Genomic DNA, 576,716 nt, shown 5'->3' on the forward strand with positions numbered 1-576,716 from the left:
ACAGCCAAAATTAAGCACTTCTTCACACAGTGCCTAGCTAAACTACAGGATTCAATCCCACAAGAGGCAGTGATGACCACCAACTTGGATGACTTTAAAAGATCATTAGACAAATTCATGGAAGATAAGGCTGTCAATGGCTGATCATAATGTTCTACCTCCACTATCCAAGTAGGTATGCTTCTGAATACCAGTTGCTGGAAGCAGTAGGAGAGAAGAGTGCTGTGGTGCTTAGGTCCCAGTTAATAATAATAATAATTTTATTATTATTATTTATATGCTGCCCATCTGACTGGGTTGCCCTAACCACTCTCGGCAGCTCCCAACAAAATATTAAGAACATAATAAAATCTCAAACGTTAAAAACTTCCCTGCACAGGGCTGCCTTCAGATGTCCTCTAAAAGTCAAATAGTTGTTTATTTCCTTGACATCTGAAGGGAGGGGATTCCACAGGGTGGGTGCAACTACTGAAAAGGCCCTCTGTCTGGTTCCCTGTAACCTCACTTCTCGCAATAAGGGAACCAAACCACCAGAAGGCCCTTGAAGCTGGACCTCAGTTTCCAGGCTGGACAATAGGGATATACCTTCAGGTATATCAGGTATATCAAGACCATTTATGGCTTTAAAGGTCAGCACCAACACTTTGAATTGTGCTCATAAACATACAGGGAGCTAATGTAATTAATTTAGGACTCGTGTTATATGGTCCTGGCAGCAGCTCCCAGTCACCAGTCTAGCTGCTGCATTCTAAATTAGTTGTAGTTTCTGATTCACCTTCAAAGGTATCCCCAAATACAGCACGTTGTGGGCTTCTAGCTGGGCACCGTGAAAATAGGAAGCTGGACTAGGTCATTGGCCTTATCCAGCAGGCTCTTCTAAGGTTCTTATGTAACAATTATACCCCTTTACTTTGCATCTCTTTCAGAAAAGCCACAGCATGTACTGTGGCTATTAAACCAGCATCCCTCTACCAAACTCATTATCCTCAGACAGTTTGAGTAAATGCTGAAACATTTAAGTTTATGAGGACTAAATAAGCTAAGTCTCTTATCGGGCTCCACAGTAAATACAGTCATCGATGAAAACCACAGACACTCATTCCTAGTGAAAACATTATAAATACACTGCCACATGAACATTAATAAAAATGAATAATAATAATATTTTATTGTTCAAGGCTCCTTAGCCCCAAAACAGGATGCTGTAAGTCAGCCCCCTAAAAATGTACAATTGTTCCTGAATATTATGAATTAATATAGATTTTCCTAATATGCATGAATTTCTTTAATCTCACTGAGTATTCTACAAGTATGACTGTGTAACATGCTAATTTAAAATATTATTTAATTTACAATTACATCTGACATGATTAAGTCCCTATTTGTTTCAATTATAGAGAAGGCAAAATATGTCCCAGAGTGCATTGTTAGCCATATGTACAATTATGAACATTTTCTCCCACCTCCACATTAAGAGTTTACATATTAGTGCAAATTTAACATGCATTCTTTAATAGCTGCTACCTATTAGCTCAGCCTTCACAGACCTGATACTTTCTAATTGTTGTGGACTACAACTCCCATCAGCCCTATCAGCTTAGTTATTTCCTTTTCAGAAATTTAATATGTTGGGGAAAATTTACACACCACCTTAAAATACATGCTACCCTTTCTGTGACCACCACCCTTTTTTCTTGTGCCACAATGAAGGATAGGCAAGTGGGGGCCACACAACTGTACCATCTCTGAGTTCACTGTGAAAAAAGGATTCTGGGCTAGATGTACCTATGGTATGAGCCATACATGTTCTCAGAATTCCCATTTGGGGTCTCAGAATGAGAGAGGGAGAGGGAAGATGAAGAGATGAAGAATTCTCAGCCAGAGCCCTAGAATTCACAACTCCCAAAGACTCCTCATCAGACAGATGGAAAAGCTGGCAAATACCCCATGTAAACCAGCAGGTGGGCAGACAGCCTAGCACAGGACGGATAGCTTGGTAGCATCCCAAAGTGACACATCAGCCTGATTCAGGAAAATATCAGTTCTAAAAACACTGCCATGGCTTGGTATTGATTATTTGGTGTCACTTGATTCTTAGGACCAGGAGGATTCTGGACTGTTGCCTTGGCTTGTAATGCAGGCAGGTATCTCTTCTCACTAAGAGGAAAGAGGTGCAAATGTTGGAGAACCATTATCTAAGCCACATTGAAGCAATGAAGAATGTAATTCACATCTTGAGAACCTTTGTCCAGGATGAATGCCCTGTCAGGCATTCATCAAGGCCCAAGTCCAAGTAAGGGGCCCACAGCCAAGAGTCACTGGCTCTGCTTCTCCTCCAACTTCCTGTTTATTTCACAATTTGCTCACCTGCACTCTGGGCCAAAAGGGAATAAGCCAGTGAGCAGTGGCAGCAGCTCATGTCCCCCAGTTATTCATCAGCTCTTTCTCTGATAAGTGATCATCCGACCACAACTCTCATCATCTGGCTGGTTAAGGAAATGTGTTAATCCTAAGAACCTCTTACCTGTGGGCTCCCTTTGCCCTATGCCCTAACATTTGTGAATGAAAAAATGCCAATCTGCCATCACCTTTGTATCCGTGATCTGCCTCTTCCAGATAACTGTGAGAATACAGATCTTTAAAACCAGCAGTGAAAGCAGAGCCCAAACTAGGTGATTGCTTCATATGTTGCATACAGTTATGTAACTTGTATTTCTTTAAATAATTACAGCCAGCCATCCCATCCACCATATTCTTACTGTGAAGGCACTGCATAGACAGGCTTGTTTCTTCTCTCATCCATTATGACTGGAGGTCCATCATGCCTGGAGACTAGATGTCCACCTTCACACACCCACTGTGTAGCTACCAGCCTTCCTAGCGAGCAGGAATCCCCATTGGAGCTAATGGGGGTTATTTTTCTAAGGCCATGCAAGGGGAATCGCAATTCCAATCATGGGGGGAGGGAGCATGAAGAGATTAGCCTCTTCTCTCAATGTGCTGCCTTTTTGATAATAATCATGCCCCCCCCCCGTAATTATTTAAGGGGGGGAAATGATACGTAACTTCATTCTAAGTATGAAGCAGACATCTAGCTTGGCCCTATAGCATTCTAGTCCAATGAGTGGACTTTTAGCTTCTTGCATAAAAACCACACTTAGTCTTGCCTCTTATTTTAAAATAATTTCAAGAAGGTCAGTGACATTACCTACAATGGAAGATCTGATGTGATGCGCACATTGACATCTTTAAGAGGAAGGTGCAATTTTACCCAAGCAGGTTAGAGATATTATGAATAGGGAAATGAGACAAGCAAGGCAAAGGAGGGTTGACAGCAAGACTGAACGAATGAAGATTCAGCTTAAGCTGTTGAAAGCCTAACAAGATAAAGACAGGCAGGGGAGAGTTCCCTTAAACGTGATGAAAATAAGGCCTGAAGGGGTGGAATGATAGAGAGAGATTGAGGAGTACATGCTCCACGACAGAAGATGAATGAGCTCAACATGACAGCAACATGTAGCTAAATTAATCAGAACACCGACAGCACTAAATGGCACTAAAAAAAATGCAGCGATACCAGCAAGATCTCACTAGTAAGACGTGAGAAACTTGTACTTTTTTTCCCAAGACAAATGTTCTTTAAAGATGCATTAATTCACCAGTTACCGGCTGTTAATAAATTTGGGTTGGAAAACCAAGGCAGTTTGCTGTGTGAGGTAAAAAATCAAAATGGCACCTTCCACAAGGGACACTATCCACAAGGAATACTGTCTGCACAATGAAGCTTGCACAAGAAAATTTCCTGGTAGGTGACATCTCTTCCATATCTGTTAAGGCTCCTGTCAAAAGAGAACATGAGAATCCAGTCTTGAAATGAGCTGCATAGGAACGTGACAGACTATTGGCCCATCTATCTGGAGATATCAAGGTTTGAATCTAGAACCTTCTGCATGCAAGACAAACAGATGCTCTACCACTGAGCTCTGTCCTTTCCCCAAAGAGAAGACATTAAAAGAGTGTTGGCAGGCAAAGCTCGGGCACACTGGAGATACTTACCTGAGTGTTAAGCCTCACAGAACACAGTAGGGTTGACTTTTGAATAAGCATGCATTTGATTGGACAAAAAATTGATTTGCAAGTGTGCTTCATGGAATCACTCAGGGAAGGAAGGAAGGAAGGAAGGAAGGAAGGAAGGAAGGAAGGAAGGAAGGAGAACTACATTGATTATGCCAATGAATAAGGTATACTTTGCACAATGAGGCTATTTATTTATAAATCACTGCATGGTCTTCCTACTTCTATAGTCACATCCTGGCACAGAACTCTGAGACTGTGCACACAATTAATACAAATAAGTCAAGCAGCTTTCTAAAGCACTGGTTTCTAAACAAAGCTGCTCTTTTAGTATTCCACTACCCCTCCTTGCTGACATGGAAATAAAACTCTCCCCCCACCCCCAAGCACACTCCAGCCCTGTCCTGAATCTATGGTAAGATTTTGATTAATATGCAAGGTTGAAAGATCTCCCTGTGTTTGAAATTGTGCAGGAATGGAATGTCCACAATTATAAATGAGCCCAATTCCTCTGTGCTTCTCAATCCTCTTCTTCTACAGTCAGTAAAATATAGCCTCTTATTTGTTTACCTAGCTACATTCCTGTGTTCGAAACAACTAATCTGAAGATATTAGAAGACTAACAAATCAACGCAGAGTAGAAGATGAAGGTATGTTGACATTGTATGGCAGTGTCACTGTTCACAACCCTGGCAGCTGCATTGCTGTTGTGTTATGCATCAACCTGCAAGCAAACTTCAATCCAGCTATAGTTAGTGCTCACCTTGTTAATTTGAATACTGCTGACCAATTTTAGTACATAAGTTTTCACAAACTACACTGCACTTCTTCACTGGCTACAAGTGGGACAAATGTACTTCCACATCTGGCATCTGAAAAAGTAGGCTATATTCCAAGAAACCCAATACTCTGGGGAAAATATTCTGTTTCAGAAATGCTCCTTAATTTACTCTTTGAACAACTGTAATCTATAGGATTCCTTTACTATATGTCTAGTCTTTGCTATATGTCTTTGCTATATGTCTAGTCAGCCTTTGTGGCAACATAAAGCTCCTACCAATGTGATATACTGCATTTTTGCATAGGATGATTATGATATACCTTTCAAAGGGCAAAGGAGCATTGTGTGCCATGTCAAACCACAGAACACCAGAACAATATGGACAGAAGATCTATAGATTACCAGGACAACATGGAATCAACATTGAGGGGGTGATGAAGGAAGGAAGGACGGAAAGCAAAGCAACTACATTGATGATACATATCTTATCTATTATTACACACTTAAAATCCTGCGTTTCCTCCAAGGACCTTAACTGGCATATATAGTTCATTCCTCCTACCCTCAACAATTTCATCCTCAGAATAACCATGTGATGTATGTTAGGCTGAGAGGGAGTAAATGACCTGTGATCTGTATCACAGTATGGCTGCATGGCTGAGTGGGGAGTTGAATCTGGATTTTCCCATTCTTAGTCCAACACTCTAACCACTGCACCACATAGGCTCTATTTTCCTCTCTTACTCCCATATACATATCTACCTTTAATCCCACCCACTTCACACACCTAACGAAGTAGGCTCTTGCAATAAAAATGTAATTAACCAGCATATTTGCTCTGTTGTTGCATTTGCACTGCATTGACCGCTCCTCCCCCTCTACCAACCAGTTTTGTTGGCATCCATCTATTCCAAGAAACAATGGAAGAGTGTGCCATCAGGGATAAAGGCAAACTATTGGAGAGTTACAAAACCTGCTGTGGCTGTAGAGACCAATACGGGAGAGATATGTTTTACGTCCCAGTAAGCAGCAGCAATACAACCGGCTGGAAGTCAGGTGAGTGACAGCACCTCACCACACCATCCATTACTGTGTGTTCGTGTGTGTGTGTGTGTGTGTGTGTGTGCACGCACAACTCTACATGCATATCTATTTATGTTTTCTTTCTGAGACACGCTTAAAGCACTGCTATTGGTACAATTAATAGGTACTAGATTATCATTAGGTTCCAAAATAAACACACATTAATAATGCTTAGCTTTTACATTTTCCAGCCACAAATGAGTTGCATTTATTTGCGTGTATTTGAGTAGGTTGGTTAGATGTGCACCTATCCTTCGTTCCTTCAACATGTGGCACTCTATGTCTTGGCCAACCCAGCCATTATGCAGAGTGGGACAGCCTGTTCAGGTGGCCAATACTGGGAGGCAAGGAGTGGTGGTCAGGTGATGCTGGACAGAAATGGGTGTGCTATATAGCTATAGGGTGTATCCACCTTAGGCTATGGCCTGTGCTACTACTCTCAAGTGTGGTGAAGGACATTGCCCGTTTGCCAGTGTTAAAGTAAGATTCAACTGCTAGTTCAGGTCAGTTTCGGAATGTAGAAAACAACAGTGGAGGTGGGGGGACTCAACATTTTGCCCTTTACCCGGGATAGTGAAGCATATCCCTATGCCCTGCACTTAGGGAACCACAGACTGGTCCCACATAGCCAGTGGGGTTTGGGATACTTGTTTCATTAAAACTAGTCCCTCTTGCTGTATGACAAATGTCTCTTGAGACTCAGAAGATTTTCAAAAGCAGATTTCCTGACATGCTGTGGGATGCTGTTTGCTATTCACAGTAAAAATGTTTCAAATCCCACTGGACATACCCAAACCTGTTGGACATATCTATGATGGTTCTTTGGATCCTAAATCCATGCAATGTAATGAACACAAATGTATCATTTCTAGGGTTTGGGTTTTGGCTTTTTGGTGTGCTGCCATGGCTAAAGTCCAAGGTGAAAAAATTCGAGGGAGGAGGGGAAAATAAAAAATGACAAATACATGGCTACTGGATTTTCCAAGCATGTCACAAGAATGTGATCTATGCTCTGTACACATGCCGCTGATCTACTTGGAATTTTATATTCTCCGCTTGCAAGGAAACAGAAAAATGTTATTCCCTCTGAGGCCAATTTTCATCTTGTCCTGGAATACTCATTTAAACTTTTCAGAAAACACATTTCTATTTCTAGACATTGGCTGTTGTCCTTTAACACTTCCACTGAAGCAGTACTATTGAAGTCCATAAAACTGCACCTAAGTAATGGGCTTGTGAGGATTGCAGCCCTTAACTAAATATATATATTATATATATTCCTGGTTCAAGAAATACATTTCTCACTGTATTAGCATGTGGAAACAAATTCCTAATCTTATTTTTGACAAGACTACTCCCTGCACATATGGTTGGGTTATTCCATATCCATATGTTCCTTAAGCAGCAGAATCTTATTCAATTACTGGAGAAATGTGATGGCTCAGTGTTGGTTAAACCAGCCAAGAGCAGCTCCTTATTCATCGAGGGGTCAGCTAATGTGTGCCAATATTATGATGCCTAGGAGTGCACACAATATGTTTTCACTCACTGTGTAAGCCCTTAATAAATGTACAACACCTGCAAAATAATGGGTAGAATCATTATTGTCAGGGCTATGGATACAGGTTCTAAAATAAATAAATAGCCAAATAATCAGTGCCAAGCTAACCCACACTTTGATAAGTTCCGTAAACAGTATAAATTTTGAAAATTAAAGCAATAGGCATAAATTTGCTTCCATTGCATATTTACTTTGCTTCTCCCGACTATAGTAAAGAACAAAGAGCAATGTGTGCCTGGCAGTGTGAACTGATAGTCTTAAATGTTGGTGACTAACCAGGAAAGACATTTAAGGGCCCTACCTTTCTTCCCCCAGAACTCAAGGCATTGTATTCACCGTAATGCTAAGCAAATAATCAGGTCAGCCCAAGGAAATCAGCTTGCGCAGTGGAATGATCTCCCTCACCCCTCACCCCCACATACCCCCAAATCTTTTCTAGGGGTTCCCCAACCCTGTGCAGTAGATTTGGAGATGGCTTGGAGCACATGCAGGAGAAGGGGATAAATCCTGCTGAATAATACTGCACAAGGCAACAAAATATAATTCCTGTTCAGAAAGATCCAGGCCTACTTCAGAAAGGTTCTGTATCATGTGTGCTCAGACCATGCCTTAGGACTTTTTATGTTACAAGTATCACGTCTTGCTGGTGTGCTCAGCTACCGTGGAAACAGGGGGCTGGATGCAATGAACTACTGGTCTGATCCAAAAGGGTTATTCTTGCATTCCTGTTTTTTAGAGCATCCATTTATTAAGGGGTTGATCTTCTTTGACAAGCAAAATTACCAAGAACCTTGAGAAAACTAGATGAATTCTGACTTGAAGTAAAATAATTTTCCTTTTGTGTTTCAAAAACAGTAACAGAATAGATTGGCTAGAACCAAAGGCTTTTTAAAAACAAAAAACAAAAACAGTAATGAATGCAGGCACAAGCAATGGATGATGCTGGCCTGAGCCCTTTGCATGAAACCCTTTCTTTAAGTGATATTCTTTTTATATACAGTGGTACCACAGGTTAAGAACTTAATTCGTTCTGGAGGTCCATTCTTAACCTGAAACTGTTCTTAACCTGAAGCACCACTTTAGCTAATGGGGCCTCCCGTTGTCACCGCGCAGCCGCTGCGTAATTTCTGTTCTCATCCTGAAGCAAAGTTCTTAACCCAATGTACTATTTCTGGGTTAGCAGAGTCTGTAACCTGAAGAGTCTGTAACCTGAAGCATCTGTAACCTGAGGTACCACTGTATCATTGTGGTTTTTAACATACAGCATAACAAATATGACAATCAACAGGAAAACAAATTAAAGAGAAGTAACATTATAAAGAGAAAAGGCGAAATATATGTTGGTTCAAAAGCTCACTGAATAAGCACCTACTGTTTTTTGAAAGGTTCAGAATTCTTCTTTTGTTATTTTGACTCATCAAGTGCTGTTCCTATGAGGTTTATTGCAGAAACTGCCTTTGCCCATGAATACAGGATAAGTGTGTAAAACAATTTGTTTTTTGGAAGTCTTTATATTCACTCAAACTGGCATGGAAGGTACACCAGAAGCAATGGCAATCATGCCAGTAGCAAAGGCAGGTCTGTTAGAGAGCAACCCTATCCACAAGAAGCTTGCATAAAGCAAGGCAGCATAAAATACATCTGATCCAAATTCTGTTCAGGAGTGGGACCATTGCTGGCTGAACTATCCTAAGTCTGGGAAAGGGAAAACAAGCCACTAAAATAGTGTTTGAGTTAAACCACCCTTTTTGCAGGCTTAATTTATGACCAACGGGCTGAACAGGTACATGATCCAGCCTAAGTTCCATCCCCAGTCTCACCAAGCTCCCAGAATATCCCCTTTTAAGGCCTTAAGTTCCACAAGATTCAGCTCAGCCAGTTGGGCTAGTGAAGTGCATTGGTGTAAGGTAAAGGTAAAGGTAAAGGTTCCCTGGACGGTTAAGTCCAGCCAAAGGCGACTATGGGGTTGTGGCGCTCATCTCACTTTCAGGCCGAGGGAGCTGGCATTTGTCCACAGACAGTTTTCTGGGTCATGTGGCCAGTATGACTAAATCGATATTGGCGCATGGAGGACCGTGATGAGTGCCAGAGCGCAAAGAAATGCCATTTACCTTCCCGACGCAGTGGTACCTATTTATCTACTTGCACTGGCATGCACTGATGTATCTCCACCTGAGCAAAGGATGGGGAGTTATGCCAGCTTAGCCTAATTGCCCCAGAAACCTCTCATCTCTGTCAGAGATCTCCTGGATCCTGACCTCGCTCATGCTATAGGATTCCTCCCATAGCTTTGAAATAGGTTACACTGTTTTTATTCTCAATTTAAGGGTGTCCACCCTTATGAAGTTTATAGTTCCTCTAATATTTCAGTTGGGTTCTCCCACCCCACCCATCCCAATATTAATAAAATGAGTATCTCAGCCACACTTGCTGCAAAATGAAGAAGAAGAAGAAGAAGAAGAAGAAGAAGAAGAAGAAGAAGAAGAAGAAGAAGAAGAATCGTATCTTTGCTTCCTTCAGAGCAGATGGGATCTTGCCCTGATGACGTTTCAGGCTGTGGAAAGTATTACTGCTGTGGGTTGCAATTTGTGTTCAGACACGAAAAGCACACATTTCTCTTAAAAGTTGGAACCAGAGAGCAGGAATATCCTAGAAAGTGAATCAAACATTCCACGGCCCTTAACAAACCTGTGACTAAAAATTAAACATGTGCCCTGGATAATGAAATCATTTCATGAAGGTAACTTGATTCTGAAAAACCTGGTTATATTGTATTTGTGCACATTTTTCCAAGTTGCTCTGTCTCTTTTCAGCATTCATTACTTAGTAAGGATGGGGAAGAATTCAGCTCACTTTTAAAGGCGAACCTACCTAAATCACACTTTCCAAAACAATATATGAACAAAAACACATCTGACCTTTGAAATTCTCACTTCTTCAAATATTGCAATGCATTTCTCTATCAAAGTAATGCAGTTCAAAAAAATGCATTTCTCAAAGCTGGACTTCCATTGATAAAAACTGAGTTCTGACACCTCTTTGGTTAACCAGTCTTTGACAACCTTTACTACTTTGTTCAATGCTTGACTAATTTAAGGACAAAACTACACTTTATACTTCACACAAGGCTATTGCTGCAAATTGCACCCTTGTGATCTACATCTCTCCTCTGAAATGGAGGATCACTTATCCCTTCTTGTGATGTTATTATGTTATGTTATTCTCCCGATTGAAGCGCCAAGTGTTTGAGGACACTCACAGGGAAACCAAAATGCTCATTTACAAAGCCATTATACTACCAACTTTACTGTACACTTGAGAAATATGGACCACTTATCAACACAATCTCCAATTCCTCAAAAGATCCCATCAATGATGTCTCTGGAAATTTTTACACATCACTTTGGGAAGATAGGCAAACGAATGTCAGTGTACTGGAAGAAGCAAAGATGACCAATGTCAAAGCAATGATTCTGTTGTTCAGATGCCTGATTATTGTCTTCCAAAGCAACTATTCCCAACTTAAGAATGGAAAGCGAAATACCAGTGGACAACAAAAGAGGTTTAAAGATGTTCTCAAGGCAAATCTTTAAAAATGTAGTATAAGCACCAATAACTGGGAAACACTGGCTTGTGAGCGCTCCAATTGGAGAACAGTCTTTACCAAAGGTGTTGTTGACTTTGAAGAAGCACAAACTCAGGGCAAAAAGGAGAAATGAGCTAAGAGGAAGACACATTTGGCAAACCCTCACCATGATCAACTCCCACCCAGAAACCTATGTCCCCACTGTGGAAGGATGTGTGGATCCAGGATTGGCCTCCACAGTCACTGTGGAGTCACTGTTAAGACCGTGTTCATGGAAGACAATCTTACCTGGCTACGAGTGATTGCCAAAGAAGAGAAGAAGAAACATTTGCAGACTGATAGCATTCACTGGATTGATTTGAGTTCCAGGCATGAGACAAATAAACAAACACTGGTAATTTCATCCTCATTTCCATTTATGTCTAAATTCTCTGACATCCCTAGTCAATAGTGACATAAAGAGATCCTTTCTTCAGAGTTTTCTAATAACTAGTGAAACTTAGACAAAACATCTTTGCAAGCTATGTGCTACAAACAGTAGTAAGGCTAATGCAACTTAGTAGTGCTGGTGGACTCAGGCACTGTACCAGTGAGCTTTTTTATCATGCTAGATTTTTATTTGTTTTAGAACATGTTAAATAATTTGAACCTGAGGGAGCTGTGAGTTACCTATTGAAATAACTACATTACTCATTTCTTCCAAGAGATCAATGTTAATACATCAGAATTTTGACAGGTTTCTATGCTTTCAAACTAACAGATGTTAGGAAAACAACTCAAAGGATTAGATACTCCTTTGGTGTAATATGACAGCAATCCAGTTAAGGCAATTTATACTCTGATTTACATCAGAGATGACCCTAATACTGCGTTATCGATCTGCCTTTAAAACCCACCCAATGACATATTTTGCTGTCCCATCCTCTCACACAACTCCTGGAGTGTAAGCTGCAGTCATAATCATGCTTTCTCTTTAAGAAATGCAAATCAATATTAATTAAAATTAGACAAGGATTTGTGATGCAAGGGGTCCCTGTATTCAAAGGACATAGCGGCCATTAAATAAATTTTAAGACTTATTACTTAAAAGACTTTTAAAATGAAGTCAATGCATTGTACGTCCTAAGGGAAACTTCCAGGTCTCTGTACCATGGTAAAACATTAAATTATAGGTGCCACAATCAAAGGCAAACACAATTAAGAATCAAGTGTTTAAATGTTATGTGTCACTCTCTAAAGAATCTATATTAGAACATTTAATTAAAACTTTTTAAATAAAAGAATTCCATAGTGCGAGTTAAAACTGAAAATGGGCCCTTGTTTTGCTCTTATTGAACAACCTGCATATTAAGAGCTCCATGCCTCTCCTGTTCATTATCATGAAGGCAACATTTGCATTTCTTGATAGACTATTCCGGTTTCTTTACCCCCTTTTTTCCCTTGTCTTACATCAGTCAGTGGAAAGAGTGCCACCACAGGCCATCATTAACCTTCCAAATCTGCCTCAAAACAAATAGTACAAGAGCTCACTAATTTGAAGATCAAAAAGCCACTTGTCCATTATATAATTGGAATGAAAGGCAAAATGTTGCCGTTCTGAAGAGCATAGTAATTACTAGCTGTTAATTGCTCTCTCGTGGTGGCTCACTTTTAATTAAAAAGAACAGCTCGTCGCAGGCCGATAAGCAATGGCGGAGACCACTGGTTTAATCAACAAAGCAGAAAAATTCGTTTCTGCTGTGGCCAACAACAGCTTGAGAAATCTTCAGATGTCCAATTGAGATTAAAAACTGTCTATTTAGTGCAGTCAGATTTTATTTTAAACCAAGGAAATGACTATTTGAAGCCTTCCAACATGAGTGTCCCCACTACATCCCCGCTGGTGCTCGCAGGGACTAATCGCTTGCTTGTGGTTGTGATCACTCAAGTAAAGAAATTTAGCTACTTTCCTCTTGACTCCATCATTCTTGGGTAATTGGCCTGTCTGAGGTGAGCACTTCTTTTTTAAGGAAAAAGAAAGAAAGAAAAGAAAGTGCTTTAAAGTATAGAAGGCCCACAGACTGTGCATTTAATTACTGTTCATATTTCATGCAGTCAAACAGAATTTCATTTAAGAAGAAAATGATTTACCTATCTTTAAAAAGCCTTCATATGCATGGCTCTGAGTTCTGCCCCCCCCCTTTTTACCATCCTATTTACGTGCCAAAAAAGAGAGGCAAGCATTCAGAACATCAGTGTTAATACTTTAAGAAGCTTCTGTCTTTTTAATCTGCACCACACATAAGCGACAGCTATCTTTAAGGCAAATAATACTACATTTCAGGATAACAGTTTATTTAGTTAAGCAGGACTGCATCTCAGTTAAGTGGGGCTATTTTTCCCCCTAGTCTGTCTCATCTCTCTCCAGCAGCGAACAGTTATGTCCATTACCAGCTTCAGTACACATACCCTTTCATTTGTAACCCACTGGGTTCCTGGAGGTATTTTGCATTTGGCCCTCTGCTGTTCAATATTTATGTGCTTCTGCTAAGTGAAGGTTCTGCTTCATATCTGAGAAAGCAGCATACAAATGTGTGCATGTAAACAAATCTTCAGCTATCTAGCACTGCTGGACCACAATCCAATACTAAGTTAGATGTGCTTCAGCCCACTGAGTTCAGTGGATTTAAGCATTCCCATGTTTACATTGTGACCAAGTATTTCTGCTTACTCTTCCAGCCTTGGAACAAGTATGCAATAAGAACGTAAGAACAGTCATACTGCAACTTTTTTACAGTATAATGTAAGAAAGAAATAATTCTGAGTTTCTAGGCACCAGATATTGCTTAACATTTTTTGCCTTCTTGCCGTTAACATCTGCTAACATATGTAGTAATTCACTGCTACAAAATGATGGGCATGGATAAACTTTTATCACATAGTGGGTATGATCCAGCAAAAGCTAACCACTTTTAATTTCCTTTGGTTTTAGAAGTAGATTCAGGCTGCAATGCATTATACATTTACATTGGAGTAAGTCCCAATTAACTCAATGGGGCTTGCTTCTGAATAGGCAGGTATAGAATTGCACTACGAAGTATACCGGTAAGTTGAATTGTGCAATCCCATGCCTGCCTATTCAGAAGCAAGCCTCAATGAGGTTAATGGGTCTTACTTCCTGGTATGTGCGTATTTGTCCCAAGAAATTTCAATCCTAAATACGTTTAGGACTATGCTTTGCATCTGTACCCTTGATATCAGTACACTTAAAAATGCTTGGCGTTGACCAGATGCCCCTTATTTCATTTTGTATGAAACTATTTAATCAAATGCCAGTACAGCCTATAAAACAGGTCATAGGGTGTAGTTGACCCTACTGGAATTAATACTATGGCTACTGATTTGTTTAACTGATTAAACAAATCTGCATATTACCAATAATGCAATATAAGTGTACTTGGGTTATAATGAAGGAAAGAAATGCAACAAATTAATAATAAAAATAATCACTTTTAGTTAGAATAAAAAGCTGTACAGTGGTACCTCGGGTTACAAACACTTCAAGGTTACAAACGCTTCAGGATACAGACTCCGCTAACCCAGAAATAGTACCTCTGGTTAAGAATTTTGCTTTAGGATGAGAACAGAAAATGGGTGGCGGCGGTGCGGCGACAGCAGGAGGCCCCATTAGCTAAAGTGGTACCTCAGGTTAAGAACAGTTTCAGGTTAAGAACAGACCTCCAGAACAATTTAAGTTCTTACCCCAAGGTACCACTATATTTCATTATTTTTCCTTCCATTTAACACACCATAACCTTTACAATTTCAAGCAAACAAAAACAAACAGCTGTCAAGCTCCTGCTTCAAATCCCGCCTCAGTCATGGCTTGTCAAAGGACCTCAGGCAAAACCACAATCTCCCCATCTTAATCCCTGATTGCAAATAAGGGTCAAAACAAAATAAAAAAATTCCTTCCAGTAGCACCTTAAAGACCAACTGAGTTGGAAGGAATTTTTTTATTTTGTTTTGACCATGGCAGACCAACACGGCTACCTATCTGTAACTGCAAATAAGGGTATAACAGTACTGGCCTGTCTTGCATGCCTGTTGTAAAGTGAAACTTTCTCCACATTGCATTACAAGCTATTGTTGTATGAATGTTCTCTGGCTAATCATAATGGCCCTCTCTAGTATTTTAAGTAGCTTGGCATGAGGGTGGACAGAGCCCTGACTCTGAAGCCAAATCCTGAAAAGGTAGGTGTTACGTGTTTCAAGTGTTTGAATCTGGGAGGTGGGGCTATGTCCTATTCCAGATAGAGTTGCTTGTATATGGAAACAGGATGAAGTGAACTTACGGAAATGTGAGAAAGTACATAGGCCAGATTCACCCATCCTTAATGGAAAGTCCCCTCTGTGTTAGACATGACTATGTTATAGGAACTGCCCATTGAGTCTGCACATGGATTCTGTGCAGAACAACCTATGGAGGGCATAAGCAGGTTGGGGAATGCTGGCCTACTATCAGGTGCAAAGAATGACATCTTTCTAAATGAAACCATTGCCTTCATAAGATTCCCTATACACACACACCTCTAAGTCCACTCAAAACATTTGGACTTCCTTCATTCTTGACATCTGCACAACTGGGAACTAATCTGACCTGATTTTTTAAAAAAATACAAAAAAAAAAAATCCCATTCAATGTTCCCATCTGAATCTGCATCCTCCTACACCCGCATACCACTAGATAACACCAACTTGCAACAATGTGTTTATCGGCAGACTTTTCTGCACATTCATTTTCCTGTGTTCATTCATGCCAGCCTGTTCGCCTGCTCTGACTGCACCCAAACATGATAACTCTGTGACCTCTTATGTTCGCTTTGTGATAACGCAGCCTGTGAAGAAATGTTTCTCTTCTCCCTCCCTTCCCTCCCCACTTTCTCCTGCTACCAATCTTCAGTCAGCACCTGTCACCAGAAAGAGTCTTGACTTTCGCAGTTTTCTCTTAGTTCTCTGTGCTTCCCACCCCCCACCCCGTTTTCTTTCTTTCTTTTTTTTCTGCCCAGGCTCGTTTTAAGGTTTATCAGAGGAAACACTTGCACTCCGAAGGATGGCCTCCACACTGTGACAGATTAATCCAAGTTGAGTGAACTTCCTTAATACAGAGGGCTCTAATTATTATGAAGGCACTTAGAACACAATGAGAGCTGACATCTGACAGACCATTCTCTGCCAGCTTGGCATTGTCTTACTGTCAGGCTCTGTCAGTTCCCAGCCTTAATTACATCCTGTTTACAAACATTAGGCCTGACTTCAGATGAAGTCTTAACAAAGGTTGACAAAGGTCAGGGTCACATCACAAGGATGTTATCTGTCTGTGTGCTCCTACTGATAAAGGAGAAGGAGGAAGAAGATTGGAGATGATTTGGGGAGACAACTTTGGTAGCAAACAACACACACACACACACACACACTTGACAAATCTGAAGTATATGAATGTCTGCAGACTAAGGTGAGCCAAGGACACATTTCTTTCCGACTATGGTCATCTCAAAGGAAATGTCACTGGATGCTTGTCTGGCCCCAGTAGCACTAGAGATGAATACTGAATACAAGTTGCTGGAAACTGCAGGAGGGGAGAATGTTGTTGTGCTCAGATTCTGTTTGCATGCTTCCCATGGGTTGGACCACTTAGGAACAGGATGCTGGAGTAGATGAGTCGCTGGCCTCTTCTTATGCACTTATGCTGTGGTTCAAGGCTGTCTATAAAATGGCAAGCTGTGACCTCAGAGAAGCTGAGCCTATGGCAAACATGGGGATGGGTAACTGAGTCATTTGCAACAAAGACGTTCTGCAATATCAGGTCCCAGATGAATGGAAATAACTGATCATATTTCATAGGCTTTGTGGAGGGAAGCAAAGCCCAGGGATCAGGGAACCTAGGCATAATAAAAGACCCCAAAACTCCCGGTACCTCAACAGCTGCCATCATCTACCATTTACACCAAAGCTGGAAGGAAACCTGATGTGCAAAGAGCCAACTGGACCCCAAGGTTCATGGGGTGTCCAGAAAAAAACTTAAAGAGGCCCCTTTAATATAGGGAGATTTGAACTTCAGTAACCTGAATCCAATGGTACAGTTTGAGCATGGAATCCATCTCCCAGACACAGTCTTGTAAGAATTAGACAAGTTAAAATAAGGCTTTTTAAAGGCAACCAGAGTTTACAGGCTTGAAAAAAGTAAAAAGTTTAAGGGAAAAATGGAACATTTCAGAAGAAAAGTTCTTACACATCTACGTAACTTGAGCTGCATCTGGCCAAGTGGGATCTACCTTCTCAGAAGAGGAAAAAACAGGGTTTTATAATATTAAAAAATCATTGCATTCTTAAAAGGGGAAATAAAAACCTCTCCTAAAAAATGAGATGCCCAAAAGCAGTAGCACTCAGGAGGAAGTTCTGAATGCTCACAAGGAGCAGTCTGCAAATTACTCATCAATCTCTCCTTTAAGTCTTCCTTTTGAAGGAGAAGCAACCAATATAACAATTCCCACCCCTCTTAAAAGTAACAACAGTTTACCTGGAAAGGGAGGGCAATAATCTTATTTTTGCATGTGCAACAGGCCTTTCTTTTTGTTCCTGTTATCTCTCTTGCTCCCAGAAACTAAATACTGTGTGAAAGGCTATCAATGGCAACTTGCCACAATGGGTATGTTCTACCTCCAGTCAGAGGCAGTATGCCTCAGAATGCCAATTGCTGGGAATCACTGATGGGGAGAGTGCTGCTGCACTCATGTCCTGTGTTTGGGCTTTTTGTGAGCATCTGGTTGGCCACTTTGAGAACAGGATGCTAGACTAGATACGCCTTTGGCCTAATGCAGGTTCTTTTTATGTTCTTATGACCAAGTAATTTGTGTATCCACAATTTTTACTCAAATGAAAGCAGTCTGTAGAACATGCAACATAATCCTGTTCACATTTACTCTCTGAAATAAGTCCTGCTAAGTTCAAGGGGCTTACGCCAAAGTAAATGTACAGCAGACCACAGCCTTAATTACAAGTGTGTGGGGTTCTTCAATGATTAGGGATAAAAGCACATATCAAATTGATTTCAATATGATATATGTTTGCTGGATTCTGCTCTTTAGCAGCAGACAGCTAGCAAGCAAGCAAGCAAGCAATAAAAGGTCTATACTTTAGAAAATCAAATCAAATCAAAAGAAAAGAAAAATAATAAAACCTATGGAATGGAGTTATTGTTCATTCACTTCACAAGTGTTATCAATCATTGCTACAACTCACTCCCCAATCTGAAACAGGTTAGTGCAAGTGGCTGAAGACTATAGAAATACAAAACTAATATTTCACAACAGTTCTGCAACAAGTCTGCGGCACCACACTTAACTAACCCAAACAAGAAAATCCAATTTTAAAGGGAGAAAAAGACTGAAAAATGAAAAGGGGAATTTGTGGCCAGTGTCTTGCTTTGAATCCACCAGGGCCTACATTGTTTTCATTGCTGAGGCATGCAAATGCATAATGGTTTAAATGAATTCTGACATTTTAACTCTCAAAGTCCTTCAGACTGACTTGCTTAATGGCTTCCCTCAGCAATGAGTTATCAAGGCTGGCTGAGGCCAGCGACAGAGCAGCTACACAGAAACTATAGAACAGTCAGCAGCATATCTATTTATTTACTTTTAAAACTTATATCCCACACTTTACCTTGGAATGGGTGGGTTGCAGGGATAAATATGTAAAACTATGAGTGATAAAAGAAAAAAAATTAAATTGGCAATATAGTAATAGAGCATCTTACCAATTTTCTGCAGTTCAGGAAACCCTCTGCATTAAAAAGATGGAAGAGGCAGGTTTTCAGCTGGTGCCTAAAACTAAACAGTGTTGGCACCAGCCAAACCTCCAGGGAGGATGCATTCCAAAACCGGGCTGCTATTAATGAGAAAACCCTTCAGCAGCAGGTCACCGACCCCCCTGAGCTTCCGGAAAGCTGGAATTCAACAGGACCTCCCTTGTAGAGCTAAGGTCATGGGTAAATTGATATGGAGGGAGGGTGATCCTTCAAAGAATTGAGTCCCAAGCTACTTAGGGCTTTGCACACCAAGACCAAAACCTTGGGTTGGGCCTGGTAGTTCATTGGGAGCCAGTACTTCTATTTAAGAGCTGGTGCAATATGGCCCCTATGTGTCAGACTCAACACTAGCACTAGCTGCAACTTCTAGACTGTGTTTGAGGAAAACCCTGTGTAGAGCACATTGTTGTTGTTTAGTCGTTTAGTTGTGTCCGAGTCTTCGTGACCCCATGGACCAGAGCACGCCAGGCACTCCTGTCTTCCACTGCCTCCCGCAGTTTGGTCAAACTCATGTTAGTAGCTTCGAGAACACTGTCCAACCATCTCGTCCTCTGTTGTCCCCTTCTCCTTGTGCCCTCAATTTTTCCCAACATCAGGGTCTTTTCCAGGGAGTCTTCTCTTCTCATGAGGTGGCCAAAGTATTGGAGCCTCAGCTTCCAGTGAGCGCTCAGGGCTGATTTCCTTAAGAATGGATAGGTTTGATCTTCTTGCAGTCCATGGGACTCTCAAGAGTCTCCTCCAGCACCATAATTCAAAAGCATCAATTCTTCAGCTATCAGCCCTCTTTATGGTCCAGCTCTCACTTCCATACATCACTACTAGGAAAACCACAGTTTTAACTATACAGACCTTTGTCAACAAGGTGATGTCTCTGCTTTTTAAGATGCTGTCTAGGTTTGTCATTGCTTTTCTTCCAAGAAGCAGGCGTCTTTTAATTTCATGACTGCTGTCGCCATCTGCAGTGATCATGGAGCCCAAGAAAGTAAAATCTCTCACTGCCTCGATTTCTTCCCCTTCTGTTTGCGAGGAGGTGATGGGATCAGTGGCCGTAATCTTAGTTTTTTTTATGCTGAGCTTCAGACCGTATTTTGCTCTCTCCTCTTTCACCCTCATTAAGAGGTTCTTTAATTCCTCACTTTCTGCCATCATAGTTGTGTCATCTGCATATCTGAGGTTGTTGATATTTCTTCTGGCAATCTTAATTCTGGTTTGGGATTCATCCAGTCCAGCCTTTCGCATGATGAATTCTGCATATAAGTTAAATAAGAAGGGAGACAAAATACAGCCTTGTCGTACTCCTTTCCCAATTTTGAACCAATCAGTTGTTCCATATCTAGTTCTAAGTGCAGCTTCTTGTCCCACATAGAGATTTCTCAGGAGACAGATGAGGTGATCAGGCACTCCCATTTCTTTAAGAACTTGCCATAGTTTGCTGTGGTTGACACAGTCAAAGGCTTTTGCGCAGTCAATGAAGCAGATGTTTTTCTGGAACTCTATAGCTTTCTCCATAATCCAGCACATGTTTGCAATTTGGTCTCTGGTTCCTCTGCCCCTTCAAAATCCAGCTTGCACTTCTGGGAGTTCTCGGTCCACATACTGCTTAAGCCTGCCTTGTAGATTTTAAGCATAACCTTGCTAGCGTGTGAAATGAGTGCAATTGTGCGGTAGTTGGAGCATTCTTTGGCAATGCCCTTCTTTGAGATTGGGATGTAGACTGATCTTCTCCAATCCTCTGGTCACTGCTGAGTTTTCCAAACTTGCTGGCATATTGAGTGTAGCACCTTAATAGCATCATCTTTTACAATTTTAAATAGTTCAGCTAGAATGTCATCACTTCCACTGGCCTTGTTATTAGCAGTGCTTCCTAAGGCCCATTTGACTTCACTCTCCAGAATGTCTGGCTCAAGGTCAGCAACCACACTACCTGGGGTGTGCGAGACATCCTTATCTTTCTGGTATAATTCCTCTGTGTATTCTTGCCACCTCTTCTTGATGTCTTCTGCTTCTGTTAGGTCCTTACCACTTTTGTCCTTTATTATGGTAATCTCTGCACGAAATGTTCCTTTCATATCTCCAATTTTCTTGAACAGATCTCTGGTTTTTCCCATTCTATTGTTTTCCTCTATTTCTTTGCATTGCTTGTTTAAGAAGGCCCCCTTGTCTCTCCTTGCTATTCTTTGGAAATCTGCATTCAATTTCCTGTATCTTTCACTATCTCCCTCGCATTTTGCTTGCCTTCTCTCCCCTGCTATTTGTAAGGCCTCATTGGACAGCCACTTTGCTTTCCTGAATTTCCTTTTCATTGGGATGGTTTTCGTTGCTGCCTCCTATATAATGTTACAAGCCTCCATCCATAGTTATTCAGGCACTCTGTCCACCAAATCTAAATTGCAATACAGTGATACCTCGGGTTACATACGCTTCAGGTTACAGACTCCACTAACCCAGAAATAGTACCTTGGGTTAAGAACTTTGCTTCAGGATGGGAACAGAAATTGTGCTCCGGTGGCCCGGCAGCAGCGGGAGGCCCCATTAGCTAAAGTGGTTCAGATTAAGAACAGTTTCAGGTTAAGAACGGACCTCCGGAACAAATTAAGTACTTAACCCGAGGTACCACTGTAGTCTAAATGGGAGATTACTAGAGTGTGGGTCACACTGGATTGGCTATTCCTGTTCAGGAACAGCCATAGCTAGCAAACTATTTGGAGATGAAAATAGGCACTCTGACTCTGAATCCACTTGGGCTTCCAGCAAGAAGGTAAAGTCCAAGAGTACTCCTGCGGAATCCAGGACTACAAACCTTTTATTTCAGGAGTGTCCACCAACTTGATTATCAGACATGGGAACCACCAATCCACAGCACCCCCCATCCTGTGGGATTAAGATTCAGTTCAGTGGTCATCATTCAGCCTAATACTGCCTGCATACATGGGTCAAACACCTGCACAGCTTCACCTGATTCAGAAGGCATTGAATTAGCTGTTCACTTGATTCCCAGGACCAGGAGAATTCAGACCCACAGTGTCCAACCATTGTTTCTGGTGGCACATTAGCATGGCTTCTTCATCCAGATGTTACCAGGTTAATGTGGGCAACACCATGGGGAAACTATTCCGTTCTTATCTATAATAAAGCAAGATTACTCACTTGGCAGACCCATAACAAGAGGCCGTTTATCTGTGAACAGACTAACACACAATACAGGAAAATAAAAGTAACTACAAGAACAAGCTAAGAAGTGGACTCTTAGTGCCAACCCATAATAAACTAAAGACAATATTTAACTCTATCATTACTAATTACTACAGAAAAATCTCCTGCACCACTGCATTTGGAAATGAATCATACCTAACCTTTTTTAGCATTATGGTTTCCTGTGGCATCAAATTGTTTAAGCACAGAGAGGACTCTATAGTTGGTGAAACAGGTTCTAAGTGTTTCAACATGAAGTCTTGTCTCAATATAGAACAATGCCTAAATTCATGTTGCTGTATGTTTGCTCATTAATTTGTGATATTTTTTAGGTTGCTCCTTTACAAAACATTCTTAGAATAGCTTACAGGATTTTTTAAAAAAACCCTAAACCAAATTAAAAACAAATGGCAAGAAAATGAAAAATAGAATGTGACACAGTATAAAAAGTCTAAAAGAGAATATTACACAAAATTGAAAGGGCTGTAGCATACTGTATTTGAAAGGCCTGAGGAAATAGAAAGGTCTCCACCTAGCACCAATAGGGCCTCTCTGCAGAGGGCATTCCTCTGGAAGTCTTATAAGAAGCTGCTGTAGAAGAGGGAATGTAAATGCAACATTGGCATTTCTAGGACCAAGGTGAAACTGTTAAGCTCCCTTGTTATTATGATAAGGATGAGTTTGTGTGGACACTGCATAAAGCTTGCAATAAAGCTTGGATGCAAGAGCACCACTGAGTCCACAATAAACTGCCATGTGGAAGTTACTTTGTGTGTCAACGTGGCAGTCTGACTTTTTCTACCTAAGTAGAGAAGATAACTGACTATGTGCTAAGCAGTCGTCTTCTGTTCTGCTCCAATATCCTAGTCAACATTTTGCAATCTGGCCCTTATCCTTGACACACTCATGAAGAAATCCCATTGCTTGCACTAAGAGCTTTCGCTGGGCAAGTTGAGGACTAAAACCTGTTCCACTTTATACAACGTAAAATAAATTAATGACTTTCAACTAAATTGTTGTGCTAGTGGAAGGATTAGTGGGACTTCCCCCCCACTTCCCCCTGTATGCACTCCATGCTCCCCTAAAACTGCTCTGCAAGGTTGGAGGGAAACCCGGAACAGGTTTAGGAAACACACAGGAGTGTGAGATGTGGAAAATATTACATTGTACAAAGGAAAAGACATTGTTCAAATGGATCCAGTGATGATTTTCAGCCCCATAGTTCTTTATTTCAATCAAACAAGCACTAAGAAAAAGTTCCATAATTTTTACAGAAGTATTTAAAATATATGCATTTAATGTTCCAATATTTTATAGTTCTGGAAACATACCTTGTTTTTAATTCCCATGATTTACTTTACTATATCCCTTCTGGTGGCCCTCCATTCAGAATCATCCCCACAACACAATATACGGTAATCATTGCTTTGGTCCATGAAAAAAGATTCATCAATGAAACAAAGTGTCACAATCACACAAGACAATTTTTAGATAAGCTGAGAAGAGGGAAGTTCTGGAAACTACTGGCTTGTTATACATTCAGAGAGAAGATTGCATTCATGAACCGCAACTTGAATTATAGAAATCACATTTGGCTCAGAGGTACTGTATGCTGCTGAAGAGATGATAAGATTGCAGAAAGGCAACCCTGAAATTATCATTGGAGGATGACATTGGAGATATGGAAGAACAGTAATACAAGGCTGTGCACTACTTTCATATGAAATCGATTCAATGTGACAAGCTAAATTTATTTACTTTATTGATTTTAAATTTTACATGTGCGGCAATATAAGTAAATCTTTCATGGTAATTCTAAATCTTGAAACATACTGTAAATAAATAAAAAAAAAAGGTGTACAGAACAACCATTTCTCTGGACTTGTAGTGCATTATTCTTAAAGCCCAAGACAATTTTTTTTAATGAATACTTTCAATCTGCCTGAGCCGTCAGCATTTGTATTTGCTTTAGAGTTTGTAGCACATGATGTTTCAAGAATTCCAGTTAGCAATAGTTCTTTAAGGCAAAAGGCAAGTATAAATAAATTGATCCTCTTTTACTGCATAAACAGAGCATAGGATGTAGTTTTGCAGCAAGCGTACTAAGAAACTGCTATCCAATCAAGTAAAGATTTAATGTTCTGTGATCAATGAATTGACAGATAGAGCTGGAATGCTGTTTTGCTCAAGGCAACAAAGGATGTTGCCTTATAAAGACCAAATGTTTTCAAAACTGCTTCTGATATTACAGTTTGGCGGCCATGTGTGGCATTGTCTCTTAGAGCGAATTAACATCAGATCTATTTTTTTTATTTATTTAGAATACTGCACAGAACCCGCACATACATTAATCATAGCCATTAACAGGAACATCTCTATTCCACATTACTGCAGAACTGTAATACAACATTTATTGGCCTAGTTTGCACATCATGGTAAGCCAAACTATGGCTAACTAGGACTATGCAAACATGCTGGCTCCTCCTCAGTCCTTTAGCATAGTGCAATGCAGCAGCCAAGCCAAGGTTTGGCTAAGCATGTCGTTCAAACCCAGGATTGTCTTTCCTCTTTAACCATGATCAACAGCCAAGGTTTCTCCTTTGGTTACAGATTGTGCTTAAAAAGAAGAGACCTTAACCAAAATCCTGTGTTTGGACAACATGCAATGCTATACTAAAAGACCCAGGGAGGAGCAAAGTGGCTGCAAGCTCCTCTCTAAGAGCCAGTACATTTGCAGTGTCCTCATAAGCCATGGTTTGGCTTACCATGATGTGTGAACGAGGTCACTCTTACTTCTATAGGAAAATGAATGCAAACAAATGCCTAGTATGAGCAAGCACAGATGTGTTCTGAGACATATATCATGAGACTTTAAAAAAAAAGAACCATTAAGCTAGTTTATACATGCAGGCGCATCACTTGTGTTCTTGTCACTTGTTTATACTTGATGACCTATGAAGTAAGAGTGAGTATCTAGGGAACATAGACAGTAATGTGGAGATAGGAAAACACAGTGCCCACAGCAATCATGTAAACATGTAGACATGTAAACTATGTCTCCCAAAGCCATTTGGCAGCTCACAGCTCCACTGAGGAACTAAGAACATCCATTACTTGTCTTCATTAAGTTGTATCTGGACATGAAAGCAACTCATGCAAGTCACTGCATTTCTTCAGGCGGTAACATGCAGTCACAATATAATAAAATTATTGACATGATGAGGAAGGGGTTACAGAGGATACATAAGAGACTTGCACCTTTCCTTTGCATGCTTCCAGTGTACCACCCACAAAGATGACCCATGCATCTCATCTTGGGTGAGATTTGAGTGGTACATGCACCTCTGGAATGCATGTGCCTCACCAAAGGAGAAAAACATGTCACCCCTTTAGATGTTTCACTGGAGGTGTGACAGGAAGTTGTGCAGGTTCAGTGCACATCCCAAGGAGCCTCCAATGTTTTATACAGTTAGTCTTGCTCAGGGTGGACTCACTGAAGTTAATGGAATTGACTTAGTCATGCCCATTGCTTTGAATGGGTCTACCCTGAATATGACCCAAGCCATATTCAACTATCAATTCAATTCCCTGAAGCTGCTTCATGTTTATCTAATGCAAACTGCTTAGAGACTATCTTACAACCAAGCAGTAAATCAATGTTGTTATATAAACAAACAAAATCTTGTTTGCTAACACAATGAAAACCATGGAATATGACAGCGGTATTGTGAAATGACCTGTCACAAAACCTAGCTCCATCAACGTACCCATGAATTAAATTAGGCAGTGTCTCATACCAATAACTTCTAAACTAATGTTCAAGAATGTTCAGATGACAGTGACAGAACTGGGAATATCTAGATGGTGAATAGTTATGCATTTACATCAGATCCAAATGGAGGATAAGTGTCTGGTGGCTATCTGGAGCTTCAGAGGGTGTACAGCATATGCTTTGCATGCAAAAGCCCAGGTTCATTCCCCTGCATCTCCACGTAGAATGGGAAAGACCTGCATCTGAAAACCTGGAGAGCTGTCACCAAATATTGGCAATACTGTGAGAGATGGGCCAGTGGTAGCCAAGACCAGGCTCAGGGCGGTTAACAACTGGCTGTACCAGTTGTTGTGGTACAAAGTGGGAAATTGCCCTTTTGTCCACCTTGCAAATTTCCCAGATGCATTTACTGGATGTTGGACTAGATAGGATTTCAGCCTGATCCAGCAGGGCTCTTCTTGTCTTATAACACATGGTTGCAAAGATGAGAGCCAATAGTATGAATCAGCCTTCAGTCCAGTGGCCAAACACTGTTGTAAGAGGCCAGCATAAGTCCTGCTAATAACTTAACGACAGACAAACTTTTTACCTGGGCCATAGCAAGCCCATGGAATATGCTGTCTAATTACCAGCGTCCTTTTCCACCCACTGAGTCAACAAACCAACCACGTTTCTTGGCTTAGTGCAGCTTCCTCATACTAACCCACAGAAATGTTTCAGTGTACTTCTCTCTTGACCAAAATCCATACAGTTAACCCAATATTGTCTCAGCAAGCAGGGAGAAGTCTTTGTGGTTTATATTTCATAAATATCCTTGTTATCAGCTTACAAAGCAATAGGAAAATTCTAAACATAGAAAAGACAAAATCTTCATTGACTTCTTTTAAGTTATGAAAAGAAGGGTTTATTTGGTTGAGGGTTTTTAAAACATTTTTTGAAATAAAACTCTTAAATACATTTGTAATGGGATGAAAATGTTTTTGAGCACAGATTAGCCTATCACAATAAAAGATTAGCTGGATAGAAATACAGCAACACTTACAAAATCAGCCTGTACAGATTTTTGTCAGCTGACGCACGTTACCTGGAGTTTTTGATTTCATTATGTTAAATGCTATTAATCTGGGTATATGATTTCAACAGTGAAGAGATGGAATTTGTCATCTGGTAAAGGAAAACATTATTTTTAAAGGAGTAAAAGATTAATGTTTCACCGTGGACTCCTTAAAACCTTATGCAGCAACAGCACCGTAATATTAATCCAACTTTGATGGGTTTTGCATAAGGCTCATAATTAAACATTTTCTTTTTCAATATTTTATAGAATCCCCATCTGTTTTTAATGGCATCATTTTGATGTTTTTCTTAATCATTCTGGCAGCCTGTGCCTGAAGCTTTATTTTTTGTTCCTAATGTCTTCTTCGACAGAGCCTGTATTGTGCCAAGGCTGAGTGAAGGCTTTTGGAAACCAATCACTATGATCTCCATTGCTTTCTTTCCGTGCATTCCAGGCTCTTGGTAAGCACAGCATCTGACCAGGGCTTTTTGCATTTGCATGCACAAGGCAGCAAGCACTTAAGAGTAGCTTCAAGCATTGAAGGGTGGGTCCATGAAGAAGTCATTCTCTGCCATTCCTCACAGATGGCCATCCCACCACTGTTTGCAAGAGTAGGTCAAGCAAATATGCTGGGAGACAGAGCAGTGTGATTCTCCAGGGAAAGGGTTGGTAGGTAATGGCAAGTCAACTTGCTGAAACTAACACATTAATTACAGAAGGTTTGTGTAGCATATCAAATAAGGCTTGCTTGTTTATTTAGGGCCCTTTTTGGGTTGTCCTTCTTCCAAGGAGCTCCAGGTGGCATGCATAGTGCTTCTTCCTCTCCCGTTTTATCCTCACAACAACCCCATGATGCTTTGCTAAACTAAATGGATGCTGAGTGGTCCAAAGTATTTCAATTTTTTATTTTATTAATATAGTAATATCTTACATTTCCTCCAAGGAGCTCAAGGAACTCCCTATTTATTGTCACAACAACCCTGGGAGGTAGCTGAGTGCGAATTTGAACGCATGTCTTCCAGGCCCTAGTCTGACACTCCAACCACTATGCCACACTAGTTTCAGTTTCTGACTTCTAGATCTGGAATATGTTCCTTCTACCAGCAGAAACAAAGAGCTCATTTAGCTTATCACAGCACAGGGGCAGCCTTCCCATGGGTCTAGCCTTGGAGCTGAGCTTTCAGTGTGGCTGCCCCTGCTTTGTGGAACAGTATCCCTGTTGAGATGTGACAGGCGCCCAGTATCTGTACTTTCCAGAAACAACTGAAAACCTTATTTGATTTGACAGGCTTTTCCAGCTGGATGAAAAGGCCTTTGCCTTTGGTATTCATATTGTACTGTTTTTAAACCTATCTGTAGTTGTGTTTTTCTACTGTTTAAAAAAAACCCTATTTTTAACTTTTTTATGGTGTGGTTGTAAAATGCCTTGAGACTCATATAAAAGGTGATTCAATTCATTAATAAACAATAATAAATGGAGCTAAAGAATTGGACCTCCCATTTCTAAAAATGAACCAACAATCCAAACCATGATGATCCACAATTTAGCATCACTAACAGCTGGTAGTAACAGAGGTCCTGCATTTTCCTTTGTTCTGCACATCTATGTAGACCTGGCCCTGTTACTAGGCACAAAAGCCATTCATGGAGAACTCTTCTATGAGGCAGTATTTTGGGGAACCTCAAGCCATTGTTGTTCATCATCGTGCTCCCAAGTATACCTTTTATGTGTTACGTTAAATTGCTGTCTTTTCAACTTTTTTCTTCTGTTCTCCTCGCCTTCTGGTGTAGAAGATTAGATTCCAGCAGTATACACTGAGGTCAGTGTTCACCTGGATATTTCCGTGAACTAGCCTCCAATTAAGATAGTGTGCCTGGAGCTACTAGCCGTTCAATCTATATAACAGAACTAATGATAGGTTTGGATTACACTGCAGTGAACTTCAGTGGTTATGCAATCCTTTTCCATCATGGGTGAATTAATCAGCAAAGGTTCCTTGTTATGAAACAGACCAGGTACAATTTACTGTTTGAACACAGAGAGATCTTTGCGATCCTGTTTGTGCTTACGCAGATGCAAGTATCAAAGTTTAAGTGTTCAATGGGACTTCCTAATTTTATTTTAGTTACTGTGCACACATATCTTTGTCTCCTCATAAATAAGCCTCAGAGGGTTATAGCTAACTAAGTTTGACTCAGCTTATCAAAATTAATGAACCCAAGTTAGTCGTACTGATTTCAGTGGGTCTACTCTGAGTAGAACTAATGTTGAATGGAATCTATTGAATTCAATGAGACTTTACTCCCAGATAAGCATGTATAGGACTGCAGCCTTATGTTGTATTTTGTTTTTAGAGACTTATGCCCCATACTTCAACAAGTTCCTATGGAGGCTTACAAAGGCAACTGCTATGCAAGCATCTGTATGGACTGTGGAGCACAGCCACCTCAGCAGCATTCCATTTTAAAATATTCTGAAGAGAAGGAGAATGAGCCAGTGTTGTGAATGCTCTGGCATGTAAGACCAATACAACATCAGCAGCACCAACCTTTTTAAGAGCAATGCTCTGGCAGTGGCTTCTCCCACTTTTGTTTGTTAGGTGGAAAGAACCAGCTGCCATTGTAAATGCGGGACAATACTGCCAGGGATGGTTCAGAAGCAGCAGCAGTTGCTCCCTTCTGCTTTTGCTAAACACAAGACAATACAAGGGTAGGTCTGCATTACAAATTAACTCTATTTACACGGTTTGCACCAGACACCGCAGAAAGTCAAACATCTCCCTTCTTCTAGATTCCAAAATTAGAGTAGGTGGGGGTGGGAAGGCTGAAACATATCCATTATCACACATATCATGGGGCAGTCATTTCTAGGAGACAAATCTTATGACAAAGGCATAAATAACTGGGCATGTTTAGCCTACAGAGAAGATCCTATGAGGAGTTTTCAGAGACAGCAGAAACAAAGTCAAAAAGAAAAAGGACAAAATGCTCATTTGAGCCACTGACAATTTAACAAGAAGCAATGGTTATTAGCACATCTGAGGCCACTTCACACATACATGATAATCCCTTAATGATTGTAACATGATGTTAAGTCTCCTAGAACACACTGGTTGTTCATGGATGCTCTAGTCCTTTTCTCAGCTTTGGCCACTGTCACATCCCATATCTTTGACATATACAGCTCAGTGTAAAAATAACTTAGCAATCCTATCAGATATGTGTGTAATTTCTGAGAAAATCATGTTTCTTGAAAAAGAAGGAATTCTGGAAAATCAGCCATTTTGCCTTTTTACTTTAAGCAGCTGTGTTCACGCGCCTACCTGTGCCTTCCTGTTTTGATTACTGTAATGCTTTGTTTATTGGCCTTCCAGGTCATTTATAAACAAGAACATATGGTCCAAAGCTCTGCTTACCAGGGTTCTCCTACCAGATTAGGTTGTGATCAAATTCTGTGCCCTGTTTTAAATCAATTGGATTTGGCTTCATGTCAGACAATGTGTTACTTTTTAAAACAGCTATGCTTGCTTTTTAAGATGTTTTCACTTTGCCTCTGGCTCCATAGTTTACCCAAAGAAACTTTCACCAACTTCGGTGTATTTTATATTTGTCTGACAGTAGCTTGTTATGAACCTCACCAACATCCCCCACCCGATTTGCAGTACATTTAAAAAAATGTCAAGAAAATTCCCCTGAGAAATTTTTGCTGAATTCCCTTTCTACTCAGAAGCTACTATAACTCCAAGAGTAGTTTTCAAGGCCATTTAAGAGACTTGTTATCTTTAGCTAAACATCTGTATTTACATATGGATAGATGCAAAATGTTTTTGCCAAAAATAGATTCTTGTACAACTGGCAGTATTGTATTATTGAAACATGCTTTGGCCAATTAGGGGTAAAAATGGCAACTGCTTATATAATGCAGCCATTGTAAAGAATTCCCAGAGGGGCCCAGGGAAACTTACAATGATTGAGTCACTCTGGACCCAAAATGCATTGAAAACCTTCCAAATGGTAAAATATTAGAAAAACTCTTTTAAAAAAGAAATATTTACCAGTTAAACACTAAAGTACTGTAGCCAGCTGACCTTTGCATTGCAGTTGTTTCTGTTGTACTTTTGTCAACACTGCCAAAAAATTCAGAGAGGAAAAGAGAAAAAGATTATTTTCAGACTAGTGTCCACCACTATCCTAGGCAATAACATCATAATAGAAGAATAATCATTGTAAACAATTCCCATGAGATTATACTGGCAACGGCATAGGAGGAAAAGGGCCAATTACAGTGATTTTCTGAACTACATCATTGTATTTTTGTCTAGTGTGGATAAGAGAAGACATCTCTCTTGCTCTGCTGGTTGGGGGGAAGTGCTAATGTGTGATTTGTTAACTCGGGGTGGTCCAAAGATCATATATGCTCCTGCCCATGTGCTTTGGTGTAGCCCTTAAACTAGTGTCAGGGACAGCTAAGACATCCATCATGATTACTTGAAAGCTATCACAGACTGCACAGACAAAGATTTTATAGTAAGTGATTTCATTAGAAACTTCCATTGGCACAGTCATTCTGAATGACTGCTTGAATTGGGAGATTTAAATATTCAGGATCTAGCAACAAACTGGATATTCAACCTTTACACGTTGAGACCAGGGGTTAAACTACCTATGTTCCACAGGAGGAGTGTAGAATATCAGGCCCATTGTATAAATGTGGTCCTCTAGTCCTCTCTACCTGGCCCTTGGGACTCTCCTGGGGCCACACCCTCTCACCAGGCCAGCCTCTTCACTGGTCCTGCTTCACAACACTGGCAATAGGGAATGCGGACCTCAGGATAAAAAGATGATTCGTACCCCTGCCCCACAGCATTGCTCCTTGACTCCTTCTATTTAGTGACTGGACAAGTGATTCTGCTGTGTCAGGTCTGCCTGGTTCATCCAGTGAGTGCAGATACAGAAATGAAGCTGCTTTCATAGGAATCTGCCCTGCCTTGCACCCTTCCAGAAGACACACAGATCAATAACACATGCAGAAAGTAATGCAGTGACACCTTTGAAACCCAACAGGCCACTGACGCGCATGCAATGGTGATTTCCAGGCTGGATTTACTGTGATGCCTCTACATGAGGCTGCCTATGAGAATAGTTTGTAAACACCAGCTAGTGCTAAACACTGACTCTTGCCTATTGAAAAGATTGCGTAGGCATACATGGATGGCACATATATTAAAACATCTGCACTGTCTGACAATTAGTTACCAAGCCCAATTCAAAGTATGTTAAAGCCCTAGGCAGCCTGGGTCCTGATTTTATTATGGAACATCTCCTCCAATATGAGCCCCCTCTGTAGGTGAGATCTGCTGGTGAGACCCTGTTTCAAATCCCCTTGAACATGGAGACTAGATTGGTTCTTATGAGAAGCAGAGCCATTTTTACTTGTGGCCCCACTACACTGGAATTTGCTTCCGGTTGGTTTGAATGAATGACAAGTAACACCATCACCTCTTTTCTCTCTCTCTCTCTCTCTCTCTCTCTCTCTCTCTCTCTCTCTCTGTGTGTGTGTGTGTGTGCGTGCGTGTGTGTGTGTGTGTGTTTTACTTATGGACAAATTTATTTTAATTGCTCTGATGTACTTTAAACTTGTTTATCTTTGTATAGCTCTTTAGTTTTTTTGGGGGGGGGGCAAATGAATAGTGGTATAGATACATTTAAATTTTAATTGAGAAAAAATATATAGTGGTAACTTGGTTTTCGAACGTAATCTGTTCCGGAAGACTGTTCGACTTCTGAAATATTCGAAAACCAGGGCGCAAAAGGCAGTCTGCAAATTCAATAGGGAAAATGGGGGGGGGGGGGAATCAGTGGAAGCTGTTCAACTTCTGAGGTGCATTTGAAAACAGAAGCATTTACTTCTGGGTTTTCGGCGTTCAAGAACTGAAATGTTTGACTTCCGAGACGTTCGAAAACCAAGGTACCACTGTAGTAGAATTATCAGAAATTTAGGAAACACAGACCTAAAACAAGGTTGGCCAAGACCTATTGCTGTCTGAAACAGACCATCCAATTGCCCAGCCACCTTATTTGGGTACCTAAAGCAGAAAATCACACAAGCACCTCTCCCTCTCCTTAGTAGTAAAAATACAATATCATATTTACTCAAATGTAATGTGCACCATTTTTGGACAAATTACGTCATGAAAATAAGGGTGTGCGTTAGATGTGATGGCGCATTTACATTCACCAACAAATACTTTTTTGGTTTCAAGGTATTGAAAACTGACTTGCGCATTAGATTTGATGGCGCATTAGTTTCACGTAAATACCTGTACAGTAATAAAAAACTGTATAACTATTTTTATGTCCTTCCATGAGACTCAAAATCAGGTTGCTGCCTTGCCATCTCACTGTCTCATGGTAGAGCCAGCCCTGGAATTATATGTAAACATAGCAGTTACTTCTAGATACAGAATCCAGGGGGGAAATGTAACAGGCAGTCCAGACTTATTTTACTTCCTGGGATCTGCTTTATTGCAGCAATTATTGTAAAAACATTCAAACAATGAAGTTTTAATAATCCTGTGTGTAATAATCTCTCTGTATAGGCTGGCAAGCTCAGGCCTAAACAGCAGACATTCAGAAAAGGGGTGTGTATGAAAAAGCCTCCTTTATCCACCCAATATTTCAGACACATGTCATCTGTTGTTATCATTAATGATCCTTTTTCACAAATAAAGTCCCTTGCTGGAAATTTGAGAGTCAGCCAATCCAAATAAACCAAGCAAAACCATAATTGCCTACTGACAAGTTGGGCTGCTCGGGATGCAAGATAATGTGGGCGTGTGTGTGTGTGTGTGTGTGTGTGTGTGTGTGTGTGTGTTCAAAGTGTGGAGCACACCACATTCTAAGCGAAAGTCCTGTTAGCTTTGGAGCATGACAGAACAGGGGGAACTCAGCTTAATTATTGTGTAATAACATACCAAAGGGCAGCTTTGAAAAGTAACACACACATTTTGTGATTCTTCAAGAAAAAAGGGGGGTTCTTCATTTTAGAGAAGTGGAATGTGGCACTAGATAGACCTTGGTTCTGGTTGATAAAAAAGTACCTTTAAACTTTTCATAACACCCCTTTTCTCATCACTGTGCAAGCCTTAGGCATTCAATACTACACATTGCTGAAGCCTTGTCTACCTGCTAGTGGATGGCAATTTGAAAGTAAAGAGGACATTTATTCCTATGGTTAAGGATACTTTTGGTACTCCAAACTGTCCTGTATTGGGCCTGTTTAGACATAACAGGAAACCGTGGTTAGGAAACTGCCTCATACTGAGTCAGATCATTGCTCCATCTAATTCAGTACTGTACTAACTGGCAGTGGCCCACCAGGATTTCAGATAGAAATCTTTCCCAGTTCTACCCAGATATGGCAAGGATTGAACCTGAGATATTGTTTTGTATTTTTATCTTGTATTTTAAGGTTGTAACTAACTAAATTCTACTCAGAGTAAACCAACTGAAATTAATAAGCCTAAACTAGCCATGCCTAATTTTAATGGGTCTATTCTGAGTATGACTAACATTTGATGCAACTATTAATCCGTAAGCTACCCTAGAAATATTATATTGAAAGGCACCATACTTCTGAAAATAAATAAATTTATTAAGTAATAATAATAATAATAAGTTGCAATATTGTGACCAGTCCATTGTAATTATTTGATTAATGCTGAGGACGAGATGGTTGGATAGTGTTCTCGAAGCTACCAGCATGAGTTTGACCAAACTGCAGGAGGCAGTAGAAGACAGGAGTGCCTGGCGTGCTCTGGTCCATGGGGTCACGAAGAGTCAGACACGACTAAACAACAACAACAACAAATGCCATCTTTAATGAGCTGTGTTATCTAATTATTTTCTTTCTCTTTTATAAATCATTTTCAAACATGATACTGAATTTTGGCATGTTTTTGATGTTTAGAATGAGCTGCTTTGGCAACAGTGCACAATGGGAAAGTGGAATATAAATTGAATTAATCTATACTGTTTGCTATTCCCCCTCAAAACTAAACAAAACTGTTTGCTATTCCTCACCAGTGCTGTTGAATAAGCCTAACAGTACTCAGTGATGATCATGAAAGAGCATTAGAACCTGTGTTTTTGTTGTTTTATTTATGGCTCAGCCGAGACATCTGCTGTAATAAGGAAAAAGATCATTTGAACCTTGCAGAGTAGAGTGCTTTCCACATCATCACCTCCCCAGCTCTGGAAGTAGGTATAACAGTTTCTAAAACAAATGTGAAGACTTCCAGGCACACTGGCACCTGCCATTTTAGAATGAAAGCTCCTCCTATTGCTCCCCATGGAGCTGTGGCCTATGCAATGGATGGTCTGAACAGCCTGGTGGTTCATGACATAGCCTACTGAGATATTCTGGGGCAATCTAAGGACAGCATGTCAATCTTTAGATTGGATTTCCTGCCTGATGTTAGTTTGGTCCATAGTTTTAGCATTACTAAGAAGAGCAGAGTTTTTGTACACTCTTTTGAAATAATAACATGCACATGCCAGCTGTTGCTGCGGTTCAAATGGCAATGAAAACATTCTGGCAAGCACTATGCTCCACAGGACGATTGCCTCATGCATGAGCCATGACAGTCTATGGCTCAGGAACAACAAACAAGGTAAATGAGGTAAGGGAGATCATTCTTCACAGCAGTGGATTCCCAGAGAACAAGTGGGATCCAAAAATAAGACACTTGTTGACATGATGCCTGTGAATTAACTCCATCCAAGCTAGGTAGGTTGCAGAGCCAGGATTATCCATCACTCTAACTGCATGTTAACCAGGTTTTCTTTCCCCTCCACCCACCCACCCCCATGGATAACTGAGTTGGATTATTCATGAAGATAAGTACACTGGAGAATAGCACTCCAGCCAAAGAGGCCCCTGGTAGGCTATCAGTATATGAAGCTGCCTTGTATTAAGTTAGACCATTGGGCCATCTAGCCCAGCATTGTTGACTTTGATGGGCAGCAGCTTTTCGCTCTACCACCCAAAATCTTTGAAATGAAGTTGCTAGAGACTGAACCTAATACACTATCCACACAAAATAAGGTGTGAAATGAACAGCAGCCCACTTAGCTGCAAGCTTCTTCGGTAAAATATCAGCACTGTGTAGTAGTATCAGTATTGTGTTGCTCACAATGACCCTAAATGCATCTGAAGAAGCACTGATAACTTGAGCAGAACATGGAACATAATATTCTTTGCACTGCAGAAGGTATCCAGATAGAGCACAAGGAGGAAGTGGTAAGAGTGAGCCAGCAATGGGTGTACTGGTGGGCTGGATAAGGGCCAATACACTGTTTGAATCCTGTAATGCAGAAGTTCTGTGAGGGAGCATTTATCAAGAACGGAAAATAGGTCAGTTACCTAGAATCATAGAATCATAGAATCATAGAATCATAGTTGGAAGAGACCACAAGGGCCATCGAGTCCAACCCCCTGCCAAGCAGGAAACACCATCAGAGCACTCCTGACATATGGTTGTCAAGCCTCTGCTTAAAGACCTCCAAAGAAGGAGACTCCACCACACTCCTTGGCAACAAATTCCACTGTCGAACAGCTCTTACTGTCAGGAAGTTCTTCCTAATGTTTAGGTGGAATCTTCTTTCTTGTAGTTTGGAACCATTGCTCCGTGTCCGCTTCTCTGTTGTGAATGGAGTTGAACTCCCTCTGAAGGAGCAGATTTGCAGCTTGGAGGTGCTCCTGGATCCATCTTTATCATTGAAGGCCCAAGTGGCTTCAGTGACAAGGAGCAGCTTCTCCTGGTGTGACAGCTACAGCTGTTCCTGGATCGAGGTAGCTTAGTATGATAATTAGACAGGAAAGCTGTCTGTGGACAAACACCGGCTCCCTTGGCCCAAAAAGTGAGATGAGCGCCGCACCCCACAGTTGCCTTTGACTGGACTTAACCAGCCAGAGGTCCTTTATCTTACCTTACTCTGGAGTTGCGGCGCTCATCTCGCTTTACTGGCCGAGGGAGCCAGCGTTTGTCCGGAGTTTTTCCAGGTCATGTGGCCAGCATGACTAAGCCACTTCTGGTGCAACGGAACACCGAAACCAGAGCAACGCCCAGAAACGCCATTTACCTTCCCGCTGGAGCAGTACCTATTTATCTATTTGCACTTTTTGGCGTGCTTTCAAACAGCTAGGTTGGCAGGAGCTGGGACCGAGCAACGGGAGCTCACCCTTTTGTGGGGATTTGAACCACCGACCTTCTGATCAGCAAGCCCAAGAGGCTCAGTGGTTTAGACCACAGCGCCACCCGTGTCCCTAATACTTTACCTTACCTAGTATGATATTTCAGGCATTTAGCCCTGAACAACTTGGGGCCAGGTTATCTCCAGAAACACTTTGCCTGCCCTTCAAATTCTGCTCCCAATGAACATTAGGCAAGCACTGGCATTTAGGTGCCTGCATAAATCTCACATGTCCACCCATACTTATCCTGAGGGGTTTTCTCCTGTTTTAATTGCTGTGTTGTTTAAATAAGATTGTTTTGTTGCATATTTTAATTATGGTACAGTATATAGTTTAAAGTTTGTGTGCTTGTGTAATTGCAAACTACTTAGAAGCCTATTTTGGCATTCAGCAATATATAAAATTATTCTTCATCCATATACAGTGGTACCTCGGGTTAAGTACTTAATTCGTTCCGGAGGTCTGTTCTTAACCTGAAACTGTTCTTAACCTGAAGCACCACTTTAGCTAATGGGGCCTCCTGCTGCCACTACGCCGCCGGAGCACGATTTCTGTTCTCATCCTGAAGCAAAGTTCTTAACCTGAAGCATTATTTCTGGGTTAGTGGAGTCTGTAACCTGAAGCATATGTAACCTGAAGCATATGTAACCTGAGGTACCACTGTACTTAGGTCCTGCTTGTAGACTTCCCATAGGCATTGGTTGACCACAGTGGGAAGAGAATGCTGGACCAGATGAGCCTTTGGCCTGATCAAAGCAGAGCTCTTATCAGGTTCTTATAGTCTGATCTACTGATTTCACGGAATCACTGAACTATAGAGTTGGAAGGGACCACAAGGAACATTTCGTCTAATTTTGTATTTGTTTTATGGTTGTAATCTTATTGTTGTTTTTATGCTGTTCACAGTCATGATTTTTTTTTATGCCGGTGGCACATAAATATTTGCAAATTAGTACATTTCATAAGCTTCCCAATAAAACAATAGTCATAGGAATATTGATTAGAAGCCTTGCTCTGCCAGCAATACTTGAACTCTTCTCCTAGAGAGCCTGTAAAGTGGCTTCCCATACGTGCCTTTTGCAAACTGAGCTACAGAACTCTCAGACACACCTAATAAGTAAGGCCACTCGAATCATTTATTTCTAAAAACTACATATTGCATCAAACTAAGATCTACTCAGAGCAAACACACTGAAACTAAGATCAGTCATGACCACAAATTTCAATGAGTAAGACTAACATGGGATACAACCCTATAGTTTTTTGGGGGGGGGATGAGTAAGGAATCACCAGGGGGAGGAGAGAACAACCACTCTTCAAACAGACTAAGCAACAACAATAACTAAGCAATACTCAATGTGTATAGTCAGTGCCCTGATCAGAAATACAGAATAATTATATTTCATCTGAACCATCAATCAGGGTGTGGGTGGGTGTTGATGTCTCCTCAGCGCTTGCTAAGTGGCAGCCTTGAAAAAAACTTCTTTCCTATTTACTGAACAGGCAAATATGTAAATTTACTGTCTGCCACAGACAACATGGTTTTTGTTTTGTTATGGGGGGGGCGGAATAGACTCTGGATAAAGACTATTTGGAATATGCCTGAGATGTCCAACTACATTTCATGCTTTATACTGGCATCTACAGTTAAGTAGATGACTGTCATTTCACAGTACCTCGCTTTTGCAACGTTAAAAGGAGTAGCATCACAACAGCAAAGCCTTCCAACTGAAAATGAATTTCTCCCCCTGCATTCCTACGCCAGGAGCTCCCTGGAAGAAAGCCCAGTCTCCACAGGTAATAGTCACAACCAGGAGGGCCACAAAACTGCCTTGGCATTTCATACTGTGGGGAGCAAAAGGGGATGGCAAGCAGTGCTACTTTTGTGATCGCAGCCCTTCCTGTGTTTCCATGTAAATGCATCATTGATTTGTCAGGGTGGCGTGAGACCTTTTCTCTTTTCCACTATGATTAAAGTAGAAGAGCTCCTCATTAAAGCTAATAAATCAAGTGGGGCCAGGTGGACTTAAACAGCTAGTTGCTGTACCAGTCCTTGAAGTCAAGTCATCTTATTATGGTATGTTGTTGGAGGCAGTGGTAGCAGTGGTGGTGGGGAAAGGGGTGCAAGGGGTGCTGAGAAGAGGGGAGACAGACAGAAGGTCAGAGAAAATAATTTCTAACCCTGCATCTGACAGCCTGCTGTTAATCACCTAGTCTCCTTTGACAATGGAATTTTTTGAATGTGGAGCAAATCATACCGAAAGAATTCCTCTCATCACTGAATACTTCAGGACCTTTTAGGAATTCCGTTGACGAGCTGTGCTTCATTCAAGGCAGTTGATTAGTTCCACCGTGGAGAGCACTAGACAGGACAATAAGCAGACGACAGACACTGGGATGCATAGATTGTCCTTCTGCATGTTCCAGGGTTTTCTTTTTTCTTTTTTGTTTTCAAGGGGATAAAAAGCGGGCGGGTAGAGCAGGCGGGAAGAGAGCCAGCTTGGTCTCAAAACTTTCTGCCTATTAGAAATTGAGCAACTGAGAGTTACTGAAATCAGGGTCAGTATCCATGTTTCTGAAATATTTCAAAGGTCTTTTCTCCCTCCTCCACCACCACCCTATCACCCCACTGCATGCTTCATGGAAAGAAGGGGTATAAGATTTTCACTTTCAGTAGAAAGCTCCGGTTTGTTTCAAAGGTTTCCCAGACAGACAAATCTTCCCTTTGTACAAATCAAGAGACTTTCTGTGAAAGCAGCCAAGGTAGACCTATAGATCTAGCAGTACTGAGGCAGGCCTGGCCCAAGAAAACAGACAGGCCCCACTGTGAACCCGTTGATCCCTATTTTTATGTCATGATTGTGTACAGAAGTGGAATATTGACTGAACTCTCCCAGTCAGTGAAATGAGAAATGGCTGGATGCCCCTGGGTCACTGTGGCCAAGAGTAATCTTGAGGTGATGTCTAATAGAACTATCCTCTATTAATTTCTTGACACCCCCATGGGGCACATGTGTAAATGTGTGTTTTTGTTCCCTAAGACCTTATATTAGGACTTAAAGCAACTGCTAGACCTGCAGTCACACAGATCACTTGTTCCTTTCTTCATGAATCTGCCTGCCCAATCTCCCCCAGTGAAATGAGATCTTAACAGTATTTTAGAGTAAGGGTTGGAACTGATTTAACTGACCATCAGATTAGGCCTGTACAGACTGTGACCCACCAAACCTGAGCACATGCCCAATGACAGTCAGACAAGGTGCGTGGCATACTCTGTGGTGTGTTTGTTTTTGTAGCTGCAGTAGGCTGGCCATGTTTCCTAATTTACAGAGGATAGTCCTGTGTTTGAAGATGTCCTCTGTTTTTAGGAATGTCTGGTTCAAGTCCTTTTTAAAGGATAAGAAGGGAGACCTGCAGGTGCCTTGAAGTTGCCTGTCAATATTTAGCACCCAAGCAGTAAACTGAGCAGGTACACCACTACCTGGTCACAATCTTCCTCATTATCATGAGATGTATCATATTGCTATTAAAATCCTAGCTATTTCTAACAATGGCATCTATACATATACATATAAATTATCATATAAAATTTTATGCAAATCTATGCCTTTTTTTGGCGAGGCATTTTCTCTTCATTAGCAATGAATAAGTGCCCACCCTAAATGCCAGGCAAGAAATGAAAACAGTCTATCATGCCCTGTGTGAGTCAACATACATGGCTTCTGAGCAGCTTTGGTTTGGTGAGTCAAACATTACAATATAGCCCAATCCCTTTCCTAAAGATGGGGATGTGCTATATCTTGAACATACCTGGCAGGTGTATCTCCAGCTTCCCATTGGCTAACCCCTTTAGTAGGGATGGATAGAAATTCAATTCAGTTCCCATTTAAATCCAAATCTATCAAATTCACACATTTTGAAAGAGTAAGTGGACTGAAATACAGCAAACTTTCAAAATTTACACTTCTTCAAATTTTGCGATTCACTTCTCCTGCCAAAGTTTTTGAAAATGCATATATTGGGGAAAGGGTACACAGAAATGAAGATATTAATGAAAATAAGACACCAAAATGCATTGCCGCGTTTGTAAGCTGAAAGTCTGTAACAAGAGCGGAATTCAACATGAGGTATTTACAAAGCCGTTTGCATTTACAAAAAGCAATGCAATTATACTAATGAATTAAACTAACTGAACTAATGCAGTACTCATTTATCTACCACTACTACATATTTATGTGTTGTCCTCCCCACCACCCCCAGTTCTGGAGACAGCAGCATTCTATTGCTAAATATCTACTGCTAAATATCCAGTTGCCTTTACTGATTTTTTATAAAAACTGATCTGTGGTTTGTTTGTTTTTTAAAAAACAGTAGTTTAAAAATCAAAATAAATCACTGGTGTTTGCCAATCTCAGTAACTATGAAACTGAAATAATGTTCTAAATTTTCCAAAAAGGGGGTTGTGTTGATAGGATGCAACTAGCACATTTGGAGAACTTAAAAAACCAAAACTAACATGAGAATCAGATGAATAGTAAATTGCTTCATGGATGGGTGGAGAGATACTTCTTCCTCAAACATTACCAACACCCTTCTCTGCAAGAATAGGATTACTAGAATTCTAAATGTTGGTGTATAAACAAATGTGTATAGTAGAATTGCAATACTTGCTGCTTTATTTGATAATCAATGAGTAGAACCAATGAAATCAATTTACTTAACTTGTTCATTGATTTCACTGGGTATATAGGGACTGGCAGCAGTTCACTAGGGTTTCAGATGGCTGACACTTCCATTCCTACCTGGAAATGCTGGGGACTGAACCTGTGGCCTTCTCCATGCAAAGTAGATGCTCTATCAATGAGCTCTACCACAACCCTTCTCCATTAGCTCTGTTAAGACTGTTAACTCTGGTCTGCCATTCTGTGGAGACTGAGAAGAACATGATTATGAGGGCTGCCAAGCGGATTCCCAAGCCCCTGGAACAAACATGAGAGAAGCTGTACACCAGCCTTCCAAACCTGGTCTCTTCCTGATGTTTTGGACTACAACTGTGATACCTGAATCTGAGGACAGTCATAGTCTAAAATACCTTGGAGGAACAAGGTTAGGGAAGGCTTTTGTACACCACTGGCACCACACTGTGGGGAGCTGCAACTGACCCACCTCCCAATGTATGATTTATCAGTGTGTGATTCTAGGGAAGAATTGAGTACATAAAACTTTGAAAAAGTATGTTTCCATTGCATGCAAGGTAATCCTAAATTTACCCACTTTTGCAACAAGAGTGCCCCTTGTTACCTTGGGTCTTCACATTTCAAAAATGCAGTTTTATCCACAAAAAGGGAAAGGAAGGGTACCCTGAATGGAATTTAACATCCTCTGTTCGCATGCACAGCTTAGCATTTATGAATGAATGTATAAGCTATCAAAACACTGAATGTGAACTTGAAGCCCCCTTGTGGAATGAAACTATTTTGAAGATACACATTGATTTCATTTAACTACAGTCAGTTTGCCGTCATTGTTACCACTTCTGTTGCTTTTAATGCACTGTGTATTTGAGAATCTTTATCTTTATACTTTTTAAATTTACCGTCTAGCAACTCCTTCCGCAAAACAGCTTAAGGCAAAAGACTTGGAATTAAGCTTATTTTTGTGCCATGGTTTTAATAGGACAAATCATCCTAAATCCAATTACTTCAGGTTAACTGAGTTGACAGCAATGGGGGGAAAAGCAAGCAGAATTATTAGGAGGCATAAAAATAAAACAGCAAGTATTGCAGCAAGTATTCCACAATATACATTCATATTGTACCAACATTTAGAATTCCAATAATCCAACTCTTAAGGAGAAGGGCTTTTTAATGTCTGCGATGTTTGAGGAGTAAAAAAAATCCCTCCATACACACTTGCAACCTTTTAGATTTTCAGAAACTACACATTCTCCCTTGTGAGTTTCAGTGGGGTTTTTTTTATTCCAAAAATTCATAATTTTATTTCATAGTCACTAAGATTGGCGAACCCTCAAGTGGAGTTTGTGAAAATCCTATGAAGAACAGCAAGCATGTTCCAGATCTTAGAGGACCATCACTTCAATACACAACACCCTACCTTTAATTCTTGCCAAGAGATGAATTATACTCTCGTTCCAAACTTTATCTTCCTGCCCTGTCAGGGCTCAAAATCCTACCACCACCACCCCATTATTCACTAACAGGTCATTACAAAAGCTAGGTGGGGATCTACTGAGGGACCATTAGATGGGGTGTAAGCACTGCTACACTGGTGAAAAGGAACTCTGCCTATGGGACGTTATGCCCCAGATAGGACCAACCCTACCATTAGAGAAAGTGAGGCAGCTGCTTCAAGTTAGAAAAGCTAATGAGTGTGGGGAGTGGCAGTGAAGTGCTAAAGGGCAGAGGTATGTGTGCTACACAGCTGCAATCTCTAAGCTAGTTTTATGCCCTCAGAGGTGGTGGTAGACACTATCCTGTTGCCTGTGATGAAAGAGGATTCAACTGACAGTCCAGTCAGCTTTTATGCACAGAAGAGAGTGGGTGGGTGCCATCTTTTCTTTTGTCTCAGGCAGCAAACTGTCTCAATCTGTCCCTCACCCTGGAAGAGCCCCTTGAATGCTGGCAGAATGCTCCAGTATAAAGATGCATCACCAGCGACAGGGAGTTTTGTGGTCCTATAGGAAGCAGGAGAAGGGTAGCCTAGGATCTACAGGATCCAAAGCCCCTTTGTTCCCCCAACACATACAGTGGTACCTCATGTTACATACGCTTCAGGTTACATACGCTTCAGGTTACAGACTCCACTAACCCAGAAATAGTGCTTCAGGTTAAGAACTTTGCTTCAGGATGAGAACAGAAATCGTGCTCCAGCGGCGCAGCGGCAGCGGGAGGCCCCATTAGCTAAAGTGGTACCTCAGGTTAAGAACAGTTTCAGGTTAAGTACGGACCTCCAGAACAAATTAAGTACTTAAACTGAGGTACCACTGTACATGGATTGCCAATCTACGATAAAGTTCAAAGCTATGCCAGCCCTGGAGCTGACGTAGTTAATTACCCTCCCAATGCAACCAATGGGATAGGAACGTAAGAAGCTTCCTTATACTGAGTCAGTCCATCTTGCTTAGTGTTTTTAACACTGACTGGCAGTAGCTTTCCAGGGAACATTCCCAACCCTACCTGGAAATGCCAGAGATTGAATCTCAGACCTTCTGCATGCCTCCAAAAAAAGGAAAGATAGCCCCCACCACCTAATCTGAATGGAAGCCAGCAGATTAGAACAACAGCCGACCACTCTCACCCCACTTTATGATGGGACTGAAGCCTAAGACTAAGAGGCAGCAGTTTTAAAAACTTGTTTTAATTGGATTTTTAGCCTGCCCTACATCAAAGGCTCAGGGCAGGTTGCAACCTACTTTGATCACAAGATGAAAACAAACAAACAATTTGAATAGGAAAAAAATAAAAATAAATGAGAACCTTCAAACAATATCCAAGTAGATTCCATAATAATATCCACTGTATCAAGGTTTATGCTGGTTTCTAGAAACCAAACAAAAAGAGCAAAAATAAGCTGCCTTTAAAAAACACTTAGTAATTTTGGTTGCTGCAAAATGGAACAGTCATTCCTTTGTCTGGCACCAAATGAACTAAGCATGTAAATCAGTTCTTGTTTCAACTTCACTAGCTACCTGTTGAAATCAAAGGCCTTGTCTTAGCATTTAAAGACTTGCATGGTCTCAGACCTGGTTACCACAAGGACCACCTGTTCCTAAACGGGCTTTAAAATTTGTCTTGCAGACCCATCATTAGAGGTCAAGTGAGTACATGAAGACATTGTTGTTGACAAATAAAGCCCTGAACAACTCAGGCGCAGATTACCTGAAAGACCACCTGCCACTGTATGGACATGTAAGATCACTTAGCTGGTTTACGAAATTCTACTCATGATACCACATCCTACATCATGCCTTAGGTTGTTGACCTGAAAACAGGCATTTTCCACTTTTGCCCTTCTACCATGGAATGGCCTTGCCTCTGCCATACATGAAGCAGCAACCATCAGTAGCTTCAGGTGGCCTGAAAATACTTCTCTCTTTGCCCAGGTTTTCCATGACCCATCTTTGTTTTTCATCTGCATGAATTCCCTGAATCCCAGTTTAATTTGTTTTTATGTGCCTTTATGCTAGTGTTTTACAGGTTTTATTATGTCTTTTTGTTTTAATTTTGTTTTACATTGTACACCACTCAGGAATTTTTAAAATATTCAGTGGCTTATAAAAAATTTAAATAAATAAATAAATGCAAGTAGCAGGGCCTTTGACCCTCTAAAAGTCATTGGAATTCAATTCCCATCATCCTTGACCATTGCATGGACATGATGGCTGGTGCTGATGACAGCTGGAGTCCAAAAACAACTGAAGAACCATAGGATCTCCATCCCTGATGCTAAATGAATACAAGTAAGCCTGGGCTATTGGTGACTTCTAGCCAGGAAAAGCAAAATACCTGGGAGCGGTAGCTGGGCCTGGCAAGCCACTCACCATTTACGTTTTCCACAGTGCCCCAGAGTGATGCTACATTAGGGATGGGGAAACTATTGCCCTTCAGATGTTGTTAAGAGTCCAACACTCATCAGCCTCAGTCACAGGATGCAACTCTGAGCTCACCAACATCCTTAGTTAGCAGAACATCTTTGAAGACCTCAGCTGGAAGGAGCATGCATCTCCAGATACATTTCACATCCAAGTGGTATGAAACAGAAAGACCCAGTACATTTTTCTCTAAAGAAATCAGAAAATATACAAGAAAGGGGCTTGAAGGGACATGTAGCTCAGAGGTAGAACATTTGCCTTGCATGCAGAAGGTCCCAGGTTCCATCCCCAGCTTCTCCAGGTAGAGCTGGGAATGTTCCTTGCCAAAAGCCATGGAGAGCCACTGCCAGTCAGTGGAGACAATACTGACCCAAATGGACCAGAGGCAACTTCCGATGTTCCGATATCTGGGTGCACTCCTGCCTCCTGGCCAGCTAGCCTCATGTTGTAACAGCAGTCCTGTCTTCATGCTAGCTCTGGAGCCCTTAATCTTGCTACCCATTTACCTAAAAGCTGTCTGTTCAGCTCTGAACCTTTGGGTATGCCTTTAAACCTAGATGCTTCTTGAGTCATTGACCAGTTTATCAGCTGTCATCTCCTTCTGACATGATCTCCCATTTACTGGTCTTCTGAGCTAGAGACTCAAGCTTGTTGTTGTTGTTTAGTCGTTTAGTCATGTCCGACTCTTCGTGACCCCATGGACCAGAGCACGCCTGTGCACCACACAAAATAGAACTGTTATCATTTTCCAATGCATTGCAGGGTACCAAAAGACATTGCACATATGCACAACATCCCTACTGTTGTACTGCACATGAAAAACAGAAATTCACGGTGAACATTGCTAACTTGCTTGTTAAGGTATTTGAATTAACACACAATGTGGGAATGACTCGGATTGCAACAGGCTACATTTGATGACCCTGGAAAAGTCCACCTACACCTCATGGGTAAGCCAACCATCTGGGTCTTTCCCACTTGACTGGCACCCATTATCATAAAAGACAGTAACTCGGTGCTAATGAGAGTTGTATAAAATGGGCCAAAGCAATCCACTGGACACAATTCAGCCAAACACATGTGGTAATAGCCAGCTAAGTCATGCTCAGGCTAGATCCATTGAAATAAATGACCTTAAGTTGATTTCAGTGGGTCTACTCTGAGTATGACTAATGTTGAATATCGCAATACAAATCCCCTTGGTTTTGGCAGAGAATGCCTACGTCATTCCCACTGAAACCAGTGGGATTTAACTTTGACTGGATCATGCCCTATATAATTAACACATATTTTCTTCCTCTATATATATATTTCAGAAAGCATATTGTTAAGCAAGGGAGCCATATAATATATGATTTTTTAAAAAACAAAAAGTTCCCGGACTTTCATGATGTACATGAGGCTGTTAATTTCAATGTCATTTTATGATTTTTTTTTGGCTGAAGCAACAATATGTATGTATGCATGTATGTAAGCAAGGAGAACAAATGTGTTTTGTATTAAAATTTATACAACTCCATACATTTTTATGCTGTTTATTTGAAAATTAATTTTGGCTTAGGGCTCTGAGACGGCAAACGTTGTCAAGATTTGAGGGCTACCTGAAAAGCCTTAGGGACAGCATTACGCTTATGCATAAGAAACAGCAAAATAAAATAAAAATAAATGAATTTCCAAATACGTCATGGCTAATCCCTGGAGCTGACCTACAAATGAATTATGGAGGTTTGGCTACGGGACTGAGTCGATCTTGTGATTTTCACAGAGAGATTTATCTTATTTTCCCAACTTATTTTCATATCTTATTTCCTTTTCTTTTCAAATTAGACTGTAAATTTTAAAAAAGCATGGAGATGGAATGAAGCTTCCTTTCCCTGCTCTCATATTGGATTGATAAATTAAAACGGTAAGATGAGTTTTTGTATGACCCATCCTCGAGGATTTGGGAAAATTTAGCTGATGCAAAACAAGGCATTAATTTGGAGAGGCCTAGCCTCTTACAATGCTTAGTATTCTGACAATGATGAATGGCACCAGTCCAAGCAAATGGTAATTTCACTTTTTGTGACAGTACTTTAGAGCAAAACCGACTTTCTTCACACAAAGAATTTGCAATCCTATTGAAGAGAAGCTGTACCTGAATATCAGAAATCCTTCATTGTTTAAGTATCATCTGATATTCTTGATTGGCTTCAGACTGAAGGTTGCAGTTGAATTAGGAGAGAACGAAGGTTAAGTCCTAACCTTGAAAGATTTAGCAGCCATTGAAACACTGCCTTTGGGCACTTATTGGGCCCGTATTTATAAAAAAAAAAAACAAAAACTTTTCAATTCAATGAGGGGGAGGGAGAAAGCACAAAACTTGTCACATTCATCAAGTGAAGCCACTGGAAAGACATCTACAGAAGAACACCCAAAAAGCATAATCTTTCAGAAAAGCTGATAGAAATGGTAATTGAATGGGTGAGGAATAATGCTACCAAAGCATGGGTAGGAGAGAATATAGCTTTTTTAAAAAAAATCAATGTCACTAACAGAGAATGTAACCTTTTTTTTACTTATGAAAATGTACATTTGGCTTCTGTATAATAAAATATTTATTTGGCAGCATGTAAAACATTATGTAGATATGAAAACAGCTTTGCGGGAGAAACAGGAGATCAATTCTAGGTTTTGAAAAAAAAGAAGCAGCATATTATACGTAAGTAGAATTAAGTGCGTTGCTTTTCTGGTAGTTAGCAAACTGACATTCTGAAATATACATCTTATTTTTTTTTTTTCTTTAAAAAATGTCCCTAAGGTATTGAAAAATCCTTTTCTAGGATTGGCAGAAGTTCTAACATTGTCTCCTTAATAGGGAGCAGAAATGATGAATCATAAAAACCTGATTGCTGGCCTTCCTGCCTCCTTGCTAGCAAGCTAATCAGAGCTGGCAAAGCAAGTGACATGTGTAAACAGATGAGTTGTACGTGGGTGCGAGATTGTCCCTTTGTTATCTTACACAAACACCTCTTGCATGGAATATCAGGCATTTCTGCCACATTGCAGAGTTTGTGTGTCATGGGTCCCATCCAGCTGTGCGTAAAGAGGAAGTACTGAAGTGTTGTGTCACAGAACTTGGGTTTAATGGCACGGATGCAGGTGTCTCCTTTCCTGATGAAGACATCAGCTAAGGAGGATTTTTTTTCTATTAAAAAGAAATCTGTGAAAGATCAGTTTCCACACACACTAAGCTCTCTGAGAGTCAGTTCACAGTTTATGTGGCAGTCAGGTTTCGCCAGTGCTAGCTGTGATCAGCACAGAAAGCATGAATGGGAGAAACTCTTAAAGTTGAACACTGGCAAACTGCAGTTGGCAGCGGTTACCTGCCTTTGCTGTGCCAACAACAGTGGAACCTGACTACCACATTTAATGTGAAATAGCTTTGGATAATTAATTGCAACAGATTCTACCAGAAACCCTAATGTCTTCTTCTTCTTCTTCTTCTTCTTCTTCTTCTTATTATTATTATTATTTATACCCCACCCATCTGGCTGGGTTTCCCAATCACTATGCTCTGCAGGAGAGGGCCTCCTTGATAATGCCATATTACCATGAGATCCATTTGGCTCCTTATGCTATAGGAACTAGGCTTTAGTGTGGCAACACCAAACTTTTGGAACTCACTCCCATTATAGATCAGATTGGCACTGTATTACTTTTCTGGTGCCTTTTTCAACAAACCTTTTATGTCAGTATGCGTCTGTATTGGATTTGAAATTGTTTTTGTTTGTATATATAGGATTGTTTGCGATCGTTTTTATGGCTGATAAAATAGCTTTGAGATATTTTATAGGAATTAAATAAATAGACAGCCTAACCTGTTTATAAATAGTCCAGGGCTGGTAATATACACATATACACATGTCTATGTCTATATCTATATCTATGCCTATGTCTATGTCTACATCTATATCTGTCTACCTGTCTATATCCCCATCTGTGCTATACATTTAAAGCAGTATCATATTACTTTAAATAGTCATGGCTTCTCCCAAAGACTGCTGGGAACTATAGGTTGTTAAGGGTGCTGAGAGCTGTTAGGAGATCCCTATTCCCCTCACAGAGCTACAATTACCAGGGTGGTTTAACAGTCATCTTCTATTCCAAGGAAAAGGTAGCTCTGTAAGGGGAATAGCCCCAGCCAACATGAGCAATATTCAGGGATGCTGATCTGTAGTCCAGTAACATCTGGAGTGCCATAGGTTCCCTATCCAAGCTGTACACAAGCACCAGGGGAGAACTACATAAAAAACTTAAAAGAGAATGATGTTTGCCAACTTCGCATGTTCTTCTATAGCATCTATAACAGCATTTATAAAGTTATCTATGAATGTTCAAAACTCATGTTCATGTATAATTTCACAGTAGTCCTAAGAATCCTGAAAGCTAGCCAGTATTGTTTTTGTGGTGGTGATGGGAGGGCTGAGTCTGAAAGAATGATAGTTGCCATACCTTCTCACAGTAGTTCTAAGAATATTGCAAGGTAGGCTAGTATTATAACTAGATATTTGAGGAAAGGACTCTAAATCAACAACTGAGTTGAAATGTGTACCTGAGGCTTCTTAGGTCACATTAGCCACTGCACTAGATCAACTAAAATTTTGGCTATTTGGCTACTACAGCAACAGCTATTATTACTACAACAAATTACTATTCACTTTGTGTCAACAGCATACGGGTTGTAGAGAACCCAGAGGTGAGACATTCCCTCCTTGTTCAGAGAACATGCAATGTATGTTAGGTAGAATCATAGAATTGTAGAGTTGGAAGGAACCCCGGGTCATCTAATCCACCCTTGTATGCAGCTCTATACCCATAGATCTCAGGGCAGTTCAGAACCAAAAATTACAATATAAGAAAGACAAAATACCTAATAAAAAATAAGAACAAAAACAAACCAATAATCCCCCAATATCAGATAAGATGTGGTGTAGGTCAAAATGTGATAAAGTAGTGAGGATAAATTAGAAGCCAAATGAGCAGTAAAGCAAGTTAGCCAGTGTACTGCAAAAAAGTGAAGACATTGAAAGAGGAAAGAGTGCTGTTTTTGTGGTGGGGAAAAATGTAAGGAGCATCATATGGGGAGAGTGCTGTTGCACTCATATCCTGCTTGAGGACTTCTTACGGGTATCTCATTGGCAGCTGTTAGAACAGGATGTAGGTCTAGAAATGCACTAGGATTCAGTGATATTGAGTTACATGGACCAATAGTACGACTCAGTATAAGGCAGCCTAAGTATATTTAAAGAAGAGAAACACAAACTGCATTTCCCATGGAACAAAATCCCGCCCCCCCCCCAAAAAAAAAACAGGGCTTAAAGCCAAGATGTCTCTTGAGCATGAACAGAGTAGCTTTGTTTGTGAATAGAGCCAGGTTGTGTGGTGTTTTTGTTAATGGGTACAGTGCCTTTAAGCAAGCGCAAAATGTCTTTTCACACTGTTGTCAAGCAGCTTTGCAAAGAAACAAGTGCAAGTACCAGTTGCCTCTGAAACATAGTGCTTTAGGTATTAAACACATAGAAAGTAAGAAGATAAACATTTGAAATGACCTTGTTTGTCTGTCTACATGACTTTACAGCCAACTGACAAAAAGGGTTAAATGCTGGACAGGTTACTTGTCTAATAGTGAGACGGCTGCAGGGTTAGTCTTCTGATGCAGTGATCAACTACTCAAGTATTCTGAGAGGTCAGGGACACATGTTGAGATCACAGCTCATCACATCATGTGAAATCTGGACTGAATCAAGTTATGGAGCACCCAGATCTAAAAATGTGCTTGATATCAGTTATTCACATGACCAGTCATTGGGCCAAAAATAAACGAATGAATCACCTGGTAGTTTTTCATCAAGCAGTCATCACCACATGTGTGAATGCACCTGCGTTGTCAGGGGTTAAGAGCCTCCAGTATAAGAACATAAGGAGTAAAGCTTATGAGAGTCTATATAAGAAGGAGGTTGTGTGATCTTGGCCCTGAGAGAGAAAGATGACTCAAAGCCAATTTATTCATTTATTTAAAATAGGAGCATGTTCCCAACAAGTAAGATGGATTGTCAACTGTGTGTGTGTAACTTCAGCCTGAGCCCTGCATGAAGCTGTCCAGGGTACCCTTCCCTTGTCTCTGCTGAGTTTATCACTCACAACAGTACATGCAGTGGGTGGGACTATTCTTTGTGCCTCTGTGACCTACTCTGTGTGTTCTTTCACTGCATGGAGCAGTTTGAATAAGCCCTTATAGGGCATTGGTTGGGCGCTAGGTGAAGCAGGATGCTGGACTAGAAGACAAGGACCTGTCTGATAGAGCAAAGCTCTTGTTATGGTAGGCATAATAGACCAGAACCCACCTTAGATGCTAATAGCATACTTATTATCTGAAAGTGGATCCTTATGTAGCCAAAAGAAAAGATCAACAGACCTGGGGGAACCCAAGATTTGCAGAAATATGTTTTTTAAAAGAAAAGAATAAAGAATAGAGGAGGGGCTTCCAAAACACCACAATCAGGATTGTGCATGCTCACTGGCCACAGAATGCTAGCTGAGTGTGAGAGGAGAAATGGAAAACCAGGGAAAGAGGATGCAACAGAGTATTCCTTAAGAAGGGCAAAGTTGGCTGGCTGGCTGGCTGGCTGGCAGGCACCCTAAACAGGAGCACTCCACCCTCTAACATTTTATTTCAAGTCCTGTGATAGTGATTATTTTTCCTTGAGGAAATGGGACTCTGCTCAGTCAATATGTTACCTGTGTGGTCTGGGTCAGTTCACTGTTTTTTTTAGCCTGATTTGTTTTGTAAAGATAAAACAAGACAAGAATGGTAGTATTTTGCATGCACAAAATTGTGGAAATATTATAGTGTTGTACTATGTTGTACTCCCATGCCAGACTTGCTATGAGAGACCGGGGGGTCGGGGTGAGAGTGGGGATAAGATTTTTCAGGATTATAGTTGTTCCTGGCTCTTCAAAGGTGAAGCCAATACAGCTATGACTATACTGTACCAGTGCTGGGGATGTCCCAGGCACACAATGGTCCTGGCACCATGAAACCCGATGCTAGCTCTAAGAGACTTCAAATTTTATTTGGCTCTCGAGAACTAAAGTAAAAACATTTAATTCTGGTCCAAATAAATTTAAGGTGGTTTTCTCCTCTCAGTCTTGCCTTGCACTCAGGCAAACTGTGCTTTCTTTCACATTGTCTGTATCAACCAAACCAGATTTTAAATCCTTTTTTGCTAATCCAAACACAATCTTTTCCCAGTTTCTGTTTCAAACACTGCTATGGCTTATATCCAATGGCAGTCATACTCACAGTAGACCCACTGAAAAAAACCAGGCATGACTAACTTAGGTCCATTAATTTCAGTGGATCTACCCTGATATAATCCTGTCTTTCTGTCAGGGACTTCAGAGGTTTCAGCTGGGAACACTGTGACTAGAGGTTGATATTGAAACAAACTGGGGTCATGAGTGCCTAAACTGCTGAAGGGAAGAGGTGGAGGCAGATTTAGGGCAGTGTGACTGGTTCTGTCACACTGGGTGCCAAGCCCAGGAGGCACCACAGGGCATTGCAACTATGACATACTGAATGTAGCTGAATAGAAGGTGAGAGGTGGGAGCACCAAATTTTGGCCTCACACAGGGCGCCCCTGAAAAAGGGAGTGTAACATTGTCCCTTGTGATTGGCAGGTACCATAAAGCTTCTGTAATGGCCAAGCCTGGTGTAAATACTAAGAACTTGGCCTTTCTGAAACATAGGAAACTTCCTTCTCTCAAGTCAGACCATTGGGTTTTCTCTACAAGGAGTGGCAAATGCCAGCAATTGAACTGGTCACCTTCTGCCTCCCTGGTCAACCATCTTTTGCTTACTGTAGGCTTCAGCTTCTCAAGAAACCTCAATTAGGTAACATATTCTCAATATCTAGATGCAGGGGTAGTCACCAATTGCCCTGCCCCACTTTTAAGAGCTAAGTTTCTAAAACTAGAAGGGATAGATCTCTAGCCTGCCTGCCTGTGACATGGGAACTATCACCCTCCATGTGCTCCAAGATACTTGGTAGAATTATTATTGTTATTTCTCAACATTTCAGTACTGAGTTCTGACATTATTAATGGGTACAGCATGGTGGCAGGCAAGAAGGAAGCCTTGTTGAGCTTTCATTAAGATTAAGCACTGTCAACAAGACAAACCAATGAGAGTACTATTTCAGTACAGATCTAGAAATGTTACCCAAGTTCGTTATTACCTGGAATTTGTCCAACTGGTAATGCACAGATGTCTTATGAATTGAGTTTAATTTCCCCCGGAAGTTTTTCTCAAGCCTGGAATGTTAAAAGAACATTCCACACATGTGTAGTCAGCACTCAGGCTGGCCAGGCTGCTCCTTACACTTCAAGAAGCTCTCATTGATCTCTGTAAACCTACATGATCTACAAAGCCACCTGATTTGTAAGACACATACACAAAAGATAATTAATGGTAACTACTGGCTCTGGGTGACCTTCTCATTGGTTGTTGTGAACTACAGTATGTGACCAGACCACTTAACTAAGTTTTGTTAGGGATCTTCTCGGTTTGAGTTAATTTTCGGAACTGTTTCTTGCAAACATGTGTTTGATCCCTCCCCAACAAGATCTGAAACTTTCACTTATTCCAGGGTGCCTATGTTTGGGGTGCTAGGATTCCTTAGTGGCTGGTGCTGGAAATTACAAATCCCAGGGGCAATACAATAAAGTGCATGCATGAAGCATCATTAGTGTGCATGGGTCAACATTAGGAGCTAGGAGAAAACTCTCAGAAGATCATGAGCTTTTACTGAAGCTTCCAAGGAAGATCATACATATCATGTCAATGTTGAATAGACTTGACCAGCCTCTCACTAAGTAGTACATCTGTATAATCAAGACACCACCCCATCCACATATTCTGAGCACATATATGGTACATACTGGCAGGAGACATATGAATTACAAAAGTTCTCACAACTTTCATTGTTTTCACCATCCAGAAACAAATCTGCAAGTCCCTGCTTAGATCTAAGAATTTGCATTTGTTATTTCCACAAATATTCACATGGATTCAGAGAATCATGACTGATGTCAGGATCTGAATCTCACATACAATATCTCATTGGTTACCAAAACAATATCAAGAATCTAAGTATATTTTTGCAAAAACAACAGAGCCTTGTGGCACCTTAAAAGCTAATAAATACATTGTAGCATAAGTTTTCATGAGAGCTGTTTCATGCATCTAACAAAGAAGGCTCTGGCCCACAAACCAGTTGCTGCCGTAAATTCATTTGTTGTTAAGGTGCCACAAGACTGCTAATTTTTGCCAGAAGACTAATTTAGGAACATCTCTTAGAAAAGCCAAGGAAACAGGAAATTATTTACAAGGGGCAGAGCAAGGAGGATTGACATGTTTCCCTACACATGTTTCATAAGAGGAAGTTTTATGACAAAGCACTGAATGAATTACCAATGTAAATATTAAGAGATTTATTCTAATATGAATTCAGGGTGCCAATCCATATTTTGTGCCTGGCAACGCTAACACCTGTCTTGCTTATTCATTCATTGCTGCCTTGCTTATTCATTCATTGAGCCACATATGAAAGCCTGAACAGCAAGCCTGCAATTCAGAACCACCAAAATCCGTGAAAGCTAATTATTAATAACTGAAAACGAGTGAACCAAATGCAGTGTTATTTTCATCGCTGAACCCTGCTGTACAAGGAGAGGCCAGGCCACATTAAACTGCACGTTAATAAGCATTATTTAATTAACAGATGAAGAAGCCCCTTCAAAAGCCGCCCTGGCAGATTTTGAACTTGATCTTCTCTCATTTGATGTCATGCAAGACCAGATAAATGACAAGTATTTCGAGAGTCTGCAAAGGCCCTTTCGAACAGCTGCACAGACTTCACCCCTTCTTTGCAGCAGGTTTCTCACTTAAGAAAAAAAACACGCTTCATTACATCGCCTCTTACTTGAGCTGCAAGGGTCTATTCAAAGAAGATAAGCCTCTTAGAAATGAAGTAGCGTTGAATATAGGTTTTGAGTGACGGCAGGAAGGTTTATCCATTCAACAGACAATACTGCTTTCTCTGCATTAATCTAGGAGGCGGACAATGATCTGTTTTTAAGGCTGCATCTCATCTCTTTTCCCACAGCAGAAGGTGATTAGAGTTAGGAAACAGGGACTGTGAAAGAAAACTGAGCGCTATCTCTCCAGCCCTCCTGTTTCCTGAATGGGGAGGAGGGAAGTTCTAGGCCAAGTACATCAATCACAGATTCACAATCAGGATGCTTCTGGTTTATCAGATGCTGCTGAACAGCCTGGCAAAGGTGAGGGTAGGGAGGGCATGACCCCCAACAAAGTAAATGCCATGTTATCTTTGAAGATAATGACATGAGCATCATGAAAAGATTTCATTATAATTATTTATGATGCGATAAATCCTAAGTTTAGGTCCGTGGAGGAAGAGGAGATCAATTTGTGGCACGAACCTCAGTGACAAATTGGACTGCCAACTTTTCAGTGAGTAATTCCTGAATACCTTAGAGACTGCCTCCTCCCTTATCACATTTTTTAAAATCAAAAGACCTCCCTGACTGCAGCATCCACATTCCAAGTCCCCACAAGATGGATGTACATAAAAAGGATGCCTATGGGAAGCCTGCAAGCAGAACCTAAGCACAACAGCACACTCCCCAGTTACAATTCTCAGCAACTGCTACCTCCGACTGTGGAGCTAGAACACATGTGATCACTCCTTAAACATATCTCATGCGGCACCATGTGGCTAGCTTTAACCTTGTAATGAGCTGCCTGTGGCTATCCTTCCCTTGTTCGGCAACTACTTTTGCCAAAGGGTTACACTGCAAATGGGGCAGGAGTGGGAAGGGAGGATGGCAGGCCAAGTCCCCACCCTTCGAGAATGTCTGCAGCCAGGCCCCATTGCCACAGATGTTGTTCCCTCGCATTCTTCTTTGGAAACTGGGTTTAATGATTGAGATGCCAGACAGTACTAGCCCACTGGGCTGAATATGGTTTTGCGGGACAGCAGTTATTGACCTGCACCATACACTCCTCTCATCTGCTTTTCCAGGGCTATGTTACTATTTCAACCAATTATCCATGCAGTTAGAGCCAACAGGTAAGGTATCTATAGGTCAATGCTTGAGGACACGCCTAGCTTGCATACAAAACCCCAGATTGAGCCTCTGCATCTGCAGTTGAAAAAGGAGCCTCAGAGAAAAGGGCTGAGAAAGGCCTCTGTCTGGGATATAGAACAGAGACTGCTAGTCAGAGTAAACAGTGGCAGGGTAGATAAATGAACCAATTCCCTGTTGGAAGTGCAACAGCAGGAATCATTCAGTTGGAATTTAAGGGGTTAATTCTGATCTCAGCATTAGTTAGCTACTGGGGGTGGGAGTGCAGGTATTGCTTAGCAACCAGGCAGAGTGGCGTGATCTTTATTGAAGTTGTGTGTGCTCTGATTGGTTGTGTAGTTCTGAGGGAGTTCTTTCTGCCTATTTGGTTGAATGTCTTCCTGCTGTGTACAAGGCCTGAACTAAGGAAGACAAAACCTCTCTACTCCTTCCTCCTCAAATTATACACACTATCAGAACTTTATACAAATTATTAGGACTTATACAAATTAACAGGACTTTCCCTCTGGACTCTGTTTCCATTATTTAAGTAATTTTGCATAGTCAGAGGCAGCGTAAGATAATTTAGTATGTTTATACTGCTAGTGACTGCACAATTTTCCTTCCCCCTGCACGGTGCTCAACCAAGGCATGTTTGGCAATTCCTTCCCCAATAAGTCAGGCAACATCAAGCCAAAGATTGGAGTTCTGAAGGTTGATAAACGCATGAAAAAACCAAAGTCTCCACAAATTGTGCCACCTGCTGTAGAAAATAACAGACTTTCCACAGATAGAAAACAAAAGGAAGTAAAGGTACACTTGTAACCACAAAACACAAAACCAGTAACTACTTATGAATAATGTTTATACACATGTGGATCTACAAAAAAAAAATCAGTTTGTAGTACATCAAATGTTAAGTCTGCAGTGCCTTCTTTTCAGTGGAACATGTGGCCATCAAGGTATGTGTTCCACTGAAATCAGTGCAGTTTGGATACACCATTCAATTTACTTAGGATACGTCTCTTGGATGGAGGGAGGGGGACTTAACAGTGACATAACAGTGCTTCAAATGTAAGATGTGGACATGACACTATCATCTCAAGTTATGGCTGGGAAGGACTTCAGAATGAAAAGCTGGATAGCCATTTCCAGTTAGTGTACAGTTACTGAGCTAGATGGGCCAATGCTATGAGTCGGCTTCCTATGTCCCAATGAATACAATCAAAGCAACAACAAAAAATGAAAGCAAAATAGCAACAATACCTAGTGTAAAGCAATTATTATACAGCAGAATTAAACACAGAGCAGTAGTTAATATTAATCTCAGCTAAAATTAGAGAAGTTTAAAGAAGACCTGAATTTTGCCTGGTACCAAAATGATTTAGAAGGAAGCACCAGCCAGGCAAGCCTCCCAAAGGAGAGCACTTCTTCAATGGGGTATCATAGTTGAAAAGATCCTCTCAGTAGTTTTCAGCTGCTTAATGCAGAGACACATGGAGATGGGCCTCTGACCTTTGTGAATTCCAAGATGAGCTGACTTGATCTGCACCTAGACTAATGTGCTGATGAGAAAGCAATTATCCTTTGATAACTGCAATGTAGTTCTCAGATAAATAGATAGAAATACACAAACACACACATTTTAAAATGTGTATTTTGAGAGAAAATACATTCAAAATATGTATTTAAATGCAAAATGTTCATACACAGCTTTAAAATTTTGCAGATTAATGTGGAAATGGGATAGAATGTACAAAAATGACCACATGAATCACATATAAACTCATCCAGCCAGGCCTTAGTGTGTGTTTTTCTTGTATATTTTTAACCCAAATAATAGATGCCTTCTAGGTTTTCTAAAATCAGTGCAGAACATTATTGCAATGCAAGTGATTATAACAGACAGACTAAGTCTTCAGGAATGGAAGAAATGTGGGAGAACTCGAGTAGCAATGGATCCTTGCAGCAGGAAGACAAGTATGTCCATAGTTTCTCCTGTGAAATATTGGCAGGCGTAGCAATATCATCCGCAGATTTATTTATAAAATTTAGGAGAGCCATGCTGTACAAACCCAGCTACCATAGATATGGTTTGTTGTCACTTTCTATCTTCCAGCTTCATGCTTCGCCTGTGTAACTGCACCTCTTCAGTGAATGGCCTTTTGTTATTCTTATCTCAGGGCCTCCACATTCCTCAAAACACATCTGTCACAGCACAGCGTGATAACCAGTTGCTAACAACTCCTGTGCATCAACTTCCCTATCTCACTGAAAGACACTGACCTCCCAGGAAGAGACAAGGCAAGCCAAGGAAATGTTCTGTGTATCAGAGTCTGCCTTATTTACCTAGTCAGCACCCTGCTATTTACAGTATTTTGTTTGCCAGCTGCAGTCACAGACCCTAATGTTGATTTTTTTAAAAAAACAAACCATAGAAGCCTTAATAGTATTGTCTTGAGAAGTTATATCTCACTACAGGAAATGGTGCTACAGACATAGCAAACAGGTTTTTGGTTGTTTCAATCATTCCCTCATTATAAAGTCCAGCCAGTTACGAATCCTATTCATTTGCTCACCCTGTCATCTTGATCGCATTTGAATGTCTGGGGAGCAGGAGGTGCTTAGCGGGCCATGGTTTTCAAAAGTGGGGGCAGAAAAGTCTAGGCAATGTGTTGGAGACACTGAAAGTTTTCATTTTGACTCCTTAATGAGGCCGACCTTTGACCAAAGCTGATGAGTTCCATACCTGTCCTGGTGTGTTTTCTGAAAACATTTGACATGGGTTGAAGCTTTGACGGGGGTGGGGTGGGGGGGGATATGACTAATGAAGTCTAGGTATAAAAATAATGGGCTGCAATTGCAAGTCATTTGCGTGAAACCAAACTCCTTAAAAAGTTGTCTCTGCTCACTTTCTGTTTTCTAAATGAGTCAATAATACGAATCAGATGGCTCCAAGGACTAGACCTCCAAATATTTCCTCTCTCAGTCTCCTTTCTATAAATTAGCTGCCATTTTGTGCAATTTTGCTTGCCTCCGGGCATGCCTTAAATTGGTCTGTAGCTACTAAACGGCTGGAGCTATTGCAAAACATGTAGGCTAATACATAATGCCTCATTTTTTGTTAAATGTAGAGTAACAGCTCTTCTTGTGAGGTCAAGAGGCCCATTTTGCTACTACTCAGAAATACACGACAATTATATGCAAAGTGGTGGTAGGAAAAATATTGAGTATATGATTTCTGCTAGAAGTTAAAGAAGATCAAAAGGTAGCACAGACTTTTCACCATCTCATTCTGCTTCCTTTGAGGGAAATTATCCCAGCCTCCATTTGCTGGGTTGACCCTTTCACATCTGCATATCTCCTTCTGAAAGTCATACAAGGGGGGGGGGGACCCTAGTTAGTGATTTGAGCAAGACATTAGAGGCCCCACATACAATGAGCCACATCCTAGCCAGTTCATCCCTCCACCACTTAAAGAGATTACGTGATCTTCCTTCTTATAAACCTAATGTATAAATGATTTCCTGTTGCAAAAGACAGGGAATCACTTCTCAGAAGAAATCTTAGACCATTTTAGAAATGAGTTGATCTCCTACAAGCCAATGGAGAAATAACTTACTTTAGGAGGCAAAAATAGTGTGAGTTCCTGTACTGGGTTTCTTAAAACATATATGCAAAAGGATTTTTTATGATGTCAAGGAAGTCAGAGTCTTATGGTTTGCGTTTGATGTCATAGTTTTATGTATTTAGCACAAAGGCACACTTTTGTCCTTTTATCCTTCTCATAATATTAGAACCTGGGATTATTGAGTGAAATGAAAAGGTTTTCGATTTAGGCAGGCAAAAGGAAGTACCATACATATTCAAATAATGTGTATTGTATTTGATTGTAGTGATGAATCCCATAGTTTAACCCAAATTAATATGGATATGGTGAACAACCATTCTCCACCGTCTCCTGTCCCAGGATCAATTAGAAAAATTTACTTATATTCCTATGCCCTGGATATGCTTTTTGAATGCATTTTATCTCAAAAAACACATTTTTTAAAATGCATTGTGGTGTGTGGGTGTGTGGGTGTGTGCCAAGAACTCCATTGCATAATGTGGAGAAGTGTGAAATCTAAAGTGTAACTACATTCTCATCAGCACATTAGTCCAGGATGTATGGATCAGCTCAGTTTTGCACTGGAATTCACATATCTCAGAGGCCCATCTTCAAATGACCCTGAAATACGTAGCTGGAAACCAGTGAGAGAGCCTTTTCAGCTATGATGTCCCAATTATGAAGTGCTCCCTCTTGTGAGTACTGTGCCCATTTCTGGGTACCACACTTTAATAATGACACCAACAAACTGGAGTGTATCCAAGGGAGAGCAACAAAAATAGTGAGGATTCTGGACTTCCGGGTCAGCGCCATCGGCGAATGGCGGAGTTCCTCCGACCGGAGGAACGGTCTCCGTGAAAACTGGGTCTTCCCGCCACGGCGAGGGCGGGGACCCGCTAGAAATCCCAGGCGGAGAAGCCTGGGAACGTGGGGTTCGGCAGAGCACCAAGAGCGCCTCCCCTACTCGCGGGGAAATCCCTCTTTGGGGCTCCGGAGCAGAGTGGGGTGAGCAGCGCGGTGCTGCGAACCGATTGCTACTTTCACGGAGGGAAGCCGCACAGCCATCGCCGGAGAGCGCTGACTTTTTCCTGATGACAATTGGACTCTAAACAAGTACCCGTGAGTAAAAACGGAAGATTTGATCAAGAAATTTATGAAATTCGTGAATTAGGCAATGAAGCAGGAAGGTCTAAACAGGAAGTCCGCCTTCCGCTTTTTGTAAACAGACTGAAGCAAAGATTTCGCAAGCTAAATAGCCTGGAAAATTGATTTAAAGATTGAAATTTCCTGCATTTACAACCAATAAAACCCCCTTGGCAGCAGGAGAAAAGGGGGGGGGGAATTTTGACCGTCTAAGCCTGCAGAGAGAGAGTAAAGGAATATAAGTTTCCATTGTCCCAAACCTGGGCACGGGGTGTCAGGACAGAAATTTGTTGGAGATGTCCATTGACTGAAAGCGGAACACTTTGACAGATAGTTTAAAAAAAAGAGAGAGAGAGAAACAAATTAACTTCAACGCTGCTTTCTGCATTTCTGTATTTTAAAGAAACAAAGTATTTGAAAATCGAAAGCAAATTTCCTTTTGTTGGATACATTTTAAAGATGGACGTAAATAGAAATTGTGTCTCCTAGAGGGAGCTTGTCAGTTTGTTGCTGCAGTTTACAGGGAGACTTTACAGCTGTGAGAATCAGACCCTGGGACCAGTTGCTTGACCTTGAACAGAAATGCGCTGGAAGTCCTGGTGTCTGCCCTTGGCAAAACAAATGCTATGCTGAAGCAGTTGCATGAGAAAATGAACTTGATGAATGAAAAGTTGGACTTTATGACTGCTGTAGCCAGTGAATATGAACTAACAGGAAACAAAGATAAAGAAATCCTACAGCAACCAACTCAGGAAACTGGCTTGACAGGGCAAGTCCAAGGGCAGATGAAGATGGAAGAGGTTGCGATTACACCTCGAATAATACAAATGGAGAGATCCAAAGTCCTGCATGACCAAAAGCCACAGTATTGGAAGATTGAACTTGGAGTGTGTCTGGAAGTGTCTGGAGTTAAGGAAGCTCTTAGCTCTGGTGGGACTGTGAAACAAGTTGACAACTATTTTTGGATTAACTATTTTTTGGATTACAAAATTAATCTAGGGGAGTGGGACTGTGGGGAATGGGCTAGCTTGATGAAAGAAAATGGAGATTACTACCGGTTGGAGTTCCCCGGAGACCCACTCCCCAAGGAGAAAGGGAAGAAATTAAGAAAGAAACCAACAAAAGACAAGGAAGAGTGCAACTACAAACAAGAACAAGAAAATCTGCAGAAGGGGCATAGAAGAGACTTAAGGGCCTTGGATATAAGATCACCAGATTGATGGACTGGATTGATGGACTGGATGGAATGTATAGAAAGGACTGACATAACCCGAAACCAGGAAGAAGGTACGTTGGATAACAACTAGGGAAAAATTTCTTTTTTTTCTTTATTTTTGGATAGTGTAATATCAATGAAATACCAGGGAAAATGCTGGAAAGGAATTAATTGGCTTTAGTAGAAAGGATTTAAGGAGTTATGTGTAAATATGGTTTAAACTTTGAATTTTAAGGCTTTTAAGGTAAGATAATGTTAAATAAATTAAGGTAAATTGAATTACAGAACATGGTAAATGATGGAAAGGATATGTTGAATTAATTAATAAGATAGATTGTTAAGACAAATTATTTAAATAATAATTGAGAAATATGGGAAGAATTTGCTGAAACAATGAATCAAGTCAGAATACAAAAAGGGAGGTGTGAGGAGGTCTAAGAAACAAGTAAATGAAAAGATGAAATATGGGAGGTGTATTTTTCTTTTTTTATCTTCTTCTTTTTCTTGAGTTTTTCCTCTTTGTTTTTCTGTTGTGCTTTTTTTGTTCTTTATTGTATGTATGTATTTTTGAAACTTTGAATAAATATTATTTAAAAAAAAATAGTGAGGATTCTGGAGACAAAATTTTATGAGAAAAGACTGAAGGAGTTGGGCATGTTTAGTAAAGAAGAGACAATATAGCAGGGCTGTCACACAGACTATGTACCAAATTTACTTTCTGTTGAGCCAGAGGGTAGGACCCAAATCAATGGGTTCAGAGGGGCTGATGTCTGTTTGGACTAGTGGGGCAGAAAGCGGGGACAAGCCCATAGCTGTCAACGTTTCCCTTTTTTAAAGGGAAATTCCCTTATTCCAAATAGGATTCCTCGCAAGAAAAGGGAAAAGTTGACAGCTATGGACAAGCCAGACCGGGGGCGGGGGGGCAGTTGGCATGGGCCTACAGTTTTGAGGAGGGTTTCTGAGTTCCCTTGATAGAGGCTAAGGGTGACCCTTTGGTAAAGATTATTGAAATGGGGCCTAGCCTACTACCAACTTCACATGGCACTAAAGAGGGAGATCCACAGCAGATGGAGCCAAAGCCAGTGATAGGCAGAGACAAGTAATTCTAGTTTTGTCCTCCAGCTCCTGCCTGCAGAGTTCTACAATGGCAACACTGAGATTAAGGAGGAATAAGCTGACCAAGACTACCCCCCTGGACTGGAGGAAGGCAGGTAGGCGGGTACTGACTTAGGGTTGGTGAACAGAGGTTGGTGGAACAGCACCCCATTAGTCCTAATGGACCAGCCTCCTCTGAATGGGTTCAAATTACACACACAGAGAGAGGGGGGGTTAAATAAGCATTCAGAAGAATTTCCTGGTGATATGAAGTGCTCAAGAGGGAAGTAGACTACCTCAGAAGATGGTGGGTTCTCCTTCGCTAGAGGTTTTTAATCAAAGGCTAGATGACCACCTATGCTGTAGTAATGGATTTCCTGCAATAGAAGGAGATTGGATTATATGACTTTTGTGGCTCCTTCCTGCTCTAAGATCCTCTGCATCCATTGTAGGTAATTGTGAAGAGGAGGGTTGTCTGGATTCACAAGAACATATGGACTGCTTTCCGGGAACAGAGAAAGGTGCAAAGGTCCATTTGAGTGCAAACCTAGCCAGCTAGATGTCTCTGGATGTTCAGAGCTAAAATGAGAATAGCCACTTCCCCACATGTTATAATTGTGTGGCTATTTAATTATTATATAAAAACTGGGGGTTAAAATGTAGAAAGGATAGGTGGGCTAAACCATCTTCACCTGCTCACCATAGTGTAGTGGCAAATTCAGAAGGATCCCTTCATGCTAGTTATAGTACTGCCCTTCACAGCTATGACCCTTCTAAGATTATACAATCTTCTATGACTATACAATAATTTTATATTTATACAATAATAAATTGGAGCTGCATTGCAATGATTGCTACTCATCTCAATGTAAAGTACTGCCTTTCACCTAGATCTACTATTTTCTATATACATACCCTGAGCAAATGATTTAAAGAGCTCCAGCATCTCCCATTGGAGTGGCTTAAGTTGTGTTTTCTGAGAAGTTACATTGTAAGTAACAGAACGTGCACACCATTCTCTTGAAATTGAAGCACCTTGTGTTTTCAGTACTCCAAAATGCTTAGCTTTGAATCACACGGTGGCTAAAAGCCTCCTCTTTCATGCTGATTGAGTGACTCTATGATGCTGGAGACAGGAACACTGCAGAGATCCTGCTGCAGAAATAGTAATGGGTATTCAACCCCATGTGACCCCAGTCCACAACACCCCTACTCTCCACAAACTGCCTCCCCATGCCATTTCTCACCTAGGGCTACAAGACTAGATAAAGGAAAATATGAAAACTGGAGGAGCTTGGACAGGAAAAGAGTCCTGAATGTCCTAAGAACATACGTATCTGAAGAAGTGTGCATGCACACGAAAGCTCATACCTAGAACTAACTCAGTTGGTCTTTAAGGTGCTACTGGAAGGAATTTTTTTATTTTGTTCTAAGAACATACGGTAATGGATCAGGCCCTTCTAATCAAGCTTCCTGTTCTCACAGTCACCAACCAGATGCCCATGGGAAGCACATGTGTCTCTTCTGTGCTTTAAGCTACCCCCTGCCCTTCCCTGCTTTGAAGGTATTCAGCACAAGCTACATGCCAACACAATGGTTATGCTGCCATGCAATTAGAGCCCCGCAAGCAATGCATGACAGTCATGCCTCCATTCCCTGCCCCTTGACTCTTCAACAGGACTTCTCAGCAAGGCCAAGTTTGCACTGAGGAGGAGGATCAGTCACTTATGCTGCTAATAAATGAGAAGAAGGGGAACAATGTAGAAGGCTGTGGCTCAACTATGTTCAAGTCAACATGCCCTCCTAAATGGAACAGCTAAAGTGTCTACAAGGAGGTGCACATTTTAATTCAATTTTGCACTGGACCAGATATGTTTGACCAGATATGTTGAATGTGACAAATTGTGTACATATGCACTTTACATTTCTGCATTTACTGTTGTTAGTATTTAAGCTTTATTGACAGTAAGTCAACAGCAATGTTGTGTAAAACTCATATAACTCCACATGGCTGGCTCAAACATTTTACTGCCTAGGTTTCAAGCAACTCAGAAATGTGGCTTTGATCATGTCCCGTTCCCCCCCCCCCCACCGCCTTGATTCATTTTGTTTATTTCCAGCAAATTCTGGGCATTTTTCCATAGGACACTACAAATAGCATTTTTTTGCTGTTATAACCAGGGATTGCTTTCTAAAAAGAACAGTGTTAGGGCTGACCTGTGCTTCTGTCTCCTAGAGCATAGCCACACAGCCAAATCAACATATACTTGGCAAACACAGACTGAACTGCTTGTGTCGGAGTGGTAATCCTGGAATTGATTTGCTATTTGCAATTCAATCCAAATTTACTATAGCACTGAAAAGTTCACTGAAGTGGGATGATTATGATAGGTATAAGGAAAGACGGGCACATGGCAAATAAATTACAGTACACAGCATCTTCAGCACAAGTAGAAAGCTCACATTTCGTCAACCCATATCACCATGTGCCCACATCTCCAATACAGAAAGAGAACCTTAATGAAGTAAGCAGGTGAACTAACCTAAAACTGGCTCAAAAACTTTGACATATTAATTTTAATTTTGAGTAAAAAACTAAAGATCCAACATGCTCATTTTGTAGGAGGAAAAGCACATTCCATAGTGATGTCTGTGTAATAGATGAGACTCTTGAATAAATCAAAATTATTTATGTATTTGTTCATCCAGTCATTTGTGTGGCTTTTGAAGAGTAACGGAGAGAGACCTAAAAGTCTAGGTACACACATATATGCATACATGTGCACACATACACAGATTACACAAACATTTTTTTAAGAGGAGGTTTGGCTTACTCACCCTTGTTTTTCAGGCACTTTAAATGGAAAGGCTAAGAAAACTCACAATTTCCATTGCAGGTACATTTTCCATAGTTAATTAAACACTTCCCTACCCCTATACCCCACATAAGTAATAGACTTTTCTCTTGGAAAGGACATGATTGCAAATGAGGATCAAGTCAAAGAGGGCATTCTTTGTGATTACATGTAAAAAAAAAAAAATCCATGTTTTTCCAGTTTAAGAATAAATTATTTACCACATCCTAAGGCAAAGAGCAATATGTGTATGCTCAATCTTGGTGAGTTTTCCATACCTGCTTGGTCTCAGTCAGCAGAATAAACAGTGAGCAAGTGAGTAGAGAAATCACAGTTGTGAAGAGTCCCATTTAATTGAGAAATGTAAAGGTATATCCTCAGAAAGGGTCACCTTCCAGTATATACCTTCATAGTAAACCAGTTACCTCATCCTGCCAAGAGGACCTTCCTTTTCATTCCATTCTCACATATTGATAAGAATTATTCAAAAGTGTCCAAAGCATGACTCATCATGTTGTATGACTTTTTAAAAATAAAAGTAATAATGAAAAGCGGCTTGACTCAAGATCATCTGATAACCCATTATCTTCTCCCTGTTTAGTCTGAGGGTGAGTTTACATAATCAGTTCCACAGAAAAATGTCACAAGGTCCTTGTAATTGTGGTTACATTCATTTGAGGTGAAACAGAAATACAGCCAAACAAACACTAGGACTACTTTTCAGTGCGACAAATTTTCAAATACTTTCCAGGGTAATGGATGCTCTTCCAGTGATGAGTGCAATGCAATATGTGCAATGCAGGAGTCTAACATGATGCACTCCAGATGTTGTCTTGGACTGCAACTCCCATCATTCCTGACCATTGGCCATATTTGCTGGAGATGAGTGAAGATGGAACCCAACACATCTGGAAGCCACCATGATAGCTATCCCTGATATGTCTGGTATGAAAACTCTATACCTTAGGCCAAAATGCAGTAGAACCAAACTGTTCAGTTCTTCTCTCTTAAAAAAAAAGGTGGGGGACTAGAGGACACATCAAGAAGACCATCTTCCGGTATTTCATTTAAGCTCATGATGAGAAGAAAACACATGGAGCTAACCCCTCAGTGACACTGCACTCACCATACCCACTCCCAAGCTAATGTGTAAATATTAATATCAGCATTAATATCTCAAGGACCACCTCTTCTCATATGAACCAACCTGGAATCTGTGCTCACCATCTGAGACCCTTCTTCGTGTGCCCTCGCCACTAGAGGTCCAGAGGGTGGCAACACAAGAATGGGCTTTTTCCGAGGTGGCTCCCCACTTGTGGAATGCTCTCCCCAGGAAGGCTCGCCTGGCACCTTCCAAGGCCTTTGGCTAATTAAACAATCTATGGCCTTTTAAAGTGGTGGGGTGTTTTTGTTTGCTTTATGTTATGTATTTTTTGTGTTTTGAATTTTAAACCACTCTGTGAGCCTTGGATGAAAGGCGGTATAAAATAATAATAATAATAATAATAATTATCATCATCATCATCATCATCATCATCATCATCATCATCATTGAAAGCTGCCTTCGTTGTGCAGTGTTTCCAGTTATCGATGAATGTGTATTTAGCATATGCATATCTCATCTTTAAGAAAGATTTCCTAACAAGGTGACAAACACAAATATACAATCTAAGCATACAACAGGAACATATAACGTAATGACCCATACTGTTAAAATATCTAATAAGGGTTCCTGTTCTCCTGTTGGAGAAACTCTAAGGGTAGGTAAAGCAGCTCCCTTCAGACTAATGCTGATTATACCCTAGTCAGGGGGTGCATCTGATGTACACTGTGTCATTGAGAAGGTAGCTGTTCTCCTCTGAAGACGCTTTGCTAAGGTGAAATAGTATATGGTGCTAGTATGAGAGATTAAGGCAAGAGTTCACTCTTTGATATGAGAGTTCTAAGCAGAACCTGGAAATTTTGAAGCCTAAAGACAAGAATTACAACCTGATCATCTGGCAGCAATGAAGAAGATCATCAGAAACTCGATGGATGACTACCAGGATGTTTGGCAGAATACATTGCATTTTTAAGAATTAGAGAGTGGGGTATATGTGCCATAAACCTTTCCTTAGAAAGAAGACTAAAAGAAGAATATTTAACTGAATTATTTAAAACTGATCGCTCAGGAGTTCTTATTCATGTGAGTAGCCCTGCTAAAATTCATTCCACCAATAAGGACTCCTTCTCTGATTAAACGGTTTCAGGATCAGGCCCTTAATTACTTTTTTAAAAGTACACTACCCACCAACAGTTACCTAATTTAGCAGAATATATTAGCTCTCTGCTGTATAAATCATAATTAAAGCTGTTACCTTACCTATTATACCCTCAAGAAATGCCCCATTAAAGTTAAATAGTTTCTACAAGCAATTTTATACATTATATAAGAGAGCATGTACATGTATATACAGTGTGGTTTAGAATTAGTTTGCATGTTCTTTAAAGAACTATCTATTAAATCAAAATGGTGCAGAATTTCATTACTGTAAGATGTTTTTTAATGTCCCAAAAGCTCAGGCTGTCCCCTAGGAATGTATCTGCTAGAGGCTGCCTTCTTATAATACAATTTATTGCTTACAATCACAACTAAAGTATTTAAGCATTTGCAGAGGTTGTCATAAGTGCTTTTGTTATTTTCTGTCAAATTCAAGGCTACACTTAATACAGTTAACTGTAGTCATTTCATTTCAAAACTCAAGAATCCAATTCTCAAACATTTACAACAAATTCAGTTACTTTGGTATAGGGTATGTATGCCGCTGAGAAAACCCTATTTCAACAAAAAGGGTGCAATGTGGAGGAGGCCAAATAGAAGCTGCTTTCAAAAGTAAGCTTTATTTCTAATAAAACTAGCCTAGTTTCAAATAATATTTTCTGCTGGATTCTTCAATGGACATATCATTTTATATGTTATGTTTTAACAGATGCCAAATGCTTCCATCTCTGGGGTTCCATTTATATCTTTCCTTATACTTTGTCAAACCTTTTGTAAATGCAAAACAATGGTTCATTTGGATTACTCACAGAGGACAGAACTGCATTAAACAAATATACTCTCTCTCTCTCTCTCTCTCTCTCTCTATACACACACACACACACACCAGACATCCCTTTAGATTTTGTAGCAAATCTAAAGGGGAGAAATGGAAAAACTGAACATATTCTGCATTTATTGTTCTAACACTGTTAACAAGCAAATAGCAGATGCAAATGTCATAAGTAAAAAAAAAGAAAAACATATTAAATGGGAAAATACCCTGCTTTCACTGAATGTTGATCTTGTGCATTAAAAAAGAGAGAGTAAAAGAAATAAAGCTGACAATCCAAAGTCTAGCAATGTTTATTATCACCCTTGACAATATATTATGAATTAAAACACTAAGATTGTATTGTGGCAGCAATCAAAATAATCTCCTGTTTCTCATATGTAAAAAATATTTCAAACTATTAAAAGTCACTGGCAAGTAGGCACAAAATAGCAAACCACGTATTTACTGAACATGCCTTCTGCTACATTTACAATTAAGTTATAGTGAAGATGTCCAAAAGATTAAAAACAGTAGCAAGTGTTATTCTCAAACAATGGATAGTGGAGGCATTTTGTTTGTTTTTTTCTGAATTAAAAATGGAGACATATTTCACATCCCAGAACACACATTACATGTCTAGAGCAGAAACACATGAAAAGTTCCATGGGGATCCTATAAGGGTGGTATTTTGGTAACACCTCTACATTGAGTGTGATTAGCATAACCACTGACACTTCACAGGTAAAAATAGGAGCTCATTTGCAAGGATGGGCAAATCTCTCAATTTCTCTCAGTTTCTCTGTTTACCAATTATATTCATTTCTCCACATTTCAACTTTTTATAATAAAAAGGTTCTCATGAAAATGAAACAGCATTTTAATGTACATTTATCCCAACATACATATTTTATGTGCAATTTTCTTTCAATATCATGCATTTTTGTATGTTATTTTTATTAATATATGCATGAAATGAACACTTTACAGTAATATGTGATGTCTGTACACATTACTTCTCTTCAGAGAAGAGTGAATATTGAAGGTTGACTGTTTCAGTTCACATCTGTTTCAGAAGGGGCAAATTACGTAAGTTTGTCTTTAAATACAAACAGAAACTAATTTCTCCCACATCCCTACTCATTTGTAATATCCCTATCCTCACTCCAAGGATCTCAGTCTAAGGGCCTTTGCCTTTAATTCCCTGAAAGTCCTCCTCTCTCTCTGCATTCATTATTGCAATAATGAACTGTCCTGAACTTCTCTAAACTCTTTTGTCAACCATTCAAAATAAGCCTCATGTTTCTGTGAAATTGCAAATTACATATCCTACTACATAACACCTCAGTGTTCATACAGGTGTATTTACTTTTATGCACAGTTATTTATTTATTTAAAGTTTTTATATACTTCCTTCAAGGGCATAGCTCTAACAAGGTGACATACAACAATGAGAGGGGATCAATTAAGATATATTTGAATGGTCAAACCATAAAACACAGTATTGTAAGGAAGCACATAGTCTCAGGAATTAGCACCATACAAACATTGTGAAAGAAATGCAGTCTGGAACAAATGAGCTCTCAAAGGACATTCAAAGGTTTGTATTGAATAGGCCATGCATAGTTCTGCAGGAAGCGAGTTCAACAACCATGCAGCCACCACTGAAAAGGCCCTATCCCCTTGCTCTCCCCAACCTAGCTGGCACTTAAGAATGACCTCTGTAGCTAATCTTAATAAACAAGACACACACAGCACAGAGCACAATCCTATACCTGTTTACTTGGAAATCAGTTATTTTATGCTCAATAGGGTTCAGTCCTTATTGTAAGTATATTTAGTATTGCTGCCTTAATCAGAGATTTTCAGAGATCTCAGAATAGGAGCTAGATCCTGAATAATAACTATGTTAGCAACTCACCCTAACAAAATTGTAACAATATATCCCCAGAAAGCAACATAGAGACAAAATAGGGAAAGTTATTTCCTGGGACAGTTGCCAGAAAAAAATAGATGGTCACTCACTAGATAGGGATAGTGGGAGCTTATGGATTAGATCAGTCATGCCCAATACCAAGATACAACAGATCTATGTGCTGTCATGGGAGGCACACCCAGAATGTCAGAATCCTTACATTACTGTACTGTATTAGCTTAGTCTGACCAAACTGCGGGAGGCAGTGGAAGACAGAAGTGCCTGGCATGCTCTGGTCCATGGGGTCACGAAGAGTCAGACACGACTAAATGACTAAACAACAACAACAATTAGCTTATTCCGGCAAACGCACTTGTGATTCTCTCAAGTCATCCTAGCGTGCCCCAGAGTGGTTGCCCTATATTGGCTGCCCTATACTGGCAAAAAATGGATTCAAAAATAGCAGCTAACATTTCCTTGTTTGATTATTAGTATTTTCTTCTCTGTTTTTAATTTTTAAACAGCTGTATAGCTACATAAACAGGAGTATTTCCTGGCATCCTCTACACATCAAACCAAATATATTTTCCAATATTAAACTTCTACATTCCACTCCATCATTATGGCTCTGAATAAGCTGCAAGTTCACAGAACTGGTCGTTTTTATAGCAATGTGTGATCTTTTTTTATATATATATAGCACACTTTATTAATACAAAGCCACCCTCTTCTAAAACATTAGCACATTACATGTTCAAGTACAGTATATCGAATTGCAGGTGCTTTAAAGCTGCCAAGACAAATGGAAGGTTTTCTGCCAGCTTCTTTTTTTTTCATTCCCCCCAGGAGGGATTAAATTTCTTACTAAACTTGTGGCAATGAACATAAAATATAATAATAATTGGTTGACATTCCTATCATGGCTTTTTGTCCTAGACCTTATGCCAGTGAAATAAGGAGTTAAAAGACTTTTCAAATGTGCACTACTACAGGAAAAAAAGAAGTTGGTTGATTACTGATACACTTTTAAAAGAATGATAGATTCCAAAGCAGACTGATCAACTTAACTTGAAGTAAGAGAAAGGAAGAAAGAGAAAGGTCTCTACAACCAATCAAACTGAAATGCCAGAGCAGAGGGCAAAGGGGTATGGAAACTGAGAAGATAGACTTCCAAGTCCTTTCCTGAAAGTGCTTGGATTTTGAGGAGAGTCCAACCTCGGCTGACAAAAGTGTCTTTGTATTGCGACACTGGGGAGAATGAAGGAGAGCTCAGGAAACCCAATGAAAACAGGCCAGGCCTTGTACATTAGACCCCATGGAGAATTTTGAATCATAGGAGCTGCAGACAAGCACAGTGTATGTAATGCCAAATTAAAGACCACCAAATATGGGCAGCATCAGAGCAACTGAGGGTCAGATGTGCTCGCCACGTTCAGGAGAGAGCTTTGTGTTGCTACTCAAATCACCTTTCTTGTCTACAACTTGAGCTTATAAAATGCTTTTGGGGAGGGGCAGGGGAGGGGGGGGGAAGCAAGAGCCAAGGGGACTTCATTTTATAGCATTTACTGGCTTCACAGTTTGAGGATCTTTTTCTCAGTTAAAAGAAATGATTCTTTAAAAGGACTTCTTCCTCTTTGTTGCTATTCAGACACGACAGGTCTTTGAAACCGAAGCTGGAGATCTGGTCAATCTGATGTATAGATAAAGTAATCTAAGCAAGTGTGTGCAGTCACTTATAAACTGCGCTGGCAGGAAAAGAAGGCTTCTCTTTGTATAATTATGTCTTAGATGAGTAGCTTCATTATTTAATTATTGACTGAAAAATATGGTTAGTATTATTTGCTCAGTATATTAAAAAAACCAAAAAAAATAATAATCAAAACTTAAAAAAAAACCTTGTGGTCTCATAATCTGTTACACTAATAAAAAGAGAGTACCGGTATATACTAAAATATAGCCAAGAGTTGTCAAGTAAGAGCTTTACCCTTGAGGATTTGACCACTCTCTGTTCCAACATTTCTTTCTGCTGTTGGCAAATTAAAATCCCTCATCATTTGTCTTAATGCAGAGATGGAGAGCCTGTGGTCTCACAGATGTTGTTGGAATCCCACTCCCATAGGCTTCAGCCAAGCATGCCCAGCAGTCAAGGTTGATAGGAGAATTTGGGGGACCTCAACATCTCATTCTATGCTGATCAGCATTAAAGCTCATTAAATTATCAAGAGCTGACTGTGATACTCTTTTCTCATTTTCAAATGTTGAAATTTATTCATTATATATACATCTAGATGTTTTATGGGACTTCCAGTGGTCTCTCATCCAAACTATTGATCAGGTCTATACCTGCCTAACATAAGAATATAACAGCCCTAATGGGTTAAACTAGTAGTTTTCAACCAGTGTGTCGTGGCACCCTGGGGTGCCTTGAATGACGCTCAGGGGTGCCACAGGCAACCCTGGCCTCTGTCCTTCTTTCCTTCCTTCCTTCCCTCCCTTCTTTGATGCCCTCTCATGTCTCTGCCTCCCAAAGGCTTGCACAGCTGTTTGTTGCAGCAGCCCTGGCTACAAGCACCGCAGTCAAATGGTGCCTCTGGGGCTGGCCAGGGGGTGCTTCTCAGGCCCTTGTGGAGCAGTGTGAGGAGGCACCTCTCTTGGGGGTGTGGCGGGGGCAGCTCAGAGACCAGGCATGGCAGCTGCACCTGCCTTGAGGACTCCCAAAGATAAGGGAGAGAATATGAGGCTGAGGGCACACTCCACAAGGGAGGGTGTTTGAAAAAGGGTGAGAGGCTGCCAGCTCTACAGGCAAGGAGTGACATAACTGGGCTCCTGAGCCCACGGGGTGCCGCAGAACAAAGGTAGTTGGTCAAGGGAGCCGTGGACCCAAAAAGGTTGAAAACCTCAAGTTCTGCATGCTGTTCTCATGGTAGTCAAGCAGATTTCTATAGGAAGCCCGTAAGCAGAATGCGGGTGCAACAGTACTCTTGCTGCTGCTGATACGCAGCAATTCACTTTTAGAAATTTGTCTAATCCTCTTTTAAAGCCATCCAGGTTGGTAGCCATCCCTATATTTTGTGGGAGCAAAATTGTCCATAGTTTAACCTTGCATTATATGCCCTCTCCATTTGTGCATGTGTTTCTTTCGTTTGCAGATCATTTTCTGAGCCCGTTCATTTTCATGTTTAATATCTGTCACTTCATCCCTTATTGCACCATTTCACTCAAGCCAACATCAAAAAATGAATACTCTCATGATAGTAACAGTGATGGCCATCCATACCCATCATGTATCATAAACAAAAGTTAGCTTTGCGCATTAGTGCTAAGCACTCAAGAGACTGCAACATTAAGATAGAAACTTATGTGTGAAAATACCATTGCAAATGATCGAGATACCAACAAGGATTTCATAAAGTTGTCTGTCAGAGAAGCTTATCTGCTATTCCTGATTTCTTCACTGATAACCCTACACTTCCACCTACAGCGGTACTGTACATTCGACCACCTCATTTTGCTAGTTTATAGTCCAGACTTATCTGTATGCCTCTCGTTTTAGTTTGTATGGCTTTTTGGCTCATTTATCTTATTTTTTATTTATGCATACAGTCTGAATCTCTTAGCATACACCCATACTTCATCTATAATGCCACATTAATTCTTTGCAAAACAGTTCTAAGCATTGTTAAACTAAATAACATGTTACATCCTTTTAGTAATTCAGGAAAATACTATATAAGATGATAGATAGATAGATAGATAGATAGATAGATAGATAGATAGATAGATAGATAGATAGATAGATATAGATGATACAGATGATAGATGATAGATAGATAGATAGATAGATAGATAGATAGATAGATAGATAGATAGATGAGAGAGAGAGAGAGAGAGAGAGAGATGAATACTAAGAATTCATTCATTGTTATATTTATATCCCATCTTTTCCCCAAGGAGCTCAAGGTAACATACACTATTCTCCCTCTTTCCATTTTATCCCCACAACAATCCAGTGCTGAGAGGTGGAGACTGACCTAAGATCACCCAGTAAGTTTCATGACCAAGTGGGGATTTGAGGCCTCCTAAGTTCTAGTCCAGCACTCTAAGCACTGCATCACATTGGAATTGGAATTTCTTTTGCTCTTGAAAAATGTGTGTGGAGCCAAAAAAATGGCCCAGATGAGGAGACTATGGACTCTGCTATTCCTTGTAGTATTGTAGTTTGGAATAGAGCAAGTTTTAAGGATAGATGCATTTTGGTTCTAGTACTGTCTCAAGAAGTGCAAATTAGGTTGGTCTATAATAAAATGTGAACTGAACCAAATTTCTCCCCATCCCTAGGCACCACAGCCAAAAGGGCCCTGTCACTGGTAGCTACACACCTAACTTATCCAGGTGGAAGTACCCACAGCAACCTCTCTTATGACTGCATGGTAGAAATTGGTTCTTCAGATATTATTGGTGATACCCAATGAAGTGCTTCTGCTTGGAACTTCTCTCTCTCCTCTTCCTAAGCACTCACCATACCCTGCCCCAATCTGCTCCAGGGGGTTAGGAGAACCCTAGATCAAATTTAGAGGATGCATGGTGGGCTCATAGGGAGTTGAGAGGGAAGGGAAGCTCAGTTTTTAGCTAAAAGTCCTTGTGCTACTGGAAGCATTTCATTGGACACTGTCCCTTGTTTGCAAGCCACTTTAGGGCTCTTCTGCCTCAAGATTGGTCTTTGAGGGAAGCATGTGGTTTTACTTGTCGTTAGCCCTGGGTATCTAATAGCTGATCTTTAATTTACAATCTTAAATTGTAAATATAGCAAAGATTTTTCACTATTACGTTCCCCACATTAAGTTTAAAAAATGTTCATGGGTACCAAATGTACACTGGTGCTAATGGTGCTAACAACGCTTTACATCGGTTATAGAATTGGCCCCTTGAAAACTCAAAAGCTCATATTCAAGATAATATTTCACACTCATTGCTGGCATGTCACTGACACACACTCACACATAAGCACAGTCTTTCAATGCCCAGAAGGCCATCTCCAATTTCAAACATTAGCAAGCATAAATTGCCCCAACTTCATGATTAACATGTCATATCCGTATAAAGGGGGGAAGCAAGCTGGACTAGGTAATATACTGTTGCTCCACAGGCCCACTGCAGCAAAGAGTCCCACAGCATTTCCATCATGAACCACATTTTTCAAGGGTTTACTACTTGGATGTATTTAAATCCCATTGGGTTCAAAGGGAGCACATTAAGTTCTTAGATTGGAAATGCAAAGGGCTTTTGTTTTTTTCTTTGCCCAATTGCCTTTAATCAGTTTGGCTACTTTGCACAAAACCCATAAAGTTCTCATGATACCAGGCGATTATGTACACACACACACCTCTCATACATGTATCTGCAGAACAATAATGGCCAAATTTTGTGGAAGAGAGTGAAAACAAAAGCTATAGCTAGAAAAAAAGAAAAGTCACTTTTTCTCTTTGAATAATGAACATAAAATTCCATTTATTTAGCATAACGGCAAAGATCTTTCAGATAGAAAAATGGCCGCACTCGCTGCTAAGTCAAATTGTACCTTAAGTTAAAACAATCATTTCTACCATATTCCGAGAATTGTGATGTGAGATGGGATTGTTGTAAAGGTCAACACCTCACACTGTGGAAAATAGCCTACATGTCTTGGATTAACCAGCTCTTTTCTTCCACATGTTTAGGGTACCTCCTTATGCATCCCCCCCCCAAAAAAGAGGACATAGTTTTGTGCACACACACATATGCAAACTAAGAAATAATTACACCAAGTTAAATAGAAATGCCATACATCTCATGATGGTAAGGGAAACTGTGACCAGGTGACCTATGTGCCTGCTAAGTCTTCCATCTAGGTGCTAATTGCTCCTCCTCCTCTTCCTTCTTATGGTTCTTGTATCTTTAATCTGAACTTACATCACACTTGGACCCAGTGGCCAATCAAAAAGAGAACTCCTTCAAAACAGACTGTCCTCAGTAAATCAGAAGACATGGTCAACTGACATACATCCCAGTCATCCCATATATGAATTTACATGGACTATCACTGTTGGGCAATTACAGAGGGGCTGGCAACAACCCAAAGAAAAGTAATATAAGAGGCAAAACTTTAGAAAGATGCTCATGGCTGCAATTCTGTGAACTCTTACCTGGAAGCAATCTCCACTAACAACAGCAGGACTTCTGAATTGTGTTGCAACATACTTGGGTGTGAACTCCATCAAACTCCATGGAACTCAATTCAATGTAAGCATGCATAGGATTTCACTGTGCAAATTAGCCATGCATTATTATTTGCAGATTTAGAAGCTTCAGTTGCTGCTGGAATTCTAATTGACACAGCCCTTTTGGCTCACGTTATGCCAATTCACTTCTAAGTCCAGTTTTAAGTGCTGGCCCTTACCTTTAAAGCCCTTAATGGTTTGGGACTCAAATGCCTGAAGGAGTGCCAACTCCCATATCAACCTGCCTCCTTTTTAAGATCATCTGCCAAAGCCCTTCTCCATATACTTCTTTCAACTGAGATGTGCCAGACATCAACTAGGAAGAGGGCTGTTTTTGGCAACATGTCCCTGCTATGAAATGCCCTCCCCAAAGAGGTTTGCCTGGCACCAGCATTGCTATTATTTAGGCACCAGGCAAAAACATCTACATCTACCTGAGCATTTTAATTAATGTGTTACCAATTAAGTCTGTTTTTAAGGTTCTGCTTGCTGCTTTCATCCTCTATTTTCTGGCATTTTATTGTATGTTTTCCTTTTATGATTTCACACCTCCCAGGATTCTAATATGATGAAGGGCAGTGCATACATATGTTCAATAAATAAACAATTTCATATATTTCCAGAATGAGTTACTTTACACCAAGGATGGGGAACCTTTTTCATGCCAAGGGACTTGCCCACTTGTGTGGAACCTTAGCGGGGGCCACATGCCAGTGACTGATGGGGCTGGAAGCAAAAATGGGTAGGGTCAGATAAATGGAAGTGACTCTTCCCTTTGTACAGTAGACTATATTCCAGCCATGCCAAAGCCAGAGGTTTCTACACACATACCTCCATTCTCTATTCCAGCAAATAAAACTGCTGAGAGATTCCTTTGGTAAACTGAAGCTGTATAGAAATGATTTAAATAAATAACTAAATAAAATAGAAGACAAGAGAACATTTAAGCCTCGCAAAAGTGCATGAAAGAGGGATGGCATAAAGAGTGCGGCCCATGGAGGGGTGTGATGAGCCAGACAAAGAGGACTAGAGGAACACATCCTACTTCTGGAGGCTTTATGTGCAAGTTAGAAGCCTGAGTAGAGTCTCCGTATCACAGAGGTTTGCTTTCCAGAAAGGGCAGACCCAACAGGTTCATCCCCGGTACCTTCCTGCATGCATGGGGTAGTATACCCAGAGAGAGCTTCAGAAATGGAACAGCCCCCATCCATTCCCAGGGGTATTTTCCCTCCCCCTACTGTCCCCATAGGGGCTTCTGAAGGACAATCTTGCCCCAAATGGTGGGAAGAAGCAATTACAACTTGTTCTAAAACAACCATTCTGCTTCCCTTTTATTATGACATCTTAAAGGGGGGGGGGGCTTAGGGAGCACTCCTATGCAGAAGAAGCTGCCATAAAGTAAGACAGTGTAAATTAAGCCATCTTAAAATTACACCTACTGGAAACCCCATTCAGCAGCTAGGCTGCCACTTATCTGCCTAAACCTGGCAAGGAAAACAAGACTTTAAATATTGTTTTTAAAATAGAGCTAAATGGGCTAAGGATCCAGCCTAAGTCCCCGCTCTCAGGCCCTGGCTCTGTCACACACCCCTTTTTGGAATTATACAAGCCTTAGATCAGCTGGCTCACTTTGCATGAGCAAATTATGCTTACATATCTTCAACTGAGCCGGGGTGGAGACAAGCCAGTAATCAGCCAGCTGAGCTGGATACCTGGTACATCCTAATCTCATCCTGACAGAACTTTTCATTGTTGCAATAGTCTTTTGTAATACAGTGGTACCTCAGGTTACATACGCTTCAGGTTACAGATGCTTCAGGTTACAGACTCCGCTAACCCAGAAATAGTACCTTGGGTTAAGAACTTCGCTTCAGGATGAGAATAGAAATTGCGCAGCGGTGGCGCGGCAGCAGCAGGAGGCCCCATTAGCTAAAGTGGTGCTTCAGGTTAAGAACAGTTTCAGGTTAAGAACAGACCTCCAGAACTAATTAAGTTCCTAACCCGAGGTACCACTGTAGTCTTTTGTAAACCACTTTGTGAAGTCCAGCTGAGAAGCGGTATATAATACCTACAAGCATGACTGCAAATGCAAGCAAATGCAATATATTCCAAGACAGCAGTTGCATAATTTTAGCATTTCTATTAACTGAAGATATTTCCTGAATAGAACTGTGAACCATCTGGGGGCACAGATCCACTTCTCCTTTCCTTTTTGATATACAGTAGTCAATATTTATTTATTTATTGAACATGTTTTGGCAAGAGTCTCTTAAAGTTATGAATCTGAAGCAAATTAGCACATGTTATGCGGCCCAATGCTGCCAAAAATAGCACTAAGCCAAATTCTCTTTCTTTGTAACACCGTGCTTATTCCATATCCTACCAGCATCATTATTTGAAAGACGTGGAGCTAAAAATTACAGTCTGTTAGGATGTGGCTTCTTATTTTGTAAAATCCAGACCTACATAGGAAGCTGCCCTATATCAAGTCAGACTATTGGCCCTTCCAGCTCACTATCCACACTGACTAAATGTGGCTCTCCAGTGTTTCAGTCAGGGCTATTTCCCAGCCCTGCCTGAAGACTCTGGGGATTGAACCAGGGACCTTCTGCATGCAAAGCAGATGCTTCACCACTGAGCTACAGCCCTTCCCCCCTCCTTTCCCTAGGGTCCCAATGTCATGAGACATTTGTGACTCTGTCCATGCTCCACATCTCTGGCTGCTACTTGCACACAACTTAACAGTTACAGGACAGAGGGGTAAGTAGTATTAGTTGTTTCAGAAGGAAAGGAGTGAAATTGCTGTGGGACTGCCGTTTCTTCTTAAAAGCAGCACTACCGTTTTATCCCAGAACACCTGCATGTCTCCTTACAAAATGGCATCCTGCCTTTAATTAAAACAAAACCTCTTAAGCACCTAGATGTCTCTGTGTCACAAAATGAATAACTGTAGTAGAATTATTATTTTTAAAAAATCAGATCCCTACATCAGTTAACATTTGTTTAGCAGCAACACCCCATTCCACCACTCCCCTTCAAAGCAGGACCTTTTTCTTTCTTCTCCCTTTGAAAACATGTGTTGTATTTTATAACGCGCAGCCAGCTCTCTGGCAATTCTCCATTCCTTTCGACCTGACAGACTGTTTGTCAGTTAAACTCCCCTTGTCATGTATCCCTACCACTGCCAACTCATGCACGGAGACCTTCACTTTTACAGCTACCACTTGCACCCTCTGCAACCTTTGTCATTGATCACTGATCCAATCCAGTGCCCACATGTTCTTCAAGTGCCTACACAAGTAATGAGGTACTTGTGGTGTAAAATTAAACTGTCAACTGTCAGCGATTGATAACCACAGCGAGAGCTGACCTAGAACACCTGAACTAGTGGCCAAGACAGGTGTGACACGTTTGATCACTGAGGCCTACCAGTCAGTCTGACCCAACAGTGTCCCTTTCATGGATTTTTACTGATGACAAGAGATGGTGGATGGATTTCAGGGCTGGATCTGAAATGTACTAGGCACAGATTGCTGTAAAACTTGGAATGTGTCTGATAAGCAGCAGGCTGGGAGCTAGGAGGAAGGGACCTAAGCTCTACAATCTTCTCAAGACCATCACGGGATATTTCTCCCAGGGCTGTAGTTGCACAGAAGGAGTTAACAACCAACTGTGAAAGAAGGAAGGGATGGCAGGAACACCCACCACTGCCCCCACCAACCCAGTTGCCTCTGTATTGGTTACAACAACAGATGCCAAACAAAAAGAGGTAGAGGGAGAAGAAGAAGCCCTCGAGGAGGGCAGCCATTTTTGGAGTCGAGAGATGAAGGAAGTAACATCATTCTAGGGGCCACTTTGTGTATATTTTTAGATATATAACCGAAATGTTTCAAGTGTATGCTAAAAATGTGAAGTGTGAAAACAACAAACAAATGCTGCATTGTAGCCACATACACACTGGGGAATCACAATTTGCTTAAACCTCTTGTGGAGAGTGCATTTGGTCACAAATCTGGGTTTGCTGCAACATAATGTTTGGGGTCAGGGGGTGTTTGAATGATCTCTCATGGAGCTCACACACCTCCAGCTCAGTGACACTGACTAGAAAAAGACCCAGGATTAGCAAGAGCACAGGTACTGGTCCAGCAAGACTTTAGCCCAGTCATGCCTGGGCATGTCCTTGCATTACTAGTGCAGCTGCTACATTTGTGAATGGGCAAAGGTGTGTGTTATGTGTGTGGGGAATGACTCACTGTTTTGTCCTCTGCCTGGCCAGGGAGAGGAAACAAGTTAGCTTGCAGTTTGGGATACAGTCTTGGGGCTGGAGCTGGAAAAAGAGACACAGAGAGACTGGCCTTGCTCTCCGTAAAAATCCAAAGCTATGGCATGGGCATGCAGGAGTCCCTTTTTTACTTCACTCAGGCCTAGGAAGTGGATCATAGCTTGCCTGACTATTTAGCCAATGGTAGGCAGGCTACAGAGCTTACCCCACCCCTGGGTCGGGTCGGACTAAGCCAGCAGGCTTCACTCTGGTACACTCCATAGTGACTTCTTACTTTCTTTACTATATTGTAGGACGTAGGTAGAAATATAAAAGAAATATAAAACATAAAAGAACACAAATTTGTCACTGCATATTTCTGTTTGTTTGTTTAAAGAAGGTAGATTTCCAGGGAGGTGCTGAGTTGTTGGTTTTTTTCTGAAAAGGAGGCGGTAGGCCAAATAAGTCTGGGAACCTCTGCTCCATCCTTCTCTCCTTCCTTCCACACCCCCACCCCACCACGTTCTGCTAGTATCTTTTCCATTCATCAGCATGTTCGCCCCTTGTGTCAATGTTTTTGGTGAAATTTGCCAACTCTCACCTGGGGCCCCAGCTTCTTCATGCATGCAAGTGCAAAAAGAAACAAACACTGAGCCTCTGGTTCTGCTTCTGTTTCACACAAGGTAGCATAGCAGCAGCAGAGCGCTCATCATTTCTTTGGCACTGCTTAAGTAAATTGACTTGCTTTTGTTGAAAGCTCTGCCGAAGAGCTCTCTCATTCTTTTGCTTTGTTATATATACCAGCCACAGAAAAGAAAAATATATAACAAAATCCTTATTTGGCTAGAGATTATAAGAGATCGGTGTAGAGAATCTTGTGAGAATATCTTTGGGCTGGGCCATGCCACGGCTGTGTAGGGAAGCTACAGAATGAAATATTGCCCACAGAACTCACCAGCCCTAGAATCTCTCTCTCATTTAAAACAAGAATCAACTTTCTAGTCCTCATGGTTGAGAAATGTGCTTTTAAGCATGTGGACTACTTGGTGAAGTCACAGATACTTCACCACAGAAGTCTTCACAGAAGTCACATAAAGGTACATAAAGGTGAAACCAGGCAGACATTTTTAGATTAAAACTATCCTACACAGCTGGACTGAAGGGGTGCAGAAGGGGGTTCTGGGGCATGCAGGCTCAACCCATCCTGCACCATGCAACCATCTGCATGGTTGGTGATACCAGCAATCTGGCAAGAAAAAGAACCAGGTTTGCCCTTTAGGTAGAGCAGGGGGTACCTTCACCAATTCCCTTCCCTCACATTCAAATCTCTACTCAACCACAATGCTCATGACTGACGTTGTGCCATGTTCTCTCTCTCTCTCTCTTTTTCTCTCAGCCTAATCTACCTGACATGACTGTTGTGCAAATAAAGTAGGGAAGAGAAAGAAACAGGGATACTGTCCTGAATCACTTGGAGAAAGGATGAGAAATATATAAAGTAAACAAATATCTTGGCTTTTGGATTTGGTTTGGTTTTTAAACAAACTATTAATACTATTACTATGCTTATTTAAAAAGCAGTCATGGCAAATGTTGCTGTTGGTTTGCTTGTTTGCAACATACCCTTGGGTTTATGGCCCCATCTGTACAATACATTTAAAGCAGGGAGCGGGTGGCACTGTGATCTAAACCACTAAGCCTCTTGGGCTTGCTGATCGGAAGGTTGGCGGTTCGAATCCGCGTGATGGGTTGAGTTCCCATTGCTGTGTCCCAGCTTCTGGCAACATAGCAGTTTGAAAGCACATCAGTGCAAGTAGATAAATAGGTGTTTCCATGCGCTCTGGCACTTGTGACGGTGTCCCGTTGCACCAGAAGCGGTTTAGTCATGCTGGCCACATGACCTGGAAAGCTGTCTGTGCACAAACACCATCTCCCTTGGCCTAAAGCAAGATGAGCACTGCACCCCATAGTTGCCTCAACCATCCAGGGGTCCTTTACCTTTACCCTTACCTTTAAAGTAGTATTGTGTCACTTTAAGCAGTCATGGCTTCCCCAAAGAATCCTGGGAAGTGTGGTTTGTTAAGAGTGCTGAGAGTTGTTAGGAGACCCTATTTACCGGTACCTCACAGCTACAATTCTCAGAGTGGTTTAACAGTTAATCCCTCTTCCCGGGGAACTCTAGGAATTGTAGTTCTGTGAGAGGAATAGGCTCTCCTAACATATCGCAGCACCTTAACAATCTACACTTCTGAGAATTCTTTGGGGGAAGCCATGCAGACAGGGTCTATATGAAAGTGGTTCTTTAAGACTACTTACGAGTCTTGCCTTTGCCAGACTGAAACCTGAAAAGCTCTCCCTGAAAAAAACCTAATTAAAGGAGGCAGAGCTTGTTATTATAATTGTTAAACACTATCTATAAAGTACATATGAGTTATAAACTTGTCTGTCTACCAGCAGTTCATTATTCATGTCCCAATAGGTACAAATGTCTTGACAAGTTATTAGCATTTAAGTCTAACAATGCAATCCTATGCATGTCTACTCAGAAGTCAGTCCCACAGAGTTCTATCAGTTTTACCTAAAGGTACCTAAAGGTGTATAGGACTGCAACGTAAGTTAATTTTGCCTGAATCAAAATACAGTATGAAGAAATAACTTTTTTTTTTAACATGGACCCTAAACGTATTGGGAAACAATGGCAAGAGGGAGAAATTGGTGGGGCGGTTTTCTCCCCTCACACAGTTACACTATATTAAGTTCATGTGATGAGAAGATAAAAATCTATTAACTTGCTGCTGACCTTATCGACACAAGAATCTCCGCAGACATTACAGTAGCCATATCTCTTCTGACTTTACATCCATAACCTCACGCACCAGAGTCCCAAACCAAATGTAAACTCTTCATGATGAGTGAAACAGTGACACCAATTCAGATTCTAGCTCGGCTGGCTGGCAGTAGATGGAAGGTCCTAGGGGGACTGAGGCTGGCCTGTACTTTCAATTTGACTTTAGGGGCGGTTTTTTTATGCCATATGCTACTACAGGCGCTGAATCAAAACAGTTTCTGTAGAACCATATGCTACCAGGTACGTAAGCTGAAAAGCGAAAGGCATAAACGTCGCCCATATCACTATGATGTATTGCAAACATAATTATATCTGAGTAATGTGCAGCCACATTTCAGCTAATCAACACTTATTCCTTTCCCTTAGTCCCACCCTCCACTCTCCCTTTTCAAATTTAAACTCATGTGAAGCAGACCAATTTTCATGCCATTTCCTAAATTACAGGGACATTCTGCATTTGCATGGATTCTCTTTAAATAATTCTGAAAAGCATCCTTGGAAATTCAGCCATATAGTAGGAATAAATCAAAAGCTATGTTTGTTTGTTTTTTAAAAAAGGACATCATTGTATACTAATAGTGATCATTCTCAGTTGTTCATGTGCTGGCCTTTATAGAATCATAGAATTGTAGAGTTAGAAGGGGCCACAAGGGTCACACCCAATCCAATTTGAAACCATACCAGACCCTGATTAGCTTTGCAGATGTGCTTAGCAGTTTTATTGCTGCACCACTAGGAGGTACCACAGAGTGATCAGAAGGTGGATCTCTGTGGTATGCAGAACTGTACTTAAGTTTTTTCAAAATCCTCAAGAAGGAACCACCTTCCACCACCATCCCCAAATCCTACTATGGACTGAGGACGTTCTATGAGCAAAGAATATGGACTGACAGTTGCAGGGAGGGCATAAAAGAATGGAGAGGGAGTGGCGTGTCTGGAATCCTGAAAAGAAACACTCCACACTGCAACATTTTGTTGCAGGTCCAGTTCTGTCGTATGGCCAGGGCTGAAGCCAGGTTTGAGGAGTCCTGGGCAGGACGTCCTCCAGCACCACCTTGCTGGGCCCTCTCCAAAGTAAGCTTGCTATAAGGCAAAAGGATGGGCACTGGGGATAGGCATTGGCAGGGAGTATTTAGGAATGGTATTTGCATCTCAGTCCAGTGCTATGAAGGTAAGCATAAGGCCAAGCAGCTGAAACTGCCACCATCTTCATTTCCACAGAATGCCTCTTGGTCCCGATACAGTGTATGTTGGAGGTGGGTCCAAAGAATTGAAGGACATGCAGATGGCGGCTGCAGATTGGGGCTTCTCTTTACAACTCTAGGCTGTAAATACATTATTCACAATTGCTGAGACTGAGGAGCTAGCACTGAAGCCAGAGCTTTATAGGGCCTGGTGTGTTTGCATTGGCCTGTGGCAGATCAGTTGACTGGTTGCTCAGGCAGGCTGGTACTGCAGCTAGATGGCACCTTTGATGCCCAGAGCTCCTTCTGCAAGGATCAGGAACAGAATCATGGTGGTTCAACAGGTGAGCTGGAGCTAGGTGAGCAAAGCCTAAAACTGTACTGTTGCCCAGGCAAAGCCTCAAGCCTGCCCTGGAAACATTTACTGGTGTGCCAGGACAAGGAGCACCAATAGACTTTCTGGGGGTGTAGACTGAATAGGATAGTATTGCTCAGGCTTCATCAGGCAGGTTAACTGTTGCCCATTTTTTAATTTACAAAATATGGGGAAAATAGGTTCCAGTAACAGTATAACAATGGTTGGGTGGGAGGGGGAAATCCAGTTCTGTTTGATCAGCATCTGGGCCCTAATTAGGAAGTAACTAAAACAAAGTAATTTATATGAAACCAAGTCACAATGCAAGCACCTTTAGCGTTACCAAAAAAATACCTATAAGGAAAAGCAAACAACCAAGCTCTCAGTTGTCCCTTCAGACAAAGTCATCTGGAGGTATCACATCAAAAGCAGAGTTGTTTACACATTTCAGAAACCTGCCTGTGTGTTTCTTACCACTGGCTTTTGCAGTATGAAAATATTATTTCAGAGGCAAGGATGTAAAACCTGACTCAAAACAGGATTTCAACCATATCCTGAGAGTGAGGCATCTCTTAGATAGCCTTCCCATGTATGTGGCACTGTGAAGACCTGCTGATTTTAGCTTGCAGCATTTGTTAAGGGGGTCACAATATCAGGAAGCAGGAGATGGCTCATCAAAGAGGGCTTGCTTGCCTCTACCACTCATCAACTGGACAGTAGCTTGTTTTTTAAAAAAAGTGCAGCGGAAATGCATCTCCAGTGACCCATTGTTAAGAACTTCCTTTTGTCTTCGAGTTTGCTGGAAGACGTGTTGGGGCCCCCTTTTAGACTCTCTTTTTTCCAATAGGTAATTTTCCCTAATTAGGGCTCTGATTACAAGAAAGAATGTGTTTCAAGCATCACAAGAAAGGCATCTTATCTCTTTCCTTTCACCTCTTCAGAGGCATGTTCCAGTTTCCCAGATATATACTGAATCTTCAGATCACAGGAAGAAACAGTCTGGTGTTGTCAGATTTGAATGTGGATATGCACCCAGATTAGAAGCTAGTATGGTTCAGAAGAAAAATAGTGTCAGTTATAGTTAGGGAAAACCTGGGTTCAAACAGCAGTTCTGCCATGCAGTCACTTGGTGTGCCTGTTTGAAAAATTCCTCAGTTACAGATCCTTTCTGTAAAATTAGGAAAGCAGCAACCTAATTCACAGGTGTGCTGTGACAAGGTACATACACTTTCCTCTTCTAACTCTTTCAAGGAGGAACTCGTCAACAGAGAAGAGCAATTTTTGCCTACCTGTGCCAACAGAGATCTCCTTCATTGCTAACAACAGTAGACTTAGAGGTCAACAACTGGAGGAAGTGGCTCAAAAACTTGTCTTCCCTAGAGCCCTAGGTTTATCCTGTAGAAAAATTAAAGAACCAGCACCTCTAAAAACTTCTGCAGTTACGAAAATAAGACATAAGGAGCAAACCTATACTGTATACAAGAAGCTGCCCTAAAGCAAACTGGTATAAATTATGCCAGTGGAAATTCAAGCTGGATCCAAACCCTGTCCAGCAGTAGGGCTGCTGTTGTTCTGCCTAAACCTGGCAGAGGTTGCCAGGTCATGTGATCAAGGTGAATGGCATTAGGAGCCAGCCTAAATACCTTTCTCTGGTACCACCCCCGAAGTATCCCTTTGGAGGACTTAAACTGGCCTCAGTTCAGCCAACTTCAGCTAAGCCAGGATGAGCAAGTTACACCGGAATATCTTTGGCTGAGCTGGGGTTAGGGACTTGACTCTGGCTGAGCCAGAAATCCACTGTATCCTACCTAAGCTGCTTATCCCGGCATATTTTGCCACAGGAATGCCCCCAGAGTTTCCTCCAAATAATGATGATGATGATGATATTTATAACCCGCCCATCTGGCTGGGTTTCCCCGGCCACTCTGGGCAGCTCCCAACAGAACACTAAAAACAGAATAAATCTTCAAACATTAAAAACTTCCCTAAACAGGGCTGCCTTCAGATGTCTTCTAAAGTTCAGATATTTGTTTATTTCCTTGGAATCTGATGGGAGGGTGTTCCACGGGGTGGGCGCCACTACCAAGAAGGCCCTCTGCCTGGTTCCCTGTAACCTCACTTCTCACAGTGACGGAACCGCCAGAAGGCCCTCAGAACTGGACCTCAGTGTCGGGGCTGATCGATGTTGGTGGAGACACTCCTTCAGGTATACTGGGCCAATGTCATTTAGGGCTTTAAAGGTCAGCACCAACACTTTTAATTGTGCTCGGAAACGTACTCATTATTATAACCATTAGTTCAGAGTTCACAGATCTGCTGACTCTGGCTGTGTACACATCTCTGTTTACTCTGCATCCACTCCCACTACTGGTTTAGGAAGCAGTGTGCACAAAACATTAGCCACAATCTATCCCTTATTTAGCCTGCTGTTTCTTATGAAATACAGGTGACTCCCCACTTACACAAGGGTTACATTCTGGGCCCCCACAGGCATGAGTGTAATTACGCAAAGTGGAGAGCACCCTCTAAATGCCCTCTCTTCTGCTCTTTCTTCAATCCATACCAAAAATACTGTATCCAAAAATATCCAAACTAGAATTGAAGCTCTGAGGCCAAGAGGAGGATGGGGGACATGCAGGAGAGCGGTGGCTGCAGCTGCACTACCCTGCACATCAGCTGTTAGGTGGGAAGGCTGAGCAGCATAAACAAAGCCCCACTGCATCTCTGGTCTCTTTGGAGCTTCCTCCACGCTCATTGACGTTGTCTTCAGGCTCCAGAGAGGGTCTCCTTGCAAGCCACAAGGACTCTCCAGCCATTTCCAGGTCTGAATTGAATTATTTAACTATTTTCCAGGACCGCACATATACATGGTCACACACAAGTTGATCACGCATAAGTGGAAGGATATCAGTATTGCATTTTGATGCATTTGATGATGGCCCATCAACAGCACCTTGACAGGAAACCTGAAGTGGTTATAGTCAGTCAGCATTTCATTTATATTTAAATTATAGTGATTAATTCTAAATTTTCATCTTATACATATAAATTAGGGCATGCAGAATTTATGCAAGTTTGTGTCCTTTTTGGCGATGCATTCTGTTTAAATTTTTATTTCTATTTGCCAGTGCATAAATGGCTACCCTACCACTGTGACGGCACCCATTCAAACAAATTGTGGCTGTACCTTGTCCTGATTGGGTCACAAGCCCAGTACTGGCCCTGTGTACAGTCAGAGGCAAATTTAATAGAGATGCCAGATGTATGAACTGTAAATCTATTAGGAGAATCTTGTCAGTTTCATTATTGTGTTATTCCCAGTACATATTAAATGATGGTGATAATCAGCAGTGGCCAATGTGGTAGGCTGGAGTAGTACTGGTGCACAGATGCACCAGCGGATTGAATCCAGCAGTCATACCAGTACATTCATGCAGCCATGGCCATAACCTTAACAATGCCTTGCTACATCCTTGCCCCACCCCAGCCCTACCCATGTAACCTGCAGAGACAGTGGTAACAAGAAGGCAGCTCCATCCCATCATACTAGCTGCTTCTAGTGATATTTATCTGAATAAGATGTGCAAAAGCCATGAGCACTGATATATTTAAATTCTGCACTGATCTCCTTTCTGTGAAGTTTGTAATAAAAGAAAAGCTTGCCTATTTTTTTAACATTTAGTTAACCCAAAGCTTCTTAATTGTATTGTTTTTATTATTACAATAGTTTCTGAGTAGCTAATCAATTTGATATTAGATGAACGCCCACAGGTTTACAGATATGTACAAATATTTTCTAAGAATTTAACTTGCTCAGATTTAGCACAAAAATATCATTATTTAACTCATTTTCACTTGTCTTTATTTGATTTTATTTATTTTCAAAATTCAGAAAGGTTTGTTGCTGAGACAGATTAGGTCAAACCTGAATTTTACTTTCCCCATATAATGTTAATCAAGAGGTAAAAAGATAATTTCCTTCAACCACAAAGCAATTCCACCACGGTGGAACAAACTGTTATCTTAAGTTTCACAGAGCAATTGTTCAATAATTCCTGTTTGTGGCTCCCTTCCAGCTCCTTGAAAATAGAACAGACTGCCAACCCTGGGATAATAATATATTTAAAAAAGAAGAAGTAAAGGTTCAAACACAGAAATCAACAAGCATTTTCTGTCAGTCAGTAGTTCAGCTGTGCTGTATTTGACTATATTCCTCTGTACTGTCTGTTTGGAAACAATTGCCTGGAAAGTTGCAGGCTCAATGACTGTAAATATGTCAAAGCACAATCATTTGGAGAGGTGTTGCCGTTGGCTGGTGCATTAAATGAAAAGAGAGCTTTGAGTTGGAAAAAATAATAAAGATACTTGATGCTTATGCAAGGCTACATGTGTCTAAATGAAACCTAAAAAGCTATAACTTTTTAATGGGAAAGCATGGAAGAGCATATTTGTTTTTCAGGGATAGACCTCCAGAGGGTGCCTTGCATAGAGGTTCCCATTTTATAGGCCCAGCAAAGAATCCACAACATGGAGAAAAGGAGAGAGCTATCCATAGATGTCATTTTAAGTGTAGGATGACCACATAACGCATTGTCAAAATATTTGCATATGCTACTTTATAGGTACAGATGCACATTTAGAATTAAGTACTATAATGTAAATAAAAATGCAATGCATCACACCACCTGTGACCCAGTGGCCTGTTTGGATGCTCAGTCTGCTGCCCAGGTCCTAAATACTAATGAGCATCTCCAAGATAACCTGCTTCTCCTGGTTCTTTATTTTTCATTTGGACTTAAATTGGACTTGGACCCAGCAGCCCTTCAATTGGAAAAACTCTTTCAAAGGGAGAACTGCCCTCTGCAAAGCAAGAAACATACCCACTCTATTTGAGGGTCAGGCTAGACATTATACACGAACACACGTAGTGCTATCCCCAAAGACCCCTTTTCAACAGGAAAACCCAACTCCGGAAGGGTAGTCAGGATCAAAACAGTGTTGAAAACTCCCATTGTTCTAGGCGCATTTTGCGACAGGGAATTTATTTCTAAGCTCTGGGCACAGTATTGCACCAAAGATTTCAGATTAAAACTGCACAGTGGAAGGAAAGGGGACCTTTTTCTCCCTCCCCACTTCCAGCTACTCTCTGAAGACTGGAGAAGAGACCCTCTTAAGAATATTAGGGGGTGGGCAGGGGAAGGACTAGACCATGTGAAAAATGAACATAATAATTTAGCTGCAGTTCACTCATTTTCAGCTTTGTATTCTTGTTATAAAAAGAGCACCTAGACATTCCGTTGTTGTACCCATAACCTAGGTTTAAAGTGCCATTTAGCTCCTAGCTTTCATATCTCTGTTTCTAACACTGGATCGAAGAAGTGGTAGGAAGGAAGGAGGTACCGAACTTTCTATAACCATGTTCCTCCTCAAAATAAGAACATAAGAGCACTGATGGATCAGGCCAATGGCCCATCTAGTCCAGCATCCTGTTCTCACAATAGTCAATAATGCCTGTGGGAAACCTGCTAGCAGGATTTGAGCATTAGAACACTCTCTCCTCCTGTAGCTTCTGGCAACTGGTATTCAGAAGCATTGCTGTTTCCAACCATAGAGGCACAGCATAGCCATCAACCATTGATAACCTTATGCTCCATGAATTTGTCCAATCCCCTTTTAAAACCATCCAAGTTGGTGGCTATCAGTTTCCCTAACGGGACCACCATGCCATGCTGGTTGTTCCCTATCTCCCACTGCCCTGCCCACAACTGCTTTCCCTCTCCACCACTCCCTGGCTGCTGTTTCCCTGCTTTGTTTTTTATCTTAGGAGCAGCTACGCAACTCTCCTTTCTCCCTCCATCCCTCCTGCTATCACCACTGCTGTTGTTGCCCTGCTGGTGTTTACTTACCCTGGGTCACCTTGGGCCCAGTCACTAGCTATCAGGCTAACAGTGGCTATGAGGTTAAATTGAGTGGGGAGAACCATGTATGCCACCTTGAGCTCCCTGGAGGAAGGGCAAGACATAAACGTAGCAAAATAAATGAGCAAATTGCTGCATTTGCCAAAACTCCAGCTACCTCCCCCCATTTTCATTTCCCAGAATGCCTCTGGGGTATTCTTGGTGAAGCCTAGCCAGTACAACACTTGACTTTGTAGCACCTGCCAAACACTGTTCACACCCACCATCTGCCACTCACCCTCTGCTGATGTTTGACCCCCCCACACACAAGTCCACGCTTAATGGAGCTACATTGACCAAATAGTTATTTCAGTTCATGCAAGGGGGTTGTGCGGTGTGCTTTTCCCTTGGAATCTCCAGCTCATGTACAGGTTGCCAGATTCATATACCTTTATGTACAGTAAGCTTCTACACACACATTCACACATCCCTCCTGATCCTCCAACCAAAGAAGCAATGGCATTATTGGAATTCAAGGTGCATTCCAGTCTGGCAAAAACACTCAGGATGCAAAGCAGGACCAGTGAGGGGTGTGGCTTGGGGAGACAGAAAGGCCCAAAGGGCCAGAGGCGTTTGGTGGGTGCTGTCCGCCCCGGGTGTTGTGACTCAGGGGGGTGACAAAATGGCAGGTGAGTGGGCAGCACACCTCGCGCCCGGCAACAGCAGCTCTTCTGACCCGGCGGCAGAGAGCAGCCCTCCTCAGCCATGGTGAGGCACACCCAGCTGCAGCAGCTCCGTTGCTGGGTAATGTCTGACCCGGCTGTGGAGAGCAGAAGGAAAGTGAGCAGCAGCTTCCCTGCCCCTCTCCTACCCTGAACTGTGGCACATGGGAAGGCACCCCTGCATCCCTCAGGAGTGTGCCCCACGTCCTGCCCTCCTCATGAGTGCGCCCGCCCTGGGCTGCATTCACTCCCTGGGACCGGAGGTTCTCCGCCCTTAAGAGTATGGGGGAGAGCTGCTTTTCTAGAAAATCATCGGTAGCTCCATTGGGGCTGTGGGACTGGTTTTACAGTTATTTGGATCTTGCTGCCTGCCTGCCTGTTGCAGAAACACCAGGAAAGGGTCTGAAAGAATTATCCTTTCTTACTCTGCAACTTTGGGCCTTCCCATTTCAAAAAAGTAAATAAAGACAGTGCATTTCCAGAGAACAATAGCCGGTACTTGTGAAAATGGGAACAGCACCTGTTCAGCAGACATACCAATAAACAATTGGTTTGTTTTTGCTGCGCCTCCAAGCTGATGCAGGCCAGTTTCCTGAAGCCAAAAACTGGGAAACTTATTCTTAGAAGGGCATCATAATTTTTTTTCAAGCAAGTTCAGGGATGCTGAAGACGGTCATCTTCCTTCCTTCTTTTGTGCTTCATTGGTATGCATCTTTAAAAGCTTTCAACAGCTTTATTTCCATCATAGTTCCAAAAAGCCATCACCCATTCTCGTCTGGCAAGGAGGCCCTGTTTTCTCCTTCCTATCACTGAACATCACAAGCTCTTGGCCATTTCAAGTGGGTTTTCAAAAGATTCTCAAGCTATTGAAATAGACTGCACAGAGCTGGAGCCAAAGGAACTTTTTTTTTCTTTGCCAAACGTTCAATCATCACTAATTCATTTTGTTCTTGCTGGAGCAGGTTAATTATGATGTCTGTTTCAAGTTTATTTATCTTTGCTCAATGCTTGTTTATTGATCAAGCGAGGGCCTTTCTAGAGGAGTTATTTTGCTCAAATAAGGTGCTCTCAAGTGATTGAAATGTGTGTGGGGGTATTTAAAGAGATGAGCCAGGAGCACAAGAAACAATAAAAGTTTAGTAGAAAAACGTGCAGGAGATACTGATGCCACAGAGCCTGTACTGGTTTGTGCAAGAAATATGTCCATTGATATTAATGAAGCAAGTTCATAAATTAACCAGGACAAAGTTGCCACACAGAAAGGCTTGTCTAGGGCATTACATAAATTTACTTCCTTTACTCCCTTGTCTATTATTCAGGATAATTCTTCTCTTGCACATACAGGTCCGCAGTACAAGGATCTTTGCAGAGATATGAGCTGAGCCCACACAACACAACTGAAGATCTAGGCTGGCCAGCTGCACATTTACCAAAAAAGGGAATGCATTACCAAAGGAGGACAAAAAGGACCACAGATGTAGTAAACACTATCAAGAACATGCATACTCTCCAACTCCTGTAAATGGGAACCATTTGTCCACAGGGTCTCCATCTTATCAGGATTCGGATTCATCTTATTGGCCCTCATTCAGCTGACCACTGTGTCTTGGCATTAGTCCAGGGCTTGTAGGGCCACACCTAATTAAGATGTAAGAGAGAAACAGAGCTGAGTATCAACAGTAAACTGATGATACCGTGCTCCATCTCCTTAATGCCCATTCTCAGTTACTTATATAGTTGTTAAACAGCACTGGACCCCACGGCATAACTGTCAGGGAGCCAAAAAACAATCACCCCGTGCTACTATCCAAGACTGGGCCCATAGTTAGGCAGAAACAGACCCACAGTGCCTCCAGCTCTCAGCTCATGGAGATGGTTCAGGAGGATACCATGGTTCATGGCATCAAAAGCCACTGCAAGATCAAGCAAGACTTACCAGGGTTGCACTCCCCCTATTCTGCACCCTCCCATGCAGTCCTGCATTTTCAAGTGCTGTTCTCAACCTTACATCAGGAAATTTACGTATAGCCTCAATCAAATGGTCAGCAATTTCAGCACCAATCACCTTGGGTGGGGGGAGCACTGGGATAAACATGCAACAGAATGAAGTGGGAATGGACTGGGAGAATCCTGAGATGGTAGAAAGAACTGTGTAATCTTTTCTTTTTTTCTTTTTAAAACTATTTTATATTCTCTTATACTGCTTATTAGTATTGGGCTGTATATTTTTAATGATACTGGGTTTTCTTTTTAAAGAAAGAAATGTACATACACCACTTAAGATTTTTAAAATATCAAGCAGTTTATACATGCTTCAAATTAAATAATGAAAATAAATAGAAATACATTAATTAATGCGTGCAGATTTCATGCAAATCAGTGCCCTCTTTTGACCTTGTTTTTGGTGACTGTGGAGGGATGTGTAAGCAGCTACCCTATATGCAACCTACCATCCACTGTTGCATATAGATCTGCCTGAAACAGAGTCTGTGCAATATACCTACACAGATATGGTCCTGGCCAGTAACTGGTGCAGATGCAACTACCAAACGGGAACTGCTTTCCCTTTCAGGAACGTTTGCTGTATTCTGAAGCAGCCCAGTTCTGCAGATGGTGACTGAATGCTGCTCTTCCAGCTGCAACCACAACTCTCTCCAGCACCTGTTCTAACCACTAGAGAGCTCTTCCTACCCTTATTATCAGCCAGCCTCATTGATTGAATGCTATCAATTGACAGGTTTAAAGCGGAAGGAATTGTATAAATTAAAGAGAGTCGGCAGCAAATATACCGAGAAGCTAAAATTTATATACATTCTAGATATGAGAGCCCATAGTTATTACCCACTTAAGACTGTGTCACTGATGAATGATAAGCCCAACCTATCCCTGAAGGCACTTTTCATTATCGCTAGCATAGGAATATGGAGAGAGCATGGATCAGGCAAGGCTGCTCATTTCCATAGTTCTCCATCGGGTTTGCATTTCAGTTTATAACATAAAAAATTACTCTTTGGACATTTTTCACTCAGTCCTGAATCTTCTCTCTCTCTAGTGCTCGCACTCTCTTTCACACACACACCCCAAATGCTCCTGGGAGGAGAGGGAGGCACAAGTCAGAAAAATCAATGAGCTGCATAGAAGGACTGCAGCACCTGCTTTGCACCCAGAATGTTCCAGCTTCAATCCCTGGCATCTCCCATTAAAATCAGCCTTCCTCTATCTGCAGCCTTGCAGAGATGTTGAACTATCATTCCCATCATCCCTGACCATTAGCCATGCTGGCTGGGACTGGTGGGAATTGTAGTTCAAAACTTCTAGAAGGCACCAGGGTTGGGGAAGCCTAGATTAGACAACACTGGGCTAGACGGACAATAAATCTGACCTAGAATAAGGCAGCTTTCTACTTATAAGGCACCCAGATATCATCATCATCATCATTTATTACGGTCAAAGACCAGCTCGAAAAGCTTTCACAAGAATAAAATATACATGTAAAGCAGTGTACAACAACAGCTTAAAGATTAAAATCTAAGATAAGCCCATATACACATAAAGACCTAAAAATTTGGGCTACCATACAAATTGGCCCTAACACCCTGCAGGCCAACTTCAACTGTTTTCCTAGCGAAATAATTTGTTTTGGGGGGTGGTCTGTCCCTCCAATCTGCACGCAGAATCTGGCAACCATCCAGGTCATCTTATGGTCTTTGCCTAAGAGGAGAAAATTGAGTTTAGAATTATCCGGAAGGTCAGCAAGCCTCATCAGCTGGGGGTCAATGGTATCTCTGCGTATCTCCTCATAAAAAGAACATCTAAAAAATAAATGTTTGGGGCCTCCTATTTCCCCTAATGGGCAGGTGCAAAGTCTCTGAGCATACGGGACTTTTCCAAATGCTCCTTCCAAAACCAGTGAGGGCAAGGCCGAGCTTCTGGCGAGAGTAAAGGCCCTTCTTATGTTTCTTGATATGAGAAAAGAGAGGTATGCTGCTGGGGCACCCAGATATAAAGAGCTCCTGCATCTTTAATGACTATGTAGAATGACTACCGGTATGCAGAAGAGGGAGTTTCACCCTTCCTCCAAAGAGCTCAGGCTGGCATGGATGGTCTCCACTTTAGCCTTGCAATATCCCCGTGAGGTAGGTTAGGTACCCCAACAACATCTGGAAGACAGCAGGTTCTCCATCACTGCATTAAGAACATAGCTTGGCCCAGGGGCTGCTAACTACCAATGCCTACCATTCACATTCTCTCCCAAGCCATTTCTATTCCTCTTATGAACCCCATTTCTCTATATAGCAGATGCTTCTAGGTCCAATGACTCTTATTGACTGAAACCACTTAATGATTGCCAGTACACAACAATGTGAACTTTAGCCTTGACTGATCCATCTGATCCCATTTTCACTGATGACCTTTAATGGACAACACATCTAAGTCATGTTGGTCACCTCACTCTGGAGCTGACAGGCGCCCAGGTCACAATGATAAAGATGTTGGGACGCTAATCGACTATGTTAATCTGCCCATTGTTTTAATACCTTCTCTCAATCAGTTTTGATAACTGGGCAAAAAGCCAGCCTTCCCTGTCTCGTTTGGGTCTGAAAACTTCTTTCCTTGGCAATAAATCACAATGGAAGGTTCTGAATAGCTCCCAGTTAACATAATTGGTGCCTCAGACAGCTCAATATACTTCTCTTTGATGTAGGGACAAGGAGAGGAATTTAGGAATTCAATTCCAGACACAAGAAGGCCAAGCACTCTCTGTATTCCCCATCTTGGAGGGCCCATCTCTAAAGGGAGCTTAATTAGGGAAAGTAAAAAAACAACTTGAGATTCACCAAGGTAACACTCTGACAAGTACATGGCTTTTCCTGAATAAAGCTCAAGTCCTGGACATGCCATCTTCGTTTCTTTCTAAAAGCAGTTTGTAACCTGTTCCCCCCACCTCAAAAAAAGGCAAAATGTAACTCAGCTTTTGAAATGGAAACAGAACCATCTTGAAGGAGGAAAAATATTGATTTAAATAATTATCTGTGCTGCTTAATATCACATCCATATCATACATTTAAATCAATCTTATGCCATTTTAACAGTCATAGTTTCCCTCCAAGAATACTGGGGACTGCAGTTTGTTAAAGGTACTAAGAATTGTAGCTCTATGACAAACCACAGTTCCCAGAATTCTTTGGGGGAAGCCATGACTGTTACAGTGGTATAAGTACTTTAAACATACAGTGTAGCTGTAACCATGGGTTTAGGTCAGGTCATCATTATTTCAATATGCCCATCATGATGATAGGTGGTTTATGTGCAAAGGCAGGTTTTGCATAATTCAAGAGCCATATCCTGACAAATCCAATATGCTTAAGAGGCCTTCTTCTCTTCTATACCACCATCATGACCTATTTGATCAATCATCTCTGGAACCCCATTTGAGGTTCCTCAATGCCCAAACTCAGACTTCTTCTGGAAACAATGTAAGACTTTTATGCTCATACAGTACAAGTATTTAATGGTGAGAGCAGATAAAATGCCGGATTAAGAGTTCTGGAGAACTAGAAAGTTTGTGCATTATTTTGTGGCACTTTGGTTGCTCTAATAATGGATTTACCCTAACTCAGAATTTGAGGATCCTTTTTTAAGGGGCCAACACAGCTCCCTTTACTTTCTGTGTGTCTTCACACAGTGTATGAGTACTGTAATGTGTTCCATACATAAAGTGTTTCCTTTCGCATTTACACTAAGCCATGTACCTGCCATACACCACAGGTTTAGGGGAAAGTGCGCTCTTCATTCATTAACTTGGGATCCAAAAAGCTTAAGCATTCCAGCAGAGAAGTTTTTAACTCTCCCTCCCTTGATCTTTGGTATGCAGACACACACCCCAATGTTGTATCACAAACTGCTTTTGAGAGTCTCCCCAGTTTTCAACCCATTTTGCCATATGGTAAGTAGGGTTGCTGTTTGGCAAATACAAGCCCAAAGCCCCACTGGGCATGTAGAATGACTTGCAGGTTCTTTCAAACCTGTCCGTTTGTTACCACAATCACGTAAGATTTATATTGTGCTTAACTAGTCAATCAAGCAAAGAACTGGCAGTTAATTGGCTAAATAGGATCCTATTTAAAATCTATACTTTACTATGTGATTGATTATTTGATTTGAGCAATCAATCTGTCAAGCCCCCATTTCAGTACTACTTGTCAAATCAGTAACTTGTCCACAGGAATGTAAGAAGAGACTGGTCAGAAGGTCTGTGGGTTTCGGTTAGGGGACAGGATTATAGCTCAGTAGCAAAGCATCTGCTCTGCATGCAGAATGTCCAAATTTCAGTTCCCAGCATCTCCTGCTAGGGCTGTGAGAGACTGCTGTTCAAAACTGTGGAGAGTTGCTGCCAGTTAGTGTAAACAGTCCTAAGGCAGTATCCTGAGCTTCCATGCCTACCAAGTCCAGCACCCTGCTTCCTATAATAGCCATCTGAATGCTTTTGTGAAGTCCAGAAGCAGACTGTGGATTTCTTTTGATCTATAGTCAGAGGCATTCAAAGGCATTCTGCCTCTGATCCCAGATGTTCTGATCCCATATAGCCATCTTGACCAATAGCCAAGGTGGTCTGATCCTTCCTGAGCTTGTCTAATCCCCATTTAAACAAGTAGCCATCACCACAAGTTATGGCAGAAAAATTCTATAAATTAAGCATTCTGTGACAAAGAACTTTCTTTTGTCACTCCTGAACGAATCTCGTTGGGCAAAATCCCAAGGGAATTAGAGATGATCCAGTCCCACTTAAAATAATGGGACATGCCTAGGATATCAGCAATATGGTTCAGTCCCAGTGGGATTAGGCAGCATGTCCGACTTTCTCCAGAAAGGGCTAAAACTCAGTGGCAGAACATTTGCTTTGCATGCTGGTGATTCCAGATTCAATCCCTGGAATATCAAGGTAGGGCTGACAAGGACTCCCTGTCTTTGAGACCCACTGCCAGTCAGTGTGAACAATACTGAGCTACAGTACATGGACCTAGTGATCTGACTCAGTATAAAGCAGCTTCCTGTACTTACGACTATGCCCAATAACTTTAGCCATTGCATAGAAGAAGCTTATCTAGGTCCAGTTGTTGTTTGTGGTGAAATGCATTCTTAAAATTGCTGATGCTAGCGAGTGCTTATGCCACCTTTTAAAAGGTCTGATCAATTAACCCTTTTACGTTTATCTTGCCAAGAGTTACGACAGTCAGGGAGGGGAGGCAACAGAAAAAACCACAACCTTTTAAACCATGCTAATGTATTTTTGTAAAGCAATTCACTGGCAGCTTAAAAAGCCCATCGAGCCTATGGATATAAAACACAAGCCAGTTTGTACAAGGAAGAGCCTGCATTAAGGCTGGTTTCCAAGCTTTGGGTGGGTTGGCCATATTCAGTTTCCATCACTTGTCAATAGCACTGCAATCCTCTAAATATCTGCTCAGAATTACGTCCTATTGGAGATCAATAGGGTTTACTCCTAGGTCAGTGTAGGCAAGTAGGACTGAACTCAATGAGACTTGCTTCTGAGAAGGCAGATATAGGGTTGCATTGTGAATGTGTTAATTTTGTCTAATACCCAATGAAAAAATATGATTTGAGTCCAAAAAGGGATCCACACATTTAATATATAGTATCTTCTTTTCTGCATGATGTATTGGGTTCCTATATTGATTTTACGCTACTTTTATCATCTGAAAAATGTTCAAGAACACTTTTAATATTTAAATTTACAAATTAAATTTAAACATGCCCATAAAGCTTGCACAGCATAGTAGCTACAGAACTCTACATCATAAGGAGCACAGGACTGCCCCATACTATCTAGTTCAATGTTCCTACATAATGGTCTCATTATGATGTGCTTTTTTCTGGCTGCTTCTCCATATAACTGTGTCCTGTAACTGGTGATGGGGAAACTTCCTTTGTGTTTATGTTGGTACTTGGTCCCTGAGTTAAATTGAACTAGATAAGGGAGGAATCTGATATTTTCAGAACAGACCTCAGAAGGGCTCTGAATCCCAGAGAAGAGCTCACCAGGTGTTTTCTGAAGACCAGAGAACTCCTGGGGTCCTGAAGACGTGAAGAGGGTGGAAGCTCTTGCAACCAGCTTGACCTCCATAGAGAAAAGGCAAGATGAAAATGTAGTCAGGGAACAAAAGAATATTATTGTACAGGGAGGGGGAGCCATTTTAGTAAATGATTTTATTTTTTGCAGTTTTTGAACCAAAACAAAAAGTTTAGCTGCCGTACCAAACTGTAAGTATTCAAAATTTGAATTTGTGTGTGTATTTTAGTCTCACTCACACTCTGTTCCAGCATGTAGATGGGGCACAGTAATTGAGGGCCCAAACTGGCAAGGTAAAAAGGGCCTCCACAAATCTAAATCAGAATCTGCCTTCAGCTGCTGAACTGGGCAAGGATTTATCTTCTTATGCAATATTAAAAGAGAGGAAACTAATGGCCTCCTTCTAATGATTGGTAATGTAAGCCACTCTTGAACAAGTGTCATTAGCAAACAGGGAGAGACCTCATAAATTAATTTGTGTTTATAAGAGAAAGCATTAAACAAACACACAATTTGCAATTGAAATTTCAAATGACAAGCCACTGGCAGGACAGAGGTCAAATGGCATGTTTTTAACATACATGCACTGCATGTTTAGCAGGTTGACATCACAAGTTGAACTCTTCCCTGCAGAGAAATATGTTGAGTTCCTTGCTGCAGGCAAATATGTCAGAGGAAGGATGGGAAAAAGCAGAGATCACATCAGGACACCATAGCCAAAATAATATCCCTGTTTATACAGTACTCTCCTACTGATGGCTAATGCTCAAAATATTTCACATTAAAAAGTGCAACAGAAAATGTGATAAAGAGAAAATGAAGTATACCCTGTTTTTCAGAAGAGGAAAAGCACAGTATGAATTCTCTAAAACTCTCTGGGCTAGAATATTTGACAGAGGGAATGTTTTGTGTTTTGCTTTTTTTTTTTTTTAAAGCCAACGACTGGGAGATCTGGCCATCATCCCTGGCCATTGGCCATGCTGGCTAGAACTGACAACGTATGAAGGAAAACAACTTCCGTATTCCTGTTTGAAGCAGAGATTCACTTTTTGAACATTAGCTTGTTAAATTTAAAAGCTTCTTCCAATGCCTTTGGGGTAGAATGTTTTCACAGAATTTTTGAAATATTAACATCAAAACCTATCTAGCATATTTAGAGATCATAGATTTGTATATAGTACCCAATGCCTCTCTCACAAAATTAAACAATAATTTGCATAATAATAATAACAGGTTCAGAGTTCAAAAATACAGTACACAATCTGACAAAATTATAAAACTCGGTCCTCCAGACAGAGAAGTATCATGTCAACCAAATAGGCAGGACAACAAGAACAAACACAGCAAATGCCTTTAGGAAAACTTAGCAGGTAAGCTCCAATATTAGGTACCAGTTCAGTACACGCAAATCACCTGAACTCTACGATTCTACTAAGCCAGTGGTTCCCAAACATTTCTTCCTAGCGACCACTTGGAAACTGCTGAGAATCTTGACAGAACACTTAATGCTTTTCTTGCCTGTTGTAGCAATTAATGTGCTGTGCAATACGCTGTATGGTTTTAATTGTATTTTTACCATTTATTTTATTTCTTTTATAATGTGTTTTATTGTATTCCATAGAATTCAAATTGAAATACAATAAAATACAATACAATATAAGAAATTAAAGAAGCAATTAAAAGGCAATTAAAAATATATATGAATTATTGAATGCAATTGATGTGCTGCTACCATTTTCAACCACAAATCAGCAGACATGCCATAGACCACCTGAATGAAGCTTGCAGGCCACTGATACTCCATGGACCAGTCTAGGAACCCCAGTGCTAAGCTTTAAAAGTTCAGTGACAGTCTTACTTTTGGGGACACCCCAAATGCTGGGTTATAATTAAAGTCTCCACCACTGACTGACATTGTAAGCGAATGCACCAACCATCACCACTGACCTGTGTCAATCTATACGACACCCCCCCCCCAAGAGAAATGAATAATGCTATCAACCTTTGGCAGTGAAGTGGAAAGAATCAGAGAGCATCCTTAGGGTCAGGAAGAGAAAATGAGAGTAAGAGATCTGTCACTCAGTCCTGTGACAGAGATGTAGGAGGAGAAGTGGTGAACAGTGAGTTGACAAAGGCATTGGTGGGAGCAACAAAATCTGTGTTCTGCCTAAGTCTCAAGAGGCAGTAATTCAAAGGCAGAATCTCAAAATCATATTCAAACAAACAAACAAACAAACCAGCTTATTTCCATATGCTGTTTTTCCTTTCAACTTTTCCAACTCAAGAAGGACATCAACCTAGATTCTGGCATACGTGCATATCAAACACAGGTCCTGTCCTTGACATCTCCACTTAAGGATCTCAGATAGTTTTTTGCTAGGCATTTGGTCACTTTTTTAAATGCTATAACCAAATTTAGTTCCTGAGATCAAGGAGCAAATTTTTGTCTATGTTTGGATGCAACTGGACACCATTTTGAATCAAGGTGGTGGACAGAACCCTTTAAAACTGCAATAATTTTAACCACTTGTTTCAAAGCTGTATACTGATTTTTTATTTCGTAGAATTCCTGAGCAACGCCAGACAATAGGCTGCTGGTTAATTATAAAATTAAGATTTCTGTTGTTTGCTACATATCATACAACAGCCATGATCTGTCTTCACCAGTTTAGTAATAAGTTGGCACAGGGACTATGAGCTTGATGTATAACAAAAATGGATTACAATGACTAATGCAGTCATCAGCTTTTCTTTACCTCAAGAAGTATTTATCTTTGGATTTGAGTTCAAACTAGATGTCTTTTTAGGCAGTTGGTTCAAAGCTATGCTTTGGCTGGTCACTTCTCTTTGCTGACAAAAAGCAGCCATGGGTACTGCCCATCCTGGTACAAGGGAGAAAGATTATTTCTTCCTGCATGCTGGTCTCCCAATTTTGAATTAAACATAAATAAAAATGAGGCAGCTGCCCTCAACTTCCCTTCCCATGTTACACTGGCATAATGTTGTACAATGTGTAAAAAATGGTTTCCATGTTTTGAAAACTGCTTAGAAGCCATCTGGGCACTAAGTGCCATATAAATTCAGAAATAGTAATAATAATATGACTAATTTTGGTTTCTGAGAGATAGAAAACTGGTAGTCCTGAAGCAGTTTCCCTTAGCCTTAGTGGTCCTAAATTAATTTAACTGAAGGAGAAATTATTTAAAGTTTTTAAGCAAAACAAATATTGTTTATTAGGTCCACTCCTAAGGAAAAGAACCATGCTTTTCAAATTGTAACATATTGAGATAGGAAACCCAGCAGAGGGATGTAGAAAAAGGTTGTGTCAAGGACTGGCTCATCAAAATCCTGGGCCCAGACTCTGGTGTTACAGCCAGGACTACTATTCAGGATCTAACACCAACCCTGCAAAGACGTCCCTAAGATTTGAAAGAAAAAAAGAGAGCTAGAAATAGGTTTCTCTGCTCCCTGAGCCTCAGGTTTACCACTTACACAACAGTAAGCAACCAAGAGGTTAGGAAATGGAGTCCGTACCAAGGCTTTACCCAAATAAACAGACCCCAATTCTGTAGACTTATTAAGAAATAAATAAATAAAAAGAGGGGAAATTAAGAGCATAAAACAGAACCCAAAATACTCATTAAAAAGTACAGACAGATATTCCAATTATCAACATAGCTGGGAATTATAAATCAAATTAAAATTAGCAAAGCCACCTCATCCTGTACATACCATGGAGCTTTGAATCGATCATCTACAATCCGTAGTGCAAAAGCTGAGGTGTCCCAGGTGTCGTGAAGAGACAGGGTGTGTGAAAGAAAAACAAGAGGCACAAAAAAATGGGCCAGCTTTGGAGTAAAAAAGCATAGCCACTGCGATGAATCCCCTGAACCAGCCAGAAGGCATCTAGAAGCTTCTTAGTACCTTGAAGGGCCTACTTTTCCCACACAGCTGAAAGGGCTTCACACTCCAGGCATCTAGAAGCTTCTTAGTACCTTGAAGGGCCTACTTTTCCCACACAGCTGAAAGGGCTTCACACTCCAGGCATCTAGAAGCTTCTTAGTACCTTGAAGGGCCTACTTTTCCCACACAGCTGAAAGGGCTTCCCACTCTGCAGGCCTCACTCCTTCCTCCTCCGGCCTTGAGGCAAAGTCAGCCTAGATTGCCTCAGCCCAATGAATTCATTTTAATTGGTGAGAAGCAGCTTCATTCCCAGAAGCTCAGCTTTTATCCAGAGTAGCCTGAGAGAAGGAACCGTCTTCTTGTCAGCATGTGTATATCGAAGGCCTTTCTGCCAATCCCCTCCACCATCTGAGGAAAAGCCGGGACCTTCCCTGTGGTGGCACCCTAACCTTTGCAGCATGCCAGTGTGGTTTAATCGTGTCAGGCCAGGACTGGGGAAACCCAGGTTCAAATTCACACATGGCTGTATGAAGGACACTCCAGAACTTTGTGCCACTCATTTTCTCTCAGCCTAACCTACCCTCACAAGGTGGTTGTGAAGGTGAAAGCAGGAGGGGGCATGCATGCCTCCTTGAGCTCATTGGAAGAAAGGGAGGAGAATCCATAACTGAAATACCACGATCCAAAGGGAGATTTGCGTAGCCCCGGCTTCGTTAGGCTTCCTATGCCAGATGAAGACTGTCTTATGCACTCAACCTCATTATGTTCCACAAAGGAAAAGGCTCTCTGCTTTCACTGAAGGCAGCAAGATCCATAGGAAGATCCCAAAGGAGAGATTATTCACAAATTCCTCTTTCCCTCTGCAGTCCCCAGCACTACCTGCCCCACTGTTCTGGAGGGTCAGGAGCATCTTGGGTGGGAGGATATAGATATCTGAGTTTATTTCAAATTATTTTCTATTTGATACTGTCTTTGTAAATTACTTTTATTGCATTATGAAATTACTTCGAAATGCTTCATCAGAAGCGATTCATAAATGAAATAAACAATAGTAATACAAGGAAGGAGAAGGGGAAAATAAAATAAAATAAAATAAAAATCACCTCCCCTACTTCTTCCAGTGAATGGGTCCCATGGGTAGAGTTCTGCCCCCAAGCTGTCTAAATCCAACCCTATATTTTAGCTTTACACTTATTTGGCTTTTATACGAGTTCTCTCCACTGCTCACGATTAGTAGCCTTTTTATTGTATGCATTTATGCATTTATAACTGATGTTCTCCTTGTATACTAGTTCTGTATACCACTTTCAGAGGCTGCCAGGACCAACTGAAGACATTTTGCAAAAGCAAATGTAGCAAATGAAAACACACACCTTAAGCCAAGGCCCTGCAGTACTCGAGGCCTTGTCAAGTTATTTTGGCACCCGGGACCAGAAGTCTCACAAGCACCTCTACCTTTCCTTGAAAGTAAAATAGTAATAATAACCATAATAATTAAAAAGCAAACAAATAAAAATTTGATCCCTTTTCATGACACCCATACTCAGCTGCCCAAGGCCTGGAACTGGCTCCAGGCCTCCTCGTCCTGTAATCTGAAAGACCTTTAAGACACCCTGTTCATTGGGGGGGGGGGGAGTGTATGTATGGGTGGGTGGGTTTATGTATATATCCATCTTATAATTACAATAAAATAAAAAACAGCTGCCTGAGGTGGCTGCCTCAGTCTGCCTAATTGTGGGGCCGGCTCTGGAGGCAGCTTATACAGTCGTACCTCCGTTTATGTAACCCTCTGGTTATGTAAACTTCGGGATGCGCACGCAGCAAACCCAGAAGTATTTTACTGGGTTTTGCCGCGTGCGCATGCGCAGAAGCGGTCTTCAGGTTGCGGAAACCTCAGGATCCAACCGGAAATCCAGAACGGATCCTGTCCACAACCAGAGGTATCACTGTACTGTGAGCTTCAAACTGAAAACAAAAACAAAAACAAAAACCAACCATCGTACACACGCCCCACACCACGTTAAATAAATAAATACACGGACATTTAGCTCTTTGTATGCAGTGAATATGCTCCATATGTAGTGTAATGGTCAGAGTGTTGGATAAGGACCTGGGAGACCAGGGTTCAAGTTCCTATTCAGCTATGAAGCTCTCTGGGTGACCTTGGGTTGCTCACAGTGTTAAGTTGTGGGTGAACATATCAGACGACACAGCGATTCTTCAAACAGCTCTTGCTTATTCACAGGCCAGAACAGAACTGAACTAAAGGATTCAGCCAGCCTGCTTATATAGAGCTCCACTAGAACGCAACAGTAACCATTTTCTGTAACTATCCAATCACTGAACGTCACTTTCGATCCCTTATTTGCATATGTGGACCTGAATTATCTACAGTATCCCCCTGCTGGCCCAGGGTGAGAACTTCAGAACATAACACACAGTCTCTCAGCCTACCTTCCAGGGGTGTTGTGAGAATAAAATGAGGAGTGGGGATGAGAACAACATATGCCACCTCAAGCTCCTTGGAGGAAAGGCGGGGTATAAATGTAATAAATACATTAAATAACTAATATTTAAGCTGCTAGATGGCACCAATAGGAAGCCCAAGGGTTTAGAATGTGGCAAAAAAAAGAGACACCACTTCCACCCCTCGCCAAACCATTATTTAGAAAAGCAAAGGGAGCCCTCCCCCACACACAAAGGAAAGAAAAGCTTACCACCCCTGCTTTAGCTCATAATTTCACCACCACAGTGTTTGATAGGGTTGGCCGTTGTTGCTCAAAAGTGGCCAGGCCCGGAATTAGCAGGGGTTTGGCCGCTGCAGTTTGTGGTTGGCAAATCTCGGCAGGGAAAGTTGCATAATGTCAGTTCCCATTATGCCTGGTTGGTTTTGATCAATGCTCCCTGTCCCTCATTCTTGGAAGCAGAGCAACGTTCAAAATAAAAGCAAGCCAGTTATGGCTGAAGGTATCAGGTACAGCCAAGGAATGTGCCCTATCCTGCAGGAAAATGGTAATAGGGCATCCTAACACTTCACTGCATGCAATTAGGTTAGCAAGTTGGGGAGGAGAAGAGACTTAAAAGGCAGGGAACAGAATGTGAGTGGAAGGGTATTAATTCAATAAAGATGAAGATTAATCTACAGGGAGGGCGGGGGGCGGAACCTCTGCAACACATCTAATAAAAATTGGCCTGGGCACCTGCAGTGCTTTTAAGGTGCTTTTCTTAATGTAATCATTTTAAGTTTTAATTGTATTTTTTACCCAAGTGATTAACTTTCTTCTTTCCACTCGAAACCTTCTTGCAGTTCCACCTTGATGTGGTCACTTTCTATCATTTCCCTTTAATTGCACCTTTTTGATGAATTAAGCCATCATTTTGGTGGTTCCAATCTCTTTGTAGCCAAAGGGGCAAAAGAGGGGAGGGAAAATTGGCTTGAAAGGTGGCTGGAAACTGCATTTCTCTTTGTGAAACACTTCTTGGGATTTTTGGGATTGAAGGAGCTGCCATGGAAGTCACACTAAGCACGTGCAATGCCAGAAAACATAGTGGATGCTTTGCAGATTTACTTTAGTAGTTGGCAAAAAGCCAGCAAGCTGCAGTGGTTAGAGTAGTGGACCCTGGAAGGCCAGGGTTAAGATCACCCCATTTAGCCATGAAGCTCAGTCAGAATCTCTTAGCCTAACCTACCTCACAGGAGCACCTTAAAGACCAACTAAGTTAGTTCTAGGTATGAGCTTTCTGAAGAAGAAGTGTGCATGCACACGAAAGCTCATACCTAGAACTAACTTAGTTGGTCTTTAAGGTGCTACTGGAAGGATTTTTTTTATTTTGTTTTGACTATGGCAGACCAACACAGCTACCCATCTGTAACTACCTCACAGGGTTGTTGTGAGGATGAAATGGGGAGGAGGACCATGTGAAGCACCTTGAGCTCCTTGGAAGAAAAAGGTAGCATACAAATGTAATAAATAAATTGTAAAACTATAAACACAATTGCAATAAAATACGATAGCTGAAAACAATAGTGTACAAGTCTAGCCACCCCAAAATCTATCAAACCTTTAATGGCTCACTTCTTTAAACACAATAGAAAATCCCCACAATAGAATACAATACAATAGAAAATCGCCACCAGTAGAAAATAATCCAAGGCCAGCCTAAAGAGAAAGCATCTCAGCTAATCACAGTCTGAAATAAACGTGTTTTCAGAGCCTGTTTGGAAGCCATAACTCAGAGGTCAGCAAGGGAGTTCTGCAAAATGAGGGGTCATAGCTGAAAAGGCCCAAGCTCTAGTGCCTACAGGTCATAGCTGCACCTGCATAAGACTCTTATCTTTTTGCTGAACAGACTAAAAATTGCTACCTATCAGACTTCTAGAGCCCTCCAGATGATGTCAGACTCCAATTCCCATCAGCCCCAGCCAGCATCAGGAATGATGGGAATTGCATTCCAAGGGCTTCAGTTGGGGAAAGCCTGGGCTCGAAGGACCAGTGGTCTGACTCAGTGTGAGGATGCTCCATATACAGTATATTTATCTGTGCCCCTCCACTACTCCATTCCCTTCTGTTATCCTGTCCCATGGCCAAGTGCCCAACAAAACTCTAAAAAAAAATCAAAACAGAATAAACTATTCAAATTAAATAAATGTATGTGATGATTATGCTTAATTTGAATAATTCATTCTGGTCACAGGATCTGTGTTTCTTTGATAAAGAATTTGGACTGTTGGCAGGCAGAGATTGCCCACAGCCCTGAAGTATGCTATATATTTATTTGCTTTACATTTTCCATCATCTTGTACCAAATATTTTTGTACTAAAACTGGAACATATGCCTATAAATTATTGCACTCTATGGATTAGGTTTATGGTTTATAAACAAAAAAGAATGTTCAGTGACTTTTTATTCTACTGTTTTATGTTTAATGCTCAGCACATTAGCAAAGTAATAATCAATAGTAAACAAAACGACCAGATATTCTAATGTTCCACACTCCTGTCAACTTCTCTGCAATTAAAGTGGGAAAACTAAATATTTTGAAATGCTATGCATAATTGGAGACTCATTCACCCAAAGCAACCACTTTGCAAAGATCTCTCCCTTTTGGTTTACAACCGATTACAATCAAAAATTGGCACTCGGCATCGTACTGATATGCTGTTTTGTGGGATGCAAGATTATGTTATGAAGCTATAAAATGAAAGGTTGGTTTTATTCCCGTCATAAATATGATTTGTCATGGTTTTCCAGTCATTGAGAAGGTTTAGAATTTACGCTAAAGCTCTGGAAACCAGTTCAATGGAAATAATATCTCCTTCCCAAAAAATTAGAATTAAATAGAGCCGTAATAGCTTTGGTTTATGTATGATATGAAGTGGAGGATTTGCCTTTTGGTTTTGAGTAGGGCAGAATTTGCAACTAGTTGATTATGGCAATCTAAGCTGCATCAGAGAAAGGAGTCCTTAAACCCTCTGTTGTCCTCACCAACAATGCAAAGTGATGGAGGGCAGGCTCCTTTGCTGCTCTAAGCAAATTCCACTTGTGCTGGGCTGTGTTTTAATCAGTTTGGCTATGTACACATTACTTACTGGCTTAGAACACAGCTAGGTCATTATTTTTCTAAATTTGGAACTCACTGGCATCCATGCATTTGGTGCAACTTTTGAGAGGAGGAACCTGTACAGTTGTAGCTTGTATGCTTTTCTTTTAAGATGCTGCACTGAACATGCAGACAACGGTGGTAGAGAGGCCAGGAAGTGTGGTCCCCCTTAATACATTCAGTAAACACGGGTGTGTGGGTGAACAGAGAAGAAGCAAAAAAAGAAGATGCAAAAGAGGATGTAGAAGACAGAATAAATTAGGATGACAGCAGACGCATAATGCAGATGCATCTGACAGCAGATGCAGAATCAGATCATCGCCAAATCCCATAATGAGTGTGTATGTGACTTAAACCCTATATTGGGTAGTGGGGGGGGCCCGCGTTACTGAATATTTCCCCTTATAAGAATAAGAAGAATTCATTTTTTATATCCCACCCATCTGGCTGGCTTTCCTCAGTCACTCTGGGCAGCTCCCAACAGAATATTAAAAACACAACAAAACATCAAACACTGAAAACTTCCCTAAACAGGGCTGCCTTCAGATGTCTTCTAAAAGTCAGATAGCTGTTTATTTCCTTGACATCTGATGGCAGGTGCCACTACCGAGAAGGCCCTCTACCTGGTTCCCTGTAACCTCACTTCTTGCAGTGAGGGAGCTGCCAGGAGGCCCTTGGAGCTGGACCTCAGTGTTCGGGCTGATCAATGGGGGTGGAGACGCTCCTTCAAGTATACTGGGCCTAGGCCATTTAGGGCTTTAAAGGTGCTCAGAAATGTACTGGGAGCCAATGTAGGTCTTTCAGGACCAGTGTTATATGTTCTCAGCAGCCACTCCCAGTCACCAGTCTAGCTGCCTCATTCTGTAGTTGTAGTTTCTGGGTCACCTTCAAAGGTAGCCCCACATAGTGTGCATTGCAGTAGCCCAAGTGGGAGATAACTAGAGCATGCACCACTCTGGCGAGACAGTCTGCGGGCAGGTAGGGTCTCAGCCTGAATACCAGATGGAGCTGGTAGACAACCTCCCTGGACACAGAATTGATCGGTACTTTCCTTCGACACCAACACTCACTGCCTCTCTCCCCTTGTTTTTCTTTCAGTTGGACTCTGAGAACAGAAGTACCCTCTACCGTGAGACATCAATGTGGCATAGTGGTTAGAGTGTTTGATTAGGACCTAGGAGACCATAGTGCAAATCCCCATTCAGCAATGAAGCTCATGAGATTATCATTGTCTCTCAGCCTAACCAATCTCACAGGCTGGCTGTGAGAATACAGTAAAGAGGGAAAGAAGCATGTGCATTACTTGAACTCTTCTGATGAAATGTGGGATAGAAATATAATACATAAATAAAATGAAATGAAAATAGATGTGAGCAGTGGCGTAGCGTGGGGGGTGCAGGGGGGGCCGGCCGCTCCGGGCACAACATCTGGGGTTAGGGCAAATCCACGGGTTAGGGGCCGCAAATCCACGGGTTAGGGGGCGCAAATTACTTGCCTTGCCCCGGGTGCTGACAACCCACGCTACGCCACTGGATGTGAGGAAGCAGCTCAAAAAGGGATCCTTAACCACGATTACTGAGCACTAAATTGCCCAGTCACTTGCTTTATAGCAGGCTTCCTCAACCTTGGACCTCCAGATGTTTTGAGACTATAATTCCCATCATCCCTCAACACTGGTCCTGCTAGCTAGGGATCATGGGAGTTGTAGGCCGAAAACATGGAGGGCCGAGGTTGAGGAAGCCTGGCCTATGTGGTGTTTTGCCTTAATTCCAGTAAGTCTTCTCTTTTGTGCATTGTTGCTATTATTTCATTATTTCTGTGTTTTGTTATTTGCTCGTAACTGCTGCCTCCTGTGTTGCCACCTCTCCAGAGTGCAAGCCTGGGCAATGTGTATAGAGGACCTGACTCCTGAGCAGCCCAAAAAAACAAGACCCACCCCCCTCTTGGCCTTGCTGATGTGGTCTAAGGAAATACATCTGGCAGAGGTTGAGGAAGCCTGCTTTATAAGGATTCATCAATATCACTGTAACATCTAGTTTAGGTTTGAACCCTTATCTTGTGACCACTGGATATATTATTCAGCATCCCATCTAATTACTGAGATTTCACTGCCCATTGTGCAAGGCTGTACACAGCCTTGCATTTTACGCACTTTGAAAAATGCATCACATTTCTCAGGAAACAGGATTCTGCAACCAACATCACAGCCTGCACTTGCATAGAACTGCAGCATATCAAAAGCAACCTCTTTCACATCAGAATGTACTGACCAGAAACACAATTAAGAGAAAGAACAGTTTGTTACTACAGCTGAGTCTGTCTTCCAACATGACCTCTCCCTGTCCCACCTCATAGTTGTTGTTCAGAAAGGAAATATATACAAAGCCTTTCCATGGTGTGCTTAGAAGTAGCAGTTAATAAACTTGTTGAATATAAAATACAATGAGTTGGACAGTTATTTTGTGGAGTTATTGTCATGACTATTATAATTACTGCAGTGACTCTTGTGTTTAAAGTCCTGGCCATTTTGCAAATTAGCACACATAGGATTGCACCATAGACAACTGATGTTTCAGTGGATGGAGTTTGCACAGGAGAACTTCCCAGTGATATATTGGGATTTCACACAGCGTAAGAAATCTTAACAAATTGTGTTTTAATTCATTATGAATATGAATGCATATAAATTAAAGTACTCATCCTGAAGGGGAGGGGATCTCCTTTCTTTTAAATAGAATTGAAACATTTAACTGATTCATCTATTTGACCAATCTGTTTTTGTTCTGTGTTGTTGTTTTTTAACTTTTTAATTGATTTAACAAAGGTTTTTCTGGTGGGGTTTACTTCAAAACTATTACTTTGGTAATCTGCAAATAAATGAAGATTAAATTTATTATTTGACTGACTGAAGAAAACTGATTTGATTAGCTAGTTTTGTTTGTTTATAAAGGGCATCAGCCATAGTTTTTAGAACATTATAATAGGAACACAGTGCTGCAATATTTTATGGTCATTCTGAAACCAAGATGTCAAGCCAATTTGCTCATGAAGTGGTGTGTTGTTTTTTTTAAGGAAGAAGGAAGAGCAGCATGTCTGTCTGTGCTTGCTGTTGCCGCTGGAATCATTCCTGTTGTGATCCATAAAACACTCCCTCTCTTGAGTACTCGGGAGCAGGCTAAGCCAGGGCCTTGAGTATCTTGGATGATGTGGGAGCAGAACCTCTACCCCACTGCTGCTGATACCTTTCCTGCCACCACAAACATAATATACTCACACACTGCTACTCAGGTGAAGTTTTAGAAGAAGGAGTGCCTCTTTTAACAGTTACCTGCCATTTGTTTAGAAGGATGGGTGGTGTCTTGCATCCATGCATAGCATCACAGCAGACGCAGTCTTTTCTCTCTGTTTTTTTTTTTAAGTGTTTTTCCCCTTCTCTCACACATGACAGAATGCCTCTTCTAATACTGTCATGCGGTGCCCGCCTAGCCCTAACCGTATGTTAGGGGGTGCAATACTTGCCTTGCCCTGGGTGCTGGCAACCCACGTTACGACACTGCACACACCACACAAACATCTCTCCATCTTCCATCCAGGCAAGCAAGCTTTCAAGGACCCATCCCAGCCGGGGGCGGGGAGGAGGACACTTGCAGAGAATCCAGAGCAGGGCCATTCAGGGGTGTGTAGCCTGGGAATGGGCACGGCCCAGGAAGAGTCCCAAGGGCCATTTGGAGAGGTAGGTCTGAAGGGGCACATTTGGCCACCGGAACCTGTGATTCCCCCACCCCACTGCAGCCTAACTGTTCTGATCAAATAGTTTTGAGAGGATGGTTTTAAGAAAAGAATTACGCTGACTCTGGTAACAAACTCAGCATTCCCAATTCGTATCAGCAACTCCTGAGCTTGAAACAACAAGAGTGAAACGGACACAAATCACCATTTATGGCAATAGGAATGAACACTGCCCACAGGGCCTGCCTCTTGTTCAGTTATCTGCAGGGTCATGCCAAAGAGATGGCAGGCACACAGGTCTCTTTTTCCAAAGGATTAATATTTAACTGACTTTCTGAACCTGTCTCTGGTGTTAGCTCTGACTAGATATGCATCTGACAGCCACACACTGCCCGTCCCTCTCTTCACTTCCCACCCTATGCAGTTACAGGTTGGGTTTAAGTATATATCTGCTGCGATTCTCTTTGTTTAGAAAGAGCCTGGAAGAAAAAGCCAGGCAGCAAAGCCAGTGTAACAGGACTCCGTCACTTTTCTACTCTTTTTATTTTTACAAAAGAGGTGAAATAATTTTAAAACACAGACAGACAATGAGTTTATTTATTTAGAAACTTGTTAAATAGAGTCTGGGAATTCAAATAGTCAGTGTGGACATTGTACAGAACTGGCAGGGAGCCAAATATTCAATTCCCAAGGGAGAACCTATGAGCAAGAGCCTTCTCCTCTCTCACAAGTGGGGGAATATACTGCAATTAGTTATACGCACAAGCAATATCTAAATTGGAGCCCAACCCTGCTGCTTCAGCCAGAGAACTTCAAATGCCTGTAAGAGTGTTTAGCTTTTTAGTGCTGGAACTAGAGCAATATGTCACACTTTTCAAAGGCCTGTGTAAACAGTTCTTTCCCTTTTGTAGAAACATTTCTTAAGTTTTCCGTACCCCTGTGTAAACAGCATCCATTTACAAGCCTGCCATGTTTCATCTGAAGATAGTGTGATGGGGAGAAGCCATCCCTGAGCCCCCCCCCCCTCATTCACCATATAGGCCATTCCAACTTAAAACGAGTGTAAAAGAACAAATTCACATTAAGGAGGATGATTGACAGTAGGCAGCCAAGGCTGGAAGGGGAATCTTGGGGAAAGAACATAGGAAGCTGGCTTGTACCAAGTGTGAACATTGGTCCGTCCATTCAGCTCACTACTGTTATGTTTACTGGCAGTGGCTCTCCAGGGATTCAGATGGGAGTCTTTGCCAACCATACCTGAAGATGCCAGAGACTGAAACTGGGACCTTTTGCAAGCAAATCACTGAGCTATAGCCCTTCCACAAAAGGAAAGATGTTGGCAAGGTAATTCAATGTTTAACGTCTGGGAAAATTTACACCCACACACACCCACACCCAGAAAGAGAGAGAGAGAGAGAGAGAGGGAGAGAGAGAGAGAGAGAGAGAGAGAGATTAGTGTAGAATATATAGGGATATTAGTGTAGAATTAAAGGAGCTATGTCAGCCTCAGTTTCTTCTAGGTGCCTCTGGAAACATACACCAAACCTTTCCACATAGTAGTAGAAAGGTTTATTGCCAAGAACCTTGCAAAAAAATGCACAAATTATTACTATTATTATTATTATTATTATTATTATTATTATTATTATTATTATCATCATCAACATTGGTCTTTATTGTGTGTTTTTTTAATTAATTAATTAAACAAAATGTGTATACTACTTAATTTTGACTAAAAATTCTAAATGGCTTACAGATGCTCTCCCTTTTTCATTCAAAGTTAGCCATGAGAAAAAGAGAGGCAGCTGCTGGCTGACATCTCCCAACACCCCTGCCCAGTGGCCATTCTGGCTAAGAACTAATGGGAACTGGAGTCCAATACCTGATGAGCCAAAGATTCCCCACTCCTGGCTAGAGAGGAAGGGACAGTAAGAGAGAGAGAGAGAGACCATTCTGTTACATCTATCATTCTAGGTGTGCAGTACATTGTGTATCTATGAAATATTCAACTTTCTCTTCCAATAACTCTACACTGTATATGTCTGTTACAATATGTCCATTAAAAAGTACAATAGATCATACAAACAGGAAAAGTTACTTGTAATATAATTACAAATGCATTCATGGATCAAGAAGATAATTTTATTCGAGTTTCTATGTTTTACACACATACTTCAGAAACACAGTATGGTACTACTTGTACTCTTCAATATTATCTGACTTTCATGAGTCATTTATTCCAAATACCCATGTATGTGTGCAGACCCGTATTATTATTTCTCAATAAAGTATATGTAACGCAGATGTGTATTTTACGACAGAATAGCTTGCCATGTATTGTATAGTACATTTGCTATATATAGCGTATATAGTTATAATATATGTTATAGGATATAACATCTACCAGGAGGAAGGAAGTCCCAGGGGTGCTTAAAGGGTCAGTTTCCTTGGGAGAATAGAGCACTGGAGATTTGCGGTATTTTTGGCTGTGCCTATTTATTTACAAAGATGCAGGTAGAGCAGATGGGGAGCAAGGCAGCAAATGCAAGGCAGGGCTAATGTTAAAACAACAATAACTTATCAAAAGTTATAGCATACCCCTAAGGCTCCTCAAGGCTGCTTCTTGCCAGGCAGCTCCAAAACTTTTTAAAATTTAATTCAATGTAGTTACTGTTTTCCTAGGATAAAAGTCTAGCCCTGTTTCAACTTGCACCCAGGCAAGTGGGTCTGATCCATGCCTGGCTTTGATGCCTGGCATTCATTATTAGCGGGCAATGCTCGGTCTAAAAGCAGAAGGACAGCATGGTCCATAACAGCTTATATTAATGCACAGCTGTGTTTCGGAGCACATGTGATTATTGTTCAGAAACGAATGTCCCTTGGCCAGCTCACTAGTTCTACACTCTCATAAACAATGAAACAGGTCTGTGTTCTACCTATGCATGTCAAAGGCATACGCCTCTTTGCTTACAGTAAGCTTATTGCTTGGAGAAGAGCCATAGCTCAGTGCAGAGCACACACTTTGTATGCAAATGGCATCAGGTTCAGTCCCTGATAGGACTGCGAAGAACTCTTGTCCAAAATCCTAGAGAGCCACCGTAAGTCAGTGTAGAATACATACAGTACTGAGATGGATTGGTCAGAATGCTGAGCTGGATTTATCAGTAGCCTGTTTCAGTATGAGGCAGCTTCTTGTGTTCCTTATCATTACATACTTAAGAATGAATCACAGCAAATACTCTTCCAACACACTACTTTCCTTTGCAGTTTAATATTGAACGTATCCAACAGCAAGCCTTTGAATCTTACTGCAAATATTGATCCTCCCCTCCTGCAATCTCACTTTAACCTCAAATGCCACCCCTGAATTCACACAAGCTAATCTTGCCTGGGCCAGGTTACAACTTTAACAAACGTTGAACCATCTAAAAGACCATGTTGAAATGCATGCATATTACATATCATGTTCATCAGAATGAATTTTAAAATGTTATACAAGTCAGCCCTTGTAGCAGACATGTGCTAACCTTCCTTCGCGACAAAAGAGGCTTCCCTGTTGCTCAGACTGACTGCTGTCTCACAAACATTACTATTTGAGTGGTTCTTCACATACCAAAAGCAAATGCCAAATCCTGTTAGTTCACAACTCTCTACTCATCTCTGATTCCCGATACCACCCAATCTAATCTAATCTCACAGCAAAGCGGAATAAATCAAGGGGACAGGCTGAGGATCAGTGGTAGAGCATCTGTTTTGCATGAGGAAAGTCCCAGGTTCAGTCCTGGGCATCTCTGGGTAGGGCTGAAAGAGATCCCTGCCTGGAACCCTGAGGAGCTGCTGCCAGTCAGACAATACTGAGTTGGATAGACCAATGACCTGGATTCAGTACAGTGGACACTTGGGTTGCAAACGTGATCCGTGCAGGATGCACATTTGCAACCTGCAGCGTCCGCAACCTGCAGCAGCACGTCTGTGCATGTGTAGGTTGCGATTTGGCGCTTCTGCGCATGCACAAAGCGCAATTTAGCTCATGCGTGAGCGCTGAAACCCGGAAGTAACCCATTCCGGTACTTCTGGGTTTTGGCGGTCCGCAACCTGAAGCGTCTGTGACCCGAGGTATGACTATATATGTCAACTTCCTACGTGTCTATGTGAATAATGTGTCCCTGGGCCCAGTGACATTGAGCAATGGATACAACCTATATGTCCCATTGAACCCTCTTTAATGTTTATGATTCTGAATTGCAACAGATGCCATCTACTGTAATCCTAGGAATAAATTGCCATTTTACCCTAAGCATGAGCATTCATACTCTGCTCCTTAGGTTGTTCTCATGGTCCCTTCACTGACTATATTTCTCTATCCACTTTTTCTTGCAGCCTCCTAAACTATATAGTGCACCTGTCCATGTGAATATTCCAGCGCATCCCAAGTTTAGGAAAAGGCTAGTCCATGCTCACTTCAGGTCTGTAGGGAGAGCATCATGTACATCAACCTGGATAGCTCAGTTGGTTATAGCGTTTGGCTGATAATGCCAAGGTTGCAGGTTCAAGCCCCGTATGGGACAGCTGCATATTCCTGCATTGCAGAGGACTGGACTGGACGATCCTCAGGGTTCCTTCCAACTCTACAGTTCTCTGATTCCATGATTCCAACCATAGCTTTATATAATATGCCCTTGCTAAGCCATATTTACAGTGGGTTACAGTGTGGGATCAAAAGCCAAATCCACTATTTGCCAATGTATGCTCATTCACATGCTCAATGTAGCAGCTATACATATTAAAAAATACTTCTTAACTACCTATCACCGAAACATGCCGGAGCAGCATGCAAAAGTGTGCATAAAACTTATTTGCAACATAAAAAATTTAAATCAGCATATAATGAAATACAGCATAGCAGGGGGGAAATACAAACCTGAAAAACTACAAAAACAGAAGAAAGCAAAATTCCAACAATTATTTTTAAATGCCTGGGCAGATAGGAAGGTGCTTAAAAACTTGTAAAGTCAGCACCAGACTTGTCTCCTTGGGAAGGACATTCCCAAGTCAGGCCACCACTTCTGAAAAGGCCCTCTCCCTTTTGGAAGGACTGTAGCTGAGTGGAAGGACAGATGTGTTACATGTAGAAAGTCCCAGGTTCTGGGGTTTCCAGGTAGGGCTGGGGAAAGTTCCTACCTGAAATCCTGGAGAGCCACTGCTGGTCAGAGTAGATGGATGAATGATCTGACTCAGTATAAGGCAGCTTTTTTATATTCCTAATAATATTGTCCCTTGACTAGAGGAGGGAAAGCAGAGCAGGGCTTCTGAAGAAGGTCTCCAGTGTGCTTGGGAACTCAGGCCAAGCAAAGTTTCTCCCCATGGCTGTCTTGAACCAAATGGGTCATAAAAATAGCCCCAGCAATATCAGAATCTGTTTTCAGGTGCTGTACCTACAAAGATCCCGTGAACTCCCAGGCCTCACCTCCCAGCATGGCCCTTAAAAGTAAAGGTAAAAGGAGCCCTGACTATTAGGTCCAGTAGTGACATTAGTTAGATAGAGTCTTGGTGTTCCTTATTTTTAGTTCCTTCCATTGAAGGTATTCTGCCTCCTCTTGTTTGTAGGGCTTCTCTGCTACCCCTTATTTTAAGGCCCTGGGCTGGAGAGGTTATTAAACTTGTTCCTTAGTTCTCCAAAGACTTTACGTAAGGGATCCATGCATGCAGCAGTTGTATGTGTGGGATTAAAAGCAGAATGATCTTGTATATGCAAGTCCGCTGGCTCAGTTCATAGTCACTCATAGTCAGCCCCACAACCACCAGCATAATTTATCTGCAGTTAATTCAAGATCACTTAACGAAGATGAATTATTTCCTAACAGGCTCAATATTCTGCCATATTCAAATAGGAGCAGCTGGAAAAGGTGGATTCTGCACACACTCACACACTCATTCAGTGCATTCTTATGTGGTTACTATGGCTACTGGGAAAATGCACTTGGGGAAGTAGTTATTCTGGGTTACGGTAATTAAAGTGGAATACAAGAATAGGATTTCACAATATTTTTGCCATTTTTAAAATTGGGAATAAAAGTTAGATGTTCCTGAAGGCAACTGGTTGGCATGAAGAGATCTTAAATATGTTCCACTGTTGCACCTGGGATTTTTGTAGTTTCACCTCCATCTGCCTCTCTTCTGCTCTTCCTTTGAGTTATACATTGCACTAGTAGCTATACACAGAGAAACAAGCAAACAATAAACCAACACAGATACAGGTCTGTGCCTCAAGGATCATACAGTCTGAACAACCAGAAAGCAGCAGTAGGGAACCTTTTTCAACCCTGAAGGCCAGGGACAGAAGTAAAAGCTGGCAGAATGCAAATGTTGCCTTTGTGTTGTAGGCTGATTTCTGCACACATTCATGCATTCCTCTTTATTCAGGCAAGCAAGAGCCATTACAGTATCAGAGTTCATGGACACCTCCCAGCCAGGCAGACCCATGTATGGAGGGTGCAGAGCAGAGCCAATGAGGGGCGTGGCTGGCGGAGAGAGTTCCAAGGGCCACAGAGGAAGCCCTGAAGGACCACATTTGCCCCTGCTGCCCTGTGCCTAGGGGTTGCCCACCACACCGCCATAGAGGAAGAGGAAAGAAAAGAAAATGGGAGTCAAGGAATCCCAAGGGGAAGAATTCCTAGGAAAGGTGGGGTTTGAGGATAGCTTTGAGGGAAGAGACAGCCCAGCATGCGATCTGGGCATAAGGAGAAGAGAGGGAGAATAAGCAGGTCCAAGAGACTCTGCGGCGCAAGAAGCAGATTCAACAAGCCTTCAACAGCAAGCATATAATGGGGGTTGGTTGGGTGAGTGTGGCATTAAAAGACTGGGCTTCCAAGCCGTCTCAGCTGGGCTAAGGGGGCGGGGGAGGGCGGGGGCGGATGGTTCAGCTAAGTTCTCGCCCAGTGTGCAAACTAGCGAGGATGCGCGCTGCGGGCGCGAGGTCTTCACGCTAGACGCCTATTGACTGAACGCCTTGGCATCTTGCTAAGCGAAGTGATGTTGACACGGAGGGATGCGCCTCTGACTAGGGACCAAGTTCTCCATCAGCATGGGTGGGAGCCGGCGGTGGCGAAAACACGGGACGCACCCCTCCCTGTCTCGGTCTCTCTCCGCCCCACCAACACCGCCCGCGCTCCATCTTTTGGCCAAGCTCCGCTTTCAAACAGAAAGAGACTAGTAAACCTCCGTCCCCACTTCCAAGCGGCGAAAACCAACAGCAACGCCGGATTGTGGTGTTGTTGTTGCTGCTGCTAGACTTTGTTTGCTTGTTTGTACGAAAGGAGGCTATTTGCACACAAGGTGGCCAATGCAAAGATTAAAAAAAATAAGCTTGAGAGGATAGCAATGGCAAATAAACAAGCCTTTCCACAAAAAGCACCTCGCGTGTTTGGGACTCATCAGATAGCCCAATATGAGGAGTCCTAACAAAGCGAGGAAATAAAGTCTGGTTCGTCCGCTTTGCTTTTTACTCAAACGAGGTGTGTTTTTTTTTCCTCTTCACCCTTTCCTCTTAAAAAACAAACCCTCACAGGCAGAGGGCAAACTCACAAGCGTCGAAGCGGGGGGGGGGGGGGAGTTGTTGAAACTTGGTAAAGTGTTAGCTTACTCTCTCAAAGGGTTGGAGAGACCAGGATCCATCGCGGCTTGCTCCAATTGCCTGTTTTTTTGTGTGGTGTGTTGTGTGTGTTTTTTTAGACTGGCGATAAAGTGTAAAAGTACAAGTAACTCCTTTTATAAGGCACGGGTGTTCGCCTAATCTGATCACCTTCTGCTTCTTTACAGGGCTATAGGGTGTCTCTAACCACTACCAGCGGGGCTTGCGCTGGCCGCCTAGTTCGCTTGCGCAGAGTGGGATTTTCGTCTGCAGAAAGTCGCGCTCTCCTCCGTAGGGGATTTTAGGCCCGGGCGGGTGGGGAGAAGAAGTGGGGGAGAGCCCTAACCCTCCCTGAGCATCCCCTAGAGCCCGAGCAAGAGCGTCGATTCCAGCTGGTTCTCACGTGCAAGCAGAGGCGCCAGAATAGCCCGCGGGGAGAGCCCGATCCAGCCCAAGTGATCCAGCCCAGCGTTCAAAGTCCCACTCATATTTTTTTTTATGGGGGAAGAGATCTGAACACGTGCTGAACTCTGCCGTCGAAGTCAAGACGTCCTACTCCTTGCTTCGCTAGTAAGTGCGTTGTGTGGATTGGCACCTTGCAATCGGAGTAAATTACGCGGACACATAAAAAGTGCGCCCCACTCTTGTTTGCTTGCTCCCGGGTAAAGTGTAGGCTTGCGACCCCCAAAAGCGCTTCTCTTTGCTCGGATCGTGACCACGTAACGGTAAATGTCACACAGAGGCTGCACATTCTCTGCAACTGTTACAGTCTCAGAGTGGCTAGCATGTTGCGAGTTCATTTTTCAGCGACTTAAAATTATGGTTTTCCAAATAATGCGGCCGTTTCCGACTTGCCCCATCATCCACAAGCTTTGTTGCTTTTCTGTTGCTTTTAATTTTTTTTTTATTAAAAACAGCGAATATCTTTAATATGATCAAGGTTAAAATCAGGCCACATAACCTTAAACTTGCGTTGCTTTCTAAGAACAAACCATTTATCACCTAAAGTGTCTCGCTTTGCTTAAGGAACAGGCCGGACTTGACTGAATTTGGGCATAGATAGCTCGGTTTACACAAAAATAAGTAAACGGGTTTCACGGGTTTCAGTTGAACTTGCTTCCAGGTAAAGCGTGCGTATCTTCCAACCTAAGAATCACATTTACAGAACAGCTTGATCGTGGTTTCTCCCGCCCCCAGGCAACCTCATATAACTTCGTAAATGAATAGTAAGTTTATTTGATGGAGGGGGTGTAGGGAGGTGCGCAAACGGAAAAAAGGGAGAAAGCTGAATACATTTTTAATAAATAAAAATCAACGATTTAATTCTACAGGCGCCAGCGAAATTGACGTGGTGATCGAAGGCGAAAAGAAACAGGGTTTGTAAACGTGGGAAAGCGGTTTCTGCTGCACTTATTCTCTCCGTTTGCAACCTATGGGTTGCAGAAGGCGGACCACGCAGCTTCCTAAGTGTGCATCTGCACTGCCTTGTACATCTCAAGGCACGTCAGAAAGTTTTGGCGAATGCTCTGCGCCGTATCTAAAGGCAGCAACAGACTATCTCACAGCTGCGGTGAACATCAGCCACGGACCGCGCCAGAAATAAGATCCCTGCTGGGTTTGCTACTGGACTTAACTCGGTGCCTTTGGATAAGGGAATCTTTACGCATCTGCTGCGATCGGCGCATCTGCAACTTTCCTTTTTTTATTAAATGAATAACGGATCTGTTTTCAAATTGTGTCGATCTGCTTTTGGAGGAACAAAAACCAGCTAATCAAACGCAGGCGAGGTGGAGGAAGAGCGGGGGGGGGGGTGTTGGTCTGTTTCACGGAAAATTAGACAGTAATCCAATGAGATCTTGTGCTTTCCTCTTTCCTCCCTCCTCCCTCCCCCTCCCCGCGCGCGATTTTCTCCCCAAACAAGCAAATAATCGGCCTTTTAAAAATGTGACACAACTTCTGCAACGTTTTGCCTGCCGTTCTCGCCGCCACCTTTCTCTCCCCCCCCCCCCAAGTTGGAAATCAAAGTAACAATGCAGGGAAACAAACACAAAAATAGCATGAAATAAATAAAGAGGACTTGTCCAGGGGCTAGGTAAATGGGGTGAGGGGACAGCATGCACAAGAGATCAGCTCTCTTGCAAAAAACGAAGCAAGGCTGCATCTGTTGCACTGCGAGTTGCAGTCAAGAAAACGATTCTTCCCCAGCAGCGTAAAAGAGGTAAATTTGAAATAACTGCGCGGTTTGCATTCGCACAAAGCCCGATGGTGCTTTGAACGTTTGCTAGGAAGTGAATCCCAATTCCCAACATGTTCAAGTGAGCCTCAAGCCCAAGCTAAAGTACAGGAGTACAGCCCTGAGCACATTTTGTATGTAAGTTTCCATAGCGGTGGAGTCAATGGAAATTTCAGTAAGTTGTATCTATGGCCGGCTGTGCGAGGGGAGGAGGAGAGATGGAGAATCGCACATATAATGTTTGATCGGCTCGTAAGGATAGACGGAGACTCCGGCTCCAAGATTGCCAGCCGCCACTGCAGTCTGTAGCAAACTGTTAGAGGAGGACGCGTGAAATTGACAAGATCATCGTCGGTCTCCGAAGATGCCAAAGCAAAAAAAAAGAAAAGTGCGGCCCAATCGCTTCCACCGCACCGAGCTCGCACTTCAAAACATGCCTTGTAACTGCATCAAGTTAAAATTGAAACTGACCAGCTCTAGCTACTTCTTGAGTGGATATTATTATTATTATTAGTTTTTTTAAATATGTGAAATAAACAGACAGGGAAAAAAGGAGATTCAGCAGGGAGCTACCGCTGAGAATCTCAGGCAGGCCAGTTTGGCCACCTCAACCGAGGACTACCAAGCGGAAAGAGCCGGAACTCCCAAGCGAAGGAAAACTTTGTAAGTCTCCCTTCCGCGACGGAACATATTCCTTTTATTATTGCTGCTGTTATTATTTTACGCTTTCAACAAGGAAAAGGAGACCGTTACTGGTAGGGAAGCCGAGATCGCTCGTTCCTGCTTTGTTATGTAACTCATACACTTGCCCCCCCCCCACTTAAAAAAATATAAATAATAGCACCAGAACTAGAAAAGGAGGACTCGCCGTTGTTTAGGCAACCTTTCCTGGAACAGTATTCCAGCCTGTACACGTGTATGCTGCGGGTTGTTCCTTTTGCACGTGCCACAGGAACAGGAGACGCGTGTGCACGGGTCGGGGGGAGGCAGTTGCACACGTGCGCGCGCCGAAGAAGCAGCGCTCACACGCGCAGAGCGCGAGTTTGTTTGGCTAAGTTGCGTGTACGGGGGGGGGAGGTCTTTCCGCGCTGACCAGACCGAGTCGAGCCAAGGAGGTTCACCCAAAAGCCCGGCGGCGGGATCTTGCCCTGGTGTTGGGGGCGGGGGGGGGGCTCAGCTTGAAACGGACAACCCCCAACTCGAGGAGGAAAAAGAAAAAATCCCCATCGGCTTGCGAGGAGTCCCCTGCTGCTGCGTTAAGTGCACGCATGCTTTCTCCTCTGCACCGAACCTGTCCCAGCAAAGCCATCGCTCCAACTCCTGGGCTGCAGGTTGCCACCACCGCCGCCTCCTGCTGCTGCTGCTTTCGCGGCCTCCCCTCCTTCCCTTCCCCACGCGCTTGTTTTTAATGTTGATTTCACAGAGCCGGCAGCGCCCACTAGGGGCGCTCGGCGTCCTTGCAGCCTCTGCCTCCCTCCCTCCCTCCGCGGAGCGAGCGAGCGAGCAACTTGCGGCGCTCTTCTTCGGCGCGGCTGAACTTTTCCTCAACTCTTTCGCCGCCTCGGCTGAAGTTCACCAGCGATCCTTCCCCGCCCCCCTCCCTCTCCCTCTCCCTCTCCCTCTCGCCGCCACCCCGGCAGACAAACACACAAACAGCGCCGGGCACAGCCAAGCCAAGCCAGGGAGCCCAGCCGGGACCTCTCCCCCCCCCCCCGTCCGGCTCCCCGCGTCCGAGGCGAGGAAGTGGGGAGAAAAGAGAGAGGAGAGAAACCCAACGCGCCGCCGCCGCTGCGCACCATCTCTCTCTCTCCCTCTCCAGCAAACCAGCCGCGAGGTGGATGGATGTTGGGCAGCGGAGACGCTCGGGGGCCAGTTCTGCGCCGGGGGCGGGCCGGATCAGTGGGGCCAGTGGCTGACCCCCACCCTCCCCGCCCTCTCCATCCCACCCCACCGACCCACATCTTTCCCGGACGTCTAGCGGGGCACAGAAGGGAGCGCGGACGGCGCAGGGGGGGCGCGGGGGGGGGCGCGCAACAGAAAGAGCGATTGCACCTACTTGCGGCCAGTTTCCTCGCTCTGCCTTTGGATCGCATTGCTGCCAAATCCCGCGGACGTTGCTTGGATGGTTGCTTTGGGGGGGCTATATCTGGGGTCGGGGTGGGGGGGGTGGGGAGGGAAATCAATGGAGGGGCTTTCCCCCCCGCTATCTCTCTCTCTCCCCCTCTCTCTCTTGTTTTTTTTTCCTTTTCCTTCCTGCTTCCCCCACTCTTTTCTTTCTCTCTTTCTCACTCACTCTGTTTCTCTCTCTCTCTCCCAACCCCAAAGCTTGCTATCTTCTCCAGCATTGTCAGTTTGGACACCTTCGCACATGCGCAAGGGCGGCTTCTCCCTCTCGCTCTCCTCTCGCTCGCCCTCCCCCCGCGCAATTCCCCCCCCCCCCACTTTCAACATCTCCCGGGCGCCGCCAAAAAAAAAAAAGTTTGGAGCGATCTTTCACTTTTGGATTTAAGGGATCTTGGGCAGAAGATCGCAGGAAAGAGACTAAGGCGGGGGATGTGTGGAGATCTCTCTTTTGCTCGCTTGGGGAGATCTAAGCCAGGGAAGGGAAAAGCAATTGACATGAGCGCCCATGCAGACTTTTTAAGAGAGGGATGATGCCGGATGATGAGCTGATACGACCTGCGATTTATTAATTGTGCACGGCGAGTCTTCTTCGTGCGCCCTTGGCCGGTGCGCTCCCCCCACCCGCACACACACACACACACACTTTTCTCACCAGCACAATAATTATTTCGCTTATGTGCAGTGGACCAACCCGGCTTCCCCTGGATACATCCACCCACCCGTAGAGACAGAGAGGTTGGGGGGTGCGGGGGGGGGCTCTCCGATGTTGAGGCTCGCAGCCTCTGTCTTTTCAGACGGACACGGGACCTGCCCGAGTTTCCCCGAGGGAGTCTGAGTCTCTCCTCCCCGCACCACGCGCGCCCCGCCGCCATCCCGGAGAGGCAGAGAGAGAGGGGAGCCCAGTTTTGTATAACCGCAAAGCCGCTTCCTTCTGACACCTATATATCTAATCGGAGAGGGAGGAGAATAAATATTTATGATTCTCGGTCATCCCTATAGGCCTGGCGGTGCAAACTCCCGGGCTCTGAGATACTCCACTGACACTTTCCTGTTAGTGTTTGCAGAAGGCACCGTGAGGCGCGCTAAGTGGTCGCACCGTGACTCCAGAGGAGACCCATTGACTCCAATGGGTCCCCCCTCTGTCCTTTAGCCGAGTACAAACGAAGGGGGTTGTGTGGGGAAGAGTTGATCGGCAGGACTATCCCTTCCAAGCACATTTCTGGCTCTGATCCTCCGCTCCCCTTACTCTAGAGTAGCCCCTCTCTTATCTCATCCCGGTGGGACTAGCGGTGGTTTCCGCGACCTTGCTTCTCTCGGGTTGCAATGCCGTCCGTCGCATCCCAGCGCTTGGGACCCTTAGGTCCCGATCCTAAACTCGTTTACTTGAAAGTAAGCCCCTTTTTGCTTCAGTAGGACTCGCAATGGAACGCCGCCTCACTTTGGAAGTCAATTCGGGTCGAACTCAGCCAGGAGTAACCTGATCTTAAGCATATTTACTCAGAAATGCCGTGAGGTTTACTCCCAAGTAAGCGTGCATAGGGACTATAGAAGAAGTCAGCCTTGTTTAGGGCCTAAAGGTTCGTTCAGTTCCCCGATGAATATACAATTCATAGATGCATTAATATTAAAGCTTACTAGGAGGAAAGTCCCATTGAAGCAGTGGCCTTACTTCCGAGTAAACGTGCTTAGGCTTGGGCTGCGCGGCTGCAGTCCAGAGCACCCTTATACCTCCAAGAAAACGTGCAGGATCGCGCAGCAATGCAATTCTGCAATATAAACAACACACCCAGGATGTTAATATATATATATATATATAAGGGGGTGCATTTAAATCACCTGAAGATACTTCAAAAGTAATAGATGTAGGATCGGGGCAATGGATGCAGATTGGAGCGGGGTGTATTTGCACACCACTCCTAACCCTTGTTTTGTCACAGGGATCCTATCATATCTTTAATCTTCCCCTGGATACATATTTAACTAGATGGCGATCATGAAATCAGATTCCTTTCATTCGCTTTAATGACAAGGGATGGTTGAAGCGGGGAGCGGCGTCGGCGGCGGGGGCGGGGTGCACATCTATCGAAAACATCTATCGAAAACATGCTTGGGAGAAACTGGCTCCTGTTTGGGGAATGAATCAACCCAAGCTACATAATGATTTTTGCAAAAAAATAAAAATAAAATAAAAAATTGCTCCAGAACAACCTCCTTGCACTAAACAGTTTTGTTCAATACCTTCTCGGCGCTATTTATGTTCCCATTAATATCTGTAGCAAAATCCTGCCAGACGCCATAAAAGAAAATTACGGTCTCTCAGCCCCGATGCTGAGCCAGTTCTGCGCGAGCAAATTGTTCCGGATTTGGGGGTGCACCTTCTCCTCTGGATTCCCCCTCTCTCCACCCGCCTGGGGGTGGCCCCTGCCTGAACCCTGGGACAGGAGAGGCATCCGATCCTAAACACAACGATCGGAAGCCAATCGCTGGAATCTGCTTCTGAATTGATGGTCACAGCCCAGCGTCGGAGTCAGTCGCTTTCAAGCTCCATTTCCATACGATTTAGAGCCACATCGATTTAACGCAGATTGGATCATTTGTGGCCAGCATTAGCATCCTCTGCATTCTTGACTTGCAGACAAGTAGGACTTGCCTCGGAGTAAGCATACTTAGAGTCAGGTGCATTGGCAGCAAATCTAAGCCCTTGCATGGGCCTGTGTTTCATTGAAATCAGTGGGATTGATTTCTGAGCAATTTTCATCGGATCTAGCTGTAAAAGTGGGAGAGACCAAGGGTCGGGGGTTTTCACTTGTAGCAGCGACCAGCTCGGCAAAAGCGCAAGATCAAAACCGCAAGTTTTCTCTATTCTTTCCTGAGCGACCTTTGTCGTTTGCTAGCATGGAGACGGTCAAGCGCGCTTCCTAACCCTCAAAGAGGCCGTGGAATATGGGAATGGTGCTAAATATACATTACTAAAATCCCTGCGAGGTGTTGCTTTTTTAAAAATTGAGAACAGGTGGTCTTGCGGGGGGAAAACGAGGGTTCCTTTTTTTTAAAAGTAATAATCCCTTTCTCATAAAAAGGAAAAAAAATGCATTGGAATTGAAGCCTATTTGTGTACATAAAAAAAAATCTAAAGGGAAAAAATTAAATGAATTGGCAACTCCCTCTAAAGCGTATTCATTTGAAGTGGAACAAATAAGTCGAGAATAACTCGACCAACGGGGGTTGGGGAGACGTTGAACTAAGTAAAACCTACATATACAGCGGCAGTCTACCTCCGAATAGCAACAACGGGAGGGCTACTGCTTTCAGGCAGGTGAGAGGTGAGTTTCTCAGCGGCATATGGTCCGGCTGCTTTTGAAAAGAGGGTGCTGGGCGTGATCCGTCGAAATATGTTAAAGACCACCGCGGGAAAGACACAAAAAGCATTGGAAAGGGATCCCCTACAAAGGGAATTATTTTTTGGGGGGGGACTGTTCTAGGTAGACCGAAGGTCCCTTTGGTGGGACGTCCGCCCAAGTTCTAGCCTGAGCTTACCTGCGAGGAAAATATTTCCGTTTGGAAAGGCTGGACTTCGTGTCATAATTAACTTTACAATGTAAGTTTTTGTGCTGATGTCAAATACTACCCGCCCTAGCTTCCAGAATAGAGTTTATTTACAGTATTTATTTATTTATTGGTTGTTGTTTTTAAAGAGCTAGATGAGACAGAAATCTACACACCGATTCAGCTTAGGGTAAAAAGAGAGGGAGGAAAGGGAGAAGGCATGGTCCCCATCTCGGAAGAAATGGGTGGCGACTAAGGTGAGGAGGAGCAAGGAAACAGTTAACTGTGCCCCTCCCTGGCACATCAAAATGCACCTTCTGTTTATGTCTCTTCCCCCCCCCCGCGCGCCATTTTTTTATTTTTCTTTCTTTTTTTTTACAAGGGATGCTATTGCCACCTTTCAAATTCTCCAAGCGGGGCTCGTGTGCCTTTTAACAGCCCAGGGCAGGATGGAGAGAGATTCAAACAGGTGAGGTGTTTCTCTCCATTTCTGCCCTACCAGGATTCCTGGAGCTGCTTCACCTGTTGAATGTGCAGCTCTTAAAGGCACAGAAGGCCAGCCGAAGAGGAGGAGGAGGGGCGGCGACGGAGGCGGAGAGGATGGCTGTCTTTCTTCTGCCTGAGCCGCCACCTGTTGGCTTCCCCCGTCGCCTGTGTAAACGGAGGCAGACTTCCAGGATTATCACCTTGAAAGCCTCCTCTCGCAGCGCCTCTTCCGTTCGCCTCCCTTTCTCTCTCGCTCTCTCCAGGCCCGGGCAGACGTTTTGCTGGAGTCTGCTGCGTGGCCGAGAGAGTGGGGCAGGATCCGTCCACTGAAAGCCCCTCTCTCCTTGCTCTCCTGCGTGCTTCAGCTGCCCAAGCCCATGTTGTCCACCCGGAGGTCTCCTTTGTGGAGAGCGCTTGCCCGGAACGAACCTTATAGACTTCCAGCCTGCGGCGCTCCCGATGTTGCCAAGCGCTGCGCAATAACGCAGTCTGGTTTACGCACCCAGCAAAAGGAGTGGCGGCTGGCGGGCGCGCGTCCGCGAATCGTGGGAGCCGGAGGCAGTCGGGCATAGTGGGCAGCGTCTTGGGTCTTGACCTAGGAAAGTCGCTGCTTACACGGGAGGCGGGGGTTGGGAGAGATCCGGGTTCAAAGCCCCGTTCAGGCACGACGCTCACTTGCGCCAGTCGCTCCCGCGGCGCTCAAACAGACCTACCTCGCTGGGTTGTTGCGAGGATCAAAATGGGGAGGGGGAAAGGTGGGGTGGGTGGGCTCTCTGCTTTGAGCTTCTTGAAATCCAAGGCTCGGGTGAAAGGAGGGACATACCGGTAGATTCAATAATATATATGCAGAGAGTCTGACACCTTATTGGGTGCCCTTGGCAAACGGGCATTGCCTTTATTTTGACCACGATAGCAAAAGGCTGCAATTTAAGTGCACTGACAGTCGGGTCCTATCGATCCTCACCCAGAGGTAAGGCCCGTTCAGTTCAGTGGGCTTACTCGCAAGTAAATGTGCAGGATGGCGGGCAAACCCTGTCGTGGGCACCCTTCCTTACTTAGAAATTAGACCGACTGAACTGGAGGGGGCATATTTCTGAGTAATCGTGCACAGGATCTGACTTTTAGAACCCAATCCTAATCATGTTCTACTCAAGCTCCGTTGAGCTCAATGGGATTTGCTACCAGGCGAATTTTCTTACAAATTTGGCTTTCCTCTGTAGTATATGTCACCGAGACCAGTGGGACTTACATTCTAGTAAATGTGGTTTGCCCTGGTGTGGGTTTGGACTCTGCAGAAATGATTGCGGATATTCGTCCCCCTTAGGCATATTCCATATACTATGCTTGGGAGTTTTTTAAAAAAATAAATATGAACATGTCCTTTTGGCTGTGTCCTTAACTATACAGCAACTACGTTTGCAACAGTTGTCGCGTGAGCTACCTAAGCCGACGCCGGCCGAGCCTCCTATTGTTCTGTCATATGGCACTTATGCACTTATCCACAGCGCTCTTCCTCGAATTTAAGCCCCACTGAATTCAGCTGAGGTTTATACCCGAGTAAGTGTTCACAGAAGTGCAGCACTGGGGCGTGATTTTCAATATATTTAACCCGGAGAGTAAATCCCATTCAATTCAATGGGACTTGTAGCGCCTGCAAGACTGGGTTCCTTAACCCAAAGGGCAGGATCCACCCAAAATCAAGTACAGTATATACATTATACGTTTGCCTCACTGATTCGAGTTCGTGTTTGAAGTTCCCATTGAAATCAATGGGGCGTGCACCTACTAACACCGAGCGTGTTTTACTGGGCAAAAAAAGAAGAAAACCAAAACTCTCAATAAGACTTCCTTGCACGTGGAGCATAAGAAGGTAGCATAAGAAAGTGGCCAAAGGTGTCCTCCTTATACTCTCGGGTTTTCTGAACTACCCTTGTGAGCGTTACACTCTTCCCATTTCACAGATGAGGAAACTGAGGCTGGGAGAAAAGTCGCTCGCCGGGGGAGTTTCCGACTTGACAGAGGGGGCCACCTTGCAAAACGTCAAAGGAGGAGGTGGGAGGGGAGCGGGCCTTGAAAGCCCACCCACCTTTCTCTTCCCAATCCAAGATCAAAGGCGAGGGGAGGTTGGTGTGGCGGCGCACGCGACGCATTTGTAAAGCGTTTCTTCCGACGGCCGAAACACCCAACCAGGAGGCGGTGGAATGCAAGGGTTATATATATATATATAAACTGTCCCAGCTAAATGCGCAAACCCTTGACCTTTCCCCTCGCCCACCCGCTTCCCGGTCCCCCGGGCAGTACAGACCCTCCCGCGGCGCAGAGAGAGGAGAAAATTCGGGTCCAGCTCCAGGCCCCCCTGCGCCTGGTCACTTTCACCTGCTCCGAATCTCAGGCGACTTGCAAGCCAGGGAGCCCCAACCAGACGTCGGGGAACCCCTCCCTCTCCCCTGCACGACCCTCCCTTTCGATTACAGAGCCATCAGGCGGACCGCTCCGGTCGGCATTTATTTCTCGCGCGCCAGAACCCGATCCTGACGCCTCGAGAGATCCCCAAGCCACGAGGAAAGGCAAGGAGGGCGCCGTCCAGGGCTTTCTACCCATCCTTCCAGTCTCACCGACCACGAATCCGTTTCCATGCCGCTTTTAGGGCAAGAGAGGCGGCGTGGGTTTTTCTGTTTGTTGTTTGCTTTTAAGAATATAATATATATATATATGGCTTATGACGCTCCTTCTCAAATGTCCGAATTTGAGAGGGGTGGTTGGGCGGGTGCAAGGAAAGGATCGATGGTGGCGGTCATAAAGGCTGGGCGCGTTTATTGCCCGACCGAAGGAGACACCCCCCTCCCGCCTCCTCGCTTGTAAAATAATAATAATAAAAAATACTCCGCCACGTGGCTTAAAGAACGGTGCGCCGTCTCCGGCGTTATAATCCCAGGTTATTGGAATTGCGGGTACTAGCGTGCTTTTAAATGCCTGTTACAGGGAAATGGCCCGACGTCCAGAGTTTTCAATGCCTTCTGCTATGGAACAGGAAATTTTTCTTTTCCTCACATTGAACTTAATTGAACATGCCCCGCAGTCTGTTTGGAAAGCGCGGCGGAGAGAAAGCGAGAGAGAGAGCCAGTTCTTTTCTCCTCTTTCTTTCTTCCTTTCCTCCCCTTGATCATGGCGTTTGTAGCCCCCATTGTTTTTGTGCAATGAACTCTACCTGCTGCTATTCAATCTCGTATAGATATATATTCTCCTAGCTACCAACGCAGGGAGATTAATTTAATCGTTGTAAGGCAATTATTAGTACTGTTTACCCAATGCTTGATTTCAGGTTTTTGCTGTTAAGAAATTAAATCTCTCGCGGGCTGATCGCAGCTGATACTGGGAAGCCCCCCCCCCCCAGCCCGGGTAGAAAAGAAACTTTTTATTTTTAAAAAAATGTTTTTTATTATTAATATTAATATTAAAAGTCTCGGGACTCCCAGCATTCAGCCATGGGGCTCAATTAGGCAAAATGGAAACAATTTCCAGCCGTTGCAGTAACTCAGTCTCCTACAGATCGCTTTCAAAATACACACTTTTATTATGATATGCTGACCTCAGTGGCGTGAAGTGGCATTGGCTCGGGAGGGGTGGGTGGGAAGGAACTCTCCCGCCCCCAAGCCCCCTTGGGCTATAATTATTAGAAATTAATTGGGTTCAGGACCCTGGGTAGCATTGGGTAAATTAATAGCGTGTCTGGTTGCTTACAGTTGAATGTGCAGACCACAGGAGAGAGGGAGAGAGAGTCACAAATGGGCCATTCAGACAACACTTTCACCTCCCCCAGGCTCTGGGGTGGTTAAAAGAATTTTTTTTTAAGGGGGTATCTTTTTCCTTTACAAGACCCTCCTCTGTTTTAACCTTACTGATCTGCTTCAATGGGCGTAGAGGGCTGGTGAGGAAGCGGGGTATGAAATGGACCTTAGCTGGCTTTATTTACCTCTGATTTTTCTGCCTCTGCATGTGGGCTTTTCTCTCTCTCTCTCTCTCTCTCCTCCCCCCTCCCTCCCGCCCCCTACCCTTTTCTCCTCCTTCTTCAGGGGGCTACTTAGGGGTTAAAATCAAAGCGAAGGCCCCTGTATAGTTGGAACTGTCGCGCTCAGAGTCAAAGTGGGAAAAGGGAGCCCTGGGCGAAAGGAAATTACTGCGAGCTTGCGTGACCTTTCCGAGAGGTAATCAATCAAGTGATCAACAGGGATATTTATCATTTCTCGATGGGGCTACTTTACAAATGCACAAGGAAGGGGTGGAGGGAACGAGAAAGGAGTGAGGCGGAGGGGGGCGAGAGAGAGAGAGAGAGAGAGAGAGAGAGAGACGGGAAAGTTTGAATAAACCCCAGATGCCTAAAGACAAATATGGAGATTTTAATCAATGGGAGGAGGACTCCCCCTCCCTCCGTCCGCCGCCATCACCCACATCACTCTGGAAACTTTTGGAGTGGCAAAAACCTCCCGGAATATATGTTGAATCTCCTGCTCCTCCCACCCCGGGTAGCAAACCGACCTGGTAAAGCCTATAAAAGGATGGAGGCGAGAATCCGATCGGCTGATTCCGCTTTCGCTTCAGACGTTATAAGGACCGGGGCAATGCGAAAAGATACTGCCCTTTAAATACATGCATTTTTCAAAACAAACATGTATGTATATACGGTATATTAAAGATCCAGGCGCACGATCCCCTCGATTTGAATGGGCAGCCCGGTCCTGGGTTCAAGAGAGCGTTTCGCAATCTGGGAGAAAGCGCGCGTGTGCAGGAAGGGGGTGGCCAGAAGTGCACGCTCCCCTCCCCCGAAAGCAGAGGCCATTAAACAGCCCGATCCTCCTGCCTGCTCAGAAAGTAGCACTCAGTGGGACTTACTCCCAGGTAAACTAGAGAGCGCACGCTTCCTTCGGAGCAAAGGCCCTTTGAATTGAGCGGGACCTACTCCCACGTAACCAGCGCGCTGCGCCATCCTGTGCGCGGAGCAGCTCCTCTCGAATTGTGGCTGGTTGGTGGGTGTTTGTTTTTACTCCCGAGTAAAGCCCGCGCCTGGGCTCGCGTGCACGTGCTTGACTTGGGCTGGATTGCGGCCTTCAACCTCTCCTCTCCCGCGGAGAGAGGGCGAGCGAGCTTTCATTTGTTCTTGGAGAGGATTGCCTAATCCGGGTTTTAGGCTCTCTTTCTCCGCCGCGTGTTTTACCGGCACCGAAACAGCGCCCCCGGATTCGCACCCGCGGCCCTCCAGTCCCCGGGAAGCTGGCCATCCCCGGCCGTGCCAGCAGCGCCCCTTCGGTGGAAAGCGGCGCCTCGCCCCGCGCGCTCCCAGGGCAGCCCAACCCGCCAACTGCTGCTTCCTCCGGCTGCGGCGGCTGCGCAAGAAGGGGCCTTCCTGGAGCTGCCCGCCCTTCGCCTGGCTTCCTCTTCGCCCAGGACCTTCCTTCCAATCCCGCCTCACCTTCGGGCCTTCCGCTTGTGGTGGCGCAGAATTCGGGGCCCCCTTTCCGGGGCTCTTTTTAAAGGTGGAATGAAATAGACGGAGGCTCTGGCGAGGGTAGGTTTCTCCAGAGCTTCCCTTGGGCTTCGCGCCAGGCAAATCAGGGGCAGGCTAGGCTTGCAGGCGTGCAATGGGGCCCGAGGTCGGATTCCTCGAAGGCATAGGAGCCACCTTCCCCAATAAAATCTTTGAGGGTGCGCCCCTCCTAAAGTTAATGGGCACCGCCATTCAAACGGTGCGTGTGCCTGCATCGTGCGACCTGTTTGCAGGACGGGGCATACCTGGGCCGCCCCAATATTTTATTCAAGTTGGCACCCCTCCCTCGACAGTCAAGTTGCACGTGGTCCCTGCACGACGCCTGCTCCCCAGTAAGTGTGTGCAGGGTGGACACCTTCGATGCGTACACGTGGCTCGCCGCGTAACAGAAGACGACCGACAGTCGAAATGTTTATGCTGCACCTTTGGCGAAAATTGGGGCCGATAGGGCGATAGTTAAAAGGGAAAAGTGTAAAAGGCGGATCAAGCTGATTTTAAATAGATCCTCATGAATTCATATGATCTTTTCATTCAAATTAAATAAAACCACCATGATACTTTTGACCATGTCTTACTCTGTAGGCATCATCAAAAAAACCATGCATCCACTGTTTCGTGGGGCCGCAGTGGCGCAGAAACATGGTTAAAAAACACGGATCCGTTAAAAGCGCCTCCATAGGCTCTTTCTTACAAGACACCTTTTCCTGGATCTCGTTTAAAAGCAAAACAAAAAACCAGGGGCACTTACTCCCAAGTAACAGTACTTATATTCTGGCCTTGTCTGCTCTAATTGTTCGAGGTGGGGGGGGGGGAAATGCCTCCGATCGCGATGGTGATTTAGGAATCTCGCCCCCCGCCCCCCCCCAAGGCGAATAAATAAATCTCGGGCTAAATTATTATGAGAAACGCCCTGTGTACGATTCGTGGCCAAAATTCAATCAACTGGATATCAGTGCGGGAGAGATTTCAGCTTGTGCTTTAACTCTTCCCCTGGAAGTATAAGAAGCTGAAAAGACCTTAGTTTTATTGCCCTGGGTGATATTTTGAGTTTCATCCAGAGACCTGGGTTCTTCCCGTGTTTGTGTGTAGACGGAGCGAGAGAGAGATTTCGGGAGCCCCTGTATAATTCGAAGGAATTCGCGGCGCTCGGGATCTGCGCATCCTAGATAGCGAGAAGAGAACCTCGTCCTGTCTGCCCGCCGTGGGAATGATGCCTCGTTGCCAAGTCTGCAATGGATCCCGCCAGATGCGGTTGCGTGGCCCGACTTATTTTCCTTTCCTTTTGCAAGAAACAGAACCGTCTCGGCTTCACACGCTACTGGTTGAGCGCAAACGGGTTGGTCTGCGCTGCCCCCTCCCGGCCACAACGCGGAACTGCAGGTGGAGGGATGGCAGAAGCGTGAGACTTGACGAGGGACCGTCTCTCGCCAGGAAGGGAGTGACTTCTACCCTGTTCCGCGGCTCTTTCCAGAATTTAATTTCTAAAATGAGTGGTGCTGAAGGCTTCCTAGGGTGGGGGCCAGATGTGTGCGCATTCACAGACGTTATCTTACTTACATTTGTGTCTGGACTAATTCTGATTTGTGGCTCTGATAAACCCAACAGTGTCTTTGCATTGTCCCTGCCATGTTTTTCATCTTCTTAGGCACTTTCTTTTATGTATATAGGAGGAAAGGGGCACATTTCACACATTTGCACACCAGTGCTTTAATTTGCACTTAATTTGTGCCAGGGGCATTGAAAAACAAACCAAAAATGGAGAGTGGGGCAACCCAACTAGTTACTACGTCAGAGCATTTTCTCTAAAGGATAATATTGCTGGGGCTTTTGTTTTCTTTAAAAAATTTTTTTACTAAGGCAGAAGGGCGGAGTTTAAAAAGCGATGTGTGTTGCAGTGCATTGGCATTTATGCACTGCTTTCCCCACGCTTCATGTCAAAAGACATTGGAGGGCAATAAATCAAACTCCTTTCCTAATGAAATTCAGTGTTAAGCACGTGATAGAAGCTAGACCTGTCCTCTACCCTGTGTTATGAATGTGGTGTGGTACACAGGGCATTTGTGTCAAGTATTCTGCAAAGGTTATTTCTCCCTAGCCCAAATGATGGTGAAGTTCACTCTTGGAGCACATTTAAGAATCTATATTAAGCCAAAGAATTGATGCTTTTGAAGTATGGTCCTGGAGGAGACTCTTGAGAGTCCCATGGACTGCAAGAAGATCAAACCTATCCATTCTTAAGGAAATCAGCCCTGAGTGCTCACTGGAAGGACAGATCGTGAAGCTGAGGCTCCAATACTTTGGCCACCTCATGAGAAGAGAAGACTCCCCGGAAAGGCCCTGATGTTGGGAAAGATTGAGGGCACAAGGAGAAGGGAACGACAGAGGACGAGAGGGTTGGACAATGTTCTCGAAGCTACCAGCATGAGTTTGACCAAACTGTGGGAGGCAGTGGAAGACAGGAGTGCCTGGTGTGCTCTGATCCATGCGGTCACGAAGAGTCGGACACGACTAAACAACAACAAATTAAACCTATCAGTCCACCATGCTCACCTGTTAACCTCCTGCGTTTGTCTGCAAAGCAACTTAAGTCTCAAAGTTCTCTGGGAAGTGGGATCGACTGCTAAACCACTCTGGCAGGTGTAGCTCTGTGAGGGAAATAGGGGTCTCCTAACAATTCTCAGCACCCTTGAAAGACTACCCTTCCCAGGATTCATTGTGAGAAGGCATGGCTCCTTAAAGTGGTATGATACTTCTTGAAGTGCGCAGTGTATATGGGACCTTTGGTCTAATCCCTTAAAAAAACAAAACACCCCATGTGAGCCTCCAGCTACCACCACATCTTGAGGCAGTGAATTCCATAGATTACTTTTATGTCTCTGAATAAGAATGTTCCAGGTTTAGTTTTTGACATCTCCTGTTAAGATGATTGAGTAGCAAGTAACCGGAGTGTTTGCCAGGCATTTGGCAGCTTGCAATACATGGTTTCTAGGGACACAGGTGGCGCTGTGGGTTAAACCACAGAGCCTAGGACTTGCCGATCAGAAGGTCGGCGGTTCGAATCCCCACAACAGGGTGAGCTCCCATTGCTCGGTCCCTGCTCCTGCCAACCTAGCAGTTCGAAAGCACATCCAAGTGCAAGTAGATAAATAGGTACCGCTCCGGTGGGAAGGTAAACGGCGTTTCCGTGCGCTGCTCTGGTTCACCAGAAGTGGCTTAGTCATGCTGGCCACATGACCTGGAAGCTGTATGCCGGCTCCCTCAGCCAATAAAGTGAGATGAGCACCGCAACCCCAGAGTCAGTCACGACTGGTCCTAATGGTCAGGGGTTCCTTTACCTTTACCTAAAACATGGTTTAGGGGGGCTTCACATCAAACTGCAGGCCTCAAACCATGCAAGCTGGTTAGGGTTAAGTGATTAAGAGTTTCTCTTTCATTTTTCCAGTATTAAATTCATTTTTCCACATTTCCACTTCAGTTTGCATTAAAAAACAAAAATCCTCATGAAAATTCAGCAGCATTTTACTGCAAAATTTTCCTGACATACACAATTTTGTTTGCTATTCTGCCAAATACGGGGAATTTTGCAATGCAGTTTTCCCTAATGTAACACATTTCTCCATGTTATTTTCACTAATATATGCCCGCACACTTTCTCCTAGTATCGGCGCCAGATTTAGGGTGATTCCCCCATAGAGGGTACCAAGTCAAGGGGGAGCAAAATTGAGGTGATCCGTAATTGGGAAGATGCATTAGGGACTGCCGAATTTTGGCCTCATACAGAGCACCATATTATGAAAGATGGTCAAAGTCTGCTAGTATATGCATTTGTACACATTAGTTGACTAGAAAAGACTACTGAAAATTCAGAGGACATGCAAATTACAAAGGTTGTCCGTGTTTCAGTCCTTATTGTTTCAGAAAGTGTGAATTGGCATAGGTTTGCCTGTAAATGTGAACTACTTATGCTCTTAAACTCAGCTGCAAGCCAAATAATGTCTCTGACCAGAATGCCCGTTTGAGAATATCACTATTGCAGGCCAAGTAATAGCTTGGTGTATTGCAGTCCACCAGGCGTTACACCTATCTGGCAAAGGAGGAAGGAGGAGAGTTAAAATACTCTATTGACCTCTGCAGGGAAGGGAACAGATTGTGCTCTATCTTTGCAAGTTCCTCAGAGCAAGGGCCCATTTTGCTTTCCTTCTGTGCCATTCCACCGGGAACCTGAGGCTTTCCAGATGTTGCCGAACTACAACTCCCATCATCCCCGGCCATTGCCCATGCTTGCTTGAGCTGGTAGCAATTGTAGTTAAGCAACATTTGTAGGGCCAAAGGTCCAGGGGCAAACGAAGGCGTTGTGACACCCAGGGCGGGCATCGCTACGTAGGGCGCATGTGCGGTGGCGCTACGTGTGACGCATGCGCTGTACAACGCGATGCTGCACATGCGCTGTACTAGCGCTTTGACGACGGCACCACTCCAGTGCCATACGGATGGTGCCAGGATCCTCTGCTCGCAGCTGTAGCGGCGAAGGAGGGATCCCAGCACTGTCCGTACTGTGCTGGAGTGGCGCCAGCAGCAAACCGCTAAGTACAGTGCATGTGCAGCATCACTACATACAGTGCATGCATGTGACGCCGCACATGCGCTGTACATTAGCGGTTTGCTGCTGGCACCGGGATCCTCTGCTTGCACCTGCAGCCACGAACGGAGGATCCTCCACACGGCACGATGGCTGCTTGCACCGCCGCAAGCCCCCGCAGGGTGCCTTCTTGTCACCCCCGCAGACATGGCACCCGGAGCACACACACCCCTGCCCCCGTTGTGACACCACTGCAAAGGTCCCCTAGACCTGTAATATTTGAAGAAGACATTGTATTAATAAGCTTAACCTCAGGGGAAGGCATGCAGACCATACACAGCTTAACAAGAAATGCACTCTTACTGCACAACAGTGGAGAAACAGTGGAGAAAAGCATGGAGTGTCTCCATCTTCCAGTTTCTTTCAGCAGAAGATGAGGGCACTCAGCACCTCTTAAGAAACCATCGGCACCTAATAGATGGGGAGGGTGCAGTTACCCAGTACTGTCTCTGCAGAGTGAGCCTGCTCTTTTCCCCTTCTCTTTTCTTAAATACAACTAGCCCCAAACTCATTTCACCAGAGGTCAAATTCACATATGTGACCCAGGTGCCCTTTGCTGCTCTCTGGTGATAACATCTAACATAACATAAGTTGAACTCCTGATCCCTCGGCTGTCCGTGAGTCATCTAACAGTTGCAAGAAAGCTCCATAAATAATACAAATGCATAAAGCTTCATGAGATGGATGACAATGGTAATTAAAATGGTCTTGCCACTGGTGGACACCATTAGCCCAGCAACAGCTGTAGGTAAATTGTTAACTGTAGTCAATGTATTAGAGTTTGTCAAATATATTCCTTTTGGCACTAATACATTCTGGAGATTAAGTAGTACCAAATGAGGGTTAATAATCGGGAACATGCTCCAGTCGGTGTTAGTTACGACTTTTCTTCTTCATATTTTGTTCCTGAGGTCTCTCTTATTTTCTTTAAAAATTCGCTTTTCTGTATTAAAAGACAAAAACACTTGGAATCCAGCTTCTTCAGCTTACAAATGTAAATTGTAATTTTCAGGTGTGACATACCCCATGTCATCTCTGGAGGCAAAATGGAAAGTGCTGTCCTGCCCTGCTCTCCTGCTGCCGCTGGCGCCACCATACCTAGTGCCGTCAATGCTGCTCTCCACTTGTCCTGCTGCCTCTTGCTGCTGGTGGAAGAGTGGTGGCCAAAATTGATTTTGGCCAACATCAGTGCTACCTTGGGGGCTTCTGCCACCTGAGGCAGGCGCCTCAGTCTGCCTAATGGCTGAAGCGGCTCGGGTACTTCCTTAGAATAAACTGAGAAGCATTCATTGGAGTGGGTAAGAAGTGCTGGATTTCAGAAGCGGAGACCCGGGACCAAATCATCAATAGGGTTTATTAAGTTTGGGGCGAAAGGAGAGTAAGGGGGAACATGACAGAGGTGTTGAGCAACTGGTTAGAGAGAACTCCCTCACACCGCCAGTAATAGAACCTGCAGCCATGCAAGGAAGTGGCGTATTGGAAGGTTCAGAACGGTTATAAGTATTTTGTCACGTAGCATTGAGTCAAATTAGGGACTCCGCTACCAGAAGATGGACAACAGCTTGTGGCTCTAAAAGGAGGTTAGAGTAATGATGATGATGATGTCTCTGTCTTGGCTGAACCACAAAGTTCATTGAGTGGCCTTGTGCAAATCCTTGTCTTACAGCCTCACCAGCCACAGAGGATTGTGGCAATTCTCTAACTCATTGTCTTCAGCCATCAATATGCATATCAGTGGCAGGATATAGATAAAGCATCTTAAACTATACCCAGCGCTTAATCTGGTACAATCCTAACAAAACAAAAGATGGACCCAACTTTTAACAAACCCGTTCTTGCTCCACTAGAGCCAAAAGAAGCATTAACTGCTTGCTTCAACAACCAGCTGTTATTTTTTGAAAACAATAGTGCTTTGTTTTTTTATTCTTTTCAATAGCATTCTTTTCAGGTGCATTTTCCCCCCATAGTTATTTTCTGCTTCAAAGGCTAAATTCCAGCCTTGCATAATGCTCATCACTGGAAAAACACACTCAATAGTTGTGATGTGGTTGAAATTGTGTCCATGGTTCATTTAGCATGATCGCTATTTTTTCAGATGAAATAAGTGGTCATAATTAATTACATATCCTTTAGTGCCATGGCATTATTTACTCTCCTAAATCCATTGAGGCTACTTTGAAGCCACACATTTCACTGTCACATTGGGAAGTATAAGCAAAATGAGATGGGAGGGGTCTGCTGGCTTTCTTTGAATAATAATTCATGTCTAAGGTCCTTTACATGCTTTTGACATAATTTGATATTATTTTGGCACTCAGATACCAGTCACATTTAGAAACATAGGAAGCTGCCTTATGCTGAGCCAGGTCATTGGTCCATCTAGCTCAGTATTGTCCACACTGACTGGCAGAAGTTCTCCAGGATTTCAGATTGGAAGTATTTTCCTGCCCTACCGGGGGTTGCCTGGGATTGTTCCTGGGACCTTCCATATGTAAAGCAGATGCTCTACCACTGAGCTACGGTCCTTCATGTTATAGAATCATAGAGTTGGAAGGGAATCCAAGGGTCATCTAGTCCAACCCCCTGCAATGCAGGAATCTCAGCTAAAATATCCATAAAAGATGGTCACCCAACCTCTGCTTAAAATCCTCCAAGGAAGGAGAGTCTACAACCGTTCCACTGGCAAACAGCTCTTACTGTCAGAAAGTTCTTCCTAATTTGATCCAGAATCTCCTTTCTTGTAACTTGAAGCCATTGGTTTGTGTCCTACCCTCCAGAGCAGGAAACAATCTTGCCTGTCTTCCATGAGATAGCCCTTGAGATAGTTGAAGATGGTTATCATCTCTCCTGTTTCCTCTTTTCCATGCTAAACAAACCCTGCTCCTTCAACCATTCCTCATAAGGCTTGGTTTCCAGACCCTTGATCATCTTGGTTGCCCTTCTGTGCACACTTTCCAGCTTGTCAACACCCTTATTAAACTGTGGCACCCAGAACTGGGCACAGCACTCTAGCTATGGTCTTACCAAGGCAGAGTAGAGTGGTACTATTACTTCCCTTGATCTGGACTTCTCTTGATGCAGCCTAGAATAGCAGACTTATGGAACAGACATGATTAAGTCAGTGCTACAAGATTTTAGTGGAAGTGACTCCCACAAAGGCTTGACCTCCCCATGACCAATAGCTGAAAATTCATTTCAAGTCATTGGTAAACAGTGGTTCATTACTGAATCTAATACAGATTCTCAATTTTCCTCACTGCCCTCACAACACACTCCTTTTAGTCAGTATGGTGTTGGTGTTAGAATTTGAACAAAGAGGCCCTGTTGAACATGAAGCTTACTGGATGACAGAGCTGGCCCAGGATATTTTTTCCTGCCTGAGGCAAAGGACAGGATGGCAACCACCTCCTCCACATTCCATGAACAGCAGCCAAAGTCAAAAGGGTTGACTTTGACAGGACAGCATCCTCCACTGTACCTGATGGCAGCAGGATAGCTGTCTTCCAACAGTGGAAGACAGTGTTGACACACAACACCTGCTACCTGAGGTGCTTGCCTCATAATGTCTAATGGCAGGGCCAGCCCTACTGGGTGACATTAGAATCTTCAGCTTACCGTAACTCATGGGTTGGTGCTAAGCATGAAGAATGAGGAAGCCTGACATGTCGTCTTCTTGGGGGAATAGTGGGGTTTCAATTTGATAAACATGAATTGATTTTAAAAGGGGGGGAGGATTGAATATGGGCAAACTGGCTATTCATTGGATCAAACCAGAGCCCACTGGGCTACCACTGGGACAGAAAATTGATTCCGTACTGCAAAGGAAAGGTCACATCAATTGTGCACGGTAATCAAAATTATAATGGTAATCAAAAAGCTTTTATTTTTGAAAGCAACTGGGATCTTATAAAACTACAGTATTGTCCCCTATGTAGTCATTGATACCAATGGAACAGCTTACTTGCAAATAACTTTAACCCCTTTATTTTCGAATAGTCTTACTACAGCAAGATTTGGGCTCAAATCTATCATTGTAATTTGCGGGGGTGGGGTGGGGATGTGTGTGAAGATATATATTGCATATATTCTATGCAACAGAAGCCTGCCAAGCTGGAATGTTAGTCAAGGAGAAATAGGGGATAATGTTTTCATAAAAATAAATAAATAAATAAATAATTCTTTCCCTGGTTGCTATATAAAATTCAGTTTTATTAGTCTGAATCTTCTGGGAAGGATCTATTTTAATAAGGCATAAAAGAACTGTCTAGTAGTTGACTCTTGGCATTTGCTTGATACTTAATGTAATCTGTAATTACTCTAGTTGTTTCAGTGTTGGCTAGCATGCTGAGGTCATTGGCAAGCTATACCATGTAGTACTTGACGTACAAGAACATCCTTACATTGATTAATGTTTAGGCTTTACTGAAGTGTTTTGATTTTGTCCTTGAAGTATGTCTTAAGAAATGCTCTCAGTGTGCATCCTTTCCTATCAAATACTGCACAGTACTTGGAAATCTGGAAACAGATTATGAACTAGGAGTGCTCCCATAAGAAAATCATTGCTCTGTGTTGTAAAATTAGAAGAAATGCTCAGTTAAGAGCCAGTGTGGTGTAGTGGTTAAGAGTGGTGGACTCGTAATCTGGTGAACCGGGTTCGCGTCTCCGCTCTTTCACATACAGCTGCTGGGTGACCTTGGGCTAGTCACACTTCTTTGAAGTCTCTCAGCCCCACTCACCTCACAGAGTTGTTTATTGTGGGAGAGGGAGGGAAAGGAGAATGTTAGCCATTTTGAGACTCCTTTGGGTAGTGATAAAGCGGGATATCAAATCCAAACTCCTCTTTTCCTTCTTCTTAAGACCTCATATAATCTAACTGCACATAAGCTTTGTACAAGGAAATCAGGATGGATATACAATAGATAGGTCATCTGGAAGGGAACTCAGGTCTTGCTAGTAGTGTTAGTACATGCTACAGTGTACAACACTAGAATTTACAAGACTTAAAAAATAATCAGCAACGTATACAGCAATCTTTTCCCCTTTAATGTTTGAGAACATGAGGTCCTTATCTTTCCATTTCATAAAATTAGAATATGGTTATTATTTAACCCGACTAAATCAGTGGTTCTCACTGTTCATTAATCAGGAGCAAAATGCATTGGGCTGATCCTCAGAACTTCCATAGTACCTCAAACACAATGGTGTTCATTCTAGTCAGTTTTCACATGTCCAGGCGTTAGTTGTCAAATGAACAAGTAATCAGAGAAACCACCAAATAAATCCACAAGGTATTTCAAGGATAATTGACTAACCATTTTCTTTCCTTGTTTCCAGATACCAATGATAAAAGCTTTCCCATTCTGAATTTCAGAACAATTCTAGTTCTCTTACACCTTGGAAATAAATACCTCAGTCTGGTGAAGAGTTAAACACTTTTTTTTTTTACACACACACAGCTGAATATGTTTTACACACACCCTAATATACCATGACACAGGATGGATGTTTAAGGAGGGCATCTGTGTTTAAACTGTACTTATAAGCAAAGAGTTTATTAGAACAGCAATCAATTAATCTTAGGCCTTATCTTAAGCCTGGACTTGATGCAAGGCCAACACAGATGGAAACGAAATATATTCTTGGTCACCTGTAATGAAAGAGCAGCCCGTGTTTACACAATGCTCTATTTAACTTCTAACTAACAATTCTGTGCATGGAAAGCCAACAAGCTTCTGCCCTTGAAGGAACCGTTTGACGGTCTTTGCTGAAAAATGTGTTTTGTTCTGCCTGTCAGCTGTGTTGCATCATTCTCTTCAGGAACTGTGACAGCACCAAGAACAGGCACATCAAAATAATGACATACAATCTCTAGTTAACAGGATCAAGATCAGACATGTCAAAGACTGAAAGATTGCCCATTTTAACACAAAGAAAAATATACTAAAATCAAGGTAATTACAGGAGGGGCGACTTCTACTCAACCCAGCACCGAAGATCTCCCTACTTATCTGTTAAGATTCTTGCTGTAATCCCAGATAATTTTTTGGAACAGGATCAGAGAGGTATACCACTCACTACCAAACGGCCAGGGAAAAAATATATTGAAAAAAATGAAAAAATAAATTTTCTTATGTTTGGTTTAGAAGTGCTCAATTAGCACATGAAAAGATCCAGCACAATTTGTCTTACTATTTGAACACTCTCTTGTAAACATGCAGATAAAGACATTTACCTAAGGGAATTGGTTATGGGTCGGGGGAAACAAAATTAGGAGATTTCAGTTTGTTCCTTTAATTTCATTTTTGCAATGCCTTGCTTGTTAAAAGTTGATAATAAAAAGCATAGTATGAAGTATTTGCTAGATTGTAATATAATATAATTTTGGATAATATTTACACATACTTGTCTTTAACCACAGCTACACCTTCCTAGGCAGCACAACAGAGACATTGTGAAAAAAGGCAAGAGTATTTACTTCACAATTTCTAAATTACTCTGGCTGCTTCCTGCAGAGAACATGCATCTTGTAAATAAACTACGGGTAAATATGAATAATATTTGAGTGGTTACCTCTTTGGTCTTGAATACAAGCATACATTGGGTTGGACTCAGACATAGCCATGCTTAAATTCACGACTCGCTGAGATCAATGAGTTCTATCTACACTTAAGCATGATGAAGTCTAGATCCAACCTATTACCCCCTTTTTATTTTTAGTTAGGGGGTTAGCATGCTCTATTTTTCAATTATATATCCCAGTGCAACATATCCACACCTTTTCTGAGACAACAGCAGCAGATCATCGTATCGTTCTTTCAGGATGAGACACCTGTTATTTGACAGCTCAAAAAAACCAAAGGCAATGTTTATATGTCAATACACGCCTACCAGAGCTACTTTATTAAGGCAGACATATTGCAGCTGTCCAGTTTTTCACTGAAGATGAACTCCACCCAGCAGTGTTTTTCAATGATGAAATAATGCATTCCACAGTACAATCAATATCTTTATAGCTGTGGCAAAAAAAATTATGCCAAAATCTGCTCACTGACATTGTTCAAAGTACCTACTTTTCTGAAGTAAATAAAGTAAATAACTGGGATGGGGTGTGGGAATCAGCAACAGATTCAATTACTCTGCTGTTTATATGTCAGGCCATTCATATAAGCACAACAGAAGTACAGTGGTACCTTGGGTTACATATGCTTCAGATTACATACACTTCAGGTTACAGACTCCACTAACCCAGAAATAGTGCTTCAGGTTAAGAACTTTGCTTCAGGAAGAGAACAGAAATCGTGCTCCGGTGGCGCGGCGGCAGCAGGAGGCCCCATTAGCTAAAGTGGTGCTTCAGGTTAAGAACAGTTTCAGGTTAAGAACGGACCTCCGGAACGAATTAGTACTTAACCCGAGGTACCACTGTATTTAGACAAGCACTCTTACTATAAAAGCCAGCTTTCACCAACCTGGTGCCCTCCAGATGTTCTGGAGTACAGCTCCCTTCAGCTTTGAGAGTTGTAGCTCCAAACATCTGGAGAGCATCAGATTGGCCAATGCATCTGCCTGCCATACCCTACACTTTGGAAAGTCTGTCTTGCACACAGATTTGTAAATTCCAAATAACTGGTTGATAATGGACAAGTACAGGCACACAAAATGGAATCCATAGCTCAGAAAACTGGATCAGCAGTGGATCACACTAATTTGACTTTGCCAAGGTCAGTGCTAGAGATTAAGGTCTGGATATGCTGTTCTAATCCAAGGAATATGTTATATGCAATTCTCTTAAAAGTAAAACACAACTTCTGATTAACTATCATGCTTGCTTCCTCAAGGAAGCAATCCTGCACTACTACACATATAGTAAGGTGGTCTTACTATTGCATGATACAATCCAAGGTGGGCAGCTGGAAATAACTGTGCATACATGGAGCAGTCGTGTGACCATAGTTCTTAATCCCACTGCAGTCTATGGATTTTAAGAACAATTTAGCAGGTGCTTCCTTAAGCATGTTATCTTGATATTCACTTCCCAAGAGGTTAACCATCATTGGCCAGACTCAGAATGGCTTAGCTTTAGCAGGGTGTGTGTTTTGTGTGCATTCAGACAATACCTTGTGAATGTATACATTCAAATAGACGCCTAATTTCAATGGGCAGAAATGGGATTTCATAACAGTGTATTTTCATCTCACTTGTTTTGGAACAGGAGACATAACAAATTTTATTATTTGTAGTCTGCAAAAAATCCCCCCAAAATCTGAGCTCTCCATAGTTTGCATTAGCAACTACATAAAGGTTTAGAGGGAAATATGCTATCATGATCATCAAACTGTATTTTAAATGTTTAACTGTTTTAAATACTGTACTGTATCTTCAATCTTGTGAGTTCTTTGAGATCTACACTTTATAATAAGGATTTGCTGAATTAATAACTTAAATTGGAATACAAGAAGGGGAGGTGTGAGGAGGTCTGAGAAATAAGTTAAATGAAAATAAGTAATTGGAATTATATGTGTTTTTAACTGGGTTTTTTCTTTTAAATTTTGTATTTTTGTTATTTTTTGTTTAATTGTTGTTTTTGTGTGTTTTTTCTGAAAATGCTAATAAATATTCATTAAAAAAAAGAGATCTACACTTTATTTCTACTTCTAGTGAAAGTATGTTGCCACCTGCTGTTGGGAAAAAAAAGTTCATTCAAAACAAACAGAGTTGAACTTAGTCACCATTGAAATAAACAGGAACAAAATAAAATCATAACTTGTCCCATTGGTTCAAGGGGAACTAAGACCAACTAGTCTTCTGGCTCCAACCCAATGGCATATGAGTGGGATTCTGTTTGCAGGATGCTGCTTCCCCTTCCTCTCCTCCACTCTGTGCACTACCAAAAACTGCTTCCATCCTTCTGAAGCTGATTTTTACGGGCACATACAGGGTGGTCCAAAAGTAAGTACAGTATACTGCTTTAGAATCCACTTTGTTCTTGACTCAAGTTCGCTGTCATCATTTATGATATCAGTAAAGAAAAATAATCATTTTATCTGACTCCAGTATTCTTTCCAAAAGTGAGCCTGAAATTTAACTGCCACTTTGTTGTGTGTCAGTTTTGTGTACCCTTTTCATCTGTTGCTGATGAATTTCATTGATTCAACTGTATACCTACTTTTGGGCCACCCTGTATAGGAGATTGCAGGAGGTGGTGAGAAATCAGTTATGTCAATAGTATTCCATTTCACTGGCATATTGGCACTATTGGATTTCACCCATGTTTTTAAAAATGTGGTGTTCCATCATTTCATTAATAGCTATTGCTCTGTTGTTTCATGAATACATGGTACTATCTTACACTGTCTCAAAACAGTAATCCATGTAGCCCAACATCATTTATAGAGTGGAAGCAAGTCCTGGGCCTCAGGCAAAGATCTTCTCCAACCCAATTCCACCCCCTCCAACTGGAGATACCAGACTGAACCTGGACCCTTCTGCTCAGCTGTTGTCTGACACCATGTCAAATGATATACAATCCTGAAATAATGCCAGAGCAGAATGCATCCACTTAAGTTGTTAAACTATTATACTTGCACATGGTATGCCAATCATGGGGTATTCTAGTATAAAAGTGCTGTGGTTTTTAGATGAAAGTAGGCAAACTATGCATAGTGGATATTTACTTAGAAACACAAGGGCCTTGCCCTAAGTTCTTTGATGATTAATTTGCACAGTAGATCAGCAGCTTTGCCAAACAAATTTATACACCAGCAGCACAATTCTGTACCTGCTTCCATGGGAGTAAGCTCCACAGGGGTTGATTGAGTGAACACATGCAGGACTGGGTTGGACAGCACTCAGATGTTTTAGACCAGGCTTCCTCAACCTGGTGCCGTCTCAATGCTTTGGACTATAACCCAAATCTTCTCCAGCCAGCAGTCAAACACGATGATGGAAGTTGCGGATCAAAAATATAGAGAGCACTGTATGGTTTTCCAATTGAGATAAATGTTTATCATTGCCAAAACAGACTATATCTTCCTTGGTATGACATAACTCTTCTCATGCAAAAGTCAACAAGATCACTGCTCAGACTCTGTGCCTCACACCTCACCTGTAAAAACAGACAATGGATAATTGAATTGCAGGTGTCCCTCCCCTCACTTACGTGTGATTGACGGCACTGGGAAATAAATATAACCAGGAAATGGAGAAAGAGAGCTGGAGGGTCCTTGTGGCTCACAAGAAGACCCTCTCCAGAGCCTAGAGAGGACTTCAGTGAGGGTAGGAAATGGCTGAAAGAGACTGGAGGTGCAGTGAGGCTTTGTTTAGGCTGCTCAGCTGCCCCGTCTAGCAGCAGCCACTTTTCCGTGTGTCCTCCAGCTGGCTCCTCCAGGGCTTGAATAATCAGGATGTTCATTTTTAAATGTACAGCTACAACATCAGAGTTGGAATTGAACTCAAACATCATTTGGACTAATCACCTGCAAAAGCAGAAAATCTACAACAGAATCTCTGTTCGGATGCTTTCCAGCCTAGAATTAAAACCAGCTAATGAGGTTGCCTGTTCCACTGTCTCCAGTCACTTACGGATTCAATGTTAAGACTGTGTTCATGGAAGACAATCTTACTTGGCTTCGAGTGATCGCCAAAGAAGTAGTAGTCAGTCAACAAGTGCATTCTTTCATTAGCTGAAATTCCCTTCTTGTAATCTGAATTCACTGGTTTGAGTGCCACCCTCTAGAACAGAAAACTAATATAATCCAGCATGTGACAGAAACTTAGAAGAAAATATACACATATTTGGTCTCATTTTCTTTAAGTAAAGTGGTTTCCACCTCTTTACTTGTGTTAATATTACAGTATACCACTAGATGACAGCATACTCAAGAGCATACTCCTTGCAATTAGTTGTATTTGATTTTTCATTTTTTTTAAAAAAAATACAAGAAGTCAAAGGTGTTGAGAGATTAAGTTTGGTATCTTCTAAATAAATTAACACTTTCCTAACTTAAACCAGACCATTCCTAATTGTTCTTAATTCTAAAATTAGCAATTTTTATAAAGCCTGTCTTTCTCCAAATTTTCATATTGATAAATTGGCTGCCAGTATGTCAATGTAACTTTATAATGCATTATACCAGTAGCTTATCATAGCTGACAAGCAGTAAAGTCATTAGGAAAAATCACATGAGCCCATAGGGAATTAAGTTTTAGTACTGGTCTGCAGGATCTTGATATACTGTGAAAGAAGTATTCCAACAAGTATCAGACACAGCACAATTTTACATGCATGCACAACTGTCTAAGCACACAATTCACAAGAGCTAATGCCATTTTAACAAACAAAGAGGAACAAACATCAGAAGTGCAGAGAAACAAGTTACAACTTGGGGCAACAGGGGGACTGAGAATTGACGAAACAGCTCTGGTGTTTTTTTAAAAAATGATTTTATAAATTTCAAAATATATAAATACATTTGCATAGACTTACAATTTGGTTGCATATGAACATATAAGAAATAAAAATTCAAAATAGCAACATTTTTAACTTGTAGACTGAGTAAAAAGCTCTGTTCTACAGAGATCAGGGGAAGAGAAGGGGCAGGAGAGAGATAAAAATGTACCGTATTTTTCGCTGTAATAGGACGCACCCAACCATAGGACGCACCTTGTTTTAGAGGGGGAGAACAAGAGAGAAAAAATCTCCCCCTCTCTGCTCAGCACCCCTTCAGCGAAGCCGCAGGAGAAACGAAGCCCCTTCCATTTCTCCTCCCGCTTTGCTGAAGGGGCGCTGCGCACTCTCCCTCTCTGTTGAAGCCAGGAGAGTCTTGCTCTCCTGGCTTCAGCAAAAGGAATCTGAAGCCTCCGGAGCGCAGCGCGAGTTCCCGCTGCGTTCCGGAGGCTTCAAGCGCCTATCCCTGAAGCCTGGAGAGTGAGAGGGGTCAGTGCACACCGACCCCTCTCGCTCGCCAGGCTTCAGCGAAAGCAACGCAAAGCCTCCGGATTTTCTTCTGTTTAAAAGGCCTTTATTTTGGAAGACTAGTAACTCTCAAGCGCTGTGGCGTTTGCCTCCCAGGATGGGTCAAGGAAAGGGTTAAAATGGGTGTGATGTGATTGGCCAGTGAGAAGGCAAGGGGGGAGTAAAAGAGTGGGAGGTTTTGAAAAGTCAGTTGAGGTTTGGGAGTTGAGGTTTGTCCGTTGGGAGTGGAGGCTTGGGTGTTGGAGAAGGAAGAGGGTAGAATAGGCAGTGGGTTGGCTGAGTTGTATTGTGAGAGAGTGAGAAGAATTGTTAGGGAGTTAGATAGATATTTGGGAATAATTCAGATTGAAGTTGTTAGGAACTAAGATTTAAGAAACTGACAAGAGAAAAATAAACCGAAACCATACGCTTATTCCTGCGCTTAAAAATAAACTTGATTATTTGTTTATGTTAACAACTGTCTGGACTCCGTGTGTCCCCGTGAGAAGCGGGGTGGTGGCAGCGAAGAAAGCAACCGCAGGGGTGGCACAGGGTCAATAGACCGTGAAATGTCCGGGGGCCCTGTGTGATCACCACAAAATTGGTGGTGCAGTGGTGGGATAACAACCGAACCTGCCGCCACAAAATTGGTGGCAGCAGCGGGATTCGACAAGTCTAAGAGCCTGTGAGGGGAAGCAATACACCTGGAGAGGGGAAGGGTAAATCGGTGAAGAGATTACCTGGCCCGAGGGTGTGACTGAGGATAAACCCCAGATTGCCGTGTGGCCGAGATAACAGTAAGAGCAAGAGATCTCAAAAGACTGTTCTGGCGGAGGCTTAGGCTCAGGGTCAGAGGAAGTGAGCTTGAAAGGTTAGAGGGAAAAAACCTAAAGCTATACTTTGGGGACCAGGGTCTTGAAAAGCCAAGTCGGGAGGAACAGTGTTGAGAGTAAAAGTCTCTTGTTTAATTAGTGCAAAATACGGACTCACCCATAATGCCACCCAAGAAGACCAAGCACCCAGTGAGAGAAAACCCATATGAAAGCTCTGGAGAAGAGAATGGGAATCCCCAGGGGGAAGAAACGAGAATAGAAGAGATGACTAAAATCCCCACCTGAAGTAGAAGTTCCACAGTTTTCAGAGGATTTTGAAAAGTGGAAATTAGTTCAAGAATATAACCTGAAATTAGAGCTTGATAAAAAATAGAATTGAATAAGAAAAATTTAGGCTGGAGCAGGAATTAGAAAAAGAAAAATTGAGGGCTGAGCAAGAAACTGAACAATTTAGGCTTGAGCAAGAATTGGAAAAAGAAAAATTGAGGGCTGAGCAGGAAAGGGAACAGCAGCGGTTTCGGTTAGAGATGAGACGGTTGGAATTAACGGTTTTAGAAAATCATAATAATAGTAATAACACCGATGGGCAGAATCAAATGAAGATAGATTTAAAACGCTTTCCTGAGTTTAGGGACAAGGATAGCCCAGAAGCATTTCTAGTATCCTTCGAGAGAGCCTGTCACGATTTTCAAGTGAGAGAGGAAGATAAAATGATGATCATGAGAGCTAGAATAAGCGGTCCTCTAGCCGAAATATACGCTCAAATGACTGAGGAACAATCCCGAAATTTTTAGGTGTACAAGCAGTTAATATACACACGCTTTGGGATTACGTCAGAGCAGTTGAGGAAAAAGTTTAGAAGTGTGACAAAGGTGAGGGAGGAAACCTATGTGCAGATGGGTGCAAAGATAAAAACTTACCGTACCTCACAAGATGGTTAGAGCAAGAGAATGCAGACACGGTACCCAAGATTAGAGAAGTGATAGCATTGGAGCAATTTTATGACACCATAAATGGCCAATTGAAGTACCTGATAAAAGAAAGGAACCCCAAGACAATAGAGGAAGCAGCTGGTTTAGCCGATAAAATAAATGAAATCAGAGACCATGGATTTGATGGGCCAAAATTTGGTGGGAGATATTGGGAAACAAACAAGAATAAATTTCAGCAACCCAAAGGAAAGATTATCTCAGAAACCGATAAGGGAAGCAGCCCCTCATCAAAAAGCCCACATGAGAAGGCGCACACCCACACAGAGTTTACTGAGGGAAAAGCCAATAAAACAAGTTATGTAGGACTCAAAGACATTTCATGCTGGAGATGTGGAAAACTAGGTCATAAAAGTTTTGAGTGTAAACCTGGAAAAGAAACATCTAGTTATAGCACCACACAGAAACAGACATATTGAATCCAGTCTGTGGAGCAGGGCCCAACTAGCCAGGTTGTCAAGGAAACAGACATGCCAACTAGGCCCGAGCCTGCTGAGGTAGTAGAGGCCCAAGTTCTGCACTGTTCTGCAATTCAACAAGAGAATCTCTTGTTAAAGAACGCTGGATAGATGGAAAAAGATATCTCGGGTTAAAGGACACAGGATCCCAAGTCACCATAGTCCACCCGAAGATAATCAGGGATGAGGCCATAATTCCAGGAAAAGTAATGAAATTAAAAGGAATTTCGAAACAAGCAGAGATCCTAAAGGTGGCGGAAATAGATGTCAGGTTCAAAAACTGGGCAGGGAAGTGGCAGGTAGCCCTTTTGGAAGAAATTCCCGCCCCTGTGCTCATTGGTTGGGACATTTTAGAACGTGTGCTGAGTACTTTCATAGTTACTAGAGCAAAAGGGAGCCCACAGTCAAGTAATCCTGAGGGGGTGGATACAGTAGCAGAGGCAGACAATGCTGAAGGACAGCAAGGGAATGATCAATGTGAGGAAAGAAAAGACACCTTTTTATTTCCTTTGACTAAAAGTGAAACCCCAAGTTTTGCCAAAATGCAAAAAGAAGATGCTGAGTTACAAATGTACTTTGAGGCAGCTGAGTCGGAGAGGCCATTAACTCCTGAGTGCCCAGAACAGTTTTGTTTGAGCAAGGGCCTTTTATATCGAGAAGTCCTTGCCCCACCATGCGGGGGAGGTGAAGAAGTGAGAAGGCAGTTAGTAATCCCTCATACCTATAGAGAAAAGATTTTGCAACAAGCCCATGATAGCATTTTTGGTGCACACATGGGAATAACACGCACTAAACGAAGGGTTATGCAGAACTTTAACTGGCCAGGCATGGGGAAACAAATCAAGCTATATTGCCAGGCATGTGATATTTGCCAAAGACGAGGTACAGGGCATAAGGTGGTTCATGTGAACATGTTAAAGCCTTATCTTACACCCGAAGGCTGAACACTGTATGCCATATGTGAAGATCCAGACAAAGCCGAGATAACATGCTGGGAAGGGAGAGGGGAGCAATTGTGCAATCTACAAGAAGATAGCTCCTACATTAACCCTTATTCAGCAGGTGGAAGTTAAGCAGATCCTACAAGATTATAAGGAAATTTTCAGTAACACTCCAGGTAGAGCTAAGGGAGTTGTACATCATATCAACATGGGAGATGCTAAGCCTATTGCTATCAACCCCTACAGAATAACTGGAGAGTATATGGGGAAAGTTAGCAATGAGGTAAGGGCAATGCTGAAGGCAGGGCTTATAACCCCTTCGGAAAGCCCCTGGGCAGCAACCATAGTGTTATTAGACAAACCTGATGGATCTATTAGATTTTGCCTGGATTATAGGAAGTGGAACCATGTCACTAAAGCGGATACATATCCAATGCCGCGTTTAGATGACCTGATCAAAGCTATAGGCCAATGTCATTACATCACCTGCCTAGACTTAACAAAGGGGCACTATCAAGTAGAAATGGACCCTAGGGACCAGGAGAAAACTGCGTTCAGAAGTCCTTTAGGGTTGTTTGAGTTTAAAGTAATGCCCTTTGGCTTAAAGAATGCGCCAGCAACTTTTCAGCGATTGGTGGACAAAATCCTGAATGGATTAAGAAACTGCACAGTAGCCTATTTGGATGACATTGCAGTATTCAGTGCGACCTGGGAGGAGCATAAAGTACATTTAAGACTAGTTTTACAGCGACTTAAGGATGCTGGGTTAACCATCAAAGCTAGCAAATGCCAAATAGGGGGCTTGACTATTCAGTACTTGGGACACATGGTCGGAAGAGGAGTGATGAAACCTTTAGAGACAAAGGTAGAAGCCATTTCAAACTGGCCTACCCCTAACTCCAAGAAGAAAGTCAGAGCTTTCCCAGGACTAGCCGGTTATTATCGCAAATTTATTCCAAAATTTAGCGAGATAGCAGTGCCTTTATTTGACCTAACATGGAAGGAGCCAGATAAGATTAACTGGACAGCAGCATGTCAGCAGGCGTTCCGACACCTTAAAAAGCGCCTTGACATCAAATCCAGTCCTCGTTGCTCCTGATTATGATCGCGAGTTCACCGTCTTCACCGATGCATCCAATGCCGGGATCAGGGCCGTGCTGTGCCAACAGGGAGAGAAGGACGACCTGCATCCCATCACCTTCATAAGCAAGAAACTACTACCAAGGGAAAAGACATTATTCGACCATTGAGAAGGAATGCCTTGCCATCGTATGGGCATTACAGAAGCCGAAGCCGTACATCTGGGGCCAAACTTTTACTTTATGTACTGACCATTCACCCTTGTTGTGGCTGAGGTCAATGAGGACCAACAGTAAGTTGATGAGGTGGGCCCTATCACTGCAAGACTTTAATTTTACGATTAAAAATGTGAAAGGGACCCTGAATACCGTCGCAGATGCCTTGTCCAGAAGACCTGCTGTTGAAAGTTAACTGAATCCCTAACTCGTAACAGCTTTTTGTATATATGTATATTTTACCAGAACACAGTATTTGATGTACAAAGGTTATATGTGATGTGAAGGGTGAAATGACAGGTTAGGAAATGTTTATTTGCCATAAAGTTGTACTGCTGATTGATCAGGAGAATAACTAGGTTAAGTTATCCCTCCTGAGTCAATTTTCTTAAGGGGGGAGGAATGTGGCATTTGCCTCCCAGGATGGGTCAAGGAAAGGGTTAAAATGGGTGTGATGTGATTGGCCAGTGAGAAGGCAAGGGGGGAGTAAAAGATAGAGTGGGAGGTTTTGAAAAGTCAGTTGAGGTTTGGGAGTTGGGAGTTGAGGTTTGTCAGTTGGGAGTGGAGGCTTGGGTGTTGGAGAAGGAAGAGGGTAGAATAGGCAGTGGGTTGGTCAAGTTGTATTGTGAGAGAGAGGAATTGTTAGGGAGTTAGATATTTGGGAATAATTCAGATTGAAGTTGTTAGGAACTAAGATTTAAGAAACTGACAAGAGAAAAAGAAACCGCAACCATACGCTTATTCCTGCGCTTAAAAATAAACTTGATTATTTATGTTAACAACTGTCTGGACTCCGTGTGTCCCCGTGAGAAGCGGGGTGGTGGCAGCGAAGAAAGCAACCGCAGGGGTGGCACAGGGTCAATAGACCGTGAAATGTCCGGGGGCCCTGTGTGATCACCACAAGCGTCTATACAAGAAAACGTAGAATGCTCACATCAATGCTCCCCAACCCATCAACGCGCTTCCTATTTAAACGATGGCAAGTTTTCTGAAGTCGCCTCTGATTGGTGCCCATGCTGGCTGGCCCCGCCCCTTTAACCGCGCGCAGGGTGTGCTTGCTCTCCGTGTCATGGGCCTCACGTCGTCCATAGGCAACGGTGATAATTCAACAATGCAGCCCCGCCCTGTTTGAGGGCTTGTCACAATGGCCGCCCTAGCAACGGTAGCACTAGGGGCGGTAACCAGGAGCATCCAGGTAAATACTCCCCATCACCCTCAAACTATATTGAGCTTCGTCTCTGTGGGCTTCTGAGTGAGGTTCTGCTTGTGGCCGCGGGAGGAAAGGCGGAGACTGAGGGTTACACGGGACTTCGCTGGTTTCATACACGTGTCTGAAAACTATCACCGTTACTCGCTATGCCGTCTGGGCCTCGATTAACGCGTCTATTATTCCCGCAAATAAAGGGATCCAGTACCGTCAGGACCGGCTCAGCCATGGCGCAGCGGGGATCGAGACCCTTTTGGCCACGACTGGACCTAATGGTCGGGGGTCCCTTTACCTTTAGCATGTCCTGCTTACCAGCAAAGGAAAAGAAAGCCATAGCAGCAGAGCTAGAGATGAAGAAAAGAGGGTGAACTGTCTCATCGCTTTTGACACAAAGTTGTTAAAATGGCCAACGCTAATTAGCAACATTATCTCACCTCCTTTTTTTGTGCTTCTAAAATCAGAAATTCTTGATACCATTTCTCATGCTACAGAATATCCTCCCTTGTTCTGTCAGGAAGATGATCAAGGACTTCATCAATGTACGATGGTTTTCCTTTATGCTTTGTCCACAGTTTCAAAAATTCTTGGTGATCATATACATCCCAACCTCCTTGCTTCCCCCCTGTCTGTTGAAGGAATTTATCAAGCTCAACTACTCCCGGAGGCAGGTGATTTCGTGTCTTTTTATCCACTACAAGCATGCCTTGATAAAGCGTATTTCCTGTTGCTGAAGTACTTAATGGCCAGACCTCAATTTTTTTCTCCAATGAATTAATCTCATTAGTAGCTGTCTTCTCTCTCAGAAGCTCCTCAGATCTTAAATAAAAGCATAATTAATAAACCATCAACAATTAGCAAAATAATTATCCAACAATCCTAAAGGCAGTAAGATCTGAATAACTATGTGACTAGTACCAACCATGCTTGCCTGGAAAAATATGTTTGAAACTGAGTAGATTTGTAAAAGTAGTTTTGGAAGGCATGCTGATCAAAGTGAAAAATCCCACTGAGGATGCCTACATTATTGGATGTGTTCAACAATTGGAGCCTGACAATGGCAGCAAAACATTGGAATAGTAAGTTTTCAGACAGTATTTATGCCAAAAGGTCATATAAACACTCTTGTCTATGTAGATGAAGGGCGGCATGCATTCCTGAAAACTGGGAAATACCGTTTAAAAATCACCAACAATACAATCCTATCCATAGCTACTCAGAAGTCCTACTGAATTCAAACGGACTTACTCCCAGGTAAGTGTGTATAGGACTGAAGCCTTAAAATCTTAGGTAAGGAACCAAATAATAAACAAACAGTTCTTTTTAAAAAAACTATATACATTTCAATCTTTACAAGATGGTAGCAGGTACCATATTTTTCGCTCTGTAAGACGCACCAAGTTTTTAGAGAACAAGAAAAAAAAATATTCTGAATCAAATGTTGTTGAAGAGGCTTTGTGCGACTATCCCTGAAGCCAGAACAGCGAGAGGAATTCTGCGCAGCAATCCCTCTTGCTGTTCTGGCCACAGTGAAAGCAACACAAAGCCTCTTCAGGGAAGCGGGAGAACGTTCCCGCTGTGCTGAAGAGGCTTCACGCGGCTATACCTGATCATGGGCTGCGCAGCCTGCATTTGCTCCATAAGACGCACACACATTTCCCCTTACCTTTTAGGAGGGAAAAAGTGTGTCTTATAGAGTGAAAAATACAGTAAGTATTATTCTTAATTAAATTTATAAACTGCTTTTCATCTTAAGATCAAGTATGGTTTACAGTATAAAAGGGTGGTTTACAGTATATGTTAAGAATACAGAAATTGAAGAAGGAAAACCAGCCCTTCCACTGCCTTCAGGCTATATTCATTCTTGAGAAAGGCTTTGGGAACAAACCCCAATAACAATCAATACCTTCTGCTATGTGGGACATCTTTGGGAAAAGAAAAAGCTCAGGAGCGAACCCTACACAAATCCGGAGTGAAGCACCTAAGGGAGTTGGATGGCATATTGTATGCCTCCTTCCAGCAACTCCTGCAGCCATGCTGGTGCCAGATGTATTTCCTTAGACCACATCAGCAAGGCCAAGAGGGGGGTGGGTCTTGTTTTTTTGGGCTGCTCAGGAGTCAGGACCTCTATACACATTGCCCAGGCTTGCACTCTGGAGAGGTGGCAACACAGGAGGCAGCAGTTACGAGCAAATAACAAAACACAGAAATAATGAAATAATAGCAACAATGCACAAAAGAGAAGACTTACTGGAATTAAGGCAAAACACCACATAGGCCAGGCTTCCTCAACCTCGGCCCTCCATATGTTTTTGGCCTACAACTCCCATGATCCCAGCTAGCAGGACCAGTGGTCAGGGATGATGGGAACATCTGAGGGCCGAGGTTGAGGAAGCCTGACGTAGGCAGAAGCTGTTAAAACTTGCCTAAAACATACAGAACACAGGCGGAAGAATGGCAAGAAAATGAGAATAACTCTCAGGGGCTTGATGACTCCCAATTGTATTATAATGCTTTTTTCTCTCTTTGCAGATTTAAACCCACTAGCATTTAGGAAGGATCAGAAGGTCAGCAGTTCAAATCCCTGCAACGGGGTGAGCTCCCGTTGTTCGGTCCCAGCTCCTGCCAACCTAGCAGTTCGAAAGCACGTCAAGTGCAAGTAGATAAATACCTTCCAACGGGAAGGTAAATATAGTTTCCGTGCACTGCTCTGGTTCGCCAGAAACGGTTTAGTCATGCTGGCCACATGAACCGGAAGCTGTCTGCGGACAAACATCATCTCTCTCGGCGTATTAGAGCGAGATGAACACGCAATCCCAGAGTCGTCTGCGACTGGACCTAACGGTCAGAGGTACCTTTACCTTTAGGGCAGGCCCAGCTGTACAAAAGTCCTACCAGGCAAAATATGAAATTTCAAGGAAGCTTGCCCTGCAGTCAGCATGCGTGGGAACCCAGTCAATTGCTACCACCTACATTGAAATTTGTGACTTCGGCAACTTTTAGCGAAAAACTTGCTCTTGAGAACAAGATCTGGGGTGAGCAAGGCTTCACTACAACTACAATTGCAAGGCGCCTATAAACAATTCCTAAGCACTGAGCCTATATGAACCAGCAAGGCACTCCCTTGCCCGTAGATTTGTTGACAAAGATACAAAAGGAGAGGAGGGAAGAGAAAAGCTACCAGCAGAGAGCAGCACCTGTACCAAACTTGTCTTCTTACCATCCTGCACCAACAGAGCCTCCCTCCCTTAAACTCTATGGTCCCCCCCCCCCATGGTGGGCGTGGGGCTTCTTTTAAGCCAAACTTGAGGGGCCAAGGACACAACTTTCTCCCCGCATTGCTTCTTAAGGCGCATTTATTCGGCGCTCGCCTCCACCATCAGCTCCTTCCCTCTTCCCCTTTCGAGTGGGTGAGACGGAGGGGGGGGGGAGGGAGGATAACAGCAATAGCAACAGTTTTGTGTGTCCGGGCGGCGTCGGCCGCGCGCCCCACTGCTCAGGAGCGCGCGGCACCGGCTCGCGGGGAACCGCAGCACCGCCCGGTTGGTTTGTTTTGCTCTCGCGCCGGTCCCCGCCCGCAAGCTCCTCAACCGCCCTTCAGCCGGCCGCGCCGCTCCCCAAGGCTGACAGGGCCGAACCCTTCGCGGCAGCAGCGGCCCAGGGCCAGGCTGACCGCGGCCTCTTTACCGGGGTCGGGCTCTGGCCGCTTCAGGAGAAAGGAGTTGGGCGAGAAGGCGCGGCAGGCGGAGGAGAAGGCACCTCCCCGTTACACGGCTGACGTTTTTTGAAAAAGGAATTCGAATCGCTGAAAGTCAACGGTCAAAACAGCGAATGTGAGCGAGAGCCGTTAAACGGCTAATTAGGGTTAGAACAGCGGGGGGGGAGCCCCACCCGGGGGGGAGAGAACCTTTCGGCCGCCTGCGGAGTGAATGTTGCCGACATGCGGTTTTATATAGCCGGTCCACTTCGGGCGCTTGCCCCGCCTCCCCGTCGTTTGATTGGCTTCTTCCGGCGCTTGCGCGGCCTCCGCGGCGCTTGATTGGTTAGCAGGCGGAGCGCGCGCTGCCTCTCATTGGCTGCGGCTCGTGGGCGGGAACATCATCTGGCGGAAGTTCATGGTGAGGTCGCTCTGCCTTGTAGCAGCATGCCAGGACATGCTTGCTTGCTAGTTTACTGTGTGGGGTTGCTCCAATTTTACAGCCCCCCCCCCCCCGGTTTTCGTAGGCTTTGCGTTTGGGGCCCTTATTCGAACTGTTCAGACATGCACGGAGGCACGTTGCAGCACGCCCGTCTTTATACCACTGTTCTCCCATTTCCTTCACAAGCAGGCATGGGTCTTGCGAACACAATTTAAAGTCTTAACAAACGTATCGCAGTATAAGCTTTCCGGAAACAAGGCTCGTTCACCTGATACATTAATGTTAACCTTGATTTGTAGGCATATATACACATCGTTGAAGGCTTCGTCTGCCCTCTTGCTGTATTGATTTATCCCCTCCCCTCTCCTCATTTAAAAGCCATGTGGATGGTTCTTTTTGTTCAACAACAACAAACATAAAAAGCCACTGTTGTTGCCGAAAGCATTTTGCTTTGCAGTGCTTCATGGTATGTCCATTCTGGCTTAATGGTAAAACATGCCAAACTGGGATCTTATGCTGAATGAGGTTGTAAGAAAGGACCTGGTGAACTATATGAAATAAACATTTAATTAAACCTATACTTGAAACAAAAAACTAGTGCCTCAGTTTGCTTTTTACAGCCTTCCTCCAAGCCATTTTTTTTCTTATAGATTGCAAGCATGTCATTTTTCATCAATAAACAAGTAGTCTTGAAGGGACAGGATACCCAAATCCTGTCTGTGAAGTCACCCCAGGCCTAAAACTGTAGCTAGGCCCCAAAATTCCCTTTCCTCTCTTCTAAAATCCACAGCTTCAGCTTTTCTCTGCTTTTCTCGCTGTAAGAACTTGTACTTGGTTGTGAGTGATCACACAGGTTCCTTCCTGTTACTCGGATAGCAGGAATAAAAAGCTCTTTCTCTGGTTAACCCTTGAGTATTTGTTTGACTCCCACTTCCCTTCCCAGGCGCAATGCTCTTCCCACCCGAAGGCAAAGCCTGAAAAGGCTACAGTCTATTCTACAGACAATCCCAAATTTGTACCCTAAACAAGTATGCATGGAAGTGTTACCTTTATTCATCTTTCAGAAAGCTGTGAGGCTAAAAGCCTCACCAAGGATGCCATGAATTTGTGTTTCTTCCCCACAGCTTTTTAAATAAAAATGTTTCAATACAACAGGAATCTAGAAGCACTTCCTGTGTACTATATTGGCCCCAACTTCAGCATATTCTTCCTTGGATATCCACATCTCTTGGAAGGCAGAGAGAGAAGCAAGGATAGATCCTCCCATCCAAACAGAGATCTTCCTGTCAGAAGGTGCTTGGACCATCACCTCCGTGTCCTTGGGAGCCATACGAATCAACTCCTTTGTGAGGCGATCAGAAATGCCAGGAAAGAGACTTGAACCACCAGAAAGGAGTATGTTGGCATACAAAGTGGTCCTCAAATCGATATCACATTTCATTATAGTGTTGAACAGCAGTTTATCAATACCTGGGGCTTCCATGCCAATATTAGATGGGCGAAAGAGGGTCTCAGGGCAGCGGAACAATTGGTTGTGGATTTTAATTATTTGCCCATCAGGCAATTTCCAGGTTTTCTCAATTGAAGTAGGTTTTTTAGCCATCTCTTCCTCAGGGTTCAAGCACACGTAACACAGAGCCTCCTTGATGATTCGCACAATTTCCCTCTCCGCTGTGCTCACCAATGCAATGCCGCTCTCCCTCAGGATCCTCATGAGATATTCTGTAAGATCCCGGCCTGCCAGGTCAAGCCGAAGAACAGCATGAGGCAAGCAGTAGCCCTCAAATATTGGGACAGTGTGGGTGACGCCGTCACCAGAATCCATCACACAACCTGTTGTGAGACCTGCTGCATAGAGTGCCAAGACAGCCTGGATGGCCACGTAGAGAGCTGGTGCCTCAAATTTTTCAAAGAGCAGCTTTGTCATTTGTTCACGGTTGGCCAGTGGGTTGAGTGGTGCCTCTGTTATCAGAGCTGGTCTTGTGCAGGAGTTTAACCTCAATTCATTATCATAAACGTGCTTCCATATTTTCTCCATGTCAGGCCAGGAAGTGACAATTCCATGTTCCACTGGATATCTATAGAATAAAAGAAGATGGTGGTATTATATTATCATAATCTGTCATGCCCAAAACCTTTAGCATTCCCAGCTTTAAAATGCAGCATGCCTATGTACCCTTGTGAAAGCACATAGCAAACTTCTTGTACTACTAAATTTGCCAGCATCTTATGTACTCTCTACATATTGCATGTGCAAGTGTATGTAAAACATATTGAATCAGAAAATAACCGAAGTGCTAAGTGTGTCTAGTGTTGCACTTGAATCTGGAACATCAGGTTTCAAATTCTTTATCAGCTGTGTGGTTCATAGGGTGACCTTGGGCCAGTCACTAACTCTACACCTAAACTACCTCTTAGGGTTGTTGTGTGGATGAAATGGAAGGGAAGGAAGAACCATATATGCTGCCTTGAGGATAACTGTAGTAAATGAAAATAAATCCCTCATGAAGAGTGTGGCTCCATGCATGCTGAATCAGAAGCAGTTTCAAACTTTTTTTTTTTATTACTGTCATGGATTTAAGGATTCTTTTCTAGATTGATTGATTTTACTTATACGCCACTTTCCCACAACAAACTATGCCCAAAGCAGCTTACAACAAACATTCAAAACATTAAAATAATACACAACATATGGAACATGTCAGTTAATTCAAAATACAAAAATCAACAATTTAGCAAACACAGAATAAATTCAGCATCCCCCAATACACCAATTTAGGCTCAAAGCAAAAACAAAAGTTAACCAACAATAAAATTTCTGGTAGTGGTCTTGCTACTTTCCAAAGGAGCCTGACTTAAATAAGGTTCAGAGTGGGGATAAAGATGACATACAAGCAGGGCTCCCACATCTCCTGCAGAGGAGGCTGACAGCACCAAAAGGCTATTGTCAGGCAGAGCAATGGTGGCAAGTCTCTTCTCCAGCCTCCTGGAAGTGCCAACTGCAGTTGCAGGTCTTATTGCACTTCAATGTACACCTTAGCAGCCTGCCTTAAATGCTGTTCAGTGGGGAAGAGTCCTCTCACTAGGTTAGATGACATACAGCTGAATCCCATATCCTTACTCCAGAGGAGACTGACAGCAGCAATGATGGTAAATTCACTAAAATGCTGATGCATTTACATGATAACTTCATTTTTTAAAAAAAATGCCAACTGATGTAGAAATGTGGAGAACTGAATTTAAGATTGGAAAAAGTAAAAACTGAGCAAAACCAACATTGATAGAGTCACACATCCCTCATTGGCCCTAGCTAATAAACCTTGGGAACTGTACCTGTGCCAGGGTGCTTCTCAGTGGGGTGAGGTAGCCATGACTGTTAAACCAATTTCATTTGTAATATAGATGTGTACCAAAGACTTTTAAGTGCCAGCCTGTTTACCACCATTTTAAACACAGTATGAGAAAACAAAGCCAAACTGATCTTAGCTCTTATATGTGTGGTGGAGTTGGGGTGAAAAGTTCAGTGTGAAACTGGATACACTGCAAACCATAGAGGAATGCTCCAGATAACTATCAATCCATTATAAGCTTTGAAACTCACTCTACCCTGTTACTAGGCATTGCATTGATGAGACCATGACATTTCCAGAACAAATTGCATCTGGACTGTAGATTGCAAAATTGGCTCTTTTCCCTGTGAGTCTTGCCATTTTTAATTTGACTATGAATCTTCTGCAAATAAGTCAATTTGAATGTCCGATGCTTTTACCTGTGAACTAGTCCTATTCATTTATGTTGACCTATTTTGCTAATTAGTGCAGTTAGATGACAGCCTAAATTTTGAATCCTAAACATGTTAACAGAAGCCATTTTGATGTAGGGCTTCCACACACTGGCTTCAGCCTACAAAATTTGGTTAAGCCTATAGCAGTGGGGCTTTTCATAATTTACCAGACTCATGCATTTGAATAAAATTTCAGGACAACTCTTTGGATCAGGACCAATGTGTTTCTATTGTGAAGCTCTCCCCAAACCTGTTTATCCCGAATAAGACTATTTTGGCTTTGTTAATTTGGAAGTATTACATCCAGTAGTGATGTATGGAAGTGAGAGCTGGACCATCAAGAAGGCTGATCGCCAAAGAATTGATGCTTTTGAATTATGGTGCTGGAGGAGACTCTTGAGAGTCCCATGGACTGCAAGAAGATCAAACGTATCCATTCTTAAGGAAATCAGCCCTGAGTGCTCACTGGAAGGACAGATCGTGAAGCTGAGGCTCCAATACTTTAGCCACCTCATGAGAAGAGAAGACTCCCTGGAAAAGACCCTGATGTTGGGAAAGATAGAGGGCACAAGGAGAAGGGGACGACAGAGGACGAGATGGTTGGACAGTGTTCTTGAAGCTACAAACATGAGTCTGACCAAACTGCGGGAGGCAGTGGAAGACAGGGGTGCTCTGGTCCATGGGGTCACGAAGAGTCAGACACGACTAAACGACTAAACAAACAAACAAATAATTTGGAAAAAGATTTCACACTGCTCCTATATAGGATATAGAAGCATGATTAGTTGCACCAACAGGGTAAAGAACAGCTTCTATCCGTGGGCTGTTAGGCTGTTGAATGAACATATAACAACAGGGCAACTGACTTTCGGGTTTGGTGGGTGTGCGTCAGTAAACGAGGGGAATTAAGACTAAAAGAGCTGAGTGGTGGGTGCTCGTGTAATCTCACTGTATATAAGTTGTACAAGTGACAATAAAGTATTTCAATTTCAATTTCAATTTCAATTATATGTAAAAAATAAAAATAAGAAAATACCAATCAGTGAATAACCTTAAGATTTTACAAAATGTAGTCTTTGTCAAAAAGGGAAATGTAAATTTCAGTTGTATTGGGAGGCTAAGTATTTACAAGTGAGCAGATATCCTGAAGTAATAATCACTGATCCATTTTGACCTCTAATTTGTTCGTTTTCAAGAGTGACTCACAGCTGCAGATAAAGGGATGCAGCTGTTTCAAGCTGGTGGGCGCAGCCCCTCTCTCACTGCTCTTAAACCCCTCCTCCTGGCCATTTCCCCTGATGCCACTGCCCTCCTCTGTGGGCTGCTCCTATCCTTTTCTTGGTAACCTTCCAGGGCCCACATGCTATTTGTGACTGGAACAAAAGGCAAAGGTGGGTGGAGCAATAAATGCAAACATTTGCCTTTAGCTAGTTTCTGCACACATTCACACACCTTCTCTCAGGAAAGCAAGAGGCATTATCAGAATTAAAGGGCACATTCCAGCCAGGCAAAAACACTCAATGCCAGTGTGAAGCAGGGCCAGTGAGTGGGGTGTTCTGGGCAAAGTCCCAGGGGCCAGATAATAGAGGCTTGGAGGGCTGCATTTGGCCCCCAAGCCTGAAATCACCACCACCGTTCTACCCTATTGTGACACTATAGCCTTCATGAGCCTGAATCACTTTTTGCATGAACTCGCCACTCCCCTTCTGTGTACCACCCCAGGCCACTTGTTTCCCTAGACACCCCCACTCCTAAGAAACTGGCTTAGCCAATATGTATTGCTTCCCTACGGTTCAAAATCCCCCACGTCTTCCAAGCACCTGAGGGAGAGGATCCCTCTCTTGGCTTGCGCTTCATCTCCAATGTAGAAGTCCTTCTGGCCAGCGCCCAACATCACAGACTTGGCCTTGGGGCGGCCTATTAGGTTGGTGAAGATGACACGCGGTTCCTTGTCCCCAGCCACGCCAGCCTTGAGCAGACCTGAGCCATTGTCTATCACCACAGCTGGTGGCAGCTCACCCATCCCTGAGAGTTGGTTCTGCTTCTGCCTAGTTCCTGAGTGGTGGTTCCCTGAGTGATGGTTCTGCTGCTGCCTGTTTCTGCTCAGGGCACTTGACTCTCAGTGGGCTTGTCTTATTTTGGGGGAAGAGTAAGGCTAACAATCTTCCCAGGCATGTGTGGCTGGCTCTATTGTGACTTACATGTTGCTATGATACCTTCTCCTGAAGCTTTGTAAGGCTGTGAATATCTATATTACTAGGAAATGGGGAAGGATTTTTCTTTTGTTTTGCTTTCTGTGCACATACCGTGAATCATTATTCCAAGCCTCAAGAACCCAGTGGGAGCTGATACATACAATAAGGGTGAACAGGGCACTGCCCCACCAAGTTGTCAATAATAATAATAATAATAATAATAATAATAATAATAATAATAATTATTATTATTATTATTATTATTATTATTATTATTTATTATGCCTGGGTTTCCCCAGCCACTCTGGGCTGCTACCTTCAGCCAGCCCCCATTATGCAATATAAGCAAAAACAATACTATGTTCTTAACTGTTAATGAATTTTTGTTGCAAACTGCTATACGTAGTTCAGTAGTGTCAAGCATGAAGCTTCTGGGACAAAAGGGATTCCTATGCTTGGGGCTATTAGAGATTTGAAATCATATCAGGCCCTGTTTAGCTTTGCAAATGTGCTAGCAGTTTTATTGCTGCACCACTAGGAGGCAACATGAGCATACTTTGAACAACATGTCCTGTCTCCATAATTCAGCTACTTTTGGGGCAGAAATAAAGTTACAGTGATCCAGATTTGCGTTTTGTTTTATGCATCTGTTTACTTATTTATAGATTTTTCTATGAATGAGAGAGCTGTAAAGGTGTTAGGGGAAGGTTCACCTGCTGACTAACATGCTCAACATATAATGCAGATTTGCATGCCCGACAAATGAGAAAAGAAATGAACAAGGTGTGACATGATGAAGGAAGGACAACCAACAAACAGTTCCGCACAGAATAACCCTAAATTTACATAGTCAAAATTAAGTTCCAATGAGTTCAATTATAAGCTCTATAGTCTGGAAATTTGCTGAGTGTTTGTCAGGCTTCTGGGTGCTAGCCTCTACCTTGGTCCACTGCAATGTTCACCTGCTAATTTCTTAAGGGCTTGCAGTAGGTTATGCCTAGCTACCTGTAGTTGGATAAAATCACTTTGTGAATGTGTTCTTAATGGCTGCCCAAAACTGCACAAATTCCTCTGTCCTGGAGGATCACCTCCTTCCTGGTCACTGTGCCTGAATTTCTTTGAATGTTTGTGATTTATGCATTAGTTCTTAAAATAATTTATTAGCTGCTTTTCAAGTCCTCAGAAAAGAGAGGCACCCCAGGAGAATTTCAATAACGTTTTTCAAAACCGTAATTTTGGTATATTTTTAAAGAACAATGCAGTTTTGGAGATCAAGGTCAATTCAGGCTACTGCCTATGCACACTTAACTGGGAGCAAGCCCAACACAGAATGCAACTGACAGTATAACTCACGAGGAAACATACCGAAGATTGAGCTGTCAAATCTTCCTGCATGGACATGGCTGATTGATCTCCAATGATTTCAAGGAAGACAAAACAAATTCCTTCCAGTAGCACCTTAAAGACCAACTAAGTCAGTTCTTGGTATGAGCTTTCGTGTGCATGCACACTTCTTCAGATGCACACTTCTTTCAAGGAAGAAGTTTTTTTTTTAAAAAAAGTTTCTGTTTCCGCCCGGTTTCGAACCGGGGACCTTTCGCGTGTTAGGCGAACGTGATAACCACTACACTACGGAAACCTGAATACAAGGACATCTGCTTCCTCTTCCTCCAGTAAGTACAATTGCTGTTAATTTCAGATGTGCGTCCTAAACAAATTGAGCAGATAATTTAAGTGGGGGATTTTGTTATGGGAGAGCTAATAAGACCACTTCCACAATTAAGATCCCTGGCAAGGTTTTACCTTCTTATTCTGCTTGTGGAGATATATACGTATAAATTAGCATACATCAGGCAACCGCTGGGTGGTGGGGTCTGCTGTAGCAATCCCCTGACAAATGCATTGGTCGTTAAAGCTAGAAAGGAGACAAGAGCAACCTTAGTTTGAACTGTAACCCGGCCTCACCCCCTCCCGGCATGCTGGCCGGGGCAGATAGGAGTTGTAGTAACCCCTTTAGAAATATATGCAATCATAAGTAGAAGGGGAAAAAATCTTAAAAACCTCAAAAGCTGCCATTGCAATGATCTGCTCTTTTCGTTTAGAGCTCACACCTGAGATTACAGCAATGATACTTACTAGGGAAAGAGGAGGCGGAGTAAGCTGTATGCAAGTTTCCGTAGTGTAGTGGTTATCACGTTCGCCTAACACGCGAAAGGTCCCCGGTTCGAAACCGGGCGGAAACAGCGAAAGTTTTTTTAAAGTATGTATACACTGTTGGACATCAGCATATGCTCACGCAAGGAAGATCTGACAGCTCAGTCTTTGGCATGTTTCCTAGGGAGTTGTAATCTCATTGTGTTCTGTGCGGGGCTTGCTCCCCATATGTTTTGGGAGTTCCGCGCATATCTGTTTTTGGGCTTGACCGTTCAGGATTATAAATATACTTTTGGAATAATAGTTCAGTATTAAGTACCATGTATTGTGCTGATGTTTCTATGCACTCGCCCATTGAGCCACAGGCATATATATAGAATAATTTCAAGCGTTCTCATATAGAGGTTTCCGTAGTGTAGTGGTTATCACGTTCGCCTAACACGCGAAAGGTCCCCGGTTCGAAACCGGGCGGAAACACGCAAGTTCCTTTTTTCCTGAATTTATTTATTTATTTATTTTGACCCGCTTATATTACGGATTTGGGATTCACTTTATTCGCTGCCAAAACGTGTTTTATTTAGTTCAATCTGAAACTGCCTAATACTGGATTGTGGAGGGAGGGGGCAGAACTGGCTGGTAAATCTATTTCAGATTAACCCGAGTGTGCATTTGTAACCGAACTTTCAACATATCACTTTATATCTGCAGCCATTAGGGCCACATTGGAATCACATTTCCTGCAAAACAGCATTTAAGTGGCTGTTATATATTTTGATGGCAGTCCAGTCTCGGGATTTTCATTTATTTATTTCCCTCTTCTGCCCAGCATTGCAGTGCCTTCAGCATAAAAACCGTAATAAATGTTGGGAAATTATCTTATGCAGCTTTGCGGGTGAGGGGACATTCCTTTGCGTGCTCTGCAGCTACAACCTACTTCCTAACGAAGCCTATTCCGACTCGTTCTCATTTCATCCTGTCCTTGGCACCCAAGCAGTTAACCTCGGCGAGGCACTTAGGAACTACATTTCCCCTCACGCTGAGGAAAAACTCGGCCGCTGGCAGAGTTCATTTTTGGTGCTAGGCCTCATGGGAAACGTAGTTTTGTCAGGGGAGGTGGGAGGGAAGAACTTCCCGGCCGGAACCTAATTCGACCCCGCCCTCCATTTCCCCCTTATTTTTTCCCCCGCCCCTCCCGCCGCCACCCTTGAGTTGCCGGAGTTCAATTGAAAACGGAAGTGAGAGTTCGGCCGCCGGTGCGGGTCGCGTCATCATAAAATGGCGGACTGAGGTGAACAAGGTTCCGCGTCCCCCATCCCCCCACCCCACCCCTGCCCCTCTCCAGGTGTGTTTCCCCCTAGTAGTTCTGAGGGGAGGGAAGAATGGGCGGTTGGACGGGACCAATCTGGCGCCGGGGGGCGGGGGGGGGGGTTCGGGTAGTGGAGAGAAAGGGTGTTTTTATGTGAGGAAAGATATACAGGAGGTGTATAGGAAGGGCTGCCTCGACGAAGTGCAGGAGGAATGGGGCAGCGCAGAGGGAGGGGGGCAGGGCTGGGCCAGTAAATGTGCGGAGTGGGCCTCAGAGAGTCAAATCTGGGGGGCGGGTGGAAAGGGGCGCTCCTCGCCCGCAGTCAATTCGTTGGCAAGACTCTGTCCCGAGCCTGGGGTAGATCAGTCGGTAGAGCCTGACGCTCTTAATCTCAGAGTTGTGTTTTGAACCCCATGTCGGACAAAAAGATTCCTTCCTCCATTTGGAGGGGGTTGGACTAGGTGACCGTAAGGGTCCCTTTCAGCTCTGCGATTGTGGGAAGTAGAGCTGCCATCCTAAGCACGATTATACAGTATCTATTTATTTCATCCAATTTATAACCGGAGGATTGGTCAGACAGACAAACCCGCCAAATCCCTCGGAGTGATTTGCAAAAAGAATTAATAAGGAACAGGAGCCACTGAACACAATGGTGACTGCTGCCTCCAAAGCGCTGAGTGAGCTTGTTGGGAAGAGGTATAGTTGGTGTAAGATTACAACATGCGAGTGCAGTTGTGTACATGCTTGTGGGCCATCTAAGCAAGCCGGGAGGGATTTAGCTGCTAGCTGAGCAGGCTGAAATTTACAGTTCAGTTGCGATGGTAACAGGATTAGACCACGTTGCTGATGTGCTAAATGGGTGGTAGAATTGATGTAAGTTTTCAGGAGTAGGCTGGCTGAGGTTATTGGGGGGGTGTCGATAACCATCCTTGACAGTCTTGCGCTTGGTTGGACTGAGAAGGCTGGAAGGTTGATGATAATGATGTATGTACTGTATGTAGATAATTGGGTAAAGGGAGAGCGATTTATAGGGAGCTGGCACCAAGGTCTAAATCTTTGGGCATAATATACGTGGCATAATGACTCCTGAACTCATTCCAACTTCTGTGTTGTTTTTATGTTCAAGTGTTGAAAGAGGCAAAACCCCAGAAAGGGATTCTTCTCTCCCCCCACCCCAATTGATATAAGTGATTGTGTATACTGAAGGAGAGTTAAATTACCCCTGGTGGTTTGAGTGTGTAGTTTCAGACAAAGGCAGTGGTCTGTGAACACTCCAGAATAGTTACATACTGGATTTCTTTTTGTCTTTGGGGATTCTTGAATTGGAGCCCAATTCATATTTAACAAAGGTTCTGTTTTGGAAGTACTCAAGATTACTTATTTTGAGCATTTGTACCCCACTGTTCAGCTGAAAAGGGGCCTAGAGTAGCTTACCTACAGTCAGTTATTCTGGACTGGAAACTACATCTAACACACCTGTAAATATGTGTGTTCCATATGCAGCATATCCATGCAGATTTGCATCTGATTGGATCTTTATCCTAGCAAGTTATATTTGGATGCCATATTATTTTCTTTATAGATGTGCCTTCTTTGTAGGAACTACATGCTGTATGAATAATATGGATAATAGTTTTAGTTACAGGTAGGTAGCCATGTTGGTCTGCTGTAGTAGAAACAAAATAAAAAAAATTCCTTCCAGTAGCACCTGAGAGACCAACTAAGTTTGTTATTGTTATTGGTATGAGCTTTCATGTGCATGCACGCGAAAGCTCATACCATTAACAAACTTAGTTGGTCTCTAAGGTGCTACTGGAAGGAATTTTTTAATATGGATATTAGCTATGAGATACTAATCTTTCATTCTTGTCAGAGTATACAAGGCCTACATGATGCAGTCTGGGACAAAAAAAAATCCCACTGAAATGAGGGACATCAAATTTTCAATAAGCTATCATATAAAAATGATAGTTGTGATCCAAACCAGTCTGTAAAATTTAATAATCTGGTTTTAGTGGCAAGTAACAGGAAAACTCACTGCATGTGATGCTATTCATATAATTTCTCCTTAAATGCAGGATTGCTTAAAAGTTTAAGATCGTTGAGTGGGAACTATAGTACATCTATATTCTATTCTGAGCCTGGCATACTGATACTAAATATGTTCCTTTGCCTTCTCAGACCAAAGCAAGGAAGCTGTGTCTCAGTACCCAAAATGCAGTATTCCCATCACTGTGAGCACCTGCTGGAGAGACTGAACAAACAGCGAGAGGTGGGCTTCCTTTGTGACTGCACCATCGTTATTGGTGAATGCCAGTTTAAAGCTCACCGAAATGTTCTGGCTTCCTTTAGCGAGTACTTTGGGGCTTTTTACAGGGATACTTCGGAGAGTAACATATTTTTGGATCAGAATCAAGTGAAGGCTGATGGATTTCAGAAACTCCTGGAGTTCATATATACAGGAGATTTAAACCTTGACAGGTAATACAATAAGGCTGGGCATTTGTCTGCAGAGTATTCAAAATAAGACATTCACAGAGAACTAAAAAGACAGGTTGCTGCCTGACGGCTTGCAATTTAAGTAGACATGTCACAAATGGAGAGAGGGTAAACAGGTCAGACAATATAATGCCACCCACCTGATAGTTGATGTCGCTGCGGTTTCAGGCTCCTCATTCAAGGGAGTAACTGTTTCATAGATCAATATTATAACATAAAAGGAGGCAAACACTAATTCTAGTTTTGCCAGAGATTATTTACGGGAACAGTTTCTCACCCTAGCTCTCCCTTGCCCCCCCAGAGGGATATAAATAGCAAATGGAAGGCAACTGAGGGCTAAACTATAAGTGATGCCCTTGAGTGCATTATTTTTCTTTCAGAAATAACCAGCATGATCCACGAGATCCAGATCATGACCCTGGTTTGGGGGGGCTTCAGCCCTTTACTTCCCGTGCCTGCAATTTTCACAGAATACAGCTCCCATTGGACTGTGATCATCTCGGGCCTGCACTGCCTCTGTTTTAGTATTATACTGCAACCTCAGTTGTTGCATTGCAAGCAGTTGATTAAAGATGTTCCCTATTTCCACACCCTCCCCAGGGACACAGGTGGCGCTGTGGTCTAAACCACTGAGCCTCTTTGGCCATCAGAAGGTTGGCGGTTTGAATCCACACTGCGGTGGAAAGGTAAACGGCGTTTCCATGCACTCTGGCTTCTTTCATGGTGTTCTGTGCATCAGAAGCAGTTTAGTCATGCTGGCCACATGATTTGGAAAATGCCGGCTCCTTCGGCCTGAAGCGAGATGGGTGCTGCACCCCATTGTCGCCTTTGACTGGACTTAACCTTCCAGGGGTCATTGACCTTACCTTTTTTATTACCCTCCCTCAACTATGCATATCAGCCATTTTATTCCATCTATCCTGAGGCAAAGGCAAAAGTTATAAGAAGTAAGGGATCACTGAGGTGATAGAAAAGGTAAGCAGAATTAGAGGCTTTTGCAAAGACTATTCTTGCCTGAGTCAAGACACAGGGAAATTGTGAAAGGAGGGGTGGGGCTTTTTGTGAATTTCAGTTGATGTCCCAGTTATAAAGGAAATGGGCTTTTGTGCAGCAGCAACGAACCTGTGGGTGAGACCAGTGTTCCTTGTCCTTTAGTTTTGACCAGTTTCAAAATATAAACACTCAATTATTTTCAAAATATTAGCATTACTGACTGTGGTCTTGAGATGTGGTGGCTCATACCTAACACCTTTCCTAGGATTTAATATTTTATTTAAATCAAGTTCTTAACTTTAGTTCTCATGTTTTATTATGGAAATCTTATGTTTCTAATAACCTGGTTATAAACTGCATCTAAAGGGCATCTTTTGGATAGTGGGATCTGAAGCTGAGCCTCTGTTGTGCAAATTAGATGTTCAACCACAGCACCACTGGAAAAGAGCAGTGGTTGATGAAAACTCTATTAAATTCAGCTTTTAAACTAGATTATTTTCAAAGGAATATGTAATACATTTGATTTTTTTAAAAAGATGAAAAATTCCAGTCTAAATTATAAAAATCTGATTTCAAGCTTCATCAGTTTTTATCCACTTAGTATTTATACTAATTCTATAAGACAGCCTGTTTTCTTCAGCTGGTACATTCCCATTTAACCTTTTTCCCTTGCAGCTGGAATGTTAAAGAAATACATCAGGCTGCCGACTATCTCAAAGTGGAGGAGGTGGTCACTAAATGTAAAATAAAGATGGAAGACTTTGCTTTTATTGCTAATCCCTCTTCTACAGAAATCTCTAGTATCACTGGGAATATTGCATTGAACCAGCAGACTTGCCTGCTAACCCTTCGTGACTATAACAGCCAAGAGAGATTGGATGCCCCTTCAGTGGACACGGTGCAGTCCCCGGTCTTAATAGCAACCACAGGGAAAAAATCTGTTCAAACCAAAAAGCGAAAGAAGGCCTTCAGCTCTCCCAAGAACCTGCCAAACAAGCCAGCACAATATCCAAGTGATGCTGCAGAGAACTCTGCAGTGGAGATGTTTTTAGATGCAAATAAGCTCGCCACAGAGATCACGGAGCAAGCTGCCCAAGGTGGGGATAATTCTGAGCTGCAGCTTACACCTGTGGTGGAGAGTGAAACCTTTGCTGCGCAGGAGATCCTTGTCCAGACGATGACTATGAAGTCCAAACGTAGTAAAGCACAGCAGGATTGTGCTTTGAAGGAGCACTGCTTGTCCAACATCGCCAGTGACAAGAACTCTTACCAGCTGGAAAGCTTGGGAGAGGAATTGGATCCGAAATACCCCAAGGCCAAGCCAGTGTGCAACACCTGTGGCAAGGTGTTTTCCGAAGCTAGCAGTCTGAGGCGGCACATGAGGATCCACAAAGGAGTCAAACCGTACGTGTGCCAGCTCTGTGGGAAGGCCTTTACGCAGTGCAACCAGCTGAAAACACATGTAAGAACCCATACAGGTAGGCTCCTTGCTTTGTGTTGGGAGTTGCCTCTTGTGAAAGTCAGCAGAAAGACCCTCATTCTCTCCCAGAGAAGTTGCTTTCCCTTCTTCAGTATTGTGGGTTGATAGTTGCTTTTGAATGATTATGGCAATATTGTGAGTGGAATATTCTTTACTGCCAGTGTTTTATTTTTAGCTGTTATCAAATTTGTACAATTACCATTTTTTAAGATTTTTTTTTTCTACACTGGCATTGCAGGGGACTACGTTCTTCCACATCAAGTTACAAATACCCATAGCTTGCTCATTTATTCAAACCATAAAGGGCCATATCTGTGTGATAGAGCACATGCTCTGCATGCATAAGGTCGATTCCTGACATCTAAGTAGGGCTGTGGAATACTCCGGTCTGAAACTTAGGTGAGCCAGGGTCTATCAGTGTACAGTAACAGATGAAAAATGGTCTTGCTCAGTATAGGACAGTTTCATATGTTCATTAATCATATTAGGCATGGATTGTGTGACTGTACACCATAAACAATATTCATTTTCTTTTACCTATAGTACAAGCCTGCAGACTTGTGACCAAGCAGCCATGTGCTGCTGGCTTGATAAACACCTTTTCTTGGTGCCCAGCTGCAACTACAAAGGCGGTGGTGTTAACATACCTCTGCGAGGCGTCAGTACGCAACTATGGTGATGTGCTCAGCTTGATGACACACAAGTTATGTTGGCTGGCTCTGGTTTAAGCATTAAGTTTACCATTTGCCACAAAAGAATTTAAGAGACAATCATTTTTTGTGCTTACCTTTTTGGTAGCCTTTTAAAACTGTTTGTTGTGGCAGCTGCAATATAAAAAAATTATACACACACACACACACACACACACACACACACACACACACCGCCCATCTGGCTGGGTTGCACTCTGGGTGGCTCCCAACAGAATATTATTATTAATAATAAAAGCAGCAACACCAAACATTAAAAACTTCCCTATACAGAGCTGCCTTCAGATGTCTTCTAAAAGTCAAATAGTTGTCTATTTCCTTGACATCTGAAGGGGGGGCATTCCACAGGGCTGGCGCCACTACCGAGAAGACCCTACCGAGAAGTATGTAGTCTCCACTTCCATACTTTTCTCATATACACTTAGAATAAAAATAATAATGTGAGCTTCCTACATTTCCTTTCATCCTGTGGTAACCACTTAGGACATTTGATTTTGAACAGGTATTTCTGGTGGAATTATCAATAAGCTATGTAATAAGCCCATCAAAGCGGACTCTTTCTTTGTTTCTTTTTAGTCTTGGGAGAACATGGTGCATTTTAGGAATTCAGATGTGGCAGTGATTATTTATTAAATTTATATTTTGCTGATTCTCCCAAAGGAACCCGAGGCTATATTTATATGCCTTTTAATTGGGGAAACAACTGCTTATGAAATTAAAGGAACACTTAGATAGCTGCCATATATACATTGATGGTGACTCTGAGACACCCTGGGGTAAATGTGTTATCTGAAAATGGTCAAAATGGGAAGGATTCTAACTTAAAAAGACAGTACCTAGAGCTCCTGAACATTTGCCATTGCTTATTTTGTGTGTGTGTGTGTGTGTGTGTGTGTGTGTGTGTGTGTGTGTGTCAAGAAGGCTCCTAGCATCTACATTATTTTTTCAGCCATTCAGAGTAACACCAGCATTTCATCTGTCACCAGTGATAGATGTCGATTTCCAATTGTTTGCTAAACATTGAAAAAAGGCTACTTAGTGAGTTCATGGCAGAGGTGAGTCTTGAACCAGGGACATCCTGAGATGCCAGCTGCTGTGCCACACTAGCGAACATTAATGTTGGCTGGTTTGGAATAGTTATTTAGGGCCCTACCAGCTTAAATTTAGACACGGTTGAGTAGTCTTTGACATACTTTCCCTTTATTCCGAACTTTTTGCCCCCATCCTCCGGTTTGCTGTCACTTCTCATCTGAAAAACCTCATCCTTCACAAGACACTGCTAAACAAGCAGCTCAATTCTCTACACAGGTGAAAAGCCATACAAATGTGAACTCTGCGACAAAGGCTTTGCTCAAAAATGCCAGCTGGTTTTCCACAGCCGCATGCATCACGGGGAGGAGAAACCATACAAGTGTGATGCCTGCAACCTGCAGTTTGCAACCTCTAGCAATCTGAAGATTCATGCCAGGTGAGTAAAAGGACTTCATCTGAAAGTGGAGATTAGTTCCCCACCCCCATCCATTCAGAGAATGCATATGGGTATACAATGTGAAGGGGGCACAGGCTGTGTGCATCCACACCATCTGTACCTGTAGTTTCCTTGTCCCCTCTCTGACCTTCCCACATTGAACGGGAAAGTCTGAAGGCGGATACTTCCTGCTTTCAGCTGAGTGTGTGGATAATCCTTCCCATGGTCACAAATCCTGATAATGCAGGGGTTCCCATTCAAGGGGAGGACTCTTAAGTACATTCACCTGAGCACACAATCCTGCTTCGGACCTTCCTGGTCAATGCAGGAAAGTTGGAGGTAGAGCCAACTGGAACATGGAATGCTGGAGCTAGCCTGCACAGCCTGACATCCCTTTTGCTCTTTATGCCTGCATGTGTTCTTTGACTGTTTTAATAGGCCTGTTGTCCAGGGAAACCAATTGGTGCACCAATAGAATCTAACCAGCTCCTTTCCTTTAAGGAAGCACAGTGGAGAAAAGCCATATGTCTGCGATAGATGTGGGCAGCGATTTGCACAGGCAAGCACACTGACATATCATGTGCGGCGACATACAGGAGAAAAGCCGTATGTCTGTGACACCTGTGGGAAAGCCTTTGCAGTCTCGAGTTCCCTCATCACTCATTCAAGAAAGCATACAGGTGAGATCCAGAGTGGAAGACATGAGAGAGGTGTCGCAATCAAGTTTGCATGGAGTGCTATAGATATGGAATGGGAAGAGTATGGCTTTGTAGAGCAGTGCAACCGGCAAGAAAATCTGCAAATTGCAAATGAGTTGACCTGTTCTTGCCTGCTTTATTGCCTGCTGAGCAGAACACCGTGATAAGCCCAGCTTTCAGTTGGCAACCATGCCACTTTGGTTTTTTTTTTTTTTATAAATATTTATTAAAGTTTTTAAATATAAATGCACACATAATAAACGATCTTACTTCTATCACAACAATTTCATCACTTCTTTGGACTCCCTCACGTCTCCCGCTCCCATTTACATCGTTAAAATTTTTTTCCAAACAAATTATCAACTTGTTTGCAATCTCATGTCCACTCATTCAAATATAATCTAGCACTTCTTCCAAAAAAAATTTATATTTTCTTTAGTCTCACTTATCATCAAATTTAAATCTAGTTTAGTGGTGGCCAGTTTTTTATAATCTAGCATCCTTCTTAACATTCAACCAAATTACAATATTTTTGTAGATACATCTTGAATTTCTCCCAGTCTTCCTCCATCTTCTCTTCTCCCAGATCACGGATTCTGCCGGTCATTGCAACCATGCCACTTTGAACACACCTGATATTAAAAGCTAAGGCGGGGTGGAGATAGTTACTGTTTGAGAATACCAGATGCTTTAGATGTTAAATGAGGTGCTTGAGGTCAACAGCAGAGCTCAGCAAAAGAACGCATGCTTTGCATGCATGATTTCCTAGAAATCTCCTGTGAATGAAGCTTAGGCAAAATCTCAGAGATGCTTTAGAACTGCTGCTAGTCTGGGTGGATGTATGTGTGAGGTATATCAATGAGACCTTCCAACTGGTGAGCCCAAGGGGCTCAGTGGTTTAGACCACAGCGCTACCCGCATCCGTGTCTACTAATAGGGGAGACTGAAGTGTGTCCATACACTTGAGATTTCATGACGTCTTCACATGCATTGTTGCTAGGTCATGTACTGAGTTCATCCACTTCTTTTTCTCTGTAGGAGAGAAACCTTATATATGTGGAATTTGTAGCAAAAGCTTCATTTCTTCAGGAGAGCTCAGCAAGCATTTTCGGTCCCATACAGGTTAGTTTTCAGCCGTGCTCCTCCTCCTTACCTTTTCCATGCCTTGTATGCAGGTATGTGCATACTCAAAGTCATTTAATGTCAAATAGTTAAATGATAGTATTCTATACATCATGTAGTTTCAATTAGCATGATCCTCCTACCTACCTTTCTAATTGTCTGTCTGTGTTAGAAGGGCCATAACTTACGAGATAGAGCATCAGCCTTGCAAGGAGGAGGTCCCAGGTTCAATTCCTGACATCTCCAGGCAAGGTTGGGAGAAACTTCTGCCTGAAATCCTGGAGCTTCTGCCAGTCAGTGTAGACAATTCTGAGCTAGATGGACCAACAGTCTGACTTTGTATAAGGGAGCTTCCTATATGTATGTGAACTGGGGATTATGATCTTTATATGTAATTCTCTAATAAAGAATTGTGAAATGATAGCATTTCCACATTAAATGTGCTCTTGTCCTCTGATATTGGACACCAATTTTGAAGGAACCGAAAAGCCTTATGCCTGAGGATCGAAGTCACTTTGTAACGTGTTATTTCCCAAACATGTAGAACAGCCTTAAGCAACTTTGCCATAGAAACCTGGGTGGAGTTTGAGATGCAGTGGCTATAGAAACTTGTTTTTGGTTGTGGGAAGCCCTGGTTCAGATCCTAGGATTGCACTGCATATCCATGAAGTCTAATTGACAATTTTTGTTGAAGGTGAAAGACCATTTATCTGTGAGCTGTGTGGAAACTCCTACACAGATATAAAAAACCTAAAGAAACACAAAGCAAAGGTTCATGCGGGTAAGTGCTGGTTATTTAAGAAATAATATCTACTACTCATAGAATCATAGGTAAAAAGGTTAGGTGTTCAGGAATGCTATCCAAAGACCTACTTAGCCACACTAAAATGGTGGATTCTTTGGACTGTGCCTCAGTATGCTCTGTGGTTAACCTAGGCTCCAAAGTGCTGCCAATGGGAGACCCGCTACTCTTTGTCAAGAGTGTCAACTCTGTACGTTAGTAAAGTGATGAAGGAATGGCATTGCTGAGCCTGCCTAGGTATGTTAGGTACCCTACTAGCTGTCATGTATGAAGATGCACTTGGCTTTAGAGGGCAGATACCTGAAATGAGCTAATCTAGTACCAAATTCTGTCATAATGAAAATATTGGTTTTGAGGTGGTGGTTCTGAGATTCTCTCTCCCTCCACCCAAATCTGTAATGAGATTAGTCCCTGAAGTCAGGGCCATCAGCCATTCAGTTATCAAATTTTGCTGATAATTCTTGTAGCCCAAATGTGAACTTTAAATCCCAGTTATCAGTTTTGTTTTCAGATTTACAATAAACATCTATGAAGGCTTGAAGACTAGTAAATAGTAGTGAGTGTCCTTGAATCGTTTGCAGGGGGAAATCATATCTTCTCTTCCTGTGCCTTCCTGTGCACAACTTTTAGCAATGAACACAATTTTAGTTCTGTTTGCTTTCACAGGTTCTGAGAACCCCCTGGATCCCATCACACTTGACCATTCCTTCAATGATCAAGACTCCATTCCAAATGAGAAAAGCCCTTTGCTGGAATCTGCTGATGTGAAGCCTTCAGATATAGCATTACCTCTCCCCTTTGGAACAGAGGACCATCAAGTTCTGTTGCCTGTCACAGATAGCCAGTCACCCCAGTCAGACACACTTCTGAGGTCTACCATCACTGGCTATTCAGAACCTCAGTTTATTTTCCTCCAGCAGTTGTATTGACATCCTGCACATGATGAAAACTCGCAAAAAACTTTGGCCACGAAAGCTTCTTTGGTAAAGGGAACGTAATCATGCAAGCTGTTACTGAGCTGGACTTCATATGGGTTTCAAATAGGGACATTTGAAAACGCACCTGTTTTTCTTCCGTTTATTTTGTTATTCAATGGTTGCCATTCTTTTTGTCATGTAACAAAATCAGGATAGAATTACAGTGGTACCTTGGGTTACATACGCTTCAGGTTACAGACTCCGCTAACCCAGAAATATTACCTCGCGTTCAGAACTTTGCTTCAGGATGAGAACAGAAATTGTGCAGTGGCGGTGCAGCGGCAGCAGGAGGCCCCATTAGCTAAAGTGGTGCTTCAGGTTAAGAACAGTTTCAGGTTAACAACGGACCTCCAGAACGAATTAAGTACTTAACCCAAGGTACCACTGTATTATATTTCTAGAAGATAGATACTTCCTTTTTTCTTTAGTAACACATGCCTTAAGAATTCTCAGTTCATGCTGGAGGTCTCCTTCATTGTTCATGCAGAAGCTAATTCTATGTAGCCAAGATGTTTGATCCGTGTTGTCCCCCCTCCACCACACTGGCTTTCTTCAAAGTGAAGATTGCAGATGTGCATGATTTCTCTATTTTGTGTAGATTTTGGTTAGTGATGAGGAAGGGCCAGAAACTATATGTGAGCATTAAAACTGTGTCCCAATGTCTGGAAATCTTTAGTAAATTCCCTAACTTCGGATATTTTTGTAGCTATTGCCCCCTACACAGTTTTGAATGTATTTTAATAGCTATAAGGATTTTAAACTTTTTATTTACAAGAAAAAATGAAAGTTGAGATTCTCAGGAAGCTAGATTCTGTACCCAGCACCATATTTTGACCCTTTCTCACACTCCTCAGCAGATCTGCAGCAAACGCACAACCTTCCGAATATGCAGCTGTTTTATACAGGGATTCAGATTCCTGTAGTTACGATCAATGTTGGATTAGTTTTCTGTTGAATGATTTTTAGGAAACACTTATGGAGTGGTTCTTGGCCTTCAAGTTCAGTATTGTAGGACATGGAAATGCCCATGTTGTCTCATCATTTTACAGTGCAAATACCTTCTTTTTTCTTTTATGTAACGGCATCTTGTCGTTCAAGGTTTCATATTTCTCGCCTTCTGAAGTTCTGGGATTAGAAAGAACGGTCAGTTTTGTTGCAGTGTCAGTGGGAAATCTTCCTTCAGAAGGCCGCCCCTCCCATGAAAGGGGGGCCTGTTTGAGATCAGGAAGCTCAAAGCAGCTTAAGGGGAGTGCAGGCAGTGGTAGAGTGTTGGCAAAATGTTTCATTGGAAGAAAACAACCAAACACACACACATACACACACACACACACACACTCTTACTTTGCTATGATAAATCAGGCCCCTGCCCATTATAAATTCTAAAGTGCCCTGCAAAAAGGGACAGAAAAACGGAAGCCTCATTTGCAAGTAAGAAACATTTTGAGAAGCTGGAGGACAGCACTACAGAAAACATTTGTTGCGTCCATATTTTAGAGGAAGTCTGATGGCTCTAGCAAGTTACTATCCCGACTGGTCTAGGATTCTGTTTCTAGTTTTGGCTAGTAAGATGCTTTCCAAGAAGCTTGGAATACCGTGTATAGTTCTGGCCTCCTCGCTGCCAAAATGATATTGTACAGTTGGAAAACGTTCAGAAAATGTGGAAGGGCTGAATAGAGCGACTCTTCTATGAAGAAAAGTTGCAGCATTTGGATTTTTTTTTTTTAGTTTAGTGCAAAGGCAAGTAAGAGATGGCATTATAGAAGTTTATAAAATGGTGCATGGCATGGAGAAAGAGGATGGAGAAAAGTTTTGCTTCTCTCATAACACTACAGAGTTTGTGGACATCCGGTGGAGCTGAATGTTGAAAGATTCAGGACAGATAAAAGAAAGTTAGTGCCTCACCCAGCGCATAGTTAAACTATGGAACTCATTCCCATAGGAGGCAATGATGGCTGCCAACTTAAACAGCTTTGAAAGAGGATTAGAGAAATTCACGGATAAGGCTATTTGATGGCTACTTGCCACGATGGCTGTGCTCTGTATCCATGAACAGAGGCAGAAACATTTCTGAATACCAGTTGCTAGAAAACAGCAGGAGCGGGAAGTACTCTCGTGTTTGGGTTCTGTTTGTGGGTTTCCCACAGGCATTTGGTTGACCACTGAGAAAAGGATCCAGCAGGCTTTTACGTTCTTAAGCTCCGCAGCAAGGCCTGATGAAGATGGCTATCCCTTGTTTGTTCCTAGCTTTTGATAATTGGAGGTATACTGCTTCTGAATACGGAGGTTGCATTATCAGCTATTGTATCTAATAGATATTGATGGTCCTATTCTCACTCAATTTCCCTGGAGGTGCTCTGAATATAGTATGCAAAGTGGAAGTGCCGGAATAAATGGATGGTTATTTTTTGTGGTTCATCGGCATCCATACGAGATCACTTAAAAGTTCCAAGTTATACACTGTCTGAACACCCAAAAGAAACTTTTTGATCTCCCATGAGATATTTTTTTAAGTCGAAAAAGCAATTTTATCATGTAGCTCAGCCAGTTACTATTTACTGTGCTGCTTCATAGGTTCTGCTTCCTAGTCTCTGTTGGGTGTTTAGGAAGCAACAAACCAGGTGGCCTAATGGGATAGAAAAGTTGTTTAAGAGCTTATCCAGTGCAACAAATGCAAGTTCAGTGTAGAATACAAATAATGAAGTTGCCTGTTATGGAGCCAGTTTGGCACTGAAGGGTCTTGAAGCAACCAGCTGGGAAAGAGATAAAATCCAAGATCTGTTTGGGACAGGTTAGTGGTGTCCCCTGGAATAGGAACGCGTGTATGCTGCCCAAATTAAACGCATTTCTGTAGAAAGGTCACCAAATTCCAACATCTGAATACAAGAAGCTATTTCACCTGACATCTTCCCAGTGGTTCCTCTAGCCTGGCAAGCAAGTAGCAAGAGCCCTTAATCATCGCTGCAGCTTCTGTCTCTCTAACTGCATGCCAGCTATTGAACCTGGTTTAATATGCAGAACATACTCTTTGCCATCTGATTGTCTTGCCAATGTTTTCAAAATATTTGGTGACTTTTTGGCATGAGTGAAACCGAGATAAATGGGTGAATGGTTTGAAGCTGTCTGCAAGCATTTCTCTGCAGTCGGGGGGGGGGGTTATATTTGGAGAGAAAGGCTGTAGCTTAGTGGTGGAGCCCATGTTTTGCATGCAAAAGGTCCCAGGTTCAGCTCCTAGCATCTCCAGAGAGGGCTGGGAAAGAACTGTCCAAAATCCTTTAGAGCCACTGCCATTCAGTGTAGACAACACTGAGCTAGATGGACCAATGATATTAGCCAGCTTCCTATGTTCCTATTTGAGATAGAAATGCCCCCTTTCCCCCCATGATGCTTCAGAAACCATACCCCATGCCTGATATGCATGCTTGCCTAGTAAATCCACAAGGTATGCAGAATCCTCAATAGCCTCTGCCCCTTGCTTCCACAGCTTCAAAAGAGGTTGCAGCGCATGTCAGATATGACCATCTTGTAGCAGCCCAAGTTCTGTCCTCTTAGGCCACAATGCAAAGACTTCAGCACAGCAGCAGGTTGTTCACCTGTATCTGCTTTTGGGGATACTCTTAACCTCTGCTCTAGTTAAAGCACTTAGCAACTCTTTTGACATGGTTGGGGGAAGAGAAAGTGGGTTGCATCTATGAGTTTGACACCAGTTTCCCCCAAACAGGTGATCAGCTGCTGTAGCTGATCATCTTTGTATAGTGCTGCTTTTCCACACCATTTTCTCCAGCCACTTGCTTTTCTGATGAGAGAAATTAAAAAACACATACCAAAACCCTGAATTTTGGTGGAATTTTGTTAAGACCTGATAGTACTAAGTTGCTGTTAGCACAAACGGGCTGTGTCTTTCTTCAAAATATTCTGGACCTATTTCTTCACAATATGACTGCAACAGCTAACCATCTTCTTGAAAAAAGCATACTGTAGTGTATGCATATTTGATATGAATGTTTCCGCAATTTTTTTGTGTCACTTTTAAAAATGGTTTTGGACTTTTAAAAAACCTGTTCTTAGATTTATAGTAGACCTTACTTAGCTATTTAATATTTATAAAGATGTTTTACTTTGTAGAACTCATTTGTCTTTTGTACATGAATATATTTTTTAAGAAACCATTGTTTGACCCCTTATAACACTACACAGGCTCTGGGAGAGCTAGAATCTATTGCAGCAATAATTGAATAAACAGCGCTTTTTGTTTCTAAACTGAAGTGTTTACCTGTGATATCAAGAAATCTTGGGCTGTTAAGCTAGAGTGACCTCTTGAAAATACTTATTCATTAAATCATGACCTACTGATAATAAAATACAGTAGTTAAAGAGTGTGATCAGCTTGGTTCTATAAAAGTTGCATCTTAGTAAGCAATATAGGGGTATGTTACACACATCCTTTCTGTTGTCTATTGCTCCTCAGTTTTGTTTGGGAGTTTCAAGCTTTCCTGCAGTCATGAGACACTCAACAAGGAGACTTGTTTAAGAGAAGGGAATACTTAAAGCTTTTTTTGGTTCTTGGAATGTTACTACTAGTTCTGGCACCATAACAATTCCAAGACTGGACATTCTGAGGAGCTGTTGTGAATCCTCTCTGGTTTAAATTATTTCTGAAGTACTTTGTCATGGGTGTTTGTGTGTATATAGCTCACCTCCTGCTTTTATACTCCCTTCTGAGGGATTATGTACATAAATTTGCAACATTTTAATGTTTAGACCTGAATAAAACTTTGTTTTGTAACCCTTCTTTGTTCCTCTTGTTGCTCATTTAGCTATAAATAACTGAAGGGAACAAGTGGTTTGAAAAAGCTTCATCCCAAAATGATCTATGAGTGAGTCCTAAGCAAAAGCACAACAATAATTTGACAGGAAAGTAGAATAATGCCTTACAGTGGTAAAGTACTACATTCTGTTATTGCTTTGACTGTAACAGGCTTTTTCCTCAATCCCATTTAATACCATTGTGGACAGCAGCTAAAGTAAATCAAAGAAACTCTGGCATTTTGGTCTCGTGTTTTGAAAGTGAGTTATTGGGGAACATTGGTTTACAGAGACTTATATAAACATTACCATTGTGCGGTAGGCTGGTTTCTGCACATACACAGCCAGGCAAGGAAGAAGCATTATCAAGAGTACAAGCAGGTATGGGGAACCTCTGGCCACTCGCCATACTTGCTGGGGCCGATGGAACTTGCAGCTCAGCAACATCTGTAGGGACAAAGCTTCCCCATACCTGCAGCCAAGAGCACATAAACCCTTAAAGGACCAGGGGTGTGGGGAGTGGCCAGATTAGAGAAGCCTAGAGGACTACATTTGGCCCTGATGCTAAATGAGAAGGGTGCCTGCTGTTGGGATATGAGAGCTCACCAGATGCGTGATAGCAGCACATTGTTTACATCAGTTTACTGAGCGTGAGACAGGATGTCCTACACTGTTCTCAAGGTTGTGTTCTCAGTGTAACTTGAGACCTTCCTGTTGTTGCTCCAAAGGAGGAGTGAGAGAGTTGTACGGAGGCTTCTGAGAGAGCAGACATGATTTGTACTAGCTTGTGTACAGTCTGTGGAATAAAGTAGAATGAGTTAGACTACTTTCAGACTGTTTTCTTTCTTCTGCTGAGATGCAAGGGGAAAGGGAGTGTGCATCTTCCAAAAGGGAGGTGTCGCTTATTACCAATCTCCCTGGACTGAGCAAAGACCAGCCAGGGGCAGATCACCAGCCAGAGGCCCCGGTGCCTGGGAAGAGGAGTCAGCCTTTCCCGAGGGGGCCGATTGCCAAGAGGTCTGGTTCACACATCTAAATATGCAACTGCGAATGTTGAAAGAACCACAAATGTTCCAGCACCACAGCTGCATCACTAACAGTGACCGAAACAATGCTTGCCAATGAAGATGGCACATTCAGTACACCAAGGTTTGAGAAATCAAATGATGCATTTGTACCAGTCCATAGATGGCTAATAGTTTGGAGTAAAAGGGCAGGGACTGCAAAAAAGGAAGATGATGCTGCAAGCGAGTCTGATTGTACTAATCAGACCATACCTGGTCTCTTGGAGCCTGTATAGCAGGCATAGGAAACTTGTCGTCCACTGGATGTTGTTGGACTCCCAACTGCTATCAGCCCCAGCCAGCACAGGCAATGATCAAGGATGATTGGAGCTGTAGTGCAGCAACATTGAGTGAGTCACAGGTCCGCGCCCCCCCCCATGTGCTGTGAATGATGGGCTCGTCACTTGTCTCTACCCATAAAGTCTATCTGTATACAATTCCAATAGCTTTCAAAATAGGATTAACAGGAGCATAATGCATTCACTGAAAGCCAGTGTCGATGAATGTATAAAATTCAGTGCAGTTCAGACTTAACAGATCAGACTTTATTGAACATCATTTAGATTACCCTGCCCTGCCCCCAATGTAGCTCATTTTTTAAACAAAATTTGTCATTCATAATACCTGGAAAACCTATATTCTTTGCAAATAATGTTGTGTCTAAGTCATAAGACATAAACCTTGCACTGCTGCATTGTCACAACTTCATTCTGGCCCATGCTCCTCTACCCCCCAGTCGGCTTCAATGAATTCATTTGCGTAGACAAATGTTAATATAAATAATAAACATCCTAAAAACACTTACATTGGCATCATGTTGATTTATATGGTGTTTTATTTCCAAAGAACCATGCCTAGCATAGGAGCCTTACTTTCAAGCTATTGAACATTCCTTAGTAGCCTCTTAAGTGTTTGAATTGTATGAAATCACAGGCTGCTTTGTATTATCACAGTAAGTGTTGCTCATGACGGTCCCAGTGCAGTTAAGAACCTATGGAACTCACTGAAAGCTCTGGAACTAGGGAGTCACAAGTACAGTAGTTAAAGTTCTGCTTTCAACAGGACCTGAAATTAGCTGTCGCTAGACTGGGATCCAGCACTTTCCCAGTTCAGTTTAATATAGTATTTATGGTTCAAAACCTTTTAAAATCAGTTCTCTAAGTAACTACATGCAATTGGTTGCAGGTTTGAGGCGCACATTATTTAAAAAAAAACAACCCCAAGATGCAAAGGCTTAAGAAAAAATATGTTGGCATTTACAAGTTTTCTGCAACAGGAGTTATTGCCAGAGACGCATTCTCATCGTGGTTATCAGGCTGTCCGTAACTCGGTGTCCAGTAATAGTGCCTCTTAAGGCCATGGGAGACTTCGGCAAAGTACGTGTTCCCATCCACTTCATATGGATCGACATCTGTGCCGGTTGGTTTCAGGCGACCGCTTTTAATTAACTCTGCAAATGCCTGAAACACACAGGGGAGATAGATATCTCTTGGTAAGAGGTCCTCGTTCTTTTAAGGGGAAATGCAGCCGTGGGTGGCTGCAACACTGGGAGAAGGAGATCAAACCCTCCCTCCACCGACCCCCCCCCCGCATTGTTTTTCTAATCCAAATCCTTCTTCCTCTATTTGTTTCAAGGGTTAGAAGGATGTCAGCTATTTCATTTCATAAGAAGACAACAGATGTACCACACAGCAGTCTTCATCAAATTTGTTCCCCCATATGTAGATATAGGAAAGGACTAGGTTTGTTTTCATTGACTCTGCAAGGGCCACCAGTCCTTTCCCAGATATGTTGTTGTTTGTCACTGCCAGCCTAGAGCGCAGAAGGATATAAGCAAAAAAACCAAGGTCATTGAGTAGATGCAGACAGCCAAGCAATCATAAATTACATAAATCCATATATGTGAGCCATTCTATTCTTTTCTCCCAGCAGCTACCAGCCATGAAGTCCACCCAGTCCCTCCCTTAACAGCCTCTGCTTCTTCCTGCCCACTAGCAAACCCAAGAGAGGAAGGATGTCCTGTTCCTCATGACTAGAAAACCCTCTGCTGCTGGTTTTTGAGATTTGAAGCAGTTGTTCTCTTCTGTTTTCAACTTTTCCTGATCTACCGTCATATCTGTTTACTGGGTTCACAGCAGGGATGAGGAAGAAGAGTGATTCAGTTTGCATCTCAAGGCAAACTTAAACGTGCAAGAAGAAATCCTTGCACTGATGGGACTCAATAGTTGACAACTGCTCAAAATTCCTAAGACAGCCCCCCCCCCCACGCAGGCTCTGATTGCACGAGTGACCCAAGAACTTACTTGGGGAGAGTGATACTTTTATGGTAGTCACAAGCAGCAGGTGATCTGAAAGGTGCAGTGTAACAGAAGTTGCTGTGGTGGGCCTTTTGGATTGGAAACTGCTTCCCCAGTGATGTCACCATCACCTCAACAGTTTTCTGGAGCTAGGCCCATGGGTCATTGTTGTGTTTACTGCAGACATATTTTGGTCTGAAGTATGGGCCATTCTGTGCTGCCTTATCCAAATGCCTGCGCTCACAGTAATGCATTATGGGAGTTAAGAGTTCTGTATACTAACGCTTGAAGAGTCCGATTATGTGTAGTAAGGGCCTCACTCAGATAGAAAGCACCATCGTCCTCTATCCTGTTAAAATTAAGGTCCAGGATTTCCAGGGTGGTGTTGTGTTTTAACAGCTTTCCCAAAAATTTAATACCATCCCGAGTAATTTTGTTGCTGAAAAGAGACAAGCGTACACATTTGTTTTCGTTCAGAAACATCGTTCAGAGGACAAAGTGGACTTTGTTCTACAAAAACTTAGGTTGCTATAAGTGAGCTAGTCTTCACTGTGCCACAAAACTCTTGTTTCTTTTAACTGTTAAGGGGCATTACTTTTTATTATATTTACCAGTCGCCTTGTAAAATAAATGCTGAAGTCATTGTACAAATAAAATGTGAATAAAAACATGACAATAAAACCATACTAAAGCCACATAAACTTAAGAGACAACTGGCATAAAAACCCAAATGCAAAATCTGCAAAATAAAATACTATGTATGTGTAGCACTGAGCAAGAACAGTCATGAAATATTTACAATAAAACCACCAACCACATTACAGGGACTTAAAACCAGATCTTAGGAGCCAGTGTAGTGGATATTGTAATTAAGAGCGTGTGCTGGAGAGCTGCCAATTCAATCCTGTTACTGTCATGAATACATGAGGTGGCCTTAGACCGGGTGTGGAAAACCTTTGGCCCTCCAGATGTTGCTGAACTACAAGCTCCCACCATCCCTGGCCATTGGCCTTGCTTGCTAGGGCTGATGGAATTGTAATTTAGAGACATGTGGAGAGCCAAAGGTTCCTCATCCCTACATTAGACAATCCATTATTCTCTCAGCCTCAACCTGCTCCCTCCATTCTGCAAAATGGCCTGCTGCAAGAAGTACCAGAAAAATGTATGTGAAGCACTTTGCATATTTAAACTGCATGATCTAAATCTTAAGCATTATTATTAAACATTGTACAGTCGTACCTTGGCTGACAAACGCCTTGCGAGTCGAACGTTTTGGATCCCAAACACCACAAATCTGGAAGTGAGTGTTCTGGTTTGCGAATGTTCTTTGGAACCCGAACGTCTGACATGGCTTACATGGCTTCCAATTGGCTGCAGGAGCATCATGCAGCCAATCAGAAGCTGTGCCTTGGTTTCTGAATGTTTTGGAAGTTGAACAGACTTCCGGAATGGATTCCATTTGACTTCCAAGGTATGACTGTATGTACAAGCACAGTTGTTTGAAACACTCAGTTAAAAATCGATCTTAGAAGTAGGTATCAAGTGCATCAGTTTTCATACACTGCATATCATTCTAATAGCTAAAATGCTATCTTTATAACTCAAGCTTCTCTTACCAGCTGAGATCAAGATATCGCAGGGTGCTGTTTTCATACAATGCATCACACAGACGTTCCATGCCAAAGTTCTTCATTTCGTGTTTACACAAATGCAGTTCAACAAGAGTGCAGTTGACTCTCAACATGAGGGCCGTGTGGATCGTGGTCTCTTCCTAAAGTTCCGTATTATTGAATTACAACTTGAACATAAGATGTTCTAGAGCCAGTGGGGATGTGTACCCTGCTCACATTACAAAATACATCTGGTCACTTCTATGGGGATAAATGCAGATGTGATGCACATTATCATTTGCTTTACTCCACAGGACAGGTACCGTATTTTTCGCTCCATAAGACACACTTTTTCCCTCCTAAAAAGTAAGGGGAAATGTGTGTGCGTCTTATGGAGCAAATGAGGGGGAGGCAGGCAGGAAAAGCCCCCAAGAGCCACACACAAGCTCCGTGTGGCTCTTGCGGGCTTTTCCCCAGGAGCAAGAAGGGACTCCTCCTCGTAGAAAAGGCCGCAGGAGCTGCACGCTCCTTAAAGGGTGCGCGGCTCCTGTGGGCTTTTGTGGGAGGTGGGGGAATTGCCATAGTCATGCGCAGCCTCTCCCAGCTAAAGAAGCCAAGACAGCCAGCGGGATGCATCCCGCTGGCTGTCTTGGCTTGTGCCATAGCCGCGCGCAGCCTCTCCGGCTGGGACAGCACACAGCCTGTCCGCTGCTCTTTGGGGCTGGGGGAAGAAATAATATTTTTTTTCTTGATTTCCCCCTCTAAAAACTAGGTGCGCCTTATGGAGCGAAAAATGCGGTATGTTCCATCCACCAAATTCTATTGTGCGAACATGTAGCATGTAATGCTAAGCCAAACCATTGCTTAGCTTGAATGTGTGAAGATTCCCAGAGAGGAGCTTGTGGCAGCTGTGCCCCTTCCCCAGTCCTTGTGTTCCCACACTGTTCTGAGCTAAGCCATGGTTTGGCTTAGTGCGTCATCTGAACCAGGGCTCATGCATTCTGTTGCTCCAGATAAACCATGATAACAGAACAAACCTTGATGACAGCCTGTGAGACAAACCACGAACCTGGGTTCAGAGGGCACACTTAGACAAACCATGGCTAAGTTCAAAGCAGAATAGCATCAGTAGGGCCAGAGAAGAAGCCAAGCAGCCAAAATCTCCTTTCCAGGAGCCCGCATGGTTGCACATCTCCACTAAGCCAGTTTGGCATAGCATTATGTGCAGACCAGCTCTGTACGTAACTAGCTATCCACAACATGAAGGTGTTTGGAGGTGGAGTTGCCCTGTGTTTAAATTCAAATACGCCTAACTCTAGGGTCCTGCTTTATGCTGAACCAAGGCTAATTGAATTGAATGTGAAAGCATCCCCTTGCGCTGCACCTGAGCATACAGCAACAGCTCTTGCTGAGATTAACAATAACATCTATATTAAGGAATGGGGAAAAGCAGAACTGGAGACTACTTACAGACAATAGGGTTTGAAAATTCTGCTGCCTAGCTTAATCTTTTGGAGATGTGCTTTCTGCCATTTACCTTGCAGTAAGGGTGGGCGGATGTCAGGCTAGTGGGGTGTGTGTGTGTGTGTGTTTGTTTCTAGATCTCTAAGATCCACCCACTAGAGCCAAGAGTTTGCACAGTGGGGCAGATATACACTTCAAATAGAAGGATAAAGGATACCTCTGAGAATTTGTCTTTAATATCAACTGAGCTCTCAGCCATCACACACAAAAATCTATTCCTTGTTCCCATCCCTGCCAAGTTTTCTTCATTTCAGTAGCCACAGAGAGAAAGAGAATTTTAGCTGTTATTGTTAAAACTGTTGAAAAGCTTTGTCAATGCTTATTCTTATTCCCTAGGCTTGTTTTCGATGCATCATTCCTGGCTCCTGGCTCCCCATTTCAAGGGAAACAATACAAAATGTTGCTTACCTCTTCGCTGTAGAGTATTGGCCGATTTAGATTTATGGCTTTGATTGCACTATTGTAATTCAAAACTGTTGCCAATGCTATGAGACTCTGTGTGCGCTGGAAATAAAAGACAAAAGACACAATCCAGAGTAAGGCAGGTGCATTTAGCTCCCACTGAGTAAACCCTCCATCTACAAGCAAGATTATATTTTGTCCCCCCAAACTCACAATGATATGTTTGAAACAGGCTTACATTTCTGTGCCTGTAGACGTGTCCTAAAATGGAAATTTTACTCACCAGATCTGTGTCTCCCAAATCTAACTTCTGCAAAGTGTTGTTAACTTGCAACATTGCTGCAAAATACATTCCTCCCTTGTTGTCGATCTTGTTGCCAGTCATTCTTAAGTGAAGCAGTGTTTCATTCCTCTAGGTGTGAAAAGTCAATTATTTCCAATATAATTGTAATCTAAACTCACCGAAATAGGTTATCTCCTAGAATACTGTTCATTGCTATGAAAAATAATAACCTGCTACTGCTACAATCCTGTAACATGCTTAAGAATCATATTTGGGCAGCAGGGACGGGAAGTACTAGTGTTAAATAATCCCTCAGCTGGGAGGCAGCCTGTGGTTTACCTAATTGATCCCCATTTCCTGAAACCAAGACAGCCTACACCCAAAGCACTGCTCTCAGTGGCAATTCTAAATAAACATGCTTCTGACTGCAGCTTTAAGCATTAAACAATTTAGTTCTGCAAGCTGATTTCTGAGTTCCAAAGTATTTTGCTTCAAAGGGGAAACTCGTGTAGCGTTCTTTCTTATCCAGCTGAACAATACTTACATGCAATGATTTAGCTATGAATTCTGCTCCCATGGTACCAATGTCATTAAACATCAGGTTCAGGTACAGCAGAGTATGATTATCCTGGAATACAAGGAAATTCAGCTTGCTGTCAATGTGTGGGTTCCGCCAGACCCTTCCTTCCCATTCTACCCAAAGCCTTGTCATCTGAAAACTGCAAAGCCATGCCCTTCCCAAGTGGATGCACACTGCATTCCAAGAACACCAAACTCCAGGCAGGCAGCGGGACCCCAGAAACCTCTCTGTGCTCTGAGTCTGAGATGCGCGTAGCAATGCCTTACCAACGACATTGATTAAGTCGCCCTGCATTTACACATTTCGCTAAACTCCGTTAAGTTCTTTATAATACGGTTTGTATTTCTTGTTTAAAATAAATTTTAAAAAAAAGATTTACAAAAAACCCCAAAACGATGTCCTGGAAGGAATGCAGCGCATCGTAAAGGAGAAAGTTACACGTATAAAGCTCACTTTTTGGAGAAGGTCAACTTAACAAATTGCAGCTACAAAATTCACAAATATCATTTAGCCCTGCCCTGCCCCCCCCCCGCAAGAAGTACCTGAAGGAAAGCTGCAATGTGTACTGCACCAGCGTCACTCAAAAGGTTATATCTCAGGTCAAGTCCTGAAAGAGCCGAGGAATACAGAAATGAGCAGGCTCCATGTTAACCTTAATGCATCACTTTTCGCCCAGTCCTTTTGTCTTAGCCACCAAATTCTCTGCACCTTTTCATCTACTGTAATTGCATTTCCATACATGAGACTTAGGATAACTGTCAAAGGACAGAATCCTGGGAACCGTAGTTTACCTCTCAAGAGCTACAATTACCAGCACCTTTAATAAACTACACTTTCCGATATTCTTTTTTTGGGGGGTGGGGGGAGGATAAGCTTTAAATGCACGGTGAGTACAAAAGTCGTCTTTCAAAGAAGCAGGTTTGTTGCACAATACCTCCAAACCAACTGCAATTGAATGCGCTGAATTTGGCATGATGCGACTGAATCCCACCTGAAAATAGTGACGGTCTGTAAGTGCCCTTCAAGTGGCTCTTGCTTCCTTTAGTTTTCTAATGTGTATATAAAACCTAGCCTCTCTTTTGCTTCCACTTATGCAACCCGCATAGGTTGGACACTTTCACTGGAGGACAAAAACAGAGCTTCATTATCGTGTGACTCTGAAATTCTGGATTGCCCCCCCCCAAAACCTGATGTCAAAGTTTAGTGCTCGTTCAGGGTCATGAGCCCTGTGTTTTGTGCCACCCACAAACAGAGCAATTGACACAGAAAATCGAGGTTACAAGTTAATGCCAAAAAAGTCCAACCTTCCTGCTTCAGTTGGGCTTGTCAACTGAAGGCAAAACCTTCTCCAGGGAAGAACACTCATTCGTGCGGCAGGTGGCTCTTCTCTCTTTGTCTATTCAGCATGAAATAATGCCTGCAGCTAATATAAGTAACTATGGGAAAGACTCAAAGGTGATTTAAGCCTCCCTTGGCAAAATACCCCATGTCCTGTTTGCACAAGAGCTGGCTTTTGCTCCAGCCCTGGGTTTGTTCTGTAGAGAATTCATAGGAAGAAAACCAGCTCTCAGTATCCAAGGCTCTGGATACCATGCAATGAGCTATTTCATAATGAAAGTTGCCGCTTAGGTTGTGCCTGCATCACGTTTCATTTCAGTATTAATTGCATCCAGCGCTATTTTCCTAGAAAAAGAGGCGGCAGAGCTCACCATGAACACCTCTCCTCTTCTCTTAAAATGGTAATGGCGCCCGCCTGAGAGGTGCCGGAACTGAGTTCCAGCAATTTCCGGCTGAAAAAAGCCCCGATTACACAATAGGTAATACTCTTTTTTTCCTTTTTTGGGCAGGGGGTAAGGAACCATTTCTCACCTGAGCGCCACATGTGCTTCTGGGAAATTTTCCAGGAGCTGCATGCCCAGAAGGAACAGTGGGAGGAGCAAGGAATATAAATGTTCAACGGTAACATTTATGCTCACTCACATGCTCCACACGCTTGCATGGCCTCCTCTACCCTCCACCCAGGGAAGCGTGAGGCATTATCAGAATTCAAGGGCATATTCCAGCCAGGCAAAATCACCCAAGGAGGATGCAAAGCAAGGCCAGTAAGTGGTGTGGCTTGGAAGATCCATTAGCGCTAAAAACAGAGGCTTGGAAAGTGGCCCTCAGTAGGTGATGTTGCCTTTGTGCTGAAAAAGGTTCCCTATCCCGGTAAAAGACTTCTGGGAGAAGATTTATAACGTATTGAAAAAATGTTGAAATATACATTAATAAGAAACCAGAGGCCTTTCTTCTTGGAATAACAGGTTTGGAATTGCCCAAGAAAGATGTCAAATTGTTTTTGTATGCCACAACTGCAGCAAGAATTTTGTTAGCTAAGAACTGGAAAACAAAGAAGTTCCAACAGTGGAAGAATGGCAGATGAAAATGATGAACTTTTTGGAGGTAGCCAACCTGACCGGAAGAGTCCGTGACCAGAAGGAGGAGGAGTACCAGGAGGAATGGATGAAATTTAAAGACTATTTAGTTAAATATGTTAAGATAACTTAATTGGAAAAGCTTGCAACTATCAGATAGGCTTAGGCTTTAAATATGTAATGTTAGGAATTAATATGTTTAAAGCTAAAATAGAAAGAAAGAAAGATGTTAAGTGATTAAGTTAATTACCGTATTTTTCGCCCTATAGGACGCACTTTTTCCCCTCCAAAAATGAAGGGGAAATCTGTGTGCGTCCTATGGGGTGAATGCAGGCTTTTGCTGAAGCTTGGAGAGCGAGAGGGGTCGGTGCGCACCGACCCCTCTCGCTCTCCAGGCTTCAGGAAGCTATCCGCAAGCCTGGGGAGCCCGTGGGAGTTCCCGCAGGGCTCCCTAGGCTGGGGATAGCATCCTGCTGCCCAGAGTGCGGGGCGCGCTGAAACCACGCCGGGGGGGGGGGGAATATTTTTTTTCTTTATTTCCCCCCCCCCAAAAAAAACTAGGTGCGTCCTATAGGGCAAAAAATACGGTATATGAGAAAATTGGTTTTAGAAAACTGTTAAAATGATATACACTGAAATTCAACTAGGGGGATTCGAGGAAGCCACTTAACAATGTCACTAAGATTGGTTCAAATACAGCTGAGATTTATGTCTGTCTGTTTGTTTGTTAAAATTCTTTTTGGAAAATCAATAAAAAAAATTGAGGGGAAAAAAGAAAAAGGTTCCCTATCCCTGGCTTACAGAAAGGGGGGTATGTGAGTCTGAAAGGCATTTCCTATAGTTGATCTTGTGCACAAAAACTGCTCTGTGGATCAGGTTGCAAATCCAAAATAAAGATTTTTGATGGTTCTTTGTTTGCTCAGTCCTCCACCCTGGGCTAAGTGCAGGCATGGGTGTGATAAGGAATGTTTTCAGTGCTCACCCACAGCACAGAATAAGCAACAGAGAAAAATTGCCTACATTAGTAGCTTAAGGTAGTTAGTAGCTTACCCCCTGGAAGGCTGAATATTTCTCAATATGCACATATGAAAAGACAGACAAAGGAAGTGGGCAGAGAATGGAACTAAAGCTATCAATTAGTCTGTTTTTCAAAGGCTTAAATAAAAACAAGACATACCTGTAAGAAACATATTATTTGTAAAAATTGTAGCCAGGATTTGAAAATCGTCATCTGTCACCTTCTGCACAGGTATCAAGCGGTTATTTCCAGCAATTTTTATAGTGCTTTTCTTTTTCAACCTGTTACGATGTAAATGGGAAAGTTGATTGTTGTGGTGGTTTGGTTTCTCTTAGTGCTTCAAAAATTACTTCTGGACTCATAGCAGCTCCTCTTCAATAAAACTTTTAGTAGAAAGTGATCAATTTATATAATCACAATGTGGATGGCAGTTTAAAAGGAAACTTTATGTACAGAATTATCAATTTAGCGTAAGGTTACCAGATTTTTTTCAATGAATTCGGGGACACTTTTCAACTTCCTACTAAATACCGTATTTTTTGTCCCATACGGCGCACCAGCCCATAGGACGCACCTAGTTTTTTGGGAGGGAAATAAGGGGGGGATTTTATTTCCCCCCCAGGCGCGGGGCTGGGGTGGGGGAAGCCCGAGCTTCCCCCGAACCCAGCCCCCCGAACATGCAGCTCTCCGCAAGCGGTGGGAGAGCTGCACGAAGCCCAAAGCCTGGGGGGCGCGGAGCTTAGCGCCCCCCAGGCTTCTGGGTCCAGGCAGCTCTCCGCAAAGCGGTGGGAGAGCTGCGTGACTTTGCGCAGCTCTCCCACGGCTTGCGGATAGCTTCTTGAAGCCTGGAGAACGAGAGGGGTCGGTGCACACCGACCCCTCTCGCTCTCCAGGCTTCAGCGAAAGCCTGCATTCGCCCCATAAGACGCACACACATTTTCCCTTCATTTTTGGAGGGGAAAAAGTGCGTCCTATAGGGCGAAAAATATGGTAGACGGGTTTTGTCAGGGGACTGATTTGTAAATCCGGGGACTGTCACCAGGAAATGGGGACATCTTGTAACCTTAATTTAGCTGCTTCAAGGGGAATGAGACCATGATGCAATCTGCCTCCCTTTCTTTTGCATTTTTATTGTACATTCTAGGAAAACTAAGTGCTTCACATCTCAATAATGGTAAAAATATCTCAATAATTTTACAACAGCCGAGTAAAGAAGCTCAGCAGAATTCTATCCTCATGTTACAGATGGGGAGGAGGCTGCAGCGAGGTTTCTAGTTATCATGACTGCTGTGGTAATACCTGGTGAAATCTCAGAAGCTGGCGGTTGTGTGAAGAGCAAATGTCTGTGTGTGGGTGGGGTGATGGCTTCAGAAAGATGCAAAGTTTCCTGTCTTTCCTCATACCTAGTAGTGTACAAAATAATAAAGTATAGGCAAGTCTGCATAATTTGCATATTCTATAATGTATCTATATGGGTTTTTTTGTTTTGCTTGGTTGGTTGGTTGGTTGGTTGGTTGGTAGTAAGTCGCTTTGGGTTGCCTTGGGCAACATAAAGCAACCAATAAATTAAATAACAACAACAACAACAACAACAACAACAACAACAACAACAACAACAACTTACGGATTGCAGAAGCCAGCTTAATTGCTGCAGAATTTGGTTATATCTCAGCATATAATGTTTGCATTTTAAAGCACAGCATATAAAAGCCCAACTTAACAGTTCAAAATCGTATTGTTTTAGTCTCCACAACGTAACTATTCGCTTACGTTTCTTCGTCCTGCTTCACTTCTTGGAGAATGCGGACTATGAAGGGGTTCTCAGGGTGTTTTAGTTCTTCACACGCTAGAGAATATTGCTGGTCAAGGCTTATGTATTTTGGCATAGTATCTACCTGGGGGGGGGGGGGGGGAAAGACAATTGACTAGACATCATGTATGAAGAGAATAATAACAATGGATACAGCAGCAGGAGAAAACGTCTGTCAGCCTCAGGGCCTCATTTCCTTCTGCACAAGTTTCCAAAGGTCACAAGTGGCAGCAAAAGTAGGTGGAGCAAGGAATGTACATTTTACCTTTGTACAGTAGGCTAATTTTTACACATGCTCACACATCCCTCTCTGTTCTACATCCAGGGGAGGAAGAGGTATTATCACAGTTCAAGGCTACATTCCAGCCAGGCGAATGAGGCTGCTGAGTGGCAGAGAGAAAGACAAATTAGGAGGCGCTTTCAGAGAGAGAGAGAATGCAGTGGCCCTGCCCATGTCAACATGCGGCCTCCAACAGAGAATGCAATTTCCCTCCCTTCCGTAAGACATAACAACAAGGGAGTTGCTTTTCTATGCAGCCCAATTAGTGCCATCTCTCCAATACAAACTGGGCATTAAAGTCCTGGCGGCAGAGTTATTTTGTGTGCACGCCCACTGCTTCACCCAGGGACATAATAACCCCAGAGGAAGTAAGCATAGGGTAGCCAAGATGGTGCCATTCATACTCTAAAGGGTCCCAGCTAGCTTGGTCAATAACCAGGGATGATGGGAGTTGTAGTTACCAACACCTGGAGGGCACTGTGTTGGGTAACCCTGAAGCTGACCGGGCAAATGCTGCTTCCAGTTACCAATTCTTCTTCACATAGGAGCCAAGGTCCCTTCCTCCCCCCTCAATAAAATATTTTAAGGAACTGCCCCCCCCCATCAAAGTTGATGGGTATTGCCATTCAAACAGTGTGTGTCTGCTGTGTCATGGGATCAATTATGTGGGACGGGGCTTACTTGCCCCTCCCCATATTTTTTTCAAGTTGGCATTCCTGCTTCTGCATCCATACAAACAAAATGCTAACAGACCAATTCTAAACACAATTGTTTGGAAGAACGTAAGCTGGTTCCAGTGGAATTTTTTTCTAAGTAGCTTTGTTCAGGGTTACACCTAGAGCATGGAAGGAGAAGGAGCGGGAGGAACACTACTGGGGAACACTACTGGGGGGGTCATATGATCCCAGTTAATCCCTTTGAGCTGAGTAGTACTTGCTTCCAAGTCGGCAAGCAAAAGGCTCAGGCTGCCCGCCTGCCTGCCCTGGGCTCAATGGGAGTATATACCCCATGGACAAAGGGGTTTTCCAGACAAATGTTCATTGTGGTACAGGTGCTGCTCATGCACACAAGTTTTCTCCCAGCATCCACACAATAATGTCTTCAGCATCAGGATACCAGCTTGTATCCTTCCCCATTCAATCAGGATTTGCCCTATCTGTACACAGAAGCAGTGGGAATAGCCTTTCCCCGTGCACCCCCCCTTCGTTTAAATATGCCAGGGAGGAGCAGGTCACTGTCTGTCAGCTGATGCCACCCACAGGATGACAGACACCCCATCATCTCCTCTCCTTAATCCCCACACAAAAACTGAAAATAAATTTATAGCAGCTCCCAACTAAAAATATTGGCCTCCGTTCTAATACTGTACTTCACTGGAATTCCGCGTGGCAACGATTTTCAGATTAATCCCACAGGAGCCAATCCTTTGCACAGTTGCTTGTGAGCAAACCCCACTAAAAGCAGTACAGTACTTCTGAGTAAGCGCGCGCAGATTTTGCACACCGACACTGCTTGAAGAAAAATAATCCCTTTTTGTAAATCCAATTCTGCTTTGTCGATCGTAGGGCAAAAAGTCAGGGCACCGCTGCCCAGAGCCTGGCACCCACCGCGCCTTTGGGGAACCGTGAAACCCCAGGATTAAGACCGCAACCCCCTCCAATTGCGCCACTTACCTCCTGCTGCTGTTGCCCCCGAGACGCTTTTTATTTATTTTTTAATTTTTTGCAGAGCGCGCGCGCCAAGACAACCAACTCCGCCCCGATCGCGGTTGCTATAGTGACTGGGCACGCGCTTCTTTTTTCGCCTGCGTCCCGGGGGATTCCTGAATGCGCCTGCGCCCCTACAGTTTCAGCGTACAAGATCCCGGGTAAGAAGGGACCTCGCGCCAACCGCCTTTCCCTACAAAGGCAACTAGCAAGAGGGCCTGGCGACCGCCTGTTCTCGGGCTCCGTTGTAATTCAGTAAAGCACCACAGCGCGCCTACACCCCGGGTCTCCTTTGCAAAGCATGCAAAGTATTAGCAAAATAATGAGAAAGCGGCATAGCTCAGTGGGTAGAGCATCTGCTTTGCATGCAGAGGATCTCAGGTTCAATCCCGAGCATCTCCAGGTAGGGCTTGGAAATGTTCGTTGTATGGAACATGGTAGATCTGCTGCCAGTCTACCATTTGTTTCATTACAATGCAGCTTCCTATGTTCATTGATCTTTCCTTCATAATGCATTTCCTTTGGCGAAGGTTGGTGGCATCTGAGCCCCGGTACATGGAAAGCAAAGCTAAATGGTGACCATGAACATGTACAAGGGTGCCTTACCTTTATTAGTGAGTTAGTACAGCTAGTGCCCCTCCTGCCAACCAAGCAGTTCGAAAGCACGTCAAAGTGCAAGTAGATAAATAGGTACCGCTCTGGCGGGAAAGTAAACGGTGTTTCCGTGCGCTGCTCTGGTTCGCCAGAAGCGGCTTGGTCATGCTGGCCACATGACCCGGAAGCTGTACGCTGGCTCCCTCGGCCAATAAAGCGAGATGAGCGCCGCAGCCCCAGAGTCGGTCACGACTGGACCTAATAGTCAGGGGTCCCTTTACCTTTACGTTACAGCTAGTGCCCACGCAGATGAGGTTAGCAAGAAGTGCTCACGTGAGGTTGAGAGAGGATGACCTCCAAACTACTCATGCTATAAAACACATAAAGGGCTGAGCCCATGCCCTTAGGACTTTTAAGGGCAGGGGTGACTAGCCTTTTTCTCTCTGGGTACCCTATTCCCTCCGGGGTGGGGTGGGCACGTGGCGGGGGTGTGTGGGGTAGGATGAGATGGAAAAGTGCGCAAAGCAGCAAATGTGATTTTTACCCAGTAGGCTAGTTTCTTCAAACTTGCATGCCCTTCTCTATCCCCTAAATAAATATTCCAAGCAGTCAAATATACTTGATTGTGCAAAGCAGGGCAGGTGAGCAGTGTGGCTCAGGAGGGAGTGTAGAATGGGTGGAACCCCAAGGACCAGATAGCGAGGCTGAAAGGGCTGGATTTTGAGCCCCAGCACCTGGGACCGGAACCCTGTTGCCCTCCAGATGCTGTTGAACATTCTTTGTTGGCATCCCTCTGTCTCTGGAAACCATGGGAGGGAAGTCGAACTGCAGGAGAATCGCAGCGCCTGAAGTGACCTGTGTGGAGTGCAAGCCTGGGCAGTGTGTATGGAGGTCCTGGGCTGTCTAGCCCAAGACAACAAGACCCACCCCCCAGCCTGGCTGATGTGGTCCAAAGGAAATCAAAGCAATACATCTGGCACCAGTATGGCTACAGCTCTCCTTATCCCTCTGATCATTGGCCATGCCGGCTGGGTCTGAGGGAAGTTGAAGTACAGCAACCTCTGTCTGCCCTACATGCTTCAGAAGGTTCTGTGAACTATTCCCACAGAGCACACTGAGTTCATGCGCTGGGGCTAAGCATCACTTGCAAGGGAATATCAGTAACGACAGACAAGGTGCCCATCATGAAGTTTGTCCATAGTTACTTATTTTCAAATTGAGGAACCATAGAGATCTTGGGTTGCGTAATGGGCTAGTATGCTTGGCTCTTAACCAGAAGGTTGGCGGTTTGAGCCCACCCTGGGATGGCTGTGGGCAGAAATTCTGCATTGCAGGAGGTTGGACCAGATAACTCTCGGGACCCCTTTCAACACACAATTCTATGATTCTGTGATAAACATCCAAAGAAGTCAGTCCTCTGGAAAAGTTTGAAACCCACTGTTGCAGACTATTGCCCTGTTTTAGATGGGGGTCTGCTGTGCAAAGACAACCGAGGATGGTTACAGGCTGTGCTTTCAAGTCCAAAGATGGATACTGCACCCCTTGTAAGTTATGCCAATTTAACACGTTTGTCCATATTTCTTTATTTGGCACTATTAATGATGCTTCTGTTTGTTGGGAAGCAGCAGTGAAATGATGTGCAAGCCACTGCAGCCACTTATTCTTGGCCACTGAATAATTTTTCCTCTTTCCCTTGCCCTAGCTTGTAGCTGTTAATATAAAATTCCAGTCAAATCTAGACAAAACAGCAGGAGATGCTTGCAAGATAGTATGAATCAGAAGACATACTATGAAGCTGGTAAACAGCAAAACTTTGGACACAGGATGTATCTTCCTGATTGGGAACTCTTACTCAAAGCTATGAAAGCCAGTCACCAGGGCACAGATTCCTACCATACATTTAAAGCATATCCAACACACATTTAAAGCACACAACATCCCTCAAAGATTCCTGGGGGCTCTGGTTTGTTAAGAGTGCTGGGGCTTGAAGCTCTGTGAGCAGAAAGGTACAGTTCACAGGATTCTTTGGGGGAAGGCATGTACCGTATTTTTCGCCCTATAGAACACACTTTTCCCCCTCCAAAAATGAAGGGGAAATGTGTGTGCGTCCTATGGGGCGAATGCAGACTTTCGCTGAAGCCTGAAGAGCGAGAGGGGTCAGTGAGGTTGTGCAACTCTGCCATCGCTCTCGGACCCGTTCTGGGGGCTGGGGTTGGGAGAAACCTGGGCTTCCCCCGTCCCCAGCCCCGCAAGCTCCGGGAGCGATGGCAAAGCTGCACAACCTCACCTTCGCTCCCAGACCCCCAGCCCCGATTCATCCCGCTCGCTGTCATGGCTTCTTTGCTCTTTGGGGCTGGGGGGGGGAAATAATTCCCCCCTTTATTCCCCCCCCAATAAGTGCGTCCTATGGGCCGGTGCGCCCTATAGGGCGAAAAATATGGTATTTAAAATGTGAATTGGATATGCTTTAAATGAATGGAGCGGATCTGCTGCAGATCTGTTTGTGCCTCCAACATGGACCTGTCTTGGCATTAAACGGTATGCTAATTAATTATTTGTGTTCAGTAGTATAATTAGGTTTCGGTAAACAGAGGTACCTGCCCTTGAGACAACCTGGACAAGAGGTATAAAATAGCCAAGAAAAGTTGTGTAATACATTGGCAGCTGTTAAAAGATCACATTAAATTATGTAAGGCTTTCTTTCCTGTTTGTAATAACTGGACCTGTTTTCAAGGTGCCAGATGCAAGGCTGCTTGGAGGTTTCGTACAAGCAAGAATTCAGGCAAAACAACAAGAAGATTACGCCTTCTCGTTATGGAGGGTTATTCTCCCATTCCTCCCAGGAAATGAATGTGGTACATATACCTCAAAACCAACCTGTGAAGTAGATTAGGCTAGGAGAACACAACTTTACATAATGCCACAGTGAGTTTCAGGATCTAGACAACGTCTCCGTGGGCCAAGGCTCTACCCACTGCACCATACTGCCAGTCATTATGAAATAAATTAGGCTAGGAGAACACAACTTTACATAATGCCACAGTGAGTTTCAGGATCTAGATAACGTCTCCGTGGGCCAAGGCTCTACCCACTGCACCATACTGCCAGTCATTATGAAGTAAATTAGGCTAGGAGAACACAACTTTACATAATGCCACAGTGAGTTTCAGGATCTAGACAACGTCTCCGTGGGCCAAGGCTCTACCCACTGCACCATACTGCCAGTCATTATGAAATAAATTAGGCTAGGAGAACACAGCTTTACATAATGCCACAGTGAGTTTCAGGATCTAGATAACGTCTCCGTGGGCCAAGGCTCTACCCACTGCACCATACTGCCAGTCATTATGAAGTAAATTAGGCTAGGAGAACACAACTTTACATAATGCCACAGTGAGTTTCAGGATCTAGACAACGTCTCCATGGGCCAAGGCTCTACCTACTGCACCATGCTGCCAGTCATTATGCCGCCGCCAGGATGCTATTTGGTTGCTATATATTAAATTTTCTCTGATCCTACAGCTCCCCAACCCGCCCCTGCTTTTACTGTTACCTGGGAGGTTGAGGCCAACTCCAAGAGGAAGCTATCCATGGTGGTGGTTGTGGTATTATTATGATATCTGAGGTAAATGTGAGCTCATCAGCCTCTCCTCCTCACAGCTTTCCTTTCCTCTCATATCGGAGTCTGCCTATTGAAGATCAGACAGAGCCATCCATCCCAAGTACTTTTATGACATCAGAGGTACGTGAACGAATCACATTCACTCCGTTTGAATTTTGACAGTTGGGTCAGAATTCAGGAAGAAACTCTGCAGTTAGGGGAAACTGGGGTGGAAGACAACCTCTGGATGCTACTGCCAGCGATTCCCAGCGTCACATCCATATCAGACATTTAAAACACATGGCTCCCCCCCCCCCGCCCAAAATAATCCTGGGAATTCTAGTTTAACCCTCACAGAGCTACAGTTCCCAGCACCCTTAACAAACTACAGTTCCCAATACAAAAAGGGTGGCATTCAAGTTTTACTCAGAGAAGACCTATTAACATTAATGGATCCCAGTCAGGGTCATTAATTTCAGTGGGGTCTACTCTGAGCAAAATTTATTTGAAGATCATTCCAAGTTTGCAATCAGCCATGCTCCCTCCTCCTCCTTCTTGCCATTGTTTGCTGTTTTATACAGTAAAGTTAAAGGTACCCCTGACCGTTAGGTCACGTTGCGGATGACTCTGGGGTTGCAGCACTCATCTCGCTCTATAGGCCGAGGGAGCCGGCATTTGTCCACAGATAGCTTCCGGGTCATGTGGCCAGCATGACTAAGCCACTTCTGGTGAACCAGAGCAGTGCACGGAAATGGCGTTTACCTTCCCGCCGAAGAGGTGCCTATTTATCTACCTGCACTTTGACATGCTTTCGAACTGCTAGCTTGGCAGGAGCTGGGAACGAGCAACGGGAGCTCACCCCACCGTGGGGATTCGAACCGCTGACCTTCTGATCGGCAAGCCCTAGGCTCTGTGGTTTAGACCACAGAACCACCTGCGTCCCTATGTTTATACAGTAGGGTGGCTCAAAAGTAGGTATACTGCTTCAGAAGCCACTTTCTTTTTTCTTGATTCAAGTTCTCATCATTCACAATATCAGTAAAGAAAAAATATTTATTTATCTGTTTGTTTGGATATACTATATAATTTATCCTGCTTCTGCTAGTCACAATGTGGAACAAACCTACTAAATATTATTGTGGGCCTTCCTTTGTTAGTTAATGGTTCAGAATGGTTGGTTGACATTTCCTCAGTGAGAGTGAACGAATGGTTAGGAGATATTTGGAGATTAGCTGGAAGTGGAGGCATTGTGGGGTGTATACATCACTCTTTTGGGATCTGTGATGTTTCCCCAATGTTACTGTATTATTGCTGTCTGGAGGGGAACTCTTGCACTATTATGCAACAAAAGCAAGACAAAACACACACATTTGTGGTATGAAATGTTTACAGAATTTCAGCAGGAAGCTATAGGACCTGCACTGACTGGAAATAAAGCAGAGTATATCCACCCTGAAACTCTTGTAGGGACAGACGGTATTGAAAGTAGGATTGCATATAACTACCTCAATGCCTTCATGACGACAAATTATCATGAGTGCACTATAAACAGGACACCTGGAGGAGCACCAGTGTTACAAAAATGCTCCCTTCCCAAGGAAACCAAAACTCAGGGAGTTTGGAACTTTTCACTGCTCAGCAAAGTAGGGAGCATGTAATAATATAACCCAAAAATCTTGATTTGGTTAAGTTCACATGATTAGATTCTTTTACTTCAGCTCAAGAGTAGGTTAAGTGCCAAAAATTCCTCCTACATTTCTCGCAGAACTATTTCTCCACAACAACACTACTTCAAGCACAACATCCCCAAAATTTGGGAAGAGATTCAAATCCTACCTGAATCTTCCTGGATTCAGTGCCATATCCTAAACATCATTTACACTGCCCCTTACTAAAGAAATAGTTGGGATTTATGAATGAAAACAACCTATTTTGTTTATTCTTCATAAAACGGGGTTTAAAGGAATGTCTCCAATTTCATTCCCCCCTTTTTTTGCAGCCAAAACTAGGTTTACAATGATTGCTACCTCCAAGAGTTTTGTTACCGCCGAAATAGTGTCCCAACTCTCTGAAAAATGGGCCACCATTCCGGAAGAGGATGACGCGGAAGAGACACAAGAAGAGGTTAATGTTGTTGTTGGTGCTGATGATGTTGGTGTTGAAGAGGTAATAGAGGAAAGGTTGGCAGATGAAGAACCCAAAGAGGAGGTGGTAGTGCCAGTGCAGATCACAGACCGCATCTTTTTTCTTGATTTGGCCAACAAAAAACTGGAAACCATCCCATGGCAGGTTTTTGAACTGGAAGACTTGGAGGAATTGCATCTGGAGAGAAATATAATCAGTAGTATCCCAGAAAGTATAAATCGGCTTAGAAATGTGAAAGTCCTTTATTTGAATAAGAACAACATACAAGACCTATGTGAGGAACTTGGAGAACTGAAAAGTCTCCAGAGCTTGGATTTAAGCAGTAATCCACTCCCTCTGAGTTCACTGAATATCATTAGTAAATTGAGGGCACTTTGCCAGCTCAGATTATATGATGTCAACCTGGAGGAATTTCCAGTGGAAATCTGCAAACACCTCCATCATCTAGAATTGCTGGGACTCTCTAGTAACAATCTGAATTGCCTTCCCAAGGAAATTGTCAATTTGACCAAACTGAAAGAGATTTATCTAAAGAAGAACAAATTTGAAAATTTCCCACCAGAACTTTTTCAACTCTCTAATTTAGAAATAGTAGATCTAGAAGAAAATAGTCTGAGCCTCATTCCAGAAGACATTTCCTCCCTGCAGAAATTGTCCCAGTTCTTTGTTGCAGTTAACAGCCTAGCATCTTTACCCGATACAATGAGTAAATGCCCGAACCTATCTGTGCTTGATTTGTCTAGTAACCTCTTGCGCAAACTTCCACGATCGTTTAAGGAACTGACAGAGATGAAGGAATTTTCAATGTCTCGGAATAGCCTGGCAACTTTCCCGCGCCAGATTCGCCGCTGGAGGTCACTCATTGTGGTTTACTTGAAAAATTGTGCCCTGGAAGCGCTGCACCCTTCTTTCGCCAAGCTAACCAGCTTAATAATACTAGATCTAAGTGAAAATCTCCTAGAGGTGTTTCCAATAGAGATTTGTTCGTTGGAAAATCTGGAAGTGTTGTTACTTGATGACAACTTACTATGTGAGGTAACTGAAATTCAGTTAAAACCTTATTTTAAAAAGCAGGGGCACCAGGGCAAAACTACACATGTTGGCAGCAGACAGATGTCCAGATGTCACTCGCTGGGATGGGTGGAGCCATTATGCTAGCATCCCTGGAGCAGTGTTGCACAGTGATACAAGCAAAAAGAAGAAGAAAAAGCCTTAGACCAAGGAGTTTATAATTTAAAAATTGTAAACTGCTTTTAGAAATCTCTCTTTAATGTTTGCATGCCTGTTTCTTTTCTGGATTACCTGAATCCAGGTAATCCACTTCCTGAACTTCTGTCAGTCTTGGATTCTCTAAGCAGGCAATTAGACTCTGAGATGCCCTATTATTACAGCACCATCTATGTGGGAGGGGCTCCTCATAGAGATTCAGGTGAGCCCTTCCCAACCTTCATCTTCACAGAGTTAAGGATTTGCAAGCTTGGGCAAATCCAATATTTGAGGAGTGGGGTCTTAAGGGGTAGGTGGGTGTGGGGAGAACCCAAACAGCACGCTCTGTGGGCAGGAGATACTGAGTTGACCAGGGGTTGGCAAGGTTTACCTTGCCTGGGCTGGTTCACTTCAGTGGAGATCCCTCTGTGGGCTGGAGCGCATGAAGCATCTGCCCGCGATTTCTGATGTCTGCATCTGCACAGACGCGATTTCCGACGCTGTGTTGTGCTGCACCGGTTTAGTGCAGCGCACAGGGACTCGCCAAGCAGGTGGCTTGGTTCAGTGGCAGCTCGTGGGCTGGTTAAACGACCCCCGTGGGCCGCTTGTGGCCCATGGGCCTTAGGTTGCCGACCCCTGGACTTGACAGTTGGTAGTGTGTGTGCATCACAGGTACCAACTCCCTGAAGGGGCTGGGCACTCACAAATTTCTGTGCGAGGGCCATGCATGCTGCATGGTACCCATGGCCCCAGGTGCTCACAGTCACGGGGCCAAGCTGGCACTCCTTGCATGCATGTATGTGTATAAGTTCAGGGGGAGCCAATAATGGGGGGGAAGGGAGACAGCTGGCTAGCTGGAATTCTGTACAGGAGCAGCCCATTTTGTAACATTTTCTTGCATGTCCCACTTCAGCATACTAATAGTGAAGTGATCTAAGTTCTCCCACTGCTGGTCCCGCTATCAGCAGCCATTCTTTTTTATATATTTATCGCTTTATGATTAGCGGTGTACATAAAAATAAATCATGCAGATAATAAAACAGTAAGAATTAGGGAAATGTGGGGAAACTCAAGGTTTGCCTAATTGCAATCAAATGTCTTGTGGTGGTGGAGAAGTCACCTGGGGAGACACTCATCCCTGCAAAACCAGCCCAGTGGGCATGGACTATACTGACAGTTGGGTGTGTGTGGAGTTTTGCAGGTGGAATCCCAAACAGCAGAACTCCCAATTCTTGTCCTAAAAGGAGTTTGGGGTTTTGTCACAGTAAGATTTGCACCCAGCTATGGGAGGATAACAACGCTCATTTCTTTGACTTGTAGTGGAGTGTTGCAGTTTGAGAAATCTATATATATGTTTCAATAAATTGTGTGTGAAGCTATCTCCAGCAGTGCTCAGGCTTTGTAAGCTGAAATGCCTCAGTCTGACCGGCAACAAGTTCACCTCGTTCCCGGAAGAAATATTTGCAATTGGATCGCTAGAGAAACTGTACATGGGGCAAGACCAGGGAACCAAGCTTACAGTAATACCAGAAGGCATCAGTAAGTTAGAGGTAAGAAAATGATCAAGGTTTGGATCTCAAAAGTAGCCTTCCCTTGTCGCCCAAAGAAACATATATGTATGTGAATACACAGACAACATATAACGTAAAACCTTTTCGGACCAGTGGGCGCATTTGAGATTTCAAGAATGCGCTGTGGGAGTGAGTCAAAAAATGGTTGCCATGGGATGTGTGATATAACAGAAAAGGGCTGCTGTGGGGGTGTGGCGTAACGCAAAATTGGTTAATGGCACTTCCATAGTGTTATGTATTCAGTGGTCTGTGTTTGCCTGAGCTTGAGTCTGGACTAAGGATTCTGAGTTCCTATGTTCTGGTTCAATACATGATATCCATGATATGCCTAATGCTTAAGAGATATGAAAAAAAAAGATTTAGAAATAAGTAAAAATTAATGGTGAGGATTTGCTGAACTAACAATTTGAATTGGAATACAAGAAAGGGAGGTATGAGGAGGTCTGGAAAATAAGTTAAAAGAAAATAAGTAATGGAAATTTTATGTGTTTTTAATTATTTTTGTATTTTTGTTATTTTTTCTTTTTTATTTCACATTGTATTATTTTTTGAAAACTTTAATAAATATTCTATAAAAAAAACAATACATGATATCCAATCACAGAACATTTCAGGATTTGGGCCTCTGCCATTGGCCCTTAAACTCTGAGTTATGATTTGCAGCTTGGAAGTTTAGACAGCCAATCATGTTGCAAGTAGGAGTTCCACCTACCCCACGTCAGGTTTCTGATCCAGATCAGCACCCAGTCCTACTGTATCTGCAATTTACTTTTTAAAAAGCAATTTGTACAATTGTTATTGGTGGTATTATGTCTAGATTGGCCCAGAGATGTTAGAAACGGGATATAAAGCATTCCTCCAGGACAGGAGCAGCCAAAGCCTATTTGCTGCCCGAGGCGAAGAACAAAGTGGCACATTCCCCACAAAAACTGACTAGACTGGTAGTTGAGTCTTACTTCAGCACTGATGATGGAACAGAGTCCCCCACTTCACCCCAGGGCAGCATGTTAGCTTAGGAGCTGCAGGGTAGACCACATGACATACCTTTGCAACCACTTTCTGCCCCTCAGAATTTGTTGCCTGAGGCAGCCGCCTCACTTTGTCTCGCTGAAGCCAGAAAGATTAGAATGACTTCTATGCCATGCAGAAACCTGCAATCTGGTACACACATATCTCACAAATAGGGCCAGCCTGGGATACTTCGCCATTTGATGCAGCTCACCACTGTCACACCCTGCTGCCTCCTCCATGGCAGAGGACCTGAGGGTGGGGCAAACCTGAGGCAGAGGCACCAGAGGAGCCCCTGAGTCGGCAGGGGCACCCATGGTAGCAGAAGAGGTAGGGTGTGCCCATGGCGGAGGCATGGCAGCAGCGAGCCAGGCACTCCTCACGCTGGGCCTGCCCACAACACTCTCTGTTTGCAAGGTCTTTAAAAATTGGGGCATTGGTACAGCTAGCTGTCAAAATATGGGAGGCAAATTTTTGCCACTTAATAGAGGCCAGCACTGCAGAACTTACCAAGTCAAGCCAAAAGCATATCCCTAATTTGCAGGTGGTTGGCCTAGATGATTCTCAGGGTCCCTTCTAACTCTATGATTCTCTGAAAACATAAGTAGGGGGCTGGGCTGTTGGATTTGAGAGGATTTGTCCAATAGCCGATTTGGATCTATTCTTGAAGAACACAAACTGCATTTTCTAGTAGAGATGCTAGGGAATGCATATTTGAAATTCACAGTGATGCTTTAACTACAGTGCCCAGAATTCTGTGAGGGAAAGAAAGTGCTTTGAATGTTCTTTAAAGGTATAGTGTATGCACTGTTCATGGTTGCAAGTTTAAATTGTTAGAACAATGGTAAACTGATGTTTATTATGGTAAATGGCATTTAAAATCATCACAATAAGTAATAAACCAATGAGGACCAAAAATTTTAAGCAGTGGGGCCAGCACCTTAAAAGGAACATTTGCTTATTTTTTGATACTGTTGTGCTTTCGGTGAGACTCTTCAGGAATATCAGAATTTGCTTCATACTGAATCAGTCCCATTGGCCCATCTACTAGTTCAGTATTGTCTACAGTGACCACCAGAGGCTTTCCAGGGTTTCAGGCAGGGGAAATAGTTAACCATACCTGGAGTTGCTGGCAATGGATTCTGGAGCCTTTGCATGCAAAGCAGATTCTCTACCACTGAGCTACAGCCCCTTCCCCTGCAAAAATAATGGAGAAGAAAAAAAGATTGGAGATGCCTTCTCCGTCTAACAGAGTGGTAGGTTATATTCCATAAATTGTAAGTTACCTTACAGAGAACACAGGTGAGTCTCTACACAAATATATATTCAAAATGCAAATTACGTGTATTTTCCTCCCCCAGAACCTGAAAGAATTGTACCTTGAGAACAACGATTTGGAGTATCTTCCTTCAAGCATAGGCTCGCTGCATAATTTGGAAGTACTTGACCTTCACAACAACTATCTCATAGAGTTACCTGATCACATATGCGAACTACAAGGTAAAAGGATAGATAAAAGCAGGCTCTGCACGAAGGCAGAATTCACAGCCATAGCTTCTTGTGCCAAGGGTGCCTCTTGTCAACCCCTTATAATGTCTTTCAAGTCCCAATTTCCTCCAAAGCTAAATTTAAAATACATTCTTGCTTTGCATAATTTAGGCTGCAATTCATACTCCTGATTTGCTTTGCTGCGGGTGGAGGGTGAGGTTTCAGTGGGGCAGAGATCTCCCTCCGCCAGCCCAAAACAGCTCAGTTGGGGTCACCCCTCCAGTGCACAACTCCCTGTTCCACCTGCTAAAAGTGTGGGCAAGAAGAAGTACCCTTCATAGGATTCCCACTGGTGGTAGGCCTACAGAAAGCCTCAAAAAGGGGTGTTCCAGGGGAGAAATCCACAGCTGTCACTTGACATCAAACCCAATCTGATTCTGATAGCTCCATCAGCTCCAGGCTGGCATAAAACAGCAAGGTTTTCCTCCCATCAAACACCTTCTCTCCTAGCTGGCATGTGTCTGGGTGGTGAATAGGTTGCCCTGTCACACCCCACTCTTTGCCTGGGGCTAGGATTCCTCTGCCAGACTACGTGTGTAGGACTTATACAGACCACTGAAGCTCCTTGACCACTGGGGGTTTTGTTCCCCCCTTGCTCCCCTCCCCTCTGCATCCTGAAATCCCTCCAGGCATTGCACACACACTTGCTAGCCAGTCTTCTGTACCGTAAGGAGAAAGGTCCATTCCCATGTGGATGGAGCACAACCCGTCCCAATGTTGTGTACTTGCAGGAAGGGATCTCTGTAGGTCTTTATTGAGCATTGCTTCCGATTTGCTTGGACTGTTTTTATACGTCTTTCAGTTAATCATACATTCATCTCACACTATTCAGTGCATTTCCCTGTCACTAGAGTAATTGTAAAAAAGTGGATTTGTTGTGCTAGGATTACGTAACACTTTTAAATGGGTTTGTTGTGCTAGGATGGCACTGGACTTTGTAAAAAGTGGGTTTGTTGTGCCAGGATGACTGAGCACTTTAATCACCTTAAACTGTGCAAACCTCGATTTCCTGGGATGCACCTGAATCCCTCCCACAAAATACTGACAGTTTGGAGGTGCCCAGAGGGAACACAGACCAGAGTGCTTTCCCCCAAGGCAGGATGCAGTCTATATGAAGGCCAAACTCAGTGACTCCCAGCATCTTTTTCTTTTACAAAAAGCAGGTTCAGTCCAGACTACGATCACAGCACAAGTGAGTTAACCATTTATTGTTGACTTTTTCTGCTGGAAATCAGTGCCCCCACCCCCCCCAAAAAAAACTACTATTTGCCACAACTGGGAATAGGGTGGTGGGCCTTACAGACACACAGTTGTGTTTGCATTTTTCCAATCAGGGCAAATGACAGCTTTAGGTCAGGAGTTGATTATTAACAAGGAAATTGTTTGGGGGAAAGGATTAACCCCTCCCCCCCCATGTTAACTCTCCCAAATTTGGTTGGCGGTTCCTGAACCTGCTTTTTGTAAAATCAAAAGCAATTGGGAGATACAAGCCATAGGAAGCACAGGTCACCATATTAGTATACCATCAGACCACTGATCCATCTAACTCAGTATTGTCTGCACTGACTGGCAGTGGTTCTCCTGGATTTTCAGACAAGGGTTTTTTCCCATCCAATCTGGAGATGCAGAGGATTGAACCTGGCACCTTCTGCGTTCAAAGCAGATGCTCTACCACTTAGCTTTGGCCTGTTTGTAGTTTGATCCTGAGCCAACTATTTCTCTCAGCCCTGCTGACTGTGTCTCATTTAATGCATGGTGTTCATGGGCTACCATGCTCCTCTGTTTCTGCCCCTCTTCACAGCAGGGAATACCCTCCTATGCAATCTTGGGCACTCCAGATATTGCTGTAGAACCACCATCATCCCCAAGCATTGGCTTTGTTGGTTAGAGTTGATGGGAGTTGAAGTCAGCAACACCTGAAGGGAACACAGCTTCCCTAGCTGTCCTCTAAGCTACTTGGTACTTAAGGAATCTAGAGTCCTTATTCAATTGAGCCTGTTTTTATTGTCAACCAAAGGAAAAAAGAAAAACCTTGGTAGGTTGGCACTTGTAATATTAATATTAATAACAATAACAATACTCAAACATTTAGTTTGCAAATAAACATGAAATGGATGTTGCTTATGCATCATATTCACCTTTATCATTCTCTTGTTTTTAGAGTTGCAAAAGCTATTTCTTCATTCCAATCAGTTATTTCAAGTCCCAGAGAATCTGGATAAGCTAGAGAAACTGCAGGTTCTGACGCTTGAAGGAAACCCTCTGATGTTCCCAGCGGTGGAAATCTTTAGCCAAGGGTTGCAAGTCACCATGCAGTACTTGCGAGATGAAAGATACGAAAAGGCCTTGACCATAACGGTACAGAGAACACACAGAAAAAGCCATATGGGTTTGCAGCATGTTATAGTGACAATTCAGTGGAACTGTGGGTGGGCCACAGGATTTTAAATAGTGGAAGCAAAGTAGCAGATACCACCACCAGAAAATATTCTGATTAGGGTGCATTATCCCCCGGTACATTGGTATGACTTGGTATTAGAGAACAGAGAAAAGAACAAGGGGGAAAGGAGCAGGTCTGGTCAGGTAGGAGAGTATTTTCCTCCTGACTTTGAGAAGAAGCTGGTGGGACAAGGCAGGCAGACATTCACAGAACCTTTGAGAGCTCCAAGTGAACATGGCAGCTTTTGCTAATCTGGTGTTTTGGACAACCTGATGGGAGTTCTAGCCCAAAGCATGGAGGGCACGATGCTGGCAAACACCGCCTACTGGCTCCTACAAACTCTAAGACCACTTTTAAAGGGGCAGCCCCCTGGCATATAAGCCAGCATACCTCCTCCTCTTGGTTAATTCCCTCAGGGCTCTGCTGATGGCCCAACATAGTGATGTATAGGGTCCATGATGTTGAGGATGACAAGCACAGAGGTTACTGACTCTGGAGAGCTCCTAATTCAGGAGTCCTAATGGGGTACTGGGACGTGGGTGGCACTGTGGGTTAAACCACAAAGCTTAGGGCTTGCCGATCAGAAGGTCGGTGGTTCGAATCCCCGCGACGGGGTGAGCTCCCGTTGCTCGGTCCCTGCTCCTGCCAACTTAGCACTTCGAAAGCACGTCAAAGTGCAAGTAGATAAATAGGTACCACTCTGGCGGGAAGCGGCGTTTCCATGCGCTGCTCTGGTTTACCAGAAGCAGCTTAGTCATGCTGGCCACATGACCCGGAAGCTGTCTGCGGACAAATGCCGGCTCCCTTGGCCAATAAAGCGAGATGAGTACCGCAACCCCAGAGTCGGCCACAACTGGACCTAATGGTCAGGGGTCCCTTTACTTTAATGGGGTAGTGTATGAAGGATTAGCAAAAGGGGGAGTGGTGCCAGAAGAATTCCTGCAAGAGATTTTTTGTCCACATGACTGAGCCTTGGGAGGAAAGCGGGAACACACCATCCATTTTAAGTGCCAACATTTGAAATCTGAAAAACAAACAGCTAGGAATGGACAGCGCAGCCTATGTCTGTCCCATTTCATATTCATTATTTAATTGTAGGTTTGTTCAGCATGAACTTCTCCCTTGTTCTCTTAGAGCGGACATGGTGCCCACCTGACAGGTGCCTGAGCTGAGCTCTGGTGAGCTCCAGCTGAAAAAAAGCCCTGGGTCTCTTCCATCCCATATTCTGCATTTTTTAAAAGAATGTATGAAAAGTTTAGTTTAAATTGTATGCCTTATTGTATGTCTTTCCACTAAAATATATATTTTTTCAATGCATGTCTCTGTAACATGCATTTTGGCAGTAAAATACCTATTTCTGTGTGCACTTTTTTGCACACCAAAACTGCATTGTAAAATCCAGAGAAGCAGAGATGTGTTCCAATCTGGTAGCAAGTTTGCAGCCATCAAATTGGTCTGTCTGCTGTAAGAACAAAATGAGCTAATTCTTCTCCCATCCCTACGAACAGCTGCTCTCCCCCCCCCCCCATTTTAATGCTTATGTGGTTGTTTCTCCCTCCCCTCAAAGGTCCAGGCTTGGTGGCGTGGCTTGATGGTGCGCAGAGGGATTGGAGCCTTTGGCGAGATCCTGAAAATGATCAGGAGAGGCAAGAAAGAGAAGAAAGAGAAGAAGAAGGAGAAAGACAAAAAGGGAAAAGACAAAGGAAAAGGAAAAGACAAGGGCAAGGAAAAGGACAAAGGCAAGGGCAAGAAGAAATAACTGCATTCTGTGATACCTTAAAGGGCCAGGGGAATAAATACAAGCAAGAAAAGAAAAGGACTCATAGGAAGTCATTTTCTCAGATCAAGATAGTATTTTCTATTGCTCAAGTCACAAACTCCTCTTGGTGGGGAGAAATGGTCCAGCAAGGCAAGTCTTGCATCCTGTGTGGCGAAAAATTACTCACAAGGCAGGGCTGAGTAGGATTTTCACTGAGATCAGGGCTTCAGTTTCTCAATTCTGGCGCTCTTCTCTCTCTACCCCACTGCATTCTGTCAGGTAAGGCTATAGGAACTGCGTGCTGAGCCTCTGGGCCACCAGCTATAGATTGTTACACTGGCGCAAGACATCATGCTCCATACCAAACATCAAAGCGAACATTTCGTTCATTGTCCCGATTAAAATGCTCCAGTTGCTTTTGCTGAACTTCGGAAAGAACCCAGCCTTGCAGCCCTAGCTCCGTGAACTGGGGCAGCTTCAGCAGTGCTGCCAAAAGTTTGCCCAACCATTCGCCACAGTTGCCACGTGAGGACGGACGACGGCTGACATCCAGTTCAGAAAGCTGCTCGAGGCCAACTATGTCTTGATAGAACATTGCCCATCCTTGGTCAGAGATCTGGTTGTTATAACTCAGGTCCAGTTCTTGTAGTTGAGCCAGATGCCCAGCTTGGATGACCAGGCCTGAAAGATGCAACCAGTTCATCAGTAGATAACATTGGTTTTCAAAATATACTGTACATGCTTTCAAGTGGTGAAGGGACTTCTGTATCAGAAAGAAAGGGAGTGATACTTTGGAAGGAGAAAAATCATAGAGAAAAATGAGATTGGGGTGCATTATTTGGATGAGCGTAAAGCCTGTGTAAGGGACGCGGGTGGCGCTGTGGGTTAAGCCTAGGACTTGCCGATCAGAAGGTCGGGTGTTCGAATTCCCGTGATGGGGTGAGCTCCTGTTGCTCGGTCCCTGCTCCTGCCAACCTAGCAGTTCGAAAGCACATCAAAGTGCAAGTAGATAAATAGGTACCGCTCCGGCAGGAAGGTAAATGGCGTTTCCGTGCGCTGCTCTGGTTTACCAGAAGCAGCTTAGTCATGCTGGCCACATGACCCGGAAGCTGTACGCCGGCTCCCTCGGCCAATAAAGCGAGATGAGCACTGCAACCCCAGAGTCGGCCACGACTGGACCTAATGGTCAGGGGTCCCTTTACCTTTACCTTTAAAGCCTGTGTACCTGTGTTCACCAAAGGTAAGTTGTACACTCATACTTATTTACATGAAATGTTCAACAGGTGTAGAGTCTGTGTACGTATGTACACAGTAACAGCAGTACAAATTAACAAGTGTACACATTATCACATAAACATTTGTACATGCATAGACAGCTTGTATATATGTTCAGTGCATTGTGTGGACAAGCCAGAGGGTCCTGAGGGTGACAGCACAAGAACTGGCTTTTCTGCAGTGGCTCCCAGCTTGTGAAATGCTCTCCCCAGGGAAGCTTGCCCAGCCTGGCACCATTGTTATACAGTGGTACCTTGGTTCTCGAACTTCATCAGTTTCGGGAGTCCGTTCGACTCCTGAAACCGTTCGAAAACCAAGGCGCGGCTTCCGATTGGCTGCAGGAGCTTCCTGCACTCAAGCAGAAGCCGTGTCGGAAGTTCGGCTTCTGAAAAACGTTTGCAAACTGGAACACTTACTTTGCGGCATTTGGGAGCTGATTTGTTCGTGAGCCAAGCTGTTCGAGTGCCAAGTTATGACTGTATATCTTTAGGTGCCAGGCAAAAACTTGCCTCTGTAACTATCTCTGGCCTTTTAGAAGTAGGTGGGATGTTTTTAATGTATTTCTTCCACCGCTTGGTTTTAATGTATGTACCTATGTGGGGTTGTTTGGTTGTAAGTTGCTTTGGGTTGCCTTGGGCAAGATAGAGAGACTTAAAAAATTAATAAATAATAAATCATCCTATAGTGAGCATCACCTGGCATTATTTGCTCTGCATAAACATTGGTAAAATACATTTATTTCATATCTCCCACCTTGGTCCATGATCAATAGTCCACTGAGTTGAGTCCACTATAAAGCAAATAGGCATGGTGAAATATCCCATTTGAAAATATACTACTGGCCAGATTTCCTTCCATTTGTAGAAAAGTCTCTCATGTCCAATGAACAAATCAGCTCTGACGTGTGGTCTGAAAACAAGGAGTACTAAGGAGAAGGGAAATACAATTTTATACCAACCAAGGCCACCCAGGTCCTCATCCACCAAGCTGCAGCTGCTTAGTCTTAACACTTTGATCTCAGCTCCAAGGTTTAGCGCTTTCAAAATCAGCTTTAGGTTCCCGCCAACGCATTTATTCCAAGAAAGGTCTAATATCTCCAGTTCAGGAAGGTGAAGGGCAGCATCAGCTGAAAAGATTAGCAACAACATCTTGTGCTTACTGAAATAAATAGGCCTGGTCCAGTGCCATTCAACCCTCTGCACCCAGCTGCGTATCTTCGAAATAGATCAGACCGTATACAACATTCTCTCCCCCCTTCTCCCAACATTCTATCACACTTCAGTGCTACCAAGAAACAAAACCTAGAATGGGTCTGTGAAGTTCAAGTGACTTGAGTCTCAGCAGCTAGGAGTCACCCTAAAGGGCAGGTTTGACTCCTTCCCCCCTGGAATCGTTGAATGCAATTCTCCCATGCATATAAATGGTTGTCATTTATTCCAGTGGAAAAGTAGAGTGCCACATGGTTGTGGTTAAAGCAAATATATGTGACTGAGCTTTTCCTGAAATAAATCATGCAGGAAGGGTGCCAAGAGGAGCTGCACAATGTACCTCCAAGCATTCTCTGTTCACAACCAGGAGGCCTACCTTCAAAAGTTCATCTGAAATTAATGGGAGCTGAGCAGCAAGACAACTGCTTTTGTACAGCTGCTTATGCAGCAAACCTCCCTGGCGATTTGGGCTCTACATTGGCAATCAGAAATATGCTTTTCCTATACTTTTCTAAGAGGCACCTCCCCTAAACCATGTTCAAACATTGAGGAAAAAACACATGGGATACAATCCATCCAATGTTGAGTACATTCAACCTCCAATTACTTTCAGTGAGGGATGTGCAACCTAACCATATATGTGTGCGCATGGAACTGTCCCACTGTGCCCTCAATGAGAGTTATCCTCAAGGAAGAGTACACAGGGCTTTGGCCACAAGTGTGCTAAAATCTCTCTGACAGAAACAACTGCATATTTTTTCCCCTTGAAATTAAGATTTCTACAAACATATGGAAGCGTATACAATACGGAGGTCCCAGCAGGGGTTACAAAAATTTAAAATTCAGAATTCAGAACAGTTAAATCAGATTACAGTCAAAAGAATAGGGAGGGTCTTGAAACACACACATCTCAGGTGTCAAAGGCCAGTGTAAAGACTGCATCTGTATTAGCAGTCTCCATCCAGCTGCAGGTTGTCACACAGACCAAGGGATTTTCTCTTTGTTGCATCAAACGTAAAAGGGTACAGAGAAAATATCCCAGTTTGCATGACAAGCTTCTCTGCAGATAGCTGCCAAGGGTGCAGTTTCAAGTGACCACCATATGAAATGCACATCATGGACATAATCCACAGGAAGTTACGTGTGCATGTGTTAACTGCATCACAGATAAGCATTACCTATGTGCATAATATTCCACTGATGATAATGGGACTTGGATGTGCCTAATTTTCACTCTGTGTTGCTCCTTTTCCTCAGTACAGATATTTGGATAAGAGAACAACTTTATTATAGCTTTGTTATAGGATGATCAAACAGAACCAGCCTTGTAGGCAAAACAAAGATAGGAACAAGCCTACAGTGTTTCTGACAATGGAGCAATGTTTTTTGTTAATTTAGGAATCAATAAATGATGCAATTATGTCTTAAGAAAGAGCTCATATTGCTTTACAGGACACAGTTAAATGAAGAAAAAGAAAAGAAGTTGCCAACTTCTATAATTAACTGTCAGCAGGACTTGAGATCACAAAAAATATAGCTCTTGATGTCTGGATACTAGAAGAAAGGGGTTGAATGAGATTCTTTGGACAGTGGCAAAGCATGATGCTGCTCTTGGTTTTTAGTGTTTTACGTGTTTCAAAGCTTTTGTTGTACTTTTGATTTAGTACTCTGAGCTGCCACTAGAAACCTATATGAAGAGTTGGATATTATTTCTTGAGTGAATGTATGAATAATGAATAAACAAAAAATAGCAAAGCCATCTGGGAAAGAGAGAATGAGAATGAGGGAATGAAAATACTACAATTAAGTATTATCTTATACTGCTCTATGTCTAGCAAAAGATCTTTAATGGAAGGTGGTTATTTCAGTACTGAGAAGCCCTTCAATGAAATGTATTCTCTGCATAGAAATTGAACTTCTGTTCCCCTTTCCATACATTTGATTATATCAGACCTAATGAAAGTAGATGGCTCTGTAATGCACCTCCTGATAAATATTCCCAGGAATGTTTATTCAAATTACTGTCTCTTTCTATTTGACATTCATGCCCAATTGATATACTAGCCCTGTGGATTGGTAAGATGGAGACATAGATAAGGAAAGCTAGAAACATTTTAAGGCATATTCTTACCTAAAGATGCAAATGAATCATGCTTTAAAGAACAGTTGCTGAGAAGCACAGATTTCAGTTTTGGTAAAAAACGGAGTCTGCTAAGAAGGTGGTCGGAAGACTTCCCAATGCTTTTATTTAATGATAAATCCAGGTCCTGAAGACTCGACAAAAGGGGAATTACATAGGCTGCAAAAAGATCAAAGGATAGTACAGCTGCAACACAGTAAACATCAACTCCACAATCAACCTAAAGGAGCTGAAAATATTCAAATATGTCCTGCTCATCACTATCACTCCCTTTTCTTGGGTATTAATATACTATGTTATTTGAAAACTGAAGAATGGAAGAATGATCAAATTTCATCAAATCCAGTGATGCCACTAAATTAAATAAACCTTAGCCAATAAACTGTCAGTTTTAGTATATTAACCAATTGATTGATTAAATCTGCATAAATTTGAATATGAATAAATATACTTTTGAAGCAAAAAGAATTTTGCTGCTGTTGTTTTCAGATCATGCACCCACATGTAGCAGTAGCCACAAGCTTAGAACAGGCACTACTTCTTCACAGATGCCACCTGCTGCCTCCGTATTTTAGAAGTACTATTTACATTCCATTGGATGATGAACTTCATCAGACTGTGCCAACAGCTTTGTAGCAAAACAGTCCCACCAAGAAGCAAGAAGTGGATATCGTAATGTTTGGGTGAACTCTGAAGTTTGCAGAAGTGTTTGTGTGTATATCTATATATACACACACACGAGTGGCCAACCCTGCTCCTACCACCAAACATATACTTAGGCCCCATCGGCATTATACATTTAAGGCAGCATCATACCACTTTAAACAGTCACAGCTTCCCCCAAACTCTCCTCAGGGAACTTAGAGAATTGTAGCCTCCTGGTTTGTACACAAAACAGAAATCCTGATACTAATTAAGCCATGTTGATGGAAACAGCTGGGGTGGAGGGGAAGCACTGTGGAACACACCAAAAAAGCCAATGTCAGTGTGATCCAAAGTGGCAATGTGAACACACCCAAGTGCAAATGTGATTTGAAATGCAGTGGGGAAGGGGAAGACTAAAGTGTAGCTAGGCATAGCAGCAAGTTAGAAAATATGTTGGAGAACCCGGGGGGCTGGTGCCAGACAATACTGGGCTGGGCTGTTTATGTTGCTTATTATAATACCTATTATTTTGCCAAGTAGTAACCTTCCAGATATTGTGGGACTTCAGCTGCCATCACTCCCATGTAGCATTGCCAACAGTCAGGGACAATGGGAGTTGTTAACCAACATCAGCTGGAGGGTACCATGTTGGCTAAACTTGCTGTAACTTTAATCAAAGACATTGCTGGTTTGGTCATGTCCACAGAATGGATCCCCAAGGATGTGCTCCTTATGTGGTCCTCTAGATATTGTTGGACTCCAGCTCACATCAGTGCATTCAAACATAGCTAATGAACATTCTGATATTATGGGATTTGTAGTCCAGCAACATCTGGAGGGCCAGAGGTATTTCTGAGCTAGTGGGAGAGATGATTGATTGATTGATTGAAGATAAAATAATCTTCCAATTAAATATTCCACATAATGATTTTGCAAAAACGATTCTACGATTAAATGATTTTGCAATATCTTACTTAAAACAGTCATGTCCTCTTCTGTAATACAACACTGATGAAGATTCAGGACTTCTAGGTTCCTTAGCTCGGCCAAATGAGCTGCTAAGTACTTGAAACCTCCTCCAATCTCTTTATTACATGACAGATCTAATTCTCTTAGTTCCAGCAGGTGCTGCAAGGCACTAGCTGAAATAAAATAGGCACAGGAAGACAACTTGTCAATAATCAATTTGCCATCAAGGAAATCTGTTGTTAGCCTCCTTTAGTCCTTTTGCACATTCCTTCTCTTCATTGGCAGAGGCTGGCAAAAAAAAAAAAATCAAATCAAATGATGTTGAAATTTGGCAATTTGAAAATTCAAATTTGATATTTTTAATTTCAAATGTTTTCAAATTAGATAATACTGCCCAAAATCTGATTGATAAGTAGACCTAAAGCACATTTGGGAAAATATTTTCTAGCATTTTTGCCCTAATTTGGATTTGTGAATGTATTTCTAATTCACATTTATTTCAAAATTTCCAGTTACAGATGTTGACAAATGCATACGCAGAATATATTTAAAGCACTTTCAAAGAATTCTGAGTACTGTAGTTTGTTAAGCGTTGCAGGGAATTGTAGCTCTGTGAGGGGCAAACCTTTGAGGACGGAAATGCTCTTCAAGTACTTTAAAGGTCTACTGTGAACACAGCTTCAGTTTCCCATCTGCAATAGAGGTATAATCATAGAACCTCAGAGTTGGAAGGGACTCAAGGGTCATCTAGTCTAACCCGCTGCAATGCAGAATAATATTCATGTACCTTACAGGGTTGCTGTAAGGATTGCAGGAAGATAATGCATCTGAACAGTCAGAAATTCTGTGCACATGCTAAGTATCATTATTAAAGTCCCAGCTACCAAATCATCACCTGCACTTCACCCCCGAAGACACACTCTTGACAGATGCCAACCAACTTACCTAAACACTTGAATCCATCTAGCTTTAACCCACACCTGTTCAGATTAAGTACTTTCAGTCCTGAGACATGCTTTAATTCCTGGGCAATACTCTCCAGGCTATATCCTATCTTTTTGTTAATTGACAGATCCAGTACTTCAAGGCTGTGGATTTTGTAGAGCTGCCGAGCTGAAAAGAAGCCAAGGGATGAACTGGTCACAACATATTCAGAGCAGATAATGGAAGAGAAATGTAATAAATTTAAAATAGGTTTATTATTAGGAAATCAGGGCACTTGCAATTTAAAACAAAACAAGAAGGTAGTTCTAAATCCAATCGAAAAAGGAAATATTATTTGCCTCATGATAAATAAATGGGCAATAATTTCATTTATCTAGTTTCTAAATATTCTTTTTAAGGTCATGTCCAAGATGTAGTTATCTGGATGTTGTCTGGACTCCCCAGAATAACCACATAACCTTTATGTATGCATCTGTCTTAATGGGAAGTGGGCAGAGGGAGGGAGGGAGGGAGGGAGGGAGAGATATTACACATATCTCATTTTAAAATTTAACCCCTTTAGGATTTGAAAAAGGTTATCCCGCACCTTTTGTGACAAACATGAACCAGTCAATACCTCACACATCTTGAGAGACTGCCCATGCTTCTGAAAAGCCAATCAGACAACATATGCCAATATGAAGTTTCCTTCCCCATGCTAATGAATGTTAATTTGCCTTAAAGGACCCCTGACAGTCAAGTGCAGTCGTGAACGACTCTGGGGTTGTGGTGCTCATCTCGCTTTACTGGCCAAGGGAGCTGGCGTTTGTCCACAGACAGTTTTTCCGGGTCATGTTGCTAGCATGACTAAGCCGCTTCTATCGAAACCAGAGCAGCGCACAGAAATGCCGTTTACCTTCCCGCCGGAGCACTTTGACATGCTTTCGAACTGCTAGGTTGGCAGGAGCTGGGACCAAACAACAGGAGCTTAAACTCATTTAAATGTTGAACCAGTAAGGGGAAAATTTTCAAATGCTGATTTGATCAGACTAACCATATATTTTGATACACCTCCCTAGCAATTTGTCATTTATATCGTGCTATTCATTTTCATGACATTAAAATGTTTTAAATTGTTTTTAACAGGTTCTTATTTAAAATATTAATATTTCGGAGGACTTCCGGGTCAGCGCTATCGGCGAATGGCGGAGTTCCTCTGACCGGAGGAACGGGCTCCGTGAAAACTGGGTTTTCCCGCCGCGGCGAAGGCGGGGACCCACTAGAAATCCCAGGCGGAGAAGCCTGGGAACGTGGGGTTCGGCAGAGCACCAAGAGTGCCTCCCCTACCCGCGGGGAAACCCCTCTTTGGGGCTCCGGAGCGGAGTGGGGTGAGCAGCGTGGTGCTGCGAACCGATTGCTACTTTCACGGAGGGAAGCCGCACAGCCATCGCCGGAGAGCGTTGACTTTTTCCTGATGACAATTGGACTCTAAACAAGTACCTGTGAGTAAAAAGGGAAGATTTGACCAAGAAATTTATGAAATTTATGAATTAGGCAACGAAGCGGGAAGGTCTAAACAGGAAGTCCGCTTTCCGCTTTTTGTAAATAGACTGAAGCAAAGATTTCGCAAGCTAAATAGCCTGGAAAATTGATCTAAAGATTGAAATTTCCTGCATTTATAACCAATAAAACCCCCTTGGCAGCAGGAGAAAAGGGGGAAAAATTTGACCGTCTAAGCCTGCAGAGAGAGAGAAAAAGAATATAAGTTTCCATCGCCCAAACCTGGGGACGGGTGTCAGGACAGAAATTGTTGGAGATGTCCATTGATTGAAAGCGGAACACTTGGACAGATAGTTTAAAAAAAGAGAGAGAAACAAATTAACTTCAACGCTGCTTTCTGCATTTCTGTGTTTTAAAGAAACAAAGTATTTGAAAATCGAAAGTAAATTTCCCTTTGTTGGATACATCTTAAAGATGGACGTAAATAGAAATTGTGTCCCCTAGAGGGAGCTTGTCAGTTTGTTGCTGCGGTTTACAGGGAGACTTTACAGCTGTGAGAATCAGACCGTGGGACCAGTTGCTTGACCTTGAACAGAAATGCGCTGGGAGGAAGTTTTGGTGTCTGCCCTTGGCAAAACAAATGCTATGCTGAAGCAGTTGCATGAGAAAATGAACTTGATGAATGAAAAGTTGGACTTGATGACTGCTGTAGCCAGTGAATATGAACTAACAGGAAACAAAGATAAAGAAATCTTACAGCAACCAACTCAGGAAACTGGCTTGACAGGGCAAGCCCAAGGGCAGATGAAGATGGAAGAGGTCGAGATTGCACCTCAAATGATACAAATGGAGAGATCCAAAGTCCTGCATGACCAAAAGCCACAGTATTGGAAGATTGAACTTGGAGTGTGTCTGGAGTCAAGGAAGCTCCTAACTCTGGTGGGACTGTGAAACAAGTTGACAGCTATTTTTGGAATAACTATTTTTTGGATTACAAAATTAATCTAGGGGAGTGGGACTGTGGGGAATGGGCTAGCATGATGAAAGAAAATGGAGATTACTACCGGTTGGAATTCCCCGGAGATCCACTCCTCAAGGAGAAAGGGAAGAAACTACAAAAGAAACCAACAAGGGACAGGGAAGGGTGCAAGTATAAACAGGAACAAGAAAATCCGCAGAGGGGGCATAGAAGAGACCTAAGAGCCTCGGACATTAGAACACCAGATTGATGGACTGGATGTAATGGTTAGAAAGGACTGACATAACCCGAGACCAGGAAGAAGGGATGTTGGATAAAATTAGAGGAAAAAAGTATATAAAAAGGAGAATTTCTTTCTATTTTTGGAATTAGTGTAATACTAATGAAATATCAGGGAATATGCTGGAAAGGAACTAATTGGCTTTAGTAGAAAGGTTTGAAGGAGTTATGTATAAATATGGCTTAAATTTTGAAATTTTATGGTTTTTAAGGTAAGATAAGGTTAAAGAAATTAACGGTAAACTGAATAACAGAATATAGTAAAAGCTGGAAAGGATATGCTGAGTTAATAAAGAAAAAAAAGACAGATTTTTAAGATAAATTATTTAAATAAAAATTGAGAAATATGGGAAGAATTTGCTGAAATAATGAATTAAGTTAGAATACAAAAAGGGAGGTGTGAGGAGGTCCAAGAAACAAGCAAATGAAAGGATGTGATTTGGATTTGTATTTTTCTTTTGTATTTATGCTTTTTATTCTTTTTTCTCTTTTGTTGTTGTATTTCCCTGTTTTTTTTTTCATTCTTTTTTATATATCTATGTATTTTTGACATTATGAATAAATATCATTTTTTAAAAAAAATATTAATATTTCTTGCAAAGTGCTTTGAGGTTTTACACCATACTACAATCAAGCAGTTTGTAGTTTTTATCAAATAAATAAACAATGCTTTCGTCTCAATCACTAGTGCAAGAAACCAATGAAATAAGGTGTTGCCAGTTCCCATGTTATGCATGACTATACTATAGTCAGTGCTCTTTTTTTTCCTGGGAAAATTGGGGCCGATACCCACCATTAAGTTGTTATAGGAAGAACCACACTTTTTAACAACAACAAAAAGAGGTGCCAGTACTGCATATCCTTGAGTATCCCCTGAAAAAAAAAGTACTGACTATAGTTACTTGCTGAAAGCCACAGTAAGTTAAAGGGCTGAGCTGAAATGTGAATCTGTACCTCCACTATTTGAAAACCATGATCATATGGGAAAATATGGGCAGGCACAATACAAACCATATTTGAAGCCTCCTAACTCATAAATCAGGGATGCAGGTGGCGCTGTGGGTTAAACCACAGAGCCTAGGACTTGCCGATCAGAAGGTTGGCAGTTCGAATCCCTGTGACGGGGTGAGCTCCCGTTGCTCGGTCCCTGCTCCTGACAACCTAGCAGTTCAAAAGCAGTTGAAAAGTGCAAGTAGATAAATAGGGAAGGTAAACGGCGTTTCCGTGCGCTGCTCTGGTTCGCCAGAAGCGGCTTAGTCATGCTGGCCACATGACCCGGGAGCTGTACGCTGGCTCCCTCGGCCAATAAAGCGAGATGAGTGCCGCAACCCCAGAGTCGGCCACGACTGGACCTAATGGTTAGGGGTCCCTTTACCTTTACCTTTAACTCATAAATCACAGGGCGCAACCTGCCAGTTTTCACACAAATTCTTTAACACATTCAAGTGCGGCAGGTTTAAAATCTTGATTCCATACAAAGTCGTATTTGGTTTGATATCTAAATAAAATGCTAAAACAGTATTCAAAGCTGCTACATCACTATGCCATGGGCTCTTACCTAGTGATTCACCATCTTCAGAAGTTAGACTGCAATCCATCACTTTTAGTGTTTTGAGTTTATGGTCTTTGGGGATTTTTTGGATTAGGAGAAAAAGCTTCCCACCAATGTTGGTATTCCATGATAAATCTAGTGTTTCAAGGTGAGGAATTACTTCAAGCACTTCCCCTGTAAATAAGCATTTGATACTATTTTATACATTGATCTGAAGAAGCAGAAGACAATAATGATCGCATCATAGTCAAAACAGAAGTGTGCATGCACACGAAAGCTCATACCTAGAACTAACTTAGTTGGTCTTTAAGGTGCTACTGGAAGGAATTTTTTACTTTGTTTTGACTATGGCAGACGAACACGGCTACCTATCTGTAACTGATCGCATCATACTTTTTCACTATTTAAACTTTGGTTTAAGAACATGCAAGAATGTAATAATTTCAGGTACATACACAGGTTTGTGTCCCCAATTACAGCCCTACTTCAACAAGCTCATATTTGCATAGTCTGGATGCAGCCTTAGGGCTAATCCACATTTACCTTTCCTCTGTTCTTTCCAGGCACAGTCTGAACGTTAAAGCTCTTTAAAGCTCTGCACTTTAAAGTGTTTGAGTGCCCCCCCCCTTTTTGCTCCAGAGCTTTCCCCACAAAAACCTGCTCTTTTAACACTCAGTAGGAACAAGCGTCAATCCACAGTTAACCAGAACTGACACTTACTCCAACTGAGGGCTGAAGAGGGGTTTTGCTGGGAAAACTCCAGGGCAAAAAAAATCAACACACCTGGGCACGGTGCTTTAAGCGTGGACCTGTGCCTGGAAAGAGCGGGGCAAAAGGTAAGTGTGGACAAGCCATGTGTCTGAAATGGAACTGCAGGACTAGGTCCCCGCAATCCAGATTAGAATTTACCTAGATCTCTAATGAAATAACTCACTGTAATAACCTCTCAGAGTAAGTTATGCAATTACTGGATGATACCTAAAAACGAAAGATCCATGGCTGTGAGTCTGCAGTTGTTCAGTCGGAGGACTTTCAGCTCTTGCAGACATTTGAACGGAAGGGTAAGAGACTTTAATGTCCCTCCTATTAAATCATTCCAGGAAAGATCAATCTCTTCCAGGCCTGGCAGCAAATGTATTATGGCAACTAGGGGAGAAAGCAAAGTGAGAGATAAACCACTGCTGATATAAGTGAAGGCGGCATGACTAAACCATGTGTGCACATTAATGTTTATTGAGGCAGATACAAAAAGCTGCAAGGTACTATTGGTACTACAAGTAACTCTGTGTAGCTCTGTTCCTACATCTGCAAAGAAGGGGGTGGGGGTTGATATTTTAAGACTAAGATGGCTCCAATCCATTCATCTCTTCCATGCGCCTTGGAAGTCAGGTGGCAGCAGAGAGGTGCCCAAAGAAGAGAACCTCCGGCCTGCAGACCAAACTTCACCCACCAGCCCTCCTCGTTTGGTCCATGAGGTCAACTGAGGCAAGCCACACCCATCCAGCATAACTCTTATATAATGCCATGTGTGTTGTGGGGGGCAGGTATGGCCAGGACTTGGCTGAAAGAGGCTTTGCAGGGGCTACCAACTTTTGCAATTGTTTAGATATTTTGATTATATTAAGGGGCTATATTTTTAAATAAATAAATAAACACCCATAGCTGTTGCCAACAGATTGTGATTAGGGCAGAGGGCCGTCTCCATACACTGTGCATTGAGCTCACAAAATGCTTTTGACACACCACAGCTCAGAGTAAATCCCTGACTGCCGAAGCTTGCTTTCCCTTTTGCAAGTGAGCCTAAATTTTCATCTATGCATACAAATGATCACATGTAGATTTTATGTAAATTTATGCCATAGGCCTGTGCACTCAAGTATTTAACAACGCCTCTGAAGCCATTACCAGGGTGAAAAAAATACGTATCAAAATGTATACTCACCCAGCTCCATTATATCTGTTGTACTTAATGCACAATTATTTAAGTCCAAAACCTTGCTAGAGGGCTGTTTGCCCAATTTCCCCAGGAAATTCTGGACTCTTTGCGGACACAGCATTGAGTCTGTGGAACCAAGACAATGGAAATGTAGTGAGCTGAATGGTTTTCAACAATCCCAACATTTGCTGAAAACCAACCAAACCATGCTTCTGATTGTGCAGGAGACTCTCTCCTGGTAGATCATGAACATATTTTTCATAATCATCGTTAACATGGAAAATGCCTTCACAGCTGCTGCACAGCAGTTCTACATCTTCACATGATGACTCCAAAATCTTGTTCTGGTCAGTTACTGCCAGTTCACATTCTATTAGTATATATGTGACATGACTTTTGCCCCAGTGTGCACCACTGTACACTTGCTTACATGGAATTGCATTTGCCAATTGACTGCCCATTCACCCAGTTTGGAGTTCCTCACAATCCCGTTTGTGAAACATTGGGACAACATGGTGGGTGAAAATGTTACATCTGTCTTCACTCACAGAGAGCTACTCTTGGAGCACAGGCCCCCTGGGCAGACAGTCCCTGTTCTTCAAGTGCACTTTCTTATCACTATTACCTGGTGCAGGGAAAATCTGCTCCACCATTTGAGTTTCTAAACAGGAATCGTTCATTTTGTGTCCTCTGCTTCCTTTTCCACTTTCCTCTTTGGATTCCTCGTGGTCTGAGCCCTGGTACTGTTCACATCCCCCTTTCTCAGCAGAGGGTTTCTTCTTCTGAATCTGACTTCTAAAGAAGTTGAATGGGGATCTCTGAAAAAAGCCATCTGCAACCTTTTCTGTGCTTGTCCACTTTGCGCCTTTCCGAGGAGGGAGAGAAAGAGAGGCAGAAATTGTGTTTCGGATAGCACTTGCTCTTGAGTCTGCCTTAAAAACAAGGTAGAGAAGGCCATGCACTGTGTACTATGTATGCCCACACAATTTCATTGTAAGAGAAAGTTCAGAATGTATTGCAACTCCTGCCATGATATGTACAGTGGTACCTCGCAAGACGAATGCCTCGCAAGACAAAAACGCGCAAGACGAAAGAGTTTTCCGTTTTTTGAGTCGTTCCGCAAGACGAATTTCCCTATGGGCTTGCTTCGCAAGACGAAACGTCTTGCAAGTTCTTGCGAGTTTGTTTCCTTTTTCTTAAAGCCGCTAATAGCCGCTAAGCCGTTAATAGCCACTAAGCCGCTAATAGCCGCTAAGCCGTTAATAGCCGCTAAGCCGCTAATAGCCGTGCTTCGCAAGACGAAAAAACCGCAAGACAAAGAGACTCACGGAACGGATTAATTTCGTCTTGCAAGGCACCACTGTACATAGTTATTACTTCCTAGCCATCTCTTCTTATTTTTCTGTATTTCTACACTGTCCAATCATCAAGGTCCTCTGGGCCGTTCACAAACAAAAATACATTTAATCACAACAAAACATTTATGGAAACCATATCAATATAACCAAAATAAAAGCACGGGGACCAAGGGCAGGGAGAAATCCAGTTTGTATTTAAAGGCAAACTTACCTTTAAGTTTGGAAATTTTTTACTTTGTGGGGTGTGTGATACTGTGCTTTGAAGCCTGGGTTGTTGGGACTTCAAATTGCAATGCAGGGTTGATTGAAAGCCCTGTTGCAAACAGCCCCACACTGCTCTTTAAGGCTCTAAAAACCAGCTGAAGGGTGGTGGGAGCACACCTTCTCTGGCAAAAGAACAATCAAGAGCTCACTTTAAGCTCCTGATTCTTCCTTTGCAATACCCACAGCAAATCTGAAATCACATATGGCGTCAGGTGTGAGGGAGGTGGGCATGGTTTGGAGACCAAATCTGGCATAAAAGCCAGAGGTTCCCCACCCCTATCATACAATATTTATGCTTGCTAACTACTGAGCATTTTGATTTGTTGGTTGCACCTGTTTTTAAGCATTGTTCCCCGAGTTCTTGGGACAGAGCATGCTAAAGCTTAAAATACCTAAAACAGAATAAGCATTGCCAGAGGTTTTTAAGAGATACAGTAAAACAACCTACCTTCAGCTTCCATTTCTTTTTAATCAAAAGGTTGTTTTACCTTTCCAAGTATTTTCATGGTTTATGAAACAAATCAGCGTTGATGCTGATCATCCTTTGAGTTTGCTCTTGATTCAGTTCCAACAGACTCTTTCTGTTCTTATATTAGCTTTCTCATGCAAAATTCTTGCTTCGGTGCGATGGTGAAGCAGGGACATATGCTCTTCAGAAGAACTGTGCAGAGTTCAAAAGTATTTTCAAGGGAGATGATGGTCCGGTGGAAAGCATTACCGTAACTTTTTCTTTGATGCGTATTTTCAGTGGTTTTGCCCAACTACCTCCTCGAACATTTCATTTGAACAATCTGGTCAGCATTTTTTTGTGTAGTGGAGTAGGATCATTCGAAGAGAAAAGAGGAAGTAGTTGTGTAGACTTTGATACCGGAGCCTCTTACATGGGCCGGATTGCTGGCAGCTGGGAAGGCTGAGTCACTTTATAGCTCAAGTTACAAGACTACCTGAAGAAAAAAAGGATCCTTGTGTTCCCTTTTGAAAGTAACACGGATGGAGTCTGGGAAAAGCCGAGAGATCAAATAGCTAGCATACTTCTGTGGAGATAAAGCTATGAAGCAATAATATTACAGTGTGTTCATTTCCTAAAAATATCTTATACCTATTGGGATTTAGTCTTCACAGTTAGTCCTCATAGTTAGGGTAGGATTCATAATGAAATCTGCCAAAATCTTTTGAAGAGAGTGATCTGCCAGAAAAATGCTCTGTTTCTTCTGGCCACAATACTTCTGCCATTAATGTAGCACATTATTTATTTTAAAATTTACAATGGTCTTCGTCATTTCTACTATGTTTGCACGGACAAAATTCTTTTTTTAAAAAATATATTTTTCATTAGGTTTTCACATAATACATCTTAAGAACATCATACGTTACCATTCTTATTCTTCTGTGACTTCCCATATCACTGCAGTGACAAAATTCCTATTAAGCAGATCACTATCGTTCCATTTTACAGATTCAGAATTGAGGCTGAGAAATTAGTGACTTGTCCAAGGGCCAAGACCCATGGTATCTAAACTCAGTGCTTTTTCAAAGACACAGGCACAATTCTTGCCCAACTGGTGCTTTAGAAGGCAAAATCTGTTGGAGCATCTGTCCTGTTATGTACCTTCCCAGACCCTTAGATGTCAATCTGTGGCCCTTCTCTGAGGAAGGTTTGGAGGGTGGTGACAAGGGCCTTTTCAGTTGTAGCTCTCTGCTTGTGGAATGCTTTCCACAGTGAGATCCGCCTGGTGCCAGGATAAACATCCTTTTGGTGCCAGGTATTTACTTATCTCTTCTCCCATGCATTTGAGAGATGATTTGTTGGATGACATTTTTTGTTGCCAAAGCTTTTTCTGCAGTTTTAACAGGTTTGTTCTAGGGATTTTTGTATAGTTTTATTGTAATATATCGGGTACCCCCTTCATTTCTTTTTGATTTCGTGTTATGCTTTATGTTTTTAAATCTTTGTAAGCTGCTTAGAAACTTTTTACACAGCAAATGCCTAATAAATTGAATTGTTAATAATAGCAATGCAAAAATGTATCTGTCTTTGAATCTAAGAATAAAAAGTAAGAATTACTAGTTGAAGATTCAGGAAAAAGTGGGAGTAGCACATCAGATGAACTCATTGGATACTCACTTTTGCACTGCACACCCATGAGATGAAGTGCCAGAAAGTCAAGGAACACGCCAAAGTATTGTAGAGATTTCAGTGTAGAGCAACCAAGAAGTGATGGATTGATGAAGGAGTGTGTACATAGCACACTGGTTGAAAGACGGGTAATGTTGGGTAAATACACCATTCTGCAAATATACAAAGGGTGTGAACACACAGGACAATAAAAAGTTAACTTTGGTGATGTACAGAGTCATGGAATAGCAAAATACTGAACGCAGTGGATAGCTGTATTTGGTCTTCAGAACCTCAAGCTTGGCTTAGTCTCTTGCAAGAATCTCCAAGATACCCCCATTCCTTCCAAACAGGACTGGTTAACAGATGATGTACTTATTTTCTTTATTTTCTGATGCCTCCAGTTTTGTGGCGGATACTGTATTCATTCAGCTGGTATCATCTTCTGCATTTCACATAGAAATGGTGATCACACAACTTTGCTAGTGTGTACCAGACGTTAAAATCCCCAGAACTTTACCATTTGAAAGATGAGATGTACAGCAATACTAAAATGTGCAGCCTTATATGATATCACAGTAATCCAGAAACACAGAGCACTGCCTTATACTGGTCCATTGGACCATTGGTCCAGCCAGCACAATATTGTCTGCACTGACCGGCAGTGTCTCCCTAGAGTTTGAGACCAGGAATTTCATTTCTAGTCCTATCTGGAGATGCCAGGGATCGACCTTTTGCCTGCACCTGTTCTGAGCTACAGCTCTTCCTTTTTCGCATGTGAAAATTGGTATCTAATCACTGGAAGTGAGCTACCTGGCCACCAGGTTCATGCAGACCAGACCTTTTCATCTCTGGTTGAGGAGGCACTGCCTGGTTAGCATGTTGCTCCAGCAGTGGTGCAGTGGGAAGGCAATGAAGTTAACTGCCCCTTCCCATGGCTTCAGTTAGTATTGAGCTGTCCAAGAAGAGATGATCCAGCCCCAGAAATGAAACCATGGCAAGGGAGCTGTTTCCCCATATAATTGTGGAACCTTTTAAAAGCAGCAGTTGTTGGAGTAGTTGTTGAGGAAGGGCTGTAGCTCACAGGTAGAGCTTCTGTTTGCATGCAGAAGGTCCCGAGTTCAATCCTTGGCATCTCCATGTGGGGCTGGGGGAGACCCCATCTGAAAGGCTGCCAGGCATAAGAACAACCTGCTGGATCAGTCCAATGGCCCATCCGGTCCAGCATCCTGTTCTCACAGTGGCCATCCAGATGCCTATGGGAAGCCAGTGAACAGAGCATGACACACACATCACTACTCTCCCCTCTTGTGGTTTCCAGCAGCTAGTATTCAGAAGCATTGATGCCTACCCACTTGGCCCATGACACTGTTTGGGCCAAGCACTGTCAGCATCGCCCTTGAGCCAGTGTACCAACTGGACTCATGCACTACAGCCCCGACTGGGCTAGGCGAGCTGGGTAGCACTGCCAGAGACCTCCTTTCCCACAGGAACGGGTCACAGTGCTGTGGACTCACAGCTTGGAGCTGAGAGCACCGGATTCACTATCACAATAATACAGTCGTTGCGCAGCAGCGTTTTGCAGAGTCTTGCAGAGTATAAACCACTCGGAGAGCAGCTCTGTAAAATATCTTCCTTTTATTCTATAGCTACAACTATGATACAAAACTATATACAGAGCTAAATATTCTGAGCATAAATCAATGCTATACTCTGAGTGCCTGCAGCTGCTCTTAGCAGCAACCTTATCTCTAAACACGATCTCTTGCACTCACTCTCTCTCCGACACACTGACTGACTCTCTCTCTCACACACTGATTCACTCACTTGACTAATTAAGTAGAGAGCAGTACATTGCTCCTCCTCTCTGTAGAGTCAGCAGAGACCTCAGGAGATCATCAGGAGATTCTTGGGTATGGGAGGGGTGAAATCTCCTCAAGCACACCTGCCCTAAACCTTAAAATTGAGGCTAGTATTGTACTGTGCTTGGAAGCTCCAACCATCAGCTGTGGATGACACTGAGTTCAATAGAACAATGGTCTGACTCTATAAGGCGTGTTCTACAAGCTAGAGATAGCACAGTGGTCTAGGCATTGCAGCACTCACCTCTGCTTATACTTCAGAGGGACAGGACTGGGGGTATATCTGAGTTATCAGGCCATGCTTTTGTAGGAATAATATAGTCAGAAAGGGAATGCTAGTGACTATTTTCCTTTCTCAAAGACATGTAGGACATTGTTTTCCAAAAGCATGTTTTACTCAGGTGCTGAACTCTGCAACTATGATAAGGTCTTGTGCTTTCTTGTGTGATTTTCAGAAGAAAACCTAGCTTCTGAATGCACAAGGAAACAGGTTTCATAAGTTGTTTTGCATTCACATCGTACAAAGCACAGAAGCCTTTACAATGGAAGTTATCAAGTTACTAATGACTGATTTCAAGGAGGGCAGATTCTGGCCACGGAACTGCTTGGATGTTTCTTGTGTACACACCATCTACAAATATATTCCTTCCACTTTGTCACCATGATATGCCAGAAGGGGAAGGGACTAGGTGGACAGAAGAAGGACCGACCCTTAATGGGGACAACCTCGTTAGCTGCATCCCACGCAGCATCCTCCTTTGAAAGATTAGCGTGGATTTTTGTACTTTGCCTCATCATGACTCCTTAATCCGGCATATAGTCTAAGGGAATAATGCCATTAGAGGATTAATGCCACAAGTTGATTTGAAAAAAAGGATTTGCAAACACCAAAATCCTATATTGCATGCACTTAATCATGAAGTATTATTTTGAGGATTTCCTTTTCAGTTTAGTAGTGAGTCTAGTCCAGCCTAGGTGGTACTTCCCAAGAAGACACTCAGTTCTGCCATCTCAACATAAAAGTTTACAGTTCAAAGGCAAAGAGCCCTCTATAGTATCAGACATACCCTCCAACATTTCTCTGAGGAAAATAGGGACATCCTATTCTACTATTTGGTCCTATTTGACCAAACTGCGGGAGGCAGTGGAAGACAGGAGTGCCTGGCGTGCTCTGGTCCATGGGGTCACGAAGAGTCGGTCACGACTAAACAACAACAACATTCTACATTATTATTTTACTATTTATACCCTGCCCATTTGTCTGGGTTGCCCCAGCCATTTGGGTGGCTTCCAACATATTAAAAAAATCATTAAACATTAATCATTAATCATTAAAAGAAACCTTTCTTATATAGGGCTGCCTTCATATGGCTTGGGAGTCAAATAACTCCATACCCTCCAACATTTCTCTAATGAAAATAGGGACATCTTAAGGAAAAGCAGGACATTCTGGGATCATGTCAGAAACTGGGATGGCTTCTGTAAATCTGGGGCTATCCCTGGAAAATAGGGAAACTTGAAGGGTTTGATCTGATGCACATATATAGTTCCTGTTCAAAGGTGCCTCAGTGTGGAGACAGCAGCTCCAGTCCTGTATTGTTTTGTGCCTATGGGTCTCGCCACCCATGAAAAGAACAAGGAAGATTTTGTTGATGAGAGAGCTCTATGTATACTCTACCTATGCATTGAAGTTCAGCCCCACCAAAGGAAACCAGATTGGGGCTCATGGATATGAGCATCAATATTCCCCATGGGAAGGGCTGTTGCTCAGTTGTAGAGCACATGTTTCGCACGTGAAAGGGCTCTAAGGTTTAGTCACTGGCATCTAGCAGTAGAGCTGTGAAAGGTCCCTGCTTGAGGCCCTGGAGCTGGGTGGTCCAACTTTTCATACCAAGTGGGCTGCAAGAGTACTTCAACATGGAACCCATGGGCCACACACTGCCTTGTCGCACTGGACAGAGGGCGCAAGGCCAACATTTGATGCCCCCCCCAGTCTTTCCAAAGCTGGCTAAGCTAGGCACAGGGCTATGGGAAGGAGGTGCGAGGATTTGGCAGGGTCCTAGAGCTCTCCTACCTCCTTCACAAAGCTGGGCTTTGGGAAGGAGGCAGGAGGACTTTAGGACCCTATCAGAGCCCTCATGGCACCTTCCCAAAGCCAGCTGTACAAGGGCTGAAGGCCACAAAAAGAGGCCCTGAGGGCAGCTTGCAGCCCTTGGACCATGCATTGGACCACCCTGCCCTGAAGAGTCACTGCAGGTCAATATAGACCAGTTGGAGAGACTATTAATCTGACTTAATATGAGCAGTGTGTGTGTGTGAGTGTGAGTGTGGGCTTGAAATGTGAAAAAAGTGCTTAAACTTAAACTCTGTGATGTGTTCCTCTCTTTTCCTCTCTTACTTGGAAGTAAATCCCATTACATCTGCAAGATGTACAGCTGCAACTACAGGATGATGATCTCTAGGGAGCAGACTTGGAAGGATGGAAGCTTCACCAGTAGGCAATGGGGTAGAAAAATTGTGGACAGACAGCAGCCAGAATGGAAACACATCAAACTGTGATGATGTTTACCAGGAATTGCAAAATCGAATTGAAATAGAGCAAGAAAACATCCGCACTGCATTTTAAGCCTGTAACGTGTACTTAGCTTTAGTTTAGTCATGCTAAGGAACCTAGATGTATCTCCTAGTGTTTCTTTACTGACACTGAAGTGCTGATAGGCACATGAAATCCCCATGCCCACAAGTGCTCCTTCATTCGCCTTAAGGAATAAAAGGGCTGAGGAAATGAAGGCATTATGCACATGGTACTTTGTCTGACCTTGCATGCCGTCAAATCTGTGCTGGAGAATGTGAGCATGGGGATGGTGTCCCACTGTACATACACTGTTTCCAAGCGATACATCTAAAACAGACCTGATAAATAAATAAATTGGTGGCTAGAAAATATTTTCCACAGAATACATTACTCTCAATTTTACCTATGGACTGCCATCTGTCCAGATTTTAATTTGCTCTGAACTAATTTTAAGATGTCTTTTAATTAATTGATTGTTTTTATGTTCTTTGTATACTGTGTTAGTTTTATGATGTTAGGGTTAGGGTTCTGGCCAGGGAGGGCAGGGTACAAATAAAAATAATTTATTATCATTATTATCATCATCATTATTATTATTAGTTGGCCAAAACCATGATTTCCACATGACTGCTTGGAATTACTATAGCATTTCCCAGAGTATTAATTTCCTGGTTTGCACATAACACTAAGCCAAGCTATGGCTCAGTGTGAGTGTGTGGGTTCTCAAAGGGAAGCTCAAGGCCACTGTACTCTTCATCAGTCCTGTTTCTGCTCCATTAACTGGAGCTAAACTATGGTTTGGATTGATGTGCCATCTGAACCCAGGCTCATGGTTTGCCTCATGCCAAACAAACCACAAGCTGTAACCAAGGTTTCTTCTTGGTTTACAAGCTCATGATTTGTCCGGAGGGGACAAACTACGAGTTTGGATGATATACTAAGCCAAACTACAACATATTTTGTCAGGTAGCAGGAGAACCAGAGGAGGAACACAGTGCCCACAATCTCCTCTCCAGGAACCTGCGCTCTCATATGTGTTTGTGCTATGCCATGATTTGAACTGAGTCATTATTTCACTAATCCTTACGATGACCATGTAAAGTAGGTCAATATTATTACCTCCATTGGGGGTATTTTTGAGGCTCATATTCTGAGTTTACAGTCAAGGCAAGCTTTGAAAGAGCTTATTTCCAGCTTCATTGCTCAGCCTGTTAGTTCCTACACTACATTAGCCCTTAATATATCAAAAGTAATCCCCTTGCACTGAAGCATTTGCATGAATAAGTAATCTGATGAGTTCAATCAAGGCCTGCAAGCTACATTAATTGCAGAGGCTAATTAAAATCATCATGACTAAGGATCACTGATGCTTCCATCTGGAATACAGATGTTTGGCTTGATTAAGGAGAACTCCACTGCCATGGCTGTTTAATAGGTCAGATTTTAAATATTACTTATGATGAATATTAATGCCAGCATCACTTTATTTCCAGTTCATGAATCATTAACTAAATAGAGCAATATTAAATATAATTAATATATGGATTTACAGATCACAGTGAAAATACACAGAGATAATACAGTACTAGAGAATTACTAGAACTTTGTAGCGTTAACACTGAATTGTTTTAAAATATTGGATGCCCCTGATTTAAGCTCTTAAGGACCAGACTGCATGTGACATGAATCACAAGGTTTGACTTGAGTGCATGATCCCTTCCCTCCCAAAATAGATAGTCCAGCAAGGCCTATCCAGATCTGAATCCCTTGATTGGGTTTAGGGGGGCTTTAGCCCTTAGCCACTAGCTGTGGCCCTGGTCTCCTCCCCCCCCCCATGCACATTGTGGATGAAGGAGAGTCCTGAAGCTTGAAGGGCCATATTTTGCTCTCAGGCCTGAGGTTCCCCACCCCTGACATAAAAGGAGCCCAGCTGGAATGGGCCCACAGATCTACCTAGTTTAGCATCCTTTTCTCAAGAGCTGCCTGCCAGATGCAGCTGGAAGCACACAAGCCAAGCATGAAGTTGACATTCCTCTTTTGCTCTCTTAGCAGGAAGTGCCCTGGGCAGTATTGTAGAGCAGAGATTCTGATCCTTCTTTTTCACCAATGAAGCAGAAGGCTAAAGATTTTGTTGAACTTTTTGAGAAAGGGTTTAAGACACCTTAAGCAGGTTTAGTGATTTGAACTAGGTTTATTGATTGTGCTGAGCAGATGTCAGATGCTGTCCCTTTCCATAGTTTTAAGTGAAATGTGAATGTTTTCTCTAAGTGTCCCTAGAAACTAAGAAAATGCCTTGGCACTTTTGAAAGATAAACGTTAAGGAAGCAAATGCAAATACCGTATTTTTTTGCTCTATAAGACGCACCCGACCGTAAGACGCACCTAGATTTTAGAGGAGGAAAACAAACCAAAAAATAATCTGAACCAAATGTTGTTGAAGAGGCTTTGCGTTGCTTTTGCTGAAGCCAGAACAGCAAGAGGGATTGCTGCGCAGCAATCCCTCTTGCTGTTCTGGCTTCAGCAAAAGCAACGCAACCTGCATTCGCTCCATAACACACACACACATTTCCCCTTACTTTTTAGGAGGGAAAAAGTGCGTCTTATAGAGCGAAAAATACAGTATATGGAAAGCAGGTCTGGCACAGCAATAAAGTGCAATGACCAGATCTTCGGACAAAGGCTGGTGTCTCAGTACAGATAGTCAGAAGAGGATGTTTGAATAAAGTGACCTTTAAAAAAAAATAGCCACAGGAAAGATCCAAGAATGATAAAAACTGGATTTTAAGCTCTTTTGCAGCAACTCTGTTGCACATGCCAACCAGAATGCCACAATTAAGGCAGACAAGAATTAACCTAGGGAGTGTAAAAAAGAAACAGAAAAGCACGCAAGTCCTGCTGGGCTGTTAAGAAGCAATTAATTCAGGTCTCCAGAAAAGCTCATCTGTCTGACATTCCCACCCACATGTATGTTTGAACTTAAGAGCATTGTGGTCACTGTTGCCAAGCAGCTTGACAAAGCTTACCCATTGTATCAGATCCCAAGCACCATCTAGAATTAAATAAGGTGACTGGAATCAGTAATGGGGGTGGAAGCAGGGCAGTAAACTGAAACTCAGTCCCAAGAAGATGAAGATTTTGTTGGTAGCTATTTGTTCAGGAAGATGGTATTCAAGATGTCTCAGATGGGACTGCACTTTCCCTAAAGGATCAGGTCAATAGGGCTGGGCATACTCCTGGATCCAGCATTGACACTAGAAGCCTAGGTAAGCTTGGTAGCCTCTGCAACAAAGAACCACTTGCATCCTCTCCCGGGTAGAGATAACCTGTCCACAGTCATACATGCACCAGTATAATCTAGGGTTGACTGCTGTAATTTGTTGTACAGTACATGGGACTGCCTTTGAAGACCATTCAGAAAATTTGGTTAGTTCAAAAAGTGGCTAGTTCAAAAAGTTGGTTAGTTCAAAAAGTTCAAAAGGGGTGGCTAATCTGTGGCCCTCCTGCTGGATTACAATTCCCACCATCCCTGACTTTTGATAATGCTGGCTGAGCTAGTTGGATGTTTGAGCCCAAGAACGCCTGGAAGGCCAGATGCTTCATACCCCTGAGCCAGGCTGTTGACTGGGACCAGTTGGAAGTATATCTCCCTAATATTGAAAGAACTTCTCTAGGTTCCACTCTGCCTGCCAGTGTATGGTGGTGGGTTTGCAAAACTACTGGCTTCATTTCATTATTTATTATTTAGTCCCTGCTCCCCCAATTGCAGCAAATATTATGTGTGTGGAACCTGTTTTAACTATAAACATATCTGATAGTGGAAGGGTAATGCCCCTCTCTTTGCTGAATTTCATAATAGTTTCTGTTAGGAACCAGCCTAGGTTCCCTGTTTTACCAGGCTAGAGTCTACTGAACCTTGGCTCACAGCAATGACTTAATCAATCTGTGCTGGAGCTAGGCCTTGATGCCTGCTGATGGCCCTCTGATGAGTTCCTCGCTCTCACTGCCCTCCAATCCCTGCACTCTCCACAGGATGTGCAAAGCGTCAGACCCATACCAGGCATGCCACCGCAGTCCATGAGCATAATGCATAGTATTCTAGGGCTGCCATTTGTCCAGATTTTCCTGGACACTACCGGGATTTCAAAGACATAAGTGATGGCCAAGGGGAATTTCCCGAAGGCAGCAGTTCGCCTGGATCTTTTGGCATTTTCATAAAATAAAATAAAAGCTTTTTGAAATATGTCAACACTAAGTATTCAATTAAGTTTTACTCATGGTATACCCGTTAAAATTAATGAATGCAACTAAGTTAGGTCCATTGATTTCAATGGGTCTATGTTGCGCAAAATTTCATTGAATGCCACCTTGTGGTTCAGTTAGATGCATTCCAAGATGGCATGTATGCATGGAGCACACTTAGGACCGCATTATTATACCAGCAGCTACGTTCTCCTGAATGATTCTACAGGGCCCAAATTTGCATAGCAGCCTTTAAGGACAGGGAACCAGTATCAGCTCAAGGACCACATTCTCATGTGGGCAACCTTTTGAGTGCCACACGGCATTGGTGGGAGAGGCCAGAGGAAAAAGAAGGCTGAGCAATGGTTGTTACTCTTACAGACTCATACAGTAATTTACATTTTACACCCAAACACCTGTCCATCCTCCAACTGACCAAGCAATAGACATGATGACATTTCAGTACCACTTCCAGCCAGGTAAAAACTCCTGAAGAGGGCATGGTGCAGAGCCAGTGAGGGGCGTTGCCAGGCAGAGAGGTCTGGAGGGCTGAATTTGGCTTCCAGACCTGACACTTCCCTCCCCTGCTTTAGGGAGTCAGGGGCACATGATGTCAAAAATTGAGGGCAGGCCTAGCATCATCTGGCATAACAGGTCACCCAGTAGATTAATCTTCTTATTAGAGAATGTTTGATTACAAATCCAAGGTACAGGCAGTGAAGCAGTATGCATCATTCCCATGCAAATCTGGTGCACGCAGAAGAAGTTTGAGCAAGTACATTAATAGTAGGAAGTGGCATATAGCAAGGTATGCAGGTCTTTTCTGGGGAAGGTCAAAGCCAGGCTTCAGTTAGTGAATACTGTACTGAGAAAAGGGAGATCAGGGCAGAGTTAGCCTTGCGTGGGCTGGGCCAAGTTGTCTTCAACTGACTGCAGCCTCCAGTTATATGTCCTTGGCAAGGGAATGCTTCTCTGAAACCAGACAAGGGGGTGTTGTCGGTATTAATCACCCCAGTTCTAATTGTAATATGTCAGGCTACCTGGAACAGGTAATTTGACCTGTCCCTACATCTCACTAAGAAATGGATAACTTGTGAAGAGGCCCTTAGCATCTCAATTCAGCCTGAGAGGTGTTAACTAACTGACAGGGAGAATTAAAGAGTAAACTGTGAGCTTGAGCAGTATAACCATCTGATCCGTCTGTTAGCCTCACAGTGTGCTTAACAGCACTTTAATCTTTCCAGCCCAACAGGATAAGTAATTATGGGGCAACAGACCTGTCATGTGGCAGAAGTAAACAGCTTCTTAAAAAATCAATTGTGGACTGATAACAGTCAGAACAATTCTGATCATTTTTCTGTTGCCAAGTGCATATTTTCAGGAACGATTCAGATTTTCAGAGGACGCACCAATTGCCTTAAAGACTAACACCAGCTTAACAGGTTAAATGTTAAAATAGGTTTATCAGCTCAGTGGAATGTGCTACTTGTAAGTAATTAAGTGTTGTTTTTTTACAGCCCTCCTGAGAGATGGTCTGGGAGAAGGGCCTGTGATGTCAGAGTGGAGAGGGCTTAAACGCAGGGATGAAGGCTAATCAAGATAAATTGAGTTTGTATTTAAAGAAAAGTCATCGTTAGTTAAGAGTTTTTTGATGGGCTAATCCCAATGTGTCTTAAAAGCCAACCAAGCGACACAACCAGCCTGAAGAAAAGATCCACAGCGAAGTCACAAGCTCTTGGATATTAATACAATCTTGCCCAGTTTCAAAACTGAGGTCTTGGCAATTGCTGTAAGTATATACAATGGTTAATGATCGTAACTTATATGGAACATCAGGGTAATAAAAATGCCAGTTGTTTTAATGTTGCCTGTTGAGAAAGTGGTTGCTTTACATATGGAACCTGGCTCCAGAAGTAATGTTCAGATAATCATCTAATATTTATGAATAATTGACAGTAATTTAAAATTGTTATTTGCTGTTATTGTGTTTGAGTTATTTTTAATCTTATAAATGGGATTGGCCAAATGTGGAAAGGCAGGGCTCAGATGTTTTAAACAAATAAAATAACAGCTTGTTGAATTTATATTTCTAATTTTTAGCAATGCTGTAATTATCTCTACATGGTGATGCTATTAGTGGGGTACAAGACAAGCAACCTTTCCACAAGTCAGTTAATTTTGAATCCTTGGACTGGATCATGACAAATTTACATCCCATTGATTGTGATGTGTCTACTGTAAGCATTATTCAAGTCTGGATTCAACCCAATTAATTTAAACCAATGTAACTTTACTAACTACAGAAGCCATTTAAAACCAAGAACTCCAGCTTATGGCTTGAGGATCAATTTGTATGAATTGTATTTTCCCCTGCTTTTTATTGTAAACCACCCTGAGTACTTTGTTATAGGATTGTATGTGAATACACATCATAATAATTCAAGTATTTTTCTGAGAGAAGGCATGAATGAGGTTGGGATAGGTGCAGAAGTAAGTTCTGGAGCTTTTGTTAAAGGCAGCATATTCTCTGTTGATCCCCATGATCTTACAGGGAATTTGCTGAAGAAGCTACTTAAAATCTCTTTCCCATCAATCTAAACACAAGAAAAATTACTCTGAACCTCTCTTACCTAATCTACTATAGCATGCTATGATTCTTGGCTTCACTCACTCACTTTCTGTCTTTGGACAGATCCACACCATACACTTAAAGAACATCCAACACATATTTAAAACATATTCTCTGTTGATCCCCATGATCTTACAGGGAATTTGCTGAAGAAGCTACTTAAAATCTCTTTCCCATCAATCTAAACACAAGATAAATTACTCTGAACCTCTCTTACCTAATCTACTGTAGCATGCTATGATTCTTGGCTTCACTCACTCACTTTCTGTCTTTGGACAGATCCACACCATACACTTAAAGAACATCCAACACACATTTAAAACACATGACTTCCCTTAAAGAATCCTGGGAGCTGAGGCTTGGTAAGTATATGCGAATTGTAGTTCTGGGATGAGAAAACTACAATTTCAAGAATTCTTTGTGGAGGAGCCATGTTCTTTAAATGTATGGTGTGGATCTGCCCTTTATCTTCTACTTCCTGTCTTTAATAATAATAATAATAATAATAAATTTTATTTATATCCCGCCCTCCCCAGCCGAAGCCGGGCTCAGGGCGGCTAACAACAATCAACAATCAAACAATCAAATATTCACACATTCTAAAAATATTACATTATAAAATCAATTAAAATCAAATTAATGGCAACTAATTAAGCAAGATTCTAAGCAGGTTGCCAGAGGAGGGAGTCAGGCTGCGCCCTGACCAAAGGCCTGGTGGAACAACTCTGTCTTGCAGGCCCTGCGGAAGGATGTCAGGTCCCGCAGGGCCCTAGTCTCTTGTGACAGAGCGTTCCACCAGATTGGAGCCGCAGCCGAGAAGGCCCTGGCTCTAGTTGAGGCCAGCCTAACCTCTCTGAGGCCTGGGACCTTGAGGATGTTATTATTTGCAGACCGTAGGTTTCTCTGTGGGGCATACCAGGAGAGGCGGTCCCGTAGGTACGAGGGTCCTAGGCCGTATAGGGCTTTAAAGGTTAAAACCAGCACCTTAAACCTGATCCTGTACTCCACCAGGAGCCAGTGCAGCTGGTATAGTACCGGTTGAATGTGATCTCGCAGCGAAGACCCCATAAGGAGTCTCGCCGCGGCATTCTGCACCCGCTGGAGTTTCTGGGTCAGTCTTAAGGGCAGCCCCACGTAGAGCGAGTTACAATAATCCAGTCTGGAGGTGACCGTCGCATGGATCACAGTGGCTAGGTCAGGGCGAGAGAGATAAGGGGCCAACTGCTTAGCTTGGCGGAGATGAAAAAATGCCGCCTTTGTTATAGCTGTAATCTGCGCCTCCATAGAGAGGGAGGTATCGAAGATTACACCCAAACTCTTAACGGATGGTGCTGGCACTAGTTGCACCCCCGCAAGAGATGGGAGTTGCCCCCTCAATCCCATATCATCCCGCCCCAGCCTGTCTTCGAAGGATTTAACTTCAACCGGCTCCCACGTAACCATCCAGCCACAGCTTCCAGACATCTCGCCAGTGTATCGGGGGCCGAGTCAGGATGGCCATCCATCAACAGATAGAGTTGGGTGTCATCGGCATACTGATGGCAACCCAGCCCAAAACTCCGGACAAGCTGGGCGAGGGGGCGCATAAAGATGTTAAAAAGCATCGGGGAGAGAATCGCACCCTGAGGCACTCCACACACCAAGGAGTGGCGCGATGACAATTCCCCCCCGAGCGCCACCCTCTGTCCCCGACCAGAGAGAAACGAGCGCAGCCATTGAAGGACTGTGCCCTGGATCCCCACGTCGGCAAGGTGGTGGTCCAGGAGTTCGTGATCGACCATGTCGAAGGCTGCTGACAGATCTAGAAGAATCAGCAGCCCCGACCCGCCTCGATCCAGCTGCCTACGGAGATCATCTGTTAGGGCGACCAGAGCCGTCTCGGTCCCATGACCAGCACGGAAGCCGGACTGGAATGGATCCAGAGCAGATGTTTCATCCAGAAACCTACCAAGCTGTTCAGCAACCGCTCTCTCAATCACCTTACCCAGGAATGGAAGATTCGAAACCGGGCGGTAATTGGATAGATCTAAGGGATCTAATGATGTTTTCTTTAAGAGCGGACGCACCACTGCCTCCTTCAGTTCCCCTGGGAATATCCCGGTGCCAAGGGACAAATTGATGATATCCCCCAGGGGGGCCCGCACCTCGTCTGGACACGCTCTAATCAGCCATGACGGGCACGGGTCAAGAGGACAGGTGGTGGGCTTTCCAGCTTGGAGGAGTCTGTCCACATCGGCTGGAGATATCCGGTCAAAATGGTCTAATACTGAACCCGAGGACAGTCGAGGGGCCTCCAGTTCCTTTATTGTATCCAAATTGGCAGGGAGGTCATGGCGGAGCAACAGGACCTTCTCCGCAAAAAAGCTCGCAAATGCCTCACAGCTGTGTGTCAGATTGTTATTTAAATTTGGCTGTCCTTCAAGGGACGTTAAAGACCGAATTATACTAAATAATTGCGCCGGGCGAGAGCTAGCGGATGCAATGGAGGCCGAGAAGTAAGACTTCTTAGCGGCCTTCACAGCCATCTCATAGGTTTTCATAAAAACCCTATAAGATGTTCTTGAGGCTCCGTCACGGGCACCCCGCCATACTCGCTCTAGCCGTCTGAGGTCCCGCTTCATTTTCCGAAGCTCCTCGGTAAACCAGGGAGCCCGGTTTCTGCGGGGTCGCAGAGGGCGCTTAGGTGCGATCTCATCGATGGCTGCCAGGAGCTGGGTATTCCAGCCCTCAACAAGCTCAGTCAATGAGTCGCCAGGGAGAGCAAGGTCCCGCAAGGCTTGACGGAATCTATCAGGGTCCATCAGCCTCTGCGGGCGAGCCCAAATCGGCTCGCCACCTAAGCAGGGTGGGGGTGGAAAGTCAATCCTGGCTTTCAGAGCGTAGTGATCAGACCATGGCACCTTCATCGAAGGAGACATGATCACATCTATACCGGCACCAAAGATCAAATCCAGCGTGTGGCCTGCTTGATGTGTGGGGCCCGAAACAAACTGGGAGAGCCCTAGTGTCGCCATGGAAGACACCAGGTCCAGAGCCTGTGAGGAGGGAGCGGCATCAGCATGGAAGTTGAAGTCTCCCAATACCAATAGGTTAGGGAACTCCAAGGCCCAGCCGGCCACCGCCTCCAGCAGGCCTGACAGGGTGGCTGCTGGTGCGCTAGGTGGCCGGTACACCAGCCAGACAGCCAAGCTCTCCTCGGAGCCCCACACTAGGCCAACACATTCAATGCCGGGGATCGATGGCGATGGTAGAGCCCTGAAAGGACAATCTTCCCGGATTAATAATGCCACCCCTCCCCCCTGGCCCACAGTCCGTGACTGGTGGAGGACAGAGAAACCCGGGGGCGCCATCTCTCGTAAGGTAACAGTTACCCCTTCGCGCACCCAGGTCTCCGTCACACAAGCCAGGTCGACCCCCTGCGAGGTAAAGAAATCTCGCAGGGTGGCAGTTTTGTTGCCTATAGACCTGGCATTGCACAACACCAGTGAAGGAGGTGAGTAATCCTTGCTCACCCTACCCTCGTCTCTCGGGATGGGGCGCAGATTGGAAGGGGTACGAGCATATCCGTATCTCGATCCCCTTCGCTTATAACATCTGCCCCCACCGCCATACCTCCCTCGCCCCTCCACGGTAGCAATCCCAAGCCTCATAGTAACCTCCATTTACAAAATAGAAAAACAAAACAACCAAAAAACAATTGTGCCCAAACAAAAACCAATCCCCACCCACTCAATATCCCACCCCAAAACAGAACAAGATAGAACAGCTTTGATCAGCATTAGCTCTCTTTTGTTCTGGGAATACACCAAATTCATTATCTTGTTCACAGCAAGGTTCCTTTCCCAAAATAATAATAATAATAATAATAATAATAATAATAATAATAATGCCTCCACTGTACTTACATTATACCAGGGCTGATGGGAGTTGTAGTCCAAAACAACTGGAGGGCATCAGGCTGGCTGAACTAGAGCCACAAAGATTGAACCTACAACTATATAAATACAAAGCATGAGTTAGCACTTAAATATGCTCTCTTACACTAAAGATTCTAAAAAGGTTTCAGAGATGGACCTTGGCTGTACATATAAAACTGAAAGTTAATTGAAGGGAAAAGAGTAAGCATTTTCAACAGTAGAACATATGTCACCAGATAAAGAGCTTAGACTTTTGTTTATTTTAAAAATCTGTTTCTTCAACCCTCTGCGCAGAATGGACACACACACTTTTGTGCTCTCATAACATGATTAACTGTATGGAAGTGCTTTTAGTCCATAAAGATTCTGCCCTTCCACCCTTTGCCTAATAAACCAAGACAGAATTAGCACTAGGTGAGTGGTTCTGCCTGCTGCCAAGAAGGGTTTGCTGAGGGTAAAACTCTAAAAGCAGAGATTAACTTGTCTTCATCTCTATAATGTGCTGTACAGTCCGGATTTACAGAATAGGATCAGCAGAGAGTCCTACACAAATGCAGTCTTGGACAGCTGGTGCATATTCTTTTACACAAACCCAGCTTCAAGGTTCTTAGCTATTTCACAGTCCTTATCTGGAGGGGCCATAGCTCAGGGAAGATCCCCTCGTCTGCATGCGTAAGGTTCCATTTTCAGTACCTACCATCTCTACCGGAAAGGACCTCCAAAAACTGGAGGTCTATGAGAGACCCATGCCTGAGACCTTAGGTAGTTGCTGCCTGTTGGGCTAGATGGCCCAGTGGACTGGCACAATATAGTCCGGCATCCTGTTTCCCACAGTTGCCAACCTGAGGCCTATGGCAAGAACAAAGCTTGGAGAGGAACAAACCATAAGCGCTGGTTCACATGTAACACTAAGCCAGCCTCTCATTTGTTTCTTCACAGCTTTGGAAAAAGGAGCAGTCTAATACATGCAATTTGACCAGTGTGCAATGCCAGCCTGCTTGTTTGTTCAAGTTCCTCTTACCATGACAAGCACACTGGGTCTGAAAATAACTTTTCATATATAGATGGTACCTCCAGTATTCTTAGCTGATTTCATTCTGGCAGGGCCTGGGAGGTAGTCCTTCAGATAAGCAGGACCTGTACAGTTTTATATTCCTCTCATGTATCATTGATATTTACAACATATCTGTTCTATTATAAATCATGCTTTCTCTTTTATTTTTCTCTCAGCTCGTACCAGTTTCACCAATAACTAGTGGAAAAGCCATCTGCATCCCTCCATAACATGACTCCTCGAGATCACATGAGAAAAATGTCAGTCCTTGGGGAACAGGGAACCTTGGAAGACAAGCATTTATACCGGTTAGCAAGTGGTATGGCAGCAGGCGGTAAGATGGAATACTGACCAACATTTTGGCCCAAAATATATCAAAGGCCACCCATTTCTCTAGTGATCCTCTTGTGTGTTAAGATCAGCAGAAGGGCCCCTTTTGGAAGTTCTACCACCCCTAGAAGTGAGGGGAGGCAGTGCCTGGGAAGGGGCAGCTCCTAGGTTGTGAAATTCCCTCCCCAAAGATGTGCCCTCATTATGTAATTTCTGTTGCATACCCTCCAACATCCTACTGGTCAACACTGGGACGCTTGTGGGAGCCAGCTGATTTGCATTAGAAGACCAAAAAATTAGCACCATTTGGTCCAGCACTCTGGCGTGAGGCAGGTGATTTGTATGAGAGCATGAGACCAAAAAATGGAACATTCCAGGATCCAATCAGAAGTGATGATGGCTTCTGTAATTCTGGGATGTCCCACTCAAATTGGAACGGTTGAGGGGTATGCTATCATATGTTGAAGACAAACATCTTTACCCTGGCTTTTAACACACGAGATATATGTTTTCAGGACCCATCCTAATTTTGTGACTTGTTTCAGTTTTTAATATTTAAGCTCAAACTATTGTCCTGGGACCTAATGGTGAAGAGTGGGTAAAAAATAGAATAGAGATAGATGATATAGATAGATAGATGAGATAGATGATAGACAGATAATCGAATCAAATCGAATAGAGAGATAATGAGAGAACTTTGGCAGGTTGATATTAAGAGCAATGGCTACCATACTACTCCACCTAATTAAAAGTTTCTCCACATTTCATTATAAATTCACTTATTATTATATGTGTAATTTATGGGTTTATGTGCAGTATCACACTGATTTCTGTTGCACAAGAACAATATCTAAGTGAAAAAGTGGGAAAAATTGCAAATTCTTTTACTGATTGCAATTAATCCCATAAAATACCATTTATATGGCAGCAAAATATTTTGTCATCCTATTTTTCTTCAACTTTTATTAATGTTAGATACATTTATCAACTGAATTTAGCAGTGGAATTCTTAGAACCTTGAAATAAGGGGGTGAAGATACTATTTCAGATAATTTTCGGTTTGGACTCTGATTTCTGGCATCTATGATGTATATTTACTCAAAGATACATGGTCTGATTTGTGTTAGAATTGCGACAGAGACAAGAGATTATAATGAGAAACCAGATGATGGCAGTAAATCCACAACTAATGGGAGCAGGTCAGCAGAGAATCCAAGCCATTCCTACACAGTTTGAGCCTCGGTTCATGGAAAGGTATTTCTCTTTCAACTGTTAAAAGAGGCTTTGTCTATAAACTATTAATTATGTAGGAAAAAACACATCCTCTGCCTGCAGCTATCATAATGCTTAAAGAATGATTATACTAGTTATGGATTATGAGAACTGTCATCCAAAACATCTGGAGAACACCTGGATGGAAAAAGCTGACCTGAAGACTAAACTAAGGTCCCATCTGCACCATATATTTACAGTGGTATCATACTACTTTAAAAAGCATTGGCATATCCAAGGAATCATGGGAACTGTAGTTTGTTACTAAGAGTTGTCAGGAAACCCCCTCCCCACAATTTATCTTATAAAGCTACAATTATCAAAATTGTTTAACAATGAATCCCTCTTCCCAGGAAGTGCTAGGATTGGAAGCTCTGTGAAGGGAGCAGGGGTATTCTAACAACTCAATGCTAGTGGTGGTTTATGTGTTATTGTTACTGAACTTGCCCTTTATGGGTGGTGGGTAAGAAATGTGAGTCTGGCATACTTAACATAAATTAGCCTTTAAATATGCATTGGTTTTCTACAGAGTATAAGCACTGGGTGGTAAAAGAACGGTCTTGTTTGATATCCACAAGTTATTGTATTAGTTGCATAATATCTAAGCATAAAATAGCATATATTTGATTGGCAGTTCTAAAAATGCTTTAAGCTTTCCTGGTCCTTTCTCCACAGACTCCCCACCCCCCTTTGTAAGCTGTGGCACTGTCTCTTTCTACTCTTATCATGCTCTGTCCATCGGGAGGCAATCTGCTCATCAGTAGGGGCAGTGGCCCTGTGAATTGTTTATTATAGCTGTATTCCAGGGCTCTGGATTAACCATAGGCTGTCTGGTCTATTTTGCCAATTAGTGTGCCATTTATATGGCAGCAAAATATTTTGCCATCCTGTTTTTCTTCAACTTTTATTAATGTTAGATACATTTATCAACTGAATAGCTTTCCTCTACAGTAACTGCTGCAAAGATGTCCCTGCCTTAACCAGATACTTCTCTACCATCCTAGAGATTTGTTACCTTCAACTGAGATGTTGGCACCAGCTGATCCCAGGCAGATTCATGTAGCTTCCCACCTTGGCCCTTCGGTTCCACAGCATGCCACCATGCCAAACCTTTTATCCAACCGCGTTTACCAAGGGGCAGGTAAGAGACAATGATGGCTGGAGCATTCTCAACCATCAATAACGGTTGTCATAGTGCTTGGCTGGGGAACTTGTGGCCTTCCAGATGCTGAATTACCATACCTCTGGTCACTGGCCATGCTGGCTATGAATCCAAGGAATATCGCAAGGTGACACAAGCCCTGAAACAGTTCCTTCCTGCCCACGTCTTCCTCTACATTGAGGGATCAAGACTGGAAAAAAACTTGTAAGGAAAACCAGCTATTGCTACATGTAAAAATGAAAATGAAGGCAGCTTACATCTTGCTTCAACTCTATGATTCTGTGATTCAGAGCTACTGTTTAATACATAGCTGCAAAGCTATGCACATGTCATCAATTAGTAAATCAGCTTGTGTACCCCACATGGTACTTCCCATGCACAAGTGGGAGGTGTCAGTGGGCCTAGCAAAGCACCATCATTTGCAGAAGTACAATTTTTAAAGAGAAAAACCCCACTAGCCCTCCAGTCAGTTGTTGCTTATCCAGCCATCTGCAGGTAGTATGCCCAATGACTGAGCATGCTCAGTGGATATGGACTACTGACTGACAGTTGCAGAGGGGGGTTCAGAAACCGAGGTGGGAGGGGGAATGGAATGGAATAGAGGAGGCTGGCTGGAACACTAAACAGGACCACACCATAGTGCAACATTTTGCTGCAGATCCCATTTGTAAATAACATTAGCAGATACAATGAAATATTAAGAACACACTGTCCAACAACCAGAAACAACACCCTGAGAGGTAGGAACCATGAGGGGTTGGACCATGTGAAAAGGCTAGACTGCCATCTATGGGTAGAGATATTAAAAACACCACAATCTTTATTACAGGCTGTGGGGAAAGGATGTGCCATGTTAACAAGCAATCAGAATCTGGGTCATTGAGCCAGTCCATTCACATGCTTGGAATTCTTCAACTGTCAGACAGATTCCAGAACACATATGCATCTTTCACTTTTCTTCAATGCAATACAAAATATACATTCACTCTTCCTCTTAGCAAACATTTCTATGCCATGTAACATTTTTCAAATAGTTCTCTCTCGCAAGATTTGGATTGAAAACTGGCAATGCATGCAGACCTCAACTGTGGAATCTGGTGGCCAGTGTGCTCCACTAAATTATTTTATGCACCGCAAAATTCACAATATTCAGTGGGGGTAAGGGTGGGAAAAACCACTTAACTTTTGTGCTTAAATGCCACAATCCAAACAAGCACTTAACTTGGAAGCAAGTTCTATTGGAATTCAATGGGACTTCTTTACAAGTAAAATGTACTTCACATTGTGGTGCCTGTTAATAATGTCAATCTGGTGAGGAACTTAAGAACATCAGAAGAGCTAGTGGCACACCTAGTCCCGCATCCTGTTCTCACAGTGGCCAACCAGATGCCTGTGGGAAGCCTGCAAGCCAGACATGAGTACAACAGCATTCTGCCCACCTGTGATTCCCAGCAACTGGTATTTAGTGGCCACGGAAAATGCTCCTTACCAATGTCTGGGTCAGGACTTTGAGAGGAAGACAGCAGAGCTCTTTAAAATTTTAACTTTTTTAAGTTTTAAGATTTCCCCATTGCAAAGCCCAGGAATGAAGCCCTCATTTAGGGCACTGCATGAGATGAGGCTGTAAATAGCAATGCTAGGGAAACTGTAGTGTGACACAGCCCTTGGCAGCAAAGTGCCAGGAAGTTTGCTAGATAGTGAATGAGTCTGCAACTGAAATTCACTTGCCCTACGTCTTTTGCAGAAACCCTTGAGGGTTTTTTAAAAATGCACATCACTGCATGATTACATGTTGTAGCTATTCTTCTCTCCAATAGCTGCCCCTTCGTTTGTTTTGTGTACATTAATCTGCATTTACATGACATAACTATTCAACTAATAATATTTAACCCTCTACCTTTTTTTTTTTTTTTTTTTTAGGATATAGTTTCCTCCAACCAGAATCCATGGAAGCTGTAACCAGACGGCAGGAATTGGTTCAGAAACAAAATATTGCCAGGTAGAGTAATTTCAATAGAACTTTGAATAATAACGGGGAAAGGCAGGCCTCTTAGTTTTTCTGCTAGTTTTCTTCACTGTCCTAGTAGAGTGAATTAAGATAGTGGGCACCTAAAACATTTTGACACTTACTCATACTTCACACTTGGGGCTTCCTGGCAGGTTTTCCACAGTCAGATGGGTGGCCAATGTGAGAACAGGATGCTGGACTAAATGGCCCATTGGCCTGATCCAGCAGGCTTTCTTATGTTCTCCTTGTAACCTGTTTGTTCAGTATCTATCCTGGTTTGCTTGCACAAAGTTTACATGGTGTTTAAACTATGTCTTGTCTTTACTGAACATTTCTTCTGATTTGTTCATGGGGCAGTTATTCATCTAGATTTGCTTGTTGGGTGCTTACATGCCTTCTTGTTACTCATTTGTTCATCCCACACATTTCTGAGCATTTTCTCAACACTTTCCTGGGCTTTTTTTTTTTTTTTTTTTAAGTGAATTTGTTATTCTTACAGTGACAGCACGCTTTAACTGCACAACCCTAAAGTTCCAGTATGGACTTGTATCCCTCCTACAAAAGTAGTGGCAGTCTATCCTCAGTATGAAGTCAGCTAAGCAGTATTATTGGGTTTGTGGGCTGGAATTGGTTAAGAGTTTCAACATGACTGCTCTTCAGGCATTCAGTATGAATCCATGAAGGTGCTCTCAGGCACAACTGGGCGATCCTGCCCCCTAGACGCTGAAGCATATATCAGCCATGCCCCCTGGCTGACATGGTCTGCATTAATCTGAAGGGGGCTCTATGCACACTGAGCTTCCTCCATGGGGAAATGAAGCATGCTCAGTTGGGAAGGGGGCATATAAGTTGGGTCAATGTTCAAGCATGAGAGCTACTCTTTGTTTTCCTGCTTTGGTGAAGTGATCATGTGATTGCCTAACCATATGCTGAGCTCACATGAACAGCTGCATTATATAAAGTGGCTCTCTCAAGGCCTCAGGCAGAGAAGGCTAAATAGTTCATCTCCTTTTATGCATTCCTCATTGCTTGTACCATGTTCATTGCACAGGATGGAGATGGAAATGAATGCCATTTTCCAACAAAAAGAAATAGAGAAAGCTCACCGCAAGGGATTGTTGGGGCTGGAAGGCCCCTTTCTTTATCACGGCATGCCGGCTAGCCCAGTTGCTTTCAGAGGGAGGCACAGGGTACCCGAAGGCCATCTTCCTAACGATTTGTACGTTCATCGTACTACTCTTGATGAACTTCACGGCAACACCATGGTGATGGCCACCAGCCCATACCCACCCGTCAGCACTCTGCAAAGAGAGCGAGGCCGTCGGCCTGGCAGAAGAGCTGGGAATCACAAAGCCACCGAGTGTAACACCAATGGCATCAAGAACCAAGCAGAGGACAAGAGCATAGACCCTTCCTCCGCAACCGCTGAAGAAGAGAAAGACGACAAAAAAGAAACAGAAGCAGAGTTGCTGAGCAAGCATGAACAGAACAAGGTCCAAGCAGAGCCTTCTGCTGCAGCCACCAAAAATGACAAGGAATATGAGCATGACTTGAGAAAACACTCTGGCAGCCATGAAATGCCCAGCGAAGCAAATGGGTGCAGCAACGGAAATGAGAAAGATCCCAACAGTTCTTGCACAGCCTTTGATGAGAAGTACACTTATCCGTCAGCGTTCACATTCTCTGCTCTGCCATATGGCTTCTCTGTACCCAGCAACCCACTGCTACCATCAGGTAAGTTAAATTTACCTGCATTTCACACTTTGGAGACCTTCTTTAAAAAGTGAAAAGGCAAAAATGCACTCGTTTTCTGTGTTTAGCACTGAGCTGTACATGGGCGCCTGCTTTTTCAAAACCTCACCTGAAAGCCATGGACATAGCCAGGATTTAAGTTGGGGGGGGGGGCGGATCACCCACCTATCATCCTCCTCTGTCTTGCAGATTCGGAATGAAATGTCTCAACAACAGTTGTTTAAAATTTTCTTTTGACCCCATGTGCTCATAAATACCTGTCAAAATCTTTCTACAATTTCTACTTTTAGTTAAGTATTTTTATCTATTTGATGGTGGGGCAGCTGCCCCCCCCCCCGGCTATGCCCAATGTGAAAGCCTTAGGAAAGGATTTTTTTGGACAGTGGTAACAGTAGAAGTATGGGGAAGGAAGGGTGGGGAACATTTTTCCACCCATAGGCTGCATTCCCTTCTGAACAACCTTAATGGGGGGTGCTAGTGGTAGATGGGAGCAGAGACAAAAGGTAGGCAGAGCAATAAATGTAAATTTTACCTTTTACAGTAGGTTAGTTTCCACCCACTCACACATCCCTCTCTGTCCCCCCATCCAGGCAAGCAGCGGGTATTATCCTAATTTAAGGACATATTCCAGCCAGGCATAAACTCTCAAGGAGAATGACCTGGGGAGAAGCAAGTGGTGGTGGCAGCGGCGGTGGCTGGGGAAACAGGTGGCCCAAGGTTCAGTCAGAGAGTCCTGGAGGGCAGCATTTGGCCTCCAGGGCAGAGGCTCATAATCTCTGGAGTGTGGGATGTAGAAGGGAATGGCATCATGACTGGAGACGTAGGAGGAAGACAGGTAGCAACATGCAGTGCAATTCTGCCACTTCAAGAACTAAGCTTTTTACAATAACTACAGGAAGCTTTCTTTTTAAAAAAGTAATCTATTTTTTTCAGGAAATCTAAATTCTGTGTTACATATAGGTTGTGTGTGAAATCCATATGCACGGAATCATAGGTGATAAGGAACAATGGTGATACAGAGTATTGTCATGGATAAACTAAAAGCTGCATCGAAACCCATTTTATTCAAAGCATGACCAGAAAAGGGGAGGCAGAATCCTGGAACCCTGAGGGGCTCAAAAACAGAAGTCAGGAGAAGAACTAAGTCCCCCTCCCCGTCGTCATGCTCTGCTGCAAATCATCTTGTTCCAATATTTCTCTGAATAGGAGAAATGGCTGTTGTGGTTACTTTACACACAGCTTCAGTGTAATATCTAATTTAACCCCTAGCATACAACATAAATTCAAAACCTGCACGTTAAGATTTGATTTGCTTGCCACTCACTGAATGCAAAAACTATTTTTTGCTTTCATTCCCATAGCCACTTCCAGCCTGATTCTGAATGGAGAAGACATTTCTGCCATTGAAGATATCCGCAAATGGACTGTTGAAGACGTATACAGTTTTATCATCAGCCTTCCAGGATGTTCAGACTATGCACAGGTTATTGCAACAGCTGAGGTTTTCTTAATGAGAATGATGGTTCTTGGAGGCTTGACTTCTTTTATTTAACCAACAAACTTCACTAACAACAAAAAGAACTCTGGTGTAAGAACTGTAAGGAAAAGGAAGAAAAGCGTAGGAAAATCCAGCTGCATTCACTTCTCATAAGACTCAATGGGAGTTACAAAAAAGCTATTTCCTTTCGGCCTCTCCCTTCCTAAACTATTCCCCGTAAAGAAATAATATAGGTTCAATTCAGGTAGTCATAAAGATTAAATAATTGTTTAATCTTCTACAAAGGGATCTATCAATGGTTTTAAAATATGAAATTGTTGGCTAAGGTTCAGCCAAAAACAAAGATGTTTAAGTCTCATTGGTTTCAGTGGGAGTGTGAGAAACAGGCTTAAGTTGCCCTCTGAAATTTATGGGTCTTAATTTAATTCAGGTTTTGCGGAGTTGTGCCCCTACATTTTTGTATATTTTGATTAAAACATATTTTTTTTAAAAAAAACTACTTAGAAGTACTTGCCATGGAATAAATGTTCCAATAGTGTGAAGAAGAGCTAAAGCTAAAGCGAAGAAGAGCTAAAGCATTATTTACATTGGCACAGCAAATGATCAAAGAATACCTGATCATTAGTAAAGCTAAGCAGGTCCAGACCTGGTCAAAACCTTGGATGGGAGAGTAATAGGAACTCCATGCAAGAAGAGCATTGAATGGCTGGGGTAGCCAGTCTGGTACCCACCAAATGTTGTTGGACTCCAGCTCTCATCAGCATAGTCAATGGTCAGAGACCATGGAAGTTGCAGTACAACAATATCTGGAAGGCATTACATTGGCTCTCTCTGGGGTAACTAGGGAACCATTGGCTAAATTCCTCTCTGAGGGATACCTCTAATGGACACCAACCAAGAGGCACAGAGAATGAAATGCCTGTGGCAAGAAAATGTATTGGTAGACTACTAATAAGATGCTTGCATTGCAGAGGGTTGGACCCTTGTGGTCCCTTCCAACTCTACAATTCTAGTAGAAGTTGTGAGCTGTGGCATAGCCTAGCCACCTCCATTCGCTCACTTCTGAAAGTGACACTCCAGGAAAACTAATTGTTGAGATTTGGACAGGTTACAATTTAAATCCAAAACATAAACTAATCAGTAAAATTAAGTTATTTTTGGGCTGTCGGTCTAAGATCTCCCACATTTAAAAGTGGAACTTTACCTATCAAAATCCAGTCAAAATGTGTGGGATGTGAAACACAGGAACAGTCAATTACAACATTCCTAGAGTGTACATGTTTAGACATGGGGAGGGATGTTTGTCCAGCCAGCAGGTAAACTTCCTGTTTCCCTCTGAGCTGGGACAGACTTCCTCCGCGTGTGACTAGAGGTGGGTGTGGCCTCACCTGTGAAGGTAACGACAAAAGCACAGGGCAGGGGCAGCCATCTCTCTCTCTCTCTCTCTCCTCTTCCTTCGAAGAAGCAACATCTACTAAGCTAAAGATGCCCTCTTGGCTCCCAGCCAAGAGAGGACAAAGGAACTATCTTCTTATAAGATGTATATTACTTTATTAAGCCTAAGTCTGCCTTTCTGCGATCTGATGTGAACAGAATGTGAGTAAACCCTTTTAATACTTTTGTAAAGGACTGTGTCGTGTCTTGTATTTTAAGAGGGAATAAAGGGGAAATTACCAGAGTGATTATTATAGAGGTTCTAGCGAACCTGAGCAAACGCTACCATTGCAAACTTAAGATAAAGGGGAATGTTTTACTCTGCTGATATTTTGGGAAGTTGTTAACACAAGTTGGATAAGGATATAATCAGTCAATATATCCTCTCCTGCATCCCTGTACATTCCCACAAAATGAAATGTTCCGGCACTATTTCTACTCAGACTTTGGTGAATCTCTGAGTGTAGAGTTGCACAGGTATAGGGACAGCATTTGGAATACTTTTCTACAATACCAAAACTCTGGATTTGGCACACTGATGAAATAATTAAAAGGGTGCTGTTGATTTATCCTGGTGACTGTGATGTATCATTAAACAAATATATTTTCCTCTAGTTAGAGCATGTTTTTGCTACTTTTGATTTGGTAATTGCCACAATGTGGAAAAATTGAAAAGTGTTTTCACCAACCACATTTTCCTTTTTGTTAAAGATATTTAAAGATCATGCCATTGATGGAGAAACCTTACCGCTACTCACAGAAGAACATCTTTTGGAAACAATGGGATTAAAACTTGGACCTGCATTAAAGATTCGGTCTCAGGTACAGCCAGTAGACATAGTGAAAATCAAAATATGGAATGAAAGATGTGTCCTAGAAAATGTGTGTATGTCTAGCATTTTCACTCTCTTGTTGTGGCTTGTGTTGAGCTCTCTGCCTGACCCCAAATGATAGGCAGGAAATTATTTCTGTAACATTTTAAATTCACAACATACTCTGCTGTTTAAAAATGTAACTGGACATAAGACTAGACAGATCTGCTTAAAAAGGCTGGGATATTACTGAGAATACGGAGGGTATCTTAGCGATATCCACATCTGGCTCAAACACTGAGATGCATGCATCTCCACAATAGGTTTTCAGGATATGATTAAAGAACAGCTTCTATGCTCTTGGTTCATTGTTTCCACACCCAACTGGAAGTGCAAAAGTGGAACAAGAGACCCAGAGAGTCACTAGCACAACATGAAGTTCAGTATCCAGTAGCATTCCAAGACTCACAAAATAAGGCTGAAACTGCCCTGAATTTTAATAGCAATCATAGCTAGAAATATTTAACCTAGAGACTGAAACATCACTGAGTGTGCATTGCAAAGCCAATGTTGGAATAGTTAAAATTAGTCCAGTCCAGTAAAATTGACCAAAAATCCCATTTACAACATGGTTAACAATAAAACCATGTTTAACAGATTATTACAACTGGGAAAGGTACAGGATGTACAGGATTTAGAGCGAAAATCCAATATGTCTCCCATCTATACAACACAATGTGCATGTTGTACAGTATATGCCAATGTCATCAACACTGGCTGTGTGTATGTGTGTTAAGACTGCACTCTAACTTTTATGCAGCACACACATTTGGTAGTCTGCATATGATTAAACTGACTTCCAAAACCAAAAAAGAGACGTGTAAATGTTTTTAAAAGAAGCAGCTTCCCCCTTTCCTTCCTTCCCCAGACTAGTAAAATATTGTTTACTTTAGCCTTTATTTCTCTGGCTGTTCTTTTAAAGAAAAAAGGTTAATAAAAATCCACTTCCCTTTTATCTATACAAACAATTAAGATTTAGTCCAAGTCCATCCTACATACCTATCTTCTGTCAGTTTGAATTAACCTTATTGGTCTTGAAGTACTGTTGTTTTTCATTTTAATCATTGTGCAGCTCTTATTGTCTCCTCAGCTTCTCGCTCCCTTCCTCTCTTTAGCCTTATCTGATCAAATCCATGACTTGCACTATTGATAGCTCAAAGCATGATAAATGGCAGTACTTGCAGAGAAGGAAAACACTGAACTATTAAGCAGGGGTGAAGGAAGGGGGTGCGGTGGGGACGGTCCGACCCGGGTGTCACCACTGAGGGGGGTGACAAAATGGCAGGTGGCACTCACCGCGGGGCCTGCAGAGCGCCCGAGCCACGCGTCTCTCCTGGGAGTGACGTGGTGGCTTGGGTGCCCGCAGGCTCCACACTGCCCCAAACAGTTTTCCCTCCACCTCTCCTTCACCTGTAGGGCGGCTGAGTGGGAGGAGGCAGGCAGACTCCTCGGAGGCCCCACGGAGTGTTCTGCTTGCTCCGCCGCTGCTATTAAGTGCCACTTTTCCTTTTTCAATATAAATTGTGCCAAAGCACTTCAGCCATGCCTAGATTTGGAGGAGAGGAAGAGTCAATGGAAGACATCCCTGATTAATTTACTAGTCCAATTTGCTGCCATGAAATGGCTGGATCACCCAGACCTAGAAGGCCCAAATGTCATGTCCTTATCAGTCCTGTGGACAATTTGCTATAGAATGTATGTGTAAAGTTAAGCTGGGCATCAAATGTAATCATTATTTTTAAAAGTAATTACCGTAATTGCTTATCTCTCTAAAGGTGTCCCGGCGTCTGGGCAATGTATTCTACATGATGAATCTTCCTTTGTCCATGCCCACTCCATCTGCTGCGGGCAAGACTTCTGAACCTCCTCCAGATATGCCATTGCCTCTTCAGTGCAACAGTCCTCACGATGCTCTGACCAGTCCTTGCTCCCAGGACCCTGAAACTTCAAAAACAGTTGAACAGATTGTTGCGGAAAGCAGGGAAAATACATCTGATGTAGCTGGAGCTCAGACTGATTTCCAGATGATCAACTACCAGAAAACTTGAAGCAAGTGACACAGTAGAACAGGCATTATAATGAAGCTAGTGGATTTGTAAAAAAGTTTAAACTTTGGAAATGTGAAGTAACCTGTGTTCACTACAGTTTATTAAATTTATTTTTTTAAAGAACTGAAATCTGTGCAATTTATTTAGTAAATACGAATGCATCAAGGGAGTTTTCCTAAGTTCCCAATAGGAACTTTTATGGGAAGCTTTGTATACTGCTGGCCTCCTGCTCCACTGCTGCCCTTAGTATTCCTGGGGTGTGTGTGCTAAGGGCAAGTGGGAGGAGATCAGAAGAGGTATAGATTCTCCCAGGATGATAATCCATCAAGTGGGTTACAACTGTAAAGACAGGAGGCTCTGCAGATATTATACTTGCTCTCTTCTTGGTCCTCTAGCTATTTTGTTGGACTGCTGACAGGGAAAACAAAACATTATAAAAACAGGATGGGTCAGGGAAAGCGTGGGCAAATAAAAGTCTTCATGAGGCATCTGAAGCAATGAATAGATGATTTGCTCCAGAAGGATGTGGAATGCTTTGGGAGATTGCTTGGAAGAATATATAGAGAAGAATGGACAAAAAATCCCTCCCTCCTTCTCATTAGCAGGACCTTACACAACACTGCATCCTTTTTCGCAAACAAAAGGGACCTTCTAAGGATACAAACAAGGACACCTTCTGTCTGGTGAACTCACAATTTTTACGCTGGATATTTGACTCACGTTCAGAGTTGCTGTGTGTCAACAATTGGTTCAGCCTCCTCCTGTCACTGGCCATTCAAAAGTTCTATGAATCTATGCAAAATAATTAGGATAAAAATAAAATAAAATAAAATGATGATGTATTTTACAAGCATTTTCCACAAGCTTTAGAAGGATAAGGGCATTGGAAAAATGTACAGAAACCCATCAGGAGAAAGCAAGCTAAACTGCAGTACAGACATGTTTTGTTTTCCTAAAAACAAATATATTCCTATATTATTATTATTATTATTATTATTATTATTATTATTATTATTATTATTATTTTAAGTTGCCTAAGAATAACTGCTGGAAGTGGGTTGTCAAAAGATGTTACAACATATGAAGACTTTGTTCTTTTAAACAACCCAGTCTACCACCACCTTTGTATTTACATCACTGCATCTGCCAGCAACATCACTGTGGTTTTAAACACAAATTGGTAAGAGCATTTGCTCACTAAAAATGGGTAAATATGTTATTAAATTACTGTAACTGACAATTCAAATATTTTATTTAGTTTGTGGATATACTGTATGCTGTTATTTCAAGTGGTACATCCTTTTTAGTCTTTGTCTCTGTAAATAAGGATTATTCATTAGGCTGTTCACCACAAGGCTGTTCAGGAACAGGACACACTTATTCAGTTGTGAATTCAGCCTCTGCTAGTCCCCTACCAGTCTATCATGACCATGCTATTTCTTTGCTTCTGGCTGAGCTACTTACAGTTGGTGGCTTATGTTTTCTGTACTTGCTGGACTTGAGGGTCTCAAAGAATGTTGCTTTGTGGCCTGCTATAATCATTTCCCCCTCTGAACTGATATAAACAAAACAATTTTATTACAAGGATTTTAAACAGAACATGGGCTCTCTCTTTCAAAGGAAATTGGCACTACAAAAGTTACCCGATTATTGTGCTGCTCATAGAAGAGTGACCTCATGGAAGAGTGAGCAAAACAGTACCTTTTCCTTTGCTTTTGAAGTAACATTTTTTTATCTGGAAAAGCTTCATGAAAGGTTTTTGGTTCATTATTTCCAAATAATGATGAAATCATGAGGAAAGGGAGGCTGAATACAGATCTACTTACAGCAGGGATAAGAACCTTGTGGCTCTCAAAATGTTTTTGGACTATAACGTTCATCACCATTTCTCATAGTGGCTGGAACCGATGGGAGTTAGAGTCTAACAACATCTGAAGGGCCACAGGATTCCCACCTCTGACCTTTTCTTTCTCTCTGAAGAAGAGTTTTAAGATTATTACGATTATTATTACATTTGTATGCTGCTTAATGTGGAAATAGCTTTAAAGTGGTTTACAAGTATAAAGCCAATTACATTCAAATATAAACATCCGTATTTAACATATGCAAGAAAACAATCCAGTTGAAACAATACATCAATTAAAACAGGTGACTTAGGTCAATAGATCAAAGGAATGCCTGTGTAAACAGGCCCATCTTCCATTCTTCTTTTCAAATGTTTTCCTTTCATGAGGAATTGCATTTAGAAATCTTGGGAGTTGTGTGCAAGGACATGCAATTATTTTCTGCCCGTCAGGTCTACATGAAAAGTAAGAATACAGGAAAGCTAAGAACCATGTTCCATTAGTCATAAGTATTAAGTTTGCAGTAAGGGAATGGGCATCAAGTGGCTTACTTAGGAACACTGGAAACTGCCTTATTCTGAGATAGGCTATTGGTCCACCTAGCTTGGCTTGTTTACACTAACTGGCAGCAGCTCTCCAGCGTTTCAGACTAGGAGCATTCCCAACCCTACCTGGAGATGCTGGGGGCTGAACATGGGACCTTCTGCATACAAAGCAGGTACTCTACCACAAAGCTATTACCCTAAAGGAGATACCACAGCCCCGTCCTTAACGTCTTTAACAGCAAGGCAAGCATTATATACAGTGGTCAAGCAAGACCAAGACACAGAAGCTGCAAACCACACTTTATTTATATACATGCTACCTGTCAGGCACCACAGTTGTGCATTTTTAACAGTTGTGGAATATTTTATGGTTTCTCCAAAGTCGAGAACAATAAATATCAATCTATTGTTTGCTATTCTCTGGGGAATTACCAAGAGCAAGTACTTTTTAACATAAATTTCCACTGTCTAACCTAGACAGATATTTCAACAAGGTTGTTGGGTTTTAATCAGTTACTTGAGTAAGCTCTTGTAACCACTTCCCGTTACAACTGTTGCTTCAGTTAAAAACCTGCAATTCTTATCGCATTGTATTCCTTCCTGCCCAGCAACAATACATCTCTAGAATGTGAACATTCCTACAATAAACTGCAATGGTTAGGAATAAGCTTTTACATGGGACAGATATTCTATTGCTGTAGAGAACCTCTACAGAGAAATCAAGATTTTTGTTCAAAAACCTGATGGCTAGAATAACAGAAGAACTACCCTATCATGTCTATGAATATTAATTTTTTTGTAACTTTTTCTTTACCACCCTTTCTTTAAAAATCCAATATGATTTACAACACATAGGGTTTAGGATATTGTGGATCTCTGAGCTGGGAGGTTCTGGGGTAGACAGGTTCTGCTGGTGTAATTCCTTAACTGTGGCTCAGCCACATTGACATATTTTCCCCATCTCAGATGCGTCAAGCCCTGGCTGATTTTAAGCTGCCATAAGCACTGCAATAAGGTGTTCTGGAGGTTCAGTGGGACTGGGAACAGAGAGTGGGAAGTTCACGTGACCTGGGTACTATGGTGTCAGTGGCAGCCCATTCCATTTTGCCTCCCGAGGCGAAATGTGAAGGTGCCCCCCCCCCCGCCTACTGGGGTCACATGGCTGCAGCTTGTGGGTTCTTGGTGAGATCCTGCCAGAGGTCGGTGCGATCTCGCAGGAACCTGGAAGCCACATCTCCCTGGCTCTGGCAGCAGGGGACAGAGTGTCCTGCAACATGGGAGACTTGAGAAGTCACAGCAGTGACGAGATCTCGCAGAAGTTCTATGAGATCTTGCTGAAAGCAGCTTTTCAGGGGCGGCCAAACACATTTTTTGCACCTGAGACAAACCACAAAATGGCACCCCCTCCTTTCAAGGGAAGAAGGGGTGAGCAAACACCTATATCAGAATCTGCTGTCCCCGTGGATCCTGCTGCCCGAGGCGGTTGCCGCACCTTGCCTCATGGGTGGGCAGGCCCTGCCTTAGATCTGGCAAAAAAGGATGGTGTTCAAGTCAAATGCTATTTTAAAGGTTCAGCCACCAGCAGCCCCTCCTTCAGGAGTTAGGAACAGGCATGCACATTGCACCATCCTGTTTTATTCCAGCTTCTGGTGTACATGGATTTTTCTACCAGCAAGCCTACCAAATAATGGTAACTTTAACCCTGAGGCCTAGTTTTAGCACTTATGCTTTAATATTTTCATTTAATTCGTTTGCTTTTACCGACACTTCGATTAGCATTTTTTTGACTGTTCACTTTTGAACCACTCGCCAGCAGTATATAAATTGGTTTAATAACCGAAACAAGTAAAAACGCCGCGAAGGGCGACGCGATGACCCAGCTGTGGGGAGCAGCGGCTTCCCCTCAGGACAGACGCCCTCTTGGTCATTCACACCTTCAGGCATATTCAACACCACGCCATCCCAGCACATGCAATAAGAAGCGTGAGGGGAAAATAAGTCGCACACAATTTATTCTGAAGCGCCGCATAGTGTTTTGTTTCAACCCTCTCCCTCAGCGACCCCGTCGCTGCCCCTCACCCGCCCTCAGCGCCCCTCCCTTCCCGCGCGAGAGGAAAAGCGGAGGGCGGGAAAGAGCCCGGCAGACGCCACGCGCCTCGCCGCCCTCCTTTATCCTCCCCTCCCCTCGAGTTACATAATAGCTCCCGCGGCCTCTCGCGAGGTTGCCGGCCGGCTGTCCCTCCCTCCCCTCCTCCCGTCCCTGGGTCTCTGCTTCCCTTTCTCACTCACACAGACAAAATCTGCCCCCCCCCCTTCTCCTCCTCCTCTTCCCAGCCCCCCTCCCCGCGCTCGCCTCAGCCCCACGTCACCGGGAGACCAGACGGGGACAACATGGCGGAGCGGAGGAGACACAGGAAGCGGATTCAGGTACCTCGCTCGCTCCTCTCCTCGCCAACCGCCGGCGGGAACCGCTTCCCTTTTTATCTCCGTCCCCCCCGCCTTCCACACGGACTCCCCCTCCCCTCAGTGCCTCTTGTGGTAGTTTCGCCTTCCTTCTTTTCGGCCTCTTTTATTCCCTCTCTTCTCTCGCCCCCCCTCCATCTTCCTTTCGCCACAGGGCCAGCCACGTCACTGCTCTCCCCTTCTCTTCAGGGCATCTCTCTCTCTCTCTCTCTCCCTCCCTCTCCCTCTCTCCACTCGCGCCTCTTTCCTTAGTGGGAGACCCATGGGCGCTCCAGTCCCGCATTCCCACCCCACCCTCCAGTAGCTCCATACTGAGCAGATGTCTCTCCTCCGCCCAGGATGTCTTTCTGCCCTTTTCACCCCACCAAACACCTCCCCCCCCCCCCGGACTGTGGGGCACCCCAGCTCCAAACGGCAGATATCACTCGCGAGCTCCTCTCCCATCTGCGCCTCCCGCCGTGCTCTTTTTGGGTGCGTCTTGACGGTGCCCCACCTACAGTCCCACCACGACTCATCCTTTCCCCATTTCTGTTCTGCGGTTCGGATGGTTTTCCCTCCGCAGAGGGGCATCCCGTCGCATTTCTTGGCTATGTGGTTCGAAGCCTAGTGTTCCCCCAAATGGCAGCCCGACACTCTTTTCCAGGCTCACCCTACAAACAGTGTAAACGTTTCTACCATCACAACAGCTGTTAGCAAACATCTTTCCACTGTTAATTGTCTACACACCCACCCCTTATTGCACCATGTTGTGGCATGGAACTACCCCCCCCCAAAAAAAAACACCAACCCCACTTCATTGCCAAATGTACCTGTGAAACCCTGAGGGAATTCCCCAATAAACTGTCTTCTCTTTACACCAGCATAGTAGGCTATCTATTTCACATACATCCAAAATATACACTTAGCATGCATGGTTATCACACATACAACCTGTAACTGTGAGAATTTCCTATTTGGTGAGCACTATACTTAATGCTGTTTAATCACCTCTGCATCATGTGGAGTTTGCTTGTTGCATGCTAGTGGATGCCACCCTGTTGCATTACAATATCAGTTTTTCACTTCTGCTCAATCCTGCTAATTCTAGCACGCTCGCTCATTTACATGACCTGTATTCATTATCATCTTCTGCAATGCCCTTAGGTTCACAGGCATCCTCACACACACCTAGAAGAGTGTTTCTTCTTGGATGTTCCAGATGTAGTGACAGCATATGAATGAGTCACTTTTTCTGCAGTCAACTGCAGTAATTATTTTTGGTAGTCTCATTATGAGAGGAAGGGAAGGGAAGTTTTTCTCACTTCAAAGCTATGCTATAAAGTCTTCTGCAATAGATGACATATGTTAGGTATGCCACATAGTTATGTGCTCTGTAGTGAACAAATATATCTTTAAAAGTATCTGTGTCAATGAAGCTGTGCTATGTTTGTTAAGGTTATTTAATTCAATATCTTCCAAAACTTGTTCAAATGTGGAAAGGCCAAATAGTGACAGTACTGATAAAAGTTTAACTTATGTTGCGTTCAGGGTAAGAATATGCAAAGTCTGTAAAGAATATTAACACTAGGTGGACCATTGTTTTTACAGTTCCAACGCTTGGCAAAAACATGATATGATATTATTAGCAGTTATAATTTTGTGCAGCCTAAGCATAATGTTTATTTGATTGTAATAATTATGCCAACAAATATTTGAGAAATGTATTCTAAAATATTCATGGCCAACTTGACAGCTACCATCCTGTTTCATTGTGGCTTTGGTAAAACTATTCACCAAACCATAAAGATTGTGAATGAGCTGCAGACACACACTATATACCTCTCTTCCTCCTGTTTTTTTTTAAATTCTGAAATTCCCTCCCCCTCATTGCCTCCAAAGTGTGAGGCTTCTCTCAACACCTCTCCAATTAATATATAGTCTAAAAAAGGTTTAAACTGTAGGACAGTTTAAAGCCTGAGTTACTCACAATTAATACTAAAAATAATCTTGTATGTTATCTAGGTTATAGGAGCTCTTCAGTATTGGAAAAGATTCTTTAAAATATTGTTTGTTGTTTTTACATGCCAGTGGAGATAACATTTCACAAACTGTTCCTAGATAAAGCTGGAGTAATCTCTTGCAAATGTTTATGGACCTTTGCTTTTGAGTGTCGCAGTATGAATATGTTGCATCTTTGATTGCCAGGACGTTGATCTCATGCAAAACATTTACTGACAGCTTTGGATACTTAGCATATGCTTTATTAGTAATATGCTAGTTTAGTGTGCAATACATTGTGCAGTCATCTCTTTCTAAATATATTTTGTTTGGGTGCTGGATGGTTTAAAAATTATTTAACGAGGGAAAAACTAGTTCAAATAAGTTTATATCAAATAGTAACAGCAATTATTTCTCTTCAAGAGTAGCACTATTTCTTGAATTATGCCCAGTGCCACAACTATTGGGGGGGGGGCTAGCTGGGTTTCTCCCCCCAAGGGGTGCCATTGAGGCTCCCGGCCTGTTTGTGCATGTGTGTACACAAATACACATGAGGGGTTCCAAACCAGGTCTTTGACCTGGGTGAAATAAAGCCTACTTAGTTTTGCCCCTGATTACGCCATTTCCTTTTGCCACTTTTCTAATACAGTGGTGCCTCGCAAGACGAAATTAATCCGTTCCGCGCGTCTCTTCGTCTAGCGGTTTTTTCGTCTTGCAAAGCAAGCCCATTGACGGCTTAGCGGCTTAGCGGCTTTTAGCGGATCAGCTGATAAGCGGCTTAGCGGCTTAGAAAAGGGGGGGGGGGAGGAAAAAAACCCTGTAGGAACTTGCAAGATATTTTCGTCTTGCGAAGCAAGCCCATAGGGAAATTTGTTTTGCGAAGTGCCTCCAAAACGGAAAACCCTTTCGTCTAGCGGGTTTTCCGTCTTGCGAAGCGTTCGTCTTGCGGGGCACCACTGTATTTCTATACAGTATTTCACTTTAAACACCCCGATTGTCACGTTGCTCTGTTCAAGGTTTGTAATATATATATATCAATTTTATATTTTGTTTGGTGTCATAATGAATAGCAGGCTGATGAATGATACTTTGCTTCAGGATGAGAACAGAAATCGGGCTCCGGCGGCGCAGCAGCAGCAGGAGGCCCCATTAGCTAAAGTGGTGCTTCAGGTTAAGAACGGACCTCCGGAACGACTTAAGTACTTAACCTGAGGTACCACTGTAGTCATATATATTGAGCACCTTCACTTAAGATTTAAACTTCAGACATTTTCATTTCTGTCTTGAAAGAACAGGATATACGATTTACAAACATGATTGACTCCAAATCTCAAGTCATTTAAGTTAATTTGGTTCTTGGAGGGCAGTTCATCTCACAAGCGGGGAAGTTGGTACAAAAAATGCTATTTAAGAACAGACTGTGCGTGCCAGCATCTTGCATGGGTAACTATGTTAAACTGACCTTTGCTTCAAGTTTCTTTGAAGAAACTGTAAAAACAGCTGTGGCAAACAAAGGCAACACTGGTATTGGGTAGCTATTTTCTGTTGATAAGAGACTGGAGAAGCCAAGGCAACATGATCTCTGCCTCAAATTCACAACACTTCTGCAGTTATCACGTGCTTATTAGTCTGAAAGAACCAAAATCTTGTCACTTGGAAAAGTAGGCAGTGGTTGCTTGGACAAGGAAGGGAGCTACATGCTCTTCTTCCTATCTCTGCATTCCGTTTTAGAGATGTGGTCAGGTGCCCTTGATGCAGTTGACCATGTCCCCTGTAACCATCACCTACATTCAGCTGCTTACCATAAGCACTGCTATTCGTGTGCAAGTGCTTTCGTGTGCAAGCCACTTTCCGATTCAAGTGAAATCTGTTATATGCAGTGCTGCTGAGAGGCAGGCACAGAGGTACTGATGTACTGGACCCTCAGTCAGCAGGTCCTCCAGTTGCTGAGTATTCATTTTTTAAAAAATGTCTCTAGACTTAAGTTGTGGAGCAAAATGTGCAGGCAGCCTTCTATGCAGTTTCTGTGAGATGAACTATATTTTTAGTGCAGTGGTATGGTAGGCAACTTTGTGATTGAATATATATGGAAATATATATATAGGACAGAATTGTGTTCTGATGATTCTTTATAGGTTGTTGATTGGACCCTAGAAATCTAATAAATTCCTTACATATGGGCTTTAGTGAGTAATGCAGGAGATGAAATTTAATTACATATGGTTATATGTTCAGATGAGCAGTGGTGATCTACCCTGGGCCTGATCCAAACCAGTTTAAGCTTAAACTTGTTAACTAGAACCTATTCCATACCAAATCCAGGGAATCTCACCCATTTCTTTTTTGTTTGTTTGTTTTCTGTTTTTAGAATGTAGATTTTTAATATTGCGTATTGTGTGGAGTGCCTTTGGACACAGAGACCATTTATAAAATATTTTGCATTCAGAAAAGAAATACAGTTAGTCCTAAAGCAGAAAAAAGGAAAAAGGCTCCCCATTATTTATTTGTTCGTTTATTCATTACATTTATATCCTACCTTTTTTTTCTAAGGAGCTCAAGGTGCTGTACATGGTTCTCTGCCTTCTCATTTCTCCCACAACAACCCTGTGAGTTAGGCTAGGCTGAGAGATAGTGACTGGCCCAACACCCAGTGAGCTTCATGCTCAAGTGAGCTTCAGCCCACCCCCACTTTGAACTCTGGTCTTGTAGGTCCTAGCTGGACACTCTAATTACTGCACTGCACTGGCTCTCTAAGTAGGTAGTTAGTAGTCTATCATGTTAATTACATGAACTTAGAATATGCTGAAAAAATTGCTAATTGTATTTTTCTAATGTGAGCCTCTGTGCATAACAAGTTGCCTACCTTTGACGTACAAACAGTATTTTCCAAGCAAGTGTAATTGTGTCTGAGACAGCAAATTACAGAAACGACTATTGTTTTAGTTAGCCTATCATATTGCACCATTGCTAAACAGCCCTCTTGCAAAAAGAGATTTTAACATACCAAGGTGAACGTGTAAGAATTTAAGATATGATGACATTGTTTCCTTATTTGCATAACATTACTTCCTTACCCGCAGTGGCTTGCATAGGGAAAAGAATAGGCTCCCAAGTAGCTTCTAGCAGCTGCTGCTGTTGTCTTTGCTACGACTTCAGAGCAAACGTTCCTTCTTTGCTCAGTGTAGTAGTTAAGGTTTCATCTGGACATACTTTGTTCCACTGGTTCATTTCTGCACAAAGATTTCATGTGGGGATATGAAGATGAGAGTCCAGAGGACACGGCCCCATTCTACCCGCAGCTTCCTCCTGATCTATGTGGAAATGAGGTGCTGGTTTTAGTAATTTTATGGGGATTGGGAGGGATTGGCTTTCTGCAGCTGTTCATATATAATTCTATCCAATAGACATTCTTTTAAGAATATTTATTATTATTATTATTATTATTATTATTATTATTATTATTATGTTTGTATTATTTCATTTTATAATTATATAAAACAGAGAAAACAATTATAACAGATAAAAATTAAAATATGAAAAACAAAACTATAAAGTAGGCACGTAGAATAAGTTAAAATAACAAAATCCAAGTAAAGACCATCAACTTCACCAGCTCATCAAGCATAGTACCAGATTTGCCAGACTTGTGACAAGGGTTGTCTTGAAAATGAAGGTTTTGCTGTGTATGTCACAAAGGAATGCCAAATCATATAAAAAGTGTCTGAAGGTTCTAGTCCTTGTCGAAATCTCAACTTCTGCGTTATTTTTTCCCTATTATAACTATATTCCAGAACGATTGGTATGAAGTGTCTAGTTTAAGCTTTTTTACTGTTTTCCATTGAGTTGCAGTTACTATTCATGCTGCCAAGATCATATACTGTATAAGACCAATGCTTTTGACAATATAGTTACATTGGTATCTTCAAAAATATTCAGTAACATTAAATTTGGACAAGAAGCAATAGTGTTTTTTTATTAATAATTGTCATTTCTGTCAAAATTACATTCCAAAAATAGTACCAACTAACATTCCCACCATGAATGATAATAAGTACCAAGTTTATTGCAATCCTTCCAACAATTAGGTAATCTAGAAGGAAATATTTTAGACATTTGCAAAGGAGTGCTATTACCATCTGTGTAATAATTTTAAGGCATTTCCCCCAAGAAAACTGGAAACAGATTTTGAGGTTAATGATTCCCAAGTTTGATTCCAATCATTTGGAAGAATTTGTGTGCCATATTTTTTTGAAGTGGGTTCCATAGATCCAAAAATTACATTAAGCAATTTAGAAACTAACCCTTCCCCCCCTCTTACCCATTAGTTTGATTAGCAAAAATTTCCAGGATTTATCTCTCTTAACATTGTATAGTTTTTGCAGGACTGTTTTTGGACGCTCCAACCTGTTTGCAAAAAGGGAATAAACAGCTGTGTCATCAATAAACTTGCTTCACAGGCTCAACATGATTTTTCTGTCTTGTAGCAGGTGGAGAATGTTCTGTAGCTTCAGCGTGGTTGCTTCATTTTAATAGTTTTTTCAACCAAACAGGAACTGTCCAGTACTATAACTTTTTAATATTATTTAGCAAGTGTGTATGTGTTTTAACCAGCTTGCATGTTCTTTCCATTCTTCTTACTACTTAGCTGCCTTGTTGTAGGTGAAACATTAAAAGGTAGAAAACAGAGCTAAATACATTGTTTTAAAATCTTGTTAGTTTTAAGAATCCCTAATCACAACTTTTTGACAGACATTTAGCTACAGCCCTTTCTGTTTTTATTTATTTATTAGCCATTTATAGGCTTGCATTACTTCCAAAAGATCACACACCAAAGCAGAGTATGAAACCAATTTAAAGCTACAATCATCAAATAAAATAATTTAAATAAAACACCCATCTGGAATAATGAAGCAGTTAATAGAAACCATAATAATAATAATAATTTATTATTTATACCCTGCCCATCTGGCTGAGTTTCCAGTGCAGCAAAATAAATAATTTATAACCAGACTAAAAGCAACTGCAGTTAAAACACCCAATTAGCTGACACCAGAAGCGTTTTGTAAGAGCTGGGGTTTTCATTTACTACTAAAAGACCAACATTATAGGGACCAAATAGCGGTTCATGTTGTGTTCCCCCACAGAGAATATCAAACTCTGCACCTTCACAGTTTTGGTTCCCTAAATGGAGGGGACACTGAGCTTTCCCTGTGAACATGGAGAAACAGGGCAGGAAATGCTCCTAAAGAGATGCAGGACCTAACCTAGACAGATTAAGGCCTTAAAAACTATCACCAGCATGCCCGAAGCAAAAATGCAGCCAGTAAAGATGAGCAATGACAGGAGTGACATTCTTTTTGCAACGTGTCCCTGCAGTTTACCTAACTGCAAACCACCTGCAACTTCTGAACTGTTTTCCAGAACACATAGAACACATTGTAATTGGCATTAGATGACAGAAGTGGCCTCAATACGCTCACCTGTGTTAAGCTCGTAAAATGGCCTCCTGTTATTAGTACTACTACCTGAGAAGCCCTCAATACCAAAGAGTCCATGTTCATTTCCAGACTATGTACTTTGTCATTAAGGGGGAGTATAAAAGGTAAGGGTAAAGGTAAAGGACCCCTGGACAGTTAAGTCCAGTCAAAGGCAACTATGGGGGGGGGCCCTCATCTCGGTTCAGGCTGAGAGAGCTGAAATTTGTCCACAGATAGCGTTCCGGGTCATGTGGCCAGCATAACTACAGTGGTACCTCGGGTTAAGTACTTAATTCATTCCGGAGGTCCGTTCTTAACCTGAAACTGTTCTTAACCTGAAACACCACTTTAGGTAATGGGGCCTCCTGCCGCCACCACGCTGCCGGAGCCCGATTTCTGTTCTTATCCTGAAGCAAAGTTCTTAACCTGAAGCACTATTTCTGGGTTATTGGAGTGTGTAACCTGAAGCGTATGTAACCTGAAGTGTATGTAACCCGAGGTACAACTGTAAAACGATTCTGGCGCAGTGGAACACTGTAACAGAAGCCAGAGCGTATGGAAACACCATTTACCTTCCCGCCGCAGCGGTACCTATTTATCAACTTTCACTGCTGTGCTTTTGAACTGCTAGGTTGTCAGAAGCTGGAACAGAGCAACGGGAGCTCACCCTGTCACGCGGATTCACACCGCTGACCTTCCGATCAGCAAGCCCAAGAGGCTCAGTGGTTTAAGACCACAGCACAACCTGTGTCCCAAGGGGAACGCATCTAGGGATGACAGAATCACATTTCTCTCCACTTCTCCAAAGCCACTAAATTAGAAAACTGTCCAACATTTTCCCAGTCTTTGAAGTTTCTAAATACAATCAACCAGCTTCATTTGGACACTCTGGTACATAAATTCTGTAAAAAAAAATAAAGCATGTTGGTGTTCAAATATTCTGCCAGCTCTGTTCCCACCTTGTGGTTGCTTCTGTTATGTGTTAGCATGCTGAACTGCTGATAGAGGCAAAGAATCTAGAATAGTGTCCCACTAACAATTGATGTGGTTAGCCATTCTTAACTTTTATATTTGGTCTTGGGAGGTATATTTCCTATACAGTGGTACCTCGGGTTACATACGCTTCAGGTTACATACGCTTCAGGTTGCAGACTCCGCTAACCCAGAAATATTACCTCGGGTTAAGAACTTTGCTTCAGGATGAGAACAGAAATTGTGCTCCGGCGGCGCGGCAGCAGCAGGAGGCCCCATTAGCTAAAGTGTGCTTCAGGTTAAGAACGGACCTCCGGAACGAATTAAGTACTTAACCCGAGGTACCACTGTATTTCCTATATCATGCATCTGATGGACTATAGTCCATGAAAAATTATGCTATGATAAATTTGTTAGTCTTTAAGATTTCACAAGTCTTCATTGATAATGAGGCATTTACAAAATATTAGCGTGTAACTATCTGAGGCATCATGTTCCACTTGCTATGAAAGTGAGTTGAGGAGCTTTGTAAAATTTCAGTACAAATGAAAATACTGTAGCTTTCTGCTTTAAATTTGCATTTGCTCTGTTTTCTCTTAAAGGAGGTGGGTGAGCCATTCAAGGAGGAAAAGGCTGTTGCTAAATACCTGCGTTTCAACTGTCCAACCAAGTCTACCAATATGATGGGTCACAGAGTGGATTACTTCATTGGTAAGGTTAAATATTATCCAAATCATGTGGCAACCTGATTGTCAATATTTGTAGCACTTGGAGGAAAATGTTTTTATTCTTGCTTTTACCTGGGAGATAAGTGGGGATGAGAATCTGATTAAAACTAATCACAGCCTGATCCCCCCCCATTTTTTGTTTTTTAATAAGAGCATTTTATGGTCTGCACTTCACCTCAGTGAATTCCAGGGTAGGAGTAGAATCTTTATCTTCTGCAGAGTGTAGAAGTTTCTGGTTCAGACTGTGTTTATTTTTATTCAGATTTGAAAGCCTGAGTGTGTGACGGCGATGATAACACAACAAACATAATATTCCTATGGTATTAGTCATAATAATCCAGTGGAAAATGGATTGCTGATGGTTGGTGTCCTCTTATGACAACAGCAGTGATAACTGACAAGATAGTTTTGCCTTCTCCCATACTAACCATTGATGCCATCTCATTAACTGTGACAACTTGTATCTAATACTACAATTTATATCCTAGCTGTACTTCTATGGAACTGCTGCACTGTGTAGGACCCTGAATATCTAACTACCACAGGGCAGCAAGTCTGTAAAACAATTCATTTTTATCTTAGAAAAAGAGAAAAGATATGGAGGAAGCACTCTGCTTTCTGCCAAAATGTCCTCGGCCTACTTAATCCACTAAGCAGTTTATCTTCATAATCACTTGCAGCAGATGGAAGCTTTGGGCTGCACTTCTTGCTCAGTTACCTGGGAGTAAGCTCCACTGAACTCATTGCAACTTACTTTTGAGTAGACATAACAGTGTGTGGTTCAAATAAAAGGCCCTCAGCTTCCCATTCCTTCAAGAGTATAGAAATTTGGACAAACCTAAAAGGCTTCAAATACTTCCAGACATTGCATGTATGTGTACAAGGTTTATTCATGCTGAAGCCAGAAAAAAGTAAAAGTGAAAATGTCATAATCAATCAAAATCATTTCCTAGGTTTTCCTTGGACTCAAAAATTGTTGGGTTCTACTGTGGGTGAGCTTTTTAGACAGACACGTCATCAAATGATGAACAAAATTATTTCTGTTCCAAAATTTCCATTTTCTTTAGGACTGGTCACATTTTTCCAGTGTAGCATTCTTGTGAGAGGTATGGTGTGTTTTTCTTTTTAGCTTCCAAAGCTGTGGATTGCCTTCTGGATTCTAAGTGGGCAAAAGCCAAGAAAGGAGAAGAAGCCCTGTTTACCACTCGAGAGTCTGTAGTTGATTATTGCAACAGGTAGGCCTGGTTGTTTTAATGTTGTTGTAAACACTATGAATACTCCTAAATATAATGTTACAGAATGAATTAAAATGTATTTTCATTGTGTTATTTCCAGGTAATCAGAAAGTATTTTTATATCTGGACTAGTCATGGAACCATAGATCCTCCATAGTTGTCTTTGGTCTTTGCTACTACTGTATGGCTTTACTCTCATTCCAACAGCCTATGCAGCTAGGATTATTCTAGTTGAATTACAACATTCAGTTGAAAATTACTTTGTTACTGCAGTTGCAGAACTCCAAAAACTCAGCAACAAGACCTTATTATCTTGTCAGATTATAGTTTTATGCTTTGTAGGAATAGAAGAAACTGCCTATAAATGTTAAAGTTGGCTGGTTTTTATTATCAGTATTTTATGAAGAGTTCCCTTGGGTTAGGGTATATTGTCAAAATGTGTTGGAAATAGTGGTCTAATTTTCACTGTCATCTATTACCTTTACCATTTGTCACTGTTTTTTAATTAATAACATGTGCATATATCTAAGTGTGAAATGGCAACCAATAGTGAAGATTGATATTTTATGTGCTTATAAGAAAATAAGTTTATGTATGGCAAGTATTTTTATACTGCTCTTCAATCCTATTTCCTGAGCAGCTTACAAAAATTTCAAGGAGTAATCAAGCTCTGGCACTATTCTAATGACTGTTTTTTAAATACAATTTTTATTTAAGAGATTCGCCCCCCCCCCCCAATCTTTCTTAATAACCTGCCAAATGTGGTGTAGACTTGGTTTGGTCATAGTTGTAGAATGGATTGCTTATTTGATCAAAATAGTAGTTTGAGTTTACTTTGCCATATGACTCCACTTTAGCAGTGGACTCCCAGATTAAGCATGAACTGAATTTTTCTTCTAAGACTTTTAAAGAAGCAGTTTTTCCACCGAGCTCTAAAAGTGATGAAGATGAAGCCAGACAAGGATGCAAAGAAAGAAAAGGAAAAAGAGAAAGGAAAGGCTGAAAGTGGAAAAGAAGATGAGAAAAAGAGCAAAAAAGATGGCGGAAAAGAAGAAAAAGCTAAGAAGGAGAAAGAGAAGGAAAAGAAGAAGGATGGTGAGAAAGAAGAAGGCAAAAAGGTCAGTATGAATCCCCAAGTCCAGCTGAGATGAAACCATAATATAAACAGTGGATTAAATAGCATTCCATTCAGAGTGAGAGAAAATTAAAAACTGCAAAGAACTAATATTAAAGATTAATGTTAAAGACTTCTAGTTTGGATTTTTTTACTTACCATAGCTTTTCTCATAATACTTTGGGGTCTTTGTAATATAGTTCCTCATGAGAAAAACACTGTACATGTTCAGTGGAGGACATTAACAGTATGGACTTGTTTTTACAGGAAGAAGTGATAAAAGCTAAAAGAAATTAAAGAATACATAGTGCAAGGTACACACTTAAGAGAGTTTTAGCATTTTTGCTGTCATATTAATAGACATGCTTAATAAAACATTTAATAAGATTAGTATTACAGAGATAGTTCTGTGAATTTTTTCGGGGTGCTCAAAAGGTGTTCAGTAGGTTTCAGTGGCCCTTTCTATTACTTATTTCTGAAATAGATTTGTGAGAAGTATTTTCTGCAGTGTACAGTAATCTTCATCCCAATTTGTGTATGAATAAATGTGTTTCTGTCGGGGCACTCTAATTTGGGAAGAGGCAGTAGACATGGATAGACATAATTTCCTTCTCTCTTTTTCATCATTAGGTTCAATATTAAAATTTCAAGAATAAATACTAATATATGTGCTTAAGATTGTACCATATGCATACTGTAAACAGTTTCAAGTTCTAAAAAAGTTACTGTTTTGATAACTACCTCTTTTAGTATTGGTTCCAGATTTAAGTTTAAGGAAACCTGAAATCCTTGGGGTGAATTTAACCATAGATGAATATCAGTTTCATTAAAAATACAAGGTCTCTTATTTAGAAATACAATATACTCAGGTAGGATGCATAAAATAACTGAGTTTACAATTTGTTTGAAACACATATTCCTGTCCTGGAGTTTTCCTGTTCAGGTGTCAGCCATGCCCTTTTCCATGACACTACATTTCATCTAGTCCTCCCTCTGTTCTCCCCCCACTCCCTGTTGCCCATTCTAACCACCCACCACCCAACACAATGTGCTGTAGCAACTGAGAATGCTTAGTCCTTATTGGGTGGGCCTGAGAATTTTTCCCTACAGTTTTTTGTTTGTTTTGTATTTCTGCAAAAGATCCAACTGTCAGCTGAAAAAAAAAATCAGCTGCTAAAATTGATAGTATGAATCTCAAGATAAGTCAGCTAAAAAGGTTTGTGGAAGGAAGGAAAGTTTCTCATCCTCCTATGTGCAGAAGACCCCCTCCAAGCTTTCTGGAGGATCATGCGAATTGTAATATAGCTTTTTCATGCTGTGGCCTCCTTTGGAAATTCCTTTGTTCAAGTATAGCTACTTTAAGATCATTGGCAAAGTGCCCTAGTGGATTGAAGCATTCTCCTACTGGTCTATGAATATTGCCACTTCTTATGTCACATATGTATTCATTGATTCTTTTGTGTGTAGGGATGGGCCTGTGTGTCCTATGTAGAATGCAGAAGGGCATTGCTGGCAGATGACATATTGCATTGGAAGATGAGCAGGTGAATGAACTATTGACGTTATTTTAGGTCCTGTAATACTGTTGCCAGAGAAGGTATGGGAAAAGAATTGGCATCTCGGTTTGTTGCAGGGCCTGGTTCCTGTTTTTGTGTTCTGTTATATGAGCTCTTGTTGGCGTGTAGTTGTTATGGGTGTTGTGTGTAAGCAAGAACAGGCCTACTACCCAAGACCTGTGAGAAGGAAGCAGTATTGTCCAGGATAGGCTGTAGATTATTCATGCTTGAGTGGCTATATCTGGGAGCTGTAGGTGGCTATAAATGGTGGTCTGTTGCTTTCTCTTCCTCATCTGTCCTGTAGTTGATTATTTCTGGAAATTGGTCTGACCTTGCTGATTTGCTCTTTCACTCCATTGGATTTGTATTGTAATCTTAGAAATGCCTGCTGTAAATCCTTAAATTGTGAGTCTATGTGATGGGTCAGAGCAGATGTAGTGCAGATGTAGTTGTTTTTGCTGCAACCAACTATCATGGTTATCCTACTGGACATGGTTTCCTTCTATGAACTTCGTTAACTTGTTCTAGGATCTAAGATGGATTATGGGCGATTCTCCCCTTCCCTCAGAAGACCCCCCCCCCCGACATCACAAACTACATTGTTTAGAAGGGCTCACCAATTCTCCAGATAAGCTTATTAGGGGGTGCAAGGTAGGGAAGGGAGAGGAGAGGAGACGGTCATTCTGTGAATGTATTTCAGAGAACATATCTTAGGATTCATACCATTCAACTAAAATCTGGCAAGTAACAAGTTATGAATCTCACAAGCTATATTTGAGCCAGTGAGGTATACCAAATGACAGATAGGTTTAGAGAACTGGACTCCATTTGTCTTGCAATAGAATAACAAGCAGCCTCCAAATTTTCATGAGTAAGAAACCTTTTGCACTGCCTAGCTTTCTCCTCACTGCTGTTTTCTGTGTCCTGGAAAAGCTACTCCTGTGGACAGGGAACCCTCAGAATTAGGATGTTATGTGGAAGGTTACAGATGGGGAAATGATCAGACATTGGGCAAAAGCAGTTCCACTTCTGTGAGCTCCTTCTATCTTTTGGCCATGTTTCCCCTCCCAGCACAGCAATCCAGGGTGAACCCTATTTTGAGTGTTCTCTGATTTTACAGAGAATCATTTTTGGGGCACAGTAAGGAGGAGGGTACAGGAAATCAATCAACCTTCTGCTTGAGTAATGTTTGGCCCAATAAGAACCACAATTACTATACAATAATTACCCATTCACCTAATTTTCATCATCTTATTCCCCTCACCCCTTTTAGGGCAAATTGTTATACAGCCCCTTACAATAAAAATGTTCAAAAAACCAACTGACAAATAGTATAATAAACTAGCAACAGATAAAATCATATCTGGGGTAGGAGTGTCACAGGAAAATCAATAGAAAACTTGACAGGATAAGGACACTTTTAGGGGCCATTTAATACAAAAGGGGCCCAAAGCAGACTTTTCAGGGCAGGATATTTCACAGATGTAGGATCATTCCTGAAAGGGTTCTGTTCCTGACTAATCTGATTGTCTTCAATGGCAAGAACAGGTCCTCTAAGGTTGATTTTAGGGCCTGAGCAGCTTTCTGTGAGTTTGGGTAGTCTGTCAAATAATCTGGTCCCAACCCTTTTGATGCTTTGAATGTTAATGGCAGCACATTAAATTGACCCAGGAAACGAATGGCTGACCAATGCAACTGATGCAAAGTGTGTGTGGTGTGGCCGTACTGCCTACCCCACCCCACGCCTTCTGGTGGTTGAATTTTTCACTAGCTGAAGTTTCTGGACTGTCTTCAGAGGCTTCCCTATGTAAATAATATTACAGTAGTGTAGTCTGAATGTTGTGTGTGTAGCTGATGCTTTCTCTAGACAGCATTGCAGCTGGTAAAAAGCATTATTATTATTACTGTATATTAAATTTGTATACCACCCTTCATCCATTGATCTCAAGGTGGTTCTCAACATAAAAATACAAGATAAAAATACAAAATGCATAATAAAAACAAGAACAAAAAAAACCACAAACCAACCCATAAACCAATAACCCCCTCTCCTCCCACCCCCTCCATGTCTACCATCTATACTTCCATAGGTAATACTGGATCTATGAATACTTTCAAACTGCATACCTGATTTTTTAGAGACAGGGTAAGCCTGTCTAAAATTGTTTGCAAACCTCTGTGCAGATCCCAAACTGTATATCCATTTTATCATGATTAAGTTTCCATTTGTTTGACCTCATTTGTTCCATAACTGCCCCAGGATACCTGATAAGGTTTCTAATGCTTTTCTGAGATTAGTAGATGGAAACGAGAAGCAGAACTGTGTGTTCTCTGCATTTTAGTGGCACACCAGCCCCAAACTCTGGCAGAGCTCATCCAGTGCTTAGTCTCCCAACACCATGTTCTAGACACTCTTCCGGAAAGAGCCAGAGCCACTGTAACATCGTGTCTCCAAGCCCCATTCAGGCAAGGCAGTTCAGAGGGATGCCATGGTCTGCAGTATCGAAGACATTGGAGAATCAAGAATCAACAGGGTTGTGCTCCTCCTGTCTCTCCTGATGAAGGTCATTAGCTAGAATGATCAAGATAGTTTAAGGGCTATAGCTAGGCTGGAAACCAGATTGTAATACTGTACAAGCAAGGCTCAACTTATGTGGGGGTTATGTTCTGGGGATAGCATATAAAGCCAAACTTGTGTGTAGTCAAAATGCATTGGGTGGAATGGCAGGTGGTATTGCCTAAAAGAAATTTTCCCCAGGCAACCCACCCACTTCCCACCCCTTTTTATTTATATATTTTAAAATTTGCCAAGCGTGTAAAGTGCACAAGTTAAATGAGTGCAAGTTGTGAGTTAACTGTCGTTATTTTGAGCATTCTTCATTTTTTGTCTGCAATTACCGACTGTAAATTATAATTAACAGCATTCAGCTATAGCTAAGCATATAAAAAATCCCTTGATTTTAATAAAATATTTTAACAGGTGCTTAAATCTTTCCTTTTGAAATTGGTGAAAATAAAAAGGGCTTAATTTTGGCTGCATTGTGCACTTATTTTTGTAACACACATACTTGAGAGATTCCATAGCACAGGTAAGAATTCATGGCACCCCGGCAGTCTTTTCAGTCCATAGTGATGGAACATTACTGGGGAATCACAAAGGGATGTGCCAGGGCAAGGACTGTGAGAAAGGGGAGAGTAAGAAGCTAGGCAGACATACAGGCAAGAAAGTTTTAAGAATTTATTTGAAAAGATGCACATTAAATAACCTATATTATGTTTGAGTTAAGATCTTTTGGGGGAATTGGTCTAATAAAGAGGAGGTTAAAGTATAAATAGCCTGTTCTAGAGCTTTGTGTTCTATGGAAGATAAGAGAATCAGTCAGAACAATTGGTGTCTGTATCTTTCTTTCTGAGTGCTCAGTAATACTAAATAGTAAATTTTAACAAAATGTTTAGCTTTTTGTCAATGTTTTATTCCTTGATTTGCATGTAACCAAAATCAGTAGGAGAATTTTAATGGATTTAAGGCGGGTATGGAGTACCTGTTCAGTTCAGTGGATAAGATCTTTGTATCTCCAGTCCTGGCAGGGCTGACCTACCTGTCCAATTTATCTCTAGGAGATTAAGTGTCAACGTGTTGTAATTCTTTATGGGACAATTTTTCTTTCTTTTAGGGGAGGTTGCATAGCCCCTTTGTCCAGGTACTCGCCGCCCAGTGCTTGGGAAGTGTAGCACAAGGGGCATTCTAAACTCTGCTTTCAAAGTGTCTGACAACCTGCTGGTTGTCAGGTGCTTAGGAGCTACTGCAGAAAGGGTTTTGCAGGCACCTTGGATTGGTGGTGCCTGCAAATCCTCATTTGGCCAAACCCCACCTTTACCTGCCTCTCTCTCTGATGTCATATATGAGGTTCCCCAAAAGAAAATGTCTAGTTATAAAGGTTTATCTGAGTCCAAAGACCATGGTCTGAAGTGGAACCATGTCTTTATCCTCAATCTTGCTTTTGAATCAGTATGTGGGAATAAAGGCAGAAGGGAAGACTCTCTTGTATCCCAGCTACATGAGGTGTTCTCATGAGCACAATTTCACTGGCAATTGTTTCCAATATATGTCATTAGGATGAGACTCCTGGCACACCTAAGAAGAAGGAGACAAAGAGAAAATTCAAACTTGAGCCTCATGAAGATCAGGTTTTTCTGGATGGAAATGAGGTACAGTATCTGAATAATCTCTGTTGCTGAAATGTTTTCCTGTCTTTAATGTTTACCAGTAATAAAAATGTGGAGAAATCCACTAGTCTGACTAGATTTTTCTTGATGTAGTTGGTCAGAATTGGAAACATCTGGCTCTGGTTTTATGAGTGTTTGGTAATGTTTTAAAATACCTGTTTTAGCTTTTTATCAGCAATTTTTAAAAAAAATATTTTTGTAAACTGCTTAGGGATTTTCTTACAATCAAGTGGCTTATACATTCTGTTAAATAAATAACAATAGGGGAATTCTTGGTTTTGATTTTTTATTTTTAAAATATATATTTTTCTGTTCTGTTGTTTTACTGCAGTCTTCTCTAACCTGGTGTCCCCAACTGTTTCAGACTACAATATGTCACCTTGAACTTCTTGGAGGAAAGGTGCAATAATGCAACAAATAAATAAATAAAATCCCTGACCATTGGCCATGCTGGCTGAGGCGGATGGTAATTGTAGTCCAAAACATCTAGAGAGTACTAGGTTGGGAGACACTGTTGTGATGTAGTTTACCTGAGTGTAATTTCCTCTGAGACCATTAGGTGAAGAACAGGATATAAATCTTTTAAATAAAGTAGGAGTCATAATCTAAGGGCTATTTTCTGTTAAGATTTCATATTTAGTTTACTTATCACATAATCACAACATGCATAAATTCCATACCAAGGCTGGATAGATTTTGGTCTGATTTAACAGGACAATTCTTATGTCCTGGTACTGTTGGTTATTGCTCCCCAAAAAGTGTACGCTTATTCAAAAGCACAGGTTTACTGCTGCCTTAAAGTCCTGAAAAGCTGCTGCCATAGACGGACCATTAGTCTTGCTTGAAATAAGGAACAGCACTTTCCAATTGTTCTTCATAGCCATGACAAGAATTACCTGTTGTGGCTGGATTCAATAGATTGCATCTCTAGGCCTGCCCTTCAAATTGTGGGTAGTTGTTATAAGGCATTGTGGGTTTATGGGATGTCAGATGTTGTTATAAGGCTAATTGAGCATTTGGTGGTGGAACCACACCACTGTTTCTCTGCTGCAAAGGGAAAGGCAGTTTGCAGGGGAGATGTAGCTCTTCACGTGACACCTCTCTACCCTACACACTACCCGCCCTGTCCATTTTGATCCTAGATGTATGTTTGCTGCTCTTGTTGCAGAAAGCAATGGTAGATGGGTGTTGTGCAGAAACAGTGATGGGCAGGGAGGAGAAGCATCTTCACCCAGCCCTGCTTTTCCTATATGTCCATCCCCAGCCCACTTTGCAGAGAAGTGTTTATCAGGTTCCCAGATCTATGATAATAACCATAAATACTTAGACCTAGTTCTCCTTAAAGAACTAGACCTGTGTCTGAGTTTCATTCCGTCACACTGCAATACTCTAGTACAGGAGAAGGGAGGGAGGGAGAGCACTAGCTGTCATGGAGAAAGGTTGCAGTTTTCTTCCTGATGCACAGTTTTCTACATGCCAGCAACTTTTTCTATGGAGGAACATTAAAGGATGTAAACTTCCATCTGCAGTCTGAAGTGACACAGCCCCAGACATAGAATTGTAGAATTGTAGAGTTGGAAGGGACCTGAGACTCATCTGTTCCAACCCCCTGCAATGCTTAGATAAAATACATACCGTATTTTTCGTTCTATAGGACGCACATTTTCCCCTCCAAAAATTAAGGGGAAATGTGTGTGCGTCCTATAGAGCGAATGCAGGCTGCGCCGCTAAGCCCAAAGCCAGAACAGGAAGACGGAGCGCTGCGGAGCGCTCCGTCTCGCTGCTCTAGCTTGGGGATGGCTGCGCGCACAGCCTCTCCAGGGCAGCGGGGTGCCTTCACCCCGCTGTCCTGCAGAAGCTAGCAAGGCTGTTCCCAAGCCAGAACAGCGAGACGGAGGGCTCCGTCTTGCTGCTCTAGCTTGGGGACGGCTCCGCGCAAAGCCTCTGCAGGGCAGCGGGGCGCTGCGCTCTAAAGGCTTCAGGGAGCTTTGAGGCTGGCGGTGGGGGAAAGCAGCGCTTCCCCCCACCGCCAGCCCCACAAGCTCTGGTGAATGTACCTTGAACGCACCTTGTTTTAGAGGGGGAGAACAAGAAAAAAAAAATTCCCCTGTTCTCCCCCTCCTATGGTCCGGTGCGTCCAATGGAGCGAAAAATACGGTAGATTTATTGTTGCACAGAGAACAAGACTTTAGCTCAGCCCATTAATAAGCTGCCTCAGGTCACGGAGAAAATGTTCTTTACATGCTACAGTGATGAACTATTGCAAGCAGAATATATTATTTCCAATCAGTTTCCTCATAAACATTTGCTTTCTGAACCTGGTTTAATTTTTACATAATCATTCTCCTTCCAGGTATATGTGTGGATTTATGACCCAGTTCATTTTAAAACATTTGCCATGGGACTCATACTTGGTAAGTAAGTGAGCACTGTTGGGTGAAACTGGCAACCCACCCAACTAACGGTCTGCCTCTTAGCACATCTGTGGCTTTCACGGGGGCAAATTCCCCCCCCCTTCCCATTGAAATAAATGGGGCTTGTTAAGTTCCAATAGATGTTAATTTTGGGCAGGACAAACACTGCAGTGCATTACAGACACAGCATCCACTTTTACAAGGCAATTGTGAGGGCTCAAAACATTCCCCCCAAATTAAAGTGGTGCTGTTGCATTTATTTCAGTCCTAAAGCTCCCAGTATTTCTTATGCTTGTGCTGTCTTTCTTTTACAGTGACTGCTGTTATAGCTGCAACTCTCTTCCCACTCTGGCCTGCAGAGATGCGAGTAGGCGTTTATTATTTGAGCGTAGGTGCAGGGTGTTTTGTGGCTAGTATTCTCCTCCTGGCTGTTGGTAAGTGTGTGTTTTTCTTCTCTTCCTCTCCATCTCTCACAGTTCAGATTTAAGCATCTCATAGACTTGCCTTGCACCATGTGAATGTTTCCCAGGTGGCCACCATATGTCACCATTGTGCCATTTGTAATAAAGCTGACTGCAAGTGTGCATTCATTCTGGTTTCTTTCACGCAGTGGGAGCAGTTCTGATGTTTGTGTTGCCATTTCTGTCTCATGGGAGAAGCTAAGTGCACCAGTCCCTGTACAGTAGTCTTGCTTACATTTCCTCTGACTGCTCTTGCAGCAATGACTTGTTTTAGGACTGTGCTTACCATTTCCCTCTAGCTTTACTGCTTCAATGAGAGACTTTTTGTCTCCTTACTGACAGTTAGAAGTGCTAAACCTACAGGAGGAGTTTGCTGTGAGGCTTGATTTACAGCATAAAAACAGCATTCTGTGCTTTATTGCACATATGATCACTTCATGGAACCATGTTTCATATGGGGCGGCACCTGATTGTACAGCTTTATGCTTAACTATCTTCCACTGGCTACAAGCAGTTCATTTACTTACGTGAAAGCATTCACTGCTGAAACTATTTTTGGTAGTAAAAGGAAGCTAGAAGGAAACCTATATATGTATAATGAGGCAGGGGAAAAGGTTAAGAGACAGAATGAGATCCCTTTAACATTCTTGAGATTGTAGTGTACAAATTAATTAAATTACTGAGCACAGACAGGACAGTAAATACAATTAAATGAAATGGTTCTCTAGAATCAGGTTTTATTCCAGATATTCATGCATCTGCTCCACATACCTACAGTCTCTCAGATAGAGGTCTCTCAGATTCTAAAACTTTATAAATGTCTTGGTCCCTGCTTACCTTAATATATTACTATTACTATTATATTTCCAGTTGTGTTGACTGTGATTGTTCAGAATTCCCCCTTGGTTCTGCTGTATATGTCTATTCCTCAAGGGCATGTAGAGAGTGGTTGTGGGCTTACTCAAAGCAGTGTAATTTCATTCTTCTAGAGACTTGCCAATCAGTCTCCTTTTGCATGTGCTTAAGCCACATCATTGGAGCTAGATTGCAGTATCCACAGCCAAGCAAAAATAGGGCTTAAAATTGTTTGGTAATGATGCAATTTGATTTTAAATGTTTTGTTATATGGTATATGTGTAATGCATGTTTTGTTATCTGCCCTGTGAGGTTTAGTGTGGTCTAGAAATGCAAGTACCGTATTTTTCGCACCATAGGACGCACCGGACAATAGGACGCACCTTGTTTTAGAGGGGGGAGAACAAGAAAAAAAAAAAATCTCCCCCTCTCTGCCCAGCGCCCCTTCAGCGAAGCGGCAGGAGGCGCTGCGCAGAGAGGGGGAGAATTTCCCCCCTCTTGTTTTCCCGCTTTAAAACAAGGTGCCGTTCAGGCGGCTACCTTGGAAGCCTGGAGAGCAAGAGTGGTCGGTGTGCACCGACCCCTCTCACTCTCCAGGCTTCAGGTTCCTTTTGACCTGCTCTTTGGGGCTGGCGGGGGAAGCCCACCACCAGCCCCAAAGAGCAGGTCAGCGAGCAGCGGAAAGGCGCAGCGGAGAGGTTGCTGCCATAGTCGCGCACCACCTCTCCAGCTGGGAGAGGGTCGCGGGGCTATGGCTTCTTTAGCCCCTCATGCGCTCTCCCAGCTGGAGAGGTGGCGTGCAGCTAAAGAGGATCCTGCCATAGCCGCGCGTCACCTCTCCAGCCGGGAGAGGGTCGCGGGGGGCTTCTTTTGCCCCGCGCACGCTCTCCCGGCTGGAGAGGTGACGCGCGGTTATAGAGGCTCCAGCCATAGCCGCACGTCACCTCTCCAGCCGGGAGAGGGTCGCGGGGGGCTTCTTTAGCCCCGCGCACGCTCTCCCAGCTGGAGAGGTGACGCGCGGCTATAGAGGCTCCTTCCATAGCCGTGCGTCACCTCTCCAGCCGGGAGAGGGTCGCGGGGCTATGGCTTCTTCGCTCCATAGGACGCACACACATTTCCCGTTCATTTTTGAAGGGGAAAAAGTGCGTCCTATAGAGCGAAAAATACGGTAAATAAAAACCAATGAGCATCTTAACCATTTAGGTATTGCTTGTTGGTGGAATCGAAAGGGAATGCTTACTCAATATTATTATATTTTAATGTTTTCAACCTTTACCTTGTAGCTTAAACTATTAGCCAACAACCAAAGTTGGTCATTAGCTGCCGGTAGAGAATGTACACCATACAGATTTTCAACCATACAGATTCTTAAAGAAGTTTAAGAATGTTAGGGCCTTAAGTAGAACTCAGCAGTTGAGTTTGCATTTTAACCCTTGATCTTAATGTAATTAATAGATATGGAAAGCAATTTCTGGAAAAGAATTGGAGGTGGGAGAACCTGGAGCCCTTTAAATTCCTGAGCTGCCGCTTAAGTGTGGGCCCCAAGGTTGCAGTGGCTTACCTAATTTCTCTCACTCAGAATTTTCTGTTTTGCCAGTTCAGGCATTGTGTCATTTGCAAACATAAATGTAGCTCTGTGTTCTGTAAATATCCTGTTTAAGACATTTGGACATTTTCTTCTTGTAGCCCGCTGCATCCTCTTCCTTATCATCTGGCTGATAACTGGCGGAAGACATCACTTCTGGTTCTTGCCAAACCTGACTGCTGACGTTGGCTTCATTGACTCCTTCAGGCCCCTGTATACACATGAGTACAAAGGACCAAAAGCTGATTCAAAGAAAGATGAGAAGTCTGAATCCAAAAAGCAATCAAAATTCGACAGTGAGGAGAAATCTGATAGTGAGAAAAAAGAAGATGAGGACGGCAAAGCTGATCCACTGGGAGGCTTGGGATCAGAAGCTTCTGGCGGAGAGCGGAATTCGGACACAGACAGTGATAGGCGGGAGGATGACCGGTCCCAGCACAGTAGCGGCAATGGAAATGATTTTGAAATGATCACAAAAGAGGAACTTGACCAGCAAACGGATGAAGAGGATTGTGAAGAGGAGGAAGAGGAAGAGGAGGAGCAAGATACTAGGCCTTTACATGAACAATCTTAATTCAGCTGTAGTTTGGGACTAAATTTTGTGCAGACAGTTGGATTTTCTATGTTGGCTGCTACACCATATTGACAGCATTCATTTCTTCCTTATTTGCTGAAATATACAGATGCAGCTTAGCCAAACAGCTTTATAACATTTTGTTTTACAAACAGAAGAAAACCACTTAACTTGATAGTTGTTGTAAGTAATCTAATATACACTTACAAAAGCCATCTGTTTCACAACTTGTCACTCAGATATTTTGGTCTGCTTAAGTCATCAAATATACGGAGGAATGTAGTTCTTTTAATAATATTTTGGGAAATTGCATGTTGTAAGTAACTACACTTTTCCAGAATAGTAATTTAAAATGGCACTTGTTGCATTTATTCCTAATAGCTTAATTTGATTGATACTTACAACAACTGAACTTTTCGGTTCATTCTATTTATATTGTTATTAATCTTCATAAAACTGTAAGACTTTTCTTAGAACTTTTTGTTTAAGAGTATTTTTTTTCTTAAGACATATAAGTTAATGCTGACTTGGCTGTAGGGTTTTAAACTTTTTAACCGTGTGTGACCAACTTAGGAAATCCAGACTGTTCTGTCCATCTGGTTCAGAGCAAAGAAGTCATCTTCAACAGGTGGCGGGGGGGGGAGAGAGCATAATTTGGAGGTTATAGCTCTTGTCTTGACTTGCCCCATCATAATACAAGAAGTGTATTCTGTACATAACATACAAATAAAGCAACCCCCTTATTTTACCTGTTACTTATTATTTGGAGGATTTATCCAGTTTTCAATTTGTATAATTAAAAGCCATTTCAGAATGTGTGTGTGTAAGGGAAATGCAAGTCACAAGGACCTAACAGAATCAGTGAGATTGGCAGCTGTGTTCATTACTGCTTTAGTTTTGTGCCAACATTCCACGTATTGAAGTCCAAGTAAACTGATTCTAATTCAACAAAAGCAGACAGCGTAGCTCTGTGTATGCCTTAATGTTAGTCTTTTATTTCTTTCTGTCTTCAGAAAGTGGAGTACTGTATTTGATGAGTAGACACTGCCATGAGAGAGGATAGGCTTGGCTTGAACATTAAAAGAAGCTCATAAAAAAAAGATTACCAAGACCAAATAATTTCTTGAAATCTTGAAGGAGTTCTGATTGTTCACTTTCTCTCTTATGCATCCCTCATTTGACTGACTTGGAAGACCATTGTGTGTTTAGTTCTATAAACATTTTTAAAGTTAAGACTTTACATCATTCCTCTGAATCATTGAATTTCAGCCTAAAACTGAAATTATGAATACAGATTCAGTTCTTTCTTAGCAAAGTGACTGTGAAGAGATAATGCTAGTTACTTGCTTGCATTTTCGATAGCTGACTTAACAGATCTCTCCTTTTTTCCTTGAACTGCTTTTTCCATCACCAGTGTTTTGACTGAAGATGTTAATTTTTTCTGATTGTGCAAATATATGCATTTTATGTGTGCATTGATAAAAACCATTCACAAATGTGGTCTGACTTGCTTATTACCTATTCCTCTCATTTAACAGCTGGGAAGGTAAAATGGTATGTTGTTTCCATTTTTCTGTTCATCTTGATAGCAGTTTTGAGTTAGCAGCATTCAATTATTTCTCTTTTCAAGAGCCCTGTCACCACCATCTATTGCTTTAAATGTGTGTGTTTTATTTCTCACTGCACTTGCTCAGAATCCTCTTATTCAGCTGCGCAGTAATTCTCAGTAATTCATGGTGTTCATTCAAAAGGTGTTAGAGTCTTACAACACAGTTTAAATATGGATTTGCTAAAACAATTTCTCTCTCTCTGCCAGCACACCCTTTTTTTACACTGAGCCATTCATGGGCAGTGCAGTGACCAAGGCTTGATGTGGAACTACAGGAGTAGAGTACAGTAACTGAAATGGCATCTGGATCACTTGCAGCTTGTCAAGTATTCAATTCTGAGTAGTGAATGCTGCCTTGGAAAGATTGCTCTTCAGCTTAGTGCAATAAGACAATTGGGCTGAGCTCTTGGAGGTTGATGGCAGATTTTTCACATCAGTGGAGTAAATCACAACTACTTTAGCCAGTTTACCTGGATGTAATCTGATGGGACATACATGACCTTTTGAGCCCATAGCAGCTGCACTTTCCCCATCTATTCATGCTAACTTATGACAGTATTAACTTGGACTGAGTTTGTTGGTTATTTGTGTTTTGAGTATCAATCAAAACTACTCAGTTGTGACAGTTGGATACCAGCTCCTGACCAATGCTTAGTGTAATATATTTTGTTAACAGACAATTCAGTCCATTGCAACCCTGATGGGGGGAAATGTGGCTGCTATGTGCTTAGATGGTAGTTTCACTAGGCCTTCTTTGAGGACTGTTCTTTACCACCTCACTAAGTACCGATGCTGCTGCATTTAGGTGAACACAGTCCAGATTTCTGCAGGTCTCTGATTAATTATTATTATTGTTTATACCCCACCCATCTGGCTGGGTTTTTTCCAGCCAGTTAATGTCCTATCTGCAACATTCAACAACAATGTCATGCAGAGTTCAGTGAACGTACATTATTGCAGCTGGATTTGGAGTGCAGGTTAGCAGTGGTAGTGCAGTTTGGGGTTCATCCAACTGGTGTTGCCAGCCAATCTCTGGTCAAAAAGGGCAGAGGCGGAGGACCTGTGGCCCTCAGACATTGCTGAACCAACTCCCATTGGTCCTAGCCAACATGGTTAATGGTTAGAACTAATGTGAGTTGCAGTCCAGTAATGTCAGGAGTGGAATAGGTTCCCCACCCCTGGTTTAGGATATCTGAAAAGGAAGTAAAACTATGATTCTTAAGTTGTATCTACATTTTAAATAGCATTGAAAGAACAGCAGCTATGAAAGCCCTTTATTTTATTTTTAAGTGCTGTATCAGTCATCATAGTGCTGTATATGTGAAGTCATCAAAACTAAGCAAAAATGAGTTTGCACTGATTATCCAGTGATGGGCAGCAGTGAAACTAATTTTTCATGTAGTTGAATTGTAATTACAAAACTACAAGGAGTAGGACAAATGACAAAGCTAATTACTTGCAGTTTAACTGCTAACAGTAAAAATTATTTCATCTAGTTGAGGGGAGAAGGCGTATTTGAAATCATCATCTTGTTGAAAACTCAGAGAAACACCAGGATGATTACTAAGAAGAAAATAGGTGTACTTACAATTCTTTGCAAAGCATGCAGCAACCTTGTGCATTCCTGCAGAATCCAGATAGCTGCAAGGTGCATGATTAATGTGTAGCACTTCTAAGGGGGCTGGTTTTACTCTGAATATTATAGCAGTTCAACCAGGCTTAGGCAGAGAGTGGTTGTACCACAAGGGTGGGAAGAACTGTGTGGAATCAGCTGTGTACAAGCCTAGTTTGACTACTTACAGGTAAGTGCTAGTATTCAATACTACTTTTAAAAGATGTTGGTGCCCAATAGTATGTTTGTCCACCCAGACTCAGGTTCATTTGGACTGATGTTAAAATTGTCTGGTCAGAAATTCTGTCACATAGTTTTGACCCTTTGGGGATTAATAGAGCCCACGATAAAGTCAACAGGGAAATGAGGCTGCTTGTACTCGAGCTGGCCCTCTCGTCTGAGGAGCCAAAGCAAAAGGTCAATTACAACTGCAAAGAACAATTAATGGTAAGACAATATAAAAAGAATGGCAAGACCAAATTCAAAATTGCAGAGGAAATGAACTGGCAGTTAAGATCACAATGACAAAGCAGATGTCGAAAGCCTGAAAACCCACAGGCCCGAAACAAACTTAAAAGTACCTAGAGGGCAGAAGATGCTAAATATCTGCCCAGCAACAACAAAAAGTGCCTGGTGACAAAAAAAAATCCGCGTAACAAGAAGTACAAGGACCCCTATCAAGCCAACTGCTACCAAAATTGCCAAACCCCAAAAGTACCAAAAGGGGAAAAGGGTAGCAAAAAGCCTTAAACAAACTAAAACCTCTAAATGGCCAATTACACCCCCCCAAATATCCCACCCAAAACAGCTCCCCAGCCCTATTTGCTAAAAAGGCTGCAGGCACACTGGTGCCTTATAACTTTGAACCTGAGACAAAGTGTGAAAGCACCCAGGGCCAGCTCGTCCATGAGGCACGGTGAGGCTGTGGCCTCGAGAAAGCAGGCTCCCAGGAGTGGCATTGCTACTGCCACATGCCACCAACTGCTGCTCACTGCTGCGCACCCCTGCTTTTCCACTTCCAGGTGCTGCTCCTTCTCCACTGCATTGCTTCCTCAATGTATGAAGGTTGCTTGGGGAAGCCCTGGTGTGCTGGCTTCAAGGGTGCATAGCCATGGGTGGGTGGGTTTGCGACTGTAGCAGTGGAGGAGCGGAGCACCAGGCAGCAGCAAATGCTTGGTAGTAGAGGACTTGCCGATCAGAAGGTTGGCGGTTCAAATCCCCGCAATGGGGTGAGCTCCCGTTGCTCTATCCCAGCTCCTGCCAACCTAGCAGTTCGAAAGCACGTCAAAGTGCAAATAGATAAATAGATACCGCTCCGGTGGGAAGGTAAACTGTGTTTCCGTGTGCTGCTCTGGTTCGCCAGAAGCGGCGTAACATGACCCGGAAGCTGTACGCTGGCTCCCTCGGCCAATAAAGCGAGATGAGTGCTGCAACCCCAGAGTCGGTCACAACTGGACCTAATGGTTAGGGGTCGCTTTACCTTTAGTGGCCACCAGGCGGTGACTGGGTGGAGGGCAGCTCCAGTGCCTTTGCCTCTAGCAGCAGAATGTCTTGGGCCACCCCTGAAGGCACCCTCCAGTAATTCCCTCCAAAGCTGGTAATTCCCACCAGCAACAGAAGAGGGGTGGGCAGTAAAATTGAAGCACAGGCTAAATGCACTAGCCTCAAAAGGAGATAGATGTGTTTATTAGCATTTTTAAAAGGGTTTGCAAAGCGGCTGCAAAGCTTCCACAACTTTCAATACCGTACTGTAGAGGAGAAGCTGAAATGCATGAGAATACAGCCAACAAGCCGTGATTTTGTTGAGAGACTTCACTCATGGGAAAAACAATTTCCTGCATTCTAATTACTAGGACACCTTTGTATGAGACAGGTATAATGTGTCAGATGACAGCAGAGGGCGCTGGCTCGAATAGTGTCATAAAGCAAGTCACATAAATTTTTTTTTTGGTAACTTTTACATTGTATTTTAACAGTTTTTCATTCCAACACAGCTACACCCAAAGGTTTAGCAACCCTTCAGGATAGATTTGCAATGCTGTTAGTATATGACTCATTTTGTTGCACATATTTACAAATAATTCATAAAACAGAAAGGTGGTACAGAAACATACTGTTGCAGATGAGGTGCTTCCATTTGGTGTGTCTGCAAGCTAGTCAATGCCTTTCAAGATACTCCATTCCAGTCTCCCTCTGTCATATCACACCCCAGCTTCACACTGTTGCAAAGCCATCCTTGCAGGTTCGCTTAACATCTGGGGGCCTAAGGCTGAAAAAGGACGCCTTAATAAGTATGATTATCATTGCAACTTAACACCAACATTATCTGCAAAAGATTTTTTTAAAATCAAAGTACTGCCTTTGAAGTGAAAGTGCAACTGGTGCAGAATGATATGGCCAGAATGTTAACAGCTGCCTGTTTATCAGAGTGTGTTATCCTGCTATTATTTGATATCTGTTGGTTCCTGGTTTATTTCATAGTCCAAATCGAAGCGCTGCTTGTCAGTTTTTAAGCCCTAAACCAGGGGTGGCTAACCTGGACTATAGCTTAGAGGTGATATGTTACTGAACTACAGCTCAGATAATCTGTGCTGGTTGATTCACCTTTGGCCGACCACAGGCTAGCCACTGTGCCCTAAATGGTTTGGGACTAGGGTCTTTATTAAATGGCTGCCTGCTTCTACATCACCTTGCCTCACTGCAGATACCTACAGAACTGTCCTGCTTCACATCCCAACACTGTCAGAAGTGCAGTTGTCAGGAATGCAGGACAAGAAGTTATTGGTTTTAGCCCCCAAGCTGTGGAAGTCCCTCCCTAAGGGAGCTAATCTCATCCTTCGTTGAGGGTTTTGCTCCTGTTTTCTGCTGGTCTTTGGACATTTGTTGTATTTTGTTTTCTTGAGGGATCTTCATCAACATTTTAATTGCCTCTATTGTATGCCACTTTTAGGTAGTATAACAGCTTTATTATTTTATTTATTTCATAAAATTTATACACCGCTTGATTGTTATCCTATGCCAGGGGTCGGCAACCTGCGGCCCATGGGGGTCGTTTAACTGACCCATGAGCTGTCCCCGAACCAAGCTGCCCACTCGGTGAGTCCCCGCCCGCTGCGCTAAACCGACGCAGTGTGGCACGGGGACTCGCTTCCGCAGCACCGGAAATCACGTCTGCGCAGACGCTGGAAATTGCGGCCCACAGAGGGATCTCTGCTGGAGTGAACTGGCCCAGGCGAGGTAAACCTTGCCAACCCCTGTCCTATGCCCTTTTAAATGTGTTTGTGGGAGGGTGTGGGGAGGGATTATTGTCTTGTTTTTATTATGTATTTTGTGTTTTTAATCTTGTATTTTTATGCTGTGAACCGCCCTGAGATCTACGAATGAAGGGCTGTATGCAAATTTAATAAATAGAAAAAGAAGCTCAAAGCAGCTTACAAAAGCAACAAAATAAAATCAGGAAAAAACAAACATAAAACTACTGTTTAAAACGTTCAAAATATGAAAGAAGAAATAAACTGAGAACATATTAAAACACTAATTCACATTCTACACGCCTGCCTGATGTCATTTAATATATATAAATAAGTAAATAAATACAAATGTAACCTACTGTAGCAGTTAACTCAAGGCTTCAATAGATTTATGAGCAGCAGTGCACTTTCTCTGTGACTGAAAGCTTTTTTCGCTTACGAAGGCTACTGATTCCTGCTTTGCACGCACACAAGCCATTAGGTTCCTCTGTCAATACACATGAACCCTTGCACTGGCCAGCTGTGGAGATTAGCATTCTGAACAGAGTTGCCTGGCAGTGGTTGGTGCTATAATTTCATGCGTCTTTAAAAAAATAAAAATTAGCAATTGAATGATTTTATTTGTAGCATAGCAACATTTCTATTTCCAACAAGTTCATACACAGGCACTCAAAGTCCATATTTGGCACATCACATTCTTTAGGGAAGATGCTACTTGGTCATTTATTTAGAGGAAAACTTAAATCCTATGCCTTCCATCCCAAACAGGATGGAATAATGTATATAACCTGCTTTCTCCCTCCAGATACAGTGGTACCTCGGGTTAAGTACTTAATTCATTCCGGAGGTCTGTTCTTAACCTGAAACTGTTCTTAACCTGAAGTACCACTTTAGCTAATGGGGCCTCCTGCTGCTGCCGCACCGCCAGAGCACGATTTCTGTTCTCATCCTGAAGCAAAGTTCTTAACCCAAGGTACTATTTATGGGTTAGCGGAGTCTGTAACCTGAAGTGTATGTAACCTGAAGCGTATGTAACCCAAGGTACCACTGTAGAGATGAAAGGGTTTGCTCTGTTCACCAGATATCCCAGTTGCTGTTTTCATGTGATTCCTTGTAAGTGGGAATGGTGGGGAGACAAAATAATGGATAGATTTCTGGAGATGCAGCCTTGTGTTTTGCTGACATACTCCACTGGGTGCAAATTCTTCAGAAGCCATCCTTTGAGCCGATTCTATGAGACTGGATTCTTTGGATTACAATCTGGAGCCCCAAACAGAATGAAATGTGTCTGAATATGCCTGAAAAATAAGTGCGGGGACGGGAATGGAATTCTCCGTTTCTAATGTTCTGAAGGCACTGTTCTTTATGTAACCAGAGTGGCACCACTCATCAACAAGAGGGAGATAAGAACAGACAGGTCTGAGGGAATCTCTATGTTTCCAGAAATAATACAACACAAACATCTTTAGACGGAAAAACAAACAGCCAAATGAGTGCTAAGCATGCTCAGTGGCTATGGAATGCTTACTGAGTAATGGACTGGCAGAAGAATGAAGTGGATGGCACCCTAAAGAGTAGAACTTCGCTCTAGGGCTGGACAAACTGTTAATTTGCATGTGTAGGGCTTTCTGTTCCTTGCATTTTTAATTTTTTTATTTGCAATTAAATAATAATAATCATGAAAATTCATCAGCATTTCAGTGCAGATTTCTCTTAACACACTTTTGTATGCGGTTTTGACTATTAACACATTTTTGCAAGCAATTTTCCCGAATGTATTCCTTTGAGTATAAATGGTTAGATGTACCTTGTTAGCCTGGAGAAGTAGGATTGGATCCATTGAAGAATTATTGACTATGCAGAGTTGGAAAGGTTGACCAACTGCATTATTATATGATGTTTCAATACCGTCCCACTTCTCAGTAATTGGCTTGGGAAGAGAATGCAGAGCTATCACAGATAGCAGGCTGTTTACATTATTTGAGATGTTTCTGAGCTCTTTAAAAACATTTTGGACTGTTACAGCCACCAAATTACATTGTGCAGCAAGAAGTACCCTATCACTTGGAGAAGAGATGGAATTTTTAAAACCTTCCTCTCCACTTCAACTTGTATGATTGATATCATTAGTGTTATTAGTATTCCTGACATAATTGCTGGGGCTCTGGCCCTTCCATTTCTATAATGTCAAATCTATTAAAGATAGGAATTGTAGGTTTACTATCATCTGGTATTGACCTACTGGGTCTAAAAAGAATATAATAATAAGAATATATTCACAGATTCATTCACATATAAATATATATATAGGTACATATAATCAAGTGCTATATCTAGAAAAATTAAATTTAAAACTAACAAATTGTTCAGGAAGAAATGCATTAAGTCTGTTACTTCAGCTTAGTCTATCCATCAGAGGAGAAACAATTAGTAATAAATGCAAAAGACAGGGCTATAGGACCTCACCATATGAAAGGAGTGGTTTTGCCTGTATGGAGCTGGCCAGTTCAGGTTTAAGTCCTAGTGTTTGTCTTCAGAAGACTGCTTAGTGGTTCGAAAGTCCCATAGAAAACATTGGGGGCTCAAAGCTAGAATAGACAGATTGTTCTTTCTTCTTCCAAACTTCTTGAAGTTTCCCTTCACCCCAAAGATTGAATTTCTGTTAACATCTTCCTGTCCCAGGAATCAGTTAGGCATGGTGTTTCCCTGCTCAGGATGTCAACTCAGTCTTTAGAGCAGCAACCACAATCCATGGAACTCAGTTCAGTATCTTTAACTGGTTACCAGCTACCAGGGAGTAGGGAGTGGTTCCAATTGTCCTGTTTTGGGTCCTAATCCCACTAGGGACTCAGATATACAGCTGCAAATACAGTAAAACGCTTTGAATGTGTTGCAAAGTGCAATATACAATTGTGACACTAGATGGAGACTGTGAGCTATAGTAAATTCAAAGCATTTTTCAAAACGATTGTTTAAAAAGCATTTTCGCAACGATTTTAACATGTGTGTTCTTCCTTTTCGACCAGAGCACAGATCCACACATCAGCCTGGTGCTCTGACCACCTGTTTACCACCTCCTCCACAGGTCTCAGCAAGTAGGTTCTCAATAGTTATAAGTCAAAGGAGTAAATACTTTGTGAAGCTTAGATTGTAAACATTCCAGGGAGTGGGGACAACTCTTTTTTCTGGGGCTTTTTAAGTTCATTGGCCAGAGAGTAGAAGAGAGGGTGGGGGGAGAAGAAACCAAATAGCTCCACAGCTTTTAAAATAAAATAAAGCATAAGGCACAGGCAGCTAAAATATATAACTGCTTAAAAGCAGAGGGCGACTCCTACTATAGGTGTGGGCTCGTGGCAGCTAAAACAGATCAAAGTACACCTGTTAACTGAATCCTCAAAGGAGAAAGGGGGGCACTGGATAAAATGTAGCTGCTGCTTACTGCAAACCAGCAAACTCAGGCATTTGAAAACAAAACTTTTGAAGTACTAATAAAAACTAAGATAACCTGTGGAGCTGCCTCTAACAGGGTGGTGACCCAGTCCTCCTGGAAGTTTCAGTGTTGCCAACTATATTCATTTTTATGTTTTATGTGTGTTATGTTATGTTATGTTATGTTATGTTATGTTATGTTATGTTATGTTATGTTATGTTATGTTATGTTATGTTATGTACACACACACACTCCTCATAGTGGGGTAGGAGAGCTGGAATTTTTTTTTACATCTGGCAACCCTTTGGTTTCAGATCATATATGGGTAGACGAGCCTAAAAAGCCTGGTACACAAATTTTCACGGCCCTCTTAGCAGCTATGGTGCCTCATTTACCAAAAGTAATGTATCTACCATTAACTCTGGAAGTGTATACATGAATCTGACCAAACTAAGCCGCCTAGAGCAAAATAAATATCAGAAGCTTACACTTCCAGAGTTAACGCAAAGTACATTACTTATGGTAAATGGGCCACCATAGCTGCTAGAGGGCCATGAAATTTTTTAGACTCGTCTACCCATATATGGGGGACGCGGGTGGCGCTGTGGGTAAAACCTCAGTGCCTAGGACTTGCCGATCGCATGGTCGGTGGTTTGAATCCCCGCGGCGGGGTGAGCTCCCGTCGTTCGGTCCCAGCTCCTGCCCACCTAGCAGTTCGAAAGCACCCTTAAAGTGCAAGTAGATAAAAGGTACCGCTTTATAGCGGGAAGGTAAACGGTGTATCTGGGTGCTGTGCTGGTGCCGGCTCGCCAGAGCAGCTTCGTCACACTGGCCATGTGACCTGGAAGTGTCCTCGGACAGCGCTGGCCCCCAGCGCTTAAGTGAGATGGGCGCACAACCCTAGAGTCAGACACGACCGGCCCATACAGGCAGGGGTACCTTTACCTTTACCCATATATGATCTGAAACCAAAGGGACGCATTGGTTGCCAGATGTGAATTTCCCCCCAGCTCTCCTACCCCACTATTAAGCTTTCTCCAGGCGATGCTAAATAGTTATTACAGAGAGGAGGAAACTTCACACTACAGTAAGCAAATGTATGTAACACAATCCCAATGTCTGCTTCTACTAAAGTAAATCGGGTTCAGGAAGAGGCGATTTGGAGCAGAGTAATCAGGCGAGTGGGTGTTCCAGTGCTTAATGCCCCCTTCTGTTTCCATAGAAGCCATAGCTGGCACCAGGAAGTACTATAAACCGTTGGGGCAATCCTATGGCAAGATCAGGGCCTGCCCAGTATATGTGAAAGTAGAACACATGGCCACCCTACCAGTTCAACAGGAAGATGAGGGTTTCTTGTGTGGCGGGAGATGGTTCCTAGAGTCTCTGGAGATCCCAGCTGCGTGGTGCCTAGCTCAGAAGCTGCTGATTCAATGGGATCTGGCTGCACCACAGTGAGGCCTGTTGCTCTACCACCAGTGACACTGGCCTGCTGGATCTGGCCCCATTCATCAAAGTGAGAGCCCAAACAGCTGCTCGTGGTGCAGGTCCTGACAATGGAAATGTGAATCCTGTAAAGTCAGAAAGCAAGTACTGTGCAAACTTCTTTTTAAAGTGTTGTCTCTGGCTAGCTATGACTAGATTCTTTTTATGTTGGAATGAGAACTATTTTGCACCTTGATACTCATTCCGGATGTGGATTAATCTTGAGTAAAGAAAATAATGCCTTACAGACCTGCCTTGGAAAGGTTATGGAATTTGGAACTGTGCAAAAGAATCCACCAGGGTGTTTAACTGAGTGATTACAATTGATGAGAACTAACAAGGAACAGAGTTGAAATTCAACAAAATATATAAATAACTCCTCCCCTTACAGAAAGTCCAGGTGCAACTACAAGGAAACAGAGCATTCAAAATCTCAAAAGGTGCCTCTGACTGCAGAGGTGAGGAAAATCAGTGCTTGGAATGAACCAATTTGGTTTAACAAAGTTCACTGAATTAGTTCAAAAATCTGAACTACTACTGAACATATAGTTCCCATAATTGCCAGGTGAACAAAACATAAGTTTGCTTTGGGTAGAACTTTGTACAATATCTAGTTCATATTCACATAAATTCTCTAACATGTTTTTTTTAAAAAAAACAAACACGTTTTAGAGTTTAGATTCTTTGGACCTTTAAGTTCAAAGATCATTATTGTTGGGGGAAACGTATTAAACCATGCGCATTCTACTGTGTGAGAGTTTTGATATTTTATTAGTCTTAAGTATACTTAAGCACAGCAGCTTGGTAACATTCTGAATGCTGAAAAGAAAGAAAGAAAGAAAGAAAGAAAGAAAGAAAGAAAGAAAGAAAGAAAGAAAGAAAGAAAATAAATTGCTGGACTCGAACTGTGAACTGACTGTGAGCTGAATTGGTTTGTTTTGTAAAGGGGTGAACAACTTGAGTAAATTCTGATTGGGACATATCAAAGTACTTTTTAAAACAAACTTTGCAAGTTCTGAATAAAGCAAAGTTACATACCGATGGGAAAATATTTGACTGCAAGTCTCTGCTAGCCATCGCTGGCTTCAGGAAGTATATTCCTCCTGAAGAAGGGACAACTAATACAGCTGTATGAAAGCGCCAAATCCTCACACAACAGAAAGGCATTCATGAGGGAGCAGCTGAGGGCCGCACACATCAAGTGAGCAACAAAGGCGACAACCCTCAACCCCCCAGATCAGATGGTGAGGAAAGGTCCTAAAACATTTTTGAGGAGCTACTTAGGGGCAGAATCTTATCTTATACTGGTTAAACAGGGATTTTATATAAACTTTCCTTTCTAGCTTAATCACCACCTCCCCCTATGGGTTCATGCAAAAGTAGTAAGCGTAAGCAAAACCTCATTTGAGAGAGAGTACAAAAATATATAAAGTCGTAACCCAGGGCAGTTTCCCATTGTTTGTGCCTTCAGGGTCACCTAAAGAGCAATAATTTCACTAGCATTCAGCTACATTTTCATCTTAAAGCAGGCAGCCTAATGGGGATAGGTTTGCCAACTAATGAGGAGAAAAAATGGCCTGACCTTCCATTTTGACGGGTGCGGAGCCTTTGGCCCTCCCAATGTTGCTGGACTACAACTCCCATCAGCCCTAGCAAGCATGGCCATTGACCAGGGATGATGGGAGTGTAGTTCAGCAACGTCTGGAGGGCCAAAGGCTCCCAGGCCTTGTCTTATGACTTAAAAAAAGAAGCCACATGTTTCCGGAGCCACATGTCTCGTCTAGCAGATGCCATAATTTTTTTGCTGAAATGGGCATCCATTACCCTCATTTAGGCTGCAGTCTTAACTCCAGTGACCTGAGAGTAAACCTCACTGAATTCAATGAGACTTCTTTCTGAGTAGACCTGGTTACAATTCTGTTTGTTGCCTCCACCTAAAAGATAAAAATAAGTGTAGGAGGAGATGAGATGAGATCCAGGTTCTCACTTTATCCCTCTTAAACATAATGCTCTTTGCCTTAGATGTGGGCAACTCATAATAAATAAACTTTCAATGTCGATTTTTAACACACCTTTTGAGATAGAGTACCTTTCCTCCTTTAAAAAAATTTGATTTCTTTGTCTTCTATGCAAGGGCAAAGAGACTATGCAATCTCCTGCTCCATTTTCTCTAAAATCCATTTATTTGTTCAAACTATTATTCCATCTATTGGTTTGATAACATGGGTTTGAAGTCCAGTAAGAACAAATACCATTTTGGCATTACTTAGCACTTATATCTTGTTTTTCAACGTTCAAAGTGTTTCAGATACATTATCTTGTGATTATCCTTACAACAACCCTGTAAAAGTGATTGATCTGAACAAAAGGAAAAGCTTCAGAAGTAATCAGATTTCAGCTTTGCTCTGTATATGAAATTAGAACCAGGAAGATTTGTTGCTCATATTTTATGTCTACAGTATAGTTAATTGCTTTTGTATATGTGTCGGTATGCAGAGGGCTGCGGCTGACAGCTATAGATCTTTCCTTTATCTAATAAGCTTAGATGTTTGAAGATTGCATTTGCACTCTGCATTTGCACAGGTACAATAACAGTGATGTTTATAGCTATGTGCCCTGAAGCAGTGTCCCACAGGCACTCTGTGCTGAGGGTCAGCAGCCTATGTGCCATGCTGATCCCAGGGGTGTTCTCAGTTCCAGCAGCACAGCTGGTGGCTCCTATACACCAGCTAGCTACACGGGTGGTCCCTACATGTTGGCAACAATGGTTTTCCTTGCTTTCGCATCCTCCTCTGTCCAGGATCACAGCAACTTCCTGGCACGACCCACATACACCTCTGCTCTTCAGGCAATACTCGCCTCGCTTCCCTCTGTCACTGTTGCCTCTGCTACTCTCCCTTTCCTGTACAACCTTCATGTCAAGCAAGCATCCACCCTGGTAAGTTACTCTCTTCTTATATAGCCCTTATGTGATGGCCTGGGAATCCGATTCAGAGGCTGAACCGGAGGAATCCCAGCCTGCACAGGAGTCCCCGCCTCCAGGGCCGGCTGAACTGGGGCAGGGCCTTGATTCTGAAGCGCCTGCACCTGTGCCGGATCCTCAGGAGCAGGCATCAGGTGAATCCACTCTGGCTCCGGAGGTGGTTGAGGACTCAGTGCCTGCAGGTGTGCCTCTCCCAGCCCTGTCAGGGGAAGGTGAATCTCCCCCTGGGTCCAGCAACCCTCCAGCCTCTCCTGAGCTGCAGAGGCTCAGGGCAGAGAGGTGGAGGGAACTGGTTTCTTCCAGGAGGAGTGCTCGCATTAAGGCCAGGAGAGGCGGGTCTCCTGGGGGCCGGGACCGCCCCTGGCCTCAGAGAAGATAAAGGCCAGTCAGCCCGGTCCCAGGTTGTGGGAGCAACGTCGTTGAAGGGCTGTTTCGGCCAGCATCCAGTCCTGTTCCCCCAGAGTTCCTGTCCTTGCCCGGCTTCTCGCTGTGGACCCTGCTTCGCCTGTGGAGGACTGTCTGCCGACCCTCAACTCAGGTCCTGGACCTCGCCCCATGGTAACCTCCCCCCTGGACCAGCACACCTTAGTTGATGGGGCGGAGACTCACCACCTGAGTTTTGACTCCATTGGTTCCAAGTGTTGACTCTTAATTGGTTTCAGGTGGTGAGTCATGTGCTCTCAATCCTGCACTCCTTTGTACCAGCCACGGCAGTTGTTCTGCCCTCCTAATCCTCCTCCTGGCTCTCAGAGAGTCGGGATAGCAAATAGTCATGTTCCTTCAGGGTTCTAGTTCCCTCTGTGCTGGAAGGCTGTTTGATCTCTTCTTCCCTGTATTCCTGGTGTTCTGTGCTGTCTTCCTGCTCTTCCAATGGTCCCTCTTCCACCAGCTCCTATGATGTCCCACAGTGGTGTTGAGATCTCCTGAACTAAGTCCCAAGGACCTCCAGTAGCTGCTGGTGGCCTCCTCCGGTCTGTCCTTGACCTGGCGCCCCCACCACCCCACAACAAGTATTTAATTATTTGGGAGTCATTCACTTAAGTGTACAAGGGTGTTTGTTCTTGTATAAACGGAGCCAGGTGGTGCATTCTTAACAATTGTTCACAAGGACTTACTAGGTGGCCTTAGGCATGAGTATTTCTCTCTTTCACATCTGCACTATGGGACTAATATTTAAGTCTTTTCTGCTTCAGAGCCATCTTTCTTTCGCGTGCCTTCTGAGAAAATATGAATTGGTTTGGGTTACATCATGCTTAGCATACAGAGGGGCTGTTGTTGTAAATGCAAACAAGGAGGCTTCCTGTTTCTCAAGTCAGGTAAAGTTTGAACTATTTCTCCTTTGAGAACTTGTTTACCAAATTTTGAAGTGACTTATGCAATACGCAATACCATTAAAAGCGGGTGGGGTTGGGGCTGTAAAACTATTAAGTCTCCAGAGCCTAAAATCCCCTAATTACAATGCTGCTCCAATATGGAGGACTCTCAGTAAGGAAGCTTGTGTTTGAGCCACACCTTGGATAATGCAATTGCTTGTAACAGCAAAGTATATCAGGCAAGTCCAATCTGTGCCTTGTGCAATTTCCTTTTTCTGTCTCTGAGAGTACCAAATGGGAAGACCTTTGCAAGAATATTCAAGCAGGCTGTAACTTTCACGACAACAGGCTTGGTGATTCAGCAATGGCATTTTTGCACAAGCTTTGGCTTGACTGATTGCTGTGGTTCCTACACGACATTCCATAGAGCAGAAATGAATTTGTTTCACCGGGTCAGTTTAGCTGCTGTCATGCCTAGCCCTGACCTGGTACCAAACACTGACACGTCAGAGGCCAAACTGGACACCCCACAGGTTTGAGTGCTGAGAATCCCCTTGAGGAGCCTTCCGACTGAAGAACGCATGAAGCTGTCAGAGGAAGTGTTGGATCCACCCTTCAATTCTGGAGAACGCTGGTGCCAAAAGGCCTGGGCCTGAAGAGCAATATCATAGCATGCATTGATAGGCTCAGAGTTCTTGCATGGCTCATGAGTAAGGAATCCCTGGAACCCCTTCACTACCAGTAACTGGGGTTAGGGTGTGGTCTAGGAAACCAGAGAGGTCTCTCTCTTCAGCTGCCTTGTTGCTGCCAACAGGACTGGTTCCTGGTACTTTGGCACCTTGTCCCCAATTCCCCCTCCTGGCTGTGTTGTACAGTCAAACCTCGATTGTCGAATGGCTCCATTTTTGAACATTTCAGCTCTTGAATGCTGAAAACCCAGAAGTGAATGCTCCAGTTCTGTAATGCTTTTCGGAAACTGAACATCTGATGTGGCTTCCATTTGAGTGCATGAAGCTCTTGCAACCAGTCAGAAGCCATGCCTCAGTTGTCAAACATTTTAGAAGCCGGACAGGCTTCCAGAACATATTCGTTAGACAACCGAGGTTTGACTGTACTTTGTTTGAGTATCAGTGGATTGTAAAAGTAATTACAGTGGTACCTCGGTTTAAGAACAGTCCTGTTCATGAACGATTCGGTTTACGAACTCCGCAAAACTGGAAGTAGTGTCCTGGTTTGCGAACTTTACCTTGGTCTAAGAACGGAATCTGAACGGTGGACGAGCACCAGCGGTGGGAGGCCTCATCAGGGAAAGCGTGCCTCGGTTTAAGAACGGTTTCGGTTTAAGAACAGACTTCCGGAACGGATTAAGTTTGTAAACTGAGGTACCACTGTAATTAATTTGACCCTGCACTATTGACCTTGTACTGTTGTCTGACCTAGTCTCCACATCAGTTTGTATCATTCACACCATACCTTTAAGGCATTCTTATACCATGTTAAGTTGCATGAAGAATCTTGTGAACTGTAGTTGCTAAGGATACTGGTAATTGTAGCTCTACAAGGTTACCATCCTTAACAAATTACAGTTTCCAGGATTCTTTAGGGGACTCTACAAGAAAGAAGATTCCACCTAAACATTAGGAAGAACTGCCTGACAGTAAGAGCTGTTCGACAGTGGAATTTGCTGCCAAGGAGTGTGGTGGAGTCTCCTTCTTTGGAGGTCTTTAAGCAGAGGCTTGACAACCATATGTCAGGAGTGCTCTGATGGTGTTTCCTGCTTGGCAGGGGGTTGGACTCGATGGCCCTTGTGGTCTCTTCCAACTCTATGATTCTATGACTCTGTTGCTGTTAAACTGATTCCCTGTGCTTGACGAGGTTACACTGCCCTTTGAACCCTGAGGGCCTAGATAAGTGTTCACATAATGCTGTTGGCATCAAAATGCCAGCCCATATTTCCCAATTTAATCTAGATCTGTCCTTTCCAGGGAGTAATTTGGTAAGTTGAAAGAACCTGCTGTCCTAAAACCAGTTTGTGCTGGCTGAACAACCCATTTGCAATATTAAACCTTCATCTGGAAACAACTATTTTCTGAAGAAAAACTGCTTGGGGATGATCCCATTTTTAGCAGAGAAACAGCAGGTGGGAAGTGTTGCATTATAAGCCTTCCCCATCACCAATTTTCCTGCTGTGAATTGCTTCCCTCCCATGGTATTCCTAATGCAAGTGGATGTGTACTTAGAACCATGCATCTCATGGGATGTATCAGCCTGGAACTTTACCCAGTTTTGCATCTACATACTATGAAAAGCTTCACTGGCTGAATTTCTGCTTAGCACATTTCAACAAAGGTGGGGGTGAGGAATTCCACTGGGAATTCTAGTGGAGCATGAAAACAACCAGTCTCGGGGGAGCACCAAAAGTAAGGCAAAGAAAAGAAGCCTCATTAGAAATTACCGAGAAACTTCTGAACTCCCAAGACAGCAATCTGGAACTTCCATCAAAATGGATTCTCTGGGAGTGTTTGGCAGCAGATCCTACTGAGGAGGAGGCAACTCTCATTTCCCACAGTGTGGTACTAATGCAGCATCTTAAAATATTGCCACCTTGCCTAGATAGCATAGCTGTTCTCTCAACTGCTGTATTCCACTTCTGCACTCCTCCTTCCAGAGAGCTGCTTTTCAGGAAATGAGCTCTGCGTGCTTTTGTCCAACCTCCTTCTCCCCTACCTGGACTCTGCCCTTCTTTTTTCACTTGTACACTGGCACTCATTACACAGACAAGCAGGAGCTTGTTCTCAGATGCTACCTTGGTCACCTTCCCATCTGCCGCTTGCTCAAGTCCACATTCAAAGTTCTTCTGTATTCGGCTTTTAGACCATCTGGCTGGAAAACCCTGGAATGACCTGACTTGCTCCCACCTGAGGATGGTCGCTTCAGTCCCACCCTGCTGTGACAGTGAGTAGCAGAAGCAATTTTGGGAATAGTCCAGAACACTTGTCTTTACCTGATCATGCCAAAAGTCATTTGGACATTCAAAATGTCATGAAATGGAATCCCCTGAATCCGTCAGGTATTATGTGGGTTGAGGTTTTTTATTTTGCTACTCTAAATCTGATACCTGTTGTGGGTTCTGTTTCCTGTGGGCTGTTTTTGTAAGCTTGCCAGACTCATTACATCTCGGCCGCCTGTGACTTTTTAATGTCTCCACTTCTCATGTTCTCAGAAGTGCACACTGTACATTTAAAGCACACACACCCAGAAACAGTTTTCTGGGAACTGCACTTTAGCTCAACATAGCTATAATTCCCAGCATCCTTAACAAATTTAAGCTTCCAAGATTCTTTGGAGGAATATGCTTTTAATGTATGGTGCATGTGCAGTAATATGTTGGGGAAGAGAATTAACAGAAAACTGGTTGTGCTGTCTAATTGCAATATTGTTGAGCTCTCCTGATAATTTTTTTTTAAGGATATACTTCACAGTTTCCAAATTGTGAGGTTAGCAATTCTGCTGCCCTTGAAAGATTCAGGTCTACAACTTAAATCGCACAGGAGAGTTTTGTGAAGTCTAATAACATCAAGGCAAGAATTATATATGTATATTTATTATACTCACTCCACTTCTCCAAGAAGTGAGATGTTCCAGGGCTAGGACATGACCTAGTTTTATTTACATTTTGAAGGAAATCGCTTGGAAGGAGCCTTATTGGCACTTCATAATATTCACATCCATTTACAAATCTGCAGATTCATCATAGGTGAAGGCACAGCTTAAATCAGGGGTAGGCAACCTAAGGCCCGGGGGCCGGATGCGGCCCAATCGCCTTCTCAATCCGGCCTGCAGACAGTCTGGGTATCAGCGTGTTTTTACATGAGTAGAATGTGTGTTTTTATTTAAAATACATCTCTGGGTTATTTGTGGGGCATAGGAATTTGTTCATGTCCCCCCCCCCCCAAATATAGTCTGGCCCACCACATGGTCTGAGGGACGGTGGACCGGCCCTCGGCTGAAAAAGATTGCTGTCCCCTGGCTTAAACATTTCAGCAGACAACCATGGCCAACTGCTTCTACACTGGACATAGCTGTCAAGTGTCCCTTATTTGAAGGGACGTTCCCTTATTCCAGTGCCATGTCCTGCTGCTGTCCCTTATTGATAGATGTCCCTTAAATTATGTCCCTTAAATTTCAAAGGAAGCAGCTCCTCTCCCTCCCTCCCTGCCGGCCAGTGTTGCTCACCCAATAAGAAGTCTAAGAACGACTGGGGGGGTGGAGCTTGCATGCCTTGTGTATGGCTAGTTAATGCAAGCTGAGAGGTTTTTTGAATGCTGGATGCCATTTTGTTGCACGTGCTGCTGCAAACATTGCAGTGCAAAGCCAGGCCGGGGAGCCATCTTAAGTTGAGGCTGCATAGGCCTTGTGGTGCATGTGATTCAGATTCTATTCAGTTGAACCTCTGGTTACAAAGTTGGTTGGACAGTGTTCTTGAAGCTACCAGCATGAGTTTGACCAGACTGCAGGAGGACAGAAAGACTGGAGTGCCTGGAACAGGTGAGGCTGCAGGTCCCTTATTTTGGCTGCTGGTCCCTTATTTTCAAGTCTGTAAGATGACAGCTATGCACTGGAGCTCTAGAGAAAGCACTGTAAGATGCTCACAAACACTGAATTCAGCTCTGTGTGTCTGTGCCTTTCTTAGTCTCTCTTAACTTCCAGCCTGCTTCCTTCACAAACTCCTAGGGTGTGTTCACATTACCCCACTTAGAGCACAGTGAACACCCCAGTGTGTTTCACAGTTCTTCCCCACCGCCAGCTGTTCAAATCAGCCCAACTTCCTCAAACTGTAGTATTTTGTAACAAAGTAAAGGATGCATATACACTTTGGATAAATTTCCTGTGAACCCAGATTAAAAATTCAGCACTTAAAACACAGTGAATGCACAGTAAATGGACGTGTGAACACAGCCTTAGATGACATATTCCTTAGCTAAAAGTGGGGAGCATGTCCCTGTGCCAAAATAGCCCTCTCCTTCTAAAAGAGTCTCCGGGATGGGCAACCTGTGACCCTGCATTACAGAGTCTAGATGATCTCTACAATTCTATGATCCCTAAACACTGACCACACTGGCTGGGGCTGATGAAATCTGTAATCCAACAACATCTGGCAGACCTCGGTTCCCTACGCCACACTATTTGCAAGCCATTGTCAACAGTTTACCTGTAATTTCCCACAAAGGAGATACTTGGCAAATTTGCCAGGACTGTTAAGACACCCTTCAGCTCCATTAACCTTCTGCTAGCCAACCCTTCAATTTTAGAAACTTACAGAACAATGGCTGTGACGCAGCAACATCTTGGCAAGGTACATAAAAATACAATTGTATATAAAGCACGCTCTTGTGGGTGCTACTGGGACATTTCCTTAATTTCTTTCTGGGTTATTTTGGACCATTCTGGTATGTGGTAACAGGAAATGTTAATGAACTGAAGTAGGTTTTGGCAGGAGATATGGGGCAAAATGAAATAGGGCGGTGTTTATGTCAACTCTCTAAACTCTGATTTCAGCATGACAGGCTTTGTTTGTAGTTTGGTGTGCATGGTTAGATCAAGAGTGTAAAACTATGGTAAGGTTTATCAAGCTGGGCAGAAATATGACTCCAGAAATCTGATAATCTAATAATAAAGAAACACACTGGTTTAATTTATAAACATAAAGAGTTATCACAAATGGTATGTGTGTATGCGGTTGCTCTTTGAGAACATGCCAACACCATTGATAAGCTCCACTTGCTAACTAGGGTTGCCATATGTCCTCTCTTTCCAGGACATGTCCTCTTTTTCATGGGTAGAGTCGTCATAGCGATCCATAGTTAAAAATAGAAGTCGGCAAATGTGTCCTCTTTTTTGCTCCTCAAAATACGGCAACAGTAGAATGCTAATTTGTCAAAACTGCAGACTTTCCATACGAACCTCTAGAGATTTATGGCTTTCTAAGATGTGGGGAACAGCATATACCATCAATATTACTTCTCTAATCAAGTAAGAGAAGGCAGATTGAGAGATAAGTTTGAAGAAAAACTGAATTTGCTTAACATTGATTGGAATGATAAATTGCCAATCGTACCTGGAGAGATGTTGGAGGCTGAACCCAAGACCACCTTCTATGTGCAGAGCAGATGCTCTACCACTCAGCTATGACCTTGCCCCATGATTTAGACCAAAGCTCTGCCAACTGTACTCTGAGACAACTTTGCAAAATTGTGGCTCTCCTTGTGCCATCTGTTCTTCTCCCTCACCTGTGCTTTAAAACAAGTACAAAGATCAAGCACAGAAAAATCTCTCTTCCTATCAGGGCCAGAATATCATTTGCTTTTGTCATATGTCATGCTACATTTTTCTTAGGCATATAGCATACAGTGACAAAAGAAAGCCAAAGAATAAACAAGCCTTGGAAATTGTGGCTTGGGTTACCTCTGTAACAGGGTGTGTCAAGCTGGAAAATGATTGTTGCTTAGTGTAGATTATGTTCTTAGTGGAGGGTGGGAAAATTACTTTTTCTCAGCAACGCAAGTCCAACATAGCTTTTGACTGTTGTTCGTTGCCATGAAGGTAATGAGAATATGGAAGGGTGTGTGCAGCCAAACCACATGTATACTAAAGAAGCTTTTGAGCTTCTTTCCCATGGTGGATGTGCAACTGAAAGCATGCCTGAAAGACAGAAATGCATTTTTATTAGGGTTTTTTTAAAACTGGCTATGCAAGAAGGTAGATTTACAATTACAGCTTGCAGTTTGCAAAATGCACAACATTTGTGAATAGGTGGTGTTCTATACAAAGCACATTTTTAGTCTTTCATCCACTTTCCCCTCCTCCCAGTAAAGAAGTTCACATTTCGGCATGGCCTTTTTCACAGTTTAAGCTCTCTTCCCTGTGTGACAGAACTGTTTTGATGGTCACCATTCACAGTTATAACCCAATTCCTCCTATTCCTCCTTTTTGAATGAATGAATGAATGGGACGGGCATCTGTTCAACACCTTTTCCATTGCCTTTCCTCTCTTTTGAAATACAACTGACAAGGTCCATGAGAAAGCCCGCTAATTTCATTTGCATGTTTTTCTTATACATATACACCAGTGGCAATACACATAGTAATAGCTCAGTTGTGTGTGTGTGTGCTTTTAATGGAAACCCTGAGGAGGCATGGGTGAAATTGGCAAGGCTTTCCCCAAACTTGTAAGTTTCAACAGACGGGGGATAATTACCAACTAGGTCAGGATGGGATTGCATAGGAATCTAGCTGTAGGCCAGGAATAGTCAACTTGGTACACTCCTGATGTTGTTGGACTACAATTCCCAGCATCCTTGACCATTGCCCACTTTGGCAATATCTGTTACAAGGCAATCTAGGGTTCCTCACTTGGGGGGGGGGATGTCTACAGTTCAAGTGTCTCTGAAAATGTCCTATCATGCCCACTGGCTTCACATTTCAGCAGGTGGGCATGGAAGTAGAATGAAATAGAATCATTTAGAAGGCTGTGATTCTACATACATACATACATACATACATACGTACGTTGCTGTTCAGGTGAGTACAATTAAGAAATTAAGTGATGGGAAATGTAAAAAGATACCTTAGACCATGCTGAGGCCCCCGTCACCAGACCTGGTCAGCCAAGGCTGCTAAAGCTACTCTTTTGGCTCATAAGGAATTATTTTAGAGCTCTAGATTAGTGAAAAAACACCTCTGACAGGGGAAAAGGCATTAAGGGTTACAATATACTGCCGTTCATTTGTTTCAAGCTTGTAAATTCCTACTTGCCTAATCGCCTACAGTGGGTAATAACCATTGGGCAACCAGATAGGGGAGCTTCTATATATTGGGAATAACTGGTGATTTTAAAAAAATCTGTCTTTCCCCCCTGCATTTTTATTCACTGTTCCTTCAAGGAGCTCAGGATGGCATACGTACTCCCCCTTACTTTATTCTCACAATAACTATGTGAGGCAGATTAAGCTGAGAGTGAATGGAGGAGTCAGAGTCATGCAGTGAGCTCATATTCCAGCAGGAATGTGAACCCGTGGTCTCCCTCATTTAGGTACCTACACTTCCGTCTCTAAATCACAACACCTCTTCCTCCCCCCCCCCATTTTTTAAAAGGGTACCAATGTATGTGTGAGAGAGTTGGGTAGTAAAATTTATTGTGCACTACTTTTGGAAACATGTGCGAGTTCACTTATTTCTTTTCTCCTCCCCTTTTGCCTTTTTGTGCATGTGCACATAAATACATATGAATATAAATATTTGCCTGTGCTCATTGGATTTTTATGGTGTAAGACTTTTGAGAAAACCTGTGGGGGTGGAGATAGGGGGCATGCCTATTATGTATGGCTTACAGTAACATGGTGCTGTTGCTAAGATCTCCGTTCCAAAGAGCAGTGTGGATGAGAGTAAAGGTTTATTGGGTCAGTCGCTGATGAAAAGGTGTTTTTTAGCTACTTTACTAGGTGGTGTGCACACCTATAAAGGCATAAAGATAAGGGACCCTATATCTTCAGCACACAGCAGTTCCAGGAACAAGCTGTTTTCATTTGACACACACAGCTTCAAAGACTAGTTGAATGGAAGGTAAACGGAATTATCTCTTCCTTACCAGAATAGGAAGTGAGTAGGGCCCCTGCCTTCTATAAGGGAGTGAGCATCAAACAAAAGTGTGCCTCTACACATCTCTTCTCCCACAGCCCATCCACATGGAATTCATTCCTGTAACATCCACTTGGGGCCACCTCTTGCCCCTGGGGCCCCTTCAAATCCCTATAACGGAGGTGAGGAACCTTTAATCCTCCAGATGTTGAACTACAGCTCCTATCACCCCCAGCAAGTTTAGCCAGTGGTCAGGGATGACGGCAGTTGCAGTTCAGCAGCATGATAGAAAGCATGGTAGAAGTTTCTAAGATTGTGCACGGCATGGAGGAAATGGATAGAGAAAAGTTTTTCTCCCTCTCTCATAACACTAGGACTTGTGGATATCCAGTGATGCTGAATGTGGGAAGATTCAGGGCAGACAGAAGCGAGTGCTTAATCACATAGCATAGTTAAAATAAGGAACTCACTCCCACAGGAGACGGTGATGGCCACCAGCTTGGATGGCTTTAAAGGAGGAGAAGACAAATTATTGCAGGGCAAGGCTATCAACAGCTACCAGCCATGATGACTATGCTCTACCACCTTCATTGTTAGAGCACTGTAATCATGCTGAAACACAAGCTTAAGAGGGACAGAGAAAGTACAAACCACAAGGAAAGTTTTAAGAACGTGCAAGGGTATGACTTTTATAACAAGATTATAAACAGGAAAAAGCTGAGCTAGCTGAGTTGTGGAAACATCTGTATTTGTGGTTAAGCTGGGGTAAAACTGTAGCACTGGGTGTCTTGCATGCCTAACTTATATTACTATAAAAACTGTGTAAACAGAGATCTGGATTCGGCCTCTGAATGCCTTACTGCTCGGCAAGAAATATAACTTTTCTTGGGTGTGATTCATCATCATTGTTATTGAGTAAAGGACTCAATTGTGCAACATCAGTGCTTAATTTAAATGAACTCATGGGCAGAAAACTATTGTTACATGTTCCCCACTGGGCTGTCAACTCCCTAAAATCCAAACTCTTGTACCTGGTCAGGGCCTAGGATAGAGCCTGTTCAGAAGGCAGTAGGAGAGCTAAAGGTGGAGCTCAATGGGGCCACAGCCCATAGAAAACATACTAATCTAAGACAGGCTTCACCAACCTGGTGCCCTCTAGTTCTTATTGGAGCGTTCTGAAGGAGCGTCTCCTTCCCCTTTGTTCAGAGCAGACACTGAGGTCCAGCTATGAGGGCCTTCTGGCGGTTGCCTCACTATGAGGTTACAGGGAGCTAGGCAGAGGGCCTTCTCAGTAATGGCACCCCTTTGTGGAATGCGCTCCCATCAGATGTCAAGGAAATAAATAAATATCTGAAGTCAACCCTGTATTGGGAAATTTTAAATGTCTAATCCATTCTTAAGGAAATCAGCCCTGAGTGCTCACTGGAAGGACATATCCTGAAGCTGAGGCTCCAATACTTTGGCCACCTCACAAGAAAAGAAGATTCCCTGGAAAAGACCCTGATGTTGGGAAAGATTGAGTGCACAAGCAGAAGGGGACAACAGAGGACGAGATGGTTGGACAGTGTTTTCAAAGCTACCAACATGAGTTTGACCAAACTGCAGGAGGCAGTGAAAGACAGGAGTGCCTGGCGTGCTCTGGTCCATGGGGTCATGAAGAGTCGGACATGACTAAATGACTAAACAACAACAACAATGTTTTACAATTTTTTAATGCCCAGAGTGGCTGGGGAAACCCAGCTGGATAGGTGGGGTATAAATAATAAAGTTATTATTTTTATTATCATAACTCCTAACAGCCCCAGACAACACTTTAGGAAAGAATAAAACCCTCAACAGAAAAAAAATCCACAACAGCATGATGAGGACTAAGCATGTTTAGTGGGCACAAAATCCTGGCTATTAAGGGGGAAGATGGTAGGAGTGGAGGAAAAAAGGAATGGAGTATTCTGCAAGAGGTGGTGGCTGGAATTATGAACAGAAGCACTCCACAGCACAACATTTTGTTGCTTTTCCCACTTGTATGAATATATGATGAACAAATATAACATTTAGAAGAGAGGAGGTTGTAAAAAAATTTTTTTGCCCACTTTACAGATGAGAGACATTGAGGCAGGGAGGCAGTAGTCTGAAAGGCAATCAGTAAGTAACTTCATAGAAGAAAATGCAAACCCCATGCAAAGCAGATCACACAAGAAAGTGAGCCTGCTTAGCCCAAGATTATACATTAAGTCATTGTTTCACTGTGCACAACATCTCCCTCCCCAACACACCAGTCTCTCTCTGCATTTTTATGCCCCCGACTCTGGCTGATCTCCACTACTAGGTGGTTCCTTCTTGGGTGTATTAGGTCATGTTAGGTCAAGCTGGGGCTGGAAGACTGAAACACCCTCCTCTCCTGCAACAGTCTCCTTGGCTGCAGGGATCACAGCTCAGAACTCTCCCAAAGGCCTTCCTATTCCATGGGAAGCATGAATGTGCAATGCACATTAGAAAGGCACTGCAGGATCAGCCCAAAAGCTGTTGTGTGTGTGTGTGTGGTGAGAAGCTGGAGTGGGGGGCGGGGCGGGGAGAATGGCCTCCTTTATTAAAAAAAATCCTGACCTTGCAACCTGTTCCAAACTTAAAGAACTAGCTAAGCTGTTTAAAAATAAGGTTGTAACTTTTTGTGTTTTTTTAAAGATGAAAACAATTTTAAAACAAATTGTTTGAAATGCTATAATTGACAATCTCTTTATTAGCACCAACCACATTGCCACAAATTAGTGAGCAGGCTTTCCGGATTTCCAGAACTCTGCATCAAAGTGGATGTTAAACAAAGCTGGAAGGGAGGGAGAGAAAGCAAGAAAACCCCTTCAGCCATCTAGGAAAATCATTAAACTAATAAATGAGAGGGAGAGGTGGGAATGAGCAAGCTTTTCTGCATAGCATTGGGGTTGGGCTAGATGACCCCCAGGATCCCTTCTGACTCTATGCATGTATCATCAGCCCTGCATGTAGAACCCTGATTTCCCAGGGCTGCACATGAATAGAAGTTGACTCCCTGTGGCACACAATTGCCCTCCACCTGACAAAGGGCAGTAGGAATGGGGTGGACTCTACGGCACCTCATTTCAATGCCCGCTGCCTCACATGTTAACCACTTTCCTCAACACTTGCAGAGGACAAGTTAGTCTAAAAACTGAGTGTTGCGAGTTGATAGCAAACCTAATTTCTATAAAGATGTAAGGTTGCACCAAGAAAACTGCTCTCTATGTCTTTGAAAAATGTGAAGGTCCCTACCACTAAAGTGCATATTTTCAGAAAAGCCCTGGGGATGATGTGCCATAAATGAGGAAGAGAAAGTGTAACCAGTTTGGGGGAGGGGCACACAGCTTCCCCTATTCTTGTTGCTTTTAAAGGAGCTTGGTATGCAGGAATTAGCTGATGAAAGCTTTTCACAGCAGGGAGATAAGTATTATGACCTGCTAATTGATGCAAATCAAATGGGACTAGTTCAAAAGCTGGCAACTCTAGAAACAAGTGTGTATTTATTTTGCTTCTCGAAAATAGTGTCTTGGTGAAATTTGGTGACCAGGAGATTTGTTTCCAGTGAGGCAGAGCCACATGTACTTCTGTAACCCAATAAAATATTTAATAAAAACAATAAAAAGAGTTTTCTATATACTTTCTTATTGCAGCATGATTCACAATTGCAGAATTTTGAAGGGACTTGGCAGGAACTAATCTGAATTACTATGCGATGTTGTGTCACTTGGAAATTTGACATTCAAATTTAGAGTCATTGGAGGCCAAAATCAAAAATCAATTTATTTCACTTCCGGGTTGGCGCCATCGCCGAATGGCGGACTCCCTCCGAGCTCCGGAGGGAGCCTGCTCGGCAGGGGCTGGGTCCTACCGCGCCGGCGACGCGGGGACCCTCAAAAACCATGGGCGCTGAAACCCATGGACATGGTGACTCGGCGGGCACCGTTTGCGCCCCCCCGACCCGCGAAGGAGCCTTTTTAAAGGCTACGGAGCGGGGGACGGGGGGTGGTGTGGTGCTATGAGTCCTCCGCTTCCCCTGCCGAGCGAAGCCGCATGCCATTTGACGGAGAGCGCTGACTTCTTCCATTGAAAATTTGGACTAAAAAGAACAACCCGTGAGTAATTGGGAAATCGGATTTAAAAGGGGAAAAAAATTTAAATTTGGAACGAGCGGGGGAGGTGCAAAAAGGAAGTCCGTCTCCCCCCTGTTGTAGAGGATTTAAAGCAAGGATTTGACAACTAAGATCGAGAGCTATTTTATATTGATAAAGTTATTAATTTCACGATGGAAAATTATAAGACTGTGCTGGAGGAGAAAAGTGGAACGTGTGAGCTAAAACGCAACCCCCCCCCCGGGAACCGGGAGCGATCCGTGAGAGCGCCTGGTGAGGAGAAATAGAAGCTTTGACAGCTGTCAAAGGAGCTGTCAAAGTTGAAGAATAAAAAGAGAACTTTGTTACGAGGACTTTGCTGGTTACATTTGTTACAATTGGATATAAATTGTTGAAAACAAGGGATAACAATTACAGATAGGTAGCCGTGTTGGTCTGCCATAGTCAAAACAAAACAAATTCCTTCCAGTAGCACCTTAAAGACCAACTAAGTCAGTTCTTGGTATGAGCTTTCGTGTGCATGCACACTTCTTCAGATACCAAGTTACTTTGACTGTTGGGTGTGATCTGGAAGGAAACTGAGTTACCACAATCCCTCTAGAGGGGCTGTGGGACACTACAAGTATTGCTGTACGCATGGAATTTGAATAGGACTTTTTATCTCCTGGGAAAACTGCAGAAATGGAACACTATTTTGTCTACAGAGGTCTCTACACTAAAGGAGACAATAGATTTATCTATTGAAGAATGGAAGGGACTTGACGTAAGGTTTTGTTCCTGAATAACAAAGCCTCTGTAGAGGAACTAGAAGCTTTTGGAATTAGAACATTTTTGCAGTGGAGCAGGAAAAGAAACCAGAGGAAAGTGAGGAGAGAGAACAACAAGAACAACAAGAATTGGACAAAGCTGGAAGTGGGAACATTTGGGACATCCAGATTTGAAAGGTCTAAAGAAATAAAATTGGAGTTTTACTCTTAAATATAGAGATCTGGATGGAAAAAATGGACCTTCTTGAGATAGAGTCCTTCCAAGATTGGATGTTCGAAATTAAAGACGACCAAAAAGATGGCAAAGACTATTAAAAAGACGGCAAAGTGGAGTTGTGAAGGATTTCGGCCTAGATGTGGGATCTCCAGGACGACAGCAGACATTGATAGACATTGGGGAACGCAACCGGGAAAGGGGGGAGGGAAATTTGGAATCCAAAGGGTGTAAAATTATACTTTATTTTTTATTTTTTTATTCTATTCTGTTCTGCATATTAAAGAGGGGAACTCGTGGAAGGGAACAGGGGTCAATTTTAGGGGATGGAAAAATATTTTTAACATTGGGTCAATGATAATAAGTCTAAAATTTGGGGTAAGAACTTGCTGAATCTATTTGAAGGAATTGGAATACAAGAGGGGGTGGGGTGGGGAAGTCCTGGAAAGATGCTAATGAAAATAAGGTTTAAAAGTAAATGTTTTATTTTTTCTTTTTCTTTTTTTTGTTATATTTGGAAACTTTCAATAAATATTATTTAATATATATATATAAATTTATTTCAGTATGGTATGATTTTGTGATGTATGCTAAATTACAGAAACACAGATGGTGTCCATCTTTTAAGCAGTTTGGACGATTTGAGTTTTGTAAACATTTGTCAATATTCATATCTCCTTTATAGTGTTCTCAAATTTGTTTTGGGGAAAAAAATCAGATGCTTATTTGATGTACTTACCTCAGCAGATGCTTCACATCATAAAAATGTTTATTATGTGCCTGCCCGGAAAGTTAACTTTAATCCAAATTTTATTTGTTGCAATTAGATTTTGCTTTCTTTTTTATATAGCTCATATTAAAATGTATCTTATTTTCCAGAATGGTGAGGGAGGGAGGAGAATGAGGCATCAGCAATGTTTGAACTGAACGCTTCACCAATGGAGCCAATCTGGAGCTCCCACTAAGCAGCCATGATCCTGTTGCCAGGAAGCTATTGCTATGGCTCTGCCCACCGCCAGGCAGCGCGCTGCTGTGTTGCCAATCTTATTTTTGAAAGCGGTTTTCTTTTAACAATGGGAGAGGAAGAAGTGCATTTTCTTTGGTTCTGTTTGCTAAAAGAAATTTAGCATCTCTGCAGTATGCTAATTTCTATCATTTAAATTACATCATAGCCACAAAGTTCAGTGAACTTGAATATTCAGTGTCTCTGCTTTGGTGGGGATTGCATCATCACCACCAACATCATCATTATTATTTTCTAAATAAAAGCTTATTTTATTCTTTTAGACGTCTTTGGGGAGGCTGCTCAGGCTAATGTGGAATTTTTGCATGCTGTGGTTGAGTTTCAGATGTGAAAGCTATTTGTATATTAGTAATTCAGTACAGGAAATCGCTCCTAGAACAGCAAATTTGGCAGCAGCTAGGGACAGGTGCCTTTGAAAATACGAAAGTTGGGAAGAACACAAGGGAGAGGAAATTTGGGTATGTTCATACCTGCCCTCTCAAACAGTAGTAGTAGTAGTTTCATTACTAAAACACTTCCTTCTGATCTGTTCATGCTGACAGTGCAGTGAGGAATACATTGCCCCTGTTCACATCAATGTGTCTGCAGAGTTGCATCTGGACTGCCAATATTTTGCAAGAGGCATTCAGTCACATTCTCAAAATTTAGGTTTCCACAATTGAAGTGGGTTGAAGTGCTCTGGCACAACACATTCACATATTTATTTATTTAGAGAAAAACATACTTTTTGCAATTAGGGGAAATGATGGGGAAATGCACTAAAAAGCATGAGATACTAATAGATGGACAGGAAGACATATAACCTCCAGGCAAACAAACTGGGATGAGTGCTGCTTGTTGTACAAGCTCCCCACAAACCAGTCAGAATGAATGCTCAATAAAGGGTGGACACTATATAGTCTCCACACAAGTTTTGTGCAAGCAAATCAGGATGAATGCTCAATAAACATATCAGCTGGAGGACTTCTGCATCAACCAAGATGAGGCATATTATTATTGAAGTTACTAATGGAGTACTTATTTCTGTTTGGGGGATACAGTAAATGCAGATGTACCCTTAAATTGCCCATATCCTGATTTTCAGAGAAGCAATGTAGGGCTGCATTAGAGTAGGTAGGTTTGATGTGTGCATAAAAAGGGTTGCCAATTTCTTTTCTGGCAGTGCTTCCTGCAGACATTCTGTCTCTTTCAACAGGACAATGGGCTGTATCCAACTATGTCATGCTCAGGTAGGCTAACTGAAATCAATGAACTTGACTAATGTATTTAATATATCTAGTTTGGCCCACAACTAGTAATTTTCACATCAACTTCACAGAGTGCATAGTCCTGGTTAAATGCTTAATATATGTTTGTATCAGTCAGACACACCTATGCAGCTGGTTCATGGTTTACTTGTTTATGCAAACTGTGAGGTGGTGTTGATTTCAAGAACAAAATGCAACTTAATTTCCTTCAACAACAAATCAGGAAGAGTGCTTTTGACATAGTGTTGTTCCCATAGGACAGCTATGAAGGTGAGCCATGCAGTTTCAAACCCTCCCCCAAGGCCAACAGAAATCTGGACCAAGTAATTTGACTCAGTGATAATTAATGACACAGGGTTATTATCTGAATACAAGACAGGGATCCCAAGCAGTTGAAGGATTATCTGGGTTACTTTCAGATCTCAGGTATGCTCGTTCAGTACATCTGAACTGCTGAGAGCATCTTTGTATCTCCCACTTGCTTACTGCAGATAGGGAGAGTGCTGCACTGACCTGAGCATGGATGCTACATTTTAAACAGAAATATTAGCAAGAGAAAATCAATGCTACATCATACTTTCTTTCCACTATCTTATTGGATTTCCATGTTCCTAGGGAGGCATCTGAAGCATGGGAAGGAAAAGTTCTATGCTTGCCAATCTTTTTCTGAATTTTTCTTTGTTCATTCATACCATTGGAGTACATGGTATTTACCCAGTTACAAAGACAACATAGGTAGGTCCCTACTCTCAATGTGCTTACACTCTAAGACAGACTGTGGAGCAGCAACGGAAAGAAGGGACAGACAAAAGAAAGCAAGGATGACCATAGGCAAACTGCATGTAAATGAGGACAAACAAAAGACTACCGTATTTTTTGCTCTATAAGACTCACCTTTTCCCTCCTAAAAAGTAAGGGGAAATGTGTGTGCGTCTTATGGAGCGAATGCAGGCTGTGCAGCTATCCCAGAAGCCAGAACAGCAAGAGGGATTGCTGCTTTTACTGCACAGTGATCCCTCTTGCTGTTCTGGCTTCTGAGATTCAGAATTTTTTCCCCCTTGTTTTCCTCCTCCAAAAACTAGGTGCGTCTTATGGTCTGGTGCGTCTTATAGAGCGAAAAATATGGTATATGGAAAAAGTGAGTTTTGGATTGTTGTGGACTTTTAACTGTGTGTTATCTATACTTTTTCTATGTATACCACTCAGGGATCTCTTTAAGTGATTTATAAATTTTCTGTACATATATATATATTACTGAATATTTTATTTTTATATATATATATATATATATATATTTGCTTTCGTAGATTTTCACGGGTACAGGAATGCAGGTTTTGGTGTCCTCGGGTGTCTTCCCGTGTAAAAGTTGGGGTGTCTAGGCGACGTTTCGACGAGGTCTCACTCGTCATCTTCAGGCTGGTGCTTTCGGCTTCTTGTTACTGGAACAGAGCAGGATCTCAGTGTTTGAGTTCCTATAAATACTGTAGAGGGGGTGTGGTGTATAGCCTCCAATGTTCTGGGCAGAGAGGAAGTTCCCAGGCTAGTGTGCCTTTTCTTCTTTTGTTCCTTAATTACTTGAGAGATATCTTGAGTGATTTCTTGAGTGATATCCTGAGTACCACTTAGGTGGGTCATTAGGTGTGGATTAGTTGTTAAAGTCTTTGTGTCTTGACCTCTTGAACTTTGTGAAGAGTTTTCCTGAGAAGATGGCTGTACTGTACTTAGTTGTGCTCTGGCTTGGCTTCGTGTATAGGGGCGAGCTGTGGTTTTGTGGCTTGTGTCAGCCAGATCTGTGTAGGGATTGCAGGGGGGTGCAGCATCCGGAGGTGCCACCATGGATTGGCTACTGGATGGTGTCTGTAATTCATCTGTGGAGAGGGTCTGGGTTTGGGTCTGGTGTGGTTGATTGGTGTTGGCGTTCTGTGTGCCTCTGGATCTGGTGTCAGTTTTTGTGGGGAGGGCTAATTTCCAGATGTCTGGCAAGCGGGATGTGTCGTCACGCTTGTTCATGTTGTGAGGGTGTTCATGTTGTGAGGGTGTTGTGAGGATGCACAATCACACCACCACCCTGCACAAATAAACTCCGTAGCCAAGACTCTCATCTCCAGAACCAAACGCCTGGCTGACAAAGACCACTTGACAACTGAGTTACATAATCTCTCAAACGTGTTAATTGCCAATGGATACCAGCAAAACAGGATTACGAAGCTAATCCAAAAGGAAACACCCCCCAAAAACCAAGACACAGAAGAAAACAATGGCATGGCCCTCCTCCCTTATATCAAGGGCACTACAGATAAAATTAGCAAAATCCTCCATAAACACAATATCAAAACAGCCTTTTGCACCAACCAAAAAATAGCCAATATCCTCAGAAACCCCAAGGATAAAATCCAGTTGGAAAACCAAGGGATCTATGAAATACCCTGCAAAGTCTGCCCAGCCACGTACATTGGACAAACAAACAGACGAATAAATGCACGTATCGCAGAACACAAGAATGCCGTCAAAAAAGAAGAAAAAACTTCCTCTCTTTTCCAACACATGAAAGAAACAGGACACGAAATTAATTTTGCAGATTCCAAATTGCTCTTTAACACGGAACATCACCACAAGAGAATAATCATGGAAGCCATCGAGATAGAGAAACACCCTCACAACATGAACAAGCGTGACGACACATCCCGCTTGCCAGACATCTGGAAATTAGCCCTCCCCACAAAAACTGACACCAGATCCAGAGGCACACAGAACGCCAACACCAATCAACCACACCAGACCCAAACCCAGACCCTCTCCACAGATGAATTACAGACACCATCCAGTAACCAATCCATGGTGGCACCTCCGGATGCTGCACCCCCCTGCAATCCCTACACAGATCTGGCTGACACAAGCCACAAAACCACAGCTCGCCCCTATACACGAAGCCAAGCCAGAGCACAACTAAGTACAGTACAGCCATCTTCTCAGGAAAACTCTTCACAAAGTTCAAGAGGTCAAGACACAAAGACTTTAACAACTAATCCACACCTAATGACCCACCTAAGTGGTACTCAGGATATCACTCAAGAAATCACTCAAGATATCTCTCAAGTAATTAAGGAACAAAAGAAGAAAAGGCACACTAGCCTGGGAACTTCCTCTCTGCCCAGAACATTGGAGGCTATACACCACACCCCCTCTACAGTATTTATAGGAACTCAAACACTGAGATCCTGCTCTGTTCCAGTAACAAGAAGCCGAAAGCACCAGCCTGAAGATGACGAGTGAGACCTCGTCGAAACGTCGCCTAGACACCCCAACTTTTACACGGGAAGACACCCGAGGACACCAAAACCTGCATATATATATATATATATATATATATATATATATATATATATAAAATCATCATGAGCTAAACTGAAAAAGCATGAAAAACAACATGCTGTGCAGTGAAATATTCAAAACACACCATCAGCTTAAATAGCAGGAAATGAGCAGAGGTCTGTTCATTGCATTAGGCTAATCACCAGGGCTGGGTATGGTGCAATCTAGTAGTTGACACAAAGTATGAACAATTCCAGAGAACCTCCGGTTTAATTTTGAAAAGAAGAAAAAGTTCATTTTTAGAACTGCTGTAGAAAGAAAACTAGCAAATAGCTTTTTCATGTTGTGTCATACTGTTCCTGTACACTATCTACCTGCTGCTGCTGCCTGCTCTGACTGGCAGCAACTCTCTAAGATACCAAGGCCACACTAACTGGGGTGGTGTGTCTTGTTTTGGGAGATGATGATGATAATAATAATAATTTATATACTGAAAGATGGAGGGCACAGGGAGAAGGGGACGACAGAGGACGAGGTGGTTGGATAGTGTTTTTGAAGCTACGAACATGAGTTTGACTGTGGGAGGCAGTGGAAGACAGGAGTGCCTGGCGTGCTCTGGTCCATGGGATCACAAAGAGTAGGACACGACTAAACAACAATAACATATACTGCCTATACCTGGGGGTCTCAGGGCAGTTCACAGAATAAATGCCGCACTGCCCTGCGGCCTCCACTTTATTCATCCCACTGTCCCTGCCACTGGTAGAGAAGAAGAAGCAGTGCTGATTTCCAGGAAGATCTCACCAGAAATTAGGGCTGCTTCTCTACCAGAGTGGTGGGTGCCTGTGGGGGTCACCTTGGGGGCTTCTACCATCTGAGGCAGTTGCTTCACCCCGGCTCATGGATGGGATGGGCTTGCACACTATATATTACAATGGCACTATATATTACAATGGGAACTCTGTTTACAGTGTAACACTACTAGAAAGCTTCGGAGGGGCTATTTGTAGGAAGGATTGTGGGCAGGAAGTGGGTGCTTAACTTGTTCTCTGCTTATTGATTTATCACTGCAAATGTCATTTAGAAAAGTTTTGTCTTCAGTTTTTGTAAACCTGTCATGTGTGGGGAGAACCCTATAATAATAAATGGGGAGGGGATAGGAAACCTGGGGTTTTGACATAGGGGTGGCATATAATGATTGGATAAGGTAAAAGGTAAAGGGACCCCTGACCATTAGGTCCAGTCGTGACCGACTTTGGGGCTGTGGCACTCATCTCGCTTTATTGGCCGAGGGAGCTGGCGTACAGCTTCCGGGTCATGTGGCCAGCATGACTAAGCCGCTTCTGGCGAACCAGAGCAGCGCACGGAAATGCCATTTACTTTCCCGCTGGAGCGGTGACTATTTATCTACTTGTACTTTGACGTGTTTTCGAACTGCTAGGCTGGCAGGAGCTGGGACCGAGCAACGGGAGCTCACTCCGTCACGGGGATTCGAACCACCGACCTTCTGATTGGCAAGTCCTAGGCTCTGTGGTTTAACCCACAGCGCCACCCGCGTCCCTTAATGATTCGATAGGAATCTGTTAATAAACAAACAGCTGTCCCTCAGCTCTCCTTTCAGAGGTAAGAGCTGAAAGGCAAGTTCAGGAAACTGATCCGAACATGAGTATGTTGGAATTCAGGCTCGGTCAGAGGTATGTGCCTAGCTGTCGAGGCACCGGCTGAATTCCTTTGACCTCCCTCCGGCGACTCCCGGCAGGAAAAACACACGAGGTCCGTTCCGGCGATTTTCCTCAGGCTGTGAGAAAAACACACCAACTGCTTCTCCTCCTTCTCCTCCTCCCTGCATATCCCCAGGGAGGGGAATCAGACTCAGACAGAAATGTAACTACATGCTTTTATTCCTGTCTATAGCAGTCAAACAGTAAAAGATGTCTGCTCTCTTCAACAAACAGAGAGAAACTCCAAACTCCACCCATGTACATCCTGTACAGGTCATATGACACACACTGAGCTCATATCCTGTGCTCAATAAGGATGGACTGCCCCTTTGTTTCCATGGCAGCAGTCACATACATCCTGTCTGGCTTTGCAGCCACTAGCAGCTGTCTGAGCTGTTAGAGCCTTTGCTTGCTGCAGCATTGCTGCTTTAGAATAACATACTCCCCCTAAAGTATCAATGCGTGCTGCGAGCAAAGCGTCATCCAGAGAAGAAAACAAACAGTTGTTATACTTATAACACTCCCCTGTTGTTTCAGTTCCACCCTCGGAACTACCCGCCACTGGTTTTACCAATGTACCTCTCTGGTTGTGTGACTTCCAAGGAATGAGTGCATCTGCATTACCTTGGTTTGCAACTCTCTGTTGTGCCTTTGTCTCTGACTCAGACACAGCTTCAATTTGACCTTGGTCGTTTACAATAGCAACAGCTAGGTTAGCAAACTCCTTTGAATACCTCTTGGGTGGCACACCCTTCGTTGCTCTCTCAGACCTACGTAAGAAGTGCTGCTCTTCTTTGCTTTCTGGTTCAACCTTTGGACTCTTTGGAGAACCAGTACCAATTGTAAACAGTGGTTCATCCTCCTCTTCTGAGGGTCTAGTCATTACGTGAGAATTCCTCTCAATGACTGTGACAACTGAGCTGTCTGAGCTATCGCTGTCATCAGTACTACTGAACTCAACAAAATCAACATCATCATCATCATCAGAATCATCATTATCTCCTGTGGGAAATGTGTGAACAATCACTCTCTCCTGTTCAGGAGCACTCTCTAGAAATTTTGTGAGAATCACCTGACCAGATTCAGACAAAATTACTCTGTAGAGACCCTTTTCATAACCCACAAAAATGCCTCTGGCATTCTTTACTCCACCCGGAGCTTCTGTTCTCACATGAGACCCAAAAACCTTGAAATGGGCAACAGAAGGTTTTCTGTGGAACAGTTTCTCAAAAGGAGAACTTCCCAACTCTTTTGAAAACTTTCTCAACCACGTATAACAAAACGACATTAGCGATTCAACCCAGTATTCATGTGGCAGATGTGAACTAAGCAATTGCGCTTCCATTCCCTTTTGCAATTCTTTGTTCACCCTAACACAGACACATCTGTTCCAAGCTTCTTCGGAAGCTGCAATTTTGTGTCTTATCCCTTTCTTCCCTCTGGAAATCCTGTAAAAGAAAAATTGGCTTCTCATCTGTGCAAAGACAATTTATGTCAGCATCATGCATATTTTTAACCTTGTCACAAAACTCTTTAAACCTTTCTAAGGCTTCTTTCGGTCTCTCCAAAAGATAAATCCAGACAAAACCTGTGAAAGAATCAACACATATTAGGTAATACTTTGCATTGCCTCTAGAAGGTGCTAGAGGACCAATCACATCAGCATACACCCGCTGAAATGCCCTGTCGACCCTCGAGGTGACCTGGTTGGCGTTCTTCTTGGCTACACCTGCAAAAGAAACCATGTTAGAATCACAAGAATTACATTTCATGTAATCACTTTGATCAAAAGTCAACAAATATAGTCCATCTTTCTCTTCGGCAGAAAGATACAACTCTCCATCTTTGTAGACCTCGCAGTGTTGATCATCATAGGACAGTTTTAGTCCCTTCTTGGCAATCTGCGATACGCTGAGCAGATTGTACTTCAACTCTGGAACCAAATAAACATTGTTTATAGTCAAGTTCTGACTTTTAAGATACACAGTCCCATTTCCGGTGGCTTGCAGCTCTTGACCGTTGGCTTGTTGTACAACGAAGCTTTGCTTCTTAAACAACGAAAACAAATCCCTGCGATGGGTCATGTGAACCGTCGCTCCCGTGTCCAAAACGAAAGAATTCCCCACTTCTGGTGTGGCTCCTTTCGACATCAAAGCCTTTGCAGGCTTCGTCTGTGACTTGGCATGACCTCTGCCTGACGCCTCAGACTTCGTGGAGCTTCTCTTGGCTCCCTTGTTCTGACGTGGCTTCTTGCAGTACCGCTGAAGATGCCCAGTTTGTCCACAATTGTAGCATCGGACAACGTTCAAACCTACGGCATTTTCTCCAGTAGCAGTAGCAGTGGGGGTGTCAGAACTCCGTTCTTATCTCCCCCTGTCCTTGACTTCCAGGGCGGCGAGTCTGTCATGTTCACAAAGAACCACGGCAAAGACCCTGTCCGACATTAGATCAGCTGCTGGGAGGGACCCCAGCTGACTGGCAACCGTTTTGTAAGTCCGATTCAGACTGTTGATCACCATGAAGCAAAACACTTCCTCCTGCAGACGGAAATTACGTTCCACCATCTGTTGACGCAGATATTTCATTTCCGTCAGGTGCGCTTGAACATCTCCATCAGGCGCAAGCCTCAGGTTGGTCAGCTTCTCAAAATACAGCAACGCTGAAGAACCTGCATCTCTCTGATGTGTCCTTCTCAGCGTGTCCCAAACATCTTTCGCGTGCTGTAAATCTTGTATATGAATAAGCTGAGAGTCTGACACGCACAGAATTATAGCAGTTCTGGCCTTCACATCCTGTGACTCCCAAGCACGCGTTGGTGCTGTAGGGATGGGGTTCTCAATCACCCCAAACAGTCTCTGATTCTGCAGCAAGGCCTTCATCTTAATAGACCAAGATGCATAATTGTCACTGGTCAGGAGGGGCGGAGAAGGCAGGGCTCCCCCCTTCTTAGCATCCATTTTGAGTCCTTGCATTGACTCTCAAACACAAGCCTCTAAAATCCAATAGCTGGCTTGTTTACACTCTGTGCACCTGGCAGCTATAACACTGGCCACTTGGAAAGTCCCTTTCCAACAGTTCCTTCTGGGCCTAAGTCAAACTTGTTTTCGCCTCTCCGAGGCACCGTGTGACTGTACAGCCCTTATCTTGAAACTGGCCTGCGTTGCTAAGCAACTGCATTCTTTTCCTTGGACAGGAAAAACCACAGGAATGTTTGGAATGCAGAGTTCTCCTCTCTCGGAGCTGTTTTTCCCAAACCTTGCTCCCTTGAAGCAGAGAATGAATCAATCTGCATTCACACTTCTAAGCCCGAAAATCTCATACCTGGGCTCCATAGCTTGGCTTTCAGCTTCCTCTGGTCAGCTTCTGGCTGCAGAGAATCAGCTTTCTCACCTCAGGCCTCCATGAAGCAATGGAAACAGCAGCTCTGCCACTCTTTCTGCAGACTTCCATGGATCGTAGCAACCATCAGCTCTGACTACCACTGTTGAAATTCAGGCTCGGTCAGAGGTATGTGCCTAGCTGTCGAGGCACCGGCTGAATTCCTTTGACCTCCCTCCGGCGACTCCCGGCAGGAAAAACACACGAGGTCCGTTCCGGCGATTTTCCTCAGGCTGTGAGAAAAACACACCAACTGCTTCTCCTCCTTCTCCTCCTCCCTGCATATCCCCAGGGAGGGGAATCAGACTCAGACAGAAATGTAACTACATGCTTTTATTCCTGTCTATAGCAGTCAAACAGTAAAAGATGTCTGCTCTCTTCAACAAACAGAGAGAAACTCCAAACTCCACCCATGTACATCCTGTACAGGTCATATGACACACACTGAGCTCATATCCTGTGCTCAATAAGGATGGACTGCCCCTTTGTTTCCATGGCAGCAGTCACATACATCCTGTCTGGCTTTGCAGCCACTAGCAGCTGTCTGAGCTGTTAGAGCCTTTGCTTGCTGCAGCATTGCTGCTTTAGAATAACAGAGTACCGTAATAAAACTACATTGTATGCTAATGATGTAGTTTTTAATCCAGCATAATCTTTTTTTGCCCTTATGGATCTATTGAACCATTTTAACTCTCTCAAGATACAAAATTGATTAATCAAAGTCCACATTACTGAATATACTTGATTTGATTAAAAAAAATGAAATTGAAGAATTGAAGAGCATAGCCCAGCCTAGCCCAGTGGTACAGTGACTGACTATGACCAGGATTACCCACATATTCTTTCCTTTGTTTGATATGTGCCCCCCCTTTTATTTAAAAAACGGTTTTATCTGAAATAATGGTTACATCAATAGCTAAAGAGTATTTGGTAAAACTTGCTAAATATATTTTGTAGTAGCATGTTGCATTTTTTAATGTTTCAGTTTTTGCATTTCTTTTGACATTTAGGCTTGTGTGCATACACACCTGAGTCTCCTAGGCTGCTTAGCCACAGACAAAAATCTCCTGACCTGAACTCCAACCTATGTTTCTGGGCCTCTCACATACAGAAAGAGGAGGAACAGAGCCGCTTTCTTGGCTTTTGCATTCTAGTAAATTCTTCCCTTATAGGTATTTAGGGCTACCTGCTTGATATGGAAGTAAGAGGAAGTCCAACTTGCAGACGGGTTAGGGAGTTACATAGCTCCTGGAACTACTTTATAATGCAATACTGTATATGAAAACATGGTATTAAATGACCACTTGAATAATTTTCTGTCTTAAAACAGGAATAGCACTGTAGAGTAGCTTTGGAAAGCAGCAGTTAAACTAGTCCCCACTATGCACCCATGCTTTTTGTATGGATCCATTTCCAGGTGGTACAAGGGAGTTGTGTTTGTGTTTGGGCAGATTCTTACTCTGCCATACTAAATTCATAATTAGTAAGAGTGTACCTTAGAGGCCAAGTGCAGGAGAAGAGGATATTAGCTTGCTTTCATCTATTTTGTGGATTTTCATTATGGAGAAAACTTGGGCAGCACGGGCAGAGAAACAAGCAGTTCTGCTCAGAGCTACGAAAGAGAAAAAAAACAGCAGATTTTAGATGCCTCCTCAGTTATCAGAGAAGCACAGGGCTGCTAACAATATAATATAATAAACATCGTAATAGTTTAATCACTGGCAAATCCAACACTGATAATTCTATACATAAAACAGCAGCAGCACTCAGCAGTACCTTGACCAAGAGACTTGGCTCCTGTAACGTCTATAAGGCCTGGACAAATAAATGTATCTAAAGCAGGCAACAATGGAATTACAGTTCTGACTTAGTCACCGTGTGTCATTTGGCAGGTGCTGAAAAGTTCGCTTTTTAGGAAAGCTTTTAAAACTGCTGCTACTACCACCACTTTTGCTGTGTTCAATATACTTTGCTTTGATTATGATGATGTGTTTACTTTGTTTCTTCACCTCCTTGCTGCTTGTGTGGTTTGTGGTTTTTTAAAAAATGGTTTATTCCCCCCCCACTCCGTTTTATTTTTGTATTTGCTATTTGTAAATTGCCTTTGAGACCCTTTGAATCTCAATAAATAAATAAATATTGGGTTTACATACTAAAAGGATGATGTGCAGCTTTTCCACTCCCCTCCTGTAGTGTCTAGCAACAGCTGTCACATAACTCTTTCCATTTTTAAAATATATTTCTATTAATGTTTCTTTTCTATTATTCCCTTCCTTTGATGAGCATAGGGTGGTATACATAGGTTTTCTCCTTTAAACATTTATCTCCATAACAACCCTGTGATGCAGATCAAGCTAACTGAGATGTGTATTTTCAGGACCCACTCTATTCTAGTGTCTGTAATTTGTATTTACTGTTTAATAATAAATTTCAAATTGTTGTAGCCTGCCCTGGGACTTGCTGGTGAAGGGTGGGTAATAAATCTAGTAGCTGTTGTTGTTGTAGTAGTAGTAGTAGTAGTAGTAGTAGTATTGTAGTAGTAGTAATAATAATAATAATAAAATCACTGGCCCAAGTTTCATAGCTGAGTGACAGTTTGAGCCTGAGTCAGTTTTAGTCCCTAAAAATTGTGTGAAGAAAGTCATTTGCTGTAGCTTGTTCTCTGTGCAATGCAATCCTAGTTGCGTCTTAACTTGAGTAGAGCTATTCAATGAGGAGGGAACTTTATACATATTTATAAGCAGACTCGTCTTTTCTGTTTAGGATGAGCACTAGTGCTGAAAACAAGTTTTGACACTAAACCCTCATAAGCCTGGATTGAATTATGTCTTGTATTCTGGTATCCTTTTAACGTGCCACTCACCCACTTTCCTTATCTCTATGCCTTCCTGCGTTTCATCTGGGTTCTGTAACATCACAACAAATAAGACAGTGGTTATAAAGAAGATGAAATTAAATGGACCAGAAAAAAAGTACAGTAAGGAACAGATGGTTTCTGTCACTATAGTCAATTCTGCAACTTGTACAAGTTGTGCAAATCAAGGAAATGTGCATGATTCATTTTCTTCTCTAAAATTTATTCTGGTTATGGAGATAAGCAAGGACCTTTGCAGGCTCCTTTGGCTTAGGAGGCATTTGCCCATACACATTGCTCCCATCCCCGCCTGTCATGAGACATATATAGAGTCTGACATAGCAGCTAGGAGAGGGTAATGGGCAGCCATAGTCAGTGTACAGTTCCAGCTTAAGTACAATTAATAATTCAAATTATCATTCAAAGCAAGGGGAATGTAAGGAAAAAATAGAAATGATATAAAAAAGAAAATATTAAAAATACCACTCAAGTTATCCTGAAGGATTTATGATAAGGAACTCACTAGTAATGCTGACAAAGGTGAAATAGTAATTTCTTTTCAAGCACAAAATAACCTATGGCAGAAAAAGGCTCGGCTGTTTGAAACATAGGGTGTAAGTGCCAAGCAGAAACTCAAGAACAATTCTGGAGTATGTCCAATTAACCTTGCAGGTTAAGGAGTGGACATTTCTGATAACTAGGTGGGGAAATGGAGTGAAAAGATCCCTCAGTGTTGTTGGCTGCTGTAATGGCTTTAGAGTAAAAAGGACTACACCGAATTTATGAAGGAAGTTTTGTTTCGTTCAATGGAAATTATTCCTATGCATAATTATTTGGAAGTAACATCAACCAAGTTCAAGGGGACATAGTGTGATTAAACTTGCATCCTAGACATCAGCCTTCCAGAATCTGATAGTGGAGTTTGGGACTAGGATACTGAAATTAGGGATAGGGTTAGTGCCCCCTTCCTAGTATTTACAAATATATTTACAAAAAAAGTAAAAACTTCACAGGTTAGCTGCCCAAAGATGATTATTCTTGTCAGACATTTATTCCAGTTTTCCTTTGCCGGAGGGACTCCTTTGCTCTTGGATTGAAATTCTAAAACTGCATAAAATCCAGTTGCAACTTGTTAAATACCAGTATAGTGGTACCTCAGGTTAAGTAATTAATTCATTCTGGAGGTCAGTTCTTAACCTGAAACTGTTCTTAACCTGAAGCATCACTTTAGCTAATGGGGCCTCCTGCTACCGCCACGCCGCCGGAGCCCAATTTCTCTTCTTATCCTGAAGCAAAGTTCTTAACCTGAAGCACTATTTCTGGGTTAGCAGAGTCTGTAACCTGAAGCGTATGTAACCCGAGGTACTACTGCAATTTGTTGGAGGACAACAGATGAGAGTTCTGCCAGTTTGGTTCTGCCAGCTCCATATTTGAAAATGGAAATGTGTAACACTATGAGGGGACTTTGTTTAGAAGATCTGGCCAAGTTATTCAAAGAGCCACATGAGGTCCGTTTGGGGAAAGGGCTTCAGCTTTGGGAGATAAAAGTTAGGCATAGCAAAGGGACATGGCTAAACAAGGTGCAAAAATGTGAGACAGAAACACTGGTCCCCAGGCCAGGACTTAGGTCCTGGACCCCTCTGAAATAATAAAGTCTGGACAAAGTTGATGAAGCAGCAATATTTTATTGAAAATAAACACTTGCAAGTGGGTGACCTGAAAAGGCAGGCACACACTTTCTTATCAAAAACATGAATATTTACCGTATTTTTCATCCTATAGGACGCACTTTTTCCCCTCCAAAAATGAAGGGGAAATGTGTGTGCGTCCTATGGGGCGAATGCAGGCTTTCGCTGAAGCCTGGAGAGTGAGAGGGGTCGGATAGCTTCAGGGAGCTATCCACAAGCCTTGGGAGCCCGGCATGACTTCCCGCCGGGCTCCCTAGGTTTGCGGATAGCAGCCTGTTCTGGGGGCTGGGCTCAGGGGAAGCTCAGGCTTCCCCAGCCCTGCGCCTGGGGGGAAAATAATTTTTTCCCCTTTATTCCTCCCCCCCCCCGAACTAGGTACGCCCTATGGGGTGAAAAATACGGTAAACCTTTTTCCCGAGCGCAGGTCCCTCCTTTGCCGCCCACTAGGAAGGGGCATTCAAAGTTCAACACCTATTGTGTCCGTCTATTGCTATGTAAAATCCAACCCCCCCACCCCCTCTTTCACCCCCCAAAGCCCCTTATTTGGTTAATTTTTCCCATTCCCCAAAGCCCCTAATTTGGTCAAGCCTCTGTCCCCTTCATACTGTTTTAGAAATAAGGCTAGCTTCCTTTATTTCACTGAAGTGTGTGACACCGTGACCTGTTTCAGCTACCTGTTTTGCAAAAAGCCCCTGGCCACGGTTGCTAAAGATACTCTATTTCTTCAGAACAACTTATCTTTCTCAAAAAGTTCCCAGCCTCAAGGTTTCAAAAGAAACAACACCCAAAGAACATGTGACCACAGCTAGTTTGAAATATGCTACCAACAGCTACTCCACATCCTGGCTGCAATATTCCTATAGCCTTAAACACACTCCTGCTGCAATTTTCTTAAAAGCCCTATGATTTACATGATTAATAAAAACATTTTCCTTTTCTGCAGGAGCAAACTGAAAAGACAACATATATATTTCTCGCAAAAAGTCTCAGACAGATTGGAATATTGCAACTATAAACATCAAGGCATAACTGGGGCAAGTTGCTCATTCTCCCAACTGATATCATATCTCCTTATCTCACTCTCCACACCCACATCCTTCTGCTTTTCTCTCAGATAAAAATGATGGGTGTGCTGCTGATGGGATCCAGCGAGCAATTTTATTGTTAAGGAGAGGGTGAGGTGGGAGATCAGGGCTGCCCAAACGTACCCATTGCTTATGCAGGGCTGGCCCATCCATTAGGCAAGGTGAGGCAACCGCCTCTGGCGGCAGGATCCACAGGGGCGGCAGCAGAGCCCCATGATGTAGATATTTATTTCCCACCTACCCACCCTTGTTCCTGATGTAAAAAAGGTAAAGTTCCCTCACGCCTTCTTCCCTGGTGCTCAGAAGGGCTCAGAAGGGCGCCATTTTGTGGTTCGCCTCAGGTGCCAAAATGCCTTGGGCAGGTGGCATTTATGCCCAGAGAGGCTTTGTTGCGAACGGCGTTCCCTCAGGGGTGAGGTAAAACCTATGAAATGTGGGCAGAGAGCAGGTTGTCGGAGGGGGAATGTGTATTCGTTATATTTCCTCCCCACCCGTCTGTGGCGGCGAAGGCCACCAGAAGCGGCTCAAGACCACGGCAGAGACGAGCAAGCGCTGAGGGAACGTGTGGGGAAAGTCTTTCCCTCCTTTAAAAATAATAAATAATAATAATAATAATAATAATATCCATGCGAGACGGCTAATGCGATATAAACTGACCAAGACGTTAGCCCCCTTAGGGGCGCTCAAAAGCAGACGGCGGCTTCGATGGACGAGTCAGATTAAACGCCACATGAAACAGGCCGAGAAATGAACGAGCAGAGGGCTCTGAGGGCGCTTCCTTCCCTCCCTGCCTCCGAGCCTCCACCGTCAGACCGGTTCTGCTCGCGGAGCGAGGCCCGCGAAGCCCCACCCAGGGCCGCCTTTGGGAGTGGCCGCCAGTCAAGCGGCGGGCACCTTTATACTGTACCAGGCAGTCCGTCCGACCGCCTGCTCGCTCGCTCGCCCTCCCTCCCGCCGAGCCCAGCGTCTTGCTGGGTCATGGCGTGGGGCTTGGGTGGGTGGCTGCCTGCAAGTTAAAAGTGGCCGCCGAAGGAGCTCGCCTGCCTTCCTTCCCGCCCCACGCGAGCTGAACTCTGAAGATCGGCTTGCGTGTTTGACAGGGTTTCCTCTGAGTCGGGAACCTCCTTTGGGCGCGAGGGATTCGTGAAGAGGAGAGTGCTTCTGAGCGTGTGTAGAGTGCGTCTCTTTCTTTCCAGGGAGCCTAAGTTCGCGTGTGAATTCTGATATAGACAGGCATGAGCCTCTAAATTTAGAAACTTAAGGATTTAAGGCGGGGGTGAGGGGGGAAATGTCCTTTTTTTGGTCCAGCCCTCCTCCTGGTGTGCTATCTTGCCTAGAAACTGAAGACCGCTTAAGACAGGTGAGTTCCTGCTTTATGCTCTTTAAGCAACTGCGCAGCAGGCAAAAATGGCAATAGGTTAAGCTTCTGTGTGGATCGTGAGAGTTAAATCGGTTAGATTTCTGCTTGCCAGGCAATGGCTTGAATACACATCACCTCTGGAAGGAAAAGGTTGCTTACCAGTTAAGTTGTGGCAATGAAGGTGAAAACAAAAGGAGGTGATCTGACAAAATAACAGTCAGGAAATGTGATCACAAAGGTGTGATTAGGGTCAAATGACATTCGATGGGTAGTTGTAACTTTGTTTAGGTTTGATTTTTATTTTTTAAAGGGACCCCTGACCATTAGGTCCAGTTGTGGCCGACTCTGGGGTTGCGGCGCTCATCTCACTTTACTGGCTGAGGGAGCTGGCATACAGCTTCTGGATTCATGTGACCAGCATGACTAAGCCGCTTCTGGCGAACCAGAGCAGAGCACGGAAACGCCGTTTACCTTCCCGCCAGAGCAGTACCTATTTATCTACTTGCACTTTGACGTGCTTTCAAACTGCTAGGTTGGCAGGAGCAGGGACTGAGCAACGGGAGCTCACCCCGTCACAGGGATTTGAACCGCCGACCTTCTGATCAGCAAGTCCTAGGCTCTGTGGTTTAACCCACAGCGCCACCCGCGTCCCTCTGACCCCTGTATAGCAAAGGTGCATTTATGAATCTGCCTTAGTTCAGTAACTAACCAGCACAAAAAAAATCGGAGTCCTTTAAGGGTATTTACCTGGATGAGTTGAAGCGTCACCTGCCGGAAGGTGAAGAAGAGGCCCAAACAAAGGTGTTATAATGTGGTTTGAGTCATTTGTAATAAGTAAGAAAACTGAGTGCGTTCTACCCGTATATAATTTGTATACATTCTGTCCTTGACATGGCCTGTTATTTAAATGCTTAATAAACACAAAAACCTAAAGTGCCTGATCCTCCTTTTTCAAAACTGCATTTTATCAGCTGTCCAACTGCACACTTCGCCCCCCAACTCCACCTTTTGTGCCAAACTACACTAACCCCACCTGCTTAGAGACTGCATTACCCTTTCAGCTGCTTTTCTATTGAAAAATCACCCACCTCCACTTCCAGCTGCTTTTCTATTGAAAAATCACCCACCTCCACTTCAGCTGCTTTTCTTGGTGTGGGGAGAGCAAGCTAGACTTGAACCTTTCTCCCTGGTTATTTGTGTGTGTACACGTATGATTTTGTATGGATGGAAATTGTTAGCCCCCGCCTTGCAGTCTGAAATAGTATTCCCCGTACACAAATTTTATCACCTCAGAGAGAACAAGATATTTGGTTACAGATAGGTAGCCGTGTTGGTCTGCCATAGTCAAAACAAAATAAAAAAAATCCTTCCAGTAGCACCTTAAAGACCAACTAAGTTAGTTCTTGGTATGAGCTTTCGTGTGCATGCAAACTTCTTCAGATACCAAATATCTTAATAAAAAAATTCTTCAGGAATTTTTTTATTAAGATATTTGGTCTACATGAGGCCCTATTATCACCCCATTTGCCTTGATGTGAGACCCAGTGTTGTCTTATTTTGTGGCTCCCAATTGCACACTTAGCTCTTTAACTCCCCTCCACTGATATGAAAATAACCTCCACTTCTCCCTCCCACTCCCCTGACTCCTCCTTCACTTCATTCATAGGCGTGTATTCCCCTTTCTCCTTTACACAACTGAGGCAAGATCACTTCCTTACACTTCATGTTATGATGGTTGCTTCAAACGTCATGAAAACCCACAATTTACATAAGTACTTTCTATTTAAGACCTTTTCTAGGTAACAGTAAGTAGGTTGTTTCTAAAAAATAGTTTGCGACTTGCTTGGTGTCTGACACTCCCACGAGTGGCTTTTTGCATGTGCTGTACACTCATGTCATGCTTTCCTTGGAGGAATCAGAATAATCACATAATTTGGAATAAGAAAACGGTGTAAAGTGCATGACTTGAAGAAAATACTGCTGGCCAGTCTTATGAGCGTCTGAAAATTTGATGTTGACATCAACAACCCTTTTCTAGTCAAGGGAGTTTAGTTTGTGTGGCAGTGAGAAATTTATTTATTTTACAAGCCATGTACAACAAGAGAAAATGAGTTAAAATACAAGTTTTAAAAACAATAAAACCATCCCTGCAAACTCTAAAAACAACTGTTTCTACATATGTACAATTAATATTCCATAAATGACTGAGTCACACCTCAGGGAAAGCCTTCTTAAACAAAAATGTCTTCAGTAGGCACCATTGTGCTCTAGGTTAACAGTAATGTCTGATTGCCCCATCAAGGACTCTTAATGATTGGGTTCTTCATGCTATTACTAATCATATTAATGTGAATGTTGGCCTCTATTGAGATTTGAATCTATTTCTCCAGTTTAACATTGCAAACTCAAAACAGCTTATTGCCCTATAATGAGCAAGCTAATTAAGCAATGGGCTAAGGGTGAGACTCCATCCCACTTTTGAAAGGTTTAGTTGGGTGCTGCAGTACCCATGTGGAGAAGCTGCATGAGGTCCTCTTCAGATAGGTTTCTTTGTGACCACCGGTTTTGGTCGAGCTCTGATTCGCATAGTGAATAGCTCTGATTCACCACCATAGCTCTGATTCACCAGACAACCAACTGGAAAATTTGTATGAGTTTAAATTTGTTTTAGTTTATACTATTGTGGTTTTAACTGTAACATTTTTAGTGGTAATTCTATTGTTTTATTTTATTTTTTTTATAAACCACTTCAAGGTTCTTTTTACAATCAATTGGTATATAAATTTTATGAAAAGAATACAAAAATAAAACTGGAGGAAAATCATGTGAAGTGGGCACACATGAAGTGGGCTTTCTTGCAGAGGACCCAGTTTCACACTTTTGGCTCACACTTCAGTGTCTGTCGGTCAGGATGGCCGTTTATCACCCTCAGTACTGAAGGCAACATGTGGGAGAGTGCTGTCACACTCCTGTTTGTGAGCTTCTCATAGGTATCTGGTTGGTTGCAGTGGAAACATAAACCTGGACTTTATAGGCATTTGGCCTTATCCAGCAGAGCTTTTCTTATTTTCTTAATTTATCTGTTTGGTGAATGGAGGGACTCACACCACTTTTTCACAAGGCTAGTGTAGGATGGCCCTGGGTAAAAGTATGAACCATATCTGACTATGTTCATGGGTATAGTGGGTAGTCTGGATTACTTAACTTGAACTAAAAATGCCATATCTTGTGTTGGCGCCCCAAGGACACATACTCAGAATTGCATAATATTCTGTTCCATAGTCTTCTGTATCCATGTGTAGTTGAAGACTGAATTTTTCCAACTCTTTCAGTGCCTGCTTTTGAAGTGATTATACCAGCTGTTGGATTTGAGTATGGGACTAAGACTATAATCCCGTACCCATTTACCTGTACCTCGTTGAACTCAATGGGACATTGCAGAACTGTTTTCTGGAATATGAAATGTATGTATTATGCATTGTATGCAACTAAATTCTACTCAGAGTAGGACCATTCAAATTAATGGATCTAAATTAACCATGTCCATTAATTTTAGTGGGCCTGTAAGTATGATTAATGCTGGAAACAACCCTATGAGAATAATATGTTCACATTTATTTACTGCTTTTTAATCATAGCTTAATGCATTTGTGGGGTGGTAAAGATATCAGTGGTGTCTTTCTGTAAAAGTTTTATGTCTTGTATTTCCTCTTCAGTTTCTTTGCTTGATGTTTTAGTTAGGTAAGTAGTCCTTTAAAAAACCAGTCTAAATATGTACCTTTAAAAATGAGACATAGTAATAATAATCATATATATTGCACACATACCCTGGGCTTGACAGTAATTTGGCTTAGAAAGGAATCAGTACATCCAATGGTTATTTGGTGTCATTCCTTTTAGAATGTCCTATTAGATGCTATGTTGAATTATTCAGTATCAGCAGCCACTAAATAGTTAAAGCCTGATGGATTGTTTTTTGGCTGAGATTACATATTCATTTCCCAAAGGATTCCAACAGGTTGCATAGCAAATTCATTGCATTGCTAATGTAAGTGCAATTTGCCCATTGTCCCCAATCCTATCTACAGGCTTCATTTCTTATACCCCAGAACATCCTACTATGTGATTGACTTTCCAATTGCATAACATGCCCATTTGTGGAAATAGTGTGATCATTTCTGTGAGATCACTTGTTTGTGTAAGATTCAGTCCTTCTGCCCAGAAAGGCATTATTTTTGTACAACTCCAAAAAAAAGTATTAAATACACCTTAATTCTGTTTCGGCCAAAAGTTTTACTAATCCTGTGTGGAATATCTATCTATCTATCTATCTATCTATCTATCTATCTATCTAGACATCCACTTCAAGACAACACCCAACAATTCTACTTTCTATAAACCAATATTTTCTTCAATCCTCAAACTCAGATATCATAAGTTGATTTCCTTTTTCACACAAAAAGTCTATAAGGAGTAAATATTAACAATGATTTTTCTCTGATTAAAAATGTCAACTTCGCCATCTCAGTTAAGTCCAATAATGTTAACAATCATTCCTCCATGGTAGGTAATGATGAATCATTTCATCTTGTGCATAGAAAAGTCTAGCCACATTTTTGGAATATTTTTAATGTCCACATCCATTCTGCTTCAAGGATTATTAATCCAATATTTGCTAAATCCCATTCTTTTCCTTTTATGTGAAGGAAAAATATATTATTTTGCATATATTAAATACTCTGGTTTCTCTTCTGATTGTTTAAATCTTTCACCATTTCCCTCCTATTATATCTAGAAATAGCCGTATCTCACTGGTTCTCTCCATTCTACCAGGTGTCCACCAAGCCCTCTGTATCAATGTCATCCTCTAAGACCAAGGGCTCTAGTTCACCCAATCTATTTTGATGGTGCTTTGGCCTCTCTAAATTGTGCCCCTGCACTCACAGTGGTGGGTTCTATGTCTCCTGATTTAAATTAACATTAATTTTATCATCTTCATCATGGAGGTCCCCCGGAGATGGGTTCTGAACTGGACCCTCCTTAGTTCCTGATGACTTCCCTCCAGAGCAGATAAAATAAGAAAGGTTGTAGAGCAGGTTTAAGTGCCAATGGTGTTTCCATCCTAGTGCAAATGGAGCCATCCCTTTTATGCAGGCCTAGTTTGCCCTAGAATATTCCCCATTGCCTAACAAATCCAAACCTTTCTTCATAACACCATTATCACATCCATTGCACTGAGACTGAAAAGTTGTGTCTGTGTAGCTCGCCCTATGTATGGAAGCAGTAGCATTGCATAGAAAGCTACCTTGGAGAACCTTGTTTTTAAACACACTTGGTCCTTGGAGTTCCTTATATAAAATGCTGGAGGCCTGACCAGGGTGAAGATCAAAATGATCTCAATCAGCTACATCTTATGATGTTTACCCAGCATTGAGATGTTAATATAAACAAAATCACAGGGACCGTCATGTGCTGTGTATAATGCAAGCGTTCATTCTCATCTAGTAAATAGATCATTTTCTCTAAAAAAGGAGGATATCTAGTAAACAGACCAGATATCCTTTTTAGAGAAAATGGTCATGGTCTAGAATGTCCAAAATCTCGCCTAAGGTCAACTGTCTTTCCCTATCCAACAAGTTACGGTAATTCAGAGCCTATTCATACAGTCAGTGTACAATGAGATAACCTTTGATTTGTTTAAACATTCAAGAGATGAATCAGAAGTTAAAGTAAACTGAAGAAAACTTGACAGCTGCAAACTTGGTCATAACCAATCTCCTTAAGCCATTAAAGCAACAGATTGAATGTCTCCAGCCTCTTCCTACTCCCCTACAATCTGCTTGCAAATAAAACAAAACAAAACAAAACAAAACAAAACAAAACAAAACAAAACAAAACAAAACAAAACAAAACAAAACAAAACAAAACAAAAAAACAAGGCAAAACAAAATAAGCATTTGGTCAGGATCCAAAGAAGTGATACATGCATGCCAAGGAGACAACATAGCTGGAGCCTCATTTGTTGCTTTTGCAGCAGCTGATCATATTGGTGAAGAAAAGACAAGCCACAATCATTTGCTTTTTCACTATGGAAATTTATGGTGACAGCCATGAATGATGATGCTATTCCATAATGGCTCTTACACACGATAGTCTTTGGATCATGCTATGTGTCTGTCAGGGTCTTTGTCTGTCATGGATCACTTTCTTATTTCTCCTTAGGACAGGGAGACCCTGAGTTCAGCAGTAGGGCAAAGAGAATAATAAATACTAGAGCATCAAAAATACTAAACGCAATTACAATAAATACAATAAATAAACACAGAAGGCTTTATAAGTTAAATCAGCACTTTAAATTGAGCCAGGAAACTAACTGGTAGCTAATGCAGTTGTTCCAGAATTGGTATTATATGTCCAGACTGTTCTGTCCCTGTCAACAATCTAGCTGCCAAATTCTGTGCCATCTGCATTTGCAGCAATATCTTCAAAGGCAGCCCAACATAGAATGCATTGCAGTAATCCAACCTAGAGGTTACCAGAGCATAGACAACAGATGTTAAGAATATCCCAGTCCAGATAGGGGCACAGCTGCATCATCACTAAAAAGCTGGTGGAAGGCATTCTGTGCCACTGAGGCCACCTGAACCTTAAGCAACTGTAACAGGTCTAGAAGTACCCGCAAGCTATGTACCTACTCCTTTGGAGGGAATGTTACCCCACCCAGAGCTGGCCATGTCCAACCCCTCTGGTTTAGAGAACCACTTACTAACAGTGCCTCAGTCTTTAAGTTTTGTTAAATAAAATAAATGGGGGAAATTTTAAAGTCAATATTTCATCATTATTCACCCTATCTAGAGTATGGGAATAGTCATACTGAACTACTTTGTTGAAAGGGTTATTGTATGGCCCTGCTTTGGACAGTAATGCTTCTGTTTAATAATGGTAAATTTGTAAGCTGCCTTGAATGATAAGAGACACAAGGTGGTGTGGGTATGAGAAAGGAAGCTTTGGTTGATCGTTTGACTCTGAGAAGGTACTTTCTCTCTAGGTCAGACTGCCTAGTAGTCCTGCTTTGTTTCCTCCCCACTCCCCAGCTGTTCACAGTCCTCTATTTTTATGCATATTAAAGAACTTTTCATGCTGTGAAACTCATCAAATCAAGAGAATTGTACACTTGCTTTTTAAAAAGTGTAAGACTGCAATATTGAGGGAAACAGAATTCTGCAGCGGAACGGGACTTGGAAATACTCAGTTTTGCTGCCTTCAAGAGTACAAACACCTGATGTTTCCATTTTAAGCCTTCCAACACAATGGCATTTCTCTAATAGGAATAATCTATGCAAATAAAATGGCTCTTGTGCTTTGACCTCGTGAACAGTGTTTTAATGCTGCCCAGGCCTTTTAGGCTGAGTCATAACATTTTAAAAGATAGGAGCGAGGAGCAGGATGGGGGGCGGGGAAGGTTTATAATAGAAATGCTGACACAAGAGTGGCTGAAAACAACTGTTTGAGCCAGAGGTGGTGGGGTCCAGGTCTTTCTTTGGATAAAGGCTGCATTATTCAAGAGTTAATGCCACTGACCTCATTCCTGCTGACTGCAGGTTCTGATTGATAAGGCTGCACCCACCCAGATCAGTGACTTGGTTGAACAGTGGCTACATCATGATGTTCTGCTGGCCTGCAGGATGTGCATCACAATGTATTTTGGTTGACCAAGGGTCTGATTCAGTATAAAGCTGAGAGGTATACATAAATTCATAGGCTAGATGATATAAACAAAATACACATGTCCTTCTCTTGCTTCCAAACCCTTCCATGGTTCTATTGCCTTGTGATCTCATGATGCTGGTCAATACTAGGTCAGTGAATGGACTCTGGTCTTGGTTTTCTGCACTGAATTGGATTATGGTGATCTTAGAGTGAAGGAACTTTCTATTGTTCAGTTGTCATGGTCAGATTACTACCTGGTAAAGTTTAGACTTGCTGGAACTCAGAGCCTCTGCAGGGGTGGGGGACTGAATAAGTGTTGCACCCCAGGAGGCTGATGGCTCTGGATGGTTTCCTGATGACTCATACAAACCTGCCTGGGTTTTGAGATCTTCAGGGGAGGCCTTCTCTTGTTCCCACCACCCTCACAGGCATGCTTTGTGGGATCATGGGAGAGGGACTTCTCGGTAGCTGCTCCCAGTCTTTGAAATTCCCTCCACAGATAAGCTAGACTGGCTCCCTCCTTGTCCTTCTGCTGGCAGGTGAATACTGTTTTGTTCCATCAGGCTTTTGTGAAGTGACTGCCTTTAATAGTAACTTTGTTAATAAGTTTGGGGTCTAGCTGTGAGCCTTACTGTCAAGATTGCATGTACATAGCTATTTCCCACTGGGGGCTATGGTTTCTTTGTTGAGAAACAAAACCATCATTTCTGACAGTGCACATCAAGAAACAGGGCAGTGGTGTTTTCAGTACTGGGAAATGGGGCTGATTTTTTGGTCCGTCTCAGCCTAGCATTGTTTGTTTTGATTGGCAATGTCTCTTAAAGGTCTGAGGCAGAGGTGTTTCTAGCGGTGCTACTTGACTTTAAAATGGAGGTGCCAGGGATTTAATATGAGACTGCATACATGCAAAAGCTTCACCACTATGCCTTCCTAAATGTGATGAAAGCAAAACACAGGACATCTTGGTTTTCTGTGTTCATTCTCCTGACAAGTGAGGAAGGCAGAGAAAATGGAAGAATGTCAACATATGAATATGGCATAAAGCCTGCTGGATAAGAAAAAGAAATTTTTTTATATGGATTCCTCTGGCAGTGGGTTGATTGTGCAATATCTTTTAATACGGATAGGTATACCCAATTTGGTGGTGTCGTCACAGTAGTGGGATCCCTTCCCTGGAGGTATTGATCAGCATCCCTCTTTGTTGTTAGGAAGTCTTTGAAAACATATTTTATTCCAACAAGCTTTTAATGTATAGCTTGTACTGCTATTTTAATTATGTATCTAAGAATCTTGAAATAACTAACAAACCTTTGTTTTTATCTTTTAGGTATGTGTTGGAAATAAAGTTCAATAATACTCAACTCCATCCAAAATAATGGCTGCCATTTTCTGTGAGAACTGTTCCTTTTCATATTTTCAACATGGCCAAGCCTCCCATCATTCTGAAGCTAGTGGAGCTCTTCTGCTCATCATGCTTGGGAAAGTCATGCTCAATCTATTTTTGTTACAAGTCCGAAAACCAAATCTCCGTGAGAGTTATATGAGCTATTTCTGCAAATCACTAGCCTTTGTTGACTTTGTGCTCCTAGCGACTATGTCCTTCATCGCCTGTTTTCAGGATTTCATGCTTTTAGGCGTCCGATTTACTGTGTATCATATCTGTCTTCTGGCTCAGATAGCAGCCCTTGCCTATGGAATCTTATTTTACCCAGTTTCTTTTGTAGCTGGTTTGGATTACTACCTTACAATAACCCAAACTTCCAAGCGTCCTAACATGTGTTGGCGATCACTATACACAGTTGCTGTTGCCTTCACGTGGATTTCAGTTCTCTTTTATGTTCTGAATCTTCCAGGCAGCTCTATAGGACTTGAGGTAAGCCATTCCAATTCTGCCTACCAGTGCCCTTTCTACACCAGCAACCAGAGCTACTGGCTGACGGTAGGCATGCTGTTTATCATATGCCTGGTTCTTGTATTCTGTTGGTCAGAATTTGTGGACATGGTAAAGTCAATTAAACTAATTTCCATCGAGAGAGAGGTTGTTTTGTTCTTCCCTTACATGCCTGAGTGCAGCCTCAGAGACTCTGCGAAGCATTTTTTGACAAGACTTCTTATCTGCTTTATTGGCACTTGGGCACCATTTGTGCTCCTTCAAATGCTAATCCTGTTCCTTGGTGCAGAGATTCCTGCTTGCATAGAGATGAACGTTCCCTGGCTTTATTTTGCCAACAGCTTTATTATTGGAATCGCATTTTGGGTCAGGCGCCACCAGATTGAAATGACAGAAGAGACTTGGGATGTGGATCCATTTGTCAGCTGGAAATTCTGCTTTGCCCCATTCAGCTGCCAAGATGAAGAGAAAACTCAAAAGCCCACCACCCAAAGTTTAATCTGTTAGCAAGCAGCTGCGAGAGGTGAATATTGAGTTACCATAATAGCTTGGGGGAAGTTTGTATTATTCTGCAACATTTGTAAACTTTTGTAGGTTTTTTGGGGGGAGGAATCACCAATATGTGTTTGTGAGTGGTGCTATAATGTAATTGTGTGCTGTTTACCAAGTTGGATTTCCAGTATGGGTACTTACTTCAAAATAATGACAAATTACTGTCAAAGGTGCCCAACCGTGTTGTTTGTAATAATAACCAAATTCTGCCCTCATCTCATTCAAGGCTCTCATATCCACTGGAGGCTACTATGGATGGAAGGAGGCAGTTGTTGCAATTTCCACCTTTCTCTTGCAGCCCTCAATACCACCTTACCTGCTCCCACCAAATGCTGTCCCAAAGGTTTCCTCAACCCTTGGAACAGATTTGGGGATGGGGGCAAGGGCTGCAGAAGGGGGAATAATAGAAAATTGCCTCCTAGCGCCCCTCCATGGAAGCCCCCACTGGATCAAAGAGCTTCTATGAATGGTTGCAATTGGGAAAAACACCAATGGCTAAAATGTTTTGATTTGAAAGACAGTTAAATTGATCTTTTAATCCTTGATGATACCTGATGGGAGCGTATATTTATATGTTTTATTACAAATATTGTGTATGTGTGTTTTAAATTCTATTTTCCCTCTCTGATTATTTGCAGGGGGTTATTGGGTTGTTCTTGCTTTTACGTATTTTGATTATATATTTTGTGTTTTTATATTGTATAGGGCGGTATATAAATAAATATAAATAATTTTATTTCAGTGTTAGAGCAACATACTTGAAATAAAGTAATCAGTGGCTGTCACTCTTTCCTCAACGTGAAAAAAGACATCAAACTAGACAAATGGAAGTAGCTTTTATTTCTGCAGCACTGTATTCACACTTTCAATGTAAAGTTCAACTATAAACCAAGTTGGTGATGCTGTAGGTCAAATATTTAACCCCACAGGAAGCAAATATTACCACATAAGAATGCTCAATTTAAAAAAAAAGTGTGTGCCAATAACAAAAGGTGCAATTACAAGCAAATTGAAGCAGCAATAGTATAAGGTGCTTTGATTCATCCTTTGTATAATCTGATTATTCATGGACAGATTTAATAACAAGTAAATTTTACATCACTCCTACAGACCATAACAAATATGAGAATCTAAAATTCATCCACATGCTATGTAAATATGAAAGTGCTTTTTATATAAAAAGGATACATATAGATCAATTTTTACCGAAATCACTGTGTGGCTTATTCTTTAAATGTAAAAATGATACAGCTTAATTAGGGGAGGGATAATTTTTCAAAACTTTCACTGGAAACAATGAAAGTGCCAAATTGTTGCTACATATGCTTAAACCACTTGTTTAGGAAAATCGAAGTACCATTCCATGATACAAACACAGACGTACATATATTATTATTATTTATCGAATTTATATACCGCCCTGTACCCAGAGGTCTCAGGGCAGTTCACAGAATAAAATCAAAATATAAAACCACAAAATACATAATCAAAATAAAAGCAACAACCCAATAACCCCCCCCAAAACCCCACATTTTAAAAGGGCATAGGATGTCAATCAAATCAACCAAAGGCCTGGTTAAAAAGGAACATTTTTACCTTGCGCTTAAAGATGTATAATGAAGGCGCCAGGCGAACTTCCCTGGAGAGAACATTCCACAGATGGGGAGCCACTGCAGAGAAGGCCCGTTCTTGTGTTGCCACCCTCTGGGCCTCTCAAGGAGGCACACAAGGAAGTGTGATTAATTTTACAGAAATTTATATGCAAATATACTCAAAATCCCATTGTCTCTCAACCTCACACAAATTTGCTCACATAACCTCACATAACCCTTGTCTCTGTGTTGGCTTTCATAGATGTAACAAAAGAGAAGAGAGGGAGAAATTACCCTGGATAAATACAAAAACGGGGTTCAGAACATAAAGAATTTAGTTTACAAGCTTATAAATTGTAGTTAAGTACTTTATCTGCTTAAACAGCATTTTCAGATATTAGTGCAATAGAAGAGGCAGTAAAGTTAAGATTATGTTTCATCCATTTACTGGTTCACGTAACAGAAATATTATTTCATCCATTATGAAAAGGGTAAAGAACACAAAATGGTCATTTTTCAGAGTCAGAAATGTTTAAGGCCATAGGGCCAATTTTATCCTATAGGTTTTTTTGGAGGGCACAGTACTTTTGTCAATCTATATAACTAGACACCCATAGAGAGGAATTATTAACATATTTATAAACCCAACAGATTTATGAAAGGCAGTATAACAGAGGTACTCTAGCATCAGATGTTTTAAAAGACCATGAATATTAACAAAAAATCCAGAAAATTTAAATCCAGAAGTATGTGGAAGAAATATTTCCTAATACAAATGAGATTATATATATAATAAAGAGTTAATATATGTATTCAGGTTTTCCCCAATGGCACTGATTCCATATGATCTTGCTTAATTAAGGTGCCAGTTTGAACATATTGATCCTGGCATCAGAAAACCATATTTAGCAGGAACAAACATTGGGCCAACATTCTCCCCCTTCCTCCCACTGCATGCCAACTTTAGTACTTTGATCATAGGATCTTTAATCACAATTTCCCATGAGGTCTGAAATGGAGAAGGATTACTGTAATGCCAGTTTGCTAACCAAAATCTAAAACAACAGGAAAAAGTCGAGAAAGACTATGGCTACTTAGGGAACAGCTCGTAGACCACTTATATGGGGTTCTTTTATCTTTTAGTTGTTAGGACACAACAAAGGTTGAAATCTTGTGCTATATGAGGCTTTCATTTACTGTAACTGACTAGTTTCAGACATACGCAGGGAACTTTCTCCTACTATTGCAAACAAATCTGTTTTTTATGCCTTCATTAGAATCATATTTACTGAAATGTAAACTGTTCATGTTTACTTAGATTTCACTGATAACATCAGAAAGAACATATTTTAGCGTAAGCATTTTTGATTTAAAAAATTACATGCAAATGTTATGGGAAGAATACAGTATGTCAAGTTTGCATTTCAGGAGTGAATATTTACTTAATAAGATTTGTGTGAAGAGATAATAACACTGGTGATGAAATATGATGTAAGCTGCTTGTTTATATCTAACTTAGTGCTGCAAGGGAGCTGCAGTTTAAAGGACTGTTCCATCCTGTTAGAGAAAATGAAGGATGTGAAGTAACTTCCATCAAAACTGCACCCAGGACTTGCTTTGCCATCACTCCATTGCTAATGTCCTTTCCCCAATCTCATAAAATACTGCCTGAGTCAAGTATGACACTTCTCCATATACAAGAGCTTTAGCCAAGCTTTGTTAGTCTGTGTTTAAATCCCTCACATGTCCTTACTCCCAGGATAATGTCAGCAGGCATTGATCCTTGGCTATCTTAACTGCCCAACAAGAAGGTGATCCCATGGAATTACTCAAACATAACAAGCATCACTTGGTGCATCACTGATGGGGAGATTATGCAGGTGAATCATCAAATGATTCTCAAACACTGAAAGGCACTTGAGCCTCACTCTGGCTCATGTCCTTAATTTTGTTTTAAATATATAAAAAGGCAGTTTTCTATGCCCTTTTCCTGCAGATGACTCTTGATGCATATACCTGATGCATATTTACACTGCACGCTTGTGGAGTCTACTGTCAAGTCTCCATGGCTGTTTACAATCATGGGATTTTAGCCCACGTCAATACAAAAAGGTTGAACATTGTGACAAGTCATTAAACCGACAGCGGTGAGGGGTGGCTGCTACTACTACATCTGGCGCCATTGGACGTTTCTAATTCTATTACAGCTTGGTATATGGAAAATAGCCATCTAATGTAAAAGTGTTCTGGAGTGTCAGGAGTATAATTTTGTGCAGTCTGTGCCTGAAACCCACATGGGAAATATGCTTTGTCCTTGTGCAGATGCTTGCTAATCTATGAGGAAGACCTGAGGTGTGGCCAGCTCAGGTGGCACAGTCTATAAATGATAAGATTGCCCAGAATAGTAGTGCAAGTTTCTGTGTGACTTGGTACATGCTTCCCCCAAACACCCTCAAGCAAACTGTTTCCTGTAGTTCCCATCCCATTAGATTCTAAACCTTGCAACTAACAGTGACTGGAAAGATTTCTAACTTCTATAAATGCCATCACTTGACTAGAATCAAGGATGTGATCCAAAGAGGCAGGGGATTTTATTAAAAGGAGAAGAAAACATTGTATTTACCTTAGGACTAAAATTTAAAATACTCCATTCTAAGCCTGTAGCTTCAGTAAATAGTCCCCAAACTATCAATGCAACCAATCAACCAACCAATGCAAATTACCACTTCCCATTTCACATCCTGTTGTTTTAGAAGCTGTACTTGAGTACAAAATGTAAAGTGAAATTAGCCCTGAAATGCTGACGCTGATAATGGTACTGATAATTGCAAGCAAATAATGTGCTTCCACTTGCTGCTGTATTCACACAAGCACTGAAGATCACTTTTAACAAGCCTTGTGCAATTATTTCTGGGCATCCCCTAAATGCTACAAGCACTACTAAAGGAATCTGAAATCCAAGTGCTATTCCTAACTGTAGGGCAGGATTGAAGCTCAATACCATGTAGTCCATACATGTCCATGTTGCTCCATACAGTGTTAAAATGTCTTCAAGATCACAAACCTGCCCCCTAACAAATTAGCCATCTTAAAGAATAAATATTAATTATATCCACTTCATGCTAAGAAACACTTAAAGGCAAACTGAAACGAATTCATTCACTCAGGGCCCAAACTAGCCTATTAAGCTCTGAAAACCACTTTAGTTTCTCACTTGATTGTGCTCCTTTTCATGCTGTTAGGAATCAGTGTTTTTAGAGTGGCAATTCCCAGGCTCTGGGAACTTCCTGCCCACTGCCTTTAGGCAGGTGCCTACACTGCCTCTTTTCAGAGCCTAAAAACCTTTCTGTTTAAGCAAGCCTACCTAGACATGCAAGGTTGATGTGTATTTTAATCAGTAATTCTGGCTTATAACGTATATTTTTAACTCCTTAATTATAATTTGATTTTTTTTAAAAAAAGAATTATTTTAAGCCTTACCTTTATTAACTAAAACAAAATAAAAAAATTCCTTCCAGTAGCACCTTAAAGACCAACTAAGTTAGTTCTTGGTATGAGCTTTCGTGTGCATGCACACTTCTTTAGAGTATCTGAAGAAGTGTGCATGCACACGAAAGCTCATACCAAGAAGTGACTTAGTTGGTCTTTAAGGTGCTACTGGAAGGATTTTTTTTTTGTTTTGTTTTGACTATGGCAGACCAACACGGCTACCTATCTGTAACTTTATTAACTAATTAGTGTATAATTCTGTAACCTGCTTAGGGGTTTCATTTATAATTAAGTGGCATACAAACTTGGTTAAATTAAGGGGGAAACTCCAGTGCAACACTGGAATGGCTTGTGAAACATTGCCTTCTGTGGTGGGCGGGGGCAAGGGCAGGGGCAGGAATGCTATTGCCATAAAGAGACAAGCTGAGTTGTAGGGGATGAACAAGGAGGAGATGATGTGCTTTCTTTCTCTGTCCCAAAGTCTAACTTTACTGTCCTGAGGTCAATGCTGAGAGCAAAAGGCACTGCCTTTTGGCAATAACCAGTCCGCTTTTGCATAATACAGAAACTTCTCTGTATAGCTTTTGCAATTAGTTCAGTGTGGCAGTGGCTTGGCAATTGCATCAGCTGCTTCTGCCAGGGATGGTGGTGCTATGACAGCAGCTTGCCACAGTACCAGTCTCCTTTGCCGCTCTGTTTGGTCTGTCACCATTGCCACAGCCCAAGTGGGAGGGGAGAGAAAGGAACCAATCAAACTGATAGGCTGGTATATTAGGATAAGGTAAGCGCCTGGTTCTTTGAGCAATACATCTTGCAGGACAAACTGGTTTGTTGGAGACAGCTCAAACAAATGTTTCTATTTAGGGCAGAATTATCTGTGCTTCTGTTCTTACTTTTTATCCTCAGGCCCACAGTACTTTAATATACTATATTATTCTATAATTGTTGTCAGGATTCTCTGTGAACCTATACATAGTGCAGCTAATGAAAGTAACTGAGCATTTGGTATAATTTATATAATGTTTATGTAATAATCACTTGGCCATGGATATGAATTTGTGCTCTATTTATAATTACAGGAGATGTAACATTGTTCCAGTTCCCAGATGCTTAAAATAAGAGACTTAAAATAAAAAAATAATAATAATAGCAATTTACAAAACAAAATAAGCTTTGTTTAGCACTCAGTTAAATTGAAATATTTTGATTCGTATGATTTACAGCCCAGTACACATTTACTGAGAACTGTCACACAGAATTAAAATGGGACTTACTCCCACATAAATACGCATCATACTTCATCCTTAATCTCTGTGAAGTAAATGAGACTAAAATGGCTCAAATGTTCCCCACCTAAATCCCATGTGAGTAGGACTGAACAACTAATGTCTGACCATCCTCCAAAATGTGGAAGAAAGCTCTTAATTCTGAAATCCTCCTGTTGTGCTTTCTCAAAAAAACACCTTTACCAGTTTTCTGAACTTACAGTTACCAATACTGTTTAGGCAAAGAACCAGTTCAGTTAGCTGTTCACAACTACTATTTCCGTAAAGAACCAGACCATATGATTTGGAGGCAGCTTTAACTACTTTGCATCCTATAACATGTTTGCATGTTTCATATGCAAAAGAATCTATGCGCAGTAAATACGAGGAGTTGGAGAATGATTAATACTTTGTAATTCTCGAACCTTTACCATATACACCTGTAAATGTTTGGTAGCTCTCCTTAACACTATAAAGAATTTGCTTACTTTGAGCTTCTGATAATAATTAACGGATTAATTGCTGAAGGTTAACTATAATACCTTTCTGAGCGCATTCCTAAATTTGAGATTAAAAAAACCAATAGGGCTAAAACCAGTAGTCTTAAGTATTTTTGCTAATTAAACCACCCTTAAATCAACAGATACAATGTTAATGCCCAATAAAACAAAACAACATTTTACTGAGCCATAAGCCCTTGTGGAAGATTCACATTCAGTTAAATGATGATCACAATCTATAAGACATTTCTTTTGAACAAGCTCTATTAAAATGAACAGAGATCCCTTAGTCTTATGACACACTCATTCATGTTAATGGGTCTGGCTTAGGAGAAGTACTCCGTGAACTGGGCCCCATTTCACTGAAGCATCATGCTAACTTAACGGTGGGGTAGAAGATCTTCCAAAGAATGATTCAAACTCCTACTCAGATATAGAGGACAAACTTCTGAACACTTACTCTTAATACTTTGGTGCCATTGGTTTAGGGTCCTTGCTGTAACATGAATAACTGCTGCAGATAACACTGGGCTGCGAGGAAATGTTACAAAGAAAAACCATTGTGATTTCAAAAAGTGCTTATTCCCTATGGAGAGGGAAGAACAACGTCCCCAGCAGCGTCCACCAGAACACCTGCAAATGGAGAGGCGAGAGAACTATAGAAAGAAAGCGAAGTCTAGAAACGTCTGCTGATCCAATTTGCCCTTGAGAATTATTCAATAATTCGGAGTTGCACACCAGCGTATGGGCGACACATTTCCATTGAACAGGTGTACATTAACTCCTTTGGTCTAAATCAGCAAAAAGAAGGGGAAAAAACCAGAACAATAACAACATAATGCCCTCTTCAGTGCATAGCAGCATACAAAGAATCATCGTCATCATGTATGTGCTTTTTACTATCGTCTGGGAAGTGTGCCACACCGCCGTTCCAGCTCTCAGCAGTTTTGCCATTATGTGCATCACACCTAACTGTACAACTTCATTTATCAAGAATACCCCCCACCCCTTCCCCCACCCCCCCAAAAAACATTCATAGGTTTGTACACATGAGAGGGATGCTTATGCTGACATGGAATTCAAGTGACCAAGGTTCTGACAGTGGAAGGTATACGGCATTTACAAAATATCTTGCATGTTCACAGAAAAGCTTCAGCACTTAAAAGAGAATGCTACAGTGGTGGGGCAGCTGTAGGGTTATGAGAGAAGAGGAAGTCAGTTGCAAGTTCCCTTCAAACTATACGCTCAGGATTAATTGAAACTCAAAAGAGCACAATTAAATGCATAGCATTTTACCATAATCAGTGCTTCCACAGACTCTGTGGACTCTTCTGTTAATCCATATTCTTAAAAAGCTTTCTACAAAGGAAAAAGTGTATAGAAACACAATTTGAAACTGTAATCAAGGTTATATCAAGGTTACATTTTCTAAAAAAAGCTTAAATCTTGAATGTTAAATAATCACCTTTTTGGAATAAGCATCACTCGCAACATATTACAGAAGCCTCATAGAGCTTTCCACTGACTCTCCTTGCCCTGCATTTGACTACTACAACAACTTGCCAATACAGCTTATGCTTCCTGATAAGCTGGATAACTACTGGAAGGTTTGGAAGATTACATTAGATATGCTCCTCCAACAGTCTTTATGTGGAAAAGGATGCTTAGCAAAACACAGCAGTAATAATCATATCAAACGTTAAGATGCTGTTTTATTACAAGTCTGTCATATGGTGGAAGCTGTGATTTAAAGCCTTATTTTCCACTAGGATTCCTTCAAGGAGTTGATTCGTGCACAGATTTTCAGTGCAGGTCCTAGCTTAATATTCATTGCACTCATGAGATGGTCCTCTTTTAATAAGAGGAGAGCCTGCCCATCAATCTCCTGGGCTCGAAATTCATCAGCAATATCTTGGCAACCTGCAAGGAAATGACATATATTAATTTAAAAATAGGCAGCGTGATCTTGAAATAAGATTTCCTCCCCCAAAGCTTGGCTTAATGACTTCCACTTTTATCTAAATATTGCCTATAATTCCATCCTTGTTTGCATTATTGTTGGTAGAAAAGAGCGCACATTCTCAAGGGTTCCAGCCCTTCATCAATCTGGGCCTTCTCTTTCTACTGTTGTAAAACCACTGAAATATTGCAGCAGACACTTCCTGTTCCTTCACATCTCTGCCTGCTCTGAAATAAAATTAAAAAAATTCCTTCCATAGACCAACTAAGTTAGTTCTTGGTATGAGCTTTCGTGTGCATGCACACTTCTTCAGATACACTGAAACAGAAGTCACCAGACCCTTATACATAGTGAGAGGGTGGGGAGCGGTTTTACTCAGAAGGGTGGTGGGAATGGGTGATTGGCTGATAGGTGTGGTAGACCTGTTAACAACTGCTATTGGTCTTACAGGAAAAAGCAAGGGGTGAGATGGCTAAATATAACTTTATCATGCGTAATGAGATAAGAAATAGACCTGAAATGCTCTGAAATAGACCATTTATGTCTTCTGGGGTGTGAAACACTAATATTCTACTTCAGATGAGACACAGATGCAACAGAATAGGAATCACATAACACTGTAGTATCTGAAGTGTTCACAGATTACAGCTTGATCTTTGAGAATAGGAACCAAAGCACCGACCACAACACAAGGATTGGGGGGGGACGACCCCCTCTTTCTCCTGCTTGGTGGTGTGAATTAGCCCTGTTGACTGGAGACTTCTTGGCAGTGGAGCGTGGGTGAAACTGGGTCTCTCTCAGGATCCTAGCTGCTACCTAAGCAAACACATTCAGCCAATGCAGTGTTATTTCAACAAGAGATATCTGGGATGTTTAAAAGGAAAACAGGGTTCAGTTGAATAGGGAGGTTGTAGCACAAACCTCTCACTACACAACAGCCTCAATGATGTACCAAGGGATACTGAACAATGCCATAGTGATTATGAAACAGTACTGGTGGACATACTAAGGTGTGTGGAAGCAAAAGAAAAAGATTTAAGAACTGAAAATAAACCAGCTATTTTTGAAAACTGTCACAACAGTTTCCATCTGAGTGGTTTTAAGTGGCTGCGAGAGAAAAGGCCTACTTAGTGGTGGCACCCTGACTGTAGCGGGCTCACCTGGGACCTACCCTGATATCATTTTCGAACTAGGCAAATGTCTTTTTTATTGTTCCAGTTTTTAAAAACTTAACTTTCCCCCCTATAAATCACTTTAATGTTTGCATTTAATTTGTTTGGACCGAGATTTTATTTTATTTTATTTTTGGTAAGCCTGAGAACTTGCTGGAAGTCACCTTATGAATACCGAAACCCCCCTCTGCTGCCAAGGATTCTGAAAGTAAACTCTAGAAGCACAAGAGGAAATAGGTGTGATATTAATCCTGTTTCTTTGCAACCCAAACCAGCCCTCCTACGCCTCCTCTGCCTCTCCCCTCAAAGTAGTAATATTGCCATCGGACATTCTTAACAAACAAATGTGCTCCATCTCCATACCAGGCAAAGAATGTATGAAGGCCCAAACATCTTCCACAGTCCATCCGGAGGGATCAGATTGTATCGCTGGTAACAAATCCATGTTGTCTGTTGTTTTCCTAATTCTCAGTTCCCTAAGTTCACGCTCTCTTTCCCTTTCACTTTGCCTTCGCAAGCGAGTGGTCATGGCAACCGGTACATTGTCTTCCTGAGAAGCCAAGTCTTCTTCTGCAGATGGATAAGTAATTGGAAGCTGGAAAATGCAGTACAGATAAACCACAGTATAACCATTTTCCTTGATTAACTCTTACAAAAGGACACCGTGGAGTTTAGTTAGCATTCCACAGACCTGTCTAAGGAAGTGTTCCCTGGGAGCTCCATCAGAGCTGCTTGGCCGTCGCCCGCGTCGCCCAAGGCTCCGGCTCCAACGACTGCTTTTATCTGAGCCATATAATCCAAATTTCTTACTGCAGCTGACGTTGTACCTAAAATAATAATAAAAAAATTAAACACTCTGGAAAATTGCTTCTGGGAGTAGAATGTCAATGCTCAGTGAGAACTAACTTTTTTAAAAAAGCAATAGAGCCTTTGGTTCCATAATGCAAGAATGCAAGAAGGAAATAAATATCATAAACAAATAATTATTTTCTTATCAGAAGACATCTGAAGGCAGCCCTGTTTAGGGAAGCTTTTAATGTTTGATGTATTACAGTATTTTAATATTTTGTTGGAAGTCCAGAGCGGCTGGGGAAGCCCAGCCAGATGGGCGGGGTATTTTTTATTATTATTATTATTATTATTATTATTATTATTATTATTGGTCAAAGTCCATCAATTCATAGTTTAAAATAAATGTTACTTCCCTAAATGTTCTGAGTTAACTGTATCTATACATAATTTGAAGGGATGCCAATGGGTTCAAGATATTTTAGTTTACTATATCTTGTGGTTTTTTATGATTTCACCTGCAATTCTTTGGCTCCTAGGAGGGTGAGCCAAGGGTAATCGGAAGTATCAGATCTTCTCTGAGGGTGGGGAGAGTTCTGACTTCAGATTCAGATTCCCCCCCCCCCCCCGTCAGATTCCTCTCCTCCTCCTGTCATTACCTCTACAGTCCATACCCTACCAGTGTTGGAGCTCTAATACAGGTGCAGCTGAAAAGGAGGACTGAAGCATGACAGGGGCAAATCCAGGCTATGGCTTGGATCAAGTGCCCCAAACTACCCCCGTCATTCCACATATCCATGACCCACACCAAAAATAATTTCTGCCCAGGGCTAGTATAGTTCAGTATTGTTTCTTTCCCTCCATTCCAAAGTTCCAACTATGTGCTACATGAAGAAATACTTTTATTTATTTCAACATTCAGCTTCACTGGAGGCTCATGAGCTCTGCTATTATGAGAGGGGGGAAAACTTTTCTCTATCCACTTTTTCCATGAGTCGCTGGTGGTTGTGTTGTTAATTTCTTTACATTGCTTTTAGAGCACAATAAGTAGCATGTTTGGGGTTAATTGGTTTTTTATAAAACAACAACAACAACAGCAACAACAACTACTATGATAAATGTTTTAATCAATCATACTGATAAATTGGGGTCTTATTTCCATAAGTCGTGAAACTGGAGTAAGAATGAATTCCTTTGTTAATTAATTATGATTAAAGTATCTGTAATTACATGTCAAGCGGTACCCTGTGACCCCAAACGTAAGCTTCTTTATCGATTATTTGAAAGACTTGATGTTTAAAGAAGTGTTAATCCTTTTTTATGACTGAAGCCAGACAAGTTATAGCAAGGCACTGGAAAACATCTGCTAATTTGACCCTGGAGACTTGGTTGGAAAGGGCATGGAACGCTGCTCTTATGGAAAAGTTATCAGAACAACTTACACCTCTAAAAAACACAAGAGCTAAGGATGGTTTTGGAGAAACATGGTACATGTTTATTCAGCACGTCAGAAGAGACAGTACAATAACAAAACCACCAGCAGTGCATGGCTCTCTGTGGAACAACTTGTTAAGGTAAGAATAGAAAATAATGCCCAGAAATCACAACTGTCCAAAATCCAACACGTGAAATTCACTGTAACATATTTTGGGAGAGAAGGGAAATGGAAATTTCTGTTACATGCTTCATAAACTTGTAGTTTTTTTAATACAGTACACCAGGGTTCTGCAAACTTTTTCAGCAGGGGGCTGGTCCACTGTTCCTCAGACCTTGTGGGGGGCCGGACTATATTTTGAGGGGGGGGGGCGAACAAATTCCTATGCCCCACAAATAACACAGAGATGCATTTCAAATAAAGAAACACATTCTACTCATGTAAAAACATGCTGATTCCCAGACCATCCATGGGCCGGATTTAGAAGGCAATTGGGCTGGATCTGGCCGTCAGGCCTTAGTTTGCCTACCCATGCAGTAGACTCTCAACTTACATGGGGCTTAAGTTCCAGGGATAGAGCATAAAGCCAAAATTGCACATAGCAAAAACAACACTTTAAAAACTGTAAAAAGCACAGTGCAGCACTCTCCAACCACCTCCACGCTCTCTTTGAAGGTGGTATGCACTCTTCCCAAGGCTGCTGTGGACTTTCCCTGCATCTCTGGATGCTCTCCAAGGGTGAGTGCAGTGGCAGGTGGGATTGCCAACGTTCCCCAGCCCATTATCCTGTCCCCTTCCAATGTTTTTCCGCTCTCTCCTGACTCCACCCCCTTTTCCCAGCCAAGAATGCAAAACTGTGATTGTGCCAGTTAAATATGTGTAAATTGCAAGTCGACTATATTTTTGAAAATGTAAAAATGAAGCTTATTTAAAAAACAAACTGATAAACACCACGAGCAAAACTGGAACAAAGAGTCACTAGGCTGGGTAAATCCTATGCTGGGGTCTCACTGAAGAAGAGTTTGGATTTGATATCCCGCTTTATCACTACCCTAAGGAGTCTCAAAGCGGCTCACAATCTCCTATCCCTTCCTCCCCCACAATAAACACTCTGTGAGGTAAGTGGGGCTGAGAGACTTCAGAGAAGTGTGACTAGCCCAAGGTCACCCAGCAGCTGCATGTGGAGGAGCAGGGACTCGAACCCAGTTCACCAGATTACGAGTCCACTGCTCTTAACCACTGAACTATTTGGTTCATAAGATTTTGATCCCAAATCCAGCGCTATGTTTAAAAAGCGGGCCTATACACAATTTTTGGAATATTTGAAATTATAACTAATGAAGAATACCTCTTGGCACAGGACATGGTGCAGAATCGCTTTGACCGCAGAAACTTATTTGCATATCCCATTTTCCCACAAAACTCGCACTTGAGGAGATCCGTTTCCATCTCATCCAGCCCCTCTAAAGGGAAACAGCAACATAAATTCAGTCAGTCTGAGCCACTCAGTTATAAAAACATTTTCAAAAGTCCGACAGAAGCTGTGATGAACTGTCAAATAAAAGATACTCCAAACCGTATTGCCAAGAGAAACGGTATTTGATGGCTTGTATAAATTATGTAGGGTGGTGCTGTGGGTTAAACCACAGAGCCTAGGGTTTGCCGATCAGAAGATCAGCAGTTTGAATCCCCGCAATGGGGTGAGCTCCCGTTGCTCAGTCCCAGCTCCTGCCAACGTATCAGTTCGAAAGCACATCAAAGTGCAAGTAGATAAATAGGTACAGTTCCGGCGGGAAGGTAAACGGTGTTTCCGTGCGCTGCTCTGGTTCGCCAGAAGCGGCTTAGTCATGCTGGCCACATGACCCGGAAGCTGTACGCCAGCTCCCTCGGCCAATAAAGCGAGATGAGTGCTGCAACCCCAGAGTCAGTCATGACTGGACCTAATGGTCAGGGGTCCTTTTACCTTTACCTTATAAATTAATTTAGATCAAGCGAGTTTGTCTGTAAACATACTTATTTTGCATAATTCAACGAACATTTAAAAGTGCCTGAACCTGAGTCAGGTCCATTCAGCCCAACTGCTTTGACTAGCAAAGGACTGGATAGGCTGCAGCCTGAAGGTAGGATCTTCATGCAAAACATGCATTCTACCAGTGTATTACCACCCAGAGCTCCAATGCAGCACAATGACCCTATGCAGGCAATGGGAAATCGAAAGCTAAGAACACAAAATTTGTCTTGCTAGATCAGGGATGGGGAACCACTGGCCCATGAGCCAATCCTGATCCACCGTGTCGGCGCATGAGGCCACCCTCCTGTCAAAAACTCTCCAGAACTGGAGGAGCCAGTTCTTTATCTAGTCCTTGGGATGAAAACGTTTTCCTCACTCCTGGCGCAGAACAAGTTGCCAGCTGCTGCCTTTAAGCAAATTCGTTGTTTGAGTAAATGTTGGCTGAACCAGTTAACTGTAGCATTTGATCACCAGGCTAACACCACTTGTGAGTAAAGTCCAAACCAAAGAGAAAACAAGGATGCAAATACTTGAGACACCACAAAAGAACAGAAACACTATTTCTTGCAGGTTCATTGAAGAAAAGCGACTATTAAAACAGAAGCAAATAAATAAATAAATAAATAAATCCTATCGGAAAATATAATACACTCGTGTGGATTACAACAAGCACAGCAAGGCTCATTGTTTGCAGTTCCTCCAATGTCTTAGTTAAGACTGAAATGTAAGACTGAGAAATAACTGTAAGAGTGGGGTGCGTAATAGCATACGTATAAATTTTGGCACAAAACATGAGGAAATGCTTAACACAATGCTACTTTTTTATTTAAAAAAACATAATTTGAGAACTACTTGTCCTTTATGAGAAAGGCCACATGGAATTTTAGTCCAATAAAGTACAACAGGTGACCAACAGCTTATCTTGGAAATATAAGAGATTATTGCATCTTATTTTACTTTTGCTAAACACTACCTGCAGAACAGCTTCTGTAGTATAAAAGCTGTTAACTCTTTGAAATATCCAATAGCTGAACAAAAGGAACTGCTCAATGGCTTATCTGATGGTGTTTGCAAAATACGGAGGAATTTAACAGCGACACAAAATGCTGCTTTTCAGTGGTATGAAAGCCGAACACCTGAAAATTCAGTTCCCTGTACAGACAGGAGTGCCTCTATGAAGATATTTCAGCATAAATCAGGTTATGTCATATTTTTGGCCCATGCTTGCACCTTGGCTCAGTATATAAATTTGGACTCTCTTTTGTCTATGCTTGCTATTTCACCTGGGATTCTACCCATGAAAATTTCCTATTGTCAGCTTGATGAAAAGGGGGAGGGCTTGTCTATAAATCAATGTAGTTCTTATTACGCTGTACTAGGTTGACTGGAATCTGGCTGTGTACCACCAAAATTGCAGTTATTTTACATAATGGAGCCTACTGTAATGCACAGTTGCCTGATCAAGCAAGGAAGGGAAGTCCATACATGCTGCTGATGTGTATGCGTTACCATTTGAAGGGGACAAGGATACACATCTGCAGTCAGGACTGTGACCTCCATGCAACAAAAAGGACAACAGCTAGATCAGGTGCGAAAACATTTATTTACAACTTCGGCATCCACACAAAATATGGCATTGGGTGACAACGTCTGGGAAACTCTCTTTCCTAACATACAGTGGTACCTCGGGTTACATACACTTCAGGTTGCATACGCTTCAGGTTACAGATTCCGCTAACCCAGAAATAGTGCTTCAGGTTAAGAACTTTGCTTCAGGATGAGAACAGAAGTCGTGCTCCAGCAGCACGGTAGCAGCAGGAGGCCCTATGAGCTAAAGTGATGCTTCAGGTTAAGAACAGTTTCAGGTTAAGAACGGACCTCCGGAACGAATTAAGTACTTAACCCGAGGTACCACTGTACTGTATTATTCTGTGTATAAGACGCCCCCATGTATAAGACGCCCCCTATTTTTTGAGCCCAAAATTAAGAAATAAATATTTTAAACACCAAACAGAACTTTGATATTTTATTAAATTTTCAAAACACCGGTATATTTAGTACCATATATTTAAACATCAAACAGTGAGGCAAGCTGTGTAATGGCGGCTGCTCCTGTCAGCTCAGTGTAACTCCACCGTAGCTACAGCTACAGCTCTCCCACCTGTATGTGGCACTTTTGTCTCAGTATTTACGGTATGTACCGTATTTACTCCACGAGCGCTGGCAGACGCGAACGCTGATCGAGGAGCTGCGATTGCCAGAGCTGCCTGAGTGAGTGCGTTTGGGGAATGGGGGGGTCTGGGTAGCCAGGGGACGGCTGAGGGAACTGGGTGGAAGGGACAATGTCTGGAGTGGGGGCTGCTGGGGGGGGGGAGAGTATCAGACCAGGGTTTGTCATGAGGGAAGGCTGGGTGAGGTAAGAATATGGATGGCGGCATGTATTTATTTACATATTTAATTGCAACATTCCGTTGTATAAGACAACCCCCAATTTTAAACTTTAAAAAATTGGGGGGGGGGGAATCTCGTCTTATACACGGGAAAATGTGGTCATTAGAAATCTCAGGAAACAGTCTCTGACGAAAAAATAGAATAGGCTCAGGTTTCAGAAAATACAGTTGCTCAGCATATGTTAAATAAGATGCACAAACCTTCCGTAATTATATCCTCCAACTCCGTGTCTGAGGAGTTATCTACGTGCTTTGCATTGTTCTGCCGCTCTGGCTCCACACACATAACGTTCATCGCCTGGCCCTCCACCAGCAGCCTCTTTTTTGCAGGCTGCTCAACTAGAAGAGATGAACAACTTACCTGTTACAAGAGAAAAGAAGAAAATCACGATACAAGAAAATAGTACACATAACCTTGCAAGGTCAGGGCATGCGTTCATTAGACTTATTGCTACACAGAGAGACAAAGAATAGATGTGTGCCTTTTGTTGTCTACGGTCCAACTCCGAACCAACATGACAATCGAAACAGATGAAATGAGAATGGAAGAATGAGAAGAGAAGCAAATAAATCTATTTTTCATTTGAATTAAATAGTTGCTTATTTTAGACTTCTATCTGTGGCTTTGGAAATCTCAAAACATAGGGGAAAGTATCAAAAGAAGACACCACAGAAAATATATGTGCTATTTTCAATTCATCCAATGCCTGTTATCTCGAAAATATCTTCCCACTCCTTTTCTGATAGATTACCTTCCATTGTCTTGCATTGTCTATTTTCTGTCTTTAAATGTGTACAAAGGAAAGAAAAGAGACTCAGGAAGATAATCTGCCTGTTATGAAGGTAGAAGAATTCTGCTGGATGTTATACGTGGAGCTGCCTCTAAAGGATGTAACACCAATCCTGGCCCAGCTGCACTGGCTGCTATTTAGCTTCTGCATCCAATTCAATGTCATGGTTTCAACCTATCATGTCTTATGCTGCTCAGTATGCCAATAGCTCATATGAACAGACCCTGTGATCTGTGATGAGGCCTTCCCAGAGAACGGGCCTTTTCTGCGGTGGCTCCCCATTTGTGGAACGCTGTCCCCAGGGAAATAAGTTTAGGCAAAAGCATTCCTCTTCAACCAGGCCTGCAGCTGTTAATCAACCTATAGCCTTTTCAAGGGGGAGGTGGGGCCGATGACACAGTATATTAATATTAATAATAATAATAATAATAATAATAATATAAAAATGGCTTGGAATCTATCTACAAGTATCTTTCTATCCTCTTTGCTTATTCTTTCCTCTCTGAAGTTCAATAGATGGACTGAACGTAAGTTGTATTTAACAGCTGACAACAATAACAGTGTGGTATAGGCAAAAAAACTGCCCATCCAGGCTCAGCCTATCCAGAAGTGAACCCATTTAGAAGATTGTGGCAGGATTTGGATTGGGTAAATCAGTCTGTTTCTAGTCCATGACCGTTTTGCATGTTTTGGCATCAATTACAGTACTGGTTCATAATCTTTGCTTTAATGGTTGCCTCCAAGGAAGAGTCAATTGACTCAGAAGGTCTTGGGACAAATACATAATCTTATCTACCTTTGAGCTCTCTTCTCTACATCCTGACATCAGATGCCTTCCCATTTCCTGCCCCCTTTTTTATACTGAGTCAACGCATTGGTCCACTGAACCCTGAATTACATAATCTGAAGGGCAGGGTCTTTTGGGACTCATGCAGAGGGCCTTCCTAGCTCTGCTACTTTATGTTCAGAATTGCAGGGAGGAAACACATCTAAACCAAGAAAAAACAGACCCCATTGACCACAGTGAAAGAGTTTCTAATAAGCTATTTGACAGACAGCAGTTACTAGAATCAAGTTATTTGGAGCGAAAAGCTTTAGAGAAGCAATAGCCCCAAATAACCACAACACATTGCCTCCTAAATCAAACCAACCAACCAACCAACAAGATACAAATATGGCTCAACATTGCACACTTACAGGAAATGGCTCTAACCCCTCTTGGATCACAAAGCCCTCAATAACATGGGTCAGGATTTGTGGCTTAACGATAGCCTGTGGAGGTTTGTTTTCTATGCTAGGGTTCTTATGAGACACTGATGCGCTGTTACTCCTTGTTGGGATTGCTGGAAGCAAAAGAGGTGGTTGTGGAACAGAGGCATGCGAAGGGTCTGATGGTGATTTAATTACAGAAGCGCTAACTGATGAGGCCATTGAGGGATGTCCGTCTTGTTCTGGAAAAAAAGTATTATTTTTAAAAAACAACTCAAGCATTATTTACATTCACGGCTTCACCACTACAGAATTCCTTCCTAATTCTTGTTTCCTCAACTGACAAATTGACAAAATAATCTGGTCTTTTTGTCCAGTGCGCTCTTATCTTAGACAAGAGCCTACCACTATCACAAATGCACTGTTGGGAGTGGGAACTGCACAACATAGCAATTTGCATAATGTGATTTATCACAATATTGTTTAACTAGCACAGAAATCCAGTTCCACTGGCATGAAATTTATTGGTGCAAGGAGGACAATATGCTAGCAGCGTGTTGTGCATAATAATTATCCTTCTTTCTTGCCTAAAGCATTTTTCTAGTCCATTAAACATTATTGTAACATTAAAGGAATCACACTCATATTTTTATTTTTAATAAGCAGAAGATAAATTGTATACCCTAATTTGTGTACATGCTGAGAAACTGAGAAACAACCAGCAAGCCTGCCTAACCTTCTATGTTTCTGTTCCTCAACTATTACTGCTACTTCTTCAATTCTATGGTCCATCTTGCCCAATATTCTGCCTGTGACATATTCCATTTCTGGATACTTTTGAGGAAATGCACACCAATGGCAGTTTACCTATAGCTAAATAGCTACTGACATTCTTGTCTTCTGTTATCTTGTGCTGACAGAGGTTAACAGAAGTGACCAGCAATTGTGAAGTCTGGCTTTGTGACATTTCATTTTTTTAAAAATGGGAACTAACCGAATTATACCCAGTTAAGCAAAGTGTATTGGTGCTTTTCACCAAATCTGATGAATCTGTGGCCTGGGATGGGGACTGGAATACAATGTAAGGTGTGGGGGGTTAAAATGCAATGATTATTGAGTTACACCTATTGCCATGACATGTTTTAAGATAGCTGGCTTACAGATGTTAGAGACTGGTAGTTCTAGAGATCTGGGGATCTTAGGGCGGATGAACATTGCTAGTCATGGCCTCTGAGCAAGCAGCAAAAAAACGCATTAGGCAAAAGACTCAATCCTACATCCACCTCAAGTCAATAATGCCTGGCTTTGGGATCTGTGAAACCCTAAGAGGGTGCCCTGCATCCCACCCCAACTCCACAATCATGTCAGCCATTGGTTGTACTTCAGTGGCTATGTGGCTGCTCACTTATGCTTCCCCTCATATAGAAACTGTTTAGCTCCTTCCTCCTCTGTTCCTACTGACGTTGGATCTGCCTGGCTTCCTCATGTCTGCCTACTGTAACAGGCCCTTGAATTCTCTCTTTTTCCTTCAGGGTTCTGAGCTGCAGAAGCACATGTGCAAAAAAACAACAACCAAACAGAGGCTCTTGCCATTTCCTTCTGCCTTAAGCTACAAACCAGCAGGCTGCCTGCTACTAAGGTGAACTAGTTGGCGACTGATCAGTTTTTCCCCTGTCCTCTCCCCACCTTGAATCTAAATTGGTTTCAGCAATCTGCTGAATCCAAGATTCAATTCAGACATTCAAGTATACTGGGTGAGATTCTATCCCATTATCTTGCAGCACAATCAAAACCGCACAAAGAAAAAGAAAGGCATGGGCACCACACCGGAATCTGCCCTAAATAATTACGCACCTCCATATTCCTTCTTACCTGAAAAAGGTTCCTCATAGCCAAGCTCATCTCTGTTTCTTAAAGTTATAGCAGGAGGTGACAAGGTGGGAGGAGTGGGGGTCCTAACCATACGCACACAGTCCGATTCTTCTGGCATCTCCTCCTCACACATGTCTTCCACTTGATAAATCTGCATTGAAGAGATAAGCACTTTTAAAAGCAAACCCTACAGATATTTTATGGAATTGTTAGTTGCCCTGGGTCTTCATTTTTTTGAAAGGAAATGCAGGACAGCCATACTGAAATAAAGGTTTTGCCAACTTAATAAAAAAAAGGCTATTATCAATGTAACTTTAGCAAAGATTACAGTCATACCTCGGGTTACAGATGCTACAGGTTGCGCATTTTCAGGCTGTGCACCGCACCGAACCCAGAAGTACCGGAACGGGTTACTTCCAGGTTTCAGGGCATGCGCAGAAGCGCCAAATCGTGACCCGCGCAGACGCGCACTGCGGGTTGCAAACGTGCCTCCCGCACGGATCACATTCGCAACCTGAGTGTCCACTGTATAGTGATTACTGCTTCATCATGAAAAAAACAGCTGGTGTATACATGACAGGGTTAGGATGCTTTGATTTACGTATGCATTCATTCCTTTAGCTATTTCCACCTTGTTCTTGGTCGAGACCTAACAATTTTTAAGTCAAATGTATAATCTTTCACATCAAAATTGTAAAACCAGCCAACACTTTTGAGAAAAACACTATTTTCAATCCCGAAGAGCTGTAAGAAAACAAATATCTAACATCCACCCAGTTTAAACTTGTCAGTGTTTCATCTCCCATTTCAAAACTGGAGAGGGAAGTTATCAGATGCTCACCACTGGGGTCTCAACAGGTACTGCTTGTTGCACTTGAAGATTCACTGCAACCGTCTGAGGAGGAGGAAGAGTCTGAAACGGCAGCTGGACCAACGCTTCAGCAGCAGGAAGCTCTTCCTCAGAAACCAACGTGTTCTGCACTAAAACCTGACCCTGGGACAAAATGTCAGGCTGCACTTGTAAAGACTGAACAGGCGGGAGAGGAAGTGGCTGGCTGTGGGCTGGAGATGTTGGCAGCTGGGGAGAGGCTGCCACTGGGATTGGCGTGGGCTGCAAAGCTGGATACTGCTGGTGAGGCGTTGGAGATGTTATATGTTGGCCCGTGGACACCATGGCAGGCTGATCCGGTGACCCAATGTGAACTATTGGGGAAGGTGGCAGCTGGGCTGGAAGATTAGAAGGCTGCGAGGTTGCTTCTGCTGGCCTATCATCGGCCTGCGCTGGGTGATGCTCTGACTGAAGTGCTGATGATGCTAGCGGATGTGTTTGTGACTGAATAAGAGCCTGGGGATGTATAATTATTGTTGGCGACTGGCTGGGCGAAGGAGGTGGTGGAGGAGATACCACGACTGACTGCTGGGAGGACTGGGATGGAGTTGGAGAAAGTGGAGGAGGAAGTGGCGGGGGATGGATGTGGACAGGTGTGCAGTGCTGCGATGAGGCGCTGCTGGGGGCTGGAGGAAGAACATGGCCTTGGAGAGGGGCACAGTGTTGCGACACAGATGCTTCCTGGTTGGGAGGCAGCTGGAGCGTGATTGGTTGAACTTGTTGCTGCTGGAAGATCAGCTGGTGGTGGGAAATTTTTGAAGGTGGTGAGTGAAGAGGGGACTGCTGGTGCTTTAACAGAGAATGAGGCTGAATAGCAGAATATGAAGCTGCACAGTGAAAAGGAAAATAAAAAGAGAGAATCAATAATCATTTCCTTAAATCCACAAAAAATAATAATGCATGGTTTTAGTCACGTCCACCTGGCATTTGACCAAATCAAGCAAATAGATCCATTATCTTTATAAATGGCAACTAATATATTCAATACAATACCCGGAATTTGACAAATCCTTAGAGAAACACACCTATGAACAATAATATGAGGGTTGGGGGACTATTTTTCACTAGAAAATTCTTCATTTTTAGAATTAAATTGGGCAACTGTAACAGACAAAACACTAGTCAAATCTAAAATCAAAGTTGTAGCTAACTTTTTTCCAGTGACTATCCCTAGGAAGCAGTTCTTCAGGCATACTACAATAATTTGTATGTTAACATTTGGTATCTGAAGAAGTGTGCATGAACACAAAAGCTCATACCAATAACAAACTTAGTTGTTCTCTACGGTGCTATTGGATTTTTAAATTGTTTTTGTATGTTAACAGTTTTCACTGCCGTTCGCTGCCTTAAAATCTATATAATTCATACATTTATGGAAGGGCATGTGTTATTGTGCCATCATGTATTAAAATACTTACAAATATCCTAATAAAAATAATTCCCCAGTAAAGCTTCGAGTTTGTTTCACTGTAACATTCAAATGCTACCCCTAAAATCCTATGGGTCCCTGGGATGGCAACCCATGGGATAGAGGAAGATCAGCTCTCCAGTAGTGGAAAGAGACATCTAACCTTGGAGAGGGAGACCATATGCCAGCTGCTCCCTTCCTGAAGCTGTGGAAACTGCCATGGCCCTTTGCTTTGCTGACGTCAGAGTTCTGGTGCTTGTAGGGTTGACAAGGGTGTTTTGGGGCCAGACCAGGGCAAGGCTTGGGTATGAATGATCCATTGCTGTCCCAGTTCCCCGACATGCCCCAAACCAGGAGGACAAGTATATTAGCCCTGGGGCCGACATTTATACCGATTTGATCCCAACAAGAATGGGAGGGAAATTTAAAACAAAAACAGATAGGTGCACAAGAGCAATCCTTTACCCAGCAGAGCGCTGGATTCGGATGTTCTGTTCTGTTCTCCTCTCACCCTCAGGAAGAGCACAAAGTGAAGTTTATTGAAATGCTTCCCTCTCATCAAATACTTCAGTTCAACTACTGTTGGTAACAGGAAGAAACCTTCCCAGATAGATATACAGTGATGTACCACTAATGTGCCATGCTGTTTCTTTAGTATATGTAAAATGAATATGTACGTCACATTTCAATGACTTTAGGCAGAATTTTTCAGTCCAGAATGTGATGGAACACTGTCATGTCAGTATATGAGTGATTATTTTAATGTTCCCACTTACCTAGAGCTTCCTAGAATTTCCTGGGGCTTCAGATTTTGTGGTGCATTCCACACAAGTGACTGGACACAGAAAATATGCACAAAAATCAAACAATACATTGTATTTAAAATGAACATTCTTTGAAGAAGGTGACCTCTCTATCCTACCTGGTGCCATGAGCTGATGAATACTTGATGTGCGTGCTGGGCTTCGAGGCTCTGCTGTTGGGCTGTCACCTTTCCGTTTGCTTTCTAGAGGATCTGACTGGCTGGCTTTGGTACTGGTTACAGGTTTATTAGGGCACACAGCTAGTGTCTGGGCATGACTACTGCTTTTTGGAGAGCCGTTCTGTGAACTAGATAATACACCCAACTTCTGGCTGCGCAATGTCAAATTCTGGACCTAAAGAAAGTGATTAAAAAATAAATCCAACATGAAGCTTAATAACTAGCTTAATGGCAAGCTTTCAATTTGACGATACCAAAATCAGAAACGCACTACAATGAAGCCCAGTAAGTTCCATGGGAAAAGCAGGTCAGAACTGAGCTTCTCAATATCTACTGTTTACACAGTGCCAGAGATGTTAAGAATACCGAAGTCCATACTATCTTGGTTAGAGAGCAATCTTAAAATTTACATGATATTACTATTAGACTGACAATAAATAGTGGAATTCAAATCCATTCACAGTTCCCCCAAGGAACTTACTTTGCTTGGTCTTCTGTCACATCTATGATAGGCTATACAGTTCTGGTTGGGGTAGTGGCAGGATAAAATGAACAGAGGGAGGGTTCATAGATACCCCTAATATTACCATACAGAAAGGCCACCTCAAAGTGTATCTAACAAACCATTTAAATATATTGCAAAAAGGGATGTAACATATTTGTATTGAACACTAGTTGTAAAAGTGAAACACAGCACAGAGGTACAAGATTCTTATAGTTCCACATGATGCTAATTGAATCCTGAAAAGATGAAAGTTTCCCACTGGTAAATAAAATAAAAACACTGTAGGGACTTCACTAGACCACAGCTGGGTCAAAGTCAATGCTTCTCAAATCAGAATGACTTCTCACATTCCAGGAAACTGTTAAATACCTACACCTAGCTTGAAATGCCAGGCCGTAAGGTGCTATACTTATAATAAAAAGGGAAGGGAAGTCCAACTATATCTGTTTTGAACACTTCCATAATCATGTTGATCAAACAGACAATAAAGAAATTTATACCCTTAAGGGCCTGCATAGCTTCACACGAACCACTGTTAACTGACAACCCAAGACATTCCTGTGACCTTTGGGGTCCCTTCCAACTCTACAATTCTATAGTTCTATGAAAAGACTGGAAGACCATGGGAGCAAATCTGTCTTCACAAGAGAGGAACACTGAACATTAAGTAAATTATCAGACCTGCCTGGAGAGAATTTGAATTGTGTTTATCTAAAGGAAAACCAATTCACAATGTTAACCAGCAGGAAATTAGGCGAGAAGAACAATATTGGTGACAGATCTTTGAATACTTGACTGCTTTGGTCAGAGTTCTTGGCATGTAAAACCTGGCATTCCGTGGTACAACTGAAAAAATTCCAGCAGCTACAACAATACAATTCCCTATTTGGCTTCCTGTATGATATACAGTCAAACCTTGGATCGTGAACGCCTCCATTTTGGAACGTTTCGGCTCCCGAACGCCAAAACCTGGAAGTAAATGCTCCGGTTTTGAATGCTTTTCAGAAGCCGAATGTCTGACGCAGCTTCTGTTTGAGTCCAGGAAGCTCCTGCAACCAATTGGAAGCTGCGCCTCAGTTGTCAAACATTTTAGAAGCCAAATGGATTACCTTCGACAACAGAGGTTTGACTGTATACAGTATGAACACAAAATCTACTGATGATGTACTGAAGGTCTGCAAAAAATTGGAAAAATCACAGATGCGCAATGGAAACAAAGATACTATACTGATGCTGAATATCTTTGCTGTGAACTTATAGCAATAGCTCAAAGACTTCCAAAGTCCATGCTGCCACAAGCAGTACTTCTTTTCATACTGAAACAAAAACTCCTGGATAATGTTCCTAATGTTTCTCACACTTGCAGTGTCAGTGGCAAGTGGCAAATGCAGTTTCTCAAGGCTCAAGCTTATAAAAACTTACATATGCTCAATCATGTTGCAAAAGAGACTAGTTGGCTTGAGAACTATAACAGTTGAACATGCCCAAGCATCAGCACTTGACCTGAAGGAAGTGGTGGCAAAATTAGTAAAGGAAACGGGACTCAAAGCAAGATACTGATGTGCATGAAATTGAAATTTATGAGACTTACATCTTAATATCATAATTCACAAGATTATTATTCAAAATGATTTGGCAAAAACATTTTCTATTTGAGAAACATAATCAAATATGGATGTATTATATATTCTTTCAATTTAAGATAAATTTAGCAGTTTCAAGTTTGTGCTTTTCATTTTTTCTGCAAGACATCGGTTTCTGAAAACTGAAGTTAGCAATTTTTTGAGGTAGTTAGCCTTGCCTAGGGCACAAAATAGCCTGGCACTGACACTGCCTATATGTTACTTCAACGTAGTAGCTTAAAATTAGCAGAACTACCCTGCTCTTTCCTTGAAGGCATAGCCTAAAACAGGCTTCCTCAAACTCTGCCTTCCAGATGTTTTTGGCCTACAAATCCCATGATCCCTAGCTAGAGGACCAGTAGTCAGGAATGATAGGAATTGTAGTATCTAAACATCTGGAAGGCAGAGTTTGAGGAAGCCTGGCCTAAAAGCTGAAATATTCCTTCTCTCCAGGAAAGACAAAAACTCCCCACCTTCATCTTGAAGAGGAATGAACTTTTTGCTGTTTGCTCTGTTACATATTGAGATGGATGATTTTTCTTTTATTTTCTTCTGTTCATTGCTCTGTCTGTCTTTTACACAAAACAGTGTCTATGACTAGGTTCCTGACCCTAATATGGTCAAAGTCACAGTCTCACTTTTAAGAAATAATACACTGAGGTATTTAAAAACTACAGAGGACAATGGGCAATTGACAATTTGCAAGGAGCTACGGCTGAAAATTATAAATTAGCTGTGGAAGCCAATCAAAAAGCAGAGCAGGCAAACCGAAAAGTTGATGAGATTAAAGGGGAAGTTAGGCCTTTGAAAAGACAAGTAGGGGAACAACAAGCCTACCTGTCACTGGTTGAATTGAAAAGTAAGGAAAATAATCTCAGGTTAAGGGCCATCCCAGAATTGGAGGCAGGCAACTTAGAGGGATTTCTGACACTTCTATTTTCTAAATTCTGGGGAATTGAGGAAGATAAAGACTTTAAAATCGTGATGGCCTTTAGACTGGGAAGATCGGTAAAGAAAGATAAGGCTAGAGACTGTTTGGTTATTTTGAGATCAAGAGAGGAAAGAGATAAGATATTAGGCCTACATTTCAAAAAATCCTTGGAGATAGAAGGTAAAAAGGCTGAAATCTACAGAGATATTCCCAAACATCTATTGGATCTTAGGACCACCTACACAGACCTGACCAAATTGTTAAGACATAACGCAATTCCTTATAGGTGGGAGTTTCCACAAGGACTATCATTTACTTATAAAGAAAGGAAAGTAAGAATTAAATCACCTGAGGATCAGCAGAAGTTCCTACACGACCACGAGGAGGATCTTCAAAAAAGAGCTGCAGCTTCTTGGCCACCACCACCACCGGGACCACCACCAAAACCTACACCGTCTGGATCTGGACCAGCACCACTACCTCCGGGACCGGAGGAAAACCTAGACACCCCATTGTAAGACCCACCAATTAAACCAGGATGTCTCTGCAGCTTCTTAGCTGGAATATAAATGGCGGAAACTCTCCGGAAAAAAGAAGAAAAGTATTTCATATTTTGAAAAAAGAACAATTGGACATTATTTGCCTGCAAGAAACACATGTGACAAGGCTCCATAGAAAAGTGTTAATCAATAAAAGATTAGGCCAAGAATTTATTTCTTTGGATAAAGTTAAGAAAAGAGGAGTGGTGATTTATGCAAAGGAGAGCCTGTCACCGAAATTTCTATTTAAAGATGAACACGGCAGAATTTTGGCGATTGAAATTCAGACGCAAGGAGAAAATTTTTTGATATTAGGAATATATGCTCCAAATGAAGGAAAATCGGAATTCTTCAGGAAGCTGCATGAGATTATGCTGGACTACTTAGACTACAACAACATTATTATGTTGGGCGATATGAATGGGGTCGTATCTGTAAACATGGATAAGTCGCAAAGTGCCAACATAACGAAAGATGGCAGACTACCTAAAACTTTTTTTGAAATGACTGACAATATGGACTTAATTGACATATGGAGGGTTAAGAACCCCTTAGGAAAAGAAGGAACTTTCTTTTCTGAAGCTCATCTGACATGGACACGAATCGACCAAATATGGACAACTAGAGGACTGGTACCTAAGACTAGAAAAGTGGAAATCTGCCCAAAAACTTGCTCCGACCATAATGCTTTGAAAGTGGAATTGAGACTTAACATAACCGGATCCTTTAGATGGAAAATGAATGACACCTTATTAAGGGATCAGGAGATTGTTAAGAAGGCCCAAAAAACTTTAAAGGACTATTTTGAAATAAATCTAAACACCACTGTGGAAAAAAGAACAATCTGGGACGCAAGTAAAGCAGTTATGAGAGGGTTTCTAATACAACAAAATACGATTAAGAAAAAGTTCTGGAATGAAAAGAAGGAGAAGATATTGGAGAAAATAAGAGAAGGAGAGAAAAAATTAAGATCTAGGCCCAAGTCGAAGGAAGTGCTGAGAGAGGTGAAATTTTTCCAGGCACAATACTCGAAATTGATAAATCAAGAGGTGGAATGGAAAATTAAATGAAACAAAGATCCTTTGAATCAGCAAACAAGTGTGGGAAACTGCTAGCATGGCAGTTGAAAAAGAGACAAAAACTTAACACAGTTACAAATCTAGAGATTGAAGGGAGAATGGTTCAGAAACCCGAGGAAATTAGAAAGTGTTTCCAGAGATATTTTAAAGAACTTTATTCACAAGGGCCACAGAAAGACTTTGAGATGGATCAATTTCTTAAAACTAATGGAAAAAAATAACTCAGGAAATGAGAACTACCCTGAATAGTAATATCACCCAGCAAGAAATTGAAAGTGCCATTCAGAACCTTCAACTAGGCAAATCTCCAGGCCCTGATGGACTTACCTCCAAATATTATAAGGTTTTGAAGGACTATTTGATACAACCTTTGTTGGAGGTCTGCAATCAGATTATGGAGGGGAGGAAGGCACCGGAGACGTGGAAAGAAGCTTTCATCACATTGATACCTAAACAAGAAACTGAAAAGACCCAGCTTAAGAACTACCGCCCCATCTCACTCCTAAACGTGGATTACAAAATTTTTGCGGATATTTTAGCAAGTAGGTTTAAAAAAGTACTTAATGAAGTGATCCATAAGGACCAGGCTGGCTTTCTCCCCGGTAGGCATTTGTTTGATAATACAAGAAATATTATTGACATCTTGGAACTTCTACAAACAAATCTTAATACTAGAGCGGTTTTAATCTTTATTGATGCGGAGAAAGCCTTTGACAACATTTCTTGGATGTTTATGAAGAAAAATTTGGAAGGGATGGGAGTCGGGCGGGGGTTTGAAAATGGAATAGAAGCAATTTACTCAGAGCAAAAAGCTAAATTGATTGTTAACAATGTGGTGACAGAGGAGTTCAAAATAGAAAAAGGGACACGACAGGGGTGCCCCCTATCCCCCCTATTGTTTATTTCAGTCCTGGAGGTGCTATTGAACATGATTAGAAAGGACCGGTCTGTACAAGGAATTGAGGTCGGAGTGAAACAATATAAACTGAAAGCTTTTGCAGATGACTTGGTATTAACATTACAGGAGCCAGTCTCTAGCACTAAAAGAGTGTTAGAATTAATTTCTGATTTTGGTCGGGTGGCGGGATTTAAGCTGAACAAGCAAAAAACTAAGGTTCTAGCAAAAAATTTGACAACTACAGAAACAGATGAGTTCCTGAAAGAAACAGAATTAAATGTGGTTAAAAAAGTAAAATATCTAGGGGTGTACTTGACCTCCAAAAATTTGAATTTGTTTAAAGATAATTATGAGAAATGTTGGTCAGAAATCAAAAGAGACTTGGAAATATGGTCAAGATTGAAACTTTCCTTGTTGGGCCGGATAGCAGCTATAAAGATGAATGTATTGCCGAAAATGTTATTTCTGTTTCAGGCCCTACAGATCGTGGACAAAGTGGAATGTTTTGGAAAGTGGCAGAAGGATATTTCCAAGTTTGTTTGGCAGGGCAAAAAGCCCCGAATAAAGTTTAAAATACTAACTGATGCGAAAGAAAGAGGGGGATTTGCCCTGCCAGACTTGAGGTTATATTATGAATCTGCAGCCTTCTGCTGGTTGAAAGATTGGATCTTATTGGAAAACACTGATGTCCTAGATCTGGAAGGGTTTGACAATGCTTTTGGGTGGCATGCATATTTGTGGTATGACAAGGTTAAAGTTCAAAAATTGTTTAAAAACCATATTGTCAGAAGAGCAATTTTGATGGTCTGGACAAAATATAAGGACTTATTGGAGAGTAAGACTCCGAGGTGGCTCTCACCGGTGGAGGCCAAGGCACGTAAGAGACTTAACATGGAAGCCTACTGGCCTAAATATTGGGAAATAATTGAAAAAATTGGAGACAATTGGAGGCTGCTGAGCTTGGAAAAATTGAAAAACAAGGTGCGAGATTGGTTGCATTATGCTCAAATCCAGGAGGTTTTTAAAGTGGATAAAAAGGTTGGATTCCAGGTGGAAAAATCGAAACTAGAGACAGAACTGTTAGAGCCAAAAAATAAATTACTTTCGAGAATGTATAATTTGCTGCTTAAATGGAATACACAGGACGAGACAGTCAAATCCGCCATGATAAAATGGGCACAGGATTTGGGGCACAACATTATGTTTGAAGACTGGGAAAGGTTATGGAACACCGGAATGAAATTTACGGCATGTAGTGCCTTGAAGGAAAATATTATGACAATGATATACCGGTGGTACATGACCCCAGTCAAACTTGCTAAGATATATCACCTGTCTGATAACAAATGTTGGAAATGTAAAGAGGCGGAAGGGACATTCTTTCACCTCTGGTGGACTTGCCCGAAAGTGAAGGCCTTTTGGGAGATGATTCATAATGAACTAAAAAAGGTACTTAGATATACCTTACCTAAGAAACCGGAGGCCTTTCTTCTGGGCATTGTGGACCAGAGAGTACTTAAGAAAGATAGAACTTTTTTTATGTATGCTACCACAGCAGCAAGGATCCTGATTGCTAAGCATTGGAAGACACAAGATTTACCCACACTGGAGGAATGGCAGACGCAGTTGATGGACTATATGGAACTGGCTGAAATGACTGGCAGAATCCGAGACTTGGGAGAAGAAACAATCGAGGAGGACTGGGAAAAATTTAAAGACTATTTGAAAAAACATTACAAGTTGTATGAATGTTAAAAAATGCTCTTTTTAGAAATTCTTGCTTCAGCATTGGTAAATTAATGAAATGGAAATTAAGGTACAAGAAGTTAAAGGTGGAATAATGAAATAACTTTATTATGTTTAAGTTAAAACATATAAGATTTGGGTTACAATAGTTTTGAAATTAGGCAACATGATAAAATGAAAGATACAATAAGCTTGGAAATAAGTTAACAAATTGCTGATATTTTGTATTACAGAGAATGCAGGGTTTGGAGGATGTGGGGAAGTCCAATAGATGTGTTGGAAAAAAGGATTATGGAAATTTGTAATTTCTCTACTGTATTTTTCTATCTATGTCTTTATTTCTTTTTTCTGTATTTCATAAACTTAATAAAAATATTATAAAAAATAAAAAATAAAATAAAAACTACAGAGGACAATGAACAATGACAAGGAAATTATAAATGAAAATATGAAGTCGAGCACTCAAAGGTAACATACCACAGTAAGACTGAAGGTAGTGGTAGAAAAAAGAGGCAACAGAAAAGCAAGCAGATCAAAAAATTGAGAGGATAGGGTTATTGATATGGCAACAGTTCTTTGTGAGGTCACTAGAAGCCTTGAGGCCAAAGATCCTACATGAGAAAAGATTGCCCTTAAGCTCTTAATTCTCATACACGCTCAAATATGTGGCACACTGAGCTAATGCAAATGCAATATATTTATTTGTACAAAAATAAAAGCTTATCTTGGAACAGTTGGTTGCCTGCTTCCTTGATTGTGTTCTGAAAAAGGGGATTACTTAGGAAGCAAACCAATACACGCCCTTATTTTTCAACCTGACTACTAAAATCAATACTTTAATCTTTTGGGTATGCTTTTAGTACAGGTTAACAGGGGAAAAATACAGAACAATCTTATGTTAAGCAGGGCCAAGGCATCACTGGTTGGTGGATGATATCCATGCTTTATGATGTCACTGCTGTCATAGAAACCATGTGTGCACACAAATGAAAATGCCATCAGCCAGTACAAGAGCATGGAAAGCTGAGAGAGGAGGCAACATCTTGAGTGGGGCAGGGTCAGCGAAAACCGAAACAAGAACGCTCCACAACCTGGGGCACAATTCAGATTCTGGGCACATAGTATGGAACAGGAGTTTGACTGGCTACAGAGTCAGTCAACCCTTTGCAAAGTAGACCTCTACAGTCCCGACGAGCCAAGAAACCAAGACCGCAAAGTTATCTGTTTCGTTGATGTTGGCAACCTCAAAGTAACAGACAAACACAAACACAACAGAGGATTATCTGGTGCCGCTGACCCTTGTCTTGACCTTCGTAATCTTGAAGAAAAGGAAGTAATTGTAATAAAGGACAACGAGAACGATCCCCATTCTAATACCGAAGGCGCCGTCTGCCTTTTCAAGCAAGGCTCTTCTGAAGAACTCAACGTTGTTAGCTGGCTCAGCAACGACCTTCAGAAATACGCAGTTGGATTCCAGCATGCACTAACCCCCTCAGGCCCTCGTAAATCTGCTTACAATTCACCTGCGCTTGAGAAGATGTCCCAGACCAGTGATACTTCCTTTAGGGGCAATGGCTGCCCAAGAGGAGGAGATGATCTTTCCTATTATGTTAACAAACTCTGTTCTTTAGTGGTTCAAATGGCACAGAAGGAAATGAAGGATAAATTTGACAGTAGTAAATGCATTCGGCAATCAATCAATCCCCGCGGATCAAACAGCAGCGCAGACTATGGCAAGCTGTCTCCCAAATCATCTCACGATGACCCCAGAAAAGCTTCCGTCTTTTATGGAGAGATGTGCAATCAGAACGGCTACAGGAATGGTCAGGGAGCAGACAGACAAATGCTGGAAAGGAAACAGTCATGTCCTGGACAGGATGATGGCTCTGTAAGCAAAGGGTTGATGGTATATGCAAACCAGGTTGCTTCAGATATGATGTTCTCATTCATGAAGACAATGAAAGTCCAAAAAGGCAAGCATCCTCCACCAGCTTGCGTGGTGTTAAAGAAGGTGCTTTTGAAACACACCAGGGATGTCATATCTGACTTAATCGACTCTACTATGAAAAATCTACACAACGTCACAGGAGTGCTCATGACAGACTCTGACTTTGTCAATACAGTAAAGAAGAACCTTTTCAATGCAGGAACCCAGAAGTCAACTGAGATTCTGGAAGCAATGGTGAAACGTTTATTCAAAGCATTGTCAGGAGACGATAAAAAGCAATGCCTAGCTTTCACGGCACTAAAAGCAGGTACACACACAGACTCCAGAACTCAAGGATTGCAGTTTGCATCACTTAAAGGTGAAATGCAGGGCAGAGGAGGAAATGGACAAATGAGGCCCCATCCCGGTGGAAGCAAAGGTGCAGACAAGCACTGTTCAATGGATGTGTACGCTAAAGACCTTATTGTAACAGCGTTAATGTTAATACAGCAACACCTCTTAGAAAAAAACAAAGATCAAGCACCCACCCGCGAGACAACTACCACATCGTTTTGCTGTTCCCATGACAGAAGCGGTGGGTCCAAATATGGTTCAAGGCCAGGCGGGGGCAGGCAGGAAAGCCTGGAATCCCAAAAATGCGATATCTCAAGTATTCTCTTGTCCATCATCCAGAAAGTACTAAGAGAAGCTGGTGTTGCAGATGAGTGTCCCCCTGACAGAGGCTATAAGCAGCCTTCCTTTGCCGAGTGCAGACCACAGAGGGCCTTATCAAAATCATATGGGGGGCCTGATATGAATGACAACATGGAACAGATAAACAAGCAGTTTATTGACCAACTGGTGGAATCGGTGATGAAGCTGTGCATGCTGATGGCTAAAGGTGGCGATGACGGAAAATGTAACGGGATGCCATTGGGTGTGGGCTCTGAGGTGATTGTGAATAACCAGAACTGCAACAACAGTACACAAAACAAAGAACTGCAAGCTGTGCTCCAGTGGTTAGTTGCTTCGCAATTCAATGTGCCAAACCTGACATTCATGAACGATCAAGATGGAGAATTGGCAAGGCTTCCTCAGCTGGCTGACAAAGCAGCCAAGAAGGGCTACAGCGTAGGCGACATTGTTCAGGAGGTAATGAGGTATTATGAAAAACAACAGGTGGATGCCATGTCGGGACAAATGCCTCGGTGTGGACTAGTCGACTGGCTGCTTGCTAACCTGTAAGAACTAACTCTTCCCTCTCATGTTACTCTCGTGAGCCCAGTCCAGGCGCCGAAACCACTCTTTGCTGGCGCAACTGAAACCACCAATACAACCCCACTGCAAGCAACAGTGCACTGAATTGAACTGGGGTAGCTGGGCAAGCTCATCAATAAAAAAGAATAAAAAAAAAGTGAGAGGGGAGACAGGCTGTTTATTGATCACTTCAAACAAATAACCAGGTCCTAATTAGCTGCAACATTATACATAATCCAAGGAGCCCAGAAACAGCATTAAAAAAAATAAATCAAAATGCAGGATGTGTTCAAGGCATTTCTACTACTACTAACGAAAATTAGTGATAAGGCACAGAAAGGTGGGGAAAAGAAGGGAGGGGAGGGAGTCCAAGTTTCCAGTCACAGTAGATGAGAAAGTATCAGTTGTGGCAACCGTCTCAACTCGTTACAAATCAGAATGTGGTAAAATTTAAAAGCTTATATTCACTTCTGCTTTGTGACACCCACTTCGTGCTCTGTGCATTCCACCCTCATCTACCTACTGATGTAAAGAAGTATTCTGTCTCCAAAAGCAGTACTCCAGAAAATAAATGTTAGGACAATGCATTTACGTTGTGTTCACTTCCAGGCCAGTTTATTTTAAAGGAATCTCTGTGCTTCTCCTTTGCTGCTGCCCATAACTTTAATAGGGCAGTAGAATGCAATTAACAAACTACCGTACTGGGGACAAACTGCAACCTCTGGCACTTATGGCACCTCTACTTCTTAGCTATTTTGAAAGTCAGTTGCCTCTTACATGGTTGCACCCAGGATGTCTGTAACCAAAGACAGACACGCTAAGCTATATACTGCTGAGGTGGAATCATAGAATATCAAGCATTGGTAGATCTTGCTGACCAATTCAGGGTCTCATAAATTAATGTATCTGAAATCAGGAATACTCCCCCCCCCAAAAAAATGCACACAACCCCATGACAAAAAGTTCACGACAATGGGATGAATAGGAGGTCCTCATCTTGAGCATCACGTTATATAGCTGGCTTCGGTCAGTCACCTGGATAGACCCTTGTTGCAGTTGGAATGGTGCATCTTTTTTCGCATGTCCTTTCTGACATATGAAATTTAATGCTAAATTGTAGGCAACACAGTGAATTAAACAAGGACTAAATGACTATCCTGCAATTTTGAGTGTGGTGAGTATTGTTTTAATGCCTTAGTCTCACCAAGGTAATTTTGGTGCTACTTTTAGCTTAACGAAGTTTAGGATTTTAGACAAGTAACAATAAAAGTAGACCTGCGTCTTCTTTCTACATAATGAAGGACAAAGATGTACCAGTTGCAAGGACTAGAACCTTGATTACACGAAAAATAAGTGTTTTACTTTCTGTAATTTAAGCTCTACCCATTCTGAATTGGTGGATCTCTACAAGGGTATGTCACAACACATGGCAAAAAAATAAAGTGTCACTTGATTATGGAAAGATGAAGAACGTAAGATTGCACCATAAAATCTTAAGAAATTTTCACTGTTAAAAAACCCCCAAGTATCTTCTTGAGTCTGCATTTAATAATGTTAAAAGAAAATGCTGATCTGTTATAAAATATAATCCTACATGCACATGCATTATCTTTTAGGACAAACAGTAAGAATAACTTGCAACTACTTTCTCTCTTGGGGCCCAGGCCTCCATCCAAGAACTCTCTCTGCACATTGCTTTTGACCTTACCAGCCCCACATCAAGTACAGTAGTTGTGCATGGTAGAGGATTTTTCTGTTTACACAATCCCTCCTCCTCAAGATATCTCTCACTGCACAGGGTGCCAAAAGGCTTATCAAACCTGGAACCACCCCTTACCAGAACCAAGGAAAAAAGTTCTTTTAAACTATATGATGTGAAGACCAATTATTTGCTGCTACAAAATTGATGGAAGGAAACATATGAGGTGAAGAGCAGTAATAATCAGCACACGGTAAGGAACTGGAGAAATGTTAGGCAATGCTTTGTACTATATTGCAAGAGACACTATGCAGAGCATGCAAGTAGAGCCAATATAGTAATCTTATACAGGCTGCTGATATCCTTGGAAGAGTTCTGTTTGCAAATTCAGCATTGCTTACTACACACATTGCCAGCTTGCCCTTAGCCAGCCTGCTGATATGTGAATGATTTCAATATAATTAGCAGCATAAATTCATTAAAAATACTATGTTTCACACACACTTCCCAAACCTCATCAAGCTCACTGAAAGCTTGCTAGAATTAAAAGGTTTGCAGTGTTTTGTGAACTGCATCTTCTTAGACTCTGGTAGACCTCCTCAAAGCAAGCCTCAGGGGTGACCCTCATAAAAGAAAACATAGTCTCAAGGCTAATGTTTTCAAAATGTGGGGCAAGTCTCACTAGGGGAGAAGGATGGGACACCTGGAGGGGAAACAAAGTTTCAAGAGGAGACTGGTATACAAGTGTTTATGCTCCAAGCCAAGATGGGTCAACTGGAGCGCTTGGACTTAGGGAATGGCATTGATATAGTGAACATCACAAAAACCTGGTGGAATGGAGAGAACCAGTGGGACATGGTTATCTTTGGATATAAATGCTACAGGAAGGACAGATAAGGGCAGACCAGAGGTGGTGTCACTCTGCACCTCAAAGACAGCACTGAATCCAGCAAGCTAGAAATCTCAAAATGGCAGACTCCACCACAGAATCATTGTGGGTGGCGATACTGGGTCCCCAAAATAATTTAGTACTGGGGATGTGCTCTCAAAATGCTCAAGGAGACCTTGAGATGATGAATGAAATCAAGGAAGTATCTAAAAGAGGAGACATTACAATAATGTATAGAATGGCTACATATATGTACCAGTCATGACAAAGAGGTAATATTTCTAGATGCCCTAAATGACTGTGCACTATAACAGCTGGTGTTGGAATTGACTGGGGGCGGGGGTGACCCTGGACTTAATACTGAGTGGCACCCAGGACCTGGTAAGCGTTGTGAAGCGAACTGGGAGCAGTGCCTATAGTGCTCTTAAATATACATGCAAACGGTCAGTTACTTAGAAGGCTCATCTTTTGTTCTTGTGACCTTTAGTAAGGTAATGTGTGCCTCCCTTAACAGCTGAAATGTGGGTATTGTTGCCACTGGTGTCTGCAAATAAGTTTGACCTAGTACAAACCAATTCTGTGGGGCATGGTCAGTCACTTTTGGAGTGTGTGGTGAGAATGGGCTGGGGAAGCTGATCAGACACAATTAAGATCACTTATGCCACTGCTTGGTGATCGTTTGCATGTGTGGGGCCATACAGTTTTCAGGCAGTGTGTTCGCTTGCATCACCATCAGTTAAGAGGCTCTGTAACCATGGATGGGCCTGTTACTTCACACATATGTATCCATAGGGCCACTCTACTTGGAGGATTTTCCTGTGGTTGAATCAGACCTATAGTTACCCAGGAGGAAAAATGAAAAGAAGGGAGGATGCTTGCTGAGCCAGATACACAAAGAAATTAGAATGTGCTGCTCCTTCCTGCAGTGCAACTCTGTAACTCATTCCTCAGATCAGCTTCCATACCGAAAGGGCTGGAAAACTGTCAATGCAACACTAGGTTGTGGTTTTTTTAAGCAATCAAGGCGGATGGGTAGGAATCCAAGAAATTAGACCAGCTAGTTTAACATGTGTTCCAGGAAAAGTGATGTAATGCGCTTAAAGATAAAAACACTAAGCATATAGAAGAACAAGTCTTGCTGAAGAAGAATCAGCATAGCTTCCACAAAGGAAAGTTATGTCTAAATTTTCAAAGTTCTTTGTGAGTGTCAGTTAGTCCAAGAGTATCAATAAGCAGCAGACATTTGGAACTTTTGACTTTCAAGGAGCTTGGTACAGTCCCTCATGAAAGACCCCTAAGTAAGCTTAGAAATCACTGGATAAGAGGAGAGGCCCTCTTATGGAACAGTAACTGGGTAAGCAAGGAGAAGCAGAAAGTAGGAATAAATAGTTCTCTTGTGGAGGCATGTGGAAAGTAAGATTCTGGTGCTTTTCAACCTATTCATAAATGATCTGGAGTTAGGAGTGAGCAGTGAGGTGGCCAATTTTGCTGATGCCATAAAACTGGTAAAATAAAAAGAGGGCTATGAGGAGCTCCAAAAGAATACTTCCAAACTAGCTGAGTTGGCATTAAAACAGCAAATATAGTTCAATGTAAGCAAGCATAAAGTGATACACAAGAGGGCAAAAAATCTGAAATTCACATATATACTAAAGGGCTCTAAACTGGAGGTGACTGACCAGAAAAAGAGAACTTGGGGTTGTAGTGCAAAGGTTGGTGCAAATGTTGTCCAATTGTGCAGCAGCTGTGAAAAAGGTGAATTGCATGTTTGGCACCATTCATACGGTCAGTATAATAATATTCATACAGTCAGTATCATAATATTGCATCTAAGATGCAACTGCACTTGGGATACAGTTCTGTATTAAAAATAATATTGCAGAGTTGGGGCATAGGAAGCTGCCTTCTACTGAATCAGACCATTGGTCCATCTAGCCCAATACTGTCTACTCTGACTGGCAGCTGCTCTCCAGGGTTTCAGGTAAGGGGCATTTCCAGCCCCCTATGGAGATGCTGGGGATTGAAACTGGAGCAAAAAATTACACACAATGTTGAGAAAACGGATAGAAGTTTTCCCATCCTCTCATAACGCAAGAAATCATGATTTTCCAATGAAGTTGAATACTGGGAAATTCAGGAAGTACTTCTTCACACAGTAAACAGTTAAACTATGGAATCTGCTGTCACCAACTATAGTGATGGGTCCCAACTTGGACAGCTTTAAAATGGAGTTAGACAAATTCATGGATAAGGCAATCAATAGCTACTAGCCATGATGGCTATATCTCAAGTACACTAGTTCCTGAGGAACACAGGGGTGCAGAGTGCTGTTGGCACTTTCCAAAGCATCTAGTTGGCCACTATGAGAGCAGGATGCTGCCTTAATGTGAACCAGCAGGGCTCTTAAATTCTATAAACCTTCAGAGTGGATGTAGCATGGGACCTATTGCATGATACTTGAGCTACAAGCATTGTTTGGCTTGCATCAAAGTCGATCTGGGCTGGTCCATTTAACAGGTTCCCAAATTCATCAGACAGGTGTGCAGGAGGGACACTGAGCCCTACTGTATGGCTTGATTCTACTCAGGAGGAGCTCCATGAATTACTTTGACTTCAGTTCAAAGTGTCTGATTTTTTTTCACCATTTAAGGCTGCAATCCTATATCCCTACCCAGGATTAAGTGCCACAGAACTTGTTGCTAATGCCACAGCTCCCTTCTTGCCGTTCTCTCTTTGCCCAATCTGACCACCTCCCAGAATGCTGACATGGTATTCAGTGGCGGAGCTAAGTGCTCGGGCTCCCAGAGCAGCCCACATGCCGTGCACCTGGGAGCGGCGCGATCCGCCCAAGGGGACAGCGCAATTGCAATGTGGTGGTGCAATCCTCCTGGTGGAGGTCTCATTGTGGTGTGGCAGTGTGATTCTCCCGGCAGGGGTCTGATCGTGGCGCGGTGGTGTGATCCGCCCAGGGTGGATTTTGTCACCCCCCTCTGGGATGACACCTGGGGCGACCGCCCCTGCCGCCCCCTTCCTATGCCCCTGATGTAGAAATTACGACTCCTCCTCATTCATGTTAATGCTCACTCACCCACAGTGAGCAGGAGGCAGGCAACAATTGCAAGTAGTATGAGTAGGCACAGGCCTCAGCCATTGAGGTCTCCAGTGATGCCAACCAAAGGCTATAACCTATTCTGGGTTTCATATGTGTAGATCATGACCTAAATCCTGAGAACATGCCTTTTAAGCAGCAGCAGCAGCAGCGGAAGCCTCTCAGGCACCTGGGGTGACGCGCCCAGGGGCAGCGTGAACTGCCCATAGGGGTGGGGCGCTCTGAGGGACGGGGTGTGCCACAGGGCCTCATCTGCCCTACAGCTGGGGGGGAGGCAGCGGGCGGACAGAGCAGCATCTGCGGTCGGTTCCCATTGGGTGGTGCTCAGGGGGTGGTGTGGCGATCTGCCCAGGGGGCATTTGCCACCCCCCTCAGAGATGACACCCAGGATGGACAGCCCCCCAATGCCCCTGCTTTTAAGTGTGTGGGTTCCTGGATCTAGGAATTTGGTAGATCATCTAATGTAGACAGGGTTGCACTCCACCTGAAGGAACAACGCTCCAGGATCCAGCAGTGGCAGCGGAGGTACAAGTGGTTTTCACCACTAGGAGTGTCTGCTGTCAGGTTTGGCTTGTGTACGAGTTACAGCTATTCTTGGACAAAGGATAGCATGGCAACAGAGACCCATGCATTGGTAACCTCAAAGTTGGGTTACTTTAGCACACTGTAGCACTGCAGGGAGCTGACTTCAGGAACCAGGCCTACGGCAGACAAATCCTGTCTTACAAAGATGTCTGCACATGAGACGTGAAGGCTAGCATTGTTAACTCTGCCGCACAGGCATCCTATGCAGATGACTGCAGGGCCTGAAGACAATCAGGTCACGTATCCACAGAAGTGCCCAGAGGAGGAAGGACTGCTGGGAGGAGTGCAGAGGGAAGAAGAACCATGGTGCATTTGCAGCAGCACAACAAGACATCTTTATCTGCCCCAGCTGCAACAAAACATGTCTCTTCCATATTAATCTCTACAGCCACAGCAGACGCTTCCAACAGTTTGACTTCACCCTGAAAGGCACACTCCTTCATTGTCTCTTGAGACAGACAGATGACAACCAAGTGCCTCAAGTATTTTGAAGTTGTGACACTTCCTTTGTGGCTATGTTTAGAAACCGATTATGATTAAATCACTGTGGAAGCTTTACTTAAGGTCTGCATAGATTATTTTTTATAGAAAAATAAATGTAGAAAATAACCATTCTTAATTTTCCATTACAGTGGTACCTCTGGTTGCGAACGGGATCGGTTCCAGAGGCCCGTTCGCAACATGAAAAGAGCATAACCTGAAGCGCCATATCTGCACAGGTGCTCGGCGCGATTTGGTGCTTGTGCGCATGCGGCGAAACCCGGAAGTAACCCATTCTGGTACTTCCGGGTCGTCGCGGGACATAACCTGAAAGAACGTAACATGAAGCAAACATAACATGAGTTAAGACTGTATTAGGTTTGAAAATGCACCATTAATTTCCCCCTACACACAACAAATTTCTCATAGACCATGTAGGATAGATAAGGAGAAAAGTTGGGCAACAATATCTTGTTAAATAACTGAAATCACACCACTGGTGGGTGGCAGTGCTGCTTCTTTGTGATGTCATTGCTGCCATAGAAACCATGTGTGCACACAAGTGAAAATGACATCTGGCAGCAGAAGAGCATGGAAAGTTGAGAGAGGAGGCAACATCTTCAGTCTGGCAGGGTCACCAAAGCAGCTGAGCTGAGAAAGAACACCCACTACGGTCCTAGGTGCAATTCCAGTTGTAAACTTCAAAGGATGTCTCAAGAAGTTGACTGGTTACACAGCCAAGCAGGCGTGTGTAAGGTAGACCTCTACAATCCTGATGGAGGGAAGGACCAGGAGCGAAAAGTGATCTGTTTTGTTGATGTCTCCAGCCTGAACATAAAAAACACAGACGATACAGGCAAAGATGCTGCTGGCCAGTCTAAAGGCAATGAAACTGCCACAGGACTTGATCTGGGGAAAATGCAGGACAAAGAGGTAATTGTAATAAAGGATAGTGAGACACCAGAACAGTCTAAGACTGAAGGAGCAGTCTGTCTGTTCAAACAAGGTTCAACTGAAGAACTGAATGTTGTGTCCTGGCTCTTTGACGACCTGCAGAAATATGCATGTGGATTCCAACATGCACTGACCCCTTCTACTGCCCCTCGTCAACAAAAGCCATCAGCGGCTGACAAAATGTCCCAGAACAACAACAACACAGCTTTCAAGTCTGCTGAAGGTCAGAAAGGACCTGCAGATGAAGTTGCAAGCACTGTTCAAAAGTTGTGCTCCTTGGTTATGCAAATGGCAAGTAAAGAGATCTCTGAAAATCTGGAAGATGCTGCCAATAAATGTATACGCCAGGCAATTTATGCCACCAAAGATGGGAAAGCCCTCAATCCTGGTTCTGTAAGTAAAGTTGCATCCAAGATGGTGAACGAGGTGATGGAAAATGCCCAGGATCCTGGTGTTAAATCATCTCAAGAACAGGTTACGGGCAAGAAGGAAGAGGGTAAAGGAAGTCCCAAGAAAACCTCTCTCTTTTATGGTGAGGTATGCTCCAACCAAAGTGAATCCATGCCAGAATGTGATGACGGAAAGCCAACGTCACATGCTCATTTGATACATCCAAGGAAACAGTCAGGTCGCAATGACTGCGGTTCTTTTAACAAAGGGCTAATGGTTTATGCAAATAAAAATGCTAAGGATATGACATTCTCATTTGTGAATGCCACAAAGATTCACAAGAGTAGGCAACCACTTCCAGCTTGTGTGATTTTGAAAAGAGTGTTTCTCAAACACACAAAGGATGTCATATCAGACTTAATTGACTCTACTATGAAAAATCTACATAATGTCACTGGGGTCCTCATGACAGACTCTGACTTTGTTACCACAGTGAAGAAAAATCTCTTCAATGCAGGGACCCAGAAGTCAACGGAGATTTTAGAAGCAATGGTACTAAGAATGTACAACGCTTTGATGTCGGAAACTAAGGAGAAAGGGCATAGTCTTGTATACTCTTTATTGAAGACAGGATGTTCGTTAGATCCTAATGCTCCAAATATGCATTTCGCATCTTTGAAAGGTGGATTACACACGAGGGAGAAAGTAAAGCAAGATCCAGCTCAGTCTGCAGCTCAGAAAGTAGGTGAGACAATAATTAAGGATGGAATCAGCATGCTGCGATCAAAAACAGGATGCAAAGGTCCAGACAGGGGATGCCATGACAAGAGACCAGAAAAAAGTAGCTCCACAACTGAGTTTCTAGCAAAAGACCTCATTTTGACAGCTTTAATGTTGATACAGCAGCACCTGCTAACTCAATACAAGGACCCATGTCATGACTCAAACACATCTTCATTTGGGTTCAGTGAAAAGGGAGGCAAACATGGTTCCAAATCTCATGGTTGCAAGGGTGATCCACAACAGCAAGATTACCAGAGGGGAGAAATACAAAGTGCTCTCCTATCAATCATCCAGAAGGTCCTTCAAGAGGCTGGTTTCAACGTGGATGAGTGCGAAATAAGCACCAAGAATTGCAAACCAAGCTCATATGATGATAGGTCTAGCAGAAAATCCTCAAACAAACACTGCAATCCAGAAATGGATTCTGAAAACATGGACCAAATAAACAAGAAATTCATTGATCAGCTGATGGAATCTGTGATGAAGCTGTGTATGTACATGACTAAAAGCCCTGATTTTGTTGTTGAAGATTACTCTGATGATCAAGCTACATACTTTACCGCAAGAAACAAAGGTGTATCAAGTCCAGATTCGATGGCATCCCAGAAACCTCCACAACCTACTAATATTGGAAAGCCACTTGTGCCCGCTGGTTCTGAGGTGATAGTAAACAACCAGTGTGCCAATACCAGCTCACAGAACAAAGAGCTCCAGGCTATCCTCCAATGGATGGCGGCCTCTCACTTCCAAGTGCCCAATCTCACATTCATGAATGAGAATGATGAGGAACTGAAGAAGCTTCCTCAACTGGCTGACAAAGCAGCCAAGAAGGGTGCGAGTGTGGGGGATATTTTGCAGGAGGTAATGAAGTATTTCGAAAAACAACAGGTTGATGCCGCTGTGGGAAACATGCCTCGTGGCGGACTTCTTGACTGGTTGCTTGCTAATCTGTAGACAAGTGCCAACACCTCCCTCTCATTAATTCCACCCAGCGAAGTGCCATCTTAATTACCAGATGGAATAACAATACAGCTCATTTTCCATAGACAACAGTTCATCAAATTCCACAGGCTGTCACACTAGCTGGGCAAAATCATCAATAAAAAAAATACAAATGTCAACTGTCATTGATTTGTTTATTAATTCATATGTAGATACTATTTATGAGATGGAAAGGCGATACGAAAGCTAGAGGTTGTTTTACTGGAGATTGTTACCAGTGTAGTCGATAGACCATTTGGGTGGTTTTGCCTTTTGACATCTGTTTTTTACTATTAGGGAGATTCTTTCTGGATTCAAGACTGATCACAGATTCTTTCCCTCTTCTTTCCCTTCCCCTTCGACAGACGTCGCAAAGCATTTAAAGTTAGGTGAAAAGGTTTATGTTGCTAAACAGTACTCCTTGTACTTCAGGATTCCACTTTCTGTCAAGCAAAACCCATGAAGTTTAATAGTTTTGTTAGTAAGATGAAGAAAATTGCTTGGGTTTTGATTTAGCAGTGTTCAGTTTCTCCAACTACACTATCCATAATTTCACATTGGTATTGACTAGTTAAGCAAAGATAGGAGGGTAAATATTTTGATCCACAAAAGGATCACTGATTTATATATTCTGAATCTGCAAAGCTTCTCCCACAGCCCTGCTATTTCTAAAGATGTAGCTTTTTGTAAAACTGGCAGTCACTCACAGGATACAAAAGCCCTATTTTCAAAAGCTATTGTAACTGATTCTGCTGAACCTATGACCATGCTTACATAAACATGGAAGAAAAACAGGCATTTTAAATGTAAGAATGATCAGATGACTCAGGACTTACAATAAAATGTAAACTTGACACCTGTCTTTGGAATGGAATTCACCAAGGCTGCGTATTGTGTGAGATTTCTACACATAACAGTATCTGATGCAGATGCCTTCATGTTGCTATTACCCAAACTCTGCACATTCTACACCCAATGTCTCTGCCACTGCTCCCAAGCCTGTCATCTAACAGTGCCCTGAATGTGCAACCTTGTTAGACTACACATTTGTTTCATTGTCCTTTTAACACCACTCTGATCTGCTCAAAGGGAAATTAGAGAAGGTGTAGAAATAATACTTTACTGATTGCACATGGTTCTTTTTGTACTACAGTATTTCTGTTGACGGATTTTTTTCATATTTCATATTTTTTCACACACACACACACACACACATATACATACATATACGATGGTACCTCTGATTACGGATTTAATTCATTTCGGGGTGCCATGCACACCCTGAAAAATCTGTAACTAGAGGCACTGCTTCTGTGCATGTGTGCAGAGCACTTCTGCACACGCGGCGAAACCCGGAAGTATTCACTTTTGGGTTTGCCACAGTCATAATCCGAAGATTCCGTAACCTGGATGTTACGCAACACGAGGTACCACTGTATACATACACAGTGCTTTTTTTTCTAAAAAAATGTTTAGGGGTACTTTCATTTTGACTCAATAAAATGACCATTCTATAGTTCAAATCGGGGGAAGTGAATACAGTAAATGGACAAAAGTGCAAAGATTCATAAAATGTTTAGGGGTATACGTACCCCTGCATCCCGCCAGAAAAAAGCACTGTATATGTGAGTGTGTGTGACATGAGGCCCATTAACTGCAGCGGAACTCATGGCTGTATCCAACTAAGTTATATTCAGAGCAAACCCATTGCAATTAATGGACCTAAGTTAGCCATCTACATTATTTTCAGTGGGTCTACTCTAAGTAGGATTAGCATTAACTGTGACCCTCAGTTTCAAGTAAGTGTGTTTAGGATCATCGTTTATGCAGAAATAAATTCAGTTATCAATTTGAGCCGACATACGGAATTGCCATGTTAAAAGCTTATAAAACTTTATTATTCTTCATAGTGAATGCTTTATTTCTTTCAAAGGCTCTTTGGCATTAATATGCACTGGTTAAGTCTGATCTTGTACATCAATTCTGGGAGCAAGGGGCTTCATCATTACTGCAATATTATTTAGCCATTAGGTTTAAAGTCATTCTACATTGTCATCTTAAAAAAGCATCTACATCTACCTCTTTGGGAAAATGTATCAAAATGTACCAACCTACAGGACAACTTTTTCTAACAGGTTAAAGAGGGTAAGAGGCCATTGAAATTTAAGTGACACATGTTTTAGATACATGCTTCTTGGTATCAAGAATACGTTACTGCTAACATAGACTGGCCACGTAATATGGCAAAATACTAATGTCGCTGTAGCAGTTCAAAGTTTTAAGGTAAAGATATAGATAACAGTTGAATGAGTGGCCCTATAGTGGCTGTGGTTCAACAGTCATCTTGCTCTGTGAGGAGGAGAAAGATGGAAAACCCTGGAGAATTGACATCATCCAGCTCTCGGTGTTTCAGCTGGGGAGACCTCTCCCACTCCCAACTACCACTACAGTGGTACCTCGGATTAAGTACTTAATTCGTTCTGGAGGTCCGTACTTAACCTGAAACTGTTCTTAACCTGAAGCACCACTTTAGCTAATGGGGCCTCCTGCTGCCGCTGCGCCGCCGCTGCACGATTTCTGTTCTCATCCTGAAGCAAAGTTCTTAACCCAAGGTACTATTTCTGGGTTAGTGGAGTCTGTAACCTGAAGCGTATGTAACCTGAAGCGTATGTAACCCGAGGTACCACTGTACAGAGAAACTCAAGAAGCACCTTGCCCTGAAGGTAAATGGGACCTAGCATTCACAGGTTTCTACACACCCCCTACCCCATAGCTTGTCATTGCTGTTGTTGTTTTTAAATTTTATTTATCTTACAGTTTTAATACTTTTATATAAACCCCTTTGCGAGGTCCGCTTGAAAAGCAGTATATAAATAATGCAGCATTAGATACAAAGAGTAGAACTGCATGCCGACCACTCACAATGGATCTGGAAATGGATACACACACACATGCTCACACAACCCACGTGAGCTCACCTGAGTAGCTGCAGACTGACAGGGAAACGAAGAGGAGGACGACACAACAGGAATGTCAGACTGGACAGCCGCCACAGTGGTAGCAGGTGTAAAAATCAGCTGTGGAAGGTAGCAAAAAAGAAAATTGAGACACACACTGTACCATGAATGCACACAAACAAACAAAAGCTTAGATAGAAAATTCTCTCAGGTCTTTTTTTTTAAAGAAAAAGCTGCAAAGATTTGCTGCAGTATTCCAGAATAACGCAGCTTTCCGGCCTTTTACCAAGTAGCTCAGCCACAGGAGGCATAAAGCAGAGAACAGCACCAGGACTGCAGGCAGTGGAAAGGAAGTTTTAACCCTTCCGACTCACCTGCGATGCTCCTGATGAAAATCCCTCCTTCCTCAGAAGCTGCTCTTTGCATTGGAACACAGAGAGGAAAGGGAGGCAAACAACTGATTTGCTCACACTCTCCAAAATGAGGGAGAAACGCAGAACCAGCAGATCCCCACATTAATTTATTTGGAATTGATATCCAATTCCAAGGAGAGGCAGAGAGGCCAGTGGGATCACAAAGCCTTTTCAAGGGATGGCACATTAGGAATCAGCAGGCTTGACTGGGAAGGGAAGAAGCACATGCAACAAGTCCACAAAAGCCATGGCCAGAGGATGACAGAAGGAACTGTAAACCGGGCCACTGGTACTGCATCTCCATATACATCTGAGACATGACTGGTGAGGAGCTGCAGCCAACATCTCTAAAATCCCACAGGTGAAAAAACACAAACTCGGGGATGTCTACAGCAAGAGATGGTGTGCTCCCTTCAGAAATATTTCCCACTATCCTAAGTCTAGCAAGAAAAGTAGCATAGTTATTTTAATTACAGGCCTGAACCAGATAATCCCCTAACAAAACAAGCAAACCAAAAACAAAACACTTGCTGACCCGACAGATCATCTTTGCCAACTCTTTGTTCCTTCAAATGAATTATTCTAGTCATGCCCCACAACAAACTGGACCAGAGAGATTGACTTAACAAAAACAGAATGGCGTATTTTTTCCCCGTTAATGCTTAAAATCATTCTCAAAGAGTATCATCTTCAGAAGAAATCAAAAAGGCTCAACAGCACAAACTTTTTTTAAAAAAACAGTTCTTTGCCAATGATTTTACACATCATTTTCAAAGGTCTCCAATTCATACTCATAAAAGTCTTTCACTCATAAGCAACTGGGTTTAAAGATAAACAATCACGGAACCGGCCCTGGTGGATGAACATCCTGGCCTGATGCTACTTAAGAAACAGCTTATTCCATTTAGAATCTAAGAAAAAGTTATACAGAGGAAGTAGATCAGGGGTATTCCTGCCCATGCAACAGTATGATATCACACTATGTGGAGGGCTAGCCAAAAGTTCTTCCCTTAATACACTCCAACTGTTCTATGGCACTTTCTTCTATATAGAACAGGGGTGCAGAACATATGGCCCAGCACAAGTCGCAATCTGGCACATGAGGCTATTTCCCCAAGCCATTTCCATCTGCCACACAGCTCACATCACATGTGGAATCAAGTGTGGGGTAAGCAGCAACATAGCTGCAAACGAACAAACGGGATCCCCAATTTTTCCTTGACAAGCGGGGAAGTCTTAACTTCTGTCTTAACTATGGATTTGCTTAACCATTGTTTGTTGGGTTACCCTACATCAGATGTTCACCAAGCTACAGAGGAAGAGCAGCTAGAAAAAAAAACTGCTGGCAAGGCTAAGTGACTCTCACTTGTGTCCGTCCTGAAAACGCCCTACTATAAACACCAGACAACATATACTTTGCAAGCAGAGGGAGTACCGTATTTTTCGCTCTATAGGACACACTTTTTTCCCTCTAAAAATGAAGGGGAAATGTGTGTGCATCCTATGGAGCAAATGCAGGCTTTCGCTGAAGCCTGGAGAGTGAGAGGGGTCGGTGCGCACCGACCCCTCTCGCTCTCCAGGCTTCAGGCAGCTATCCGCAAGCCTTCGGAGCCCGGCGGGAGTTCCCGCTGGGATCAGAAGGCTTGCGGATAGCAGCCTGTTCTGGGGGCTGGGGTCGGGGGAAGCTCAGGTGGAGAGGTTGGAGAGGTTGCGTGTGTCTAAAGAGGAAACCAAGACAGCTGTCTTGGCTTCTTTGCTATTTCCCCCCTAAAAACTAGGTGCGCCCTATGGTCCAGTGCACACTATGGAGCGAAAAATACAGTAATTTAAAAGGCCCATTCTTCTACTTTAACAATATCTAAGAACATAAGAAGAGCCTCCTGGATGAAGTCAATGGCTCATCTAGTCCAGCATCGTGTTCTCACAGCGGCCAACCAGACGCCTGTGGGAAACCCACTAGAAGGATTCAAGAACAAGGACACTCTCCCCTCCTGCTGTTTCCAGCTACTGGTATTCAGAAGCACTGCTGCCTCCAACTGTGGCAGCAGAGAATAGCCATCTTAGCTAGTAACCACTGATTGCCCTCTCCCTCCATGAATTTGTTGAATCCTCTTTTATGTTGGAGGTCATCACTGCCTACCTGAGGGAGCGAGTTCTACAGTTTAACTATGTGTCACATGAACAAGTATTTTCTTTTATCTCTCCTGAACTTTCCAACACTAAGCTTCATTGGATTTCCATGAATTCTAGTATAAGAAGAAGTGTGCATGCCCACGAAAGCTCATATCAATAACAAACTTGGTCTCTAAGGTGCTACTGGAAGGAATTTTTTTATTTTGTTTCGACTACGGCAGACCAACACAGCTACCTACCTGTAACATGAATTCTAGTGTTAGGGGAAGGGGGGAAATTCTGTATCCACTTTCTCTGCACCATGAATAATTTTATAAACTCCATCATGTCACCTCTCACTTGTCTTTTCTCTAAACTTAAAAATCCCAAACACTGCAACCTTTCTTCATAGGGGAGTTGCTTCACCCACTTGATCATTTTGGCTGCCCTTTTCTGAACCTTTTCCAACTCTACGATATCCTTTTTGAGGAAATGCATGCAGGGCTGTTATGTCAAAACCACCAATTATCTGGTACCCACAGAAATGTTCTTGAGATTTCAGCAGGATTCTGCTCCTTTGTGGCCTCGTGATATTTAAACAAGATGCAATTACAAAACTTAACTGCTAAATTACAGTCACTGTTGGAAACTCAGAAGGGACAAGGAACCATTAGCCACAAAACAGAAAAGGACAACTAAACCTTAGCAACCATTCAAAAAATAATAATAAAATATAAACTAGCAAGACTTACCATTTGGGCTCGGAGGTACATCTGAGCCTGGCTTGCAGTCAAAGTAGGAGAGGTGCTCCCCAGAAGCATGGTCTGTTGGGTAAGACTGCTGCTACTACTGTTGGAGGTCTGTGAACGGCTTATTAGCTGCGCGGGTGTAGGAGAAGGAGAAAGATTAATCTATGGAAGCAAAAACATTGTTTTATTAACTACCTTCATTCCACAATTTCAAAAAGAGCCCCACAGAAAACAGCGGAACTTGCTTCCAAGTAAACATGTGCAGGGTTGCCAGGCAATATATTGGACTTGCAGTTGTATTCTGCAGCACAGAATATAGGTTTGTAAAAAAGTTTATGTCATCTGTCCACGTTGCATCCTTAAGCACCTGTTTGTTCATCAGGAAGATCATTGCGCAAAGCCATAAATTTTTAACTATTGCTAACACATTAAGAAAAATGTTTAAGTTTAAATATGTAACTTAAACAGCCACCAATTCTGATACAGCAGATCTTGCATTTATCTTCTGATATACTTGATCATAAGAAGGTGTTCATTTTTATACTAGAATTTAAAATTATGATTGCAAAAAAATGTTCAGCCACATTGCAGAAGATCCGCCTACTTAGATTTGCCATTTTACTTTTTCCAAATTGCAATTAAAATGTCCAGAATAAGGCTTAATTTAGCCCACACTAAACTCAATGTGTTACTAGTAACTGACGTTATCCACCGGTAAAAGTTATGGACACTTATGCTCAAACATTATTATTGATTAAGCCTCTAATTGGTATTCTGCAAAAATTTCCTGTTTTAAGAGATCTGGCAAAATCCACACAAGTACAATCCATGAACATTAAGTTATTCTTGCAAAGCACAATGTCAGGGGGTCAACATAGAACTTCTTCAATGGCAAATTTATATTATGTGTTTGCTATTGTTTTTCAAACTATTAATGCACTGAGACTCTGTTGCAGACAATTTTTAAAATTGAAGCTTCTGCTCCTCCAGTTATTTGCATGTAAATGTGATCACACAGCTGAATTCCTAACTTTCCGAGAACCGACATGGTAACTTAAGCTGGGTTAAAAGAAAGCACTTTGTTTCGCTACTTACCGATGTCTCTGACATACTTGACTGCTGAGTGACACTGCCATTGGGGGATGCGCACTGCCTCCCACCTGACAGGTTTGCCTAAATAGCAAGCACATCTGTCAAATGTGTCATTTACACTGCAATAAAAAGTATTTAAATAATGTTGAATATGATAAATTGAACATCTAGGCTCAATGGCATTTGCTAGGCAGTCCAATGCCCACATGAAACCCACAATGGTTTTCTCTGTGGCCCGCAGTCTCGTTAACCCTGCGGCCAACTCTCTACTTTTTAAGAGTCAGCCAAGTGCCGGTTCTGTTATTTTCACTGTGCTGTCTAGAGACCCCAATGAAAGCTTTAGTTTGATGATGGGGCAGGTCCTGTTTAAAAGTCACACAAATTCAAAAGAGGATCTAGTTGTTGTTATTAGATCAAACTTCAAGAGCACGAGACTCTTAATTTCAGGGTTGTAGGCTCGAGCCCCACATTGGGCAAAAGATTCCTGCACTGCAGGGGTTTGGACCAGATGACCCTCGTGGCCTCTTCCAATTACACAATTTGATGACTCTTACAATTTTGTGAAGGGCTGCGCCCCATGGCAGCCATTTTGTGGGAGGAGCAACAACACTTCCAAATGCTCACAAAGGCCCAGAAAGGTTAGAGACCCATGATTCATGGGAATGCCACAACCAAGAATGTGATACAAGGCTAAAATTGGCACATTAAATATACATCTCTGATTAAAAACTGACCAGTCACATAGTTAAAATTATTTTGCAAATATTAATTTGATTATTTTGACGTAGCTGCTGAACTAGCTTGGTCTTCTGCTCCAGATACCCTCTTTACAACTTAAAATTGCAAAGTTGAAAAGTCTTTTTAAAAACATATCCCCTTGGACCCAACAACACAGTATTGGTTGGCAGTATGATGATCTAGAAGGAGAGAACACTGTCCCTTTTCCCTAGCTGACCCTCATGCTGCCAGGTAAAATTGTGAACTGAAGCTCTCGCTGATGATTAAAAAACCTGGGGTAAAAAAAATAAATCTGTCCAAAACTGTCATTAAGACAAAAGCAGTATCCTGATAATGCATTTTGTGGCACTTTAAGCTTAATTCCCAGATGGTTGCTGTATTTTCTGTTTCAGTCTCACCTGTGGGACACTGGCCAGGCTCTGGAACTGGGTGCTACTTAAATGCTGTTGTTGCAAAGCAGCTGTTTGTAACATGAGATGCTGCTGCTGAGCTGCATACATCTGCTGAAGATACTGCGCTGCTGAGCTTGGCGGACGATGCAAGGCCTGCTGAATAACCTGTGGATTTTAAAGTAACATCATCACAGGGACAGAAATAGAAAACGTGCTGATACTAGCACATTAAACCATTCAAGAACCTGTGGCTGGTCAGATATACAGGATGCATTTAAAATTAACATATATCAACTCAACAGTGACCAGTAATACACGATGACTGCCATAGATTACTTTATGGATGTTACCGAAAAAGCAGATTTCTTCTCCCACAAAAGGACTTCCCCTCCTTCTCCACTCCCCGCCCCCCCCCCACTTTGAAAGAGGCTTATTTGACTGTCAGCTTCTGGAAGCCCCTTTCAAAGCACCATCTCGTGGGGCATATTGAAAGGGGCTCTGCAAGTGTGGGGCAAAACCATCATCTGAGGTCTCACCCACCTGTCGAATCTGGAACAGGTTGGAGAAATAAAGATCTGGATTGCCAGCCAGATCCAGTTCCCCACCAGATATAAAGAAATCACCATTGCTTGTCAGTGCTTTTGAATCCTCTGTATTTTTTTATTATTATTGTCAACTACAAAATACCTGCACAGCATGTCGATCTGCACCACTATAGACAGATATCTGAGGAGGCTGAGTACGGGAAGGGGAGGATGTGGTGGTGATAGTAGTTGTGCATGTAGAACATGTTGTTGTGCTCGGTTCATTCTCCATAGCTGTGAAATTATTCTTCCACCTGGTAAGGAAAAATAGAAGAAAAACCAACGGCTCAATGTAAACAACATCCTAGTGTTTGGAAACCAGAGAGGAACACAGAAGCTGGTGTGATTTGAATAAGAAAGTGTTGTTGGGTTGAAATAAACGACAGACGAATGACAAGTGTCATATGGGAGGCATCTCTCGAGCATGTCTCGGGGAGTCCCTTTTATTGAATATTACAGCATTGCCACATATGTGCTTGTTGCTGATTGGTTAACACAAATACAATGCAAGGGTTGCATATAGGCATTAATCATCAATAGATTAAAGGTTGGGAAAGGGAACACAGAATTGGACAGGTATGAAAACCTCCTTATTAAACTATTACTAATGATTGATATAACAAGACTTAAAGGAACATTACTATTGCATTCCGTAGATGTGGTTAACCATGCATTGAGTACGATGGTCAGGGTACGATGTTTCATGAACTCAATGTGAACTAAACATTCTAGGGTGGGTGAGGAAGGAACGCTTCAGCTTAGAGTGGTTTGCCAGAGTCATGTGCAGAAGCAAAACTTCCCATCAAAGTGTGCTGGGCATTGCCCTGGGAAATGCAAGTTCAAATCATGGGTCATCCAAGAATGCAAGTTACAATCGCTCACTTGCAGCTCTTCATTTGCAGAACAGGAAAATGGCTTGCCTCAAAAGACTGCTGTGGCTAGTACTTCAGGAAGGAAATCACACCCATTTGAAGACTGAGAGAGGGAGTTACCAGAGTAAGCTATTCAAACTAGTAATTACTGAGTAAGTTTATTTCAGAGTCATAATATTAAAGAAACAAAGTGAAGTTGCCTTGTTAATTTGCACTGTACACCCAAAAAGTAACAAATAAAGAACTATTCCAGTTCTTCTGAGCCTAGACTGCCTCAAGAACCTTTTTAAAAAATCCAGAAGGGATTTGCACTTGATTGGGAATTCTAGATTCTTGCATGGTTCCGATTTCTGAAAATGGAGCATTTAAGAGCATTTTATTTGACCAAATTCATGCCTGCTGTCTTAAGAAATGCCTTTATGGAGCTCAGATGAAGTGATGCCCACAGCAGTCTTGGATAGCCACTACAATAAGGTTGTTAATCTGCCCTTTATATTGGGATCCAATATATCAATTCCTGAAACCTTTGCTAATTCATGGAAGCAGGCTTACTATGGCAGAAATGGTTTGCTTTCTTTTGTATGACGCTAACAGATCTGTGACACATAAAGAGGCGCTTTCTGCTCTGGCTGAAAGAAAGATGGGAAAAAGAGAGGTAGACAATATTGCAATAAATTGCACTGGAGATTCAGAGGTGTAATGGAAGTTAAACTTAGTACGAGCTAGCAGATGATACTTAAGAATTCTTATTCCCTTTCTTTAAATCACTGGCGCACTGCATTATGCAACTGTTGTATGCTGTATGTTATGATTTGCAGTTTGGCAAACTGTAATGAAATTGTTATGGCCTTTGGTTAATGCAATACACTCTTTGATATGGATTGACCTTTTAAAAAATCATATTGCCTTAGAGGGGAAAATATGATAAAGCAGATACTGCTATTAACTTGCAGATGCTGGATGAATCACCCCATTGTAGTATTGGATTTAGAGGAGACATTTAAATTTCTCCTTTCAGTCTAGCACTATGATGGGGATGAGTGTGTGTGTGTGTGTGTGTGTGAGAGAGAGAGAGAGAGAGAGAGAATGTGTGTAGTGTGCCGTGAAATGGACAGTACTGTGTACTTGCATATATGGTGAATGCTGTTAGTGCTGTATGTGTGGCAAGTATGTCTGTGCGCTGCATGAGTGCAAGAGTGCCTTTGGTGCTGACACACCTGTGCAATACACCATGCGAAAGAATATAGATCATTTAACACATAACTCTGCGAGTAATTCAGATACACCTCAGAACGTACACCCAACCAGGAGCGCCAGTTAATCTCAGCTGACAGATGTGCCTGTATCATATGTGTATTCTAAACTACCTGTCTGATGTATCCATGCTACAGATTTAAGTATATACTTGAAAAGTAAGAGGTATAACACGAGCAGCAACCCTAACTGTTCATAAAAGGATACCAAGCAGAACGAGCCAATCACTTTGATGGGACCTGCTGGCTAGCATAGTCTATGAAATATAGCTGAAAATTTCGATTTCCAATTTATAAATTCCGACTTTGTCTAGAAAACACAATTTTCCACTTTGCACCTCTTTGGTATCTTATGCTTATCTAAGTCCTGTATACAGAAAAACAGAAAACTACAGAATTCCTAAACTTTTATTAACATTTCAAATTTTATACTACTAAGCCAAGAAAGCCGTTTCTTACTAGTTATAAACATATACATTATATATTATTCTCTACACACCAGCAACTACCAGTCTGCTCAATTTTTAAAAAACATCTATACATTATCTTCTTGCATTAAGCATTAGCATATATGGAAACACTGGTCCAAGGTTGTTTATAAATTTGTCCTTCTTCCCAAGGAGCTCAGAAAGGTGTTCACCTCAGGATAGCCCTTTGAGGAAGGATGGGCAATATACTGTGGCCTTTTGAACCTGGGTTTTGTGCATTTGTTTTTCCAGAGACTCTATAACCAAAGGCTGTAACTGAGTGAATGAGGCTAAACAAGCTGATGCTGAATCCGGATAAGATGGAAGTGATGCTTCTGGGTAATCTTTACTGCTCTAAAAAGGGATGTGTTATGCCTGTGATAGATGGGCTGGTAATCTCTCCATCTGACCAGAGGGGTACCTTTGGATCAGGACACAGCGGTGGTAATGGCCAAAAGTGTTTTCAGAGCACTGTTCCACAATTTTGTTTTATGTGGGTTAGGGTTGAAGCTGACTCAGAAGCTACAGTTGGCTCAGGAGGTTTGTAGCATACCTTCTGATAAATATGGGAATGCAAGACCTATTGTATACAAGATGAAAACATCACTTTCAAAAAGTGGGACCATTTTTTCTGCAGTTGTCTCAAGACTGTGGAATGGTCTCCCTAACAATGTCAAAAGCCGCTCCCCTCTCATTCTGGAGGGGATGCAACCTAGTGGAATTTGGCAGCTGCTTGTTTGTACACAGCAATAATTATGTTTAATGGTGAATTAAACTTTTTGATGCATATTTGTTTTATTATTTTCCAAATACGGTTTTATCTTGTTTAACGTAACAAAACTTAACATTTGGATAGCACTTTCAAGTGTTCAAAGCACTCCACGTGCATAATTAAGTGCTAACCCATGCAAAACAAACAAACGCTGTCAGTATTATTATACCCCCACATAGCAGGTGGGGGGGCTGAGATAAGAGCGGCTTCCCTAAGGCCACCTACTGCGAGTTCATGGAAAAGGCAAGAGTCAACTTAAGAGACTTCCTGTTTCGTTGCTCCGTCACAACACCAGCACCTCCCGCATGTCGCTTGGGATGATTGGGGGTGGGACGTGAATAATTTAAATAAATAAAAACGCACAGCCTGCAGAAACACAGAGTTGGAAGGGACCCCGATACCTAGTCCCACCTCCTGCAATGCAAGAATATTTTCCCCAAAGCGGGACTCGAACCCAAGACCCTGATGTTCTACCGACTGAGCTATTCCAACAGCGGCAGCTTTTCCCCAGAGCAAGAGGGGCCGAGCTTGGTGCAATCCGCACCTGTTGGATTTCCACCTGCCAAGAGTTTTTCATCCATTTGGCAGAGGGAGAAGCCTCTCTGCTCTAGCCACTGACACACGCCGCAGGAAAATGCGTAGACACGGATAGATATACAGAAGGATGGATATAGAACTGAAGGGAGCACCAGCTTCCAGCCAGCCAGCAGGGCCCAGCCTCCCGCTCCCCTCCCGTCCTTAGGCTGGGCCAGGGCACTCCAGGGGTCGTCCAGTCGAGGCAGCCCTCGGTCTTCGCTGCCAGCGCCAGGTGAAACCGGTGTCTGGGCCCAGGACTTCCCCATTCCCTACCTGACAAAGCCCAAGAGGAGGCTGAGGCCGCCACCCGCGGGCCCCGGAGCCAGCAGTCGCCGCGCAGCAGCAGCAGCAGCCCCTCAGCAGGCCTCTCCTTTCCCCGCGCACAGCGCCGCCCGCCCGCGAGAAGACGCGCCCGCTTGGCGTACAGAGCCTTCACACTGCTTCCGCCATGTTCTCGCCTCCCTCACAGGGAGGTACCGCGCATGCGCCCCTCGGCCGGGAGGCCGGACTCAGCTCGCGCCAAAAGGTCGCGGCGTAGGAATGGGTTGCGCGAGGGTTCTTGCGGCGCCGCTTCGGCCGTCGCTTTTGAAGCGCGACCCTCTTTGTGTAGACATATGCTGGGTATACAGTTGTGTAAGGCGGCCGTGCGGGTTGCGGGGAGGCAAAAGCATTCGGAGGTGTGTTTTTTTTGTTTAGTTTAGGGAAAGGGATGTCTAACAGCGAACGCTGTACATGTCTACTCGGAGGTATGTCCTATTGTTTTCAGGTACGCGGGTGCAGGGTTGCAGTGTGCAAGGGGAAGTGGTAGAGGCTTTTAAAAACTAGTATGAGGTTGTGGACTGAGGAGAAGAAGAAGAGGAGGAGGAGGAGGAGTTTGGATTTGATATCCTGCTTTATCACTACCCCAAGGAGTCTCAAAAGCGGCTAACAATCTCCTTTCCCTTCCTCCCCCACAACAAACACTCTGTGAGGTGAGTGAGGCTGAGAGACTTCAGAGAAGTGTGACTGGCCCAAGGTCACCCAGCAGCTGCATGTGGAGGAGCGGAGATGCCAACCTGGTTCCCCAGATTACAAGTCTACCGCTCTTAACCACTACACCACACTGGTTTTTGCTCCCTCGGTTTAGACAGGGCTGCAATCCTGTACATACTTGCCTCCTGTGAAAGTCTCACTAAATAGGATTTGCTTCTGAGTAGACATGCATAAGAGAACACATAATATTAAAACTCGCACCAGGCTAATGAAACGAACTGTGTGCCCTTGTACCCCGCTTGTGAGTTTCCCTTGCGGCATCTGGCTGCCTAGTGTGGTTCATATATATATTCTAAGCACTAATTGAAATACTTTCATACAGTGGTGCCTCGCAAGACGAAAAGAATCCGTTCCGCGATTCTCTTCGTCTAGCGGTTTTTTCGTCTTGCGAAGCAACCCTATTAGCGGATTAGCGGATTAGCGCTATTAGCGGTCTAGCGGCTATTAGCGGCTTAGAAAAAGGGAGAAAAAAGCGTAAAAAATCGCAAGACTCGCAAGACATTTTCGTCTTGCGAAGCAAGCCCATAGGGAAATTCGTCTTGCGAAGCGCCTCGAAAAACGGAAAACCCTTTCGTCTAGCGGGTTTTTCGTCTTGCGGGGCACCACTGTAATAGTCAAATTGTAATTATGCACACGTTTAGTTGGGCTAACTGAAAAGTCTATAATGCAGCGGATGCTTTTAATGTATGCAGTATGATCGCTGCTAGCTGCAAAAGCAGCTGAGGTATTTAAAAAAGGGTTGTCAATGATCTCAAATGTGCTACCTGTTCATGCAAAAGTCCTCAAGCTAAGGTAGGCTGAGCAGGTGTGGGAAGCCTTTGGTCTTTCAGATGTTGATGAACTACAACTCCCATCATCCCTGGCCATTGGTGTGTTGGAGCTGATGGGAGTTGCCCTTCAGTAACGTGGAGGACCAAAGGTTGTCTACACCCAACTTGCAGCAATGTAACATAAGCTCCTTTTTGTGTGATTATCAAGTGCAATTCACTTCATGTTTTCTATTTTTTAATTTGTATTTGTTTATTAAATTTGTATACCACCTTTCATCCAAAGATCACGTGGATGTCCACAATATAAAATGAAAACACAAAATTCATAAAATAAAAACCCATAACCCCCCTCCCACAAACACATTTAAAAGGCCATAGAATATTAATCAGTCAAAGGAGTAAATCCCTATGTTCAATGGGACTTACTACCAGGAAAATAGGAGTGCATTGTTAAATACTGTTTTGCTTCTTGTGATTTGAAGTGGGAATAATACAGGGCTCATTTGCCGGCATATTTTTTTTTTCATCCAAAAAAGGGAAGTCCAAAGATTGAATGCTCAGAGCTTTCTACTGTAAACGAGCTCTAATACTTCAGTTTCTCATTCATCCAAGGTGCACTGCTGACATTTCCAGTCCAGGTAAAGACAAATCCCTAATCCTCAAACAAGCCTAAACGCGTTTGTGCACATACTTGTAAATGTTTATAACCCTGTTTGGTGTCCTCATGCATCGCAGCGTCATAAATCTCCTCCAAGCCGTAAAATCGGCGCAAGTGTCAGAACGCGCAGGCACCACAAAACACCTGGCCCTTGTACAGCGCCGCCCGCCAGCTGCCTTTGGAAACTCCATTACCCAAAATTCTCCGCGGCGCAGGTACCCCTAGCACTCGGAAGTGTCCACCGGATGCTATGACCGGTACCAACCTATAACGAGGCTCTGCGGAAGTTTTGGTTTCATATGGCGAGTGTCGGAGTTGAGGTCCGACTCAGCAGCGTTTACCTGCCTTTTGCCCAGTATTTCATGCCCTTGCCTAGCGACCCATTCGCTAGGCTGGGGTCGAGGCCAGGCCAGACAACGAGGAGCAGCAGCAGCCTGTCCCCAGTCTCTGGAAATGAATGGCATCCGTTTACGCACAAACCTATCCGGGGTGTCCCCTAGCGCGCAAGAGATGGCGTCGTCCCTCTCCACCCCCCCCCCATAAGTCTTGAGAAATAGTTTATCCCACAATTCCTTCGGGTCGCTTCCGCTCGGGGAGCTCGGCGCGTTCTGGGAGGAAGGTGGGGGGAAGTATGGAGTAGGAACGGAACCTTCTCCTTCGCGCACGCGCGCTGAGGCGGCTCGAGCCGAGCGTACGTTGGAGCGGCTCGAGGGAGGGAGGGAGGGAGGGAGCGGCGGCTGGCTGAGGGGCGGGCGGGAAAGGGAAGAGTTGTGAGGCGGCGGCGGCGGCGGGTGCGCGCAGCTCGCTCCCTCCTCCTCGCCTCCTCTCCTCTTCTTCTTTTTCTTCTCCTCCTCCCGCTCTTCCCCCCTCATTTCTTCCTCTGCCTTCCGCAGCTCCCGGGTGGGGCTGGCAGAGCCGGCGGGCGGGGCCGGGCAAGGCGAGGGGGCGATGCCGACTCAGCGCGAGAGCGGCAGCAACAGCGGCGGCGGGAACAGCATGTCTCTCCCGGGCCTGGGAGGAGGCGGGGGCGGCTCCGGGGGGCTCGGTGGCCCCGGCGGGGACAGCGCCCACCAAGTCCGCGTCAAGGCTTTTTACAAGGGGTGAGTAATTGGTTTGGAGGAAAGCGCTTGGGGGCGGCGGGGGGGGGGGGAGAGACCGACGAGACTATAGACTGAGTAATATGTGGGGCGGTTTTGGGGGGGGGGTGTTAGGGCGTTATACTGGGGTTGTGGGGAGGATGAGGCGAATGGAGTGGCAGAGGCGCGCCGCCCTCCCTTGCGAGAAATCATTCAGTCCCATAGATCAGCTGTCGGTTCAGCACGGAAGCAGCTCTTGTTCCACACACACAGTTGAATTCGTGGGGTTTTATTCGCGCACGATGCAGGCGGAGCCCACTGGCTTCGGGGGAAGGAAAAGAAGAAAAGGTCGGACCTGACCTTCGCGAAGTTGCCAGTCATAGGTACCCTCCTGTTCAGAAGCACCATACAACCCAAGTACAAGTTGCTTGGGGTGGAGGAAACGGGGAAGGAGGGTTGTCTCCCTGGCCTGCTTGGTGACATATGGCCGAGTGCGGTTGGACCTTGAATGCTTCTCCAAATTGGATGCTTGGTCCCCTCCGCAGCCTTGGATTTCCAGGTGTTGTCCAGGTGCAGCTCTCATTATCCAGAGCCAGTATTGGCTAGTGATCGAGGGCGAAGGGAGCTGTGACCCAGCAGCTTGGCTGGGGCGAGATACAAGGTGGGGGAGCAGAGGCCTTTTCTTGTATTTTCATGAAGTGCAGAGAGTGCCGGAGTTGTATGACCTGCAGTTGTTGTATCCACATGGTAGGCAAATCTTTCACAAGGTGGAGGATTCAGGGATTAAGATACCTGGGAAGAGAGTCTGTAGGAATGGGAAATGGCCAGTGGCGTAAATTTCAAGTGTATGGAATGAGATTCAGGTTGCTGCCAATGTGAGGGGGTTTGCACGCTTTTGACTTCTATCTGCTGGGTAGCTATGAGAGGTTGGGTGGCAGCACATTATCTAGGCATGGAAATTGTAGCGACAGTTATTATGGGATGGGCACTGGGGGTTTAATTACTGGGGGAAGAATGTTGGGAAAAGGTAAGATTTATTGCGCCTAGCATGGGGAGCAAATAATGATTCTACAGTAAGGTGATATGTCTCATGTTCACTGCTCATGATGCATCTGTGAGGTACAAGAGAGTGCTGTATTGTTATGGGGGAGGGGAAACCATGAGTAGGAGGATTGCTCATAGGGTGAGAGAAGCATGCAGAGATCAGAATTCCAAAAATGAAGCACTGAAGCTGTGGGAGTGTAGAGCTTCATGAAAGTATTTAAGGAAGTGGATGGAATCTGTGCCATCTTTTGAAATAGAGGGGCAACTCAGAAAATACAGAAAATAAGGGGGATTTAGCAAATTTAGGAATATGGATTGAAGCTAGACTGTATAAGCTGAATTACCAGCTTTATACCAGCTGAATGTGGATTGTTTGAATTTTTCTTGGTAGATGTGGCAGTGTATTATACAGTCTCTCCCTGCCCCCAATTTTTGTTGTCTTTTTCTGTGTAGTCATTTGTCTGCAGTAAAATATATTGCAGGTAAGTGATGCATGTCTTGGAAATCCATAGGTATTTTGGTTTTTAAAGAAAAAAATCTGTCCTGCTCTTCACCCCATAGTTGCAGTGCAGATTACATCATTTCCAGGGCATATAATAGCAGACCAGTTTCACAGTTCAACAAGAACACAATTAAAATTCAACAATACAAAGGCATATAAAACTAAAGGCATATTTTAAAGCTGGATAAGCTTCAATAGGTTAGTTCTTTTGCTAGAGAATACTGATCAAAATTAATATAGATTTGAATAGGAGCTGGTTCTTGAAACTGAATTTTTGAGATTTTCTTTGCTAGAGTTCTGTTAGTATATCTTGCAATGCCAATAGTAGAGATACTGGTTCAGTAAAATAATGTAAGTAGCAGTGTATAAGAAAGACCACAGAATTGAGTTGTTGAACAAAGATTTAGTTCTGTGGGTGGTGTGTAACTACAGAGTACGGTACTTGGAGAACATGATTGCAGCATGCATGAAGCTACGGAAGCATTCCTCACTGGTTTGGTTTGTTTCCCTCTCCCTGGCATCCAGAACTAAAGATAGAAAAGGAGGAATTTGCTTCTTTTGAATATGGTCAATTTTTGTATACTTATAATAACAGAGTATTTAAGAACATTTTGGTTAGGTAGAAAAGATTCTAGTATTGATTTCACTTTCAATTTTTAGCCATTGTTCTCACAGCTGTGTAACAAAGGTGTTCATACCCCAGAGTTTGGGGATCTGTGGTTGATTAAAGAGAAGTTGCTATCCCACTTTAGAATCATAGAATTGTAGAGTTGGAAGAGATCCCAAGGGTCATCTATTCCAACTCCCTGCAATGCAGGAATCTTTGAGAATTGAGATAATTCTTGAATGTTTGACTTAATACTTAGAAGTAGCAGTTATTGTGACACAAGGAGCTAAGATGATATGCTGGCTAGATCTCACATGATGAGATTGTTTTTAAGAGGATTTTACTCTTGTCAGGGTTTTCGGAAGCTGATCAAGTAGACCAGCTTTACCCAACCTGATGCCTTCTAAGATGATGTTGGACTATCATCCCTGATAGTTGGCCAGCAACATCTAAAGGACTAGGTGAAGACTGAAACAGACCCTTCCAATTATGAACCCTTTGTATTACTCCTACTTTCATATTATAGGGCCAGCTATACTTTCTCTTACCACGTAAGCAGTCCAAAACTGTCTGTGGCCACATGCAAGTTCTGCAGTAAAGCACCCTCTGTTTCTGATTTACAGATTATGATGATTAGAGGGATCTTTTTCTGAGCACAGTATATGTTTGGGCTGATGGGTTTCAGTAAATTCACTTTCATTGTGTTCATCAAATCCATTTACTAATTGCTATTGGTAAAGCCCATGTGACGTTCATATTCTGCAAAACCAAAGTACACAAATGTATAGCGTAAGGCTCCGAGACCTTTTGATTATTTTCTAATATGCCACTCTCTATGGTTTTTTTTCATTTTTCTAGAAGTGGCATGGGTAGAATATAAATGTACTTAAATAAAGCATCGGGGCTAGTGAGTTCTATTAACTAATGATAATACTATTTCTTCATCTTAAATATGCCAATACAATTTCAGTACCTGCCCTAAATTGTGTTTTTTTAGTGAATGATTTCCCCCTTTTTGCTGTCTTTGTGTTCATGGGCATCTTTTTACTCCAATACCTGCCCTGTATTAAATGCATTTAGTATTAATTGATTAAATTGGCAAATGAATAAACTAGTTCTGGAGAGAGAAGCATCAATTATTTGTTTTTGTTGTACATCATCATCATCATTATAATATTTATTTATATCCCACATTTTTTTCCTGACAGGGACTCAAAACAGCTTATAGCAGGTATAGTCTTAGAGAGGGCATTTCTCATTGTGAGAGTCCAGTAATGTGTATTCTATGATGACACTTGCCACTCTTGGTTTTTTTTAATACTTGTGTTTAGAATAAACAATAACAGCCCTGCTTTACAAGTGGGGAAACCCTTTTAATTTAAAAAAGCAACTAGATACTGTGGACCACAAAACTATGTTTTGCCTGTTCACAGTTCTGAAGAAAAATGTATGCGTCATGGAACACACTCATGTCTGCTTTCAGCTGCTGTTTTGAGAAAAATAATCACATTTTTTCAGACAGTGGTAACTGGATGAAGTTTTATTCCGGGAACATCTCCTGGCAGCATCAGGTTTCATCGCACAGCTGGTTCTGTGTATCCTGATACAGGTTCCTGGTCAACTAGGCTTAGTCGTTAAATAGGCTTTCTCTAAGATTTATATTTTTATATGCTTCTATTCCCTACACTTGGATATTTTGGATAACTATTAAAATCCTGCTGCTTAGTAGGTCTGTGGAATTCAAATAAAGATAAAGCTCAGAGCTCTCAACAGTGTGATCATTTTTGTTCTGCATTATTAACCTAAGGCTAAGCAGTAAGTCCATGTCCAGTGATTATATATTGCAAAACATGGGACAAATGGAGGCAAGTTTAGCTAATTATTGGAGGATGACCACTTTGTTTTTCTGCCACTCCTTGTTGTCTTCCAGTTGTGCTGTTTTCCTTAGGGCTAGGGTCTCGAAGGAAATATTGACAGTAATGGCCATTCTACTGCTTAATTTGCATGTGGTTTGCTAGCTTTCTGCTTTAAAGGACTAGTATTTTTGTGTTTTTATCCTGTAAGCTGCCCTGCGATCCTCAGATGAAGGGCAGTATATAATTTAAATAAAAAAATAAAAAAGATCTTTAAGAGTCAGACCTGCATACTCAACTGAACAAGACTGTGTCCAGTTGTGTGTGTTATTCTGATCAGCTGGCCATTGATGTGGCTCAGCTTCATTGTCTTACATCTCTGGATGTTGATAATGAGGAACAAGTGGTATAAAACTATAACAAGGTGGTTCTTCACTCTAGCATTGATAAATAAGGTAGACAGAAACTATACTTCTAGTTGTTGTTGTTTAAATGGAGATCACTACCATTTATGGTGGGAATGGTCTAGTATTGGGAGAATATTAAATTCATGGTTAATATAAAATTCTGTTAGGAAATTATGTTTGATCCAATGCTATATGGCGGGGCCAGTTCCTTGAGTGTGCAAATAAGTGGTGTCTTAAAATTTTACTGCAGCTATTTTTTGTGGTGCTAGTTTATTAAGATATGGGATTTGGGCATTATAGACAAATTAACACATTTTGTAATGAAATAAAGAAGACAGAAGCAGAGCTACTTCAAAGTTAATTGGAATCTTTATTTGAGTACTGTAAAAATGATAAAATTTATTGAAATGAAAGACAATACTCAACATTTTGTTTTTAAGGGAAGAAGTTTCTTGTGGTAAAATAAAAATGTTCTTATGTTTTCTAATTGCATATAAGTTATTCATTCATTCATTTCATTTATGAATCACTTTCCATTTATGAAAGGCTTCCAAATACAATACAGATACAGGCTGGGATTAAAAATTAATTATGTTATGGAAGTTGTTTAGATTTTATTTAGGAAAATTAATTAGTTAAAAGAAGGTTAATGTGCATTCCTTCTTCTGTCTCTGAACATACAGTTTATGGTAACTGAAGTAAATATTTGTGGAATGTGCTCCTGTCTCTAGCTTCCTTGAGAATTTAGGTTGCAAGGCAGTGTGTATGGGTTTTACCCAATGACTGACTTAGATCTATTATGAGTAGAACTAATGTTGGATATATTCCTGTATAAATATTTTAAATAAAAAGTCTAGTGACCTCTTAAATTTATAGTACTGCTTTTGTTGATGATAAAAATTAGCTTTATTAGAACTTTACTGAACTAACCTTTCAGCTTTAAGACCAAGCTTGTCGCTGTCCTTGTAGTCATAGTTTAAGTAGGAATCTGTTTTTAGGGCTCTCACTAAGGTAACTATAAACCTCTGTATTCACAGTAGGCTTTCCCAGATAGCTTTCTTAGAACTGTATGCCTTATCTGGCAGACAAGATAGAGGAAAGCACTTCTTGACCACATCACACAATCACTACAGAACTTCAATGTTTTAATTACTACTTCTTCGAGAATTAGAGAACTAAGAACACTTGCATTTGCCTCATTCATAACAAAAGGGGCTTGAAAGAAATATTTTTAAAGTTTTTATTTCTAGTTAACCATAGAGTCAAAACATTTTCTTCTAAAACAAGTGGAAGGTTAAGTAAGCAAACATGTCAAGTCAAGAAGAGCAAACAAAAAAAGGCAAAGGCTTTCTAAGGAGGGACTCTTATTGTGAAAATGCTCTCACCATTGCTCACTAAGCTCAGCCTGCAATTTTAACCCTACTTACCTGGGGATAAAGTCCTTTGATTTCAATAGGACTTCCAGTAGATATGGTTAGAGCTACACTTTTAATGTAATATGCCAGACAAGACCTTCTTCCTAATATAGAGGAATACTTACAGGTGGTGTTCACTGTAAAATTATTTATTTCTATTTGAAAAATGGCAGAATTGGATAATAGCTCAGTTGGTAGAGCATGACAATCTTAATATCAGGATCATGGGTTCAAGCAATACATTGTGCAAAACTTTCCTGCTTGGACGAGATGACCCTAATGACCCCAACTCTACAATTCTGTGATTCTATGATTTTATCTTCACCCAAAATTCTTAACTGGAAGGAAATTTAGAAACTCTGCACACTGAATATAACAGTCTAAGATTTCTAGTCTGAAACACATATATTTGGTGCTTTACAATTGTGTTGGTCTCTAGAGTGAGATCAGTTTAAACTTTGTTTAAAAACTGTTTAGACATCTGTTTTGTGTGTTGGATATTTAATGCTGTTGATCTTAAAATGTCAGGCAAGAGTAGTATAATGTCATTTGCAAATTGAAAACTTAAGATGTTTTGTAACTGAGGTCACTAATACATGGGAAATTTTCCTTCAGATATTCTATTAACTTCCACCTGGGACTATAAATGCAGTCTATGGCAGATTAGTACATCTGGAGCTAAAATGAGTCACATAGGGTGTTGGTTCATGATCTTTGCATAAATAGGTTAACAAACTGGAATTACGTTTTGTGGAATTAGTTACAACAAAAGATGCCATCTTTCCTCCAGAGATGGTTGGCCTATAATGATCGGGATTAAACCTTAAGTCTTACAATATTAAATACTTTGGATGACAACTAGTGTTAGTCATAATCTGTGTACAAATATTGAGCTCAGTGCACTTAAATACAGAAGTCCATGGATTTCACTGGGTTCAGAGTCTGGCTATCACCAATTATACTTATAATATGCTTGTCAAATATATGTTGTACAGCTCTCCTGAGACCTTGTTTAGCAGATAATGTGTGCTTTGCAAGATGCTACATGCATTCAATTCTGACATGCTGTTTATTTGTACATTGTTGCTACACAAGAATGCTCCTTTCTAATCTACTATTATGGCCAACTGCATTAGCTATTTTAGCACATCACAATAGCCCAGTTCGTATGTCACATTAAACCAGCATGCTTCTGTATGCTGCTCAAAATTTCTCACTCTGCTTCTCTTCTGCATCTGCTGCTGCTGCTGCACCACTGAGAAACAAGCCAGAGTCCCACTTGTTGTGACATCTGAAACCAGGCTCATGGCTTGTTAGGGGGAAAACATCAAGCCTGCATTCAGACACCTCAACAAGCCAGAATCTGGTGTGTTTCTTGGCTCAGTAGGAGTGTTTACCATCATGCTTCTAATTCACGTGGAACCATAGTCTTTTGACTGTGGTTTCTTGAACTGTGGTGACCTGTGTGTTATGTATATGGCTTGGTTTCAATCTGTGGAGAGAAAGCATTGGCAAATAACTCATGCCTATTAAACTGGGCTAAAGCTGATACTGTTTGTTTTTTTTTTTAAATAATTTTTTATTAATTTCCACATAAAGAATACATAACACATCACATTTTCCACTTTAACAAATTTTTCAGTTTTGGACTTCCTTCAGCCTCTCTGACAATCATCCAAATTTAATTTTTAAATACACAGTTCTTAAATTCACTATTGCCTTTCGAAAAACCATTTGAAATCTATTTTTCTTTTTTACAATATTTCTTAAACTTTTACAGAGCTTCTTTGAATGCCACTAACGTTATTTCTCTATCACTTATACCTTCCCAATAGTCCGTCAGCTTTCTCCAGTCCTCGATAAACTTTTGGTCTCGTAGATCAGTGTTTCCCAACCTTTTTTGGGCAAAGGCACACTTGTTTCATGAAAAAAATCTCGAGGCACACCACCATTAGAAAATGTTTAAAAAATTAACTCTGTGCCTATATTGACTATATATAAAGTAACTCTCTTTAATAGGAATCAAATAAACACAAAGGAAGTATTTTATAATTACTTTATTATGAAATAGTAAGTACCGTATTTTTCGTCCCATAGGACGCTCCGTCCCATAGGACGCACCTACTTTTTTGAGGGGGGAAATAGAGGAAATTTTTTTTCCTTTATTTCCCCCCCAAAAAACCAGGTCGGGGAACAGTGGGATGGCGGTGCTGCGCCTCCCCGCTGTCCCCCGAGCTTGTGGGGCTGGCCCATGTCTGCCTGGCGCGAGGGGCGCTCTGCTTCAGGGCGCCCCGCGCGTCCGGCAGCAGGCTACAGTCCGCAGCATGGGGAACCCTCTGTTTCAGGGCGCCCCATGCGCCCCCCGGGTGCGCAAGGCTTGCCAACACGAGCGCGGAGCACGGGGCGTCCTCCGAAGGGCGCCCCGTGCTCCGCGCTGCCAGCTGCCGCCCGCAAGCCTTGCGCTCCTGGGGGGAGATCCCCCGGGTGCGCAAGGCTGGCCAACACCAGCGCGAAGCACGGGGCGTCCTCCGAAGGGCGCCCCGTGCTCCGCGCTGCCAGCTGCCGCCCGCAAGCCTTGCGCTCCTGGGGGGAGATCCCCCGGGTGCGCAAGGCTGGCCAACACCAGCGCGAAGCACGGGGCGTCCTCCGAAGGGTGCCCCGTGCTCCGTGCTGCCAGCTGCCGCCCGCAAGCCTTGCGCTCCCGGGGGGAGATCCCCCGGTGCGCAAGACTTGCCAACACCAGCGCGGAGCACGGGGTGGCCTCCGAAGGGCGCCCCGTGCTCCGCGCTGCCAGCTGCCGCCCGCAAGCCTTGCGCTCCCGGGGGGAGATCCCCCGGGTGCGCAAGGCTTGCGGACACCTGCGTGGAGCACGGGGCGTCCTCTGGAGGGCGCCCCGTGCTCCGCGCTGCAGGCTGCTGCCCACAAGCCTTGCGCTCCCGGGGGGAGATCCCCCGGGTGCGCAAGGCTGGCCGACACCAGCGCGGAGCACAGGGCGTCCTCCGAAGGGCGCCCCGTGCTCCGCGCTGCAGGCTGCTGCCCGCAAGCCTTGCGCTCCCGGGGGGAGATCCCCCGGGTGCGCAAGGCTGGCGGACACCTGCGTGGAGCATGGGGCGTCCTCTGGCTTGCGGACACCTGCGTGGAGCACGGGGCGTCCTCCGAAGGGTGTCCCGTGCTCCGCGCTGCCAGCTGACGCCCGCAAGCCTTGCGCTCCCGGGGGGAGATCCCCCGGGTGCACAAGGCTGGCCGACACCAGCGCGGAGCACGGGGCGTCCTCCGAAGGGTGCCCCGTGCTCCGCGCTGCCAGCTGATGCCCGCAAGCCTTGCGCTCCCGGGGGGAGATCCCCCGTGTGCACAAGGCTGGCCGACACCAGCGCGGAGCACGGGGCGTCCTCCGAAGGGCGCCCCGTGCTCCACGCTGCCAGCTGACGCCCGCAAGCCTTGCGCTCCCGGGGGGAGATCCCCCGGGTGCGCAAGGCTTGCGGACACCTGCGTGGAGCACGGGGCGTCCTCCGAAGGGTGCCCCGTGCTCCGCGCTGCCAGCTGACGCCCGCAAGCCTTGCGCTCTCGGGGGGAGGTCCCCCGGGTGCGCAGGGCTGGCCTACAACAGCGCGGAGCACGGGGCGATGGGATGTGGGAGGGAGCTCGCTCCCCGCCCCGCGTGTGCTCGCCGCCGCCGCCCCGCCTCTCGCCGCCCGCCTCGCCCGCCTCCCTCCCACGGCACACCAGACAACGTCTCGCGGCACACTAGTGTGCCGCGGAACACCGGTTGGGAAACACTGTCGTAGATATCTGATCTTCCCTGTCAATTTATCCAGTTCTGCATAGTCCAGTTCTGATACTGTTACTCTAGCTGAATGCGATTATAAATTGTTGCTAATTATTACTGTGGAATAGTCAAATTAATAAACAAGTTCACCAGGTGATTGACTTTCACTCAATGGGGCCTCCTGCTGCCACCGCGCCACAGGAGCACAATTTTTGTTCTTATCCTGAAGCAAAGTTATTAACCTGAAGCACTATTTCAGGGTTAGTGGAGTCTGTAACCTGAAGCGTATGTAACCCAAGGTACCACTGTATTTTAATGCAACACAAACCTATCATGGTGTATAGCCAGACTTGGCTCAGAGATAACAGACCATGGTTTGATACATGAGTAAGTTAGCATAAATTGACAGCTTAACCTAAGTCTCAAGGTTGTTGTGAAGACAAAATGAAGAGGGAGCTCACTGAAGGAAAGGTGAGAGATAATTGTAATAATAAATAATAAGATTTTAAAGCCCCTTTTTAAAAGTTAAAAACTATTTGCAATAAGAGATATGTTTAGAAGGAAATATAGAGGCTACCAGATTTTGTAAAGTTTGTTCTGATTAGTAAACCCCAACCAGTTCAATAGAACTTAGTTAGAAACTAAGCTCTGTTCAATTTATGCCATAGCTATCCTACTGCCAAATCTGCTGAATTATTCCAAATCCTAGCAAAACCAACAGTCTTACACACCCAGCAAGACTGCTAGTGTTTTCTCCACAGTTCATTGTCCCTCTTTTAGCAGCACACTGCCAACACACATAAAAAACTTCCAAGGACATATTTTGCAATATTATTCACATTTGTTACAAGTGTTTTATAATGTGATTCTTGCAAGTCATCAGAAAGCCATATCTTTCAGAGCCCAGAACAGAAGAGATAGGATCCACCCCATGTTTAAAGTTGACTTTAAAATGTCACTGTATGGGATATTCTTGCCAATTGGTAATTTACATGCATATTTAATATAACACTGTGGTCACATCTCTCAATTGGTTCAACAACATTTAACATCTCTCACTGGGTTCAACATTTGCATTTCTCAACAATGATTGGAACACATATGAATCCAGTCTGTGTGAGGGTAGTTGAAGTTACCCATTACTACAAAATTTGCCTTTTTGGATGCTTCTGTGATTACATTCTGCATCTCAAGTATGAACTGTGTAGCCATTAATTTGTTTCATCAGACTTGAAAATGTAGGGTACTTAGAGCATGAGAAAAATATAACATGTATAATTTGTATGGGTCTCTTACGAACTGTTGCTAAGTATCCACATTTTATGGGAAATACTTTTCTATAGTCTCATTAAATACCAAGTATTACTTTCTAAAACCTGAATGATGCCAGGAATCAAATTAGTTAAGAGAAAATGATAGTCTGGTTAGGCTGCTAACTATTTCTGTGGTACAAGCAGTGTTGTAGAAATCACGAGCACCTTAACAGTTGAGGTTGGTATATAAAACAGAAGTTCTTTTTCAGACATGTGCTGGTGTGCTGCTTAGAAACTGAACTTTTGTACCAGGCCTGGCTTAGATAGCAGGATAGACATTAAGAATAATGCATTCAAGACTTAAACACACAGGTAAACGAATGCATGTGCATTGACAGATGGAAGCAAATAGAGTTGATGCAATATAAATAGGTCCTTAGTTCTGAAATTAATAGACTATTTGTTTGGACTCTTTCCAGTGACATTATGATAACCTACTTTGAACCTTCCATCTCCTTTGAGGGATTGTGTAACGAAGTTCGAGACATGTGCGCCTTTGATAATGAACAGCTTTTTACCATGAAGTGGATTGATGAAGAAGGTAAGATGATACAAAGCAGAACTACTTCATAAAATACTAGTATCTTCTACTCAGTGCTTTTTTCTCGGGGGGACGCAGGGGTACACATACCCCTAAACATTTTGTGAATCTAAGTTTGGCCTCATTAAGGGTCAGTATTTCAATATGAGTTGGAAAATGAGAGTACCCCTAAACATTTTTAAAGAAAAAAATCACTGCTTCTACCTAATATCCCAGCTTTACTTCCCAGGACCAAAGTAGAAAGCATTTCATTTCATCTGCAGCCTCTATTTGCCAGCAAGGAAAGAAAGAAAGAAAGAAAGAAAGAAAGAAAGAAAGAAAGACCATAGCAGTCTATTTGAACTCTTTCATGTGTCAGATGTAGGCATGTCAGTTTTCAGAGCATTCCAACTATAAACATGGAGAAGGAGAACTCGAGACATCTTAGTACTGTATAAAGTGAGAAGTTTTAAGATTCTCTGTTCTTTAGGGCAGTAAATTCGATATGCTAATCTAGTTCATTGTCACCAAATTATATGTAATAGGAACCAAGAAAGATCATATTCCTTTCCTAAGCTTTGGTATTGATTTTTGCTGTTTCTGTCATGTGTTTTGATTGTGTCTTATGTAAATGCATTTTCAATAATAATAATAATAATAATAATAATAATTTATTATTTGTACCCCGCCCATCTGGCTGGGTTTCCCCAGCCACTCTGGGCGGCTTCCAACAAAGATGAAAAATACACTAAAATGTCACAAATTAAAAACTTCCCTGAACAGGGCTGCCTTCAGATGTCTTCTGAATGTCAGGTAGTTGTTTATCGCTTTGACATCTGATGGGAGGGCATTCCACAGGGCGGGCGCCACTACCGAGAAGGCCCTCTGCCTGGTTCCCTGTAACTTGGCCTCTCGCAGTGAGGGAACCGCCAGAAGGCCCTCGGAGCTGGACCTCAGTGTCCGGGCAGAACGATGGGGGAGGAGACGCTCCTTCAGATATACTGGACCGAGGCCATTTAGGGCTTTAAAGGTCAGCACCAACACTTTGAATTGTGCTCGGAAACGTACTGGGAGCCAATGTAGGTCTTTCAAGACCGGTGTTATATGGTCTCGGCGGCCGCTCCCAGTCACCAGTCTAGCTGCCGCATTCTGGATTAGTTGTAGTTTCCGGGTCACCTTCAAAGGTAGCCCCACGTAGAGCGCATTGCAGTAGACCAAGCGGGAGATAACCAGAGCATGTACCACTCTGGCGAGACAGTCTGCAGGCAGATAGGGTCTCAGCCTACGTACCAGATGGAGCTGGTAAACAGCTGCCCTGGATACAGATTTGACCTGTGCCTCCATGGACAGCTGTGAGTCCAAAATGACTCCCAAGCTGCGCACCTGGTCCTTCAGGGGCACAGTTACCCCATTCAGGACCAGGGAATCCTCCACACCTGCCCGCCTCCTGTCCCCCAAAAACAGTACTTCTGTCTTGTCAGGATTCAACCTCAATCTGTTAGCCACCATCCATCCTCCAACCGCTTGCAGGCACTCACACAGGACCTTCACCGCCTTCACTGGTTCTGATTTGAAAGAGAGGTAGAGCTGGGTATCATCTGCATATTGATGGACACCCAGTCCAAACCCCCTGATGATCTCTCCCAGCGGCTTCATATAGATGTTAAAAAGCATGGGGGAGAGGATGGAACCCTGAGGCACCCCACAAGTGAGGGCCCAGGGGTCTGAACACTCATCCCCCACCACCACTTTCTGAACACGGCCCAGGAGGAAGGAGCGGAACCACTGTATAACTGTGCCCCCAGCTCCCAGCCCCTCTAGACGGTCCAGAAGGATGTTATGGTCGATTGTATCAAAGGCCGCTGAGAGATCCAGCAGAACTAGGAAACAGCTCTCACCTTTGTCCCTAGCCCGCCGGAGATCATCAACCAGTGCGACCAAGGCAGTTTCAGTCCCATGATGAGGCCTGAATCCCGACTGGAAGGGATCCAAATGGTCCGCTTCTTCCAGGCGTGCCTGGAGTTGTTCAGCAACCACTCGCTCAATCACCTTGCCGAAGAATGGAAGGTTTGAGACTGGGCGATAATTGGCCATCGTGGCCGCATCTAAGGATGGTTTTTTAAGAAGCGGTTTAATAACCGCCTCTTTCAGTGGGTCTGGGAAGGCTCCCTCACGGAGGGAAGCATTCACCACCCCACGAAGCCCATCGCCCAGTCCTTCCCGGCTAGCTTTTATAAGCCAGGATGGGCAAGGATCCAGGAGGCAGGTGGTTGGCTTCACTCGTCCAAGCAGCCTGTCCACATCCTCGGAGGTAACAGATTGGAATTGATCCCACACAACTTGACCAGACAGGACTCTAGCACTCTCCCGCCCCGGCCCTGCTCCCACGGTGGAGTCTACTTCTTCCCGAATCTGAGCGATTTTATCTGCAAAAAAATTTGCAAAATCATTGCAGGAGAACATGTGGCCCCGATGTTACAGGTGGTTCCGCTAAATTGTGAACCACCTGAAAGAGTCTCCTGCTGCTGTTTTCTGCAGATGCAATAGAGGCGGTGAAGAAAGTCTTCTTCGCCGTCGCTATCGCCACTTGGTAGGCTCGACGTTGAGCTCTAACCTGTGTCCGGTCAGATTCGGAATGAGTTATCCGCCACCGGCGCTCTAGCCGTCTCAACGATTGTTTCATTGCCCTCAGATCCGTGGAAAACCACGGGGCTCTCCGGGCTCCATGCAGTCGGAGAGGGCGCTTCGGAGCCAAACAGTCAATAGCCCTGGTTAACTCCACATTCCAGCGGGCCACCAGGGAATCGGCTGAAAGGCCATCAACATGGGATAAAGCATCCCCTACCACTCTCTGGAAACCATTTGGATCCATTAAGTGGCGGGGGCGGACCATCCAAATCAGTCCCACCTCCCTGCAGAGGGGATGGGTCACAGAGAAGTCCAGTTGCACCAGGAAGTGATCTGACCATGGCACTTCTTTCGTTTCACTTTTACTTAGTGTCAGATCACCAACATCCATAGAGGTAAACACCAGGTCCAAGGCATGTCCGCGGCTATGGGTTGGGCCAGACTTATTCAGGGACAGCCCCATGGAGGCCATGCTTTCCACGAAGTCCCGAGCGGCCCCTTGTAAGGTCGTGTCGGCATGGATGTTAAAATCCCCTAGGACAACCAAGCTAGGTGTCTCCAGGAGAACATCCGCCACGACCTGAAGCAGCTCGGGCAGGGAATCCTTGGTGCAGCGGGGAGGTCGGTTCCCCCAAAGGAATCCTGTACTGCCCCTATTGCCCAACTTCCAGAACATGCACTCGGAAAATTGGGTCTTCCCAATAGGACGCCTGGTGCAAACTAATGACTTCCTAAAAATCACTGCAACCCCCCCTCCCCGCCCACATGACCTGGGTTGCTGTGCGTAAGAGAAACCTGGTGGACAAGCAGCGGCAAGGACAGGCCCATCTGCTTCATCCAACCAAGTCTCTGTTACACATGCCAGGTCAAGTCCTCCATCCATGATCAAGTCATGGATGGCAGTGGTCTTATGAATCATTGACCTGGCATTGCACAGCAACACTTTCAGGTCATGTGGGTATCCCTTGCTGATTCTAGTATCCATCCGGTCAGGACCAGACCCGGAGGCAGGGATAGTCCTCAGACAACGACTAAACCTGCCTCCTCTGTAATGACATGGTCTGGTCTTAGCGTAACTCCTCCTCCTACCCGTGATCACTGAGATCGGTTGTCCCAGTGCATTCCCCCCTGTGAAACATGTCCCAGCCATTTTGTTGGCTAGGACCAACTCCCCGGCAGCCATGACCCCTCCCCTTAAGAACAAAATAACACCTTAAAAAAACACACACACACAAATAAAACAATACAAACAAAAAACAATAAAAATTACAAAAACATAAAATCAAACAAATTCCCAGGCCCACCCCCACCCCCACCCCCACCCCCCCACATACAAAAAAAATCAAAATAAAAATTTTAAAACATTTTAAAAGCACTCTGCACCCCTCCAGCAGTAACAGCAACTGTCCTAGTGAGGCCCGTCAGGCCCTGCCCTGAGCCAGGTGGTAAGTGGCAGGAAGGAGCAGGGCCCCATACACCCACACAGGAGAGTCCTCCTGGGCAGCGGAGTGCAGCAGTCCTTATGAGGCTTCAGGCCCTGCCCCAGGCCAGATGGTGAGTGGCAGGAAGGAGCAGGGCCCCCAGACACTCACACAGGAGAGTCCTCCTGGGCAGCAGAGCGCAGCAGTCCTTATGAGGCTTCAGGCCCTGCCCCAGGCCAGATGGTGAGTGGCAAGAAGGAGCAGGGCCCTCAGACACTCACATACAGGAGAGTCCTCCTGGGCAGCAGAGCGCAGCAGTCCTTATGAGGCTTCAGGCCCCACCCCAGGCCAGATGGTGAGTGGCAAGAAGGAGCAGGGCCCTCAGACACCCACACGCAGGAGAGTCAAGAAATGCCTTTTCAAGAAATGCCTTCCTTAGTTATAGGTCACTTATTCTTCCAAAATAGCAAACTTTTTAACTATTGCCTGCAGAGGAAAAAAGCTTTCCTGTGTGCTGGTCAGTAAGTTACAATAAAATCATTAGCTCAAGCTGCCGTGGAAATGTACCACAGTTAAGTTTTGAGGGGGAGTATAGAGAAAGAGTGTGCCAGGGAAAACACATGCAAATAAAATTACAGGATTGGAAAGCTGCAAAACAAGTTCCTTATTTTCCCAAATGGCTTGCAATGTAAACTTCCTGGTATTTAATCTCAGTTCAGAGTTCCTAGTTCAGTAGAGAAATTATGTGAATTGAAAGTACAGTGGTGCCTCGCAAGACGGAAAACCCGCTAGACGAAAGGGTTTTCCGTTTTGGAGGCGCTTCGCAAAACGAATTTCCCTATGGGCTTGCTTCGCAAGACGAAAATGTCTTGCGAGTTCCTGCGGGGGTTTTTCCCTCCCCCCCCCCTTTTCCTAAGCCCTAAGCCGCTTATCAGCTGATCCGCTGATAAGCCGCTTATCAGCTGATCCGCTAAAAGCCGCTAAACCGCTAATAGCGCTAATCCGCTAAGTTGTCAATGGGCTTGCTTCCCAAGACGAAAAAACCGCTATACGAAGAGCCTCACGGAACGGATTAATTTCGTCTTGCGAGGCACCACTGTATACTATCGTTGAGTTTCTTTATTTGCATTGGTGAAAGTGACCTGGACGCAAGACTGGATTGCAGCCATTGCTTCCATATTTTCCCACTTCTTTGCACTCATGAGAGCTAGAGTCCTAAGCTTTGTAACAAAACTAAGATTGTAGGGTTGAACAATAAACACACCCATGAGTCCGCATACCTGATGTGTTACACTTAATGTAATGGTTTTGTAGGTTGTGAGTCATTGATGATGTGTTCATACTGGAGTGTAAGAGCACAATGTCATCTTCATTTGACTGTTCTTCCTGTTTCCTTCATTCTGAAAGTAAGGATTTTGTTGAGATGGTGAGGTGGAGCAGGCAACTTTTTAATCTTGGCACACCTAGAATCATTGTTATACAAAGTAAACATTAATTCTGGTAAGCACTAAATATCCTCAGGCATACTTAAGAACACCTGCCCACATTTCTTTTCTTTTTTGTTCTTTGTTTTGCTAAACTTGTACCACAATTGTTTCTTTGCTTGGCTGAAGAAAAACAGGTTTGTTCTCTTAGTATCCCTGAATGAAAACTCTCTTCTTTAATTGCTACAATTCATTTCTGTGCAATATTCAGTGTCTGTCTTAGATGGCCTTGTTTAATCAGTTTTGAGCACAGTACAAAGGAAGAGATGTCCTTTAGCTTTGGGTGCCAGTTGTATCTCAAATGACTTAAGATGAATTCCCAAATATACAAATGGTATGTAGGATGGTGAAAAATATATTCTTTACAGAAATTGTGAAGTTTGATAAAAGAGAGCCATTACATCTCAAGAGAACCATTTCACATAGTATTATGTATCTGTAAATCTGAGTTTGCTGATATTTTCAACGAGAAGTTGTTCTCAATCACAACTCTTCAGCATGCATAAAGGTAAAGGTAAAGGGATCCCTGATCATTAGGTCCAGTTGTGACCGACTCTGGGGTTGCGGCGCTCATCTCGCTCTATTGGTCAAGGGAGCCGGCATACGGCTTCCAGGTCATGTGGCCAGCATGACTAAGCTGCTTCTGGCAAACCAGAGCAGTGCACGGAAACGCCATTTACCTTCCCACCGGAGCAGTGCCTATTTACCTACTTGCACTTTGAAGTGCTTTCGAACTGCTAGGTTGGCAGGAGCAGGGACTGAGCAACGGGAGCCCACCCCATCATGGGGATTCGAACCGCCGACCTTCTGATCAGCAAGCCCTAGGCTCTGTGGTTTAGACCAAAGCGACACCCGCGTCCCTTCAGCATGCATACATGTCTGCAAACTTGTTTGTTACAGTCATTAAATGTTTGCATGTAAAAATCTTAATCTGTGAAATGGCTCTGAAAAAAAGCTAGTTATTCTTTGTGTAGCTGTGACTTTTAACTTTAGCCAGCCTTGAACACAAAGAAAGCCCTACTGGATCAGGCCCATGGCCCATCTAGTCTAGCATCCTGTTTTTTCTGGTTGCCAGCCAGATGCCTATGGGAAGTCTATAGGCAGGGCATAAGCACATAAGTTTTCTCCTGTTCTTGTTTCTCAAGCGGCATGCTGCCTCTGAGATTGGAGGTAGTATACAGCCATCATAACGAGTAACCATTGGAAGCCCATATCCTCCATGAATGTAAGCCTTGCAAAGTTTGTTTATGGCTTATTTTATTGGCATATAAAATAGATTAAATCCGCACCTATAAATCTCAAAGGATGGGAGTGGGGAGGAGGAAAGTGTTTCTCGAGAACTATATTCTTTTTAAAAGACTCACTCTATCATAGAAAATATTGTGAATCTGATATGCTAATGCAACTACAAGAAACATACTTTTAGAGGAAAATTGGCACATATTTAGTTTATCCAGTGAATGTGGGGGTGTAATGACAGATTTTGTTTGCTAGGCTTAAGTCAAAATATTTTAAAAATAAACAATTCATAATTTTCCTTCTTTAGATTGGAAAGCAATTAGGTAGTCTCTCTGAAACATGAGCTGACATAATCAAGAACTCTAAAGAGAATATTACCCTTGGTTGTAGGAATATGTTAAGGAGCAGCTTGACTCAAGTTGAGTTGTATTCATTGAATGAATTCATTTCTTTCTAGGGGATCCATGTACTGTTTCTTCTCAGCTGGAATTGGAAGAAGCTTTTCGGTTGTATGAACTAAACAAAGATTCAGAACTCCTAATACATGGTAACATGGTATAATACTATTTGTGTGTGTGTGTGTGTGTGTGTGTGTGTGTGTGTGCGCGCTTGCATGCATGAAAGAAGGAGGGACAGAGAGGAAGGAAGGAAGGAACATATTATTCAGCCTGCATGAATGACCTCTATTTTAATATTTAAATGTTCATCAGCTTTGTTTTTTAAAAAACACTTAACTTGTGTGCAAAGACTGAAGGAGCAAGTTACCCTTGTTTAGGGATATTTGTTGTACATACCATATTTGTCCACCTGCCTTCTTACCATGCAACAGGTTTTCCGGGGAGGGAATAAACAAAAATATTTTTAACTATACTAGACATCACTTTGGCACGTCCACTCTTGATTTGAGGAGTGGAGAACACACAGGCTTTCCTCGTTAGTTTTTTGTTTAGTGCTAATAAAGTTAGTGCTAGTAAAGTTCTGTTGTACTTGAAACAACTATCGTTACAGATTTTACACTTCTTGCTAGTAGGAAGTTGAGTGGGAGAAATATAAATGCCATGGATAACGTTTTTATTTTTATATGAATGCTAATTACCGTTCTGAGGCACTTATGTGATCCATTCTTAATTGAAATGAGTCCTTTAGAAACACATTTGGAGATGGCTTTTGAAATGTGACTTTGTATATGTGGTCTGCATGTGCCCTAGATGTCACTGAATGCTCAATTCTCTCCTTTGTAACTTAGGGCCACTGCTCATGCAACCAAGCAGTTTGGCACTGTTTTCTGATGCATATTTTATCTTTTCACATATCATTAAAATAATAGCTAATGTAGTATTACTGATTTCCCCCCCCCTCCCCCAGTGTTTCCTTGTGTACCAGAAAGGCCTGGAATGCCCTGTCCAGGGGAAGATAGTAAGTATAATTATTTGAAATATGCAGTGTTATCATATTTTTAAAATCTGGATCCTTGTTGTGTTTTTGTTTTTGGAGTGAGTTGTTTGTTTATACTTATTAAATATAAATATGCCACTCTTCATCCAGAGATCTCACAGCATAAAAATCAAAATGAGAACAGAAAATAGATAATAAAACAAAAACAAATAACCTCATTTTACAAACACATTTAAAAGGCCATAGAATGTTAATGAGACAAAGGCCTGGTTATTAAGAACTGTTTTCACCTGCCATCTAAAAATATGTAATGAAGGTGTCAGACGAGCCTTCCTGAATTTTACCTAAATTAAAAATATACATAACTTTCAATTTTATGACTGACTGGGGAGTACAGTATGGTGGTTAATCAAATAAACTGTGACCCAAGAAACTCCAGTTTAAATCTCACTTTATCTGTGGTGTTACTGATGGTGATAGGCAAGCTAGTAACTATCATACAATTATGCTTACACCCAGGATCCATAACATGGGGATAAAAACGCTAGCCAACCTTCAAGGCCAGTTTTAAGGCTTACTGAGATTATGTGATACACAAGAGTAAAAACCTTTATAAATACAAAGTAATCGTTAAATATTTGGGTAATCTATTTACATATGCTTGACTTGCATAATTCTTGAAACTGGGCTCAGTTTGATAGCTAGGGACAAAGCAAGCAGCCTTCTCTGGAGTTTTTGTGTGATTGTTTCTCATTTCTCCCCCTAGAGTCTATTTATCGTCGAGGTGCACGGCGATGGCGAAAGCTCTATTGTGCAAATGGTCACACTTTCCAAGCCAAGCGATTCAACAGGGTAGGTTCTAATAGACTTTACTGAGACTGCTCTTTCTTTTGTAGTTAACCTCTCTTAATAAGTATCACCTTTTTGAAATGGATTTTGTCCTCCTGAGATATTAAATGCCTTTTTATATAAGTACTGATAATTAGGAAATAGACCTTAAAAGATCAAATTTACTTTGTCAGCTGCAAGTCCAATCAGAGTTTATTTAGTTTTCCATATAATAGAACTTCATCTGTAGGACTATTTATTTCTGAGCACCCTGTGGTTTTCAACTAAATGTGCTGCTTTAAAAATGTGCTAAGTCCTTTAAATGGGAGAAAGCTTTGCTCTTGAGTGTTTATGCTGGGATTTCAAAGTATTGTATTTAAAGCCCAACTTCTACAGAATATTGGGCACCCTTATTTGTTAGTACAGTGTACCCTACAGACGAGTCCGGTGATCATGGATAATGAAGGATCCTGACAACCAAGGAATGTTTATATAGTGCTTTATAACATACAAAGTGCTTCACACATAGTAACCACCACATTGAGACAAGCGTATTTCTGTTTAATAACCCAGGAGATGAGCCACCATTTCCCTGATGCATGCAGCCCCTTTGACTTGTCCCTTCACAACATAAGCAGTCAGTCATGGAAGCCTCTAAATAATATTTTCCTATTCTAACTGAAACAGGAAACTGTGATTGCAAAAAGAAGTCAAGGGTATTAAACCAACTTCATATCATATCAGGCACTCTTGGATGAAACTGATTATCTTGACCCATTTTAATCTGGCTTCAGACATGGTTATGGGACTGAATGAGCCTTTGTAGCTCTGGTAGATAACCTTCATCACGAGGTGAATAGAGGGAGTAAAACCCTTTCGTTCTTACTTGATATTTTTGTCAGTAGTTTTTGATAACCACTGGCAGTTGTATCCTTTTGAACCAACTCAGTGAGATGGGTATTGGAGGTGCTGTTTTACAGAGATTCAACAAATCTTAAAATTGGGTATTTTTTATGCTCAGAATTTGTTATATATATTATCATTTAATCAGATTGGTTATCTCATCATCGTGTTATAAAAATGTGTATATAGTCAAAAAGCCAGAGAATAAATAGAGAGGGGGAGAAATAATTTTTTAAAAAACCAAATTAACAAAACTGAGCATTTTAAATGTATGTAGTGGGGAACATAATTTTACCCTGAGATAGCCAGAAACAGCACAAAAAGAGCACTTGTGAGCTATTTACTTTAACCATAACTTCAGAGCAACAGGTTATCAGATTTTTCAGTGTGGTATTTTGTGAGTAGATACCCCATTGCATGAGTCGTAGTTTGAGACTATCTAGATACTGTTAGTTAATGGTAATTTGCCTGTTTGTTTTTCAGAGAGCTCATTGTGCCATCTGCACTGATAGGATATGGGGATTGGGACGCCAGGGATATAAATGCATCAATTGTAAACTCCTCGTTCACAAAAAATGTCACAAACTGGTCAGCATAGAATGTGGCCGACACGCATTACCACAAGTAAGTGATATTGATAGCTATAACCTTCTTCAATGTGCATATAAATACACAAGTATACATAATGGTTTTACTAAGACTGTGATGGGGACCTGGGGTGGGATTAGCCTAACATGCCCCATTAGTGTAAGCCCTGTGCTAAGACTTCCACATGCAATGGGGCTTCCCCCCATATCCCCAAAATAGGCTCTGGGGGTTGGAGAACCTCCAGACCAGTGTGCTGGGGGAGGTGAGGGGGGCGGTTCTGTTTGACAAGCTGATAAATTTGTACAGATGGAACAATTGGAAGAGCACAAAAGCTGAATGCCACACCTGACTTTCACTTCTTTGATTCTGGCTTTGATGTCTGATGTTGCCTCACTAAAATATAACACAGCTGGTTTGCTTTACTGTTCTGTGAAAGTGAATTTAGATACCAATATGGGCACTTCAATCCTGCTTGATTTTGGTAACTAAACGATCCTAGCTTTTGAACTTGAGGTGTATATTTTGAGAACCCACCTCATTTTTGTGATTGTAAGTTGTTTTAAACTGTTTTATTGTTGTAATCAGGCCTGGGACCTTACTGTGAAGTGTGGGTAATTATTATTAAACAACAACAACAACAATAATTTTGAATGAATTTTGAATTTGTGTTTCAATGAATGAAACACAAAAATTGTGAGGCCCTTAAATTTTGTACCAGACCTTGTGGCTTCTTATCAAAGATTTGTGTAGTCTGGTCTGTGCATTAATTATTTTGAAGAATGCCCTACTCTGTTTAGTGGGATTTACTCCCAAGTACAAGAGCATAGGAGATTGAAATCTTAGATTTAGACTGCCAGTTTTGCAGTTTGAGACAATGACATAGCTCCTTGTAGAAAACAGAAAAGTTGTAATCTTATTATTTGACTTTTTGTAGGAGTCTATGGATCCTTCATCAGTGCATCTTGATAACATGGAACCAGGTAAGAACAGTGCTTTCTGTAATTATATTGAAAGGACCAAATGTGGACCCCCCCCCAAAAAAAATGAATTAGTGCTTCTTATTTGCATAATAATTTCTGGGTTTTATCCAACACTGTGCATGTTCCACTTATACAGCAGGACTTTCTTGGAACAGATTTTGAGGGTTCAAGGGAGAGGGAAGTTCCATCATGTAGGCAAAAGTATTCTGCATGAGCAGAATGGCGGTGTTGAATACAATCTTCTATTTTTTAAATCTACTGTGAGCAAGAAGCAAAAATGTATATTCTTCACTGACTTTAAATGAATCATTTATTTGTGATCTCTATATAAAACCATCTTTAGAAGTGTGTTCCATTAACTGCAGGGAACAGGCACAGCCATGCCTACCCATTTAATTTAATGTAATTTACTGTGTGGTTCCCTGTGGATGTACAGAAGATGACTTCGTAATATGGCCGTGTTTGGGATAACACAGCAAAATTAATTAATTTGTAGGACGTTCTAGCAAACTTTGCCAATTTGCCTGTAATTTTGATATTATCTTTACGTTTTTTTTACTTTTAGTGATTCCTTATCATCCTTCAAGTCATGAAAGTTTGGACCATGTTGGTGAAGAAAAGGAGGTATTCTAATTGTTTTATGTCTTGTATTTTACTAAGTTATCTGTGCATTTCTAGAATACTAAGAAACATACTTCCAACACAACATATGCATCTCAGTTAGCCTATTGTTAATAGAATTTTTGATGTCAGGAAAGCTCTCAAAGATCTGACAGTATTACCCAGGGCAATTCTATTTAAATGTTTCCATCTACCCATAGGCAACAAGTATTAGAGAAAGTGGTAAAGTATCTTCCAGTCTGGGTCTCCAAGATTTTGATCTACTTCGAGTTATAGGGAGAGGAAGTTATGCGAAAGTACTTCTGGTTCGGCTAAAGAAGACTGAGCGCATTTATGCAATGAAAGTTGTGAAAAAGGAACTAGTAAATGATGATGAGGTGAGTAGTATTTCTGTTAAATGAACTGTTCTTTAAATTCTGTTTTATATGAATGGTGGCATGTTAGATGTCAGATAACTCCCCTGTAATTTGTGATCAAGTTTGGTTGTATTCAGAGTGGCACTTCTGAGTTTGGTTCTTAACAAGTTAATCAGGTTTTCCACTAATTGAAACTCTGTCAGCAGTTTAAAAGATATGGAAATGTTGGACCAAATCTCTTTACAGGAAGAGCCCTTCCTGTTTATGTATAAAAACAATCTTGGGTACTCAAGGTTAGTCTCTCTGCATTATGACATGATAGTTTTCTTAAACTATTTCTCAGACTTTTAATACACATCTGTATTGGCAAACCTCAAATAACTATTTGTGCTTAAAGACATTGATGATATAAATGCATTTAAAGGAAGCTATCACCATAAGCTACTTAAAGACCATGGGGAGTTTAAGCCTGTTTTGAAATTGCATTGTTGTATAATTTTGGAAACAAAATTCAATTGCATCCTATGAATTGCTGAATATGGGAGCAGAATATTTGACTTTAGAAATGGGTATGACTTTTTTCAGGATAATTAAGAATCTTATTATCATTGTCTGCCTACAAGAGCCAAGAAATCATATTTCTGCTTATCTGTTGCAAGTTAATTAATATTAGCCAAAAGTATTACAAAAGCAACTGTTCTGTGTGTTTTTATAATAGGATATTGATTGGGTTCAGACAGAGAAACATGTCTTTGAGCAGGCTTCAAATCATCCTTTTCTTGTTGGCCTTCACTCTTGTTTCCAGACAGAAAGCAGGTAATTGTGTAATATGATTTTTGCAGGTTCTTTCACTTGATCCTTTTTAAATAAGCCATTATTTCCCCCCAACACTAAGATATAATTAGCAACATACAGCACTAACACTTATGCAGTTTCATAAAAAAAGACTTGAACGATAGGTTCCTTATGATCAGAGAAGACGGCTGTAAGGAAATCTTGAGCTGCAAAAATGTTTTTCAGAAGACAGTTGTTGAACAATGATGCCATCCGTAGAATAAAGGATAGTAGAATGAAATGTAAAAACAGCATGCAGAAGAGCTGGTTTCTAATTGGGAGTAGGAGAACTATAGTTAAGGTGGAAGGATGGGAACCACATGTGCAGAGAGATCATAGTCTGCGTTAAAGTTTGAACACAGTACAGATAAGAAGAAAAGCCAGAATGTGCCAAAACAATTGTTTGCTTTTTCATTGAGTGTTCAAAACCTAAGTAAAATGGATTACTATAATAAAGAAATTGCTTAAGCATAGGAAAATTCTTTGAGGAGTGGTGAAGTGAATATAATACTTCAGTTCAGGCATCCCCAAACTCGGCCCTCCAGCTGTTTTGGGACTACAGTTCCCATCATCCCTGACCACTGGTCCTGTTAGCTAGGGATGATGGGAGTTGTAATCCCAAAACAGCTGGAGGGCCGAGTTTGGGGGTGCCTGCTTTAGTTGATCAAATGACTTGAAAACAAAGCTGCATACAAGAGACACACATGGTGTGATATATTTATTAAAGAAGTTGGTAGTGCAAGGTTGTAAAATAGGAAAAGGAGGAAGAAGGTGATAAACAAGCCTTGAATCATTTTCTCATAGTGGCCTAGGTGCTGCTGTGTCACATACTTCAATATATATGCCTGTTTACTTACCATGGTAAAACACTAGAGAATATATCCTCAGCCAAACCTTTTTGAGGAAGGGTAGAGTTTGACGAAAAGGGAGTACAAGGAAAATCAAAACACAAGACCTGAAGCTTTACTCCCAACACCTATCAGGAATAAGATTATAAGATGTATGTTATAAGATTTATAGTGTAAACTGCCCATTGATCTGCAGAGGAAGGGTGGTGTAGGGCTGTGTTCATGTTGAAAATACCTGCAAAGGGAGAATAAATAGGCATGTTTTATTGATGTTTGAGATGGACTAACCAAAGAGGAGAGGGGGAACACTCTGAAAGCACTTCAGTTGTTAAGTTTGTGCAGGTGACAAGGTGAACCATATATATAAGTATATAAGAATCAAGCCATTATAGAATTTACTTCTGTGTTCCAGGCTATTTTTTGTTATAGAGTACGTAAATGGAGGGGACCTCATGTTTCATATGCAGCGCCAAAGGAAATTGCCGGAAGAGCATGCAAGGTATGTGTTCCTTTCATGACTTTTGCACATTGTTATGGATTGAGGAAAAACCCAAAGGTGTCTAATTACATGGAACATCTCCTTTTGCCTCCCAATTTTAATTATTGTTTTGGTCATCCTAATAATTGAAATGAAAGAGTTGCATTTGGTGGTTCTTATCTTCTCTTTCAGAGATGTTGTTCTTGAATTTCTCAGGTACCATAGTTTGATCTCTTCTGGGAGACATAATTGGCTCCTACTTCAAAAAGCCTTTTAAAACTGCCAAGAGACTGATTTTTAGACATTTAACTTTTTTTTGCCACTCAGCAGAAAGAAGACACAAAAAGGCTAGTTGTGTTCATATGCATCAGTGCTTGGAATTACTGGGGTTCAACTGAAGGGTGGAAGGGTCAGGTCACCACTAATTATACTTAATATATTCCAGCTTTCTCAAAGACCTAAAACTCGAATGCCTAATGATGAAAGGTAGAAATAGCTCCTCCACAGAGGATGTAACACTCTAACTTATAGATTTCAGGGAGGCCTGAGATGACTAATAAGCTTAGAAGGGACACCCAGTTTCATAACGTTTGATATACACTGCTGGTGTTGTTGGATCTAGCTATGGAAGCTTAAGAATAAAATAAGGCACTTCAATTTCATTTTAGGTTTTACTCGGCAGAAATCAGTTTAGCATTAAACTACCTTCATGAACGAGGAATAATTTATAGGGATTTGAAACTCGATAATGTGTTGCTAGATTCTGAGGGGCATATCAAACTGACTGACTATGGCATGTGCAAGGTAAGAGGCAAAATCTCCAAACATTTTGAAGTCTTGATTTTCCTAACATGATTTTCCTCCCTAGAATGTGCTGTAGTTTTTGATTAGGTTGGCTTCATTAAAATATGTACAATGATGCAATCAAATTACCAAATAACTGGAGAGAAGAGGAATATCAATGGACTGCAGCTGTCATGGTTTCTCTTGACTCCTTTTTTCAAGTTGTATAGAAGCAGCAGTAAGTCTATGGTACTAGGTTGGGCTGCCATGTTGTCCTCCCATAAGTACACAAGCTCCATTTATTGCTATGTTCCTCTATCCCCTGCAGTCCCAAACATGACTTCCCACACACTGTTCAGGGGTGGTCTCATAGGCCTCCAATGCAGATTTTCAGGGGGATTTGAGTAGATTGTTAAAAAATGCTGCCACCCCTGGCCACCAGTGGGAGCCTCAAGTAGTTTGGAATTGTGCTAACTAGATTTTCTGCAAATTCAGTAAAATGATTTTCCATGGACTTTAGCTAGCAGCCCAGAACATCTTCAGTTTTTAGAAAGAGCGCTACTTTTATCTTGATCTAGTGCAGTGGTTCTCAAAGGGTGTGGCGCTCTACACTGGTTTGGCAGGAAAGGATGGCAAGTGTGGCAGGAAGATTCAAGAACAATCAAAGAAATGTTTAAACTTTTCAGTGTAGTGTAATGAAATACAGGAGTATGCCACTGGACTCTTTTTGGATATAGAACCAGAAACAACTCTTCTTCAAGAGCATTCACTATTCTACAGTTCTCCATGACATATTATTGTGAACAGGGATTTTCAATTCTGACAAATATGAAAGATCAGAAGAGAGACTTCTTTGTCTCAAATTAGATCTAATATAAATAAGACTATCCTGCAAAAGCAAGCTTACACCTCTCATTGAGTGCAAAAGGCTTGTTTATAATTATATTTTGGGACTGATTCCTGTTCTTATGTAGCTGCATTGTTTTATACTTTCTGGATGTGTCACAGTCATATTACAAAGTAGTTGTGATCTATGCTATAGATCAAGCTAGGAGTTGTTTCTTTTTGTTTTCCAATGTATTTATTATCAGTTAAAATTTTTATTCTGAAAGTGTGGCGCATGTATGAAAAAGAGCTCGTATGTTTGCTCTTGCCTGTTAAATTAGGTGTTGTGCCGTTAAAACAACTGACTTGCTATTCCGATGGGAAGCAGAATAAATATTTGCGTATGATTTTCATTCCCCTTTGTTTCCGTTTTAAAAGGAAGGATTAAGGCCTGGAGACACAACAAGCACATTCTGTGGCACTCCTAACTACATTGCTCCTGAGATCTTGCGTGGAGAAGATTATGGTAAATATTACATATATAAATACCAAACCTGGAGAGCATGAGTAGTTACCACACAAACCAAATGTCCACCACAGTTTCCCCCGGCACTGAACCCCTCTTGTACTCAAAATGTTTGTACAATTAAACCTAGCACTTGATCCAAATGCAAAATAAATTGACAGAGATCAGTTCTGCTTCATCAGTTTGATTTCTTAGAATGTGGGAACCATGTTCGAGCTCCCTCACAATACTGCTCGTCCTGCAGCCCTCTAAGTGTTTCCCCGCCCTGTGCAGAGGATGTGGGCGCCAGAGGTCTAGCAAGAAAGCAAGGAAGTAGAAGGAGTACAGTGGGGTTCAGAGAAAAGATAATAAGCAAGAAAAAGGGGGAAAGTGTGAGGTTTTTAAAAAGAAAGATGAAGCAGGCTAGGTTCTTATGGAGCTCGGCTAGACCAGATTGACCACAGCAAGAGGTAGGCCAGTTTGATCAGTGGGATTGCCCTCCCGCCAGGTGAATTGGTCAGTAGATTAGACCCTGCCTGCCTGAGCCGATGGGAGGTGCCATCCCAAGCTGTGGAGCCCACCTGCAACCACGTGGGGAACTGGCTTACTACCTCTTTGGGAGAACATTGAAAGCCTGGAATTTCTTATCCACCTAGATTTACCTTGAAATCCTCAATTGTGTAGTCTCACCGCTGCTCTTCTTCCTGCTATATCTATTACTTTCCACCACATCTTTAAAGGCTTTGCCAGATAAACATGCTGATTATACCAAAACCTTTTAAACTAGTGTTCTGCCTTGTTTTAAATCACAGGATTTAGTGTGGACTGGTGGGCTTTAGGTGTCCTGATGTTTGAAATGATGGCAGGCAGATCACCATTTGATATTGTTGGAAGCTCTGATAATCCTGATCAAAATACAGAAGACTATCTTTTCCAAGGTAAGTAATTCAAAAGCACAATTTTTAGTTTGTTCAAGCAGTTGATTCTGTGGATCATGGATGATGCATTTCAATGAGGAGCAAGTATGATTGAAATTAAATGGTGAAATGTACAATGAGGCAAAGTTTATCTCCTGATGAATGCCTGATTCTCAAGTAGATTGGTGCTTTCTGAACAATCATAGTGCAAAATTAGCTAAAGGGCAGCAGGGTATTGGGCTGATTTTCCATTGCCTTTAGAGACCTGAAAGTTTACTTCTGTGGCTAGATCTTAACTTTTAAAATAAAGGAGTGTGCAGTCAAGTTCCTATACCAGAAAAGGAAACCTACATGTCTTTTAAAATTATTCTATGTATTTAAAGCACAAAAGAGGTGAAATTAATATCCCATGGTCCAAAAGAATACTACTATTTAGCATTAAAAACAGCCTTTAATTTAGTTCAACCTCTTATACAGATTGAGTTTTCTGTTGTACCTCAGTTCCAAAACACCCCTTTAGAATTTTAAAACAGAAAATTCATGAAATTAAAATGTTATTAATTATTTCTTCTAGTTATTCTAGAGAAGCAAATCCGTATCCCACGATCCCTTTCTGTGAAGGCAGCAAGTGTTCTAAAAAGCTTTCTTAACAAGGTAAGAGCTCGTGCCATATTTGTGTTGAACTTTGGTTCTTAAATATACATGTTACAGGTTTAAAACTGGCAAGAGAAATTTAGTATAAAATTATCAAAATACATATTTGGGAAGGAATGTAATATGAGCACTTTAACAATTTGTGTACTGAAACTCATTTATATCTACAATCTATGCATGTTTAATGGCCCAGTTACAATAGTCTTATTAAGCTTAATTTGACCTTCATGTTACATGTTTTCTTTACCTAGGATCCAAAAGAACGGCTAGGTTGTCATCCTCAAACAGGGTTTGCAGACATTCAGGGACATCCGTTTTTTCGTAATGTTGATTGGGACCTGGTAAGTGGACAGTATAAATACTGCTTTTAAATAGTTCTATGCACAGTGAATATCTGAAATCTTGCTTGGATGAGAGAGCCTCTGCCATTGTCAGTGAAAAGTTGCCAAAAAAACCATTGAGTTTCCCCCATATATTTTATATTATAAGCAGATAATTAAACTTTTTGGGGCATGAGCAATGTCCTTTCAAGTACTCAAAGTGAGCATGGACTATGCAGTGCAGTAGTCATTTTAGTACTTCAGGAGCTCAGTTACCTTTTACCATGCTACTACTCAGCATGTTTTCAGAAGTTTGGGGATTATGTTCAGAGCAAGGGGTTTTAAAGATTTAACAAAACTTACATACTGCTTGGTTGTAACAAAATCTCTAGGTAGTTTACGATAAATATTAAAATGTTAATTAAAAAAAACAAGTAATTAAAAACAATTTTTAAAAGGAGTAAACTAAAAAGAGATTAAAACATGTCAGAATGTACCGTATTTTTCGCTCTATAACACGCACCTGACCATAACACGCACATAGTTTTTAGAGGAGGAAAACAAGAAAAAAATATTCTAAACGAAACAGTGGATATATGATTTTTGTGGTTCATGCTGTGGCCACAGACATGTGATCTGACGGTGAGTTTGGGGTAGCCCAATGCAAAAATCCTGAGGATCCATGTGGATCCATGCTTTGTAACCACGTTTTTGCGCCATTGCGACCCCATGAAACAGTGGGTGCGTGTGTTTTTTGGTGCAGGCTGTAGCCATGGATATGCTATGTGATCTGATGGTGAATTTGGGGTGACCTAGTGCAAAAATCCCGAGGATCCATGTGGATCCGTGCTTTGTAACCACGTTTTAAGTGGGGAGGGAAGGAAAAGAACTCAAGGGACAAGGAGCTCGCGTGGGGGGTGTGGAGAAGGATGCTGCTGATAATGCAGGAGAGGCTCCTCTCCGGCTTTGCTCCTTTAGAACAAGCAGGCTCTGCGTCTCTCCCTCCTCCTGGCAAGGAAACCATGATAGTAACCACTCTGAGACAAATCAAGAAAAATTGCGACCAACACTCTCCCCCAACGCAGTGAGGTCAAAACACAAACACGCAGAGAGGGAACTGGCCCTAAAGTCGCAGGGCGCTGGGGGAGTGAACGGGAAGCAAGAGAAGGAGAAGGAGCCCTCACACACAGAGAGACACACAGAGTGTCAATTCTAAAGTCGGAGGGACAGCGCAGGGAGAGTGAAAGGGAAGCAGGAGGAGGAGAAGGAGCCCTCTCTCTCTCACACACAGACACAGAGTGTCAATTCTAAAGTCGGAGGGACAGCGCAGGGGCGCAGGGAGAGCGAAGGGGAAGCAGGAGGAGGAGAACGATAGCTCAAGCACACACACACACAGCCCCTACAGTGGCTAATCCAAAATCGGACAGCAAAAAACTGCAGGCAGGGACAGAGAGTACGGGGTTGTTTTAAAGCAGCCAACCCTGCTCTGCTTCTCTCCCTCCTCCCGGCTAGGCTGGCTGAAAAGCTTCGCTGCTACTTAGCAGATCAGTGGGGAGGAGAGAGGAACATAGAGGACGGGTTTTTTTTAAAGCAGCCAAGCCCGCTCTGCTTCTCTCCCTCCTCCCCAGCTCGGCTCGCTGACAGGAGCCGCTTACACCTGCTTTGCTGTTTCAAAGCAAGCCACAGACTGCTCACAACTGCAGCAGATTCCCCCGCCATCTGTAGGCATTCGCTCCATAACACGCACAGACATTTCCCCTTACTTTCTAGGAGGAAAAATCTGCGTGTTATGGAGCGAAATTTACGGTATATGTCTGGATAGATTTGCCTAAACAAAAATAATTTAAGCAGATGCTGAAAGGAATATAGCAAAGACGTCTGTTTGATGACACCTACTACCAAAGTGTAGGTGATGCCACACAAAAATTTCTTAGAAGTACGGGATGATTGTTGTGTGGCACTTGTTAACAGTGTCGCCTTCGGCAGATCGAAGCAGTTGAGTGGGCACACATTGGGTAAGGCCATCCTGCAGATAAACTGGTCCCAGGCTTGTTAAGGGCTTTATATAACAGGAACAGTACCTTGAACCTGATCCTGTAACAAATGAAAATCTCTAAGCAGACGTGTTTATAAGTTGGCAGGGTCTCACTTCTGTCAGCAACCATGCTGCAGTATTCTGTGCTAGCTGCAGTTTTCAGATCAAGAGCAAGGGAAGCCCCAGATAGAGTGCATTGCAGGAATTTTATCTTGACGTCACCAGTGCCTGAACTACTGTGGTCAAGTTAAGCTGGTCCAGGAATGGTTGTAGCTGTTGTATCAGGCACAGCTGGTAAAAGGGTGACAGAGCTAGGTATAGAAGCACCCTGGACTGTGTAACCTGCTCCTTCTTAGGGAATGCAACCCCATCCAGCTGTTCTCTGACATGGGAACCACTTGCCTGCAGACGTGCCAAACTGGCACTAGTCCAGGTGTTACTCTGATTCCAAGGTAATGGAGAAATAGAGGTGAGTGTCAACAGTGTACTAGTGGCACCTTGGCCCCAAACTCCTGATAACAGTTCCCTGTGGCTCCATGTAGATATTTATTAGCATTGGGGAATAAAATAGTGCCCTGTGGCACCCTGTAGCACAGGGGTCAGCAAACTTTTTCAGCAGGGGGCCGGTCCACTGTTACTCAGACCTTGTGGGGGGCCGGACTATATTTTGAAAAAGTAAATAAAAAATGAACAAATTCCTATGCCCCACAAATAACCCAGAGATGCATTTTAAATAAAAGCACACATTCTACTCATGTAAAAACACGCTGATTCCCGACCGTCCATGGGCCAGATTTAGAAGGCGATTGGGCCAAATCCGGCCCCTGGGCCTTAGTTTGCCTATCCATGCTGTAGCATAACCAGAAGGGGGCCAAAAACGTTCTCCCCATTATACTTTGCAATACAGTGCCCCCAAAGCAATAGGATCGTTGTGTGGAATAAAAGCTTACAAACACTATAACTCATAGTTTGTCCTCCTAAGAGAAATGTGAATTATCCTTAATGCACTCTGTGTAATTATCCAGCAGCAACACTTAAATGCTATGTGAACTTATTCCTAGATGGAACAAAAGCAAGTGGTTCCTCCCTTTAAACCAAACATATGTGGAGAATTTGGTCTGGACAACTTTGACTCCCAGTTCACGAATGAGCCTGTTCAACTCACCCCTGATGATGAGTAAGTAAAGCATTAAGCTACTAAACTGAACAAAATGCTCCCCTGTAATTCTAACAGCTCTTATTGTGGTAGTATTTGCCGTGATGGAACTTCACAACCTCTAACAGTTTCCAGAAGTAGAGACAAACAAAGAAGGCTATCCACATCTGCCTTGCTTGTAGGTATCCTGGGTGATTGGCCATTGCTGGAAGCAGAATACTGAATTGGATAGATGCTTAGTCTGATCCAGCAGAGCTGCTCATATTCCCATGTGACCAAAAATGACTACCCCATTGGGGTGAACAAAATGGCAACTGGTAAATTGCACAATGAATTGTAACTTACATGGTTTCTGAGATTTTGAAAAATATAATTGGGGCCAATCCAGGATTTTGTAACTTCAGATAGTTCAGCACAGGAAGTCACTTTATACCAAAACCAGACTTAGTCTCTGTCTTCCCCAGTATTGCCTGGCACCTACTTTCCAGGGTCTCCAGTAGAGATATATCATATCACCTGTTACCTGATCATAAGTAGTGTTGACATGAATTGACCCTGAAGCCATCTGCATGCAAAGCATCTATGTATGACTGGGGAAACCCAGCCAGATGGGTGGGGTATAAATAAAATTATTATTATTATCATCATCATCATTTATTATTAGGGTTATATGAGGACAAGCGTAGATATATTTCTAACTTTGGAGAGCAAATACTTGCTTATAATAAGAAGTGGTGGAAATTACCCGGTATTGCTCAGGAATTCTAAGCACCCAAAAAAAAATAAAAAAAAAATAAAAATTTATAAATGGATAGCATAATTTATTAATTTCTAGGCCTGTGCATGCTCCTCCAATCTGACTCTGTTAACAGCTGTCTAGGAACTCTGAATCAACTCGGAGGGCAGGGCTAGTGTTAATTAGGGTTTTTTAAACCCAAGGTAGTCAGGAGGAGGGCTGAGGAAGGAAGACAGTATATCTCCTTAGGCCCCCCTCCTCCTGCCACACTGCAGAGAGTGGAAGGGTTCAGTCCTGTTGGGTGCTGTTTCATCAGGGTGTTGCCTACACAGAACACAATAGTGAAGCAGCCAGCAATATTGCACCCTTGGTGGGCAGCTCCTGCACTGCTGCTCCATGTGCTTGGCTATTCTGCCAGGCCTAATTGTCCTCCCCTCTTTGTCTTCCCCTCTCATTCCCCCAGTCCATGGGTGCTGCATACCTGGCTGCTGCTATCACCGTTATATTACAGGAAGCGGCTGCCTGAGCCCAACTTTCCTCACTTTGCACCACCCCGCAAACCAGCTCTTGCACCAACTATATCAACAATGGGGCTCTCCCCAGGGTGGCTCGCCTGGCAGCTTCATTTCGCATGCCATATTTTTCGCTCTATAAGACGCACCAGACCATAAGACGCACCTAGTTTTTGGTGGATGAAAACAAGTAAAAAAAAATATTCTGAATCCCAGAAGATGAAGGCTCCCTGCTGCCCTGAAGAGGCTACGCGCGGCTATCCCAGAAGCTAGAACAGCGAGAGGGAACGCTGTGCAGCGATCCCTCTCCCCGTTCTGGCTTCTGGGGTAGCTGTGCAGCCTGCATTAGCTCCATAAGACATGCACACATTTCCCCTTATTTTTTAGGAGGGAAAAGGTGCATCTTACAGAGCGAAAAATACGATATTTAGATGCCAAGCGAAAACATTCCTCTTCCCCAGGCCTTTGACTAATTAGTCTACGGCCATTTAAGCTGGAAGTTGTGGTGGTATTGTTTTGTTTGTTTGTATTTTTATTTAAAAACTCAACTGCCCTGTCATCCTTGGATGATGTTTGGTGTAAAAAATTATTTATTTATTTATTTATTTATTTATTTTATTTACAACAACAATAAATGAATATAATAGTTTCTACTTGAATTATAATTTAGTGATAGGAGAAGTGACTAAAAGAATTCCTGTGTGTACTTTTTGTTCAGTGCATCAGAACCCTGACAAGAGCACATTTCTTTGGGCTCCCTTATTTGTTTTTAGCACCTCAGTTTTAAGTTAAAAGTGGGGGGGGGGCCTCCCCGAGCAGCTTACAGACATGAATGAAAAGACAGTTCCTGCCCTCAGGCTTACAATCTAAAAGACTCTACACAAGATGGGACTCAGAAAGAGAAGGAGGAAAAGGAATCTTCTGCACTGGTTCTTAGTTACAGAGGTCTTGTAGACCAGCTTGAATAGAAAGATTCAGAGGGAAAGGGCTAAAAGTTACTACTTTTTCAGCAACCTTTGTCCTTCTGTACTAGCTTGATGGAATAGTTGCTGATGGACAGTTGAGAAAGTAGCCTGATGAATCTGATGTTTCAGTAGAGCCAGTACTGAATACAGTAGCTCTCTGGGTTTTTTTCTCAGTACAAATTGTATTGTATTGTTTTTTGAGAATATAAATGCTCTTTTTATTTTCAGTGATATTGTGAAGAAGATTGACCAGTCTGAATTTGAAGGCTTTGAATATATCAATCCCCTTCTGATGTCTGCTGAGGAATGTGTCTGAGCTCCCACTTCTGAACTGTGCCATTTGTCGCTGACACATTTTTCTGCATGGATGAACAGTTTGCAGTTGGGATGCAATTAATAAAATGCATTTACCTTTGTCATTTGCTATCAAATAAGAACTTTTCATTAACCTGCTATATAAGCTGGATGCTTTTTATTTGACTATAAGGAAATCTAAAACACTAAAACAGATTTTGCCAAAGTTGAACTTGAAACATCAAGGCAACCATTTTCCTACAGGCTGCCTAATGTGAAATAGAGGGTGTTGCCACCTATTCCACTTGAAATGTAATGCAGCTCTGGGTTCAAAGTGGTCTAATTAAAGAGCACCTGCTTGCATTAAGTGAAATTAACACATCAAGTCCAGCTGTCTTCAGTTTTACATGTGTCTGTTGCCAACCCAGAGTAAAACGAGTATGCTCCCTAATTCATTTGAAGAACCCTTGATAAACCTGAGTTCTCAGACCTGGCTAAGAAGCTTACTTGCATTGGTGATGGTAATGTGTTAGACTGAAAACAAATGAAGAGCAGCAGGAGAATTTACATGTACTGCCACAGCCCACTTCCATTCCCTGTATATTCCACATTCAGTGTGAACTGGACGTAAAGTTTCATCTTTCATGTTACAATTTTAGCATTGCAATCCTGGGTGCACTTTGAGTAGGCGTCATGGGATTTGGTGGGATTTACTTCTGAGCAAACCATGCATAGGATTGTGGTGTAATATTTGCAGTCTCCAGGATACAGCGGTACCTCGGTTTATGAACTCAATCTGTTCTGGAAGTCGGTTCTTAAACTGAAACCATTCTTAAACTGAGACACACTTTCCCTAATGAGGCCTCCTGCTGCCGGTGCCCTTCCACCGTTCGGATTCTGTTCTTAGACTGAGGTAAAGTTCTCAAACCAGGAAACTATTTCCAGCTTTGCGGAGTTTGTAAACCGAATCATTTGTAAACCAAGGTACCACTGTAATGCCTTGCTATTTTTTTTAGACTTGGAAGTGGCACAGCATTTACTTTAGGCTTGACAGAGCCATGGAGAATAGATGCTTTCTTGACAACGGAGACCATGGCTGTCTCTAAATAGGACTTTTATTTCAAGCACAATGCAGTAGATTTGACTCCAAAATTACTTGTCATTCGTTTAATCAAAGTTCTTTGGTATACATCCTTGCTATGTAAATGAGTGCCTTCTTAAGTCTGTCCTTTTCAAAAGGGCTAATAAAATGTATGGTATCAGTTTGAATTAAAATGAACCAGTAGAGTTTTTTTAAAAAAAGAAGAAATAAGTATTTAGCAGAAATAGGCAGCTAATGTTAACAAATACAACCTCATGCAGCCAGCTTTATAATTTTGTAGCTTCTGTTAAGGTAGACCAGAATTTATTTTCACTATGGATTTAAAAGGCTAATGGGCTCATACAGCAGCTGTACAGTTTGAAAAACCATTACACTATACCACTACAAAAGGATCCCTCTATTAATGTGATTAGGGAAGTGTGGCTCCTCTCATGGTCCTATACTTACTGCTCTAAGATGTATGCAAAAGTCTAAATAAAAATTCAAACCAGCTAGGTCAGTGAAGATGGGTGTTCTAAAGGTCTGTATATAATTAATATAATGACGTACCGAGAAAAAGTTGCATGCTTTATCTTAAAAGTCGAGGAACTGCTGGCTGGAGATGTCACTTGTGTATTTTGCTTGATTTTTAAATGCTTGTAAAGAGAAGGGATTTTCAAAGTGTTCTAGATAATGTAGAAATGTGGACTTAACTTAATAGTTGTCCAGAACCAAGCACATTCTAGTTAGCCTTCTGTGAGTTTTTTTCTCTCTGCCATTGTGAACTTAATCTATGGTACATTTGTGCATTAAGGCAAAAATTGCCTCTTTGACTAGTATGCATTATCTTCATTGTGCTTTTCAAACACTGACATGTTGAAGAGGAGGAATTCAACCACTTTGGTACTTTCCCTTGTTAAGCTCATGTCAGTTACAGGGTACATCTAAAAACATTTAATTGTGCTATGTTTTAGATCTGATGAGTAGTCTTTCAGTTTTACATTATTGAAGGGGGAACGAGACCTCTATAACTTAATAGAGCTAACTTACAACTTGGCTTGTGCCATCTTATTTTATTTCGTCCTTCTTTAATGTATCTGAAATTAGGCCACAAACAGCGGTTTCACTTCATAAGCTGCATGGTACAGAATGACTTATATAAGAGGTACATTTTCTGACTCACAAACTGTAGGTGAGTGAAATTCTCACATCTAAGACTTTTCTTCAAAGCACAAAAGGAGTAAAATTGCAGATGTTACAATGTGCTTCCCACCCCCTTGTATATGTGTGTCTTACTTATTTCATCTTATAGTGTCAATTTTTCACAAAGAACTGAGGGATGTTAAAAGCAAATATCAAGTTTTGTTTTGTTTTGTTTCTCATGTTTCCAAACAAGTGCCATGGTATTTAGTTGTTGTTGTTTTTTTAAAAAATATATATTAAATGTGTAGAGGCTGTCTTAAAATATTGAACAGGGAATTCAGACATGGACAGCTAATGCAGCATGCTTTTCTGAAGGTAGCCTTTTAGTGTAAACATTGAACTAAATGGGTGCTTCCATCTTGTACTATGTACTTCCTTCATTTTGCAGATATTGTACTGTACTGTGTAATCTCTTGTATTTCTGCACACTTTTTTACTTTCCATTTTAAGTTTCAAAATTAAAAAAACCACCAGGGCTTTTTCTTTAAATCCTTTGTTGCACTCATTGTACCCTTTCCTTGAGTATTCTTCTAATTTAGCAATTTTATTTACTTCTCTTTATTACCACTGGAGAACTCTTGAACATTAGACAGTAAACACATAATTAGTTTTCACAGACGATTAACTCCTCATATCTTAATTCATCATGGGAGTCTATGAACTGGTATCTCTTCTGCAGGGAAGGGTACAATTTAGGTTGTAGTAATACCAATTAGCAGTTAAGAGAAATGTGCATCATAAGACGTACTTCCATCATACTTTTTGTTTACAGCCCTATTGAAAATGCTGAGTTGCAGACTAGGGGCAGGTCCATACTATACATTTAAAGGTAAAGGGACCCCTGACCGTTAAGTCCAGTCGTGGACGACTCTGGGGTTGCGGCGCTCATCTCGAATTAACTGGCCAAGGGAGCCAGCGTTTGTTCGCAGACAGCTTCTGGGTCATGTGGCCAGCATGTCTAAGCTGCTTCTGGCGAACCAGAGCAGTGCACGGAAATGCCGTTTACCTTCCCACCGGAGCGGTACCTATTTATCTACTTGCACTTTGACATGCTTTTGAACTGCTAGGTTGGCAGGAGCAGGGACTGAGCAACGGGAGCTCACCCTGTCATGGGGATTTGAACCGCCAACCTTCTGATCAGCAAGCCCTAGGCTCTGTGGTTTAACCCACAGCACCAACCGCGTCCCATACTATACATTGAAAGCGTAGTTTAAATATGCTGGTAATAGTAGCGCTCTGGCAGGGAAACTATAGTTCCCAAGATTCTTTAGGGGAGGTCACATCCTTTAAATGTGTGTAGGATGTGCTTTAAAAGTATGGTGTAGAGCTGCCATGGCTCCCGGCCCCCTTCACACATTACTCAGGGCAATCTTGTGTTGTGTTTAAGGAGCGCTTCCCACTTGACAGTGAAACACTGAATCTCAGGAATGAAGGAAGATCATATTCAGACATGTATCAAATCCAGGTGCAGCACCTACATACTTCTTTGTGCCAGAGAAAGGCATGTCCTCCTTTGCTCTCAACAGAGCTGTGTTTTCACTGTTTGAAAAAAAGAGAATAACATCCAAATGCCTGTTTTAACTTTAGAATTACAGCCAAACAAGTCCATACGTGCCTGTTTTCACCAAGCCTACTGTTTGCTGCTAAGATTTTATCTATTGGCTGTCTCTCCTTTTACCTGCAAAATCAAGCATAATAGTGACCTTGTGTGATGGACAGATTTAAGGAGCCTGTTGCCTAATGGAGCAGACATTGTGGGACAGACTTTTTCCCTGGCTTATCCAAAGAGCTAGTAGGCAACCTTGTCATGTTACTCATCAAGACTCCTGTCTTTGGTTGGAACTACCTATTATGGTGCATCTTAATATCACTCTTTCTGGATTCTGCTTTCCTGACCTCTCTGCGGACTACCTGAATAGCAAAACCTCCGCTTCCACCGTGGTGAAAGGTACTGAGATGAAGTTCGTGCGAGAGTTCCTATGTTTCAGTTCATTACGTTAATTGGTATTTTGGAAGTTAGAGTTATCAAATCTCATGTTGTGGGGTGGGAGATGTCGATCAACACAGTATCCTCACCCAAATCTGGAATATATCTTGCCCTAGACATACGGAGCCTAGTTGTGATTGCGCAGTGGGGAGATACTCTGGACATGGCATAGAGGTCCTTCACATTTCCTGGGCTGAGCCATGGTATTGAAAGTGGGGTTTTCTAATGCTAAATTCTGGTGGGTTCTGGATCAAATTTGCTCTTTATTTGTCTATGTGGCTGAAATTCAATTTTAGGAAATGATATTTGTAATTTTCAATGGATTCGTGAAGTAGGAGGCAGAACCTGGAAAGTATTCTAGTTTTTTTACTCCCTTTGACTTCTTTTAAAATGTGTTATGACTTTTTAAAATTAAGGAATGATTTAATTTCTAAATGAGAGGTGATTGGATCTATTTATCAAGGAGTAAGGCTCATTCCATCTCACATGAAATCCATTTTCCCTATTGATGAATATATAGAGAATAGTTTCTTAGTTGGAAGACTATGGGTCTTTGCACATATTTAAATGAGTTACTTCCTTTTTAGGGCTGTAAAAGTCATGAGCAGGAGGGGGACTTAAAAATTCCCAACCCACCAACTCGAGACAGTCGCTGCCATTGCTGCAAGAGACTGTTATTCTTGGGAATTACTAATATTCTGTGTGGTTATTATAACCATATGCCTCCCTGCTGCCCCTAGACAAGTGATGCTGTTTCTTGGTAACCATGCTGCTAATTATAGATCAAATGCAGACTTATCTCCCTTTACTGTATCTGTAAACTAACATTTTATATCAAACTTAAGGCGTCTTGCACTGGAAATATAGGAAAAAAAACTTCGTTATCAAATGGACACTCCAGGATCTAAGTTTGCAGTACAATCAGAATAATATTTAGCCTGTCAGCAGTTGTGTTTTACAACTGGGCTTCTAGAATCTCTTAAATGCACTATCAATGGACACAAGAATCTCTGTAAGATTTTGAGATCATTATTGTGCCAATATATTTAGGTAGTATTATCACTTCCTCGGCCCAGTATACCTGAAGGAGCGTCTCCACCCCCATCATTCAACCAGGACACTGAGATCCAGCTCCAAAGGCCTTCTGGCGGTTCCCTCACTGTGACGTTACAGGGAACCAGGCAGAGGGCCTTCTCGGTAGTGGCACCCACCCTGTGAAACACCCATCAGATGTCAAGGAAATAAACAACTATCCGACTTTTAGGGAAGTTTTTAATGTTTGAAGTTTTATTCTGTTTTTAATGTTCTGTTGGAAGCTGCCCAGAGTGGCTGTGGAAACCCAGCCAGATGGGCTGGGTAGAAATAATAAATTACATTATTATCATTATTATCATTTTTCCGCTTTAACTATTTTAATAAAAGTTGCTATAATTCACTTGAACCAGCTACAGCTAGCCTTGGAAAAAGGCAATAGCACAGCTGTAAAGCACATGCACTGCGTGCAAAATGTCCTAGGTTCAATCCCTGAAATCTCCAAGTAGAGATGAGGGGGACGCATGTGGCGCTGTAGGTTAAAACACAGAGCCTAGGACTTGCCGATCAGAAGGTCGGTGGTTCGAATCCCCGCAATGGGGTGAGCTCCCGTTGCTCAGTCCCAGCTCCTGCCAACCTAGCAGTTCGAAAGCATGTCAAAGTGCAAGTAGATAAATAAGTACCACTCCGGCGGGAAGGTAAACGGCGCTTCTGTGCGCTGCTCTGGTTTGCCAGAAGCGGCTTAGTCATGCTGGCCACATGACCCAGAAGCTGTACGCCAGCTCCCTCGGCCAATAAAGCGAGATGAGCGCTGCAACCCCAGAGTCGGCCACGACTGGACCTAATGGTCAGAGGTCCCTTTACCTTTACAAAGCACATTCTCTGCGTGCAAAATGTCCTAAGTTCAATCCCTGAAATCTCCAAGTAGAGCTGAGAGTGACTCTTGTTCAAAGCTCCAGTGAGCAGCTGTCAACAGAAACTACTGAGCTCCATGCCCTGTCCAAGTATAAGGTAGACTCCTACGTCCTTAAGTGTCTATAGCAGAACTTTGTAGAAGGTAACTTAGCCAGAATAGTGATGATTTTAGGGACTGTAGAGTAACATAATACATGACCTATTTGAGATAACACAAGATAAAATCCACAATAGGAGAATACCTATGTTAGGATCAGATGGGAAATGTCACAAAATAGGGAGCAACGTTTTGAGTTCTCCAGCATTCTTCATGAGACTGAATGCTAAGCAAAGTGGGAGGAGGGGAATGTAGGTTGATGCTAAAGTCATAAAGTCTGCACTGTTCTCAGGTAAAATGGAGTGAAAGAAGATAGAGCAAGCTTAATTATGCAAATCTCTGCTCACCTCCAGGATATGAGGATCACCCACCCCAAATCTGGGGTTGTTGCCCATGTGTTCTATTATTATTGGGAGTAAACAGCATGTTATGGCTCAACACTTACTGACAGGCAGAAGGGAAGGATTCTAAATAGCTGGGTCTGATGTCTTAAAGGAATGGGAAGATGAAAAGGGGAATTCTTTGGGTTTGGTCTCAGGCCACCACACTAACACAGAAAAGCCTAATGTAAGTGATGGGGAGCTAGCGTTTGAATTTTTTTTATATTGAGGGTTCCTAACCACATGCATCTATACATTTGGACAGTTGGTATCTATTCTGATTCATAGCTTTAGCTCAAGGAATTGTAGTGAATATGTTTTCCATTTCTCTCCTGGTGTGTTAATGTTTTTCAACCACTGTTCCGCGGCACACTAGTGTGCCGCGAGATGTTGCCTGGTGTGCCGTGGGGAAAATTGAAAAATTCGAAAGATTTAAAAATAAAGTATTTTATAATTTTTCATATTTCTGTTTACTTACTATTTCATAATAAAGTAATTATAAAATACTTTCTTTGTGTTTATTTGATTCCTACTCAAGAGAATTACTTTATATATAGTCAATATAGGCACAGAGTTAATTTTTTTAACATTTTCTAATGGTGGTGTGCCTCGTGATTTTTTTCATGAAACAAGTGTGCCTTTGCCCAAAAAAGGTTGAAAAACACTGAATTAGATTTTCAGATAATGTAGGAAACGCATATCCTTTGTAAGTGGTAGATAATGAGAGATGTTCACAAATGGAAATGATGAATTTGAATTAATTCATAAAACAGTGTGACAAAGTGCCGTATACATCTTAGCAGTTTGAGAAACAGGTTTGGTGTGTATGCTAACCAGTTTGACAGGAAGGTTATTTTTAAGTTTTTGTACAACACTAGTCAACACCTCTCTCTTAACATGAAGTAATTTGGAATAGCAATTTTCACTTGTGCATTAAAAATGCAGATCAGTTGTCTCACTTCTCCTTTCACGTGTGGGTGAGAGAGACACCACCTATCAGAAACTACATTAAAAGATGTGAAAGGTGAGCTATAAAGAGATTTTAAAATTGCCTTGTGGAGTTTTTTCTGTGTGCCACGTAGAAAGCTCTTTAAAGGAACTTGATGTGTTTATTCCATCTTGTATGAGAACTGAAAGCTCTGATCTTTGAAGCTTTGCTGGAGAGCTACCAGGGATAATGAAGGATGTGCATTTAAAAAGCTGTCCCCATCCCTTGTGCTGCTTTCAACAACCTGTGCCCAGCAATTTTTTTTTTTAAATAATATTTATTGAAAGTTTCCAAATATAACAAAAAAAGAAAAATAAAAAATAAAACATTTACTTTTAAACCTTATTTTCATTAGCATCTTTCCAGGACTTCCCCACCCCACCCCCTCTTGTATTCCAATTCCTTCAAATAGATTCAGCAAGTTCTTACCCCAAATTTTAGACTTATTATCATTGACCCAATGTTAAAAATATTTTTCCATCCCCTAAAATCGACCCCTGTTCCCTTCCACGAGTTCCCCTCTTTAATATGCAGAACAGAATAGAATAAAAAATAAAATATAAAATATAATTTTACACCCTTTGGATTCCAAATTTCCCTCCCCCCTTTCCCGGTTGCGTTCCCCAATGTCCATCAATGTCTGCTGTCGTCCTGGAGATCCCACATCTAAGCCGAAATCCTTCACAACTCCACTTTGCCGTCTTTTTAATAGTCTTTACCATCTTTTGGTCGTCTTTAATTTCGAACATCCAATCTTGGAAGGACTCTATCTCAAGAAGGTCCATTTTTTCCATCCAGATCTCTATATTTAGGAGTAAAACTCCAATTTTATTTCTTTAGACCTTTCAAATCTGGATGTCCCAAATGTTCCCACTTCCAGCTTTGTCCAATTCTTGTTGTTCTTCTTGTTCTTGTTGTTCTTGTTGTTCTCTCTCCTCACTTTCCTCTGGTTTCTTTTCCTGCTCCGCTGCAAAAATGTTCTAATTCCAAAAGCTTCTAGTTCCTCTACAGAGGCTTTGTTATTCAGGAACAAAACCTTACGTCAAGTCCCTTCCATTCTTCAATAGATAGATCTATTGTCTCCTTTAGTGTAGAGACCTCTGTAGACAAAATAGTGTTCCATTTCTGCAGCTTTCCCAGGAGATAAAAAGTCCTATTCAAATTCCATGCCAGCAATACTTGTAGTGTCCCACAGCCCCTCTAGAGGGATTATGGTAACTGAGTTTCCTTCCAGATCACACCCAACAGTCAAAGTAACTTGTTATCCCTTGTTTTCGACAATTTATATCAAATTGTAACAAATGTAACCAGCAAAGTCCTCGTAATAAAGTTCTCTTTTTATTCTTCAACTTTGACAGCTCCTTTGACAGCTGTCAAAGCTTCTATTTCTCCTCACCAGGCGCTCTCACGGATCGCTCCCGGTTCCCGAGGGGGTTGCGTTTTAGCTCACACGTTCCACTTTTCTCCTCCAGCACAGTCTTATAATTTTCCATCGTGAAATTAATAACTTTATCAATATAAAATAGCTCTCGATCTTAGTTGTCAAATCCTTGCTTTAAATCCTCTACAACCGGGGGGAGACGGACTTCCTTTTTGCACCTCCCCCGCTCATTCCAAATTTTAAAAAAAAAATTTTCCTTTTAAATCCGATTTCCCAATTACTCACGGGTTGTTATTTTTAGTCCAAATTTTCAATGGAAGAAGTCAGCGCTCTCCGTCGAATGGCATGCGGCTTCGCTCGGCAGGGGAACCGGAGGACTCATAGCACCACACCACCCCCCGTCCCCCACTCCGTAGCCTTTAAAAAGGCTCCTTCGCGGGTCGGGGGGCGCAAACGGTGCCCGCCGAGTCACCATGTCCATGGGTTTCAGCGCCCATGGTTTTTGAGGGTCCCCGCGTCGCCGGCGCGATAGGACCCAGCCCCTGCCGAGCAGGCTCCCTCCGGAGCTCGGAGGGAGTCCGCCATTCGGCGATGGTGCCAACCCGGAAGTCCCCTGTGCCCGGCAATTTTAACCCCTGACTACTCCCAGTCTTGTGGTTTAAACTAATCATGTGGCCATGAGTCTTAAGAACAAGTCCTTACAATACAGCATGAATTATTTGAAGGTTGCAAGGTGCCTTTTTATTTCAGCTTTTAAACACCTGCTGAAAACCTTTCTGTTCCACCAGACCTATGCAGGCAATTAATAATACATCTTTCTGCAATGGTTAATTGATGTCTGTTTTTACTGTATGGTTTTATGTGTACAATATTGTTATAAATGGGGACACGGGTGGTGCTGTGGATTAAACCACAGAGCCAAGGACTTGCCGATCAGAAGGTCGTCAGTGATTCGAATCCCCATGACAGGGTGAGCTCCCGTTGCTCGGTCCCAGCTCCTGCCAAGCTAGCAGTTTGAAAGCACGTCAAAGTGCAAGTAGATAAATAGGTACCTCTCCGGCGGGAAGGTAAACGGCATTTCCGTGCATTGCTCTGGTTCGCCAGAAGCGGCTTAGTCATGCTGGCCACATGACCCTGAAGCTGTACGCCGGCTTCCTCGGTCAATAAAGCGAGATGAGCGCTGCAACCCCAGAGTCGGCCACGACTGGACCTCAGGGGTCCCTTTACCTTTATTGTTATAAACCCCTATCATTCAGCCCAGACATTGAGATCCAACTCTACCTTTCTGGCAGTTCCTTCATTGTGAGAAGTGAGGCTGCAGGGAACTAGGCAGAGAAAATGAACAACTATCTGACTTTTAGAATAAATCTGAAGGCAGCCCTGTTTAGAGAAGTTTTTAATGTTTGATGCTTTACTGTGCTTAATGTTTTAATTTGCTGGAAACAGCCCAGGGGCTGGGGCAACCCAGTCAGATGGGCAGCATATTATTATTATTATTAGTTTAAAGTAAATAAATCTAGTAAGACTACACATTTAACACCACATCTTCTTAAGTAAGTAGCTCTAATACTCCAAGTGCTTCTTGGATAGGTTTCCCTTTCTCTAGACTAGCAACACTAGTCAGTTTTAGTGTTTTAGTGTTCAGTTTTAACAGCTGCTCTTCTTTCTCACTCCAAATTATATTTATACTCTTATTAACAATTCTGTTTTTGATCAGTGTTGATCTGGCATTCATGGATCTGGTTTTGGTGTTCCGTTGTGCCAGAAGCGGCTTAGTCATGCTGGCCACATAACCTGGAAAAACTGTCTGCGGACAAACGCGGCTCCCTTGGCCTGTAAAGCGAGATGAGCGCCGCAACCCCAGAGTCGTCTGTGACTGGACTTAACGGTCAGGGGTCCTTTACCTTTTTTTTTTAAAAGCCTCACTGAATTCAGCAGGACCAACATCTATTTCTAATAGGCAATTAGGCATGCACTGTCTATGTTTTATTACATTCCCCATACAACCTCTAGAATAAAAATACTCAATTAGAACTGAAAATACTCAAACGAAAAGGGAAAATCCTCAGGCAAGGAAGAGAACCGGCTTTACCTACAGCGTGAGGCATTCACATACTGAGTGGCTCTGCTCCTTAGCAGTCTTGTTCCCCTGGTTAGGCCAGCCAAGAAAGAGCTGGGAGTTTGACTTGCTTCAGCCAAAGAACTTCTAGGCCAGGTGTTTTTTGTTGTTTTACAATCTGAGAATCAGCATGTATTTGAATTAAAATAAAGGAATATTTTTAAAATGTTTCTGTTTGTTGTCTGTTAGGTGAACACAATAATACAGACATTCCTAGATAACACTAACTAGATAGGCTGCCCCCAATCCCAATTCCTACCTGTGAATGGAATTGAATAAATTTGGTAAGTATGCATTATATTACCACTTACCTATGTAACTGTGCTAGTAATGGTTAGGTTACTAGGGGGTTAAGGAAGAGCAACAGATTTTAAGGCAGAATAAGACTAAGAAGAACTGGAGAATATATACAGTCTCGCTTGTTTTACCTACTTCAGGCAACATGAACCAATAGGTTTGGGGGGCAGCTATGTGGAAATCCAGGGCAGTTTGCTTCCCATTGCACCTTGCTGCCTAACCCTTTGGCTCTTGCAGCAGCTAAAGTTAAACTATGTCCAATGTAAATAAATTTGCTTGAATTCATCCTTTTACCTCTTCCTTTGCTTTCCTTTGCCAAAACTTGGATGGGGTAAACTTCTTTAGCAAGGACCTGCCATACATATTGATACGCTGCATTAATTAAAAGAAGCTCAGGGTGGTTTACATTAGAGATGGGAATGTGTCTTCCTAGCAATTTATTGGGCTGCGTGAACCTGTATCTGGATTGTGGCCCATACATTTGATGACATCTGTTGACAAAAAACAGTGCATGTGCATACATGTGTGTTGCACAATGTGCAAGCTATTACACGGCCGTTTATTTTCTCCTTCCTTTTCACCCCAATCTTTGTGGCGAAAGCTTAATGGAAAAGCTAACAGCTGGTGCCCATGAGTCTTTAACTGTATGTTTACACTTTGGTTGCTGGGCAATATGCTTTTTCAGCTTTAAAAAAGTTGAATTAGTGACAAACTTTCACCCAATTACTGTTTAACCTACTGGCACGTAGAAGCAAAGAAGAAGGCAAAACTGGGCGAAGTGTTTTGACTAGGCAAGCGGAGGACAAACAAGCACAGGCAGTTTCACCGTGAGATAAGGGTGGTCGCCCCGGGAGGCAGACAGACAAAGATGTGAGTCACAGACACAATCCACTTGGGAAGTCTAGTGCCCTCGAGTTAATTGTTATGCGGGGAATGCCTTTGGCTTTCCTGTCTCAGACGCCAAAATCTCCGGGGTCGCTATCCCCGACAACCGCAGCGGAGACGAGCCGACGGATCAGACAAAACCAAGGAAATAACTAGTAAGAAACAACGTGAAAACCGCAGTTTTCAGCTGACTTCCCCTCACTAGCGTTGCTTTCGAGAAGTCCTAAAGCCCGAATGTGACACAAGACGCGTGCACTCCAGAGGGCGCTGCGGTCCACTCCAGTTGCACGCGTCCTGCTGCGGGAAACCCAACCTGGGCTTTTCGATCCCCGCGTAACGTGTGAACGGACGCTGAGGAGAAATACGGCACAAGGAAGCGGAGGGCAGACAGGCAGGCGCGGACAGCGGAGCCATTCGGTTGTTGTGTGGCCTGGGAAGAGCGAAGGGAGGGAGGGATGGTGGGTGGGTGCGAGGGGAAGACGTATTCCTGTGTTTATATTCTGGGGGGTGGGTGGCCTGGTGGGAAGAGGCGGACACCAGCGGAGCGGGAACAGCTCTATAAATTCCGCGGTTAGTAGGAGGACGCGGCGGCGGCGGCGCAGACGGGCTGGCTTTCTCCCAGGCAAACAGAGAGGGAAGGGAAAGTATTGCCTCACGCGCTCTTTCCCTCACACACACACGCAGCGCCAGCCAGCAGCTGGCCCAGACAGTGGGCGGGGCTTGGCGGGGCGCGCGCTCCTGGAGGGTTCGTGCCCGCGCGCCGCCGCCGCCGCCGCCGCCTCCGTCTCAGTCACGGTGGTTTTTCCACCATCGCCGCCGCCGCCGCCTCCTCCTCCCTCCTCCTCCTCCTCCTCCTCTGTCTCCGCAGTGAGGTCACGGGTGGGCGGCGCGTCAGCGGCTTCTGCTCCTCTGTCGGGGGCAGCCCGGCTGTGAGGTATGGACGGTGAAGCGGGGGGAAAGGACGCTCGCTTCCCTCGGAAGAAGGTGAGGCAGGCCGGCCGGCCGGCGGGACCCTCGGGGGGGGGGGGAGGAGGAAGAGAAGCGGGGCAGGGGGAGTTGGGCGTGTGGGGGGGGGGAGAGAGACGAGGGTGTATGTATTGGGGGGGGGGGGCTCCGTGTTTATACTGAGGCAATGGTGGGGGGGGGGGAGAGAGAAAGGGATGGTCCCAGGGAGGAAGGGGGATGGGGGAGGGGAATGGAGTGGGGTTAGCCGAGAACAGTTGCAGGGTGTGTGTGTGTGTGTGTGTGTGTGTGTATTGCAAATGGGGTGCCGGGGGGGGGAAGACTCGCCTCCTGTCCGGATGGGGGATGGGAAATAGGCTTCCTTTTTGGAGGTGGGGGTAATTATTACTTAGTGTCGTGTGTGACTTTCGGGGAAGGATCGCTTTCTTGATAGGGATCGGACTAACCAACCTCCCTCCAAAGAGGGGGGGGGGGGAAAGAAAGGATTTCCTTAAACATTTTTATTTATTTAATGCACTAAACTAGACAAATATGCACGAGTGGGGTGGGTGGAGGGAGGTTGTTCTGGAGAGCAACGTCGGCCTGGGAAGGGAAGCTGTGGCGTCGTGGGCTGGGGGGGGGAGGTTGGGGGAGGACAGAGAGAGAAGGGGCGATACGGCTGCAGGGGGGGGGGAGGAGGTGAAAATCTGAGGGCGTCTTTGGAGAGACTCTTTGCAGACACTCCGCCCCACACGGCCTAACCTTCCCTCCCCCCCCCCCGTCGCCTCTCTGCTAGCTAGACTTAACCTTCCTCGCCGCCTGTCGGGGGAGGAGCGTCTGCAGCAGCAGGTTAAGTCTGATGCCAGAAGGGAAAGGAGTTTAGTTCAGGGCAGGGCGGGGAAATTCCACGAGAAGAAGAAGAAGAGGAGGAGTTGGGGTTGGGGTTCTGGGGCTGGAGGTGTGGAAGGAGATTCCTAGTAGAAGGCGGTGGGGGGGGAACCGGGGGTGGGGGCAGGTCAGCAGCAGCAGCTTCTACCAGGAATGATTCAGCGCAGGATGGGGGGGGGCTGGGGGGTGGAGGGCCGCTTTTGTCGGGGTTTGCAAGCAAAGGCACACATGCATTGGCTGTGGGAATGTTAAGTCATTGCTTTAGGATGTTTCATGAGAACAGAAGTGTTTGTGGACAAGGAGTTTCCAGACTATAAGGTACTGAGTGAGTGGCTTTCAAAGATTTCCAGCTGCAGGGAACCTTTTCCACACAGACCAACTTGTCTGCTGAGGAACCCCTTGCTCACCTGCTCTGGAATGCCTGCATATTGCGGAGGATTCTGGGAAATGTTCTAGGGTGTGCACACTGTTCCTGCAATCTAGTGGGCCTCCCCGTTGCTCAGTGTAAACTAAAAAGAGTGGATCTTACAATAGACAGGTCCAGTTTGCAAAGGCAGGGTGGTGGAAAGTACTGAGTGAACTTTCAAGGAAGCTTGTTTACCATATTCTCATTAAGGACGCCCTTATACCTTTCTAAGGAATCCTCTGAAGCAGTTTAAAAATGGAGGCTAGTAGCCTTTTCTGTAGTGGCTCCCTGTTTGTGGAATGTTCTCAGGGAGGTTCGCCTGGCACCTTCATTATACACCTTTAGGCGCCAGATGAAACCGTTCCTCTTCAACCAGGCTTTGAGCTGACTAACATCCTATATCATTCTTGTATTTTTATGCTGTGAACTGCCCTGAGATCTACGAATGAAGGGTGGTATGCAAATTTAAATAATAATAATAATACAGGTATTTATATATTTGAGTGTTTATTCAGGAGGTGGCTTACTGTGGATGGGTGTATAAGAATTACAGTGGTATCTTGGGTTACAGACGCTTCAGATTACAGACGCTTCAGGTTACAGACTCCACTAACCTAGAAATAGTACCTCGGGTTAAGAACTTTGCTTCAGGATGAGAACAGAAATCTCGTGGCGGCAGTGGGAGGCCCCATTAGCTAAAGTGGTCCCTTAGGTTAAGAACAGTTTCAGGTTAAGAACGGACCTCCAGAACGAATTAAGTTCTTAACCCGAGGTACCACTGTATTGCAAAAAGACGGGAGAAGAAATTCTGCTAGATTTTGCATGTCTTTGGGAGGGTAGAATAAAGGGAATCTTAGGTGGATATTAGTAAGGTTAATGGTTCTTTGTGACATCTTGAATGATTTTTAGGGGAAAGACTTTCTCTGTGATTTTTTTTTTTTTTTTGTAGGGCTAGGTTTGGATGGAGTGTGGTAATTTGACAAAAAGTTACTCTGGGAAGTGGGAAGCTCTGATTGTCTTTGGGGTAAAATAAATCATGTAATTGTGGTATGTGTGTTGAGGAAGTCTGGAGAAAGACTATTTTGAAAGCATATACATTTAGACATGGGAGAAGTGAGCTGATGTTAGGGAGTGAAGAACTCCTGTGCTAAATGTTTCCTGTCCCACCCCCCACAAAAAATGCTGAGTATTAACCAAAAACTAGAAGGGAAGGGTATAGGCAGTTCATGCGTTGAAAGGGAAAATACATTATGTTGGAGTTGCTTTGTCTGAAGCAATAGTAGTGTTGTCATTCTTCATTATTGCATGAGAAACATAAGTTCCAAATGTAAAATGTGTATGGTTGCAGTGCAATTATTTGTGTTTTATATACCAGTTTCAAAAGGCTAAAGGGAACTTTGATTTTCCTAGGACTTCTGCTGTAGATTCTGAATTTACCAAGTATGAGAGAGAAGTGCTCCTTTTTTCAATCCTACAAATTCCAAGAGTATTTTATTTTACTTAACCATGCAATAATTTGTTTCCAAACAATTATTGTTTTCTCATCACCCCTGTATTTCTAAGTAGCCTATATTGTGTAGATTCACTGTGTGATGAAAGTGAGAGGAGTTAGGTCCTGGTGATGGGGGTTGGAGACAGCAGAGATAACAAATATGTGAATTGGGAGGGGGTGAGAAATGCATTACAAAGAGAGAGAGAGATTTATGGGGAAATGTTGGAGAATTCTGAGACCAGGAAATAGCAATTGGGGCAAGAGGAGAAGGGAACAAAGCTGGTGGGAGAGAAACTAACACTTGCCTCCCCTATGTTGTTCCATTCCCCTTCAAAATAGGTTATGGGGTAAATACTGAGTGGAATGTGAGTAAAGCGAACAGAATATGTAGGGGAGGAGAGGAGAAGTCAAGTGGAATGTCTGCTTTGCTTACATCCTGCCTAGCTAACTTCAGGACCTGTATTATATGCAGGACAGGCTGTCATTTCATAATATGTCTAAACAGTTAATACATTAAAATGGAGGGGGTGGATAAGATATCAGGAGTGCACATGTCTGTATTGTTGAATATGCACAGGTGAATAAATGGGGAACAGGGAGAGGAAATACAAAGATGTGTGCCGGAAGAAAATATGCCTCCTTCCCCCACAAGTAGGGCTAGGCAGCTTTTGGAAACCCTGAGCTGTTCAAGGCTGTATAGGTCAAAACCAGCACTTTGAATTGGGCCTGGGAACTAATCGGCAGTCAGGATTGGTGGGTCAGAATGTAATATGCTCAAACCATCTTGCCCCAGTGTGCAACCTGGCCACCAATTCCTGCACTAGTTGGAAGTTTCCGAACTGTCTTCAGAGGCAGCCCTATGTATAACACATCACAGTAATCTAAGCTAAAGGTTACCAGAGCATAGACAACAATGGTTAGCTAGAGGTGTGGATAGGAGTGCAGCTGGGCCACCTGCCAAAGCTGATAGAAGGGCTCTACACCACGGAGGCCACCTGAGCCTCAAGTGACAGTAAAGGATCCAGAAGTACCTCAAACTGCATACCTGCTACTTCTGAGGCAATGCAACCCCTCCAAGAGCAGGCAACCTCCCATCCATCCAGTCTAGGGAACTGCCCTAGATCTGGATTGAGCTTCAGTTTGTTGGCTGTCATCCAGTCCATTACCAAGGCAAGATCTTGAGAGATCATGGATTTCTTGTGAATAGTTTTGGTTCTAAGGGAAAATACGCATAGCAATCTCTTTTATTTGGCTATTCTTGATTAAGTGTCTGAAAGTAGTGCCCAGAATATTTTAACAAGATAAAGCTTCCGTAACTCAAGCTTGCACTCTCACTAATCAAAATACGTTACTTCAGGAAACACTATTGCTGTGTTAAGTGTGCATATTTAAAATATATGAATTTAATTTGAAACTGTTTGATTGCTTTGGTACATTTCTGATTATAAAATACCTGTCTGTTTTTCTATCCCTCATTCAGATTTTGTGAAAGGATGAACCCAAGAAATCAATTTTGCTGATGGCTGGGAGCTAATTTTCATTATTCGCAATGGTCGCCTATATACATATAGTTACAAACAACAATCTAGGATCCGCTTCCACTCGGGTGTTTATTGGTGAATTAACACTGAGACTGATGGAACTGGAAAACTTGGTTGGACAGTAAATCCAAAACCTTGCCTATGATAGTGCAAATAACAAGATTTGATACATAAAGCTCCCCCTCTTATAGAAGTGTAGGTTTGAAAGCAGCACATCTCAGACTGTGAGAACTTCTGTGTTCTGATGGAAGAGCCTGTAGACATTGAAATCTCCTTCAAAGCTTAACTTTGTACTAAATCACAGTTTTCTATTGGATCAAAATCACTGGATCAGTTTCAAGACCAGTGACTTGAAGATTTGAGGAAAACCTTTTTATATGTGCATTGGGTTGTTCGTTTTATATTTAGTTAGAGAAAAAGTATTTTTGAATGACATATTTCTAGGCGATTCCTTAACTTCAAAGGCTGTGATTTTAAATGCAGAGTGTTGAACTTTGCATTTACCTACTTTGGTGTCTTATTTAATTAAAAGCAGCCATACTGGTTGAGCAGCTGAGACAACCAGGAATTGAGATTTGAAAGACCTGCCAGTGATCAAACTTCAGAGTCACCTCTCTAAAGTTTAGCTATGGAAGCTGTACAGACAAACTTTCCCCGTGTTTGTCAGTCAAAGCAAAAGGGGACTGCAGCAGAAGAAGAGGACAGCCCTCCAGCAAAAAAAGCAATGACAGAAATGCATGTAAAACAAACTGTGGTAAATAAATTGTCAACAATAAAGAAGGAACATTTGGATGAATGTGAAGAAAACTTTATGGAGGACAGAGAGGAAGATGCCAAACCAAACACTGCTGCAGCATCTGAGCCCTTGAACTTAAATCCAGGGCTGAAACATACACTGGCACAATTCCACTTAAGTAGCCAGAGTTCGCTGGGAGGACCAGCAGCATTTTCTGCTCGCCATTCTCAAGAAAGCACGTCTTCTGTCTTTGTACCTCTCCCATCGCCTCAGATCCTTCCTGGTCCACTGCTTGTTCCTTCCGACAGCTCTACAGAGCTGACACAGACTTTATTGGAAGGGGAGTCTATATCTTGTTTTAACGTTGGAGGGGAACAGAGACTTTGCCTGCCTCAAGTCTTGAATTCTGTGCTCCGTGACTTTTCTTTACAGCAAATTAACACAGTGTGCGATGAACTTTACATCTATTGCTCTAGGTGCACTTCAGACCAGCTTCACATTTTAAAGGTTTTGGGAATCCTTCCGTTTAATGCCCCGTCTTGTGGGCTGATCACACTGACTGATGCTCAGAGACTATGCAATGCATTGCTGCGCCCTCGCACTTTCCCTCAAAATGGCAGCCTGCTTCACGCAAAGAATTCACTGGCCCAGCTAAAAGAGACAGGCGGTGCCTTTGAAGTAGAGCATGAATGCTTGGGAAAGTGTCAGGGTTTATTTGCTCCACAGTTTTATCTGCAGCCAGATTCGCCATGTATCCAGTGTTTAGAGTGCTATTCGATGTTTTCTCCCCAAACATTTGTGATGCATTCTCATCGAGCTCCTGACAAGAGGACCTGCCACTGGGGCTTTGAGTCAGCTAAATGGCATTGCTATCTTCATATTAACAAAAAATATTTAGGCAAGCCAGAAGAGAGAAATATGAAGCGTCTCTTGGAAGAAATGAAAGAAAAATTCAGTATGAAAAATCAGAAAATAATCCAGGCTAAAGTAAGTTTATTTATAGTTGTAAAATATTTGCATTTAATTAACATTTTAAATTTCATTAATAGTATTCTAAATATGTGTTTCCTAAATGTAAATTGGACCCTTTAAATTTTTGAAAAACTTAAGTTGTTATCAGGAAGTGTTATCATGGCAAATATAACAAAATAACACTTCAGTGTTTTAAAACCCAGGGATATTAGATAAGCTAACAAGTTTTGAATTTTACTTCTTGCTTCCTAACTGACTTAAGTGCATGGAACATCAATTAACATTGATGTACAGACTTGCCTGTTTGATTTTACTTCACACACACGCATGCATCCTTGTTATAAATAGCTTGGCACCAGGCAATGATAAATTAACCATGGAGCACTGTCCATTCTACAAAATACGAGTTATTGTCTTTTTCATTAGGTGTTATATGTTGTAAACTGTTCCACAGTTAAATATGGCTAAAGAAAATAGTTAGAGGTCATTGTGATTTATTTTAAAAGAGCACCAAAAGAATACAGATAACGAGACCCACAGATATCTTTTATGCTGGAGCATAGTGTTTAAATATCTATAATTATCTTTTCCATTCTTGATTATTATTGTGTCTACTTTTAAAATCCTAGAAACACCTCGTGTTTTCTGCCTTCTAAATAGAAAAATGTTGTTTGTTTTAATTCAGAGATGTGAATACCTGGATAAATTTTATATATAAGTAGCCTTTAGGAGTTTTTTTGTTGTCCGTACTATATACTGTGTCTTTCATAACACATCAAAGAAACTACAAATGCACAAACATACAAAGCCCCCTTGTATCATCTGCCTTGCCTGACAGAGGTTCCCCAATGTTTCAGCCTTTTCCTAGCATGTGTTGCTTGATTTCATCTAAGCTGGCTTGGAAATAGTATGAATTGAACTTGAGACCTTCTGCATGCAAATTGTGAGCTCTATCATTGAACTATGGTTCCACTCTAAAAACTCAGCAAAGCTTATTTTGATGGGTGGAGGTTGTCAGAAACTGAGAGCCAGCAAGAAGCACCAAGAGACTCTTTTTAAGCCAGTGTAGATGAGAGGATGGGAAATAGGGGCTAGCTGTGGCTCTCCAGGGTTCAGGCAAGGGTCTCTGACAGACCTACCTGGAGATATGGGGGATTGAACTTGGGACCCTCTGCATGCAAAGCAAATGCTCTACCACTGAGTGATGGCCTTTATTGAGAGTGACTCAGGATCAGTCCCTGGAATCTCCAATTAATAGTCTTGGATAGCAAGCTGGGGAAAAACCCTGCAGAGATGTTGCCAGACAGACCAGATGGTAATGGGCTAAAAGAGTCAGTAGTTTAATTTGGTTATAAGGCATCTTCATATGTTTACGTGGCCCCATCTGATGAAGGCAGCAAGCCTCATCCACAAAGTGCGATGCAGTCATTTCAAAATGCAGTTTGGGCATATCTGTAGCCATTTCAGCCTCATGCTTACATGCCTAAGAATTCTCAAGAGGAGGCATATTAAGATGGGTGGAATCGTTGCGTGTATCTTTATAAGGGTAGTGGCAAGCTGTAACTCAATTCCTTCATGGAGAGCAATTGCTATACTGGTGGATGCACATGTTGTTGTTGTTGTTTAGTCGTTTAGTCTTGTCCGACTCTTCGTGACCCCATGGACCAGAGCACGCCAGGCACTCCTGTCTTCCACTGCCTCCCGCAGATTGGTCAGACTCATGTTTGTAGCTTCGAGAACAGTGTCCAACCATCTCGTCCTTTCTCGTCCCCTTCTCCTTGTGCCCTCAATCTTTCCCAACATCAGGGTCTTTTCCAGAGAGTCTTCTCTTCTCATGAGGTGGCCAAAGTATTGGAGCCTCAGCTTCACAATCTGTCCTTCCAGTGAGCACTCAGGGCTGATTTCCTTCAGAATGGAGAGGTTTGATCTTCTTGCAGTCCATGGGACTCTCAAGAGTCTCCTCCAGCACAGTACCTACATTGAACTTTCCATATCTGTAAATTTCAAATGTCCATGATATGTACCAAAAAACCCCACACACTCCCCCCCCCCATTATGCTTGATGGGAAAGCAGGAGGTGGGAACTCAGAATTCATAACTAGCAAAAGCTTAACTAGCAACAAATGAAACAGCACTAACTTACTCCATCTAAAAGACCAGGTTTTCTAGAGGCGAAACTTAGGAGAGGGGAAAAAGCTAATCGCTACCCTTTCCATTTATTGCTTTTCCAATAGTCATAGTAAATAGATAAAAGTTGTAGGATTTTGGTGGATCAACTTCTGTTCATGGATGAGTATATAAATCAGTCCATTTAATCATAGGCAAGCTTCTTCATTTTTCTTATGCTGTCTGCCTGTTGGGAGAAGTGGAGGGTAAGTAAAATAAAGTAGCGAGAAGTACAGTTCATGTGAGGTTTTGCCTAGAGGCGTCGTCTCAGCCATGAATTGTCCATTGACTGGCAATAATACAGCTCTAAATGAATGTTGGACCACAGATGGGTGATTGGGAGCTTACTTGTTCTAGGTACACAGGCCAAGAAGATACTGAACTTGTTATGGCAACAGAAACTATAAATTTCCCAGCTTAATCAGGTTTATATGATCATTAAAGATGTAGCAAGTGTGCTGCTATTCATTAAATGACAACACAGCTTAAGGTATGGTAACTCATTAGACAATATTTTGGCTTACCTTAAAAGAAAATGATTGATACATTGTGTCTCAAGGCTTATAAACAACCTCATTATCGTTTTGTTGCATTCTTGCAATATGGCTAATGAAGGGCTATGTATTACCAAAATATTGTGCTGCATTTACATATTGCTGTATAAATACAGATGACCTTTCCATGAGCCTTCACAATATGAGTTTTAATGAGTGATTTGTGCGAGAGGGAGAATTTAAATAAGGACACGACGACTGCTATGAAGACTATGGTTTTGTTGATGTGCCAATGTGAGACTCCTCATACATAATAGGCCAGGGCTGTCTCGTGGATAGAATATTAAATTACAGTTTCAGGGAATTATATTCTCATCTCATGTGTAGAATAGTGCTTGTTTGGTAATGGGTGATTACCTAAAATATGGAAGAAGCGTAGAGCTAAGGACCTCTCTATCAGTATTCTACACTCAACACCATTCCTTATAATAACACGCATGTTCACCTACCTACCATCCTCCCTTCCTGCTGGAGGCAGGGTGTTAGCATGTTTGTAGTTGAGCAACTATGCATTTGCATGAAGAAACAGAAGGGACCGCACTGATCTTTATGTGTATTGAACATATTTCTGAACATCATTCCAAATCCCTTTTCTTTTCCTAGTGGGAGGAAAGAAATATATAAAGAAAGCTGGTTACATCTGAGTTGTGGTGATTCCCCCTCTTTATTTCTAGAGGAACTATTGCTGTTGGGTTTGGGCAAGTTATCTGTAAAATGCAGGACAATTAACATTATCCCAGGAGTAATTGTGCATCTGGGTAAGAATGATACAACTATATCCTCTCCTTTAGCTTAACAGAATGTAAAATGCTACTTAAAGCTTTTATAAGGAGAATTTATATGGGTGAGAATAGGAACATCCTTATCCAGCATTAACAGAAATTCTAGAAACACTCTGCTGCTTCAGCAGTGCTTCTAACACTTCTGAGATGTGAAAAGCAAAGTAGCAAAAGAATAGTTAAGATGCAGTGATTCTGGGGATCTTCACATTTTGATGAGAAAAAAAAGGGGTGGAGGAGGGGTAGAGGAATGCCCTTCCGCTAATATGAACTACACCTAGCTGGCTTTGGCTGACACCCCCCTCCCAAGGACTCTAAATATATTGTAAGTGCTGAAAATGCAAGAATCAGAGAAGCAGTGCTGCATAAGAATTACTCAGGAGGGTAGGGGGAAATTCAAGACTTGCCCTTATTAAAAAAAAACGTTACTGTTGAAACTTTTAGTCCAATCCTTTTAAAAACATAATGGTGTGATAAATTTTTATTTGACTCTCATAATAGGTTTGCATGTTTTTAATTAATTATGATTTGGGGAAGGTTGAAAAGCGAACTAAGTACAGTATCCAAAGCCATACTGCAAGGTGTTGTTGGCTTCAAGTGCAGAGTTGTTAAAAGGATTGGCATTATCTATGGAGCTGAGATGTTCCATCATTTTTTAGTAACCTCATGATGGATATCGTGTCCTCCTTGTGACACAATTTGGGAGAAACAAATGTTTTTGAAGGCAAGTTCTTATGATTAGGAACTCCAGCTGTTTTTAGTTCCTCTGATGCACATATACATCTCCATGTGTCTTGTGAAAATAGTGTTTTGTCTCCTCCACATAAAGCATATGAAATGACTCATCGTGGTTTAGCACATACATGAAATGTACAAAGGGGAAGAAAAAGATCTGCCTCCAGATGCAAGCACTTTGATGCAAGCACTGAAACAGATTTGCCCCGGGGAGGATCCCTGTCTTGAAGTTTCACCATCTGTGATCTAAACACAAACATACTAAAACTCTTGTTTCTGTTCTCTGCTTCTCAGTTTCACTATGAATGCTCTCTGCAAAGTTGGTTCTTGGAACAAATTTGCTTTTTAATTTCACAGTATAACTGAGTGGTGAGTAATGAGTAGCCAAAGCACACGCTGGCCCTCAGGTATTCTCAGAAGCGGTTTTTTAAGAACTCAGATTTATGCTTTGTTAGCTGGGATAGAACAACGAAAAGGCAAGGTCATGGGCTAATGGTAAAACTGAATTAATTCTACATCTCTGAAATTCTCACTCTTAACAATTTGCAGTTATCACACAAATCGAGATGCTATTTCACATGCAGTAGTGCTTTCCATTTAGGCTTTTCGTCCCATTTGAAGTGGCCCAATTTATCCTAATACAACACTTGCTACAGAAGAAACATTGTTTGATGTATACATGTGAAACACATTTTGAAGTGGCAAAGCCATGTGGCTTTTGCAGACAAGGTTTGCATCTAGACTTCTGCCAGCTCCTCCTTGTTACTTTTTTCTATAAAAAAATCTACCTGACTAATTTGCTTTCTGATTAAAAGAAAGAGGCTGAAGCCAGTAACTAGGCTTCCTGATCTGAGATTTTTCAGTTGTTATTCTACGGGTGCTCCTTCACTGGGGGAAGAACAACATTGTTTGTTCATTCTCCGCAGTCATGTCCTATACTTGCTGAACCTTCAGAAATGAAAGTTGAAATTCTCAAGGTTCTTTTAAGCTGTCATATTTGAAATAAGTATTTTATCTGGCCATGGAAACCCTAGCTCCTTTCCCATCTTTATCCATTATGAAGGTTTCATACTGATACACATTGCTATGACGATGGTATTAAGAACCTTGAATTAAAATCCCACATGCTGCCATTGACGCAATATATGAATATTTCTGAAGCATGTACTTTGATCAAAAGAAGCACAGGATCACTTTTGGTCACTCATGGGAGGCTTTCAAGCCCACCCCATGCCAGTATGGGAGCATTGTCCAGAGCAGGGTCCTATGTGTGGCATAGTATATTTATTGTAGTAAAAAAGCTGGAAGATGACCAGTTTTCAAGAAAGCTGCTAATTCTTTCATCTGTAATTGGAATGGGGAAAACTGAGGTAATCTTGCTTTTCTACTGTTGCTTCTGTTTTGTTGCCTTGTAATTTCTCCTGCCTAATTAGATGACATTGGAGAAATAATTGTAAATCAGTTCCTCCAGATCATAACTCTCACAACTGGAATGTTGTATCATAAAACATAAATGCGGATATTTTTTTTCCCCTCCTCAGGCAGATTCTCAGTATAACCTAGAATTTCAACAATGGTATCCAGTTGTAAAGCAGGAAGCAGATTCCGTTAATCAGCCGCACTCATTCATGCATCCCAGGTAAACATCCTTTTGTTTATCAAGAATATAAGCAGTGAATGCACAACTTGAAGTTTAGAGGTGTAGTCCATATTTTGCGCAAGGATAAGTGAACGTTCTAGAGTTTGGTCACATATGTAACATGTGTCTTAAGAAATTATTTCTTAAGAAATAATTATAGGCCTCCGGAGCCAGGGATGTGGAGGCTGTGATTCCCCATATATTGTTGGATTCTATCTCCCTTCAGAACGATAAGTATCCTGGCCTCAGCCAGGAATTACAGAATTTGTAATCCAAAAGCATATGGAGGGCCAGATATACCCCATTCTGCTCTAGACCAATCTAGAGCTGAACTTTGGTATTATGGGCCACTTCTTCCAAAGCAGTTTCTACTCTTTTTTCCCCTTCTCCTTTTGGTACACTCACTGCAGTTGCTGTTTTACAACTCTTGATTTCTTTGTAAAACTGAGCTTTTGTGCAAGAGTGATATTTACCTGACTTGTATAAGTTTTGTGCAAGATTCATAGAGGTCTTGTGCAAAAGCACCTTATTAACAAACATATATCAATAGAGCCCAGTGTATGTACTGCAGACTCCAAGGTAATCTGTCGCATGTACTCTGTGGCATTCCTGAGAGAACAGTTCCTTTGCACCAGGTTGCTGACATTTGTTTGTGACTTCAGCATGGGCAATCAATGGAAATGGTCATACTCAATTGTGAAGTTTCAGCCACCAGAAACAAAACAGCTAGCTTGTGTGATCAGGTAAGGAGCAAATGAAAGTAGGGTGTGGCAATAAAGGCCACACACCCAAATGTCATCTCATGGGACAAACAGCCCACCCCCCAAAATTTGTTAATGACCTTCCACATCCAGCTGTTATTTTATATATTGCATCTTCCACATTAAGGTGAAATCCAGAATAAATGCAAACAATTAATAATAATCAGCTGGCATTTTGGTGATGTCTTGTGAGTATGGTGAAAAACATCTGTGCCTAAGCAGCGCTGATTCTGCAATAAATGCCTGTCTGGGACCACCTTCATTCTTTTCCTCCAGAGACTTAAACCAGCTGCTAAGTGAAGACCTGCTTGAACACTTAAGGTGCATATGTAGGGAAAATTACTACATAGTTGCTTGAGTGACTGAAGTTGGCTGGCCGGAATATGGGCCTTTTAAGCTTTGTCAAGCGGATGTTGAAAGGAGGAGGCCCAGGAAGTGGATTCTTTGTTCCTTGCTCCTTCCATCTTTTGGGACCAGACCAGTGCAAGTGTAACAGCACTTTCACTGTTCTCTCGGAACCTGTTGTGTCTCCTGGCTCTTCTATCCCAGCTCTTCAGCCCTTCAGTTACCTGCACCTTTTGCTTTAGAGCTTTCTTTTTACTATGCTATGGACTTACCCCTGCAAGCAATCCAGTTCTGCCCCACTCACATTTTTCTCCAAGCTGAGCTCTTCCCACTTACCTGCAAGGTTGATTACCCTGCTTGTAGTTGACACAGATTTCTCTGTTGCCTCTCTCTTAGACTTGCCGGCATATACAATTTAGGCTAATGTAAAGCTGGATGTGTTACAGCAGCAAGTACCAATGTAGTTAGGAAGCAGATTCCTAAAGCGGATGGCGGTGAGGGGTGATTTGTATCTGCCTGTCAAGGAGCTGCTTTTCTCAGGCTAGATTTGGTCCAGAGTTAATTGGGCATATATTGTTGCACTGGGTATGTGTGTGGGTGCGTACAATAGCAACTTCAGTCTATATTCAAAAGTTGTTTTAACATTAAATTGCTGTATGGGAGACTCCACTTGCGCTGTATAGTTGTCCGTCAGTCTCACAAATTAAATGCAGCTGTCTTTCAACCATGTGAAGAGTTGACACGCTTCACAGCTCACGGAAACCATGGGAAGTTCTGCTCTGCTGATGACATGTCTGTATAATGCTGATGTAGCAGTTGAATTATCACATGCGCCGTTCCTCAGCTAATTTCACAAACAGAGCACATTGCTTCATTATGGTCACATATCTACCAGCCAAACAGATTCCCTCTGTCCCAGGTATTCGTAATAGCTTTCAAAATGTATCTGGCTTCCATCCCCAAAAGAGAATTTCTTTAAAACATTTTTTTTATTGCACATTATTATTTCAGATTTCTACAGCATAACACAAATGGAAAAAACAGGAAAATGGAAGAGAAAACATTAAAACAAGCTTAGTCAGTACAGCATGAAGCTGTTAATCTCAGGGTCATGGGTTCAAGCCTTGCAGGGTCTTGGGCTCGATGGCCCTCATATTCCCTTCCAACTATGCAATTCTATGATTCTGTGACTAAAATTTGCTTAGCTAATTGTGTTCTTTGCACCTTCCTTTTCTAAATAGCGGTATGAATTCCCGCGTAGTTGATATTGGGAATAAAATATTATTTAAACTGCATAGGAAATAAGAGTAGTTGAGCCTGCGACACTGCACTTTTGAAAGTATGCTTTTAGGATTTATATGCTGCTGTTAGTGTTCAAAGCACTTCCATGTACACAGGATTGCCGAGGTAGTGTACAAGAACCTGCAGAACACGATGGTGGTGTTATCAATTTCTATAGTGCAAATTTTGGAGAGTGGGACGGATGTGATGAATAGAGGCTTGGACTAGGACCTCCAGCTGTTTTTGAACTACAATTCCCATCATCCCTGACCACTGGTATTGCTAGCTAGGGATGATGGGAGTTGTAGTCCAAAAACAGCTGGAGGCCCAAGGTTGGGAAACACTGGACTAGGTTATATGAAGAGTCATCTGCTACAGTATGAGATTACCTGAACTCTTCATTATTCATCAGTGGCCCTCATCTGAGGGTTACACCACTTCCTGAAGTTCAATGGATAGTGAAGGCCATATTTAGCATGCCCTCCTTAGAGGATTTCTCCTGGTGCCAGCTCTGATGTCTGGGCAAATACAAATGCCAAGCAGTGAAAGGACATTTCAGCATGTTCTGTAACTGGCTTTTGGTTGGGGTTTTATGCTGGACATCTTTTATGCCTGCTACACATAGAATTTTTTTTCATTTCCACTTGAGAATTATTTTATTATTTTCATCTCCATGAATTGTCTTCCACCATGGGAATCTTATACTAAAGGGTGGTCTTTCTTTAAATGTATTAAGACTGTCTACGAAGCTGATGACAGCTGTTTAGATGCTGCGGTGCAGCTTCTTTACACTATATAATTTTCCTATATGTGCCTCCACTTCAATCTGAGAACACAGGCATTTATTATCTGCTCTGTAGCAATTTGCTTGCAGATGAAGTTTTTGGGAGCAGAAACACTGGTGCAGCCATTCCCACATAAGAAACTATGCGGTCCTCAGGTAAATAAGCAAAAACTTAAAATGGTAGGATTCCTTTGTTAGTTAATAAGGGAAGGAACTGGTTTTACTAGGAATTAATCTGCTCTGCCTTTAAACTAACTCACAGCTGTAACCCTGTTGATATTCATCTGTGGGAAAAGCGAAGTTGCTCCATTACTATAATGTGGTTTATTTATGCAATATGAGTGGCATCTTCTGCACAATTTGAGCACTCATAGTTTTGTGTAATATACAGTTAAATCTATGTGATAAAGCAATAGCCTAAAAGCATTATGCAAATTTTCAAGAGTACAGAGTTGAATAAGGTGAGGTACGGTGGTAATACACAAAAACTAACACTTTCTCTTTATTCATCCTTGTCAATGAGACATTCATATCTCATGATAGCAACTAGTTGATTTGGTTTCCGCCTGGCTTTCCTTAGTTGATTTGTTTTTTATCCTGTTAAACTAAACAATGAATATGCACAACTGCTTTAAAACAGATTTCCATTTTAAATCTGTTCTGGTGTAACCAAAGCCAAATTAATTCATGTTCCCAGGTTTTAAAACCTAAGATGTAATAATAATTCATGCTTGGTTCAAATTCAGTTGATTAATTTTTTTAAATTAATTCTGCATTTTTATTTTTTTGTTTCCAGCTACTACTTCTATATGTGTGATAAAATGGTTGCTCCCAATGTCTCCCTTACCTCTTCTGTGCCACAATGTAAAGAAGCTACTAAAACCGCAGAGAAGATTTCAGAGGTAATTAAATCTCTACCGGGACAGTCAGTGAAGCAACACAGCGGTGGCAAACGTAAAAAAGCCATTTTCTTTCAGGATCTTTCTCTTGAAGTACAAGAGAAAGTTGATTTGAAACTTAGTACAGAAGTGTGTGCTAATTCAGGTGAGTAGGAAAAAGAAACATCTTTCTGTACACTTGCATCTTGTAACGTGCAGCTGCTTTCCAGTGTAGCATTTCAACAATCATTACTTTTCCTACCTTTTTGACTCCTATAGAGCGGCCTGTATCCATTAAACCTGCAAGCAGAAGGAAAGCTGAACTGATCTCTTCCAAAGTGACTACAGAAGACGTAGTAGAAGTAATCAGCAGTGCACAAACTTCATCTCAGACTCTTCCACGTGATACTGGCTGTGATGATGACAAAGGGAAAATGATGGAAGATGTAATGAAAACCTATATAAAACAGCAAGAAAAGCTACATACAATTTTGCAAAAGAAGCAGCATCTTCAGATGGTATGGCATGTATTTGATTTAGCTTTGTTCTGTCTTCTGAAACCTGCTTGTTGCATAACTTTTTGTAGTGGTTTTAAATCTTGATTACCGGGAAGTGTTAACTACAATAATTTCAAGTCACATTAACTTAATATACTATAAACTAATATAATCCTGAAATTGCTGACTTGGCTGCCAAACCTCAGGTGTTACTGGAATAATCTTTAGAATCTAAAGTCACCACCTGGATATGCTTTTTTATTACAGTGGTGCCTCGCAAGACGAAATTAATCCGTTCCGTGAGGCTCTTCGTATAGCGTTTTTTTCGTCTTGCGAAGCAAGCCCATTGACAGCTTAGCGGATTAGCGCTATTAGCGGTTTAGCGGCTCTTAGCAGATCAGCTGATAAGCGGCTTATCAGCGGATCAGCTGATAAGCGGCTTAGCGGTTTAGGAAAAGGGGGGGAGGGGAAAAAACCCGCAGGAACTCGCAAGACATTTCGTCTTGCGAAGCAAGCCCATAGGGAAATTCGTTTTGCGAAGCGCCTCCAAAACAGAAAACCCTTTCGTCTAGCGGGTTTTCCGTCTTGCGAGGCGTTCGTCTTGCGGGGCACCACTGTATTGTATGCTAAAATGCCATGACTACATAATTATAAATTCTTACATTGTAGACTGTGTGTCTGCACTGGAGGAAGTGCTCTGGAAATATTCTGTCCAGAGGTTCCTTACACAAAATGCAAAGGATTGGAAGTCCGGAATAGGGATACTTGAGATAGCATTAGACACAAAACTGAGGGTGTAGATAGCCACTAAGAATTGCCTATAGGGAATTAAGTAGGGAGTTCTACAACACTGATTGCCACACCTCCCCTTTTCTACCTCTAGGCCACAAATCACTGGCAACAACTAGCATAGGCTCCTGTAAATTGATATTGGTGATTAATTTTGTGGATTAAATTACAAGACTGATTTAACCACCGCCAGTACAATTTTGGCTTGAATATGGGAGAAAGGGAATCATTTAGTATATACAAAAATCTGTCTGAAGCCGTATGGAACAATCCTTCAGCATTCCATATAGTAAGGTAAAGAAACCCCGGACCATTAGGTCCAGTCGTGACTGATTCTGGGGTTGTGGCGCTCATCTCGCTTTATTGGCGGAGGGTGCTGGCGTACAGCTTCCTGGTCATGTGGCCAGCATGACTAAGCATCTTCTGGCGAACCAGAGAAGCGCACGGAAACGCCGTTTACCTTCCCACCGGAGCGGGAAGCACTTTGAAAAAGCACTTTGACGTGCTTTCGAACTGCTAGGTTGGCAGGAGCAGGGACCAAGCAATGGGAGCTCACCCCATTGCGGGGATTTGAACCACCGACCTTCTGATCAGCAAATCCTAGGCTCTGTGGTTTAACCCACACCACCACCCGCGTCCCCATTCCATATAGTACTCTGCTGCTATAGAATAGGGCTGTGCATCTGGTTCCAGACAAAACCTGGATCCTGAACTGAACCAAGTTTGATGTGACCTTATTCGAGATTTATCTAAAGTGGGTTGAGGGAGCTCCAGATCACCTCAGGTCAGGTCTACCTGGAGCAAACCATAGCTATCAAAGGGGTGTGGGGTGTGGGGGGAGAAGGAGATTATGGAGGCATTGCCTCTTTCTCACCACTACCAACCACATGTTTAATTAGGGTTTTAAATCCTAATTTTTAATTAGGGGCTGTGCAAGACACCTCATTGCACCTCAGACCCAGACTGGGGCCTGATCAAGATTTCTGAATTAGGAGTGCCTTGCTGAAGCCTACTGTTTAACACTTGGCTCCAGTATTGTGCAGAAAATGTGAATCAAGTAGACTTTAGGTGTTTACACAATCTTATGCTTATGTGTAACATTAGCATGTTAAATAAGCATGAAATTCACTCTGCTGCAAAGGATTAAGGGCTTAATTAGTGTGATTATCTTTGTACCAGCTCTCTGCCAGCTTTTCTATTTACTTATGGTATGAAACCATAACACAAGAGCCCTTCTGTGGTTTGAGGGTCTATTAATGATTCTTGCTTGCGTTGTTTAAAAGTGTTAAGTATTTCTAGATTGGTGTACACTGCCCTTTGACAGTGTGAGACTTCACTCAGATAAGAGTAAATATGATCAGTGTAAGTTTGAAAGGCATATGCTAAACTCCTGATTCTGCAGTGCGCCCTGAGTAAGTAGCAAGAGCTGCATAACAAGTGGAGATATCAAATTGAATCATGTAGCCTGTGAGCCAGAGAAGCATGAACAAAAATTTGGGTGCACTGTTGGATACTTCATATCCCCCCTTAAACATTCATGCAGTTCAGGGGTCGGCAACCTAAGTCCCATGTGCCACAAGCAGCCCATGGGGGTTGTTTGACCAGCCCATGAGCCTCCTCCGAACTGAGCCGCCTGCTCGGCGAATCCCCGTGTGCTGCGCTAAACCGGTGCAGCACAGCACGGGGACTCGCTTCTGCGGCACCGGAAATCGCGTCTGTGCATGTGCAGATGCCAGAAATCGCATCTGCGCAGACGCTGGCAATCGCAGGCGTGCTCTGCTGGAGTGAACCGGCCCAGGCAAGGCAAACCTTGCCGACCCCGATGTAGTTGCTGGCTAGATGTAAATATGCCTGCTAGATTCCATCAGTTAGTGGTGTGCAGTTCCTTCAGGCACATACAGTATGTCTCTCCTTGAAGCTGATATAATTTTATTATTTGTATCCTGCCCATCTGACTGGGTTGCCCATGCCACTCTGGGTGGCAAAATCATAATAAAGCACTAAACATTAAAAAACAACCTTTCCCATCCCAATATTTGGTTTCAAAATTGAAGGTAGCTTAAAGGAAATATATAGTGATGGCACTAAATAACATTAGGCTTTGAGAACATTTTAAAGGGTTTGAATGAGAGCACAAAGCGTAGCTGGGTAAAGTGTCAAGAAAGTAAAAGACGATTGTGAGGAGAGACTGAGAGAAGCCCGAACTCTACAATTCTATGATTCTCTGCTTTAGCTGAGATTCCTGCATTGCAGGGGGTTGAACTAGATGACCTTTGGGATCCCCTCCAACTCTGCAATTCTATGAAAACAGCTGTTCCAGTGTTAATGTGGATCATCTTGGGTTTTACAGACATACTGAAAAATAGCTAAAGAAACATTATTGGGTTTTGTAGGCGTACTGGAAAATAGTTACAGAAACATACTATTTGTAAATTGGAGTGGTCAGACATGAATTTCTTCAATGAGGCAATGAAAACAACAACGGTGCCAAGCTCATTCTTTTTTCAGTGTTCCTGTTTCATACAGTGGTGCCTCGCAAGACGAAATTAATCCGTTCCGTGAGGCTCTTCATATAGCGGTTTTTTCGTCTTGTGAAGCAAGCCCATTGACAGTTTAGTGGATTAGCGCTATTAGCGGTTTAGCGGCTTTTAGCGGATCAGCTGATAAGCAGCTTAGCGGCTTAGGAAAAGGGGGGGGGGACCCGCTGGAACTCGCAAGACATTTCGTCTTGCGAAGCAAGCCCATAGGGAAATTCGTTTTGCGAAGCGCCTCCAAAACGGAAAACCCATTCGTCTAGCGGGTTTTCCGTCTTGCGAGGCGTTCGTCTTGCGGGGCACCACTGTATACATAACACCAGGGATTTGAAGGGCTGACTCAGGTTACTCAAATTTTACTGTAACGCCGCTAAACTGGTTTTAGTTCACTAGCTGTCAGGTTCACGAACATGATGTGCAAGCTTGTAATAGGTAATACAGTGGTACCTCTGGTTGCGAACGAGATCCGTTCCAGAGGCCCGTTCGCAACATGAAAAGCCTGCAACCTGAAGCGCCGTATCTGTGCAGGTGTTCAGCGTGATTTGGTGCTTCTGCGCATGTGCGAAGCGTGATTTAGCACTTCTCCTCATGCGCAAGCAGCAAAACCTGGAAGTAACCCTTTCCGGTACTTCCGGGTTGCCATGGGACGCAACCTGAAAAAACATATCATGAAGCAAACGTAACATGAGGTATGACTGTAGAGCATGTGTGCAAACTTATTGAAATAGTCTGTATTGATGAACAAAGTTACTGCATACCAAGTCAAGACTGTTGGTCCACCTTGCACAGTATTGCAGCTCTCTAAAGAGTTTCATACAGGAGCGAGTCTTTCCAACCCTTACCAGGAGATGCTGTGGATTGAAGCTGGAACATTTTGCATGCAAAGTACATGCTTTTCCATTGAGCCTACAGTATGATTTTTGCATACATCAAACTGAATCTAGTTTTTATGGACTGTAGAAGCCAAACATAGTTATATATATTTTTGTAAGAAAAGCTGCCAAGAACATGAAATTTATCCATTCTCTGGTTTCAAATAAGTGCCACAAAACTTGAAGCTATATTCTGCATAACAAAAATGACAAGTGACCGTAGAAGTTTGCAATATAGAAATAAATGCTTTGTGCTTTTGTGGTGTTGCTAACACTCTGTAATTCTGGTCATTTTCTTCACAGGAAGTAGAAATGTTAAGTAGTTCAAAAGCCATGAAGGAGTTAACAGAAGAGCAGCAGAATTTGCAAAAAGAACTTGAATCTTTGCAGACTGAGCATGCTCAAAGAATGCAAGAGTTTTATGTTGAGCAAAGGGACTTGGAGAAGAAGTTAGAGCAGGTAATAAAGCAAAAATGTACCTGCGATTCTAACTTGGAAAAGGACAAAGAAGCAGAATATGCAGCTCAGGTGAGCACAAAACATTAGTTTAACCTGGTTGTTGTAGGTCTTCGCTTGTTAATTACCTATGAAATTGCTGCTGGAGCATAGCAAATAGCAGAAAATACTTTATATTGCAAAGGCATGTAAAACTTGTAACAGATACAGAAATTATGCATTTAAAGCCATAAATAAATACAGTGGGTTTGGGCCAATACACCCTCTATAGACAGTTTTAAATATACCCACACACCCTCTATAGACAGTTTTAAAGAAGATGGTTTAATGTATGATGATGATGATGCCTGACTTAAATTTTTGATGCAAGTTTGGTATGTCTCCTAAATTCTTGTTTAAAAATTATCCTCTCTGATTATAGAATGGGTTTTATTAAGCATTTGGTATCACCACTGGAACCACAAATATCAGCATGCTTTAAAAGACTGGCATGTGTTGAGTATGGTTGATTTTCTGTACCAAGCAGGGCCTGTAAAAAGTATTCCTTATATAGTTTTTATGTTAAATTCATTTTTCAGTTCCAGTCAATACACTGATCTATTTTTGTGCCTTAGTTCTATTATGGATTAATTTAAGCTTTTTCAGTTTTATTAACTAGGTATGTCTCTCTTCCCCTTCTTCCCCCATATATCTTTTATCTTCTTAATAAATGGACTAAAGCCCTTATTAGAGATGCTAGTGAGTTGGCTCTACCACAGTCAGCTGACTAATCCAAAAGAACCATAGTTTTGATATATTTAAGGCAGGGGATTTTACTTTTCCACTGAATTGTGGCTTGAGGCTTATACCTTTGGGTGTCATGAGTAGTATTCCCTTGAGTGTACCGACTGGCAGATTACAATGAGTTTACAATTCCTCTAGATCTAAGATATCAATTACAATCCAATAATAGCCTCATTATAACAATACCAATTTATAATACAATTATTAATACCAGTCGTTCAAATTCCATATTATATAATTTAGATAAAGTGCCCCCCCACTTGCTGGATTTGATAATTTTCTATATTTCTGCATGCCAAAATCTTACTAATTTCCATTACATTCTGGTCATAATAATAATCCCTTATACAACAACTGCAATATTAATAACGTCTTCTAGTGTTGACACATTAAATGATTTATAAAACTACAAGTGAGGAACTCAAACTATATGCTTGTTCTTCCTGTGTATGGCAATTATTCTGTCTGTGGTATTTCTTCCTGTCCTTGTAAGATGCTATGTCTTTCTTTACCCCGGTTGTTGCTGTTATTCGTCATGCCTTGGTTGGAGCTGATATCTCATTGTTCCAGAAGTTTATCCATAGCTCTGTCCCGTGCGTCATTGCTTTGCAACTTTTTGCAGCTGCAAAAGACACTATGTCCCAGTAAATAACCTGTTTTCACCATTTTTCCTCTCCGCCTGGGAAGAAGAGCGGTCTGTCGAACTGCAGATGACTCAGTAAAGAACCTTATCAGTTCTTTGGCAGTTCACAGACTCCTTCGTCCTTCCTTCCAACTGAAGATAAATGAGCAATCATACTTCCAATTAAATTAAATCCCGAGTCCTCTTAGTGTTATTCAGTTCACTTCATAAATAATAACAGACGGGGAAGAGTCAGCTCTAAGTTTCCATTGTAAACCTTTTGCAAAATAGAGCTTCCTTCCCTTTTCCCTTTTTTTACACACAGTTCCGTTTGATGTTATATTCCATATTTATAATCCAATTTCTTCCATCCCTGCTTGTACAACTATAATTTGAACTAACATTCAGAGGAGAGTTGCTGAATCATAAATGTAGAGAAGAAAACTTTAAAGAAACCATAGGCTCCCCTCCCCCCACCATCTTTTGCACCAAATTAAGTCTTATCTCAGGTTCAGACCTTAAAGTCCTTGCAGTTGGTTAGTTCCACAGTTTGTGATCTCATCTCTTCTAGTACTCACCTGTACTTTAGTCCAATTAAGCTCTAATTAACAGGAGAAGCTCTGCTTCTTAATGGTGCTATTGGAGGGTTTTTGGCAGGTGAAGTGCTTTTGCACTCAGAGCCTCCCTGCCCCTCTCATTCCATGCCGGAGCGAGAGTCAGTACTGCAAGTGAAGCCTGTTCTCCGCCCCCATCCCTGGGGGGAATTTGCAATGAAAATTACCCTCAATCCTTTGCCAACAATCTCCCATTATCATGGGGCTGCCTCCATTAAGGCAGAGAGGAACTGGAAGCCCAGATCTAAGACATCCTTGGGGCATTAGTTCTGAAGAGAAAATTAGAATGATATCTGACAGGGGAAACTAGAGTTAGGCCTTCCCCTCTTTTCTTATTTGAATGGGAATCAAGTCCATACTTCTTTAGTTAGGATAACAACAATAATGGATTGTTATCCTAGTTTGTATCCTAGCATCGTAGCGTTAACCCCAAAGGTTATCAAGCCGAATTTCCCCTCGTAAACAAGCTTGCAAATGTTCTTACTAGCCTTGTAGGAGGCCAGGAGCTGGTGTTTCTGTGCTGGTTGAAGAAGGGAAGACCCATATCCCATTGTTGTCATGGAAACACAAGATGCTAGGCTAGTGTAAAGAAAAATCTTCCGTCAAATGGCCCAGCAGAGGAGGATCAGAACCTGAAGGGGGGAAAATGGTTTCCTTTCCTCCACAGCCAACTTGGAAACCAAGCAGATTGCTAGAGGAGGAATGGAGACATCCATCCCTCTTGCCTCCCCTCTCACACACCTGTGTTGAATCTATGCATGGAATTCCCAATCAACTATTGCCTCTGGATTGAATCATTAAATGCAAGACTGACTTAATGATGGAGCTGTTCTTGTATAAACACTCCAGTTCTCATTAAAGGTTATACAGTGTTACCCTGGTTGTCGAACTTAATCCGTTCCAGGTGTCTGTTTGACCCCGGAACCATTCGAAAACCAAGGTGTGGTTTCCGATTGGCTGCAGGAGCTTCCTGCACTCGATCAGAAGCCACGTCGGACATTTGGCTTTCGAAAAACATTTGCAAACCGGAACACTCATTTCCAGGTTTGTGGCATTTTGGGGCTGATTTGTTCAACAATCAAGATACCACTGTACGTAGTAGAAAAGGTCACAATTTTTCCTGCACTCCACCACATGGGTAGCTTAAGCAATCTGAACCATACATGAATTGGCCCTATATACCACTTATTTTACTTCAGAGTAAGTGTATGTAAGATCCCATCATTAGATTGTAAATCATTTGTTAGGAACACTTTCTAGTATGCTGGTAGTAAAGAAACCCTGTTACATTTGTGCTGAAATGTAAAATTTATACTAAAGCTCTCCACTAGATGGCTTCTATAGCTCACTAATTCCAGAGAAATCTTGGTCTACATATTTCTGTTTAGTAAATTGGCTTATGTGTGTCATGAGGAATGCATTTCCCAGAGGACAGAATGGCCCGGTTCATAATGTTGAACTCTGGTTTAATGTGAATGAGTAATGTGCTGGTGCGTGCTTCTTGAAATTCTCCATTTTGGTCCTACCTCACTTTTGGTCACAACAAACCACAAACCTTGACTTCTTGTGACATCTGAACTTAGAACTGTGGTTTATGTCCAGACTAGCCATGACTAGTAGCCAAGGTTAGCTCTTGGTTTACTGCTTCTTTGTTTGGGGAAAACAAACCATGAGCTGGATTCAGGCGACACGAGAAGTCATGACTTGCGGTTTGTTGCTCCCGGTGTGGTGTGGGGAAGAAGCAAGGCGGGAATCTTTGAACTGACTACGCCAGCACCCTGCTTGTTTGCATTAAATCGTAATTAAACATGAACTGTGGTTTAATTTTGATTACAGTCATTGTTGCCTTAGGTCAAATTATGGCCTCGCACAGGCCAGCATATTACCAAGGTCCGCTCCTGCACACACATGCGTGTGTATTTTTGCCTTTTGCTAAGTTGCTTTGAAGGAAGGGTGAGATACAAGTCAAATAAATAAATAGACAGACAGACAGACAGACAGACAGAAATGTCATGCTGATTATTATGCACTGAATACTCTGCATGTCCTGTTTTGCTGCTTGTGGCCTCCCCTTTGCTGTCACCCCACCTCTGCACCTCTCTTAACTGCATTGCGTGGTGAGATTTTGCTGGAAACTAGTGCTGCTGGTGGCTAATTGGAGGCGAGTTGGGGACTGCCGCTTGGCTTCCACTTTTTGAAGCAGGCACCACACATTGCCGCATCAGTGGGCTCGAGTCTGTACATACCTTACTTAATGTTGTTTCAGAAACAACTGTGTGGTTTCTAGAGTTGCATGGATGGGGGTACATTAAGAAGTTTTAAAACCTTTTCTCTCCTTTTAAAAATGTGCAGCTGGCAGAGCTAAGGCAGAGGCTGGATCATGCTGAGGCCGATCGACAGGAGCTTCAAGATGAACTGAGACAGGAACGAGAAGCGAGGCAAAAGTTGGAGATGATGATCAAGGAATTAAAACTTCAGATTCAGAAGTCTTCAAAAAACGGCAAAGGGAAATGAAAGTGCCAACGAGATTGTATCTGCACTTTCTCAGCAGGGCTAATAAATGTCCTGCCAAGGGGAAGTCAAGCCATGGATCAGCGAAGGTATTGGGACAATCATGGGGAACTTTTCCTATGTGAACAGAGCATCAATGGAGTAGGAGTTGTTGCAATTCCCAATCATTTCAATGACGTTTTGCACAAGAGAAGTTCCCAGTAGATTGTGTCCGATTTATGCATTTAAATCTGTAATGATACACCTTTGTAAAACTTCCAGACTGACAAAATCTGTATTTATGTTGCTTTCTTCCCTTCTTTTTTTTAATGGTTTTGAGCAGTGTTGAAACCGCTGGTTGTATCCAGCACTGCTATTCTGCTTGCAAAGCAGACTTCCACTTGTACAGTGGAACTTCCTCCTCTTCTTTTCTCCCCATAACCCACTTGTAGGTTGGGGGAGCTTCCAGAGCAGATTTTGGGGGACAGGCAAGGAGAGGAAGAGGAAGCATTGGATACAACCCGTAGTGTTTTACACTCCTCAGTGTGACTTTCTTTTACAAGCTGTTTCGAGGGCTCTGTATACTTTTTACTAAATGCAGCTTTGGTTTCTTTCAAAATATGCAGGAGCTGCATATTTGCTTTCTATTGCATGCAGTCCATTTTCATAAAATGGTTTTTATAGTTCCAAGAATCTAAAGCAGAAAGAAGAGATTGTAGAGAATTTGCTGCCATGCATTGTTCTAGCCTGATACTTCATTTTGATTATTAAAGCTGGATTGAGAACTGCTAACTGGTAATTATTCAACAGCAAACATTTTTCAAAATGCAGATTTCCACACAGTTAACTGTCCGTTATTAACTGTTAAAATGCCAAATGCCAATTCTTTCAGTACCCTGCTGAATGCTATTATGAAAAGGAGTTGCTGAAGTAGAAACTGAGATATTTTATTTTCAAAACTTCCTATTCACTCTCAGCTTCTTTGGGTAACTCTTCAAGCAATGATGACAGAAAATTTCACTTTTGATACAGTTCTTTGAGGATTCCCAAACACTTTTGGAAGTTTGAAAATGTCAGCCTTATTTTGTAGAGTGGCAATTTTAACCCTCAGCTGAGTGGGTTACTTCATTAGCAATAAAGTTCTCATTCCTGGATTTTATTTGAGCACAGGAAAGTGGGTGGTCTTGACATTTTAAAAGTATTTTAAAAGTTGAGGGGGAACAAATGGAGTCTGTGATATTGTGAAAGTGATGCTAATAAGGTTCATTTAAACGGCAAAGTAAAATTGATGTCATTGGTAAACAACATAGTTATTAAACCTTTACTTCTTTTGAAAAGAAATGCTAACATTTAGTGTGCTTATAGGTTGGTGCCAGTAATCAAGTAGTTCAGTTCCAGTGTTTTTTCCAATGGAAACCAAACAGATAAAGTATATTAACAGAAGGGAAATAAATTGGTGTATTATTTAAAAAATTTTTAGATTCTTACGTATAAACTTCAATGGACAATTTCTTTGTTAGTGGAAACCTGAGTACAGTTTGGGTTGTCCAGAAGGAAAGGCAGTTCTGTTATATAGAAGGTAAAATAGATCAGGTAGACAAATATCTAATTGCTCAAAAGTATTGTATTTGAATGGCTTTTGGTGAAGAGGGGCAGGGCAGGGTAATCATCTTCAAAACCTAGGCCTATATTCAGATCATTGAACATAAAAAGCAATGTGACCAATATATTTCACAGAAATTCTAGCTGCGTTGCCCTGTCCTAGCTATAGGTGCTGCATGCCATTGAGACCACAAAAATGTGTGTGGGATACGCATTGCAACGTGGGATGGGATGGTGCCTTTGCACGAACAACCAGATCCAGCTTACTGGGTGAGACAGACCTGCTGCTCTAGCTTTCCAGTAAGTGAGTTGCTGTTGCTTACTGGAAATGGGTGGAGATGTCAGATCACGGCAAGCACACATACAGGGTAGCTGCATTTGCACCCCAACCTCCCTGCCACATCCCCTACTCCCTTCCGGTAAACAGCATCCCCACCTGCTAGGAATCTAACATAGTGGCTCTGTCTCACTTGACAAGCCACTTCTGCAAACGACAATTGCAGATAGTGATGTCCATCTCTTTGTGCATCCCCATCTGATCTGCACGTTGTGGAGGCCTGCTACATATGTAGACCCGGAGCATTTACCGCATTTTTTGCTCTATAAGACTCACTTTTCCCCTCCTAAAAAGTAAGGGGAAATGTGTGTAAGTCTTGTGGAGCGAATGCAGGCTGCGAAAAATACGGTATGTTTTAATTTTTAAAAAATATACACTCTTTATTTAGGGACCATTAAAAATACCATTTCCAGTTATGTTTTGCTGGCCTGGACTTTTTGGGGGGAGTAAGGGTGGGATAGAAACTTAATAATAAAATAAATTCTTTTTTTCAGCTCTTCAGCTCCCCAGAGTGATCACAGCAATCTAAATTAATAAAAAGAAACCAGTGGCATCATAAAACGATAGTATAACACGCATAGCAACAAGCAGGTGACAGTATAAAATGAAACAGACTAAATGCTGGGCAAAATAAAATGTATAAGTGCATTTCTGGATTTAAGGGTACAGGATCTGCGCAGTCTGTCTCCTTTGATAAGTCCATAAATCAGGAGCCAGGCTGTCTTTAAAGGCAGCTCCATATAAAGCAAATTATAGTAGTTCGGTGAATATGTTACCAGAGCATGCAAAACAATAGCAAGGACCTTGCCACCCAGAAAGTAATGCAGCTGTTGCACAAACTGAAGCTGGTACAGCACACTTCTGGCCACATAAAAATGAAAATTCAGAAGGACCCCCTGAATCCAGGAACCTGGAAAATTTATATCCTTTTTTTAATTCAAATTTATATTTATATTCAAGGGAAGTATGACCGTCTTAGAACAGGTAAATCCACAATTTCTTGGGGTGTTAAACCTCTCAACAGAAACAGATCCATCTTAACTGGATTGAATTTGTACACCCAGTGTCTATAATTAGGCCTTAACCATTATACCTGCACCTGTTGCAAAGGAAAAAAGGGCTGAGTGATGTTGATAGCATAACACCCTGTCTTCTTGGACAATTTCCCCAGCAGTTGAATGTAGATGTTAAATAACACAGGGATTGGAAAACAAACTTGTGAGACTCCATAACACAGCTGCCAAGTTTGTGGGTGGAGATCAAGACCTGGTGAAACAATTGTGTGCTTACATCCCAAGCAGTCAGCTTGTGCCATCACCACAAAGCTTTTTTTAAAAAAGTGGTTGCTTGGAGCTGAACCTAGTAGAAAACGGAAGTCTTGGGATTGGACATTGCTGCCTAAAATGTACATCTTAAGCAGCTAAAAATGCCAAATGCTGTCTCTGCCCACATTTAACTGTTCACCTCATAGTGCTTCTAACATGTAATAGGTTTTGCATGCCTTTATTTGCTGTTTCAATAATAGTGCAGTACTACTGAAGAAATAGCTAAATTTTAATGAGAAATATTATGCTCACATGTTTGGGTGTTTTGCATCCTTAAATATTATTGCAGTAGAATATACCAATTTCAATATTTTATTTTGCCAGAATAAATTATGATTGTGTTAATTTTCAAAGCAGGTAAGCATATTCCACTGTTGGTCTTAACAGGTTATTTGTTCATATATTCTACTAGTTCAAGTACAACATGCTTGTGATTTTTTTTTTTTTTTTGCATGCTAAAGTATTTTGCTGCTATTTAGCACATTTCAGACAAATGGGGGAAGAAGTAGAGCTAAGTATCACACATGCTTGTTTTACATTATAAGTTATCTTATGGTAATAACTCCGTACTTGTTTCAGTCTTTAACTTGTTTAGGCATTCAAGTGATCAATCAAAAGTAAATTGATTGGTTGCTCTTGGCACGTCTCTTACTTTCCTCTTAGGAAGTATGATCCTATAAACAGAATCAGAAAGACTATTCCCAGTGGCCCAGGGTTGTCAGCAGAGGTAGATTCCTGAAGCAGTTCTTGGGATATGTGGGAAAAGGTTATATTTGGGTCAAAATCACTGAACCTAGATTATTTATCCATTGATTGCACACCTAAAAACTGAAAACTATGGGGAATATCAATGTTAGTCATAGTTGGAATTGACCCACTGAAATCAATGGACTTAACTCACTCAGATGCATTGATTTCAGCGGGTCTACTCTTGGAAGTATGACTAACATAGGGTATCATCTTTTATTTTGTGATAATGGTAATCCAATAGATCATTGTGCTTCCCACTAAAATCAGTGAGCACACCTTACTGTGTTGAATTGTGGTCACTGTTCTGCTATTGGGTGTCAGAAATGGAAGCTACTATTTGATTTTCAAAGTTCTGAGTCTGTTTTATCTAGTACTTTTCCCCCTTTGCAAGGTAAAGGTGAGTTCAGACATAAAATTTTGCTTCTCACACAGTTATCTCAGGAGACTCTTTCATGTAGAGATGGAAAGCATTAAGTAGATACTGTGTGTTGTTGACCAGTGGTAATAACTAGTTGTAGGAGGTGGGGAAATCTCCTTGCAATTATGGAGGTGGCTGCTGATCAGTAACCAAGTTAGCTTGCTAACAGCTTTCATTAGTAATATATGTAATGTTTGAACTGACTCTAAGAGAGTGTTTGAGCCATTTGGTAATTAACTCTCTTGGGATGCTAGCAGTCAGCCAATGTTTGCTTTCCTGTCCTGAATACAGGGAGAAGCCTGGCCTGATCTTAGTGCAGGGATGGGTCTGTTCTGGATGCTGCTAGACTAAAATTCACATCACTCCCTGACCAGTTGGTTGGGGTTGATTAGATTTGGAGCCTAGCAACTTTTGGAGACAACAGGTTTTCTATCCTCTGCTACAGAAAGAGTTGAGCCACCACTGAACTTTGGACACAATCCTTCCTGAATGTTACTGCAATATAATGCCTTCCTTCTTTCTGCCCCAATTTTCCATTATAAAAGCAGTTTTATAGAACGCATGATGTCACAATTTGTTATCATGTTTCTATTTAGACAGGATTTGGTAACTGAAATGCCAGGATCAGCAGTGTTTGTCCTAAACGTTGCTATAGTTGCAACACATATCGGAGATGAACATGTGGCAACTTTGACTATATTTTAGATGTGCTCATAGTAGTAATAATTGGTTGATGTGTGTGTGAGAGAGAGAGTGTGTGTGTGCCACTTTCAGGTTTGTTTAATTTCTCTGAAAATTTGTAAAACCAAATGACACACCAACTTATCATCAAAGAAATCATAATTGTAACCCTTAAATTGAACAGTTAATTTCAGTCTCCTTTACATAAGACTTCCCTAGATGTTAAGTAATTAATACATAGAAGTGTGCCATAGGTGTCCATAGCCACCAAGAGATAGTTTTGTAGTAAATTGTAAATAGTCTATGTTTTACAGCAGCTAGTTTCTTACGTTTATCTCTTAACATGACGTACCTAATGGGCGATTTACTCCATGCCTATATAGCTTGAATTGCATACAAGGCTTTGCCCATTTACAGAGACCTATGACAAATTTTCCTGTAAATTCAAATTTGCTCTTTTAGACTTAGCATGCTCATTCTGTATGTTAATAATTACTGAAGGCTTTTCTTTAAAAAGTCATCCCTGTGTTGGCCTTTTAGATAGGTTTGTTTCCAATTTGTCTTCTCCATTAATGTTTCTGAAAAGCACTAAAAACCATACCATTAGAAGCAAGGCTGCCAAGAATACTTTTAAGAAAAAATCTACTTCTTGGTCTCCCTGCTTTTAAAAAACCAAATAGTGCAGGGTGCAATAGACTCTGCAGGAGATGTTAGGGAGCGAAGTATCTTACCATTGTGGCAGTCCTAAAGACTTTCATCCGCACTTGAAGACACAACCCCTTTGACATTAGATCAAAAAGCTTTAGCAAAGTGTGTTCAGACAAATTGTTCTTTTACTTTCCAGTAGGTCTTATATCACTTAGCTTGAGTATTTGAGGTAAACATGGTAGTTATGGGGTATATTTTACATTCTTGGATTAATTTTATTATATATTTAATATATTGATAGCTGTAAAATCATTTGTACATAGTTAAGGTATCGTAATGCAACCCCTGCAGTAGACTAGGCTGTGGGGACTGTAGAGTACTATGAAGCAGTTTTGCCTACTTGCTGCTGCTTAGTTCCACATTCTTGGAGCCTCTAGTGACCTGTACTTCCACTTTTCCCTTAGCTTCCGTTTGAAAGGGCAGAATTTGCCATAAAAACAGCTGCGTGAATGGCTGACTGATGTACCTTGGAGTCATTTTCATAGGGCTATGTAGCTGACCTCAAAACACTTTCCAAGTCAGCTTCCTATGCTAAAGTTCATTTGATCTTAGAAAAGCATAACTTTTTCTTTGCACAGGAGAACGCGGATAAATATATACCATTAACATGTTTTAAAACCCTGATAATATAATGTAACAAAATACTTAAATTCTCTTGTAATCCTATGCTTGAAATATTTATGCTGCAGCTGTAAAATATGTCTGTCCAGGAACTGGCAGCTCGATCTCTTTGTTATACTTGCTCTGCAACATTTTCATCCATTACATCTGTGGTAATGTGAGGCAGTCCATAATTCCTGTCCTGGAAATCTTTTGATATTTTTGTTGTTGCAGATGCTCTCTATTATAAAAGCAAAAGTCACACATTAAACAGATTGCACAACTTTTTTTCTTTTTCCTTTTGTAAACCCACAATATAGAGGATACTTTGAATTCTCTGGTGCTCTGAAATATTCAAGCACAGTGAAACAAGTTCTTATTTCCCCCCCAAATGAATATCCTGATAAGTATAGCAATCCATTATATTCTTTCAAATACCTCACCTTAACGAGAAAGGAAGCACAGTTGTAATGTATCTAAATCACTCTAGTGAATCCATACAAATTATTGGTTTGTAAATGTCCGGATGCAGCTGTGTTGCCTTCCAGAATAAGCAAGACTATGACAAACTTCTATTTTGTATGTGTTCATAATGCTTTTGAAAGTATTTATTGATGCTGATACCTTAATATATTTCCACAATCTAGAGCAGCATGTGACCACCTTCTGTTTGCTCAGCAGGACCTTTGGTATTTACCTGGACCAACAGTTTCTCATGCCCATACAGCAAATCATTTTTGAAGTTTAAAAATTAGTTTGCAATATGTCCTATGGTTTGCTGTTCATATATACCATATATGGTTTGTTGTCCAGCTGGGCATCTACAAAAGTCATTGGATAAACATAAAGTACCTTTCTGGATTGCGACAAGATCTTTAAAGAAAATAATTTATAGACTTACTAGGTCCTGCAAAACATTCAAGGCAACAGGTGGGATTACTGGAGTTAAAAAAAAATCAAGTTTTTTAAAAGGTTGGTGCATACCAATAATTTTTGACGTTTTGCCAATGATGTACAGTTCTACGGTTGGAGTTGCTGTAATTGCATTACATGACACACAAAGCTGGCCTCTACCTCATGTGATACAAAAACAGATATTTTGTATGGTTTTAGTAAAACAAGATGCATTTATCTGGTCACTTAGTTTACAAATTTTGAATTCTATTTATTGAAACATGACATACTGTGCTCTTAGCTTATACCTCAATTGTATTTTGTGCAGTTTTCCATTTTTCATGCATTGTAAATATCCTGTATAGATTGTGGATCCACATACAAATAAAAACAATTCTAATGTCAAGCACTTCACGTTTTGTGTACTTTGTACATATAGTATGTGAATTGGGTGTTTGTTCAAGATATTTCTCAATGCTAGTTTTGTGCATTTGACAATGTACCATTCACTCTAGTATTCATAACGGCATAGATCAGCAGACCTGTAAGGCTGGAGACAGACAATAGTTTTAAGAGAGTTGAATGCCGTCGGAGACATCATGTTTGCACATTTCAGTTACTCCATGTTTGCTTCTATTGAAAGAGGTTTTTCAGGTATTTCAGTTAATGTAAATAATTGTACAATGAAGGCAAAAGTGACTTGAACATAAATATCATGAAAGGGGATTCCCTTTCAGTTCCTGGTGTGTGTGTGTGTATAGAGTATTCCTTTTCAGGAAAACTAGTTTATTTCATTAATTCTTAGTATGTGACAGCAAAAAAAGAATTGTATTTCCTGCAAGTGTGTGTGTGTGTGTGTGTGTGTGTGTGTGTGTGAGAGAGAGAGAGAGAGAGAGAGAGAGAGAGAGAGAGAGAGAGAATTAAGACATTTTGACCCAACGGAAACTGTCCTCAATACATTTTTAATAATACTGAACAAATACTGTCCTACCATAAAGAAGAAACACACCTTTCTGGCTATACATGAATCTGGCAATTGACCAGTAAGTGAAATTCTGACCAGGCTAGCAAAATTCTGACTGGCTGTCAACGCTGCTCCTCTTACAGGTAATGGATCGGAGCATTTATTATTATTAAAAACAATTGTATATCACCCAATAAAGAACATTCTCTGAGTAGGGAGTGATGCAATTTAAAAGCCAAAAAATAGAATAGATGAAAAGCAGAAAATTACATAAAAGAGCATTAAAAAACTAAAAGATCTAAATGAAAAATGCCTTATATGGCAAGGAATGAAATGTATATGTTGTTCCCTTAAACATGATGGCTGGCCCTTCTGTGCAGGTCCATAACTGCATAGTAATCCAAAGTAGTGCCTTCTATGTGTGAATGAGCCATCACAGATTGAAAAACAGCAGCAGGAATTTTATAAGCAGCAACATGTTCACCTGGCAGTCATCAAGTGTTGAGTTCTACAGCTCTCAGGTTGATCTTGGGGCTGGGGAAGCAGAGCCCTGGACGTTGGACTTGAGGTCGATCTCTAGTGGCATCACTGATTGTGAATAGTTCATGTGATAGGCACATGCATTGTGTGAACCAGGCCTATGTACAGCAAACTTAACTCTCCCGGGCTTGGAGCTGTGTACCTAATCAGTCTGGAGTGCAGTTCCAGAAAAAATCCACTAGTGGTCACTGCAGGCATATTTTATTAGTGGAAAGAAACCCAGATGCTCTGTGGCGCTTTCGGCACAGAAGAATATTTGAACATTTGAAGCACCAGAAGAAGCAGACTGTTCTCATTTGAGATTCAGAAAGCAAGATGCAGAGTGAATTTTGTTCTATTATTACAGAACTTCTTTATACTAAATTAAAATGCGTATTAAAATAGTATGCTTTTAAATGAATTTATTCTGAGCATCATAAATTACACCTTGATTTTAAATGCATTGTTTCCATATAGCTGTGTTTAGGATTGGAGGTTCAGCTGGCAGCTTCATTATACACCAGGCACGAGACAAAAAGCCTTCGGCTGATTAACATCTGATACCCTCTTAAATTTATGTGTGGAAAGGACGGTGGTTATCGGTTTGTTTTTGTTCTTGCTTTTATTATGCATTTTGTGCTTTTTATCTTGTATTTTTGTGTTGTGAGCCACCTTGGAATCTTTAATTGATAATAAAAATCACTTAGATTGGGCGGGGGACCTGTGACCCTCCAGATACCTGCTTCCCCCCCTGATTTGGGTAAGGCAATAAAAGTGCTGAATTAGAGTTTGAGATTAATAATAAAGTGGATGATGCCCTACCCCTAAAAAAACCCTCAACCTGATGAGATGGATGCTGTTAAAGAGCGGTTTGTTTGTGGATTCAATATTCAACCTGTTTGGAATGAGTTTGTACCCTTACCTCCCTGCCAAGCATCCAGCTGGCAGTATTTTTTTTGGGGGGGGGGAGGGAGGTTCTGGCAGGCCAGCTGGCATCTACAGTACATTTGCAGTACATTTAATCATCTAAGGATGCAAACCCCCCTCAGATAGAGGACACCTCCAGAATGCCAGTGTTTTGCAGGAGTGATACAGGTACATACTGAGGAATTTAGGCAGCACACGTAAAGTGGATTAAAACACTGTTGCTCCACTGTGACAAATCCACTTGGAAAAACAACAACAGACTTTTTGTGGTCAGGAGACTGATGGAGAAATGCATTTTAAACTGCGGAATGAAAGAATGATCAATATCATCCATAGCAGGCCTTGTTGGGCATCTGCCGAGGCCCACACGCCTTGCAATGGGGCCGCTGCCATTCATGGGTTCTTCCTGGTCTTGCAACTTCCTCTCTAGAAAAAAATAAATCACTGCCTCTCATTCTGGGACAGAGCCAAAAGTGCTTTGCAAAATCTGTCCTCACGCTGCAGTGAATGGAGTTTTGCAATTATTTAACTCCGTTTATTAATTATTTCCCATAAAATATCTTGAAGCCATTTCACACACACAATCAGCAAGCTCCCCGTACAAAATTTCATATATAACAACTACAAACACTTTCCTATGCAAAAATCATTTCAAATTCAGTACAGTAGTACCTCGGGTTAAGTACTTAATTCGTTCCGGAGGTCCATTCTTAACCTGAAACTGTTCTTAACCTGAAGCACCACTTTAGCTAATGGGGCCTCCTGCTGCTGCTGCGCCGCCGGAGCACGATTTCTGTTCTTATCCTGAAGCAAAGTTCTTAACCTGAAGCACTATTTCTGGGTTAGCGGAGTGTGTAACCTGAAGCGTATGTAACCTGAAGCGTATGTAACCCGAGGTACCACTGTACAGACATCGAAGGCTCTTCACACGGAAGGCCTGAGCCCCTATCTGTGTTGTAGCTTCTTCCTTCTGGCTTTTATTTTTGAGTTCAGTAGGCTAACTTCTCCCATTGTTTAGTTGGAGGGATATTTTTTAAAAAAAGAAAGGGGGGAGGGAGATGAAACACACCCTTGGCATTTTGCATGACACCTCCCATCAAGCTGTGTGGGAGTGGACTCCTCCCAGAGGCCGAACTAACTGATGTGAGGCATCTTTGTATCCTCCAGCCCATCATCACATCAGCCTCCAGTCCTCTCTGCTGACTGCTCAAAGGCAGACCTTGCCACTTTGTGCTCCTCAGCCTCTACGCTTCTTTGACTCTTGCAGCAACCCTCAGCCACCCTCTTCTCTTAAGCTGCTGGGTTGCCTGGCTCACAGGCCCAGGGGAGAATCATGGTTGCCACCTGCTTGCACCTCACGGGATTTGTGGCTAGCTTTGTCGGCTGGATTAGCTTGATTGTGGCAACCTCCACCAATGACTGGGTCGTGACTTGCGGCTATACCATCACCACCTGCAGGAAGATGGATGAGCTGGGGTCCAAAGGGCTGTGGGCAGACTGTGTCATGGCAACGGGCCTCTATCACTGCAAGCCGCTGGTGGACATCCTCATCTTGCCAGGTATGGGCTATCCAAAAACTCCCAAGGGCTGCTTGGGACTTTAGGGCAGATTGAAATCAGCAGTGCGGCTCCGATGGCTATTTGGTTGCATTCATGTGCAAGGTGCTTTTACAGAGTAGCAAGCAAAAAAAATGAAAAGTCTCTGTCCCAAGGATCTTACAATCCACTGCTGGGAAAATAACAGGGACTGGAGGGAAGGAGGATGGGAGGAGAAAGTTTTTTTAAAGAAAAAGTTGCTTGGGTTCAGCTTTTGCTGAAAGTTTGACCAGGCAGCATTGGTCTTTAATCTTGTATGTTGTGGTTAGGGAAATGCACTCTGTGCATGCTCTGGCAAGCAGACGGTTATTATTTTGCAGAAGTGGAAATCTTGGAAACTCCACAGACGAAAGATGGATCAGCATATTCTTTTACCACCAAACCCCACTCTGGTTCTTACAGTTCAGTCCCAAGTATACACAAATATGCTTTGAATTCCACTGAATTCAGTGGGAGTAATGATCAAATAAGGTACCTCACATCTGGATGCTGATAGGGGCTTCTCCAGGTTTAATTTAGTGGGTATGGATGGTTGAATTCAAACTGAGGGCTTCTGAGCTTGCACTCTGTGCTATTACAATGGTAGAAGATATTTAAATGTCTGCAGAAGAGCAAATACTGGTTTTGCTCTTTTTTTGTTATATTTACATGCATGCTGCTTTGACATTCTTTCTTAAACCGATTGGTAGGCGAGACAAAGGAGAGGGCTGCTTCTTCACACAGTTCGCAATGCATTTATGCAACTTGCAGCCACAATCAAAACAAAATAAAAAAATTCCTTCCAGTAGCACCTTAAAGACCAACTGAGTTAGTTCTAGGTATGAGCTTTCGTGTGCATGCACACTTCTTCAGGTATCTGAAGAAGTGTGCATGCACACGAAAGCTCATACCTAGAACTAACTCAGTTGGTCTTTAAGGTGCTACTGGAAGGAATTTTTTTATTTTGTTTTGACCATGGCAGACCAACACGGCTACCTATCTGTAATTGCAGCCACAAGGTGGTGGTGACGGTCGCAAGCTTAGGAATCTTTAAGAGGAGATCAGACAAAATTCACAAAGGGTTAGAGAAGGGTTGTGGTGGATCAGTGAGAGAACATGCCGCATACGCAGGATGTCCCAGCTTCAATTGTGCAAAGAGAAGCCCTTGTACAAGGCTTCCACCACAGGGGTTCATTCAGGACAGAACATCTGTTTTGCATGCAGAAGGCCTCAAATCTAATCCCTAGCATCTCCAGGCAAGGCTTGGAGATATCCCTGGTTGATACACTGGGAGCTACTGTCACTGAGGCAATACTGAGCTAGCTAGTAAAGGTAAAGGGACCCCTGACCATTAGGTCCAGTCGTGACCGACTCTGGGGTTGCGGCACTCATCTCGCTTTTTTGGCCGAGGGAGCCGGCATACAGCTTCCAGGTCATGTGGCCAGCGTGACTAAGCCACTTCTGGCAAACCAGAGTGGCACACGGAAACGCCGTTTACCTTCCCGCTGGAGCGGTACCTATTTATCTACTTGCACTTTGATGTGCTTTCGAACTGCTAGGTTGGCAGGAGCAGGGACCGAACAACGGGAGCTCACCCCGTCGCGGGGATTCGAACCGCCGACCTTCTGATCAGCAAGTCCTAGGCTCTGTGGTTTAACCCACAGCGCCACCCACGTCCCTGAGCTAGCTAGACCAGTGGTCTAATTCAGTGTAAGTCTGCTTGCTGCTGACTGACTACCTGTCTTAAGGCTGATATGCAGTCTTAAAGTTCAGAGGCACAATGCTCTGAAGAATATGAGCTTACGGGGAGCAACAATGGGAGAGGCCTATTGCCTCCAAGCCCTGCTTCTTGGTTTCCAGGGGGCATTGGACTGGCCACTGTGAAATAGGATGCTGGACATGGCTAACCTTTGATCTGATCCAGAAGGCCTTTTCTTATAATCATACTTTTTTTGCTGTGCTGATAATGTATAGGATTAGTGTGATGAGCATGAGCCACCTACTATAAGCTCAAAGATGAGGGGAGGTTTGAATCAGAGACCTTTTGGTTTCACACTGTTACCCCCTGCATGCTGTAAGCTCTCATGGGTGGGCAACTTGTAGGCCTGAAATACAATGTGAGGAGCCTATCTGTGCAGGGACTCATGCAGAGCACCACTGTGATAAAAGTTCCTTGCCATGCTTGCATGCTAGTGCAGTGTTTGAAAGAATATAAGAAGACTGCTTCTGGATCTAATTAATGGTCTGGCTTCATATGTTTCTCAGTTGGTACGAAGATGGCTCTGGGAAGCTCACAAGCAGTCTATGAATGCCCCTCCTGCTGTTGTTTCCTAGCAATTGGCATTTAGAGTGCCTCTGAAGCTAGGAATTCCACATTGCATCGCAGCAGCGTTTAAGTTATGCACAGAGGCTCCTTGCACACTCAGTGTTCCTCTTTGTCAGTCTCTAGTTTGCTTACACGATAGGGCACACAGGTTGACTGCTTAACGTTCACCCAGTGTAAATGTCAGCAGAGGAAGTGTGGTCCATGATGAATCAGAAGGCCAGGGGTCAAAGGATGCCTCCTGTCGCACTGTCCTTTGTTGCTTTCCAAACTGTGTGTCTGGCTACGGTGTGTCACACGAACATTCCCCATGCTCCTCCCGGGGCTGGAAAGGGTTTAGTTGAACCTCCAGTTTCCTAGTAAAACTGGATTACTGTGTCGTGAAATGAGGCATGTCCAAAAAGGTGTGTCACCAGCATGAAAAGTTTGGAAAGCTCTGTTCTGGGCCTTGTGGTTTTATGCTTGCTTCCCATAGGGAGCTGATTGGCTGCTGTGAGAACAGGCTTGATTGGTCAGTGGACTGATCTAGCAGGCTCTTCTTATGTCCTTAAGCATCTTCTCTGTGATTTTTTTTTTTTAAATAACACCTAATATAAATGCTTTTTGCTTTCTTTCCTTTTTTTTAAAGGCAGTTGTTGGCCTTCATTGACAACATTGCTGTAGCAGTGGATCAGACCAAAGGCCCATCTGGGCCAGAATTCTGTTCTCACAGTGGGCAACCAGATGCCCGTGGGAAGACCACAACAACACTCTCCCCACTTGTGATTCCCAGCAACCATTAATGGCCTTATCCTCCACAAATTTTTCTAAGCTCCTTTTAAAGCTATCCAGGTCAGTGGCCACCACCACATCTTGTGAAGAGGTACCAGGGTCAAGCCAGGACATTTTGCTGGTTGAAGGAAAAAAGAAAATGGCACTCCCCTTCACTTTCTCTTCTTCTGCAGTCCTCACCACAACCACACACACACACACACACACACACACACACACACACACAGAGAGAGAGAGAGAGAGAGAGCTGCCTCTTCGCAGTGGTAGGGGAGTAGAAGGAGGACAGGGAGGAGTGGGTGGGGGTTGGCAGGGGGGATGGATTCCTTGGATCTGCTGCCTGAGGCGGTTGCCTCACCTTGCCTCATGGCTGGCCCGGTTCTGGGAAGTAGTTTGTTTTGTCTATCCTGATTCTTCCAACATTCAGCTTCACTGGATAGCTCTGGGTTCTGGTATTATGCTTTCACAATGCTACTTGTGGACCTCTCAGATAAATCTGCTTGGCCACTGTAGGATACAGAATGTTGGACTAGATGGAACTTTGCTCTGACCCAGAAGGGCTTTCCTTTCAAAATACCAGGTTTTCCTCTAGCTGTTCTCACTGTATCTGTTCTGGCCTAGACTTCATTCAGGCTCCAGAATTTTTAATTTCAAGAGCATACTCATGCATACTTTAGCTGTTTCTCCAGCTATAGCTGTTCCTGGATACGGCCTCCCCCTTTCACAGTCAAGTAACTTTTTGTTTGGACTACTATAATTTGTTTGATGCGGTGCTACCCATGAAGACAATATGGAGGCTACCACTGGTGCAAAATACAGCAGCCAGAGCTTTAATGGACCACATCACATTAGTCCTAAAAAAAATAATCTACTTGCTGCCTATTTGTCACCAAGTCCAATTCAGAGTTTTAGGTTTGAGAATTTGAGTTTTAGGTTTGACTTACATAGGCCTCACCAGCTTAGGACTCATCTACCTGAAGATGCACTGTTTTGCCTGGGCTCTGAGATCATCTGAAGGGGTCCTATTAGTAATATCACCACTGAGTGGCAGGGCCAGTGCATTTCATTGCCTGAGGCAGAGTAGTGAATGGTGCTCTGTTTTTTCCCTCCTCCACTAATCTGCTTAGCATCCAAGATGTGTGTTTTTTTATATACCTGAGGCAGAAAATCCCACAAGTGCCTATGCAAGTGCCTTGGAAGTAAAAATACAACAATAACAAATTACATTTTCACTGCCCTTTCATGACATCCAAAATCTGCTGGCTGAGGCAGCCACCTCACTCTGCCTAATGGTAGGGACAGCCCTGCTGGGTGATATTCTGTGGTTTGCAGGAGGGTCTTATTGGCAATGGTACCTCAGTTTTGGTCCACCGTCCCTCAGACCATGTGGTGGGCCAGACTATATTTTGGGGGAAAAAAGGGAACAAATTTCTATGTCCCTCAAATAACTCACAGATGCATTTTAAATAAAAGCACACATTCTACTCATATAAAAACACACTGATTCCCGGGCTGTCCATGGGCCAGATTGAGAAGGCAATTGGGCCACATCCAGTCCCTGGGCCTTAGGTTGCCTACCCCTGTTCCAGACCTTTGAGTGATGAGATCTTTTGATCTGTTTGCATTATAAAGATAGGTGTGTGAGTTTTCCTCATTACATTATTAAGAGTAATAGTTTGGCTTATCTGTTTTACATGTTGTTACCCATCCTAAGGTCTTTTGATGAAAGGGGTTGGGTATAAATCAGAATAAGTAAATAAAAGCCAAGTCCCTCTGCCCCCAGTCTCTCTCTCTATACAGTCATACCTCGGGTTGAAGTAGCTTCGGGATAAGTATTTTCAGGTTGCACACTGCGGCAACCTGGAAGTAACGGAGCGTGTGCAGACGCGGCGAATCGTGACCCGTGCATGTACAGACGCACGGATGCTGGTTGCGTTCTCTTCTGGGGCTCCGGAACGGATCCCGATCGCATCCAGAGGTACCACTGTATAGTGCTCTCCAGTTAGTGGAGACAACATTTTCAGAGTAAAAATAATACAGTGGTGCCTCGCAAGACGAAATTAATCTGTTCCGCGAGTCTCTTCGTCTAGCGGTTTTTTCGTCTTGCGAAGCAAGCCCATTGACGGCTTAGCGCTATTAGCGGCTTAGCCGCTTTTAGCGGCTTTTAGCGGCTTATCGGCTTATCGGATAAGCTGATAAGCGGCTTAGCGGCTTAGAAAAAGGGGGGGGAAAGGAAAAAAAACCCGCAGGAACTCGCAAGACATTTTCGTCTTGCGAAGCAAGCCCATAGGGAAATTCGTTTTGCGAAGCGCCTCCAAAACGGAAAACCCTTTCGTCTAGCGGGTTTTCCGTCTTGCGAGGCATTCGTCTTGCGGGGCACCACTGTATTGGCTCCATACACACCAGGCATTTAAAGAATCCTCCCTCACATATCCTAGGAACTGTAGTTTGCTAAGGGTGCTGGGAATTGTAACTGTGTGTGGGTGAAACTACAGTTCCCAGGATTCAGAGCAGGTTTCCTCAACCTCGGCCCTCCAGCTGTTTTTGGCCTACAACTCCCATGATCCCTAGCAGGACCAGTGGTCAGGGATGATAGGAATTGTAGTCTCAAAGCATCTGGAGGGCCGAGGTTGAGGAAGCCTGATTCAGTGTGTGTGTGTGCTTCACCATACCGTAAATGTATTGTATGTAGCCATTGTGGCTTGAGTGCTGGGAAAATGTAGCATCGCTGCAGTAGAATGTCTGGATACACGCAGTCCAGACTTTAGATCTCTTGCAGGTAAGGAGTAACACTTGCACTTCTGCTGTGCAGAAAGCGAATTGTCTCGAAATACTCTTAGGAGAGTTTGAAAAGTCAAAATTCCAGTCTTTGTTTTCTCGTGGACACACCTGTGGAGAGCTTGCTGTTTCGTTTGCTTCGGAAGCAGAATATCACACACACCAGCTTTTTTTGTTTGGAGGCCCCTCGTGCATCACCAAGAAAAGAGGCCGAAAGAGCGCAGCAGATTTGCATAAAATTTGCATATGCAACTTAGACACACAGATTCACATTAATAAATAATTGTTGTAAATTGAAACGCAATGCACCTCATTATAGTAGTGGAGCAGATGCCTAAATCACATGCTAATTGCTGATGGACAACTTCAAGACCCCTACTTGCCCTTCTGGGGTTTTTTTAGCTTCGTGTGAAGCAATCATTTAAAGCGTGTGAGATCCCCCCTCCCAAATGCTTGGAACTGCAGCTTACCCCTCACAGAGCTACAATTCCCAGCACCCTCAACAAACTACAGTTCCCAGGATTCTTTTGTAGGGGGAGTCATGCCCTTTAAATGAACAGCATGTGTGCAGCCTAAACCTTCGAACCATACTTGAACTGATCAGCCCTTCAAACAGAGGACTCCTTCAAACAGAGGGCTGTGCTCTGCAAAGGAGGACACATGCCCATTACTCAAAGGGCACGGATGAGAGGAAGGGGCGTGCATGCATTCCTCTGTGCAAATGGATAGCCGTCTGGATGAGGTTAAGGGGTGATATGATAGCCATGTTCAAATATATAAAAGGATGTCACATAGAGGAGGGAGAAAGGTTGTTTTCTGCTGCTCCAGAGAAGCGGACACGGAGCAATGGTTCCAAACTACAAGAAAAAAGATTCCACCTAAACATTAGGAAGAACTTCCTGACAGTAAGAGCTGTTCGACAGTGGAATTTGCTGCCAAGGAGTGTGGTGGAGTCTCCTTCTTTGGAGGTCTTTAAGCAGAGGCTTGACAACCATATGTCAGGAGTGCTCTGATGGTGTTTCCTGCTTGGCAGGGGGTTGGACTCGATGGCCCTTGTGGTCTCTTCCAACTCTATGATTCTATGATTCTATGATTCTATGAACTGTCTCCAGGTTTTCAGATCTCCTGTATGAATATACCTTACTGCATCTTGTAGGAGGCACCTGAGTTCTGAACGCTTTTTCCTTCTGGCAGGGTACGTCCAGGCATGTCGGGCTCTGATGATTGCAGCCTCAGTTTTGGGACTGCCAGCTGTGTTTCTTCTGGTGACTGTCCTGCCTTGCATCCGGATGGGCAACGAACCTGGAGTGGCCAAGTACCGGCGTTCCCAGCTGGGAGGAATCCTGCTAATACTCTTGGGTAAGATATGGGCACAGCCTGGCTCACTCACTTGCCAGTGATGCCAACCTAATCTGCAAAAGGCCATGTTTTCCAACTGGGGGATGCAGTAGTATTTCAAGGTGTCCTAAAGGAAAGCCTGAGTTTGTAGGAACCTGGGGAGAAAGATAAGGACTTTGCAAACATTACAGAACCCAGACTCTCAGAATGATCTAGAGGGTCCATTTAAAAAAACGGAGGCTGGAAAACAGTACACACTAAGGCAGCCTCCCCTAAGCCAGTGCTCTCCAGATGTTGCTGGACTACAGTTTCCATAATCACTGAGCACTATCCATTCTAGCTGGGGCTGATGGGATTTGTAGTCTAGGGTTGCCAGACCTGCAGGACTGACCTGCAGTCTCCAGGGTTGCCTTGCCTCTTCTAGGTGGCAGAAGAAGGGCTTGAATCTCCAGGTGGAAGAAAGTGCCTTAAATCTGTTTGTTTGTTTGTTGAGAAGACTACATGTGCAGCTTGCAAGCTTCAACCTGGCTGAAGCCAGCCTCAAATTATTGCATAGACTCTCTAAAGCAGCAGTTCTCAACCTGTGGGTCCCCAGATGTTGTTGGACTACAACTCCCATAATCCCAGAGCTCTGGCTCTTGCTAGCTAGGGGTGATGGGAGTTGTAGTTCAACAACATCTGGGCACCCACAAGTTGAGAAAGGCTTCTCTAAAGGGAGGGAGGGTCCTGCCCTCCTTGCTCCCTGTTCATAGTTGCCTTTCAAAGGAATCCACATTCCTTTGTAAGAAAATATGAAATAATGTAAAACCATTTTTGCAGGCAAAAAACAAAAACAAACAATGTGGGGGGGGGTTTGACAAGAAACTTTCTGCACTGGGTACCACCTGACCTTCCTACGCCTCTGCTCCCCAATTAACCTCCATCTCCAGGGCTCAGTGATGGGAGGGAGAGCAGAGGATTATCACCAGGGGCTGCTCCCAAATCTCACTTTGGGGCCTTGAAATCTCAGGGTCTGAGATACCCCTGACCTCGCAACCCTATTGTAGCCCACATCTTGATGACAGCAAATTGGGGAAGGCTGCAGGAAGGCTTATTACTATTCCCCTACCCTATCCCAGGAGCAGCTAACATTTTGCAAACAGAGTGCAAAGGCCTGGTTCACAGCTGTGGCCCTTGCTGCTATGAAACCCTGGAGAGGGAGACTTGTCCCTGTGTGCCCTCCACAGCTTTGCTCAGTGTGGGGTGCTCCCCTGGCAGTGGCTTGGAGCATCTCTCAGTCCAGTCTATGTTTCCCCCCCTTCCAGTGGGGTGGAAGACCCAGTCAGTATCACCCTGATAACAATGAGCTCCACAGTCTTCTCCAGCACCTGCGTATTCTCAAGGCCTCCTCATCTCCTAACAACAGGCCTCGGTGTCTTGTTTTCACCCGCTTGTTTAGCTGAGGGGGAGGTGGGGGGCGGCTGAGGAGAGAGTTGCCTCTTTGTGCCGTCCTGCCCCCTGAAGTCGGCTCTCTCCCTGTGGCAGCCAGAGCTGACATCATGCCTTATTTATAGCAGGCGCTCTGTGCGGTTCCCCCCAACACGCCAGAGAGGCTAAGCGGAGACGTGTCCAGCTGCAGTAGAGGCTTCGAGTTGTCTGCAAGCCACACCATGTAGGCAATAAACCCAGAATGGTAGGAATTGTCAGGCAAAAACTGGTGGACTAGTTTCTTGCTGTGTCTTGCAGAGATGGACCTAGGGTAGTGTAAAGTGCAACGCAGACTGAGGAGAACATCAGAAATAAACAGGGCTTGGCAGGCCCATTGTTAATGGGGGGCTGCCCCCTAAATGCTATTTGCCCCCCAATTTTCTTTCACAAACAAATACTTAAACAAGCAAGCAAGCAAGCAGGAAAGCTTATGTTCGAAAGGTCCTATTTTCATGCTTTTCCCACCTCCTTCCTCCTGCTGAGGGGAAAAAATCCTGGACTAGATAACCCATCTGGTTCCTTCCAACTTTGCAATTCCATGATTCCATGATATACTTGTCTCTTAAGCCAATAGGTCTGCATATCCCTGCCTATTGACAGCAAGCAGGCAACTTCGCTGTATTCTTTTCAGTGTCTGCTTAAAAACATTATTGTTTAGGCAAGCCTACCCACAGGCTTAGAAATGATGGTGGGAATTTTAATTTTTCAATTTTTCAATTTTTGGTATATTTTTAAGTATTGTATTTTTTTCTTGGATTTCATTGTTTTATCTTTTTGTAAATTGCTTTGAGGTGGTGGACTCTCCTTCCTTGGAGGTTTTAAAGCGAAGGCTGGATGGCCATCCCTCCTGCACAGATGAACTAGTTGAGATTCCTGCATGGCAGGGGGTTGGACTAGATGACCCTGGGGACCCCTTCCAACTCAACAGTTCTATGATCCAATGAGGCATCAATTAGTCATTGCTTGTACTGAGCTAAATGGACTCATGGTCTTAACAGTGCAAGGCAGGTTCCTTGGTTCCTATGTGACTGTGTGCTTCTACTTTTGTTTTAAGCCATGCTGGCTGCTGTGCGAATGGCAAAGAGCACAGCATATTAAATATTTAGATACTGCCAGCCTCCTAACCACGGTTGGGAGATCCGGCAGCAGTGCATCTGCTCCAGGCTACAGCAGGCAATGCAGAATAGCTGTTGGCGGCTTGCCAGGAAAATAGCAAGCTCTGATCTTCCAGCTGATTTAATGACAGCTGAAAACAGAGGTTGACAATCATATCAGAGGTGCCCACCCTTCCATCCTGCTTGATGGTTTTTTATATGCCCCCTGTAACCCTGTTTGCTCATCATATCTGACAGCATATTGGAGTTTTAATACACAGAATGAGGCTGGAAACAGAGAAAAGAATTTTCAAAGTGCTTTAGGCTATGTGGAATGTTTTTTAAATGGTTTGGAAAACCACAATATGATTGATCAAAGGCAGCAATGAGGCATAAACAAATATGCAGTAAGGCAGGGGGTAACCAATGTGGTACCAACCAGATATTTTGGACTAATAATAATAATAATAATAATAATAATAATAATTTATTTATATCCTGCCCTCCCCAGCCGAAGCCGGGCTCAGAGCGGCTAACAACAGTAAAATAATACAGCATTATAAAATCAATTCATTATAAAATCAGTTCAAATCAAATTAATGGCAACCATTGGGCTAGAGTTCTCTGAGGATTACTAAAGGAGGGTGGGTCAGACTGTGCCTTGGCCAAAGGCCTGGTGGAACAGCTCTGTCTTGCAGGCCCTGTGGAAAGATGTCAAATTCCTCAGGGCCCTATTCTCTTATGACAGTGTTCCACCAGATCGGAGCCACAGCCGAAAAAGCCCTGGCTTTGGTTGAGGCCAGCCTAACCTCCCTGTGGCCAGGGACCTCCAGGATGTTTTTGTTTGAAGACCGTAAGGTCCTCCGTGGGACATACCAGGAGAGGCCGTCCCATAGGTACGAGGGTCCTAAGCCGTATAGGACTACAGCTTCCATCAGCCCCAGCAAGCATTGTCAAGGATGATGGGAGTTGTAGTCCCCAACATCTGGAAGTCACCATTTTGGTCACCCCCAGTCACTTCCAGCAATTCTTCTGCAAGCTTTTTTGTAGGGATTTTCCTTTGTGTTCAACAAGCTTTCTTCTCAAACAGACACATTTTTTGGGGGGAAATTTGAATGTGAAAAAGATACCTTTAATGGGTTTTGAAGATTAAAAGCCTTTCCACAACAGAGAAATAAAATATGTTCTAGAATATCTAGAGAACAGATATCTAGGCATGTCTGATCAGTGCAAGGATCTCCACTTGCGCAATAGGACTTTCTTCCCTCTCCTCTCCCGTGTGCCCCAAGCCCTCCCCAAATCCTGCTCTGAAGTGTTGGGGAAAACCCAGAATGGATTTAAGGGGCGTGTAGAGCATGCAAACCCTATACGTGAGCAAGGTGAGTGAGAACTAGTGCGTTCATTTCCACCCCTCATGCCAGCAGCTCAGTTGCTAGAAGTGGCTTGCTGGATGGGATGGAGCTGCTTTGCTCGCTTCCCAGCAGCGGGGGGCTTGCTGCTGGTTCCCAGGAGGGGAAGAGGGAGGGAAGGTTGGTGTGGTGCAAACGTGCTGGCAAGAGCACTCGGTTGGCTCTGCCCTGTGTTTGCACAGCGCTGACCTCCCTGCAGCCTCTCCCTCCTGTGAGCCACACAATGATGCACCTGCTAGGATGCAGCAGAGCAGCTCTGTCTCACACTGCGAGCCACTTGCCCTCCAGCTCATGCTTCCAGGACCTCGTGACAACATTTCTTCATGCCATTGGTGCTAACATGCACCACAGCTGCTGATTCCTTCCCAACACCATCTCCTAGGCCATCTAGGCAACAGCAGACCCTCTAAATGTCTCTGTTTCCCAGGGACAGTCCTGGATTTACAGAAGCCGTCTGGGTTTCTGATTTGATCCTGGAATGTCCTGCTTTTCCTTAGGATGTCCCTATTTTCATTGGAAAAATGTTAGAGGGTTTGGGTGCCTGCTCTTCTGCTCCCCCACCTGATGAAATTAGGGTTAAAGGAAGCCGACAGGTAGGAGACAGTGTGTGCTTGGTTCCAGGGCTGTGTTTGTTGTGATGCTCACAGCAGTTCCTCCACCTTGCAAAAGTGCCCAAAGGCCCCCGAAGGCTGGTGTCCCCTTACCTGATGCAACCCCCTCTCACACGGTAATAGCCGCCGCCATTTTGTGTCACATTCTCCCACCGGCTAAATAGTGTGTTTGTTGCTTTTAAACCCAACTTTTGTCCCTGTTTTCTTTTCTCCATTCCCTCCCTCTCTCTCTGTTGTGTAACCTCAGCACTTTGACACTGCCTCAAGACATCTTTCGATGTGGTCTCTGGAACAAATGTAGCTGTACCAAAGTTTTGTTGTTATTTGACTGATTTCTCAGGGACCAAATCCAGCACAGCTCTCTTCCACCGGAAATAAAGTATTGCCCAGTTTGATGATTCTCAGATGTGGAAGCTGTTTTCTTTCCCTCTTAAAAAGCGTGGTTTTTAAGATGCATATTATCTTTTGAGGGTCTTATTGCCTTTGATTCCTGTGGCTTAAACAGGAAGTGAAGGTATTAGGCCAGGCTCTGGAAGACTTAAAAGGAAACCATTCCCATCTCTGAATCACTACATGAGGAACATCTAATATTTGGAATACTGTGCACAGTTTGGGTTACCCCATATCTTTCTCCAAGGGGTGATCCACCTATTTTAGTGTACTGTTTTGTGATGTATTTTCTGTTTGTTTCACAGATGCAATTTTATTGTTGATTTTGTGCTGCACATTTCTGTGACCCTTTCCTTAATGTTGGCGGGAGATAATTTTTTTGCAAATAAATGAAAGCAAGCCTATCTCAGCGCAGATATCACAGAAAAGAACGATTAAAATTATTACATGTTTGCATGATGTTCTGTGCTCCCTGCTGAACAATGACCATCTTTCTCTTTCCTCCCCCCCCCAATATTTCCCCAGCTCTGTGTGGCGTTGTGGCTACGATTTGGTTCCCCGTGAGTGCTCACCGTGAAACCATGATCATGAGCTTTGGGTATTCCCTTTACACCGGCTGGATTGGGTCCGCTCTTTGCCTTTTTGGCGGTTGCATCATTGTCTGCTGCTCGGGTGACGCGGAAACATTTGGCCAGAACCGTTTCTACTATGGGTCAGGATCCAGCTCCCCAACCCATGCTAAAAGCGCCCATGTATAAATGATCCTGAGACTTCCTGCGCCTTTATCACCAAATGTTTCAAAACGGGTGGATGGGTTTTCTTTGTGCTCCAGGTGTTGCGCTTGCTTGCATCTTTGCGCAAAGGTTGACCACATCCCTTGCAGAAGATTCAAAGAAACAGTGTGATATTTCTTAAGCAATAAACTCCACCGGTTTGCCTTAATAGAAACCTGTAGCAAAAATAAATAAATGACGAGGTCAGCCCTTATAAAAGTCTCACTGCCCAAGGCTTATATATTCACTGTTGAAACATTAAGTTTCCCCCTCTTTCCTCCTTCTCCCTCAGTCTAGGAAGGTAGTTAACAAATACACACCTGGATTGTTTGAATTGCCAGTCTTTTTCTCAGAAAAAGTGACCAACTACTTCCTTTCCCAACTCCCCCAGATCCAAGGTCATCCTTTGGGGGAAAGTTACAACGAAAGGGAGAGGAAGACACCGTACTTTCCCATCTGCACAAATGTTTCCTTTTTCACGAGATTAGGGAGTAATCTCTTTGCTTTCTCGGCAAAAGTTTTCAAGGAATTTGATCACTTTAGTAACAGTGTTTTTGTCTAAACGCATCAGTATGAAGGAGATGAAGCGAAAAGTTTCTAATTGCAAGGTAAATAACAGTTGTACATAGCCTTAAAATACATGCGGTGGGGCTGCTCCCCGCAACCTCCCCTTCTTTTGTACAGGTTTGTTGCTAAATGTAGTTTATTTTTATTTTTTACTTTGTTCCAATTAATTTGTATTCTGACATGCACTATTGAAGTGGAACTTATCTTAAAAAATTACTATAATCTATCAGTTGCCAGTTCCGTGAAAAAATCCAATGAATACTGATGATGCTTTTGGTCTTTAAGTGAAATACTGTAAAATACACAGAAATAAATGTTGAAATTACTAGTTTATTTTCTTCTCCTTGTGCTTGTGGCTCTCTTATTGTCCTGTGTTGTTTTCACTCCGTCTTTCTAGTAGATCTGAATGTGTGTGTTGTATAGCTATAAATATATTTGTAGGAATAATGATGATAACACAAACAAGAGCAACCCGAGGCACCTTAAAGACTAGCAAATTTAGTGTGATATATGTTTTAATGGACCCTGAGATTCTGTCCAGTTTGAACATTTGACCAAGTGAGGGATAGCCATCAAAGCCAATGCTCCAGTGAATTTGCTAGTCTTTAAGGTGGCTCTTTACTGGTTTTACTGCAATGAACATAACTACTTCTCTGGAATTTGTAATTCTAATAGCTAAATTATATAATAAATTGAAACTCGTATCATCTTCCTTGTGCACAGTTAAGTAACCAAATCTCACTGATTTTAGTGTTTGCTACAGGATGCAGATGACTTACATCACCCAAGTCGGCTGAAAAGTTTCATTTCATTTCACTTTTAATTTGTATACCGCCTTTCTATATTACTATACACAAGGCAGTTTGCAGCAACAAAATATGCAGCAAATAACACCTTATAATAATCTGATCCAATTCAAAAAGTCATGATAAAACATAAAACTTTAAAATGGAACAATTTGATGTCAAAAACAGTAATATCCAAAGTAAGATGCAGAGTTTAAGATAGCCACATTGACACTGGGTATATTGGCACTGAATTGCCTTTTGCAATCAAGCAGATTCCGAACAAAATGCATGTTTTGTCACTCACTGTAATTTGTTGTGTCAATTTCATATTGTTTTCTCATTCTCCTTCTCCCTCTTGACACAATGTTCACAATGTGAACTATCATTCCACAGATCCTTGGCAGAACATTTGTGCGCATTACATCATAGGCTCCGCGTACAGTTACTTGCTTTATGCCCCGTAAAGAAACAATAAGCGCTGCCATTGTGAGATGTGGGCGCCACAATGGAATGTGTAACACACAGATGTGCAGCTTTGTGAAAACTGGCCTGAGATTGTGGACGGTGTTGTTTTTATGCATGCTGCTCTCTGCTGAATGGATCCCATTCAGATGGCTGGGATGGGGCTGAGCCAAAGCTGTAACGGGACGCATAAGCCGCAAAGCAGCTTGGGTATAATGGAACCCCCATCTCTGATCATAGACAAATTTCAGAGGGCAATTGGAGCAAGAGACTCCACAGCTGGAATTCATTGACAAATTTGATTCCATTTGTTGATGGCTTCAGCAAAGGAGCATATGCAGATCTCTTCTTTCTCACATGGCAGGGTTGTGTTGTGTTTTGGATATTGCATCCAAGTTTAGTGCTCCAACAATAGTTTCACATGCACATGCAATGCTAACAGCAAGCGTTTGGATTCTGTTAAATGTTCAGACTCGGTGTGTTTCATATTTCCGTTATTTTACTAAGCTGGCTTATCTTCCAGTATACTTTAATGTATATATGAAAAGCACCTGTGGTCTTGAACCAGGTATTTTAGATGAAAGGGAAAGGTGCTCCCCTGAGCTTTCCTGAAGGGAATACTGCTGGGCTGGCCTGCTCTCTGCTGGAGTTCAGCACTACCTTTTTGGATCCCTGGAGGGCAGTACTGAGCTACCAGCTCAATAGGGGTCAGGTGATATAAGGCACCAATAGCGTTCCACCTAGTCATATAAAGCTGCTAACTCTGAGTTGCTGCTCTGCCTGACCAACAAAATGTTTGGTTACAGGTGTTCTCAAACAGCCTGAGCCTTCTCAACTTACAGTTTGATTACCTGATAGTATAGGTGCAGAAATGTGCAAAACCTGCCCTCTGCAACGTGACATGAGGTGGTAAAATGAGCAGTGGCTTCTCTAGACATCCCAGCCAGTGTGACATAGTGAGCTGAGTGCCAGACTAAGAATGGGGAGACCTAGCTTCAAAACTCCACCAAGCTAGAAAGTGGACTGGGTCACATTAAGAAATTGAGGTAGCTCAGTTGGTTAGAGCATGGTGCTGATAATGTCAAGGTTGCAGGTTTGATCCCCATATGGGACAACTGCATATTCCTGCATCGCAGGGGGTAGATGAGATTGGGGACCTTGGGGTCCCTTCCATCTCTACGGTTCTATGATACTAAGATTGAACAAATACTCTCTCTGCTTATCCTACCTCACAGGATGTTTGTGAGGATAAAAGAGTGAATGAGAAACATTGCAAGGCATCCTGAGCTCCTTGGAGGAAGGGTGTCCCATGGTCCAACTACACCTTGGCCTGTGAAATGGAGACTGGACCAAACAGAATATCTCCTTCTAGTTTGCCCTTCCCCTCCCATGACCTTTCTGCTGCTAAAGTCTTTGTTTTCCTTGGCTGCCTCCACCAAACAGCCTAGGCTTCTTTGTGTTTCCTTGAGAAGACCTCAAGGTAGTGTGGAGTTTGGCTTTTAAGCATGCACTGGGGTAAAACCACAGGCAAAGGAAGAGCACAAGAACAAACATCACTGGCAAATTTCACAATGGACAAAATATGGGGGCAAGCAAGAGTACCACTTTAAACTTTCCGAACAATTAAATATAATCCTACAGTCAGTATTCAAAAAATATGCAAAGTATTTTCCACACACTAATGGTGTGAGTTTTATTTGCACTATTCTCATTGCTACTTCTCTTGTTGACTGTCTTTGTTAGGCTCCCCTCCCACCAGCCATTTCTCTCCAATGTCTGAGTTTATTTCTGATAATGGGAGCCCCACTGAGGGAATAGGCCCATGGCCTGATCTCAAGGCATGCAATATGGGAACCTTGCTGAAGCCAAACAGGTTTGGGTGTGGTCAGTGGCTGGATGGGAGCCTTGATATAACTGCAATAAATGAAGAAGTAGATGTGATGTTGGGGTACAGGCGGCAGATAGGGAAGCAAAGATTCAGCATAACTCACAGTATGTCCTCTTTGGCCTCCAAATTGGACCTCCAACCCCTAACTGTAAACACCAAAGGTTACCTTGATCATTGGCTATGTTCATGTTTTCAAGTCAGATCAGAGCTAGATTTTTTGGGGTGGGGAATACATCAAAACACAATATTTCTCATGACACCACAGCATACAGCATAGATGTGGATTGTGGCTAATTCTGTGTGGACACAGCTTCACAAACCAGTGGTGGGAGCACACTGAATGAAGAGTAAATGGGAGTGTACACACAGCCTGCGTCACATCTGATGCCCTCTGGCACAATGGGTCATTGCATCTGGCTGCTAACCAGAAGGCTGGTGTTTCGAGCCCACCCAGGGATGGTTGTGGACAGGGGTCCCTTCCAATTCTACAATTCTATGATTCCTCCTTCCAGATAGCGATCTACATTTTATCACTCTCCCACACCTAGCAGGACAATGTTGATGGCCAGCTTACCAAGCAATAGCATGCACATTGCAGGAACTTGTCACCTGGTATACAGGTGATTCCTGTATACCAGGAATAGCTTCTATAGCTCCTTCCTTGAATAAACAGGACATTGACTCTTCTGCCTTTGAATTGTCCTCCTCTGGGTTCTTGGGTGCAACATCCACATGCCATGTAGGCTCTGTGTTGTGGAAGTTTACGGATTGTCCATGCCTGATGTATGCATAGGGGGGTGGCATGGGAGTGAGGATAATAGCATTCTTTACTGCAACAAAAGCTGACCACACAAGGGTGGTATTGTGTTCGGCAGGCTATAAATAGTGGCTAGCAGTAGGTCACATGGCTACCCCCAAAAGCTATGTAAAGGTTTAGCAGCCTGATGGGATCACTGAGAAGCATTGTCTTTGGGCAAGAAGCTTCCTTGCTCTCCAAGTGGGTGATGGGGGAGGGGCCGAGTCACAAATGCCAATGGTTTCTGCAGCAGCAGCAGCAGCAGCAGCATCACCTCCTCCTCCCTCTCCCCCACCCTCCAAGCCACTAATGGTGCTAGGCAGGAGTGACTCTTACGCACTGTCTGCAGCTTCAGCTGTGGATACTTTGGAGAAGGAAGACATTCCGTGGAGTTTGTTGGCCTCGGAGAAGATGAAACATAAAGGGGGACATTGTTATCAGCTATGAGGTCAGCTACTGCCGGTGAAAGAGCATGGAGTCAAATTTGCATGGAAAGTAATGTGTGACTTTAAATCTTGCAAGCTGCCGCACCAGCAGAAGCAGAACCAGTTCGAATGATGGGTTCTTTTCAGCATAAAAGGCACGCCACGATCTAAATTATGCCGTTGCTTCGTGGTTCTTATTTCTTTGTGACGAGATGTGCCCACCAAAGGGTAGGAAATGGCATTTGCAATCTGCAACATGGCCTACCTTACCATGTAGAGCTCAGAGCTTTGAGAAGGCAGAAAGACTGAGAAGATCGACTCAGTTCACATTCACAGCATACATTTAAAGTGCTATGATACCACTTTAAACAGTCATGATTTCCCCCAAAGAATTCTGGGAACTGTAGTTTGTGAAGGGTGATAAGATTTGTTAGGAAACCCCCCTACTCCACTCCCAGAGCTACAGCTGCCAGAATGGTTTACTTCCAAATAAATGAGATGTTTAGGAAAGATGGTAAAGAATGAGGTTTTGCGGACAAGGATTCTAAATTTCAAAGTGAAATTATAGATAATGATGGTAAAAATCTATCCAAAATGTATAAACTGTTGTTAGAATGGAATTTGAAGGATGAAGAAGTTAAATTGGTAATGATTCGTTGGGCCAGAGATGTGGGTTATAATATACAATTTGAGGATTGGGAAAAATTATGGAAGGAGGGCTTAAAATTTACTGCTTGTATGACGTTAAAAGAGAATGTGATGAAAATGTTCTATAGATGGTATATGACACCGGCAAAATTAGCAAAAATGTATAAGACATGCAATAAGTGTTGGAAATGTAAAGATAAAGAAGGTACTTTTTATCACATGTGGTGGGAATGTAAGAAAATGAAAGACTTCTGGGAAAAGATATACAATGAACTGAAGAAGATTTTAAAATACACATTTACAAAGAAACCAGAAGTCTTTCTGTTAGGAATAATAGGAAATGAGATAAAAAGAAAAGACTGTAAATTTTTTCAATATGCAGTAACAGCAGCAAGAGTGTTACTGGCCCAGAAATGGAAACAACAAGAAATACCGACTGTGGAAGAATGGAGAATGAAACTGTTAGATTACGCAGAGCTAGATAAACTGACAGGGAAGATTAGATACTTAAGAGACCAAAAGTTCATCGAGGACTGGGGGAAATTTGTGGAATATCTGGAATATATAAGTGAGGGACAGATGACGCTTAAGGGATTTAAAGAAGCACTGTGAAAAAAGTAAGAAGTATTGTCTAAAGGGAATAGGAAAAAAGAGATAAACAATGTCAATATAAATCTGAGAAATGTGTAATTAAAATTATAACTATGGATGATTTACGGAACAGCTGAGGGAAGTCCAAAAAAGAAATAAGTTGTGAAAAACGATGTGAAATTAATATATTTTGTTTTGTTTTGTTTTGTTTATTGATGTTAATTAATAAAAATTTATATGCAAAAAAAAAAAAAGGAATGGTTTAATCCCTCTTTCCAGGGTTTATGAAAATTCCTTCCCACAGGTGTGTCACTGGGCACCTTCACTGTACAGCTTTCATCATATGCTGAAGAATAATTAAACCATAGAATTGTAGAGTTGGAAGGGACCATGAGGGCCATCAGGTCCACCCCCCTGCAATGCGTGAATCTTTTGCCCAACATAGGGCTTGAATCCACAACCTTGAGTCTCACCCTGTACCTACTGAACTAAGTTTCTGGGCACACACCTTTGCCCTGGCGTGTGACACTTAAGGCCCCTGAGTTTTTGAGACCCACCCTATTCCTTCTTCTCACCTTCGTTGGATGTTTTAAAGCAGTGGTTGGACGGTTATCTGTCATGTATGATGTAGCTGAGATTCCTGCACTGCAGGAGGTTGGAATAGATAATCCTTCCAACTCTGCAGATCTATGATTCCTGTGACCAATATAAGCCACCTTCTATTTTCTAAATTGCGAATGCAGAATTTTATGTTGTTGTAACCCACTTTTGGACCTGCTGGTAAAGGGATAATGATGAATAGCAATCTAAGTTCTCCAGTTGCCAGCCCTTCTGTAGCCGAGACAGCAGCAGGCTCAAGAGGGGAGGTATCAACAGGCTTGGGAGAACACTGCGGGTGTGAGGAAGTAGAAAATATATTTGGGAGGGAAGCTCTAGGAACTGCCTAAGGTAAGGGAAGCTTGAACATGCCCACTGGACACAGAATGTCATCTGACTATTGGAGGGAGAATGAGAATACCTCAGTGGTACCTCAGGTTAAGCACTTAATTCGTTCCGGAGGTCCGTACTTAACCTGAAACTGTTCTTAACCTGAAGCACCACTTTAGCTAATGGGGCCTCCTGCTGCTGCTGCGCCGCCGGAGCCCAATTTCTGTTCTCATCCTGAAGCAAAGTTCTTAACCTGAAGCACTATTTATGGGTTGGCGGAGTCTGTAACCTGAAGCGTATGTAACCTGAGGTACCACTGTATATGGGAAATGGTTGGAGGGGCAAGGAATGGAATGAAGTGATCCTGGAAAAGGGGCATAGCTGAACAGGAACACTGCAGCATTTTGTTGTAGGTTCTGTTTTTCAAACCATTCCCAAAGATCCTTTGAGCTATGTCAGTTAAACTATTAAAAATTTGATACCAGTTTAATGTAGGCAGAGAGAGAGAGAAAGAGAGAATAAAAAGTAGACAGAGGATGACAGGAATGCCCCTAAAACTCAGTCAGCAGTCATTTCCCCCCATGTTTTATTTTGTAAACGAACAACTATCCACCCCCCACAACAATGCAAATAAATTCCAAATCAGCCCATTTCAACTGTTTCTCTACAAAGGATTCCCTCCCACCCAAGCTCTTAAGGCAAAATTTGTTTACATTTAATTCATTTTAGCATTGAAAAATATCAGACCTTCAGATACTGGCCAGTTAAACACATATTTGTATATATCAGCATAGAGGCTGTGGGATTTCTTCCCGCCTCCCCTCTTTTTTTTGGTTTAATATTTCATTTAAAAGGTATGGACAGTTCAGTTGACATGTTTTTTTCTCTCTGGCTTTCTTTATAAACCCCTGTTTTTTATTTTTGTAAATATAAAGGCACACAATGAAGCTTTATGCATCTATTAAAATATACACATTTGGTAAATTTAGATTTCTTTTCCATGTGTCAGTAAGTCAACATATTTATATTTATATATATTATATAATAGTCAACAACACAATCATTCTCAAAATAAAGGTCACTCCATTAAGATATCTGCATAAACTTTCGTCATGACACACCACAAAAGCCCATTGCATAGTGCACCAATGGGGTTCAGGAACCACAAAAAAATAAATAAGTCAGAGAACAAACATGTTGTTTCCCTTTTAAACAAATACATCAATTTCATACCAGAACTGTAGAGAATTGTTACAGCAGGAAATGCTACCTGCAAAAAAAACAAATAAAACACAGTTGCAACTTGGACAATCTAGAAACCAAATGAAATGAAAGCAAGAAAGATTTGAATGTTGAACACAAATGCCATTGTTACGTCTACACACACACACGCACACAGTGACAGTCTTTTGCAGCAACAAAGCTTGAGTGCAGGGCCTTGTAATAACATAATTGTTATTCCAGTCCACTTGTACCCTTTGCAGATACAAGGGCTTCACAAGCTCTCAAGGGCCTTCCATTTGCTTTCATAGAGGGAACAGCTTGGAATGTGCAAAAGGTTGCATGCGTCAAGTTACTGTTCATTTGTTGGGATGTGTGGAGCCCTGTCCATCTGGGTTGTGGAACCTGTGGGCCTCCAGATGCTGTTTCAACTACAACTCCCATCATCCCTCACTGGTTGCCCCATAGAGGCAGGGGCTGCTGGGAGCTGTAGGCAAAGAACATCTGGGAGCTCCAAAGTTTCCTGTCCCTAGTTAAAACTCCTGAGGGCCATTCAGCTCTCACGGGCCTGTTTGCACACAGGCCGACATATCGCTTGATTTCTCGTCACTTAGCCGCTGAACGTGAGAAATGGCTCCATCGCAAAGCATGATTTGAGACTGAGCTGAGGTGGAACTTCCACCCGTGCTGTTTGGCCAGCGATAGCTGATGCTTTGAGTTTACTGAGGTACGTATCAACGGTACACTTTCACGATTTTCTTCCAGAAAGAGCAGGATAGGTGCATCAAGATGTAGCTATGTTAGTTTCACCCAAAACCGTGGCCTTGTTGTTGTGTCTTTAGTAGCTGCAAATGGGGCTCCCCCCCCCAGCCGGAACTCGAACTCAGTTCTGGCACCTCTCAGGTGCGCACCCTTGCCATTATAAGAGAACACTCAAATTGGCTTCCATCTGTACAGTGATGTCACAACAAGCTGCATTCTAATATCTCCAAATGTTTTTTTCATTCTCTTGAAAACACTGCATTCCATCCCTCACCTCTGTCCCACCCCACCCCACCCCACCCCCCGCCCCAAACCAATCTCCTATTTTATCATGCAGGGGAAATGCCCACTGTGTACATGCTGTGGTTGGTTGGGAGACTTATGGTCCTTCATATCTACCTGGTCAGCACCTCCCATCCCACTTGGGTGTCTTTGGGTCAGTCGCTGCCTCTCAGCCTAACCTGCCTCTCAGGGTTGTTGTGAGGATAAAACAAAGAGAGGGAAAAGTGTGTATGCCACACCTGGGATAGAAGTGCAATCAATAAACGAATGATTCCCTGACCAGTGGCCATGCTGTTTGGAACTGATGGGAGTTGGGAGTTCAACAATATCTGGAGGGCCGCAGGTTCGCCACCCTGATTTATACCGAAGACACTGTGGCAGCAAGAGAACACATTTCAGGCTTATCACAGGAACAGGAAATGTGTATTCACTGGATGATTTGCATTTCAGAGTCACATCTCAAATTAAAAAAGGCAGTTTCTAATAGAGGTTGACCCTTCCAATGTGCTTTTGCTGCTCATTTCATTTGGGCTTCCATGGGACAAATTCCCAATGAATTTCCTGTCGGGGTGGATTTATGGGTGTGCAAAAAGGGGGCGCTGAGCCAAGAGGGCATCTTTGAGAAGGAGCCGGAAGGCTCTGACAGGGTCCTAGAATGCTTCTGCCTCCTTCCCAAGGCCTAGTTAGTGCTTTTCCAGCTTTGGAAAAGACGCCAGAGGGCTGCCAAAAACCAAGTTGCCACTAAAAAATCCCAGTCAAAGCATCTATTAGTCCTGGGATGAAAATTTCCATTGGCGCCAACAGACACTTTTCATCTGGGGTCAAAGTGACTGAGGTGAGGGAAAGGAAAGGAGGTTAACCCCCTTTCCCACACACGATGGTTTCGATCCTGGTTGGGATCCATAACTATTTGAATTTTAAGAAGCTTTAGGTATGTTAAATGTACTTGCACAATTAACATCACATCTGGTGGCTCTGCATCCCAACAGAAAAATCGGCACTCAGATATTTTGCTATGGCGTGAATCCAATCTGAATTTGTGCCCTCCTGGTACAAGAGAGATCAGAGAGCTGAATTTTAGAAATGTCGTGTATCATTGTGATTATACAAAAGAATAAAAAAACCCAGGTTTTGAAATGTGCATGTTTCTCTCTGCTGAAATAAAAAGCATTCACATTATTAACATGAAAAGGGTTTGTGTTGAAGCAGAACTGGAGTGCCCTTGACTGCTCCATTAAGGGGGCGGGTCCTTCTCTTCAATATTCCCACTATAGTAGTCTGATCATTATAACTGTTACTGAGCAGGAAGGAGTGTGAAAAACACACCAAATCACACCTGAACCAGGTGAGCTAAATTTCATCTCCATTCTGACATTTGGTTTGGCTTGTTATGAGTTCCATGATCTCTACAAACATAATCCCTCATGTGTATGTTGTGGGTTAACTTTGATTTCCTGGTATATATGAAGGCACTCACCTAGATTATGATATAAACATTACAAACAACAACAGCCCTGCACTACTTTCCTCCCTGCCCCTTTTTAAAGGAAAAATGTTGCCAGTGCATCATGTTTTCGCAAGAAGTGACATAAAATGGGTAAAGATTTTATTTATTTATTTCTACATTAAGAACATGCTTTCAGGGTGTCTGGGAATTTTGCTTCCTTTCGTTCTATGAAAGAAAGTCGTACAGGACCTTCTTTCTCCTCCAAGGAAAGGGTGGGGAACCTGTGGTCTCATGGAAGGTGTTTGACTCCAACTCCCATCAGCCCCAGCTGGCATGGCCAATGGCCAGGGACGATGGAAGCTGGAGTCCGACAACATCTTGAGGACTCCAGGTTCTTCATCACTCCTCCAAGGTTTCATTCTCTGAGCTAAAAGAGTAGGATCCTTTGGGAATGGACAACAGCTCAGCAGTAGGCTGCTGCAACCAGGGAAAAGCTTGGCAGAAGAATACAGTAAATGGCACAAATCCCAAAGCCCTTCCTTATTCCTTAGGAAATGTTTATTTTGAGAATTCTTTCTCGTGGTTTTTGCTTTATATGAGCCTCAGCCAAGGGCCACCACCTCTCCTCTGCTTGACCCCATGGCCACCACTGAGCACTCCATGTGTCTCCAGACCATTTTAGAATCCTACCTATGCAGTATTTGTACAGAACTCTGTGCACACTTGGCTGCGAGTGCTGTTATAAATAAATATATTATGATTGTTTACGGAGAGGGGCAGTGCTGTTTGTACTAGGGATCAAGTCCAAGAAGTTCTCTATTTTTGTACCTTGCAATATCATTAAGCTTTCCTTTAGAAAAGGGATTGAAAGACCCTGAGTTTCATCCTAGAGGTATGTAGTCAGCATTTAAAGTTGCCAAAGCATATTTGACTGGCTTGGAGTTTTTGTTTCTTCGGGCAGGTGTGGGAAGCCAGTTGTTGCTGGATTTCAGCATAGGCGCTTATTCTGTCGGCTTTAGTTGTTGTTGTTTGTTTTGTGGCAATCACCTCGAGACTCATGTTGAAGGCAGTTCCTAAATTAGATAAATAGCAGAGTAAGCGGCACCCATCATTCCTGGCAATTGCCCAATGGGAACCAGAGTCCAACAACATCTGGAGGACCACAGGTTCCTCACCCTGTGGTTGAGATGACCATGATGGTCCAAACTACAACAATGAACAAGGCTCCTCACCCCTGTCTTAGGAGATATGGGTAAGAACAGTGACATGCAAGCAAATGGACAAATAGTTCCGTACAGGTGCATCCCATGAGCTCAATCTCAAATGGCCAGATGAAAAAGTAAAGGGCCAGTGAATATCTGATAAGCTGTGGATGTTTGATGGATCCCCGTTCCAATGACTTCATTGCACATAGGCTGCAGAGCTTGGTATATCAAGCAGAGGTCTGCAGGACTGCATAAAAGGAAAGGCGAAGTTCTTGTTTGCTGTGTAGGATGTGACATCCGAAGCCACATCCTGTGCAAGATTGTTTGGAAATAAGCCCTGTTGTATTAATGGGTCTCACTCACCATAGGAATTAAGAAAACTCACAAATGGAGAAAAACTTATTACGGTAACTCATGGGAACTTAGAAGGATCGTTGCAATGTGGTTTTATGCCATGTTAAAGGAGGCACAAATTCATGGTTTACTGCGACAGGAATCAGGGAATCTCTATCTCTGAAGGGAAAAGGAAATGGAAATATTTGTCACTCAATAAAGTTAGTGAAGAAGATGCAACACCAACGTAAACACCATTGGTACTTAACTCAAGCTCGATATTCTCAACAGCTAGATTTAAATGTTGGAGATCCAACGAGTCTCCTTTATATGTGGCAGGAATGTCAACATGTCAAAAGTTATTGGAGACATTTTTGGGGCATAATATTGCAAACTGGGGCTTAAACCCTTCATTGGTCCTTTTCAATGTAACTTGGCTTGGTATTCCTGAGATCTAAAAATCATTGATCCTCCACTTAATGATTGATGCTAAAATAATATAGGCTTGATATTGGGAAAAACACCCAGTCTCCCTCCATTTGGGAATTGGTGTTAAAATGTTTGGACCTAGCTATAATGGAAAAAATGATGGAAGGTATCAAAGATTTGGGGACAAAACAGATCATCAATATAGCAGACAAGTAGTTAAGTTGTATTGTTTATTGGAATAATAACTGTGGACATAATAAATGGGACAGAAGTCTGTTTTTGTTGTAGTATCAAATAATGTAATGTTTAAATTTTAATTTATCACAATAGATTTATTTATTTATTTGGATTTTAAAGGTAAGTGAGAATTGGACTGTTGCCTCATTGGGAATTGATGCTGCCTTGGGAACCTATGGTTGGTACTGCACATAAAGCAGGAATCAGCTTTTAGTGTATCAAATAGGAAAAGTTGGGAGCTCCAAGGCAACCATTCTGCAATATTCAGAGTTAGATACTGAGTGGAGTGATCTTACATGAGTATTGATTTGTTTGTACCATGGTTATAGATGACCTAAATCCAAGAAGTTCTGATATTGGCCTGAGCTGTGTTTCAGTCCATCTGAAGTAGCCCATGGATATAACATTAGGATTTTAGTCACATTCTAGGTTTAGCCTCCCATCTATTCCTAATGCAGATGTTTGAAATTAGTGTTGAACTACATGTTCAGCAGAATCACATGGTACCATTCTTGCTTGTGCCACATGTTTCTGCTAGTCATGAATATCAGCTTTTAGGGTCATGGTACTGAAATCAAATTGAACCACACTGTCACTGTACGGGTCCCGTCTGCTAAATTATTCCGGTTCAGATAAACCAAATCACAGAAATCTGACAACCAAAGTCTCCATTCTTACTTACTAGATAAAATGGCTAAATGGATCAAACAAAATATCCAAAACGAACTCATCAAGATGCAAATTCCAACCACAATTAAATTGTGTTTGAGTCATGGTGTGTCATACCATAGTTCACCAGGAAACAACTGAGACAAAACGAATGGAGAAGGTGACACGGGAAGTGAAGCACAAGTGTGCCAAAGTGCAAGAATATTTTGCTAAGTGAAAAGGTGAAGTAGTTTTATATAGGTGAAAATGGGGATGCTGGTCTGCACAGCCTGATCACTGGAGTTCTTTTTACCTCTGGAATATCCTCAGGGGAAAAATTATGGCTCCTGCCTGAATAAACCTACCCATCTAGTCAATGTTTGCATTCACAAAATGAAAAACTGACTTGCTCTTTGCCAAATAACTTAACGGTCCTTAGTATGACTGCAATTGAGTATTTTCTTTGGCAGGGATGGGGAACCTGTGGCCCTTCAGATATTGTAGGACTCAGCTTCCTTCTCAATCCCAGTCCACGTGGCCAACGGTCATGGATAATGGAATTCCAACAACATCCAGAGGGTAACGTGTTTCCCATCCTTCTCCACCGGAAAGCAAAGAGGTCATAGACATGTCCCCTGCCAAGGGAATCTTACTGCATTTCCTTATCGGATACCCACTTCATTGAGTGTGGGTTCCATTGAAACCATACTATCGCTGCAGCAGGAAGTGTTGTATGCAATGGGTTTCCTAGGCCCAGAAAAAACCTCAACAGGCTCAACTAGCCTATCAGAAGCAACATTCAGTGAAAGAGGCCTGTGAATGGTGGTGGTGAGATCAGAGACATGTTGTTTTCCTAGATGTGATTTTCTGTTGCTTCAGGATGAGTACTTGACAGAATCATCCCGAAGAACAGAAAGGTGTCTGAGTGAGTGAGTGGTATGACTTCTGGAAACAGAAACCTTACGGGAAAAGATGGGTCTGAAATGAGAGCCGAAAGAAGCCACTGAATTTTAGCCCAAGGTTTAGCTTAGTGACAAAGAGTGGAACAGCCGTGCTTCCATTTCATCTACTCGGGCGAGTAATCTAACTCGTCATTTGAAATCAGTGCATCTGAGTTCTGTTTGTGTTTGCCTTTGCTCTTTGATTTGCTACTTGTCCGACTGTTTTCCTTTGCTTCTGACATATGCTGGTAAGAGAAACCTTTGTCGTCGGCAGGATCCCAGTCCTGGTAGTTGTCATTCTCGGCGTAGGCCAAGCCATCGTCGACGGAGAAGGGGTCGACATCAACATCGTAGCGCTGGTATGTGCTCTGATGCAGCGCCTCTTCCCGAGCCGTGATCTCCAGTGTGCTGTTCCATATGCCATAGCCAAAATAAATCAGCAACCCTGCAGGAGAGGGGAGAGTTTGGCTGGTAAAAATATTGTACTGTAGTCTGAATTAGGGTTGCCTTGTAGGCAATCCAACATGAAACAGTTCCAGGCCCTAATGAATCTATAAACACTGCTGCAGAATTCGAGTGGTTTATTATCTATAATTCCCCATATGGGTTATATACTCTGTGGGATAGTTCCAAAACTATCTTGATTGTGTCGTTCCTTCTCCTTTTGCTGAGCTCTTTTTCTGAAAATACATTTTATTTACTAGATGTTTCAGTTGCAAAGCAAAACCCCCAGGGCAGAAAAGGAAACATGTAGAATAACTACACAACCTGCTGTGCTATATTTTTGTTTTTCACCTGTAGGTTTTCATTGGCACACTATCGAAGCAGGATTTAGTAACAAAACAAACCACATCGCTAATTTTTTAAAAAATGAAGAAAAGGAGGATAAACGCAAAGAAAAAGATCTCTTGATTATGTTCTTCTGTGGCCTTTGCTTCCTCTCATTTCAGTGGCAGACTAGCAGAGGCTGAGAAGGAGGAAAACAAGTTGAGGATAAGGAGCAGGGCAAGAGATGAGAGTCACATGCAAATATAGGAGTTGTATCCCATGTTGTGCCTCATGTTGATAGAAAGGGGACTTCTTTCCAGCCGTGGAAAGGGAAGAGAGGTGTTTCCTCCATTTCCCCTTTCCCTCTGCAGTCTCCCATGCCACCTTCTTCACAGTTCCAAAGGGTCCCCCAAGCCTTTGGAGAAGGTTTTGGGGGGCATGTGGGTAAGGGGGCTGCAGAGGAAGTGGAAAATGACAAATCATATCCCTTCATATTCAGCTGGTGGAAGGCTCTGCTGTATCAAAGATTCTTCTGTTGAACAACAAAGGTTGCCAACGTGGCATTGCTGGACTACAACTCCCATCATCCTTGACTATTGGCCACTGCTGACTGGGGCTGATGGGAGTTGCAGTCCAACAACATCTAGATGGCACCTCACTGACTATCGATATGTTAGCATGAGAAACTCCACAAGGGAAGGGTTTAAGAGCTACTGAATTTCTTTTTATGTAAGTATTCTATTCTGCTGTGAAATGGGATTCCCAGCGGTGACCCATACAAATGAAGATTTAGTTAGGTGTAGTCACAGATGCTTCAAGCCATTCACTGGGTCCATGCTGATATTATACAGTATTGCCTTGTGCTGTCATGCCATAACTCACCAATCAATACTTCATAGATAGAACTTTTGTAAAGCCAAATGGTGGATGCTTCTTTTAAGACAGGGGTAGGAAACCAGTGACCCCCTAGAAGTTGGTGGATTCCATCTCTCATCCACTGCAACCAGCACGGTCTGTGGTCAGTGGTGATGGGAGCTGATGTCCAGCAACATCTGGAGGGCCACCATTTCCCCACATCTGCTCTAAGAAGAGGTTTCCATTCTCCAAACCAATGAAGGTTGGTTGAAATTAAGCACTCTGACATACTCTGGGTGGTCTCTTCAGTGGAATTATCCCATATTGCCAGGGATTGGCTGGAATGACAAGGAGTAGTAGGTAGTAGGAGTTGCCAGCCAGGGGACCTCTGAGGGAAATTGCAGAGGAGGAAGGTTCAGAGCCTGAGAATTGGTGGTGGTCAGAGAGAGAAGATTGCAGGGAGGGGTTGCATGCTGAAGGGACAACAGGGTTTCATGAGCTGGAGGAACCTGTGACAGGGAGCAGTTCAGACTCCGAGGCTGAAGCAGAGGTCAAGAAACTGCTGAAGAATCCAGGGAGTCTCGATCTCCTGCTCTGGCAAGCTCCCCTCCCCACCCCTGTCTCCAAGAATGAGCAGGATAATGAGAAGAGTGGAACAGAGGTCAAAGGTGGGCAGACACAGTTTGAGACTGCTTGGGAAACATCCAGGAGAGGAGGAGTCTTAGAAGGAGTGGAAGGCAGAGACCTTCAGTCCTGGCAACTGCTCTATAGGGGCAAGACTTACTGGGAATTGTTGTTGAGTTGTATGCCATTTCCTTGAATAAAGTGTTAACTTCACTGACAACATTCTCTGCTTCTTTGTGCTGACCTACATCTGACCCTGACACATGCACTGTCCCCAAACCTTCACATCCCACGTTTAGAACTTACCCACAAAACACCAGACAGCAAACCGGATCCAGGTGATCCTTGAAAGTTTCAGCATGAGATAGATGTTCACAAGCATAGCGAAGGCTGGGACAAAAGGCAGGCAAGGAGCCATATAAGGGAGCTTTTTGGGGTTTTCTGGCTGCTGAAGGATGACAAACACCAACACAATGATCAGCAGGACCATCAGGACCACCAGAAGAATTGCCCACCAACTCTGGTCATAGAGGTAGTCCACCCCAAAAATGATGAAAGAGCAGAAGATAAACATTAGGATAAACAGCAAGAGCACACAAGTGGTGACAGTCTGGCCAGTAGCTGCAGTGGGTCGATCCATTTTCCCAGGAAGTCCCAGGTGGATCCTCATCGTGTAGTATCGTGGTCCTATGAGTTTCTTTAGCTTGATGAGGTAGATGTTCTCAGACTCATCTGCCTCTATTCCAGAAGTCATGTCGACCGTGCCATAGTTGGGGTGGTTGACGTTGTAAGCGGATTTGTCCGATTTCCCAATGAGCATCTCGTTGTCGCCCAAGGAAGGCAGGTTCTTAGCGCCACAAGTGTTGGTGGGTGGGCCTGCAAACTCCTCCCCTTCGCTGACCGGAGAGCAGACTTCCTTCTCGCAGTCTGCTATGATCCCTTCCTTCTTCTTAGTGTGCTCTTCAGAAAGGAACTTGACGAAGCCGTCAATGTCGCTTTCGGGTTGGTACCGAAGAAGCAGGACGCACACGGAGACCAAAGTGTAGGCGAGCAACGTGCCGATGGACATCATCTCTATCAGGTCCCTCAAGCTCACCAGCAAGGAGAGCAGGGCTGCGAGAAACCCAGAGACAATGCAGGCGACCACGGGAGTCTCCGTGTAAGAACTTACATGGGACAAGAATCTAGACGTGAAAGAGTTAAAATCAGCATAAACACCATAAACTCCCTATTATTGACTTTTAGGACAGAGGAAGAGAACCTGTGGCCCACCATATGTTTGTTTCTTTATTTTATTTTATTTATTCCATAAAATTTACACACTGCTTGATGGTAATAAGAAACTTCAAGGAAGGTTTACGGAAAGATAAAACAAGAAAATCAAGAACAATCTGCAACCCTACTTCAAAACATGCCAAAGTTAAAATACTAAAGCAGATGAAAATCACCTCAGCTTTCTAAGTTTGTCTAAACACTGCCAAAAAGCAGATGCCAAAAAGAGTACAGTGAAGGCTCAATCTCAATAGGCAAGGAGTAACTCACAAATACGAGCATCTGTAGTAGTAGCACAAATTCTGCCAATCAAAGTGGGTGAATGGGCAAATGTAATGTAAGGTGATTTCATAGGTAAACTGCTCCCAAGTTGTTAAGGGCTTTATATGCCATCTTAGCTGTGTGTCCTGGAAGACCTGCCCCCTTCCTTGCTGGCCTTTTCCTACCTGCCTTGGGAGTGTGGAGCCCTGACTGACTCCAACTACAAAAGCTGTGCCTGCTGTACAGATTCTTGGGCTGGGGTATTGCTTTGGGGTGGTTGTTGTTGTTTCTTTTTTGGCTGCAATTATTGATGTTATTGTTATTATTTTCATCTTCATTTTTAGATCTTATAACAGTTTATGTGGAAATTGGGACGCAGGTGGCGTTGTGGGTTAAACCACAGAGCCTAGGACTTGCCGATCAGAAGGTTGGCGGTTCGAATCCCTGCGACGGGGTGAGCTCCCGTTGCTCGGTCCCTGCTCCTGCCCATCTAGCAGTTCGAAAGCACGTCAAAGTGCAAGTAGATAAATAGGTACTGCTCTGGCGGGAAGGTAAACGGCGTTTCCGTGCTCTGCTCTGGTTCGCCAGAAGTCGCTTAGTCATGCTGGCCACATGACCCGGAAGCTGTACGCCGGCTCCCTCAGCCAATAAAGCGAGATGAACACCGCAACCCCAGAGTCGGTCACGACTGGACCTAATGGTCAGGGGTCCCTTTACCTTTACTATGTGGAAATTGTTACGTTATGGTTGTTTACTTTTTGGTGTGTTGTATTTCTGCTTGTAATTATGTAAATCTTTTCATGTCCTAAGCCGCCTTGAGCATGGTTTTAACTATGAAAAAGGCAGCATGCACATTAAATGAGGATGATATGCTAGTAGTAACATCTTGAACTCAGCCGGGTAGCAAACTGGTAACCAGTGCAGATCTCTGAGGCCAGGTGTTGTATGGTGACAAGGCCTCACTCCTGTCAGCAATCATTCTGCACTAACTGCAGATTCTGGACCGAATGCGAGGGATGTGCTATATAGAGTGCGTGTAGATAGACTAAAATCCCCATCATTAATTACTGTCAATGCTGACTAGCTGATGGGAGTCTGAATCACCTGGTATAACAGAGGCAGCCACTGTGCTGCCTTCAAGCTGTTGTTGGAGTCTTACCACCCCTGGCTATTGGCCATGCTGGCTGGAGGGTTGATGGCTAATGGAGCCCAACAACTTTTGGCTAGCCCTGGCAAGGTCTTCCAAGGCCCCTTCCCCAACTGCCTCTGATGACATGGGACTTACCTGAAGAGAAGCCCATCGCCAGCCATAGCATAAATGATCCGAGGCATAGGGAAGAGGGAGCCCAGCAAGCTCACCGTCAACCCAGCCACAGACCCGATGGCAACAATGAACTTGGCAGTGTAGAATCGGTGGGCTGCAAACATCTCCATCAGGGGCGATTCGGTATCAATGTCAGTGTATGGCACCATCAGAGTCAAGATTATGCTCACCTGTTGAGTGGGAAGAGTGAAGGTGATGTACGGTTAGAAGTGGAACGGGGTTTACTTCTTTATTTATTTTGGGTGCCCCATTGTAGTTCTCTGGGCAACTCACTGCTTTTGTTTACTACCACCCTTCACCAATTGATCCCAGGGCCAGTTTAAAAATCGAATCATAAAAATCGAATAGATTAAACAGCAATATAATCACACACACACACACACACACACACGTATGTGTACACACACATACCAGCAGTACAGGAGAAAGAGGCGGCATCCTATTTTTCTGGACATTATGAAAAGAAAACCAAAACCCCAAGCAATCGTACATTCCGTTCACAAATGCAGAGCTCCAGCTTCATTTGATTAAAAGAAGCTGCTAAGATCTCATGGAATGTTTATGAATATTCCATTAGTTCAGAAGTTTGTAAAAGGGATAGAGGGAGCTCTTATGGAAGGTTGCAGAGGAGCCAGGAAGCAGCACTATGACAACAGTAGTTAACTGTTAGGCTGAGTGTGTGGCTGGCATGCATGGGAGTGCTATGTGATCCGGGGGTGTGAGTAGTATGCACATTGTGCATAAATTGTGTGTGTGTAAGAGCGAGAGAGAATGTGAATGAAGAATGGGCACAGAAAAGATGATCGACAGCAAACTCATCAGCAGGGTTCGCTCAGTACATTTTGTTGCTGGAGATGAAGGAAAAGATGCCCCCACCCACTGCATTCCATGCACCAGATTGGCAGGTGAATTTTACCTTGACTCTGGCAATGGGGCAGCACCATCCAATGCACCTGAGGGCCACAGGAGTGTGTGTGTACAGGGCAGAGCGTGTGGCCCAAATACGGTAGCTCTGTCCTCTAGCATCTACTGGTGGAGGCAGCTGCCTCTCTCTCCCTAATGGTACAACCAATTCTGCAGTCCACATGGACAAGCAACCATGAGCCTGGATCAGAAGCTTGTCTTCCTATATACATAAAAATGAAAGGTTGTCTTCACACCAAGGTTCGCGAGGCCATCAATAGGCGGCCACGCCAACCCCAGCGTGACAACGATGCTCGGCAAATGAGCAAGCAAGCAGAGCAGGTGGCACAGGTGATCTGTTGAATGGAGGAGGGGGAGGCATGGCTTGCCAAGGTTTCTCCCCCCCTTTTAAGCTCAAACAAAGACTTTTGTATTGCCACATAGTTCAGACATTCCTCAGCTTGCACCTTGCATTCTCAGCCACCACGTTACACCTTCCTGCAAAACATAGAATTGTACGGAGAGCTTACTTACGGACACATAGGCGGTCAGGCACGTGACAAGTGAAGCAGTGATGGCATAAGGGATGGAAGTGTTGGGACTCTTTGCTTCTTCTCCAGTGGTAGCAATGATGTCAAATCCAATGAAGGCGTAGAAGCAGGTGGCTGCACCTTGTAGCACCTGCACAACCAATAGACTCAAGTTAGACTGATCGAGGCTTCCAAATCATACCCATTTATCTGGAACTAACAATGCCTTCTTACATTCCTAATGACAACCTGCACACTTCTTTACAGCTATTAATGGCGCAGGAGTCCCATATTCTTTTGCATGTGACCACCCTACTTTTATGACACCCCAAATCAGCTGCCCGAGGTGGCTGCCTCATCCTGCCTCAAGGTAGGCAGAGCCCTGACTGGCAATTCAAGTAGGTAGCAAAGAAAGAGAAAATAGAAGGGATTAGGTTAGCCCAGGGGCAACCAATGCAGTGCATTCCAGATGCTGTTGGACTCCAAATCCCATTAGCCTCAGCTAGAGTGGCCAATGGTCCAGACTCATGGGATCTGGAGTCCAAAAACATCTGGGGAGCATCACACTTGCTAGGTAAAGGTAAAGGGACCCCTGACCATTAGGTCCAGTCATGACCGAATCTGGGGTTGCAGCGCTCATCTCGCTTTATTGGCTAAGGGAGCCGGCGTACAGCTTCCGGGTCATGTGGCCAGCATGACTAAGCCGCTTCTGGTGAGCCAGAGCAGTGCACGGAAACGCCGTTTACCTTCCCGCTGGAGTGGTACCTATTTATCTACTTGCACTTTGACATGCTTTCGAACTGCTAGGTTGGCAGGAGCAGGGACTGAAGGACTGTCGCGGGGATTCGAACCGCCGACCTTCTGATCGGCAAGTCCTAGGCTCTGTGGTTTAACCCACAGTGCCACCCGCATCCCTTATCACGCTTGCTACTCTTGCACTAAACAAGGTGAACAATGGGAAGAAGTTGCAGAGATTGGGACAGCACAGGGACAGACGGTCTTGCATGCAATAAATTAAATGATCATTTGAAAGAAACATAGTCTCTCCAAATGCCAGGGATGGTTAACTGGTGGCACTCCAGACTCCAACTCCCATCAGCCAGAATGACCAGTAACCAGGAAATCCCACTTTAGGCCCTGTGGAAGAGTCCTTCCATCTCTTTAAAAATAATCTAGCAAAGTTAGTTTTAAAACTAAAAGCCACCACATCTTTCCTCTTTGCTGCTGCATTTTCTGGGCCAGACATTCAAGAGGCAAGCAGCATAAATCCAACTCACTAGCTTGGGGTCCAGGCCAGAATACCTGCAGTCTCTGCTCCTCCTTGGAGAAGAACTTGCCTCTGCAAGGCAGGAAATCCAAATCTGTTTGAATTCCCAGCTGAATTTTAAGCTGACACATGCGTAACAAGCACTAATTGGGCAGCACTGGGAAGTGTATATAAAGCAAATGACTTAGGCCCATTGCTATACAGTACTGAGAAACAACCAAAGCAAATATCAGTGCATCCTAGTCTACTTCAGACTTCCCCAATCTGCTGCCCTCCAGGTGTTCTGAACTACAATGCCCATGAGCCCCAGTCAGCTGTGTTGGAAGGTACCAGGTTGGGGAGACCCATTTTAACACACTGGTGCCCATTTAAATTCAGTTGAAAGCAAAGGGGTTTGTCGACCCATTGCTTATAATGGTGTGCATAGCCTGATCCTAAGCATCAGAAAGAAGTCCCACTGAGTTTAGTAGTGTTAATGCTCAAGCAAGCATGCATAAGATTACAGCCATGCAGTGCAAGCCTGGCCATGTTTAGGGACGTCAGTCCTACCATTTACAGATAGGTAGCCGTGTTGGTCTGCCATAGTCAAAACAAAACAAATTCCTTCCAGTAGCACCTTAAAGACCAACTAAGTCAGTTCTTGGTATGAGCTTTCGTGTGCATGCACACTTCTTCAGATACTGGTATCTGAAGAAGTGTGCATGCACACGAAAGCTCATACCAAGAACTGACTTAGTTGGTCTTTAAGGTGCTACTGGAAGGAATTTGTTTTGTTCAGTCCTACCATGTCCGATTTAATAGGGCATAATCCCAGAAAAGTGTGCACAAGATTGTAGTCATAGGCATATATACTTCCTTTTAGATTGCACCCACTGACATGCTTTTCACTCATGTCATTTTTTGTTCTCAGCAAACCATTTACCTGCCTGTTGGTGCTGTGTGTTTTATTATACGCTGCTTATGGGATCAATTGTAATTAGCCTTTAAGTCATCAGCTCTCCAGAGAGCACGATAATTGTGTTTATGCATTGTTAATTTCACTCGGTTGAGCAATTCTGTTTTAGCCACCTTTAATTTTGCCAGCTGGAGAGTGAAGTGGTGTTTTGTTTTGTTTTGAACTTGATTGAAAATCTGGAACATACTTTGGGGGTGGTATTTATTTCAAATGGGCTAGTAAAAGAAAGGAATGTTGATTAAGCAATGGGCTACAAGCCACAATGGCTATGTTCTACCTCTACCTCTGAAACCACAGGTGGGCAGAATGATGTTGCACTCATGCCCTACTTGTGAACTTCTCACAGGCGTCTGGTTGGCTACTGTGACAACAGGATGCTGGACTAGAAGGGCCACTCCATCAGTCTCATGTTCTTAGGTATCTAAGTTCAAGGTACCAATGGAGGTTCAATGGAGGTTCAAGGAAATCTTAAGGGAGACATCCAGAAATCTGTCTTGGAAGTGGAGATTGGAGATTGACATCATGGTTTGGTACATCAGAGGTGGGGGAACTGTGGGCATCTTATTATATATATCATTTTTATTAAATCTCCAAAAATATTCCAAAACATTTATTGTCTCTCTCTTTCTCACACACACAAATCAACATAAATTTCTTCTTGACTTCCCACCACTCCTTTCCTGATGCTTGTATTTTTACTTCTGTGAGCTTCCACATGTGCTTGGACTGAGTTCACATCAGTCCCAGTCATGGGGCCAAGGATGATGGAATTTGCAGTCCCACAAGATAAGGAGAGCTATTAGTTATGTTATTGTTGAGTATCGTAGTCATCATGGAGATGACATAAGGAGTCAGGCCCAGGAGATGAGAGGAGGTTCTATCCAGCGCTGCAGATTCACCACTGCAGGAGATTTCCTCAACAGAACTCCCACCACTTCTCTTCTGTAGTCCCCTCCAGACCTGAATATCTGCTCCAGAAGGGATTCATGGGGAGAGGGGAGGGAAGAGAAACCCCATTGCTTGAACCACTTGTACAGCATTGGATACAACCCAGGATCCTTATATGAAAGGCTGTGGATTTCTCCTTGCCCATAATAAAAATGGAGATCCATGTAACATGATGCCTTTAAACACATCTTTTGGTTGCCAGGCTTTTAGGCTGATAATGGCCGAATTCTTTATCTAAATCACTCACCCCCGACCATCCAAATGGCAGGAACTGCCCTTCAGCCCAATATTCTCCATTGACATAGAAGAGTCCAGCAATCATGATGAAGAGCCACACCACCAAGTTAATCACGTTGAGGACGTTGTTAAATCCCACAGAGTTCTTCACTCCCAAAGCGACAATGATCGTTACAATGACAGCAATGAGCAAAGCCAGCAAATCTGGGTAAGATTCTTCTCCTTTACCTATGAGAAGAAAACATAGGTATATATGGAACTTTGGAAATATAGCAGAAACAAAGGAAAGGCAAATAAACAATCTTCTGGGGGAATGTGTCGGTTTCAGAAATCCTTCTGCACTTAGTATTCACAGCACAGCAGACATGCTATGTCAACTCTTTCTTATAGGAGCATCGGCATGGCATTGCCATCAAATGGTTTTGTTCCTGTGTCTTCTCTGCAGTTCTTTTCTGTTTTCTTTTCAGAGCACAGAAAGTCTGACTTGTTCCCCAAACAATGGAAGAGCAGAACCGTCTTCAGAACTGTAGGAAACTTGAGCACCACCTCTTCTATTTCTTATGGCATATTGGGCAGCTGAGCACATTGTCACACATGGACATCTCTGTGCATCTTCACTATTACCTTTCGGTGTTAATCTGCAATTTTTTTTTGCATACAGTATATATTTAATGAAATTGAAACAAAAAATGTCATAGTGCTTAAAGATAAGGGTGGGGTGTGTTTTTTTTAGTGCAAATAATTTTTTTGATTCCCATCTCTTGAAAGGAAGCCATCTTTATAACCCTGCATTTATCTCCATGGTGTTTTCCCCCCTCTTGCTTACTTTTTAATGCTCTTAAAAAGCAAATGTACAATAGTGCTGAAATTTAAAAAGCGCCTTAAACACAAGTGTTGGAAATGTCTAAAAGGTGGGTTTCAGTATGGTGGTCCCTACTCTGCTTATAAAAAGGCCAATGGCAGCAGTTGGTCAAGGGCCCTAGGGTGAGTAAGGCCCCCCAAGTAAGGTCCCCCAGGGTCCTGACCCTGCTACCCAGTCACTCACCATTCCCCTGTTGGACCCAGGACCAGATGTATTTTAGCTGCGGTGTGTGACTGCTGCTCTTGAATATGGCCTGGCCTTGCTGGGACTCTGGGAAGGACGAAACCTTCTGAGTGAGTTACCACTAAGTTTTTCTGTGGCAGCTGGAAAGCTTTTTAAACTTAGATGCACATTTTCCTAAGCTTGGGGACTGGAAATGTTGAATCAATGCACACAATATTTCAATTTCAAACCATCTTGGTATGCTGTGGTTTCCATTCAGAATCCCATGGCCTCTTGGAGCCTAACTTACATGATCAGGCAAAGACAAGAGTCACAATCCGGAATAATCCTTACCCAGCCCATTCAAAGTCCCAACGGTGTCAATCATCCAGCGACTGATGGTGTGATTGGCCAGGGAGTCGAACATGCTGCTTAGAGCACTGGCGCCTGCTGCTGTGCCAATCAGATACTCCAGGATTAGGTTCCATCCGATGAAAAATGCCACAAACTCTCCCACCGTGACATAGCTGTAAGTGTAGGCGGAGCCAGTGGTTTTTGGAACTCGCACACCAAACTCAGCATAGCAAACCCCTGGACAGAGACACAGGAAATGCATGTAACCATAAGGAAATGTGGCTGAAGGAAAAGTAATCCATTATAAGCTGGCATCAAAACAAGAAAATGGTTGAGCTCTTGTGAAGAAATATCCAAGCCCTTAAAGGTTTGTCCCTTTAAGAGTTCCTCTCTTTGTCCAAAGAGTCTGTTAGAGAAGTGGGCAAGATATGCTCTTTCTTTCTCTCTAAATCCACAGGAAGAGTTTTGGGGTGCTAAATCGGTCTAGCCTTTGTGGAATTGGCATGGCACCATTATTCTTGCTTGCCCTGCCCTTCCTGGCAGTGGTAAGCATCAACTGCTCATCTACTAGGCCAGGGTTTCCCAAACTTGGGTCTCCAGCTGTTTTTGGACTGCTACTCCCATCAACCTTAGCTAGCAGGACCAGCGGTCAGGGATGGTAGGAATTGTAGTCCACAAACAGCTGGAGATCCAAGTTTGGGAAACCCTTTCCTAGGCCATGGCTGGGGAATATGTGGCTCTCCAGATGCTGTTGGACTCAAGTTCCAACCCTCCCCCCACCACACCTTGAACCCTAAAAACCCCTCTTCAAATCAAATTAGGAGTTGTTTCCATGATTTGCCTAGCCCAAAAGATGTGCCTCACCTATGTGCTAAGCCATAAGGGCCAGGCTACATGTTTAGAGGGAGAGGTACAGGAAAACACGGCTTGGATTTGGACAGCATGTAAAGAGGCAGGAGTTTGGTAACAGTGTTGCCACCTTCAGGTAAATAAAACCACAGGGTTGGCTTTCTCCCTTGTCTAGAATTAGGTTTGGTAGAGGGAATGCTGGAGGCTGCCAGAATGCAAAGAAGTCCACTGCAGTCCAGGATGGGTGGAAGAGCAAGTTAACAGCCACTGACACCCAGTGCTGGCTACGTGAGGCAGCTTTCCCACTCTGCCCAACAGCAGGGCTGTTTACTACAACAATGTACTATTCCAAAGAAATGCTAACTTGGAAATGTGCTCCAGGTGTTGGTAAAGGTAAAGGTAAAGGGACCCCTGACCATTAGGTCCAGTCATAGCCGACTCTGGGGTTGCGGCGCTCGTCTTGCTTTACTGGCCGAGGGAGCTGGTGTACAGCTTCCAGGTCATGTGGCCAGCGTGACTAAGCTGCTTCTGGCGAACCAGAGCAGCACACAGAAACACCATTTACCTTCCCGCCGGAGCGGTACCTATTTATCTACTTGCACTTGACGTGCTTTTGAACTGCTAGGTTAGCAGGAGCAGGGACCGAGCAACGGGAGCTCACCCCGTTGCGGGGATTCGAACCGCCGACCTTCTGATCAGCAAGTCCTAGGCTCTGTGGTTTAACCCACAGCGCCACCCGTCCTATACAGCTTGGGACCAGAATACCCAACAGCTCATCTCACCAGATTGCAGGTTTGATTCCTGTATGAGACAACTGCATATTCTTCTACTGCAGGGGGTTGCATATAGATGATCCTCAGGGCTCCTTCCAACTCTCCAATTCTATTATCTTTTTGGTATCTATTAAAGACCTTCCTTTTCAAACAAGCCTACACACACACACACACACACACACACACACACACACACACACACACTCTGTTTCCATAGTGGACTTTAAATTGCTTTCATTTATATTTTCATTGTTGATGTTTTCATTAAATCGTTTCAGGGTGTTTTATGGGAAATAATTGTTTAACAAAACAAATAAAATGAATTACTGAAAGCACCAATGAAACCCATCTTTTCTAACCAGTCCCTCCTGGCATTTATAGCCGCAGACTCGTTGCTGGTTCAGGTCTGTGCCTCCTCCTCTGTTCTGATAGCGAGACAGACTGTTATTAACATCACTTAGATCAATGGGAACAACACTAACCCCAGCGGTCAATAATACCCTGTGATTGAAATGTGTATGCCCGCCTCTGCTCTTTCATTCTGGAGTATGATAAGCAGGTAGGAAGGATACAATTTCTAGCCAATTCCATTCTGTTGTAGGAGCATTCATTGGTTCCTCCCACCCCCCACCCCCCACCCCGGCCTTCTGTTTGATTTCACAGTCAATTCCTAAAGTGTATACTGTCGCTTGGTTGTTATGCTGTCAGAACTTCTAGCATGCTGTAAAGAATATGAATGATTCAAAGCTACCATGAACAGGCCCAGCCTCTTCATTTTGTTGTTGTTGTTGTTTAGTCGTTTAGTCGTGTCCAACTCTTTGTGACCCCATGGACCAGAGTACACCAGGCACTTCTGTCTCCCACTGTCTCCTGCAGTTTGGTCAAACTCATGCTGGTAGCTTCGAGAACACTATCCAACCATCTCGTCCTCTGTCGTCCCCTTCTCCTTGTGCCCTCAATCTTTCCCAACATCAGGGTCTTTTCCAGGGAGTCTTCTCTTCTCATGAGGTGGCCAAAGTATTGGAGCCTCAGCTTCAGGATCTGTCCTTCCAGTGAGCACTCGGGGCTGATTTCCTTAAGAATGGATACGTTTGATCTTCTTGCGGTCCATGGGACTCTCAAGAGTCTCCTCCAGCACCATAATTCAAAAGCATCAATTCTTTGGCGATCAGCCTTCTTTATGGTCCAGCTCTCACTTCCATAGATCACTACTGGGAAAACCATGGCTTTAACTATACGGCCTCTTCATTTACAGAGCAACAAATGGTGCATGTGTGCACACACGCACGCGCACACACACACACGCACACGCACACACACACACGGTGAATGGGTGGAGAAATCCGTCCATTTCCATTTCACATTTTTCCAATTCAATTCATACATCAGTTTGTGATTTTTTGAAAAAGTCCTCATGAAAATTCACCTGCATTTTACAGAGCATTTCCCTAAATATATAAATTTCTGTATGTGATTTTGCTTATTTTTATAAGTGGTTTCCCCCGCATATGGATTTTTGTATATATATTTTCATGTTATATTGAGAAGTGTGAATTAGGTTGGCTTGCATTAAAATTTAATTTCTCCACCCCAGTACTGATCAAGTTATTTTGGCACCTGGCACAGTAACCGCCATGAGCTTACTAGCAGCACATGTGAAAAGGATCCAGGGGTCTTAGTAGACCACAAGCTTAACATGAGTCAACAGTGTGATGCAGCAGCAAAAGAAAGCTAATGCTATTCTAGGCTGCATCAACAGAAGTATAGTATACAGATCAATTTCTCCTAAGAGGCACATTTTTGTATGCAATTCTGCCCACTGTATGCATTATTCCATAGCAAATTTCCCCAATACAATGCATTTTTATGCACGTTTTCACTCTAATTTATGCATTTTGTACACATTACTCAGCTGGAGTACTGCCGCTGCAAAATCTGGAGAAGCAAAAATGTTGACAAATAGCTGGGTTTCATTTCTCATATTGTTTTGGAAACTGCAAAGTTTGCCTTTGAATGAACACTGAATCAAATTTCTCCCCTACCTGTCCTTCTGAGCCTGACATCTTGAGAAGATGATTCAAATGACTGTCATTTTCACATTGCCCCAGTTTTTCCCACTAAGGCCAGTGAATGTGCTAAATGGCACAAGCCGGACCAGGCTGATGAAATTAAGTGCTCTCTTTATTGAAGGCCCTCTATATTTCATACACTTTCATATGCACTTGGATAATGAAAGCTTTCAAGGGGATATCTGAGACTTTTATTTTTACCATGTAGATCAGGAACAAGGAAGAATGAGGTGGGGGAGGAACCAATCCGAATTCTTCTCCCCTTTCCCCGCTGGCCGACCCTCCAACCATTGACTTGCATATAAAGTAATTATTCAAAGCTGATTAAAAATGCATGCAAGCTGCACACACAAGAGACCAGAGAATAAGTACATGCCTGAAAGATTGATGAAACAGATGCCTTGATGAAGACAGGTATTCTATTCCAGGCTTTGACTTGAAAAACCATAACGAAGCTGGTGGCTAACTTTAGCCCACAGGCAGGCAGGAAAGGTTTGTGTTTGATGTGCATAATGAGAACCCGCCAAGTGTCCCTATATTCCAGGGACAGTCCCAGATTTACAGAAGCCGTCCCAGTTTCTGATTTGATCCCAGAATGTCCCACTTTCCCTGTTTTCATCAGAGAAATGTTGGAGGGCATGCATAGTGGTAACTAATCGGCTATCTCATTAGCATGCCAAGGTAACTCGAGCTCCCGTTATAATTTTCATATGGAACATTAGCAGAATTTCCTGTGCCTTGGTTATTCAGAGAGGCTCATTTGTGCACAAAACCACACACACACAGGAAAAGCAGGAAGCATCTCAGCGGGGGAAGATAACAAAGGAGAAACCATTTCAAAGAGGCTGGAGAGTAATGCACTTTTTATTCATGCCCAGTGCATTTCAGCAGGCTATCCTCCTGGGCTTTTCTACAAAAATATAGGACAGCAGTGAATAAACAGTGGGTGTTGGGTGGCAGTGTGGGTTAAACCACAGAGCCAAGGACTTGCTGATCAGAAGGTTAGTGGTTCGAATCCCCAAACGGGGTGAGCTCCCGTTGCTCGGTCCCTGCTCCTGCCAATCTAGCAGTTCGAAAGCACGTCAAAGTGCAAGTAGATAAATAGGTACCGCTCTGGCGGGAAGATAAAGGGCGTTTCCGTGTGCTGCTCTGGTTTGCCAGAAGTGGCTTAGTCATGCTGGCCACATGACCCGGAAGCTGTACGCCGGCTCCCTCGGCCAACAAAGTGAGATGAGCACCGTAACCCCAGGGTCGGTCACGACTGGACCTAATGGTCAGGGGTCCCTTTACCTTTACGACAGGTGGCATCATGCAGATGTATAGTCTGAATGGTTTCCTCTGGGTGGCATACAGTCATAGAACTGTAGAGTTGGAAGGGACCCTAAGGGTCATCTAGTCCAACCCGCTGCAATGCAGGAATCTCAGCTAAAGCATCCATGGCAGATGGCCATCCAATATCTGCTTAAAAACTTCCAAGGAAGGAGAAGTCCACCACCTCCCAGGGGAGACCATTCCACTGTTGAACAACTCTTACTGTCAGAAAGCTCTTCCAGATGTTTGGTTGGAATCTCCTGTATTGTAACTTGAAGCCGTTGGTTCGAGTCCTACCCACCAGAGGAGGAGAAAACAAACTGGCTCCATCTTCCGTCTGACAATGTGTCCTAAGATGCCAATTTAGCGGTGGCCTTGTGGATGCAGCAGAAGTAGGGAAGAATAAGATGCAAGGTGCCGACAATGGGCTGGAGAAGTTGGGCAAATGACCCAGTGTCCTTCAACCCAGTGTTGAAGGAGGTAAGGAGAGAGGGAGTCAACAAGGCTATCCTCAGTGATGCCCACCTTCGACACCTGTCACCCTAGTAAGTATTCAGCTATGATTACCAGGGTCACAAATGCCAGCAGCCAGTAGCCACCAGCCATAAAGGCAATTTAGCTAGTAATAAACCAGCAACTTCTGAAATTGTGTTGGAAAATTGTGTTGGAACGAGGTGGATGGGTAAAATTGTGCTGCCTGCCATTAATAATGTCTCTAATGGAGCCAATCTAATGTTTTGTGAGCTTCGTTACCCAATGTGTTTCTTTTAGCAAAGTAAAAATATGTTTTGGTCTCTCTTGGGTGGAGACAAGTGCTGTTTCCTTTATTTTCTGCAGGAAAACAACACAGATCTAATGCATTCCTGATACCTTGAGGCCAGATGTATCTGCTAGAAACCCAATTATTTTGCATCTGAATCAATTTGTGTATGTGACAGGAATACAGCTTCCTGTTTATTGGCCTATTAAACATTCATGCAGGAAGCAAAGAGCTGGTCCCGATTTTTTACAAAATGACCAGAGCTTCTAGCAAAAGGACCTAACATGACTTTGCAAGATTTTTTCAAATTAGGATTAGATTTGCCCAATCTGGCATGGCTGTAGATTTTAAAAATAAGATAAAGTAGAATGAAATAGACCTACAAAGCAGATGATTGGAAATGGATCTATGGGTAATATTTATTTATTTTATGTCTCAGCTCCTAAATAGTGTAACAAAAACTTTGCTGGCATGATAATATGCTTGATGGTATCATTCACGAACAAATAAACACAGCTGGATAGTTAGGGCTTCCATAAGACTGGCTATAATTACCTATTTATAGCATCTTCTGCTGCTGCTTCTTAATAATAAAATCCCCTTTTCTTCAGTTCCATAGCAATGCAGTCCTAGCCATGTTGACTCCGAAGCAAGATCTACTGAATTTAATGGTACTTTTTCCATGGTGAATATGTTGGAGACTGCTATTCTATACACGCATGTACCTTGGGATAAGTCCCATTGAATTCAGTTGGACTTATTTTTGAGTTGACATGGCTAGGGACTCCGCTAGACTGGTAAAGAAAGTGTTTTATATGCATTGTATATGCAATATAACACCGTGTCACTAGATGGTGCTATTGAGTCCCGTCTTTCCCTACAGGATTTCCCTGTATGAGTTTGCAATGTGTTTAACTGAAACACTTCTTTGATGTGTCTAGATCCAGCCTAGAATTGCATGAGGGACAATAGGTGCCTCTTTTTTGCCATACAATTTATACACCGCTTGATTGTAAAAACAAACAAATCTCAAAGCAGTTTACAAAAAGACAAAACAATAAAATCAAGAAAAATTCTCAACCCTGCTTTACAACATACATGAGTTGAATTACTAAAGCAGTTTAACATTACCTCACTTTCCTAAGCATCTGGGCAGGCTTCTCTAAGCGGGAATAAGTTTTAGCAGGCACCAAAAAGAGGGCGGTGAAGGTGGCTGCTTTATCTCAATTGGCAGGGAGTTCCAAAGGACAGGTGCTGCCACACCAAACAAATGGGTTCTTACAGATAATAATAATAATAATAATAATAAGAATAATAATAATAATTATTATTTTTATTTATACCCCGCCCTCCCCAGCCAAGGCCGGGCTCAGGGCGGCTAACAAGCAATAATAAAAACAAGTTGAATGAATACAACTTAAAAACAAGATGAAAATACAACATTAAAATATTGAAACATTAAAATATTAAAATGCAGCCTCATCACAGGAGGAGAAAGGAAAAAGAAAAGAAAGAGGGGTAGGGAATCAAACTGGCTCCAAGCCAAAGGCCAGGCGGAACAACTCTGTCTTACAGGCCCTGTGGAAAGAAATCAGATTCTGCAGGGCCCTGGTCTCATGAGGCAGAGCATTCTACCAGGCTGGAGCCAGTGCTGAAAAGGCCCTGGCTCTGGTTGAAGCTAATCTAACTTCCTTAGGGACCACTAGGGTGTTGCTATTTATGGATCTTGAGGTAGGGCATACCGGGAGAGACGGTCCCGTAGGTACGAGGGTCCTAGGCCGTGAAGGGCTTTAAAGGTCAAAAGCAGCATCTTAAATCTGACCCTGTACTCCACTGGGAGCCAGTGCAGCTTGAAAAGCACTGGGTGAATATGCTCCCATAGCAGAAACTCCGTGAGGAGCCTCGCTGCAGCATTCTGCACCCGCTGGAGTTTCTGGGGCAGCTTCAAGGGCAGCCCCACGTAGAGCGAATTACAGTAGTCAAGCCTGGAGGTGACCGTCGCATGGATCACTGTGGCCAGGTCGGGGAATAGTTATTATTTAGCGCCTGCAGCAATGCCAATTTTGCTGATCAAAGTGGTCAAGTGTGCATGTGTGAGGCACACTGTAGTAATCCAGTCTTGAAGTAACCAACGCATGAACTACTGTGGCAAATCTTTTCCGGTCCTTGTGTGTATGTTTTGCTGAACAGCTCGAATGCACTCAGCCTATGATTGATATAAGTCTTCCTTTTTGGGCAGTTGCCTCTGCAAGGTCATAAGTTAGTGGCAGCAGGTTCGGACTCAGGAGCTAAGTTCTAGTAAACAACCAGGGACAAGCCTTTACCAAAGACCCTGGGAATGTCGGAATCAGGTGGGAGGAAATGAAGGTGGAAGGACCTACTTCAGACAATCCTGGAGTGTGGAGAGAGCAAAGTGTCCCTATAATGCAGGAAGACTTTTTAAAGCACAGGGAAGGGAGCGCTATTTGGTCTCCATTTCAGCTAGCCAAATATTTCTGGGCCACCACCAGCCACAACCCAGAAATCTGCATACCCTCTGACATTTCTTCGAGGAAAATAGGGACATCCCATTCCATAAAGATAATTTTATCTTATTGGGTTGCCCCAGCACTCTGGGCAGCTTCCAACATATACAAAAACAAAATAAAACATTATATATATAATATATATATACCTTTCCTATACAGGATTGCCTTCAGATGGCTTGGGGGTTAGATAACTCCATACCATCCAACATTTCTCCGATGTAAATAGGGACATCCTAAGGAAAAGTGGGACTTTCCGGGATCGAAAAGTAACCGAGACAGCTTCTCTAAATCAGGACATCCTGGAAGATAGGGACATTTGGAGTGCCTGAATCTTGTCTATACGTTTATGCATATTTACCTGGAAAGAATTGTTCTTGACATCTGTTCAACTTTATTCTGCGTAAACCTTGATTGTGGTGTGAACATTGTGAAGCAATGCACCAGTTACACTAGTGGAGGTCTTTATCGCGGCTCACATTCAAGCAGGAGAAGAGGCTATGTGTCCTGGGAAAAGGCTCATTCTTATCTCAGTTTATGAAGCTGAGATATGATCACCCAGGCTAGCTCAGTGAAAAGAGAGCCAGCTCTTGAAAATAGTAACATGAGAACCCATCCCAAGGTTTTGTTTATATCCCAGATGCTTATGAGAACCGCAGCTAAAAGGTTAAGCAGAAGGTGAAGAGAAAGATTCAGTTTCATGTGCATTGTGATTTCCTAGCTCAGCCTCACTTTTGCTTTCCAAGAATGCATTGCTGTTATAAATAACAAAACTCAGGAATGATCAAAAAGGGGGAAATGGCCGAGGAGACTATAAAAATATATCTCAGTGCTTGGGAAAATGTTTTTCTTCAGTGGAATGAAAGCAAATCAAGATGAAAGAAGAAAAAGAATAACCAACACAGCAAACTTGCTATAATCTTAAATTTTTAAAACATAACCCCTGTGGTAGAGATACAATATTGGCAGTTTTGTGTGTTACTCTTGCTTATAGTGTGTAGCTGTGTTGTTTGTACCCAAGTAATATCTTAATGGAAAGCTACCAAGGTTATAGGATCAGGTAGTCAATGGCTTTCTATGAGTTCACATGCAGTCCGTGTGTCTAAAGCACTCTTATGCCACTTTAACAGTCAGGTCTACCCCTAAAGAACCCTGTTTTAAGGGTCCTGAGAATTCTTAGGAGACTCCTCACAGGGCTACAATTCCCAGTTCTCTTAACAAACTACCAGGTACCCCAGAAATCCTTCCTGGTATGTGTTAACATGTAAAAGTCACGGACCTCCTTCGTTGCATCCATTTGTTCCAATTTGTAATGTAACCGAAACGCTTTCAACTGGCTAAGAACACCACCTGAGTCGTGTGAGCTCTACCTGAAACTGTGATCGGACAAGGTGTGCTGTCGTCCCTTCTCAGCAGCAGTTTGGGTGGTGCCTCACATTTTGCAGTCCAGCTGCTATGATAGCACAGAGGTTTATTTTTATCTCTGTCTCAAAAGAACAAACGCCCGTCAGAAAACATATTAGTAACTTTGGATCAGTGACAGCTGGCTGTTATATTTACAGAGATGGGTGTGCAGCCATTATGTATTTCTTCTTGCCAGGAGGCCACTGGGCAACATGAAACCTGCAAACCTCTGAAACTTAAAGTGCCTTATTTGAATGTCTGCTAGCTCCTCCCACTCTGCCTCTTGAAATGTGCCAAATTGAGACATGTACGGCTTGACAAACACCAGCTGCCTTTCCTCTCCTTTTCTACCCATTTTTTTTTAAAAAAACCTGATGAAGTGTTTGGGGGAATTCAAAAGCTTGTCCGCTATTTTATGGCATTTTGGTTGACCTAATATAGACTCTGGAATTATTATTATGGCCAGCTTTATTCTTTAGAATTCTGATGCCTAAAAAAGCATTGTCTTTTCATTCAATAGCATTTTCCATCTCTAGGTAAGTCAGAGTTTTAGCTCCTCGTTGTGTTGATTTTTTTTATAGGCATGGATTTATGTCATTTTTTTTCCTGAACAGGCTTTTACCTTCTTAAATTTTATAGTTCCTGAAGTTCTGCTTTGCAAGTTCAGATGTTTTGGTCCAGACCCACATAAATACCATCCTATTTGATTCTATGCTTTGTGGATAATACTTATCCATACTTATCTTTTGCCCTCCTCTTTCCAGGCACAGGCCTGTGCTTAAAAGCTCTGTGTCTGAGTCTCTGTTTTTGTTTTGCCCCAAGCTTTCTCCATGAAAACCTGCTCTTTAGTGCTCAATTGGAGCAAACATCCATTTGGGCTTTCTGCGGATTGACATTTGCTTTTATTGAGCTTTATAGGTCAGGGTTTCATTTTGTTTTGTTTTTGCAAAAGAGGGGACACAGAGCTCGGACAGTGCTCGGACACAGAGCTTTAAGTGGTGGGCTGTGCCTGGAAAGAGCGGAGGAAAGGTAATTGCGGATAAGCCCATAATCTGGGTTGGGCAGACCTCAGGAAATACTTGGGTGGGGTTTTTTAGTAGACCCTGTGATCCACCAACTGGAACCTGCTGCAAAGGATATACACTTAGAATTAAAGAATTCTGAGCCAAAGAATTTATTTTAGGCACCACATCTAAATGGAGCTCACAGCCCTTCCACACCAAAATCTATCAACAGCCTTCTTCATTTCAGCAGTATAATTTGAGCCAGGGCAGGGGGACTGTCCTTTAGTTGCTACTAGTAAATTAGGTGGATGTTGGAAGTCCTTGCCAATCATCCAGGAAGCGAATGGCAGATCCATGGTTGTCTTCTGCCCACTGTTGTCTTGACCCACCTTGATAAAAATCTGATAGGTGCCACCAGAGTTGCTTCTAGCCCATCCATTGTGGCACCAGTTAGCCATTCCCAGCCCTCAAAAACAGTTAAGTGAAACAATGAGTTGAATGTTTTCCCTTGATGTTTTGTAGCCAGGCCAGGTGTAGACCTTGGATGAGAAATTCCAATCTCATAAGAGAAAGTAGAATGAAAACAACTATTTTATCCTTGATAAAAGCATTAGAGAAAAGCTTGTATTAAAAAGCTAAATTTATCCAGGATATTTCATTGTGTTGCATTTACAATGCAGAATTCAAATCAAGGTTCTTCTGTTATTTATCAGTGTTTTCTTAACTGACACCCACATCAAATCTGAAGCATCAATAACCCGCCTCAGAAGCACAGAAGGCTCCTTTCAACTGCTTGCGTTGGAACATTGTGTCTGCTTGCTATCATTGAACTGTAAAGGACGAACACCAGCAGTAAACGGGCTCACGTGGAAAACATGCATAGACCAATTCATACCCTTGGCTAAATTCAATCAATGAAGCCAGGATTCAGAGACTTTTGCTTTACACTTGTTTACTTCTTATTCATCACGATCCTTTAAAAACCAGACCCTGCAATCAAATTTCAATCAGACAACTCTGAAACCGGCAATCAAATTTCAGGCATGTAAACAGAAGAGTCTTGCCGGTCCAGCATTCTTTTAGTCAACCTGGTCCAGAATGTTGCATCCCAATCGCATCTGGGAAACTTGCAGGCAGGGTACAAATTCAATAGCCTTCCCCTCTTGTTTGTTCCTGACATCTGATATTCAAAAGGATGCTTAACTCTAAACCTTGAGGTGCCATTTAACTATAATGGGTAATAGATTCTGACAGTCCTAGAGGGTCCTGAAAACTTCCTTTCCATCTTCATTATTATAGGGTAGCGGAAGTGAATGTTAATTAATCCACACAAGTACAGTTCGTACCATATTGCTAGACCAATTACGTTAATTGACTGAGATGGATTACAAATATGTTCGGTGTAGCCGGTGAGTAATCCACAAGCCTTTCTTGTTAGCCAGAGACCCTCTGGAAGTATTTGTTGGCTCTCATGATGTCTGAAAAGGGTGGTGTCAATGCAACTCCCCTGATAGTTTAAGCCAGCCTTCCTTAAAGCGATGTCCTCAAAAGGTCATTGGACTACAACTTCCATCAGTCCCAGACAGCATCAGGTTAAAGAAAACTAGTCTAAGCCAGTGTTTCCCAACCTTGGGCCTCCAGCTGTTTTCGGACTACAATTCCCATCATCCCTGACCACTGGTCTTGCTAGCTAAGGTTGATGGGAATTGTAGTCCAAAAACAGCTGGAGGCCCAAGGTTGGGAAACACTGGTCTAAGCAATCCTTATCTTAAGCACAGTGTATGTATCTTTGCTTTCTAACAGTTAAGCTAGGTCATTGAAACAGTCTAGGTCTACAACAATGGTCCTCAGCAGGGGTGCCAACTTGAATAAAATATTGGGGGGACCCAGGAAAGCCCCACCCCACATTACTGATCACAAGACATGGTGCACGCACATCATTTGAATAGCAATGCCCATCAACTTGAGTGGGGCAGCTCCCTCAAATGTTTTTGGAAAGCAAAGGGACCTTGACCCTTAGGAGTTGGCTCCTATGGTCCTCATTTGTTTGGGGCCCAGGGTACATTTGGAAACCACAAAATCCAGAAGGAAAACAGCTGAAGGTCAGACCCTTAATTTAAAAAGTTGAAATGTTTACACCAAAAAAAACCAAAAACCCAAATACGACACAAACAAAGCAAACACCCCCCTAAAACAGACAGCTCCTTCCAATCATACGACCTGCCAAGCCAAAAAAATCCTCAATTAAAAAAATAAAATAAAAATTGGGAGGGCAAGAGATTTAGGCAGGAACCAAGAGGGGGTCTGGGGATACCATGGTGGGGACCTCAGGTTTACAAAGATTTCATATGCAGCATAGTGGTTGAGCTGACTCTCATGATATCTGAAAAGGATCGTGGAAACAAAACAAAACTCGGTCATGGTTCAGCTAAACCTTAAATTGAGCATAGTTCTAATTGACTGCACCCTATCTTAATACAGAGGTAGAATTCTTACATAATTATTATGCTATCCAGTTAGGTTTAGGAGTGATTACCGAGTGCTGTGGTCACAACCAATCAGATGCCATGATGGACTTATTGTAAGATGGTCGAAAATTCCCACTTGGTAATGCAAAAGGTTTTATCATTCATTGGCATTAGTCTGGGGCAGAGGTGTTGGTGCTACTAAAGGTGTTGACTCATTAAAAGAATAATACTTAGCTCTTGTATATTTTGCCATTTTTTCTACTTGAACAAATAGCATCTTAGGCCCAGAGAGACATTTACAGTCAGTGCCATCTAGAGAGTTTCAGCAGGTCTCATAAAATGGAAGGCAGGTAATATAAACAAGTTTAATAATGTCCTTAATCAGAGGGAAAGATAGCACAGCTTACTTTCTTTACATTCTGAACATTCAGCATTGCACACCAATGTGTGCCACCCCAATTGCCTTAGACGATTATGCTGCTTCCTGAAAAGTAAAATGACGACTTATGAGCATTACATATTACTTTTGGCTGACAGTTTGAGCACCTGAAGGCAATAGTCATCCCATCCCTCTTTAATTTTAAAAAGACATTTGTGCTCCCAGGCTGGTGTTTGATCTCAGTATATTATATTTTTAACTCTGCCCTAGTTTTCCATTGCATTTTCTTCCTGTAGTTTAATGCTGTTTTGACATGTATTTCAATACGGTTGTACACAGCCTGGAGACAGGAAGTGGAAGGCGGCATAAAATGGTTTCTAACAGATAAATACATACATATTTCAAAGAACAAATGGCTTATAAAATATGTATTCCTGGAATGCTTAAGAAAAAGAGTGGGGAACCTCATGGCCCATGGCCAATGTTGGCCTGCCAGGTGGTCCAGGTTGACCCTCAGGGCCATTTTCTCCAAACCAACCCCAGCTGTCCACTCACTGATGACACTGAGTGATGTCAGCTGATGGGCAGGGTTCAGTCCCACTGGGTGCTGCATCAACAGTGTGTTCTTTGACCCCTGTAGCCAGCAGGATTGAACCCTTAGCTCATCAGCTGGTCATGATGCCATCATGATATAAGATGATTGACAGATGGGTGGACTTGTCCACCTGTCACAGTGGGTTTGCAGGGGTGGGGATAAAGATCTGGCACCCTGGCCCAAAAAGGTACCTCAACCCCTGGATTATGAGCAACGACAGTGCTTGATGAAAGATAAACTAAAAAGTTCCCCCTAGAAATTCATGAGAAATAGAATCAGCTACAACTGTTCTTTAGTAAATAGGCATTTAGTAAGCATACAGTTTGGGAAGACTCACCAGACAGAATGGAGGCTACGGCTGCAATGATGAAGGAAACGATGACGCCTGGCCCGGCCATCTCCTTAGCAACCAGGCCAGAGACCACATACATCCCGGTGCCAACACAACTTCCAACACCCAGTGAAACCAGATCCAGGGTAGTGAGCACTTGGGCCAGTTTGGTTCCATGGGATGTGGTGGTGCCTGTCCCCTCCAGCATGGATTCCACTGGCTTGGTGCGGAGGATTCGAGAGTGCATGGCATACCATGTGGCACCCCACTGGATCCGTCGGGGGTCCAAGTGCGAGAGGATGCCGCTCATTGTGATGTCAAGGGATGGAAAGAAAGGCCAACGAAAACCACAGAGTTCAGTTAGCTCCCGTAACGAAGTCTGACAGCATAGACTTTAGCAGACAGGTAGTCAGTTTCAGAGATGGTCCATGTCAACTCAAAGCCACTGCGGTGTGAATGGTAACTGAAGCTTTAACAACCTGGGTTTCAGTTTCGCCTTGTGAGATCCTATGAGAAAGAGGAGGAAAATATACTCCTGTGTGAATGAAAGAAAGTGGGACCACAAAACGTTTCTATCCCACTCCTAGGAACCAAGATTATAGTAATACATATGTGAGCAGCATATGCTGGAGGAACAGCCATATTTGGTGTATAGTGTAAGCAATACTAATTTCTAGATGGATTAATGGTCTGACCTGGTAATGGGCAGCTTCTGGTGTTCTTGTTAAGTCCCGTACTATAGACCTGCTATGTATTCATGTGGTGGCGTCATTTTCACAGAAACGTAGAATTGGAAGGGATCCCGAGGGTCATGGAGTTCAACTCCCCTGCAGTGCAGGAATCTCAGAAGCAATGAAGGTGGTCTTCCTCACTCAAGATAGGTGGCACTCAGAATCAGTGGTTAAGCTAGATAATTTTAAACATTGGACTTAATAGTCTTGTGTACATGTGTATGTGGTAATTAGATGATAATGTGCATTACTTCACTTATGGTACTTTAAAATGTGGTAAGAGAGCCCTGCTGGGTTTGGGGGTCCTGCTGAGAGGGCTCTTGACACCTGTCCAGTTGGTGCTATTGTTCAGAATATATTCAAAAAGGATGGGGCAATTGGTCAGCAGCACAATAAGGCCTGGATCACACATCTATGCACATCAGTTGGATTTTCAACACTTAATTGCTCTACACTTGGGCTGCAAACTTATACACACATACACTGTGTGGGAATATGAAGCTAATGAGCCTGACTTACATGTAAATAGGCTTAGGACTGTGCTGTAGATACACTGTCTGTGTGCTTGCTTCTGCAACCTATTGCTTTTTGTGCTTGAGCAATGATTACTTTGTATATTTGGACATAGATGATTAGAAAGGTAACAAGCTTTCTTCTGTGTTCTCTTCCACAAATGATATTTACTGGGCAAACGGTGCCTTGAACTTTTCACTGTTTAGGAAAGGGGTAGTGTGAAACAATATCTTTCTAGCTGCCTGGGGAAGAAACAATTGTCTCTTTTTTGGCTAAAAAGAAACTATTTTCTTCCTTTGTATCTAAATGTGTGTTTTTAATACATACAGAAATTTCGCCAAGTTAGCAAAAACATGACGTTAAGTTGACTGCTGTTGGTTGACTAAAACCTAGAGAGTTTCCCCAGATATTTACCCTAAGCAATATTTACCCAATGATTAAAGGTTGTAGCATTTAGGATTTTTTAGTTTATAGAAAAGGTGGGGAAGAGGTGGCATGATCAAAGTTTATAAAATTATGCATGGCATAGAGAAAGTGGCTAGAGAAAACTTTCTCTCTCTGTGTCTCACTTATTACACTAGAATTTGTGCACATCCAACGAAGCTGAATGTTGAAAAACTCAGGACAGACAAAGGAAAGTACATATTCATGCAGTGCATAGTTAAACTGTGGAACTCACTCCCACAGCAGCCAGAGACGACGGATGGCTTGAAAAGTGGATTAGGCCAATTCATGGAGGATAAGACTTATCAGTAGCTGCTAGCCACAATGGCTATGCTCTGTCTCCACAGCTAAAGGCAGTATGCTTCTGAATATCAATTGCTGGAAAGGGGAGGGTGCTATATTCCTGCTCAAGTCCTACAAAAGACTTCAAAAAAATGACTGCCAATCAGAATAGATAGCAAGGGGCCAAGAGTCTCTAGTTCAGGACAGAGTTAGTATGTGAAAGGGTTAAGAACCACAGACTTCTAAATTGCTAGAGTAGGCTCAGTGATGTCAGATCCCTCTTCTCCTGAGAGGGAAGAAATAATTCTTATTTCCTGTTCTCTCTCTCTCTCTCTCTCTCTCTCTCTCTCTCTCTCTCTCTCGTTGCATGTGACGGAAGCAGACGTCCCTCACCTTAACTCTCTGTCCCAGACATATGTCTGAGACCACCCTTTGTAGTACTTTTAAACCAAGAACATTTACCAGGAATTTATCGTTGCTGCTAAGAACAATGCATGACTGTAAGTAAAGTATATTTTAAACTTCCTTCAATGTATGGTGTGCAGGAGAGGTAAAGGGAGCCAACCACTTCAAGTAGCTGGAGCATATTAAAATAAGGCTTAAAAGCCAATTCCTACACTTCACTACATCTACCTAACGATGGGATTTAAACTCTGCTACTAGGGTTCTTTATGCACAAGCCCTGCGTTCCTAAAAAATCCAGGCACCAGCCATTTCTTCTTTTGTTTCCTAACACCCACATGGGTCTGTAGAGGACTAGATATAACCAATATATCCTCTTACCAATGCCCATCAATATTGTTATCTTTCAACAGGGCTAGGATTGGACTTTAAATCGGGGACTGTGCTCTATAAAGCAGGATATAAGACCACCCGAACAAAGACCTATTGAATAGGCCTGTTTCCAACCACAGTGACCTGTGGGAAGCTCAAAGGCAGGCAGGAGCACAGTCGCCATCTCCTGCTGTTGCTCCCCAGCAACTGGAATTCAGTGACACACTGCCTTTGATCCTGGATGCAGCAGATGGCCATCCCAACTAGCAGCCAATAGCCACAAGGTTGAGGTCTTCATTCATAGCCAAGTGGTCAAATTCTTACTTCCAATGTGGGAGGCCTAGTCCAGTGTGCTACTGACTGTGCTTTTTGAGGATGGGGGACACATGTCATAGCTGGAACATAGCTTTGTCTGCACTAGGTTTAGCCCCTGGTACCTGCTATTTTTAAGCAAGGATCTCAGACAGCAGGGCTGGTGGGAACTAAATTGGAGAGTCACCGCAGACAGCAGCAGGTATAATGAGCCGGTGATCTGGCTCAGTTTAAGTGCATTCAGAGTTTTAAGCCGTGTGGCTTCAAAGAGCACCCAAAGACATCAGTTTCATAACTTCAGCAGTGACATTTAAAACATCTGGATGGGTTTCAACTCAGTGCTTTATAATTAAACTCTGTCTGTTTTTTTCAGCTCAAAAGCTGGGGACATAGAAAACTCAAAGATGTATAATGCTCCCTATGGCCAAATGTTACATTTTTCACTCATCCACTAATTACCTTCTTGCTCATTAAACACAGCAAATGGCACAAACACTTTGGTGAGGGGCTTTATTAAACATTGGGGGAGAAGGGGAAGGCTGTACAGGTTTATTTATTTTTTCCTGGAGAAAACTTTGTTCATTTCTGTTTTTGCAAATTGCTTCCAAAGATGGTGTCCAACCCACAGTGTTCTTTTCCTTGATGGTGGTGATTTGCATTTACTAGACCAATAAGTGAGGCCATATCTGCACCACGCATTTAAAGCACTAAGTTTCCACTCGAACAGTCATGGATTCTTCGGAACTGTAGTTTATTAAGGGTGCTTAAGGGTTGCTAAAGGGACCCCTGACCATTAGGGCCAGTCGTGGCCGACTCTGGGGTTGCGGCTCTCATCTCGCTTTACTGGCCAAGGGAGCCGGCATACAGCTTCCGGGTCATGTGGCCAGCATGACTAAGCCGCTTCTAGCGAACCAGAGCAGCACATAGAAACACTGTTTACCTTCCCGCCAGAGCAGTACCTATTTATCTACTTGCACTTTGATGTGCTTTCGAACTGCTAGCTTGGCAGGAGCAGGGACAGAGCAACAGGAGCTCACCCCGTCGCAGGGATTCGAACCGCTGACCTTCTGATCGGCAAGTCCTAGGCTCTGTGGTTAAACCCACGGCGCCACCCGTTGTTAGGAGGCCACTATTCCCCTCACAGAGCTACAATTCCCAGACTTCCCTGGGAAGAGGGATCGACTGATAAACCACTCTCCTCACAACTCTCAGTACCCTCAGCAAACTACAGGATACACAAATATGTATTTTTTAATGAAAAAAAACTCTGAAAAATACAAGTTTTATGAAAAAATGGTGTGAGTTTAAAAAAGAAATTGAAAGATTGATGCAGAAATAGAAATATATGGGCTTATGAGTGAATAAACGCAAAATTTGTACAATGATACCCAAAAGCTTAAGAAAAACACTTTGTCAGCCCATGGCCTCCCCACAGCCCAAGAAGAGACAAGAAAACCATCTCTTTTTGAATTCTAATTGGCTTTTTTCCATTCTCACTGTCATTAATCAAAAATCTACCACCTACTGCTGTGATGCCAGACATTATTAGGAAAGGGTTGTTTGCACCACAACAACATTCTTCATTAGGGAAAATTAAACTAAAACAGCAATCATATTGCAGATAGAGAGAGAAACATATTTACAGGCGCAAATCGTCTTTATCTATGGAAACATTTCCTGCATTATTCATATTCAGCGAAGGTTCGATTTGTTGCTATGGTGGCACTTAAAGTCATCCTGGCTACTGGCTTGACTTGTATGAGCCTCCGGATATGTGCAATTGGTTTGACTTACCTAGGCATATATCAAAGGGCCCCGAAATAGCCTGCAGACTAGTTGCATTCTGGCTGACCGCCCACGCAACCCATCTTCTTTCCCCAGGGATACCCATCGCCTGCACTACAGTCTGCTAGACAGGAGGAGAGCTGAACATTGCTTATGGTAAGCTGAACCATGTACAGAATTCAGAAAGGCAGCCACACCTGGTGCAGGAAGAATGTGCACATGGGAAGGTGGGAGATGGAAAGAGAGACAGAGAGAGATGCAGGGCTATTTTAGTCACTGGTGACACTGCCAGCTGACCCTCAGCTGGCTGGAGCAGATGGTCTTTGTACTAAGACACAGTGAAGGCTGGTCGCTGCTAAAGCCGCATCTGTGGAACGAGTTACGTCATGGACTTGCTAAAAAGGAATTAAACGGCAGAGAGAAACGAGCACAGAGGCTTGTTCCTCTCGTGCTCATTGAAGTAGCTTCTTTCCTGTGAGCTGCCAGTGGGAAACGGATGAGCTTTTCATAGAATCATAGAATCACAGAATTGTAGTGTGGGGAAGGGACTCCGAGGGTCATCTAGTCCCACCCCCTGCAGTGCAGGAATCTCAACTAGATCATCCATGGCAGATGGCCATCCAACATTTGCTTAGAAACCTCCAAGTCTAATACATCTCGTAGGAGTCTGTTCCACTGTGGGGAAGTTCTTCCAGATGTTTGTGACTTCAAAAATTGGACATACTTTTCACAACCAGTCCTGCCTCTCTAAGATCTTGTTGGCTGCTGGATTGATCAACAGGACAGGAACCAGCACAGTATGGAGGAGCAACTCCTTCGCCCTTCCTTGCTTTCCCCTCAAACCACTTCTGCAGACTTTGGAATGACAGGAAGTTGGAATGCAGGAACAGAGGAAGCTGCCACCTCACACAGTTGGTGCATCTAGGCTAGTATTGTCTACACTGTCTGGCAGCAGCTCTCCAGGATTGAAGATTGGGCAGATGGAGATGCCAGGATTGAACCTGAGATTTGCTTCATGCAAAGCAGGCGTTGTGCCACTGAGCTTAAGGCTCTTCCTGGAAAAAGCATTATATAGTCAGAGTCTGAGCCCAGAAACAAGTCTCAGAATTATTAGCTGCTGTCTGCCCTGGATTTCTTGCCCATATTAGCACCCCCTTGGAGAAAGAGTTGCCTTAAGTAGTAGGGACTCCTATTAGTACCAGCCTGAGATCAGCATATTATGCTGCCTTACACTGGATCAGGCCATTGGTCTACCTGGCTTAGTGCTGACTACTCTGACTGGCAGCCAGGACTCAACCTGATCCATCACATCACCTCTTACCTGATCTTTTTAAGAAGGCCAGGAATTATACCTGGGACCTTCTGCATGCAAAACATATGCTCTGTCACTGAGCTCTGGCAGTCCCCTGCTGCTCCCTTCTTTACTGATCTGGACGCAAGGCCTTTCCCAACTGATCTTTGCCAACTAGATCAAATTTCTCTAGTCCCCAGTGCATCATGCCAATCAGAGTCTTGTGAGTCACTGAGGCATCAAGCACAACATTTGGTAGGCTTGCCATACGTCAGGAAAATTCCTGACATGTCCTTTTTTTCAGGTGTCAAAATGGCATCAGGGCGGAATTTTGCCGAACTGGCAAAATGTCAAGGAAAACCTGGGTGTATGGAAAAAGCTTAAAATCACTATTTTGCGGGGAGGTTTGCCCAGGGTGTCAGGAATTTTGCTTTTTGAAATATGGGAACCCTATACATTTGGGTAAGAACACCTCTTCCAGGTAACACAAGCTATTAATATTTTCAGGCAGAGGAAGCATAGAAATGCAAATACCTAAACTCTAGCACATTGTTTGCATTCCCCAGCCAGCAATCAATCAACTTGAGTAAGACAGAGGACAATGTCATGTTGCACAGATATCAGTTACAAGTGACTGACTTTGCACACTCCATCTCAGAAATGACATTTTGCACTTTGGAAAAGGGCATGAGGCAGGACAGTGCACTGAAAACTGGCTTATATCAGGTCAGTCCATTGGTCCATCTAGCACAGTACTGTCTTCAGCAGAGATAGGCAACTCTGTGCCCTTCTGATGTTGGCAAGGATGAGCCAAGGTTGAAGCAGAATTGTCTCAGGTGGTGAGCATGGGGTGCCCTTTGGATCCCTGTTCCGGGGTAGACTGAGCAGGCTGGCCAGCCAATGGGGTCCTTTCTCAGAGCAAGGCATGCTGGGTGAAGTGTCTTGGAGAATGCCTTTGCCAATCCTGTCCTTTGCCCCAGCAGCTATAAATGCCGCTTAAACAAGTTGCAATAAATTATTTTTAAAGTCTGCGCTCAAGCTGTCATAGCAAACCACAGCAGTGGCTCAGCCATTCTAGACTTCCTCTCCCAGAATGTCTCACTCTGAAGAAAAAGAAGAAGAAGAGAAGAAGAGTTTGGATTTGATATCCTGCTTTATCACTACCTGAAGGAGTCTCAAAGCGGCTAATATTCTCCTTTCCCTTCCTCCCCCACAACAAACACTCTGTGAGGTGAGTGGGGCTGAGAGAATTCAAAGAAGTGTGGCTGGCCCAAGGTCACCCAGCAGCTGCATGTGGAGGAGCGGGGAAGCGAACCCGGTTCCCCAGATTATGAGTCTACCGCTCTTAACCACTACACCACACTGGCTCTCCACTACACCTTTGGCCCTTTCTCAGAGTGAGGCTCAGACAGGGTGGAGCATGAAATACATGGAGGAATGGGATGGAGGAAGCAGGTGCTGCTGTCATCAACACAAAATGGAAGAGGTGGTAGGAAGAGAAGGAGGAGGATGTGGGCTGGCTGCACCCACCCTAGTTGTAGGGCTACAACGGCCATCAGTCCTAGCCAGGGATGATGGGAGTTGTAATTATCTAGAGGGCATCATGTTGCCTACTTCTGGGTCACCCTCACTGGCAACAGCTTTCCAGGGTTCCACACACCTCTCCTGACTCTAACCTAGAGATGCCAGTGGATGAACCCTGGACCTTCTGAGTGCAAAGAACCCATATGATTTACCTCTGAAAATAAGGCATGGATACATTGAGGCATGTAGTATTGCCCATGAATCGACATACGTTGGCAAAATGCTGAGTTGCTTTCTGTTCCAGAACATCCACCCCATGGGTTCTAGTAGAACATTTTGGGGGCTCAGCCAGCACACACCCCAGTGTGTGCCCTTTCGGAGCTATTCCACAGGTTTTTGCTCTTGCTCTTCGTCTCAGCCTGGCGAGGCAGTTTCTGCTTCCTCTTTTTGGTCAGCTTTTCTAATGTGGGCAAAGGCATGAAATCAGCTGTGCGATTCAATATGTCTTCAATAAAATTACATGAGTCAAGCTTCAGCTACCAACCACTAGAGAAAATGTGGAATGCCTGCTTCGGTAGAATACTCATCCACTCATTATCCACTTAGGTGCGTCAGCCATGTAATTTGATTCCGCACTTAATATTTTGATGGCCATCAGATCACTGATTTGCTGCATAAGAAATTCCATCCTAAATGTTTTTTATGTCAAGGAATCTAATATTCAAAGTCTGGGATGAATATAAGAGTCTAGCCTAGTCCAGTACTGTTGACTCTAACTTGCTGCAGCTCTAGGGGGGCCGTGTGTCTTAATTTACGGAGCACAGTCCTCTGTTTGAAGGACTGTCTGGCAACAAAGCCGGTTAAAAGATTTTTAAAAACTATAGGAAGGGAGAGCAGGGGACTTGCAGTTGCTTATTTGACAACCCAGAAAGCAGACTGTGCAGGCACACAGTCACAGTCTCCCCCAATCCGCCAAGGCGTATTATATTTCCATTAAATTATAGAAATTATTTCTAAATCTGCATCTATACTTACAGATTTACATGTGGCTTTTCAATGCAAATCTGTGTCCTCTTTTTGCAGAGCAGCCTTCCATAGTCTCATGCAGAGATCGTTTTAACTGGAAATGTTAGTAACTGAGCATGGAACTTTCGGCGTGCCATACAGCAGGACCAGCCCAAGGTATTTTGCTGCTTGAAGCTGAGCAGCAAATAGCACCTGCTCCCCACAAATCAAGGTGCGTAGTGCCTAAGACCAGTCAAGTTATTTTGGCGCCTGAGTCAGAAAATCTCACAAGTGAGACTTCCGGGTTAGCGCCAACTTCTAATGGCGGATTCCCTCCGAGCTCCGGAGGGAATCGGCTCTGCAGGGATCGGGTTCTGCCGCGCCGGCGACGCGGGGACCCTTAGAAACCACAGGCGCAGAAGCCTGTGGACTTGGTGACTCGGCGGGCACCATTTGCGCCCCCCGACCTGCGAAGGAGCCTTTTTAAAGGCTTCGGAACGGGGGACGGGGAGCGGCGCGGTGCTGAGAGTCCTCTGCTTCCCCTGCTGAGTGAAGCCGCATGCCATGGACGGACAGCGCTGACTTTTTCCTGAGAACATTCGGACTAAAAAGCAACAACCCGTGAGTAATATAGAAATTGGACTTAAAAAGGAAATTTTTTCTTGGAATTTGGTACGACCGGGGAAGATACAAAAAGGAAGTCCGTCTCCCCGTCTTGTAGACAACTTAAAGCAAGGACTAAATAACTAAGGTCGAGAGAATATCTTTTATTGTAACTGAACAAAGTTATTAATTTCACGATTGGACAGTATAAGTAATTTTGCTGGAGGATAAGAGTGGATTTTGAGAGCTGCGCAACCCCCCGGGACCCGGGAGTGATCAGCGAGAGAGCCTGTTGGAAAGATACAGAAGACTTTGACAGCTGTCAAAATTAGCTGTCAAAGTTGAGGAATACAAAGTAACATTGTTTTTGCTGCCTTTGCCAGTTGGATTTGTTACATTTTGGTTATAAATTGTCGAAAAATAAGCTATTTTGTTTTGGGGACTGGAATTAGAAGGATAGTAAATATCCACAAGGCCTCTAGAGGGAGTTTTGGGACACTGCAAGAATGGCTGGAAGTGGAAAAATACTCACTGAGTTGAACAAGACTTTTTATCTCTTGGGAAAGCTTCAAGAACAAAGTAATATTTTGGCTACAGGGGTTCTGGGACTGAATGAAACAGTAAACAACTTTACTGGAAATGGAAGGGACTTGACTCAAGTCTTTGTCTATGAACCAAAAGCCCCTGCAGCGGAAATAAAAGATTTTGCAGCTGAGCAGGGAAAGAAACTTGACAAATCTGAGAAAGTGGAACAAGTGGAAGAGAAATATGAGGATCTGGAGGGAAAGGAAGGAGGAGTTATAATGTTGCAGAAGGCTAAGGAAGGCCAGAGGCCTGGCAGGAAGGTCACAAAGGAAAATAAGAACTGGATGATGAAGATTTGGCTTGAATTGGAGAAGGAAGAATGGAGAGACTTATTTAGATGGAGACCTGAAGACTTGTGGATTACAAATTTGATTAAGATGGATGTTTGAGCGCTTGGGACATTTAAATTCATGAATTTTTCCAAACATGGAGGCCTGGCCGGAAGAAATATGGACTTTTTTGGGATTGTGCTCCTCCGAGACCCGGGCCTCAATATGAAGGACTATCCAAAGAACCGGCAAAGAGGAACTGAGAGAGACTTAAAAGCCTCTGATGTGAGATCGCCAGGCTGATAGAATATGGACTGTTGGACATTGGTTTGGGGATCGAAACTGGGAAAGGGAGGGTGGGGTTTGATCAATCCAAAGGTTGTATAAATATTTTCTTTGATATTTCTTATTTTGTATTTTTGGTTTGCTATTAATATAAAATTGGGAAATTGGTGGAAGGGAATCTGGGTCGACCTTGGAAAAAAGGGTTTAAGTAGAAGGACTGATATAATAATGAAATAAGGTAAAAACTTAAGAACTTGTTGAAATAACATTTGGAATTGGAATACAAGAAGGGGAGGCGAGAGGAAGTCGTGGGAAATAAGGTATAAGAAAATAAGGACTGAAAGTATACTTGTTTTGTGTTTTTTCTGTCTTTTTGTGTATTTGTTTTATTTGAAACTTCAATAAATATTATATTAAAAAAAAAAAAATCTCACAAGTGCCCAGGGCCGGTCCACCCATGAGGCAAGGTGAGGCAACAGCCTTGAGCGGCAGAAGCCCATGAGGTGGTGCATTGGTGGCAGCACCAGTTTCCTGCAAGATCTTATGGAGCACACAAGATCAGATGCAGCGCAGCAGTGCATCCCCATTTTGCCTCAAGCAGCAAAATGGGATGCACTCAAATGAGAATAATAATGAAGTCCCAAATTAGCTGCCTTGAAGTGGCCATTTCCGTCTGCCTAATAACAGGGCCGGCCCTCCTACCAGGAAGCTTTGGCTCCTCTCCCCTGCAGTGCCTCTTTTGTGCCTCTTGCTCAAGTTAATGCTGAAATTGTTATTTTTTTTCATTTTCAGCAAAGGCAGGTGTGAATTGTGACATCTTTCATTTTCAGTCCTTTTGCCACAGGTCACTTAGATAAGAGGTTTGTTTTCCTCCTTCCTTAATAAAAGTTCCTCCTGTCAGTAGCCTCCCAGCATTTCCTATGACGATTTAACACAAAGAACGCAGCTGAGACTCTCCAAGCGGTGAGCACATTTGTCTTTCAAATGTGATTTTTGTTCCCTCCCCGCAAATGAACTACACCTTCCTTTTGTGAGCTGTGTGGTCTGATTAATGCAAGATCAAGGTCTCCCACTGGTTATACAGCTATGAAGGATTGCAACTCACTGCTCCACTTCTCTGTTTTCCTTGGCCCATTGATCAAAGTGAGGGGCCACAGAAAGCAGGCGATTTCATGAGCCAAAGTAAGGCAGGATGAAAGAATAGGAAAGGAACGTGAACATGCTGCAATTGTGCGCAAATGTTGGAAATGTAAAAAGCATAATACAGAATGCAGAACTCAGCTTCCTAAGACTATAGATTTCCTAATTTCCCCCCCTTATGTTCATGGACCGTCAGCCCTGCTCCCAACCTGCCTCAAATGCTTCTGCCAGCCTGGAATGTGGCCTTCAACTGTGATACTGTCTGCCTGGGTGGAGGGTGGAAAGGAGTGTGTGTGTGTGTGTGTGTGTGTGTGTGTGTGTACAACCTCTAACTTTTGCATGCCCAGAATGTATCCTATTGTATAAAGGAAAGATTCTCATCCTTTCCTTTGGCCATGCCCACCAATGACAGGTGGCCCTTAGAAAGTCCCCCATGAATAAATGTGGCCCTCAGGCTCCCAGGCTTGACATCAATGCTTCTAGCCACAACACTTTTTTGCCCACAGAGTAAAGTAGTAAAGTATGCTGATTTACACACCATTATTCAAAACCTAATTTCTGTTGGGCTAAACAGAATTCTAGATCCCCTCCCAGTATTTAGCCTAAATCTGTATTATTCCTATACACCTCTGCATAGATTTCTTTTCTTTTCAGCAGTGCCACATTGTCCCCCAGCACTGACACATTAATTCCACAATCCTGTTTATTCCAGCAATCATCCACTTTCCTGCTAGGGTTGTAAAAAACCTGCCTGACTCTGTAATTTTGTAGATGTAAATGAATTAAAAAGAGTAGGGTGTGGGGGCCCAATCCTTGTGTGAGTCATACCACTGCAATACCTGCTTCTTTCTTAACAGCCTGTCCCGTTGACTTAATTTATAGTATTATAGAGCTCAGTAAATTATTGATATAATCACATAAAAGGAGAAGAAAACAGGAGCCACGTGATCTGCTTGGACTCCTTCTGGCAGGATTCCCCACTCGCTGTTTTTATTTTCTACAAATGCTAGGGAGGAAAAAGGATCCTGTGGCGATGCTCTCTTCCAGAGACTTTACGAAGCACAAAATAAGAGGCAGGTTAAGGGACAGCAGGGACCCACCTAACACCCTGGTTTGGGACTGGAACCAAAAACTACATAGCTCACGGGCAAAAGTAATCCTCCATGAGTGGCAGGCGAGGAGACGGACCAGCTACGAAAATTGTATCAGCAAGCTGGCTGCTACTTCACCCTCACGGCTTGGTTGTGCCTCAGCCTCCATGAATTAGTAATCGTTTACGAGGCTGTGATGTTTCTAACGCTGACTCATTTCCCTCCCCTTCTCAGCCACCATGGTGTAAAATAGTAGTAGCTTCTGCTGGAGCGATTACTCAGAGAGCAGAGCCAAATCATCGGAATGATTCTGCAAAGAATCAGTTGCTGGTCTGGACTGCTGCAGACTGCTGCTGGAAGAATATATCTGTAAGTGGGGCCCTGCAAAAATTCTGTTAATATATCTGCAAGTGCGGCCTCTAACAAAACGTTGCTGCCCAGGATCCCACTCCATCCCCCCCGCCAGCCACATTTTCCATGGCCCCTTCCCATCAGTCACTCAGCATTCTGTGGCCACTGAGCATGCTCAGTTCTCACTGGGTTGCTTTGTGGCCCAGCCCATCAATACTCCACTTTAGGGTTTTCCCCTCAAAGAACATTGTATGCATCTGCAAACATCTCCCAAGCCTGCTGATATGTTTCTCTTGTGAATGGATGGTGCTATTTTGGCAGCATAAGGTTCAGGGAATAAATATGCTGTTGGTAAATTGGGGTTGCCATCCTCTTTGTGTTTCTTCATCTGAACATCCAGAAACATCAGCTCGGCCTGATGGGCATTGTAGTCCAAAACACCCCGGAGGGCCCTATGCTGAGGAAGACCATTCTAATAATTTGTTTCTACTCTCAGCGGCTCAAGGTGCATGCAGTGAGATGAGGTGGTAGACTTGTAAATTGGTAGAATGTACTCCAGCACTTCAGAATGCAGGTGGTGGTTCCACATTTTTGAATGCTAGTTATGGTAGAATCATAGAGTTGAAGGGACCATGAGGGTCATCTAGTCCAAGCCCCTGCAATGCAGGAATCTTTGGCTCAATGTGGGGCTCAAACCTATGACCCTGAGATTAAGAGTCTCATGCTCTACCAACTGAGGGGATCTGCGCTTGCAAAATTGCATAGTAAAGTATTGAGAAAGCTGCGATTCCATATATTCTAGGTGTGTTTGTTCTTAAGCATGCATGGAAGCATGTTATTTGAAGGAGTTATAAAATACGTATTTAATCAAATATGGCATGCCAACCAGATGTCTGAGGTTTATTGGTTTTTTTGAAAATAGCATCCGTGCCTTAAAAGAAATCCTAAGGTAAACAGTGAAAGTGCAACATAAGAATACACAGCCAGCGGTCTAAAACATAAAATATGATTTAACCTAGAGAAATGGAGGGGGGGAGGATGCCTGTGAAAGTTCAGCCCCCCCTTCTTATTCATGTAATCAATAAAACAGTACCAATCAGTTGGAAATGAGTCTTTGTGTCTCTGTCACCTAGCTAGCTGTATTTTGTCGGTCAATTGCCAAACCCTATTAAGCCAATTTGATAAGGATGTCCCTTCCAAATATTTCCAAAACTGGGCCATAACAAGTCCAGCTGCTAACAACACACAACCAATAAGAGAGATGTGGTTATCACCTCAGGATTTTGAAGGCATGGCAAGCACAGCTCCAGGATAGGAGGCAAGAGACCCATGAGTGGGGACCCTTACTCAGCAAGAGGCAGAGAATGCAGAAGCTGAAGAGATGCTTCCCATTTGGTCCTTCTCTGGCTCTCAACCTTCTCCGCTGCTTCCCAGAAGGCGTTTGCTGCTTCCAGGAGATGACAGGTACAGGTGTCTGGAGTTCCTTGCTCCATAAAAGTACCTGAAATGAGTTACGGGCGAGATAATCGGTACTGTTGGTTGTAGACAAATGCTCCCTCTTGGTGGCTGCTCAAGAGAGGTCTTGAAGACCACAAGTGTGAGCAGACGAAATGGTTCTGCTTGCGTGTCTGCTTCTGAGAAGCTATGGGATGCATTGGTGAGCGATAAGAGAAAGGACAGATCAGGCAGGAAGTGGAAAGGTAAGACGTGGCCCATGACTTCTGCTGGAGAATATCACTCCCATTGCACCACACTGTTGTTGGGTGGCAGCAATGAAAGCATCAGAAGTCTTCTCAAGCTCTAGTGGCTTTGCATGGAAGTTCAAGCATGTGTACTAGGCTGTATCATGGTAGCATTCAATGATATTATGGTCAGTAGCACTGAGCCTCTTGCCAGTAGGGCCAGCTAAGAAGGTGCCTGAAAAGGGGTCTGTGTACAGCAATAAGAACCAAAGGCATCACATTACTCTCAGATTGCTGTAAAAGCTTTTGTCAAGCTTCTGGTCACAAGCCATATTTTGGAAGAGCGGTGAAAAAACAAACATGCATGCATCATACTCACTCCTCGCCCCCCTCCATGCAGTGAGCTCATGTCATAAGCATTGTGGGAGTCATTTCCAAAAAATAAATAAATTGGCAGCCATTTATTGTTTACGGGAATAAAGCCAATTTAGCAGAAATAATGTCCTTAGAAATGCTCTAATGTAGCCTATGCCCACATTAAGTACGGGGAAAATGGAAATCACAGAAGTGTTATTTTCTGTTCTGGTTTTTTTGGGGGGGGGGTTATCTTTTAATTACCGTAACAACATATAAATTATAGGCTGAAAAGCACTTGTATTGGATACTGATACCACACTTGTTCTGCATTTGGAAATGTGCCAGATATCACTTTAAAGGGTGCGGCTCACATTTTGGCCAAAGCTCAAAGATGGCATTTTAGAATGCTTAAAACCATAAAATTACATGTAATTTTCTCTCCCAGTTTGAGCCTTGTCAGGACTGATACTGACATGCATTTAAGACGCTGGTTTTATGAATCACATCAGCAATTGCCTTTCCTGGCTTGCTATTACTAGATTTGTTGACACCACAGAGGCTCTTAGGAAACTCCATTATACCAAGTCAAACTATCTGCCCAACTGGTCCTGTATTGTAGACTCTAATCTGCAGCAGGAACTCAAGCAAAGGTTTTTCATACCACCTGCCACTTCTAACTGGAAACTGAGCTTGGGAACGTCTACACGAAAAGCACACACACGTGTTTTGCTACTCAATGATGGAGCTACTTACAAATCTGGACTCCAGTTCTGGTTCCAACTAGGGATATGAAGAAGAGGAGATTGAGAGGAGATATGATAGCCATCTTCAAATATCTAAAGGGCTGTCACATGGAAGGTGGAGAAAGCTTGTTTTCTCCTGCTCAGGAGGGTAGGGGACCCAAACCAATGGCTTAGCATTACAAAAAAGGAGATTCTGACTAAATATCAGGAAGAACTTTCTGACAGTAAGAGCTATTCGACTGTGGACCAGGAGGTGGTGGACTCTCCTTCCTTGAGATTCCTGCATTGCAGAGGGTTGGACTAGATTACCCTTGGGATCCCTTTCAATTCTAGAGTTCTAAGATTCTGTGACTCTAAGTAGAAGGGTGTTGTGCAATTTATGCTCCACATGTTGCAGCTGTAGCAATCCTCTTTTGTCAGAAGTTCCAAGTTGTGTGAATAAAATATGTATGTTATATTAAAAATGTATGCCAGTAGAATCTATGGCATTGCTCCTTCCATGTGACTTTGGGCTTCTGGCATTACAGGAACAGCGTGAAGGGAAATAAGCACAGTGGCAGCTCCCACTGCTAGCAGCTTTGGGGTCACAAGGGACCCTGAGATCCAGGAGGAATTCAAACCTCTTTGCTAGATCATCATTTGGATAAGGCAGCTCATATTCTTCAATCTGACCGAGACCCAGTGTGCCTCTCTGAGAGTGCTGCAGCTTCGTCCAGATTTTTAAAAGGGTTCTGAGATCATACAAATTCATACAGGCTAATTCATGCAAAAAAGTGCTTTTTTAAAAAAGTTAAAAGAATGCTGGTTAACAGCTGCATTGGTTTTTTGTCCAAATTCACATTGCTTTTAAGATGAATTTGCTGCCTTACCCGTTGATCATGAAAAAGTGATATATATCCAAAATGTCACTGACACATTGAATGCCATTTAAAATTAATGAGACCATTGCTCTTTTTTTCTTCTTTGAGAAAATTCAAAAACAGACCATATTATGAATGGAATGCAGTGCCACTGACAACAACCTGGGAGCTTACTGGTAAATGGCTATAGATGATGATTGATAAATGGCTTTATACCTGGCACCATTTTGATAGCTAACCTTTCCTCGGCCAATACTATGTTTTAACTACATATAATGGTTGGAGAAGGTTTCCTAGTAATTAAGTTCCCTTAGAGTTCTGGAGTAGGTCCAGAGGGTAGAGCTTGTTCCTACCATGCAAATGTCCTCAACTTGCCTTAACAAAATAAAATAAATAAAATAAAAATTTGCCTTGTTTGAATTTGCATTTGCTAAGGTTGTAAGATCATAAGCAGAATCTTTGCTGCAAGAAACAAAAGGTATGTGCAGTCCAGATTTTGTACCCCACAGTGGTCAACCAGATGCTCTGTGAAAACAGAGTAAGAAGCCAACAGCTCCCCCACGTTCTTGCTGCCTAACAGCAGTCATGCTGCCTCTGGGTGTTAATAGTAACTGATGTTCTGGTGAGATTGCTTCAGGGACCCCATTTGTTGTTGGAGGGGCAGAGAAAGGACCTATTTTACTGCGCAGATACAACAGTTCTGGGCACCACAGTTCAAGAAGGACACGGACAAACTGGAACGTGTCCAGAGGAGGGCAACCAAAATGGTCAAAGGCCTGGAAACGATGCCTTATGAAGAACGGCTAAGGGAGCTGGGCATGTTTAACCTGGAGAAGAGGAGGTTAAGGGGTGATATGATAGCCATGTTCAAATATATAAAAGGATGTCACATAGAGGAGGGAGAAAGGTTGTTTTCTGCTGCTCCAGAGAAGTGGACACGGAGCAATGGTTCCAAACTACAAGAAAGAAGATTCCACCTAAACATTAGGAAGAACTTCCTGACAGTAAGAGCTGTTCGACAGTGGAATTTGCTGCCAAGGAGTGTGGTGGAGTCTCCTTCTTTGGAGGTCTTTAAGCAGAGGCTTGACAACCATATGTCAGGAGTGCTCTGATGGTGTTTCCTGCTTGGCAGGCGGTTGGACTCGATGGCCCTTGTGGTCTCTTCCAACTCTATGATTCTATGATTCTATGATTCTATGAACTATGTTAAATTCCCAGATTTCTCCTCTTGGGGGCTAGTGATCTACTGCCTCATTTTGTTGCACATCACATATGTCATGCCTAACATCCATTGATGCCTATTATCTAATTGAGGCCTATTATCTAATCCCCTTTATAGTCTAAGTCAGCACCCATTTGGCAGAAGTAGTCCACCAGGGACTCAAACCAGCATCTGTGGAAGACATTTATCATTTGCTCATCAGATGGCTCCAACCAATGAAGCTGTCTGAGCGTCACTTGCCACTGTATGCTTGTGTTTACATTTCAGCTAAGACTGAGTGGCAGACCTTTTGCCCAAGCCACTTAAAACTATAGCTATTCAAGTACACATAGGCTTATCACAAGAGGTGGAATGGCCAAACAGAACACGAGACTAGCCTGTGGTACAGAGGAATGCTCAGCATGAGCTGCCTAGTGCAGGAATCCAAAAACCTTGAATGGCAGAAATTGGAAATAAACAGTAGCAGATCCCACACAGTTACTATCCTAATACTTAACTATACTTCTAAAACATTCAGTATCAATCCAGTATATATTCTTGCTCTATGGTACAGTTATGAGAATGGGAACTTCAGCACCTAGGACAGCACCTCTGCATTTTGATATCCTACCCTACCATTCATCCATTCATCTGGGCACACACATCTTTTACATCACTGAAGCTGCCTTTTACCAAATCATTGACTCATCTAGATCAGTACTAGAGTTGGGTAACCTGTGGCTCAGGCCCAGCCAGAATAGCCAATGGTCAGGAATGATGGAAGCTATAGTTCAACAACAGCTGGAGGGGCCACAAGCTTTCCATTTATGGACTATGCTGATGGGCAGCTGCAGTTCTTCAGGTCTGCAGACAAGGGTCTTTCCTTACCCTGTCTAGAGGTGCTGGCAATTGAACATGGGACCTTCTGCATGCAAAGCATATGCCCTGTCACTGAATGACAACCCTTCTCCTAAATGCTGAGCAGATTTCTGACCACTTTGTGCCTCCAGTCATTCCATGTCCATAGCTAAGCACTATGCCATAGTTAGGTATGTATTGTGGTTATTGTGCTATTGTATTTTGGCTGTTTTCTGTGAACCACTTAGAGAACAAATGTGTTAGTGGAATACGCAGTATATAAATAAACTGACTAAGGTTACGGGCGGTGGAGGTTAGGAGCATAGGAAAGCCTGAGTGCTTCAATAACTGAAGATGCACAAAATAGAGACAATTTAAAATGGGCTAGGACTTAAATCAAAATGCACGTTTCTGAAAAATGCCAGAAGTGGAAACGCAATGGAGAGACACAAAGGCACAAGTGCAGGAGAACATATTCGCTGATGCAAGTGAGCATGGAAGAATGGAGTGCCATAAAACCCCAGATAAATGGCACTGCATTTATGGTGTTTTAAACAAGCACAAATAAAGAAATGTGATTTGATCGGAAGGGGAGCCATGCACCATACACTGGAGGCAACATCACTAAACAAATCACCAATTCTAAAAGCAAAGCAACAATGCACAGCAATTAGAGGCACTGCAAATACAGTGATAGGGGACAGAAATGTAAATTGAAAACTGCCTTGTCTACTGGATGACAGAAATGGTGCTGAGAATCTGGAAAGTGACATCTAGGTTATATCCAACATAAGAATGAGAGCCTTCGCTGTGTCAGACCAAAGCTCCGCCAGCCTGCAGTTTGATTCCAGCTGTGCCTAACCAGATGCCTCCAGGAAGGTTGCAAGCAGGGCGTGAAGACATCAGTCCTCCTTTGCTGGTTCAGAGCTTCTGTTGTTAAGAGATGTGCTGCCTCTAAACATGGAGTCTTAATTTGGCTATCATGTCGCTATAAATTCTCATATTCTCCATGAGCTTGTTTCATCCTTTTAAAAAGCCATCTGAGCCAGATAGCCAAAATGGTGCCTTCCAAATGGTATTGGACTCCTACTCTCATCAACTTCAGCCAGTCAGGGATGATGGGAATTGTAGTCCACCAACATCTGGAGGGAACCACATTGGCTATCCCTGATCTAAGCTTTTGACTATTACAAGTTCTTTGGTAATGTATTCAGAAAGCTAATTATGTGTGAAGCCATGCATACACGTGGTTGTTATCTGAAGTGCTTCATGTGCACCCCCTGAGGCGTGTGTGGAGGGTGGTAACAAAAGAACAGGCATTTTCAGTGGTGGCTCCTGGATTGTGGAATGCTCTCCCCAGAGAGATGTGCCTAGTGCCATCCTTATCAACTCTTAGCCACCAGCCAAAGACATTCCTGACTCAACTGACATTCCACATATTAGGCTCTTAATTGGGGTCACATGGTATAAAGACACCTTAGCCTACATAGGTGTTCATCTTTTAGCAGGCTGGGATAGGATTTGCATTTTTTTCATATTATTGCAGAATGAGCACTTTTAGTTAATGACGTTCTTTTATCTTTTTGACATATTCTACATTTTGTGTTATTAATGCTTTTGCCATTGTAAGTCCCTTTGAGACCTTAATGTAGTAAATGAATGCAATGAATTAATAACAAAGACTTTCTGTGTGAAAACTGTATTGTATAAAAAGGTCCCCATTTACCTTTTTTAGTTTACCCCAGAGGTAGATCTGGCCCTCACTTCTAAATGAAGCAGTCGCAAGCACATTTGCTTGGTGGCCTATAAGAGTGCTGGTGAGACAGTAAGTAAAAGCCATTTTGAACAATAGGTTGTAGTAAATTGGACATACAACTGAGGGTACCCTCAAGTAGAGCTGAATCCAATCCCAGTTCTCTTACTATTGTATCTGCATAGCACACAGACTTGCAAACATACACCTCCACAGTATTATATTACATTTCTGCACATATTTGCAATATCATTCACAGGTATAACTTCAGCATGTGCAATGGGTGAAGCAGCTGGCAACAGCTGGCATGTGAAAGATGCTTCTGAACCTCCACTAGCTTCATGCCAGAGAAGATGAGTTCAGCAGGTGAGGGTTTTTCATCCATGACAGTTGTGTCATGGAAAGTTCTGCACCTGTTCATCCTCTCCATGCTCTGAAAGGTATAGGAACCAACTGGGGGTTAGGGATTGGAATAAGGCAGATCAACTGGGATAGCCAAGTGAGACATGATAGTTGGGGCCAATATAATTACTCTACACAGCCGTAAAGAGCCAGGTTAGGATGTAGAGGTTAGGTTCTAAACCCCACTCAGTCATGAAGCTCACTGGGTGACCTTGGACCAGTCATTGCCTCTCAGACTAACCTACCTCACAGGGTTGTTGTGGGGACTGAGGAGGGGGAGAACCATGCATGCTACCTTGAGAAAATAAAGGTGGAATATAAATGAAACACAAAAAATAAATATAAATGAAATACTTAAAATGCAAAGCCTGTGTGGTCACACTTCAATCATAGCACTGTAGAGTTGGAAGGGACCCCCAAGGGCTATCTAGTCCAACCCCCTAAATGCAGGAATCTTGATTAAAGCATCCATGCAGATGGCTATCCAACCTCTGCATTAAGATCTCCAAGGAAGGAGAGTCCACAACCTTCAAAACATTTACTCTGGAGTTCTGTTAATGGGACTATTCTGGAACAAACTACAGGAGGTTTTACAAATCTACCAGTACCACCATAAAAAGCTTTCTTGGATAGGGAAGAGTCTTTTGTTCCCTTTTTTTTTTTGCTTTGAGTATCTGCAGCTGATTTTGGCAAGAAGACCCTCAACTCCTTTAACAGCAACAGCTTGTATAATAGCAATGGCAGATACAGTCCTTTCCAACATCAGACCTGCCCAATAATCTAGAAGATAGATCTAATGGATTGAGCCAGATAACTGCAATCTTCTGTCTTTTGCTTATTTCTCTCTCCCCACTCCCAACTCTTTTCCTCTCAATATATTGATGATTTTGCCATCATCTATATTCTCTGCTTCCATCTGCCCTAGCATTCCTTACTTTTGCTCTTTTTCAGTTTGTTTCATAATCTGATACATAGAAGGGGTTTTCTGGGGTGGGGTGGGGGGATGGCAGAGACATATGAAGGATGCATTATTTCTGTGTGATCCATCTGTGTTTATCCGTTCACTCCACTATCTCTCACTCTCAGTTTCTATTAATCCTCAGCTCATCAGTCTTAAATCCCTCGTGCCCTCTGATTCATTTACGATGCAGGCGACTAACAATTTAAAACAACAGCAATAACCCACCCTCTGAGGTGACTCCTCTGAGATCCCTCGAGTTAAGATGTTAGGTAGCTCTCAAAATTATGCCCCTACTTTTTGGATATGGCCGTGAAAGAAAGTGGGTTTGCAACTTGAAATCAAAGGAGCATGTCCCTGCCTGCTGTGCATGTGTTTGCATGGGGGGCGGGGGCGGGGGGGGGGTAGACGCAAAGACACTTGGGGGAAGAACAGTGGCAAATCTCTCCAGCGAATTTCTCTCCATTGCCCAGAGGGAGGAAACGCCATTCCAACCCTCCCCGGCACCCTTCCTGCTGGCAGCGTATTACCATCTACTCTCACAAACGCCAGAGACGGTGTATATGAAGCCATCATAGTCCTTTTCTCCCTTCAGTTATGAAACAGGAATAACAACAACACCCTAAACGGAGCTGGCGAGACTGAACAGTAACTTGGGGAAACCCCAGCTGGAATCAAATTTTCACCTCTGCTGCTAGGATTAGGCAAGGCTCTCTGCTTCAAAGCACGTCCTTCTTCCTGCAACACGGGATATATAATAAAACTACACCTTACAAAGTGGTTGCAAAGCGTGCTGAGATAATATAACTAAAGCGATTTGTATATTCGGGGCGGGGGCGACACAAATGCTTAGCATTGCTGCTGCTGCTTCCAATGGTGATGTTGAGGACAGACGAAGCACCCTCGACTGTCCATTGAATGAGCCTCTGCCCATGAGTGGAGTTTTATAGAGCAGGGGACAGAAGGAAGTGATTGCCAGGAGTCCTCTGCAAGTGAGGAAGGAGTCGGACTAAACCCCCTTCTCAACCATGGGGGAAGTGTGTGGGGCGCTCCTCTTACCCCTTCGCCCTAGGGAAACTCCTCCCATTCCGCAAACACCAAGAAAGTACTTATAAAAGACCCTCCCTGGAACTCACATGGGAGACATCCCAAGCAGGGGAAGGGAGCTGAAGGTGGCTCTTGCGTCCTCTTTCATAATTTCCCTCTTCTTCATCATCCGAGGAGTAAGGGGATGTAGCAGAAAACCCTGGGCTGCCCAAACAGGCAGCTACTCAACTCTCGAGGGTCCGCTTCCCGTAGGGAACTCTGCACCACGCCTCAATTCAATGGTGGTGTCCCTTGTGGCATCCCAAATTTGGAATGAGGGAGAGGGCAAAAATAAAACTAATACTAATAGGGTGGATGCATCACCTTTCATATCTCTCTCTCTCTCTCTCTCTCTCTCTCTCTCTCTCCCTCTGTCTGCCCCCCATCCCCCTTCCCCGCCCCCCAATAATCGCCTTAGCAGGCTCTCTGCAGGAGAGGAGAGCCGGAGGGAGGGCGTAAAATGGAAGCGGAGAGAAAAGACCCATCGCTTACCCGGCGCGGATGCTGCTGGATGAGCTCAGGGCTGGAGAGGCGGCGGTGGCGGCGGCGGCGGTGAGGGTGGTCCAGGAGCTGCGCGGGGTCCCGGTGGAGGATGCCGGAGGAGGCTGGTGCTGAGGGAGGGGGCTGGCTGCACCTGCCGCTCCAGGATCTCCGCGGCTTCCCTCCCTGGAGAGACCCAAGCGGGGGTGGAGGGGGCGCGGGGAGGATGGATGGTGAGAGGCCGGCTGTCGCTCAGATGCACAGAATCCCCCCCCTCCCCTCTCTCCCCGGCTGCCAATCAAGCCCGGGGTGGGAGGATCCAGCTGGGATGGAGGAGGAGGGAGCGGGGCTAACTCCCGAGTTGTTCCAAGGAGAGGAGAGGCTACTGCAGGCTTTTGAGGCGGGCGCCTCTGGTGCCCTGCGCAGGGGCGCTGGCAGGAGACCTCCGGGACGCGGCGCTGCTTTCAGCACCAAGGACAGCTCCCGCGGGCTGCTGGCTTGCAGGCAGGAGGCGAGCGGATCGCTGCAGCCCTCAATTATTCAGCGCTGCTCTCTCTTTTTCTCTCTCCTCCTCCCTCCCGTGCCCACGTGATCCGCTCAGCAGCACCAGCAGCAGGAACCGCGAAGACAACCATCCTTCCCCGCCACGTGTTAGTCAGACTCAGACAGCGTTAACGTGGCCCCCACGGAGATAACCCCACCACAGCCTGGAGGCCAACCTCTTGCTTTGGGCTGGAATTCATAGGGTAATCTTGTCTATGTGTGACAAAAAAGGAAGCCAGGCAGTTTCTCTCTCTGTGCATGTGCTAATACTTTGACAAGGAGCCACCGATCCATTCCTATGAAGTGTTTTCTCTACACCTGCTGCTTGCCCCCTCCTCGCCCCACATTCCTCCTGCCCAATGATGGCTTGATAGCATGAGAAGAGTTGGGCCTTGAAGAACATCTAGTCCAACGCCCGTCTTCATGCTTTCTGAAGCCAGCGTTGAGAGCATCACTAGCCAAGTGGTGCAGTTAGGGAAGGTTAGACTCTGGACTCAATCCTTTGGAGAATAAGGTGGGCACTTGTCTTTAAATGGAAATGTTTGTTACTTCACTTTCTTCAATTGGTTGTAAGTGCTGCCACTGCTCCATTCCTCTGATGGTGCTTTGACTGCATTCCATGTTACGTGTCACTGACCTGGGACCAAATAGTGAAGGGTGGGTTATAAATAAGTAAATAAATAAAATGAATGATCAGCCCCAAAGTCTTACCTGGATGTTACCAGCGTTCTCAATAAATGGCTGTCCAGTCTCTGCTTGAAGATCTTGACCAGAGGCAGAGTGGGAACCCCACCAATCCTCTAGGTATAGAATCATGGGAAAGTAGCAAGAAAACATAAAGTAAAAAATATATCTCCCTTCCGTCCATTCACATAGTGTCTTCTTCTGGCAGCCACCCACAGAGCAGCTGGAAGTTAACTTGTGATGCAGTCTTTGCTAGAAAGGTGTGGGAATTAGGAATATAGGAAACTCCATTATGCAGAGTCAGATCATTGGTGTATCTAGTGCAGTATTGTCTACACTGACTTGCAGTAGCTCCCCAGGGCTTCAAGACATCTTCAAATATCTTAAGGGCTGTCACACGAAGGAGGGAGCATGCTTGTTTTCTCCTGCCTGGGAGGATAGGACTTGAACCAATGGCTTCAAGTTGCAAGATAGGAGATTCCGACTAAACATTCAGATAAACTTTCTGACAGTAATTGCTGTTCAGCAGTGGAACAGACTCCCACGAGAGGTTGTGGACTCTCCTTCCTTGGAGGTTTCTAAGCAGAGGTTGGGTGGCCATCTGTCACGGATGCTTTAGCTGAGATTCCTGCATTGCAGGGGGTTGGACTAGATACCTTCCAACTCTAAGATTCTATTATAAACAAAACTTAGTGTTTTTTCTCTGGTTTTACAAGCAGCAGCCATGTCTCAGATCCTTTGATGCTGTCTCTGAATGCCATTCTGTGCTGCTTACTGTATCCCTTCTTAATTTAGTCATGAACAATCGATGTATGACAAAGCCCATTTAATGTTCACAGGGGCAGGGAATAAGAGACACTCTAGCTCATCTGTAACATATAAGCACTCTGGAGACATTTGTCTGCATGCCAGGCTTGATGGTGATGGGGGTGGGGGGTTAGGGCCTTTTTAGCAGCATTCAGAATGCTCTTTCTTGAGAAACCTGACTGGTTCTGTTCCATGCCATGTTAAGATCTTTTTCACTCTCCCAGGGTTTTTAAATGTATAATTTACTTTTGATGCTGCTTGAGCCCTGTTTTATTGCTGCATTTATTGCTGTTTTAAACTGCCATTTAATCACAGTTATTCCTGTGTTAGATTTGAAATTGTTTTGTTACTGTTGTTATTTTTTTTTTTTGGTGTTTTATTGATTTTGGTTGTTGGCTCACTTGGAAGCCTTGGCACAAGCAAACAAACATTCACATATCACTGAGTGGCAAACTTGAATTTGCCACTATGTGTGTACACTCAACAAGAAACTAGGGCCAGTTCTTACTCCGTTTATCAGGGTTTCCCAAACATAGGTCTTTTTGCAGCTGTTTTTGGACTGCAACTCCAAGCACCCATAGCTAGCAGGACCAGTGGTCAGGGATGAGGAGAATTTCATTATGAAACTCAATATGGCATTCTTAGGGTGATTCCCATGTGGCCTCTTATCCTGGTATCATTTGAAAAAAGGCTACTGTTGAATGCCTACCATCCCTGAGAGCTGTCCCAGGTCCTGTAGAACCTGACGCCATCCCAGCTCCTTAGAACCTGTTAGAACTTTGAGGATAAGAAATCTGTGACACTCTAGATGCAGTTGGACTTAACACTCATCATCCTTTGCCAGCATGGCCAATGGTCAGGTATGAAGGGAGTTATAGTCCAATAACATGTGGAAAGCCATAGCTTACCCATCCCTGCTGTACCTGCTACCTGCTACATAATGCTAGGTGACTCTCCATAGACTCACACTCTGTGAATGTGCAAGACACTGGCTTAAGCTGTTCTCTCACAGAGCTTCCCGTGCTCCATGGACTTGAAGAAGTTCCTTACTGAAAATAGAAGACTCCATGTTGCCCATTACTGAGCAACACTAGCCTTACACAAGCGCTGTGTATCTTACAGGCATTATTAACTCCAACATGTCTGTTCTGTGCAGGGCATTTTGCACAGCTCCACACTATGTGCCCGAGTCTGTTTGTATAAGAAGGATTTCAAAATGCAAAATCATTGTTTAGAGGAAGTGCCAGGAGCAATTATATGATTAGTTTTTGCAGGCCATTCTTTAGGTCTGATGAGTCAGGATGTTCATCGGGCAAAGGTTCTTATTCTAATTTGTTTAAATGGCAGCCAGCAGGATCGTTCCGTGACCAGCCAGTTGCTTCGAGTCATCATTTGTGCTGTGCTTTTGGATGAAGACCAGGTGGAAGCCTGGATTCTAACAGTTATTTTTAGAAAGGTGTCCAGAATGCTGGGACGTGAATGTTTTGTGCAGATTTGTTCAACAATCCACTAAAACCCTCATACTCATGAGTCACAATGGTCTTTTGGAGGTCACAATGACTGCTATATGCCATCTGAGGGAAGAAGGATAATTTGTCCTGAATCGCTTTTGGTTTA

General features: G+C 42.7%; 15 protein-coding genes, 4 long non-coding RNA genes and 1 pseudogene across 60 annotated transcripts in view; 13 read left to right on the top strand and 7 right to left on the bottom strand.

Annotated features, from left to right (window-relative positions):
• MECOM (MDS1 and EVI1 complex locus) overlaps window positions 1–126,737 on the bottom strand; it is a 481,167-nt gene extending 354,430 nt beyond the window's left edge. For all 12 annotated transcript variants that reach the window (XM_081862144.1, XM_081862138.1, XM_081862151.1 and 9 more), the window contains exon 1: window positions 126,686–126,737. In XM_081862144.1, the coding sequence (XP_081718270.1) occupies window positions 126,686–126,722 (37 nt within the window). In that variant the 5' untranslated portion in view covers window positions 126,723–126,737. The remainder of the gene's footprint in view (window positions 1–126,685) is intronic.
• On the top strand, window positions 122,916–124,042 carry LOC309343333. The gene is made up of 3 exons (XR_014157249.1): window positions 122,916–122,966; window positions 123,520–123,622; window positions 123,728–124,042. It is a non-coding gene; the product is annotated as an uncharacterized lncRNA (long non-coding RNA).
• Window positions 126,738–151,894: 25,157 nt separating the features above from the next.
• Window positions 151,895–155,301, bottom strand: LOC309342383. Its single transcript, XR_014156755.1, has 2 exons — window positions 152,909–155,301; window positions 151,895–152,869 (listed from the first exon to the last, which is right to left on the bottom strand). It is a non-coding gene; the product is annotated as an uncharacterized lncRNA (long non-coding RNA).
• Window positions 155,302–159,338: 4,037 nt separating this feature from the next.
• On the top strand, window positions 159,339–163,369 carry LOC309342418. Its single transcript, XR_014156794.1, has 2 exons — window positions 159,339–159,890; window positions 161,169–163,369. It is a non-coding gene; the product is annotated as an uncharacterized lncRNA (long non-coding RNA).
• A 437-nt stretch (window positions 163,370–163,806) lies between these two features.
• ACTRT3 (actin related protein T3) lies at window positions 163,807–168,725 on the bottom strand. Its single transcript, XM_081862748.1, has 2 exons — window positions 168,380–168,725; window positions 163,807–164,853 (listed from the first exon to the last, which is right to left on the bottom strand). Exons 1-2 carry the CDS (start codon window positions 168,580–168,582, stop codon window positions 163,935–163,937), a joined length of 1,122 nt encoding a protein of 373 aa, XP_081718874.1. The 5' UTR covers window positions 168,583–168,725; the 3' UTR covers window positions 163,807–163,934.
• Window positions 168,726–172,097: 3,372 nt separating this feature from the next.
• Window positions 172,098–185,819, top strand: MYNN (myoneurin). Of its 4 annotated transcripts, none has more exons than XM_081862489.1 (8): window positions 172,098–172,196; window positions 174,396–174,695; window positions 176,382–177,184; window positions 179,205–179,364; window positions 179,866–180,044; window positions 181,101–181,184; window positions 181,879–181,965; window positions 182,653–185,819. In XM_081862489.1, the coding sequence occupies exons 2-8, from the start codon at window positions 174,430–174,432 to the stop codon at window positions 182,913–182,915; spliced, it is 1,842 nt and encodes a 613-aa protein (XP_081718615.1). In that variant the 5' UTR covers window positions 172,098–172,196; window positions 174,396–174,429; the 3' UTR covers window positions 182,916–185,819. The 4 variants fall into 4 exon arrangements, with proteins under 4 accessions (XP_081718615.1, XP_081718616.1, XP_081718618.1 ...); XM_081862490.1 differs by having other exon boundaries at window positions 172,171–172,250; XM_081862492.1 differs by having other exon boundaries at window positions 172,178–172,196; window positions 174,396–174,486.
• Window positions 185,820–189,647: 3,828 nt separating this feature from the next.
• Window positions 189,648–214,021, bottom strand: LRRC34 (leucine rich repeat containing 34). Of its 4 annotated transcripts, none has more exons than XM_081862679.1 (11): window positions 214,000–214,021; window positions 200,729–200,853; window positions 199,118–199,239; window positions 196,069–196,133; window positions 195,491–195,574; window positions 194,947–195,075; window positions 194,670–194,765; window positions 192,744–192,898; window positions 191,411–191,566; window positions 190,516–190,642; window positions 189,648–190,290 (listed from the first exon to the last, which is right to left on the bottom strand). In XM_081862679.1, the coding sequence occupies exons 2-11, from the start codon at window positions 200,842–200,844 to the stop codon at window positions 190,087–190,089; spliced, it is 1,254 nt and encodes a 417-aa protein (XP_081718805.1). In that variant the 5' UTR covers window positions 200,845–200,853; window positions 214,000–214,021; the 3' UTR covers window positions 189,648–190,086. The 4 variants fall into 4 exon arrangements, with proteins under 4 accessions (XP_081718805.1, XP_081718802.1, XP_081718803.1 ...); XM_081862676.1 differs by lacking the exon at window positions 214,000–214,021 and adding an exon at window positions 206,902–207,040; XM_081862677.1 differs by lacking the exon at window positions 214,000–214,021 and adding an exon at window positions 202,722–202,818.
• On the top strand, window positions 206,990–218,626 carry LRRIQ4 (leucine rich repeats and IQ motif containing 4; the record flags this gene model as incomplete). The annotated part of the gene is made up of 6 exons (XM_081862488.1): window positions 206,990–207,090; window positions 208,949–210,129; window positions 211,677–211,850; window positions 214,241–214,379; window positions 216,589–216,785; window positions 218,435–218,626. The coding sequence occupies exons 2-6, from the start codon at window positions 208,966–208,968 to the stop codon at window positions 218,624–218,626; spliced, it is 1,866 nt and encodes a 621-aa protein (XP_081718614.1). The 5' UTR covers window positions 206,990–207,090; window positions 208,949–208,965.
• A 349-nt stretch (window positions 218,627–218,975) lies between these two features.
• LRRC31 (leucine rich repeat containing 31) lies at window positions 218,976–339,269 on the bottom strand (the record flags this gene model as incomplete). Of its 14 annotated transcripts, XM_081862480.1 has the most annotated exons (14): window positions 264,128–264,246; window positions 254,892–255,001; window positions 250,982–251,070; window positions 238,360–238,454; window positions 235,781–235,944; window positions 232,659–232,898; window positions 232,040–232,159; window positions 231,076–231,243; window positions 230,104–230,271; window positions 225,809–225,976; window positions 224,869–225,036; window positions 223,241–223,408; window positions 220,860–221,027; window positions 218,976–219,307 (listed from the first exon to the last, which is right to left on the bottom strand). In XM_081862480.1, the coding sequence occupies exons 4-14, from the start codon at window positions 238,383–238,385 to the stop codon at window positions 218,976–218,978; spliced, it is 1,890 nt and encodes a 629-aa protein (XP_081718606.1). In that variant the 5' UTR covers window positions 238,386–238,454; window positions 250,982–251,070; window positions 254,892–255,001; window positions 264,128–264,246. The 14 variants fall into 14 exon arrangements, 11 of the variants coding, with proteins under 11 accessions (XP_081718606.1, XP_081718607.1, XP_081718608.1 ...); XM_081862481.1 differs by lacking the exon at window positions 254,892–255,001 and having other exon boundaries at window positions 264,128–264,223; XM_081862482.1 differs by lacking the exons at window positions 254,892–255,001; window positions 264,128–264,246 and adding an exon at window positions 254,665–254,791.
• On the top strand, window positions 252,279–264,862 carry SAMD7 (sterile alpha motif domain containing 7; the record flags this gene model as incomplete). The annotated part of the gene is made up of 8 exons (XM_081862908.1): window positions 252,279–252,381; window positions 253,505–253,631; window positions 254,654–254,790; window positions 256,732–256,810; window positions 257,871–258,553; window positions 259,933–260,054; window positions 262,215–262,325; window positions 264,151–264,862. The coding sequence occupies 8 exons, from the start codon at window positions 252,279–252,281 to the stop codon at window positions 264,421–264,423; spliced, it is 1,635 nt and encodes a 544-aa protein (XP_081719034.1). The 3' UTR covers window positions 264,424–264,862.
• On the top strand, window positions 258,561–259,425 carry LOC309342421. The gene is made up of 2 exons (XR_014156797.1): window positions 258,561–259,288; window positions 259,337–259,425. It is a non-coding gene; the product is annotated as an uncharacterized lncRNA (long non-coding RNA).
• SEC62 (SEC62 homolog, preprotein translocation factor) lies at window positions 269,067–293,946 on the top strand. Of its 2 annotated transcripts, none has more exons than XM_081862692.1 (8): window positions 269,067–269,239; window positions 278,304–278,412; window positions 279,559–279,664; window positions 280,566–280,782; window positions 286,451–286,543; window positions 288,915–288,975; window positions 289,290–289,409; window positions 291,978–293,946. In XM_081862692.1, the coding sequence occupies exons 1-8, from the start codon at window positions 269,204–269,206 to the stop codon at window positions 292,448–292,450; spliced, it is 1,215 nt and encodes a 404-aa protein (XP_081718818.1). In that variant the 5' UTR covers window positions 269,067–269,203; the 3' UTR covers window positions 292,451–293,946. The 2 variants fall into 2 exon arrangements, with proteins under 2 accessions (XP_081718818.1, XP_081718817.1); XM_081862691.1 differs by lacking the exon at window positions 269,067–269,239 and adding an exon at window positions 274,389–274,578.
• GPR160 (G protein-coupled receptor 160) lies at window positions 310,878–350,445 on the top strand. Of its 3 annotated transcripts, none has more exons than XM_081862776.1 (2): window positions 310,878–311,085; window positions 348,594–350,445. In XM_081862776.1, the coding sequence occupies exon 2, from the start codon at window positions 348,642–348,644 to the stop codon at window positions 349,662–349,664; it is 1,023 nt and encodes a 340-aa protein (XP_081718902.1). In that variant the 5' UTR covers window positions 310,878–311,085; window positions 348,594–348,641; the 3' UTR covers window positions 349,665–350,445. The 3 variants fall into 3 exon arrangements, with proteins under 3 accessions (XP_081718902.1, XP_081718901.1, XP_081718903.1); XM_081862775.1 differs by lacking the exon at window positions 310,878–311,085 and adding an exon at window positions 339,283–339,556; XM_081862777.1 differs by lacking the exon at window positions 310,878–311,085 and adding an exon at window positions 342,999–343,020.
• An 81-nt stretch (window positions 350,446–350,526) lies between these two features.
• On the bottom strand, window positions 350,527–409,723 carry PHC3 (polyhomeotic homolog 3). Of its 8 annotated transcripts, none has more exons than XM_081862281.1 (16): window positions 409,600–409,723; window positions 403,038–403,188; window positions 402,357–402,515; window positions 401,224–401,301; window positions 400,132–400,290; window positions 396,876–396,974; window positions 373,464–373,698; window positions 371,086–371,960; window positions 370,245–370,395; window positions 368,361–368,614; window positions 366,574–366,733; window positions 363,260–363,374; window positions 360,379–360,514; window positions 360,051–360,282; window positions 355,024–358,475; window positions 350,527–354,781 (listed from the first exon to the last, which is right to left on the bottom strand). In XM_081862281.1, exons 2-15 carry the CDS (start codon window positions 403,164–403,166, stop codon window positions 358,321–358,323), a joined length of 2,937 nt encoding a protein of 978 aa, XP_081718407.1. In that variant the 5' UTR covers window positions 403,167–403,188; window positions 409,600–409,723; the 3' UTR covers window positions 350,527–354,781; window positions 355,024–358,320. The 8 variants fall into 8 exon arrangements, with proteins under 8 accessions (XP_081718407.1, XP_081718408.1, XP_081718406.1 ...); XM_081862282.1 differs by lacking the exon at window positions 409,600–409,723 and adding an exon at window positions 407,148–407,337 and having other exon boundaries at window positions 400,132–400,257; XM_081862280.1 differs by lacking the exon at window positions 409,600–409,723 and adding an exon at window positions 407,148–407,337.
• On the top strand, window positions 381,818–384,614 carry LOC309342155 (A-kinase anchor protein 4-like). The gene has a single exon (XM_081862449.1). The coding sequence runs from the start codon at window positions 381,967–381,969 to the stop codon at window positions 384,013–384,015; it is 2,049 nt and encodes a 682-aa protein (XP_081718575.1). The 5' UTR covers window positions 381,818–381,966; the 3' UTR covers window positions 384,016–384,614.
• On the top strand, window positions 391,351–394,037 carry LOC309342123 (A-kinase anchor protein 4 pseudogene; annotated as a pseudogene). The gene has a single exon. The product of its transcript is annotated as an A-kinase anchor protein 4 pseudogene (transcript).
• A 420-nt stretch (window positions 409,724–410,143) lies between the features above and the next one.
• On the top strand, window positions 410,144–448,915 carry PRKCI (protein kinase C iota). Its single transcript, XM_081862659.1, has 18 exons — window positions 410,144–410,434; window positions 421,737–421,858; window positions 429,067–429,156; window positions 429,975–430,025; window positions 430,771–430,856; window positions 432,219–432,359; window positions 433,258–433,303; window positions 433,869–433,927; window positions 434,125–434,301; window positions 434,999–435,096; window positions 436,375–436,461; window positions 437,109–437,244; window positions 438,487–438,574; window positions 439,366–439,491; window positions 440,045–440,124; window positions 440,376–440,465; window positions 443,541–443,656; window positions 446,077–448,915. Exons 1-18 carry the CDS (start codon window positions 410,283–410,285, stop codon window positions 446,162–446,164), a joined length of 1,833 nt encoding a protein of 610 aa, XP_081718785.1. The 5' UTR covers window positions 410,144–410,282; the 3' UTR covers window positions 446,165–448,915.
• Window positions 448,916–459,263: 10,348 nt separating this feature from the next.
• Window positions 459,264–485,511, top strand: SKIL (SKI like proto-oncogene). Its single transcript, XM_081862433.1, has 7 exons — window positions 459,264–459,491; window positions 463,716–465,499; window positions 471,260–471,357; window positions 475,325–475,572; window positions 475,686–475,924; window positions 480,402–480,626; window positions 484,926–485,511. The coding sequence occupies exons 2-7, from the start codon at window positions 464,405–464,407 to the stop codon at window positions 485,085–485,087; spliced, it is 2,067 nt and encodes a 688-aa protein (XP_081718559.1). The 5' UTR covers window positions 459,264–459,491; window positions 463,716–464,404; the 3' UTR covers window positions 485,088–485,511.
• A 10,435-nt stretch (window positions 485,512–495,946) lies between these two features.
• CLDN11 (claudin 11) lies at window positions 495,947–510,213 on the top strand. The gene is made up of 3 exons (XM_081862867.1): window positions 495,947–496,347; window positions 503,426–503,590; window positions 509,066–510,213. Exons 1-3 carry the CDS (start codon window positions 496,122–496,124, stop codon window positions 509,296–509,298), a joined length of 624 nt encoding a protein of 207 aa, XP_081718993.1. The 5' UTR covers window positions 495,947–496,121; the 3' UTR covers window positions 509,299–510,213.
• Window positions 510,214–521,767: 11,554 nt separating this feature from the next.
• Window positions 521,768–573,721, bottom strand: SLC7A14 (solute carrier family 7 member 14). Its single transcript, XM_081862381.1, has 8 exons — window positions 573,078–573,721; window positions 549,707–550,207; window positions 535,233–535,469; window positions 533,865–534,082; window positions 530,452–530,598; window positions 528,976–529,184; window positions 526,464–527,341; window positions 521,768–524,355 (listed from the first exon to the last, which is right to left on the bottom strand). The coding sequence occupies exons 2-8, from the start codon at window positions 550,008–550,010 to the stop codon at window positions 524,036–524,038; spliced, it is 2,313 nt and encodes a 770-aa protein (XP_081718507.1). The 5' UTR covers window positions 550,011–550,207; window positions 573,078–573,721; the 3' UTR covers window positions 521,768–524,035.
• Between the last annotated feature and the right edge of the window lie 2,995 nt (window positions 573,722–576,716).

The sequence above is a fragment of the Podarcis erhardii genome, assembly GCF_964252035.2.
Source record: "Podarcis erhardii genome assembly, chromosome: 5".
NCBI classification, from domain to species: Eukaryota; Metazoa; Chordata; class Lepidosauria; order Squamata; family Lacertidae; genus Podarcis; species Podarcis erhardii.

Bases quoted from the DNA above. Each gene is read 5' to 3' on its own strand.
- CLDN11 (XM_081862867.1), top strand. From the start codon at position 496,122: ATGGTTGCCACCTGCTTGCACCTCACGGGATTTGTGGCTAGCTTTGTC. The intron at 496,348-503,425 runs GTATGGGCTATC...TCCTTCTGGCAG, and splicing joins GGACATCCTCATCTTGCCAG to GGTACGTCCAGGCATGTCGG. The intron at 503,591-509,065 runs GTAAGATATGGG...ATATTTCCCCAG, and splicing joins AATCCTGCTAATACTCTTGG to CTCTGTGTGGCGTTGTGGCT.
- SEC62 (XM_081862691.1), top strand. From the start codon at position 274,498: ATGTGGGGATATGAAGATGAGAGTCCAGAGGACACGGCCCCATTCTAC. The intron at 278,413-279,558 runs GTAAGGTTAAAT...TTTTCTTTTTAG, and splicing joins CAGAGTGGATTACTTCATTG to CTTCCAAAGCTGTGGATTGC. The intron at 289,410-291,977 runs GTAAGTGTGTGT...TTCTTCTTGTAG, and splicing joins TATTCTCCTCCTGGCTGTTG to CCCGCTGCATCCTCTTCCTT.
- MYNN (XM_081862489.1), top strand. From the start codon at position 174,430: ATGCAGTATTCCCATCACTGTGAGCACCTGCTGGAGAGACTGAACAAA. The intron at 177,185-179,204 runs GTAGGCTCCTTG...TTCTCTACACAG, and splicing joins ACATGTAAGAACCCATACAG to GTGAAAAGCCATACAAATGT. The intron at 180,045-181,100 runs GTGAGATCCAGA...TTTTCTCTGTAG, and splicing joins TCATTCAAGAAAGCATACAG to GAGAGAAACCTTATATATGT.
- GPR160 (XM_081862776.1), top strand. From the start codon at position 348,642: ATGGCTGCCATTTTCTGTGAGAACTGTTCCTTTTCATATTTTCAACAT.
- SLC7A14 (XM_081862381.1), bottom strand. From the start codon at position 550,010: ATGAGCGGCATCCTCTCGCACTTGGACCCCCGACGGATCCAGTGGGGT. The intron at 530,599-533,864 runs GTGAGTGATTTA...TTGGTTGTGCAG, and splicing joins TGCCATTTGGATGGTCGGGG to GTGCTACAAGGTGCAGCCAC. The intron at 524,356-526,463 runs GTAAGTTCTAAA...CCTCTCCTGCAG, and splicing joins TGCTGTCTGGTGTTTTGTGG to GGTTGCTGATTTATTTTGGC.
- PHC3 (XM_081862281.1), bottom strand. From the start codon at position 403,166: ATGGAGAATGAACCGAGCACAACAACATGTTCTACATGCACAACTACT. The intron at 368,615-370,244 runs GTAAGAAGGAAT...CTTTTTTTCCAG, and splicing joins CTATGAGGAACCTTTTTCAG to AACAAGACGGACATCCCTCA. The intron at 358,476-360,050 runs GTATGGAGATGG...ATTTCCTTGCAG, and splicing joins CTTCATACATTCTTTGCCTG to GTTGCCAAGATATTGCTGAT.
- ACTRT3 (XM_081862748.1), bottom strand. From the start codon at position 168,582: ATGGGTGAGCTGCCACCAGCTGTGGTGATAGACAATGGCTCAGGTCTG. The intron at 164,854-168,379 runs GTGCTTGGAAGA...TTTATTCTATAG, and splicing joins AGAGGGATCCTCTCCCTCAG to ATATCCAGTGGAACATGGAA.
- SKIL (XM_081862433.1), top strand. From the start codon at position 464,405: ATGGAAGCTGTACAGACAAACTTTCCCCGTGTTTGTCAGTCAAAGCAA. The intron at 475,573-475,685 runs GTGAGTAGGAAA...TGACTCCTATAG, and splicing joins AGAAGTGTGTGCTAATTCAG to AGCGGCCTGTATCCATTAAA. The intron at 480,627-484,925 runs GTGAGCACAAAA...AAAAATGTGCAG, and splicing joins AAGCAGAATATGCAGCTCAG to CTGGCAGAGCTAAGGCAGAG.
- PRKCI (XM_081862659.1), top strand. From the start codon at position 410,283: ATGCCGACTCAGCGCGAGAGCGGCAGCAACAGCGGCGGCGGGAACAGC. The intron at 433,928-434,124 runs GTATTCTAATTG...ATCTACCCATAG, and splicing joins ATGTTGGTGAAGAAAAGGAG to GCAACAAGTATTAGAGAAAG. The intron at 438,575-439,365 runs GTAAATATTACA...TTTAAATCACAG, and splicing joins CTTGCGTGGAGAAGATTATG to GATTTAGTGTGGACTGGTGG.
- LRRC34 (XM_081862676.1), bottom strand. From the start codon at position 206,940: ATGGATAGCTTCCTCTTGGAGTTGGCCTCAACCTCCCAG. The intron at 199,240-200,728 runs GTAAGCGAATAG...ACATCGTAACAG, and splicing joins GTGAAGCAGGACGAAGAAAC to GTTGAAAAAGAAAAGCACTA. The intron at 194,766-194,946 runs GTGAGTAAAATT...TTTTATTTCCAG, and splicing joins ATTTGGGAGACACAGATCTG to CGCACACAGAGTCTCATAGC.
- LOC309342155 (XM_081862449.1), top strand. From the start codon at position 381,967: ATGGAACAGGAGTTTGACTGGCTACAGAGTCAGTCAACCCTTTGCAAA.